Source organism: Canis lupus, chromosome 23 (genome assembly GCF_011100685.1).
Source record: "Canis lupus familiaris isolate Mischka breed German Shepherd chromosome 23, alternate assembly UU_Cfam_GSD_1.0, whole genome shotgun sequence".
Classification (NCBI taxonomy): domain Eukaryota; kingdom Metazoa; phylum Chordata; class Mammalia; order Carnivora; family Canidae; genus Canis; species Canis lupus.
In genome coordinates this window covers 19,589,421-20,165,398 of record NC_049244.1, presented here as the reverse complement: position 1 = coordinate 20,165,398, position 575,978 = coordinate 19,589,421, and the positions used below count along the sequence as shown (strand labels likewise).

Below are 575,978 nucleotides of genomic sequence, written 5' to 3'. Positions count from 1 at the left end.
ACATCATAATTTGATGTGACCCCTTCTCATGAACATTTAAGATTATTTACAATCTGGTTGCTTTTAAAAAATTGTTTTGCATATATCTGTTTGTAGGATAAATTCCTAGAAGTAGAATGGCAGTTAAAAACTATGTTGGTAGAGAAATTCTGCTCTGCCAGTCTGATAGGAAAAATGGTATTCTTACCTAGTTTCATTTTTGCAGAGGCAAAGCCATGTGCACACCATAGCCTTTTTTTTTTTTTCTGGACACATGCCAAAACTGTATTTTCCTAATCCTTTGTACATTTTAGGTAGGAGTTTTATGACATTCTTGCCAGCAGAATGAACACAAATGATATATTGCTTCCTCCAAGACAATCAAGGGTTAGTATGCCAGTGGAGGCCAATGATCCAGGTAGCATAGCTACAAGATGAATGAAAGCTGCTCAATCCCTATCAGACTGGGCAAGTAAGAAAATTTTGTGTTAAGCTGCTGTATTAGTTGTGTTCATTCTTATGGCAGCCTAGCCTAGCTTGACCCTAATTCAATAAGTAAAGTTGAGCATCATTTATATGTTTAAGAGTCTTAGGTTTGCTTTACAGTGACCTTTCATTATAATCTTTTGTCCATTTTTCTATCAGAATCCATACTCCTAAGCAGCATGTTATATTAAATAGAGGGTGGCTGCTAGCTCATTACTACTAACCATTTCTCCTCTCTTAAGGGTCTTGTAGCTGAATCACTTTCTTACACCATACGCAAGAGTAAACTCAAAATTGATAAGAGACCTAATGTGAGACCTGCAACCATGAAAATCCCAGAAGAGAGCATAAGCAGCAATTTCTCTGATACTGGCCATAGTAACATTATTCTAGATACGTCTCCTCAGGCAAGAGAAACAAAAACAAAGATAAACTATTGGGACTACATCAAAGTAAAAAACTTCTGCACAGCAAAGGAAACAATCAAAACTAAAAGCCTACAGTATGGAAGAAGCCATTTGCAAATGATATATCTGATAGATGGTTCATATCTAAAATATATAAAGAACTTGTACAACTGAACACTGAAAAAAGCAAGTAATCCAACTAAAAATGGGCAGCAGACATGAACAAACATTTCTTAAAAGAAGACATATAGATGGCCAACAGACACACGAAAAGATGTTCAACATCACTCACCATCAAGTAAATACAAATTAAAAACACAATGAAGTTTCACCTCACAGATGTCAGAATGGCAAAAATAAAATAAAAAACAACACAGAAGCACAAGAAGCATTGAGGAGGGTGTGGAAAAAAAGGAACCCCATGGACTGTTGGGAATGCAAATTGGTACAGCCCTGTGGAAAATAGTATGGAGGTTCCTCAAAAAATTAAAAAACAGAATTACCATATGATCTAGAAATTCCCCTCCTATTTACCCAAAGAAAATGAAAACACTAATTTGAAGAGATATATGCACCCCTATGTTTATTGTAACATTATTTACAATAGCCAAGATATGGAAACAACCCAAACGTCCATTATAGATAAATGAATAAAGAAGAGGTTGTGTGTGTGTCTGTGGGTGTGTACGTATTTGCACACACACATATATACACAATGGAATATTACTCAGCCATAAAAAAGAATGAAATCTGGGATCCCTCGGTGGCGCAGTGGTTTGGCGCCTGCCTTTGGCCCAGGGCGCGATCCTGGAGACCCGGGATCGAATCCCACGTCGGGCTCCTGGTGCATGGAGCCTGCTTCTCCCTCTGCCTGTGTCTCTGCCCCTCTCTCTCTCTCTCTCTGTATGACTATCATAAATAAATAAAAAATATATTAAAAAAAAAAGAATGAAATCTTGCTATTTGCAACAACATGTTTGGATCTAGAGGGTATAATGCTAACAAATAAGTCAGAGAAAGACAACTACTGTATGATTTCACTCATGTAGAATTCAAGAAACAAAACAAATGAACAAAGAGAAAGAGAGACAAACAAAAAACCCAAACAAATACAGAGAACAAATTGGTGGTTACTAAAGGGGAGGTGAGTGGAGGGATGGGTGAAATAAGTGAAGGTGATTAAAAGTACACTTAATGGGGCACCTCGGTGGCTCAATCAGTTAAGCATCTGTATTCAGCTTAGGTCATGCTCTCCGGGGATCGAGCCCCATTTCTGACTCCCTGCTCAGTGAGGAGTCTGCTTCTCCCTCTGTCCTTCCCTTGCTCATGCTCACCATCTCTCTCACTCACTTTCCTTCTCTCAAATAAATCAATAAAATCGGGGGGGAAAAAAGAGTATGCTCATCCTGATAAGAATTGAGTGTAGAATTGTTGAATCATTGTATGGTACACCTGAAACTCATATAACACTATATGTTAATTCTTTTGGAATAAAAAATATTCTTAAAGATGACTTTCTGTAGAATAAGTTCTGGAAACTCAACTGTTCATTTTTATTCTTTTGATTCTAAGCTGTGATTTTATCTCTAAATTCTGAAATCACTAAGGGATATTAGTAGGTATATTGTATCAGTAATGCAGACTTGATTAAGCTATAGTAACAAACATTCCCCCAAATTTCAGTGGCTTAAAATAATAAAGGTTTATTCCTTGCATATACTACATGTTCATTGAAAGTTCATCATGATCCTCTCTCCACAAACCAGGCTATTGGAGTAGCCACTTTCTGGAATATTGCCATGTGGCCATGGCAAAGGGCAAAGAGAACACAGTATAGCATGCCCTAGCTCTTATTTTTTATTTATTTATTTTTGCCTTTTGATTTTTTTTTCTTTTTTTGCCCTGCCTTTTAGTGCTTCTGCTGAGAAGATTTTCTGAAGCAAGTGTGAAATCAAAGGGTAAGGAAGTATAATCTTACCATGTGCCTGGAAAGAGGAAGAACCATGTATTTGTGAATAGCTCTAATAGTCATCACATACACTAATCCATTTGATTTTCTTTTGTCCTTATATACAAGTGATGTATTATGGAGAATAACTGGTATACCAAGGGGGCAGAGCAGAAACTGTAGTCCACTCTGGTAGAGAGGAGTACTCTATAACTGACATAGCCTAGAATTGTCAGCATGTAATGGTAATAAGAACAGACTTTTAGTCAGCTTTTGTTGTTTTTAAACACTCTACAGAGAATGCAACCCCCTACTGTGTTGATTTTTTTTTTTTTTTTTTTTTTTTGCAAATTAATGTTATATACATACAACTGCAACCAATTAACCTGCCACTTTATTATGTGACATGGCTTCTTTCCTGGAAACTACACAAATATTTACTGAAAGATACTCTAGGATTGTGCCATCCAATATGGTAGCCACTAGTCAGCTGTGACTATATTTAAATTAAATAGAATTTAAAAAATCAGTTCTTCAGGGGCACCTGGGTGATTCAGTTGGGTAAGCATCCAGCTCTTGGTCTCAGCTCAGGTCTCAATCTCAGAATCATGAGCTCAAGCCCTGCCTGCATTGGGCTCCAGACTGGGCATGGAGCCTATTTTTAAAAAATGATTAACCATAATACAGTTTTCAACCTATTTTTATATGATGGATAAAATAGAGATCTCTATTAGGAAACACTGATTAAGTTTCCCTAGAAAAAAATCGCTGCAAAGGTGGCATAGTTAGCTTGTATCTTTAAAACTCATAATTTGAGCATTCAAATTTAATGAAGCTGGAACATACTTCACAGCTCACTCTCAAATCTTAGTAAAGGACGACTCACCACCCCCCAAAATTGACTGACCATTTACTTTAATTGGCATGTTATGAACATCTGAACTCTTTTGCTTTCAATTCTCATTGTCATTTAAAGAGAGGTTGATTATTTGGCAATCCTATTTGGTTTAGAAATAGTAATTGATGAGTAATGTAATTATCAGACATCTAATCACTAAACTTCATTTTCTGAGACTATAAACATACCATTTAGATTCTAGAGGTTTATTTTTTAAAGTTTATTTATTTTTGGTAATCTCTACACCCAACAAAGGGCTTGAACTCACAGCCCCAAGATCAAGAGTAGCATGCTCTTCCGACTGAGCCAGCTAGGCACCCCAGAGGCTGATTATAACTAAGCTAGAAGTTTCACTTATCAGAAAGGAAAATCTACAATATGATCAGCCAAGTTAAAGAATCTTGTCTGTTCGCCTGTAGTTGGATTCTATGGGTAGGATCTTTTAGAATCTATTGCTGTCAACATACCCAGCATTAGCATTGTGATTAAGATAAAAAATTGCTAAATGTTCCCACCCTCCCAATTTAGTTCTCTAATTTGTTCATTCTTATTAGTTTTTGTACGATATATGTTGGTATAATGACTGCTCATAGATTTGCTCCTCTATGTCCTCACTGTACGCTGGTTCTTCCCTTTCTTATAGTTAGTCAGTGAAGAGAGAACAGGAGGTCTCCAATACAAAACCTGAGGAGAAGACCAAGAAATGCCAAACCCAAAGATAGAAATCGCCACTGAAGATGTTAGCTTCCAACTGAAAATTTTCCCTAACGTAACCCATCCTACAATGTAATGGTAGAAGTTAATATGTCTAAGGCTACAATATCATTGTTTTTATGTGATTTGTAATTAAAACACTTTTGAAGTTTTGAAAATGCTTTGAGCAACAGTATTATTATTGTTTCAAACTGGTGCTCTTTTTCTTATTACTCTTCATAAATGTCACTGCATGTTTCAAAAGCCACTGCCTTTTTTTTTTTTTTTTTTTTTTTTTTACCTCCAGAAGCAAGAAAAATCTCAAATAACAGAGTAATCAGACACCTAAAGGACCTAGAAAAAGAAGAACACAGAAAACCCGAAACCAGGAGAAGAAAGGAAATAATAAAGATTGGGGCATAAATAAAGTAGAAACTAAAAAACAATAGAACAGATCCATGAAACTAGGAGCTGGTTCTTTGAAAAAGTCAACAAAATCGATAAGCCTTTAGCTAGATTCATAAGAGAGAGAGAGAGAGAGAAAGAAAGAACTCAAACAAAATCAGAAATGATAGAGAGGAAATAACAACTGACACCACAAAAATACAAAGGATTATAAGAGAATATTATGAAAAATTATATGCCCCAAAATTGAACAACCTAGAAGAAATGGGTAAATTCATAGGAACATATAACCTCCCAAAACTAAATCAGGAAGAAACAGAAAATTTGAACAGACCAATTATCAGCAATGAAATTGCATCAGTATTCAAAATAAAAAATCCCAATAAACAAAGTCTGGGACTGGACAGCTTCACAGGTGAATTCCGTCAAACATTTAAAGAAAAGTTAATACCTCTTCATTTAACTGTTCCAAAAAATAGAAGAGGAAGAAAACCTTCCAAATTCATTCTATGAGGCTAGCATTACCCTATTACCAAAACCAGATAAAGACACCACAGAAAAGGAGAACTACAGGGCAATATCTCACATGAATATTGATGTAAAAATCTTCAACAAAATATTAGCAAACAGAATCCAACAACACATTAAAAAAACATTCACCACTATCAAGTGGGATTTAGTCCTGGGATGCAAATATAGTTCAATATTTGCAAATCTGTCAACATGATACATCACATAAACAAGAGACAGGATAAAAATTGTGTGATCATTTTGACAGATGCAGAGAAAGCATTTGACAAAGTATAACATACATTCATGATAAAACTCCTCAACCAAGTAGGTTTAGAGGGAACATACCTCAACATAATAAAGGGCAAATACAAAAAATCCACAATTAATGTTATATTCTTTGGTGAAAAACTAAAAGCTTTCCCTCTAAGGTCAGGAATTAGACAAGGATGTTCATTCTCCCTACCTTTATTCAACATAGTATTGAAAGTCCTAGCCATAGCAATCAGACAAGAAAAAGAAATAAGAAGTAAAGTTTTCACTATTTATACATAACAGGATACTGTATACAGAAAATCCTAAAGACTCCACCAAAAAAACAACTAGAATAAATGAATTCAGTAAACTTGCAGGATTCAAAATCAATATACACAAATCTGTTGCATTTCCATACACTAATAATGAGGTAGCAGAAAAAAGAACTTAAAAAACATCCCATTTATAATTGCACCAAAAAGAATAAAATACCTTGGCATAAACTTAAGCAGGGAGATAAAAGACCCATAATCTGAAAACTATAAAACAATGATGAAAGAAATTGAAGATGACACGAACAAATGGTAAGATACACTATGCTCATAGATTGGAAGAACAAATATTGTTAAAATGTCCAAACTACCCAAAGAAATCTATAAAATTAATACCATCTCTATCAAAATGCCAACAGCATTTTTCACAGAAATAGAATAGATAATCCTAAAATTTGTGTGGAACTACAAAAGACCCCGAATAGCTAAAGCAATCTTGAAAAAGAACAAAACTGGAGGTATCACAATCTCAGATTTCAATATATACTACAAAGCTATAGTAATCAAATAGTATGGTACTAGCACAAAAACAGACACATGGATTAATGGAACAGAATGAAAGCCCAGAAATAAACCTATGATTATGTGGTCAATTAATCTATGACCAAGGAAGGAAAAATATGCAATGAGAAAAAGTCTCTTCATCAAAAAGACAGTTGGGAAAACTGGACAGCAATACCCAAAAGAATGAAAGTGGACCACTTTCTTACATCATACACAAAAATGAACTCAAAATGGATTAAGGGCCTAAATATGAGACCTGAAACCATGAAAATCCTAGAAAAGAGCATAGGTAGTAGTTTCTCTGACATCAGTCATAACACCATTTTTCCAGATATGTCTCCTCAGACAAGGCAAACAAAGTAAAGATAAACTATTGGGGCTACATCAAAATAAAAAGCTTCTGCAAAAAAAAAAAAAAAAAAAAAGCTTCTGCACAGCAAAAGTAACAGTCAACAAAACTAAGAGACAACTTGTGAGATCAGAGACAATATTTGTAAATGACATATTTGATAAAGGGTTACTATCCTCTCTCTCTCTACATATATGTATATATATATATATATATACATATATATATAAAAGATTTTATTTATTTATTCATGAGAAACACAGAGATGTGTGAGAGAGAGGCAGAGACACTGGCAGAGGGAGAAGCAGGCTCCATGCAGGGAGCCCGATGTGGGACTTGATCCTGGGACTCCAGGATCATGCCCTGGGCCGAAGGCAGGGGCTAAACCGCTGAGCCACCCAGGGATCCCTCCAAAATATATTTTTAAAAATTGTACAGCTCAACACCAAAAAACCAAATAATGCAATTAAAAATGGGCAGAAGACATGAACAAATATTTCTCCAAAGAAAACACACAGATGGCCAACAAACACATGAAAAGATGCTCAACATCACTCATCAAGTAAATGTAAATCAAAACCACAATGAGATGCCACCCCATATCTATCAGAATGGCTAAAATAAAAAGCATAAGAAATAAGCATTGCGGAGAGTGTGGAGGAAAAGGAGCCCTCATACACTGTTGGGGGAATGCAAACTGGTGTGGCCACTGTGGAAAACAGCATAAAGTTCCTCAAAAAATTAAAAATAGAATTATCATATAATTCACAAATTCCACTCCTGGATATTTACAAAGAAAATTAAAACATGAGCACCTGGGTGGCTCAGTGGTTGAGTGTCTGCCTTTGGCTCAGGGTGTGATCCCTGGGTCCTGGGATCAAGTCCCACATCCGGCTCCCTGCAGGGACCCCGCTTCTCCCTCTGCCTATGTCTCTGCCTTCCTCTCTGTCTCTTATGAATAAATAAAATCTTTAAAAAAAAAGAAAATGAGAACACTAATTTGAAAAGATACATGCACCCCTATGTTTATTGTAGCATTATTTACAATAACCAAGATATGGAAGCAACCCAAATGTCTATTGATAGATGAATGGATAAAGAAGATGTGGTATATATAAACACAATGGAATATTAGTAGGCCATAAAAAGAATGAAAGATTGCCATTTGCAACAACATGGATGGATCTAGATGCTAAATGAAATAAGTAGTCAGAGAAAGATAAATACCATATGATTTCACTCATATGTAGAATTTAAGAAATAAAACAAATGAAGTAAGAAAAAAAAAAGAGAGGCAAACCAAGAAATAGACTCTTAACTATAGAGAACAAACTGGTGGCTATCAGAGGGACTGGGTAAAATAGGTGAAGGGAGTTAAGAGTATACTTATTATGATGAACACTGAGTAATGTACAGAAAAGTTGAATCACTATGTCGTACACCTGAAACTAATGTAACACTGTATATTAACAGTACTGGAATTAATATAAAAAAAAAAAAACAAAAACAAAAGCCACCTATTTTTAATATTTATTTATTTATTTATTTATTTATTTATTTATTTATTTATTTTTAAGGATTTTTTTTATTTATTCATGAGAGATGCAGAGAGAGAGGCAGAGACATAGGCAGAGGGAGAAGAAGGGTCCCTGTGGGGAGCCTGATGCAGGTCGTGATCCGTCAAATGCAGATGCTCAACCACTGAGTCACCCAGGTGCTTCAGCTACTGATTTTTTAAACAAAATAAAAATTTCATCTCAAGGACTTGTAGATTTGGAGTGGTGTCCAAGTGGGATTGGGTGGCTAGGCTATTCAGGATTCCCTTGACCTTTTAAAACTCTTAGTGGTCACCTCTGTCACCACCATGACCTCCCCTTAGTACTCTGTAGTGTAGTTGGGACCAGGAGAAACTATTTATTTATTTATTTATTTATTTATTTATTTATTTATTTAGATTTTATTTATTTGACAGAGTGATAGAGAGCATAAGAGCACAAGCAGAGGGAAGAGCAGAGACAGAGGGAGAAGCAGACTCTGCTGAGCAAGGAGCCTGATGTGGGGTTCAATTTCAGGACCCCAGGGTTACAACCTGAGCCTAAAGCAGATGCCTAACCAACTGAACCACCCAGGCACCCCAAGCATGTGACTCCTGATTTTAGGATCGTGAGTTTGAGCCCTATCTTGGGTATAGAGATTACTAAAAATAAGTAAGTAAATAAATAAATTTTAAAAAATAAAATATATAATTAAAAAATAATCTATTTTTACTGTTTGGGACTCACTCTGATGCCTCAGGCAAGCTTCTTAGTCTCTCTTGTGCTTATAACTCCCATTATAAACATGAAAGATGGTACTGTGTGTTAGTAGGGTAATAAAGACAAGGATGGGGGATGCCTGGGTGGCTCAGTGGTTGAGTGTCTGCCTTCCGCTCAGGGCACGATCCCGGGTTTGGCATCAAGTCCCAATTCCACATCGGGTTCCCCACGAGGAGCCTGCTTTTCCCTCTGTCCCTCTCTCTGTATCTCTCATGGATAAATAAATAAAATCTTTAAAAACAAAAAAATAAAGACAAGGATGCTGGAGTCAGATTGCTGGAGTTCAAACTCCTGTACTCCCGTTTCCTGGCAGAAATAATTTTGGGCTCATGGCTTCAAGTTCTTGTATAAAATGGATAAAACAATAAATCCAGGGTTTGCCAGTATTTTTCTGATTCTACCTGAGAGAAAGAGTATTCAGAGAGTTTGGATGTCTAGGTCATATTTTTTACAGAGTATTTACAGAGTATTTCTGTAGTAGAACAAAGGGATCTACTTAGGTCATGACGGCCTAATGGAGCTAATTTCCTGCCCTCTAATTCTGCATTTCCCCAAGCAACAACTTAATAATTTTGTCTTCCAACTGGACCAGGAATATCTCTTTTTCTGGAGACCCTAGGTCTGAATTTTCAGTTTATATATCATTATATGAACATGATATATATATATACTGTATACTATTAGCGCTCTTTAATCCTCCAGTCCCTAATAATTCCTTGATAAACTAATAACATTAAGTTTCTGAATAAAGTGTATTTAATTCCAATGTATGTCATATTTGACTTATGTATAAAAATGAATCCTGTTGCATTTTGATATGATCTAGAAAAAAATTTTTATACTAATTTTTTCCCCTAGAGAAGTTGTAATTTGTAATAATGATGTGTATAGAAACTGACTCCAAATCAGGGATTCCTGTGCTAGCTGGTTTATCACAGAAGTCCTCTTGGTGGGAATACTGGTGTGTAAGTTATGCCTCAGAGTTTGTCCCAACATATGGCAAAGAATCTGGGCTTTCACAAACTCCTGCTCCAGTCTGTCAACAGCTTGGGATTACCTAGGAAGAGTTTACACTAGAATGGCACTAGAATGTAAACTGGCAGGCAAGCAGCACCTGTAGCTCAAGAACACAGGTGCAGGCCCCTAGAAACAAAAGTGAGCAGAAGCTGAGGAGGGCAACCTAGAAGCAGTAAAAAAAAATCTGAAGTGTTCTTTCTGGCTGTGCGCCAACAATGTCTGTCTCACAAAATCACAGTGCTTTCATGATCTTCTCTCCATTTTTTTTTCCTGAAAGCATTTTCAATTATCAATCATTCCTTTGGTCAACATTTCAAGTATAGTAAAACCAAAGAAAAGTTTTGCATGAATTACTTAGTCTTCAGTGTTTTGGAACTGTTTTTAAAAGTTAACCAGTTTTAGATAAATATTTAAATGTGGTGTTTCAAAATACATTTGTGCCTCTCGTGGAAACATAATTATTTAATTATGTGGAGTATCTTAGATATACAATGATTTTCCTTTTTAAAAAAAGTTTTATGTAAGTAGTCTCTACATCAAACATGGCGCTTGAACTTAATGATTCTGAGATCAAGAGTCCTAGCTCTTCCAACTGAGCCAGCCAGGAGCCCTCAATGATTTTTTTAATTAATCAACTAAATATTGTAATTTCTAGGTGAAGGATGTTTCAAAAATCTCATTTATCTCAAAATAAGTGCTAGTGTTCTTAACAAGCTTACCCTAAATCACTTTTAGTTTTAAATAAGTAATAAACATACTTGACTCCTTGGCCAGTCAAGTGTTCAGAGTATTCCAAAGAATAGCAAGTTACTTTAAATTTCTCACATCGTTTAAAGGAATGTTTAAAATGTACATTAAAATTAACTCAAAAAACCACATTCTAGACTACTTGTAGAAATTATTTCTAATTTTAAATATGCTTAGAATGTGTGGGACTTTTTTTTTAAGTAAGCTCTTCACCTGACCTGGGGCTCAAACTCACAACTCTGAGATCAAGAGTCACACGTTTTACTGACTGAGCCAGGTGTCCCTAGACTTTAAAACTTCTTTTTTTTCTTTTTGTTTTATTTATTTATTCATTCATTTTAGAGATAGAGAGAGCAAGAAGGGCAGAGGGAGAAGGAAAGAGAGAATCTCAGGCAGACTCCCCACCCAGAGTTGAGCCCAATAAAGAGCTTGATCCCATTACCCCAAGATCATGACCCTGAGATTACAATCCCAGCTGAAATCAAGAATCAGATGCTCAACCCAGTGAGCCACTCAAACACTCCTGGACTTTGAAACTTCTTGAACATAATGCTAACAAGCAAGAAGTCTTTTGTTTTTGTAATTACATGAAATTTTAAATACAAAAAAAAAAAAAAACTACCTAAATTCCACCACTTAGAACTGTGTTATCATTTTCATTTCTTTTCTTTCAGTTTTTTTTTTAATTAAAAAAGTCATAGAAATTCCACCTTTAGTAATGGTGGAATCCCCAAAACCAGACAAAGACCCTATCAAAAAGGAGAATTACAGTCCAATATCCCTGATAAATGTGGATTTTAAAATACCAAGATACTAGCCAATAGGATCCAACAATACATTAAAAGGATTATTCACCACTACTAAGTGGGATTTATTCCTGGGGTGCAAAGGTGGTTCAACAGTTGTAAATGAGTCAACATGATAGATCACATTAATAAAAGAAAAGACAAGAACCATATGATCCTTTCAATTGATGCAGAAAAGCATTTGAAATAATACAGCATTCTTTCTTGATTAAACCCTTCAAAGTGTAGGAATAGAGGGAGCATAGGAATAGAGGGAACCTCAATATAATAAAAGGCATCTACCAAAAGCCTGTAGCAAACATCATTCTCAAAGGGGAAAAACTGAGAGCTTTTCCCCTAAGATCAGGAACACGACAAGGATGCCCACTCTCACCACGGTTTTTCAACATAGTACTAGAGTTCCCAGCCTCAACAGTGAGACAACAAGAGGCACTTGGGTGGCCCAGTGGTTGAGCATCTGCCTTGGGCTCAGGCCATGATCCCAGGGCCCTGGATCAAGACCCGCATTGGGCTCCCCTCAGAGACCCTGCTTCTCCCTCTACCTATGTCTCTGCCTCTCTCTCTGTGTCTCTCATGAATTAAAAAACAAAACAAAAATCAGACAACAAAAAAATAAAAGGCATTCAAATTGGCAAAGAAGTCAAACTCACTTTTTGCAGATGCCATGATACTGTTTATGGAGAACACAAAAGACTTCACCCCAAGATTGCTAGAACTCATACAGCAATTCAGCAATGTGGCAGGATACAAAATCAATGCAAAGCAATAAGTGGCATTTCTATACACCAACAATGAGACTGAAGAAAGAGAAATTAAGGAATTGATCCCATTTACAATTGCATTCAAAACCATAAGGTACCTAAGAATATACCTAACCAAAAAGAGATAAAGGATTTGTACTCTAAAAACTATAGAACACTTATAAAAGAAACTGAGGAAGATGCAAAGAGATGGGAAAATATTCCATACTCATAGATTAGAATAAATATTGTGAAAGTGTCTACGCTATCCAGAGCAATCTGCACATTCAATGCAATCGCTATCAAAATACCATGGACTTTCTTCACAGAGTTGGAACAAATAATCCTAACATTTGTATGGAACCAGAAAAAAATCCAGAATAGCCAGAGGAATGTTGAAAAAGAAAACTAAAGCTGAGGGCATCACAATGCCTGACATCAAGCTGTGATCATCAAGAAAGTATGGTACTGGCACAAAGACACATAGATCAATGGAACAGGATAGGGAACCCAGAAGTGGACCCTCAACTCTATGGTCAACTCACCTTTGACAAAGCAGGAAAGAATATCCAACGGAAAAAAGACAATCTCTTAAATAAATGGTGCTGGGAAAATTGGACAGCCACATGCAGAAGAATGAAACTGGACCATTCTCTTACACTACACTATACACAAAGATAAACTCAAAATGGTTGAAAGATCTAAATGTGAGACAGAATCTGTCAAAATCCTGGAGGAGAACACAGGTAGCAACCTTTTTGAACTTGGCTGCCACAACTTCTTGCAAGGCACGTCTATAAAGGCAAGAAAAACAAAAGCAATAATGAACTGTTGGGACTTCATCAAGATAAAAAAACTTCAGCAGCCCGAGTGGCTCACCGTTTAGCGGCTGCCTTCTGCCCAGGGTGTGGTCCTAGAGGACTGGGATTGAGTCCCACCTCAGGCTCCCTGCATGGAATGGAGCCTGCTTCTCCCTTTGTCCACCACCCCCCGTGTGTCTCTCATGAATAAATAAATTAAATATATTTTTTTAAGATAAAAAAGCTCCCACACAGCAAAGGAACAGTCAACAAAACTAAAAGGCAACCTACAAAATAAATAAATAAATAAAAGGCAACCTACAGAATAGGAGAAGATATTTGCAAATGACATATCAGATTAAGAGCTAGTATCCAAGATATATAAAGAACTTATCAAATTCAACACTTGAAAAACAAACAATCTAGTCAGGAAATGGGCAGAAGACATGAACAGACATTTCTCCAAAGAAGACTTATGCATGGCCAATAAGCATATGAAAAAAAGCTTCACACCACTTGTCATCAAGGAAATACAAATCAAAACCTCAATGAGATACCACCTCACACCAGCGAGAATGGCTAAAATTAACAACGCAGAAACAACAAATGTTGGAGAGATATGGAGAAAGGGTAACCCTCTTATACTTTTGGTGGGAATGCAAGCTGGTATAGCCACTCTAGAAAACAGTGTGGAGGTTCCTAAAGAAGTTAAAAATAGAGCTACCCTGGGACACCTGGGTGGCTCAGCAGTTGAGCCTCTGCCTTTGGACCAGGTCATGATCCTGGAGGCCCTGGATTGAGTCCCACATTGGGCTCCCTGCATGGGGCCTGCTTCTCTCTCTGCTTATGTCTCTGCCTCTCTCTGCATGTCTTTCATGAATAAATAAATAAAACCTTAAAAAAAAATAGAGCTACTCTATGGCCCAGCAATTGCACTACTTGGTATTTACCCCAAAGATACAGATGTAATGGAATGACAGGACACCTGCACCCCCATGTTTATAGCAGCAATATCCACAATAGCCAAACTGTGGAAGGAGCTGAGATGTCCTTCGACAGATGAATGGATAAATAAGATATGACGAATATATATATATATATACATATATATATATATTTGTGTATATATATATATATACATATATATATACACAATGGAATATTACTCAGCCATCAGAAAGGATGAACATCTACCATTTACATCGACATGGATGGAACTGGAGGGTATCATGCTGAGTGAAATAAGGCAATTGGCGAAAGACAATTATCACATGATTTCACTCATATGTGGAGTATGAGAAATAGTGAAAGGGCGCATAAGGGAAGGGGGGAAACTGAGTGGTGAAAAATTAGAGAGGAAGACAAACCATGAGAGACTCCTGACTCTGGGAAACAAACAAAGTGTTGCTAAAGGGGAGGTGGGTGGGGGGATGGGGTAACCGGGTGATGGGCACTAAGGAGGGCATGTGATATGATGAGCACTGGGTGTTATAGTATATGTTGGCAAATTGAATTTATTTATTTATTTATTTTTCAGCAAATTGAATTTAAATAAAAAATTATAATAGTGGGATCTATACTTGTAGAACAGGTAATGTAGACAAGCTCTCCTTCTGAAGACTAGAAAGGTAGAATAAATTTTATATATAATTTATATATACACACATGTATATAAGATATATACACACATACACACATAAGGATATAAAGTAAGTATATATACACATGTAAGTATATAAAGTATATGTATATTTTATATATATTTATGTGTATATAGGCATTGGAGCTAACAAGCAGTGAAAACTTATAGAACCCAGATCCAGGAGAACATGGGGATCTGGAGATGATGTGGCCTTCAGGGATGCTTCTGGAAGGGGTAGCTGAGATGCAGAGAGGCTAAGCAGCACTCTGACAGCCTTGGTGGGCTACAGAGGTAAAAATGTAGGGCTCCACCAAGCAGCATAGGAAGAGGGTCCCTATAAACCTTCTACACTTTGGGGTGGGATTCCCTAAAATCTATTCTTTACAAAGTAGCAAGAGTAACATTTCCAAACATTTCTAAAACTTGTCAGATCATGATATTTTGCTCAAAACTCCCCAGTGTTTTTCAATCTCAGAGTAAAGGATAAAATAAGAAAAAAAAGGACAAAAGGCCTATGAGACCCCTACACTAGCAGTTTCTACCCTATTTTGAGGTTGAAAGGCTCTAACACTCCCTTTTTTAAATTTAAATTCCAGTTAGTTAACATACAAGGTAATATTAATTTCAGGTGTACAATATAGTGATTCAATACTTCCATACAATACCCGGTGCTCATCACAAGTACAGTCCTGGATCCCCATCATTTATTTCTCCCACCGCTTCCCCTCTGGTAACCATCAGCTTGTTCTCTGCAGTTGAGTTTGTTTCTCGGTTTGCCCCCCACCTCTTTTTCACCTTTGCTCATTTGTTTTTTTAAATTCCACGTATGAGTGAAATCATATGGTATTTGTCTTTCTCTGATGACGTATTTACTTAGCATAATACTCTCTAGTTCCATCCATGTCATTGCAAATTTCATTCTTTTTTTATGGCTAAGTAATATATTCCATTATAGATATATCTCTATATAACACATCTTTATTAACCAGTCGATGGACACGGGCTTTTCCATAATTTGGCTATTGTAGATAATGGTGCTATAAACATTGGGGAGCACGTATCACTTTGAATTAGTGTTTCTGTATTCTTCAGATAAATCTCTAGTCATGCAATTGCTGGATCATAGGGTAGTTCTATTTTTGACTTTTTGAGGAACCTCCACACTGTTTTCCAGAGTGGTTGTTCACATTCCCAACAGCAGTGTAAGAGTGTTCCCCCTTCTCCACATCCTTGCCAACAACCTGTTGTTTCTTATGTTGTTCGCGTTAGCCATTCTGACAAGTGTGAGGTGATAACTTATTGCGGTTTTTTTTTTTTTTTTTAAGATTTTGTTTATTTATTCATAGAGACACAGAGAGAGAGAGAGGGAGAGGCAGAGGCACAGGCAGAGGGAGAAGCAGGCTCCATGCAGGGAGCCCGACGTGGGACTGGATCCCGGGTCTCCAGGATCACACCCCAGGCTGCAGGCGGCGCTAAACTGCTGCTCCACCGGGGCTGCCCCTTATTGTGGTTTTAATTTGCATTTCCTTGATGATAAGTGATACTGAGCATCTTTTCATATGTCTGTTGGCCATTTGTATGTATTCTTTGGAAAAACATCTAATCATGTCTTCTGCCCACTTTTATTTGGATTATTTGTTTTTTTGGGTCAACATTATTTTTGTTGTTGTTGTTTTGTTTTAAGACAAGGAGTGAGTGTATGCATGCAGGTGGGTTAGGGGCAAAGGGAGAAGAGAGAGATTCTCAAGTAGGATCCACACCCACCATGGAGCCAATCCCATGACCCTGAGATCATGACCTAAGCCAAAATCAAAGAGTCTGACACCTAACCAACTGAGCCACCGAGGCACCCCAACACCCTCTTTTTATAATAGGAATTTATAATGATGGAACAACTAATCTACAAAAATAATTTCAGAAAAATCAATATAATGCCCTAACTGTAATATAAAGGAAATATAAAAGTAATATATAATAAAACAATATGTATTTCAATATGTAAATTTCTGCATATAACTAGATGAGAGGATACAATGAAGTGATAAGATGGTGTTTATACCTAAATGCAAAATGACAGCCCGATAACAGGTGTGTATGCTATCAGCAAATTTAATACCATCAATGGTGTTGCCATCAATGATCTGATTTCTGAACAGTTTAAAAAATCTTGGTAAAGTTCCAAACTAGACAACCAAATACCTTCCATTCATTCGCAAAGTAGTTACACTCCTAGGAAAAATGGTATGTATTAAAACTGTACTAGGGTAGTTTGTGTTTATATGTGAAATGAAGTTCTAGGCTCATAATAAAATAAAATTTTCTTTCCCCTCTGTAATTGTGGCAAGACATTTGAAAGTTGTGTTAAGCACAAGACTTTCCCCACTGAGTGGGACTGTCCCACACAGTTGCAGGATTTCTAGCAGTCTTGGTTTCCATGAAATGCAAGTAGCACCCCTGCCATCATTGTGACAAACAAACACACCTCACCAATTTTCGAAATGTACCCTGAGACAGAGGAACGCACTCACAGCCTTTGAGTATCACTCTTACCAGGGACCTGGGGCATAGTTATCTCCCTGAGTTCATTTCCCACTGTTTTACCTTGCTCCTGTCTTTGCAGCTACATTGGCCTCCTTGCTATCCTCAAACACAATTATACATGCTCCAGCATTAGGCTCTTTGCAGTGACTGTTCTCTCTACCTTGGAATGTTCTTATTCCAAAGATATCACTTACTCCTTCACCTCTTTAAAGTTTTTGCTCAAACTTCATCTTCTCAGTGGGACCTTCCTGGACCCTTTACTTAAAATTTAAAATTCCCTCACCATGCCTTTGGTATTCCCTCTTTTCCCTTTCTCTATTTATTTTATCCCCGTAGCAGCACCATCTGGCATTCTCCATGTTTTACTTACTTATTCACTGTTTATCTGGCTACCTCCCACCCCAGAAGTCATAAGTCTAGTGCAGTTAAGTTTCTTGTCTGTTTTGTCCACTGTGATGTTCAATAAATATCAGTGGAAGGGAGGGAAAAGCAAGGAAAAAAAGAAAACAAAGGGAAAGGAAAGAGGATGAGAGAGTGAGGGAAGGAAGTGGAGAGCAAGAGTGGGCTTCCAAAAGTAGTGAAGGGGTATGAGACCCAGATCTGTCTTCCCATCCTCAACTACCCAGTGAGTTCAGAAATGCATTGGCTGTTGCTTCCTTGCTCCCAAAGACTGTCTCATTTTTCCTTCTTCTGGGAAAGAGGCATAGACAGTTTTCCACCTAGTGTTTATCTAGCCTTATGACACTAGTTATTAGGGAATCAGTCAGTGGAGCCTATCCCTGTTTTTTAAAGTTGTTGTAAATGGAGAGGTTAATTTTGAGGTGAGAGTTGGTAAGAACCTCTATGAGCCATATTACCCTGAAGCCAATAGACTACAGATGGTTGGCAAGGAACATGGCTTAGAGCCCTTGATCTCTTTATAATGTGGCGCATTTATGGACCTGAAAACTCACTACTAACTGGAAACATCAGACATCATTATGGATACAGAACACTTTTCAAGGGATGTTTTGAGTTAGTCACAGGAGGCAGGCTTCAATAACAGCATTATGAGAGTGTCTATAAAATAGGGCTAAATAAACGGGTGCTTAATAAACAAAGAAATCACACAATGAAATTCCAATCATTTGTATAAACTGCTATACCAGATGATATCTGGAGGTCTCTGTCTTCATCTGCGATTTTATGAGCTGAAGTGTACATCCTTAACAAAACAAACCCATAATAAAGACTATATATTATTACCTACCATAAAATAACTTCCATTGTTTTATTTAGTTTTTAAAAAAGATTTTATTTATTTATTCATGAAAGACAGAAAAAGGCAGAGAGAGAGGCAGAGATAGGAGAAGCAGGCTCCATGAAAGGAGCCCGATGCGGGACTCCATCCCAGGATTCCAGGATCACGCTCTGAGCTGAAGGCAGACACTCAACCAGTGAGCCACCCAGGCTCCCACTTCACTGTTTTAGAAGGAAATGGAGAAGATTGCAGATGCCTCTCATTGGAAACAGAAGGAGCTAGTAGTAGTGTATTCCATTCTTGCTTCTTCCTCCAAAGCAGGGTTTGGTTTGGTTTTGTTTTCCTATGGCAGAATTCAGTAATATGAGCATTAATGGGATTGTTTCATTTTTACTTTTAAAAATATTTTATTTATTCATGAGAGACACAGAGAGAGAGAGGCAGAGACACAGGCAGAGGGAGAAGCAGGTTCCACGCAGGGAGCCCAACGGGGTACTCGATTCCTGGTCCCCAGGATCACGCCCTGGGCCAAAAGCCGTGCTAAACTGCTGAGCCACCCAGGCCACCCCCATATGTATTTTTAGTAGGCAAAACAACGGCCCCTCCGAAGATGCCCATGTCCTAATATTTGAATCCTGTGATATTCATATATTAACTTACAAAGGGGAATTAAGGATGCAGATGGAATTAAGGTTGTTAAGCAGCTGACCTTGAAATGGGAAGATTATCTGGTGGGCTCAATGTAATCACAAGGGTCCTTTAAATATGAGAGGGAAGCAGAAGAGCGTGAGTGTCAGAGAGATGGCCACATGAGAAGGATTTGACTTGATGTTGTTGACTTTGAGGTTGGAAAGGGAGGACAATCCTAAGAATGTGGGCAGCCTCCTAAAGCTTTTGGCAAAGGCAAGAAAAACAAATTCTTCCCCAAGAGCCTCCAGAGAGGAAACATCCCTGTTAATATTTTTATTTTAGTTTATTGAGACTTTTGTTGGACTTCTGACCTATAGAACTATAAGATAATAAATATTTATTGTGTTACAGCACTAAGTTTGTGGTAATTTGTTACAGCAGCAATAAGAAACCAATACAGTATTGTTCTGCTGTCTGCATTTGTCATTTAACCTCACTCCCAGAAGTTACTCTCCTACCCCACACCACCAGAGCTCTAGTTCTCCTTTCTGTCCTTAGTTTGTGAATCACTAGTGGTTCTCAATGGGGGCAATTTTGCTCCCCACCGTCACCACCAGGGGACATTTATCAATATCTTGAGACAGTTTTGTTTTTTCATAAGTGGGGGCTGGGAAGTTTGGTACTGGCATCCAGTGGGTAGAAGCCAGGGATGCAGCTAAACATCCTATAATGCACAGCACAGCCCTCCACAAGAGGATTATCCAGCCCAAAATGTCAATAGCACCACTCTTAGGAAAAACCTGCTGTACACACATATCAGCTTATATATGGAGTTAAGGAGACAATTGCCCACATTCAATGAGTTTTTGTATTCTCCCTCCCTCACTTCTTCCCCCTTCCCCTCTACCCCTCTCTGGACACCTTTTTTTTTTTTTTTTTTTTTTTTTTTTTTTTTTGGTCTTTTACTTTCTTTACACCATGAATTCTCCAGGGGTGACCCTTAGGAAGTGAAAATTGGTTTTTAAGGGGCATAAATACAGATATTATAATAGTTTGTGGCCCTTCAAAACTCAACCCTCCCTGAAAAAATCCTGTTCCTTTTTACTTTATTTCCCCCATTAGGGAGCACTTAAGTTATATCTATTTTTTTCCTTAGGTGGGTGATAATGAAAAAAAAGGTTGAGAAACATGCTTTACACTAAAGTGTGTTATTAATCATTCCAAAGATGGTCTTTTCTTCTGACCTTGTCTGTTAGATTTAAGGGGAACTAAGTTACTCATAAGTTGTTAGAGTAGTTGCTTTGTTTAGCAAAGAGCATTAATGAACAAATGTTTTTGCAAGCTAGTAAATTCATTTTTAAATTTACATGCTTATGAATTCTTAAAAATGTTCTTAAAAATGATTCAAAATCATTGTTCAACTGCAAACATCTGGTTTAAGAAGTTTTGCCTTGTTTTTACCTATTCTTTCATTTTTCCTAGGCAGGTCATTAATTTGAAGAAGGAAAATCTAGTAGTGTGCCACAGCCATGAACATATAACCACAAATAATAAAAATTCTAAAAATGTTTAGTTTCACAAGACGTAATACTTTTTCACTTTTGTTAAGCGATGCTTCCAAGTGGTTAATAAGGTATGTACTAGCAGCATAATAAATATTTGTATGAAAATATAATTTTTTGCCTTTTGAAAATTTACATATTTATATTACCTATATTAACAATGTTTATGAGACTATTCTATTCTATCCAACTCATCAAAGAATGGCAAAGTAATGACCTGATTGTAATTTGAGTCCAAAATAAATGGGGAGGATTGTGCGTGTATTTATCATTTGCTTCTTCCTTCCTTCCATCATTCATGTGCAGACACTTTTTTCCACAAAGAAAACCTAAACATATTCTCACCTTTCCTCACCCCCAAACAAAGCACTCCAATAAACCAAAACCAAGCACCAAATGGAATTGTATCCTTATGTTCTGTCCTGCGTATAAAGTAAGAAGGAAACATCCATCCTAGGCAGCTGTGGGCCATGCTGTCATAATGACATGTCTCTTATGATATTGGTTCTTTGAATGATTAAATGATTATTCAGTTATTTGAATGATGTCATTCTGTTGCAGTTCCTCTGGCTATTTTACTTTCATACTGCAAATGTGTTAAAAATTTAAGTCCCAGCTTGAACTTTTATTTATGCTGAGATCAGCCCTGTGGATTGCCTCATTATACAGTGCCTGCAGGGTGGCACTTCTGGGCAGGCAGCCAGGACTCTTCGGTCAGTAGGAACTATTTCAGCTCAATTTATAAAGCAAAAGAAAGGGATCTGGTTGACCTATAAGGATCAACTTTTCAAGAATTAACGCTAACCACAATGGTGATTATTCACAGCTTGCTCATCTTCCTGAGAAAATCACACATTCATCAGAGATTTTTTTCCTCCTTTAAATGAAAGCATCCATTTTCTCTCTACTTTGAAAAAAAAAAAAGAGAATATCAGAAGATTTATTATCTAAAAGATTTTTTAGAATCTGTAAAAGATTGCTTAAGAGATCCATGTAATAAATGATTTCTAAATCTTGAAAGGATGACAAGGTAAAGCAGTGGTGATTACTCAGCAGGCTCCTTCCAATCTCATTCATCCACTCTTTCCCTTTGGATTTTGAAAGTAATCTTAAAGATTCCTCGATTCTTTAGGTTGTTTTCACATGTTGTGCAAACAAAGATGAACTGTGAGCAGGCAGCATTCCCGAGTAGAATTCAGCCTCTCTACTGCTTAACAAATCTTTTCTAACCACCAGTCAGTAAACTCAAACTAACTGGGATCTTTGTTTATCCTTTCCTCATCTTACCTGAGTGACTTTGTGGTGTCTATATTTGTTCTTTATTGCTTCTATACCAGTTATCACACATTTAGCGTTCTATCACAACCCAGATGTATTAATTTATAGGTCTGGAGAACAGAAGTCCAGAATGGAGCTCTCTGGGCTAAAATCCAGGCCTCAGTAGGGCTGTATTCCTTTCTGGAGGCTCTAGGGAAAAATCCTTCACCAGCTTCCAGAGGTTGCCCACATTTCTTGTCTTGTGGCTGCCCTTCCATCTTCAAACCACCAAGCTGGTCTTTCTCAGCCTGCATCACACTGACACTGCCTTTCTGCCCTGCTCTTTTCCATTTAAAGGACCCTTGTGATTACATTGGGTCCATCAAGCTATCTCTTTAGTTTAAGCTCAGCCAATTAACAACCTATGCCATCAGCACTTTAATTGTCCCTCGTCACATAAGTCACAGGTTCTGGGGAATCATGTTACAGACAGGATGTGGTCATCTTTGGGGGCCATTATTCTGCTTACCCCAATGTCTTTGTCCAGCAGGAATGAAACAACTCAGGTTTCAACCATATTGATCTCCTTCTTCAGTAAACCTGTTCCTTCTTTCTCTTTTAGTCACTTCTGTACAGACTTCATCTTTTAGGATCTCTTGCATTTTCATTTCTTCTTCTTCTTCCACTTGGCTCCCTTCTCAACTGCTTGCCTTCTCCCATCTGAATTTCTACTCATTATCCAAACAAAACCCACATCTTTAGTGATGAAAATTCTGACTCTTCCACGACATGTGTTTCATTCCTTTATTACAGCTCTTTCTACACATCATCTATTCATTCATTTCACAAATATGTGTTGAGGAACAGCCATGTGTCAGGCAAATGGAATACATGCCCTGCTTCCATGTATCCCATATGATAGTAGAGGGGACAATAAGTAAATGAATAAAATAATTTCAAATAGTGACAAGAATTGTGGAACAAGGATGGAAAGACATTAAATGGGGATCAAGGACGTCTCCAGAGGGAAATAGAGATGAATTGTGTATAAAATGTGGCTCTGTGTGATGCTCTGAGGGAAAATCATCCTAGGGAACAAGGAGCGGCAAATCTAAATGCTCTGAGCTGGGAGGCTAGAGGAAAAGAAAGGAGGTCAATGAAGCAGGAGTGGAAGGATAGTCAGGGAGAGAGTGAAGAGAGATGAGATTGGAGACAAAGGCAGGGGCTGGGTCATGTTGGATCTTCTAAGCCATGGTAAAGGTCTTGGGTTTAATCTGTATGAAATGCACAAGGATTAGAGGGCTTTACGGAGAGAGGTGACATAATTTTAGATTTTAAAAAAGACCATTCAGAGTGGATTATTGGAGGGGGTGGGGCTAGATTGGAGGCTCAGTGTCAGGATGGTGAAAAACGAGATGGACTAGGGAAGTGGTTCGAGGTGATGCAGCATTGTTATCTGCTTACTGGCAAAGTCTTAAAATATCTACTGTGGCAAAAGATTAAATATATCCAATTTAGTTGATGCATTAAGTATATCCAATTTAGGGACGCCTGGGTGGCTCAGTTGGTTGAGCGTTGGACTCTTGATTTCAGCTCAGGTCATGGTCTTGAGGTCATGGGATCGAGCCCTGTGTGGGGCTCCACGCACAGTGGGGAGTCTGCTGGGGGTTCTCTCTTTCCACCTGTCTCTCTCTCCATTTGTCTAAAATAAATAAATAAATCTTAAAAAAAAGTATATCCAATTTTTTGGGAAAGATTTATTCATTCATGAGAGGCACAGAGACATAGGCAGAGGGAAAAGCAGGTGCCCCGTGGGGAACCTGATGCAGAACTCAATCCCAGGACCCCAGGATCATGCCCTGAGGGGAAGGCGGACACTCAACCACTGTGACCCTGGCATCCCAAAGAATATCCAATTTAATGAACATATTATGAAGACTCTAATATTCCTTCTCCTTGATTAGAAGTCCTGGAGTTTTCTGAGTATTGACTAGCATTTTTTCAGCCTGAGGACTTAATACAGTGCTTGATATAAAGTAGGTATCTAAAATTGCTAATGATAAATATTATCTTATAATTTTTAGTTATTTGGTTTTTATGAAGTAGGACATTTTGACTGGGCCTTTACCTTTTTGCTTGATCAGCAGCTTGGAGACTTGGTTCAAAATGGGAAAACTGATCAGGACATTTGTTCAACATTGAGTAGCCCAGTCATGGACTTTGTATCACTTCTTAAATATCTGAGGAGAATTTATCACATTTTTTTATGAGTTAGATTTTTTTTAAAAAAGCAGAAACCAACAGGTTTTATAAAACCAAATTTGTAATGAATATTATAGTAAAAACAAAACTGACAATGGCTAAAATTAAACATTGTAGGATTTGTTTTTGACTCAAAAATAATGTAATTAAATCTTGGCAAACTGAAAAGCTGCAGAATTTGATAAGGCAGATGGACTTAGAAGAAATGAGTTCTTGAAAGACAGTTTAATGGTTGAAACTCTGGCCAAAAAAAGAAAAAAATTGATCAATGAATCAATTATTTTTATAAGAATTTTAGGGAAAAGTTTGATGTTTATGAAAATAATTCCAACAAACTAAAATGAAAATGGGAACTACTTGAGATAGTTTAACTTCACCATGTAAAAAATTGATCATTTATTGATTTGTTCAATAATGAATTATTCAAGTCAAGTTGGCCTAATGGATTTCTCTAGTTAACACTTTCTTGCTGAAAAAAAAGTTTTTTAAAAGATGCTATTTATTTATTAATGAGAGACACAAAGAGAGAGGCAGAGACATAGGCAGAGAGAGAAGCAGGCTCCCCACAGGGACTCCCATATGAGACTTGATCCCAGGACCCCAGGATTACGACCTAAGCCAAAAGCAGGTGCTCAACCACTGAGCCACCCAGGTGCCTCTCTTGCTGAAAATTTATCAGTATTGGGGTAACTGTGGTTAAAATGTTTGTATTTTTATTTTTTTATTTTTTATTTATTTTTTTTTTAATTTTTATTTATTTATGATAGTCACACAGAGAGAGAGAGAGGCAGAGACATAGGCAGAGGGAGAAACAGGCTCCATGCACCGGGAGCCCGATGTGGGATTCGATCCCGGGACTCCAGGATCGCGCCCTGGGCCAAAGACAGGCGCTAAACCGCTGCACCACCCAGGGATCCCTGTTTGTATTTTTAAACTTGTCAAAGAGTCAACTATCTATAAGTTTGAAATGACTACCATGAAAAAAATTCACTGAGTAAAAACATTAAAGCCAAGTTGGCAGCATCAAAGTGGTAAATTCTGAAAACAGTTTTAACATAAAAGTTTTAATTTATTTTTTTCAAGTATTTTCATTATAATATTCTACAAAAATTTTAAAGTATTTTTGATAATGCACAAAGTAAGAAAAATCTATACTATCATCATCGAAACAAAACCATTGTTAAACCTTTTGGTGTATTCTTCCAATCTTTTTTTTAATGCATAGAATTAAAAAACTGTTGTAATATTACTTCATATGCAGGTTTTTCATACTGATTTTTTCACTTAATGTTAGATTATCAACATTTACACATTATTGCCTCATCTTCATAAATATTCTTTTTAAAGGCCTAGGGGAATTTTCTTTTGATTGGGAATTTTAAAAAGATTGTATTTATTTATTCATGAGAAACACACTGAGAGAGGCAGATAACGTAGGCAGAGGGAGAAGCCAGGCTTCCCGTGTTGGGAGCCCCATGTGGGACTCGATCTGGGGACTCTGGGATCACACCCTGAGCCAAAGGCAGACGCTCAACTGCTGAGCCACCCAGGCATTCCTTGATTGCGTAATTTTGCCAATTTTGTACTAATACATACACAGTATTATAAAGTGTGCATTTAGGAGTATTTTGTTAGCATAGCTTTCTAGAAATGGAATTATAGGATCAAAGCATTCTTCTTTCTTTTAATTTGGAAGAGAGAAAGGTTTATTAGTGATATTCTGACCAGACATGGGACCAGTGAAAAAGTAGCTCAAACACCTAAAAGCAGCTATAATTCAGCTGTAGATATTTTCTGTTATTTTAGAAGATTGCAGTGTTTAAGGGGAGTTGGACAGTTTCTCCTTTTTTTGTTTTTCAGAGAGAGACAGTGCCTACAACACGTGTGCACAAGTATGCACTCTGCTTGCAGCAGAGGTAGAGGAGAAGGGGCAGAGGCAGAGGGAGAGTGAGAGAATCTCAAGCAGTCCCCCTGCCCAGTGTGGAGCCCAATTTGGGGCTGGATCTCACAACCAGGAAATCATGACCTGAGCTGGAATCAAGAGTTGGTTGCTTAACCTGCTGAGCCATGAGGCATCCACTTGAGAGAGAAAGAGAGAGTGAGAGAGGGAGAATGAGCGGAGGCATAGGGAAAGGGAGAAGGAGACTCCCCACTGAGCAGGGAACCTGATGGGGGCTCAATCCGAGGGCCCTGGGATCATGACCTGAGTTTAAGGTTGGCATTCAACTGCTGCCTTTGGTTTTTGCTTTTTTTTCCCCCCTTTTTATTTATTTATTCATGAGAGACACAGAGAGAGAGGGAAAGGCAGAGACACAGGCAGAGGGAGAAGCAGGCTTCCTGCAGGGAGCCAATATGGGACCTGATCCCGAATCTTGGGATCACGCCCTGAGCCGATGGCAGACGCTCAACCGCTGAGCCACCCAGGTGTCCTGGTCTTTGGTTTCAAAGTAATTTTTATTTTCATAAAACTGATAAATTCACATCATTTAAGAAGTCAAATAGTACTATAAGGCTTATGATGAGTAACAGTGGTTCCCTGCCCCATCCTTCCCCATCCTTCCTGAGATTCTTAAAACACTATTTTTTTATTCATAAGTTTTAGGTATTATCTATTGACTTTCTATTATGGAAGAGGAGAATGTAAATAACACTTCCCTGTCACACATATCCCTTTTTCCAGTACCTCTCATATGTATAGGTGTGTTGGCACAACCACATGCTTGTGCACACACACACACACACACACACACACATAAACATGCACATTTCTCTTCCCTCTCTAGTCTCTCAATCTATGTTATATCCTCTTTGTGACTTTCTAAGAAAAGGTGTTTAGAAAGGGAGTTTTTTGAACACTTACCTGTATGAAAATATCTTTATCCTACCTATGCATTTAACTAATGGTTTGGCTGAATTTTGAGATTAAGGTAAATTATTTTTCTCTCAAAATTTGGACTGCATTCCTGAGGTATTCAGTGCTACTGTTAAGAGTCTGATTGGGCAGCCCGGGTGGCTCAGCGGTTTGGTGCAGCCTTCAGCCCAGGGCGTGATCCTGGAGTCCTGGGATCGAGTCCCACGTCCGGCTCCGTGCATGGAGCCTGCTTCTCCCTCTGCCTGTGTCTCTGCCTCTCTCTCTTTCTCTCTGTGTCTCTCATGAATAAATAAAATAAAAAATTCTAGTGATCCTTGCTGTCTATATTTGAATGAAGCATTAAAAGCTACTGTGTGTGTGTGTGTGTGTGTGTGTGTGTGTTTGGGAGCTCTGGGGAGCCTCTTGACAATAAAGCTTCATTGTAGAGTACTGGACGGGACCTGCTGCTTCACTTATGTGAACTTTTAATTAATCCCACTGTTTTCAGTCTCACTACTCATCTTGGACTCAGTAAGAACCTTATTTTTTAAAAAAGATTTTATTTATTTATTTGAGAGAGAGAGCACGTGCACACATAAGCGGGGAAGGGCAGAGGGAAAGAAACAAGCAGATTCCCCACTGAGCAGGGAGCCCGATGGGGCTTGATGTAGGGCTTGATTCCAGGACCCTGAGATCATGACCTGTGCTGAAGGCAGAGGCTTAACTGCGTAACCAACTGAGCCACTCAGGTGCCCTCAAAATTCTTTAGATATTTACTCTGCCTATAGGTGTTTATTTATCTTTCTGTTAGGTCCCTGTGACTTCCGGGGAGTCTGGATGATATCTAGATTTTTGATATTCTTGATCTGTTTGTTCCTGCTTGTTATTAGTCATCCATTGCAGAGTAATAAATCACCCTAAAACCTAATGACTTAAAACAACATTTGTTATCTCACTGTTCTTTGGGTCAGAAATTATGCCGTTTAGCTGGGTTCTCTGCTTTAACATCTTGCTATCAAGGTGTCAACATCTTGCTATCAAGGTGGCTGAAGTTGTCTCAAGGCTCAGCTGGGGAAAGATCTACTTCCAAGTTCATACATGTGCTTTTTTGGCAGGATCCTGTTCCTTGCTGGCTGCTGGCCAAAGGCCACCCTCAGTTCTTTATCACATGAATCTCGCCAGGGCAGCTCACAGCACTGTAGCTTGCTTGATTAGGGTAAGCAGGTAAGAAGAGCCAGGGAGAGAGTGTGAGCAAGATATGTCTTAGTCTTTTATAACAACCTCAAAAGTGACATACCATCATCACTTTTGCCATATGTATTTTTAGAAGCAATTCATAAGTCCAGTTCACACTCAAGGGGAGGGGATTATACAAGACAGTAAATAACAGGAGGCAAGGGTCACCTGGGGACATCTTGAGAAGGCTGCCTACCACTTCCTTCCAGAGAACACTCTTGCTGCAAAGCCTCTGTCTCCCTGGTCATTATTTTTGGGCTTTTCAAACTTTGTGCAGATCACGTGGAGCTCTTGTTAGCATGCAGATTCTGATTCACTAACTCTAGGAAGGGGCTTGAGATTCTGGCTCCGAAGAAATGCTAGTGCTACTGGTCCAGGAGCACACTTTGAATAGTGAGGTAGTAAAAAACCAATATGCTCTTGGCTTAATCTGAAAAAATTATATTTGGCCTCTCTTCTATGACTAAGAGAAAACCAATACATAAAAGATCATTCCTGGTCCAAAAACCTAATTTGTTAGTCACAAATTGTAAAGTTTTTGGACATTCCAATGTATTGCCTTAAAACAATGGAATTCAGACATATGAAAAATCAGAATGTAGTCTATTGGTTATGATATACATGGTAAGGTGTTCTTTTTCCAATTTTCTTTTATATAACTGTATCATGAGGAGGAGGAATGAAGTTTTTAAAAAAGATTTTATTTACTTATTCATGAGAGACACACAAAGAGAGGTAGAGACACAGGCAGAGGGAGAAGCAGGCTCCCTGTGGGGATACCGATGTAGGACTTGATAGATCCCGGGACTCCGGGATCACAACAGGAGCCGAAGGCAGATGCTCAACTGCTAAGCCACCCAGGTGTCCCAGAATTAGTTTTTTATGTGGATTTAGAAGGTAAGAGATGGTCCTGGATATTGACTATGGTTTCAGTGCCCATCCTATTGTTACCTCTTTTAAGACATTTTGTTTTTCCTGCATAATCAGAAGGAAATATCTAAGCCTTAGGAATAAATTTACTTTCTAGAATACAGATAAATAAACCTATAGGTTATTAGTAAAAACTTGCTAGTGGTAAGCATACCAGTTAATGAGAATAGCAGGTTACTCCTAGAATCTGTGGGCAGAAATTCACCCAGACCTGTAGGAAGAACTGAAATCAGACGCCCAGGCAATGTGGGTTTTGCATTTAGAATCTTACCCTGCCATATAACAGCCTGTCATATTATATACATCTTACAGGGCACAAATCCTGCTCACTTTGGAGGTATGGTCAGAAAATCTGGAAAAAGGCAACCACTAGCCTTATACACTCAGGCTCATGGCCCTAGATCCTTGAAATACTGGACTGATCTATTCTCTGGTGGTAGATGCTACTGGCTTTGTAAGCTGTGTTTTTAAACTTGAGTGCATCAGCATCACCTGGAGAATTTGTTAAAACACAAATTGCTGGCATCACCTGCAGAGTTTCTGATTCATTAGGCCTGGGGTGGAGCTCCAGAAATTGCATTCTAACAGGTTCCTAGGTAGGTGCTGCTGCTGCTTATCTAGTAACTATATACACTTTGAGAACTACTGGTCTAGGTTAAAGAGAGACACCTGAGTCTCTAAGTCCCCTCAGAGTGTTGCTCTAATTTGGGAGAGAATTTAGGAGATTGTTCAGTTAATGGGGGTCACACTAGGATAGATTCACTGCTGGGAGGGATTCTCAATTAGATGAGTTTTCAAAAGTAGGAAGATCAGATGGGAAGACAGGTGAGAAAGTCAGCAAGATGTGTCATACCTTTCAGGGATGGTATGCCCTGTTGTTAGGGCTAGGTCTTTGTACTTGAGGTTTTTGTTTTCTTCCCCCCCCCCCCCCCCCAGGGGAAGTATTGTAGTTTTTTCTTTTTTTTTTTTTTTCCAAACTGTGATACAAAATATTGAAGATAACTAAGGATTTCTTTTTTTTTTTTAACGATTTTATTTATTTATTCATGAGAAACACACAGAGAGGCAGAGACATAGATAAGGGGGAGAAGCGGGCTCCCTGCAGGGAGCCCGATGTGGGACTCCATCTCGGAACTCCAGGATCACGCCCTGAGCCAAAGGCAGATGCTCAACCGCTGAGCCACCCAGACGTCCCTAATCAAGCATTTCTTATAGCATTTTAGTTTGTTGAGCAGTCATGCAACTTTTTCTTCTTTATTTCCATTCTTATTTCCCCCTCAAATTTCTGTTTAGTATGTTATTAAATCAATGGAGCACTTAAACTCAACCAGGGTTTTTCCATGTCATATTGTATAGATTGCACTCATTACATGTGGACATAACCTTTCTCCAACTAGATTCTCCTCTGAGGGAGCAGTCTCATTTCAATGCCATAAGATATTATTGACGTTAGACAATGAAGGACTTAGAATAGACAAAAGATTGGATTTGTATTTGAAATGTCATTCTATTGACTTTCAGTTGCACAGAGAATAAACTAAAACAATGGAGTGGAACCATCCTGTGGAGTGGAGGCCTCTCTGTACCCACTTGTTATCTGACTTGTTCCTTTCTCTAGAGTGTCCTTTCTCTTTACGTCAACACTTAGAAGTGCTACCAGGTAAAATGCTTACTCTGAGAAACACATCTTAAATTGCTGACACTGAAGTGTGGTATTCAGATCAAGGTGGACTGTATATGTGTTATTCTTTAAAATTGTACCTTGTTTGAACAATGGTAGCTGCAACAATATATTTCATCTCACATGCTATTCAAAATATAACCATGATGTTCTTCTTATGAAGAGATGAGGTCTATGTGCCCTGTCTTCCAATCTGGGTATGCTTGTAACTCCCTTGCTACAGACAAATAACTCAGTGAACATTGATGTTGCCTGACTTTGGAAGCTTGGTCAGAAAAAATGAGACAACTTCTGCCTAATTCCCTGGAATGCTTGCACTAGAGCCCTGACTTACTCTGTTGTAAGCAGTCTGACTGCCCTAGGCCAACAAGAAGCTGTGAAGGACTCCATCCAGAGTAGCCCATATATAGAGACCTTGTGGAGAAGCTCTGCAACCACAGAAGAGAGAGAAGGGCTGGGCTAGCCCCAGCTGCTCCAGCCCCTTGCTCTTCTGGTTCTGTACAATGTCTGGATTGCCAGCATTGAGACTCTGAGCCAGAAATGCCCAACCAGGGGCTCTCCAAATTCCTGACTCATAGAAACCATCAGAGATAATAACATGATTGCTGCTATTTTATTTATTTTATTTTATTTTATTTTATTAAAGATTTTATTTTTTAACAGTCTCTACACCCAACGAGGAGCTCAAACTCACAACCCTGAGATCAAGAGTCAGATGCTTCAAGGATGGAGAGTGCCAGACACCCCATAATTGCTGCTATTTTAAATCACTAAGTTTGGGTGGCTCTGTGGGTTAAGCATTTGCCTTTGGCTAAGGTCATGATCCCAAGGTCTGGGATGGAGCCGCACTGGGCTCTCTGCTCTGTGAGCAGCCTGCTTCTCCCTCTCCCTCTGCCCGCAGCTCCCTCTGTTTGTGGTCTGTCAAATAAATAAAATCTAAAAAAAAAAAAAAAAAAAAAAACCACTAGGTTTTCGGGTAATCTGTTACACTGCAGTAGTAACTGGAATATTCCCTATAATAGGTGAGAAGAGTTAAAGCAGTTGTTCCAAACAAGGTTTCTTTAGTTATAAGAGAAACTGGCCAATAGAAGCAAAATTGATGAGGTAAATATCCAGGTTAAGAAGTTAGAAAAATCAAATTAAAAGTGAATGTAAGAAGGGAGATAAAGAGGAGAAATTTGTGAAGTTGAAAACAAAAATGAATCAATAAAGGCAAAAATTAAATCTTTGGAGAAGCTAATAGATACATCTCTAATAGGACTGATTGAAGAAAAAACTGCAAATAAAATTAAGCATGAGAAACTATAGAATTGATAGAGATTAAAGAGTAAGAGAATATGAAAAATTTTGTTTCAATAAATTTGAAAACTTATACAACATGGACAGACTCCTAGAATGGTGTTATCATACTGACTCAGAAAGAGGAAGAGAGGCTCTGTAAATTTGTAATGACCAATATGGTTACTGTTAGTTACCAGTGACTTTTGACACTTGAAACATGGCTAGTGTAACCAAGGGGCTAAATTTAAATTTTGTCTAATTAAAAAAATTTTATTTGAGAGAGAGAGTGTGAGCAGGGGAAGAGCAGAGGGAGAGGGACAAGCAGACTACATGTTGAGTGCAGAGCTCAATGCAGGGAATGATCCCACAACCCCGAGACCTGACCTGAAATCATGAGTTGGCTGTTGGACCGACTGAGCCATTCAGGCGCTCCAATTTTATCTAATTTTTTAAAAAAATTATCTAATTTTGAATAATTAAAATTTAAAAACTGGAACAGTGTAAAGATATTTTTCTGTTAAATAAAGTTGACTCTATTGCTAGGACTATATTTCACTTTAACCACTGCATCTTGTAAGATATTATTATTGTATTACAGTGTGTGTTGGATGCAGCATTCTTGCTATTATTGCACACAAACACATCACTGATCTTGTTATTTTTTTCTATGCACACATATAATATTATTTATTTGAATATTTTATGGAGACATAAAATAAGACTACGATTTACCTTGTGATACATGTGTAAGTCATATTTGAATGTTTATTATTTAGTTATAATTAAATTATTTTTAAAGATTTGTTTATTTAAGGTGCGGGGAGGGGCAGAGGGAGAGGGAAAAAGAAACTCCAAGCAGACTCCATGCTGAGTTCAGAGCCTGATGTGGGGCTCAATCTCACCACCCTGAGGCCATAACCTAAGCTGAAATCAAGAGTCAGGCTTAAACTGACTGTGCCACCCAGGTGTCCCAATTATTTTTCTAGTTTAAAAATAAGTATAGATAGATTTTTGAATTTACAGTAAAGGCATACTTTGATGCAGATTTGAGAGATGATATAGAAGTTAGTACTTTGACTAGAACAGTAAAGGAAAAAAAGAGCCTGGAAGAAAGTACATCACAATATCCTGATGCCTGGCAATTTCAATTTGCTGTAGCAGAAGAAACCCCCAAAGACTTTGACTTGTGATGCTGCTACTCTGTAACATCTATGCTGTGTATTCTTGTGCTTTAAACATTTCTGTTTTCATTTCTCGTAGGTAAATATGGATAAATATATCCCACAAAAAAGTCCTTTGTCGTCTTCAATCATTATAAGTATAAATCAAAACTTTTGAGAACTCCTGAACCAGGGCATAGAGAAGACAGAGAGAAATGTTATTATGGTATTGGGAAGCAGCAATATTCATTAGAATATTTTATTTGTTTATTTATTTATTTATTTATTTAAAAATATATAAGGATTTTATTTATTCATGAGAGACACACAGAGAGAGGCAGAGGGAGAAGCAGGCTTCATGCAGGGAGCCCGACGTGGGACTCGATCCCATGACTCCAGGATCATGCCCTGGGTGGAAGGCAGGCGCCAAACCTCTGAGCCACCCAGGGATCTCCATTAGAATATTTTAAAATGAGGGATGACCTTGAACATTTTTAACTGGAGTTAACTAAAAAAAAAAATCCATCCTTTTCCCCAATACCTCTTTTTCATCAGGGTCCTCATATTGCAGTACCTCACATGGTCCAATAAAATAGATTTCGGGACTAGAAGATTCTAATATTCAGGCTCTTTATCCACATCCAGATTGACTTATCCTGTGTTCAGTTTTCTGGGGTCCTGCTGTTAGTGGAATATAAGGATTCATAAGGAAGCTCTCACAGGAAATACTTTGCTTTTTTAAAAAAGATTTTATTTTTTAAGTAATCTCTTCATCCAACACGGGGCCTGAACTTAAAACCTCGAGATCAAGAGTTGTATGCTTCACCAACTGCACCAGTGAGGCGTCCCCTAATTTGCATTTTTAACAGATGACTTTTGAAGACAGTCACTTCATTCAGCAGAGTTATTTTGGTCAGAGGAATGAAGAAGGTGGGGTAGGTAGAAATCCACTATGAATAGCCCGAGAATCCCTACAGACTGAGCCATAAACTTCACAGGGTTAATACATAAAGTTCCTTGGAATGACAGCAGCAAAAGGCAATTTCCACTGCAGCTACAGCACTCTGGGGACTGTCCAACTCAGATGCTGCTCAGCATCCTCCTCTGACACTGATGAACCTGACGTTTCCAGTGGCCAGTGGTGTGGCTGGTGACTGACCTGGGTTATAGTTTTATCACCTCTGATATCCACAATGACTCACAGGTAGGAGGTGGCCTTTTGAAAACACAGGGCTCATGGACATAGATTTTATGTCATTTGAATTTAAGATGCTTACGGACATTATTTTCAATTCCATTCTTCTCTTTTTCAAATTTAAATGATAGTATCCCCTCTCTCTCTTTTAAAATAGGCTTTATTTTGGGGCACCTGAGTGGATCAGCTCAGGTTATGGTCTTGGGATCCTGGAATTGAGCCCCACATGGGACTCTCTGCTCAGCAGGCTTTCTGCTTTTCCCTCTCTCTCTCTTGCTCTTTTTCAAATAAATAAATAAAATCTTAAGAAAAATAGGCTTTATTTTTTAGAGTAGTTTTACATTCACAGAAAAATTAAATGAAGTACAGAGAGCTCCCGTATACATTCTGTCCCCATGAACACACACAGTCTCCCCCACTGGCAATATCTCACACCACAGGGGTACATGTGTTACCACTGATGAACCTATATGGACACATCATAAGTATCCAAAGTCTGTAGTTTATATCAGTGTTTACTTTTAGTTGTACATTTGACATGTATCCACCATCATAGTATCATACAGAACAGTTTCACTGCCCTAAAAAATCATCTGTGTTCTGCCTTTTCATCCCTCTGCCTTCCCAACCCCTGACAATCAGTGATATTTTTACTCTCTCCATAGCTTTGCCTTTTCCAGAATGTCATACAGTCGGAACCATACAGTATGTAGCCTTTTCAGAGAGGTATCCTCTTTTATGATTTCTTTTCTTCCTTCTAGACTGCTCATACTGGCCTCAGAAACAGATGGTGGTTGATAAATAAAATGGAAAAGAAAGCTACAAAGTGTAGCCTAGGGAACTCTTGCATCAGCATCACATAGAGTGATAAAGCCCTGAGTTAGGGAAGAAGAGAGACCACTGTGGTTAGAGAACAATGTTTAGAGGATGGCAGGCAAGCCTTGGAAAGAGAATCAGGGCCTACAGTTTGTGCTGGGCTTTGCAGGTCAGGCTAAGGCATTGGAGTTTCCTCAAAGTGCGATAGGATGCTATTTAGAGGGTTTTAAGCAGAGTAATATGATCTCATTTACATTTAGAAAATGACAGACTGAGAAGTGACTGTAGGTGGACACAGGAAACAGTCTCTCTCCCCAGTTAGGGGGTATTACAATACCCCAGGCCAGAGATGATGATTGTTGGTCTAGACTGATAGCAATGCTGATGGAGAGAAGCATAGAAACTGAAGAAATTATGAAGGTAGCACAGCTCAGATTTGTTAATAGATTGAATAGGGTATAAAAGGCAGAGTGAGACACACACAGAGGACAGAAGAAATGCAATTTGTTGGTTTCAGGAATTGGCAGATTTACCAAAATAGTAAAGATTGAGATGGACAAGGAAAAGGTGTGTGTGTGTGTGTGTGTGTGTGTGTGTGTAAAATGGATTGGGGGAAGAAGGAGTGTGGCACATGTAAAAATGTTTCACACATTACATTTCCCCCAACATTTTATACCGAACGTTTTCAAAGAGAAAATTGGAAAATAATTTTAGGAATACCCATTTATATTATCTACAACTAACATCTTAGTCTACTTGTATCCGCTGGTTTATCCATACCGCCATCCATCAGCCCATCTTATTCTGTAATACGATTGCAGACATCCATGCGCTTCGCTCTGCATACCTCAGCATACATGTCATTTAGTTGCAGTTTTTTCTTTTGATGTAGAATTTATACGCAAGGTGAGATGCGCACACCTTGTGTGCATTCACTGGGTTCTGACACATGTATACACCTGTCACACCTTTAGGATGGGCTGCCAAGGTGTGGGTACGTGGAGCTCAGGGAGGTCTCGGCTTGGAGTGCGGGGAGAACACAGGTCTCCTTAAGCTGGGAGACTGGCTGAACCGACCCAGGGGGCGCAGGGTGCAGAGATGTGGCTCTACCCGGGGTCCAGCGTCCGACCGTCCGGCGGGGGCGGGGGGCGGCACTGCGGGGGGAGGGGGGGGGGGGGGGGGGGGGGGGGGGGCGGCCCCAGCCCGGGGGTCCCAAACGCCGGTGTGTCGGGAGCCCCGGGGCGGTCCTTGGTCACCACCCGAGGTGGCTGAGGTGTCACGGGGCGGAGGGTGGAGAGGGCCGCGGAGGGAAGGTCAACGCGGGGGGAGGCGGGCGCGGGGAAGCGAGGCGGCGGCGACGGGCGCGGCGGCGGCGGCGGCGGCGGCGGAGGGGGCGGAGTCGCCGCAGCGGCCGGCCGCGGGCGGGCGGAGGGAGGGGGTGTGTGCGCGGGTCACATGGTCGCAGCTGCCCTCCCCGTCAGCCGCCCTCGCCGCCGCGGTGCGCTGGCTGCAGGAAGCCGCCGCGCCGCCGCTTTTGTTGTCAGGGACTCCGCGAGGAGCGCCGCTCGCCGCCGCCGCCGCCGCCGCCGCCCTCTCCCCTGCAGCCCGCTCTCCGGCCGCGGGGCTCGGCTCCCGGGCGCCCCGCCCGCCCTGCCCATGAGGGGGCCCCGCGACCCCCGCCGCCTCCAGCCCGGGGTGGCGCGGCGCTGAGGCGGGGGCGGCGCTGCCACCGCCACCTCTGCGGGAAGCGGGCCGCCTGGTCCCCTCCCGGAGGGCACCATGGAGGTGAATGCGGGTAAGAGCCGCGCCGCGGGGGGGGCGCAGGGGGCGCCCGGATGCCGCTGGGGCACCGGGAGGCGGCGGCGGGGGGAGACCCCAGGGCTGGGGGGCGGGGGGGCTGCCGCGCGCGGCGGGTCGGCTCGGGCTCGGTTCCCGCTCGGCTCCCGCTCGGCTCCCGCTCGGCTCCCGCTCGGCTCCCGCGTCGCCCCCGGGGCCGCTCCTCTGCCGCCCTCCCGGCTCCCCGCGACGCCGCAGCGCGGCCCGGCGGCGCCGGCCCGGCCCCCCCCTCACATGGCCGGGCCGCGCGAGCCACGTGCGCGCTGTGTTTACGTTCGGCGGCGCGCGGGCGCCGGTTGGCTGGGCGGGCGCGTGACGCGGCATTACATAATGGGCGCTGAGGCGGCGGCGGCGGGCGGGGACACGTGAGGCCGCTCGGCTCGGTGACCCACATTCCCCGGGGCCGCAGGGACACGTGGGGGCGGGTGCGCGCGCGCGCCGGCGGGGAGCGCCGCAGCCTCCCGGGAGGCCCCGCCCCTTTGGAACCCTCCGGGCTGTGACGTGGCCGCGATTCCCTCCTCCCCCGCGGGGTTGCTCACTGCGGAGGAGGCCGCGCGTGCGCGTGCGCGTCGGTGAACCCCGAGCCCGGGCGGTCCCCGGGCGGGCGCGGACGCCGCAGTGGGGAGGTGACCTGGCCGCGCGCAGCCGGGGCCGGCGGGCCGCGCCGAAGAAGAGGTGCGGGGCCGGGGTGCGCCGCAGGCCGAGAAGGCTTCCTCGGGGGAAGGCTCGGTGCTTCCCCAACGCGGGGCCTCTGGAGGGAGCCGTGAGGCGCCTGGGTCCCCAGCAGCGCCTGGTAGCTGGGACGGAACCCGCCCTTTTTATGATGCGGCTTCGCTCTGTCCGGGAAAGGTGGTTGCCGTAGGACGTGACCTATCCAGCACACCTTGAGGCATAAAAACGGCTCGAAAATCCCCTCGGGCTGGGAGCCTGGAGGTCTCACCGCGAGCCAGTCATTCGGCTCACGTAGGGTCGGGATGACTCAGGTGATCCTAAGTGACCCTGAGACTATGAACGCGTGCGTGGGCATTGTTTCTGTCAACAGATTTTCAAAAACCCGTTGACTGCCGACCTTTCCTGAGCCTGACCAACAGAATTTGGCTTCATCAGTTATTTTACTTAACATTTCCTATTGCAATGTCTCAACAATACCGTGCTCCCTTCTCGCCTTTTGTCTGCCCTCAATGATGATCCTTACACTTGAGGCCACTGAGGTTACAGAAGAAGTCAGTTGATATATTTTTAAAGTTATTATACGCACTTTTTACAAACCAGGCCTTGAAAACGAGTGTGAGTTTTCCACCAATAATAAAAATAAAGACATTTTATAACTGTGTTTTAATTGCCTCTGGGTCTGCTTAGCCTTTGAGGGTATTTTCAAAAATTGGGTAATTCTGTCGTGGAATTAAACTTGGGCTTGATAAGAATTTAGAGAGTATGAGGTTCAGTCTTTTTCAACCTAGCCTTTAGAGTGAATGAATTCCAGTTTTGCAGCCTTGTAAGGTGGGCAAGCCCCAGAGGCTAGGAAGTTTTTGTCTGATTTGAACCTTCGTGGAACACTATCACTGATTTTAATCTTGCCTTTTGGAACTACGGATAATAAAACTCCCTTTGGATGACTGTTGAACATACCGCCCTAGTTCTTCCATTTTCGATTCTCATTACTTGGTCTTTGCTCACTGTTGTTTCAATCATCATTCCTGTTGCCCTTTGGGCTGTAGCACCCAGAAGTGAACAGGCTTCTGCGGAAATGATTGGACAGTTACCAAGTTGCAAGTTTTGGATTCTGCTGCAAATCTCTGGCAGGCTGAGCTTTTGTGGCTTATTGGCTTTGCTGACTCACAGTAACCTTGCAATCGAGTAGGACCTTTTCATGTGCATTTTTTTTTTTTTTTAGAGATTTTATTTATTTATTCATGAGAGACAGAGAGAGAGAGAGAGGCAGAGACACAGGCAGAGGGAGAAGCAGGCTCCATGCAGGGAGCCGGACATGTGGGACTCGATCCTGGGTCTCCAGGATCACGCCCTGGGCTGAAGGCAGTGCCAAAATGCTGAGCCACCCAGGCTGCCCATCATGTGGACTATTTTGAAGCTAGGTTTCATCCATTGTGCAGATAATTGTTTGACCTGAAGTGCAGGAATTTGCAATTATCTTTCTTAATTTTTTCTAGTTCCTTTTGTCTCCATGTTCAGCCTGTCTTAAGCTGTCACCTAGTATATTAACAATTTCTGCCATTTATCTATTAGAGGGAGTATTGATAAGCATTCCCTTTAACTTCCTTCAAATTGTAAATGTTGACTAGGGTGGGGCCAGACTCACTGCTGTGTGGCACACCTTTGACCCATCCTTTTGGTCCATACCATTGTATCCGTACAATACACATTCAGCAAGTGACCATTTCATCTGTCATAACATACTGTCTTTACCTTAATCATGACTAATGCAGGTGTGAAATAGTATAGTGGCAGAATTGACTGTATATATTTGTGTCATAGATTTTGAGTGAATATATGAGGTTCTTTAAAGTAAAGCTTATTGCACAAACTTCATACCCATAGCCGTGATTCACATTTAAAAAGATCAGGAAAACATTCCCACACAGTTCATACAAACCTGTATTTCTCCTAACTTGAAAAAAAAAAAAAAGTCAGAAAATGGTAACAGTAAAGAAATCAGTTGGAGAGAGAAACAGTAAGATCAAAGGAAGACTTAGAAGTGAAGTAGCAAGTTGCTTGACTAGTCCACAGAGTTAAAGAGATTCAGAAGGTGGTGTGGAAATAACCTAGAGAAAGCACTGTTCCATATGACACACTCAAAGGAAGGAGGAAAGGGTAGGGAAGGTTAGTTTGGTTTGAACTCTTCAGTCTGATGGCCGAATAATAGTCAGCAGTATCTGTTGAGTACTGTGTGTCAGGCCCTTTACATGTGTCACTACTTTTGACACCACACATGAAATTCTTTGAAGGAAGATATTGTTGTTATCATTTGAAGATGAAGAGTTCAGTAGATTGAAGTTTATTAATTTATCCAGGCAAGTGGTGGAGCCAGATTTTAAATCCACAGTCTACTTGGGGAGCACAAGCTACTATGCTGTATTAGATTTAAGCCCACAGAATATTTGACAGTATATGCACATCTTGGTGGTCCTGTCTTCTTGGCAATGAAAGAAATAACTGTGTGGATCCACTTGGCTTGCAGTGGTCAGGGTCACAGCTGATGAAAACAGGCAGGTGTCAGTAGAGCCTCCTAATCTCATCATTTCTCTCTTTTAATCTTGTTGCTAGTCAGTCTCTTTTCCCCAGACACTAGATTACACTTGTGTCTCCCCTCACCCCCTGGCAATTTACATGGAGACAAAAAAAACCACTTTTGCAGAGTAAGACCAATTTGTCACCCCATTTTTGGTTTTCTTAAATCTTTTACATGGTATATCATTTAATAATTTGCATGTTTTTCAAGACCCCACTTATTGTCACCTTGGCTGTATTTGCCCCTTTTGATCTTTGCCCTCTGTGGTGCTCTTGTGTGATTCTCAGCACTTCACAGTAATTTGTATGAAACAGTGCTCACATGGCACTGGAATGAATGGTTAACACAGCTGTTTCCTCAGTTGGTCTACAAGGCTTTTTAGGGAAGGTACCATGCTGCTGTTCTCTGGAACCCTGATACTCAGGCCATAGTTGGAAGGATGGTGAGTCAATTAGAGCTATCCTACCATCCTGTGAGTAGAAATTATTAGTAACCTACTTTTAAAATGAAAACTAAAGCTTCTTGATGGTAAAAATATTTCGTTCTAAGTCACGAGGCACAGTCATGAGTTGAACTCAGGCATACTTTCCAGGATGGCGGGCCGTGGGAGTGGGAGGGAAACTTTTGGTGATGGGCAAGCCTAGAATTGGGGTAAGAAAACCCCAATACCTGGTGAACAGCAAGTGCTTCCCAGCAATATAAAATTAGATACTGACTTTTGGCTTGTCTGAAGTTGACCACTGGGTAAGCCCTAGCCTGGGAACCTGGCCCAACTCCAGGGATTTTTTTCCAACTAAAAATAGAGAAGACTGCTTCAGCTAATTTTAGCTTGAGGCATCTAAGAAGTACATTCTGCTTGTTTCTGGAAATGTTGGGACTTGCTGGTTTGGGCATTTTACCTTTCTTGCTTTATCATCAAAAACCATGTTTGTAAAAAGGACTTTAATAGTCCCCTTTTATGAACACCACTTCATTTCAATCTTGTAGTAACTCTGGTAGATATTCCCATTTTATAGAAGGTGACTCAGTTTTAGATTAAAAGTGATTTGCTTGCCCAGGTTTTCACAGTAAGAAATAATAATCTGTACTCTGGCCTTGGCCTTCAATCCTGGCCCTGCCACTTAGTAGCAGTGTTTATGTTAAACCTCTCTGAGCTCTGAAATGGGATAATGGAAACTAATGCTTGTGAGGTCAAAATGTGATATGAAATTATGTTATTTTATTCTTGCTATTCAGTAGGTATTTGTAGTTTTCACTTCCCTTTCTTCAGTGGGTGGAGGAACTATTGATGTACTCCTAACTTTCTAGGAAATTAAAATGTAACCCATGTGGGTTACTAACCATCAGTTCAGTAGATTGGTGTCTGGTAGCAAGAATGAATGCTAAGACAACTAAATCAGTTTTTGATTTAGCTAGGAGAATGTAGCTGCTTCTAGAAGGGTCACCTCTGATACCATGGTGCCTGGCACAAGTGCTTGTTGAAAAGGATTGTTAAAGTCCCTAAAGATAGGAATTGGATATTAACTGGCTTGATAGTAGCTCAGTAATTTTTCTTAATTTTGATTTTGGAGGTTTTGAAAGTAAGGTGCATTTTGGGTAGTTAATAGCAAACACCTTCTGTTGCCCAGTCAGTGGGCAACAGTTATTAAGCAGTTTTAATTAAGCCATTGGGATAGCTCTGATTTCTGCAAGTTTATTTCTAAGGTGAGGTAGTCAGAAGACCTTGTGAGCATAAATGGCTCACTCAAATGCTGGCCCTAAGAAAGTCTTACTTTAGAAAACCATCTTACTTGAGAAAGAAAACCATCACTTTCTCATGTTTTACCATCTTGAGACGTAAGAAGTAAATTTACTACCTAGAGTGGTAGTACTTTAAGTAAGATAAGTAGCTGTGAGTTTGGGAGTATACTGAAGACTAAGGATAATGTTTTCCTTTGCATTCTATTCTGAGTGTGTAGACACGTGAAAAAAGTAGTAGTTTAGTTGTTTGCTAACACCTGGAATTTCTAATGTGAACTTCAGATCTCTAAAATTTTATGAAAACAGATGGCACAGTGGTTTACCCAGTAACATGACATTTGTTAGCCTTCCAAGTTAAAATTGTTTCTCTCTGGATTCATAGAGTATTTAGGGTATTCAGGGAGTTACGTCATTGAAAACATCTACTTTTAAAACTATGAACCAATTTGTGCTTGAATTCAGTGATTGTAGCTATTCTTAAACTTCAACGTGCAAAGAATTACCTGGGGAACTTCTTAAAAATGCTCATTCCTGAGGGGCCTACTCTGGGCAAGGCCTTGGAAACATGTATTTTGAAAAAAATACCAGGTGGTTCTCATGATACACTTTTTATGTAATTTGTCTGGATGAAGAGAATAAACTCAGTAAGTTTTTCCTCCTTATGTTTGGAGTTTCAGGAGCTTTCAAAATCAGCAGTAGGTGACATTTCTATTATTAAAATTACGCTTGGTTGCTGGGGTGCCTGGGTGGCTCAGTTGGTTGAACATTTGCCTTTGGCTCAGTTAGTGATCTGGAGTCCTGGGATAGAGTGCTGCCTTGAGCTCCCTGCTTGGTGGGGAGTCTGCTTCTCCCTTTCCCTCTCCCCTCCTCATGCTCTCACTGTCTCTGCCTCTCTGTCAAGTTAATTAAAATCTTAAAAAAAAAATTACTCTTGGTCACATTTCTTCCTTTGAGCACAGATAAAGACATTGGCTTGTGACAGCCCTACTTTTACTGTGTAACTACTTTATTGCGTATTAGTATCTCTAAGAGGTTGATTAAAATTTCTGGTTCAGTAGATGTGGAGTGTGGCCTGAAATGTTTCTAACAGATTTGCAGGTGATGCTGAAGCCCTTGATTGATATAGGGATCACACTTTGAGAATTATTGGTTTATAGATGGGGAGTACCTTGTAGGTCTGATATTAATCATAAAGCTCTGGTTTCACTCTGGGAAGATGATAAGCACATGGCAGGAGAACATTTGGGAAGTGGATTAGTCTAGGAAGACCAGAATCACACCTCCAACTTCAAGACTGATAGTAGGCGTATGCTTAATGAATGGAAAAGTGGATGGAATTCTCCATGTTACTTATATTTCTTGTCTTTAAAATTCAAGTACATTTAGTTTGCATTTATGCATATTAAATTTATGTTTGATAAACACTATTGTGTTTTTCTTGGCATAGTAGGAGCTGTTTTAACTTCTCTTTTGGGTTGTGACCAAAATCCCTAAGAATTATGGTTTTACTTGACTGCTTAGGAACTTTCCATTCTGGTTATGTATAATTGGTACTTAAATACCTATCTGGTACCCTATTTCAACACAACAGACTAAAGTGACCTAAAATTTCCCTGCCCATTTTTTTCTTTGTGAGTGGAAGTATCTTTCTATTCTTTGGAATTGTTTTGGCCTCAGCGTTTTGCTCCATCTGTGTGTGTTCTAAAATGTAGTTTTTACCAACGAAAAGATTGGGGAATCATTTCTCATTAGCAGAGAAGGTTATTTCAGAAGGAATGCTTAAATTGCAGTTGTTATTTAGGGAATGTGCAGAAGTCTCCACTTAATACTCTGTATAGTTATCAGAAATATCAGAAATGTCCTGTTTTGCCTGTGACTACCTAGTACTGTTTTTTTTTTTTAATTATTTATTTATTTATTCATGAGAGACAGAGAAGCAGAGACACAGGCAGAGGGAGAAGCAGGCTCCATGCAGGGAGTCTGATGTGGGACTTGATCCCGGGTCTCCAGGATCAGGCCTTGGGCTGAAGCAGGCACTAAACCACTGAGCCACCCAGGGATCCCCTTCCTAGTACTGTTTTATGCTACTTGGGATCTGTCCTTGTTATAAATGTGGGCTTCACAAAGGCGAGAATTAGGTCTTAAAAATATTTATGGTAGGCTTATTACCTGTAAAGCATGCATAGAGAATTAAGAGACACCGTGCACTGAGGTGTGTATGGTCTACTGGAGAAAGAGATGGGAGACAGTAAACAGTATGTTTAAATAAGATTTCAGAACAGAGATAGAAGAGAGGTAATTTTACCTTTATATCTTATGCACATCGAAAAAGCCCTTTAAGCGTTTGTTGATGATAGAGGAAAGAGGAAAGGAAACCACAGTAGAAAAGATGAGAATTAGTTGTTTGGCCTGGGATTTGGAAAAATAATATAGTTGCCTATGAGATTACCCTTGCAGCGTTTTATGTCTTTGAGAGAAGATGTTTGAAATTATACCCCAAGAATAATTTTAAATACTGTTTCTTAACCTGAGAAGTTTACAGTCTCTAGGAGGCCAAGACCAGTTTTCACAGAGGTTGTGGAGGTTATATTGGTGAAGTTGTGAATAGTATTTTAAGAGTAGCTCTGTGGAGAATTAGTGTCAGCCTTAATGTTATTCTCTTATAGCATGCATTCTTTCAGCCTCTTTTAACATTTACTGTAAATAGCAAGTGAGAAGAACAGGTGGTGAGTCTGGATTCCTTAAGAGCTGTTTACAGATAAGTGTGTCTGCAAGTCCAGTGGCAGAAGCAGGTGGAGAAGGGGGAGTATGGAACTGGTGATTAGTGAATAGTCATTGAAGTTTTCAGGGATCAAAACAGAAAGATTCTGGGAGCATTAGCTATGAAACATTCCCCATTTGACATAAATTATCTGGAGTTCCAAATGTTATATCTGTTCTTGATTAACCCATGTTTTAGCCAGGTGCTGGGGGAGGCAAATGAACCCATTGTTTCTAAGATTGTGTTATATAAAGGTATAATGAAAGAGACAGAGAGGACCAGAATCAGACTTCTTCGTGACCAAAACAGTTTACTCTAAGCTACTTAGTCAGGAAGATTTTTCATTCTTTATAGGAAAAAACAAAAAACAAAACCTGGAAAATGAAAAGCTTTAGGTTTGGATCTTTGTGTGCTCAGAATAATTAAGCCAGTGAGAGCTTCTCATTCTTTGAATCAGTGGAAATTATATGTGCTTCAAACTCTATGAAAGCAGGAAAAATAGGAAATAAGGAAATAAGTTACTTTCTCCTTTTAGGGTAAGTGGATATTTAGTCAGCAGTCTGTTTCTAAAGTTAGTGACTTTACTATTCAGATTTGGAAAAACAGAAAACATATATTGTCATGTATCTAATTATCTGAATTTTCGCCTCTTTTCTAGGGGGTGTGATCGCCTATATCAGTTCTTCCAGCTCAGCCTCTAGCCCTGCCTCTTGTCACAGTGAAGGTTCTGAGAACAGTTTCCAATCCTCCTCCTCCTCTGTTCCATCTTCTCCAAATAGCTCTAATTCTGATAACAATGGTAATCCCAAAAATGGAGATCTCTCCAATATTGAAGGCATCCTGAAGAATGATCGAATAGATTGTTCTATGAAAACAAGCAAATCGAGTGCACCTGGGATGACAAAGAGTCATAGTGGAGTGACAAGTAAGTTACTTTAGTTTTCGAAGGTTGGTGCCATTAATTACAGGTGGGGTTTGTTTTATCAGTTTTTCATTTGAGTGTCATTTCACCCCCTTTTGGATGACTATAGTTTAGTAGTTAGTAGGTAAGAAATCAGTGATAATTTTAAAAGTTACAGCCTAGGGGTTGTCATAATTGGTTCTTGCCACAGAGCAAGATATGTGATTATACACTCTGCCTGACTGTGTGTCCTCTGGGGTATCCCCTTTACCACATTTTCACAGTTGTCTTTCTTCTGAACTCTTAGTACTGAATTTGGTTTCTAGAACAGAGTACTTGTGGGAAGGGGTTTGCTTTCATGAAGTTGGAGTTAGGAACGTTTGGGATTTAGAAAACAAAGCAGCCTTGGGATAACTGAGTGGCGGAATTTGGAGTCCTGAGTGAATGTGGAGGTAAGAGTGGCTGCTACAGAGGAGGATTGGTGCCTATAGGTGAATTGAACTGAGTATCATACAGCAAGCAGCATGTGGCCACATCTGTTCACACCTCTGTTGATTGCCTCTTTTGTTTGACTTTTTAATTCTTACCAAGGAGAATTGTTTTTAATTCTGGTTGTGGGACACCTGGGTGGCTCAACGGTTGAGTGTCTGCTTTTGGCTCAGGGCATGATCCTGGGGTCCAGGATCGAGTCCTGTATCGGGCTTCTTGTGGGGAGCTTGCTTCTCCCTCTGCCTGTGTCTCTGCCTCTCTCTCTCTCTCTCTCTCTCTCTCTCTCTCTGTGTCTCTCATGAATAAATAAATAAAATCTTTAAAAAAAATAATTCTGGTTGCATATATGGTATAAAGTAACTCTAGATTTAAAAAATTTCAGAGTATGTTCAAAATCATCAGGAAAGGGAAAAAAACTCGCTCTCAGAAATATTTTTGGCAGCCCCATAAACTGTGTTTAAAAGAAAACTAAGGGATGTCTGGGTGGCTCAGTGGTTGAATATTTGCCTTTGGCTCAGGGCGTGATCCTGGAGTCCTGGGATCGAGTCCCGCATCAAGCTCCCTGCATGGAGGCTGCTTCTCCCTCTGCCTGTGTCTCTGCCTCTCTCTGTGTTTCTTATGAATAAATGAATAAAATATTAAAAAAAAAAAGAAAACTAAGATTTCTTTTGATAACTTGATGTAAAGATTTTTCTTTCTTTTGCATTATAAGATAGATTTGAATTTTTTGAAAGTACTTCAAGTTGAATAAAATAAATTGGAATCAGTTGGAGAGAAAAGCAACAGTTGAAGTCTTTCTTCCAGCTTTATACTTTTGTGTCTGTTTGTGTCTTAGAATTTAGTGGCATGGTTCTACTGTGTAAAGTCTGTGGGGATGTGGCGTCAGGATTCCACTATGGAGTTCATGCTTGTGAAGGCTGTAAGGTAAGCTATTGATTCTGGGATTAAAGAAATTGGAGTTAGGCTTGCCAATTTCCACAAATGATAACTTGGGAGGATAAGAGAAATCAGAAGCTACTCTTAAAGTTTTAAACATTTTATATAGCATATAAAGATCACTTATTTTGAAAAATATATTTTTAATTTAGTGAAAATATTTCTCTTTTCTTTAAGATTTTGATCAGAATAAACTTGCTTTCTCACTCAAAATGATGGTATGAAACCAAGTGCCCAAATGCTTATTTATTAATGCATCTGGCACTGTTCCAGGTGGTGGGGAAATAGGAAGCGAGACAGGCAAGGCACTGCTGCCTTATTGGAACTTAGTTTAAACCAAACTTTGAATAAGTCGCTTCAGATATGTTGACATTCTGATATGTCAGATATTAGGAGTTGGGAATAATTCCTGTATACTTGTGAAAATGTAGCATCTTTAGAAGTAATGCCAAGTGAGTAGAAGAATCTTGAATATAAATTGAATACTTGGGGAACCTCATTTTATTTTTTAGGTTAGTTGAATATTTCTTGGTTAGAGGGTCAGCTAATTCCAAGTGAGATAGTGTATATCTCCACTTATATCTAGGAAATCTCCCTTTCTTTAAAGAATCTGGCACAATTATTTCTCCTGAGTATCAAAATTAATATGGCCAAGATACTTGCTCTTGGTGTTTTCTGACTGAAAGCCAGGAACAAGAATCCAGTTTGGCAAGATATGATAGGTGAGCAAGATAATGAATATACATGATGGAAGAAGAAATATTTTCTAGGGTAGCTCTGAATAAATTGTGCATTTGGTAGCTCTAATGACTGGGTCACTTCACAAGACTAGTCTGTATTTAATATAGAAGTAGCACTTTTCCACTGTTTTAAAAATGCTATAAATGCTGTTTTACTATCTCCTCCTCCTCCTCCTCCTCCTCTTCTTCTTCTTTAATTTTTTTCTTTTTTTTTCTTCTTTTTTAAAATGTGAAGTAATTGTATAGTAGACATTATTCTCACTTTATTGCCAAAGAAACAAAAACACAAGTGTATGAGCCTGTGTATCCTTGATAAATACACATAATTGTTCTGTACCCTCCTAGAGATAAGTCTAATTCAGATATTGTAGTGTCCAAGTATAATATTGCAGTAATAAAATTTAAAAATGTTGTATTTCAAAACTACATAGATTTGTGAAATGTGTGGTTAGTTATGATACTCAGGGAAACTGCAATTTAAAATTTTGGTAACTGTTCTTGACTTTACTGTTTTTCCTGGGACCATGAAGCTGGAGCTCTGTAAAGAAAGACTTTCACAGAGCATGAACTTAAATTGTTTGTGTAGTAAAGGCAGTTATTTGTATCCATCTATCTGGGAACGGTCTTCCCTTGGATTAGTAGCTGGTCTGTGGGTGTGTGGTGCCACTCGGACCTGTTGCTGACAAGTAGCCAGGAACATCTGGCATCTACAAGTAGACCTTGCTGGGGTCAGCAGATAATGATCCAGGAAAGACCAAGTTCTCCTAATGTAATTCTTGATCCAGTTAGGGTGTTACAGCTATGGAACACATTTCTCTGTCAACTCTTTAAAAATAAATCATTCGTATTTCAGAAATTTTGGGATTTGTATGTGATTAAAGTTTGGGCTGGAAAATGTGGCTACAGGCAGGGACCGGTAACACAGTAAAGTGTAGTAAAGCAGTGCTTGGCAAGCTCCAAGATTCTCTGAAGAGAAGAGGAAGAGTTTTGTTTGGCTAGTAGGCATGGGTGCTTTGAAACCATAAGCATCCAGTTAAAGTCTGTGTGTCATTGTTACATATCCCTCTGTTCAAAATTATTTCCCCAGGTAGCCAGTAAAATACTCAATAGTCGTGTATGTGTGTATGGGCGGGGGGTGCTTACAAGGATTTCATCTGGATGTTTGTAAATGACTGAGTTCATCTTCCTTTGTTCTTAGGGTTTCTTTCGGAGAAGCATTCAGCAAAACATTCAGTACAAGAAGTGCCTGAAGAATGAAAACTGTTCTATAATGAGGATGAATAGAAACAGATGTCAGCAGTGTCGCTTCAAAAAGTGTCTGTCAGTTGGAATGTCGAGAGATGGTATGTTCCCACTTTAACGAGCACTCTTTTTAAAACATATGGAGCTAGGCTTTCATTCCTCAGCATAAACCAGACCTATAGGCCAGTTACCAGTGGCCTTCTTGTGCTTAGAGTGAAGCAGATTTTAGAAACACATTTTGATGCTTTGTAAGATGCCAGATTCATTAAAGTTAAATTTTAGCATTATCACCCTGGAAATAGCTCTTGGCTCTCTTTTTGGGGGCTTCTTCTAAAAAGACCCCCCCCCCTTTTTTAAAGTATACAGTTTGAATACTTTTCTTTCCCTAACAAAAGAATTCATTTTTCTTCTTTTTTTTTTTTTTTTTTCTTTCTTTCCTTTTTTTCTTTCTCCCTTATAGAGGAAGTAGGGAGGGGCAAAGAGAGGGGAGGAAGAGAGAATCTCAAGTAGGCTTCATGCCTAGCGTGGAGTCTGACACAGAGCTCAATTCTACAACCTTCAGATCACAACCTGAACTGAAATCAAGAATCTGAGGCTTGACCAACTGAGCCACCTAGGCACCCCTCACTTTTCTTGATATAGGAATCCTTGGCTCTGTCTCCTTAATTAGCATTTCTGAGGAACTTATTTCTGCTATGTGAATTATCTCTATGATTTTCTCAGCCCTGAGATGATAATGTGCTTTTAGGGCACAGGTTCTGAGTACATTGAAAGGAGATACAAAATTGACAGAAACAGTAGGGTCTTATGTGGAGGTGGTTGCTAAATTCTGGCATGATCCAGTCCCATAAAAAATAAAAGTTAATTTATGGGACTATTAGTATCTCTGTGGATGACATCACTGGAAAATTTGACTCTTCTGTTCTGCTTACGGAAATCACTTTTGGATAGTCTCATTCAGTTCTAAGTAACTGAAGAATATGCAGCTTTCAGAGGGATTAGTTTAGTAGTATTAAGAATTGCTAAGAATGAACCTGATATGTATTTAGGGAAGGGTCACTTAAGCAGTCCCTTAAGTTATATATTACACAAGTACTGTTTGTTAATAGAGCATCTTGAGAAATGGATTTTAGCAGTTGATGTTTTGGATTTCATTTGCCTGAAATTTTTTTTTTTTTTTTCTATTACTGGAAATACTGGTCTGAAGTTGGTAGATACTTGTGATTTCCTCAAAAGAACAAAAATGGCAATCATTTGTGAAGGAGGGAGTAGAGATAGAGTGTGAAACATAAAATTGTCCATTAATAGCAACAATGTCAGAAGCTACAATTAGATTAGGAAGGTGTTCTTGCTGGGTGGGTATATTGGATTTTTATTATCTCCATATAAATATTAGACTAGAAAGCTTTTCTTTTCTGTTCCTCAGGAATAGGAATGTTGGAGACAGGACACATTCTAACTCTCGCCTCTAAAATAATGGTGGATGAATGATTTAATTTTTGTTTCAGTGATTTTAATTAAAATCCAGCCAGTTTTCAATAACTGCATTTCTGTTGACTGTGTGTGTGTGTTTTAATTTAAAAATAAATTTAAAAAGATTTTTAAGAAGCTAGAAAAGGAGAGAGTAAATAATTTAATAGTTGACTCTTGAATATAGGGTTATGAAAATGAATTGACAAAGGTTAGATGTTCGGGGAGTGCTTGTACCTATTAGGTTCCATTAACATTAATGGCTGTAGGTAGCTGAATCTCACCATGTACCTTCTTAAGAACAGTCTTCAGCCTTGTAATAGGCGCTGTGTAGTAATGCTGACTGCTTCAACTGTAATTTTCATTAGTTAATTTCAAATTTTTCAAAAATTTTGCTTATAAAATACCCAAGACATAGATATTCTCTTAGCTTTCTTTTGGGAGAAAACTTGAAAAATTTTCTCCTTTCCACTTCTTATCCTACATCAAAAATATAACTATCAAATTTAGAATGATTTGGGCCAGAGACATTCAGATATTTTTTATTTGTACAGAAGCTATAGCTAACATAATTTTGTGCTATTCTTTTGTATAAACAGGTCTTACTTAGAATATAGATGTTAAATATCTTTTTCTTCAATAGCTGTTCGGTTTGGTCGTATTCCTAAGCGTGAAAAACAGAGGATGCTAATTGAAATGCAGAGTGCGATGAAGACCATGATGAACAGCCAGTTCAGTGGTCATTTGCAGAATGACACATTAGAACATCATGAACAGACAGCCTTACCAGCCCAGGAACAGCTGCGACCCAAGCCCCAGCTTGAACAAGAAAACATCAAAAGCTCTTCTCCCTCTTCTGATTTTGCAAAGGATGAAGTGATTGGCATGGTGACCAGGGCACACAAGGATACCTTTATGTATAATCAAGAGCAGCGAGAAAACTCAGCAGAGACCATGCAGCCTCAGAGAGAACGGATTCCCAAGAGCATGGAGCAATATAATTTAAATCACGATCACTGTGGCAGTGGGCTTAGCAGCCATTTTCCATGTAGTGAGAGCCAGCAGCACCTCAATGGACAGTACAAAGGGAGGAACATAATGCATTACCCAAATGGGCATGCCATTTGTATTGCAAATGGACATTGTATGAACTTCTCCAATGCTTATACTCAACGAGTATGTGATAGAGTTTCGATAGATGGATTTTCTCAGAATGAGAACAAGAATAATTACCTGTGCAACACTGGAGGGAGAATGCATCTGGTATAGTGAATTCAATTTTTTTGCCCAACTTGAATCAAGGAAAGCTTTTGAAAGTTTTCTTTTATTTGGGGGGAATATACCAACTTCAGGGGCAGGGTTGGTGTCAGAAAACATGAGATTTACAGAATCAGTTTTGTACAGTATTTTTAGTCAAATACTTCTAATAAACATCATTTGTTGAATGACCTCATTTCACAACTGAGTACAAGCATGTGATTTGATTGATACTGTGGTTGGGATAAGCATTTATATAAAATATGGATCATGTAAAATTGGTCCTTTAAGTCTTAGAAATCCCTTTGAAAATTTAAGCATTCTGATTAATTACTCCCCTACTAGCTTTGGGATTTTCTCAAAGTGCTGATCATTAGCTTGCCACAGTTGGTAATCCTTTGATATCTATGGAAGTATTTTCTTTAACCATTATAATGCAAAATCTTTGAACATAGAACATGGATAGATATTTTACTGTTTGAGAATCTAGGAATATTTTAATATGCTAATTTCTAAGGATTTTCTCAGACTTCATCTTACGAGATGAGCTAATGTTACTCATATTGTTCAAGTTTTTTTTTTTTTTAATCAAATACAAGAGTCTACATCAAAGTACAGTGTTTATATTCAGCCAAAATTTCATCAAAAACAGCAGTACCTCACCATTTCCAGTATATACCATGAGGTCCTTTGATAGTGCTGGGTATTTTCTGCAGCCAGGTAATTAAAGTCTTCTTTTTTCATTTTTAAAGTAACTGACTTTACTCCAATTCTTTTGTTAGATTTTTCTTGTCACTTACAAGTATTTGATTCCATGGATCTGAAAGGTGACCTTATATTTTATTAGACATAGTGGCTACCTTAAGGAGGGAAAAATCTGTAACCATTTTTGGTATTCTCTGTGGTTATTTAATCATCCTGTTCCTGGATCTCCTGTGGATTTAGTGAAAATTTAAAGGCTGATTTTACTAGTATACAGTGAATGTTCATAATCTTTTTAGTGTTCTCATACCCTCTTTGGCTTCCTAATTTTTCCTCACCAATCCTTACATAGAAGGTGTTCTTTGTATCTCCCATCATTGTTTTGTTTCCTAATTGAACAAGTGGAGGCTAGTAGTCCTGCCACTGTTTATGAAATAAATGGTCAGTGACTTTTTTTTTTTAAAGTAAGGCATATCACTGTATTTCCTTCTTTGAAATTATAATATTTTAATTGTGCCATTTGGAAAAAAGTGAGCTTTGAAATATTAACTAAATATTGGGTTCTAGGCCTGTGACTTCTAGATGTATTTGGATAAATCACTAAACATTAGGGTCTCATTTCCTTATCTGAGAAATGATAATTATAATATCTGCTATAACTAATGAATAGGATTGACAATATTAAGTATATATGAATTTTTTTAAGAATCATAAAACCAGCATAAGATGGTAGCAGTGTTACAAAATAAACTCTTAAACCTGCACAAACGGTTTTTGAAATAGCTTAGGCTACCCCTTTTATGATGCATTAATTGCTATTCAAACTAGGTTGCCATGAGGCTTCCTAACATAAGGCAAGTAGCAAGAAGAGAAAGTGTTACTATTGGTAACATTTACCTGTCTGAGCGTTATTTTCACATTGGGGTTCCCAGTGATTGAGATGCCACTTTTTGAAGGTTTTTTTTTTTTTTTTTTTTTTAAATCATGTCTCACTCTTTAAGAGTTTTTCCATTCTGTGCATGCTAGGTTTGTCCAATGAGTAAGTCTCCATATGTGGATCCTCATAAATCTGGGCATGAAATCTGGGAAGAATTTTCAATGAGCTTCACTCCAGCAGTGAAAGAAGTGGTGGAATTTGCAAAGCGTATTCCTGGATTCAGAGATCTATCTCAGCATGACCAAGTCAACCTTTTGAAGGCTGGGACTTTTGAGGTAGGTTTTATTTATCTAGAATATTGATGTAGGGTGTGTGTAGTGTTTTGTTTTCATGTACATTTTCATTCTTTTCTAAATAAGCATTTATAGTCTAGAGGCTGAAGTTACCAACAAAAGAATAACCATCTCAGAATCTTGGGAAGAGATGAAATAAATCCACAGTTCCTTAGGACTTGAAATACAACTGTTCTATATTCTTACCCTATGTACTTCCTCTGGGTTCTAGTATTTCTCTCAGGTGTGGACTGCAGGTAGGGTCTGCATAGTTAGACAGCCAATGAACATAGCCTAGCCTGGTATTTCAGTACAGAGTACAAAGAATAAATAGGATGCGGTTTTCTCTTTTAGGAGATTGTGGAATATTTTGGGAATGTGTGAGACATGTCTTATGTACTAGTTTGGACTCTCTTGGCCTCACCTCATTTAGAATCCTTGCTACTTTTTCTACCCTGACTTCTCTTGCTGTGATACATTCTGCCTGGACTTGGGGCAGCCACTGTTGCCAACTTGAGTAGAACACAGAATGTCTCTCTTTGTGCTATGTTATGTGCCTCTCATCTTCCCCAGGGCTTCCCTGGTGCTGCTCAAGTGTGAGGAGCCTCAGAACTTGCTCAGAGCTCACTTAAACATTATTCTGAAATGCAGGCTGGTGGGAGAAGTTGGTGTCTACTGGGCAATGTCTTTGATTAGTGGGGGATGGGATCCAGGGGATATATTTTTACTTTCGCCTGCTGGTCCCATAGACTGAACTGTCAGTTTTTAATGATACTGAGTGGCGGCCAGCTCAGTAATACTTCCTCTGATATTTGCTGTCTTCCCTTCCCAGTCTTATTTCCTTTTTCCTCAAACTTGTTTTCACATGTGGTAATGCCCATTCCACATAAACTTTTGCCTTATGCTCTGTTTTCTAGGGCAGCTGGACCAGAATGGAGAAGGAGCCATATTCATAAATAAAATAGCTGTGGCATAATTTAAAAGTAAAACTGTTAGGTTAGGATTTTCAATGTAAAGGAAGACATTACAGTTAAGATTTCAACTCTGAATTTTAGAGGGATGTCAGTGATTAAGTTTAATTCACCCTTTTTTTTTTTTTTTTTTTTTTGAGGTTAGGTAACTGTGGCCCAGAGAGGTGAAGAGATTTTTCTAGGATTACCAATAAATTTCTAACACAGGACCAGAACACAAATCCCAGACTCCAGGACTTGTGTTCTTTCCACCTTGTGATTTATCTTGGGATTGCTGTGTTCTAGAGTTAGTGCAGTCTTCATAGAAGGCTCATTACTCTCTTTTGGATTGTTTTGAGTAAAACAAGTTTTTGGGAAAATTGCAAAGGGAAGGTGTTTGTTCCTATTCCTCTGGTTATGAGAGAATTGTGTGACATAGGTGTCACCATTTACTATAGGGGAGGGAGTGCCATAGATAAGCATTTGTTGACTGATTTGGTTTGGGTTTGAATTACATCTTGGTGTCTGGAACACTTCTACTGTAATTGTTTTCTTTGTGTATTATCTCTTTGGGTTATGGTTTCTTGAAATAGTCTAATTAGAGTTCATCTGCTGCATTTGCTTTGGCTGCATTTGGTGTTTTCATGTCTCTAAGTGTCATTGCATTGAAATATTGCTCTTTTTACTTATGGATTAGAGACCATGTGATATACTTGGTAGCTTAAAGAGTTTCTTTAATGCTTTGGCCAAGGCCCAGTTTCAGATTTCTTGGCATTATTGCCTGCTTTAATTTTGTATTTGCATTTCAGAATCTTTATTAATAGAGTTTCAGAATATCACAGGACTCAAGTATTTTGCCAACGGTGGCTGGAATTTTTTTGATGTTCTTGGGATATTATTGCTTTGGTAGAGAATTTGCCCTTAAGGAAATGGTTCTGGGTAAAAATAAACTCAGTTATTCTTTTACAGCTTGCTTTTATATGTAGGATGTTTCTTAACTGACTTGAATACTGAATTATTTCTTAATATTAGTACTGAACTCCTTCAAATACATTTAAGTCTTTTTCTTTTTCCAGGTTTTGATGGTACGGTTTGCATCATTGTTTGATGCAAAGGAGCGTACGGTCACCTTTTTAAGTGGAAAAAAATATAGTGTCGATGATTTACACTCAATGGGAGCAGGGGATCTGCTAAACTCTATGTTTGAATTTAGTGAGAAGCTAAATGCCCTCCAACTTAGTGATGAAGAGATGAGTTTGTTTACAGCTGTTGTCCTGGTATCTGCAGGTAAGCAAGCTGGTTCATAATTGTGGCATACCCAGAATACAGTGACCAAGTGGGGGAGAAGGTGGAACTATGTTCCAGCAAGATATTTAGAAGCCTTGAGGGCTTTAAGCAGATGCTAAATTGTGTGAATCTGTTATTTTTGCATAATTAGACAGTATAAAGTCAAAAGTGCTGTAGAGTAATGAAATGATGTTTAGATCTAGGCCTCACATTGACCACAAGTCTTATTCTTTAACTTTTGCTAATAATTTTTACAAGTCTAAATTGTTATTTTTGTGGATTTAATGATTTTTTTGGGATATTAGGTTCTGATATGAATTTAAGTTTTAATTGAAATATGTATTACTTGAAAATATTAAAAATACCCAGTATAGTTAGTTTCAAAAATTGGTGAATTACGAGTAGGCTTTTACCCAGCTTTGCCACTGAATTTTCTGTCTGACTTGCATAAATAGTTCTTTTCTTTTGGGTCTCGGTTTCCTCATCCTGTGGAAGGAAGGGATTGTACCATGTGTGCCAACCTGGGGTCTGGCACAGGATGGGTACTTAGTTGCTGTTTGAATGAATGATCAAGATTTTTGAGTCCTAAACATTTAATGTTTATTTATGAGTCATTGATGATGTTTTCCAATTACTTTGCCACCTTACATTTATATTATAGGTATTTCTTTTTTTTTTTTTTTTTTAAATTTTTATTTTATTTTATTTATTTATGAAGGGGCCTGGGCCCCTTCTCTCACACACACACAGAGAGAGAGAGACAGAGACATAGGCAGAGGGAAAAGCAGGCTCCATGCACCGGGAGCCTGACGTGGGATTCGATCCCGGGTCTCCAGGATCGTGCCCTGGGCCAAAGGCAGGCACCAAACCACTGCGCCACCCAGGGATCCCTATATTATAGGTATTTCTGACCAAAGTATTTCAATTTAGATAATAGCTATTAAGAAAATAGCAAATGGGAAATTGATATACAATGACTTTCCTGGGAACATATAAATAAGAACCAGCCATTTTTAGGATCACTAACTTTATTTTAAAACATTTTTTGAGAATTTTACAGTATTCTGATATGACTTAAAGTTTCCCATTTGTTTCCTACTGTGTAAAAGCCATTGTACCAGGTGCTGTGAGGGTTATAAAGTGTAAGTTATAACCCCTGTTTATGTGGCTAAACTGTAAATCAGGAACTCCTAAGGAGAGTAAGTTCTTTGTGTATCTTAAAGGGCCTGTACATCAGGGGTACAAATACATATGTCTTTTAAGCATACTTTGGCTACCTGTTCTGATCAGCTCTACCCAGGTAACTACAAATGCACTTATGTTACAGAATAGTATGAAGTAACAGGTTAATAAGGGATACCTATTTTTCTCAATAATCTTGTAATTAATGCTTCTTGCACTTTATCTACCATTTTGCAGTCTCTTGATAATTATTAATGGTTTGAGTTGATATCATAATAATCTATTATGAAACTAAAGATAATCCTTACTTGTTAGTTTCTTTATCTGATCCATATGTGCTAGGAGGAGACAAGCATTAAGACACAAGCTTGCTCTCCAAGCCTTAATGTTCTGTTTGGAAAGACAGAACTAACACAGAAAACTTCATGGTATTAAGCTGTGTGGTTCTGACTGAGGAAGGAACCTCATTCAGAGGTTCTAGGAAGGAAGATGAAATTACTTGAGAAAGCTTTATGGGGAAGATGAAAGTGGATCTGGAATTTGAGGGGTGGATTATTAGATTTTTCCCATCAAAGCAGTGATGGAGCAGCTTGGAAGAGCATGAGGTAGGCTAGGGTCAGGTGGCCAAAACCCATCGTGTATATCAAGGAGGAAAGGGACAGAAGAAGGCTGGTGAGTTAAAGGTTATTGAATGACCACGAGGAGAACTAAGCAGAGAAGTTTTAACTGAAATATGGGGCAGTGGGAAGTCCGTGTAGGGGAATGATCAGGCATGAACAAAATGATAGTCTGACATTAGTTCTGCATGTTTATCTTGGGTAGATTAGACAAGTGAGTCATTAGAGCTGGAGAGTCAGGTTGAGAGGCTGTTTACACAACTTCAGTTAGGAGGCAGTGGAATGAACCCTCCTGAGATAGCTGTGGTAGAGGAGGTGAACAGGAGGGACTCTCAGAGATGGTGCAAAGGAAGAAACAGTGGTAGGGGGTGAGGGGGATCTCTGTGCCAGGAAATGTGCTACTTATTGAAATTTCCTACCAAGAACGTGATTTTTTGTTTTTGTTTTAATCTCCTTTGGAAAAAGCCTTGTGTTGTTTCCTGATCAGGAGAACAACATGAATTCTTTGCAAAAGTAGAAAATACTGAGATGAAAATACAGATGATTGGGAAATCTGGGTGGCTCAGAGGTTGAGCATCTGCCTTTGGCTCAGGGCGTGATCCCGGAGTCCCGGAATTGAGTCCCACATCGGGCCCCCTGCATGAAGCCTGTTTCTCACTCTGCCTCTGTCTCTGCCTCTCGCTTTCTCTGTCTCTCATGAATAGATAAAATCTTAAAAAAAAAAAAAAAGAAAAGAAAAGAAAATACAGATGATAATATTGCTACCAAAAAGGATTACTTTCAACATTAGGGGGTCTCTATCTGTTCCCTGTCCCTCCATTTATCATTTACCTGCTTTATTGATTTATGGTACCTAAAAAAAAAAACCGTTTGATATGCCAAGTGGAAAAGCCTAATTATAGAAGAATATAACGCATTCTTATTTTTGTTATGTCTATATAAAGGCACACAAGCAACACATATACAACAATTTCATGCATTTTAAAACAATATGTTACTTTCACTTAAACATATGATAGTGTTCATGTCAAACTCAAATCTTTACTACCTAAAAAGAACTATTGCTATTTTTAAAGCAGTATTTATACAGGAAAATAAAATTCAAAAACTCTAGAAGAGGATAAAATAAAAGTCTCTCCTTTCTCTTAGCCTACTCTTCAGAGAACTAGATTTCTAATCATCTTTCTTCTTAATTGTTCTCAGTTACCCATCCAACTGTAAATACTGTGCTTGTACTTCTTTTTATTGAGTAGATATAACTGACAAATAAAAGGATCTTCTTACTTTTTATAAGCTTTATTTTTATAGTTATGTTGTTTTATTTAAAACAGTAATATGCTCACATTCTTTGGTCCTTCACTTTTCCAGAACCTCTCAGATAGTATAGATAGAATCTTTTCCTTGGAAAGGGAGACATTTTCCTCCTTTTCCCATATCCTGGATTTCTTTGCTATATCATTTCTTTTACATTGTCAAGAATGAAAATATTTACCTTCTGTTCTGTTGGTGTCAAGTTTCCATGCTTTGTTTATTAGATGAGTCTAAATATTGAAAGTAAAAAAATCTGCATTTGCAGTATTATATAAGTAGTACTCACAGTGTTCACAGAGTGGGGTTGAAATGGTGGACAAGGCAATATAAATTTTTTTTTTTTAGGATTTTATTTATTTGGGACAGCATGAGCAGGGGGGGACAGCCAAAGGGAGGGGGAAAGGGACAAGCAGACTCCCCACTGAATGAGGAGCCCAGCAACGCTAGGCAATCTCAGGGCCCCAAGACCATGACCTGAGATGACACCTAACTGACTGAGCCTCCTGGGTGCAATATAAATCTTGCCCTAAACCTGTGCCATCCAAGGGGGGAGTATTCCAAGTAGCAGGTAACAAATGGATTATTTATATTCTCTATTAATTGCTCAGAATTAAGCAACCATTATATTTGCATTTATTTATTCATTCATTCATTCATTCATTCATTGTTATTTCAAGATTTTATTTATTCATGAGAGACGGGGGCGGGGGGGGGGGGAGGGCAGAGACACAGGCAGAGAGAGAAGCAGGCTCCATGCAGGGAGCCTGACGTGGGACTCCATCCCAGGTCTCCAGGATCACGCCCTGGACTGAAGGCAGCACTAAACCACTTAGCAGGTACTATTTGCTTTATATTTAAAATAGCTTTTTGCTTTTCTTGGAATCTATAGTTGCCATCTGGGTTTTGTTTTGGTTCTTGTCAGAAAGTTAGTTTCTAGATTTATTATATGATTTTATCCTCACAACAGACCTCTGAGGTGAGCTCTGGGACATGTTATCCTCAAATACAGGCAAGAAATTTGAGAAATAGAAGGGTTAAATAATTTGCCCAAGACCGTACATTTTTAAAAGTTGGCTGAGCATGCATTTGAACTCCTATTAGTCTAGCTTCAAAGCCTTTCTGCTATACTGCTTGTTAATAGAATAGCTCTAGCTGCTAAGGGAGAGAGAAATCTCAAACATGATCTTTGCCTGTGAGATTGGAAGACTCTTGATACCATGGAGAAAAAGGGAATTATACTTGGAAGGTAAATTCTTGAGATTGTGTGAAATGGCAGCAGTTACTTGCAGTTGAATATTAGGGACAGGCCTATATAGGTGTGAGACCAGAGTTCATCTAGATATGGATTTTAGTTGTCTTCATAGAGGTTTTTGTGGAAGGAACTTGATTTCCATCTTGTAGGATGTGAATATACATAGAGAGGAGATACGGTGAGATTTGGTGGTGAGGGATGAAGAACCTCTCAAAGCTTAAGGAAGTATAGAGGACAGGTATATCATGAATTAAACTACTATAAACTATAAAGTAAGTGTAGCATTTAGTACATCTTTTAGAAGATTAATTTCTTTTTTTTTTTTAGAATTTTTTTTTAAGACTTTATTTATTTATTCATGAGTGACAGAGAGGGAGAGGCAGAGACACAGGCAGAGGGAGAAGCAGGCTCCATGCAGGGAGCCCAATGTGGGACTTGATCCTGGGATCCAGGATCGCGCCTTGGGCCAAAGGCAGGCACTAGACCGCTGAGCCACCCAGGAATTCCCCCCAAGTTTTCATATTAAGAACAAGTATGCCCCAAATAATGTCTACCAGAGATTTTTGCTTCCTTTGCAGTATCTTTCTTATTAATTACCACTCCCTATACTGGGAGCCATTGAATATTTCTTGTGCTCTACTGCCTCCTATTGTAAACGGAAGAAATAGCTCTTAATGATGAAAAAGTCCATGGGCAAACAACATAGGTTTGGCTAATTTTAAGATACTTCCCTTTATTGTTGGCTTATACTAAATCACTAATTTATTAATATTTTGTTTGATGAGCTTAATGAACACAGTATGTTAAATGGATGTGAATACAGGTTAATATAAGTAGGTAATAAAGTTGCATAGTATATTAGTTATTACTGCATAATAAATTACCTTAAAACTTAGTGGCTTAAAAATGAATACATTTATGATCTCACAGTTTCTGAGGATTAGGAATATAGATGTGGCTTAGACAGGTGCCTCTAGCTAAGGGTTTCCTAGTAGATTGTAGTCAAACTGTGAGCAGGGCTGTAGCTGACTGGCTCAACCACCAGGGAAGGATCTGCTTCTAGGCTTATTCATGTGGTTGTAGCAGGAGTCATTTCCTTGCAAGATGTTGGACTGAGTGCCTCAGTTCCTTGCTGGCTGTTGGCTAGAGACCACCGTCAGTTCCTTAGCATATTGACCACCCGTAGGCAGCTCACAACATGGCATCTGGCTTTTCTCAGAGGAAGTAAGCAAGAATATGCTGAAGATGAAGTTTTTTGTTTTTTGTTTTTTGTAATATATTTTATTCATCAGTAGTGAGTCAGTAAGTCTAGCCCACTCAAAGGGAACAGATACACAAGGTTATGGTTACCAAGATGAGGTGGCCATTTTAGAGGTTGCCTGCCGCACATGGTAACATATAAATGTGAATATATTCCATATGAAGAAAAAATATATTTGGAAACTACATGATTCATTTTATTGTCAATTAGCAGTTGAAATTAATAGATGGCATCTAATTTTAAAAGTCAGAACCTCAAAAAAATCAGAACCTCTAGTTTTGTAAACAAAGTACTAAGCACTGAAGAATTTGATATGTCAAGTGTACTGTGTCATATATCTCTTTATAATGTAATAAATAGGTACAGAAATTTGCCTTTGGGATTTGAGAAATTTTGTCAAGTATTGTTTGCCTTTATTCTAATGTATAAAACCTTGTTTTGGATTCATTGATGAGACTGATGAGCAAGAATTATATTTATATTTAATGTTATCTCTTAATATTTATACTTAATAATATGTTCTCTCACTCATGTCTGTCTATTCCTTAGATCGATCTGGGATAGAAAACGTCAACTCTGTGGAGGCTTTGCAGGAAACCCTCATCCGTGCACTAAGGACCTTAATAATGAAAAACCATCCAAATGAGGCCTCTATTTTTACAAAACTTCTTCTAAAGTTGCCAGATCTTCGATCTTTAAACAACATGCACTCTGAGGAGCTCTTGGCCTTTAAAGTTCACCCCTAAGGCCTTTGTTTATGTAAACATGAACTGATTCATGCTAACTGTACATTTTGTGCTAAAATGCTTATTTATATGTGTATACCATATGTGGAGATAAAAAAGACCTTTAAGACAATACAAGATTGTAGGCTATCTCTGTAATCATGCAGTAGCTGTTTGGATTGAGGTTTCTTCAGCCATGGTTAGACATTGACCGCATTTCCCCTATAGACCAATCAGCTGTGTCGCACTTGAACTGGAGAAGTTACACTGAATTATAGTCACACTGAATGTTAGACTTTTTCATCTGCCAAAACCAAAAATCATTTTGATCTCCCTGTGGTATAAATATAACGCACAATCACAAGTATATGAGGACTTAAAAATTAATCTTTAGTGGTAGAAATTCTGTTGTATGATGAAGACTTGATTTCACCACAGACCATTTGACCTGGTAATTGGAGACATTGCAGGTTAGGAGATCTTCATGTCTGGATTTTGTTCTGCCGCTTGTAAAGTATATGATCCCAGGCAGGTTAGTTGGTTGTGGAAAATGAAAATTGATAGTGTTCTTAATGCCCCACCTCGCAGATACTAAAAAATGTCTATAAAGCATATTTACCTCTTGGGAGATAGGCACTATGTAAATAAAGTAAATTTTTGTTATTACAATTATTCATAATAATATTCTTTCCTTATTTCTAAGTATTTCTGAAAAATCATTTCAGAGTCCACCCCAACCTATTATTCAAGGTTCCTGCATATGTGTGGGGTATCCTCCTGGCACACACATACTTAAAGTTTATGGGTACATCAGATACATAGTATGTGTACATAATATCTATGTGAATATAGTTATACATAAACACATTTCTTCACAATATTTTAAACTGTGAAGAACTTTATCATACAATAAACTTAAAACAAGAGGTGTCAAAGACTCAAATTAGGTGCATTTTACCTGTTGATGACATAACCATTGCTTTAAATGTTTAGACAGTAGATTATTGAGTTTATGCTCTATTTTTATTTAAGCAGCACTTAATGTAAAAGTACCAACAGGCAGTTGAGTTCAGATTTTAAAAAGTATGTATTTTAGAGTTCATCTTTGGTAAAATCTTTGGTTCAAGGTACTAGTTGTTTAAAAGTTCATTCAGATTCTTACCTTGTACTAAAAAAGGTTTCATTGCTGCCCGTTATACACATGCTGCAGCTTGATGATAAATATTTTGATTCTTTTTGGAGAACCAATCAATGTTTTAAGAAAACTGATGTGTTGGCTGTGTGTGTGTGTGTGTGTGTGTGTATGTGTGTGTATGTGTGTGTGCAAGTGTGTTTGAGTCCACTCTTTTTTTTTATTCTTCTAAATAACACTACAGGGATTTTTTCAAATTAGATTTAATCTATAATTTGAGAAATCATTTAGTGTGTGTGACCTACAGGCTTAGAAATGGTACAGAGACATTTCATCCACATTTCTAATATTGGGCTTTATTAAATAGAGATCAGCCTCTGTTTATGGCAGTGGGAGAAATAGCCAGAGTGGAGGATTTTCTGTGTGTTTTTCTGTTTCCCTGGAAAATAGCAGTTAGTTGGAATTTTTTGAAAAGATTGTCTTCTGTATAATTTTTGGATTATATAAAACTGTAAGAATGGAAAGAGCCCGCTTTACTATACTCAGCCTGTTGCTTTAATGACATGTGAGCAGAATGCCTTATTTTGTAATCTTGTTTAACTTGTTGCTACTGGGACTTGAATTTCTGTGGCACTTGTTAAGTAAGTAAAAAAAAAGAAGTTAAATCCTCTCATTATTAAAGAGGAAAGGTGATGGTGATGTCTGTAATACAATATGAACCATAATTGTGATTTACCTTACGTAGGTAAGACTTTTATGGGATCTACAGTCTAGTTTTTGTGAATTCTTTACATGATAGCATTATCTTTTTATAATTTTTTTTCCTAAGATAAATGCATAGTTTTCTTCTATGGGGGATAGAAACGGCTTTTTGAAGTAATCCTGAAAACCTCAAAGATCATGTTTATTCTTAATTTTTGCCTTTTGCATAAGCCTCTTTATAACATGTTATCTTTAAAACAATTACTGTCTTTAGGAATGTGTAACCAGAACTATGTTAGTATTGCTTATAAAACTTTAGTTAGGTTCAATATATACATGTATACATCTATATATAGGTATGTAGGTTCGCATTTTGTCTTGTAAAATTTTATTTGAACAAATTCTTCCTGTAGGTAATGGGAAACAAAATTAATAGTTTATATGCCACTTGTAGCATCTCTATATTTGAAAATAGGCCCAATATTAAAACTACTAAAATTAAACCAGCAGTCTATTATAAGCACATTCTTTGAGTCATTGGATATAAATTTATTAATGTGGAGAAGACAACCAGTTTGGGAAACTTCTGGGTTGGTGGGACACTGTTGATTAATTGATAATGTACTGTATGAATTAAGTGATGCTTTAACTCTGATTTTACATTTTAAAGTTAAAATACGGGCATTATGTCAGCAAACTTAAGGGCATTATGTCAGCAAGCTAAAACTTTTTTTTTTCTGTGCTTTTAATGTATCTCTTCACATGATCTGAGAGAGGATTCAAGCTTTTAGAGAGAAATAAATAGCTGAGGGAAAGGGGAAGCATCTTCTTGAGTTGAAGCTTTTCCTTATGGCGATGGTTTAATTACAGATGAAAAATTAGAAGGCAATTTCAGTGGATTAAGTGTATAGCTTTTGTATCTACATTTCAAGAAATTACCATTGTAACTTGATAAGAAATGATTTATTTTATGTAAACATCATTGCAAAGCAAGGTGTAGAAGCTCAGCTAGATTTATTACTGTGCACGAGATTAAGTACCTATCTCAATTATTCTTTTTCTTTTCCAATATAAAGTTTGCTGAATGTACAAGAAGAGTTTATCACTTAGGATATAGAATTTTTTTTAGGGGTTGGGGGGACGGGATCTGTCAGGAAATTGCCTATAAACAAAGATTGTCTTGATTTGATTCAGAACATAAAACTTGAAGCTATTCTTGAACTAACGTGGAAAAATAAAATGGCTATTGTTTTAAAAAAGTGATAGAAATATATTGTCAAGATATGAATTAAGTTTATTTTCTACAAACTTATTGATGAGGACATGGATAATACCTTCATGTTTCTGAAAAGTAATCTGTACGTGGGGGGAGGGGATAATAAATATTATTTCTAACCAAGTGCGTGGTTTTTGGTATCTTTCTATCTTAATGTTTTTGTAAGACTCTAACTTAGTACTTTCCCCTGAGCATAGGCAGGACGTCTTACCTAAATACCTGATTTAGCGTGGGGGAGCATGTATATGCAGGGCTCTTCTTAAAAGATTTTAGTTTGTTTAGAGTCCAGCAACGATTGTTGCTGTTTTCTATAATAGCTAAATAGTAGTTTGTTGTATCTGGTAAGGTAATCTTTTTTAGAGGGGGATGATCTGAGAAAGGAAGGGGGTGCTTGATCTAGCCAACACTCAGCCTTGGTTATGAGTGGGTTAAGGTGCCTCAGCAAGACCACTGCCCCACTCCCTAGGGGTGGTAGCCATGTCGGTGGAGTTGAGGCAGTTACTTAAATCTTAAATGCAGTCCCTACAGTTGTTTCCTAGACCAGTAATACTTCTTTTCTGTGGATGTTAATTCCTGTTCTGTGAGAGAACTGGGCTCCTTGATTAAATAAACTTGGAAATGCTGGGTTAACGAGGTTACTGAGATGTCTTTATGTTAGTCCTGTTCTCTAATGATCAAGTGTGTATCGGGAATTCTTTAAGGAAGGATTCAGTGGGATGCAGTTTTCCTGAACTTCCTCTGCCAAGTAGTGCTCCCCCCTTTTTTCTGTGTTGAGTGCTTCTTGGGGCCCCTTGGAAGGTGTGCTTTCAGGAGGAAATAATGTTTACACATTTTGGGTGTTGATTAGGATATTGATCATATTCTGTGGAGTATTGTACAAATTTGTATTTTGTCCCTTTTTGCACAGTATAAAGAAATGTTGAGCTCTAAATAAATGTGTGCTTGATGGAAAACAAAATAGATTAAATTCCTTTGAATTTTGGAAGTGCTGCATGTGAGTAAATGAGTAAAGACAGCCAATTCATGGATCTGGTTTTAGTTTTCACACTTACTTGGGCCTGTTAAAATTTGTCACATTTGCTTTTCTTAATTCTTGGTCTGTCTAAAGGTTTAGCAACAGGTTATAGCTTGTGTTCTAGTAGCTACCTCAGAGTTGCTCTTCACAAAGTCAAAGGTGGTAGAGAAACCATAAGGGCAGTCTTGGAGGCACTCACAACCTCTCCAGAATGCTTTCTATGGGGCACGGTCCCAAGCATGTAAAGATGGACTCAAAATTATTAGTTCCTCCACCTTTTAATATTACTAAAGAGTGTGAGACTGGTGTTTTAAAGAAGATTCAAATACATGGGACGAAAATGGTGTTTTCAGATTTTTTTTTCCTCCTTTTCCCTGCTGGGGACCACAGAATTGAATACGATCTTCTAAAAAGTTTCTAAGGTAAGTTCTGTGTTTTTTATTTTCTGCAGTTTCATTTTTCTCTGAATTTGCCTTGTCCCTAACCCCAGCAGTTCCCTCTGGCGCACCCCCCCCCCCCCACATTAGTTTGTTGCTTTGCTTGTAAATTTTCATCTGTTTTTCCCTCCTACACCAGCCATTTCATTTCCTGTTCAGGTCCTGCAGTTAAGTTGCAAGTAGGGTAGTTTCCAAAGGGGAAAGCACCTACACTTGCATTCTCTGTTGATCATTTTCTTGCTCCCTACAGTTAGGTTTCTCTCTAGGCTGTTTTATCTAACAAGACTTTGGAGGAATAAACTCGTGGTTTAGTTATTCGTTACTTATATTTGTTGAACATACATGTACTGTTCAATGATTTATTTTAATCCAAATGCAAAATGAGTTTCCGTGAAAATCCAGGGAACTAGTCCAGAGTGTTGTGGAAGTTGTGTGCACATGGAGCAAATGGCCACCAATCATAGCATCTTAAGTAGTAATTGCTAGGAAATGCTGTTCTAGCCATAGTGTGCTGGAGCCTAGAAGGTCTCTTGAGGTCTCACTGTTATATTTCCAGGAATTTACGAGCTAGTAGTTAGAAACAGGCACTATTAAAAATTAAATTACATAAGCGTACAATTATATTTGAGAATATAATTCAAAACTCTTCACTTCCTAATTATTTTACATTTTACTGTTATTTATGTTTTTGAGGCTCAAAACCTTTATGGGTATGGTGGCAATACTTTATAATGGTGTTCCTGCACATCTCTTCCCAACTCCCTAAGTGATGGCACATTGGTAGCTCAAAATTGACCGTGGTAGGATTATTTATACTTTGGAAAGCAGCAAATAAGGGCTTGACTTATTTTGTTGGTTTTCTAGATTTAAGTGATGGAGAAAGTGTTAGTAATACAAATTAAATCTAGGTTTTCTAGATTTAAGTGATGGAGAAAGTGTTAGTAATACAAATTAAAATTAAATACATTTAAAAAAATTAAATGTAGCCATTAAACACTACAAATGGAAAATTGACGATCTAGTCCAGTATTTGAAAACCATTATCCAATTAGCAAAGAAGTTGCACACATTTTTGGTGAACAAATCAAGTTCTGATACAATTTTTGTTTTGTTTTTGTTTTCTTAGTAGACTTAAAAATAGCAATATTCATGTCAGAACTGTGCTTGTCAGTTGCAATGTCAGCAAAAATAAAGGAATGTGTTCTGTGAGATCATTTTTGGTTATACTGGATTTATAGTTAAATGCTATTTTATTTTTTATAAATTTATAAATTGTGTGCTATATATCCTTTCATTAAAAAAATACATACACATTCATAAGGTATTCCTATACCCCAGACAGGTGGTTAAATGTTGACCGGCACGCCACTATTGACCCCAAGAAATAATTCTATTTTCTAGATAAAGGAAACCAAGGCTCAGAGAGTGTAAGTAATTTGCTCAAGGACATACAGCTACTGAATGGAGAGTTGGACTATAAACCCCAGATGTTTGGGCCTGGAGTTTGCTCTCAACTGTTACATATAATAGAGGACTACTGGGCTTGGGGTCTCCTTCTTGGCAGAGTGGTTTTGTAAGACTCTTTTGATCTATATACAGAGAGAGCTTATGTTCCTGGGATTGTTTGGGGATGGGTAAGAGGAAGCTCTTTAGTCAAGGATTCGATACATAATTCAAGTTTAATGTTATCCTCCAACCCCTACATAACTTTTTCTCTTTTACATAAGAAGTGTAAACTACTTAAAGTGATTGTAAGACTAAATGAGATGTATTTAAAAACTCTTCAGTAATGTCCTACACAGACATAAGGAGATTTTCTTTCCTTAGAAAATGACAAAGTAGAAGAAGAGAAAGGAGAGTTCTGGGGGGCTGGGGAAAGTGAGCACAGGGCCCTGGAGGAGGCTCTCCCTGGGTCAGCCTGTGTGGCTTGGTGTCTCACGGGCATGTAGGGACTGAAGTGAAGTGGCAGTTCCCGATTCAGGCCTTTCTCAACGGGGAACTACTCTGACAGTTAAGACTGTGGGATGACCACAACCTTCAGATACTACTGATTTCCGGTAACTTCCTCAGGAGAAGCTAAACAAGGAACAAAAGATGACCAGGTCCGTATCCCATTTCCAAGACTTAAGACAAGAATACAGTAGTCTTCCCTTACCCATGGTTTGGCTTTCTGTGGTTCCAGTGACCTGCCCTTAGCCCTGTCTGTGTCCGGAAGTAGGAGCCCAGTGCTCCCCCACAGTGCCATGACCTTGACCTCACGTTGTTTCCTCATGTAGGCGTTTTGTATCTCCTGTTAGCGCAAGGAGAAGGGTGAATACGGCACAGTAAGGTATTTTGAGAGCACACATTCATATAACTTTTATTATAGTATATTGTTATATTGTTCTTCTGAGAATTATTGTTAATCTCTTACTGTGCCTAATTTATTACTGAGCTTTATCATAGGTTTGTATGTATAGGAAAATCATGATAGATCTAGGGCTTGGTATTTCCACGGTTTCAGGCATCCACTGGGAGTCTTGGGATGTATCTCCCTGCAGCCAAGGAAGACATTGCTGTTACATACAAGGAAGGTCCTGGTATTCCAGTGGATGGTATCATTGTTCAAGGTGTACATCTGTCACAAGGGGCAGGGATAATGGGCTCAATCTCTTTGATAGTAGAAATAACATAAATACTTGAAAGGGTAGGAAAAATTCCATGTCTTTGAGTTTTGAATATTCTCACCATTTACTGAAGATTGAGGATACCTTTCTCATTGTGAAGATCCCTTCATCTTCTGGGTTCAGCTCCTCTCTGTAAAGTGAAGGAATTTTAACTGTATGCCCTCCCACATCCCTCCCAGGGCTAACATTTGTGATATGATGCTATATAAATAGCAGAGGTAAAAGAAAAAGCCAGAGTGAAAAATTTGTTTTGTGGGGGATGAGGTGAGGGGAGACGAAGAAACATGGTTCCTGCAACTGAACGACTTGCCTAACCTCACACTTGCCTAACCTGGTGTGACATTGCACCCTGCTGGCCATCTGTCCATGATCCTTGTGGTGTGACTTCCTGCTCCCTCATGTGTGCCTCAGTGCTTAGTGCTCACCATACCTTTAGGTCAAAGTCACCTCTCAAGGTCAGCGACAGGAAGTATGCTGGGGGAGGAGTGGTCATGTCTAGGAATTTCATATCTCCTAAGGTTCCCACTGTCCAGTGGAAGGGGCAACTGGAACTGATTTCCTGATTTCCTGCATGGCAGTTCTTCCTGGTTTTTGATCATAACAAAAATGTAAATTTTTATAGTTGAAGTATGGAAGAGTATACAATTTTTTTGTAGTTGACAACTCTCTTGTCTCTTCCCCTAAATCCTTTTAATTTTATTCCAACCCTCAAGGTAGTCAGGAAAAAAAAATTTTTTTAAAGGATTTTTATTTATTAATGAGAGACACACAGAGGCAGAGACATAGGCAGAGAGAGAAGCAGGCTCCCTGTGTGGAGCCTGATGTGGGACTTGATCCCGGGACCCGGGAATCACGCCCTGAGCCAAAGGCAGATCCTCAACCATTGCTACCCAGCTGCCCCATCAGGAAAGTTTTTACTGTATAAAACCAAGCTTCTACCAGTTGTTACTTTCCAACACTCTTAGCTGGCAAAATCAAAAGAATTTTATGGTAAACATACAGACATCTGCCACAGTAACATTTTATTATATTTGTGAATTATAGCTATCTCTGTAATTCATAACAGCTATCTGTTCTTCCATCAGTCTATCTGGGATTTTTAAAAATCCATTTCAAAGTAAATTGCTGTCCTCAATAAACTTCCTGAATTTTTCATCTTGTATGTAATTTACTAGAGTTAAATATTAATTTATAGTTTGTTCTTTTGATATGCAATTTATAGACCAGGAAATGTATAAGTCAGTAGGTATATCTGCCACTTTACTTTCACAAATGCGCTCTCACTGTGTAACCCAAAACACAACTGAGATATAGAACTTTACCATCATCACAGACAGTTCTCTCATGCCCCTTTCTAGGCAATCCCTACCCCTCAGAGGCAATAGCTATTCTGATTTTTTCCACCATAGATTAGATTAACTTGTTCTATAACTTTATATAAATGGTATCATTGCCATATATACCCTCTTACAGAAGACTTCTTCACTCAGCATAGTGTTTTGAGGTTTATTCATCATGATTTTGTTCTTTTTATGCTAAGTAGTATTCCTTTATATGGATGCATCACAGTTGATTTATCCTGTCAGTGGATACCTGGGTTCTTTCCAGTTTTGGGTTATTATGGATAAAGCCATTATGAATACTCCTTTGTATTTGCTATTGCACCATATCATGACTTGACCTTGGGGTAGAACTTGTTAGTTCCATGAGTACGAGAAGCAGCATATAATGGAAAGCATTAGAAACAGAGAATTAAATTTAATTTGTTCTGGCTAGAGTTCTTATGGAAAAACCAGCTCATCAATTAGAATATGCTTAAGACCTATGTAAAAGGGGAGTTCAACAATAGGGATATTTATTACTTATTTCCTGCATAAGACTTCTGGAGGCAGGGCAATTCCAGGCTGGTTCAGTAGCAACAAATGCCATTGAAGAACCCAAGAGCTCACTTCATACCCTTAGATTGGCCCTTATCAAGTGAACAAACAAAAATCCCCAAGACAACAGAAAATAACAAGTGCTGGTGAGGATGTGGAAAAATTGGAACAATTGTGCACTCTTGGTGGGAATGTGAAATGGTATGGTTTTGTGAAAAACAGTGTGGTGCTTCCTTAAATAATTAAAAATAGAAAAAAAATTTAAAAATAGAGTTACCATAGAACCCAGCAATTCCACTTCTAGGTACAGATCTATATACCTATAGATCTAGGTATAGAATTGAAAGTAGTCTTGAAGAGAAAATTGTATATCTACATTATAGCAGCATTATTCATAATAGCCAAATGATGGAAGAACCCAAGTGTCCGTTGATGGATACACAACATGTAGTATATACCTACAATGGCATATTATTCAAACTTAAAAAGGAAGGAAATTCTGACACATGCTACAACATGGATAAACCTTATGGTAAGTGAAGTACTCCAGTCACAAAAAAACAAATACTATATGATTCCACTCATGGAGTACCTAGAGAAGAAAACAGCATGGTGGTTGCCTGGGGATGGTGGAGGAGGTGGGTAATGTTTCAGAGTTTCAGTTTTGCAAGATGAAAAACTTCTGGGGATTTGTTTCATTGACAATGTGATTGTACTTAAACACAACTGTACACTTAAAAATGGTTAAGGTGGTAAATTCCATGTTATATGTATTTTACAATTCATTAAAAAAACCAACCCAGTAGCTTCAGATCCTTCTTTGTCATCCAATGCATATTTGTAATGTTTTCTCTCATGGTTGCAAGATGGTGGGTGCCACTGTTAGGCACCACAATAGAAGGACTATGCCCAGAGAATAGCAGAGGCCTTCCTCTTGTTTATTAGGGAGATACCTTTCTCAGGAGGCTCCAGCAGACTTCGCCACTCAGCTGCCATTGGCCAGATTGTGTCTCATGCTCCAAGGGAGCTTGGAAAGGAAGTATGTACTATTTTTCAGCCTCTGTAGAGAGCAGCAGGCTTCTGGAGAGAACAAGGACTGGGGAATGGCTTTTGGGTAGGCAAAGTATATTATCTTCTGAAAGGAATACTGTTTAGGGAGGATGGGTCTTTTGTGAGCTTAGCACTGATGGCCACTATAAGTGGTGATACAGCAAATCCTAGTTGATATAGGGATGATGCCCTTGGCTTACCTTTAATATATGTAGGGCCAGGGCAAGAATACAAATGAGGATCATCAGCTTGCCCTTGTCTTTTTTTCTACTCCTGCCTTTGTTCCATAGTATGAAGGACTGTTTTTATCCCTCCAGGAATTTTGCGAGCCAGTTGACTTTATATTGGTATTTTGAAATTGGCCACTGTAGGAATATTGATACTATAGAAATCAGTAAATGCTACAGATTAGGACTCTTTCTGCCCCAGGTACCAGTACCCTGCTGAGCCTTTCACACATGCTCATGGACACTCCAGCTCCTAGGTTCAACCTCTATTCATCCCCTCTTTTTTACCATCCCTTGGGCCAAGTGCTGTGCATACTGACAATGTGGTCTGGCTGTGGAAGGATGAAGAACAGAACCTTGTGCAGGCCCGAGGTCATTTGGGTAGGGAGTTCAGATACTGGAGCATGATCTGGAATGGGGATATGGATTCTAGGCATACTTGGTCATACTTTTTTTTTTTTTTAATTTACATTCAATTTGCCAAAATAAAGTATAAACCCAGGGCTCATCATGTTGTGTTAGGCTTGGAACCTCTAAAGTGTGATTCTAGGGCAGGGGGCTAGTGGCCTGGGTTGTAGGGCGAGCAAGAGAGGGAAATACTTTTGTTCACTCTCCCCTATCTTCTGCTTTTGACTGGATGGAAGAGAACCCTTCCATCCCTCATACATCTGCCTAACTTCTCAGGAAGGGAGCATTACTGGTCTAATTTATCAGAACCCAGCACTCATTTATGGGCTGTATTTCAGTAGTGGACAGGGTTATTGTGTCTTAGTGTTTAGGATCTCTGCAAGATTTAGCTTTTATGATTGCAGTATATGGGGTAAGTTCACCTGTGACTGTACCTGGGTATGAAGTTCAGGTTAGAATCCTTTCCACTTTAGATTCAGGAAGGAGGGAGAAAGAGGCCTCTTGACTTAAGTCTGTTAGGATTTGATATAATCTGTACCTCCTAGAACAGTAGTTCTCAGACCAGTAGCATCAGCATCACCTGGGAGCTTAACGAGAAATGCAGATTCTATGGTCTCTCCCCAGACCTCCTGGATCAGAATCTCTGGGAATGGATCCAACGGTGTCTTTATAAGTCCTCCAGGGGACTCTGGTGCAGCTGAAAGATTGAGAACCACTACTATAGAAGAATATAGCTTAGTGTAGTTGTTTGCTAGGGCAGCTATAACAAAGTGCCACAGACCAGGTGGCAAAAAACAGAAATTTCTCACAGTTCTGGAGGCTGGGAGTCTGAGATCAAAGTTGGCAGGGTTGTTTCCTTCTGAGGGCCACAGGAGAAGGCTCTGTTCTAGGCCTCTCTCCTTGGCTTGTAGATGGCTGTGTTCTCGTGTCTTCACATCCTCTTTCCTCTGTGCATGTCTGTGTCCAAATATCTTCTTCTCATAAGGACACTGGTCTGATTGGATTAGTGCTGACCCTAATGACTTTGCTTTATTTAGGTCATTAAATATGGTTACATTCTGAGGTACTGTGTATTAGGACTAAACCATAGGACACCATTCAGCCCATAGCACTTGGGAAAAACGGTCATATAATTTATGTGCCTTTCTCCCTAGTACCCCATTATGAGTTTATTGGAGGTCAGAGAATGAGTCTTCCTTGTTTTTGTAGCTCTAGTGTCTTACAAGATGCCCAACAGTCTTTCACTAAATTTAAATTGACTGTGGATGGAAGAACTTTTTGATGTTTTATTGGGGTTATAATCCTAAAACACTTTTGTGTGTGTATATGTGCAAAGTACATATCTCAAAGCTTCTTATGGTCTCAGGCCTTTTTCCAAGGAGGTCTGATGTAAGACTCTTACTGGCTGAGGTTCTACTACCTCACATTTCTATAGATTTTTGAGTCGCTTAATCCTGCTTTCTCCTTTTGTGTGTGTATGTATAGTGGGAACATTCTTCTGGGGGCAACAGAAGATGTTTGACATCTAAACTCTCTCAGAAACTTGTTTGTTTGTTTGTTTGTTTTCTTCCTTTCTGCCTGGGAGCTTTTGAAAAGAAAAGAAAAGAAAAGAAAAAAAAATTGCCCTGCTTCAATTAAACATAGCAAAGGATTCTAGGTGTTTGTATTTTGAAGAACTCAAAACCAGACTGTGATAAACAGATAATTGTCATTGAGAGGTATCCCACTTTATTTGCTAGGGATTTTCTATTGTTGCTTTTCAATTTAGTAGACAGTAGAATTACAAGTTGCCATGGCAACCTATCCATTGCCCAAGTTGCCTGGGCCTTAAAGACACAGAAACCACATTTGGTTTTATTCCATAGAGCTGACATTGTTATAAAACAGAGCACAGCAGAGTGAATGCGGAATTAGAGCAGACATCCTGCCCCCGCTTCTTTTCCCTTCCCTCCCCTCTTGTGGTTTCTGTGTTTACCAGGCCCCTGAATAGCCCAGTGTTAGAAATTGTATAATTTGGCCTCTGGAGTTCTTTCAAGAAAACAACCACGTTGCTGTGTCCCATGCCGTTTTGTTACCTTTGTTAGAGACAAACTATGGGAGTTAAGGAGGTGTGGGGATGGCATCTATGTAGTTAAATTCCTCCTTCAGTACAAGGTTTGACAAATGATAGACTTCTGTCATTTTTGCAACTGCCCTTCTTTCATTCGGGTGGGTTAGCAAAAGAACGCTCCGAAGAAACTGAAGATGTTTCTCGACACATTTCCAACTTAAGGAAGCCAGAAAAGCCTGGCAGACCTGGGCACCCATTCTTGGTTATGCCCAGAAGTAGAATTAACTGGCTAAGCTTGAGAAAACACTGGAACTCTGGCAACTGCTCTAAATGAATTTTCTTGTTCCTCTGAGCTTTGCCCGTAGCCACTGTATGCATTATGTTACAAAGCTAATTATACAATATCTTGAGAACCAAGGGAAAGCTGATTCATCTGATAAGTGAATTTGAGAGCATATCTCAAGCCTGGGTTGTACTATTTCCAGGAGGTACAATTGAGAAGTTGAAGAATAAAATAAAACCTACCCTTAGCTGCTGAAATTACAATTGCCTGAAGTTTGCTGGCTCCGAAAATTTAGATTTTACTGGGATGTATTTATTTTCAATCTTGTTTAATTTCTTTTCAGGCTGTAGGCCATCATTCAGTGCTGATTTTTATGACTTTTTTTTATAAAGATTTTATTTATTTATTCATGAGAGACAGACACAGAGAGAGAAGCAGAGACACAGGCAGAGGGAGAAGCAGGCTCCATGCAGGGAGCCTGATGTGGGACTTGATCCCGGGTCTCCAGGATCAGGCCCTGGGCTGAAGCAGGTGCTAAACTGCTGAGCCTCCCGGGCTGCCCTTTTTTTTTTTTTTTTTTTTTTTAAGAGAAGGAGAGAGGAAAGGGGAGGGGCAGAGAGGGAGGGAGAGAGAGAATCTTAAGCAGACTTCACACCCAGCTCAGACCCTGACTTGCAGTTTGATCTCATGACCTTGAGATCAAGACCTGAGCCAAAATCAAGAGTCAGATGCTTAACCAACTGAGCCACCAAGGTTTCCCTTTTATGGCTACCTTTAAGGGACAAGGAGGGATCATCTATTTTGATGTAGGAAGTACTTCATTTCCTGGGGAAAATGGGATCCACTAATGGATGAAACAGTTACCCACCCAGGTATTGGGGAAGTTTTGGCTTTACCCTAGGACTTCTTTGAGTACTCAGGGCAATCCCAGACCTTCCCAGTTAACCACATTTATGATGATAATAATAGCAGGAATTTAGACAGAGGAGGTCACCTGTTGCAATAGTTCCCAGACTTTTCTCTCAATAGGACGCACGTAATAGGTATTTTAGTTTGGGTCCTGCAAAAGCAGGCTGGATGACAGGAAGTCAGATGCTGGAATTGACGCCAGGAAGCAGAGGTGAGGGAGGGAGTACTGGAAAAAGAAGGGAAGAAAGTTTACAGAGTGGTGTTAATGAGCTGGCTGCTGCTGAGGCTAAGTGGCTCTCTGTCATGTGGGCACCACCTGACTTTACCTCAGAACTGTCCTGCCAAGGGATAAGGAAGCTGAGTATTTGTCCACTGACTCTATTACTGGTTGAGGGTTGCCCCTGAGGGCTTTGCTCCTTCCCACCTACAGAGAAAGCTCTCAGGCTGAGAAACAAAGAAAGACCTGGGCCCCTGAAGTGGACAGCTGCCAGCAATCACGAGAATTGTCCCTGTGCAGTTGTAGGTGAACTCAGGCCAGGGCAGCAATAGTGTCTCATTCTATGTGAATGTTCATGGTTATTATGGTGATTTTAAAACCTCATCTGCAAATTCTATTTATTTATTTATTTATTTATTTATTTATTTATTTATTTATTTATTTATTTATGATAGACATAGGGGGAGAGAGAGAGGCAGAGACACAGGCAGAGGGAGAAGCCGGCTCCATGCAGGGAGCCTGATGTGGGACTCGATCCCGACACTCCAGGATTGCGCTCTGGGCCAGAGGCAGGTGCTAAACCGCTGAGCCACCCAGGGATCCCCTCATCTGCAAATTCTTGACACATTTTCCATTGAGAGATGGGGATCTATGGCTTTTTTCTCTTGAATACAGTCAGATATGCTCAGGACTGTTTTGACTAAGAGGATATGATAAAAGTGTTCTATGTGACTTCCAAGGTTAGATCATAAAAAGCCATGCAAATTCCACCTCTTGCTGGGACACTTGCTTTTGGAGCTTTGATCTGCTATGAAAGAAGTCCAGTTGCTCTGAGACTGCCATGGTGCAGAGGCCATGTGTCATCAGCAGCCCCAGCTGAGCTCCCAAGCAAGTGCTCCCAGTCAGCTCCCAGCCATGTGAGTGAATCATCTAGGATGTCTAGCCTAGTTGAACCTTCAGCCAATATCCGACTGCAACCCCCAAGAAGAACTGTCCAGTCAGGCACTGCCTGAATTCCTGACCCACAGAATCTATGAGAAAATGACAATGATTGTTTAACACTTTTACATTCAGACTACTTTGTTCTGCAATAATAGTAACTGGAACACTTATCCAGGAAACTAATGCTATTGAGGAAATGGCTCACATAACACTTTTTGGGTCAAGGGTAACTTACCATTTTCCAGAGAAGTCATTGGAAGCCCAGGGAGGTAAAAATATTCACCTGAGCTCACATTAGCATTTTCCCCCGCAGTGGTGCCATTAATAGTTCCCCATCTGCCGTCTGCAATACTGGGAGATATTTGGAAGAGGGCTTGTGAAGAGTCTGGTAGCCCCTTTGCACTCATACTGTGCCTTTTCTTGCCTTTGGAAATCTCCAGTGTAATCCTGTTCTATTCAGTTGTAAGACTGTATTGACTGCTGCTTCATAGAGAAACCTTTTCATTCTCCTTATCCAAAGCAGTTAGAATCAAGGACAAAGGAAAGAAGGGGAATGACTTGTTTAACTAATCTGGAAATCTTTCCATTGCGTGAATATTAAATTTGGACAAAAACTCTTAAGAATTTGATGTTCTGGGGTGCCTGCATGGTTCAGTCAGTTAAGTGTCTGCCTTTGGCTCAGGTTGTGATCTTGAGGTCCTGGAATGGAGCCCCACATCAGGCTCCCTCCTCTGTGTCTCTGGACTGCTTCTCCCTCTCCCTCTGCTGCAACTTCTGCTTGTGCTCTCTCTCTCTCTCTGTCAAATAAATAAATAAAATCTTAAGAAAAACCCTTGATATTCCAGTTGAGTATGGTTTACAAATTCTGGGAGTCTTTGAGGCACTGAGAGAAGAAATTTCTCTGAAATTTTAGCCTCAGAATCATATGAACCTTTAAATAACTCCTATGAAAGAGAATGTCAGTGTTGTACAGTGTAATGCACTATAATGAATGGACCGTAAATACATTCAACAGCACATGGATTCCATTTTCCTTGATAATACACTTGGATTTAGAGATGAAGGAGAAAAGCCTTAAGAAAATATTGTTTTGGTTTTTTAAAATATGTAATATTAGTTAGAAAGAATTTCAAAACTCTGAACTATTCCTGACACCAAACGAACCCAAACTCCTGTCATATTCATGCATTTCTAGTTCAAACACCGAGACTGATTTATTACTTGAAGTCAATAATAATCAACCTGCAGTTGATAATAGTCTTACTTTATGTCAAGGAGAATAAAAATTTTGAGATAAAAAATTGCTGGTGGTTTTCCCTGACTCTTGTGAGTCATAGAGACTGTATGACTAGGTTTCAGAGACTGACTGTTAAAATGGTCCTTAAAAAAATTTAACTAAAAGTGATCAATTCAGGGACTGCTTATAGATAAATCTTCATCACAGGTTCTAAAGTGGCCAGACTTCAACATTCCTCAGGATCTTTGAAATACAACTTATGTCTTCCATTTATAGAACACTGTAAACCGTGCTGGGATAGTGGTTTGATTTTTTTTTTTTAAAGACTAATTTGGGGGCACCTGGGTGGGTCAGTCGATTAAGTGTCTGCCTTTGGCTCAGGTCATGATCCTAGGGCCCTGGGATCCAGTCCTACATGGGGCTCCTTGCTCAGCAAGGAGCCTGCTTCTCCTTCTCCCTCTGCAGTTCCCCCTACTTGTGTGTGCTCTCTTTCTGTCAAATAAATAAATAAATGCAATTAAAAAAATATTATTTATTTATTTATTTATTTATTTATTTATTTATTTATTCATGAGAGACATAGTAAGAGAGGCAGAGGCATAGGCGAGGGAGAAGCAGGCTCCCCAGGGGAAGCCTGATGCGGGACTTGATCCCAGGATCCTGGAGCCAAAGGCAGATGCTCAACCACTAAGCCACCCAGGTGCCCCTAAATAAAATCTTTTTTAAAAGACTGATTTCGTTTTTAGGCACACTAAGGAGAACTGCTGGGAAAATGTGCACCCAAAATTCTCAGGGCATTTCTTTATTTAAAAAACTAAGTAAGATTGTAAATTAATAAGTGTGTGGAGTGTGCATATGCATGTGTTTATTTATATATACCTGCCTCATTGCCAAATAGAAGTTAGCTTGTTCCTTTATCCTGTGTATTTCCTGTGAACTGGAAATTATATCTAAAGACTTGATTAGATTAGAGTTAATTATTTATGGCTACAATGCACTATCAGTGATGTTGTAGTTACATATAGCATCATAGCTCTTTATTTAGCTCATGATTCTGAAGGTCATTCTTCAGTTTGGGTTGGGCTTAGTTGGGAAGATCTAGTCTAGGCTGGGCTTGGTTGATTGTGGCTCCGTTTGCTCATGTATCTGGTCAGTTGGTGGTTTGACTGGTTTGATTGGCTTATGCAGGAACACCTCATTTTATTGTGCTTTGCAAGTAATGTGTTTTTTACAAATTGAAGCTTTGTGTCAACCCTGAGCCACGCATGTCTTTTGGTGCCATTTTTCTGACAGCATTTGCTCACTTAGTGTCTCTGTGTCATATTTTGGGGACTCTTGCAATATTATAAGATTTTCATCATTATTATATTTGTTGTGGTGATCTGTGATCACTGATCTTTGATGTTACTATTGTAATTGTTTTGGAGTTCCATGAACTACACCCATATAATGATGAACCTAATAGATAAATATTGTCTGTGTTCTGACTGTTTTACCAACCAGCTGTTTCCCTCACTTTCTCCCTCTCCTCTGGCCTCCCTATTTCCTGAGACTCAACAATATTGAAATTAGGTCAGTTAATAACCCCATAATGGTATCAAAGTGTTCAAGTGAAAGGAAGAGTCAATCGATGTGGCAAACTTCATTTTTGTCTTATTTTAAGAAATTGCCACAGCCACCCCACCCTCTGGCAACCATCACCCTGATCAGTCAGCAGCACCAACAAAAAGATTATGACTTGCTGAGAGCTCAGATGATGGTTAGCATTTTTTAGCAATAAAATATTTTTAAATTAAGGTATGTACATTGTTTCCTAGACATAATGCTATTGCAGACTTAATAGACTACAGTGCAGTGTAAACATCATTTTTATATGCACTGGGACACCAAAAAAAAAAAATCTATTTGATTTGCTTTATTGCACTATTCACTTTTTTGTGGTGGCCTGTGACCAAACCTGCAGTATCTCTGGGTTATGCCTGTACTGGGTTCAGCTTGGTTGGCTCAGATGACTGAGACCTTTCTCCCTGTGCTCCCCTATCTTGCAGCATACCATTTTAGGCTCATTCACATGGCAACTTTGTGTTCCACCAGTGAAATCTGGAATATACAAAGCCTCTTGAGACATAGGTTCTGAATTTGTACAATATCATTTCCATCAGACAAAATCTCAAGGCCAGCCCGGAAGTCAAGAAAAAGACTCCACTTCTTGATGGAAGGAACTACAATATCACATTGCTAGGGCATAGGTACAAGATGGAAAAGAATTTGTGGTCACTTTTTTTCAATCTACTGCATTGGGTTTGTATTTTTGGAGAATGGGCCAACTAGCAGGAAAATTTCCCAGGCTGCAAGTTTCTGAGAAGCCAGCTATCATGAATGAGTTAGAGTAACAGAGAAGCCCTGAAAATGAGAATTTTGAGTTCAGCGGAGATGGCAAGTCAACAGCTGGTGAGGAGCTTTTCCCAAAAACTATTGTGGCAATAACTTGCTGTGGCATATACATGTGGCATATATGTGTATATATACACATACGTTTGTATACATGTTGTGTTGTATGCACACACATGTATATAAAATTTTGCTTCCGTGTCTCAGCTATAGGGACATCTTATTAGTTCACTTGAAAATGTAACTACTTGGATATAAAACCTGTAGTGTATAGAATATGCCATGGACTATGTGGCAAGACATAACAGTGCTGTGTAGAGTAGGATCACTTCGTAACAAAAAAACATAGACTGGGTTACTTAAGGAACAGAAATTTATTTTTCACCGTCCAGAGGCTAGTAAGTCTGAGGTCAGGGTACAGCATGGTCAGGTTCTGGAGAAGGATCTCCTCCTGTCTTTTGGATTCTGTTTTCTAGGTGGGCAGGGGGTCAAGATTGAGAGATAGGTAGGGGGTTGGGGAGAGAAAGCTCTCTCACTGCTTCCTAGAAGGGCACTAATACCATCATGAGGATCCTACCCTCATGACCTCATCTAAACCTAATTATCTCCCAAGGCCCCACCCCCAAACATCACCAGGGAGGGGCGGATATGACTTCAACATATGAATTTTGAGGGATACAAACAACATATGAATTTTGAGGGATACAAACATTTAGTCCATAACAAAAATCAGATTTTTCTGGGTTATATTTATTGGGGGAGTAAGCAGCATTTTGAATGTTTAGGGGGACACGGTAGCATATTTCCAACATTTAAAGGGCTCATATGTGGAAAAGTAACTAAATCTTGTGGCATCTTAGAAGAGGAATTGGGAATTGCGGATTAAAGCTATGAAGATTACAGGAAGCTGACTTCAGCTTATTATAAGAAAGGCTGTGGGATAATCTGGGCTCTCTGCAATGGGGGAAATAGCCTGCTACATGGGGTCAGAGGTTCCATACCATTAGCTGGTTCAGAGAAAGGCCCCACCCCATGGTGGGCAATTCTATTCCACACAGGACATTTTAAGTATTTGGTAGATGGTGGTAAAAAAGTTTCTTTAAACTGTGGTGTAGTTCTGTTAGGGGTAATGTTCAGTAACTTCTGCAGGATAGTGAGGGGGAGGGACTCTTAAGAACATTACACTTGTTCCTGAAGAATCTGTACCCCAGATGAGGAAATGGCCACTCCAACCCAATTATTTTATCCTCTGCTAAACCAAAAGCGGTGTGACCTGCTAATCCTCACTTGCTCAGCAGGCGGCGCTCTAGCACCAGGGATTGCATAAAAAGTGTCAATTTAAGGAAAGGACTTTTTTCGTTAATGTTTGTTTTTCAGGCAAAAAAGGAAAGCTGTTAGGAAAAATAAACAGTTTATCAGGCATTGCGACAAAGACACTTCAGGGGAAAGACAAGCTGTCGCTTCAAGGACAGGAAGAAAAAACTCCCTGCGTTTGTAGAAGCCTCAGACGCTGCTTGAGTGCCTTGTAAGAAAAAAAAAATCCTGAAATGAGGAAGGAGAAAAAAAGCCCCAGCGGAGATAATAGAGAAGATTAAGAAAATAGAAAACAATTGAAATCATCTGCCAGCAAGCATGGACGAGTAGAGCCTTGGGAGAGGGATGTGGAGAAGTAGTGTAGCAATTGGAAAAAATTAAAACTACTTTAATATAATTGAGAATCATTCTAAGTATTCAGATGTACCGTTTACTTTAGATGCCAAATTTCCTGCATAATTGGTTTCAGCTGCCCAGCCCACATCCCGTTCTTTTCTGTAGCTTTCAGTGTTTTGAGATCTTTGAGCACATAAACTTTGCACCTAATGACATGTGCATGAATGGATACCGCTTCATTGTTGTCCAGATTTTAAAGTTGGAAAAACAGAATAGATGAGTTAGGAACCTAGTTTTAGTGAAAGGGATTGGGGCAGGAACACCTAATTAAAAGGGAAAAAGAACTCTGTGAAATTGGTTGGATTTCTGAGACGTCATCCGTGCTTACCTCTTCCTGAGATTGGGAAAAATGCTCCCAATTTAATCCTCACTTCCTCCAGTTGACCATTAAAATGACTTCTCAAGCACTTCTCGACATGTATCTTTTTGTATCAAATCAAATAGTAAGGGGTTTAATGCAACATCATTTCACTTGGTTTACTTTTCCTAAAGGGAGGTGTAATCAGCAGAATTACATTAGAGTAATCTGAAAACAATGCATAAAAACCAAAAGACAGCAATTGTTATATGGTTTTTGAGGATCTAACCACAGTCTATGCAATATTGGAGTTAAATGAATGCGATGGCAAAACTTTGAGACACGTGGTTCTGAAACTTTAGTGTGCATTCCACATCACCTGAGGGCTCCTTAAAGCACAGACGGCTGGGCGCTAACTCAGAGTTTCTGATTCAGTGGGGCTGGTGTGGGGTCAGAAAATGTGAATTTCTAACAAATTCTGGGTGGTGTTTTGATTCTCCTGGTCCGGGGACCTCACTTTGAGAACTACCATTTTAGACATTTGCTCAAAGTTTTTTTTATTTGATTTTGTTGTAGCTTCGCATGCACTCCCTCCCCGCCCCCCAAGTGTGCTATAAGCTCAGATCAAATATTGAATTAACAGGATGAGGACAGAGAGTGCAGATATTTGCTGAATACCTACTGTGTGCCTGGTTCTATTCTGCGTTCTTTCCATTTTTAATCTCACTTAACCTTCCTTATGATCCTAAAACGTGTGATTTGCTCTTTCCCGCTCAACATACGTATAACGGGAGTCCTGCAGAGCTGGGAAACTTTCCAAAGGCAAACAGCTAGCAAGTAAGTGGCAGAACTGGAATGTGGACTCAGGTTGTGTTTGACAGCACAGACTGCACTGCACAAGGGGGCTTCAAAGCCCCCATTCAAATTGAAGTTTGATTTATTGAATTTTTGCAGATTTCAGTTCAAACTGGCCTTTACGTGATTGCCCATAAGCAAACTCCTTAATCTCTGCACGTAAGTGTTTCCATTTCTAAGGAGATAAGTATCAGTCTCTCAGGCTAACATAAGGACTAAGTGAAATAGTACATGTTAGGGTACCTAGTGTAGTATCTGGCACATAGTAAGTGCCCTTTAAAACTGAACTCCTTTTCCTTTCTTTAGAAATGCAAGTGTTGGGGCACCTGGGTGGTTCAGTCTGTGGTTAAGCGGCTGCCTTTGGCTAGGCTGGTCATGATCTCAGGGTCCTGGAGTAGAGCCCCAGTTGAGGTCTCTACTCCCAGTTGATCGGGGAGTCTGCTTCTCCCTCTCCTTCTGCCCCTGCTTGTGTTCTGTCTCTCTCTCAAACAAAAAAATAAAATCTTAGAAAACAAAGAAATGCAAGTGTTTAATCCAAAATCATCTTGGAAATGAGTGAGAAAACCATGACTACAATAGAGACACTCAGATTCTAACTCGTCCCAGGAACTTGGAGTGCCTTGGTGGGAAAGGAAGAAAGCCATTCTATTTGGCAGTAGGCAAGATCTATGTGAGTCTTCTAGATTTCTCCAAATGAAGCCTACCTCTACATTTGCCTCAGGTCATCCAGTCCCTCTGATGATAGTGGGTGTCTGCCACGAATAATCTGTTCTCACCAGGGCAATCAAAAGGAACTAGACATTTTCCAGGTAAGTTGTCCAGAAGCTCCGTGTATTCCAATTACTCTCTTGGAATTCCATCTGCTTCCCACATACCTTCTTCACTTGGTAATTCCATTATCCTTGTTATTTCTGAGTCTTCTGACTAATCTTTCTCCTGGATGTGGGTCACATTTTCCTGCTTCTTTTCATGTCTAGCAATTTTTAGATGTTGACAATATAAATGATATTTTGTTGGGTGTTTAGATCTGTTGTCTAAATAGAGTGTTGATGTTTGTTTTGGTAGGCACTCAACTTGCAGATGGGTTGATCTTTTTTTTTTTAAAGATTTATTATTTATTTATTTATTTATTTATTTATTTATTTATTTGTTTATTGAGCATGAGACTGGGGAGGGGCAGAGGGAGAGGGAGAGAGTGAATCCCAAGCCAACTCTGTGCTGAGCAGGGAGCCTGACGCAGGGTTCGGTCTCACCACTCTGAGATCATGACCTGAGCTGAAATCAAGAGTTGGAAGCTTAACTGAGCCACCCAGTTGCCCTCAGTTAATCCTTTCTGTGCTTGTTTTTAAGCTTTGTTAGGATGGTCTAGAGTACCCTTTACCCTGCTACTAAGGCACAACAATTCTGGGGTTGCTTTGAATGCTCTGTGTTCATGAGTCCTCTCCACTCTGGCTTGGGTGGGGGACCTCAAAACATCTCCCAGCCCTAAATGGGCTCTGGGAATTGTTCGGCTGATATCTACTTGGCAGTTGTCCTGTTTTTGGTTTTGTGGAGCTTTATCAAAGTATTTGCAGATTATTTAGCTGAAGACTTCAGCAGACCCCCGTGCAGATTTCTTGAAAACTATTTCTTCATATAAATTCCAGCTATTTTAGCCTCCCCAAGGACCTATATTTATATCCTTAACTCCAGTGAGTCTGCGAGGTTCTGCTTGGGTTCCCTTCCCTGTGCCAATTCCAGAAATTGTCTCCAGGCAGAAAACTGGGTCAGTTGTAGGGAGGGTTCACCTTGTTTATTTCCTTTCTCTCAGAGATTACATCTTACTCTGGCTGATGTCAATAGTTTCATATATTTTGTCCAGTTTTCTGGTTGTTTCCAGTGTGAGTTTCTGTCCTGTACCACTTACTATTGCATGGGTGATTGTTACAATCTGCACAGCTTCATTCAATGGATTCCTACTTGCCACACTTGTAAGTCTCAGTTCAGCCAGCATTCCATTCCTTTGGGAAACTTTTTGGATTCCTACAGTTAAACCTAAGTGCTATACCTTCACCTGCTTATTTATGTCCCCACCCCAACTCCCAAGGCTGTGAGATTTTTTAGGTCATGGATTAGAAATATCTCAGTATCTTCAGTCCCTAGCATGGCACTTAGAACATAATAAGTGCTCAATAAATGCCTGTTGGCTGAATGAATAAATTACATTGATTTGCATTTTTTGACTTTAAGGTTTGCTAAGAGTGCTCCTCATTCATCCTCTATTTCTAAAGTTTCCTCTTCCCTGGCCTTTCAAACTCAAGGACAAGTTGCTATAAACCATGCATGGCCTGCCCCAAATCTGCTTCAAGTCATTTGTATCCTGTGGCTGAAATGACTGACTCTCCATCAAAATGTGTGATCCTCTGTCATAGATAGGATTGTCCCTGGGATAGGTTTGCTAGATTTAGTAAGCGAGCAAGCAGTAATGAAAACAGGTTACCTAGTTAAATTTCAATTTCAGGTACAATATTTGGGACATACTTATACTAAAAAAATGATCCCCCCCCCCCCCAAACTCAAATTTAACTATGCATCCTGTGTTTTATCTGGCAGCACCACACCAGGAAGTAGCTGCTCCGTCAGGGGTTCTATTGTCACCGTGGAACACAGTGAGATGTGATATGTAATGTGTGGTGCGTATCACCGCCTGGCTAAGGTGGTTACGGCATGTTTTCCACTCTTCTGTCTGGAAGCAGAGGACTTGGGAGGGAGGCTGTAAGTGGGGAGAAAGTGGGGTCCCTGCATTACATTATGAATGGGAGCTGCTCACACCCTGCTTTGGACTGGTTGGTGAGTGAGCAAGGAACTTCAGCTGTGCTGAGTCAGTCAGTCTGTGGGGTTGGTTGGCTACAGTGTTCTATTTCACGTTCTGTTGAAAAAGTGACAAGGGAATATTTTCCCTGAGGTTCTACGCTACCTACTTGGTAGCTCCCTATATGCATCTCAAGATGCCTCAAACTCTGCATGTCCAAACCTGATTTTGTGATTTCCCTAGCACCAAACTTGTCCTGTGCTCTTTATGTCACTGATACAACCATCCACACATTCTCGACACCTCCTTTTCTCTCACTCTCTGTATCCAGTCCTCCATCAACTCATTACCTTTTGTTAATTTTTATTTATTTATTTATTTATTTTAAAGATTTTATTTATTTATTGGAGAGAGAGACAGAGATTGTGACAAAGATAGTGAGAGCACGAGTGGGGAGGACAGGGAGAAGGAGGGTCGCTGCTGAGCAAGGAGCCCAATTCTGGGCTCTATCCCAGTATTCTGGGATCATGACCTGAGCCGATGGCAGAGGCTTAACTGACTGAGCCACCCAGGTACCCCCATTTTACCTTTTAAATAGGTCTTTAATCAGCCCACTGCTTTCTATTTTCATTGCTACCAATCTAGTCCAAACAAATAATATTTTTTGTATGGACTCCTGCCCACATTGCACTTATCCCCTGACCCAATATAGTCTCTTGGCAAATCCATTTTTCTACCTTGCAGCCAGAGTTGATCTTTTTAAAACCCAAATCTCCTCCTTTGTCATTCTCCTGGCTACAACTTTTTTTTTTTTTTTTTTTTTTTTAATGATAGTCACAGAGAGAGAGAGAGGCAGAGACATAGGCAGAGGAAGAAGCAGGCTCCATGCACCGGGAGCCCGATGTGGGATTCGATCCAGGGTCTCCAGGATCGCGCCCTGGGCCAAAGGCAGGCGCCAGACCGCTGCGCCACCCAGGAATCCCACCTGGCTACAACTTTTAAGGAATTCCATTGTTGTAGGACAGGGACCAGAATCTTTTTTTTTTTTTTAATTTTTATTTATTTATGATAGTCACACACACACACACACACACACACACACACACACACACACAGAGGCAGAGACACAGGCAGAGGGAGAAGCAGGCTCCATGCACCAGGAGCCCGATGTGGGATTCGATCCCGGGTCTCCAGGATCGGGCCCTGGGCTAAAGGCAGGCGCCAAACCGCTGCGCCACCCAGGGATCCCGGGACCAGAATCTTTAATGTGACCTCTAAGGCCCTGAAGGATCAGGCCTCACTCTCCCTTTTTCTTTTTCTTTTTCTTTCTTTCTTTCTTTCTTTCTTTCTTTCTTTCTTTCTTTCTTTCTTTCTTTCTTTCTTTCTTTCTTTCTCTTTCTTTCTTTCTTTTTTCTAAAAAGATTTTATTTATTTATTCATGAGAGATATAGAGAGACAGAGGCAGAGACATAGGCAGAGGGAGGAAGAGGCTCCATGCAGGAAGCCTGATGGGGGACTCAATCCCAGGACTCCAGGATCATGCCCTGAGCCAAAGGCAGACACTCAACCGCTGAGCCACCCAGGCGTCCCTCCCTTCTCTTTTCTAAATTCTAGTCCTACTAGTGCACCCCTGCTTCTTCTTCTTCTTTTTCTTAAGATTTTACTTATTTATTCACAAGAGACAGAGAGAGGCAGAGACCTAGGCAGAGAGAGAAGCAGGTTCTCCTTGGGGAGCTCAATGCGGGACTTGATCCTAGGACCTTGAGATCATGGCCTGAGCCAAAGGCAGATGCTCAACCACTGAGCCACCCGGGCGTCCTATGCACCCCTGCTTCTTTGAATGCTCCATACATTCTTCTCCACAAGCTTTTGTATAGCTATGTCGTTTCTTAGGTGTGTTGCCTTCCAACTCTTAGCTGAATAAATTTCTGTTCTTTCTTCAGTTCCTTTTTACAGAAGACTATCTTGACTTTCCTAAACTAATTCCTACTCTTGAGTTTTCATAACAGAAAGTAATGCTTTTTTTTTTGTAGCCCTTACAACAATAGTAATTTTTATTTATCTGCATGGTTCTTTGACTTAATATCTGTTTTCTTACCTGTTAGCTCTGCGACCACAGAAAATATTTCTTTTTGTTGTTATGAATAGATCTTAAATATGGATTTGTGTCAAGTAGGGATCCAACTTAAATATTTTCTAAATGAGTGTCCAGTTGTCCCTAAAACATTTCATAAGTAATCCTTCTTTTCCCTACTGTTTTTTTTTCAAGATTTATTTATTTATTTTTGAGAGAGAATGGGGCAGGGCAGGGACAGAGGAAGAGGGAGAGAAAAGGGAGAGTCACAAGAAGACTTTGTACTGGGATGCTTGGGTGGCTCAGTGGTTGAGCATCTGCCTTTGGCTGAGGGTGTGATCTTGGGGTCCTGGGATCGAGTCCTGCATCAGGTTCCCCACAGGAGCCTACTTCTCCCTCTGCCTATGTCTCTGCCTCTCTTTCTGTGTCTCTCATGAATAAATAAATAAAATTAAAAAAAAAAAAGGAAGAAGATTTCGTACTGAGTGCAGAGCTAGGAGCTAGATGTAGGGCTAGACTGCACAATCTTGAGATCACAACCTGAGGCGAAATCAAGAATCAGATGCTTAATGGAGGTGCCCCTCCCCACTGGATAAAAACATTTTTATCTAAATGTATTCTGATTCATGAGTCTCTTTTACAATTTCCTGTTCTCTTTCATCTGTTTGTCTCTTATTGGACCAATGACACCTTAAAAATCTTTTGATACCTGGTGGATTAAGTCTCATGTGTTGTTCTTTTCTTTAGAGCATTTCTTGACTATTCTTGAATATTTTCTCATTCAGAAGGTACTTATAATCAGTTTGTCAAATTTCATTAAGGAATCATATTGGGGTTTTAGTGTGTTTGCTTTGAGAATTTATGGGTTAATGTAGGAAGGAAATAATGAATTTTACAATAATGAATCTTCACACTCAGGGACATGGAATATCTCTCCCTTTATTCAGATCGCATTTTATCATCTGGAGAAAATTTTTACAGTTTTATTCATATGAGTTTTATATATTTTTAAAAAAGATTTTATTTATTCATTTGAGAGAGAGAGAGAGAGAGAGAGAGAGCAAGCGAGTGCATATGCAAGGGGGAGAGGCAGAGGAAGAAGGAGAAGCAGACTCCCCACTGAGCCAGAAGCCTGATGCAGGGCTCCATCCAGAACCCAGAGATCATGACCTGAGCTGAAGGCAGACACTTAACCATCTGAGCCACCCAAGTGCCCCTGTACATTTCTTTTCAAGTCTGTTCTTAGGCATTTTATAATTTTTGTTGCTATAGTGAATGGAATTTTTTTCAGTACCAGTAAGTTTTTATTTATTCATTGTATTTTTCCAGGGTAAAGAGAAGGGAAAAAGGTCAGCATGTGTGTTACAAAATGTTAGCAAATGGGAAAGGAAGTACCTGGCACAGCAAAATCAGCCATCGAATAAGAATTCCATGGGGTCACTAAAGTCCAAGAGGGCTCGGTCTCCTGCAGCTCAGAAATGAGAGGAGGGGTCAGGGAAAGAACAGAGAGGTATACACTTTTCTGCCCTCCCTTCCAAGCCCCTCCCTCCAATACATTCAAGATTTTACCAGAAGCTTTGGTTTCTAGCAGTAAACATGCATGGAGCTACATCTGTCCACCCCTTATTAAACAATCTTGGGGCCATCTGATGTGGAGTTCCATCCCAGGACCCAGATCATGACGTGAGCTAAAGGAAGATGCTTAATTGACTGAGCCACTCAGGTGCCGCTTGACCCCTGCTTTCTACATGGAAGGCCCTCTCACTGCTTTTGCTTCTATCCTAGGATTAGAGATTAAAGTAGGTTTGATCCATCCAAATATAAATGTATTAGTATGAATCACATCAAAGAATGGTCTTGACACAGGAGATTGAGAACCAGGGATGGAGTGTTCTTAGCTTCTTCAGGAGTTTTTGCACAAATCATTTAAGGGTTGTTAAGATACCCCACAAATTAAATATGTATGTGTATGGGCTTTTTGGGGGAAGAGAGAAGTGGAGCTAGGATAAGAGTCAAGTTTTTAGGGCAGAAGATCTGGCCCAAAATAGGAAACAGGGAAGGGAACACAGAAGAAAGAATGGTTTAAGACCCTCCTACACTTCAAGAAGAGGGGTCACTAAGCTATGCTTAGATTCTTTTGCCTGGTGCAAGAACTTTGGTCAAAGATGCTTTGCTTATTTTTCTCAATACAAAAAGAAGTTTGTAAAGAATAAAACCTCAAAAGAACGTGAAGAAGACAAACATGTTATATTTATACAATCAGCAGATCAGCTACTTGTGAAATCCTACAAAGCCTAAACAAATATGCCAACTAGAGGATGGCAGAAATTGGGAGAGACAAGCCCGGGGTAAGACATACCTCACCCAATGCGTTCTGTTGCATTTGCCCCATTTCAACAGCTACGTACAGATTGTGTACATGTACAGACTGTTTACGCTGAACCAAGTACTGAACTAAGATTACAGTTCCTTTCCTTTAACTTTTTCCAGAGTTGTTGATCGCATCCATTTATTTTGCTTAGCTTTCTTCGTACCTCTTGCTAATCTATCCCACATCCTTTGGCAGATAATTTACAAATTCCATTCCCCTGCCTCCCCAGACCTCCCTCCTGGAGTCCACCTTTCTGCTCAATTCTGGACTCTGTACTTCAGGGCCTGCTGTCCTTTTGGGACTTTTTTTACTCTTAGAAGTTTGCCCTCCTCTCTTCTCTTTTGGGTTCTGTTTCCTGGATTCTGTGCTTTCTTCTTCCCTGATTATTTTCCTCCATTTCTCTCTGGAAGCTTTTGAAATCTCATCTTTATTCCTGGTGTTCTGAAATTCCTCAATGATGTATTGTGGGGTGTATCTTGTAAATTTTATTTATTTATTTATTTAGTTAGCTAGTTTTTTTGAATCTCATAAATTTTATTGTGGTGGGTTATAAATGACTATTTTCTTTCTTTTCTCTTCCAAGGTTTTACTTAAATCTAAGTTAACATATAACATAGTATTAGTTTCAGAAGTAGAATTTAGTGATTCATCACTTACATACAATACCCAGTGCTCATCACAACGAATACCTTCTTTAATTCCCATCACCCATCTAGCTCATCCCTCCACCTCCTTCCATCAACCTTCAGTTTGTTCTCCATATTTAATAATTTTTTATGGCTTGCCTCCCTATATGTTTTTCTTATTTTATTTTTCCTTCCTTTCCCCTATGTTCATCTGTTTTGTTTCTTAAATTCCTCATTTGAGTGAAATCATATGGTATTTGTCTTTCTCTGACTGACTTGTTTTGCTCAGCATACTACCCTTTAGTTCCATCCATGTCATTGCAAATGGCAAGATTTCATCCTTTTTGATGGCTGAGCAATATCCCATTGTGTGTGTGTGTGTGTGTGTGTGTGTGTGTGTGTGTACATACCACATCTTCTTTATTCATTCATCAGTCAATGGATATTTGGGCTCTCTCCATAGTTTGGCTATTGTTGATAATGCTGCTATAAAAGTTGGGGTGCATAAGCATCTTTGAATCTGTATTTTTGTATCTTTTGGGTAAATACCTAGTAGTGCAATTGCTGGATTGTAGGGTAGCTCCATTTTTAACTTTTTGAGGCAACTCCATGCTGTTTTCCAGACTGGATGTACCAGTTAGCATTCCCACCAACAGTGTAAGAGGATTCCCCTTTTTCCACACCCTTGCGAACATCTCTTGTTTCCCAAGTTGTCAATTTTAGCCAATAAATGGCTGTTTTCTATCCAGAAAGTCACAGATTCCAGCTCTGGAAGTTTTCTTCTTTTTGATTTTTAAAGTTCTTTTTCCCATTATTCCCCCACCTCCATCTCTATTTCTGGAACTCCACATATTTGGATAGTGAATCTCACAGACTGAAACTCTAATTCTCTTACTCTCTTCTTTGCTTCTTGCTTATTTTATGTCCTTTCCTTCTACTTATCATCTGGGGTATCTCTTTTGTTGACTTTTCTAAACTTCCTGTTAAATTTTCAATTGTAACGATCACAATTTTAGCTACCAAGGGCTCTTTCTCTTTCTTGTTCTTGTTGCTTTTTAAAAATAGCAGCCTGCATTTGGTTTGTGGATGTGACAATGTCTCCTATGACTCTGTGTGTTTTCATTTTAAGTGTTTTTCTACAAGTTGCTTTTTAAAACGTTCTATGTGGCTCACTTTCTTCCAGTTCCTTTTCCTATTTATTTGCTTTGCTCTCTGTTTTATGTTCAAGGCTTCTTTAAATGTCAGGTATTGTTGAGCCATGGGTCTGTTAGAATGAAGAGAGATGCTGAAAACTGCCAGAAGTGTGTGTGTATGTATGTGTGTGTATGTGTGTGTGGTAGGGGAGTAGGCTTGTTCACTGCTGGCCTCCATCATACGGTGATTGAGTGGTAAGCTGACTTTTGTGGTGGGAGATCCTGAGATTTTAGTATCTGAATATCTTTACTCTGGAGCTGTGCGGTTTCTACTGAGAAGGATCTGTCTATCCTGTGCTTTGGAGGCTTCTCTGCCATGGTTATGGGAGTTCTGTGAGCTTGGCTGGGAAAAGGAGCTGGGAAGAGCTCTTACCACTTGGGAGGCAACATTTCACTAAATTCATTGCTTCAAAAAAATTTATTTTAGAGGGAGGACGAGCAGAGGGAGTGGGGTAGAGGCAGAGAGAATCTCAAGCAGGTTCCCTATTCCCTACTGAGTGTGAGGCCCAATGCAGGGCTCCATCGAATGATCCTAAGATTATGACCTGAGCCGAAATCGAGAGTCAGATACTTAAAGGACTGAGCCACCCAAGCACTCCTATGGACAACTTTTAATTTAGCACCTCACCTTAACTTTCCAATATTCCTGACGTTTCAGAATCTGGAGCCTCTGTAGGACATTCCTCCAGAGGGTAGAACATTCTTCCTCTGCAGGGGTCAGGAAGGGGCAGGACTGAGATTTAACTGTCCCTTATACAGACTTTTAGTCTGTGATGTACATGGTGAGGTGCCACCCAAATCCCCCTTCAAGGAAAGATTTGTTGCTCCAGTTGCTGTTGGCAGCTAGCCTTCAGTTGTCATCCTCTTCATGTGTTATCTCAGCTCACAGTCATGCCCTTCCTTGGTGGCCCACATGCAATGATGGATGGAGGTGAGACATGAAGCCTAGGCCATGTTAGCTCTACAGGGGACAACTCTACTGGGCCATCTCAACTCCAGAGCTCCCTGTGGGGTTGGCCATGGTTGTTGGAACTGCTTGAATTCTTCCTTTGTGTTATCCCTTCCATAGCCGTTGATCCCAAAAGTACTTCCTAATATACATCCTGCCTTTTCAACACTCCATCTTGGACTCTGCTTCCTGGGGAGGTAAGCTAGTGACAGCAGCCTTTCTGCAGCAGCCGTGGCAATACCTGAAGGGTCTGATGGCCTGAGGCATTCTTGGCAGCTGGCAGTGAGTCCGTCTTTGAAGAGACATCTACAAGGCACATCATCATGTCCATGCTGCCATATTTGATTCTCTCTACCCAGATTAAGTTCTTTGGCCTGGGAGCAATTTAACTAAGGATCTTCATTTTCAGTGATAGAACAGGAAGTGGCCTGTTATAGGAGGAGTGGAATAGGTTTTGGAAATCAAAGAGCTGGATTTAAATAACCCCTGATGGGCCAACTGTGATTTTAGACAAGTTGCTTCACCTCTCTGGATTTTATTTTCTCATGTGTAAAATACAAAAAATAATGCTTATCTCTTAGACCTGTTGTGAGGTTAGAGTCAGTAACTCATGAAAATTCCTAGGCCCTTTGGAGCACCTGGGTGGCTCAGTTGGCTGAATGGGTGGCTCTTGGTTTCAGCTCAGGTCATGATTTCAGGGTCTTGGGATCAAGCAGATCCCACATCAGGTTCCGTGCTCAGTGGGGAGTCTTCTTGAGGATTTTCTCTATCCCTCTGTACCTCCTGCCACTCTCCTTCTCTCTCAGATAAATAAATCTTAAAAAAGTTCCTAGGCCCTTTTGAGACCATTGCTGAAGTCCCAGCGGCCAAAATGAAGTTCAATTCCTTTGTGACTGCCAACCGGAGCAAGAACTGTAAAAGGCATTTCAGTGCACTGTCTCACATTCACAGGAAGGTTATGTCTTCCCCTCTTTCCAAAGAAGTACAATGTTTGATCCATGTCCCTCTGAAAGGATGAGGAAGTACAGGTTGTGAGAGGACACTATAAATGTCAGCAAATTGGCAAAGTAGTCCAGGTTTACAGGAAGAAATATACGGTCTACATCAAATGAGTATAGTGAGAGAAGGCAAATGGCACAACTGCCCATGTGGCATTCACCTTCACAAAATGGTTATCACTAGACTAAAACTGGACAGAGACCACGAGAAGATCCTTGAACATAAAGCCAAATTTCATCAAGTAGGAAAGGAAAAGAGCGAATATAAGGAAGAAACAATTGAGAAGATCCAAGGGCAAAGTAATCTTATATATGACTTTAAATAAAGACTGTTAAAATGAGAGAAAAAAAACCTTTCTAGGACAGCACCTAGCACATAATGAAAGTTTTTTTCCACCTGGATGGACTTTTACCAGTCTATGATTCTAGAATCTTCCTGAGGTAAGTATGAGGACTAAAAGAATGGTGGCATATCTGGCTTAAAATAGATACCATAGGGGTGCCTGGGGGGCTCAGTCAGTTAAGTACCTGACTCTTGATTTCAGCTCAGATTATGATCTTGGGGTCTTGGGATCAAGCCACATTCTCTCTCTCTCTCTCTCTCTCTCTCTCTCTCTCTCTCTCTCTCTCCCTCCTCCCTGCTTGCACGCACACACACACATACTCTCTCTCTCTCTCTCTCTCTCTCTATATATATATATATATATATAAAAGATATCATCATATGAAACATTAATGGGACAGCCTATAGGAAGTTTTCTGGCAGCATGTCAGAGAGCTCTATCCTTGTCCCTAAAACAGTTTTATTTGTTATTTTTTAAAAAAGTTTAAAAAATTACACAAGTTATAGAAGAAGATAGTCTCATTGTATATGTATGTATTTCAGCTGATAAAGCTAAAATTACTCCTGACCGTCTCCCAGAGGTGATGAGTGTTACCAGGTTAGTGTACCATTTATCTGTTTATTATATTTTTTTAAAAAGATTTTATTTATTTATTAGAGACAGAGAGAGAGAGAGAGAGAGAGAGAGAGAGAGAGAGGCAGAGACACAACACATGCAGAGGGAGAAGCAGGCTCCATGCAGGGAGCCTGACGTGGGACTCAATCCCCATCTCCAGGATCACGCCCTGGGCTGAAGGCGGGGTTAAACCACTAAGCCATCGGGGCTGCCCTGTTTATTACTTTCTTTTTCTATCTGTCTATCTATCCATCAATCCATCTCTCTATCTATTATTTATTTTTACCATAGAATTTCTTTACTAAAGGACATGTTTCACTGGTGCTGTGGGAGATAATTTTAGGTGGTACATCAATCTAACATAAAATAACTTTGAATCAGAGTAAGAAAGTTATTCTCTTAAAAATTTTTTTTGGTACAATGTTTAAGTTCTGTTAGCAAATTTCAATTATACAATACAGTGTTATTAACTATTATCACCATGTTTTATGTTCGATGCTCAGACCCTATATCTGATGATTGAAAATTCATACTCTTTTACCAATATTTCCCTGTTTACCCTATCCTCTAGCCCCTGTCAACCTTTTTTTAAGTTGCCACATGTAGGGGTACCTGAGTGGCTCAGTGGTTGAGCATCTGGCTTTGGCTCAGGTCATGGTCCTGGGGTCCTGGGATCAAGTCCTGTATTGGGGTTCCCTGCGGGGAGCCTGCTTCTCCCTCTGCCTGTGTCTCTGCCTCTCTCTCTCTGTGTCTTTCATGAATAAATAAATAAAATCTTAAAAAAATAAAAAGATTCCACTTGTAAGTGATACCATACAATATTTGTCTTTCTTGGTCTAGCTTATTTCATTTAGCATAATGCTCTCAAGGTCCATCCATGTTGTAGCACATGGTAGGATTTCTTTCTCATGGTTGAATAATATTCCATTATTAATGAGGTATCTCCTTTATGGCTCTTTTAAAAATGCATTTACATAATATATGGACATATAGAAATATATAGTTTTTGCTTTTATAAACATGGTATCACATCACATATATTCTGAAATTTGCTTTATGCTTTTAACCTCATATTAAACAAGAAACCTCCCTCCCTTCCTTCTTTCTCTTGCTATTTAACTATTTCCCCTTTTTGCCTCCCTTAGAGGAGGCAATAGGGGAATAATGTCCAGTGTTTCCTCTACCACAAACAGAGTTCTGATGATTCTCTTTATTTCTGCCATTTTGTGGAGAAGCCAGTGCTTTTCCGGTGTAGATACTGAATAATGGAATTGCTGGATCAAAAGATAAATACATCTCAAATATCAGTGCATTTTGCAAAATGGCCTCAACAACAGTCTGTACCGTCACTAGAGTTGTGAGTTTTGCCCCATCTTCTTTTAACATTTGATATTATAAAACTTTTTGAATTTTGCTAGGCCTCAAATGGGTTCTCATTGTTATTTAGCTTGCATTTTACTGATTGCTAATGAAATTCAATGCATTTTTATATGGTTGTTTTTCCTTTGTTGCTCTACTTCTACAAACTGTTCATTTTTCTAGTAGGTTGTTCATTTTATTTATCTATAGAAGTCCTTAGTGTATTCTGAATATTACTCATTTTTAAAAAAAGATTTTATTTATTTATTTGAGAGAGAGAGAGAGATAGCAAGAGAACATGAGCAGTGGGGAGAGCGGGGAGAGGGAGAAGCGGGCTCCCCACTGAGCAGGGGGCCTAATGGGGCTCAATTCCAGGACCCTGAGATTATGACCTCAGCCAAAGGCAGATGCTTAACCAACTGAGCCACTCAGGTGCCCCTCTTTTTTTTTTAATGAATATTATGAATAGTTTCTATAGTCTGTTTCTTTTTAAAGTTAATTATGGTGTTTTTGTTATAGAAATGTAAAGTTTCTATGTAGCTAAATTTATTAACATTTTACTTTCCAAGTTTTATTTATTTATTTTTTAATTTTTTAAAGACTTTATTTATTTATTCATAGAGACAGAGAGAGAGAGAGAGGCAGAGACACAGGCAGAGGGAGAAGCAGACTCCATGCAGAGAGTCCGACGTGGGACTCGATCCAGGGTCTCCAGGATCACGCCCTGGGCCAAAGGCAGGCGCTAAACCGCTGCGCCACCGGGGCTACCCCAAGTTTTATTTTTTATTGTAGTATAACTGATATATAACATTGTGCTAGTTTCAGGTATACAACATAATGATGTGATATTTGTATATACTATGAAATGATCATCACATAAATCTACCATCTGTCACTATACATAGTTACAAAAATCTTTGTGTGATAAGGGCTTTTAAAAATTTATTCTTTCAGCACCTTTCAAATATGCAATACAGTATTATTAATTATAGTTACATGCTGTACATCAAATTTCCATAATTTATCCATTTTATAATGGAAGTTTGTGACTTTTGACATTCTCTGCCCATTTCACTCATTCCTTAGCTCCTGTCTCTGGCAACAACCAATCTGCTCTCTGTATTTATGAACATTAAAAAATTTTTTTTCATGCATAAGTGAGATCACCTGATATTTTGCTTACTCACTTATTTCACTTAGTAATTTAGATTTTATTACTTATCTAAAAATCTTGTTTAAAAGAGTCATTTTGAATTCAAGATTATAAACACACTCTAAATTTTCTTCTTTTTCATGTTTTTTTATCTTTTAAACTCTGATCCACATGGACTTTATTTTTGTGAATGGCAGGAAGTCTAATTACTTTCTTCCAAATTGATAGTTGTTCTCAAAATTATTTATTGCATACTTTATTTTCTATCCAATCATTTAATATACCATATTTAAACGATCATGTACCAAATCCCTATTATACATGTAGGTACGTTCAGAATTTTTTTTTAAAGATTTTATTTATTTACACATGAGAGACAGAGAGAGAGAGAGAGAGAGAGAGAGAGAGAGAGAGAAAGGCAGAGGGAAGAAGCAGGCTCCATGCAGCAAGCCTGATGCGGGACTTGATCCTGGGATCATGCCTTGAGCTGAAGGCAGGCACTTTAACGGCTGAGCCACCCAGGTGTCCCGGTTTTTCTCTTTTTGTACCATTAATCTATTTGTCTATTTCTGCTCTAATGCCCCACTTAAACATTTTACTAAAATCTTTATAATATATATTTGACAATTAGTATGACAAATGCCCTTATAATGCTCTTTTTCAAGATTGTCTATTCTTGGACATTTTTTTATGCTAATAAATTTTAGGATTGGTATGCCTTTCTCTATGAAAATCTGAGCATTTTTAATTGGGATTTCTTTGAATTTATAAATTAATTTGGGGAGATATATTAAGGACAGTTTTTATGCAGTAAGTTTAGTAAATTTTTATAGGTCTCTTTATGGAGGTAGTATACATTTCTTGTTTATTTATGGTGATAATAGTTTTCATTGCTATTGTATATGGGATATTCTTTTTTCCCCCAATTTGTTATTATTGGTTTATAGTAGAGCTGTTAATTTTTGTATATTTTTGATCTTGTATTCAGCTACCTTGTTGCAAGTTTCAGTCAGTTAATTCTCAAGATTTTTCATGTTATATAATTATAATACCTAGAGAGTTTTTTCTTTTACATTAATTATTGAATTGGCTAGGTCCTCTAGCACAGTTGTAAACAGTAGCAGTGATAGAAGGCATCCTTGAAATATGCCTGATTTGAATGGGAAAGCTTCTTATTTTCAATATCAAGTATAACATTTGCTTTGGGTTTGATGTTTCCTTCTGTTCTAGCTTCTAATTTTTTTTTTTTTAAAGCATTGGTTGGGGGAACCTGGGTGGCTTAGTGGGTTAAGCATCTGCCTTTGGCTCAGGTCATGATCCTAGAGTCCCAGGATCAAACCCTGCATCAGGGTCCCCACTCAGTGGGGAGTCTGCTTCTCCCTCTAACCCTCCCCCATCTCACGCTCTCTCTCTCTCTCTCTCTCCCCCCCATCTCATGCGCTCTCTCTCTCTCTCAAGTAAATAAATGGAAACTTTATTTTAAAAAAAAAGCATTGGATGTTAACTTTTATCACTAACTTTTCTATCATCTATTGAAATGTTTATGTGTGTTTTCTTCTTTAATCTGTTAATGTCATTCAATATATAAGATTTAAAAACTGTGATTTAACATTGAATTCTTGGAATCAGTCATATTTTTCCATTATTTAAATATTCTCCTATGTAAGCATTGTGCATGTATGTTCATACATGAGATAGGCCTATGCTTTTTTCCTCGTATATTCTTTGCTGTGTGTTTTTTTAAGTAGACTAGGCTCCAAACCCAGTGTAGAGCCCAATGCAGAGCTTGAACTCATGACCTTGAGATCAAGACCTGAGCTGAGGTCAAGAGTTGGACACTCACCTGACTGAGCCACTCTTTTTTTGGTTTTGATATCAGTATTATGCTAACTTCATTATAACAATTAAAAATCTTTTACCATTATCTGTGATCTGGGCTTGTTTATGTAACTTGGGAATTATAGCCCTGAAGGTTTGACAGAACCTACCTATAAAATCAAATGGACCTGATCCAATTTCAGGGAGGAGACATTTGATTATCTTTTATATTTTTTTATGGTTAGTGTTCTATTAGGTTTATAATTTCTAATTTATTTCTTCTTTTACCCATACATTAAAAAAAATCCTACTGGACTTATTTTTTATTTAAATTTTAGGTCGTTAACATAGAACTGAAATATTGGTTTCTGGAGCAGAATTCAGTGATTTGCCACTTATATACAACCCCCAGTGCTCATTATAACAAGTACCCTCTTTAATACCAATCGTCCATCTAGCCTACCCCACACCCACCTCTTTCAATCAACCTTCTGTTTGTTCTCTATTGTTGAGTCTCTTTATAATTTGCCTCCCCTTCTCTACCTCTCTCTTTTTCCCCCTTCTCACATGTTCATCTCTTTTGTTTACTAAATTTCACACATGAGTGAAATCATATGGTATTTGTCTTTCTTTGACTGACTTATTTCACTTAGAATAATACACTCTAGCTGTATTCACGTCCTTGCAAATGACAAAATTCCATTTTTTGATGGCCATATATATCACATCTTTATCCATTCATTTGTCAATGGATATTTGGACTCTCTCCATAGTTTGGTTATTGTTGATAATGCTGCTATAAACATTGGGGTGATGTATCCCTTTGAATCTGATTTTTATATACTTTGGGAAAATTGTAGATTAGTTGTATCTTTAATTTTTCAAGGAAACTCCATGCTGTTCTCCAGAGTGGCTGCACCAGTTGCATTCCCACCAACAGCATAAGAGAGTTCCCCTTTCTCTGCATCCTTGCTAACACCAGTTATTTCTTGTGTTGTGAAATTTAGCCATTCTGACAGGTGTGAGGTGATATCTCATTGTAGTTTTGATTTGTATTTCCCTGATGATGGGTGATGTTGAATATATTTTCATGTGTACCCATGTTAAGATTTCACATTTTTATGTAGATAGATTTTTTGGTGGAGGGGTAGGTGGAAAGTGACTATCAATTTTTTTGTTTTATGAATTTTAAATTGTGTTACAATATGATCTGCATGATGTTTGCATTTTGAAAATTTTCAAGTTTTCTGTGTGGCCTGATACACAGTTTTAATAAATGTGATGTATGTTTGCTCACAAATTGTTGACTGCAAAGTTGTCTTTTTGTAGCTTTAGTTCAAGTCTGATGGTTATGTTATTTAGATCTGCAATATTATTATTATGTTTTGTCTATATGTAGATTTCTGAGATATATAGAAGGCCTTTGTGGACAGCCCAGGTGGCTCAGTGGTTTAGCGCTGCCTTCTGCCCAGGGTGTAATCCTGGAGACCTGGGATCAAGTCCCACATAGAGCTCCCTGCATGGAGCCTGTTTCTCCCTCTGCCTATGTCTCTGCCTCTCTCTCTCTCTCTGTGTATCTCATGAATAAATAAACAAAATCTTAAAAAAAAAAAGGCTTTTGTTAAATTGAATATATTTTCCTTGTCCCCCTTGCCTATAACGTCTTGAAAATTACATGTTCTACTTCAGGTCTTCTGGAGGTTACCTTTACCTTGAAAATAATTGATTTAATGTACTTTCTTTAGAAATATAGCCCACATCGTCCAGAACTATCTTTAGAGCCAGGTACTCTGACTCTATGTACTCTGGATGATTGCAACAAGAATAATTTAATTCCACAAACCTTTAGTAAGTACCTACTATGTGCTAGAACTTGAGCCAGCCATTGTGGCTATGAAAGATGAGTGAAATGGTTCTTGCCCTCATGACTCATAGTCTAATGGGGAGGCTGACAAGTAAATTATAACATCATGTGACAGGTGATAATAGAGGCACATACAGAGTAATGGAAGAGCATGAAGGTGAATGTCACAGTGATGCTCCCAAGGAGTCATTCCTTCCAGTTTTGTGTAGTCCCCTTGCCTTGAATCTGGCATGGTTAACCAAACTGTGAGTCATTTCTTACCAAGAGAATGCAGCAGAAATGACACTGACTTTTATTTCATATTTTTAATTCCCTTGAAAAGTTGGGCTGCATTCTCAATTTTTTGGCTTATTAATAGCTCCTCAGCTGCATCTCTTGTGATTTTTATTTTTATTATTTCCCAAGATCTCTAATTGGTTCTTTTCCTAATACTTCTTTTAATGTTTCTACCTGTTTGTTCCATTAACTTTGTTTCCTTGGGTGTTAGTTCTTTTATTTTTTTAATTTTTTTTTAATTTTTATTTATTTATGATAGTCACACACACACACACACACAGAGGCAGAGACATAGGCAGAGGGAGAAGCAGGCTCCATGCACCGGGAGCCCGATGTGGGACTCGATCCCGGGTCTCCAGGATCGCGCCCTGGGCCAAAGGCAGGCGCTAAACCGCTGCACCACCCAGGGATCTCCAGGTGTTAGTTCTGTTTGTTGAGTTTAATACCTCCTTTTCCTGCCGTTAGCTTCCTACAAATATTAGAATATTGCTTCTGTACTCATCTGGATAGTTGAGATATCCTGTTGTATGCCTTATTGCCTCTAATGGAGAGAGAGTTACGATGTGGTGCTGGTAGGATGCTGGTATCCAGTTATCTGATGGTGAGATTCCGTGTTACTTCTGGGTTTCTCCAGCTACCTCAGGCACTACTATATGGCCTCTTTCATCCAAGCGTCCATCCCTCTGCTTCATTCTGCTTAGCATAGGTGGTGTGGAATGAACCACCTAGTTGCATGTGGCTGGTTGCCTTGGTGTACCCTTTTTGCAGCCTCCAAGCTTGGGCCTCTCTTGGGGCAGCTTCCACCTGCACAGAAACCCCTCTCCTATGCATAGATTGTGCTGAGGTTTCCTCCTTTGATCTGACTGCATCTACTTTCTGTCTTTGTTCCTGAGATGTTTATCTTTAAGAAAAATGACTCAGGATAAAAATATAACCTGGAATTGAGAGCTGGCATGACAGAAAGGAAATTATGATTGTTCATTTCAGCCCAGAATTCAGACCTGTTAAGATCATTTTGAAATTTGAGTGTAATGGACATAAAGATGTGGAATTTAGCTTCAAAAGAGCAATTAAACCAACATAGAATGGAGAAAACCCAGTTTGGTATTAATTTGTGAAAAAAAATAATAGAGCATTTGGTTGATTACAAGCATTCAAAGGTGTGATTCACAAGTCTGAATGTGATTACAGAAAAAGTCAGTGCAGGACATCCTAAGATGATGAAGGAGGAGACCCCTGCCTCTGTGCCCCAACAAAGATCAACAATTAGATAGCTGCTATCCATGAACAAATACAGTTCTGGAAGAGATCAATAGTCCACTTAAGAAACTTCAGCAATACAGTGAAATAGAAAATTTGAGAAAAGTATATATCAATAAAGCTGAAAAAAAAAAAACATAAACAAAAATGACAATGTAATTTTAGGTTTTATTTTTAAATGTGAAAAATCTTTTTTTAGATGTGAACCATCTTTTAAAAGTGTTTCATAACACTGATTCATATTTCTTTTATTAAGAAATGTTTGTTTATATCTTCTGTCCTTATTTTTTTGGGATGTGATATTAAACTTTTTTATGCTGATTTGTGAGAGCTTTTTATATGTTGCCCCTTTGTCATCATATATTGTAATTGTTTTCATAGTTGTGATTTCAAATTTTATGTATGGTCACATTGGCCTCTTAGATGCTTAAAATTTTTACTAGTAGTCAAATCTGAGTATTTTGTATTATATTTAAAAATGTTGCTCCCCCTCCCCCAGGATTATTAACTATCCTTCTATTTTTTCTTTCAGTGTTTTTATAATTCTATTTTTATATTGAAACCACTTACCCACTTAAAATTTATTTTTACTTATATATAATATGAGATCCTATCTGTATTCTTTTCTGAATTTATAGCTAATGACTCCAACCTCATTAGGATTTTTGTGCCTACATTGGTGATTGAGATTCTTTCATATGCTACCTTTGTTAGGTGCACCAAGAGGATTGTGCTAACCTTAAAAATGAATGGAGAGGATTTTTATGGAAAATACAAAGGAAAATAAACTCTGAAACAGAGTGATATGATGTAAATCTATCACATTTCTCCTCTGCCTAAAATCAGTGGTATTCCCATGCCCTCAGGTAAGCCAAAATTTCTTGGCTAGGCTTCAAGGCCATTTGTATCTGGTCCCCTTTTCCCTGAAGTCTCATCTCTGTCTACTCCCTGTCTTGTCCCCTCCTTTCTACCAGGGTAATAAGCACTGTGAGGGTCAGGATTTTTGAGGTGTTTTGCTTTCTGCTGTATCTCCAGCAATGCCTGGCACATAATAAATGCTGGTAATATTTATGGCAGGAAAAACTTGAAATTCCTGGGAAAAAAACACTTTATCCTCCAGACTTCCATATGAGTTTTTCTCTCATTTGGGTACCTTCTTCCCATACCTGGTGTTTAGATAAACCTACATGTCCTTTAGGACTCTACTTAGCTATTACCTACTCTGTAAAAACCATCTCAACCTGGGGCAGGTACCCATAGAGTATCGCTATTGTGGTGCAAATTATGCTGTTTTATTTATTTATTTTTTTTTTATTTTTATTTTTTTTTTTTTAAATTTTTATTTATTTATGATAGTCACATAGAGAGAGAGAGAGAGAGAGAGAGAGAGAGAGAGGCAGAGACATAAGCAGAGGGAGAAGCAGGCTCCATGCACCGGGAGCCTGACGTGGGATTCGATCCCGGGTCTCCAGGATCGTGCCCTGGGCCAAAGGCAGGCGCCAAACCGCTGCGCCACCCAGGGGCAAATTATGCTGTTTTAATAGGTATTTCTTTGTGCATCAGGAGGCTGAGGGGGACTTCCTGCTTACAACTGTCAATAGGGTTCATTTGGGGTTGAAAGTGATGCTAAGTCTTTCACAGTATAAGAAGAGCTGCTAACAAGTGGGCCTAATAGCTACTCCAGGACCTTCCTAGGAAGAGCTGACTTGGAAATGCTACCACTAAACGTATGGTTCTAGGTACTAAATGACCTGGAAGGTAGAAGGGGTTCATTTTTAGAATGAACCATTTTTAGGGGTTCATAGGTTGTTAACCTGATAGGGAGTGCTGTGACTCTTCCCACGTTTGTTCTCTTTTCCCCTAAGCCAAGTGAAGATGCAACTCGAAGAGATTTGAATTCAAGGATTGGAAGAATCTGCAAAAATGGGTCTGGCATCCCATTCCTCAGATGGAAAACTACTAAGGCAGCAGATTAGGATTTGGTGGTGAACCCTGGGCCTACATGAGCAGGGCAAAGGAAAACCAGAGAGAGATGATGGTGTGGCTTGAAGCAGTTTGCTGGTATCCAGGGCAAAAAGAGTGCCTGCTGGGCAGTGGGACTCCAGCAGGAAGCTTCTGTGGGACCACTATCAGGGGCAAGAACTAAGGGGGATCTAAAAGAAGTTGACTAGGGCTGGACCTCCCATCAGGAGCTCTGCAGTGCAGAGGCCTTTCCAGGGTCCTAAAGAATGTGCTCCATTTGTTTCACGAGACATGGAGCATCAGTTATAAGCAATACTTTTGTCTTTCTTCATCCTCCCTACTAAGCACACAAGAGGGAGAGAGTTCAAGGTACTCTAGAAGCCGACCATACCACTCTACTCTTCTACTCATGATGTAGCCTCACCTGGAGGAGAAGAGGTGATGGTAACATTTATACCATAGTTTAAAAATGGAATTTTATTTTATTTTTTAAGATTTTATTTATTTATTTGAGAGAGAGAGAGAGAGAGAGAGAGAGAGTATAAGCAAGGGGAGGGGCAGAGGGAGAGGGAGAGGGACAGGCAGACTCTGTACTGAGCGTGGAGCATGGAGCCTGATGTGGAGCTGGATCTCACAACCCTAAGATCATGATCTGAGCCAAAACCAAGGGTTGGGTGTTTAACTGACTGAGCTGCCCAGGCACCCCAAGATTTCATTCTTTTTGATGGCTGAGTAATATTCATATACATATGAATATATATATATACACACACACACACACACACACACATACACATACCACATCTTTTTTGTCTTTTTATCAATTGATGGACATTTGGGCTCTTCATAGTTTGGTTATTGTTGATAATACTGCTATAAACATCTGGGTGGATGTGCCCTTTTGAATCTGAATTTTTGTATCCTTCAGGTAAATACCTAGTAGTGCAATTGCTGGATTGTAGGGTAATTTTTAAATTTTTGAGGAGCCTCCATACTGTTCTCCAGAATGGCTACACCAGTTTGCATTTCCACTAACAGTGTAAGAGGGTTCCCCTTTCTCTGCATCCTTGCCAACACCCATTGTTTCTTGTGTTATTGATTTTAGCCATTCTTACAGGTGTGAAGTGATATCTCATCTTGGTTTTGATTTGTATTTTCCTGATGATGAGTGATGTTGAACATCTTTTTATGTGTCGGTAGCCATCTGGATGTCCTCTTTGGAAAAGTGTCTATACATGTCTTTTGCCCATTCTTTAAGTGGATTATTTGTTTTTTGGGTGTTGAGTTTGTTAAGTTCGTTATAGATTTTGGATCCTAACCCTTTATCAGATATGCTGTTTGCAAATATCTTCTCCCACTCCATATGCTGCCTTTTAGTTTTGTTGATTATTTCCTTTGCTGTGCAGAAGCTTTTTCACTGGATGGAGTCCCAATAGTTCATTTTTGCCTTTGTTTCCCTTGCCTCCTTCTGGCAATGTGTCTAGTAAGAAGTTGCTATGACTGAGGTCAAAGTGATTTCTGTCTGTGTTCTCCTCTAGGATTTTGATGGTTTCCTGTCCCACATTTTGGTCTTTCATCTGTTATTTGTTTGTGTGTGTGTTTGTTTGTTTTTAAGAGAGAGAGAGAGAGAGAGAGAGAATCTTAAGCAGACTCTGCTCATGATCCTGACATCATGACTTGAGCCAAAATCAAGAGTCAACTGCTTAACTGACTGAGCCACCCAGATGTTCCAGGTCTTTGATCCATTTTGAATTTGTTGTGTATTGTATAAGAAAGTGGTCCAGTTTCATTCTTCTGCATGTGGCTGTCCAGTTTTCTCAACACCATTTGTTGAAGAGACTGTCTTTTTTCCATTGGATATTCTTTCCTGCTATGTCAAAGATGAGTTGACCATAGAGTTGAGAGTCCATTTCTGGGTTCTTTATTATGTTCCATTGATCTATGTGTCTGTTTTTGTGCCAATACCACACTGTCTTGATGATCACAGATTTGTAATACAGCTTGAAATCTGAAATCATGATGCCTCCAGTTTTGTTTTTCTTTTTCAAGATTGTTTTGGCTATTCAGGGTCTTTTGTGGTTCCATACAAATTTTAGGGTTGTTTTCTTTCTTTCTTTCTTTCTTTCTTTCTTTCTTTCTTTCTCTATCTATCTATCTATCTATTTATTTATTTATTTATTTATTTATTTTTTTGTTAATTTATTTTTTATTGGTGTTCAATTTGCCAACATATAGAATAACACCCAGTGCTCATCCAATTAAGTGCCCCCCTCAGTGCCCATCATCACCCAGTGGGTTGTTTGTTTTAACTGTGAAAAGAGCTGGTGGTATTATGATAGGGGTTGCATTAAATGTGCAGATTGCTTTAGGTAGCATTGACATTTTAATCGTGTTTGTTCTTCTAATCCATGAACGTGGAATGCTTTTCCATTTCTTTGTGTCCCCTTCAACTTTTTTCATAAATGTTCTATAGTTTCCAGAGTACAGATTTTTACCTCTTTAGTTAGGCTTATTCATAGGTATCTTATTGTTTTTTGGTACAATTGCAAATGAGTGATTCCTTGATTTCTTTTTCTGTTGCTTTGTTATTGGTGTATAGATATGCAACAAATTTCTTCACATTGATTTTATATCCTGCAACTTTGCTGAATTCATGCATGAGTTCTAGCAAATTTTTTTGCGAAGTCTTTTGGGATTTCTACATAGAGTATCAGGTCACCTCCAAATAGTGAAAGTTTGGCTTCTTCCTTGCCAATGTGGATGCCTTTTATTCCTTTTTGTTGTCTGACTGCTGAAGCTAAGACTTCCTTAGTTAAATAGTAATGGTGAAAGTAGACCTCTTTGTCTTGTTCATGATCACAGGGGAAAAGCTTTCCACTTTTCTCCATTGGGAACGATATTAGCTGTGGGCCTTTTGTATATGGCCTTTATGATCCTGAGGTATGTTAATCTATCCCTATTTTGGTGAGGGTTTTTATCAAGAAAGGAATGCTGTATTTTGTCAAATTTTTTCTGCATCTATTGATAGGAATATGGTTCTTATCCTTTCTTTTAATAATGTGGTATATCATATTGATTGATTTGCAAATATTAAACTACTCTTGCAGCCCAGGAATAAATCTCACTTGATCATAGTGATAATTCTTTTAATGTTCTGTTGAATTTGATTTGGTAGTATTTTATTGAGAAGTTTTGCACCCATATTCATTAGGGATATTGGCCTGTAATTCTCCTTTTTAGTGGAGTCTTTATCTGGTTTTGGAGTTAAGGTAATGCTGGCCTTCTAGAATGAGTTTGGAAGTTTTCCTTCCAGTTTTATTTTTTAGAACAGTTTGACAAGAATAGTTATTAATTCTTCTTTAAATTTCTGGTAGAATGTCCCTGGGAATCCATCTGGCCCTGGACTTTGTTGGGAGATTTAATTTCTTTGCTGGTTATGGGCCTTGAGCTGGTTATACTTGTTCTCACACTTGATCTTGCTTTGGTTTGGAAGCTCCTGGCAAGTAAGACTTTGTAACCCCAGTATATATTACATGATAGATATTCAATAAATTTTTGTTGACTGAATGAATGCGTGAATAAAATCAGCAAGATGACTAAGGGAAGTGAGTCATCGCATATAATGAATTATTTTACATACTGATATACTAAAGCATTATTGAAGGATAAATTAGTCTTGTTCAATAAAGGAAAAGAAACCATATAGCAATTTGAATAGGGGAAGTTTAATATAAGTAATTACGAACTATAACAGCGGATTGTGTAGTGAAGAATTGGTAAGAAGTAAAGAGATTTCTAAATAATATAGGGCCAGTAAGTATATGGAGCAGCCACTATTCCTATGGCTGAGGTCAAGTGCCTAAGGACAAGTTCATCCCTTTTGACACTGAGCTCCAAAACTTGTTGGAGAAGGTGTGGTCATGGCTCACTGAACAGTTGAGAGGTTGCTGTGGGTCCTTCTGGTGGAATTTGCTAGAAATATGACCTCTAGGTGCCAGGGAAATCTTTTCATGAGGAGGTGTCTTACAGAAGGTTCACAGCTACAAAACTGCCTAGGAGGTTCCAGGGGAAGCTAGCTGCTGAGTGCTGCAAGTAATCTGCACCAGGGGAGCTGGGAGTTGAGGAAACCATTTATACTGTAGGAGCTGACTTTGTAGTGCTGGAAAAGCTGCTTCTGCTGCAGGAGCCAGGTGCTTGGTCTGATCAAAAAAGCACACCAGAGTAGGAAGCAAAATTCTTCCCACAATCTCACTAGTGCCCCCACTGACAAAACATCTAGTCAGTAGGCTAAGGAAAAATATTTAAAGGGCTCAGATTCATTTTCATAGAGCAGGCACGGAAGAGTAAATTTGGATCTGAGAGGCAACAACTTGATAAAAACTATGGGGGAATTTATATACATAAAATGCCCTGGCTTGTCCTCTGAAGTAGAAGCTTATGTACATAACTCTTCTTTTCTTTCTTTTTTAAATATTCAGAGAGAGAGGCAGAGACATAGGCAGAGGGAGAAGCAGATTCCCCTTGGGGAGCCCAATGTGGGACTTGATCCCAGGACCCCGGAATCATGACCTGAGCCACAGGCAGATGCTTGACCACTGAGCCACTCAGGTGCCCCCAAACTCTTCTTTTTTTTCTTTGCAGTTGAGATCATTGATAGTACTTTTTGTAATTTCTGCATTTCCCAATTTCCTGGATTCTAGTGGCAACCTTCCCTTACTTTTATTCCCCGAGTCCCTCCAATGTTTTGTAAGGTTCTAATTTCTACTCTGAAATCCCTTCTTGTTCAAAATGCCTAGAATGATTTCTGTTTTCCTAAACAAAATCATGACTGACACATTTGTAACTTTAGTTTTGTTAATTACTTAGGAACATGGCTAGGAATGTATGTTGTTGAGCAGTAATGTTACATTTTAAGTTTTACATCTTTCTCTTAACATTAGGCTGTTAGTCATCTTTTTCTCCTGCATTGAGAAATACTTGCCATCTTCTTCATATAGACTGAGAAAACCAAGACAGTTCACTGAGCTCTTTTGAAATACTTTATAATTTCCAAAGCATTCCCACATACATATCTCATACCACATACATATTTTGATCCCCAAAACAGCTCTGTGACAGGCAGGAAGGCAATAATTAATGTGTCCATCCATCTGTCTATCCATTCAATAAGTACTTACTGAGCACTATGGATGTGCCAACTCTTATGCTATGTGCTGGAATTACAGAAGTAAAAGATAAAGTGCTTGTCTCCAAGCATATGCAATCTAGGAGGAAACTAGACAGAGTATATGATAAGTGATGAGATGTCTTCTGGAAGCCCATATAGAACAAAGAGACTAATTTTGTTTCCATCTTCAACTACAAGTGAATATTTGTAATACAATGGAAAGTCTGTATTTTGGTGCTATTTTAATTTTTTCCCATGGGTGTTCTTAGACCATCCCCCTGCCCCAAGTAAATTTTCAGTGGTGTTTCTAGAGTCTGATTTAGGCAAATTGGAGTTAGAGGAAACTGGGTTTTATTTATAAAGCTTTTGGGTTGGTTAAAAAAGAAGCAGGAGATCTCATGCAACTCTCATAATCACCCTGTGATTTGGCCATTGTGATCCCCCTTTATATAGCTGGACAAACTGAGACTCCAGAGACACTAAATTTGCTCAACTGGACACACAATTTGTACTAAGTATCAAGGCCTGAATTAGAACTTGGCCTGTTTCTACAGGCTTTGAAGACATGCTCAATGATGCCATAACAGGATCTCTTAAATGCTACAGGGCCTGTTTTTTTGTTTTGTTTTTTTTTTTTTAAGGAAACTCTGAAACATAGTTTAGAAAAATAAGTGGCAAGTGACTTTGGATTTCTGATCTTACTTTTTTTGTTTTACGTTGTTTTCTTGTTTCCGTATTTCTGGCATGATTGCTGTTTTTGGCTTCTCGTCTGTCTACACCAAGATGGTAGAGAAGAGGTTATCATATTTCGTATTTTTCAGATTTGACTCTGTTGAGCTGAGGTGCTTCTCTGTCAGACTGTGGTGTCTGGCCTGATGGTCTGCTAAACACCCCTTTACCTAGGATCTTCCCTACTACACGCTGTAAAAAGGTCTGGATTTGCCTAGAAATATATACATATAAAAATACATGTAGAAATCATGGAGATACTTGGCTATGAGCGTGAAGAGGAATCAGGCAGTTAATTAATCTCTGGTGAATTAGGAGAACAGGAAGACAGTTCTGAATAGAGTAAACTGTTGTTAATCTGGTGAAACAGAAGGAGTAGTTATGCTTTCTGAGCTAGACATTTTCCTTGGTGTCAAGTAGATAGTGAATGCACTCCTTTTAAAATAAGTTGCTAAGGAAAGACAAGAACCCTCCCTTTTGCCCACTGCTCACTGAATATAAAGTCTGCAGAATGGAATTTTGCCTAATCAGCCTTGCTTTCTAAGCTTTCATACAATCAGTAATGTTGGCTTCTTCTGAGACCTCATTTTAATCTTCATGGATTTTTGAAAACTGAAGCTTTGCCCAGACTGAGACAAACAACCCTACCCTTTCAAACAATAATTTATTTCTTATTTTGGGTTGACTATTTCCAAACATAGACCACTTTCTGTACTGCTTGTCCTCATATGAAGAGTTTATAATTCTCTCATAGAGGGTTTTACGTGAAAATGCCCATATGTTATAGTTTTAGAAAAAAATATTTTGAACAGTAAGATGTGAATGGGTTATATCCAAGTCCCGTTGCAGTCTGAGAATTCTGGTTTTAAAATATAACTCTTAGAGGCAGTGTATCAGAGTGGCTAAGAGTGTGGGCTTTTGTTAAGAAGATTTGAGTCTGGATCTCCTTTCTGTTAATTATTTTATTTTTTAAATTAATCTTTACTAAATTATTTTTCCTCCCTAGGCTCAATTTTATTATGTGAAAAAGGGATGTGACTGGTATCTCCTGTTGGTCTTGTTTTATCATGAGATAAAAATTATTTCACAGAGTGAATGGTTTTTAGCACCTTTCCCCTTCCCTGTGAAAAGTTTCTTGGCTAGTTCCCATTTGCTTTTCTAGATGGACTCTTCATTCATCTCCTCCCTGCTCTGTGTGTGTGGCTGACACTGAAGGACTTTATGAACTTGGGGCTTTGGTTGGGTTCAGCCAATGGGAAGCATCAGGGAGCTTTGCAGGGTGGAAGGGAGTGAGGTCAGGGTATTTATTCTGCTCTTCTCTCTGGATTCTGATAACTGCTTTCTTCTCTTGCTTCTTTAGGGATGGTGAAGGTAAATGTCTCCAGCTAGCCTAGGCTACTAAACCTTTCTTGGTTTTCCTTAAACCTACCTCCATCTTTATATATATATATATTTTTTAATTTATTTTTGTTTATTTATGATAGTCATACAGAGAGAGAGAGAGGCAGAGACACAGGCAGAGGGAGAAGCAGGCTCCATGCACCGGGAGCCCGACGTGGGATTCGATCCCGGGTCTCCAGGATCGCGCCCTGGGCCAAAGGCAGGCGCCAAACCGCTGCGCCACCCAGGGATCCCTACCTCCATCTTTATAAATAGTGCCTTTATTAAGCTCTCAATGATCCCATTTTTGGTTGTTGTTGGCTGCCACCAGATATCACTGCTAAAACAGGGGAAGGCTGGTGGCCCTTGTGTCTTCCTTCTAGTTTATTCCCTGATGATCTAGGATGAATTACATCTAATCCCTTCTTGATTCCTGCTCACCTAGAGCCTGGTGTGATCCTAGTCATTGCCTGTGGTGTGGTCACCTCCACATAGGCTTTTAGCCATGGGAGGGAAAACACCTGGGGACAAGGCTGATAGTAGGCATTTTACCTGCATTGGTCTTTGACCCCTGGATATCAAGTGTGCATTAATGATGCAGACTTGATTCCACTATAGTTACTCACCTTAGGAGTTCTCTTTCTCTTTTTCTCTCTCACACACAGCCATTTTCCCCAACATAGGCCTGAAGGGCCTGTGTGACTATATAGCGAATGGCTTTTTCATCTCCAACACATGTTTTGTGTGGAACCAGCCTAGTCACTACCAGGAATTCTTTACCTGTTCCACAGAGTCCTTGGATGGAACTGTGATTTAGTACAATTGATTTCCTTTATTTTATGCATTTAAAAAACATAATTCTAAGAATGAATTTGTAGACTTCACAAGACTGACAAAAGGGACCATGGCACAAAAAAGTTAACCTGCTACCTAGTAGGCTGCATCTCCACCATCAAGAACTATACATCTTTTTGGGGATGTGACAACGGTATACTAATACTCACATTGCAGGGTGGTTCAGTGAGATGATAAATGGAAAGCACTTGGTTTCCACTTGTTTACCATGGCCAGATACTGTGCTATTATTAGTGTCATCAAAATCATATATGCCTTACATTTCCCACATTATTCAAAGCAATAATCTTCAAATGTCAGAAAATGGGGACATTTTCCTTCTCCAATCTTCCCAAGGTTCCCCCCACCCACGGACTGATATACACTAGCTAGGGCGTTTCTCCATTTCCAGGAGTGGGTGATATATAGGTTTTCTCTCCTCCTCTTTTTCAATACTAATATATAATACATAACCTCCATGTCTGCCCCACCTTCCAAAACTCAAAAGCATGTCTGCCAGAAACCAAATTAATAAGATACCTGTCCATGGTGGTGAGCATTCATGTTAATCTTGCTGTCATTCATTAGTGCCTGCTTTCTCCTAGGCACTGTGCTTATATGAATGACATGCCTGATTTGTGTTTCATGATTGCACTATTTTATCCATGTGCATTAAGCTGCCACAGCCTGTCCTATATTTCTAGCTTGTTACTTTAAGCCAGAATGGTATTCTAAAGAGTTGGTGAAATATACTCAGAAGAGCATTAATCAGTAGTTTAGGAGAGATGATAATTAGTTAATAAAAGAAGAAGACAAAGGAGAGGAGAGGAAATTGATTTCAACCTGAGTTAGACAAGGGATAGAAAAAAACACATTTTGAACCTGGTGTATGTTCATTTTTGGTTACAATTTTTAATGTTGTTTCTATAGTAATTGTTTTGTTCAGTTTTATTTCCTAGAAGTTAATAGGTAGATTGAATGATATATTATGAATAAAGGAAATGGAAACTAAGTATTGTTTGGACAGTTGATGCTTAAGAAGCTGATTTTTGTTATTTTAACCTTTGTCTGAAGCTCATTTGTACAACTGAATAAGGTACCTGTGGGAATTAATGGAAAATATTTGCAAAGCGTTTTGTCCTTAGAGCAAAGCCTTTTTATTTATGTAAGAATTAGCATTAATGCTCCTTTGTGTAAGACTTCAGTTTGGATTCATTACCTTAATATTGTCTTCAATATCTGTCATATGAGAATCTCCAGTAGCTTTTACATCAGGAATATTGGGCTTAATGAGCTTTTAACAAACCAGGCAACATTTGGAGATGAAGAAGTGGCCCTTTGAAATTTTCCCCAGAAGTCTTAGGCAACACTGAATTCACCCATTCCTTACCACTCAAAGCATTTCCAGCTTGCAGTAACATTTTTAGTGCTTTGCTTTAAGCCGTGAAGTATAGTGGCTCATGAATAGACTTTGGAATTAACAAACTTGGGTTCAAATGCTGGTTTTGTCATTTACAAGCTGTGAAATGCTAAGAGGTTTACTTAACCTCCTTGAGCTTTGGCTTACTTTTTTACAATAAAGGGATAATAATGAGCCTTGTTTTATTTTATTTTTATTTTTAGAATTTTATATATATAAAAATAATAAATAATTATATATATCATGTATAATATATATAATTAATTATATATTCTAGGGTAGTTAACATACAGTGTCATATTAATTTCAGATATACAATATAGTGATTCAACAATTCCATATATTGCTCAGTGCTCATCATGATAAGTGTATTTGCATTTCTTTGATGATGAGTGATGTTGAGCATCTTTTCATGTGTTATTGGGCATCTGTATGTCTTTGGGGAAAAGTCTGTTAATGTCTTCTGCCCATTTTTAAATTGGATTATTTGGTTTTTGGGGGTTGGGTTGTATAAGTTCTTTATGTATTTTGGATACTAACTGTTTATTGGATATGTCATTTGCAAATATCTTCTCCCATTCAGTAGGTTGTCTTTTGGTTTTGTTGACTCTTTCCTTTGCTGCACAGAGCATTTTATTTTGATGTAGTTCCAACAGTTTATTTTTGCTTTTGTTTTTCTTGCCTCAGGAAATGTATCTAGAAAGATCTTGTTATGGTTGATATCAGAGAAATTATTCCCTGCGCTCTCTTTTAGGATTTTTATGATTTCAGTTCTCATATTTAGGTCCTCAATCCATTTTGAGTTTATTTTTGTGTCTAGTGTAAGAAAGAATACATTCTTATGTTTGTAAGAAAGAGTACATTCTTTTGTATGTAGCTGTCCAGTTTTCCCAACACTATTTGTTGAAGAGACTGTTTCTTTCCTATTACATGTTTTTGCCTCCTTTGTTGAAGATTAGTTGACCATGTAATTGTGGGTTTATTTTCTGGACTTTCTATTTTGATATATTTGTCTATTTTTGCACCAGTACCATACTATTTTAATTAGTACAGCTTTATCATATAACTTGAGGTTTGGAATTGTGATACCTCCAGGTCTTTTTTCTCTTTCAAGATTGCTTTGGCTATTCTATTGTGGTTCCATGCAAGTATTAGGATTGTTTGTTCTAGTTTTGTGAACAATGTTGCTTGTATTTTGATAGGAATTACATTAAATGTATAAATTGCTTTGGGTAGTATAGACATTTTAATAATATTTATTCTTCCTATCCATGGAATATCTATTTCTTTGTGTCATCTTAAACATTTTTTTTATCAATGTTTTATAGTTTTCAGAGGACAAGTCCTTTACCTCTTTGGTTAAGCTTGAAGTCTTGTTTTAAAGATTAGAATGAATGGAAGTCAAGCTCCTTGTATGATGCCTGGAGTAGAGTTAGCACTAAGTGTTTGGTAGAAGTCATTAAGGTTATCTTTATTTTTTTATTTCTGTACAATTTTTTCAAAAACATTTTTTTTCAAATTTTTATTTAAATTCTAGTTCATCAATACATAGTGTAATATTGGTTTCAGGAGTAGAATTTAGTGATTCATCACTTACCTATAACATCCAGTTATCATCATAATAGGTGCCTTCCTTAATACCCTTCACTCATTTAGCCCATTCCTCATCCTTCTTCCTTCATCAACCCTCAGTTCTTTATCATTAAGATGGTTTGTTTCCCTCTCTCTTCCCCCTTCCCATACGTTCACCTGTTTTGTTTCTTAAATTCCACATATGAGTGAAATAATATGGTGTTTGTATTTCCCCAACTGACTTATTTCACTTAGCATAGTATATGGTAGTTCCATCCATGTTGTTGCAAATGGCAAGGTTTCATTCTTTTTAATGACTGAGTAATATTCCAATGTATATATTTGCCACATTATCATTATTCATTCATCAGTGGATGGACATTTAAGCTTGTTCCATAGTTTGGCTATTGTTGATAATGCTGCTATAAACACTGAGGTACATGTACCCCTTCAAATCTATATTTTTGTATCCTTTGAGTAAATACCTAGTAGTGCAATTGCTGGGTTGTAAAGTAGTTCTATTTTTAACTTTTTGAAGGACCTCCATACTGTTTTTCAGAGCAACTGCACCAGTTTGCCTTCCTACCAGCAGTGGAAAAATGTCCCACTTTCTCTACATCCTCACCATCATCTGTTGTTTCCTGTGTGGTTAATTTTAGTCATTCTGACAGGTGTGAGTTGGTATTTTCAAAAAAAGTTTTTTCAATATGTTATGCCTCTAAAAGGAAAAAAAAAACCCAAAACACTGTAGGGACCAGAATCTGGGTACACATTTTGCACAGAATGAAAATTATTGAGTTAGATTGGCGAGTCCCTTCCACTCTCAGGTAATTTCCAACATCTCATGTAATGTCAACTTTTAAGACTCTATGAAATTACCTCTTATGGTCAAATCATACTGCTTTGGGGAGTAAAAGTATTATATGTAGCCCTGGTCAATGAATGGGATTCACAAAGGCAGTAGAATCTTGAACTGAGTGTCTGTTATGAAATGATACTTTGAAACAAAAAAGAATGAAAACAGTGCTGGTGAATTGTGGAGAAATAGGCTCTTTAATACCCTGCATATAGAATTGTACTTCATGATAGCCTTTTCTGGATCTCAGCTTTGTATTAATAAATAAATCACTTTTGGCATTCCACCTTTAGATATTTCTTCTAAGTAAGTATTTAAACAAGTGCAGAAAGATACAAAGATATATGTAATTACACATGTATGTTTGCAATAATAAGAGAATGGAAAAAAACTAAATTTCTAACAAGCAAAGATTACTCAATAAATTATAGTTGGCTTATTATAATAAGATACTGGACAACATTTAAATGTTATTGTACATCTGTGTTTATTGACATGTAAAGAAGTTAATGATATAGTTTTAGCAGTTACAAATATTTAGCCATGTACTCAGGAAAGTGACAACATGCAAAATTAAAAAAAATAACTTTATCTCAACTTTGAGCCCTGTCTTACCAAACCTGAGATTCATTATTTATTCCCCCTCAAACACTGAAGTGTTTTTGCAGGCATTTTGGGTGTAAAGATAGTAAATTCAGAATTCCTTTTCTTATCCATCCCCCAGTCCTTTTTTCCTTATGATAGTATCTGCATATTAGATGCTTATGCATTTTAATGATCTTGGGGGAAGACATTTGGTCAGTTGCAATTTTGTTTCCCTCTCCATCTGTGGACTTGTGAAACTAGGAAGCAAGGACATATTGTTTAGGAATGCATACGTGGAAAATATGAGGAGGGGGAACTTGGGTGGCTCAGTTGGTTCACCGTCTGCCTGCAGCTCAGGTCATGATCTCAGGGTCCTGGGATGGAGTTCCACATCAGGCTCCCTGCTCAGCCTCTCCTCCTCCCTCTGTTTGTGCTGTGCTCTCTCTCTTAAATAAATAAATAAATAAATAAATAAATAAATAAATAAATAAATAAAATCTTAAAAAGTATGATGAGAAACACAGAAATTCTGAATGATAGACCCCAGCTGGAAGACCCTAATCAGGGGAGGAATGGGAGCAGAAAGGAGGATTACTGAATCAGGGTTGTGCACATAGACTATTATTAACATTTTATTTTTTAAACTGGGTTTTGGGTACACAAGGATTCATTTTATTATTAATTTTTGCAGAAGCCAGGCTTGGGGGAGTTTAACAATGAACATGGAGACTGTGATCTTTTTTTTTTTTTAAAGATTTATTTATTTATCATAGAGACATGAGAGAGAGGCAGAGGGAGAAGCAGGCAGGCTCCCTGCAGGAGCCCAATGGGAGACTTGATCCCAGAACTCCAGGATCAGGCCCTGAGCCGAAGGCAGACGCTCAACCTCTGAGCCACCCAGGTGTTCTGAGACTGTGATCCTAAATCACTTTTTCAAGAGAAACAAACCAGTAGCTGAGGGGCCCAAGGTCAAGGGAAGGCTGTCTTGTAATGGAGGGGGAATGATTCAAGACTGGAAAGAAGCCATTGGAAATAGAGCCTGAAAGTAAGAATTGGAGCGAGGTGACTTAGGGAATGGAATCTGGCAGGCTGCTGAAGAGCCAGCTTTGAAAAGCAGTAGACATTTGTTGTGTGGAGATGCTGTCTTTAGTGTTGTGGAGGTTTTGGAGGAAATCAGTGCAAATCCCAAACACAGAAATTCTTAATTTTTATAGTAAAATTTATCAGATTTATCCTATATAATTAGCAGATTTTGTGTCTTATTTAAGAAATCTTTCTGTATCTGAGGTCCTAAGTTTATTTCTCTGTATTGTGTTCTATATGTCTTAGAGAGTTGCTTTTACCACTGAAACTTTGAACTAGAACTGATTTTTGTGTACATTGTGAAGTAGTGATCCCATTTCATTTTGTTTATTCGAATTTGTTTCCAGCAACACTCATTAAAATAATTTGTTCCTTACCCACTGACCTTCACATATCTATTTGTAGTCTTCTTTCTGTTCCATTGGCTTATTGGTCCAACCTGTTCTACCAGGGATAAAGGCCATACACGTTTTATATTACACTGCGTAATATAGGTAATGCGTATTTGTTATTATAAATTCTCATTAATTTGAACAGTTTAAAGTAGATGGAAGACAAATTTTACTGGATGATTTGGTGTGTTTTTTATGCATCTATTGAGACAAGCATATGGTTTTTCTTCTTTTATATTATAGTATGTCAAGTTCTATTAATTCAATTTTCTAATTTAAACTAAATTTGTATCCTGGGATATATTCAATTTGGTCATTGTAAATTATTTTTCTTGTTCACTGTTGAATTTGAATTAATAATATTTCATTTAGGACTTTAGTATCTATTTTGATAATTTTCCCTTTTTGTGGTCCTTATCAGATTTCTGAGGCAAGGATATACAAGTCTCTGAAAAATGGGTTGTGGAGAATTCTCTCTTTTTCTCCTTTTTCCAATAGTTTATGTAAGATGTCAATGATCTGTTGTTTAAAATGTAAGAATTTGATATTCTCTTCACAGGAAATTAAAAAAATAGATTTATTGGGGATCTTCTAAGGTTTCTAGTTCTTATGGGTTAGTTTTGGCAAGCTTTATTTTATTTTAGTAATGTAATTGTCTCAATTTAAAAACATTGGCATAGACATTGGCAATGTCCTTTTGTTTAATTTCTGTAGCATTTGTAGTTATGTGTTCTATTTCATTTCTCTCTCTCTCTCTTTTTATGGGCAGAAGGAGAGGGAGAGAGAGAATTTTAAGCAGGCCCATGCCCAACATGGGCCTTGATCCCACAACCCTGAGATCATGACCTGAGCCAAAATCAAGAGTTGGATTCTTAGCCAACTGAGCCAGGTGCCTATGTTCTGTTTCATTCTTGACATTTTTCTGTGCCTACCTTTTTCTTGGCTGGGCTTGACAGACATTTGTCCATTTTAGTATTTTTTCAATGAACCAATTTAAAGAACTGATTTTCTAACTTTGTTGATTCTCTTTCTTTGTGGGCCAAAGTAGAAAAAATTATATATATATATATAATATATACTTCACTTTTCCTTATTTCATTTCACTCTCCTTGGTTTGGAAGTCTTATATTTTATGTCTATTATTTTGGTGGTTTCTATTTATATTTTAACATGCCTATTTAACAAAGTCTAAAGTTTACACACATTTTTGGCTTTCTTCCTAATGGTACGTAGACCATAGAATACTATACTTCTGACTATCCTCTCTTATTTTATATTACTGTTTTTTGATATATTAGTTCTATCCTGCCTTTCTCCCATCATTTACTATTGTTTTAAACAGTTAATATTTGTTTAGATTTCCTCATATACTAATATCTTTTTTTTAAAAAAGATTTTATTTATTTGATGAGAGAGAGAACAAACAGGAGAGAGGAGCAGAGGGAGAGGGAGAAGGAGGCTCCCCATGAAGCAGGGAGCCCTATACAGTGCTCAATCCCAGGACCCTGGGATCATGACCTGAGCCAAAGGCTGATGCCTAACCAACTGAGCCACTCAGGCATCCTTTACTAATATCTTTGACCACTACCTTTCTTGAATCTCAGATGTTTCATCAGAGTTATTTTCCCTTATTCCTGAAGTACATCCTTTAGAATTTGCTTTATCAGAGTTCTATTGGTGGTAATTTCATTCCATTTTTCTTTAATTCTTTTAAAAAATTGACTTTAATTATTCCTTGTTCTTGAAAGAAGTTTCTTTGGGTATACACATCTAGGATGACAGTTATTTTCTTTATGTACATTAAAGATACTGCTTCACTGTCTTTTGACTTATATTTTTGCTTCAGTAAATTCAGCTGTAATTGTCATTGCTATGCAGATGATCTTGTTTCTCCCTTCTTATGATTTTCTCTTTTACTTTTGTGTTCTGAAGTTTTGCTGATTGGTCTCAGGGAGAATTTCTTAAAGAAACCACCTTGATGTGAACATTACTATCTTTCATCAATTCCAGAAAATTCTCAGCCATGGTTTCCTTGAATAGTGCCTCTTCCTCATTCTCTTTATTGTTTCCTTCTGAAATTCCAACTGGACACAGCTTGAACCCTCTTATAATATTCTCTATGCCTTCAAACTTGTATTTTACATTTCTATTTCTTTGTCTTTCTGGGGTATATTCTGGCTTATATTTTGAAAATTCTCTTTTGGGCAGCCAGGGTCGCTCAGCGGTTAGCGCCACCTTCAGCCCAGGGCCTGATCTGGAGACCCGGGATCAAGTCCCAGGTTGGGCTCTCTGCCTTGAGCCTGCTTCTTCCTCTGCTTGTATCTCTGCCTCTCTCTCTCTCTCTTTCTGTCTCTCATGAATAAATAGAATCTTTAAAAAAAAAAAAAAGATGTCTTTTTCCTTAAACATGTAGAACATTATTATTTTTTCATTTTGTTTTGTACAGTTACAGTATTTGAAGTCTGTGCAATTGACTACATAGTCTATTGTTTTCCTGGCTCTCACTCAGGGTACATTGTTTCTCTGTGTTTTGTACTTTTATACTGTGAACTGTTTGTTGTCATTGGAACTTTGTCTATGAGAATTTTCTGAGGCCTGGACTGATGATATTACTCCAATAAGGATTTTTGTTTGTTTCTGCCATTTACCGTGGCATATTGCTAATCCAGGCCTAGCTTTAAATTAAACTCTATACTTTAGGGGTGTGTGTGTGTGTGTGTGTGTGTGTATTTATTTTGTAGTTATCATGAATTTGGACCACAAACCTATGTGAGAGCTATTCTGTGGTAGTGAATTAAAAAAAACTTTTTCCTTTCAGGCAGTGCTAAGGATAGAATAGGTAAGTTTATTTTATTCTCTTTGTTTATGTTTCATTTACCCTTCCTCTGAAGGGCATAGTTAGACTCTTCAGCTTGGGTGGCCCTAGAATTTTCCTCTCTTGTCTACATCCCTATAGCCCTGAGTACCAAAACTTCCTTTCCATTTAGGCCATTGCTTCAATTCAAATATTTATTACCTTTTTCTGGCACTACTATAATAGCAACTTTGTTTCTTGGTCTCCAAACATTTCCCCCCTTCTTATTTTTATCCCGCCACAAGAGTGATCTTTCTAAAAAATAAAGTGGAGAATATGACTTTCATACAGACAGAGTAGAAACGTTTGGCATTCAAGGAACTTCTAAATTGTTTGTAGATAGCATGTGTGGAGTCTCACCTCATCCACAGCAAAATTGCCAGCCACTTTCCCTACCTGTCTATTCTATACTTAAGCCACACTAGATTATTCATCATTTTCTAAATAATCTTTGGCATTTTCTTGTCTTTACACATACAGTGAACCCATCTAGGATACCTCCGAACCTCATGATTGGGACTAGGGCAAGGCAAGTAGGAAGACTTTTGGGTATAGGTAAGTGCTATACCTCTTCTATCTAATGAACTGCCTAATGCAATTGTCAGAGCCACGTTCATACGTTACCCATTTAGCTTCCTAAAAAAGGAATGTAGGTTGTGTTCAATACTATACCCACAATGACAGGACTATGTCTGTTTGGCACTGTATCATCAGTGTCTGGAATAGTACTTACCACATTGGCAGGTGCTCAATAAATATTTGATGAATGAATGAATGAATGAATATTTTTCTGAGTTTTTTGATGGTAGAGAATGAGTCACATTCTTCAGTTCCCTTCCATCTCATCATTTATTCGTACAAGACCCTTAAAAGATGTTTGTTTGTTAATTGAGTAACTGGAAGGGAGTGCTGTTAGTCTTCTCCAGGCCTGGGAAGTTTCTGAGTGAAGCTATTGCTCACATGTTGCCTGCTTGCTTACAGTTCCTTTCTCTTGATGCTTTGTGGTGTGGTGTGAGTGTAGTTGGGCTGAGCCATCAAATGTACACATGAATTCTTAAGTCCCTCTTAAATTTTTTTTAATTTGAATTTAATTTGCCAACATCTTAAGTCCTTCTTATAGAGACTCTGATTCCATTTTTCTGAGGCAAAATATAGGAATCTGCATTTTTACAAAACCCCTTGGTTGTTCTGATAATCAGTCAAGTTTGGGGACCAGGACACCATGGCACAAACAATATAATTTTAATTTTCTAGACATTTACATGAATTATAAAAGAATAGTTGATTGCCATAATGATTCCAGAATACTGAATGTTTTAAAAATACTTGCACATCTGCAAGTGTTTCTTAAACATGCCACAGGATATCCTGAAAATATAGAGTAGGAGAAGATGCAGCCATGAACACAGTACGGTTCAAATCTGATCTCCATTTGTTTTCTATCTTCAGGAAGATTCTAATGTCATTCCAGATGATATCGTCCTAAACGGATGGACAAGAGAGTGTTGACTAGTGGAGAAGGCAGAAAGGAGGAAAAAACCAAACTTAAAATAATTCCAGTCTCTTCAGAAAATCACTTCCTCATCAGAGAATGAATTCCATAAATAATTGAGATAACTGATGGAACATTTTAAATAGCTGAAGGAAAAACATACACATTCAGTGTAAACCTCAAGCTGTTCCTCAATCCTTCAGTGATGTTTAGATCTGAGAAGTACATTGCAGGCATTTGGAAATAATGGATGTCATGGAGGCGTGATGTTCAAAGACATTAAAAATAACCCACTCCCTTAGAAATAAACACCTAACCTAAGCCATTAGGAATTCTCAGTGAGAGACAGAAATAGCTTCTGTAGTCCCCATTGCTCTCTGATTTCTATTTCTACCATTTCATTATTCATCATTTCTGTGCAGTTCACTTTGTCTATTTATTTAAAATGTGATTCCAGACGACAGGCAACAGTCCCAGTGTTCTCTGTCTTGCACAGCTCTTTCCGCCCTGAGAAACAGAAATTATATAACTTGTTTTCAATTGTGCAGACCGGGGAGGATTCACATGTTCAGTTTGGTGAGTTTCCAGGAAATAATTTTAAAGTGTTTATCTGAAGTTTATCCAGACTTTCTTGATCTAGAAGTTAGAAACCTAGCAGAGCATGGAAAGAAACTAGGCTCTGAAGGGAGGGAACTCTTGCTGTATGCAGGATTCTGAGCTGTGACACCTCTTGGTATTCACACTTTGGAAGCAGGAGGCCCTGTTCTAGGGCTTATGTGCTTGAGAAGCAGCATTAATATTAATATCTGCTACCATGGACTATTGTTCATTGTTCTGGTTACTATTGCTGTGTAACAAACTACCCCAATATGTCATGGCATGAACTGTTTTATTTTGCTCCTGGTTTTGTGGGTCTAGAATCTGGAAAGGGCTCAGCTAGTGGCTCTTGGGTAGGTTGCATTCACATGTTCACTATCTGGAGGTTTTACTGGGCTAGTTGTCCCAGCTGGATCACTCATGTGGCTGGGGGTTTGGTAGCTGTCCAGGGGGAGCTCAGCTGGGGCTCTTAGGTGGAGCATCTGCATGTGCCTCTCCATCATGGAGAGCTCAGGCTAGTCAGACTTCTTATGTAGGAGTGAACGTCTACCATAGCAAGCACTCCAAGAGAACCAGGCTTTTCCAGATGTAGCCATGGAGATCTTGTCCACTGTACTCTGTTGGTTGAAACAGTCATAAGTCCACCCAGACTCAGTGGGAGAGGACACGTTACTTCAACTCTCAATAGGACTAGTGGGAAGGAATTTGTGGCCATTAACAAACAAATAAACAACCCATCACACTTAATACAGATATTAAAATATACATCGTAATCCTTATAAAACCCCTATGAGGTAGGTACTATTATTATTATTCTTGTTTTACAGATAAGAAATCTAGATTCAGGGAAGTAAAGTAATTTGCTCTAGATCATACAAAGTGTTTGAGATGGGATGTAAACCTAAACTCTCTGTCTCCAAATATCTACTGTCTTTGGTAAGTTGCAGTGTTTTAAAGGGTCAAACTTTTTTTTTTTTTTTTAAAGGGTCAAACTTTGTTTCAAATCTCAACCATTGCAGATGTTCTAGGCAATTGTATAATTCCATCTAACATGGAATGTTAGCACGTGAAGTGCCAATTTGGATATCCTGTCAGTCTCTTTAAAACAAGGAGCATTCATTTGAGGACACGATAGGGCAGTGTTCTTTGGTGGGAGATTTAGCCCCTTATCTGGAGATAGGATCCGGACCTTATTACTCAGATAGCCCAAGACAAAATTAGAATCCTATGTGGCACTGGGGGCAGGGGGGATTATGGTGACTCTTCTGAGTCAGTGTGAGTAAATGTAAAACAGATGTGATAATTTTAGGAGGAAGGCCCTACAAAAAGGTGTAAACTGCTCATTGGCCTGTCTAGTGTGAGCTATGCCAAGTGCCCATGTAGACAGATGAATAGTGCCAAGTGGACAGATGGAACCACGGAGGATATTTTCGGGGCTACATGGCTGAGAGCAGTTGCTGTCCTGCAGGACCCAGAGACAGGCAGGCCTAAGCAGAGAGGAAAGGAGAGCAGAGCTATATCCTCAGGGGAGGACAGTGAGTGGACACAAGCAGGGAGGGCCCCACAGAGCATTTGATTGTGGGAAGAAGCATGGAGGCTGGAGGGCAGAGATGTTGGAGGAGTAATTCTTTTTTCTTCTTTCCACAAATATTTATGAGATATTTGTAGATAGTGTCCTAGACTTCAGAGATAAGAGTGATAAACTGGCTGGAATCTTTGCCCTCATGAAGTTTGCTGCCTATTTGCGCGAGGCACAGCCATTAAATTAATAATTACACAAATAATTACCCAATTACCATAGTGATAGATTTTGGCAGACATTTCTAATTGCTTCCTCCCCACACTCTTCTTTTTAGTAATGGAGTCTCCTGGAGTAGAAGCAGGCATGAGTCTATAAACTATAATTCCCAGACTCCCTTGCCAAGGGAGTGGCCAAGCATGAACTGGGAGTCAGTTCATGCTAATAAAAGTGATGGATGTTACTTCCATGTCTCATTTTAAAATTGAAAATTAGTTACCCTATACCTTTTTCCCCCTCCTCTTCTTGGCCCACTAGCAGATGAATGGTACCTTGGACTGAGTAAATACCTTGGACTTAGGATGGAAGTTATCCATTAAGGATAGCCTTGCCAGTCTTTTCCTTCTATTGTTATTATGACAGATCAATTTTTACCCTAAGCTAATCTAACAGTACTCATATGACAAAGTATAGTGTTAAACAACAATGAGATACCACTACACACCTATTTGAATGGTCAAAATCCAGCACACTGACAATACCAAATGCTGGTGAGAATTTAGTGCAACAGGAATTCTTATTCATTGCTGGTGGGAATGCAAAATGGTACAGCCGCTTTGGAAGATGGTTTGTTGATTTCTTCTTTTTTTTTTTTTAAAGTTGATTGATTTATTTTTTTATTTATCTTTTTAATTTTTATTTATTTATGATGGTCACAGAGAGAGAGAGAGAGAGATTGAGAGAGAGAGAGAGAGATGCAGGCAGAGGGAGAAAGAGGGAGAAGCAGGCTCCATGCACCGGGAGCCCGATGTGGGATTCGATCCCGGGTCTCCAGGATCGCGCCCCGGGCCAAAGGCAGGCACCAAACCGCTGCGCCACCCAGGGATCCCCGGTTTGTTGATTTCTTATAAAAGTAAATATACTTTTACCATATGATTCAACAATTACATATTGGTCTTTATACAAAAAAGCTGGAAACTTCTGTCCACACACAAACCTACTTAAAGATGTATATGGCAGCTTTATTCATAATAGCCAAAACTTGGAAGCAACCAAGATGTCTTTCAGTAAGTAAATAGGTAAATTGGGACACATTCAGACAATGGAATATTACTCAGTGCTGAAAAGTAATGAGTTACCAAGCCACGAAAAGACATGGAAGAAACTTAAATGTATATTATAAGTGAAAGGAGTCAATCTGAAAAGCCTATGATTGAATCATACCTATGATTCCACCTATATGACATCCTGGAAAAGACAAGACTGTGGAGACAGCAAAAAGATCAGTGGAGGGATAAATAGATGGAGGATTTTTAGGGCACTGATAATATTTTGTAAGAAGATATATGTCATTATACATTTGTCCAAATCAAGACAAGTTACAACTCCAAGAACGAACCATAACGTATAGTGTGGACTCTGGGTAATAATGATTGTGTCAATATAGGTTCATCAATTGTAGCAAAGGTACAGCTTTGGTGGGGAATGTTTACAGTAGTGGAGATGATATATGTGAGGCTAGAAGGTATATGAGAGGTCTCCGTACTTTGTGTTCAATTTTGCTCCGAACCTAGAACTGATCTAAAAAATAAAGTTCATTAAAAAAGTATAGTATGGGAGGCATCTGGGTGGCTCAGTGGTTGAGTGTCTGCCTTTGGCTCAGGTTGTGATCCTGGGGTCTTGGGATTGAGTCTCACATCAGGCTCCCCACAGGGAGCCTGCTTCTCCCTCTGCCTATGTCTCTGCCTCTCTCTGTGTGTCACTCAAGAATAAATAAATAAAATCTTTAAAAAAGTAGAGTATCCTATATAAGCATATAACAAGAAAGCTACCTAATTAAGTGTTAGGATGAGCAGGTTCTGTCCTCTAATGGAAACAACTAAAAACAGTTATAGAATAAGGAGAGCAATTTGTAATTATTTCTTTTACTCCTTGCTTTAAAGATGTCCTCTGGCTAAAGACCTTTTCTTGCAAACCAAAAAAAAAAAAAAAAAAAAAAAAGAAAAGAAAAACAAAACAAAAAACTGGGATTAGAGTTGCCAGATAAAATACAGGATGCCCAGTTAAATTTGAATTTCAGACAAACAATGAATACTTTTTTAGTATAAATGTTCCATGCAATATTTGGGACATACCTATACTAAATTTTTTCCCTTTGTTTATCTGAGTTCAAATTTAACTGGGCATCCTGTATTTTTACTTGCTAAGCCTGGCAACCTCAGCCTAGACTTAAATCCCTGTGGGACTTGAGCAGCTAAACTCTTTCTTCTTAAGATTTATTCATGTTTATATACATAATTCCTGGCATATAGTAGGAGCTCAAAAAATAATTAATTTTAGTCTCCGAGATTAACAATTACAAATCACTGAAGATCATCTGAAATGTGAAACCAATAAAGGATCAGATTGTGCTTTTAGTGGTTTTAATTTGCTATGATCAAAGATGCTTAGAGCTTTGATTTGTCTACACTTTGAGATTATCTATCAGTTCAGATGATCTTAAAATATGGATTAAAATTCCAATAATGCTTATATCATCCAATATTGTCCAGGGAATAGAGAAAAAAAGTTTTATAGGTGATAGAAGCTTAATCCTTTTAATGCCTCCAATTTAAATGTGTACACTTTTAAAAAAGCTCATGAGTTTTTTAAAGACTTTATTCATTTGAGAGAGAGAGCATGAGAGAGAGAGAGAGAGAGAAACAGAGATCTTAAGCATGGGGGTAGGGATAGAAGGAGAAGCAGATTCCTTGCCAAGTAGGAAGCCTGATGTAGGACTCGATCCCAGGACCCTAGGATCATGACCTGAGCTGCAGGCAGATGCTTAATCAACTGAGCCATCCAGGCGCCCTAAATGTATACACTTAAAAAAAAAACCAAAATCTTAAAAAAATATGCTTCCTGATTTTCTGCTTCTTAAGCAGAATGAATGAAGCATCAGGCCAAATTGGTTGACTTTAGATCAAAGTTCATGTTGTTTGGGGAGGTCCTCAAGAGAATGTGACCACCAGTTGACTTGTGAGCTGGATCTAGACCAGCAGAGGTTCCTTGCTCCCTCCCCTGTTCTTGGAATGTACATTCTGCCCACTGTTCCCACAATAGGAGCTGTTTCAAGAGTGCAGCCTTTAGACAGTAATGCGTTATTGAGACCATCTGGTTGATATACATGACTGAACCCACTTAAGTCTTCCGTATAAACTTTTAAGATTCTGGCAGGTGGGTGTGGAGATCTACTTGTCTTGCCATTGCCCAAGACAGGCCTTGTATGTAAGTTTCCTTGCTTGTTAAACCTGCCAGTACCAATCTGGAGTGGCTTGTCTCTTCTGTCTCTCCTTGCTTTCCGAATGCAGGGGTCAGTTTATAAACCAACAGTGATCTTTCTCCTTGTCCAACCTCCTGCCATAATCTTTGGTGATTTGGGCATTTTTTTTGGTGAACCCTTTTCACCATGAAGCCTCAACTCAATGTCCTTTATCCCTATGCTCTCTAGGCCAATCTCATCATCATTTGAAATGGATTCACCCCTAGGATCTAAAAGTTGACATTTTTCTCTTAACTGTGGCTTACTTTTCATTTTCCTCACTTTTGTTGGCTTTTCTTTGTATCCTTATCGTCACTTCTTCATCTTTGGATCTTTCCTGCTTTATTAGCCCATTATATTCCCACCACTGTACCAAGTCAGCATTTCGCTGATGTCGCAATGCCCAGGCCTGGCTTCTTCCATTTGCTGGCTTTGCTGGAAAGAGATACAAGACATACAGATTGGTTGCATCATGGATGGTTACTTTCTGTACTCAGGGGAGCTTGCTGGTCCAGCAGTCTACCATAGACATCTTCTTGATGTCATGTTGCACTATCCCCAGTAGCTTTTACAAACTTTTTCTAATTTTTATAGTCATCATTCAAAACTTTGTCTTGACCTTCTTCTCTCAACCATCTCCCTCTAGTGACTACGACTACTCAGCATCAACTACTACTTCTAAGCAGATGACCCATAAATTTTGTTATTGGCCTCAGGCTTTTTCCTGAGATGCCAACTCATGTTCACCATCATTTTGCTTTTTTACCCACCAAACCATCTACTCCTTACTGCCCAGTTTGTTAACTGAAGTGTTGAATGGGCAGCACTTGTAGAATATAAACTAAGGCTTATTTTCATCACTTAATATTCCTTTCAACCCCTTTTGAAGGGGTGGTCTATCTTCTGTGAGGAGGTAAGGGAGGTTGATAAGTCTTTGCATTCTTAGATAGTAGAAAGCCCTAAGTTACAAAACCAGCTTGATACAGAAATTAGGGTATCCAGTTATGGACATATCAGTTTTCATTCAAGCATTTCTTCCCCAGTGAGGGCCAGCTATTTTTCAGGGTAGGGAGGGGTGATCATCAGCTTCTTTTCTCAGTTATCTCCTCCTAGTCTTACCAGCTGCTATTCCTCAATCCATGAGAATTGAAGGAGACTGGACAAGAGATATGAGAACAGTTACATTGTTCTTCTGCCTTAGTGTACATTTTCTCGCCCAGTATTGCTGGGCTCCTTTGGCCTGGAAGCCATCCTCTGGGGTCAAGTTCACTTTTATAATGACCCTAGGCTCTTGTTCCTGCTGTGGTCCCCAGGGTTCATATATTATTTTTTTTGCCTGAGGAAGTTCAGTTACTATCCAGCTACAACTCTACTTTATAGCCACAGGATGCTCTAGTTTTCTCAGGCAGAGTCCAAACCCTGTGCCTTGTGTCTTTTACTTGCCAGGAACACATGTCAAACTGAGTGATGCCCTTGAAGCCCTTCTCACTGGGCTTAGGATGAAGGGAAAGCACCTCGTATTCCTTCCCTTAGATGTATGTCTGTGTTATTCATAGTTGAGTTTATTCCAAGTAAATCTTCACAAATTCTCAAATTTCCAGGCTCTCAGGTCTTTTATATTCTTGATTTGAATGAGGATCCCCAAGCTTGCAACTGATTCTCAAGTACTTTCTTTGAAAATCTGTATGTAGCCAGGGGCTCAGTTGGTTAAATGTCCAATTTTTGATCTCAGCTCAGGTCTTGATCTCAGGGTCATGAGTTCAAGCCCCCTGCAAAAAAAAAAAAAAAAAAAATTGTATATAGCCAGTCTATCTCACACATCTCGGTTTGGCATATGATAGCTCTCATAGCTCAGGGCCTCAGTCAAAACTTGTAATTTAACATCTGGTTTCACATACTTCTCCCTGCCATGCTGGTTTGAAGTCTGAGTCATCTGTGAGTCACCCTTCTTTCTTAATTCCCATGTCCTACTAGTGAATATATTCTACTGATTTACCTCTCAACCCCCTGTCCCCTTTCACAGCCAACACTCCACCCCAGGCTTTCATTGTCTCTTGTACTTTGCTAGTGGAGAGGGAGTAGTGTGACCGGATGGGTGTTTGTGCTCTCGACCCAGATTAATTTGGTTCGGATTCTACTGCTAACATTGTTAGCTGGATAATCTCTGCTAAAGTTACTGAACTTCTCTAAGCCATCTGAAAAATGGGGATAGTAATAACTACTTCATAGGATGTATGAGAATTGTATGTGATAAAAATGTAGAATTCCTTGAACATAAAAAAGGCTCAATAAATGTTAGAAAATGTGATCCTTATTATAATTGTCTTTGAGTTGTTGTCTCTATATTTAGTCTTACTCTTTTAGTTCCTCTCAGACAGTACTATCTGTGGTAGAATGTTTGCAAAATTGCAAGCAAAATTACCATCCCTGTCTCTAGGCTGTGAGTAGTCTCAGGGCTATGTGACTTATTTTGGCCATGAGACAATGGCAAATGTGCCACAAGCAGAGATTTGGAAAGTGTGATCTTATCCTTTGCTGCTGGGATACTTTCTGCTACCATGGGAAAAAGCTTAGCTAGAAGAATATTGTAGATATATAACTAAGTGGACATGCCAGCACCAACCACAAGAGCTAGACCAATCTGGGCTAATCAGCAAATGCAGCTAATTGCAGTCAAGGCTTGAACCTAAGACAGAACAGCAGAAGAATTGTCCAACTGAGTGCAGCCCAAATTGCTAGCTCACTGAATTTGAACTAATAAATTATTGTTGTTTTAAGCCACTATATTTTGGGATGGTTCTATAGCAACAGGTAATTGGTATAGTACTATGTTCATTATTTTAAGGAACAGCTCTAATTATATGGTCCTTCTGCTCAGGTGACCTTTCTAGCTTACATGTAATAATCTCAGTTTATATCTGTTGTCCTTGCATTAATAATACCATCTTTAACTATCAGAATTCTACTTTGGTTGACAAACTAAACTGTCTCCCTACTGCTCAAAATTATTCCTATTGCCTGTTGTTTTATTTTTTAAAAATATTTTATTTATTTATTTGAGAGAGAGAGGGAGAGAGAGAGGGAGAGGGAGCGCGTGAGAGAGTGAGCACACAAGCTGGAAGAGAGGGGTAGAGGGAGAAGCAGACTCCCCACCAAGCAGGGAGCCAGATACGGGACTCGATCCCAAAGTTCTGGGATCATGACCTGAGCTGAAGGCAGATGCTTAACTGACTGAGCCACCCAGGCACCCTCCCTTGCCTGTTGTTTTAAACAAACTTTTTGGATTAATGTTCATTAATTTCTATGGTGTGGTTTCAACCTATGTTTCAAACAAAGTCTTCCTCCATATTTCAAGCTTCAGACAAATTGGGCTACAGCTGAATCTCCAACAAAACCTGTACTTTCCATTTCTGCATTTAGTACCTTTCTTAGATTGTTTCTCATGTTTGCTGTTCTCTTTTACCCACCTTAAAGTCCTAGTACATCTTTGAAACTCCTTGTTAAGCATAACTTCCATGACACCATGTTCATTTCCCGCAAGTGGATGCTTGATGACTGACCTAATCTCCATTTCTAGGTCCCTCTCCTAAGCCATCTACTGTGGTGGTGACAATGAACATCATCTTATAATATTTTGGGTAGTTTATTCTCTCCTTGGGTAGTTTTAATCATCTTGGGTGGCACAATAGCAACTATAGACATTATATAAATTGTCATGATCATTGAAGGCAGAGGGTGTATCTTACTCATCTTGTAATCTTGTAATCTTCAACAGTGCCTAGTGTAGTGCTAGGAATCTAGATAATCAATAAATGTTTATTGAGTTGATTGCAATTTTACTTAAAGACTGCGGCCAACACTGATCGCCATACTTCTCCATGTAAAGTATTAGATTGGATTCCTTAGATTGGGCACAAAGATGGGTAGCTACATATACATGATTGCTTTTGGATAATACTCCTGAAAGGAAGTAAGGAAGACTGGATTGGGCAGAAGGAGAAGCTGACCTGAACTTGGTTGCAGCCAGGCTTAAGTCAGTCCTATGGGAGTTCTTAAGCAGGGTTGGCCTTTCAGAGTTGTCTACCATTAAGGCAAGAAGACTTCCTAAGCCTTCTTGATGGTTTAATTTTACAAACTCCTTTTAGAGTTCTTTGGTCTTCTTCCTAGGTATTAGCCCAATAGTGGCCACTGCCCTATTGAGGTCAGCATGCCCAGCTTTAGGATATCTTCTACCCACCATTTTTTCTGCTTCCAGTCTACTGCAGGTTTAAAAATCATTTGTCATCTTCTTAGAATTTGTTCTAAGTTAGGGATTGGCAAATTTAATTAAAGGTCTAAGCGCTGTGGGCCATATAGTTTCTGTTGCAGCTACTCAACTCTGCTGGTATAGTGCAACAGCAGCCATAGACAATATGTGAACAAATGAGCATAACTGTAAATAAAACTTTATTTACAAAAACAGGTGGCAGGCTAGATTCATCCACAGGTTCTAGTTTGCTGACTCCTGCTCTAAATTAAGACTAAATCAATTTCAAATGAACTTAAAGAGTTTTCTCATAAATAAAGTACAGTGGTTTTAGTGCATGGAGTTTGGGATTAAGTTTTTGGTTTCTCAAAGGGATAAGGGACTTCCTCTTGGAGTTCTTTGTTCAGAACAGCTAAGATTACTGATTAAATCACATCTCTAAAGAAGAAATGTAATTCTCTAATGTATTTTATATTTTGTGCCTCTGTTTTTGTCTGGTAAGAATGTTACATAAAAAACTTTTTTTCAGTGCACCTGGGTGGCTCAGTCTATTAAGTATCTGCCTTTGGCTCAGGTCATGATCCTAGGGTCCTGGGATCAAATCCCACATTGGGCCCTTGCTCAGCAAGGAGCCTGCTTCTCTCTCTCCCTTCGTCTTCTACTCCTCCTGTTTGTGCTCTTTCTCTGTCAAATAAAGAAATGAAATCTTTAAACCCACTCTTTTTCTTCATTATTCTAACATTACTTTAAATTCATATAAAGAGTAGCATTAAAATGTATTTGCAACCTGAATATTAGAAAAAAATGGTTGTAATAATTTGTATTCAAGATTGGTTCTAAACTTTCCTACTTTTTATTCTTTTGTGAAATTCAAATCCTTTATTTGTGAAAAGCAACTTCATAGTTGGAATATTTCTTAGGGAAGGAAGGTCAATTGTTCAGTTCAATAATTCCATGTTTAAAATCCAGTTACTGAAATGAAAGTTGTATTTGCTGAGATGGGAACAAATATTAATTTCTCAGTGGGCTTCAATGATGGGAATGGAAGGATGAGCATGGAGCTTAAGCAAGCAAATGATCACGGTTGACTATAGAAAAACAGAACCATTATAGAAAAGTACATTCTTAAGTCTTTCCATTATGAGAACAATAAAACTAGTTTTAAAAAATCAATAGATAAAATATTTTTAAAAATCAATAGCCTGTACTATGAATGTGGCCACCTTGAAAGGCCACATAAGTAGAACTTTGATAGCTTGAGAATCACTTTCAAGGTGACTCTGCATTTTATGGCTTTGGAAGATTCTCAGGTTTCACTGTCTGTACAGTTTTGAAAGTAATTTACATGCCTTTTGGAGTTTTGCAATTTTTATTTGATTGTATAATACTCAATCACTTGCTTTTTCTCTGTTATCTTGTAAGATATACATTAATTAAAAATTTGTTAAGAAAGCTCTTGTCCATCATCAGGTCAAGATTTTGTGCTTCACTTCTTAATATGTTGAAGAAAGGCATAGAGGCATAGAATGGGTTGCATTTCTCAAAAAGGCTGCCTAGAGTAGTGATTCTTAAGCTTTTGGGTCTCAGGAACACTTTGTACTCTTAAAAGTTATTAAGAATTTCAAAGTGTTCTTGTTTAAGTGGGTTGTATCTGTCAATATGTACTGTACTTAAAATTAGAGTTTATTTCTTTATTAATCCATTTAAAATACCAATAAATAAACTTCTTACATGGTAACATAAATAGATTATTTAAGGCAAAATAACTGTTTTTTTTTCCCAAACAAAAACATTAAATGACGAGAATGACATTGTTTTACATATTTTCTGATATCTTCAATATTTTAATGGAAGACAGCCAGGTTCTCATTCATATGTTTCTGCATTCAGTCTGTTGTGATATCACATATTATGTAGTCTAGAAAACTCCACTCTACGTTCACAAGAGAATGAAAGTGAAAAGGGCAAGTGATGCCTTAATATTTTCATGAAAATAGTTGTCACTTTGAGGACCCCTGTGAAAGGGCCTTGGGGACCCTCAGGGCTCACTAGATTACACTTTAAGAACCATTGGTCTGGAGGGAAATGCTGAATTCAATGTTGCATTTTCTTTATTGCAGGGATGCTTCTTAGGGTCCCACTAAGCAGCCATTTAACCTTATTTTATACACAATCTCAACACCCTTGATTATTCTGTTCCTAAGTCCCTGGCAGATTAGTTTAGAGGATGTGGTGCTCTAGCATCCCAGGCCCTGAGAAGTGGTAGAGGACAGCAAGGAAAGAGACAGAAATATTTCAAAAAGAGGTACAAAAACTTAAGAGGCATAATATATATTCTCTATAAGGAGGAGACACAATTATGTCATTTTGGCAAGACTGTGGAGAGAAGTAAGATTTTTTTCCTCAATAACCCCAGAGACACTTGGTAGATTCCCTGGCATTAAGGTTTCTGGAATCAGGGGCTCCTTCTCCTCTCAGCAGATGGCACTGGACATAAACACACTTTTCCTTGAGGCTTCCAGGTGCTGGACAGATGGTTATTCTAGCATTCCCCCAAGTGACATCCAGACTCGGTTTGTCCCTGTTATAAGACTGTTTTTACCTCTGTAAAAGGTAAAGTAGTGCAGGTCTGGGGCCCATAGCACAGCCTCAAGGCGTATTCACTGTGCTTGGCCCAGGCTGTACCATGGGCTATTGAGTGAAGAGTAAATGGTATATTTCTTGCCCTGCTGCCTGTGAATTCCAGTTGACACCAAATGATGTCACTGGTGTTTGTTAGAGCCCTCTGCTCCATACACTTTCACCTAAAAGGATTAAAACTTGGGGTTGGGGGGCAACCAAAGCAATGTTCCATGGACTTTTAACTTAGGTGGAATTCTTCATTTTTCAAGGATCCTGGATAAATGAAGTATAGTGATATATTCTGCTGCTTAATAGAGTAGAAAGTCTAAAAAGCTAATTACTTGGACATATAAACACATTGCAAGTATTTGAAGAGTTCTTTTTCCAATGCCCTTTTCCAGTTCCCCAAATAAATTGGTGGTTAGATAATAGGGGTAAAAGGAATAAGAGGTTCCAACACTTATATTTAGTAGTTAAGAAAACATTTATGCTTTTGAAACATTTTCAAAGTAAATTTTTTTCTTTGGCTTTTAGACAGCTTTTCTGAGTACAAAGTCCCAGCATGAAGTGGCTGTGCTTAGTAATGTTGCTATGTACCTATTTAAAAATCTGCCCCAATCTTGTTTGCCCTTGGTCGGAACCAAGTCAAGTAGATTTCCAGCAATTCTCCACCTCTAGGCTTTCTGAAGCGTGCTTTATGATTTTTGAATAAATAACTGTAATTTCAGTATTGCACTAGCCTGAAAACAGTGTTTAATCTTAATTCAGCTGAGGAACTAATATGTCTCTTAAAAATGTCTCCTAGATTTTCTCTCTCTTTTTTTTAAAGATTTTATTTATTTATTCATGAGAGACACAGAAAGAGAGAGGCAGAGACATAGGCAGAGGGAGAAGCAGGCTCCATGCAGGGAGCCCAATGTGGGACTCGATCCCAGGACTCCAGGATCACGCCCTGAGTCGAAGGCAGATGAGCCCAACCCGAGCCACCCAGGCATCCCTAGATTTTCTCTTAAGTAAAGCCTAAAAAATGGGAGTATTTTTGAAGGATTGGACAATGTTTAACCGGGTCCTTGTGACAGTTTCCTCAGCTGGTGATGTTTGGTGGTATTTTCCCTATCATTGAACTATAGATTGGAAGTTTAAATGAAATATTTTCTTTTGTTTTTGTGGCTTTTTAAAATAACAAAACAGCAACATTAGGTACAAACTTCTAATAATAAGGTAAGTAGGTACTAGGGATATAATGTACAACATGGTGACTGTAGCTAACGCTGCCATATGATTTGTAGGAAAGTTAAGAGAGTAGATCCTAGGAGTTCTCATCACAGGGAGAAATTTTTTCTTCTTTCTTTCGTTTTCATTGTACCTATATACGATGATGCATATTAGCTAAGCCTATTGTGGTAAACTTTTCACAATATATGTAAATCAAACCATCATTTTATATGCCTTAAACTTATAAAGTGATATACATCAATTATTTCTCAATAACACTGAATAAAAAAGGTACTATAGTAATGCTCAGTTTAAAGAGAAGTTAAATATTTTAGTTCTATCTTCTCTTACAAAATCACATCAAAGCAACAAGGAGAATAAGTATAGACAAACTCCATTTTGTTGAAATTAGAAGAAGCAAGTTATTTGTCCTTCAGATAAGAAAAATTAAAGATGATTTCAGGAGGTCCAAAAATAGCTAATAAGAATTTGATAAGAGTTTCAATAGGAAGGAGTTTATCAAAGAGATAATTTAAGATAATTTCTTAGAAATGAAGGGCATATTTCTTCCAATGAATTTAAGAACAATCTATACTGAGGAATATCACTCTAAAGTTTCAGAATATTATGGATAGAGAGAAGATTCTGGAATTTTTTTAGAGATGAAAATAAGCAGGTCACAAAGAATTGTGAATAAGATTTCAGATATTTCAACCAACAATATGGATACTAGAACAGAGTGGAAGAGGGCCTTCAAAATTCTGAGAGAAATAACTTTCTAGCTAGAATTCTACACAGAGCAAAATTTCTCAGTCAACTGTGAGAAGGATAATAAGGTCATTTTCAGACATGCAGAGTATCAAGCATTTTCTTTCTAATGCAAGGTATATCAAAACAAGGGAGGAAACTAAGAAATGGGATCCAGGAAATGTGAGTTTCAATATAGCAGGTAAAGAAAGGAACTCCTAGTTTTACAAATAATGAAGTGCCAAGATGATAGCTGTACATGAGGCTTAAAGAGCAACCAGTACATTTTGGAGCAGGAGGAGATGGGAAACTTTAGGAGGGAAGTTTTTAGAGAAGATAAAATGGAACTAATAGTTTTTTTTTTTAAATAAAGATTTTATTTATTCATGAGAGACGCACAGAGAGAGGCAGGGACATAGGTAGAGGAAAATGCAGGCTCCCTGTGGGGAGCCCGATGTGGGGACTTGATCCCAGGACCCCAGGATCAGGACCTGAGCCAAAGGCAGACGCTCAACCACGGAGCCACCCAGATGCCCCTGAAACTGATAGTTAACCATATTCATCTGACCTTGTGGAAAATAGTATTGAAAGGGGTTTTATAAATTTATTTGGGAGTTTGAGGGAGAATTAATGATAGGTATGTAGAAAATATAAAGTGAAAAATAAAACAATGAGCCCATCTCTATTAGTTGTACATGGAAGGAACTGTCTTACAATGGTTGGCTTGGTAGAAATCAATGTTCACATAACCCTCAAAGTAAACAGTGAATGTTGAATTAATTGTATATTTATTGTTAATATATTGTATCAGTGGATGGAAAAGAATGAGTTATGTAAGAGATTTGCAAGGCAGGAAAATGGAAAGAGTGCTAAAAATCTGTTCAATCATAATAGGAAGTCAATAGATAAGGGCTAAAATGGATAAATTCAATGATATCAACACAGGCATATCATTTGTGAACATTGAAGTATACAACAGAAGAGATTGCTGGAAGTATTTCTTTGGTGCACAGGATTGAAGGGTGAATGGGATGGTATAGATGTCTTCTGTTTTAATTTTTTGTTTCTTATTTTTAAATTTTTATTATTATCATTATTTTAAAGATTTTATTTATTCACTTGACAGAGAGAGAGAGAACAAACAGGGGGAGCTCTAGCTAGAGGGAGAGGGAAAAGTGGGCTCCCCCCTGAGCAGGGAGCCGGATGCAAGGCTTGATCCCAGGACCCTAGGATCATGACCTGAGCCAAAGGCAGATGCTTAACTGACTGACTGAGACACCCAGGTGCTCCTATTTCTTATTTTAAAGCCAATTTCTGATAACTCTGATATCTGGATCATCTGTTGGTCTATTTCTGTTGTCTGTTTTTTATTCTCTTGGGCCTGTCTCTTAGCTCACATGGACATTTTTTATTAATTGACAGACATTGTGTATGAAAAATTATAGCTGCTTGGGTGATGTTGTCTTTCCCAAAAGAAATTTTTTAAGGTTTCCATCATGCAGTTAAGGTGGTTGTACATTGTTTTAATTTAGTCATTGAGTTGATTTGAGGTTGAATTTCAGTTTTTATAAAGTCTGGTCTATTTAAGTACAACTTTACTCTTAGGGTATAATCCTTTAGAGGTCCAAATTAAATCTGAGAATATTTACTCAAGCCCCTTCCACCTTGATAGTTGTAAATTTCAGGTTTGTGAGATCATTGACAGCTCATTTTCCCCACTCTCTTACAGGTTTCTATTAGGAGAATTTCCTTAATAAGTAATTTGCACCTGAATTTTTGGCTGACTCTGGAAAATGAGACAGAAGTAAGAATATGGATAAGTAAATCCATCTTTTAATTATACTCAGGCCAGAACAGTCCACACATTTCTGTTTTCTATACTGAGGACCATGAAAAACTAATCTTTATTTTATTTTACTTTTATGATTTATTTTATAGCTTCCTATATATTTCTGGTTGAGCAAACGTTGGGAAAGAAATAAATGAAGAAATGCAGGCTTAGATCAACTGTCAGATACTTTGGTTTTCTCTGTTTGGCTTAGTCTAACTCTGTTATGAGAAAGCCACAGCTAGGGCTTACCATCTAGGTGTTTTTCTAAAGACATAGACTCCAAAACATTTGAACTTCTTACTCATAATTTCCCAATCTGCTTTGCACATCTGGAATTTGCTTTTACATTGTGTAATTTTTTCTTCCTCTCTTGGGCTCAGCTCATCTGCTAGTGGTCTTCCTGTAGGGTGTGGGACTGACTGAGCATGATCTTGGAGCAATACTGGGGATCCTATAAATTCCAGAATATTTTTTTATATTATTCTAAGGGGCAAAATAATTTCAGTGACTGTATTCCATCTACTTGCATTTTGATCTCAAGAAAGGCAAATTTATTTTCCTGAAGATCCCTTAATCCATATCCAATGAAAGAGATTAGTGATTACTGATTTTACAGAATATCAGTAAAAGAGATTCAAAATAAATTTGCACGGAAAAATATAGCCTAGTTTACTGTTCAAAAATCTTAAATGTAGGTGGGCTTTTATAGAGTCGATGCTTCACGATTTATAGTGACTTCTCATTCATAGTCCTGAGACAAATTATTTTTGTAACCATTTTATAGATGAGGTAACTTGGTCTAGAGAGTTACCCAAGCACTTGTCTCTGGAAAAACCATGCCTGGAGCCCAGGGCTTACTGATATTTAATCGAGCTCTTTTTGCCACTTCATAAGCTAAATGTGGAGGTGGTGTTGTAGATGTAATGGCTAGAATTTGGGCTTTCAAATTGGTCTGTATGGCTTTAGATGTCACTACCACTCCATACTAATCATGGGGTCTCAGGAAAATTACCAACAGTCTCCAAATGTTAGTTTACTAACTTTTATTTATTTTTAAAAAATATTTTATTTATTTATTCATGAGAGACAGAGAGAGAGAGAGAGAGGCAGAGACATAGGCAGAGAGAGAAGCAGGCTCCTTTCAGGGAGCCTGATGTGGGACTCGATCCCAGGACTCTGGGATCATGCCCTGAGCTGAAGGCAGACGCTCAACCGCTGAGCCACCCAGGTGTCCCATTTCCTAACCTTTAAATTGGGACTGATATAAAATTTATTTGGAAGAGAAAATGTAAATACTAGGCAACATATTTAAAGATATTGGAGCTAGGGAGGGATTTAGTCTAATAGTAAGACTACAAAAGTATTAGTGTAACTGCATTTATGTAAGAAATATTCCATTTTTGAAAGTTTAAATTAAATTTAGTTAACATATAGTGTATTATTAGTTTCAGGGGTAGAATTTAGTGATTCATCAGTTGCATATAATATCCAATGCTCATTACATCATATGCCCTCCTTATAATGTTCATCACCCAGTAACCCCATTCCCCCCTCCCTTTCAGGAACCCTCAGTTTGTTTCCTATGATTAAGAGTCTCTTATGGTTTGTCTCTCTCTGATTTTGTCTTGTTTTATTTTTTCCTCTCTTCTCCTAAGATCCTCTGTTTGTTTCTTAAATTTTGCATGTGAGTGAGATCCTGTGATAATTGTCTTTCTCTGATTGACTTTGGCATAATATCCTCTAGTTCCATTCATGTTGTTACAAATGGCAAGATTTCATTTTTTTACATTTTTTTCATTTTTTGTTATCTAATATTCTGTTGTATCTATATGCCACATCTTCTTTATCTATTTATCTGTCAATTGTAAATGTTCCTATTTTTAAAGAACTGTGTATTGTATGAAATATGTAGCAGTGAAATGATATGATGTATGTGATTTACTTTAAAACACTTAAGCCCCCCCCCCCCCAAATAGTTAAGCAAATGTGACAAAATCTTGGTAATTACTGAATCCAGGTGACGGATTTATAGGAATTTTCTGCATTACTCTCCTTGCTTTTATAATGTTTGAAAATTTTCGTAACGAGAAAGAATCTATCCAAAATTTGGCCACTCTCTTACTCTTTGTACTACCATTATCCTGGGCTAAACCATCCTCCTCTCTCTCTTGCAATGGTCTCCCCTCATGTTTCACTGCTTCTACCCTTACTTCCCTATAGTCTCACAGTGGGGAGAAGCAGAGGGAGAGAATTTTCAAGCAGACTCCTCACTAAGCACAGAACCCTACACAGGGCTTGATCCCATGACCCATGAGATCATGACCTGAGCCAAAACCAAGAGATGGACACATAATTAACTTAGCCACCCAGGCGCCCCGTTATTTATTAATTTTTATCATAAATGCAAGGTAGTTTTGCACAGGGCAAGAGAAGGGGTCTTTGTCTTTTTTTTTTTTAAAGACTTTTTAAAAAAGTAATCTATTACCCAACATGAGGCTTGAACTCACAACCCCAAAACTAAGAATCACATGCTCTACTGACTGAGCTAGCCACACACCTGGGGAGAAGGGATCTTGATCCAGAGTGGCTTGCTTTGAATTTCAGATCTGCTGTTTCCTAGTTAGAAATGTGATCCTGGGTAAACCATTTATCCTTTCTGAACCTCAATTTGTTCATCTCTAAAGTGGAGAGGACACTCATTGCTTCTATTATCTATGATTCTTATTGGGATCAAAATGAAAATTTTGGTATTTTTAAGTATTCAAGTGTTAGGAATCATTACTAACAATAATTAGTGATTTTTATCATTTATTGAACACATAATATGCTCCAGACACTGTGCTGATAGTTTAATATATACAGTATACATATAAAATTTCATTTAATTATCACAATAACCATAAGCTGAGCTTTTAAAAATTTTTTACAGATATGGAAACTGAAACTCATGGAATTTTAAAAGCTAGTTTGTTCAAGGTCACTGAGGCAGGTTAGTGTCAGATCAGATATTTTTGAAGAGAGACACTAACTTTAAATCTGTTTCATGTGATGTAGATGGGATTATTAAATCCAGGTTTTTGTGTCTCCAAAAGACAAGTGTTTCCCTTCTAACCAGCAAGCTGCTACTATTTTATTCTGCTTTTACTAAAGAACAATTCAGCGGTCTTAGCATAAAAGTGACAAAACCTTTCTCTTAGTGCCACAGAATTAGCACTCAAATATGAACATTTGAAGAAAAGGTCAAAGGTGAAATGGTGACAAAGCTTCCTTTTGTTAATTCTTCTTAAAGTATATTTAAACATACCCTAAACAGCAAGGACAGAGGGAAGTTCAAGGCCAGAGCTTCTTCTCCAAAAAGAAATGTTCTCTTCTAGAAAATGTCATGATGGTAATCATTTTGTGAGAACCAGAGTTCAATTTTGAGTGTGCAAGTAGATTTTGAAGTTTGGAAAATAGAAATAGCTTCATTCTTGCTGTAGCTGAAGATGGTCATAAATAGACCATCTGGTTCCCACCAAATCAAAGTCATCCTTCCACCAGGAACAACCTTTTGCTTCATGACAGGTGGGTGGGAAAAAAGTGGCTCACAGAAGAACCAGTGATAGAAATGGCAAGACTTTGCAGAAATTTAATTACAGGTTATTGCTGCCTACCTCAAACCATTTAGGCAAAAGGAGGAATGTATTAAAAGGTGTGTGTGCCCTGAGAAAGAGGCCTCAGGGTGAGGCCATGGCTCAGAAACCAGAACCAGGCCCCTAAATGCCATCAGGGCATGCATTTCTCTATTATCCAGATTGACTTCCCCAACACAAATGGAGACACGGCCACCAGTCTTGGCTCACCACACCGCATCTCAGTTTCAGCTTCAGAGAGGGATATATTCCGCCCCCCCCCCCCCCCGCCCAGCTTATTAAGTTATAATTGACATGTTAGGCTGTGTATATTTAAGGTGTACAACTTGATTTGATACACATACATATTGTGAAATTATTACAACAATAAAGCTAGTTAACACAGCCATCACCTCATATAGTTACATTTTTTTTTTTTTTGTAGTGAGAACATTTCATTCTTTTAACAGCTTTCAAGTCTATGATACTGTACTGTTAACTGTAGTCTCCATGGTATGCCTCAGATCCTCAGAACTTGTTCATCTTATAACTGAAAGTTTGTGCCTTTTGACCCACATCTCCTCACTTCTCCTTCCCCCTCACTCCTGGAAGTCATCATTTTGCTTTCTGTTTCTATGAATTTGGCTTTGTTTGTTTTAGATTCCACATGTAAATGCAATCATACGGTATTTGTCTTCTGAATTATTCCAGAGTCTTCAAAGTCCATTCATATTGCTGCAAATATCAGAATTTCCTTTCTTTTATGGCTGAATAATAATATTCCATTGTGTGTGTACACACAAACACACACACCACATCTTGTTTACCTACTCATTTGTCAGTGAATCCTTAGGTTGTTTCTATGTCTTGGCTATTGTAAATCATGTTGCAGTGAACACATAGGGTGCAGATACCTCTTTGAGATAGTGATTTCATTTCCTTTGTATATCTACCTAGAAGTGGGATTGCTGGATCATTTGGTAGTTCTATTTTTAATTTTTTTCTTTCTTTCCAAATTTTTAATCTCAAGTTAGTTAACATGGAGTGTAATATTGGTTGCAGGATTTAGTGAATTTAGTGATTCATCATGTACATGCCACACCCATAATAAGTGCTCATAATAACAGGTGCCTTCCTTAATACCCATCACCCATTTAGCCCATCTCCCACCCACGTCCCTCCATCAACCCTCAGTTTGTTCTCTATTGGTAAGAGTCTTTTATGATTTGCCTCCTCCTTTCTCTTTTTTCTCCCTTCCCACACGTGCATCTGTTTTGTTTCCTAAATTCCACTTATGAGTGAAATCATATGGTATTTGTCTTTCTCTGGCTTACTTATTTCATGTAGCATTCTACTTTCTAGTTCTGTCCACATTGCTGTAAAATGACAAGATTTTATTCTTTTTGATGGCTAAGTATTATCACACACACACACAACCCCCACAACTTCTTTATCCATTCATCAGTCAGTGGACACTTAGACCCTTTCTATAGTTTAGGCTACTGTTGATAGTGCTGTTATAAAGATTGGGGTGCATGTACACCTTTCTATTTTTAATTTTTTGAGGGATTTCCATACTCTTTTCTGTTATGGCTGCATCAATTTCATTCCCACCAATAGTGTACCAGGGTTCTCTTTTTTTACATATCCTCACTAGCATTTGTTATCTTTTGTCTATTTGAAAGTAGCCATTCTAACAGGTATGTGCATTTTTTGGATGATATTGAGTATATTTACATGTATCTCTTGGCCATTAGTATGCCTTCTTTTAAAAAATGTCCTATTCAGGTCTTCTGCCCATTTTTAATTGGATTATTTGCTATTGAATTGTATGAGTTCCTTATATATTTTGGTTATTAACCCCTTATTAAATATATGGTTTGCTAATATTTCCTTCATCCTATAGTTGTCTCCTCACTTTATTTATTCTATTGATTGTTCATATATTGTTTTCTTGATTTTGTCTGCTTTTCTATCTGTGCTGTCTTGCATTTTGTTAAGTTTCATTAAGATGACTGCTTTGAATTCTTTGGCAGGTAATTTGTAGATCTACATTTCCTTGGGGTCATTTACTGGAACTTTATTCGTTTCCTCTGGTGATGTCCTATTTGCGTGGTTCTTCTTGACCCATGCAGCCTTACCTTAGTGTCTGTGCATTTGAAGGAAGAAATGCCTCTTCCATTCTCTACAGACTTGTCCCAACAGGTAAAGACTTTCTCCAGTCAGTTTTTTGGGCTAATGGGATCACCTCCAGAATAATAGTCATACTGGGTGGGAGTGGGTTTCTAGACTATTGGCTGGATCTGCAGTGGGGTCTGCAGATCCAGCCAGGATCAGTTGGTGGGCTTGTAACAGGCTGCTTGCATGGGTATGGATCCTCTCTTGTCCCCGGGTGGATGGTGCCTCTGGTACCTTGTTTAGTAGAGTGGCACTGGGAAAAGTGCCTGCTTCAGGGTCCATAGTTGGGTCCTCTGACAGGCTGCCTCTTACCAGGAATACAGCAGGTGTGGCTCCTACCAGGTCCCTGGAAGGGCTGCTGCATGGTCACTGCATGGGTTCCTGGGTAGGCAGGACTACCCCTGGACAGTGGCTGAGAGGGGCTGGAACTGAGCCCCAGGGTTGTTCCAGGTTCTACAGCCAAATCTGAGTTCTGCAGATTTGGCTTTGAAGCCACAGATGAGTGTGTCCTCTGCCAGATTCCCTGGGTATGCTGGACTGGTCCATGACGATGACTGGAGGTGCTGGAGCTAAGTAGAGCACCTCTTCAGGATGTCTGTGGGTACAGAGGTGAGTGCCTCCTGCCTGGCCCCTATGCCAACAGGCTAACTAGTGGACTAAAGCTGAGTGGGGTCCTAATACAGGGCCCCTTCAGAATCTACAGTCTGGCCAACTTTGCCAGACTAACTTCCAGGGACTCCCAGACCTTGACTGAGAGGAACCGGAGCCGGTGTCTGGACCACTTCAGAGTCCACAACCAGCACCAAGATCCATATGTCTGTTCATCAGTGCAATGAAGGGCAAGGGGCTCTTGAGTTACTGCCAAGAGGGGCTGGAGCCAGTTCACAGATTATTGCAGTATCTATAGCCAGGTCTGAGGTCGATATGTCTATTACCCATTGCTCGAGTGAGCATGACTCTTCCCCATTTCCTTGACAAACGGTAATGGTGACAGACCCAAAGCCAAATGGAGCTGTAACCAAGGTCTCAGGGGTTCAGAGTAGTTTCTGTTTCTGAAGCTAGGACCATCATAGGCAAGTCAGCAGCCTGGGTACAAGCCTGCCTTCTCAAAACAGCTCTCCTGGGCTTTGGCCTACACAGGGTTTCACAATCTCCTACCTGGATCCCAAAGTTTCCAGGAAGGTACTTTTATCCATGGGTAGATGCCAAATTATTGTTGTTGAGGGCGGATTACATGCAAGGGATGATTACATTCAGCCATCTTGCTTATGTCATTCTCAGGAATGTTTTTTTTCCCCCGGGCCAGTTTGAAGACTCCAGGGCAAAGCCCTCATTGGCCTGTGGAAGTCACATGCCATCCATCAGAACAACCACTGGGTGCTCTAATTGGTGGTGCTAGAACTAGAACTACATGTTAGGAGTCGGGAGAGGGGAGTTACACACAACCCAGAAAAGGATACTGAGAAATCAGTAAGGTGTTCCATATGCAGCATGCAGTGCAGCCACGTGTGTGGTTTATTGATGCGTAACATATATTGCTATCTTTGACTAATCAGTTGCTTTCATTTATATAGCCGTTCATGGTTTCCAGAGACTTTTCATAACTTTATCTCATTTGAACCTGTGCCATTCTCTGAATTAGGTGGGGCAACCATGAATCTGGAGTGATTTGTCCAAGGCTGTATCTGTCAAGGTACTGGGTTCGGATCATTCTGCTACCTTTGATCCATTCACTCAGAGGAAGTGAGCACCAACCCACCAATGTCATTCTAGGAATCCATTCTGAATTAATACTCATGTAAGGTGGTGTTGTTCATTATGGTAAAGAAAATTACAATCACTTTCAGGACTCATTAATGGAGGAATGGCTAAGTAATATATGCTACACCCATTTAATGAAATATCATGCATATGTACTGATATAGAAAAATCTCCAAGATAGGTTTTTAAGTGAAAAAGCAAGTTTCAGAACAACGAATAAAGCATGGTCTCATTTATGTAAAAAAAGACAAATTCTACACATGTATAGAAGTATATTGAAAAGGGCTGAAACAGCACGCTATATTACAATGACTTAGTCTGGGGTGGGAAGTAAAAAAGGGAAGGAAATTTGGAGTTCTTTTATATTTTACTCTGTGTGATTATGTATTGTCTGAAATTTTTAGAAGAGTATCTAGGTACTACATATGGACTAAAGAGAGTAAAATCCAAAGTCTCCCCCAAAGGACCCATTAAGCTGGGATGAAATTTCTCTAGGTCTCTATTTCATTTAAAACTCTGTGCATCCTTTATGGGTTGGATCTAATCCCACGCAGCTTAGGGTAAAGTTTCTTGAGTAGAAGATCCTTTAAAACACTCATGCCCCTATCCCTTCTAAATGTCTACTACACACATTGATATATGAAGCAAATGGGGTATAAAAGAAGTTTAAGTAAGAGGTCTCTTTTCTCAAAGAGTATACAATTGGGAAGGCAAAATATAGAATACAAAGTAAATATTAATGTACTTGGAGGTCTTAGAACTGGCACTTCACCTGCCTACTTTTCCCCTGTGTAAAATGTAGAAGTTGGACTGGATGATCTCTAAGAGGCCTTTTGTTCAGATATTTTAGAATTCTGTGATTTTGTTGTATGCTATTCAATATTAAGAAAGACAAATTCAGCTGAGTGAAGTAAGCCAGTTGGAGAAGGACAAACATTATATGTTCTCATTCATTTGGGGAATATAAATAATAGTGAAAGGGAATATAAGGGAAGGGGAAGAAATGTGTGGGAAATATCAGAAAGGGAGACAGAACGTAAAGACTGCTAACTCTGGGAAACGAACTAGGGGTGTTGGAAGGGGAGGAGAGTGGGGGGTGGGAGTGAATGGGTGACGGGCACTGGGGGTTATTCTGTATGTTAGTAAATTGAACACCAATAAAAAAAAAAAAAAAAAAAGAAAGACAAATTCATGAGGGGCTATGGCTGTATGAGACTCCAAGCCACAGGGACCCAGGACAGAATTCAATATCTTTTTGCATCACTTGGAAAATATTTCTGTAAATAAAGAAGGCACTTGTATTCTCTTTGAATATAAGATTAAGTAAGGTAGTTGGAAAACTGCATTTTTGTATAATCCTCAGTTTAAAAGCAGGAAGTACCAATGGAGAAAGAAAAGGAACAAAAACCAATCAGCAAACTCTGGAAAGCTTACACATAATCAAGGCAAATGGACTCTGCTCACAATAGGGCTCTCAATCCTTGGCCAAATAGTTAAACAAACACTTGAGAGAAACTCAGAACCAGTTGCAAGATAAATGGTAGTGAAGGCTTTTTGCCCACTCGGTTGGGCTAAAAGCTTTTGGACAAGTGCTCAAGGCTTAGAGATGAGAGAAAAGCAAGAGAGGGAGCTGTGTTGGGCAGTAGTTAAAAGCAGAGGCATGGAGTAAACATGTTTTCAACAAGACACTCTTTATTGTTGAAAAGCCATTCTGAGCAAACCCTGCTTTTCACTTTCAAATCACTGCTGCAGGAAGCTTTACGAAATGAACAGGAACAGCAAGTGTAAACACTGAACCACAGCACCCTTCACAAGGGAATTGTCCAACCATTCCCTTCTTGCCGTGATGTTTTAAGCTGCAAGGGATATGTGAAAAAAAAAAAAAAAAAAAAGAAAATAATGCACCCCTTTCCCATTATGCAGTAGTACACACTTGATGAAATACGTTTGGAAGAGGCAGGAGAACAACGAATTAAGGCCTGGCAGGCCTATTGGGTACCATTGGGCATATGTCATCGTCTCTGAGCCTCAGTTTTCTCATCTTTAAAGTGGAAATTTTACAGATGAGAAATAATGGTAACTGGCTTGTAGAGTTGTCATGAGGATTGAAAATAATTCACTGGAAGTATTTAGTACCATGAGTAGAATATTGTAAATAAATTGAGTCAATAGTAGATACTCTTTTATCATTATTATTGATCTTTTTTTTATTATTGATCATTTTTATTTTGAAGACTGCTTTGGTGTAGACATACAAGACAAATCTGCTTCAACAATTGTGGAGAATAATTTTTTGGTTACTTCTGCAGCTTTGGGAATCTTCAAATGCAGTTATAAAGTCACCCTAGGAAAGACTAGCCTCTTCCCTGGACCCTAGCAAGGACCCTAGCAACAGTTCTCTGCATCTCTGTTTCAGGCAAGTGCAGTCAGCCTCCAGGCGTCTGTTTATAAAGGCACCATTTCCTTCAGAACCCCTGGTCCAGGATAAGCTATCCCCCTTTCTTTCATAGCTCTTAGTACAATTATAATTAGGTGGTGCCTGGTGTCATTCTTTGTTGAATGCATAATTTTTGAAAAGTTAAAGACATGACTTTTGTCCAAATGTATATTGAGGATGGGTCAAAGATTTATTTGACACAGGAAACCAGCAGGATGACTGGGCTAGTTCACAGAGCATTTGTCAGTGGGGAAAGGCATGCTGAGGCAAGTCTGCTATATTACAGCAAAATAGGTTCATGCCCTGTGGAGCAATCAAACTATAACCTTTGGGGTTATCTTTTGTCCTGGACAAGAATCATTTGCATCTCCACCAGACAAAAGTCTAGAGTCTACAAGTTAACATGTAACTACACAGAGGCTCAGCCTGTATCAATGGTAAATAATAAATCAAAAAAGCTACATTCTATTAGAGAATAAAATAAAATCTGAAGTAGGGGTAGGGGCTGTTGAATAAAGCTTTGGTAGGATTTAAAAAGACGTACAGTCATCCTTCTGCCGTATTTCCAAAATTTGGTTTATTTTTCTTAACAAATGTCTATCTCTTCCCTCTCCCCCCACTTCCCCCCCCCCCCTTTTAAAAGCAATCCACTCAGTACTTTGAATGGAAAAGCATTTCTCATTAAAACCAAGAACAAGAAAGCCCATTTACATCGCACTGTTTAGAAGTTTTGGCCAATGAAATACGATAAAAAAAGAAAGCCTAAATCAAGCGTCTAGGTTTGGATGAAGCCGGTCATGTCTTTGCTGTAACGTTTTATTGGCTACACCCTCTGGTGTGTGCCTTCGCCCCCTTACTGGAACCGATTCCCACTGCAGACTTGGTCTTCTAAACTCACATCTTGTATCCTAGATTTTATTTTGGATTTTTGTATTTATGTTCAAAAGTGAGAATGAGTTATTATTTAGGTTTTTCATGGTGCCTTTAGGCTGTTATCATCCAAACCACATTTACCTCATAAAAACAAATTGAGTTACATGTTGTTTTCTCTATTTTGTAATACTTTGGGTAGCACAAGGGAATAAGTTGTATTTTGGAATTTTAAAATACTAGTTTAGAAACTCCATTAGTGCCCTTTGTTTTTTGGGGACACAATTTTTAAAAATTTTTATTATTATTTTTAAAGATTTTATTTATTTATTCATGAGAGACACAGAGAGGCAGAGACATAGACAGAGGGAGAAGCAGGCTCCTCGCAGGGAGCCCAATGCGGGACTCGATCCTGGGACTCCAGGATCACACCCTGAGCCAAAGGCAGACCCTCAACTGCTAAGCTAGCCAGGCATCTGTTTCTACTTCTTCAGTGACTAGCCTGTTGGTTTATGTATGTTTTTTATTTTGTGATTTTTCACTTTATTATTTCATACTTCAGCAATCCATGGAGTATTGATAATAATTACTAATATATAGTTTAGAATATTATCTTTACTTTAAAATAGTAATTTCTATTCATTGTCAATATCTTTTTTCTCACCCCACATTTTACCATTTTTAAGAAATTTGCTTATTCTCCCTTTTTGGGCAGAATTGGATCTGATCCAATTTGAACCAGAATTGGATTTTTCTTTCTCATTAATCTAGAAAAATAAATGTTATTCTAAGCACTGCTCTGGGAACACTCAATGTTAATATGGAAATGTCATTTCAAAATATTCTATTACATAGGGAATTTTTTTCTTGACGTAGGAAGTATTGAAGCACTTAACATTTTATAGGCTATGGAGCTTTAAATGTCTGCATGCAATTAAAAACTCTGGTTCATTAGATGTAATTTCTGTATATAAAATTTACACCTTTAAACCATAAAATGTAATGAGTGTTGACAAATATATACAATTGTGTGACACCCACCATAATGAAGATATGAACCATTTCTGTCATTCTAAAAGGTTTTCTGTGCTTCTTTGTAGCCAATTCTATATCCTACCTCTTGTTCCTGGGAGCCATTGTTTTCCGTTGCTATAGTTTTGCCTCTTATAGAATGTTATATAAATACAATCAAACGGTATTCATCATTTGTGTTTGGCTTCTTTTGCTCAGAATATTTTTTGGATTCATCCATGTGTTGTGTGTGTCAATAGAATGCTCATTTTTTGTTGCTGAGTGGTACTTCATTATGTCATGGATGCATCACAGTTTGCTTATCTGTTCACCAGGTAGAGAACATTTGGGTTGTTTTCAGTTTTTGGCTGTTGTCAATAAAGCTGATATGAATTTTGCTTACACTTCTAATTTCATTTTTTAAAATATTGTGGAATATTAGATATTCCAGTTTCTTTTTGTCTTCATATATAATATACATTTTTATGAGATCTTTACATAAAAATAATTTATTTTTTTATCTTTTGCAACTCTATTTTTTATCTGATTGATGCTGTTGATCAGCTCTGCGATTTCTTATATTAATTTATTTATTGATTATTCACATTCTGACTATTTCATATTGAGAGGCAACATAATGGAGCGGTTGAGTATCTGCTCTGGAGCTAGAGAGACTCAAGGCAGAGCTGCAGCCTCACCTCTTAGTACACAGCTGGGTTTTTGTGGCAAAGGCACCCCACTTCATTAAGTCCCACTTTCCTCATCTGTGAAATGGAGAACTAAAACATCACCTACCTGGTGGAATTAATTCATGTGAGAATTAAGTGAGGTAATGTATGTAGAGTGCTCAGGACAGTCGTAGACACTTAGAAAAACTCAGTAAATGGTAGACTTTGCCATTTTATAGTGGAGTAGTTAGCTCTCTAATTTCATTTATTATTTTTCTTAAATTTAGTTTTTATTTTTATGTACAGCTGTTGTTTGGGACATATAGGTCCAGTATTGTTGGATTTTTATTCTTATTTATAGTTTAATATTTTCATTTAACAACTAGCTCCTTTCTCCGAATTCTTTACTATGATCCTGGTGTTAACTAAGTGCTTTTTGTGATTGTGATTATGATTTTCTTTAGTGCTACCATTATGCTTTTGTAACTCTGCTCTTATGGTGTTCTTACAGGGTTAGGTGTCCTCCAAGTCAAATGCCTACAGTGTAATTGTGAGACATAGACCCTAAGAGTAAGGCAATCAGTGCTCAGCTGCTTGCCCTGATTCTAAGCCCATCACCTGACTTGCTGCATTGCCTTTTAAAGCAGCATGCCCAGGGTCCACAGGCTGCACTTGTCACAACCTACCAATCGCTGCAGCTGCCTCCATCTTCCCCTACATTGTCTGTCATTATTTTTATTAAAATAAAATTAAGAATTTTATTTTAGTCGTGTCTGTTTATCTAGCCAACTGTTGAATTTATTATTTCACACAGCCCACATTTTATGTGGGAGTGTGCTTGTTTGTATTTATTGTTATAATTAACCTATTTGTAGTATATAAATCAGCTGTCACTAAGTTTACCTTAACTGTTGTGTCTAGTTTTCTTTCTACCTTATATGTTTTCTGCAGTGTATTTATTTTTAAATCTACATTTTGGGGACATTTTTTTAAATGGCTCAAATAATACAAGAACAGATTACCATTGTCAAAGCTTCCATACAAAAAGTTATAATGAACCTAGAGCATGAAACACATGAGAATCCTCAACATATCTTTCCCTCCATCCATTCTCACTCTCTTCCCAAGAGAAAATCACTGTCAACAGTCTAGGGCATATCTCTGCTCTTCTTTTCTGTACATTTAAAAAAAGGTTTCTCTATCTTACTATACCTACATATATAAATATCTTAAAAATAAATTATATAATTTATATTGTTCTACGATACCCTTCTCAAAAATACTTCGGGGTGCCGAAGCCACTCATACTTTGAGTGGCTTAGTCAGTTAAGAGTCTGACTCTCGGTTTCAGCTCAGGTCCTGATCTCAGGGTCATGAGATTGAGCCCCCGCATCTGGCTCTGCACTGTGTGCCACCTGCTTAAATTTCTCTCTCCCTCTGCCCCTCCCACCCTGCATGCATGCACGTGCTCTCCCTCTCACAAGTCAATAAATAAAATCTTAAAAACAAAACAAAACTATACCTTATGTTGGTACACAGCTCATTATATTTTAGAATATGCAATATGCAGAATTTCATAATAGGAATGGTTCAAAATTTGCTTGGCTGGGACTCTCCCATTGTTTCCAGTTTTCTGGTATCACAAATGAGGATGCAGTAGACAGCCTGTCATGCTTCTTTATGCAGGAAGAGCAGGCACCTACACGTGGAAATGATTGGTCAAGTGGTGTGCACTCCTAAACACAAGGATACTGCCAAATTACTCTTCAAGAAGGCTGAACCCATTGGTGCAGATGCCAATATGCATGCAAGAGTACACAATCCCCATATGCTCCTAAAATATTTATTGTTAAAGTTTTTATGATTTTCTCCAATCTTATGGGTAAATGTATGTCATTTTTGCTTTAGTTTGTATTCCCCTAAATATGAGAATAGATATTAGTAGACTATTAGTAGGTAGTCCCTTTACATGTTTACTGGCTGTTTGGAGGCCTACAATATCCACTGCAGTCTTATTTAGAACTGACCAGGGAGCTTATGGCCTTATCATTCTTGTGATATCTTGGTTTGAGTAAGGAATGGTAATAACATCTTTAATGACTTTAATGACTCACTTCTTTTTAGAAGTTATTCTGGTTATTCTTTGTTGGTCACAGGTGACTGTCATAAAAAAAGACCCCCCCCGCCGCCACACCATTAGCAGAGTGGTCTGGTTTGTTCCCTTACCTCTGGTTTCTTTATACCTCAGAATTTTTGGAATTTCTGTGAGCCTGATCCCGTAGCCCCCTACCTTTCTCTCCTTACCTGGCCCCATCTGTCCCTTACTCAATATCATTGCATGTAGTTGCAGGTCATTCTTGCTCATTCTAGTCTAGTATGCCTTACTATGAATATATCACAATGTACTTATCCATGTTACTGTTGGTGGAAATTTGTATTATGTCCAGATTTTGGCTATTACGACCAGTGCTGTAGTAAACATTGACACACAAGTTTTAGGTGGGCTTCTTTATTTCTTTTGGGTAACTCATTAGCAATGAGATTGCTGGTTCTAATGGTAGTGTATGTTTAACTTTATAAGGGACTGGCAAACTGTTTTCCAAAGAGGCTTTACTATTTGCATTCCCACCATCAATGCATAAGCTGCGTCTGCTCAGCATTTAGTATTGTATTTTTAAATTTTATCTACTCTAATAAGTATGCTGTGGGAGCATCTGGGTGGCTCAGTCAGTACGAGTCTGCCTTCAGCTTAGGTCATGATCCTGGAGTTGTGGGATAGAGCCTCAAGTCAGGCTTCCTGCTCAGCTGGGAGTCTGCTTCTCCCTTCCCCTGCCCCTGCTCTCTTTCTCTCTCTCTCTCTCACATGAATAAATAATATCTTTTAAAAAATAATGAATATGCTGTGGTATCTTGTGATTTTAATTTGCATTTTTCTAATGCCTAATGATGTCTATTTGTCTTTTGCAAATCCTCTTGTTAAAGTGTCTGTTAAGTAATTCACTCATTATTTTCCACTCTTTTTTTTTTTTTTTTTAAGATTTTGTTTTTAACGAGTCTCTACACCCAACATGGGGCTTGAACTTACAACCCCAAGATCAAGAGTCTCATACTTTACTGAGTCAGCCAGGTACCCCAGTAATTTGTCCACCAACGTTGGGTTGTTTGGTTTCTTACATTTGATTTCTGAGGGTTTTTATATATTCTGGATATAAATCACTTGTTGGACATATGATTTGCAAATATTTTCTCCAAGTGGGAAGCTTGTCTGTTCCTTGCTATTTTAACAATGTTCATGGTTTCTTTGCCCACAAGAGTTTTAAATTTTTATTTAGACAAATTTGTCAGTCTGTTTTTTTAATAGATCCTATTGTTTCTGTATTGCTTAAGGAAGATTATTAAAGTTATATACACTTTCCTTTCTACTATTGGAAGAATAATATTAAAAACTATCAATATGCATATTAAATTCTGCATTTTTCCTGTCCAACATCTGCTTCTTTCCCTCAAAAACTGAAACAATTTAATATGTCTTTACTTCTTTTCCTTCTCTCCTTTCCTCACAGTCTCTCGGCTGCTATTATCATACTGCATTATCTTTTAGGTTTATTTTTGTTTTTTGTCTATGCTTTAGGCATGTTGTCTAGACATTTTTTTCCAGAGAGTTCATGGCTTGCAAACTTACTGAGTTCTTGAATATTACAAAATATTTTCCCTTATTATTAAAATACTACATAATAATTACAGGTCAAACTTAATTTCAGAATATTGTTCTATTACTTTCCCACACCCAGTATTAGAGTGATGGATGCTATGCCATCTGATTGATATGTATTTGCTTATCTATTTACTTACATATTTTGAAAGCTTTAGGATTTTCTTTTTATATTTGGTTTTCTAAAATGTCACCACAATATTCTGGGTATTGGTCTTTAAAAAAATTTTTTTAAACTTCCCTTCTAGACACTTTGTGGGCCCTTTCAATTTGAAAACCCATATATTCTTGGAAACCTTGTTCTGTTTATTTCTTGAAGTTACTTCTCTTTCTAATTCAATCTTTTTCCTATCTGCAACTCCTGTTAGATGGGTATTGACTTTTATGTTGCTTCTGAAATCCCAAGTTGTTTAACTTTTACATATAAAACTGGAATCTAGGTATCTTAAGTCCACAAAATCTATAGACAAGAAGGCTACAGGCAATTATCATGGGTGTCCTTATAACTTAGCTGGGCTAATGGAATAAATAAAAGGAAAGTTTTGATCTAATTATTTTGACAACATAGACAGTATTAAGGTAACTTCTAATACTGGCGCTCTGACACTGTTAATTAATAGAAGTACTTAAATTATCTTTTGTAGTAAATTTAATTTTTACAGAAATCGATGCCAAAAGACTCTTTTTGGAGGATAGGGTAGAGCTGATATGGAAGTCTATTTAAAGGTTCTTAATTTTATGTTTTTCTTTTTTTCTTTTCTCCTCTTCTTTTCCCTCCCTCCCTTCCTCTTTCTTTCTCTTTCTCTTTCTTTATTTCTTGTCTCCAAACAGGGCTCCGACACTAAAGAAATGACCTGGGGCAGGTTACTTGTACATTTTCTTCACTACTAAAATGAGGATTACTGGATTAGTGTGAAGTTGAAATCGGATAATAAGATAGCATATTATTTTATTGAAGTATTTTTTAATTTGGTTATTCCATTTTATGAGCAAGGAGAATTTCTCAGTCTTTTTGTGAATGTATTCTTTTCTGATACCATGATCAAATATCATCAGAATGTAGCCCCTCAGCTAAAAGAGTAAAGAAATGATTGTGTTCAGGCATTGACTTTTGGTACAGCTTTAAGTGAACAATTTACTGTGCATTTATAGTTTTTATAAGTTTCAATGCATTGTCTATAGCATTACTCTGATCCATGTAACCCTCCTCAGTGAATATGATGGGAACCTTAGACTCCTGGAAATGATTATAATAGCTAAAGCTAATTGAACATCAACAATATCCCAGATGCAGTACCAATAACTATATATGCACTGTCTCAATAATCTTCATGATAACCCTATGATGTAGATATTGATGTTATACCCATTTTCTTTTTTTTTTAAGATTTTATTTATTCATGAGAGACACAGAGAGAGAGAAAGAGAGAGGCAGAGACACAGGCAGAGGGAGAAGCAGGCTCCATGCAGGGAGCCTGACGTGGGACTCAATCCCGGGTTTCCAGGATCATGCCCTGGGCTGAAGGTGGCGCTAAACTACTGAGCCACCGGGGCTGCCCATGTTATACCCATCTTCAAGATGAGAGAAATAGGACCTTGCACAAGGCTCTATGCCTATTATGTAGCAGTCAGGAATCAAACTCAGGTAGGTTGGCTGAGGTGTCCATACTCTTAGACATTCTGTTGTACTGACAGGCATTGGTAATACAAGAAACAATCTTTGAAATGAGTATGTCTTTGCACAAAAATGTGAAGCTCTATTTATTATTCCTCAGGAAGCTGGCAGTGTATCCTATGTAGCATTTGAAAGCCCTTTAAAAAACAACTTTATAATTTGGCTTCATCCTGCATATTGTGTGGTATTCCCTCAATTCCCGAAAATATACCCTTCCTGTGTTGTTGGGAATCTTTTCTGACCTTTGAGGCATATTATGCTCTCTTGGCTCTAGTGCATATGAGTCATCATGGTAAGTGATATGACAGCCTGGGTTGCTTTTAGGCTCTATGTGGATGAGGTTGAATGGCACACTCTCTCGAGGAGATTTTTCTTATAGAATCCAGCCTGAATACATGACACACATGTGTAGCCCACAGTCCCTGCAGGAGCTGGTATGCATTTCCCTAGCTTGCTGATCCTGTATATACATCTCACAGAAAACATTACAATTGCTCTTTTAGCTCTTTCTGAGATTTCAAACAGTTTTCTATGCTGGTACTTCTTCTACAGTTTACCATGCATATTAAGTTAAGCTAAGAGTACTGCTGGAAGAATTTTTCTTAGGCCTCTACTTTGTTTGCTTCAAGATAGACTAGAAGCCTCTCTTGGCACATGTTCTGTGAAGCTTACTGCTTGATGGGAGCTGTGTCAAAGCAAAAAGTTCACTCAGTTTCCAGGGTGGAGACAGGAGTTCTTGATAAAGGATGCTAGTTCATTTTTGTCACCGGGGAAGAGGCTTAGGGGCTGCTACCTTTTGACTGTTCTTCAGGGATACTCAGCACAAGGCCTTAATTGATAGGAAACTTCTCTGTGATTCTTCTTCTCTCTACTTGTCAATCTGCAAATGATGAGATTACAGCATCCCAACATTCTTTTTTTAAAAAATTTATTTATTTATTCATGAGAGAGAGAGAGAGAATGGCAGAGACATAGGTAGAGGGAGAAGCAGACTCCCTGTGGGGAGCCCAATGTGGGACTTGATCCCAAGACCTGGGGATCACACCCTGAGCCAAAGGCAGATGCTCAACCACTGAGCCACCCAGGCGTCCTGCACCCCAACATTCTAAAACTTATGAGTACTAACTAACCCACAGTACACTTTAGAAAGGGGGGTAATGAACACTGTTAAACAGGAACATAATGATTACATGCAAAAATGGATGTCAGCAAAAGTAGCAAGCTCGTGGCTGACAGTCACTGGTCAGGGTTCTTCTGGTAGGAAAGTATTCTGATTTTCTTTTCTTGTCTCTTCACTTATATAGGTTAAGTTTAGAAATGGGGGAGGGAGGCCCAGGCTGTTGTACTGGTCTCTAATCTCTCCTGCTGGCTTGTCTTCTCTGCTCTTGGGCTCTTACCACTGAGCTCATCTTGTCCATCTGGTTTATTCCTCATTTTGTGTTGCTTCCCACTTCCAAGCTCTTTGGTGGTGAAGATTGGGTGGTTGCTCGAACATGTGTAGAAGAAATGAATAAATAAATGAGAAGAGGAGAGAATTTTTCTGGCTAATACCCTGCATCGGGAGTTCTTGGTCTGGGAACACATTAGAGTTACCACCTGTGGATGTTTACAATCATACTGGCTCAGAACTCCAGCCCAGACTAACTAATTCAGAAACTGGATGGGGGTAGGGCATCTGTAGGTTTGAAATGTTCTCCAGGTGATTCTAAGATGCACATCTGATTAGAGACAGGTACCCTAGATCTGTGATGCTCTTTTTTTTTTTTTTTTTAAGATTTTTGTTTTTTTATTAATGAGAGACACAGAGAGAGAGAGGCAGAGACACAGGCAGAGGGAGAAGCAGGCTCCACACAGAGAGCCTGATGCGGGACTCGATCCAGGGTCTCCAGGATCACGCCCTTGGCTGCAGGCGGCACTAAACCGCTGCGCCACCAGGGCTGCCCAGATCTGTGATTCTCAAACTTTATTTTGCATTAGAATCACCTGGTAGGGGGCATCTGGGTGCCTCAGTTGATTAAGCAGCCCACCCTTGATTTCCATCATGATCTTAGGGTCATGAGCCCCAGATCAGCCTCGGTGCTCAGCATGGAGTCTGCTTAAGATTCCCTCCCAATGCCCTCCCTCCCGCCCCCCTACTCTCCCCCCATCTCTCTCTTTCTCAAAAAAAAAAATCACCTGGTAGATTTGTTAAAACAGAAATTTTGGGGGGACCTGGGTGGCTCAGTTGTTGAGCGTCTGCCTTCGGCTCAGGGTGTGATCCCGGAGTCCTGGGATCAAGTCCTGCATTGGGCTCCCTGCATGGAGCCTGCTTCTCCCTCTGCCTATGTGCCTGCCTCTGTCTCTGTGTTGCTCATGAATAAATAAATAAAATTAAAAAAAAAAAAACCCAAATCCCCAGAGATTTTGGGGGCCCCATCCCCAGAGTTTCTGATTCAGTAGGCCTGAGGTGGGACCTAGGAATTAGGTTTCTGACCAGTTCTCAGGTGATGCTGATATTGTCGGTCTGAGGCCCACACTTTGAGAACTATTGCCTAAGATTTTTTAATAGCTATGATGAAAAGTTCTGTATTAATAGTACTCAGTGGTTACCTGCACATAAAATCAAAATACTGATGCCTGGGTCTTACTCTCTAATCACTCCATGGGAAGAGCAAGGGCGTCTTTTGTTTGTAAAATTTCCCCAGGTGATTAAGAAGAGTGAGGTTTTAGAAATACTACTCTAGACCGTTGCTGTTTATAGAGTGTGGTCCTTGGACCAGTAGCATTGGCACCATCATCACTTGGGAGCTTGTCAGGAATGCAGAATCTCAGCCCTTCCCTTGGAACTACTAAATCTGCATTTTAAAAAGAGACATGTAGACGCATGAAAGTTTGAGAAGCACTACTCTAGAGACCTACTGTTTCTCTTCAGTGTTCATAGAATAATTTGTTTCTTATCTCTGTTGTTGGGGTGCAAATTCCCTAAGGGTTGGCTTCTTGGCTAATTCATCCTCAATCCAGAGCATCTACCATAGTAAGTTTTTTATTTTGTTTTTGTTTTTATTTTTTTCTGCATAGGGAGCTGCTTAGCAAATATTTTTAATAAATGATTCTGAGTTAGAATTTAACACCTATTCTCATCTATGAAGTGGATACACACTTTCTACTACTGGTTGTTTTGCCCCCTCTCAGATAAGGATCTGCACACTGTCATATCACTTTAATTGCATCCCCCCCCCCCCCAACAATCTCACAGTATTCAGAAATATCTCATGGGCAGGAGTCATTTCAGACATTCCTGAAGTTTCAAGAAAAAACAATTTGGATGTTTCCACACAGACTCTACACATTGCAACCCAGAGGTTCACTGTGTGGGCCAAGACTTTGGTTTCTTCTGCTCTCACATAAACTAACATTCTTCTTGGAATTCCCATCACCACAGTTATACACACTGAGTGGCTTCCCTTAGAATTTCAGGAGCACTCCTCTGATCATTTTTTTCTGATAATATGTAGAATTTGAAACAAAATTAAAGATACCATGTCACTTAGTGCTGTTCATTCTCCTCATCATGGCAGAGATTTTTCACATTTAGAAAACTTTTAACATTCTAGGAAATGGTCATATTGAACAACATTAAGAATGACCAAATCTTGTGAGGTTTCTTCAAGTATAGCATGGTAGGCAGAATAATGTCCCACTCCAAAGTCCTAGTCTAGGTCCTAATCCCCTCCTGTCTAAACATGTGAATATGTTGCTTTACATGGTAAAAGGGTCTTTGCAGATGTGATTAAAGATCTTAGGATGGAGATAATCCTGGATTATCCCAGTGAACTGAATGTGATCACATGAATCTTTAAGAGCAGAGACCCTTCTGGCTACAAAGAACCAAAGAAATGACAGTGTAGGGAGAACTTGACCATTCAAGAATGGGGAAAAGGGACCATGAGCCAAGAAATGCAAGTGGTCTCTAGAAGCTAGAAAGGGCAAGGAAACATCTCTTCTCCTAGAGCCTCCAGAAAAGAATGCAGGCTGCCAACACCTTGATTTTAGCCTGATGAGACCTATGTTAGGCTTTTGGCCCATAGAAAAAAGTCACGGTGACTGATTACAGCAGAAATAGGAAACTAGTAGAGAGAGCAAGACACGTCTTGGATATGTTTGGAGGTACAGACAAGCATTTTGGATCCAAGACACGTCTTGGATATGTTTGGAGGTTACAAGCATTCAATATAGAGTCTGTTTTGTTACATTTCTCTGCATCATCTAAATCTTCCCAGTTATCAGAAAATACTTTTATCTTTTGGCATAAACTCTGTTTCTAAAATTCCTTCCTTCCTCTCCCCTGATGTGAAGTTCAGAGGATCCAATATTGGGATGGAAAGGTGATGAATATGGCAAGTAGTGTTAGGATTTCAAGAGTGTAAGATGTGATTCCATGTCCCCAGACACCTACTGCCACTCCAGGTCTCAAAGTCCATTATTAGAGATCCATGACTTGCATTTTCTTCAGTTTTCAAGCATTTCCCCCTATTACAAGCACTTATATCTCCAGAGAGGAACCTGCTGTAAACCCTTCCAGGAGAATGGGATTCCTTTACCGCTATATTTGAGAGAGATACCAGATAGATTATATGGGAAAAGTGAAGAGAGGTAAAAGAGCAACATCACTATTATCACAATTTTGTTAAGAGCTCTTTCCTAAAATAGTTAAAAGAAATTTAAATAAGATGTTAAAAGGAACATATGTTTTGTGCATATTCATTTATTGCCAACCCTGTTTCACATGCTTTATTCTGGTGGTCTCTTTTAATCTTTAAACAGCCCTGTGAAGTGTCAGGTATGGGATTTTATTCTACCCAAACTATAAGCTAGTAAATTAATCTGTTAATGTTGAAACTGGATTGTCCAGTGCGTATTCATATTTTATTTCTGATGCTTGCAGATGAGACTCCTAGGTGAGAGACAAAGGATTTTTTTACTCATGTTGCAGCAAAAAGCATGAGCACCATCATTTTGTGCCAGATCCATTTATGACTCAAGGTCCAACAAGGTAAGCCAGTAGGGGTCCAGATGGATACTATGCCCACAGTTGTTTTGTACCATAAATGGGGGAATCTACCATTTTTATAGCAAGTAGTGAATAATCATGCCCTTTGTTCTGGAGGGAGACATTACCTCATCCCTCAGGGTTGCTTAGTGCAAGTACAACTCTGAGAAACTGCCTGGGCCCTGCATTCTTGGCATACCCTCTGTGCCAAGTGTGAGTATAAGAGACTCATGGAGAATTGTCTCTCCCAACACAAAATATGTGTTATTATTGTTATCTCACAAACAAGAAATTTGAAGTGAAAGAAAGTTGGACAACTTGTCTAAGGACACAAGAAATCGTGAGGGCAAGATTCAAATTCCTATCTATATTTGAAAGCCTGTAATCATCCCACCATATGCTGCTATCCACTGGAAAGGCTACTAGAAAAATAATTATACCTTAATATTTTTAAATCATGAATTAATAAGAAAATAAAGGCAGGGGCACCTGGATGGCTCAGTTGGTTGCGCGTCTGGCTCTTGGTTTCAGCTCAAATCATGATCTCATGGGTCATGGGATCGAGCCCAGGGTATGGCTCCACTCTCAGCAGGGAGCCTGCTTGAAGGTTCTCTCCCTCTGGCCCCCCTCACTTGTGTGCTGTCTCTGAAATAAATAAGTAAATCTTAAAAAAAGATAACAAAAGCAAACATTATTAAAAAAATTAACAGAAGTAGTGGTATTTCTGCTGGACATCTAAATATGTTTATTCATTCATTCTTTTACAAAAGTTACTAAAAACTTTCTATGTATCTTCTCTGTGGTAGGAATAGATGGAGAATATGAAGAGAAAGCAGGAGAAAAAGAGGAAAAAGCAACATCCTGGTAAGTGAAATGTCTTGGTACCACTTTGTACAACAGTGCTCCGCATTGGTGAACTCAAAGCTTGAGACTGTAGAACTTTGACATCCAGAAAGGTTGATTTTCCTGAACTCCTAATGACTTTAAATTGGAAGTCACTTCAACCTTCTTCCTGTGGCCTCTCTGGATCTTTGGTTTCATTGAAGTGTAACCTAGGGAGTAGCTGTAGAAATTTATCATTGCATGAAACAAGAAGATGCATTTGATTCAGAAACAATCTTCTTTTTAAAGTCCAAGTGTTAAAAAACACTTAGAATAAATTTTAATGTGATGTGTTGTTTTGATTCAGAAACAATCTTCTTTTTAAAGTCCAAATGTTAGAAGACACTTAGAGTAAATTTTAATGTGATGCATTGGAAGGATTCTTTCAATCTGAACTCTGTACTCATGCCAAAGGACTAACTCATTAAGTTCTCAAAAGTCTCCAAGGGAGAAGATGATGATCAGAGTGCTAAATTGTGGCACTTCCATACTTCTGATAAAAGCTGAGAATGTAAAAAATTTGTGATTCTTTGAATCACTTATCTAAACACATTATTGTCATAAAGAATTATGGTTGTAAAAAAAAAAAAAAAGAATTATGGTTGTAGACCTTGGAACAGAGAAATTCTCAGCTTCTGGAAAGCCTAGGGAAAATCTTAAGTGTGAGCCTCTTCTACCTGCCATATTCCTGTCTCTTCCATTGATTTCATCTAATGACTTTGGATTAACTCCTAGAGATCTTTGTCTGGAATTAAGTCTATATTGAAAGTCAAAAAAGCAATTAATATGCTTATGTATCAGTGACTATAAAAATGTCTAGAAGCACATTTATCTACCCAAATGTGAGCTGTGGTCCTTGATGCTGTGGGATCACAGGCCATTCTTTGTATCCTTACCTGAGGTCAGGATGCCTGTGGTGGAGAAGGACTTTTCTCTTTGCCTTTGGTTTTCCATTTTGCAGTTTGCTCACCCTTGCAGACAGCACATGTGTATGTCTGCTTTAGTGCTGATGGGGGAGTGTCTGAGGGTGAGAGAGGAAGGGAAAAGTGGGCATGAAAGTAACTGGGGGTACCAGCCTGGCCAGGAGACTTTCCCTTCTGCCTCGGAGTGTATTTGAAGGAGTAGGGTTGTTGTTTCTTTTGGCCCACAGGCCTTTCTGCACATTTGTTTGACAATTATTTACCGAGTGATTTTAAGTGCCATGCACTTTCTAGTTATTGGGGATCTAGCAGTAAACAAAGCAAATTTCCTTCTTCATGGAACTTACCTTCCAGAAGAAAATCAAAAAATTAAAAGAATAGAATGTGTCACATTATGAAAAATGATGGGAAGAAAAAAACCAGGGTGAAGCCGATGGAGAGTAAGTGAGGAAGAAGGTGAAGGAGCTATGTTCTAACAGTAAAGAGGGAGATCCTCTCTGAGGAGGGGTTATCTGGGTAGAGACCCCAAGGAAGCAAGGGAAAGAGCTGCTATTCCAGGCAGAGGGAATAGCACACAAAGGTCCTAAGATGTTTATGGAAGTCTTTCGACTTCGCAAGGAGCAGTAGATCAGTCACTATATCAGGGAAGAGTGAGTGTGCTGGGGAATATAGAAGACAGGGGGTGTCTGGACCCCAGGCCACATACAGCCTTGCTGGCCACAGTGTGGTGACCTGTAAATGTTACCTGAGTGACATAGGAAGCCTCTGAGGAATTTTTGATGGGAAAGTGACCTATTATGATGTATTTTAGAAGAATCACTGCTATCCTGTCTAATATAATTTATTTGAATACACTAGACAGTGCGTTCTAACACCTAATGACCTCTTTTTCATTGAGTGTTGAAGAAATAAATCATTAATATGTTACTGGGTATATTTAAGAATTATATTCAGTGTTGTAATAGATTAGGAAGTGATGTTTTCTGGAGAAGAAAATAACCAAAGGGAGATCAAGAAAGCCATTTGCCCCTATCTTGCTGATGGATTCAGATTTTAGTTCCCGTATACAGGTGTGTGAGCAGTGTGACTAGTTCCCTGTAAGTGTACTCCTAGTACGATCTCCATTATGCTGGGAGTTTCCTAGTATATCTGGGAGTTTCCTCCATAAGCTGGGTGTCACATAAACTAGGGGGTTAGGAGGCATCCTAGCAGTGATTCTCCAAGTGCGGTCCCCAGAGCAGCAGTATCAACATCACTGAGAAGTTAAGAATGTAGATTCTTAGTCCCCGCCCCAGACTTGCTGAATCCAAACCCGCAGGCTAGCCAGCTCCCTAAGGGAACTCTAAGCATGTTAAAATTTGGGAATAACCCCGTTATGGGGTCACGGCATGGGTGGAGCACCTGGCCTGTGTTGTCAGCAGGCTACAGGGCATCACGGAGACTTGGAGCATTTTGCGGTAGATCCATGTGGGGCCCTGCTTTGTCCCTCATTTCTGGCTGCAAGCTCTTTCCAGTCAAGTCCTTCCTCTCCCTCGGCTAATTTCTGTGCCATTCTCCTCCCTGCCTGCGAGGGTTCTACTGCTGCATGTCAAATGGGGCTATGGGATGTTTTGTGGTGTTATCGAAACTCAGGCTACTTAGGGCCTCTTTCAGCTTCACAAAATTATCCTGTCACTTCCTTGTTACTTTGTGGCTTGGGAACTGGTCCTCATGTGTTCATTTTTCTTATGGGTTCCTGGTGTTTTCTTAGCTTTAGCCTAAGAAAGGGAGCCCAAGTTCTCTCTGTTCTCTGATTACCCCAAACTTAAGTGAAGTTTCTGTTCCTACTGTGGGCTCCTAGATGCTAGGGCAGCTTCAGGATTTCTTTTCAGCATTCTCTAGTGTCTGAGCTCATTTCACTTGCCATCTCCCTTCAGTAATTGAGGCAATGCTTTCTAGATTCAGGCAAGAAAAGTTGCATTGCTTTAAAAGTAACTCAACTAGGGCACCTGAGTGGCTAAGTGGTTGAGCGTCTGCTCTCAGCTAAGGTCGTGATCCTGGGGTCCTGGGATCAAGTCCTGCAGGGAGCCTGCTTCTCCCTCTGCCTATGTCTCTGCCTCTCTTTGTATGTCTCTCATGAATAAATAAATAAAATCTTAAAAAAAAAAAAAGTAACTCACCTATAGCACAGGCCATCCATCATCAAGGTAGACAAAGACACTTTGGGGAAAGATCACAAATGTTATCTTCTCTCCCCCTCACTGACAAAACCACTGTGCTGCTTTAAATACTTATTGGAAAAATATTAAGATTGCAGTACAGCTTCTTTTAAGAAATTCACCTGTGGGGGTGACCGGGTGGCTCAGTTGGTTAAGTGGCTGACTCTGGATTTCAGCTCAGGGTGCTATCTCCAGGTGGTGAGATCAAACCCTATGTCAGGCTCCCTGCGCACTGAGGAGTCTGCTTGAAGATTCTCTCTCTCCTTCTCCCTCTGCCTCTTACCTCACAAATCAATGAATAAATCTTAAAAAAAAAAAAAAAAAGAGAGAGAAATTTACCTGTGTATGTGCCAGATGCCTGTCAGGTGGTTCTTAGATACTCCAAATTTGAGAAGCCCAAATTTGTAGATTTGTATAACTTGAGTTAACTGTGATAAATAACTGAGGTCACCCACCACTTTGCTCTCATTGACTACTCCCCAATTCCTCATGGGCCCAGTGAACCATGATGCTGACCTTTTGGTTGTGACTGCATCATTTCTATAGTAAAGTCTGCTTTTTAAAGTTCTCCTTAGCTTGCAACAATGAAAGTATATTAGGTGTTGTAAATATAAAGGCATTGTAAACATGAATGCAAGTGAATGAATGAAATTTTGATTTTGAGCTGACCTGGATGATCAAAAATGTCTTATGATAAATTTATTTATTTATTTATTTTTTAATTTTTTATTTTTTTTTGTCTTATGATAAATTTAAAACTTAACTTGGGAATGAAGCCAAAAGAAAAAAAAATATAAATAAAAATTTTGTTGATTTCTGAGAAGAAATTTCAGAATTCCCAAGGGAGTCTTGGAATCAAGTTAAGAATATACTTTCTTTCTGGGGACAGTTGGGTGGCTCAGTGGTTGAGCATCTGCCTTAGGCTCAGGTCGTGATCCCGGGGTCCTGAGGTCGAGTCCTGCATTGGGCTCCCTTCAAGGAACCTGCTACTCCCTCTGCCTGTGTCTCTGCCTCTCTCTCTCTCTCTCTCTACCTCTCATGAATAAATGAATAAAATTGTAAAAAAAGAGTATATTTTCTTTGAATCTCTGGGGTCAGTAGTTTTATTTTTATGTGCCACGGAACCATGATCTTCAGATCTGTGGCACCGTGTGTTACCCATCCTTTTCCTTTCTGTATGAAATGTATTCGTGAGTTTTTTTCCAGGGGGAGTGTATGGTCTTATTTCTGGAGGGAAAGGAGTCTGTACTTGGATGTGAAATGAAACAGTTCCTGGGGATGATGAGGCTGATTGCAGTTGAAATGTTTTTACGACAAACTGGGTGTCATCAATCCTTGTAAATATGTGACTTGTAATCACTATTTTGGAAGAAAAAGTTACATCAGCTCATTTTCAGTCTTGCCATAATCCATGGTAATTTGGAGTGGTCAGAATCTAATCAGGCCCACTTTTGATAGACTTTCAAAATAAGGTGTCTTCTCAGCTCTCCAGCCTCACACGGCACCCACATTGAAGAAGCTGGGAACTTACAGCAGAACCTCAAAATAAAAGCGCCCCCCCGTTCTATTAGAAGGTGATTATCTGTCCACACTATATTTTTTATTCTCCAGATTCCTTTCCACAGTGGACATTCATGGCTTTTGCTAACGTTAAAGCTGAATAAAAATTTTGAAATGTAGGAGAGGGATTAATCCCTTGTAAAATTTTTTTTTAAACTTCTGTTCTTTTCTAATCTATGAATTGTTGGAAAGTCCTCTCACACTGTCTCCCAGTATGTTTTTTTTTTTTTTTTTTTTTTTTGCGGGGTAGGGGGTGGAGTGTGGAGGGCTACAACATTACTGAAGCCAAGCTGATTAAGACTAATTTTGGTTAAAATAAATTCGTGCCTGGGCAGACAACCAATGTTCAGAGTCTCAACCAGGGGCAATTAAAATGAAATTCATGTTATGATGGAGACTTAATAACAATGGCAGTGTTTGACATAATTTTGATGAACCAATGGCAACATAATGTTCCCAGTGTGTCAGACTATCCTAGAATTTATTTGCTATATTTTATCTCACTTAGAGTTGCTCTTTGATTCTGACACATCATTCTCTCTGGTAATGGTTTCAAAGCAGCCTGTCTGATTCATGGCAGCACAGAGAAGGTTTTCTCAGGAGTCAGTAGGATGATTGTTGAAAAAAAAACCACAGAGAGACAGATGGTAGACTTTATTTTACTGGCTCATCTGCTTTTGTAGAGAATGATTATACATTAAAAGTAAGTGGCATTAGAAGTCGTATCTAACTGAGGTTCATCTCACATGTTTCCATGAATTTTTTTTTGGAAAAATTACTTTATGAAGCCTTAAGAAGCACTGAATATAGTAAAATATAGTCCAGAGCTAGATACAATTTAATAATAGTCCAATTCCAAAACAAGAGTTGTTATAGGTGAGGTCATGAAATTTCCTAACGCTTGATTTTAATACATTGCACTAAGTTTCTAAAACTCAGAGGAACCAATATTTACAGCAGATGGAGTATTTATGAAAAATCTGCCATCAGGTATATATGTATATATATGTATATGTGTGTGTATATGTGTGTGTGTGTGTGTGTGCGTAGAACCCAAGATGATATGAGCTAAGAAACAGATGTAGGCTTTAGACTGGGATCCCCGGAGGACCTGCAGCCTGAGATCCTGTGAGGCCCGAGGGGTGGTGGGAGGCGGCAAGGGGGGTGGAGGTGCATCAGAGGACAGTTCTGTCTCCACCTCTAATAAACAATCTATAGACACCCCTCCTCAAAAAAACTTAAAATACAGCATGAGGAACAGCCTAAAACATGAGTAAGTATGGGGAGCAGACCCCTGAGGACATGGTCATGATGTGACCTGGTGTTGGTGCAGATCTGAGAGGTCATTTGCTCCGACACGTCTAGTCTTCTTACTACCTTGTAGTTAGGTAAGAATTTAGTGTTTGCTTAAACACCTAGAGTGGTCGGGAACTCTCTCTTTCTACTTGTAGACGGTTTAACTGTGACATAATTCTTCCTTCTTTTGAGCTGATATTGACTCCTGAGTACTGTCACTCATCAATCCTGGCTATGCTCTTTGGAAGCAGCACAAAACAAACTGATATCCTGTTCTACCTGGCAAATATCTTGGATCTGAGCTAGAATGACATGTCTTCTACAGGCTAAATATTCCTAATTTCTTGGATCATTCCCCATATGAAGTGGATTGGGTCCTGTCTCATAAGCCCTCTGAATTAGAAGAACTTGGAAAAGATGGAAATAGTTTAGTTTAAATTTGCTTAACCCACTTACGTGGCACAAACATTGAATATTCAGTACCAAGCTGATAAAAATAAAAGAGTCTTGTTAATTTGGTCTTAAAGAAGGAGTAGTGGCAGCAAAAGGCCATCTCCTCTTTCTTGTCCTGGGCAGCACAGCCTTAGATCCTAGGGCCTGTCTCTCTGCAGACACTCAACAGATACTCAGGAGACTTCGTGGCTCTATCTTGGCCTTTTAAATAAAGTTTACTCACCCATTATCACCCTGAATGAGGCTTATAAATGCCAGGATTTCTAGATGAGACGTTTCTAGAACTCTGATGGAGGTTTAGCTATCTGTCCAGATAAGGATTTGCCAGGGATCCTTGGGGTGGCGATGTGAGCACAGCGATTGAACCAGAGCCTTTTCTCTCTTTCCTAACACGGTGGAGTTTCACATGTGATATTGGTGATTGGAAACACAGTTCTGCAGCTGGAAGACTGTTCATCGACCAAGATGGTTTACATCTTTCTCTCTTTTCTTCCTCTCCTCATCTCTGAGCCACTTTTGATCTCATCTCCCTGATTCTGAGGCAATAGATTGTGTGCCTCACCAGAATTCTGTTACTTGACCATACAAGGTCCATTTTTACAGAGGGGTAACTCAGGGAGGAGATAATAAAGGGATGATTAAAACCTGGCAAGATTTTGTGGGGACCACAGGTGCAGGGTCTTGAGATAATCATATTCTCCATTTCATGATGGTTAAAATCATCAGCCTATTACGGCCTTCCTTCTGTTTTATTTCATTTTTTTCTCATCTCTTCTACATGGGCACCTAGTCTAATGTGTTTGGTACATGTCCTTGGTCATGTACGATGTCATGTAAAACACATGGTGTTTCATTTATCTGTGTTCAGTTGGCATACCTAGTATGGTGTTTCCTAAGTGTTTCTATATGCGATTCTAGTCCAGTGTTTCTGATGCTGCAGTGATTTCCATGATGGGTGGCCTTCCACCCAATATTCTTCTTCTCCTTCCTCACCTGAACTCAATTCTCTGGTATTGCAAGGTCTGTGATGCTAGGATAAGAATGCTTATAGATCCGTGTGAGGTTGAGGGTGTTCCCCGGGAATGGAATCCTGGTTGTGCAGAGCCATCAACTCTAGGAGAGCTGCAGTGGGCCGGTTTACACTCTCATTAGTAGAAGATGACGTGCTCATCTTCTTATATTCTTGTTAACACTAGATATTTTCCGGCTGCCTAAGTTTTGAATATGAAATGGCATCAGCTTTCCTACTTCTGATTACAAATGAGGGCAGGGCATCTCTCTATGTATTTGTCAGCCATTTGTGAATATTCTATTTTTCTATTGAATTTCATGTCTTTTCCTTGTTGATTTGGAAAACCTAGCTGTTTATTCCTCATACAAATCCTCTAGATGTTTCAGACATTGCAAATATTGTAAAAAATTTCGACTATATCTGGGTTTTGTTGCTAATATTTTGTTTAAGATGTTTGCTGTCCTCCTTTAATTGCAAGTGAGAGTGAAAGTTGGGTAAGAGAGGGGGGCACCTGGCTGGCTTGGTCAGAAGAATGTGTGACTTGATCTTGAGGTTGTGGATTCAAGCCTCACACAGAGTGTAGAGATTACTTTAAAAAAAAAATTTTTTTTTAAAGAATTTTTCAAGAAAAAAAAAGTTGGGTAAAAAAGGTTCTTGTTGCTTTCCTGTGGAAAGTTCCACAAGGACCTTCAGTTTACTAATTTAAATCCCTATGTGCAAATGTGTCTCCCAGATGTCAGCCAGAGCCCTCTCTGAAGAGCCACATGAAATTGCTTTGAGAAACTCTCAATTTTTTGGAACCAAACAAAGCAAGCTTCAGAATTCTATGAATTGTGGAATAATTATATTATCAAGATACCCTTTGCTTTGGGGCTCTCCTGCTCCTATCAACATGATATGTTGGTGTCCCTTTTCATTTGTTTCCACAAGAAATTCACCTGTACTGTACATTTGCAATTTTCATTTGATTATCTGAAGCTGAGGGAGTTATGGCATGTTGTCACATCTTGAAGCCTAAGTGCTTCTGTCACTTGGTTCCTTGTCCTCCCCCTGCCTTCCTCAAACTCTATTGCTATAAATTCTTTTCCTCTTGTTATGCAGAGCAGTATGGCTCTCCCCAAACTTAACTGCTCACACCCCAAATTGCTTAGTAAAACAAAAATGTCCTGTTGTTAGACTGACACATCAACAAGCCAGCTAGGGTATAAATAGGTCCTGCAAAGAGAAATTACTCTTTAATATTGCAACACCTGCAAGTGGTTTTGCAATAGATACGAACTAGTGAGAGGTGAGGTGGTGGCCTTTCTTCAGAATGCACGTTTTTTTCATTAGAGCAGGTGAGCCTTTTGGGGAGGAGGATGGTGAATATTTCCAGAGCAGTGATGCCTTTTCTCTTCCTTCAGAGCCTAAAGCTTTGTGCTGTCTTAGTGCAGGTTGTAAAAAGAACATGGATCTTGGAACTCTATGGCACCTTGGCACTTGTCAGCTGTTTGATGTTGGAGAAGTTGCTTATTCACACTGAGCATCCATTTCCCCATTGTCCAATGAAGATACTAACATCTAATAGGTTTGGTTGGAGTATTAGAGGTAATGTAGAGGGCCTGGTATGCTTCCTGGCACAGAATAGGAGTTCACTACAAGGTGGGCCATTATTATACACTCCAGCGTGACAGTAAAGAAGTCTGGAAGACAGCACAAACTATACATCCTTTGGGATGGCTGCTGGGACTCTTGAGTGACAAGTAACTGATGAGTGGTACTTTTGTCAAAGTGCTGGAGAAAATGAAACTGAATTTTCTGAAATGTTCGATTGGATTCTCACAAGGAAGCTTACTTAGTTAGCAATGAATGATCCTGGGTGGTCTTGGGTTCTGTATCTTTTGATATGATTTATTGTTACAAAGATTCTAATTGGCTCTCACTTTAGGGAATGGAAAAGACATTCCAAAAGCTCTATTCAAGGCTAAACATGCTCACAGGAGAATTCATAAAATCCTTAGAATTCAGAGAAGCTACATATCTACGATAACTGTGATAAAAACTACATATCTGCAGTATCTTTCTAGGACTCAAGATAAAACTGACAAGTGCTTTTCAAATCTCTGTATCCATTGGGGTCTGTGGGCACAAGGATTTTCAAATTCTCTATCTTGGGGGTTTACTCTATATGCATCTGCCTCCCTCATTGTGATTAGTGCTATGAACAAGAAAGTTAAAAGAAAATAAAGGGGAAATTATCCATCTGTCTTGAAAGAAGAGTATTCATTGCAACCTCATCTGGCTTAATTTTTCATAGATTTGGTTTCCACAAATGCTTGTACCAGAGTGAAATTGTATATGAAAAATTATTTAAAAAACCCATTGGCTCCTATAAAATTTTCAGCTAGATATTTATATAGAAAAAGATTTGCCCTTGAAATGAGCCACCTATAAGAAAAACTGAGAAGTATAATGAAAAGAACAGTCTATGTATTTTTTCAACTACTGCAAGAAAATATAGCCAGATGGACAGTTTACATGACCATTTTGCATTAAATTAAAAGCCCCTATACACACAAATTCATGATACAGTGAAATATAGGTTTGGTTCATTGGTTGAGCTTCATGATTTTCTTTGGAACTTTGAACTACTATGCTCTTTCTCCAGATAATCAGAAGATTGTGTTGGTTGGAGGGACCCCTGTGTCAGGATCATTGCAAGATCCTCTAAGCTCCATTGCTGTTTCCAAAAAGGCCAGGACTAGTGGTTTCACCCCATTTGCCACCTGGTCTGCCACCCAGTCTAGATGGGCTCTGCCCAACTGTGGAAGTGAACATTGACTTTCCCCACCTGGGGGATTGCTTTTGCTCCTGAAGCATGAGACCACAGGACCTGCTCTGTGGCCAGGCATGTACAGTGTAGATGGAGAGGGGAGTCAGCCTTAGTTTTGATAATGAGAGATGAGTATTAGTAGATAAATTCTTATTTCTCCACTCTCAGATGAACTATCCTGAGATACAATAGTTCATCTGGCCCTTCGGAAATTAGTCTTGCATGACTGAGCACCCTATTGTGCTTGGTGTGACCAGCTCAGCAATGCACCCATGTATATACTCTCTTTCCTACCCTGACTCATGCTCTTTCTACTCCACTCTTGTTTCTCGCGGGGCTACTTTCCCTAATAGTACGGTAGCACATACCCTTGCTTTCTGGGTAGCACATACCTAGCAATGCAAAAACTGGCTAACACAGCTTTCTTCTCCTTTTAGTATAACATCCAGATGATGCCATTTTACTAACACAGGCTTCATTGATGATTTCATCAGTATATAGTGTAAATGGATTCAATACATAGAGCATTTTTGTCAGGTAGCCCATGGATCCTCAGAGACACACATTCAAAAGGTATCCATAACACTCAACATTTCAGTAGCTTTACTGACTTTTGCTTTGGTTTGAACAAACATATTGCATTTAATGTGTCAGATCTTGTGTACAGGAACCCAATGACAGGTCCACTTATTTACAAAGCTAACATGCTCTGGGTAGCTAAGTATGAAGCCACGGCGATTTGTCATTGTGAGGTGGGGAAGCAAAGCAACTTCATTCTGTTTTTTTCTTCATTAAAGATTATTGGAATTCTCCAGGTTTGTGAGATCACACCAGCTCCATAGCCTGAATCAAACTATTAGATACCACATTAATTTTGGACTAGCTTTGCCTATGTAAAAAGGGGTTAAGAACTGTACCTAGCTGGAATATATATGTGAAAAACTCTCCCAAACAAAAGGAATAAAGTAATTTTTTGAGAGAGGAAAATGTGTTAATTAGGATGGAGTTGAAAGGTACATTATGGGTCCTGGGATTGAGCCCCACATCGGGCTCCCTGCTTGGTGAAGAGTCTGCTTCTCCCTCTGCCCCTTCTCCCTCTGCTTATGCTCTCAAATAAATAAATAAAATCTTAAAAAAAAAAAAGAGAGAAAGATACATAATGTAGAAAAGAGACAAATATAAAAGTGTACATGTCATTTGAGGAGAGAGCAAGAGGGCCCAGGAAATAGTATTCTGACCTGATCTAGCCCAGGAAAATAATAAATACTTGCTCCATCTTACCTGGACTGCCTTCCTTCATGAGCCAGGTAGGATATAATCAGACAATCTCCTTTAGAAAGTGTTTTTTTGGTTCATGTCCTGGCCAAATTGTGATGAGCTTCCTCTGTGTTAAGGAGACTCCGCTGCTCTACTGAAAATGGACATCCTCTCAGTCTTAGCTGTTGGTGTGGACATTTTGTTGGTTTTGCTTGCTGCTCTTCCTCCCCACTTTTTCTAGCAGCAAGACATAGAATTCGTAGAATTTCCTTTGGGGAATCACCTGTCAGTCCGTAGTTTAGATAGGACTGATTATACAAACCCCCCTATCCCCTTTCCAGTATATCAGAGGATTAAGCTAATTAGTATATATGTCCTCTGCAGCACGGTGATTGGCTCAGGAATGGGCGTGTGACTGGAATTGGGCCAATGTGGATTAAGTCCAGGATTTTTACTGGAACTGCTGGGGAAAAGAAACACTTTTTAGTTGGTTTGGAGCTTTATGACTAATCTGGGAGGTGATGGGGTGGGGTGGGGGGCACCATAAGGTAAAAGGCTTGTGGGCATGATGTCTACAGAAAGGATAGTTCTACAGAGGGAAATCTACACAAAAACATGAACAGGGGTATCTCCTGACAAATACTGATTGAGCACTCAGATTCAGCCATGCCTGACTCCTGAAGTTTTCAGATATTACAGTAGATAAATTCCCTTTATGCACAAGCCAGTTTGATTTAGCTTTTTTGTTACTCATCACAGAAAGAGTCCTATTTAACATGTGTTCAGGGTCATGGACATAGAGATACATATTGATAGCTGAGATGAGTATAATTCCATGAATAATATTTTGGAACATTTTGAGATAAGATGAATAATCCTGGAGCTGCAGAAATTTAATTCTTCCCTCCTCACCCACCTCTGTGGCGCCTTCTGAGAATATAGTTCCTCATCAGCCTATTACTTCTCCCTGCTACCTCTATACCTTCCTCCTAAGGAAATGCATTTATTCTAGTAGATGCTTATGAAATAAATGCCCTTATATCCCAGTTTCCCTCCCTTTGAAGCAGCTGAGGTGAAAAGAGCAGGCGAACCTGTGCTTATTTAGAAAATAATAATATTTAAAGAAAGAGACTGGCAAGTATGTCCGTTATAAGCTTTTCTTTTTTCTTTTTTAGAATTGAAGCTTATGAGTTTATCTACGCCCACTATATTCATAATTACAATTTAATATCTGCATACAAAAGCTATGTAAAAATTCATTTTTCCCAAATATACAAATTTTCTTTTTTGGATAGTTTAAAACATTTGATCACAGATTTTAACAGAGTTTTAGGCTGAAAAAAATATTACCAACCTAGCAATATCACTTAACACTGTTTGCAAAACATGTATCTTCCAATGACTGTAAATCTTTTCCTACTTTGCAGTATTTTTCTGATTCTCAGGGCATGAAGACATTTTGAGGGGGAAAATGTGTTTTCTCTGGAGAAAACATAGAGAACTCGGCTCTATAATCAAATGAAAAATGCCAATTAGGAAGAACCAAAACAAAGAAGTGGTGTAACATCAGCTCAGTCATGCCCTTCTCTCTTCTGTATCAACAGTACCTGTGTAATTAAATAAAGTGTCTTCTTTTGTCTTTCATTGTGCTCCGTAATTGACATGAGTATTGTCTGCATCCTGAGGAGGACAGATTTATATTTGATTGTCTTGTGCATAAGGTGGGTCAGCTTTAACTGTGCGACAGAAAGCCACAAACAGCGTTTTACCTACACGATATTGCTCTTGAAGGCGGCATTAATTAATGTGGAAACACACTAGAAATGCACACTTTTTGCATTTGCAAACATTTATACAGCACAGTAAAAATTCTGTAATAAGGCCAAACCTTTTTTCCCCCCAGTCTGTTCTGTGTGTGTGTGTGTTTAATGTCTTTTTTTTTTTTTTTTTTTAAAGATTAAAGTAAAATGTCTCAATTGTAAAAAATACACACCGGGCAAATCCTTACCTGGATAATAAATATCTACATCACAGTACAATAAAATTTCTTCTCTATAAAATTTAAATATGGATTATAGTCTATCACTATCAAAAGAAACACTATGCTAATATTTCCATATTATTAAAATAACAGGAAAAATTACAAGCTTGTCTTAGAACCTGATGCCATAGCTGTTGAAAAGGGCAAAGAGATTCAAATGTCCATAAGTACTCTCCTTCAGGAGAAGAGCCGCCGCTTGGTTATTCACTTAAATTCAGTTTGTGAAAAAGGTTTAGCCTTACAAATGCTGGCTACATTTCAAAAACCATAAGACCGATTTCATAATTTATGACTCATGCATCAAAAGGTCAATATGACACAAATAGGTTAGAGTTCCATAGAATAAAAATGGATCACTGACAATGACATGCTTTGAGGGTTCTCAGCAGTTCCACGGAGGCTGAGTCTCTCGGGGGCTCAGTGCTGTGGAGGCGCCAAGACTCGGGCACTGTCCACAGGGGAGCAATGCGAATGGCGTGGCTGGAGCGGAGCCCGGCGGTCCGTCCCGATGACCGACGGCCACGCTGCAGAAGGAACAGGTGTCACTTGGGGCACAGGTGAGGGGGTGTCACGGGGCCGAGGCATCAACACGGCAAGCACGTCATTGAGGACCAGGGCTCATGGGGACTAGAAAAAGCTCTGAGGCAGCACGTGGTGTTTTGAGCAGAATCATAAAGAAGAAGAGATCTTACTGTTTTCACTATTTCTTGAAATACTGCACAATTAAATTGAAGAGCAAAGTACACTTGAGGATTACAGACGCACACACTTGCACACCCCCCCCAACCACTCATCCCCCAAAGTTAAGTGATTTATAAATAAGAATCCCAGTGGTACAGGTGTGTTCTCCTTTACTGGGATGTCTCCCCTCTGTGAGGGGTTTCAATCAGGTCCACACTTGATTTGAAAGGCGGGACAATATAAGAAAAAATGTTTAAAAAATTCCAGAGTAAACCCCTCCTGATTGAGTTTTATGAGATGGAGTCTTGAGATTCATTAAATACCTCAACCAGTTACAGAAGAAATGAATCATTTCGGCCCCAGAGTCATGATCCTTTGAGTCCTTGCAGCCTTTCCTTTCAAACTGAAGTACTTTAAGGAGTGTCCTACTCAGCATAAAGCACTCAGCCTACAAGAGTTTTAGATCAGCAGTTTGCCTGGTTAAGGCAATCATTTAAGGATCCTAGGCTCAAACCGAAATGTCCTTGGGGTTGGCTGGATTACTGTAGATATACTGTACCATTTGGCCAATGCCCAGTCATGGTTAATCCCCAAAGGATTCAGATTTAGCCTCAGATCAGACTCTACTTCTATTTGAATCTGGGTGTGTCTCATGTTCTAGGGAATCTCTGTGACATGAATCGAGGAAACTTTCTCCTGGGAAGGCTTGATGCCCAGCAGGTCTGTGAACCCTCCAGGACCCCACCTGCTTGCCTTCCTCTCCCCTTCTGAGAGAAGAGTTGCCTCTCAACGCACGGAGCTTCTTAGAGTTACCCTGGAGAGGTACTGTGTTTCAAAGAGTACTTCTCCAAGGAGAGTCAACAGAGCGAGCTAAGTTGCTAACAAAGCAAGGACTTCAGGAGACTGGCTAGAGGCTGCCTTAGAGAAAACAAAACAAAACCAACCGTCTGTAGATAAGTCAAAGCAGGTAATCTGCCCATGAACTTCATGTTCATAATCTTAATCTCTTCCCCTACTTTCTTTCTTTGCTTAGCTAGTTCCATAGCGATATTCTTGTTTCCTGTTCCTCAGAAGCCAGGATAATCACTTTTGCATATTAAACATATTTTTTTCCTTCTAGATTATTCCCAATCACACTTAGGTTTTTCAGTGCTGTTCCTCTTCTTTTTCCAAGGCCATTCTGCCTTTCCTTACATAATTGATGAGTAGTGTGTCAAATTCTTGTTTTGACTCAATACCAAGTATGCTTTCCCTAATTGTTAAGAGGGCCATAATTTCTACCTAATCAAGCTAGAAATTTGAATATGAAAGGAACCATCAAATAGGAACAGATTTCCCCCCTGAAATTAGTACAATATTAAGGGTGGGAAGGATTTTAAAGTTCATGACTTTTCCCTAGGTGAGAAAACCAAGACTCAAGGTCACAGATCTACCAGCTGACAGAGCGCAAAGTAGAACTCAGGCACCCTGACTTCTGGGCAAGTTAAAAAAGAATTAATTCACTTGGTTTTCACGGTGACTTGCATTCCTTTGTTTTTAGTTAAATCTCATGGATATGGCTTATTTTCCCCAATGTTTCCAGGATAAGGCAGTTCAAGGCAAGTCAAAGAATAGTTTATGTTTACCACACCAGTGAAGAACAAGATACATTCAATTGCATGGGTACCATCTTGGCCCATTTTCTGGAGTTGAAATGATCAGGGGTCACCATGGGTTTTCTGGGCATGAGCTACTACAGCCTTTGTCATCAGGGAGGAGGGTGAGGCAAAGAAGGTGAATGTTTGTGTACATGGTCTGCAGGTTTTTTCTGTGAAATATCTGTCAGGGCAATGCTCTCAGAGGGACCTAGAGGGTCAGTGGCCAGACCCGGTTTGCTCAGTGATAGTCAAGCCTGAGAGTCAGAGGGAAAAGGGGACTAGGAAACATCTGTTTGTAGAGCAAAGACCTTGAGGATCTAAGACCAAAAGGAACCATGAGCACACGAAGAGACTCTCAGAACACTGCACCTTCTTCAACTCAGAATGTACTGCACTGATCTCTCCTCAAAATTCCTCCAGAACAACACTCAAATTTCTGCTTGTTATCTCTCCTTGATTAGAAGATTTAATCCGTAGGGAGATCTGTTGTCAGCTCAGCAAAGATGCAATCAGGATTAAATAACTTCAGGAGTTTGGGAGATGACAGATCAGATGTCATTGAAAAGTGACAACGCTCTGCAAATTGGTTTGATTTTGGTGGAAATTTTCTCTGAGCCTAAATTGTGAAGAAGCCTTCCTACTCTGAGGTAATGCCATGTGGATTTTTGGAAACTGTCGAGTCACTGCCATTAGTGAAGCTTTTGAATTTCTTTGGGCTTACTGAGGAGAATTATTTCCCTTAGTCAGTCAAATACCTGCACATCTTTGAGAGTCACACTCTTGTATAACTTGAATGAAATCATAGGATTATAAAAATTAGAGTGAAAGGATAGTTGATTTTTCAGGAAGAAATGTTCCTATACATTCCAAGTTATGCTGCCAGGAGAGAATGAAGAGAGCTGAAAACAGCATGCTCTTGAATAGATAAAAATCAGTTCAGACCTTTCCCTAGAAAGCTGAAAGCCACATCTAACCAAAAAGGTCATCTGTGCCATGCTAATTTGAGCCCTGCAAAAATCAGGACTGGATCAAGATGACCATATTATCTTGGCTTTAAGGCTTCATTAATCTTCTGCTGTGCCATTTTGTTTGAGTCTCTGACCAGGGACAGATGGGAGCTGGTGATGGTTGGTGCTGGTGAATTAATGATTGTCCCCACCCCACCTCCACAACTGTAAAACCTTCAAAGCATTCACATCAAAGGACTGGAGAACAAAATGCAATAGTTACAAGTACCCGCATTCAAGGGGCAATTTCATCCATGTCTATGCTAAGGACTACCTCCCTTTACCCCCAAACAGTCCCTCCCAACACAAAGAAACAAAGGAACAAACAAAGAAGAGCTAGGCAATGGAATGAAATGACACCCAGTAGTGCTGTAGGAATTATGAGAATGAAGTCAATCAGTCTAATCCTCGAACACTTCCAAGAACAATGGGGGAAAGAGTTCGGTGGGGCATTCCACCTTCATGTGCAGGAAGCGGCTGGCATGGCAGGCTCCAATCATCCGCAGGTCTGTCACCTTCATCAGGAGTTTTGGCCAAAAGTGTGTCACATGATGTTTCCGATAATTGATATAGTGTTCAAAGGCCAGTAGGAAACTATCTTGGTATTTTTCTATTCTTTCAATGCAGGCGAGCCCTGGGCGGTCTGAGGGGGAAGAACAAAGATGAATGTTATTCAAAAGTGGAAAGGAGAAGCTTTGACTTGTACAGTTCAAGCCATTTAATATGAAGTGGGCAGATCAACTCCTAGGAATGAGTGTAGATATGAAAGGAACTCTGGAGCATAGGGAAGTGTCACAATTTACATAAAGGGAGTCAATGCTTTGTTTAGGTAAAAGTCTCCAGGTTAGACAAATCACCTGGGATTGGTGATGCCTCTCTCTTAAGGTGCAGGAGAAGCCTCACCATGAGAGTCAAAATACCATGCATAACAAGGGGAAGATTTTGAGTTGCCCCTAGCTGCCTGGCTGAGAGGTGAAGACAGGCATGGACATGCAGAGAAGGGGAGATGTGAGAAGAGATTGAAAACATTGCAGGGGGCCTGAATGCCAAGTGAGGAGTGTCACACAATAAGAAATTTTCATGAAGACAAAGAAGCACAATATCCAATTTTAGTTGTTTACCAGGCTGTAAGGAACCACTCCTTCCCCTCCCTTGTACATGTGATAAAACTGCTACCTGTAGCCGCCTTCCATTGGTGTGTTTTGGGGAATTAAATGAAAAGAAGAGATGTGAACCATGCTAGTATCACCCTGTGCAGAGAAGAGAGAATCACTGTGGGAAGTTGGAGCTAGATAAGACCATGACCATGTAATGACCAAGAAATCTTAATAAGCCTTGCCTGGACTGCTGGCCTTCCCAAAATATGTAGAAAGAGGACTCAAGGCAATTTCACAAAAATGATAAAGGCATGTCATGAGAAGGCTAGATGACTGGGGAAGATGCAGGATGCAAACACTTGGAATATGAAAGTGGGTACAGGGGAGTGTACCTCAACATAATAAAGGCCATATATGACAAGCCCACAGCTAGCATCATATTCAATGGTGAAAGCCTAGAGGTTTTCCTCTAAGATCAGGAATAAGACAGGATTCCTATCCTCAGTACTTTATTCCACATGGTACTAGAAGTTCTAGTCAGAGCAATTAAGCAAGAAAAAGAGATAGAAGGCATCCAAATTGGAAACGAAAAAGCGAAACTGCCACTATTTGCAGATGACATGATATTATATATAGAAAACCAAGACTTTTCCAAAAAAACTGTTAGAATTAAGAAATGATTTCAGAAACGTTACAGGATACAAACTCAGTATACAAAAATCTGTTTCATTTCTATATATTAATAATGAATTATCAGAAAGAGAAATGAAGAACACAATCCCATTTACAATAGCATCAAAAAGAATAAAATACCTAAGAATAAATTTAACTAAGGAAGGAAAAGATCTATACATTGAAAACATAAGACATTGATAGAAGAAGCTGAAGGAGACACAAATAAATGAAAAGATACTCTCTGTACTCATGAATTGGAAGAATTAATATCATTAAAATATCCTTTCTACCAAAAGCAGTCAACAGATTCCATGCAATCCCTATCAAAATTTCAATGGCATTTTCTGCAGAAATAGGAAAAACAATCCTAAAATTTGTATGGAAACACAAAAGAACCTGAATAACCAAAGCAATCTTGAGAAAGAAGAACAAAGCTGAAGGCATCATGCTCTCTGATTTCAAACTCTATTACAAAGCCATAGTAATCAAAACAGTATGGTATTGGTATAGAAACAGACACAAAGGTCAAAGGAACAGAATAGATAGCCCAGAAATATACTCCTGCATATATGGTCAATTAACTTATGACAAAGGAACCAAGAATACAGTGAGGAAGGGACAGTCTCTTCAGTAAATGATGATGGGAAGATTGGACAGCCACATGCAAAAGAATGAAACTAGACCCCTATCTTACACCATACAGAAAAATTAACTCAGAACAGATAAAAGACTTAAATGTAAGACCTAAAATCATAAAACTCCTGAAAGAAAATGTAGGTGGTAAGCTCCTTCACATTAATCTTGGTGATGATTTTTGTGGCTCTGACTCCAAAAGCAAAGGCAACAAAAGCAAAAATAAAGTGGTACTACATCAATTGAAAAAGTTTCTGCACAGCACAGGAAACCAAAAAATGAACAGGAAACCTATGGAATGGGAGAAAATATTTGCAAATCATATATCTGATAAAGGGTTAATATCCACAATATAAAATGGACTCATAGAACTCAATAGCAAGAAATCCTACAATTCATTAAAAACTGAGCAGAGGTTCTGCAGATATTTTCCCAAAGAAGACATGCACATGGCCAACAGACACATGTAAAGATGTCCAACTCACCAATCATCAGGGAAATGCAAATCAAAACCACCATGAAATATCACCTTACACCTGTTAGAATGGCTCTTTATCAAAGACGGCAAGAGATAACAAGTGTTGGCAAGGATGTGGAGAAAAGGGAACCCTTGTACACTATTGCTAGAAATGCAAATTTGTGTAGCCACAATGGAAAATAGTATGGAGGTTCCTCAAAAAATTAAAAATAGAATTACCATATGATCCCGTAATTCTATTACTGAGTATTTATCCATGAAAACAAAAACTTGAAAAGATATATGGATCCTATGTTAATTGTAGCATTATTTACAATAGCCAAGATATGGAAACAACCTAAGTGTCCACCCATGGACAAATGGATAAAGAAGATATGGTATATACATAGAGTGGAATACTACTGAGCCATAAAAATGAAGTCTTGCCATGTACAATGACATTGATGGACCTTGAGGACATCATACTAAGGCAAATAAGTCAGAGAAAGACAAATACTATATCATTTTACTAATACGTGAAATCCAAAAACAAAGAAAGAAATAAATAAAAGCAAGCTCATAGAAACAGAGAACAAGTGGTTGCCAGAGGCTGTGGTCTGCGGTGGGCTTAATGAGTGAAGGGTGTCTAAAGGTACAAACAAACTTCCAGTAATTAGATTTAAAGAGTCTTGGAAATGTAATATACAGTATGGTGACTATAGTTCATGATACTCTATTCCATATTTGAAAGTTGCTAGTAGAGTAGATCTTGAAAGTCTTCATCACAAGAAAAAAATTTTGTGACTATATATGGGACAGATGTTATCTAGACTTACTGTGGTGATCATTTTGCAATACATACAAATATCAAATCATTATGTTGTACACCTGAAATGATTACAACTTCATATGTCAATTATGCCTCAATTGAAAAAAAAAATTATAAACCTGGCTGGATTCCTCACATAGCTCCAGGGAGCCCTACCGACCCACTGCCCAGTACTCCTCTGTTTGCTCTTTGTGGCTCTGATCAAATAAGTTCACACTTTTAAGTGTCCAGGTATTGAAGTATCTGTATTAGTAAAAATCAAAACAGAGTTCTGCTTAATCTATAAGGAAGGCTCAGCACTAATGTCTCAATCTGCTCTTCTTAGTTTAAGCAAAAGATATGGGCTTTCAGCATCCCCTATTTGGCTTGAATTGTCATTTGTGCATTTTTATTTTGTGTTTTCCTTTGTATTTGATGCTGCTGCTCTATGGATCTCCTCAATCCCTCTCTCCCTCACCCTTGTCTTCTGTCTTTGAGAATGCCGGAAGAATTCTCCACAGGATCCTTTTCCTTTTGATCCAAATAGAAAATCAACATAATACTGCTCTGGATGTACTCCTTCACAGGGGAAAAAAAATAAGCTGGGTTTCGTGGCCTCAAAATTCTGTCCTTTGATGAGAGATAAACATAAGGTGGTCATATAAATGACACAGAGAAAATGAAAGGGCATTTCATCATGTTCAAGTGGCACTAAGCATGTTTATGAAGGAATATTTTAAAGGTCAAGGACTGTTTTTAACTCCTGGAGACAGAATTTCTTAAAGATCTGTCCTTCTGATCAGTTCCATTTTAGCTCTCCACTCATCACTGCAGGACCAAAGAACTTAGTGGGAGCAGCTCCTGGAAAAGGCTTTGAAGAGGAGGTGTAGGATACTGTGTAACCGATGCCACACAGAACAACAGGGCATAGAGGGCAAGGCTGAGATGGGCTGGAGCCCCGGAATATGGATACGTAGCTATCACGTGCCAACTGTAAAGTGTCTGGTAATAGTTTTCTGGTCCTGGTAGTATGAAGGAAAAGTGCCCAGGTCATTAGGGCGGAGAAGATTTTTAAAAGGTTTTAGGTATGCCACGCGGTTACCAGGCAGTGACAGTGTCATCAGAATCGAGGATGGAGGAAGAATCATCCAGGTAAATATCTGAGAGGTTTGGTATCATAATCACAACCCTTGCCTTGTCCAAATACTCCCTTTATTTACCTTACTGAGATTATTTGCCTAACAATCTGTTAAAATTAACTCACTATGGAGGAAACATTATATTATTCAGGAAATAGAAATCCATGTGCTGCCCATGGAAGATAACTGCCAAAATGGGTGCAAGACAAAAACCCTTATTAAACTTTAGCTCAGGAGTCCTGCTGAAGACTGTGCCTGATACCCATCCTGTCTGTTCAACAGAGAGGTCAGTAAGTTTAGCGAGGCGTGCAGGATAGGCTGGTTCCAAAATGAATCTCTCTCCTTGCTTTATTCAGAAGGAGGTACAACTGGAAGAACATTCTAAGAGATACAGCTTTCTCACTAGCTGGTTCAATGTTATTTAAAATTGTCTTTGTAAAAAAAAAAAAATAAATAAATAAATAAATAAATAAAAATGGTCTTTGTAGCACTATGATTTCTGCTAAAAATTACCTTGAATCCCTCCTCCAGGAATAGAATTCCCACTTATTGAGTTAAATTTTTTTATTTTAAAAGACTGAAACCGGGATCCCTGGGTGGCGCAGCAGTTTAGCGCCTGCCTTTGGCCCAGGGTGTGATCCTGGAGACCCGGGATCGAATCCCACGTCGGGCTCCCGGTGCATGGAGCCTGCTTCTCCCTCTGCCTGTGTCTCTGCCTCTCTCTCTGTGACTATCATAAATTAAAAAAAAAAAAATTTCTAAAAAAATAAAAATAAAAAAAATAAAAGACTGAAACCCAGAGAAGATAAGGGGTTGACTCAAGGTCACATAGGGAATTCTTAGATAAGCTATTCACTCTATTTCTTTAAAAATAATTCTCCTGAAGGACTGAGGACCCTGGTTTCTCACTGGTTGTTGACTGGAAACCACCCTCAGCTCTGAGAGGCCACATTCAGGTCCCTATCATGTGAGCTTTCCCGATATGGCTGCTTACTTCAGCCAGCCAGCCAGCAAGGGGAGTTTCTGGAGCAAGTCTGTTAGCAAGAGAGAATTTTTTTTTTTTTTTAAGATTTTATGTATTTATTCATGAAAGAAATGCAAAGAGAGAGGCAGAAACATAGGCAGAGGGAGAAGCAGGCTTCCTGTGGGGCCTGATGTGGGACTTGATCCCAGGACTCTGGGATTACAACCTGAGTTGAAGGCAGATGCTCAACCACTGAGCCACCCAGGTGCCCCAAAAGGGAATCTTATATAACGTAATGTAACCTAATCACAAGGAGGTGGCATTGAATTCATCGTATTCTACTGAAGCAAGTTACTGGTTCTGCACACACTCAGCAGGAGGGGATTGTACAAAGGTATAAACATCTGAAGGTGGGGAACATGGGAGGCCTCCTACGGCTTGTCCGCCACAGCATACAACAGGGTGCCTTATGCTATTTTATCTACTTATGTTTATATTTTAGATTTTTCCTAATAAAAATAATTTTTTTATAAGTCTGCCATACCTAAATGTTCTGTAGCAAATACATTTCAAGATGAGCTTAAAAAAAAAAAAAAAAAAGAAGGAATTCTACTGAGTGAACCAGGAAGCACGAACTCTATAAAGGATTCTCATTGTACTTATGACCGATAATTTATCCATCTATTTAGTCATTGATCCAATAAACATTTCAAATTCTACTAAACACTGGCCTAAGCAGTAGGTGTACAACTAGACACATTTCTGTCCTCAAAAAATAAACAATCCAGAGGTAGAGGCGGATAAGGTAAGCTGACAACTATAGTGCAGAGTGACAAGTGCTGAGGCACAGCTAAACTGAGGGTACTCTGTAAAGGCACAGGTGGCCTTTGAAACTGCCTATTTATAATTTTTTAAAAAATTTATTTATTTATTTGAGAGTGTGTGTGTGTGCATGTGGGGGGAGAAGGAGACAAGCAGACACCCCACTGAATGGGGAGCTGGATGTGGAGCTTGATCCCAGGACCCTGAGATCATGACCTGAGCTAAAACAGAGTCAGCTGCTCAACCTAACTGAACCACCCAGGTGCCCCACTTACCTTCTATTTAAAGACTAGCTTTCCTTAAAGGATCTGACATATTTTGCATTTCTTATTTATGAGATGATCTCTGAAGAGAGAAGTGTCAGAATTATTATTCATTTTTCACTGAAGGAGTCTGGAGCCCTGATAATGAGCTCAGGGTAGGTTAAAGATGGCTGCAAATTTTTTGCCATTCCTCCCATCTAGAGGTGGGCTCTTGACTCTGGGCTGGTGCTGGGGCTTTTTTGGACCAATAGTATGTGGCAGAAGTGATGCTATATGACTCAAACCTGGGCCTTAAGACATGTGCTTCGAATTCTCCTTCTTGGAATCCACCAGCCATGTAAGAGTGCAACTAGCCTTCCAGAGGAGAGGCTGCATGGAGAGAGGCCTGAAGCTGTGTTTGATGTCTCAGCCCCAACCCCTACCATCTGGGGATGCTTTAAGCCACTAAATTTTGGAGTGGTGTGCGAGATAGCAATAAAAACCTGAAACTTAAGTTGTAGCTAAGCCATAAACAAATTTTAGCTTTTCCTCATGATTTCCTCAACCAGAACTTAACACAGAGTGGTGTGGTCACTCATACCCATATCCTGGGTACATAAAACCAGAAGAGGGTGAAGTTGGCCAATGACGGTAAGTCAGGCTGGGTAGTGTCCATTGAAGGTAGACCATTTCATAGAGTCTTTAAAATGGCTCCTTTGGGTCCTTCCTACTATGCTGGAGGAGTGCAGGAAGCATCAGATACCTGACACCCCCCTTCAGTTCCCAGGTCATTGGCAAACCCCCAATTGCTTGCTGAAGGAGAGTGAGCTATGATTCTGAAACTAAAGGGGGGCAGTGGGGGAGGGATCAGGAACTTTTATCAAGTGATTTGAATTAGCATCAGACAAGCAAAAGCTCTTTGGTCTCTCAGTAATGTGTCTGGGAGTACTCACCTGAAGACATCAGCAGGACGGCCTGAAGAAGGGCTACTTCAGTGTCATCCAGGTTGAAAGAAGACAGTGACATGCCCAGGTCAAAGATGGCATCTGACACCACCCCAAGACCCCCGTTCTTCAGCTGGCCCCGCGTCACTGCCATTTCCCCATTCAAGGTTAAAGTCTCGCTTTCTGGGTCATAGCGCACAGCAGCTCGAAGGGACATGATCTCCATGCAGCAGCCTTTGAGGAGGATTATCTGGTCTTCACATGGCAGCTGAAAAAAACCAGCCCATATCAGCAAGAACAAGTGCACAGACGTCAGTGAGGAATAACATGCAGTATCTTAATAGCAACAGGGACCACATCCTGTGATCAACATCGGTCCTGCACTCTTTGGGCCTCTGGCTTTCCCTTCCTTCCTACTCAGCTGTAGACTCTCAACAACCATTTTTCATACTCCAAGCTGGTCACTGATTTTAATGTCAGTACTCTGCCTTTCTTTTATGATGGATATAGATCTCCAACTAGGATTGCAGTCCTGTGTGAGATTGTGCTACTAATCCCTTACTCTGGGGGTTTGTATAATAACACCAACTGATCGCTGCTTGAGAACGTGGTTTATGTTAAGCTTACCACATTTCTCACAGTGGCTGGCAATTCTGCTTCTCTTTGATTTTTGAAGCAAGTTTGCTTCTTGGGTCTCTCAAAAGGCACAAAAGGAGAAGGTCGCTGGTAGAAGAGTGTTGCCCTACAGATTCAGAGATGTAAAAGCGTTGGCCCAGGTCACCCAGTGAGTTAGAGGCAGAGGTGAGACTAGAATTCAGACCTCCTGGCTCCTAGGGTTATGTTCTCAGGACTTCAGGCACCAGAATTACTCCACACACTGGATTTCTCTGCCAGTGCTATAATCTCGTTTTAAGCATCCTTGGTTGCCTTGTTAATTTGGATTTGTGATAATGTGATAATATTTATAATAAACTTAAAAAAAGTACTTTGTTAGCAAAATAACAAAAAAATCAGAGTTTTACCTTCTGGCAGGAGAGAATGTTTAATTAAAAGCCATTATCAAAATAGTTTGAAAGGCTATTAGTTAATGGATATTTTTGATGAATTGGGCATTGTGCTAAGATTTTACGTGTGTCACCTTACTTAACCTTCACAGCAATACAGTGAAGTAAATATTCTAATTCCAATTTCATTTACAGAAGTGGAAATCCAGGCACTGAGAGGTTGAGTAACATGCTAAGGGGTCACATGAGGGTTTTGTGGGTGAGGCTAGGATTTGAAGCTAGATCTTTCAGAATCCAATGCAAAAAAAAAAAGAATCCAATGCAAAGAGAAGAGAACACACTCTTTTGAAGTACTGAGGATATGACTAGGTTTCCATAAACAATGAATGTGTAAATTATACATAATTATTATCTTTTCATTAAATCAGGTACAAATTCTTTTGGGGCAGTACTCTTGGCAAGACTCACCTAGTTCAATTTTGGTTGTTACATAAAAGTGAAAGTAATATACTTAATTACATTTAAAATGCTGGGTATTTCATATTTTTTTGCTAACTCGACCTAGCCACCTTACCATTTAATCTCAAATTACTTAGCTTTTTCTACAGAATAAAAGTCATTTCATATTTGGTTCTGGAATATATACATGGGAATTCTCTCCTTCCATTCATTAAAGAAAAAAAAATCACTGTGATTTGCTTTTATTTAGGTTCTAATTTGTATTCCTTGATTATATCCTTGGATTTCTGGCCCAAGATCATCGTAGGAAATAGGAAACCCCGAGCTTAGATGTATCCATCACCAGTAAGATGGAGAATTGACCCAATTAGGTGGAGGCTGGCTTGAATGCCTATGGGGAACAGGGAATATTCAGCCTCATGAGGATCACCTGAGGGCTTGTGAATCATATTGCTGGTCCTACTCTCTGAGTTTCTGTATTCTCCAAGTTCCCAGGGTATGCTTCTGCTATTGTTTCAGGGATCCCACTCTTGAGAATCACTGACATGGAATAGCAGAGAGAAATTACCAATCAGATCAAAGCATTTATTTATTTTTTTAAATTGTCACAAAGAATGAAATTTGGGCAGACCTTGTCTTTGTAGCCAAATCTGGTTGTAGATGAAGTAGAGGAATTCTTTTTAAAACTGTTTGGTTCAGATTTAAATAAAAGCTGAATGAGTATTTGTCAAGGATCACCAATGGTTTAAAAACTAGGCCAGATGCCTTTCCCTTTTAGAAAGGTTTGTAGGATGCTGGTGAGATTTGTTTCAACATGTGGGCAAATGATCTTGGTCACCTACCACAATACTTTCATTGTGAGAGCACTACACGAAGGGCCTGACAGGCAGAGGCAGGGACACTCCCACAGACTCTTCCTGTCTCTTTGGGAGAGCATCACTCAGGTTGATTGGCAAAGATGACAGTGCTCTGCACTCCAAAAGTGAGTCTTTTTTAAAAAAAATTATTAATTTATTTGAGACAGAGAGAGAGTGGGAGAGAGCATGAGTGAGGGTAGGGGCAGAGGGAGATGAAAAGCAGACTCCTCATTGAGCAAGGGAGCCTGACAAAGGTTTGATCCCAAGACCCTGGGGAAGGCAGATGCTTAACTGAGCCCCCAGAAGTGATTCTTAATGTGCGTTTTTGGCAGTTCTGTCAGAAATGACTTTAGATCTTTGAAGCCCTGAGTATCCACCAATCTTGCTGGTGGATTGGCATGGATCTTAGCAGAAAATTAATGTGAGTGCAATTTGAATAGCATATGTACCAAACTGCCTCTGGCAGGAAAACTCTGGCTTTCGCAACCACCTGGGATTTCCAACCCACTCCATAGGCAGCTCAGGAGCCCACACCGGTCACTTCCCTCTTTGGGGCTCTAATGAGAGGAAGAAAGGCTAAAGGTCCTCAGGAGGTCACAAACACCACAAACACATGCATCTCTGCTGTAAAAGCAGCCCCCCCTTTTATTTTGCAATTTGGAGATGGTGGAAAGGAGACAGAATCATGACTTTGAAGCAGGATTAAACTTCTAAGGGAAACTTGAAGAGAGAAACTTGCCACAATCCATGCTTGAAAGGTTCTGTGTTGACCCTTTACCCTTGTCCTGGCCATATGTGTTTGGTGTGTTTGTTATTGGTGGTGGAGATGGCTTTTCTTTCTTCTTAAACTGAAATATCTGTGGTTAGTTTACACAAGTTTTACATTTTCTAAGAAATCTTTTGTTGGTATTCAAAGGGGAACACATGACTAATAGTACAGCTTGCATTGCAGGGGTAGCATACTCAATAGAGCTTTCCTTCAGACACCAAGGATGAGGGACATGGGACACACCCCAGAGAGAGAAAGAAAGGTCCAGAAAAATATACTTGACACAGTGAACAAAAAAGAAAGATGACACCCAGAGTCAGAGGAACAAGCACCCTTGGCACAACTGTGAGAGTGTATAACCCTTCTTGAGAGCAATCTGCCAACACATCTCAGAAGCCTCAAAAGGAGGAAACAGCCACACAACTGTTCTGCTAGGATATGTAGCAGAAAGCATATTGACTTTGACTCAAGCCATGGCCCTGTGTTTGGATAAGTTAATCTCTTTGATCTTAGTTTCCCCCATCTATAAAATGGGCTTAATTCCAGGTATCCTGCAAATGTTATAAGGAGTGGATTTAATGTGGGCAGAGTTGAGCATGGTAACTGGGACATTGTAGGTGCCAAATGAACAGAAGTTATTGCTGTCATACTTCCCTATACCTGGGGTCAGTGAATAGACAGGATCTTCTGCCTCATGTGGACAAGCTAATAAATGATGATTGAATAGAGAAGGTAGGGAAATAAAGATGAAACAGTGCAAGTTTTTGTTTTGTACTGACATTGCTTTATGTGACTAAGTCCCAACTAATTAATATTAAATTATAAATAATACCCAGTATTCCTGGAAATTGATGGAACTATAATGAAAAATAATGCAGAAGAAAAAACAATTTCCTTACCTCACAAAACATAGGCAACTTTTTGGCAAAATCCACCACTCTGGTAATTGCTGGTGTGATGATTTTTGTAAAATGGCTGAAGGCTTCCAAGTCAACCTTTCCACCTTCTGGGGCATTTACTATTGGTGCTTGTCCAATATCTTCTGGCTAAGAAGGAGAAACAAGAAAGATTTGTTTTCTTTTAAAAAATATTTTATGTATTTATTCGTGAGAGAGAGAGAGAGAGGCAGAGACACAGGCAGAGGGAGAAGCAGGCTCCATGCAGGGAGCTCAACGTGGGACTCGATCCTGGGTCTCCAGGATCACAACCTGGGCTGAAGGTGGCGCTAAACCGCTGAGCCACCCGGGCTGCCCAACAAGAAAGATTTAAATGAAGAACCTGAAGGGATCTTTATTTATCATAGTTTTCATGTGGCAGAAAATCTCTTCTGAATTGACATGCTATACAATATCTTGTTGTCACTTTGCTCCATAACAGACAATGCAGTTTTCATGTAGTTTAGTTTTCTGAGCAAAGATATATGTCTTGGCCATTGCTTTAACAGCCCCCAGTGATCATGTTCACAGAATTGGTGCTGTAGAATTAAAGAAAGGGAAAGCAAGTGAGAGAAAGAGGGAGGCAGAGAGAAAGGACAGGAAAGTGGGTTCTGCTTCTCAATGCATGAAGGATGCCAGGTGATATAAGTGCTAGGGGTTCTGGGGTGGCATTTTCAGAGCCCTGCATGTTCTGGTGTGTGTGGGCCACGATGGAGGAGTGCAATGGGGATGACTTCTGATGAGGGAGCAGAGGAAAGCTGAAGACAAAGCACAAGCTGATACGCCATAACCACCCCCCACCTCCCCAGCTCCTGGGTGGGATGTGTGTGACAGTCCTCTGGAAAAGTCCTGACCAGTCTTAATGTTAATGCTTTGCTAGAGGGGAAAAACACCTTAGTTTGATAATAGACAGGCCTCCAGTATCCTAAGGGTCTTCTTTAGTATATAAAAGTCTTCGTGGATGCCTCCCTTTTTCCTTAGCTCCCCCTACTCCCAAGTTTATAATCAGCCATTCCTCACAACCCCAGTGCAGCAGCTCTTTCTACCCATGGGTCCTGTCCCCCTGCTTAAATAAAATCACCTTTTTGCACCAAAGAATTCTTTCTTAGCTGTGGGCATCAGCACTCACTAACACTCCAAAACAACATCACTGGCAAGTAGCACCCTGTGGATTTGTTCTTGCTTTTGACCCAGGTGCTGGGGGTCAAAGTTCCTGTCTGCCCTACAGACTCCAGGTGGAGGAGGTCTCAGCCGGCTGAGGAGGAAGACCTCTAGGTCACCCATAGGAACTAAGCTGTGTACACTTGGCAAACTTACAGGCAGGCGGTATTACTAATATTCAGTGTTCCCGGGGCACTTCTCTCCTGTTGACTTGCCCAAGAACAATCCATAGCCTTGCTACTCAAAGGGTGGTGTAGCCGCTTGGATGTCACCTGAGGACTAGTTAGAAAGGCAGACTCTCAGATCCCCTCTCCAGACCTAATGCAGAACCAGCACGTTAGCAAGCCCCTCAATGGTCCTGATGTCCATTGGTACTTTCTAGCTCCTTATCAGTGCTCTAAGACCATCTCTGAGACTATCATGATCTCTCCTGTATCTCCTGTTGTCACCTGTGTTTCCTGCCAGGAGCAGTCCTCTCTATTGACCTTTCTTGTTGTAATAATAATGACCACTATTTACCTGTGGCCTTTTGAGGGAGTGCATTATCTGAAGTAGTTCTCACACAATCTTGATTGGCAGATGAGCAAACAAAGGGCTCAAGGAGGTTAAGACCAATCCCCTGAGGCCAGGACTGGGATACTGGTCACCCCAGACTCCACACAGCAATCTGCCAAGAAGCCCACATCCACCCCCTACTTCGAGACTTTTGCAACCTGTACACTTAAAAAAAAAATTATTTATTTATTTGAGAGAGAGATAAAGTGTGTGCATGTGCTAGCGGAGAGAGGGGCAGAGGGGCAGGAGGGCAGGGACACCGGCAGGCACACTTCCTCTGAGTGCGGAGCCTGATGTGGGGTGCGATCCCATGACCCTGGGATCGTGATCTGAGCTGAAAACAAGAGTCAACTGGCTGAGTCATCCAGGTGCCCCACAACTTGTACACTTTTGACACCAGTGGGGGGAGTGAAGGGGCAAAATTCTACTCCTTAATATTTCCCTTATCAGCCTTCTCCCACTGCCTTGCTGGAAGTCATGAAGGTGATCCAAGGGATCAGAGACTCAGGCCCGTCCCACGGCCTAGAGCCACAGTGAACAGACCAGTACCAGGCACCCAGAGCTGGGAGATGCGGGACGGTGGGCAGAGATGGGCGGGAGGATCCGACACTGAGAACCAGTCAAGCAAAGCTGAATCCCTCACCTGCAGACTGGTGAGGGCACTGCTCTGACAAGACTTCCAGGGCACACTCCTGCTGCTGCTGCTGGCCTGGGACCACACTTTGAGAACCACTGGGCTGGCAGTAACCACATCCAGCTCAGAGTAATCCAGTTACCATTTTATTCCCACACCTCCCCAATTATTGCTCACGTCCAATTTTTAGCACAAAGAAAAGCAAAGGATGATTATTTTACTAAGGTGTTACTAGGGCCCCAGGGTCAACAGGAGCAGCCTAGGCCCTCCAAGGGTGTGGTAGGAGCTGTGGTTACAGCCTTGGGGAGGATTTTAAAATATATTACATAACAAACTCTGGCAGCCCTGACCTTTTATGGGTTATCCAGTAGGTTCTTCTGTTTATTTTATTTTATTTTTTTATTGTTTGCTTTGCAGGCTGCAAGTGGATGGGAAAGGAACCTAGTGTGTCATGTTCTCATAGTCAGTGATGATGTTTGGGGACAACTGTTGGCATGGGAAGCCCACGGGAGGCTACTGCTCTGCTGACTTTCTGGATGCAGCCAGAATCGATGGTATAATCACACGTACAGCTTCCTTTCTCTCTGTCTGTCGTCTGTCTGTCTGTCTTTCTCACATAGACTGAGCTAAGGGAAAAGGCACATCACTCTCTCCTTCGGGCACTGCTTCTCCTGGTATGCTTCACCTTCCTTGTTGGTCTTTATAATTCCTCCCACCCTAGAAGTGAGACTCCTCTCACCTGCCTTGTTATTGAAGCTCAACTGATAAAAGGAGCATGTTTATATTAAAAAAGAAAGAGTTTTATATACACACACACGCACACACACAGGGTGAACATTTTTAAAATTAAAATAAATAACAATATTTTTATATTTTTATAGTTTTGTCCGGTTGAGTCCAAATGTCTTGTCATTGGACACTGATAGATCTAATCTGATTGTCCTTTGAAATGTTAGTAAGTTAATGCCAAGGTTAAAAATTTCCATTAAAAAAATAAAATAAAAATAAAAATTTCCATTTAATCTGTAGGTTTATGGAGCCTTGGAATCACACCTGTGATACCTCTAAAGGTTTGAAAAAAGGAGGGAAATTACACAAGGAAATATAGTAATTTTAATTAAAATTAAACTCCCAAATGTAACCATCTCATAAGCTTTTCTGTTGAAAAATAAATAGCAGGATAGGAACAAAAAATGTACTTTTAAGCCTTTGGGTATCTAATGGAAAATACAATTGCTAGAAGTAAAATCATATACAAAGTAAAAGCTTTTTATTATATCAAGCTTTATTCCCCTAATGGTTCTTGGTTACCAGAACAGCAGACAGATAAATAGATAGATAGAGTCTATGAATTGAGCTGAGTTAACACATGAGGTATGAGAAATTAAGGTTGAGCACTGCAACCTTGTCTGTGACTCCCCTAAAGATTTTTCACATCATTTGCTACAATATTTGGAAGATGTTAGAAATAAAGAAGAGTACAGATATTTGACATCAAACAAATCTATTAGATACATTAATACAACTAGTAGCCTTGTAATCCATGACATGAGATACATCTGCACACACACACACACACACACACACACACACACACAAGCACGCATTGAGCTCAAGCTCAGGTACTGATGATAAGCCTCTGGCTTGCAGATTCACCAGGGCAGGATGTGGGCACAGCCTGATTTTTGGTTCTGGGGCTCAAATTGCCTTAGCTTGATCAAGGGGGTGCTTCCCTCATTTTGACTTTCTTCCTCCTTGTCTGCCATAATGGTCCTCCTGAGCCAGCTTAGCCTACCTCTTCATGTCTCCTTCCCACCTTGCTTTGCACTTTTGCTGTGTGGAGCTGCCTTTCCTCCTGACTTTTGCTTTCTTTCCAGTCCCTGCTTTCATCTCATCTTTGCCAAGTCCAAATCCTACCCCACTCAAATTCTATTTTTTCCCAAATGACCTGTGTGAAATGATGCCTAACTCGTCAGACCACAGATGGTGGCCCACATACATCACTCATATGGCATTTAGGCATTTATTGCTATCACTTTTTATTGCAGTTATGTAGGTACACAGCTAAGATATGAACTTCTTGGGTAGGGGGCATAAGCCTTAAGTTTCTTTGTCTACTGTCTGGAAAGCACTGGGGCTAAAAGGTGGGGCCAGAATGCTTATTGGTTGGTTGAGTGAGTAAATGTAACTTTATAGATGTTGAACCAATATTTATTGAGCAACACCTATGGGGCCAGGCCTAGTTCTGGATGCTGAGGTTAAATCTGTGAACTATGTATCCTCGAGGAACTTCCAATGTATTGAGGGAAGACAGACAATAAATGAAAAGAGGAGTACTCTCACAGAAAAAATTCTGTTTGCGATTTGACTGGAGGTGACATGATAGTACCTGGGAGTAAGCAGCGGGGAGGAGCAGCCCAGGGCTCTTTAGAAGTGATGTATGAATTTTAACTGGAAGAAGGTCAAGAGGGCAGCCCTCCACAGAGCCAGAGGAAAAGGATTTAAGGCAAATAGAAAAACCAGTGCCGAGTCCCAAGGCCAGAAAAGGGGCCCATGTAGTCGGAGCCCAGAGATGGCCTGAGATGCGGTTCAAAGGAAGGCAAGGGTCCTGTGATGATGGCCCTTGTGGGCTCTGGGGAGGAGATGGGCTTATGGAGTGTGGCTGCACTGAGGGGCTTTCCAATGGGAGCTCAGAAGGATGAGAGTTGGACTTGTTATGTGGAGTCGGGATGTGGGGAGCCAGAGGAAGCAATGGGCCCGCGGCACTAGCTGTTTGGGCAGGAGATGAAGTGGTCTGGACCACAGGGCAGCAGTAGAGATGTAGAGAATTGGAAGAGCTCAAACCTATCTTGGGAGCCGGACATAGGACTTTCTGACTGACTGGATGTGCGGTGTGGGACAATAAGGAATCCAGGATGTCTCCTCTGGGGCAGAGGAAGGGGTGGGGGACACAAAGGGAGAGATGTAGGGATGTGTGCAGCGGTGGGCTTCAACTAGCTCAGCTGTGTCACTAGCTGGTGATACACAGATGGAGACTAAGTGCCTTTCTGCTTTGACTGTTGATCATCATTGTTCAAGGTGAGTAGCAGATGCTGCCTCCTGACCTCTTTGCAGTGGCTGGCTCAGAGCTGAGGGCTTCTTGGCTTGAACCTGTAGCTCTCTGGCACATGCAGAGTGGGATGGGACCAGACTGGATGTTTCCCTTCCTCTGTGTGATCAAGGGTGTTGCCTTTGTAAGGAGGGACAGGAAGGCCCAGACAAACAGTTGATTAAAGGTCCCTGGAAGGCTCTCCCTTTTCCTGGGATGATCAGGGCCAGACCTGAGGGTGAGGGTTGTAAGGATAATGCACATTGGAACCACTTTTGTGATTGTTAATGATGTGCTGAGATACTTATATCTACAACTTTTACATCTTGTGGTGGAAAGTCACCCAAGCCTTAGAGAGGTGAGGGAACTTGCCCAAAGTCATGTAACTAAAAAGCAACAACAACTATATAGATTATATATATTTATAAAGCAGCAGAGACAAACATTGAACTCAGGCTGTCTGACTGAATCTCCATGCACATGACTACATGCCCCTGCCTTCTTCTGATGCAGTTATCATAGTTTTGGGCAATTGAAGCCTTCCTGACTTGGTTGCTCTTGCCTTATGACCTAGCCACAGACCACATGTGGCCAAATCACTCATCTTGCCTGGCCCTTCTGCTTATGCCCCTTTTCTGAGGCTTTCCCAATTGAGCATGTGTGAGATCAGATAGTAGCTCTGCCAGGGAAAAGTAGAGCAGGCCGGCCCTGGTTCTGATGGACTCATTTTATACTTTAATGGAAAATCCACCCAAAGCCATACCTTTGCCTATGAATGAAGGGAACAGAATAATAACAGCATGTCAACAGACAATATTGTTGCTGCTATGGGGTTTACTCCAAACCAAGTGTCTTCCAGCCCCTGGGAGGTGTGGAAGTGAATTACTCGTGGCTGAGAGACACTGCTTCCCTTGTTGGGCATCAAATGCCCCTTGTTCTTTTCTCAGTGTACTCCTGTGTTTCATCGTCGCTGTCACCACACCCGAAGGGTGGTTACATTGGGCACTTCTGTACCATCAGGGATTTGGGTGGATTGGGGAAAACTAGAAAATTATGATTGAAATGCTTTTGGAAATAGTTTTAACGAGTGGCTTTGGAATTATTATGAAAATCTGCATGGATTTTTAAAAAGTATTTGCCAGTGATTCTCATTTTTACAGACACAAATATAGATTTGAAACCCAGGTCAAACCACCAGTCTCTATTTCTGACTTGAGTCTTAGTGTTAGGGTTAAAAACAATGAAGAATCTTCTTTTGGGGGGAGTAACTTACTTTCCTATTCCAGATAAATGAATACTTCCAGTTTTTATGACAACATATAATTTTTAGTCCCTTTTTATATATTACTATACTATTATTAACATAATAGGTCTCCTAAATTCTTTTTCAAAAGAAGATGGGCCATTATCACACACAAATAAATGGAATAAATGCATAGCAGTTTTGTAAGCAGAATAGAGGTGCTCAGCCATATAGGAGACACAAATCCTCATGTGTAGAAGCCTATTCAGACATGGATATCATTTAGCAAAGCTGCCTTTAATGAAGGATTCTTAATGTCCTTGCAGGAATAATTCACCACTCAGTCAATTTTTTTTCCCCTGAGCATAAATACTCAATCAGAGTCACCCTTCTGCAAGGGGTATGTGTAAATATGTAAACTGGCTGAGACACAGGGCTTAACTGTACTTTCTCTGAGGATCGGCCAGTGGAACTGTACATTCTGTTTAACAAATATTTATTAAGTTCCATTCTGGTTATCTATGCTGTGTAACAAACTACCCTCAAACTTGGTGGCTTAAAACAACAGATTTTTACTGTTACTCAGAGTTGATGGGCTCAGCTGGGTGGTTCTCACTTGGGGTCTCTCATACAGTTGTCCTCAAAAAGCCCCAGAGGCTGGTGTCATCTGCAGGCTTCTTTACTTATACGTCTGCTGAAAGGCCTGGCACCAGATTCAGCCTTAAAAGTCACTCTTCTAAAATCTGTTGCTTAAAGGAATCACACACCAGCCCATGTTCAATGAGAGAGAGGAATAGACTTCACCTCTCCATGGGAGAGAATAAACTGTGCATATATAGGAAAGAAAGAATCTAATTGCAGCCATCTTCGAAAAGAGCTACCTACCACAAGTCTTAACCACACATGTGATTGACACTGAAGTGACCATACTGAATGGAACGTGGTCCTTCCATTGAGGAGATGCAGGGGCGGTCCGTTCCAGGCATAGAAGGGGATTGGCTAATAGAAATGAAGCTCATTGTAGAGACAGATGGGACCGTGGAAGTATTCTTATCTCCCGAGCACACCTCTAAGAAAAAATGGCCTGGAGAAGCAGTTATTTGTATTTGGACCAAGAGGGGCAATTTCTTGAACAGATCAAGGATATACAAAATATACATTTGACATCAGCTCCGCCACGGGAGGGAGACGAGTGGGTAAACAGTTGCTTTGTAAATGTCAGCTTCTAGAAGAGAACTCTTGTTCCTTGATAACTTCATGGCTCTGACAATAACCTAATGGCAAATCATCCTGTGCCATACTTTCTCTGGTTCTTTCTATAGATGATCAGACTGATGAAAAGCATGAGGAACCTTTGAGCTAAAGGTGCAGATCTGGTTTTAATCATTAGCAATTGAGTCATCTTTGCTAAAGAGACCACAAGGCATGAAGAGATCTGACTGTATTTTACCATCCAGAGTTTGTTTCTTAGCTTTCAAATGCAGCTTATATCACCTCCTCAGAGAGACCTTTCTGACCACCCTGTTCAGAGAAGTGAACTTCAGAAAAGTCTCTCTCCACTTCAATTCTCCATCACCCTGTCTCATCGTGATGTTTGTTTCCCTCATGGCACACATCACCAACTGCACTCATCTTGTTGGTTTAATCCTCACTGCCTTTCTCCCTCCACCAGAATAGAGCTGACTTATTCACTTCCTGGCACTCAGTAACTGCTCAGTGAGTGTTGGTTTTTTAAATAAAAGAACAAATCTTTAGAGTCTGGAAAGAAGCACCCTTGTGACCACTGAAATGGGTTTAGTTAGGATAGTATTCATTTTCCTTTTGGAGTAGAGAAAACTGAAGTATAAAATTCCCTAGAAGTTCAGTTGTGCTTCCAACCCTCCACTTTACTTGGAATTCAGCTTGATCACTACCCTGAAATCAGGCCTGGTAGTGGTTTCTACAATGTCCATTTATGGCTCACACATTTGGGGAAGAGGACAGATTTAGGCTTAGGGTAAGCAGGACCCTATCTAGCTAGGCCCCAAATATATTGGATTAAAGTTGATCTATTTATCTGTCTTTCTATCCAGAATTCATGTTTTCTAATTCCTGGCAGATATATCAGAGTAGGCCTAAGGATTCTAGTTCAAGGCACAAAGAGGCTGCCCCTCCAAAGACACATGTCTTTCAAAGGCTCTTTGGGTTTGTGTAGGTGGCCAACTTGTGGCAGCATGGTGACCAAGAGCATGGAGCTGGAGCTGGGCTGTGTCCATTACCGCTACTTACCAGCTACAGAGCTCTGTTAAGTTTCCTTAACTTGTCTGCCTTATTTCTATGCTTGGTAAAATGGAGATTTTGCCCATATCTACCTACACGGTTGGCATAGGTTAATGTATGGAAAGTGCTTACAATAGAACCTGGTACTTGATAAGAATCATCTAATGTTTGCTAACGTTACTGTTTATGGACACATCACAGGTGTGTTAGAACCTGCTCTTGACAACAGCGAAAGTAACTGAGGGCAGGTGGAGTATGGGTAAGCTTTTTCTTTACAAAAATTTTCTTTAAGGCTTTTGTTATACTGTTTTCATGAAAAAACTATCTCCTAATGATGGTGATGAAAACTATCTCCTTATAATAGTGAAAAAACTATCTCCTGATAAGGACAATTATACACTGTATCTTCTTGTTCAGGTGGGAAGGAATGCTAATGTAACCTGGAGATACAAAGAGACCCACAGAATATCTGCTGCTGGGGCTCAGTGAGGTGCTTATAAAGGGTTCCATGCCATAAACTAAGGACAAGGTCAGTCTCTGAGATGGTCAAACACCAGCTGGTGGTGGTGGGGTGGGGTAGTCCACCTGGTAAGTGGGTGGACAGCCTAAACTTCTAGGCCTGGCTGCCACTCTAGTAGTGTGAATTGGCCTTTGGTTTGGTTTGCATACCTGTAAAATGGGGAGATAGTAATTCCAGCCTAATCCAAAGCATTGTGAATAGGAAGGACTTTTATAATGGTTAGGTTTTATAAAAACATCAAACATTGATCTTCCAAGGACCTGGAAAGGCCTATTTTTTCTATATATCTCCACCCCAAACTCCCTCCCTACTCCCTATTCCTCTTGTCTTCCTGGACTCGAGTTCATTTATTTTAAGCTAAACATGTTGACGTCTATTCAAAAAAAAAAAAATACATTTGAGATACAGGACACTTCATTCTAGGGATTATTCTAAAGGGGATATCTTGGGGTGAGTTTAGGGGACTAACTACATAAATGGGCATCTAGGAGAAGAAATGGCTATAAAAGAGGGGGAAGCTGGCAGGTAAAGAATGTAAGTTACTAATCAATTGATTCAGGGCTGGCCTTATAAACAGTAAAAGCAAACAGACTGTGTGGCCTAAGAAACTGCTTTAGAATTTAGTGACTCATAAGCAACAGATGGGACAAATGACCTTTGTGCTCAGACAGACCTGGGTTCAAATCCTGACTCTACAAGTCACTTGACTTCTTTGGAATGCAGTTTCCCTATCAGTAAGATGTGGGCAGTAACACTGGCATCCCAGGGTCATGAGGACTGGGTGAGTGGAAGCAGAAAATGTGGAGCATGCAGCTGAATATTTAGCTGCGCCCGAGGACCTCACCAGGAATTTCCGTTTCTGCTTCCAGTGGCTGCCTTGGGCATTGGTGGCCACGTGGGCTTCTGTGACAGTTTTGATGAGCTCCCACTCCTCGTCCGTGGGCTCTGGCTTGTGCCCGATGGATTTCTGCAGCTCTTCCCGCCGTCTCTTCTCCCGGTTCTCCTCAATCAGCTTCCGCTTCGCCAGCCTCTTGCTGTCATCCAGGACCACTGGGAGGGGAAGAAAGATGAGACGAAACACAGGGATGCTCCCAGGCATGCGGGGGGCTGCATGTGCACCCCGGGGACCACCCAGGTGCAGATGGCTGAGCAGGTCCTGCAGGGTGGGTCACGCTGGGATATTTTCTCCCCTCAGCAGCAAACTGCCACTGCCTGGCTAGGTCAAGACCTAGTGCCAAACTCCCGATGCCTGGCCAGCTTTTCAAAACAAAGCTCCGTGGCAGGGGAGTTGGACACTGGGCATCCAAACTCCACAGGTGGCCCCACATAAGAATTAAGCCGAGGGGAGCAAAATCTGTCCTACCCACAGGTTCCCAGATGAGTCTGTCTAGCCAATCATCTGAATTCACTCTTAGGGTCTCTGTAGCCCCTCTCCTGCCCTCAGATGGCTCTTAGTAAAAAGAACTTCAGATCAAAGTTCTAGAGCAGTAAATAGGAGGCTAATCATCTCTTCCTTAGATAAAAAGGACCCCAACTCTTCATTAGCTCCCTCCAGGGCTCACTGGGATGAGGCTGGGCCTATCTCAGGCTGCACAGGTACTCCTTTGCTCTAGTCTCTACCTGGTCTACCCTCAATGGTGGTTAAAGAGCCCAGGCTTTGGAATCTAGAAAGAGCTGGGTTTGAATCCTGACACTACCACATTCTAGCTGTGTGACCTCTGGCAAGTTGCTTAGGCTCTTTGAGCTTTGATTTCTTCCTGTGTGAAACAGGATCAACAATAAACCCACCTCACAGGTTATTCAGGGTGATGATGCACTACAAGTGGTCAGTAAATACAGCCATGACTTTTACTACTTTTGCCAAAGGGAAGTAGGAAGGGAAGGTAATAAGAAACCTCTACTTCTGTGGTTATTTTCCAAAACCAAACCATTTTACCAGACTCTTAGTAACTTTCAATGGAATGGAAAGGCTCAGGTCTTATGCTACTAAGTCATAGTATTTTAGAACTGGAAAGAACCTCAGGTATTATCTAGCCCAACTCCCTCCTTCCACAGAGGAGGAAGTTGATCCAGAGAGATCATGACTTGCCTAAAGTCACACAGCAAGTTCATGGCAGAGCCAAGGCAAGACCCAGGACTCCTGATTCCAGTTCTACAACATCATTGTCCTAGGGCCATTTCTTGATGAAGGTGTGACCTGGTAGGAAAAGAAAAAAAGCAAAAATAGCAGGAGGAAGAGAACCAAAAGTACTCAGCTAATCCACAAACAGAATAATGAAGCCCCAGATTGTCTAGATTGGATTGATCATCAAAGACAGGTCAGTATTTGTAAATGTGGGAAATGTGAATGAGCCCTGCTGGGTCACTTTGGTTCCCTTATTAAAGGGAGACAAGGAATGGGCTCTACTCACAGCCCTATTTCTCAAATGCTTCCTCTGTTCCAGGGATTGTTGCATTTGACATGCATTATCTAATTGAATACTGAAAACAACTTGCAAGGTAGGAGATGATTTCACAGACCGGAAACCCAAGGTTAGGTCTGCTGGTCACACAGCTAGTAAGTGGCAGATATGGGACTCCAACAGTTTTTCTGATCATAAAGCCTGAGCTCTTACAATGCCTCGCAGGGTGCATTCAAAATTAATTTCCACCCAGTCCAGAATAACACTGAGCTTTTTTAACCTTATAAACATTCCTATTTTTAACTTCTCAATCCAACAATAAAATGGATACTCAATAGTAACAGTCCCCTACAGTGACACATCTAAATATTCGGTTCCAGGTCAATCATTTTCACATATCCTTATCAGGCATATTGTTAGCAATGGCTAAAAGTCTTTAAAAGATGAAGACAACACACTCAGCCAGAGGTGGGGATTAACCCAGGATTTCCTGCTTAAAGCCCTCACGCAACCTTCTTTTTTTTTTAAAGATTCTGTATTCTGTCTTCTTTAATGGGCAAAGTAGGATATTTCACAGAGTTTTTTTGTTCTACTTGAGAGAACCCTGTTTATTGCATAAATGGAGCCGTGATTATTTCCTCTCTCTTGAGGAAAATCCTCATTGCTCTTTTCTTTCTCTCCTTTTTTTTTTTCCCTTCTTTTTCTCCTTCTTTTTTAAACTAAAAGCTGGAAACTTCCACTGAGGGGCAAAAAGCTTATGGCACTAGAAATCATTAAGCCTGATGCCTGGCAAAATGGAGGCCACACATTGTGAATGACACAATTCTTATTTTATTATTAATTAAAATGATTGGTGTAAATCCCTTGCACAGTGAGGGAAGAAGAGACCTACTCCAGTGGCTAATCTCACCACCATATGCTGTGGCACTTTGAAAACTGGGTAGGAGGACTGGAGCTTAGAATGTTTTTATGGGCTAAAAATATAACAAACAACCAACTGCAGGATGACTCATGCGATAGCACTCGACTTCACATTCTTTAAAAATTACTGAACACGATGTTTTCTGCCAGTGCCCCATCTCCAAAAATGTCCACAAAATAAATTCCTGTCTCCGCTTTTGAAAAATATTAGGAATAGTCTGTGAGGTGCTCACCACATGAATGTTGTATGTAAACTACACCTCATCAAGGTGAATGAACAAGATTGCTCATTTGTCACCTATTGCAAACAGAGTACTGCTAACAGTCTTACAGACAGGATAGGGATAATTTAATCACTTCCCCTCATGTGTTGTCTAGATACTTTGAGAGTTAGGAGTTGATAGGGAAGGGGTAGGATGGAAACCACCTAGCAATGGCTGGGAGTAAGGGGTCTGTGGGAGTGAATGCTAGGTGTCTTCTCTCTGTCCTCATGGGTTCCTGCTTTCTTTTCTGCCTGGTTGATCTCCTTGAACCAAACCTTTCCCCAATCAACACTCCTTGAATATGAAACAAAGGAAGAAGATTACTTACAATCTGTTGCCATGCCAACATAGATGCATTTTTTAAAGCGACACTCCTGGCACTGATTTCGCGTAACTTTGTCTATGACACATTTTCCTTCATATTTACAGGAATAGGATGGATGGAGATTTTTCTGAATGGTTCTTCTAAAGAAACCCTACATGAGAGAGAAAGACCCAAGACAACATTTTCATATTTTCTAGAAACAAACGAGTCCAGAATTTTGTGTCCTTATAATGGTGATGGGTTGTTTTGGATCTTACCTGTGTATGGGCCGGCAGCTCTTACCTATTTACACATAGGACAATTAGCCCAAACCAAATCTAAAGAACTCTAAATCTGAGCTGAAGGAAATGTCTAGGACTACAGAGTCGGTATCTTTGTGGCATCTAGTTAGGAAAAGAGGTTAGTGGGAAAATCTAGTGTTCATTTTTATTTTTTCTAAAAAAATAAGTTACATTATTTCATTTCATAGAGTGCCAGAACTGCGTTGTTAAATGAAACTGTGAAGAACCTTGCTATACTTTGTCTTGGAGAATAAAGGAGCAGGAAATTTGTGATACTCTCTTAATTAGTTAATCATTTAATTGTTTAGTAATTAAATGGATGCATTAAATGGTCTTTAGAGACTGAGTTTAATTCTTGTTTTTGACTCTTGAAATGTCCATGACCAACTCAGATAACCCTTGAAACAACAGTATTTCGGGAGTAGAAAATACCAGACTCACCACCCAATTTTTCTCAGTGCTCACTGCATTGGGGTTTTTCCTTTCATAGTACTCTTTCCATCTGGTGTTGGTAGACATATATCCTAAAGTTACAAAGGTGTCTTCCTCTCTGAAGGCACAGGAGGGGGCTACCATAAAGGGTGCTGAGGATGCCATTTAGTCCAGGTTTAGATGACATAAACCTTTATAGCAGAACCTTCCTGGACATGATACTCCAGTCTTGGCTATGGTGCTTCTGTATTGTGGGCACTAGTGATGACAGAGAGTGTGCACTTATTGTAAGGGGCACAATGCAAAGTGCTGTAGATGCCTTCCATATCTTTCTGTCCCTTCTACAACCTCATGAAGCAGGTACTCTTAATATCTCCATGGTAGGGATTAAAAAACAGCCTCAGACAGGTTAAATAACTTGCCCCAAATTGTGTGGTGAGTATATTGTGGAACTCAGCCTAGATCTCAGTAAGATTCCAAGTCTTATTTACTTAACTGCTTATAAGATATGAACTGAATCCAATTTTACTGTATTATTTAAATGTTTGAGATGAGCAGATTATAAATAGTGCCCTCTGCCTTTGTTTTATCTGTTTTAGTAGACTAGCAAGGCAAAAAACAATTTTGAAGGATACTGTCTACTAAAGCTTAAAGGGGCCTCTAACTTTGTTACGTAAATAGGGACTGACACACCAGCTGGCCTAGATTAGGCCCAAATTTGAATGATCCTGCTGAACTTTCCTTGGTTTTGATTATGTACATACACCACTTGCATATTAAACACTCAGACATAGGAGCTTCCTTATAATGAGAAGGTCAAAGGTATGATTTTATATGGTGCAAAGCAGAATAAAATGGAAAACTGACATCCATGATGGAAACTGATGGACCTGATTTGGGGACATGGGTGCAAATCCCTTATCATTTCTATTGTTCAAGTTCTAACAGGAAAACTGCCCCATTATATTTGGGTTTTCCTTAAACACTTAAGTCCATCAGTTTGAATGATATTGACAAAGTGTTGTAAGATTCACTCAATCACACACGGGCAGCTTTTTGAACATGCTGGCAGTGTTTCCCTGAGTATTCAAGGTGGGCAAAATCTGCCAGAGCATGAATGTCAGGGCATGCCGTAGTACTGAAAAGCAAGCTGCCCTGTGAACCTCTCTATTTCTACTGCCCTCTTCCCAATTCACCCTTCATGGGTCACCCCTGCCTGGAGAGCAAAAGAGACCTGGAGATTCCTGGCAAGAAGATATGTGTCACAGAAAGGGAAGAGAGAGGCTGTGTAGCATACCTCCTTCTGGAGGCACCCAGAGGTGGCAGCACCAAAGTCCAGGGCTCAGGGAGAATGTGCGTTGCTATGAGGATAGGAAAATTGTTGGGGACATCCTTTTCTCACACATACTCTGATGTCGACGTATGTTCTAGAAGGGGGGTGGAGCATACTGAAGAGTCAGACGATGCTAAGGAGAGAATGAGCTGTACCAGATACTGGTATGTATTTTAAATTTTTTTTTCAAAAGGCTACCCTGTGAACTTTTAAATGGAATGCATGAAATAATTTATACTTTGCTTCTGTCGAGAAAGGTGTTGAGGTAGCAGGCCCTACTATTCATAGCATCATCTTTTCTGTGACTTATCTTTGATGACTTTTCTCAGGCACTTCATGGACCAAATCCCTTTTAAAATGTTGGCTTCCCCCCTGAGTTATAATAAAAGCATATTTGACACATGATGAGGGATCACTTTGTTTAAGTAAATGTAAAGATACTAGATCCCTTAATTTTAAAAAAGCAACAAAAATTAACTTCTGGAATTGAACTGAATAGAAAATGCATAATATAGTCTACCTACAAAAATCTTGTTAGAGGAGAGCTAATAGAAGACATGTCTCAGGAACTAAATGAGGCCAATATTTCATTGGTGATTTGTTGGTGAGGAGAGGTTTTGCTTTTATGAATCAACATCTGACAGGTTTCCCTGCATTTTGAGAAGAACTGGATCCACTCTTTGTGGTCCAAGATGATGCACTGATTGGTGTGGTAAGGAGCTAAGTGACACTGGGCTGGTTCAATATTTGGGCAACTATTGAAAGCTATGGCTCTTCCTTAAAAATAACAGTTTGTTGTGGGGAAGTATCAACATTATTTCTATAAAAGATGCATAAAAACTGGTTCATCAAAACAGAGAAAACAGCTCCAAAAGATTTTTGCTGTCTTCAGGGCAGCACCCCAGGTATGGGGTAGAAATATTTTTAATATGCAAGTCTGAATAAACAGTATGAGAAACATAACATTTTTCATCTTTGGCCACTCTTAAAAACTGTGTTTCCTTTGAAGAACTCTGTTGTCTTTTTCCAAGATACTCTGTCTTTATATTAAATGCATGTTCTGCATAATTACCCTGGGAAAACTGCTTTCTAATTTTATGATGGAGGCAATCCTAGAAACAGGATTTGATCTGAGATAAAGGCATAGGGGCTGAAAAATCTAGCTTTTTGCGACACGATTTCTTCTTTTAGGTAAACCTCAGTTGCATCAGGCTTCAAACATCCTGTGATCTTGGGAAAAGAGGCTAGTGGATTTCTTGATCATCATGAAGGCATACATGAAGCAGGGACACGGATTAATAGGCTTGGCTCTCCCTTTGTTTAAGTCAGTCACTAATAAGCATTAAGTTCTCTGTAAGGCACATTCGGTCTTTAGAGTCACTTTGGGAGTTGAGTATTAAATGGAATTTTCATTAGAGTTTCTCCCAGAATTCAAAATTTGCCATTAGGAACTGATTTGAAAGAATCTCAATGCTGCATAATCAGGTAGGCAAAGCTTTCTGAATTGGGGCTAATTTGGAAAAAAGAAAGGCCTGTTTGAATTACTGAGCTTTCAGAATGAGAGAATATATCTAAAGTAATGCAGTGTTATTACTTTCAAATCAAGCCAATAAAACTATGCTTTTAAGAGACAGTCTGCAAGTCCCCCAATTAATAAATAGTCAAGATTTACTTGTATTCAGTTCCATTAAACTCTTTAAAACATTATTTTCATGGATGTAATAGCCATCTTTAGCACGATCTTTGTTAAAAGGTACGAATTCCACATCAAAGGGGTCTGGATGAATGAGAGCACACACCATCACATTATGAAAGTCTTGCAGATATAGGGCCTTGGGAACTTGGAAACACCCCGATATGCCCTGATTGCAATGGATATATCATTTCAACACTCCCAGCAGGCTTCTGCTAAGTGTTTCTGAATTTCATGTACAAAATATAGGGATTTGCATGGAAGATCTTCCACTAGGGAAATGGAGCACCTTACCTTGAAACCAAGCTACGATGCTGATTTTGGGGGTCTAGGGTCAAAGGTTAGGAGGAAAGGAAGGTAGTTGGAGGAGGGGAAGAAAGAGGAGGAGCTGAGGTAGGTGATAGAGAGGGGGGAAGACTGAATTGTTTTACACAATTTAATACAGTCTTTGCTTTAGGGTTTACATCTTGTGATCATTTAGTTTTAAATATAAAAAGTAATAAACATTTACCAAGTAAACATTTAAGAAGTCTTTCCCTGACTTAATATACTTCCTCATTTATAAAACATTAGCTGAATGCTGGATCTAGCACTGGGTTAAGCTTTATCTATTTCTGTAGTAGACTGTTTTCTAGGCTAAGTTGTTGGACCGAAAGATATTTGCCAGAAAACTTATCTTAATTCTGATGATGAAGAGTCTAAGTAGGCAAATTTAGTCTGACTTTTGGGAAGTGAACTGTTGATCACTAATGTATCCTTGTCAAGTATCTCCTGAAGATGGGTCTGTAGAGCATAAAATTAGCTGATGGATGCCCAGAATTTACTTACTGGCTGAAGGCTGTGCGGAAAGCCAATTTGGACAATTTCAGAACATAATTAAGTCTAAGTAGCCTCAAAGATATTCCCTAATGGAACCCTTAAAAGTGAACATATTAAAAAAATAAAAGTGAGCATATTTACTCAGATTAATAGCATGTGGTAGAATGAATTTTATCTCCTCAACTACTGGAGATAAAGGAGGAGGAGAAATGGTTATTTCTTGGGATAATATAAAATATCTATGCATTTTTAAACTCATGGTGAGAATATTAATTTCTTTTCATCTTATTAGTTTTCTCCCTGTCTTAAAAGCCAGACATTATACTCTTGCAAATTCATGTAGTTATTTTTGATTTGGAAAAAGTCAATAAATTCAGTTCTTGACCATGCCAAAAAATGACGAGGACAGCCAGACACCTGGATGATCACAGGCCGTGAATGTTGGAATTTGGTTCTAATTTGAACTTAAACTTCATGTTGCATTCTGGTGGGATCCTGGAAGGGGACTGGAGCTGGGCTGAGCTTACCTTGCAGCCTTCACACGTGATGCAGCGGTAGTGATACCCGGTGGCTTTGTCACCACATACTACACATAGCTCGTCCTTGTCTAAGTAACTGGGGATGTACCCTGTGAAGAAGGAAAAAAGAGTAATGTGAGGAGAAAATATCATGCTAAAGTCAAAGACACACCATAGTTTGGCAGAGGATAAAAGGAAGACAAGAGGTAAAGCGCGTGAGGGAGGAGGCAGGACCAAATTGTTTTATACACTTTAATCCAAATTTTGCTTTAGGCTTTACATCTTATGATCATTTAGTTTTAAATATAAAAGGTAAATAAAATATTTAACAAGACAAAATTTAAAGTCTTTCCCTGACTCAATATACTTCCTCCATATCTTATATTTATCCACTAACTTCTCTCACGTGTACAGAGTTGATACTATGCCCAGGATTTCAGAATGCCTTAGAAATAGGTGTGATCACTCTTGCTGTGCAGGTGGGAATACTCATGAAAACTGCTGGAGCCAATGAATCATGCAGAGAGGCCAAGATCTGAGACATCTGGAGTGCTCTGGGTTCTGAAGAACACAATCTCTCTTACAAGGCTTATTTTGGAATTTTCTCTTAGAAGACTGGATCTGCTTTAGAATCAAGGCACCATGCAATAAATTCAGGAAACATTATGGTTCAGAGATCATCAAGTATTTGAGGTGAATAGGCTTTCAGAGGTTTGCTTGGCCTACCTCAGGGTCATACTACAAATTAAGGCAGAGGTCTCCTAACCAGATCTTCTAACTTCCAGTATAAGTAACGCTGGTCTTTTTCTAAAAATAGACAGTTAACTTTAAGTAGAATGAACAAAGCCATCTAAAAATTTTTTTTGAGTAAACTTGTGCCATTATGACACAAAACCTGAGAATGCTGGGTGGTATGAAATAATGGAGGCTATTTATTAAGAAAAAAAGAAAGTCCAACCACGATAACTCTCTGTGTTAGTGTACTATTGTTTATTACTTTAAATTCCGTGGCCCAGGAAACTAAAGTTTAAACACAAAAACAGGGATGCCTGGGTGGCTCATACTTGAACGCCTCCCTTTGGCCCAGGGCGTGATCCTGGAATCCCAGGATTGAGTCCCACATTGGGCTCCTGCATGGAGCCTGCTTCTCCCTCTGCCTGTGTCTCTGCTTCTCTCTGTGTCTCTCTTGAATAAATAAATAAAATCTTAAAAAAAAAAAAAAAACCAAAGCAGAAGCAGCCTACTTCCCACTAGTCTTTGCCTCTTTCCCTTCATTTGTAGACAATGTCCAAATATAAGAAATTGATTCTAAAGGGCAAATTCAGTTTCATATGGTATCAGTGGTTTACCACTGAAGCACATATCTTTAGGTGAGTGCAGAAATCAAAACAAAATTTGCTCTGTTGGGATGTGGATAAGGGAAAGGCTGAGAAAATAAAATCATTCCTTTTCCTGATCATAGCCCCTTATGAAGTTCCTTGACTTGATAAACTCTTACTGGTTTCAATAAAGATTAGCCAGGTTGAAATGACAGATGACTTGCTGTATGTTTTACCATGACATTTTCATAGGCCTTTTATTAAACTAGGTCACAGAGGGCTTACATCCCACAAAAAAAACCACAAAGGAGATAGAAGAAAATGAGTCCTTTTCACAATTTCTTAGAAATTACTTTGCTCAGACTTTATTTTAGAAAAATGGCCCCTTTTGGGAGGGAGACAAGTGACTTCAGAGTGAGATCTGGTAATGTACAGGATTATCTTCTTAAATATCACAGCTTTTCTTAGTTTACTTTTGCATCATGCAAACCATGAGTCATCTGTTGAATTTGTTTCAAGAGTTTCAAAACTTTCATCAGACATTTTTAAAAAGAGAATTCTGGGAGGGATGTGGACAGAAAAATAGGGGACTGGAATGATTTGTGTGTTTATTTAATCATTCATCTATTCATAGGTTCAGAAAACATTTATTTAGCATGTACTATGTGCTTAGCACTGTGCTTGGTACTGAGAATATAAAAACAAATAAGGCATGGTTTCTCCCTCTGGTAAGCGTACGTGTAAGAAGCTGAGTTCTATACTTCCAGTCCGGGTCATTCCTTAATGTGAGAAAAGGTGAATGAAGGAAAGAACATGAAAGGTGCTGAACTCCACTGCAAGGAAATGGAAAGTCCAAATCACAAGGGGACACCACTCAACTTAGGGTGGTTATAATAAAAATGACTGACAATAACAAATGTTGGTGAGGATATGGAAAAATCTGAAACCTTACATATTGCTGGTAGGAATATAAAATGTGCTTTAGAAAATAAAGCACATTTTGGCAGTTCCTCAAAAGGTTAAACATAAAGTGACATATGACCCAGCAGTTCCACACCTAAGTGTATAACCAGGAGAACTGAAAATACATGTCCACACACAAATCTGTACATGAATATTCAAAGAAGCCTTATTTAGAATATCCAAAGGATGGACACAACCCAAATATCCATCAAGTGATGAATGGATAAACAAAAGGTAGTATACTCATACAATGTAATATCATTCAGCTGTGAGAAGGAATGCTACAATATGGATGAACCTTTATAAAATGAAAACATTATGTTAAAAGAAAGCAGCCAGACATGAAAGGCCACATATTGTATGATTTCATTTCTATGAAACGTCTAGAATAGGCAAATTCATAGAGACAGAAATTAGATTAGTGGATGACAAGGCCTGGAGGGTGGGGAGAGTCAGGAGTAATTGCTAATGGGTACAGAGTCTCTTTTCATGGTGATGAAAATGTCCTGGAAAGAAACAGTACTGATGGTTGCACAACTCTGAATATACTAAAAACCACCGTTTTTCATGGATAGGTTTACACTTCAATGTGTGAATTTTATGGTATGTGGAATAGGTTTCAATAAAGCTGTTATTGCAAAAACAAAGAAATGAAGGAAATAAAAGAGAACATTTCCATTTGACAAACATTTATATGAGTATACTATGTGCCAGGCAATATGCTAATGATCTAAAGATGGCTAAGTTTTCATTATTGGGCTTGAAGTCTGAAGGTGTACCTGAGAAGGCTAAAGATCTCAGAAAAGATTTCTGAAAGAGGTCATAATGCAGATGCAGGAGTCCAAACTTCAGGCTTAATGAAAACTGCATTAGAAAGTTTGATTTTTGGTAAAGAAACTAAGATTCCAGTCAGATTAAAACGAAGACATCCAGATTGAAGCTCATCCAAGACCTAATGATCTGGGGACATGCAGGCTCACTAATCAACTAGATTTGGTCTTTCTTTGCTCTGATCACTAGGTTCAATACAGTGAGACAGGACTAAAGAGAGCTTAAGGGCAATACCATTTTCCCCACAATATAGACATGAAAATCACTATGACCAGGCCAGTGTGATTCAGATACCATCACCAAAAGTGGAGATTTGCAATCTGAATTTTATACATTGTGCTCTGCTTTCTACTTTGGGCTATATAATCCATTACACTCAAAAGAGTGTTTGCTTCCTGGCTAGGTTTCTCATTAACCCCAAGTCCCAAAGTTGTATACCACTGTCTGGTAGGTAACTGATGGTGCTGTGGTTCAAATTTAATAGGTAATCTGTGAACATCTACAGGAAAACTCACTGGGGATTGCTTTATTACAAAGAAGAAGTCCATCCATAGGAAGAAATAACACAAAATATTCTGACAGGGATCTGTGCCCAGAGAAATAACTAGTTACCAAATGTGGGGGGAGGGTCATAGGGGAAATGATCAAAGATACTCTGAACTTAACACCAATGGAATTCAGTGGTCCCTCTTTAGGAATCAAAAGCAATATGGTAGAAGAATATATATATATATATATATATATATATATATATATATATATATAAAGTAAAATATACATATATATCAAACTTCAGTAAAAAAGAATACATATATATCTGATTTGCCAACATAGAACACTGAGTGCTCATCCCGTCAAGTGCCCTCCTCAGTGCCCATCACCCAGTCACTCCATCCAAAGATACAGATCCAGTGAAATGCTAGGGCACCTGCACCCCAATGTTTATAGCAGCAATGTCCACAATAGCCAAACTGTGGAAGGAGCCTCGATGTCCATCGAAAGATGAATGGATAAAGAAGCTGTGGTCTATGTATACAATGGAATATTACTCAGCCATTAGAAAGGATGAATACCCTCCATTTGTGTATTAGTTTCTTACAAATTTTATTTTTAAATAAAACATTTACAAGTAATACAGTTCATTATAGAAAAAATAAAATACATAAATGAGCAAAACCCAAATTTGCCTTTCAACTCCCCACCACAGAGATAACCACTCTACCATTTTGAGGTTTCTTCATCTTGGATTAGCATGTGTGACTGTGTGTACCTGTTTGTGGGTGTATTGAAACATAGACTTATAAAACACATAGTAACTTTTAAGCAACAAAGTAACCCAATTATTAAAACCCACACTTTTCTGGTAAAGGCAGATGGAATGCATCTCTCCCCATCAGGAAAGTTATCTCTTGATCTCTTATCTGTTGAGGTTATGTAATAGTTGTTCAAAGTGAAGACTCTTCAGTTCTGGGTATCAGGTGCACATGGCAGGGATAAGGCAGAAAGAGGTACAGCCCACTTCCTTCTCATATTCAGGGACCAATTGTTATATAGTTGGATACTGTATTGCTTATGGGACATGCCTTGGAAGGGTCAGAGAATATTAAACAGAGTTTGTTTAATTAATTTTAATTTAATATAAAGAGAGTTTGCATCTCTTTAAACAGAGATGCAGGTCCCTCACCATTTCTCACTGTACTTCATGACTTGCCTGCTCTGTCTTGTGGTGTTGGTAGTAAGATACTGAAAATTTCCTTCTGCCTGTAGTTCAATAATTTATGTAGGTTGTTGAACAGTTTGACCTTTAAGTTCTTGTGAATCCTGGAATCTACTGATAATTCTGTGTGTGGAATGGGCTCCTTCCATTTTCTGACTGCTAGTCTGATGGGCGGTTTGATTTGTTCTCTTATTTCTCCTAGATTATCTTCTTGGTGGGTAGATGAATAGGAGATTACTTATGTCTTTAGTTAAATCATCACGACTTTTACAGAAACATCTACTTAAGTTGGTTGCAGTTGCTTACATGGTCATCCTAGTGTATTCCACCCATCTCTTTCTTTTCTCTAAAATATTAACTCAGAACCATCTTGTTTACCTAAAACAGGCACCACAGAAAATGACACATCAATTATCATGCCTAAGTCCGTTATTCATCATTAAATGTCATCCATCAGGGAGTAACATCCCACACATAATTAATAGGTAGGTGAAGATTCTCTTAAGATTACTGAATATATTTGACAACATCACATGCTAACTAGTTCTCCCAGAGAACTTAACCATTTCCTGCTCTCCTAATTTCTGTGTTTCTATCTTTTTCTTTTTTCATGCTTACCAAATAAGCCACATGCTGGCCAAAGATGCACTGCTAAGGATAATGCACATGTAGTACAAGTTTTGTTACCAGGAATGAATGCTAAATTGATGTCAGTATTTGGTTCTGTCTAGAAGAAAACATGAGAAACACAACCCTGGTAGCCACAACTGCTCCTTTGTGAATTGCATCTGCAAATTATCACAAGTGACTGTTCACCCCAGAAAACAATTAAGACCCATGTTGATATGGTATAATTCAAGGGTGATATGTTTTCCCTAGCTCTTACATGCTCAGATGTATTATTTTTTAGACTAATAAACTATGCTGCCACTTCATCAAGCATATTATTATGAAAGCAAACTCCATCTGTTTGTTCAACAAAGACTTGGAGTTTTTTTCAGTTGATGTTTGGCAATGTCTGCTTACTTGCCACGTATTATCTTGCATGTAAAATAGGTGGACATTGTCAAATATTACTAACATTTCTCAACCTTTTTTGTTAGCAGCTTCATTAAGATATAACACACATACCATGTGACTCAATGGCTTTTTCTATATTCATAGAGTTGTGAAATTACCACCACAATCAATTTTGGAATATTTTCATCATCCCCCAAAGAAACCCAGTACCTTTAGAGGACACTCCCATTCCTCCTATCCCTTTCACCACGCCCCCCACCCGAGGCAACCACTAATCTATGTTTCGTTTCTTTTTTTTTTTTTATGTTTCATTTATACAGATCTGTCTATTTTAGATATTTCATACAAATGAAATGACACATTTTATGGTCTTTTGTGCCTGGCTTTTAAGTTAGCATAATGTTTTCAAGGTTTATCCATGTTGTAGCTTAACATTAATTTAAAAAATCTGATTCTCAGAGGGATTTGGTGCATGGAAGGGGAAAGTTGTGTATATTTACGCTAGAAATCATGCAACAGGCAGTAAGCTTGGTTTCCTGGTTTGCAATGGATTCAAGGCTTTCCTATATATGAGTAAAATCAGAAGGCTGTCTAGTTTAATTCTCTTGAATGGATTACAATATCATCTCAGATCCTAGGAGAAGAAACACTGGCACCTCTTATCACCTTGGCAAACACAATGCTTAGGGACTAGAACATAAGGCAGATTGATCTTGACGGTAGATGTAAAGTAGAAGGTGCTACCTAGGAAGGCAGATCTTGTAGAAGGGTGAGGAGCTGAATTCAGAAACCATTTCCAATCTGGCCAATCTTACCTTTGGTATAGGATCTCTTACCAAGCAAAACTATCTAAAAGAACCAGTGGTTATTACTGGTGTTGGGAACACTTTGGTCAGTTCAGAGAGGTCCATGTTGCTGATTCATCTTGCAGAACTATCAACTTAGAGCCATCAAAGAATTTCGAATAGTTTGGGTTACGATATCAGATAAGACTACGTATTAGTACCCTTAAGGAAGCTAAATAATTACCATGTTTAGTCATTCTTTCAATTTTATATTGAACTTTCTCAATTCATCCCACAGCTCAGACTCTTCTGGTTTAAGCTCCCCCTGCCCTCAGCACCTTCTTCCCTATGTCATTTTTTTATATATGTAAAAAGACTGGCTCATCTTTTAGTCTTTTCCTAAAATACTAATGCTGTTTCCTTTTACATTTAATTCTTAGTATTAGGTACCAAGTTTGGCATCATGTTAATTTCAACTCTCTGGAAAACACTATATTAATCCATCCATCCATTCATCCAGCTAGCCAGCTATTAATTTATTTAACAAACATACATAGCCCTAATGTGTAAGACACTGGGTACAAACCTGAAACTGTATTAACTTGAAAGATACTCTTTTATTGCTGTCTGCTAATTTCCAGCAGAGCTGCCCCAGAGGCTCCCGTTTCACCAAATTTTTCCTCAGAACAGCAATCATCTTTCCACATTCCTAGTACCCTCATGGAATCACTGAGCATCTTTGTTTTCCACCTTACCTCTGGCTGGCTAGGCTCTTGCTGCTGGGGGACAGAAGGCATGGAGTCCCAAGTCTTAGAACTCTAAAACACAGGAGGTAGTAGAGGACAAGGAAAGCAGAAGGAGGACTAGATCAGAGGTGTTAATTCAGAAAAGAGGAGAGGACATGATGACAAGGGACTCTGGATTTCCACCATCTGGAAGTCTTAGGGGCAGAAAAGGGGGCAAAGCAAGTTTCAGACTATTTCTTCTGACTGAAAAATTTCTGAAACTAAAATATATTCATTTTACGGTTAAGTTTGGGCATAAAACATTCATACACAAGTCACTAGCTAAACTTCCTCATCCCTGTCCCCGTAGACTCAGGTTTTTAGTAGCTGACACAACCTTTCAATCCAGAATTAGAACTAAACCACTTGAAGATGCACATCACTAGGAAAGGGAATAGATTGGTATAATGAGTTTCAGTCAAAATTTTAATCAAGGGGCACACACAGTGGCAATCCACAGTGTTTGGATTGCAGAGTGTTTACAGATCTCAGCCAACTTTTAAAACCAGAACATTTGTGGTGATTTCCTGCTTCATGTGAAAAATCAGAAGATCTTGCAGTACTGAGCTCAAATTCTCAGAGGGTGACAAGTCTAACTGAACTGAGAAGGGCATCCCATCTTCTAAGAAAAAAAATACACTTTCTAGTTTGCTACAGTCTACACGACTCCCTATTGTACCTCAACTCTGCAGCTAAATGTCAGTTGTCATTTATGCTTATCCTTCGATTATGTTTTTATAGGCAAAGAAATATTTCACAGGTTTTTAATTTTTGTCAAAAGTGGGAAGACAGAAGTAATTCAAAGAAAAGGAGAGAAAATATATTTCTTTATGAGAGAAAAATATTTTTATCATATAACATACACACAATATGTATGTTACTTGAAAAGTTTAAATTAAGCAGTCCTAATGAAACAGCTGTGTTTTTAATCCATATCAGCTCTCTGGCATGTGTAGGCTTTGGAGTTTTAGAACTCTGGTACTAATGAGGTCTTTTCCTGCTTTAAAAGAGGGAATGGGGGAGTGGGGGTGGAATCCCTGGGTGGCTTGGCGGTTCACACCTGCCTTTGGCGTGATCCTGGAGTCCAGGGATAGAGTCCCATTTCGGGCTCCTGGCATGGAGCCTGCTTCTCCCTCTGCCTGTGTCTCTGCCTCTCTCTCTCATGAATAAATGAATAAAATCTTAAAAAAAAATAAAAGAGGGAATGGGTTGGAAAGCAGGAAGGTAAAGTATTTTAGAAGACTGGAGAAGGGGAGGGGACCAGGAAAGGTCACCAGAAATGGGTACTAGTTGCCTCTGATTTTGCTCTGAGAGTTTTATGGCATTGTGCTTACATGGAAGTTCCCACAATTATTTCAGATCCTGCATGTTTGAGAAAAAAATGGTTGCCTTTTCTTTATCTGAAAATCCATTCAGAATGAGATTCAGCGTTATAGCTCTGAAAATATGCGCTATCAGCTCTTCAGACTGATATTTAATGAAGGGGAATGAGCAGCTGCATTTGTCATCAGGATACCATCATTATTGTTATAGCTCTGTTGGTCTGTCTGCAGGTATACCCTGCAGTCATAATAGATGTGCACTTCAGAGCACGAAGTAAAGGAGGTGATTGCCCTTATGGTGCTTATGATCCAGATGGAGTTTACCTAAATAAGCTGGTGATGAAGATGATGATAGATAATGAAGAGAACCCAAATCAAGACTATAGGAATGATGTATAACACATATATGTAAGTAGTATGTTGCATTACTCTGCAGTAGTATGTTGCATACTTTGGAACAACTCAGTATACAAAAATCTAGACTTTTCAATAGGAAAACTGATGAGGGATTTTCACATTACAAAAAGATCCCCTACTTTAGATGTTCTCTAAATATGATGTTCTTTTCTTTTATTTATTTATTTATTTTTTTTATGATGTTCTTTTAATGCAGTGGTTCTCAACCAGGGGTAATTTCACCCCAGAGGGACATGTGGCAGTATCTGGACACATGGTTAGTCAAAGCAGGGTGGGAGCAGTTGTGTGCTACTGGAATATAGTGCACAGAAGCAAGGAAGGCTGCTAGGCATCCACAAGGCACAGGTCAGCCCCCACAACAATCATCTGACCCCAAAAGTCCATAGTGCCAAGGTTGAGAAACTCTGGTCTAATATACATTATATAAAAACATTTAAAGATGGTGTACACAAATGATTCAGCACTATTGTAGAAAACAAGGGATACCTGCCCTTTTTTTAAAAATTATTTATGATAGTCACACACAGAGAGAGAGAGAGAGAGAGGCAGAGACACAGAGGGAGAAGCAGGCTCCATGCACTGGGAGCCCGACGTGGGATTCGATCCCGGGTCTCCAGGATTGCGCCCTGGGCCAAAGGCAGGCGCCAAACCGCTGCGCCACCCAGGGATCCCGGATACCTGCCTTTGAAGCCAGGGTCAGTCGGGAGCCAGGGTGTTGGAGAGAATGTGGTGCTGGTTAAATAGAAGCTGGTGGGTTCTGAGCTGAGTTAGTGACTTGAGGTGATGCAGGCTGAGAATGGCAGGGCACATGCTGGGGTATAGCTGACAGTGGCTGGTAGCTGGAAAAAGTATCACTAGTTCAGGGAAGTATGGCAGAGAGAGGAGTACATGGAGAAACTGGCCAAGATTTCTGGAAAACAGAGTGCGGTGTGGGCAGAAGTACAAAGCCAGAATCAAAACTTCCCTTTAGAGCAGGGAAGCCAGAATCTTCCCTGTGGGTAGGAGATAGTTGGTGGAGTTAGTGTTTGATCTAACAGGGCATGGAAGAGGGTTTGAAACTTAGAGGAGGAGCCCTGTGGTGGGTGCAGAGGGCAGGGAATCACAGCCACTGAGTGGCTAGAAGCAGAAGGCTTTGAGAAGGGGGATGACCATGGAGAGAAGACACCGCAACACCGCAGGAAGTATCTGTAGATGAGGAAAGAGGAGTGGGGTAACCACTCAAAAGCACACGTCTCCAGCAGAACAGGAAATTCTCTAAAGCAGCTTAGTACAGTACAGAGGGACCTGAGATGAGGGTGGTACCAAGGACAGCGCACGGACGCCCAGCAGTCGTGAGGATCTGGAAAAGGAAGAATAGACACTAAGTGAGCACTGGTACTTAGTATCAGTACAAGAAGATGGGGTCATAAAAGCTAGACCAGAACAGATGGTAGAGTGGAAGGCAATGGAACCTCAGGCCAATGCACCTGAATGCTGAGACCTAAGAAAAAAGCTTTGAGTTTGTGGGAAAGTATTCATTGAGGGATGCAGGGGGGCGGACATGAGCCCCATGTGTAGGAAATAAACAGCACCAACAATCTTTCACAAGCCTGTCAGTCATCTGACTTCAGTTTCTCAACATGCCTTGAACTGCAGCTATTAACTTTCTTTGTGAGGAACTGGCAGTGGGTGGTCTAGGATGAGGTTAGGCATCCAGTGAGATTTCTGAAGGACGAGCCTTTGACAAGGCCGATAATTAATCCTCGGAAAAGAAAGGACAAAGGACAGAAGAGTCAGCTCCTGCTTTTGTCTGCACTTGGACTAGGTTTGGAAACTACAACTGTTCCTTACTTTGCTTCCAGTTCTAGATACTGAGAGCAGGAACTTTTAACCTCTTCCACAGCAAATGTGTTTTGTATTTTAAAACATGGTTCTATTGTTTTCTGGAGTGGTATTGTCTCTTAATAGTATATGGGTTGGGCCGTGCCTAATTTGAAATCCTAACCTTACATCAGCGTCCCTACAATTACATAAGCATTACAGAAAAATCTGCAGTTGCATTAACTTGTCAAGTATTATATTTTAAAGATAGGATGTCTGCAACACTTAGTGCATTGGGTGGACTAATCTTATGTGTTTAAATTAAACAAATTCAACTAGAGAGGGAGAGAGAGAGGCAGAAAGAGAAAGCCTGGGGGAGAGAGAGGTAAAGGGGAGGTGGGGGTGGGGCAGGGGAGACAGGAGAAAGAGGGGCAGGAAGCGAAGGAGAGGTAAGTGTTGAGAAAGAAATTGAAATAGTGTGCAATCATCTCATCCTCAGCTTTGTGGCTGGGAGTGATTATGTGGTTGGGAGACTCATGAATCTTCCCTTTTTTATGGTTTTCTTCCTGCCTGCCTCTCCAGAGACTGAGTGTGATTCCAGGGCTTAAGGGTACCTGTTTCTCATGGAACATTTTTTTTCTGAGCAGACTTTGGAACTGCCTCATGTCGACTCTACTATATAGCAACCCTTCCTTAACTTTGAAAGAGGCCAAGGAAATTCTAATTAGAGATCATATTTCTTTGGGGCTTAACTCTTCTTTTTAATCCAGTCCTCTTGATGTGGGCCACTTCAAACATCCCTCAATTTAATTTCCATTTCTAATGTTTACATGATTATTCACATACATGAAATGAAGAAAGGTTTAGATTCCTGTCCCTGAGACAAAGGGGCAACGAAGAGAGATTCAGAAAGGACGGTTCTAGGTGCAGTTCCTGCTTTGGTTATTAATGTTTCTTTCTGCAACACTAACAATGTGGCTTTAGAACAAGAATGTGTGCAATCAAAACCAAAACTGAACAGAACAAAAACACTCCATCTCCTTGACCCGGACTCAAAAAGTCCAGGAGTTTTTTATTCTCTTGGACATAAAAATGAACTCTGATGCAAACATACTACATATAGGTGCAATTTCTATAAAGATGGCACATGGAAATGTTAAGCAAAGAATCTGGTGGACAGGGGTTGCACAGGACAGACACTCTAGGGAATGATTCTATTTAAATAGACCCAGAGACTGACCAGCAAAACTGTGCAGGTCAGCCAGACTCAGGCTGTTTGGGGGACTCTGGAATGTAACTGGAATTTCTGGTGGAAACAACCAGTGACCTACACACCACCACCTACCTCCAAGCAAAAGAAAAAAGGAAAGAAAAAGATACTGACTTTTAACTATGATGAAACCATGGTCACAAGGGAGAGGAACCAATTCCCCTCCCCTCTGGCTGACTTCCAAACCTACTCTTTCCTTCCTCCTGAGCTGGGGGCTTAGGTGAAGTGAGTGGTCAGAACTGGCTGTGATGACTGATTTTTAACCTGACAAAGTAAGGCCATGTTACTTGAAAGACAAAAATAAGGAGCTCATATCCTCTGAGTGATTGCTAGGGTTCTTATTATTTGTCCCTAACTTTTAAAAATGAAAACTGTGTCTTCTCATATTCTATATGAAAAATAAAACAGACGTTACATTCTGCATTTCAGCCTTCTTCAAAATGTAAATGATATTGGCTCTGCTCCCCAGTCTAATTCTTGGAATTTTAGTTTAAATTTGATTTAATGAACTGAATTCTGCCGTTTTCTTCGTTCATGCCCTCAATGCTTCAGGAACTCGCTTGGCTACAGACGTAAAAACACACAAGAAACAACACAAAGAGAACTAAAATCATTCTAATGTCTACCATTAAGATAACTAGTCTTGACATTGGATTCTGTAGTCTTCCTTTATTTCATCTATGTGTACTGACAGTACATTTTTTTTTACAAGCATTATGATCATTTTCTAAATACTAGAAAATTCCAATTAAGGGCTAAAGAATAAGCCATCTTTAAAAAAAACAATGACAAAGTTAAGACAGCTGTACTATGGAAGAGTTTATAGCGTCGTAGTGACAGCGACAAATCCAGATGAAACAATTACGAATTTCATGAAAACAGATAAAAATCCAATCGGAATAATGAGGTCTGCCCCACTGAACACCTGTTTAGAGTCTTAATTTTGCCTTAAGGAGATACTACTGATGTCCTCCAACAACAACAAAAATCAATAATGGATCAATATGGATAAACGTGTTGGGTACAACCTTTTGTCCAAAGAGACAGTTAACAGCTGGGTTTAGTTTTACTGGGATTTACTTAGAGACTTGTAACAGTAAATAATGGCGCATTTAAGAATATTTGCCTGCTTTGATTTAGTGAGTTTGGCAGGTGGCAGTGGCCTTTCAATGGCATATGGCTTTGGGAAATTACATCAATATATGCATACAATGTGTCTTAGCCTCTAGTTCAAGCGGCAAATTAATTAGCAAAGAATCTGGTTTAACGTTTTATGAGCAAATATTCTCCAGCCTGCTTGAAGAAGATATCGTGTAAAGACAAAAGAACAAAAGAGTAAAAGAGCCTGAAAAGTTTTGCAGGAATTTTTAAGAATAGCAGAATGCCTCAATAGAGAGGCAGGCACCAATATTGTCTTGAGGTCCCACAACACTGTGAAATGCACATCCAGGAATGTCTAATGAGGCAATGTTAACTTCTTCTTTTCAAAGATAAATTACTTATAAGTATAATATTAAATGAAACAGAAAGCACACATTCAGCCTATCTCAAATATTCCCATTAGAGGACTTCTGTAGTGTCCCCATGTGATAAATGAGAAATTCTGATACCCTTCAAGAGGATGTGAAACTAGAGGAAAATGCAGACAAATTACTCTAAATATGTTTTCTGCTATAATTCCCTTTATATTTCATATTTGGAAGTTGGAGAACAGGACAGAAAATTCAAACATAGTATATGGTAAAAACTAAACAGGAATTTGAGGGTTTTTTTTTTTTTTTAGGCTTTGTTTTCAAAACAGGCTACTTTTAATTACAGAGTCACATTAAGAAAAACAAATAATTTTTATAGGAACCACAATCAACCAAGCCACATTGTTTTAAGATAATTTCATGGAGAAATTGACCTTTGAGGATCAAAGGGCATCATATTTTTGCAAATTACAGAAACCTGTAAATTTGGTTTCCTATGCAATATCCTGTAGATAGTACACAGAAAAAAAAGAGTTTATGGCATATTTAAGAATAGAATAGAATTTAAGCTATTTCCAAAGTATCTGGCAGATGCTACTGAGTTTCCTGTGTACTACCTGCTTATTTACTTTATTTTATTTTTTGGTATACAAGAAATTTTCCATTGATAGAAAATTACACAGCACTGTAAAGCTACAGTGTCTATTAAGATAAATGGATTTGCACTTGTTTTCACTTAGCATATTTTGAAGGGTATTTTACTTACTTTCATATAGAGAATTCATTTAACATGATTCCAGACACATAATACTTTAGGGACAAAATGGAATTAGAAAGCATATTAGTTCCTTTTTGAGTTTTACATTCTTATAGCTTAATATGGTCATGAGTAGATTCTTCACAGCTTACATGGATCAGTAAACATATCAAGATGAACAATTATAAAACCTAATATATCAACAGTATACGATCATTAAAAATCACTAAAATATTTTATTAATGAACTTTTAATATGAAATATCAAGAAAAAGTCAAATGAGTTTTTAATTTGAACCTGAACTGGGGAGAATTATCCCACTTCAAAAGCCACAGTGCCTATCCACCAAGGGGAAGCCTTTTACATATTTTCTTTAGCACAGAAACTGACCTTATTCACTTTAGGCAATACACACAATCTATCATCTATCTATCTATCTATCATCTATCTATCTATCTATCTATCTATCTATCTATCTATCTATCTATCTAAATATGTATACACACACACACACACACACACACACAGCTTAAAAAGTCAGCTCAATCCAGCTCTCATATATGCTTAAAAAAAAGTGCTTGGAAATCTTTATTGCTCACGGACCCCTTTCAATCACCTAGCAACCTCTCTCTTTACTGCTGTTTTTAATTTCAAACAGCGCTTAAAGTCAAAGATTTGACAAAGCTGATGCAAACTGTAACTTTAAAACACAACAGAAACAAACACGGAAACTTTTAACAAATTTAGTAAAATGGTCCCTACCTTTTTTGTGAGAGTACGATGGCGACTGCACTTGAGAAAAAGTAGGCTTTTCTTCAGTGAAATACTCAGGTTGGCTGTATTGATTCAGGGCCATGTCCAAGTCAGAGTCCTTGCTTTTCAGCATGTTTCCAGGGTAACTACAGGTATAAGGCTGATTCACTGCCCAGGCCTGTTCCATATATATGTTGTTACTGGGCACAGCCTGAGCGTTGCAACCACTGTAACCCGGACTATCTTCGAAATACGTGTAATAATCAGTGGCCTGCATGTAGCAATTGCTGCCGGCAGCTGGGTGCACTTCATATACTTCTTGCATACAGTAGTTCATTCTGTTACCCTGGCTCAGTGTCTACTTTACATATACACACACTCTACACATGCATTCACCAGCCCCATACACCCTGAGAGCTGGGCATATACGCCGAGAAGTGTCCATCCATACGCATGAAATGAAAAGGAAAGATGAATAAACACCACCACCACACAGCAACCCCAGCCTGCTTTACTTTGGAATAGCACCCGATGTACTAAAATCCTATTTAGATTGAGCTGTCTTTTGGGCTCTCCTGCCATTCAAACATATTGGAAAGCAGATTTCTATCAAAGGGTCTTAAGCTGAGAACGCAGCTAATTCCTGGGGTAGATGGCATGCAGGTAGGGATGACCATCACCCCGCTGGAAGAGTAACAGCAAGAATGCTCCTGTTCCTCTGAATCTGGGAAGATTCATTTTATATGCCATTTTTTAACCCCTTTTAACGTGATTAGAAAATGATTACTCATTGCGATGTCATGTGGCTTGACAACTTAAGCATGAAACATTGTAAAGACATCTTAGACAATATCCTTGGATACGCAGAAAATCCTAAAATCAATAATCCGGTTTATTAGCATGACCCAGAGAAAATCCCAGTAGTAACGAGCCTGATGACTGACTCCAAAACATTAATCTAGTCATGCAAATGTTGGTGGTTAAATCTGTTGAATGTTACTGATTCCAACCATCCTCCTAATGACACACAGGTTCCACAGGTTTTAGCAACATGCCAAGGAAAGGAAAGCCACTTCTGAAAACACCACTGGTGTCTGTGAGTTCTGTTTTGTTCCTTGCAGCTGATAATTTTCTACATCATTAGCACTAATCTACATGAGACCTAAAGCTTAATTTAGCTTTGCTCATTCGGTTTTTATGTTTTCTTTATAAGCACACGAGGGAGAGTATATGTGCTGGTACGCTTTCATGAAGAATTCCCTCTCTTACGGCAGTTCCCCCTCCGTTTGTGCTTAACGGCACTCTTAGAGGTAGTTTGTGGGAAACAGTGTACATTCACCATTTTCTTCTAATCAAATCTGCTTTTGGGTTCATTTTTAAGTTTAAATGTGATTTAAGTAGTATTCATGTGCTTGAGGTTTAAAGACAGTGACCTTCTAAAGAGGGAAAAGCATTTTCCATATGAATCACCATATCTTTTAACTAAGATGTGAACAAATATCAAATTAGACCCTAACTGCTTGCTAAGATGATTACTAAGGGGTGGATAAGCACGTGTATGTCCACTATATGCACGTGTTCTAGATCATGATTCAGTAAGGGCCAAAGCTGCTTTCTTTGAAGCTAGGGGTTCTTTCTCTTTCTTCCAGAGACTTAGTTGGTAGGACTGGGACTCAGGGGGTGACATTTACATTTGGGTTCCTGCTGGCCCATGAGTGTGTGACCTTGTTGGTATTTCCCTCCTAAGGGGCCACAGACAATGTAATATTATAATACTCAACAGTGAAACCTGCTCTTTGGATATGAAACTCTAGTCAACTACAACACAGGATTCTAGAACACGGATATATGACTGGAGGGAGGACGGTAGAAATGACAGTCATTCAACAAACACCTATGCAGTGTCTGTTAAGTGCAAAGCAGTGGGGTGGTGGGAGCAGAGATGGCTGTTCCAAAAGTCAATCCAGCCCCTGCCGCTAAGTAGCTCAGTAGTACGTGTATTCAATACTGAGCCAGTGGGCCACTGACATGTAAGGGAGTCTTTAAGTGCTAATAATTTAATTTTTTTAAAAGATTTTATTTATTTGAAAGAGAGAGAAAGAACAAGCAAGGGGAGGGGCAGAGGGAGAGGGATGAGCAGACTCCCTGCCAGGCTGGAAGACAGACGTGGGGCTCAATCCCAGGACCCTGGGATCATGACCTGAGCCAAAGTCAGACTCTTAACCCGACCAAGCCACCCAGGCACCCCGAGGGCTGATGATTTTGTAAACATAGTCAAGGAGCCACTGTTCCAAGGGAAGAGAACAAGAAACAGATGAGGCAAAATAAGGGAAGGAATCCAGGTAGACCCCGTGGATGTTTAGTAATAAGACTCCTCAAAAAACTACAACTGAACTGTTAAGACAAGTAAAGGGATTTTCTCCAGATTGGTACATTTGAATCAGGAAAATGAACTACAACATCCCAGGCAGCAGGAAAGTGATCCTAAGAAGTAATGAACATAGCTAACATTTTAATAGTGTTTTTACTCTCTGATTACTCTTCAAACGAATAAAAGATTAGTTCGCAAATGTTTTTAAGAACACATACACATAACATTACAATTAACATTTTCTCCCTACTGAAAATGTCAAAACATTTCATTGGAAGCAGTGACTATTTTCTGAAAACCCTGGGAAAAAGGATACAGGCCTTATGTTTTTTGTCTGATTTCATTTATTTATCTCAAATTTCCCCAAGCTAATCTGAAAATTAACCTTTCAATAAAGTAGTTTTCTTTCCTGGCAAACACACATGTTCTGAGGCCTCTTTTTCTGGTTAGGAGCTTCATGACGGATCCCTCCAATTCTGCAGTTATGCCCAGTGCGTTTCCTGGCTCCCTTTCTATTTCACTGAAGGCACAAATCCAAGCAATTTCTTGCTTTTCACCAGTAACAATAACAACCAAAGCCAGAGTCTCAACTTTCATGCCAAAGGAACACTTACAAACAATTTCCAGAAATCTCCAAATGTGCTTGGAAAATCAGAGCGTTCTTCTGCCCCAGAACTGGATATACATACTGCAGCGAAAAGGGAAAGAATGGCTCCCAAAACTTTTTTTTCCTCGATTTTTACAAAACACAGGGAAGACCCCTGAGACTCACTGCATTAAAACAATCCTGAATTGCCTCAGAAATCTTTGAACAGGAAAAAAGTTTCAAAAACATAGTTAAGAGAACTCCCTCCCTAACTTTTATCTTTTGGAGAAAACAGTACAAAACTTTCTGGAATGCATTCCTTCTTGTTCCAAGTAGGGGATGTTCTTTATGTGTAGTAAGTGCACGAAACTCTCATTACTGTGAGCCAAAAAAGGAGTCCAAGACTCACGTTGAATTTGAAATATGGCCCCTCACACCCTGATAAAAGCAATCACAGTGCTGTCACTTGTGATCGATCTGGCGTGCTTCTCTGTAAAGTCGATAAAGCAATTTAAACGTATTATGTGTCACAAATGAGGTGCGCTTCGGTAAGATTGTTTTCTTATTTCCCTGGCTGACTACTCTAATTTAGTTACTTAAGGGGAAGCTTAAGACTTATTTAACCCATAGTGCATCTAATCACCTGAAATAAACTTGGGAGGGCTTTAATAATTCTCATTAGAAATGTTCTAATCAATAATAGTTTATTACGTAAATACATCTCTGTCTTCGGCCGGCAGGAAATGACCTAAAAGGGTAAGACTAATGGTTTCACTTGGAAAAACCTCAAAGGTAAACAACAAACTCTCAAGGTCTCTAAAGGAGGAAAGTATCTTCTTTCCTTGTGTTTTCCTCTGTCTTCAGCTGTGTTGTTTCTTAAATAAGGCTGTACATTGGCATCACATACACGCTTTAAAAAACGATGCCTCGGTGTCATGCTCCGAAATTCTAATTTAATCAGTATGGGGTGAAACGTGAGCATCAAGATTTTTTTAAACTTCCTTGGGTTATTTGCACAGGCAGCCGAATTTGAGAACTGCCATTCTACTGGGTGCCCGACCATGGCCCCTTTACCATGCTCCAGGGTGTCCTCCACACTTAACTACTTCTTCGTTTGCATCTTGGGTGTGTATTTCCCTTAGTTCTTAAAAATTCACCTTCCAATGCCTCGACTTGGCTCCACCTGTCCTTAACTTGTCCCATTGAGCAGAGGCAACTAGCTGAGGAGACAGACCAGGAAAGAACTAAATCCAAGGAAGTGTGATAACTGTGGCATGGGAACATGGGAAGAATCTGCCTAGCAAGGTAGGTGCAGCATCATGGAAGAGGTGATCTCTGAGCTGGCTTTTGAAGGTATGCAGGACTTCAACAGTGGGGGCCAGAGATATGAGACAGCTGAGCAGAAATGTCTTGGGGAGAGTGTGGTTAACTATCCTTGCGAAAAGGCACATAAGGAAAGATAAAAAACATGAAACGTTTATGCTAGCTTCTACTCAAATAACTTTTCTTTCTTTCTACTTTAGTAATAGATTGTCTAAGTTTTAGTTGTGCAACGGCCTTTGGGAAAGAGACTTTCATTTACCAGTCTCCCTTGCACCTACATGTATCTGTGTTAACAACTTCTGGCCATTGAGATATAGCAGAAGAAATGTTGTAAGGCAGTTTCTATGAAACGTAAAAAAAAAACAACAACTGGTGCATACCATTTGCTTCGTCTTTGTTCCTTCTTCCAGCTGTTGGGATGTGGATACAATGGCTGGAGCCTCAGCCACCATTTTGGCCCAATAGAATGACTGCTATACTCTAAATGGTAAAAGAATGAGCTGGAAGGAACCTACGTTGCTGAACTTAGAACTGCCGTAGAACTGCCATACCAGCCTACACTGTGAACCTCTTCACTTTAAAAAAAAGGTTTTTAAAATTTATTTGAGAAAGAGAGAGAGAGCAAGAGAGAACATGAATGGGGGGAGGGGCAGAAGGATAGGGAGCAGCAGCCTCCTGGCTGAGCGTAGAGCCTGTCACGTGGCTTGATCCCCAGACCTTGAGATCATGACCTAAGCTATAAGCAGACACTTAATGGACTGAGAACCCAGGTGCTCCTACACTTTTTTTTTTCAAGAGAGAAAAATAAACTTTTCATTTAGGTAACTGCTTTCTCCTTTGTAAAATATGATAATGGTACCCAATTCATCAGTTGTTGTGAAGATGAAGTGAGTCAATATAAGTAAAGCATTTAGAAAAGTGACTGGCATATAAGTGATATAATTATGTGTATATAATAATTTTATTGAAGTGCCTTAGGCTTTGTCTTGGACTTTCTTTTTGGGTCTGCATTTTCACTCTAGGTTAGGAGTCAGCAAGCTTTGGCTGACAGGCCAAACATGGGCCACTACCTATTTTGTAAATAAAGTTTTATTGAAATACAGTCATGCTCATTCATTTACGTATTGTCTATGGCTGCTTCTATATGTACTCTGTGCTACAATGGCAGAGTTGAGTAATTGTAATAGACCATATGGCTTGCTGAAAATATTTAGTATGTGGCACTTTAGAGAAGAAGTTTGCCAGCATCTGTTGTAGGTGATCTCATCCAGTCTAATGGCTTTCAATAAATAGGTAAATGACATCCAAATGCATCCATCCCAGATGTTTCCTCCAAAACCAGAATCTCCTGTCCAGCTGTCAACCTGACAAGTCCACTGGCACACCAATAGACACCTCCAACTTCATGCTTTCTAAAACTTGTTCTTCCTACTGTCTTCCCATCTAGGTACCAGCATCCACCTGGGGGTTTAAGCACAAAGCCTTGGCGTCTCCTGGACTGCCTACTTACCCTCACTGTCTACCTCCAACCTAGGAGTAAGTTCATTGGTTCTTCCTCTAAAATCTATACTGCATTAGAGGAAGGGAGAGAATTACGGGGATTTGGTCCAGGCTTGGGATTTGACACTCCCCTTAAGAATAATATAAGACCTTGAGTCAATGAGATCATGTACCACTCAAACCATTTTGGAACTTTTTACTTCCTCAGTCCCAGGTGCATTAATTAGCATGAGTCAGTCTCCCCTTGATTATTTCGATTGTGTGATCCTCATTAAGTGGACAACATACCCTGAGATTAACATTCAGGTGATGTTTCCATAGCAGTCCACAATACCAGTCCCAAGAGATGCTTTGAAGAAAAAGCAATAAAAAAAGGTTCTATGGTCAAATAAGTTTGGGAAATATGCACTGTAGATCCCTCTCTGAAAGAATCACAAATGAAAACTGTCAAACTTCAAGTGACTCAGCATTTCCAAAACACATCTGATCATAGAACACTGCATGTCTTATAACATCTGTTACAACTGTTTCATGAAACACACTTTCAGAAACACAGATTCTGTTCTATGAATATATTGCTGGAGGTAAGGCCATTTGTAGGGATATCTCACCTGGAAGAGTAGTGTTCTCAGATTACACACCAAGGGCAGAGAGCAGGGATCTGGGGAGCTGCCAAGGGGAGTGTCCCATTTTTGGTCTTTACCAAGGAGGAAAGCTACTGGCCAGAAGAGGCAGGCCAGACACGAGGTAGTAGTACAAATCCCAGGTGGCCACACAAGACTGGGGTCCCTGGACTCTGCGACTGAGTCTGTTTGGTAGGAATAGAAACTTAAAGCCCTCCTATTTTAAAACAACTTGTACTCTGACTTTGTTTCTAATTTGCTTTTTTCTCCTTTAGTATTTGATAAAAGCTTTTTGATGATGCCAGCCTGTTACAGCTCTGTGAAAGGAGAGAGAGGGGAGGCTTAGGCTTTTGTTCGCAATCCATCACCAAACAGAACTTGTTTTTCCAAAAATGAGCTTGAAAAGGTGACAACATGGGTTACTAGTGTGAGGGGAAGGGATTGCCATCTGGTCTACTGGGAAAGAAAGGGCCCTGATGAGAATACTGAAGTGCGAACAAGTCACTCCCAGGACCCAAGACATTGGAAGCAGCCCCAGTAACTGAACTGAGAGCTGTCCAAGAGGAGGTTCTCACAGCACAGTCCTGGTGGCTTCCTCCACTTGGCCACTCTTTCCAGGCCTAAGGTCTGGTGGTTGTGTTTTATTTTATTAAGGTGGAATGGCTGCCCTAGCACATACATGCAAAAGACACCACAGACCCAGGTACAATAGCTTTCTTCTAGATGGAATACATCAATTTATAGAATAAGTGGGTTAAAGAAAACAGGCCTTGGTAGCTCCACAAAGATTGTAAAATAGACTCCACATAGGTCAGCGGTTCTAAAAGTGTGGTTCCTGAACCAGCAGCATTTGCATCTTCTGGAACTACTTACAAATGCAAATTCTCCAGCCCCACCCCAGACCCACTGAATCAGACTCTGTGGGGTGAGGCTGCACCCCCAGTGCGTGTGGGGACATGTACTCTCGGGGATTCTGATGCAAGCTAAAGTTTGAGAATCAAGATCTAGACCAAATGAAAAATGTATATACAGATGTAAAAACAGACTAGCACCCTTAAGGCTGGTGGTTGAAAGAGAAGTAAGGCTTTTGAAATATATTTTAGAGCAATGTTATGAGCATTGAATTCTTCTCCTTGCAAAGCCAACAATGGAATGTTTGCTCCTTCCCAAGAATGAACATCTGATTCAAAAGCAAACCTTTAATGGCTGATACAGTCTGATGAAGCTTGCACCATCATCTAGAAAACATACAATAAAGTTTCAGTTTGGTAAAACTTTAATTGGAACACTGGCTAAATAATAATGACGAGGTCTACTGCATGTTATAACAAAACAGTACGACTGGTGGTGAAGATACTTCCATTCATTTTACAGAGTGGAGACTGAGGGGTTGGTGTTCTCACCCTTCTGTAACTGCCAAGAGATGTTAGTATAGAGATTTTGGCTCTTGATTTGCTATTCTAGAACTTGCTTGTCACATTTCCCCACACTGCTTTTCTAAGAGAAAATTATTTTGATATTTCGAAAGTTCTGGGCCACTAATTATAGGATTCAACACAAATTCAAGGTTATTAATGATTTATTTGTTTTTCCAAAGATGAGTTTAATGTAATGCCTCTTTATATATTTATTTTGATTAAAATATTTCCCTCTGTCTCTAGAAAAAAACCTCTTCAATATTACACGTTTTTATGAATATCACTTATGCTTTGTGTGAATAGCATATAGCCACTCATTTTATGTACTTTTTTTAATTAATGAAAGCAAGTAGACCCATTTCAACTTACTTTAATGTGTTAAGGTGATTATTTCATTGTAGTTCACACTGATGGCCTTGATTTGAAAAGTTGAGTGGTTATTTGAGTGGAATGGTTTTGACATTTAACAGCTGGAATATACTTTCTTTATTCCAGAATAACATGTCAGAGTTATTAATTTTAAAACCGATTTCCCTAATAATAGGAATAATGAATGAATGATTGAGTCATCTGCATTTACTTTGTTTTTCATTTTTAAGAACAACTACTGCAAAATCTAGGCTCTGTTGCAATTCACGTAGTTTTCAAAAGATTTATTCTTTGTTCATTAAAAGCTTCTTTCTTATATTCATACTTAAAAATGTTATGAAGAATAATTAAAGGTAAAAAGTTCAAACAAAGTTATGATACATGCTGCGATGTGGATGAACCTCAAAAACAATATGCTAAGAGAAGGATGCCAGTCCTCCTCTATGATTCCATTTTTGTGCAGGGCAGTGAAGGCACATCTGTAGGGAAAGTAGATGAGTGGTTGCCAGGGACTGAGTACAGTAATGAGGAGTAACTGTAAACCAGCTGAAAGTTTCTTTGGGGTGATGGAAATGTTCTAAAATAAGATTGTGGTGATGATTGCAAAACTCTGTAAATATACTAACAATTATGGAACTGTACACTTAAAACAGAGGAATTTTATGGTATGTAAATTATATCTTAATAAGGCTTTATGAAAATAGATGTGTGGTTACAAATAGCTTGAGCCAATTAAAACCGATTATCAAAATAAAAAACATTTCAAAGTTCATGTTGTTCATGTATCAATACCACATACAGGAGGAAGACATGGCCTTTCTCTAAAATTTGCAACAAGCAAGACATATCAACAAGCAGAAGGCAGTATCTGATGCACCAAATACTCCATGTGTTAACTGAATATTGAGTGAAGTGGAATTATTATTTCTGAAACAGCATAGGTTAAATTCTTTATTATTCTTCACTAAGACAAATGTCAGTCAGCTAATAGAATTATTGCTTGATTGTCAACAGAGTTGATGCTCATTTCAAGTCTAGACCCAAAGTTCATCCAACATGTCTTATCTGGAAACCCCATACTGGAAGCAGTCTCACTGAACTTTTTATTCACAACACACACTGCAGCCTGGGTGCACAGAATACACTTATGAACATTTTTGGTATAAATCAAGATGATCTCAATCTGGTAAATTACTCAAGCATGTTCAGAAGCTGTAGCAAGTAAGGCTCCGCACAATAAGTACTTTAGTATAGTAACATTCCAAGACAGCTTAAGGAAAGAAATGATTCATTCTGGGGGGTGGTGGGGGGGGTGGGCAGTGGGGGAGGGGAGTAACAAGTAAAGAGGAAGTGATATTTGGATTGGATCTTCAAGGAAGAGGTGAATAAAAGAGCATCTGTAAAGAAGTAGTCAAAAGCTGGATCTACTTCGTGTTGGTATCCTGAGAACCACATCTATAAATGGTGAACTGATCTTCATTTTACTTCAAATGTCAAAATAATCTAAAAAGATACATAGTTGATACCAAGATTAACCTAAGATACATTTTGATCTTAGTTGTTTTGTCATTTAAGAGGACTGGATGGTGGAAAGAAAAGAAGATCCAATTAAAGCATGAGAAGGTGAATAAAGAGGGAGCATCTACATGTTATCCTCACAGATCTTCAGACCCCAGAGAATCTGTTTTCTGTTCCTCCTACAAAGAAACATGTCTCCCAGGGAGGTATCATACTATCCTTCCAGCCTTAAAAATATCATAGGTGATAGAGAAACAAATAGCTTTGACTCTTGAGACATTGATCCTCAGACTATTGAATGGATGCTTAATAAGAGGGCTTCTTAAAAAGATACGTTCTTCCAATCCCATGAGATAATGAACAAGCCCATCAATAATGACACAAACCTCCTCACATGAACATGTAGGTGGTTTGGAAGATTGGAAACCATTTCTGAATCACACACTTAAACTTTTATAGGAATAAACATCATGGGATACAATTTTTTTTCCAGCATTTTTGCAAAAATGCATAATCTGATCCTCATCATGAGGAAACATCAGTCAAACCCAAACTGAGGAATGTTCTACAAAATCATAGGCCTGCATTCTTCAAACATGTCAGTGTCATGAAAAACAGAAAGATCATGAAACTGTTACAAATTAAAGCAGGCAAAAGAGACATAAAAGCTAGACAAAATACATAATCCTAGCCTAAGTCCTGGACCAGAAACAGAACTGGCAAAAGGAACAAGTGGTGGTGGCCCTGTTGGAAGCCTCCAGAGACCATCTTTTCTCCGGCCCCGGTCTCAACCTCTACCTCCCCTCCCAAACAGGGGACAATTTGTTAAATTTACATAAAGCCTATAGGTTAGGTAATAGTAGGCACCAATGTTAAACTTTCTCATTTTGAGAATTGTATCATAGTTTTCTAAGAGAATTTCTTTGACTTTAGGGGACACTCTGAAGTATTTAGAGTTCAAGGGGTATGATGTTTGTGACTTATTCTTACATGATTCTGAAAAATAATAACGTGTGTATATACAAACAGATGCATACATACACTCACATATATTGTGATAAGGTGAATGTGGCAAACAACTGATGAGTCCAGATGAAGGGGATGTGGAAGTTCTCTGTATTAAACCAACTACCTGGGAGAGTGAAGAGTACTTTAAAATCACATATAAAATTGAAATATAGGTTTGCTATAGCAGAGCAAGAAAACACACAACTCACTCAAACTTGAAGATGGTCCTTTTCTATGCATTTCGTTTTTTCCAGTTCAACTCTTAAAAGCAGAAACCAGCTAAAAAAGCAAGCAAATTTGCAATAAAACAACAAACAAAACCAAACCCCCTCAATTCATCTAGGAAAAGCGTGTCAGATTGATTAGTGTTATTTTTTTTTCCTTTTAGTGGTGATCACCAGGCTTCTATCCTTGATATTACAAAACTTTTTTTAATCATAGAGTACACATTTGTTTCCTTTGTTTGGGGAAGAAATAAGACTCAAACATAGAATGATCACTTCATAGGAAAGTTAAGAATGAGCCTATCATGTGTAACCAGAAACGGATAATAAGAAAGCACTATGCCCTATGTTTGGCCATAAATATTAAATGAGATGAACCCATTGCAGATACCTGTTTCCTTGGAAACCATTCAATTGAAACTCCTGCAAAAATTAACATGTATTTTTTTTTCCCTTAAAGGGCAGGAGCTTCTTTTACTTACACATTTTTGACCTTTAGTTTTATATCTTAAGCTTATTATAAGAAGTTCTTCCCTGGTCTAGGCAAACAAAGAGCAAAATAAGTATCTTTTCATTAGTTGTGACGCTGGGCTTATGACAGTATGGCCTCTATAAGCTGCACATTATGGGGCAGCTATGAGTAGTTGGGGTAAAATTTGCTACTCACCAAATATTGCCCCCACATGGTATTCTAACTCAAATGCCAAGTAAATTCACAATTGAATTAAATAGTCATATTTGCAATACAGTTTTCTGTTTTAAGAAGCAGTAAAGTTAGTAAAGTCAAGTCTCTTGTATAAGTCAATACTGGAAAATATCATGGCGATAGAGATTCGCCAAAGATAATAATTCTGTTTCAGGTCAATGCCACGGAGGATGGCTTTGGGCCATGGAGGATTTCTGACTCTTATTTCCAAAGCTCAGTTGATTTTGGATTTCTGGTATCTTTGCAGTGTGGATAGAGAAGTGGGATCATATTTATTTCAGTCCAAATCAAAATGGCTGAATTGTCCCAGGACATGAAAAATTGATCTCTAAAAATAGTTCATATTAGCATCAGCTACAGAGTAGTCTAACAACAGAGAGAAACCATCCCTGTGTCAATATAGGTCATACATACAGGTGAAATGGCTTCCCAGGATACTTGCCTATTTTGTCTGCAGTGTCACTATTATGCAGGCTTACCCTTGGTATGCAGTCTCTGTACCTCCAGAGGTACTCAAACCCAAAGCCTCTGTCCTGGAGAGGTACGGATATACTGGTCACCAACACTTTCAGAGGAATAAGTTTATTATGGAGCATGAGTATGTTTCCAGAAGCTGACAGGGGTTTTAGAAGCCCCGACTTACTGGGGAATCGAGAATGGGTGTCTGCCTAGTCTGAAGTCTTCTGTTCCTGGGGGAAGCTGTCCAACAAGAGAGATAAGACCACTGAAAAAGATGGTGAAAAGTAACCGATTGCCCAATTTATCTGGGAGTTGCTATGTTTTCCTGATAATCACAGTTTAGGTTTGGGGGATCAGTTCTAACTTAATATATTTTGTCCTGTTTTCCCCACAAGGGGGAAATATGGTTATCGTATTAGAGAGGTACTTTAAAATGGATTGTAGATTAATATCCTTGGTTTCTTTATGGACAATTAATCTCTGAATACATTCTTTGCTGGAGAGAATTAGTGATTTATCCAAGGTTAAATACTTGGTAAATGTCAGACTTAAGAGCCCAGCCATAGTCTTCTATTCTCAATATTCCCTATGTTCCTACCAAGTACTGGGGAGCATTCCTAAGATTTAATGCAGCAGGCCACCTATGTAATTTGAGAATTCTTGAAGTACTTTCCCCCCTTCCTCCAGCTTTATTTTATTTTATTTTTAAAGATTTACTTTTATTTATTTATGATAGACATAGAGAGAGAGAGGCAGAGACACAGGCAGAGGGAGAATCAGGCTCCATGCCGGGAGTCCCGATGCGGGACTCGATCCTGGGACTCCAGGATAGCGCCCTGGGCCAAAGGCAGGCGCGAAACCGCTGAGCCACCCAGGGATCCCCCCTCCAGCTTTATTGAGGTATATTTGACAAATAAAATTGTAAGACATCTAAAATGTACATTGTGGTGATTTGATGTACACATACACTGTGACAGGATTTCTCCCCTCTGAGTAATTAACACATCCATCACCTCAGGTATTTTATATCTACAATTGTATGTAAATGTATATAATATTATATATGTATAAATATATACAATGTATACATACATATATATATCTTTGGTGAGAACATTTAAATTCTACTATTTTAGCAAGATTTCATTTATATATTACAGTGTTAACAATCTTGGAATGTCTCCGTAGCCCCAGATCAACATGTCATTCACACATTATCCAAATTTGGCTGGAACCTCTGTGTTCAGTAGTCTTTCTTGGCAAGGTGACATTTGTCTTTAGAACACTGTGTCACAGACTTCACGGTGGGTTAATGCTGCTCCTACTGCCCAGCACACAACTGACAGCATGCACAGTGGCATGTGGCAGTCCTGCTCCTTATTTTCTCTCTCTCTCATCCATTCCTTGCTATTCTCACCCCTTCATGGCTCCTTCCAGTCCATTTCTTCTATTGGCATTACAGGACCTTGTCAAGGGAGAAAGGAATCTGACCCAATCCATCCACTCGGAGACACTAGTGACTTGATAAGATATCCAGCTAGGAGGTTTGCATTTTAAAGGGCCACAGAGAATTCATGACAACCTGTGGGGGATGTCTGAGGAAAGGAAAGGCTTTGAATTCCAGTGGTTACTTCTGATATCTCTGTAAGGCTGACTCTCCCAACAGTACCTTTCAACTTCATTGCCAAATTCTACAGGTTAACCACCCACATCGTACCCTATTTTGTCTGAAAACTACCTGTTGGAAGTATCAAGGTATTTGGTTGTTGTAACTATTCCCCCTGCATCTGTAATATTCTGAGCTTGCTTGCTTGCGTATTTATTCATTCATTTATTTATTTATTTATTTATTTATTTATTTTCTGAGCTTTAGAAACGTCAATCCTGTCATTATCTACTTAGTGGTTATTTTCACATGGGCCTTCTATAACCCTAACATCCAGTCTGCTTCTCTTCTTTCAAAGCTTCATTGTAAAAATAACACACACAGAATTCCACAATTCAGTGAGAGAGGATTCCCATTTTACAGATGAGGAAACTGAGGCTCAGACAGGCTAAGAGACTTGCTCAAAGCTGGGTGGCTGTTAGAGCAGCACCAGAATTTGACCTTGGACCTTATGACTAGGTAGGTGCTGAAGACCACGCCTCCTGTCACACCAGGTCTGACTGCATTGCACCTTCTTCTGTGTTGTAGACCAGTGCTTTCCCTGTGCCTTAGATTCCTTCCATGGGGTGCCTGGAATTCCCTTGCCTTTTTGTGTCATAAGAAAGTATAATGATAGGGACGCTCAGTGGTTGAGGGATCGAGTCCTGAATTGGGCTCCCCATGTGGAGCCTGCTTTTCCTTCTGCCTATGTCTCTGCCTCTCTCTCTCTGTGTCTCTCATGAATAAATAAATAAATATAATCTTAAAAAAAGAAAGTATAATAATACAGAGCTCTAGTGTTGGAGCTGGACTGCCAGAGTTTGAATTCCAGTTCAGCTTCTTCATACTTTTCTTGGTTTCTTATTTACATTTTTAATTATCAAAAGGGTTTGAAAATTATCTTGGTTGTTTCTATGGACTCTTCTTTCCATTGTTTATGCCTCTCTACAGCTGCGTGTGTAGTAGATGTTTGGTTTTGCTTCTCTTTATGTTTATATGGTTGTGAATGTATTTCAAGGCCAGGAAGGGCAGCAAACATGGAGAAGCAGAGCCTGAGGCTAAGAGAATATTTCTATCCCCAAAACAGTTATCTTGTCATCTCTACTAAGTGGCAGGCACTATGCTGGGTGCTTTACACACATTAGCTTTCATCTCTACGATGAAAGCCAGATAGCATGACCCCATTTAAAATTAAGGGGACAGAGGGTCAGAGAGGTTAAAAAAAATCTGCCCTGAGTTGGTATATTTAAGAACAAGGAGGCCACCTAAGTATGTCTGACTATAAAGCATATGAACTTAACTTTTAAAGAAAACTGCACAGGGTATTCATAAATGCATTCTTATTGTAAAAAAAATCTTGCATGCAGTTGTATTTGGAGTTAGAGTTAGCATCTCCTCCTTTACTCTGCTCTTTCATTTTTGAGCTACCTAGTGTCACGGATTGACCTGTACCCAGGGCCTCTGGTCTATGCACATTTGTGCACCCGCAGTGATACAGACTTTTGAAACTGTAAGTGGAAGCCCACTGTACTTAATGCCTGGTGGCTTCTCTATTTTGTGTTCCTAAAAGTGCCTTTTTTTTTTTTTTTTTAAAGATTTTACTTATTTACTCATGAGACACACACACACACACACACATAAGATAGGTAGAGACATAGGCAGAGGGAGAAGCAGGCTCCTCACAGGGAGCCTGATGCAGGACTTGATCCCAGGACCCCAGGATCATGACCTGAGTTGACCGCTGAGACACCCAGGCATCCCTAAAAGCACCTCTTTTTAAGAGGTGTTTATTTTTTAAGAACCTGTGTATTTTTTTAGTGGATACTTTAGATATGCTGTCGTTTATCTGAACATTCTCCTATGGATAGATATTTGGAGTGTTTTTATGTTTTCAGTAACAAAAACAAAGGTGCAAAGAAAACAGGTGAACACGGATCTTCATTCCTGTGGGTATTCTATGGAACAGAGTATTGTAAGCAGGACGGCTGGGTCAAAGCATATCTTCATTTACGGTTGTGATAGATACTGCCAAAATGGCCTTGGAAAGCCTGTGGTCCATCTACTGCTCCATGCTGCATCTCAGTGAAAACTGAAGTTGGATAAAGGAGCCTTGACTTTCTGATGTTTGCCTCCTTTGCCATTGCCCTGTTTCCAGTGTTTTCCTCCTTTCCACTTCAGCTGATTGCTTTTCTTTCATTTCTTGCCCTCTATTTCTTTCTGTCCTGTTCTACTTATGGGGTGCTCTTTCCTGCCTTTGAAGTATCAAATCTCACAGCTCTCTTGCAGATACCAGAAGCTAGTGGAGAGCACTTATTCTCATGTTGATGGCTAACATTCTAAGAGTGCCCTTGAGGTATATGAATCACACTGGCACTCTCAGCTGGGACCTCGCATCCTGATGTATGGCGAGTAGGGGCAGAGTGGAGAGCTGAGATGGATGGAGCAGATGGTGGTACTAGTGGAAGGGCTCAAGCTTTTTAATTCTCCATCTTCTAAAATACTCATTTACCTGAAGATGTCCTTGTATTTTACTTAAGGACAAAGATAGCAATCACCCGTTGAAAATGTGAATGTCTAACTTGAAGGATTATAATGCATACAATGACTTGGCTTTACATCTCTCATTTTTAGAACACTTTGTTATTTTGGTAAATGAGAATTATATATCATTTAAAATTGTCATCATTGATTTGATTCATTTTTTCCTCCTTATGAAGAGCATGAGTTAATAGTCTGCCCCTTTACTGACATAAGATACTGTTTTAAAAATTACTTTAACTTGTCTAAATCTTGAGGACTGGCCTTAATAAATTATGGTATATCTATAAGCAAGTATAATTTATAGCTAATAAAAGTCAGGATTCAGAGGAATACTTAATGACAAAGGAAAATGTTCATGATATGTCATTAAGCATTAAAAGCTGGTTAAAAAATGGTACGTCCGTCTAGTATGATCCCAAGTTTGTAAAAAATAGATACATACAGAAAAAAGACTGAAATAGTGTAAAGATTTTAACACTGCTTATCTTTGGATGATCGAAATACAAATGATTTCTAAAAAATTTTTTTGTTGAACTTTCGGGAACTTTTCCATTTTGTACATGAACATGGAAGGCTTTTACAATGCGAGAAAGTAACTTTAGTAAAATTATTTAGACTTTTTTTCTCCTTGCCTTCCTCGGATATAAGACTCGGTTCTCTTGCTATTAAACATAGAACTGATCTACAGAGAAAATTCAGTGAGATCACTAGATTGCTCTCCATCTTTTTCTGATGCAAACCAGGGAGATGGGTCAGTCCCTGTGTTTTTTTCTACTACTAGGTTTCAGCCTATCAGAAGGTCCCTGATTAACATTGAGCACAAACATCCAAGTATGGAGTCTGACTGTCTGGGTCCAGACCCTGTTAGATCCAGGTACAGGGGTGCATACATCTAACTAGGACCCATCCTTGTGGAACTGGTGGGACCCTGTGGTTCCAAAGAGAAGTTCAGGAAGGCATGAGAGATCTGCATGAAGAAGTCTTCTAAGTACTTAGAGGAGGATCAAGGCCCCAGCCAAACAAAGTGGGATTCTCTGAAGGGCTCAAGTCCCAGAGGGATGTGTTACCAAGCCGAGTGATTAAATAGAACATCCAGTTGGCAATTAAGATAAACCAGGCCTAAAGGAAGCCCAGTCAAGAACAGCGACTTAGGGGACTCTCCAGGTGCAATCAAGGAAGGGAAGAAAAATGCACATTCCCTGAGTGTCCACTAGGTGGCAGGCCCTTTCCTACACTAAGAGCTTAAGTGCAGTCTCAGGCATTTTCTGATACTCAGGTTTTTAAGAATCCTCCTGTGGGCTGGTTAAAAAACACAGATTTTGATCCACTTTTCAAAGCTTCCAGTTCAGCAGTCTGAGGTGAGGCCTGAGAATCTGCATTTCTAACAAACTCCCGATGAGGCTAGTGCCACTGGCTGGTGCACTTCGAAGACCACCAAATACATCATCCCAGACTCTGGGAGAGAAGGAGGTAGGCAGGAGTAGGATGTGGTCCTTGTGCCTGAGCAATCAGTTCAAATTGTGACAAAAACTCCAGGGAGGTGTAGTGTAGAGATAGCAGAGTGGCTTGGGGTCATTTGATGCTGGTTGGAAACAGCCTCTAGAACTCGAGCAGACTGGAATTATGGGCTCTACAGCAGAATGTCAGGTCTCCAGAGCTCTCATTCCAGATAAATGTGCTCCCAGTTAATTTCCTTAGAATGACCATAGCAGACAGAAATATAGGTATATGCAGATTAAAATGAAAGCTGTCTTCAGACCCAGACTGAAAAACAAAACATGAAATTTGTACCAAAAATAAGCCAGAAGGAAAACAATAATTCTATAAAGCATACATTAGTGATTCTCAAATTGTTTGAACTGAAGGACCATTTAAAAACATATCTGGTCCATTATAGTGTAGTACATGGTTCTTTTGCATGAGACTTTTTTATAGCTCTGGCCATGCATTACTGACCAGGCAAGTGGGACAACTCTCGACTGGTCCAGACCCTGTTCAGTGAGGTGAGCCCACTGATCATGCATGGGAATGTCAGTGGTTAATGACAAATTGCTATAAAAGTTTTTAAAGCTTACTCTTAGTTTCTGTATTTGCATCAATAAAGAGGAACAGAGCATCTGGGTGGCTCAGTAGGTTAAACATCTGCCTTTGGCTCAGGTCATGATCCCGGGGTCCTGGGATCAAGTCCCCTATCAGGCTCCCTGCTCTGTGGGGAGCCTGCTTCTCTCTTTCCCTCTGCCTGCCACTTCCCCTGCTTGTGTTCTCTCACTCTCCATCAAATAAATAAATAAAATCTTTTAAAAAATAGAGAGGAATAATAGCAATTAGTAGGAGGGTCCCCAACCACAAACCACACTTCGAGGTGTGCTGATTGGCTAGATGACTGACCTGACAGATGGGCTCACTGTGGAACTTTGAGAAAGTAATTTGTTCTTTTGGTTCTGGCACTGCAGATCCTTAACTTTTTGTATCCTTCAGGGCTATTTGGTTCTTATCAATTCAATTGGGGTCCTTGAAATGGGACTAGTTAGATGTACTTTTGGCCTTAATGCTATTGCTTCATGCTAGACATCAAGGGTGTTATCCTGCACAGGGTAGGCACTTAATAAACACTTATGGGGTGCATGCATGGATGGCAGCCCAGGACTGAGATATCAAGCATACTTAGGCGTTGGACAGAGATAGCCAGGAAGTAAATGCCTGGCATAAATGGGCATCAAAATGGAACTCTCCTCACAGTGATTTTATACGGGTGGCAAACAGGCAGAGCAGATGGAGAAGAACCAACTTGAAAAAGAAAAAAGTGACTAATTGAGTTGTTTCTCTGGCCTCCCTGGTGCCTCACTAAGTACAGGTGTCCATTGTGAATGAGTAAGATTCAGTTCATAAGGTTCATGGGCCATGACAACTTAGGCTTTCCCATGACATTTTCATGTTGAACCAAGCCACTGCCATCCATTCATGCCAAGATGAACCCTGATGGTTACTTAGAAACTACTGAAGAGTTTTCCTTAGTTGTTTTTCTTTTAATACTAGAATCTTGAGGAAGGACCTTAATATAATAATTTAATTATATTTCCTTATTGAACAGTTCTCTGACTTTAAGCAAAGGAGAACTTAATGAACGCAGAATGGATTATCAACTCTAATCCCCACCCCCTTCAAATGTCATGCCCTACCTCGCACTCACCTGGCCTAATCTCCTTCTCCATTCCTTATCAGACACACAGTGCAGCACCAGGAATTTATGTGATTTAATGATGCATAGCTAATTATACTGATCCCAGTTATAATGATAGCTGCTATTTAGAGAGCACTTAGGACAGGTACTATGCTAAATGCATGCTTAAATATATTATCGTATTTAATTCCATCAATAGTCACATAAGTTTGCTCAAGGGACAGAGTGGAAGGATTAGGATTCTAGCCCAAATTTGTGGTTTTAACTACCGTACTACATTCAGGGTCTTGGGTCCAAATAGAGACTGTTTCCTTTTGCTTTTAAGGTATAACAACAAAGTGAGAAGTATACAGGATTAGGAACTCTGGGTACCCAAGGCCAAGATTTCTTGTAAATGATAGACATAGACAGATCCTATGAATGAATGAATGAACATGGGTACCAACTGTGAATGAATCAAATTTAGTTTGTGAGTTTTTTAGATCATGAAGACACTACAGTTTCATGTTGGTATTTCACTATAAACCAAGGACTGACATGGTTTTGATGCCAGCTCATAAAATCTGAAGATACAATCTGGTTACAAATTCTAAGACTAACTCTCAATTATATCTCAAACAAATTTGCACACATATACACCACACACACAAACATACTTATATGGGGACACTTTAAAAAAACTTATTTTGTTCTTTTTCTAAATATCTTTTCAATTTCTCAAATCTTCCAAATAATAAAGGTGAGAGGCAGTTCAAACACAAATCTCAAAGAGAACATGTATAGTTTTGACTGCACTCAAATCAGAACTCATGCTATTTTATTATTTTTAGATAATTCTATTTTCAACTGACACAATCTATACACTCAACTTCTCAGGTCAATTGGCAGTTCTAAGGAGCTTTTGATATGTTTTCAGAAAAGCTAAAGGACCAGCACTTTTTCTGACAGGATAAATATAAACGTGTTTACGTTCAAGTGAGAACAGTATGCAAAAGTCTCTCATGGCTCATATACAGGAGTCTTTACAAACTTTCAGTAATATATCTTGGTGAGTGACTGCCAGATTTCCAAAGACACAACTTAAAACTTTATCAGAGTCAAAATCTTTCAAGAAGAACCAAAAAGACCTTCTTTTCCCTACATGCTAAATTGAAAAAGAATGGAAAGTTTCATGAACATGGACATTTTAAAGCACAAATGAATTTACAAAGCAAACATTTTGGGGAGCCCTAAGACAATAAAGCGATCAGCACAAAGACATCTGTCAGGGTGGAGGCAACCTGAGGTAAAGACCAGTTAAATCTAATGCAATCAGGAACTTAGACCAGTTTAACACTTTTTTTACGAGGTGACAACCTCCTAACACCATAATCTTGCCTTTCAGGAAGATGACACAAGGATTTAATGAGTAAAAGAAAACAACTTAAAACCTTTCTTTTGAATGTGAATTGTCTATTTGGGTTAGAGGTAGTCTTTGAGATCCCATTAGCTACCGGCACAATTGGGATCTCAAAGTAAATAAATGCACACACACGCGTGCGCGCACACACACACAGGTTTCAAAGCAAGTAGTTACAGAACAAGAGCAGTGTCTGTTTCTCCTCAGATTCAAAAACAGAGTTAAAGCCAAAACCAACAACCCTTCTGCTAATTAGAGAAATAAAAGTCTTCTCCCCGAGTGTCCAATGCAACACGAAACTGAAATTAACTGCTTCCCTTTGGGACTCATTTATTTATGTTCAAAAGAAGACACGGGGATAAAGAGACCTTGCAACGGAACAGTTGGGGAAAACACATGGACACCATACATTGCAATAAACGGAGCTGAGCACACAGTTACAATAGAGATTTCTTTTTCTCTTTCTTTTTTTTTTTTTTTTTTTTTTTTGCTGGTTGAAACACTTGATATTATGGTCTAATAAAAATCGGGTTACCTTTGCATTTCTTCTCTTCGGTTTGGAAGGTCTGGGCACTTGGAACACTTTGATCGTTCACATCGTCATGGTCCAGATGGAATATCGAGCTAGTCCAAGTGGCCTGAATGAGATGTGGTGACGACTGTTCATTTTTCAACGTGCTACGCCTCTCCGCATGGTTCTTCCTATGTAGGCAGGCTTCAGACATTCCTACTAGCTTCCAGTCTTGTTCTTGGTCTGGACAGTGCTTTGGTTTGTCCCAGGCTGGAAGGCCATTTTCTGGAGGGTTGAAAAACATGAGATGACGAGCTGTTGGCATTGTCAAGATTCTGTTGAGATGCAGTTTTTGGAAGGCAAGTTGTTTCTCAATTCTTTGGGGCTGACAGTATTCACATGCACCTCCACTTGACGGCAGTGATAAGATGCAGAATTTGTCAGCCTTGGGCATTTAGCCACCACAGTTGGATTGCCTGTCGGAGTAATCAACACATTCCCCCTTATTTTTAGTGCCTAGAAAGACATTAGTTCCTCCATGGAGAGGCTGTACTTTCGCCAGCCGGGCTTCCACAGCAATGGCCCAAAGGCAAGTTTACACCAATTTATGTTACTGCTTAGACGATCGTTTGAGGTCTTGGGGGTCAGGGCTGGTCGTGAACACTTTTCAGATCCTTAGGACATAAAACATCCAGGATTCAGCCTTGTTTGACTTGGGTTTTATCACAGGCTGACCTGAGGGGCACCCTGTTACTTAAGTGGGACATGCTCACGTGGTTCCTCAGGGAGTGACAACTTAGTCCTCCCCACAACCTTCTACTCCTAACAGTCTGACAAAAAGAGACTGGATCTTCGAAAAGAAATTTGTAAATGGTTTGAATGTAGTTCCAAATTGGCAATGAGATCCAGTGAAGGAAAGCAGACAGTGCTTTAGTTGTGGGGCAAATCAGCAGCCCTAATGATAGAATGAGAAGCTCCGAATCTCTTTGGATGAGATATAGTCAGTGAATTATTCATGTATAATGTGTTGTTTTTTTCTATTTAATTTATGAGGACTTGCACATCTACCCTCTAGAAAATGGGAAAAAGTGGAATAATATAATGCAAACTTTCTTACACTAACCTTCCCTGGTGGCAAACTTTACTTCCTTAATTATCTTTACTGTACATGGATATAAGGTAGAGAGCAAAAATGAGCAGACTAATGCATATATTTGTATACGCATATACATTAAAAAACATAATCCATCTGGTCATCCATATTTCTAGAAATTCTTAGGCTACTGTCTGTCAAAATGAGAAAAATACAATATAAATAGAGTTCTACTTTTAAAGTGATCATATACAGTGATTGAAAGACTATAATTTAGTTGTGAATTTTCCTTTCTGCTGAAATTAGCAAAAGAGCAAAGATATCCATATTAGAGAGACAAGTCCATCCCGATCTGTGCATAGTATTGGGAATTTGAAGCTGCCTTTCCAACATTTAAAATGAATTTTAAGTTACTTAATGCAAGGGCTCAAAATGCTTTATGTTTTCATCAGTACCCTCTGTAAATAACCATTGTCTTTAGTTGGTGTTGGCTAAGGATGGTTTCTCTAAAAGTGTGATCTACTCTCAGTCATTTGAAGGTTGAATTTGCCTTATGAGTCTTCAGGTTACCATGTGGAAATTCTCATACACATATACTCTCCTTCTACTCCAGGAGGAGACTGTGAACAATGACTACAAAGTAATAATCAACTATGATTTCTTTGTCACAGTAAATGGAAATGCTGTGGCTTGAAATAACATGGACAGTAAGTAATAAATCCATACAAAAAATTCTATAATGTGACAGCTCTGGGATACAACAATTGATCTTATTCAGAGAAGAGCCCCCAAAATTCACCCTATGCAAATGGCTATGCTAGTTCTTTCTCTTCAGAGGTTATATGGCATTATTCACTGCATGGTGAATCAAAAATTCTGGTCTCAACCACACCTAGCTACTGGTGCAGTTATGGGCACCATATCCATTAAAAAAATCCATTAAAAAAAACCCCAACAGATTCAAATCTTGGGAGATTGTGTTGCACTTCAAATTAAACACATCTATGTAGAATCCATTCAGGTTTATTATACATTAGGGTTTGAAGTTTTCATGAGCTAAATATAAAGCTACAGAATGCAAGAGTAAATTCTGGGTCTAAAGAGATTCATTTGATTTCTACAGACATGAAAAGCTTTCTGACCCATGTATGTTTCTATGATATCTATATTTTCAGGGACTTTCTAAATCCTCAGTAAATAGTATCCTGTAAAGCTCCATTTTAAGTAACATTACAAAATCACACTATTTTGTAGAGCCTCCAACATTTGATTTTTCTGCAGAAATTCTTAATGTTTGATATTAATTTCCCTGATTGAAAAGAAATTAAGAAGTATCGCCAAAATGGATAGTAAATGCTCCCCAGCAAAGGGAACTAGTGGTCATGCTTGGATGAGAGTTGTGGAAAGGGACTCTACCCAAGGGGACGTTTCTCCTTAAAGCACAGCCTATTAAAGTTTGCTCAGCATGTCCCCTGGGCCACCAAAAGCAGAGATTTCTTCTAAGCAAGGGAGGTTATGTTTAGGGTGAGGCAAGGGATAGGATTGCCTTCCATTTTCCTCAGAAAAGAAGTTGAGATGGTTTAAGGAAAGGGCTTCATTCATGAAGGAGGCATTTACAGGCTCGTAATTACCCTCTGTAATTCCATTCATGATAATGATATTCAGTTGCTTAATTGGCAGGTTTATTGGTTGGGGCACTGCTGGGAAACCTGGGGACTGTGAAGTCTTGGCTGGGTCATGGGAAAGCTCAAAAGGATTTTATTTAATGAGGATTCTTGATTCTTATCCTTCCAAGAACAGGGAGTCACATTCAATTCCTATTCCATTCCCAAGGAGGGATAAGATACCCACTATACGGAGCTCCTTAAATTCTTCCTATTGAGAATGCTGTTGTTGGTGAGAGCTGTAAGTTACCTCCACATGTTTTTGCTTAGCAGTACTGGTTTTCAAGGGTATCCTGCTATTTCTATGTCTAATGCTTGTATTCTTTGGTTCTCTCCAAACTCAAACCAATGAGGTATTTCTTTGTAGAGAGATTGCAATATCAAAAGATTAAGTCAGTGATTCCCAAACTTTGGTGATTGACAATTACCTGAGTACTACTGTTACTAAAGAACACAGAAGACCAGGCCTATGGAAGTGGGATGGGGTCAGGGCATTTGTATATTTACTAAGTTCTCCAGATGATTCTGATACCCAAGAGAGACTGAGATCCACAGGGTTAAGAAAATTGAAGGTAGGAAAACAAATTACTGGCAGGTTTCAGGTAAAGGTATAGTGTCCTTCTTAGACTCAAATGTTACCCAGCCTTGGAGTAAATTTACTTTAGAATTAAACAATTCATCAATGTTTTGGGATCAACTGTATGAAGATATAAAAGTCAGATAACATGAAGGCGCCTGGGTGGCTCAGCGGTTGAGCATCTGCCTTCGGCTCAGGTTGTGATCCCGGGATCTAGGATTGAGTCCTGCATCAGGCTCTCTGCATGGAGCCTGCTTCTCCCTCTGCCTATGTCTCTGCTTCTCTCTCTCTTTGCGTCTTTCATGGATAAATAAATAAATCTTAAAAAAATAAAAGTAAGATATTACGAAAAGATGCTCAACATCATATTCATCAGGGAAATGCAAATCAAAACCACAATGGGATATCACCTCACACTTGTCAGAATGGCTGAATAAAAAACACAAGAAACAAAAGGTGTTGGTGAGGATGCAAAGAAAAAGCAACACTCATGCACTGCTAGTGGGAATATGAATTGGTGCAGCCACTGTGGAAAACAGTTGTAGATTCTTCAAAAAATTAAAAATAGAAATATCATATGATCCAGTAATTCCCTTACTGGGTACTTACTAAAAAAAAGACCACAAACACTTATTAGAAAAGATATATGGACAATATACTACCTACAATAGCCAAGATATGGAAGCAGCCTAAGTGTTCATTGATAGATGAATGAATAAAGACGTGGTGTACACACACACACACACACACACACACACACACACACACAGGGGAATATTACACAGCCATAAAAGGGATGAGAGCTTGCCATTTGCAATAACACAGATGGACCTAGAGGGCATTATGCTAAGTGAAATAAGTCAGACTGAGAAAGAAAAATACCATATGATTTCACTTATGTGTAAAATCTAAAAAATGAAATGAATGAACAAACAAAAAAAGAGACACATAAATACAGAGAGCAAACTGATGGTTACCAGAAGAGAGGAGGGTGTGGGTTGGGTAAGATGGCTGAAGGCGAGTGGGAGATACAGGCTTCTGGTTATGGAATGAATAAGTCACGGGGAAAAAAGGTACAGCATAGGGAATATAGTCGATGGTGTTGCAATAGCATTGTATGGTGACAGATAGTAGCTATAGTTGTGGTGAGCAGAGCAGAACACACATATCTGTCAAATCACTATGTTGTACACCTGAAACTAATGTAACATTGTGTGTCAACTGTATTTCAATAAAAATGTCAGATATTGGAGTGCCTGGGTGGCTCAGTGGTTGAGAATCTGCCTTTGGGCCAGGTCGTGATCCCGGGGTGCTGGAAGCGAGTCCTGCATCAGCTTCCCCACAGGGAACCTGCCTCTTCCTCTGCCTATGTCTCTGCCTCTCTCTGTGTCTCTCATGAATAAATAAATAAAATCTCTAAAAAAATGTCAGATATTAACTGAGTGTTATGTAGATTGTGGGTATGGGTGTAAATAAACATTCACCTACAAAGTCTGCTGTTCTGGACATAATGTGCAGTCATAGAAATACGTTTTTTAAGATTTTAGAATTTTTATTTTTAAAAAAGATTTTATTTATTCCTTCATGAGAGACACAGAGAGAGAGGCAGAGACATAGGCAGAGGGAGAAGCAGGCTCCATGCAGGGAGCCCAAAGTGGGACTCGATCCCAAGACTCCAGGATCACGTCCTGAGCCAAAGGCAGACACTCAACTGCTGAGCCATCCAGGTGTCCCAAAATACATCTTTTTTAAAAGGAGGATTCTACAAATGATCATACCTTATTACTCACATGAAGTGTGAATCCTTTGCTCTTCAATGGATCCCAGCTAATACCTGGCTTTTAATACTCCATATTCTAGACATCAAGACAACCAATTTGTCAGTTATGATGCAAATTAATAACAAGTAAAATTAAAGAAAATAACTAGATAGGAACACGTGAACTGCTACTAAAATAACTAGACACACGCTGGCCTGTATCTCTCAAGAATTTAGAATCAGATGATTGAATTTGTGTTAGGTGATTATAAATAATTCTTTTGGCTTTGAATGACACAACCCTGGTCTAAAAAGTTATTTTGAAAAAAGAAACAAACCTAAATCTCATTAACATAATTACATAGAGCCTATCTCTGGAAATTATATTAAATATGATAGGAAAGAAATGTGTCCATCAAAAAAGAGAGAATTGTATGAAAATATTCAAGTATTTCAGGACACAAAAGCGAGCTGATACCTTAGAAAAGAACTAAGGCAAAGGAAATAGGATTATGACAGAGTGGTCAGAGAGGGTCAGTTGAGTGGGCTGGGATTTAATGGCACTCATTATTAAGAGTGTTTAGTTTGTAGTAAAGGCCATTAATATTAGGCAGTGAGACCCCAAACCATACTCCGCATTATGGGGATGTATATCCAATGTGCTTTGCAAGCCCAGGAAGTGTGTAGAATTATCACTATATAGCTCAGGCTATTAGCATGATGTCTTTAATTTCCATTCTAATTTTTTACTTGAGCCTGGAAGTTTTAGCTTTGCGTAATTCTCAGGCTATGTACATATCAACTGATTTTTATTTGTGGAGTCATATAGAATAGGAGACTAATGTTTGGCTGAGCATGTACTAAAGCCCAAGTACTGAACTAGACACTTTTATTTATCTTCATGAACAACCAACGAAGTCTAAAGTGATACACTGCCTTGATTTATAGGAAACCTGAAGTCCAGAGAAGCACTTCATCTGCTCTTTCATACCTTTTGTGCTGTTAACAGATATATTATCATTATCTGCCTTAGTTTGGTGAGTAGCCATTAGCCTATTAATAGCTATCATTTTATCAGTTCTTTGAAAGTTCTTTATCAGCTATGTTTTTTATCCTATTATTTTCAATTACTCATTTATATCCACAACTGGTCTGCCTGCTTTCACTCTGAGCCACCTACACCCATTGTTCATTGAGCAGCCAGAGTGAGCTTTAAAAGTACACATCAGAACATTATCTCTCTGTGCTTAAAATCTTCTGATGACTTCCCATCAATATTGGAATGAGGGCTTGTGGCCTTACTGCAGCCTGAAATGCTCCAAGGGATTTATCCCTGGACCATCCCACCAAGCCTCTCTCCTGTGGCTCAGCCCCTTGTTCTCTGTCCTTTGGCTGTATGGGCTTCTTCTCACATGTGACGCTCATTCCTACCAGTGTCTTTGCAGAAGCTCCTCCCAGGACTTTGCATCAAGTCCTCCTCTTGATGTACCAGGAACAATTACCAGGACCCAATCTCACATCCCCTTTTACAAGAAGATTGGATTTTCCCTTTTAAAGAACCTATCAGGGTTGCATTTCTCACAGGAGGATAATCAAAAGTAAAAGTAAGGTTGGATCCTGTACCGCCCTGGAAGAGGCTCTGTTTTAGAGGAGCGAGGAGAGGGCAAGGTTGCAAATCTCAGTCTCACTCTTCCACGTAGTGACTGAAGGGTCTAATTTTGAAAATCATTTCCTCTTTCTAAGCCTCTGTTCTTTTCATGTGTAAAGTGGCAATATAATGTTGCTCATGGGATTTCATCCTTTTGCAGCCTTCAAGGCCTAGATCACTATGTAAACTTTCTTGAACCATCCATCCACCCTCCAAACTTCCATTAACACTTTCCAGGTATCTCTCTCTGCCCATATGCTACTCCATACTTCATGATCTAATCATTTACATACAGTTTTATTTATATATTTGGGTAATACAGTGCCTAGCATAATGCCCTAGTTATTATTATCTCCCAATAATCCGGTAGCTTTGCAAAGAGAAAATGATTTCCTAAGAACAGACTTACTGCCTATTTTCCCCTTTTTTGATTATATATTTTAAATTTAAATGTACTTAATTAACATATAATGTGTTATTAGTTTATGGGTAGAGGTCAGTGATTCGTGCCATGTAATGAACATTGGGTCTTGTACAAGACTGCCCTCCTTTTTTTTTTTTTAAGACTGCCCTCCTTAATGCCCATCACTCAGTTACCCCATCCATCCACCTCCTCCCCTCCAGTGACCCTGTTTATTTCTTATGACTGAGAGTCTCTTGTGGTTTCTCTTCTGATTTCATCTTGTTTTATTTTTTTCCTTTCTTCCCCTATGATCCTCTGGTTTTGTTTCTTAAATTCCACATATGAGTGAGATCATATGATGAATGGTCTTTCTGGCTGACTTATTTTGCTTAGTACAAAACCTTCTAGTTCCATCTATATTGTTGCAAACGGTAAGGTTTCATTTTTTTTGATGGCTGAGTGGTATACCACATTATCTTTATCCATTCATCTATCGAAGAACATCTTGGCTCTTTCCATAGTTTGGATACTGTGGACATTGCCACTATAAACATTGGGGTGGAGGTACCCCTTTGGATCACTACATATTTGTATCTTTGGGGAAAATACCCAGTAGTGCAATTGCTGGGTCATAGCACAGCTCTATTTTCAACTTTTTGAGAAACTTATATACTGTTTTCCACAGTGGCTGCCCCAGCTTGCATTCCCACCAATAGTGTAAGAGGATTCCCCTTTCTCCACATCCTTGCCAACATCTGTTGTTCCCTGACTTCTTAATTTTAGTCATTCTGACTGGTGTGAGGTAGTATCTTATTATGGTTTTGACTTGTATTTCCCTGATACTGAATGATGTTGAGCATTTTTTCATGGGTCTATTGTCTATGCCTATTTTCTTATCTAAAAGCCACTATTAAGTCATAAAGAGGACTCAAAACTTTGAAGACCAATTCAACACAGATTTTCTACTACCAGTAGTATCTTCTTAAAACTGCAAGAGAAAATGAAAACTGTTTTGCTTTTTAGAGGCAGCATAGAATAAGAATTTGGGCTCTGCTAGTCAAGGTTCAAATTCTGGCTTTGGCATTTATCAGCTGTGTAACTTTGGGCAAACTGCTCTACCTCTTTGGATCTCCCTCCTGAATATTGATAATACTTGTCTCTATCTCCTCTGCAAGGCAAGAACTCATCAAGTTTTCCTTGTATTATGTCAGTTGTATCTATACTCTTTCCCCTCCTCTATTGGACTCTGATCAACTTATTCATCTTTCAGTTCCCACAGCTCCAGGCACAGTGCCTTAACATGACGGGACCTGAATATATATTACTTGGAAACAACTGGAAATAATATAGACAGACCAAAATACTCCGCAAGCTAAACAGAACACGCATGGACTTTCATCTATCTAGGAATTTCTATGCACTGAGCAATAACGTGCTCTACACGAGACCCAGTTGGCCAGAACTGGTTAGCATCCCCATTCTGCAACAAAAGACAGTTTGGCCATAACCAGATGCTGCTGCACAGCCTTAGATGTATTCTGTGCACAGAGATGGCAGAAAGGGAAGCTAGATGACTCTATTTGTCCCAGTCCTCTTAGACTAGGTAAACTCACCATTTTTACTGTGGCATTTTTATTTCATGAAATACTTTGCCTAAATGACAAGTGTAGCTTGTTGTTTGCTGTCCAGACAAGTATCTGGTGAGAGCTTCACATGGGACACCAGACTGTGGCTGTGGATGTCCCAATGCCATCTTTTCAGGCCCTCTGACATAATAATATACTCTCATCATCTGGGACGGGTGTGCCAGTCACCAGAGGGCAGGCTGCTGGCTTGCTTTGTTGGTGCTCTTGGATCCTCTAGGGAGGCTTTGCTCTCCAAGAGTGGACTAAGCTGCAGTGCCTGGCTTGCCACTTCTAGTTATGAAGGCCTTTGGGGGCAGCCTTAGCAGAAGCCATGAGACTTGTGAATTTGGAATATTTGGGCAAGGGAGGGAGATTTCTCCAAAATTAGAGAAAATTCAAATTATTGACTATTTCTAAAGGAAATTCACTATTACTACTTTCAAGAATTGTGAGGAAAGGGTTACAGGACTACTGAGTCTCAGTAGTAAACTAGAGTAAAAATTCCTTATAGCATTGGTGTTGAGATTACATGAGCTGACATTTATACAAGGTTTACTACTGAGCAGAAATACAGTAAGTTCTTGAAGTGTTGCCTTCTTCTTTACACTGATAACTACAGAGAGCAAATCCACAGTTCTCAATGGGTAGAAAGGAACCTGGAGGATCCATTCTTATGCTCCCTCCTTCCCTCAACCTACACAAACATTTTGAAACACTCCCTCCCCGGCTCCAGCTCAGTTTGGTTCTAGCTACATGGCTGCCTTTATTCCAGTGATGAGTTCCTCTTTCTTTGGAAAACATTTATTATTTGTTCTAATAATGCTTAATCACATGTTGCTTCTGAGATCTTATTGATGTATGTTAGGATTCCTGATATGAAGACCCAGATGGTCCCTGACATTGTGACCAGCTACTGCTTTGGTATTCTCTACAACTTAAACCTGCAAAATGGAGTGGAATGTTCTGGTCACTGTGGGGCACAGGGGGCATGGGTCACAGCTGGGGAGCAGCCTTCTGGGTCATTGGCTTCTACAAGAATTGTGACTAAGGAGGATGAGAAAGGAAGGAAACTATATTATTATGTAATAAGGTACTTTATGTGCATAATAGTAGTAATAATAATATTGACAGCTAAAGTTTCCAACATAGTAAGATTTCTACATAGTAATGTGCCAGCCTACCAGACTAAGCACCATAAATAAAAATCACTATTAACTGAGCACCTAGTATGTGCCAGGTAGCATCCTAGGCATTTTTCATACATTATCTAACTTGCATTCTGAATACCAAGAGATGGGTATTGTGTCCATCATTTTAACCAATGAGGAAATAAGCATGGAGGGAAGATATTGGATTCCTGTGTTTCTACTTAGAAGATGTTACAGTGTATGTAATTATGAATTCACTTGTGTAGGTCAATGAGCTCCTGGATAGTTGGGACCGTGGCTTGTTTGGTTTGTGCCCCGGCAGGTTAGCATGGGGCCTGGAACATTGATAAATGCTCATGACCTTGCGTGGAGTTGAATTAAACTCAGCCACTCTCCATGGCTCTCTCCTGCTTCTCCACAGCCCCATGGGAAACAGGAAATGGTGAGAGAGCTCTTCTCTCCTTTGTGCTTGTTCTATCCTCTTCCTGCTCAGCTAAGTGTCATTTCTCATTATCTTCTCTTGGTTCCCAGACTGGTTCTCCTGAAACTTCTCTCCTTTGCAACCTCCCCTTACCAAGTGCTACGTGTCTAAGAATATTTCAAGATATGGACCAGAGGTCTCTAAGGAAACTTGACTCTAGCATTTGAGAGGAAAATAATGACCTTTTATTTGTATTTTATTTGAAAATCTAAAAAGAAATTTTTACTAGCATTGTGTTTAGGTGTGTATAGAATGAATGAATGAATGAATGAATGAATGAATGAATGAATGAAATACAGAGGGCCACATATCGTGCTCAAATATTCTAATCAGTGTATACTCATCTGGACAACAACTCTGCTTCACTCATGAAACTCTATAAATGAGGACCTACTGAGGCCCTGGCTCAGCCTTTGGTTACATGAAATGCATCCTCAGGAATATCTTCTTGTAGGCAAAGTCTGGCAAAATTAGCCTCTTTGTTCAGATAGGCGGCCTCCCTTTGCTATATGGTTTTGTCTTTCATTTATAGAGCACCTGCCTATTGATTTTCCCTTTTGTTGAGACTGGACTTCTCTGCCCCTGTGAGCAGGTGAATTTAAGTTTGCTATCACAGAGGGTTTCTCTGGTTTCATTGGCAGGGATTCTCAGTCCATTAAGTGAGTGAGATCTGGGAGCTGCTAAGAGAGAAACAAATCTTTTTCTTATCTGGCTGCTCCTGCTTCTCCAGTTTTCCTGTATATTTCATTAGGCAATCATTATCCAAATGAAAAACAATCATCATAGCTATAGAAACCTCACAGTTATTCTGAAACTAGAAACTACAATGATAACCTCTTGATAATAAGTTAAAACCATTAAAATTTTTTAAAAGTGTACGATTAACACCTTTAAATGGGATGCACATTAATCCATTTTAAAGTTGAGCTGAAAGAAAGTTAAAAACAGAACAACAAAATGTGTGTTCAAAGACCACAGTGGAATCTCCACATGGAGTGGCAGTGCATGAAAACATGTCAGCGGCTTGTTCATGAGCAACATCTTACAATGATTTAACCACACAGGAAAAAGCTGCCCTCTGGAACCCTAGTCAGAGGCCCCAGAGCCTCAGAAGGTACTTTCCAGAGGACACAGTGGAATCCTCCCCCTGGACCGGTCATTTAGTTTTCCATAATTCATACTGGATTTAATCAGAGAATCCTCAGGTTGGATGACTTAAACTTTGAGGCAATTACTCTAAAGGCCACAGAGATTCCATTTAGGATATTAGACAAGCTACAGCTATAACAAAAACATTCATATTAAAGAGCTGTGAATGCACATAAAAGGGAGCAGATGTTTGCTGTCAGGATTAGATTTCTCCTGGACGAAAGTTCAGATCATCATGTTTATTCTTGTTGCCAGTCTGAGCCCACATTTTGGAAAAAAAACATAAGGTAGTCTGTAAGATTGGCCTCATTTTATGTTTTCAAACTTGAAATACCTCTTCCTAGAGTAGGAAATACATGTGAATCTTTTCTAACATTGCAAACAAGGACTGGGGTATAATTTGTAGATAAAGAACATATTGAGATTTCCAATTTCTCAAATAAAAAGATAGAACGTGCCTCTTGGGTAATCAGATCAATTTTATAGACACACTGTATATACTTGGTAGCAAAGCACACAGTCTTTCAATAAATTAAACTCAAGGATTAACAAAATGGACAAAAATAGATGCTGGTGTTAAAAAAAGTAGAATAATCTACAGGGTGATGGATTGACCCTCCTCTGAGTTTTCATAGAATCTCATTATCATTTTTCATATTTTTCTGTGAAAATAAGTAGGATCAAGATCAATGTAGACATTTCCTTCATTTAGGGGGAAACATTTCAATCTGAAGAAGTTTGCTTTTTCCCTTTGTTCAGGAATAGCGGCCCTGCCATGGTATGTACACCTTCCTTAGTCTTGGTTATGAGAGCAGGCAAGATTTTTTACATACTGAGGACTCCTTTGGGGATGTTTTCAGGCCCTCTGAACACTATTAAATACATAAACAATTTAGTTCATTAAATCAGCCCCAGTGGTATGACACAAAGCCATGCAGCATGCGTCCTGTTCCCCAGGAGGGTCTGGCTGAGCACCTCATAGGTCCTGTCCCAGCAGCAGGAATGAATGGGAGAATTAAATTGTTTTCTACCTGCCTGTCTTGTGGAAGATATTTAGCAGTGCAGACGGGTCAAATTGCTTGGTGCAATCTGTTCTACAGTGTTTGTACAGTGTGGGAAAATCAAGAGAAGTAGGTGTGATTTCTACTGTCATTTTAACACCTTCTTGGTTTTTTTCCTTAAACTTTTCAACTGCTTAAAATTGGCAGGATGGGGGCTAGAGGGGGTGTCGGGCACTGATTTCCTGCAGGCCTGCCCCTCTCTAGCCTGTCTGCTCCCATTGAGGGCCGAGTGTGCCCCCATACCTTCTCTATCCTCAGATGGCCCGTGAATATCTCTAAAGGTAGTTGGGGACCTGCTGCATCTGCATCACCTGGGAGCTTGTTAGAAATGTAGGATTCTGGCCTCGAATATCAGAATCTGCATATTAACAAGATCTTCATGTGATTCCCAAGCACACTGACGTTTGAGATACTTTATTCCAGGGGGCACAGTCTCCATGTAAAGTAGATAGAATTTGTTACATGTGCAGTTACTCAATTTGAACTTTGGTACGATTTAATATTCACTATGTAGAGAGAAGATTTCATACTCAGGAATCAGAGGAGAAAATAGTATTTGGTGGTTGCAGTTTAGGGAAATTAAAGGAAGTGCATTTAACATCTTTATTTCTTAAATGGTTAATTGGTAAATGTAGTATATGAAATGGAAAAATCCAAACCAAAAATTTAAAGATTCCTGGTTATAATTTCACCTTTTTCCAGGTCTTCCTTTCTAGAGACATCCAGTAAGATAATAAAAGTAATTGCTAACATATGTGCCAGGCACCTGTTCTGAGTATTTTACATTTAATCTTCACTGTAACTATATGAAATAGAAATAGAAATATTATCCTCATTTTTCAGATGAGGAAACTAGGGCACAGAGAGGTTAAACAAATTATCCAGGGTCACACAGTAGTAAATAATAAAGTCAGGATCCATATCCAAGTAGGTCTAGCTGACTCTGCCATATTCCTGTTTATGGCAAGTCAACACCAAATGACTTAGATGATCACTGCAGGCAAGAGAACTAAATTCTATCAACTAAAGTATGTAATTAGAGGTTTGAAATAAAGAGACTAAAGCTCAGAGAGGTCACTTTCTTCCTCAAAGTCACCCAGATGGGCAAAGAAGCGAGATGGGTATTTTGATTCTTCGTCCCAAGATCTTTTAACTGAAAACATATGTTTTTAAAGTATACAACAATGATTTGTTGCTCAATCTCAATGCTGGTTCAAATTCTGACATTTTCACTTTATACCTCAAACATTAAGAGCTGTTTTTCTAATTAAAAAAATTTTTTTCCAGTAAATTTACCAAACAAGAGACAGCTGTGCACAAAATGATTCTGTTTCCCCCACTGGCTGCTGTTGCTGATTGTTCATAAAGCTCATGTTTATGGTGGTATGGGCTCCGGTGGTATGTGGCCTAAGAATGCAGAAAGAAGGCAAAACCAATCAACCAATCAAAATGACCAAGATAAGGAAGAATCGGTTTGCTTACTAAGCTGCCCATCTGGAAGGTTAAAAAGCCACCAAATAATTTAGAACTGACAAAAAGATAATTTCATTTTGAGTTTATGTTCCTGAGAGCCAACCCTTAGAGAGGCCCTGCTATGTGCCAGGCAAGATGCAAGCTGTGTTTTATTTATTCATTACAACGATGCAGTGAAGGTGATACCACTATTCGCCCCATTTCACAGATGAGGAATCTTTGGCAGAGATAACTGAAGATGTTGCTCAAAGTTACAGGTAGTAAATGGGAAGCTGTTCTCATACTCGGCTATGCTACTTTCCACAGATGAGGCAGTTGCAGGCCAGAGTATCACATTTGCCCAGTCACAAAGCTAGCTAGAGGGCAGTGCTGTGCCTGGAATCTTCCTTGGGATGGGCCAAGCTGGCTTGATGACAAAGGGGGAATCCTATTAGAATCATTCACCTCTTAGCAGAAATATTGCTTTGAGAGAGGTTCATCTATTTCTTTAGGAAACATGGCTTCAACAAACAAAACCTCTTCTCACAAAGAATGAAGTCAAAGGTATATTTCTTTTGAAATGTAGGAAGGACATTATGCTCAAATGAATAGCTTGTCTGATTTCAGCAATGGAACAATAGTGTCTGAGAAAACCAATGCTTGGGAACTTGAAAGACATGATTTTTGGAAGAACAGTTATAGTTTGAGATACAAACACTTTCGGTTTTATGCAAGTCTGGCTTGTGATACTTTCTGACCAAATAATAACCAAAAGAAGAAAAAAATTGTGCTGTCAGCAATTATCCCGTTTGTCTGGGATTTGTCTGCAAATGACAGCTTCTTGCAGAGGGACCTGTACTACCAAAATGGTGATGTCAAAGCACTCTGCAACTTAAACATGGCCTGTTCTCTTGTGTGTTCTCTTTGTTATTTTTTTTAGGACCATGTGGCACATTAAGTGGAAGGTGTCACAAAATGACTCCAACTCGCTACCTCAAGCAGAATGGGCAGTTTATTTCCTGGGGCTGCCTTGTCTACAACTGCCTCAATTCTAGGAATACGTTTGCCTGGAAGATGAGCATAGTGGGGAAGAGGAAGGAATTTGCCAAAGTGAGGAAGATGTTCTGGAAGAAAAAATCCCATTCTTTGTACATTACCTCCATCTGAGGGTTATGAGGTGAATCCATATTGTGACTCAGAAAGAGCAACAGAGACTGGAGTTAACACGGATGCTTCAAGGGCTGCTCCTAGGCTGGCAGTCCTCACCCAGGCTTCTTGCTTCTCTGGGAATAGTGGGCAATGACTGGAGACATTTTCAGCAGTCACAACTTGGGGGAGTGTGTGTGCACTGCCAGCATCTAGTGGATATGGGCCAGGAATGCTGCTAAAACTTTTAGCACCACAGGAGAGCCCTCTGCAACTGCAGTGGCCTCTGATTCAAAGTGCTCTCACTCTGACCCTGCTTTTGTCTCTTCCCAGCCAATTGGTGTCACTGAGGAAAAGTCTGATTAAGTTAACATACCCGAAGGTATGAATGACTGACAGAGTCAGCAGTAGCAGGATCACCTGTGTTTTAAGTGACATTAATTCAATCTAAACTCACCCCCAATTTGTGAAATTTTAGTGAGGGTGCTGTAACAACACGGACATTTATTTTTAGTGGATGGGGGAAGATGGTGAAATTTACAAAGCATTGCTCACCTTTTAAAGTCATAGTATACATAAGGCAAACCTGTGATGTGATCCCACTGGAATATCATCATGAACACTTTTCTATTATCAGCAATTATTTGTACTTAGTATTGATCACAATTCCTTCCCAACAAGAAACACTGGAAGAAACTTGCTGTGCTTCAAACAAGCCTTATTTACTTTCTCTTCACTGCTATTATTGACCTGTGGGTTTTGATATGATAGGACCATTTATTCGGTATTTGAAATATCCCTGTCACCATAAGTCCCAGGCTGTCTTCTCTCTGGACTGCTGTGGATCTATATTTGGATGGCATGCTGCATAGGCTTTTATTTAAAGCAAATGAAGCAGACACAGCATGAGCAAGATAATTAGCAGCAGGGATGAGCTTTAGAGTCATTTCTTCTCATTTTCAGGCTTAGAAGTGGAAGGCTTTACTCTTCTTTATGCCAGTGTATGATGGTGCCAAACCGAAGTGATCCTACGTTGGCCATCTCACACTGCGATGACTTCATATATCACTTTGCCCTGTTCTCCAGACTCTTTGTCCTCCTGACCATCAGCCAGGAACATAAGGTAGGTTGAAACACAGCAATATGCCAGGCCGAATTTCAGGCAAATTAACTAGCTCAACTGCTCTTCATCCAGTGGGCTGTGAGTAGTAAAATACAGAGAATAGTTGGGGCTAAAGGGATCTTAGAACTCACACCAGTTCAAAGACCTTTGGACAGTTACAAGCAAAACCAAGCATCACTACCGCCCCTCATCCTCATGCGTGCACACCCTAAATACAAACAATACCAACATGACCCAGGGAGAGGTGAGACAGTCTGGGGTGGAAGTGGGTGAAGGCAGATGGTCCTCATCCAGATGAAGCAACCTCCTTGTTTCCAGAACTAGCTAGCAGACCCTGTCTTCCATGTCTCTCAGGCTTAGGCTGGGGCATGTGGTGATCAAAAGCTTTTCTTTAACGAATTTGTGGCACATGGAAAATTCTTGTGAAGGGTTGGGGCTTGACAGGGGTCGGGAAACAGCATATTCTTCATCTTGGAAACACAGAATCTGAAGCAGGTCTCTATTAAATAAACTTGCTATGGGATGTTAGTTTGAAAGGAGAGGAAATTTACCGTGGCTACAATTGCCCCTGCCTAAAAATAATTAGGCTCATCACAGGCCTGGTCAGTATTTCATGAGTTCTTCCAAGACAAGAGACTACATCAGAACCATGCACAAAAGAATCTTTAAGAAATCCTCGTCTGGAAAGGAGGAAACAATACAGTTGGATGTATTGTGGAGGCAGACCAGCAGCAAAAGGATTCTAGAATATCTAGTGATAGGTTTCCAGTGGTGTCTTGTTCCATAAACATCTGAAAGGGATATTTTAAATAAATGGACAGTTCTCAAGGATCACTCCTGGAAAGTGGGACTGGAATACCCATTTCTGACTTGCACCTAGGATTCTTTATTTCTTGGACAATGGAATGGGTTGTTCAAGAGAGCTAGTTGGCATTTGATTATGGGATGTATCAGATCCATCCTCTAATGTATTTGAAGCAAGATAACAAGATGGCTGCATTTCCCTAAACTGTCCTGACAGGGGTGGTTATTTGGCCTGGAGATATTGACATGGTGGTGGTTGTGATGATGATGGTATCTGTCACTGATTACTTGAGGCTCACAATGTTCTAGTCATACTGCTAAGCACATCACATGATTTCTTTTTGACCCTTACACTAATATTAAGATGAATAATGATCCTCTCTATTTCACAGATGAAGAAACTGAATGTTATGAAAGGGAAAGCAACTTGCCATAGGTCACAGCTATAAAAGTAAAGCCACACTGAACCCTAGGTGAATTTGACCACAGGCCTGTGCCTTTGGTCCCTCTGTTGCATTTCAATGGGTCAGCAATACACATGTGGTTTGGGCAAGATGGTATATACTTTCCTGGTTTGCAGACATATTGTCCTCATTACTTGCCTGCTCCCCCCATCCTATTCTGCACATAAAAGAAAAAGATAAAAGCAAAGACAAAACAAACATAAAGCTTCTCTGTCCTATTTGGAAATCATAGGAAGCAAAAAAACAAGAGCCGAAGGACAAGGAGTCAGGGAGGGCCTGAGGTGAGGGTTCTCCCAGGTGGGGTCTCTGGAGAGAGCCTCAGCATGAAGAGCAAGCCCTCAGTAGTGGCTGCATACAGACACTGTAATCTTGCTTCTTGTGGGGGTCCTTGCACACTTTCCCACTGGGCAGCCAGCAGGAGGGGCCGCTACACCCTTAACTGCTCTGTGTCCTTGGGAAGACCTCCTCGGAAGACCCTCTTTCTCTGGTTTGTAAAGGATCCTTTGCAACACAAAGGCCACCAGCCTTGAAGACAGCTGTCTGCTTTGATGTTTCTCTGTTTGAGGAAACTTGCTGGAACTGAACAAGTATTTACGTGTAGCACAAATCATTATATTTCAAGCCCTTGCATATTAACATGCTTCACAGAATTCTCACCATGTCAATTCACTTCCAAACATCAGGAGCAAGTGAAACGTTTTCCACTTGACCTCTCCATTTCTCAGATGCATCATTTTCATTAATTTATTCTATCTGGAATTTCTAGGGATAAACCTGTCCTCACAGATGCATAGGGCCAAAAGCAAATAAACAAAATTATGACAAATTTGCAGTGTTCAGGAGAAGGTGGTCAGGGGAATCCAAAGCACTCCCTTTTATTGAGTGCCTGCTAGTGACAATGACTGTACACATATTATTGATCTAGATGCCCCCCCCCCCCTTAATCGCTGCTGTTTCCTTATAGTGTACCAAAAGATTTGTCGTGTAGGAGACTCTCAATAGATGTTTGCTGACTGGTTTAAATAGATTCACCACAATTCCAGGATGGTTTCCTCCCTCTTTTTACAATAAAGGAATTGAAACTGTGAGAGCTTTAGCAACTTGCTCAAATTAACAAGGCTAATAAGTGTCAAACTGGGGATTTGAACCCAAGGACACAGGCTCCAAAAATATATATTCTTTTCACAATAGCATGTGAACTCCAGAAGCAACTAGAAATGGTGGTCAAAATAGATCATCCTCACCCTGTCTAGAGATGGCTGATAGTACTTGGAGGAGGTTCAAAGGACTGTACCAGACATTTTTAAACAAAAAGATGACTTCAATATAAAGTTCAGGTCCCTTCCTGACCTCACGTACTTCCATAATATTCTCTTGCACTCGTATAGCCCTTTGTGACACAGCCTCATCATCAAAATCGGTATGCTCTCTACTTCCGGGACACATGGCTAGACTGCATTCAAGCCTCCCTCACAGTCACATGTAGCCATGTGACTGAGTTCTAGCCAATGGAAGGAATATGAACATTGGGCACCACTTCCAGGCCTGGCCCAAAAAACAAGTCCATGCATCCTTTCATTTTATTTTCTCCCTTCTTCTGTTGAGTGGAGAAAATTATGAAGTCCTAGAGGTGAATGGAAATATAAGAAGGAAGGAGCCTGGGTCCCCAAATGACCATGGGGAATGTTACCCACCGGCCAAGAACATGTGGCACTGGACTTCACATAAACCAGATTTAAAGTTCTGTTGTATGAAATCACTGAGGTTTTGGGTTCTCCTTGTTGCAACAGAGAGCATCATTTTACTAATAGGCTCTTCATGATTCTGGATAGTTTTCTTATCTATTTTGTCATTAAAGCTTTTACAAATGCAACCAGAGCCAATGGAAGCTCAAGGAGTGAGAGGTGTGAAGAATCATTTAGAGAAGATCCAAGACATCTGTGCAGTGCATTGCTGCACAGCCGTAAGCATGTTACTTGGAGTTCATGCACTTCGTTTCTCTACCTGTAATTTTAGACTGTTGGAACAGATGGTCTGTAAGATTTCCTTCTAGTTTTAAACCTCTTTAGGTCTCTTTAGTTGATAAAAAATAGGTATTAATGTGTTCAGAAACTGTGATCTCTTGAATATGAGCTTCTCAAAGGTAAGGATTATTATGTTTATATGGCTAGGATCCAATATCTTAGATGCTCTAATGTTAAATTTAATTAGAATTTTCTGTTGAAAAACTCAAAGACTTTGCTAATGTTCTGATTTATGCCAATGATTTCTTGATCTAATTTGGAGCACAATATCAAATGATTGAAATTCTCATGAATATTTTCATTATGCATTAGTGAGTATGGTAGGCTATTTTATATTCATTTACATAGACTTAATCTTTGAAGAATGATTTTATAATAATACTGAAAGACTTTTTTGATTAAAGTTAGTGCCAGCAGTAATTGGTATTCTGATGGCTTCATTTATACTTCTATTTAGCTAAATAATATAGGAGTATAATTCCTACTTAGGGTTGAGAAAATTGGAGTACAGAATATTCAGAATTTTCTCATCCACATGGGTCTTAACTTGAGGTCCATAAAAGTAGTATTGGGGGGAAACTATGAACAATTAAAGAGTTTGGAAAGGCCCAAGAAAGATGATACAATGATGTGATGGAGCCTATGCCACTTTCATGAAAAATCTTATGCCTTCTGGTTTTGGAAAATATATAGTAATTTTTCTTTATATCTGTGTAGTGTGGGGTCATTGTTCATTTTATCCTGCTCAACAAAAGTATCAGGTTATATATGCTTTGATTATTAAAAACAGGCAATGAATTCTATTATTTAATAAATACTGTTTGGAGGTAAAATGTTTGGAAAAACAGGGCTTATGGGAGGTATGTGTGGGGAAATAACAAGAGGGTCTTGGCAGAAAAATGGGAACCACAATTTGACACTGTAAAAAAGAATGAAATCTAATGATGGGAGACCCATGTTCTTCTTTCTTTTTATTGGCTGCAGCAGGTGTATGTCATCCCCCATTTGTTTTCTGCTGTCACTTCCTGCCTCATGTGCTTATGTCATGTAACGTCCTACAACCTGGGGAATAAGCATCCAGGGAGATAGTGTGTTAGTATGGCCCCTCAGCCTTGGCTGGCATAGGAACTTATGTCTATTAAAAAAATGAAGTAAAAATAGTATCAACAAATATTTTAAAATGTTTATATTATCAAGGATTGCAGAAATGAAGAGACTGTATTAAAAATTACCAAGTACCTTTTGCGTGAATTGTTTGCTTCAAATGTTATGTTGAGATTACTGCTTCATTAAAAAAAAATCTTTCCATAAAATAATAGGACTAACAAAGGCATTTCTTGTCTCTCATGTTTTAGAAAAAGAAAGGCCTTAAGTCATATAGAAAATTCTTTCAGGAAATCCTAAGTAGGATGCTGAATTTGAAGGAGACACTAAAGAGAAAACATGAATTACAGGAATGAGCTAAACAAAGCAATAAAGATGTAAGCTTACCAGCAAAACGAATTAAAAAAAAACTACAGACATTCATTTACATCTGTTTTTTTGCCCCATGGTAGTTCAGTTAAATGTATGTGACATTTTTCACAATTAAGTTAACGTTACCAATTCCTATGACATACCTGGTGCTCCCTCAGAACATCTGTGTTGTGTTTCAATGTGCCACAGCATGTGTTAAATGATTTATATAAATCTTATATCCTCACCATAATCTTTTGTGAAAAGTTCAGTATTTTCAGCATCGGGATTTTTTTAAAGGTCCCCAAATAAGCAGTCCAGACTGAGAACCATAACCTGTGGACCCTACTCACCAGACAGCTACATTCTTTTGAGGGCCCAAATGGAAGTCATTTAATTTATTTAAATAACAACAACAGCCCTTTCAGGAACAGCAAAAAACAAACAACAAAACAAAAAAACTCCTCCCATAACCAAAGGCACCTTATAACTTGAAAGCAACCTACTAAAGACAAACGTCCAATAAAATTCCATTTCTTTGATGAAAAATGCTGTCCTAGGAGTGCATTCCTGAAGGACTCTGTGATCATTTGACCTGGACAGGTTGCCATCGTAATGGGCTTTTTTTTTTTTTTTTTTGAGATGTTATTTATTTATCCATGATAAGGTGCACGCACACACACACACACACACAGAGAGAGAGAGAGAGAGAGAGAGAGAGAGGCAGAGACACAGGCAGAGGGAGAAGCAGGCTCCACGCAGGGGGCCCGACGTGGGACTCGATCCTGGCACTCCAGGATCTCTGTCAAATACATAAAATCTTTAAGTAAAACCACAAAATTTTCAGTGATACTGATAACCTCACCACCATGTTTGAAGACAACTGTACTTTCCTCAACACTGGATGCACATTAGAATCACTTGCAGAGTTAAAACAAAACAAAACAAAACCAACAACACTCCACTTGTGAGAGGCTCCACCCTAGACCAACCCAGCTGGAATCTCTCTGAGTGGGGCACAGACACTGATACCTTTTGATTGCTCCCTAGGTGACTGCAATGGGCAGCCTGGTCTGAGAATCTCTGTGTCCACATCATGGCTTTCAGAATGGGCTATACTATGGAATCATCTAAATAGTTTTATAAGGCCACTGAGTCTTGCATCTGCACCCACATATTCTGATTTAAGTGGTCTGGGGTAGCATAGGCATCAGGATTTTAAAAAGCTCCCAGGATGATGCCAATATACAGGCAAGTTTGAGCAGGACAAGGCTAGGTCCTCTACCAAAGAGGGGGTTTCTGCCTTAATAAGTTGAGCAAAGACTGCTCAATTTATCTCCTCTGGAGGTGAGCATGATGAAGACTAACAAAGAAATGAGACCTATCACTATTTAAAGTCATGTAGCCCACAGTTTCCCAAATTTTGAGTCCACAGTCTCAACAGTCTGCTCTGGTCACCTTAGGCATGTTATCTCACCACACTGGCCTTTGCCTGCTGCTGTGTACAATGTGAGGATTGGTGGGGGGGGGGTGCCCCCTAGCTCAGCAACAGCACCCCAACAGGAATCATCTGCACTCTCTAGGCTTGGGGAGCTGGACTTCTGCACTAGTTCCCTAGCCAGGGGCTTGTCAGCTGGTGGTGGGGCAGGTGGTGATGGCATAGAAAGAGAACTCTCAACTCATTGCAAACAAAATAACATCACATATTAATTAGGGACTAAACTTTTCTTGGGAGAAATTATTTTCAATCCTTTTGAAGGATCTTCCACCTGCCTATGTGCCACTGCTATGGAAATTCAGGCATCTGGGGGAATAGAGAGGAAGATACTACCACCAAACAGAACCCTGTTAGGTTACATTTGTTTATTTGTGGCCATTAGCAAGAGCCAAATAGAGATATGCTAGGCAATTCTTAGTTATAGTAGGCTTGAAGGAGGTAGAGATGAGTTTATCAATAATGAAGGCATGATGGAGGGGTGGTTGATGAAGGTGCTGAGAATGGGGCTGGGGTGGGAGGCAGGGACAGTGGGGGTGGAGGAAGGGTAGGTCCCTAGGAAAAGCCAAAAACTGTAATGTGTGGCTTCTTGAAATACAGGAGTTGTTAAGGAAATAATTTTTTTCTTTGCTCTTGTGCTTCCATCTTTCATTCTCTATAAAGCCTTGTCCTTTTGACATTTCAACATCTTGATCATCTGGTTGCAGCTCAAATTTGGAAAGTGAAGTTGTTCTAGAAGCAGCTCTATTGGAGGCCCTAGAGCTTTGAGGGAGGATTTTCACAAATCTGGCTGGATTTGGTGAGATTTAAAAAATCTTCTTTCAGAAAGTTCCATACTTTTCAGTAGAAAGTTTGTCCTAGGAAAAGTTCAGGAAATTAAAAAGAAGTGAGTGATGGGAGTACAGAGACCATCAGAGTACAAGAGGGCCAGTTTTTCTTTAGGTAGACTATATGGCAAAGTCTGGCATCCTTTATCAATTTGTGCTGTGCAAAGGATCACCATTCCTTTTGTTTTCTGAGAAAAGAGAAGTATTTGCTTTTGTGTCAAAGAAAAGGGTGATGTGTTGTTTGTGCAGAAATTCATTCTCTCTCTCTCTCTCTCTCTCTCTCTCTCTCTCTCGGCTTTCTTGTTTTCTCCCTTCTTATGGGGAAAACTGGGAAAAAATCTTGAACTGTGGTTCTGGGCTCCTCCCCTGACTGAATACCATGCAGTGATTTTCTTCTACCAATTTGTGCGTGATGGGGGTGAGGGGATGTAAAATTATACGCATTTATGGTTTTTCCTTCCCTTGCTTTCTAAGGTGAGTTCCTTAGGAAGGAAGATGTATTTATTTTGCTCAGTGGGATGCAAATGGCGGAGGAGAGAGAGGAAGCCCACAAGCTTCAAAGGAAAAGAGGAGGTAGAGTTAACAGGGTGGGTAGATGGGAGGAGAAGAGGGAAGGGAATCCTGACAGGCATGGGGAGGGGAAGCAGCGTGTGCAGAGCCACCACACCAGGATTTTTAGCCTTAGGGGAGAGAGAGAGAGAGAGAGAGAAGAGGACAAGAGGTTTCAGCAGTAACCGTGAGGAGGGATCTATGGGAGAGACATCTAGGGAGGAACTTAAGGATTTTCTGTGTGTTACGGGTATAGTAACCTCCCTTCTGCCCTTAAGGCATTTTGGGGAAGACTGATGTTTCCTTTCTAGCCTGCTTTCAGGGCGATTTTTGTTTCTTGTAGCAGTGATACTGTGCTGAAGTAGGAGCAAAATGGTCGCCAGTGCTTCATGTGGGTAAATGCCCAAGACATTAAATCAAAGTTCCTTTTTGTAATTGGCTCCACCAACAGTGGAGCTAGCTATTTGGGTGAGTTGGTATTTTTCCTTCTCCAAAACTATTTGTGGCAACATTTGTAATGTGCATAGCAGGCTCTATGGAATCCAAGGCCATGTTTTATTTTTGGCCACAACCAGGGAAACAGGAACTTGGAAGAAAGTGAAATAAGTCTCTAGATGCTCTTCAGAAGAACTATACCAGGAGTGTACAAATCAATATAAAGTCTCCCAGCTCCTGTAGCAACGTGGGAAAGGAAGCAGAGTGCCATGTCTGGCTTCTGTGGTTGTGTTCTTTGCATGGGTAACCAGTACAAAGACGTGGGGTTTGGAGGTCCTGACTTTGGGAGAGGGGACAGAAAGACCTCCAGCACTGCCAGGCTTTCCCTCCCTGCCCTCAAAGGCTAGGGCTAGCATACTCTGGGTGGATGGTTGGTGCATAAAAGACAAATATGAGAAGGTATTTATTGAGAAAATCTTCAGCTTTAACCAGTCATCCCTGTGTCTCATTAAAAAGAACTGTATGTTGGAATAGAAATGCTGACTCATAACACAGATCCTGTTGAGCTCTGCCCATCAGTACTCACTAGAAGACATTTCTAAGCTTGACAACAAAGACATAAATCATAGGGTGACACTCCAATAGAGCTTACTGTATAAAAACGAAAAACTTGGATATGTTGAAAAATGCCATGCTATCATGTTTACAACTTATTTGTAAATGGTTCAAAATAAAAAATCATACAGGTGAGATAGAAGGAAAAGAATTAAGCAAACGTGATAAAATATTAACATTTGAGGACTCTGGGTAGAGGGTAGCTGGGGATTCTTTGAACTAATCTTATAAACTTTTCTGTTAGTATGGGATTATTTCAAAAATTTATTATTATTTCATTATTTTTCAAGAAAAATTAAGAAAAAAAATTTAAAGGTCAAGTATTACCAAAAATGAAAAAAATACTACAATTGGAAAATAATTATAATATTAATGACAATGAATTATTTTCTTAAAAAATATATATGTATAAATCATAAGAAAAAGATAATGGCACAATGGAAAAGTTAAATGAACAGGGAAGTTACAAAAAACTTTTTAGTGGCCAGTATGTGTGTGTGTGTGTGTGTGTGTGTGTGTGTAGTCAAATTCATTATCAGTAAGAAAAACATAAAGTTTTGAAGAGCTGTGATAAAATTTTGTCTAATAAATGACTTCAAAAATTAACTACCAAAAAGCTCCAAATTTGGAAGATTTATGATTACATGGATGCTGTACTACTGGTGGGTGTCTCAGCTGGTCTAATAATCTGGTTACAATCTGGCAACAGAAGAGGTTTTTAAAGATGTTTAGTTCCTTTAATTTAGCATTTTTTACTTAGTAGAGTTTTATCCTGAGGAAGCAATCAGAGGTGCAAATTTATGTACAAACCAGTACTCAAGTAACATTATATTAGAAGTCCAACAATCAGAGAGTTTACCAGTAAATGATGGATTACCAAATAGCCATGACCAAAATCCTATTTCAGAAGAGTAGTTATTGACAGCAGGAAACAGTAACAATATGTATACTGTTTGCATTAGTTATCTTTGAATAGTGTCTTATTTTGCTGACAGTAGCCTCCTGATTCCATGAAAAGATGATCTACTTAGATCACAGGACATAAACACAACTGTGATTCTCTTTCTGAAGGAATGAAATGGTTATAAGGAGCATGTGGAAAGCCTAAGGAAAACTTGGAGAGCCGCCTCTGAAAAGTGACGCGGGCTTACAATAAAATATTGTTTTCCCAACTTAGATGTTTTGTTTGACTCTGAAAAACTTGTTCATTAGGATAGTCTTAAAACACAGAAAACATTACTCCAGGTTACTTTTTTTCTTTACATGCAACCATCAATGCCCCCATGCTCTACTTTAAGAAAATGTGATTTATACATGTTCAAATGGGAAGTATTGTAAAAGTAGGAGAACAAGAGAAGAACTGGTCTCCCTTTCTCATTTAATAAGGAATTCCAGATCTTGACAGATTAGGTGATAGGCTCAGTTATTATTCTAAAATATAGTAAATTGCTTCTATACATCATGAGAAAAATATAAAATCCATAACAAGCATGTAGACAATAAATACAAACAAGTGAGTTATAGATGAAGAAATATAAGTGGTCAATAAACATGTAAAAAAAATTCCATCTCAGAGGTCATGAGAAATGTGAATTTTTTTTAAAAAATGCAATTAAAAAAAAAGTGTGTAATTCTTTCCTTTGCTTGACACATGAGCCCAGCCCCAAACAAGCAATCTGGAGATCATATGATGGAAATGTTGGGTCAAACAATGAAAACAGTCATATCCTTGCTAACAACCTTCCCTTAGTGCCTAGGATACACTCCATAGTAATAGCTAGAGAAAGAAAAAGAAAAAGGGCAAACATCACAACAGGGAAGTTAAATGGACAAGCAGGCCACGAAGAAGAGATAGAGTTTAAACAACTGAATGGGGAATATTTTATTCACACAGAAGGATTCATGATACTGGGACTTTAAATGACAGGGGGCCTGACTGGATGGAAACATTAAATTCTGTGCTAATTTTATGTCATATCCTAATTTCATAAAGCCTGGTTCAATGCAAACAACAGGTCCTTGTTTCGGCTTCTTCAGGCACATGTGGAGAAGTCAGGGTTCTTAGTTTTCTTTTGCACCAAGGCCAAAAGCCTCTAACTTTGGTATTTGAATTTTTAGGTATTCATATCTTGGAACAAACTCCCCTATATGGTGAATCATGGTTTTATGCAAAGTAGAGCTCATTATGATGCCATAAATGTTAGCAGAATTCCCCTCAGATTACTTAGGAAGCAGTGCTTAATTCCAGATTAATAAAATACCATAATAAGGCACTTTCTTACTTTCTCCATTAAGAATCAGTGTTTTTCAATGAGTGATTTCATGCAATCCTAATTTCAAACTAGGTAAAGCAATGAGAACATTTTGGCAAGACCCGACTCCATTGTAGCTGATGGATAAATAACCCCAGAAAATAACCAAATTTCCATTTGTGTTAATGCTAAACATACAAATTTATTAAGCATTCTGGCTGAGAGAGACTACATACCAACAACGTGGTTCTTTTATCTGAAAATGCTGGTCTGCTTGCTTTTAGGAAAACAGATTCAATGTTCTTATTCTTGTTCATTTAAAGAATGGCTTTATTTTCATAAAGGTTAATTGATAGCTGTATTGCATAACAGTAATATTACCTATTATGTTTTTCACAGAAGAAAATATGCACATTTGCCCTTTAACTTATACTCCTAAAGCAAGCACTTAGTTCCAATGGCTTACAACTTTGCTATGGTCTTCCATATAAAGAAGCTCTTTAGGTTTCTTAAAATAAACACAAAGCCTGAGATCATAGCAAAAGAGAGAGAGAAAAGGATACTGTTTTATTTCGTCCACAAACAAGGGAGTCTAAAGTAATAATTTTCTCAGCTGAGTCCATTAACATGCACTGAGCATATGTGTGTATGGAATAGATTTTCTTTTGCAAATAGAACTACTGTTAGTTTCCACACTATGAAGCAAATGCTGGGAAGGAAAAAATCCCTCCTCCATTGGAAGGCACCTGGGCTTCCAGCTCAGTATGCAAAGAAGGCATCTTGGCTTCTACAAAATCAGCTGAAAAGCTGGCTCAGTTTAGAACTGTCTTGGGGTAAGCCGAGATTCCTAGCTGAGTCTTGGAGATGAGTGGACTTTGCCTTGGGGGTTATGCTCAACAATAAGATGGTCTGGACTACTTTGGACTCTAGAAGCAGAGGTCTGTGAACTACGGTCCTTGGGCCAAAGCTGGCCTGCTGCCTGTTTTGTAAATAAAGTTTTGTTGACACATAAACAACCCATTTGTCTATACAGTCCATGGATTTTTGCGCTACAATGGCAGAACTGAGTAGTCAGCAATGCCCGAGATATTTACTATATTGGCTCTTTAAAAAGAATTGCTGACCTCTGTTCTATAGGAACCTGGAATGGATGCTCACTTCTTGACCTTTATCTGGAACCAACCCCATGGCAAGTAAAAACTATTGTATTACCCACTTCTATACCAAGCTTTGCAATTTCGTTATGTCTCAGATGGATATGTTCTCTGAGACTGTATCTTTGGAGGCTTTTTCTAGTGGGCAGATTATTGTGGAGTATCGAACCACCCTTGTGTTGCACTTGATCCCACACTATCCTATATCAGAGGGGCACTTTCCCTAGGTTTTGCAGTATGGATACCTGCTGTTGGGTATCTGTGCTCACATGGGGCTGTACCTGCCAAGACTTATGTTTCATTCCTTCTGGCTGAGATCCCCACTCATCAGTAAAAATGAAGGAGCTAGCTAAGGTTTATCTATACTAATTTTCTACTGAATGACCAGGTTTATGACATAGAATAGGTGAAATTTAAGTGGGAGAGGATTTTTGGCTGGGTCGTCAGTGGAATAGAAGGAGGTGAGTATGTTTTGATGTCTGTTACTGAGTAAAAATAGGGGGAAGGAGTGAGATGTGGTTCTGAGGCCCTCACCTACTGGTATGAATTACTCTGGTTTGTTCAGCCACTCCATCTTTTTTTTTTTTATAAGATTTTATTTTATTTATTTATTTGAGAGAAAAAGAGAGAGAGAGTATAAGTGAGTGGGGCAGGGAGGAGTAGAGGGAGAGGGAGAAGCAGACTTCCTGCCGAGCAGGGAGTCCAACACAAGACTGGATCCCAGGACCCTGGGATCACAACTCAAGCTGAAGGCAGACACCCAACTGACGGAGCCATCTGGGTAACCCATCTTTTTTGCTGTACCAAGAGCTCCAGTATAGGTGGGTAGAAGGGCAGAGCAATGATGCTGAGAGAGGCAGTGTATAGTCATTGGGAGGCTTCCAAACTTGCAGAAGGCTGAATGGCAACTCGAGGTCACTTCAATTTCTCAGGTCTCCTGGGTAATGGATTCTTGGAGAAATTGTCCTGAGTGTTTAGTCTGTCACTGGGTAAGGAGGTGACATGAATGGGTTATCAAAGGTCACGCTGTGCCCATGACATGCAGAGATCTGTGGGTATCTGCCCTGCTGCCATAGGAACTGCAAGAATTGGTAGGGGCTTGGTGCTAGGCTGGAAGGTAGGTAGCAGAGGTTGTAAACTGAGAAAACTGATAGGACATGGGTTTCTTCCAGTCAGCAGACATATTTTAATGGGCCCCTGAGTCTTTGACTTTTTTATAAGTTAATCGTTAATATTTGTGAGTGGGACTATTTCATTTAAAAGCTGGATTTCCAACTTCTTTTGAAAATTTGAAATATCTGCGCATCCTGGGCTTCATCCCTACTTGTCAGTGATCACCTAGATTGGAGGAAAGTTTCTCTCTGAAGAGTACTTCAGTTTTATTTGTGGTTTTCCCTTACACCGGATCTGTTTCTGGCATTAGTGTTATTGGCCTGGTCCCTGGGACCTTTGAGTTTGGAACCCCTGCTCTCTGTGTTGCACAAAGAATTCATGCTATTGCAACTTTATGTTCCTTGGGGGTCATTCTGTCTCCTTTGTCCCTTGCTAACAGTCGCTACCTCATTTACCTGCTGCAATCTAATCATATTCCATTCTGACTCTACTGCTAAATGGAATAAACAGCCCGTTTGGGAGAAGATGCCTGGACCCTAGTCATTAAGTGTATACAGCCATTTATTATATTGATCTAAGTGAATGTAAAGAGTCAATGTAGCTAGTGTGCAAGGGTTATCTCAGGATAGCTAAAAAGTAGCCTTTTGCTGTGAATTATCATTTCTTCACCATAGGTTTCAGGTGATGATGCATCTCATTTCTGAAGAAGATGAAAGCTCATTTGTTGGGATGTATTCATAGGATGTATCTGCATTTAGTAATACTGGAAATAATTGTTGCTAAGACTCTTAGGTTGATCTTTTAGAAACTCTATATTTCTCTTTAGGTGGAACACAAATGGAGACATGCAAAGAAAATAAAAAAAACATAGATACCTGTCATACTGTTGGGAGTCATAGGTTAGTAATCATTCTGGACCTTTTTTTTCACTGACACCTCCTACAAAGAAAAAGACAAGAAAAAAACCCACAGGTTATAACCTGTATTTTCCATAATGTTTTTGTTTCAAATAATATCACATACATTAATTAGTTTGAGGCAATTCATTACTCTCAACTCACAACTAGGGAAATTGAAGCATCGGTGGGCTCTGTGATACGTGTAAATTGACAAGATGTTTTAATTTTTAATCTCAGGTTTCCTTCTATAAATAAGTCTTCAACATAATATTTTATTAAAGATCACATGTCTCTTTTTCCATCTCAAGTTTCAAGAATGCTACCAGTACACTGACTTGCTGCTTTTCCTGAGAGTGGCTAGGGTATAGCATCTTCAGTCTATATCCTTGCTTCTCCAAGTGAGGGATGTCAATCTCAGACTCACGCACTGGCTCCAATCCCAGCTTCCAGCTCTTCCTGAGGGCAAGCTGTGTCCCTCCTGTCTCTCTGAGGGTTTGCTTCCTCAATCCTTCCTGAGCAAAACAGTCCCCATGTTTACATAAGCTGGTTTAAGTCAGGTATCTGCCACTTGCAACCAAGAGTCTCTACTGATAACACTAATATTAAAATACAATATTAATACAAGTGTGTCAAAACAGTTTTGTCTCCTTTTCATGATCTCAAAGGTGAAACTATAAAATCCCAGTTATGTTCTGCTATACCATCAAGTAAAATAATCTTTGTTTTCAAAATTTCAATTGAATAGGCTTCTGAATTGTGTGTAAAGTAGAAAGTACTCGGGAACAAGAGGAAAAAAATCTTAGTAAGGCTTTAAAAATATTGTCATCACAAAGTTTAATACTAATTTTCCTATGTAGTAATGTTTTCTTTTAGTATTACCATTACTACTACTATACGATTACCATTACCAGAGCATTAATAGTATAATAGTATTGCTATTATTATAGTATATGGTATTTGGTAGTATTTAGTGCTGTTTTCCTTCAATGACCTCTAGAGTTTTGTAATGTAATTGCAGGGAAGTCTAAGAACCCTCTAGGCAGGTGTCTGGGCCCTCTTTTCCTGGCCATTCTATGACACAGCGTGGGGTCAGTGAGGGACTTTGTTCTGAGGAGTGGACACAGAGAAGGTCCCCCAGAGCCTGGGGCTCACCAGGTGGTCATGGGGCCAAAGGAGAAAACAAAGTCCAAAGAGCTTAAAAATAAAGAAAGCTTGAAAATAAAGAGTCCTTCCTTCCTTCCTTCCTTCCTTCCTTCCTTCCTTCCTTCCTTCCTTCCTTCCTTCCTTCCTTCCTTCCTTCCTTTCTTTCTTTCTTTCTTTCTTTCTTTCTTTCTTTCTTTCTTTCTTTCTTCTCTCTCTCTTTCTTTCTTTCTTTCTTTCTTTCTTTCTTCTTCTCTTCTTTCTTCTTTCCTTTCTTTCGTCAGGAAAGGAAACAAATTCAGGGAAGGCTTTCACTGAGTAGGTCAGTGAGGAGGAAGGGTCAGATGGCAATGTGTTGGCAAAGGAGTGGCTAAGAAGTTGACAAGCAGCTCTCTGTCCTGGAAGGGCCGAGACACGGTCTATACAGCATTCCACATCATTCATTCAGCAAGTCCCACTGCTCATGAGCAGGAAAGAGCCTACTGGGAGACCCAGCATTGGTCCGTGTCCCAGTTGCTCTAGGTGAAGCTCCTCTCATAATGTCAGCATCTCAGGACCAACTGAGGGGGAGAATGGCACTCAGTTTAGTCTCCTGGGCAAGCTCTATGGGATGGAGAACATTCCTTTTGTATGTCATTCATTTATTTGGTTGGTCAGTCCAGAGGTCCTGATCGATGTCCTACTATGCTTCGGCTGTCCCCCAGGCTTTGCCCAAAGATAACACCTGGGCCTATCCACTGGAGGCTTCTAACCCAACAGGGAGAGAATCATGTTTAAAAAATGCAGAAATGTATGCAGCTTTCCCCTTCAGTGTCTCTTCAGAGCAGCCTGGGATTCAAAGGGGGCAGAGGTCACTCCTACCAGGGGCTATCCAGAAAGGCTACCTAGTGGAGGTAACTCTGGACCCGAAGGTGCTTGTCCTCTCTAGGCCTTTCCATGGGTCATGATTTAATGCTTTCTTCTCATTCTTGCACTTGGGGCACAGGGATGATTCTGGGTAATTCTTTTATTTACTTTTATTATTATTTTTAAAGATTTTATTTATTTTTGTGAGAGGCACAGAGAGAGAGACAGAGACATAAGCAAAGGGAAAAGCAGGCTCCCTGTGGGGAGCTTGTTGGAGGACTCTATCCCAGGACCCCGGGATCATGACCTGAGCCAAAGGTAGATGCTCAACCATTGAGCCACCTAGACATCCCTCTGGGTAATTCTTTTAAATACTGCAGTTTTAAGTGGAGGAGTTTGAGTACCTAATTGAGTTTTTAAAGCTGCAGAGCTACTTAGTCAAAGCAAACCAGTCAGAGGGCTACGGCAGGTCTAGAGGAGGGATGAAAGTGCCTAGAACTAGCGTGGTGGCAGCAGATGGTGAGGGACGCAAGTGACATTAAGGAAACAGAAATAAGACACTGTTATGAATGCAATGTGAGCATTTAATACTGGGATAAACACTGGGGATACAAATAGGTTAAGACTAGAGGCTCTTGGCCCTCCAGGAATTTATAATCCATTTTACAAGCTGGCTGGGAAGGCGGAGTTCCCTGGCCAGGAGCAGCTAAATACACAAGCCGCATGTGCAGTGTGCCAAGAGGTGGTGGGACAGTTTCTCGGGGCTCTCCTTCTTCTGCTCACTTAATCACTCTCTGTCTGATGCCATGTCCTGTAGGTGAAACTTGTTCCCCTTGGAAGAATGCAAAAGTGGGCATTCATCTCCAAAACATCTAAAACACATATATATTAAAAAAAATGGCAGGGAAGTTGTCCTTGAGTTCTCTGAAACTGGGAAGCAAATAGAATTATTATATTACAAACACGTAGGATGTAGGTCTAGGGACTCTGGAAGACACTGGGCTCCCTACAACCTTCTGGGAGCTCAGAGGCCAGCTTGGGCTGCATGGATGGAAAAAAAAGTAGCCTATAGGACAACAGCCAGGCCACATCTGGGCTGCTATATTTGAAGAGAAAGCCTCATGTAGAATGTCCAGGCTGATGGAAACCATGTCTTACAAGAAGTGTGGAAGGGAGTCTAAAAAAGTGAACAGTCATACGGTCTTCAAATATGTGAGGATCTGTCATGTGGGAAGCGTTAATTCAGTATGTCAGTGGTCTGGCTGGAGAGATGCTGCTGGGGCCCGCCAAGGAGACAGAGGACTTTCTCTGCTTGACCTTAGGTGGAAGAAGATGCACACCTATAGGCAGGAAAAAATGCACAAAGGCGCACCATCTCCCAACCTCAAGCTGCTCTTGTTCTCAGGACAGATTAAGCCTCTCTTGAGAAGACCAGAGTCTTCATTCTGCAACAAAGCAGATGCCAGGTGTATGATACGGTTCTAGGGATGTGCAAAGGCCTGCTCTATGCTTCTCCCTAAAATTCTTCTTTAAAGCTTCATTGCTTTAGCTTGGTGGATCTCAACTGTTTTGGGTTGTGGCAAGATCTGGTCTACTCAAAGAATATAATGGAAGTTATAGGACCCTTCCCTTGAAAGATGAGTACATGATTTGGCATATATTTTCAGGAGATTTGCGGGTCCTCCTCCACCAAACTCATGTGTGGATGCACATTAAGCTTTGGCTGCAGGCTTTGATGATTGTTAAAATGCAAAAGCTCATGGAAAAGACATAAATTGATATAAATGCAATCTATTGAATAGAATGAAAAAGAGATGTGCTGTTAGTAGTTAGTTGGCCAGTTCGGTAGTCAGCACCAGGGTCCAACAAGAAAATACGGAGTCAGGACAGCTAAAATAAAGCAGCACGAACATCCTGTTTTACAGCTTAGACAGGAATGCACTAGCGTTCTGCTTTGCAGCTTTTGCAGAAATGACTTCTGCAAAATGTCCTAAAATAAGACACTTAACACAAAACATTTGTCACTATCATGGGCAAGGGGCAGTTAAGACAAAAACCCCTAGATGTCAGCAAAAAAAGACCATTAGCACGTGGACATTAGTCTAATAGGGAGACAAATACATAACCAAAGCTCTGATTGGCATGACTTGCCACATTCCTGATTGCTTAAGATATTCAGCAAAGATGCTCATAAAAACCCTTCATCTAAAAAACTCCAAGGCCAGCCCTCTTGGGCCCCTATCCCTCTCTGAAAGCTTTATAGTCTTGCTCAATAAACTTTGCTTTGCTGCCCACCACTCTTTGTGTGGTCTACCTCTTTATTCTTCAATGCAGTGTGACTAAGAATCACGGGTACTAGAGGCAGAGAAATCCTGCAACACAAAAAAGTGTGAGCTATTTTTGGTCAGGGGAACAGCGAACAGGACCTACAAGCAGTAGTAGATTCCTTTTTGGGTGGAAGAAAGATGAGTTTCAGAGAAACGGCTAGAGGCTAAAGACAAATCCTCCAACCCAAGGACTTGGTCTAGGACCACTCCATTTATGCCACCAGACACCGTCGTAAGCTCTGGATCATCTGAGATGAATTATTCATGTTACCTGCCCCTGGGGGGCTTAGGTGAAGAACCAGTCTGTACATTAGCAGCACAAGAGTTGACCAGATGATAAAAGGTATGTTTGGAGGCACTAAAGAGAATGTGATGAATTCTATCTCTATAAGGAAGACCCACAGGGACATTTGAGCTTGGCTTTGAAAAATGAGACAGGAAAAAAAAAATGAGACAGGATATTTTCCAGGTGGAGAATAAAGAATGGCTCAAGAACAACAAAAGAACAAAAGGTAGAGCAACTTGGCAGAGGATACATGATTTGGGGTGGGGAGGGAAGAGAACATGGCCAATAATGAAGCTGTAAATGTAGTTAGGGGCCAGATAATGACAGGTCTTGACAGGTTTGCCATGGAATTCAGTCTTCATCATATGGGAAATAGGGAGCTCAGGAAGCTCCTTAGAGAATGACCCACTTTGAGAAAGAGAACTCTGCTGCAATGTGGAGGACTCCTCAGGAGGTTAACCCCTTGGGTGGCACCTCTTTGTGTGGGATCATTGTTATTTTACTGTCTTAGTGTTCTAGGTCACAAAGCTAGACTAGGGCCAGAGTTAATACCGTTTAACTCCATCTTGTAAACCCCAGTGCAGTTGCCCAGACTGCACACCCATTCATCCCCTTGTGTTTCCCTTTTCCCTCTAGAAATGACAACATTGAAGGGACAACTGTAAAAATCACCCCTTGAAAAATCTTTCCATATGGGTCCAGTGAGTCATTGCTTATACAGTCTGTACATAATTAACATGAAACATCACATCCTCCTCACGTCTTTACATCAACCTTTTCTGAGGAGAGTGTTGGTGGCCTTTTCAAGGCCATCTTCCTTGGCTCTCTTGGGAGTAAGGGTCTCGGAGTATTATGTGGCTTGATGCATCAGAACAGGAAGATATATAGGGCTTCTCTGTTAACACTTGAACAGGTGCTTCATTGGCTGTCCAAGGAAGCCATAAGTGCCCTAGGGTGGGGTAGGGGTAGCTTTCATGGACAAATCTCTTGATTCAGCGTAAAAGGTCAGATGCCCAAATGTTAGTTTACCACAGACTCTAAGTTGAGACCACTAACACCAGGAAGGCTCTCAAAGGAGGACACACCCACTCTCTCACCTGACATTGAACAAACATGGATAATCTATTCTTCCTGGATTTTAGAGGTCACAGGCAATATGAGTGGAGGGCAGTCCATGAGAATGTGTCTTGAAGTTGTGTCTACATAGCAAGCAACTGTTTTTACTAAGTTTATTTGGTATGGTGGGGCATTGGGTACTGCTGGGGTTTATGGGATGGGGCCAGAGCAGCTTGGCCCACTCTGGCCCCCTTCTGGCCTTACCATTACTCTGTGGCATCTGGAAACACTGCTGGGTGAAGACAAATGGCCATCCCTTCAGAGTGGGCTGCACCTCTCAAGGAAGGCAATGAGGTTATGGATCTCCATCAGGTGCCTCCACTTTGAATATCCTCTCCCTTCTGGAGTCTCCCTTTGTATCCCCTGCCCCTTAGAGGGAAGGGCCCGTTTCCATCAAAACTTTACTCTGCCATTTGGGAAACATTTTTAAGAACAAGTTCAAGCCCAGGTATAGAGGAAAGATTCCTGGACCAGGTATCATTCCAGATGGTTTAGAGTCTCAACTCAGTAGCTCAACCATCTCAGATGGCCTCTTTACTTCTTACCCCTTCAGGGTTATGATAAGGGCCAAAGGGATTTGAAATTGCTTTATAGATTTAAAAGTAGGATATCAACATAAGGTATTGGAAGAGTTCATCATTATTGTAGTCACTATCATTATGATCTACTAATCTTCTGGCCAGGCCCAAACATCCCTAAGGTGTGAGAAATTGGAGCTATTATCTGGCCTCTACTTTGAGCTATCCTGAGGTGGTTTGAAGACTCATAACAACACAGAAGTCCACCTTCCTAAACCCCATTATCACCAAGATAAAGTGGAAGTGATATTTCTCCTCTCTCCCACCTGCCATTCTCCTTTTTCCAGACTTAATTTTACCTTTTGAAATTTTTTTTCCCTTTCTAGCTTATCTTTCACAGTCATTTAAATTTGTTATAGAACAAAGAAGGTTGGGTGCCCAGATGAATTTGTTCCCATTTCTATAACTTCCTAAATGCTGTCCCAGTTATCCTTTGCTGAAGTCTTTGCATTTTCATAAGAAATCTAGGATTCAATGAAGTGAATATATAATGGTTAAATTTATGATGATAGTAATAAGAACTCAAATAAAAGAGAACAGAGGCAAAGTATATTCAAATCATACCACACTGTGATCCACCTTTTCCACTTGGTAAAACTAACCCTATTTGGCAGTGTTGTGTAAAAAAAAAAAATCAATAAGAGGAAACAATTTAAAAAGCCAGCACAGTTAGACTGGGAATGGGGCTGGTTAAAAAGGAACATAAGGCCGTGTTAAAGATGTGGAAAAACAGAAGTAGCTGGTACTTGTGCTGTGGCCCAGATGTTCGTCTGAATGGATCACCTCTAGGGGCGGAGGGCAGGGACAGAATTCCTCTGCTGGATATGGTGGGCAAGCAACTAGGGCCCAGCATAGGAGACAGCAGCAAATGACTATTGAATGGCAGAGCTATAATTTTCATTTGAGATTTTCAGCAGTTGTTGTGTTTTGCCTTCGGGGAATGAGACAAGACAACCAGGATCTGTGATTGAAATTGAGCCTAATTTGCTGTGGCTGATTTTTTTGTTCTTGGTAAAGTGATTAGACTTTACTTCTACCCGACCCACCCCTTTTAATTCATATTCAACAATCTCGTTGTGAGGCTCATTTCTGCTTTTCATTTTAACCTCTGTCCAAGCCAAATCCTTGTCCCCTTCTCTCCTTCTTCCATTCTCCTTTTCCTTCTCTCTCCCAGGCAAAAGTCACTGTGGCATAGAAAGAGTGTGGATCCTGCCACTTACCAACAGAATGACACTGGGGATGTTCAACGGTCTCAGGGTAGGGACAAGGTCACTAACATCAAAGTGGACGGTGACCCATGCTGTTATTCTTCCATCCTTGTGTGCTAGGTTCTGGGGCCACAGCCTGAGTAAAATCCTGTTTCTTCTTTGAGGACTAGAGGTAGACAGTGGTAGGAGTGGGGTTCTTGGGCTCAGACTGAGCTTAAAACAAACAAAAAGCTCCCTGTGAATCTAAAAGCATCCACTACGTTCATTTTATAATCACCCTGAGTGGAACTTGGTACTATCTGTGGCCACATAATGTAGTGCTAGAAAAGAAGTAACCAGCCAGTAAAAGTTTTATGAGAATCAACTTGACTGCCAGCTGTGTTTACAACGCACTTTCTTCTGAGCTACCTTTCTCTGCAGGTGGACCATCCGCTCTGAACACTTTTCAGAGTGGAAGCTAGTCTTTTAAGAGGAAGCAAGTGGGTGGTTTGAGGAAGTGTCTGACACAGCAGGAGAAATGACTCCAACAGAGGCCCTGTTGGCCAGAGTGGTTAAAACTGCTTCTACTGACACCTGGTGGAGAGTAGGGTAGCTTCCCTGTAGCAATGAAAATCAAGAACGTGTGTGTGTGCCTGTGTGTGTGGGTGTGTGTGTGTGTGTTTTGAAGGAACTCAAAACGAATTCATCATGCCAGGGGACTTAAATAGCTCCTGAGGAATGAAGGTACCATGCAGAACCACCAGATGCTTGAATATATAATTGTGGTTAGGTGACTCACTAAGACACATGCATGAAAAACAACAAATGAGAATGTGAAAATAAAACATTAGGACTGAAGCAAACGATTTATTATTGATTTCTTAAAAGTGTTTGATGATGAATAAGACAACACCAACAAACAAGAACCTACTTCTCCACTGCCACCCTCTCCAACAGCTTTTGACAGAGGGAGCATCCACATCCCAGAGGGATGGCTTTGCCCAGACCCAGCTCGTGCCTCTGGAATCTGCAGTGAGCTCCTTGTAGATTTTTAACCCTCAGGTAAAAAGAGTCCTCTTCCCTAAAGAGGTGTTATGAAGACTGATTTGTCTCTAAAATTCCTTGAAGATGAAAACAGAATTCTCCTTACAAACGTCATTATAATCGTTTTTTTTTTAAAAGATTTTATTTATTTATTCATGAGAGACACAGAGAGAGAGGCAGAGACACAGGCAGAGGGAGAAGCAGGCTCCATGCAGGGAGCCTGACATGGGACCCAATCCTGGGTCTCCAGGATCACACCCTGGGCTGAAGGCGGCACTAAACTGCTGAGCCACCAGGCTGCCCAAACATCGTTATAATTGTTAACCACTTCTTAAATGCTAAAATTGTGGGAGGCGGAGGAGGACTATGTTACAAAGTTCCTATAGAAATACTTCAAAGGGGAACCTGGGTGGCTCAGTGGTTGAGCTTCACCTTTGGTCGTGATCCCAGGAGCCTAGGATCGAGTCCTGCATCAGGCACCCTGCAGGAAGCCTGCTTCTCCCTCTGCCTGTCTCTGTCTCTCTGTCTCTCTCTCTCTGTGTGTCTCTCATGAATAAATAAAAATCTTAAAAAGAAATACTTCATAAACTTTATACTGTCTCCATTCTCCCCTTCCTTGGTTTCTTGCTTGATGAAGGTCTTTGGCTGACCTTAAATCCACAGCTAGATTTTGCCTTTCAACAAGCTGTTTTAAAGGTGATTTTCAGAAATGCACCAGAGCAATCATTAGTTCAAATTTGTAAGAATTAATCCACTACATTTAAGTCATAAAGGAAGAGCTGGGGCACCGAATGAGAATTTAGGTTGTTATTTCAAAATAACTATAGGAAGCCTAGTGAAGCACTGAGGCAGGGAGCTGAGATGGGCAGATCTAGGTGAGAGGTAAGAAAGAAAAGCCCCTGAAAGATTCATGCAGTTACAATTTTCTTATATTTTTTATTCCCTGATATTTAAATTAAAGCTTGAATATATATTTCCTTAAATGTCTGGCTAAAATATTCTGATCAGAAGGTGTAGAGCCCATCTATCCCTCCTCCAGGAGTTAGTGGCACTAGGACACAGAGATCCCAGCTTTCTCAGTTCATGACATGGTTAGTGTTTTGGTAATTTCTTCACAGCAACCCCAGGTCAAAAGAAACAATTAAACTTTCCATTTGCTAAGTAATAAGGTCCAAATAACCTAAGAATAGTATTTGTATGCTGATAGTCATTGCTGTGTTTCCCCTGAAAATTAAAGATGTTCCCTTGTGTAACTATGTGTCTGCCATGGCACTCCCAGGGTGCCTTTGTTAAGAGTTTGGGAACCATGGTGGTAACAGTTTCAGGACTCAGTGAATAGTTGAAGGCTGATGTTTACATGACCTCTTTCTACCCCTCACTCTTTGCGAGGCCATGGCCACATAATTTGACTTTTCAACTTAACGCTGCTAAGCAAGTCAACCTGACTTACTGCTATGGAGTAGAGAATAAGGGAATGAGACACAGGGCAAAGCCTTTGCAGGATTTAAGCCAGTGTTGGGAACAAACAAGATTTGGCCAACAGTCAATAGCATTTCCTGAGCCCTTGTCACAGGGGCAGTTGTGATGAAGTCTCTAAAAAGTGCACAGCCCTTGCATTGTATAAGAAAGGGAATGCATGAGCAGCCCTGGTGGCTCAGCGGTTTAGCGCCGCCTTCTGTCCAGGGTGTGATCCTGGAGACCCAGGATTGGGTCCCATGTCAGGCTCCCTGCATGGAGCCTGCTTCTCCCTCTGCCTGTGTCTCTGCCCCTCTCTCTCTCTCATGAATAAATAAATAAAATCTTAAAAAAAAAAAAAAAGAAAGAAAGGGAATGCCATAAAGTCACATTTTCACTGGGAGTTATAGGCATGCCAAAGGTAGCCAAGAAGCTGGCCTGGTAGTAAGTCCTTAGGTGGAAATCTGACAGATGAGCATGAGATGTTAAACATGCTGGAAGAGTTGTATGAGTATCTCAACAGATCTATAGATGGCAGGTTGCCTGCTTTTCCATCCTGTACTGTTTCTTCATATATGCCAATGAAGCAATGAAGCCACATATGACCTACACTAGTGGTTCTCAAACTTTGGCAAGCACCTGGAAGGCTTGTTAAAACAGATTGCTGGGAACCATCTCCAGAATTTTTGATTTAGCCAGTCTTGGGTGGAGGGCTGTGAGTCTGAGGCTCTGTGTTTCTAACTAGTTCCAAGGTGATCTGACTATACTTTCCAGGGATCATGTTTTGGGAGTCACCAGCCTACACCATTTGGGAACATGTGAGAGAAACTGAGGTGCCACCTGGGTAGGCTGCACTGCCACTGGGGAGGCAACCCAGCTACTCCATTCCTGACCAGCACAGTCAGCTTTGTCTAGAACATGACCAGTGAAAGGTGATTACCAAGGCACCCAGCTCTGATGGTGGACAGTGAGCTACCTCCTCTGAAGGCCACTAATGTTTTAAATGTCTCTCAAATCAGAGACACTCAAGTCTTACAGTAATAAAGTGACAACAAGACATGGAATATGAAGGAGCTTTGCATTTCCAAAGAGGATGGCTTTGCATTCTGCTTACATTAAGTATGCAGCTCAAGCATGGAGAAAGTGGTTCTTTTCTTTATTTATTTGAGAGTGAGTGAGAGAGAGCACACATGCCAGGAGGAGAGGCAGAGGGAGAAGCAGGCTTTCTGCTGAGCAGAAAGCCCAACATGGCCTGGGATCATGACCTGAGCCCAAGGCAGATGGCTTAAATGACTGAGCCACCCAGGCACTCCAAGAGAAAGTGGTTCTTAATCTCAAGAAGGAAGTGGTTCTTAATCTCACAGCAGAATCAGCTGAGAAGACTTGCTCACCATCTCCAGGGTTGGGCCTAGGCATGTGTACCTAAAAGAGGCTTCCCAGCTGATGCCGTTGAGAATTTCTGTCAGGAGAGAAGTGCTTGAGTATGAACACAACTCTAGGGGTAGGTCACCCTACTGTCACTCTCATTCCTTCTAGGCATTCACCTGCTGCTGTGAGCCTACATGCATGCTCGTTCATTAGAAGTCACTGGACACCACCCTGCTGTATATGTCCTGTTTGAGTTCACAGGCCTGCAAAGAACTTTCTACTCATGCTTCTTGCCACCCTTCCCAGTGGTGGCAAAGCCATGGCCAATGTGGTTTGTCCCAAGCATACTGCTAATCAAAAACCATTAGTTATGTACTGGAGAAGACATTTAAAAAGTGGCAACAAAACCATTGCATTTTCCCAGCGGACTTCTGTACTCAACCCACACTCACCCTCCTCTTCTGGTCAAGTGCTTATTTCTTTAGGTTCTCAAAGTGTGGTCCCCCAGATCAGTAGCATCAGCATCACCCAGGAACTCATTAGAATGTAGATGCTCAGGCTCTACCTCAGACTCACTAAATCAGAAATTCTGAGGGTGGAGCCAGCAGTCTTGTTTGTAACAAGCCCTCCAGGCGACGAATCTGGTGCATGCAGGAGTTTGAGAACCATTTGCTGCCTTATAGTATCCCTGTACTTCCCTGCCCATTACCAAAGATTAGAAGATAAATGGTAGGGACCACTTTTCTTTTCCCCACCACCTGGCCCAGGGTGGTGGGGACATAGCACATAGCAGGTACTTGAGAAACACTTGTTATTTACTGAAGCTAGGACAGCTCTACTTCCTGATCATGAGTGAATAAACACTCCCTTGGCATGCCACTTCTTAGGGGGTGCCAAAGCTGCATCTAAATCATCTCACATTTCTTACGGGTTGTATTTTCCATATTTATAAATCAGCTTTCCCTAAATTCTCTCCAAGATTTTTACATTCCTTTCAGCTCAGGAAGCCAAAAAACACGATGCTATGGTTTAGCCAGTGTGTTTCCTGCTGGGGGGAAGGGCATTTCTGCATGTTTCTTAAATTCCATTCTCCAGCATTGTGATTATTCTCTGAACAATAGAATGAGATTGCTGATTCATGCTCAGCTCACGGCTCCAGGCATCTTTTTTTTTCCTGCTGTACTTGTGCCGAATACAACACAATAATGTTCTATTCATCCCTCTGAATTAGAAATGCCAACAGCTCAGATATGCAACTGAGGGGTTCCCCCCCACCTTATTTAAAGGCTTTCCACAAATAACACATTTGGAAATATTATATGGCATTAACTTTGAGCCATCTGGATCAGGCAAGGATGGTTAGACCTTACCTTTTTATCAGCCACTCTGTGCACAATGCCCGGCACACTGTAACTATAATTCCCACACTATGCTTGTTGAATGAATCACATACTCACTTCCTGAGGTTCAAGCCTTAACCTTCTATTCTGCCCTGATAGATGACAACAAGTCCTCTGTTAAGAGCAGGGAGAAAGCCCAGCTCTCAGATTCAGACTCGGGTTTGGATCTAGGCAAAGAATGGGATGGACGTCCTCAAGTTGGGCTTCACGCAGCCTCATCCTGCTCTACACACTGCCTGCTGTTCCAACTCTGGCCCTCCCGCAGCCGTGAGATCTCCGGTCCCCTCTCAGCATACCTTTGCCAGGAGTGGCCAGGGCCAGCTGCGGGTTTTTGTTTCCCAGATGCAAAGTCGAACTGGTGAGACTGCTTAGAGCTCCTAAAACACTAATGTCAACCTGAGCTGTGTATCAAATCACCTGGGTGGCTTTGCAAAGTCCCAAGGCCCAGACTGTATCCTAAACCAATTAGTATTGTATGACTCCGGCCTCAGTTTTGTAAAATTGCCCAAGGGGTTCAGATGAACAGCCAAGGTTGAGAACTGCTGCTCTAATGTGGCCTCTAAAATAGTGTCTGGGAAGCCTCCCTGTTCTGCTTTTGCTCCCTCTGGGTCTCCTTTCAACATGGCAGTCAGAGCAGTCCTTTGAGAATATATGAGCCAGCGGGTGAACTCTCTGCTCAATACCCCACTGGGGCACCAATAATCTGCCCCATTTGATTCTCTGTCATGGTCTCCTACTTCTCTCTCTTCAGCTTCACCAATTCCCTGCTCCCCTTGTCCCCATCAGAGAGCCTTTGCACTGGGATTGTTCTCCTGCCCAAAATGCTTGTCCCTTGACACATGCTCAGGTCACCTCCCTCACCTCCATGAAGTCTTACAAACTTTAACCTCTCAGAAATGTCTGCCTTGACCACCCCACTCCCTGCTGTAACTTGCCCCTTCCCTGTGCACTGCCTTCCCAATGCTCCTTATCCTACTCCACTCCTGCTTTTCCCCATAGTACACAGCACATCTTAACATGCTGCACACTTCACTTCTTTTCTTCTTGTTTTTGCTTATTGTTCTGTCTCCCTGTGCTAGGAGGTCAGCTCCATGAGGCCAATGGCCTTTGTCTTGTTCACTGACTACCCCAAGTGTTCAGGCAGTACATGGCAGGCATTCAATAAATACTCATGAAATGAAGAACGATGTTCTCCTCTGTAGGTGGTGGAGGAGCTGGGGGCTGAATGGAGGAGGGAAGGCTCAGTGATGCATGAAGAAAATGAATTTTCTCAAAAATGACAGATTTTGAGGGAACACTTATCATTTGATTCTAATTATAAATCAAGGGAAGGGACCGCTAGGCAATGTCTAGGTTAAAAAAAAATCACACAGAGACAGGAAGTGGATTAGTAGTTATCTCAGGTGGGGCAGTGGGGATGAGTGGCAGGATAGATGCAGGGACAGGAGGGACTGCTAGTGGGAGCAAGTGTTCTTTGGGGGTGATGGAAATGCCTTAAGATGAAATTAGGGTGAGAGTTGCATGATTCTGTAAAAATACTAAAATCCACTGAATGGTACACTTTCAGTGGGTGGACTCTGTTGTGTGAATTGTGTCTCAATAAAACTGTTAAAAATGCACCTTTAACTGATGTATCATACAGGTGTCAAATATAAAGCTGAAAAAGAAACATAGGCTGTTATAATTTCTTATTAATCATCTGGATTTTCCCTGGCTTGAGTTTGGAATCGGAGCTGGGAGAGCCTTCCTTAGTCTTCATTGGCTGTCAGGGACATCTATTAGTAAAGAAATGTAAACAGTATTTTTTTTTTTTTTTTTTTTGCGATAGTCACAGAGAGAGAGAGAGAGAGAGAGAGAGGCAGAGACACAGGCAGAGGGAGAAGCAGGCTCCATGCACCGGGAGACCGATGTGGGATTCGATCCCGGGTCTCCAGGATCGCGCCCTGGGCCAAAGGCAGGCGCCAAACCGCTGCGCCACCCAGGGATCCCGTAAACAGTATTTTTGATCAAGGTTTAACTCATGAGTAATTTATTTGGATTAAATGCCTTTCCCCTAATAACTTCCACACCTCCTCAAATTTTGGTCTTTTTCAGGACCGGCCGTTTTGGAAAGCAAGCAGCCACTTGGTGTGAAACAGAGCTCTGTACAGATTTGACACTTTTGAACTTAAAATGCCAAGAAAGACTCTAGCCATGTTGACATTTACCATCTACTGATGGCCACTTTTCCCACACATCACAGAGTTCTATTTGTCTGCAGCTGTGAACTGAGATGCTGCTTGGCTAGCAGCCCTGTGAACCTTCTTTCAACTCACTGATGTTCTGGTTATCTAGTAACATGTATGGAACAATGACAGCATGTTATGATTAAAATGATGGATAGCGACTGCTCAATGAGGACCCTTCTTCCTCCTCTGGGAGCTCAACAGCACATTCCATTAGGTAGGAAAAGTGAAACCTTCCTTCGGCTCACCTGCCCATTTCTCTGCTCACAATCTTGATATGTGCTTTCCCAAGCACAGAGGATCTGGTTTAAAGGTCAGGAGGCTGCTCAGAGTCATGGCTTCAACCATTTCACTAGGCATTCCCTAAGATGTGAGCAATGCTGTGATACAGAAAGATTCTTGGGGACTGCTATGTCTTTAGGAAATTTCTGAAGACACAGCCAATATCTCATCAATAGCCAAACTGAAGGAAGAGACACTCACAGTTGTTTTCTGCTCATTGATGAGACAGAGGGTTACAGAGAAACTTGCCCTGTATCTCCCAGCTGGTGAGAGGAGGAGTTGGGATGCCAACCCAGAGCCAGTGCTTTTGATTGCTGAGACTACTGCTTCCCACCTGCCATATGCACATCATTCAGCTGGGTGCCATGATGGGTACAGGGATGACTAAGCCCTCCTCATTCCCTCTGCTAGCACTGCCCAGTAGAGAGGACATGACATAGCAATTTTAATTAGAGGATGTTGTATTTGTTACTCTAGGAGAAGTACAAAGGGCCATGAAGGTGTGTGGGATAGAAAGGTTAACTAAAAAAACCCCAACTCTAAGGAACATAGACACTGCAAATCACTATACCATCCTTGCAATGAGGGTCAGTCATGTCAGTCTTCCTGGTCAAGATCCAGGTGTGAACTGAGGGTCTTTTCAGATCTTTGCACACTTGTGCAAAGTGTGGTTGATTGGGCTAAAATTATTCTAACCATGCAGTTTGGATGCTTGGATAGAGTATGTACATCAGCTTGTTTTAGTATCATTTGTACACTTGTCCTATAGGACAAAGACAGTATATCTCTTACAGAGATGTTATGAAGATTAAATGAATTCATAAAAAAAGAAATGCTTAGCATGGGGCCTTATATGTAGTAAGTGCTCAATAACTGTGAGTTGTTATTGTTATGCATCATTAATCACAGATTCTAGAGAACTGAGTACCAGCTACTAAGGACTTAACTGCATAGGGTCTTAGTTATTTTGTTGCATGATGAGAGAGGAGCTGGCGTGTTAAGCTGTGTTCTCTTGCTGCGGTAGGTGAAGTGGGTTGCAAGGGGGTAACGGAGTAAGTAGAGTGTTCACCAAATGCCATTGCTATCTGTGGAGAACTTGGTTTACTCCATGCATGGATGTAGTTTACAAAAAGGTCATAGTATAGACATACTACTTGTCAGGGCACAACTATTTTTTTACAAAACAGTTAACAACATTAGGAAAGGATGAGATTTCCAATCTTTAGCCTGTTACTGTGTAAAATATTTGATAAGAGGATAACCCACTTCTTTGGGGGCAGTAGCACTTGTAAAACTGACTCTTTTAAGCAGCACTGAGACAATTAATGAGAACTATTTGGGTGTTCTCTGTTGGGACTTAACTAATGCTTTCTCTGTGAGAAAAATCAATATTTTTCTATTTTCCCTCAAAAACATTGTTTTGGTCTAAAAATGATAGTTTTAACAGATGTGATTTGGTACACTTCAGTTGTACCATCTCTAGAGTCATAGAAAAGTTTATTGTAAACAAGACTCACTTGCCTCTCCATTTTCTTATATGAAAGACAGTAGGCCTTGGTCATCAACTAGCATTGTTGATTTGACCTGCCTTACATAGCAATGAATCACATGGTTTTCAGGAGAAACACATCCAAGTGATTGGAAAACAAAGATTTCAGTAAAAGAGAAATCAGCCAGTTTCTAAAACACCAAATAAATGATGAGATCCCAGATGAAATGTACAAATGTGTACAAAGAGCTACCGGGGACTCTTAAGCTCCAGTACAAAGATGAGCTAGACCAAACATGGGCTTTAGCTTTGTGATACAGCAACAAATATAGAGTTTCTATTTACATTCAATGAAATTGAGTAGAGAAAAAAAGAATATGATATTTATGTTCATATGTTAAAATATTACTCACCATACACCTGTACCTGTATATATGGTTCCCTTGAAACTAAGGATTATAATAAAGGCCAGCAATAGTGATAGCATGTAACATTTATTAAGTGCTTATTATGCTTGCCATTCTGCCAAGTGACCTGCATATACTGCCTCTTTTATTACTCTCAACAAACTGTGATGTAGGTAGTCCTATCACCATTTTACAGCCAAGAGTTCTAAAGTTAGCAAATGTGACTCCTTTGGCCAAGGTCATATTTTTAAATGGGAGACCCAAGAATTGAACCCAGGTTTTGTGGTTCCAGACTTTATGCTGTACATCACTATACTTGTCTGCCTTTTATAAGAATATTGGTGGTTATATGCATTTATAGCACCTTTAAATAGGTTATATGATCCGATGTTCACAATCTTCTTATTGTATCTTTTACAAATGAGGGTGCTGAGGCACAGATGTTAAATGTCTAAAGGTAAACACTGCCATATGAGAAAAATCAAAGTTATGCCCTCTGACCCCTAAGCCAAGTTTTTTTTTTTTTTTGAAGTATCTGAGCTTAAATCTTCTCTAAATGGAAGGTCCTGACCATGAATTGTCACTATTGCTACCTATGAAGTCAAGAGCTGAGCAACAATTGTACCTGTGGGTTAGTTTAAAAAAACACGATTTCTAGCTCAGAATATTAGGCAGTTGAAATTTTAATATATAGAACACAGGGTTTGGACAGGTTGACACAAATGATTTGAAAAGTTCACTTGTAATGAGTCTGAAACTCTCTCACATGCCCAGCACAACATCAGTGAGACACATATTCCCTAAGTGGCAGGCAGACATTTCTTGTTAGATACGAGACATTTTCCGAGTTCAACAAAGGTTACGTGGTTGTTCAGAAAATTAGAAGTTCTATTAATAATCACTGCTCCATTTGATTGAGGATATTGTTCCTATTATTCTGTGGTTGAGTTCATGAGAATAAGCCTTACAAATATACCAACTGGATAGAAGTGTGTGCAAATGAACTGCCCTTGAGTTCTGACCCCTCTTACTCTACCAGGTTCAGTCCCATATCCATGCTGCCAGAAAAGTTTATAAAGGGCTCACCAGTGAATAGTTCCTTAATAAAGGAAAGGTGCTTTTCGTAAAATGCTATGATAAGTGGGCCATCCGTAGTTGTTCAAACGGAAAGTCTGGAACAGTACAATGGACAAAGCAGGGTGGCTTGTTCCTTACAAAATGGCAGTCTTTCCAACCCAAAAGCCGAGTGCCAGTTGGTTACCAATTGCCCCTCAGCTCCAAACCCACTCTTCTATTTTCTGCTGTGATTCTGGAGCTGGGACTTTGTAAACTCATTCCCACAGTCCCTTGCCAGAGGGCATTCTATTTGATTCTGCCTATAGGAGGCACTAGAGGGAGAGTGGAAGGTAAGAAGAGAGAAAGCATCTCCTTTTTCTCATGACCTCTCCTTCCCTCACTTCTGAGCATCTGCTAGCAGTGACTACTGGCAGTGGCTAACCTCTTATGTCTTTTGGCATCTCCAGAGGTACTCTCTTTGTAATCCACAGAGGTTCTAGCAACAGCTGGTTGGAGTGCCGGATCCATAGGACTGCTTCTCTGAGCTAGATCCTAGTAACCACATATCTAAGGGTGACAGCTACTTCTTGCAGCTGGGTTACTTCAGTGGTCCTTTTTGCTCTTTTGGTGCTCCAGCACTAGTACAATAACCAATTAATTATACTAAATCCTTCTGTTTGAATTAACTACTATGATTCTGTTTTCTTCCCTGTACCCTGGTGGTTGGATGTGAATGGCATAACTTGTAGCATGTTGCATGTTAGCAGCATGTGCAATGTTGTACAACACTGCAGTACCAGAACCAGCAGCAGTGACTGAATTCAAACCTGCTCCTGCTAAGTGTGAGAAATTATTATTATTTCCAGCCAGGAACTGAGCAAGTGTGAGAAATTACAACTCCTGAGCTGAAGGGTAGTTAGAATGGAAGACTTCAAAGAATTACATTTCTAAACTTTTTTTTAAGTATAAGAATGATACCTGTTCACATGAAAATGTTTGCAAACACAGAAAGTATAAAGGAGAAAAAAAATTAAAACCTGTGCTAGAGTTAACCACTGATATTTTGACATTTTCTTTCTGGTCTGCCCCCATACTGCTTCATATTTTAAAAGAATTGTTATTTTTAACTGACACTTGGTCTCTAGTATTTTCACATGACAACATGAGGAACTCAATTCTCAGAGGGATGTGACTTTGCTTCATCACAAGTACAACTTGTCATTTCTGCTTTGGGATTGAATCTCTCTGGCAGGGGCTGTTTACCTCTGACCCAGAAACTAGACAAAGGCCAGGGCTACAAAATCCCAACTCTGGTATGCCTGTTATGCCTTCTGAGTCGGGATCATAAAGTAAGTAAGAAATCTGTACACATTCAGGAGGAATGCTTAATATATTATGTTCTGGCTTCTGGGGTAAGTCTATGAAAATTTTTGAAGGAATATAAAACACAACTGTCTGCTTTGTAAGAAGTGGCATATTTAGATGCAGAGGTAGGACAAATGCTGATACCAATTACTGGGGTCCGTAACACATATTTGGAATTTTGGTACTTCTGCATTAGTTAATTAATGTATTTTGGCATCTCCAGAGGTAGTCTTACCTCTAATTATTTAATTAATTCATTAATTCACAACTACTTCCCAAGTATCTACCAAGGACAAGGGCAGAGCACTGTGCTAGTTGCTGGATACACGGATATGACACAGTTGCTGCCCTTTCTCACAAAACTTAGAGTAAGAAGAATCAAACTCCAGGAAGAAGTGATTAGAAGACCAAGCATATATTCTTGGTCTATTCTTATGTCACTTTTCCTCATTAATAAAGCATCTTATTACTACATGCATTTGTCCCTGGCTCATTCACGGGTACACCTGTCACCAAAAGTCTTTAGTTTTGAGATTTGCTTCAATAAATTAGGGGTAGTATTAACCACCTGTTGGTCCAATGTTTCAGTCTCCATCTGTCTTTTTTTTTTAAGATTTTATTTATTTATTCATGAGAGACACAGAGACATAGGCAGAGAGAGAAGCAGGCTCCATGCAGGGAGCCCGATGTGGGACTCAATCCCGGGACTCCAGGGTCACACCCTGAACAAAGGCAGATGCTCAACCACTGAGCCACCCAGGCGTCCCTCCATGTGTCTTAAAATTATTTATCTGGTAGAAAATATAACCATCATGAATCTTTAAGCTTCAAGTAACACAGCACTGAAATATTTGAAGTTAAAAACTACAGAGTAAAAAAAAAAAAAAAAACAAAAAAAAAACTACAGAGTACAAGACAAAATAAATGGAAGCACAATAGTAGTTGAAGACTTTAATATTCCTTGCATTCCTTGAAAATTTAAGTAAATATAAAGAAAGAATATCAGAATATTATTAATAATGTTAATCTAACAGTATGAAATTTTATACTTGAAAAACATAATAATTACAGAATAACAGAAAGAAACCCAAATCATTATAAAATGTGACCAATAGTAGGTGATAAGGAATCTTCCCTACAGTTGAAATATTAAAGGCAAAATAATGTTTCCACAATATAATCAACTTAGAAATTTAAACAAGAAAAAGAAAAGCAGTCACATACAAACTACAAATGCTTAAAAACCAAGAAAGTCCTCCCCTGAAAAACTCAATTCATCAAGAAGATATAAGTGCAAATATATATGCACTTAACACTGGAACATCTAAATATATAAAGTAAATTTGACAGAATTAAAGAAAGAAATGAACAGCAATATAATGACAATAGGGGACTTTAGTACTCTACTTTCATGAATGGACAGATCACCCAGACAAGAAATCATGGGAGAAAATTTCTCAACTATGTGGAAATTAAACAACATGCTCCTGAACAACCAATTGGTCAAAAGAAATCAAAAGGGAAATAAAAAAGTACCTTGAGATAAGCAAAAATGGAAATTCAACATACGGGCTGTAGGAAAAGCAGTTTTAAGAGAGAAGTTTAGAGTGATAAACAGCTACATTAAAAAAAAAGAAAAATCTCAAATAAAAAACCTAATCTTATACTTCAAGGAAAAAGAAAAAGAATAAACTAAGTACCAAGTTAGCAGAAAGAAAGAAATGATAAAGATAAGAGCAGAAAAAAATGAAGTAGAGAATAAAAAGACAGTAGAGGGACTCCTAGGTGGCTTAGTTGATTGGGTGCCCAACTCTTGATTTCAGTTCAGGCCATGATCTCAGGGTCATGGGACTGAGCCCTCCTTTGGGCTCTGCACTCAGTGTACAGTCTGCTTGTCCTTCTCCCTCTGCCCCTCCCACTGCTGGTGTGTGCTCTTTCTAAAATAAATAAAATCTTGAGAAAAAAATAGAAATATTGACAAAACCAAGGGTTGATTTTTTAAAAAGATAACAAATTTCAGAATTATAAGTAGATTAGCCAAAAAAAGGACTTAAATAAAATTATAAATGAAAAAAGAGACATTGTACTGGATATCACAGAAATACAAAGGATAACAAGAGACCACTATAAATGATGATATACCAACAAATTGGGTAACTTAGAAGAAATGAATACATGTTTAGATACTTACAACCTATCAAGATTAAGTAAAAAAAAGTAAAAAATCTGAACAGACCAATAACAAGTAAGGAGATTGAAGCAGTGTTTAAAAACCTCCCCCAAAATAAAAGCCCAGGACCAGATAGCTTCATTGGTGAATTCTACCAAATATTTAAAGAATTAATATTAATCTTTCTCAAAATTGTACAAAAAATTCAAGAGAAGGGAACACTCTCAAACTCATTTTATGAGGCCATCATTACCCTAATACCAAAGCCAGACAGTGACCCTGCATAAAAAGAAAACTGCAGGCCAATATCCCTAATGAACATAAATGCAAAAATTCTAAACAAAATACTGGTAAATTGAATTCAACAGCATATTAAAAGGATCAAATGCTATGATCAAGCGGGATTTATCCCTAAGATATAAGGATAGTTTGACATGTGGAAATCAATAAATGTGATATATCACACTAATAGAATGAAAGATAAAAATCATATGATCATCTCATTTGATTCAGAAAAGCATTTGGCAAATTTCAATATTCTTTTATAATTAAAAACTCTCAACAATTTAGTTAAAGGAATGCATCTCAACATAATAGTGCCATATATGATTAGCTCACTAAAATCATTGTCAATGGTAAAAAGCCGAAAGCTTTTCCTCTAAGATCAGGAGCAAGACAAGGGTATCCATTCTCATCACTTCTAGTCAACATAGTACTGGAAGTCTTAGCCAGAGCAATTATTTAAGAAAAAGAAATAAAAGGCATCCAAATTGGAAAATAATAAGTTAAACTCCTTATGTTTGCACATGACATGATCTTTAAAAAAAAAGATTTATTTATTTTGGAGAGGGAGAGATAGTGAAAGAGAGTATGAGTGGGGTGGGGGCAGAAGGAGGGGGAGGGCAGGGAAATGGGGAGGGGCAGAGAAAGGGGGAGAGGCAGAGAGAGAGAGAGAAGCAGGATCTTGGAATCATGACCTGAATTAAAGGCAGCTGCTTAACTGGCTGAGCCACCCAGGAGCCCCTGACATGATCTGATATATAGATAATCCTAAAGACTCCACAAAAAAACTGTTAAAACTAATTAATGAACTCAGTAAGCTGCAGGATACAAAATTATTTTTATACAGTCACAGTAAACTGCCTGAAAAAGGAGTTAAAAAATGTGATTTATAATAGCATCAAAAGAATAAAATAATCAGGAATAAATTTAACCAAAGGAGGTGAAAAACCTCTACACAGAAAATGTCGAAATAAATTGAAGAAGACAGAAGTAAATGGAAAGATATCCTTTGTTTATGGATCAGAAGAATTAATATTGTTAAAATATCCATACTATTCAAAGTCATCTATAGATTCAATGCAATCTCTATCAAAATTCCAATGGCATTTTGCACAGAAATAGGAAGAAAATTCTAAAATTCTCATGGAACCACAAGAGACTCCAAATATCCAAAACATTACATTTCCTGATTTCAAACTATATTACAAAGCCATAATAATCAAAATAGTATGGTACTACATAAAAATACATAGACTAGTGGGATAGAATAGACAGCTCAGAAATAAACTCATAAAGTCAACTAATACTTGACAAGTGTGCCAAGAATACACAGTAGGGAAAGGATATGCTCTTCAATAAACAATGCTGGGAAGACTGGATATTCTTATGCAAAAGAATGAAATTGCATCCTTAAGTCATTCAAGAACCTCAACTTGAAATGGGTTTAAGACTTGAAATGGGTTAAGACTTGAAACTGTGAAACTCCTAGAAGAAAACGTAGAGAAAATGCTCCTTGACAATGACTTATTGGATATAACACCAAAGGCACAGGCAACAAAAGCAGAAATCAACAAGTGGGAATATATATCTAACTAAAAATCTTCTGTATCTTCTGTACAGCTCAGGAAACTATCAACAAAATGAAAAGGAAACCCATGGGATGGGAGAAAATATTTGCAAACCGTGCATCTGATAAGGGGTTAGTATCCAAGATATATAAGAAACTCATAAACTCAATAGCAAAAAACCTAAACAATCCAATTTAAAAAGTGAGCAGAAGACCTGACAGACATTTTTTCAAAGAGAGCACATCAATGACCAACAGGTACTTGAAAAGATGCTCAACATCACCCATCATCAGAGAAATGCAAGTCAAAACCACAATAAGATATCACCTCACAACTCATAGTGGTTATTTTCAAAAAGACAAGATAACAAATGCTGCTGAGAATGTGGAGAAAGTAGAACTGTGATGCACTGTTGGTGGGAATGTAAATTGGTAAGCAATTATGGGAAACATTATGGAGTTTCTTCAAAAAACTAAAAATAGAACTGCCTTATGATATAGTAATCTTACTTCTAGGTATATATCCAAAGGTAATGAAATTGATATCTTGAAGTATCTGCACTCCAATGTTCATTGCAGTATTATTTACAATAGCCAAGATACAGAGACAATTTAAGTGACCATCAATGGATGAACAGATAAAGAAAATATGGTATAAAGGGGGTGCCTGGGTGGCTCAGTCGGTTAAATGTCTACTTTTGGCTCAGGTCATGATTCCAGAGTCCTGAGATCAAGCCCCACATCAGGGTCCCTGCTCCATGAAGAGCCTGCTTCTCTCTCTCCCTCTGCCTGTTGTTCCCCTTGCTTGTGGTCTCTCTCTCTCTATCAAATAAATAAGTAAATAAAACCCTTAAAAAAAGAAAATGTGATATATATACAGTGGAATATTATTCAGCCATAAAAGAGAAAATCCTGCTATTTGTGACAAAATGGATGATACCTGGAAGCCATTATGCTAAGTGAAATAAGCCAGATACAGAAAGCCAAATACTGTACAATCTCACTTATATGTGGAACCTAAAATACTCATAGAATCAGAGTGTAGAATGGTGGTTGCTGGGAGCAGGGAATGGGGGGTAGAGGAAATGGTGAGATGTTGGTGAATGGGTACAAACTTTCATTTATAAGATAAATATGTTCTGGAGCTCTAATGTACAGCATGGTGATTATAGTTAATAATACTATATTGTATACTTGAGATTTGCTAAGAGAGTAGAGTGTGTTTTCACCATACACACACAGACACACACACACACACACACACACACACACACACAAATGATGACCATATGAGGTGATAGATATGTTAATTAACTTGATCATGATAATCATTTAATAGTGTATACATATATTAAGTCATAGCACCTTAAAATCATGTACAACCTACATATATATAATTTTTATTTATAAATCATACCTCTATAAAGTTGGAAGAAAACCCCCAAATACATCATGTATTTAACAATAAGTATGTTAGAAAAAGAACACACAGTAAAGAAAAGCTGAAAGAAGTCAGAAAGTAGTGTAACAGTTAGAAAATAGTGTAACATGGGACGACTGGGTGGCTCAGAGGTTGAGTGTCTGCCTTTGGCTCAGGGCGTGATCCTAGGATCCAGGATCGAGTTCCACATCAGGTTCCTTGCAGGGAGCCTGCTTCTCCCTCTGCCTGAGTCTTTGTCCCTCTCTCTCTCTCTCTCTCTCTCTCTCTCTCTCTCTATCTCATGAATAAATAAATAAAATCAGGGCAGCCCTGGTGGTGCAGCCGTTTAGCGCCGCCTGCAGCCCAGGGCATGATCCTGGAGACCCTGGATCGAGTCCCACGTCAGGCTCTCTGCATGGAGCCTGCTTCTCCCTCTGCCTGTGTCTCTGCCTCTCTCTCTTTCTGTATCTCTATGAATAAATAAATAAAATCTTAAAAAAAAGTCTTAAAAAATAAATAAATAAAATCTTAAAAAAAAAAGAAAAAAGAAAATAGTGTAACAAGACTATGAATAAAGATATCCAAAAGTTAACTCTTAGGAAAAAAAAAAGACAAAATAATAAGTAGATGAAGTATTACCTGATCTAATTTAAAAAAGAGAGAAATAATAATTCACAGAATTAGGAATAGAAAAAATAATTAATTAAATATCTGAGAATTAGAACTATAATAGATGACTTTGAATAACTTTGTGCAAATAAGTTGATAACCTTGATTAATTCATTTTCTTAAAAAATACAAAGTAACAAAATAAATAAAAGAGAAGGCCATACTGACTAATAATGATGGAAAAAATTGAACACTGTCAAAGAATTCCTCTACCCTCTCTGAAAGTACCAAATCCAGATGATTTCATGTATGGATTATTTCATAGACCAAAAAAGAAAAGAAAAGAAAAGAAAAGAAAAGAAAAGAAAAGAAAAGAATAGAAAAGAAAAAGCTCTGAAAAATTTTGAAGGCACAAAGAAAGAAGAAACATTCCCAATGATTTCTGTGAAACCAGTATAGTATGATATCAAAAATATGAAAAAGACAACGTAAAAGAAGAAATCTGCCCATATCACATATTTATATTGATGGGAAGATCTTAAGGACTCTATCAGTAAATAACTCTTGGGAATAATCGAAAGAACAACAGATTAGATAAAATGGAGTAGTACCAGGAAAGCAAGGATGGCTCAATATGAGGAGTAGTAAAATTGCTAATCATAGTAATAAGTCCACTGAGTAAAAAAATTTTGATCTTGAAGCCTGCCAAAATGGAATGTTATATTCACTGCTTGTTCCTGACAACTCAAAATTCCTACAGGGAAGCAAGACTATGTGAGTATTACCTTGACATAATATTAAATATGTGCAAAATTTGGAAAAGAAAAATGAGGGGGAATTAGCCCTATCACATATTAAAGCATACTATAATCACTTCATGATTAAAATAATGCAGTATTAGTGCATTAATAGATAACAGATGAATGGAACAGAAGTTCAGAAAATAAAGAAAATAAAGTTCAGAAACCTCACTATGTAGAAACTTACAGTATGATAAAAGTGGACTTATTTAAGTCATGGAGATGGAGCAACCAATAAACCCATGTTGAATCCATAATTTATACCTTATAAGATAATTTGGTTAAATGCCAAGTAGATGAAAGATTTATTTATTTATTTATTTATTTATTTATTTATTTATTTATTTATGATAGTCACACACAGAGAGAGAGGCAGAGACATAGGCAGAAGGAGAAGCAGGCTCCATGCAGGGAGCCCGATGTGGGACTCGATCCCGGGTCTCCAGCATCACGCCCTGGGCCAAAGGCAGGCGCTAAACCGCTGCGCTACCCAGGGATCCCCTAGATGAAAGATTTAAATGTAACAAATGAAAGTCTTAGAAAAACCATGTGAGAATCCTTTCATAGCTTTAAAATAGGGAGACTTTCTATCTACAGTGCAAAATATAGCAACTACCACAATCTTATTTTTTAAACACTTGTAACACCCATATCTTGAACACTTATAAAAGGAGATATGCAAAACATAAATATCCATCAATAGAGACCAGGTAAGTAAAGGATCTGATAGTCACCAATAGAATGTTATATGAGTGTAAAATAAGAATAATGGAACTCCTGATGAGTCGGAATTGAATAAACTTTAAGAAATATTCTTATGGGGCAGCCCCAGTGGCTCAGCGGTTTAGCACCGCCTTCAGCCCAGGGTGTGATTCTGGAGTCCTTGGATCGTCCCATGTCGGGCTCCCTGCATGGAGCCTGCTTCTCCCTCTGCTGGTGTCTCTGCCTCTCTCTCTCTCTCTCTCTCTATGTCTCTCATACATAAATAAAATCTTAAAAAAAAAAAAAAAAAAAGGAAATACTGTTATGTGTGCCTGGGTGGCTGACTCTTGATTTCAGCTCAGGTCATGATTTCAGGGTTGTGAGACTGGGCCTTCCATCAGGCTCCATGCTTAGTGCAGAGTCTGCTTGGTATTCTCTCTCTTCTCCCTCTGCCCCTCCCCAACCCTCCACCCACTTTCTCAGGTGGGCATACACACACACACACACTCTCTCTCAAATAAATATATAAGATTAAAAAAAAAAAAGAAAAAGTGCATAATGGTGTATATGGAATGAAATATCTATGAACACAAAGAAAGAATATGTAAGTGTATATATAAAGAATATCTATGCATGGATATCCAAGAAATGAGCACCATTCCTGGCCTTGATGATTAAGGTATGGGGGTTGGAGGACTTCACAGCAGTCTTGTTATTATACTTCAGATTCTGAACTACGTACAGAATTTAGTATCTGTTCAAAAGAATGAAATGATACAATTCAATGAAATGAATACAGCAGAAAGGTAAAAGAACTGGAAGGAAAATTCAGGGGTAACACATCCTTCACAAAATTGTTGTGAAGACTAAATGCAACATGACAGGGACATAGAGTAAATAATACAGAAAAGAAATAAAATATTCTTGATTTTATACCTAAAATCTTCTTATTTACTAAGTGTGACTTTAAAGAATGAATTGTAAATACGAGTGCCCACAGGGGCTAGACATTCATTCATTCAGCAGATATGTATCAGTGCCAGCTCTGTACCAGGCACTGGGTATATGGCAGTGAACAAATGCTGGAAAAAAAATCCCCTCCTTCATCAGCTATCAATCTAGAGAGTGATGCTTAGGCGATCAAATGAACAAGTGTCCTGTAGTACAATAAACAGTGAAGGGGCAGGGGTGCAGCCATAGTTAGTGAGGTTGGGGCAGATGATAATGGCAGTGGGGGACACAGGCCTGGCTGTTTCCTTTATAAAGGAGGTGACAGGTATTCTGATCCAGGAGGGGACTCTCCTGTAGTGTTGTGGGAAGAGTTTTGTCAAATCTTCAGATTTTCTGGGGGACATCAGAAATCCAAATTTGTACTTCAAATCTCTTGATTTTTAAATCTTGACTCAATTTTTAAAGAAAACCACCACATTATCCAAATAAAACACATCTCGCTGGCCAAGACTTGCCTGGGGGATGGCCAGTTCAAATCTCTAAAGAAATGAGATTGAGTTTTAAAACAAACACATCAGAACTTGTAAGCCCTGTCATCTTATGAAGCTATGCATGTTTTCCATTTCTTAAAACATTTCTGGAAGTCCTCATTGAGAACTAGTTGGCTCCTTAGGTCCATTTCTTTTTTTTTGTTTGTTTCCTATATAAGAAAATCTGTATCATTTTGGATTTAAATCTTATTTGGAACAAATGCTATTACTTAGCTTGATCCCTGAATTTATTCACCAGACTTGATTCTTCATAACATTGGATTTTTCTAAAAATCAAATTTTACTCTCAAAAGGTTGAGGATGCATTTAATAATATACTCTTGACCTTGAAGGCAGCCCCAAAGAGGAGTTGCAAATAATTTAGAGTAAGGACAGTGTCACTAAAATAAATATGTTCCCTTCTAGGATAACTGTTGAAGAGGATTGCACTTAAGGATGTAGGAGTCAAGGCAAGGGTTCTGGTCTCACAGGCATTTAGGAAAATGGTCAGTAATTTAGATTCAGTTGATTACTATAGGGTGTTGTTTCATTTCGATTAGGGCTCAGTTCTTTGGACCCTATTGCATGCTATAACGCAGTTCATTCTAGGGATCCTTGGCATGAATATCTGCCCCAACAAAGGCTTCATGCCAAAACAACCAGCACATACACCATTTTTATTTTCCTATGATCAATGGCTTAGTTTCTGCGGTTGCCTAATGACATTAGTCATGTAGAATCACAGTGAAGAATGTAGACAGCTTGGATTTTCCTCCCTAACAACATGTATGAATCAGAAGCCACAAGTTTGCATTTTAGAAATATTTGTGGTAGTTAAAAAATACACACTGCACTTGCTATTATATTCCCATAGAAATAGAGGGTTGCTGGGAAAAGTATAGAAGTGATATAGAAAAAAAAAAAAAAAAAGAAGTGATATAGAGATGTCCACCAAGATACTGACTTCCCATTGTTGTCAAGCGCTTATATTTCCCTTGCTCAAGTTAATGGAAAATCTGCACAATTTTCATCCCATCAGCCTAGAACCTATGCTAAAGCATATATATAAGATCAAAGATGTCATAACTGCTGGTCCACCTATCTATCCACCCACTCACTCTATTTCCCCTTTCCTTCATCCCTGTATTGTTTCATGAAATATTTATTGAGTACCTACACTGATTACCCACTGCTAGGCACACAGTATAAAACAAAGATAACACACGATATTTGTCCTTATGGAGCTTACTGCCTTTTGGGTGAAAGCATTAACTAATCAAGTTAATAATGGAATTCAAGGTAAAATTATAATTTTAAGTGTTTTAATTTTAAGTGTTATAAGGTTACAGACTAAAATGCAGGCTTTGACTTAGCCAAGGAAGTCTTGGAAGAAATGTGAGTGGGATGAAATTCCTGTGAGTGCCCACAGGGATGAGATCAAAGTGTGAGTAGGGGTTGTCCAGGTGGAAGGGGAGAGAAGGGCAATGCCAAGCATAGGGAGACAGTGTGCACAGCCTTATTCTCAGAGAGGTGAAAGACCCTGGCCCATGTAAGTGGTGACAAAAAGTTGGTGCAGGCTGAGGGGTGAGGGCAGGGAGCGTGGAATAAGATAGGGCCGGGGAGGCAGATAGGAGACTGGCCAGTACATAATTTTAGGCCATAAACATAATTTTATTTTTATCCTAAATGAGTGTAGGTTGAAGGCTCTGAAGTAGAGGAAGTGGAAATAACTAGATTTGCCTTTTAAAAATCGCTGTGACCATTTGTGTTCAAAGACTCAGAGGACGCCTATAGATGTGTATGTAAATAATTGGTAACTGAAGGCATTGACATGGATGAGATGCTTTACAATTGCATATAGATCAAAAAGAGGAGGATCTACAATCAACATTTGAGGAACTCTAATATTCCTCCAGGTCAGGAGAAAAATGTGAGCTAATGGGGGAATCTGAGCAGCAAGAGAGCTAGTGAGAAAGTCTGTGAGATACAAAGAAATCCCAGAATTTTGTGTCTTGGACTCTAAGGGAAGAGTATTGCGTCAAGGAGAGAGTGATCAATGGTATTGAATGCTGCCGAGAGATCAAGTAAGATGAGGCTGGGAAAATGTTCACTGGATTAAACAACATGAAGATCATCAATGACCTTAATGAGTGTTATTTGCTTTGCAAGAGGGGACCTGAAACCAGACAGGTCAGGTTGTAGAAAAAGATGGGGACCCAACGACAGTGAATATTGATGACACTTTTGAGAAATTTGGCTACAGATGAGAGAAGAAATCTTTGGGAGTTAGCTGTAGGGAATGTGTGGATGATAGGCATTTCTTTTTTCTTTTTCTTTCTTTTTTTTTTTTTTTTTTTTTTTTTTTAGGATGCAATATATGAGAGGGAGAGAGAGAGGAGGAAAGGGGAGAGAGGGAGAAAGAAGGGTTAATTGATCCTGAAAAATCCTTGGGCAGGGATCCCATCCAGAGAAGGGACAAAGCTCCCATTGCAAGGGAGGAAGACAGGATGGGCACAGACACAGGTGGCTTCATGTGTTTGATGTCAGGATAATTCAAGTTTGTGTGTGAGAAGTTTTTCTCTAGAGCAGTAAGTGAAGTCTTTGAAGGAAAGCAAAGGAAGACGGGAATGGTAGAGGTTTCTGGAAGATGAAATCTGAAACAGTCGTTACAGAAAATGGAAAGGTATGTTGAACAGAGACACTTAGTAGGACCTCAGGGCAATGTCTGATGGCCCATCTGAGGTTGGTTATTTGAATTCATAGCAGCAACAATCAACTCTGTTCAGCGACTTTGTTTGTTTGTTTTGGTCTAACAAAAAAAGCCCTGGGCAGGAAAGTCTGGAAAAAGCCCTAAGCAAGAAGTTAGAAGCCCCAGGTTATGGGTTTTGACGGACACAACTTGTCATGTGATTTCAGGCACAACCATCTTTAGGTTCCTAGTTTCTTCAGCTTATCCAGTTGATGAGGAGAACAAAGGCAAAAGAAATGTATATAAGATTAAATTTTCTTACAACTTGCCATCTATTGATAAACAGTCTGACATTCCTCAAAGCACTTGCAACTGTCTTAATGGTTAACGCTTTGCCAGAGGCAAAAATTAACCACAGCGGGATGCCTGGGTGGCTCAGTGGTTGAGCATTTGCCTTTGGCTCAGGACCCCAAGTTCAGAGTTCAGGGATGATTCCTGCATAGGGCTCCCTGCATGGGGCCTGCTTCTCCCTCGCCTGTGTCTCTGCCTCTCTCTGTGTCTCACGTGAATTAAAAAAAAAAAAAAAAGCAACCATAGCTTGAACATAGCCAGACCTCCAGGATCCAGTAAGTCTTCTTTAACATACGAAAATCCTTTCAGAAACTTTTGTCTCTACCCCTCCCAATTAAAAGTATATAATCCATAGCTCAGTAAATAATCCATAGCTCCTCACAATCCCAGTGCAGCTCTTTCTGCTCATGGTTAGTGTCCCCGCGCTTTAATAAAAGACACCTTTTTGCATTCAAAATTTCTCAAGAATTCTTTCTTGGCTATTCACTCCCGACCCACATCACATCAAAATGATGAGATCAGGGCAGCCCGGGTGGCTCAGCAGTTTAGTGCTGCTTTCAACCCAGGGTGTGATCCTGGAGACCCAGGACTGAGTCCCATGTCAGGCTCCCTGCATGGAGCCTGCCTCTCCCTCTTCCTGTGTCTGTGCTTCTCTCTCTCTCATGAATAAATAAATAAAATCTTTTTTTTTTTTAAAGATGAGATCAGATTATATGCTACCTAAAGTCCAAACCTTTCCAGTCCGAAACTTCCATGAATAGCCTCAATATTCATAGAGAGACCTTCAGAGTTTATCAAGATTTTTCTATTGATACTTTTGGTTTTAATATAAAAATTAAATAGATCTTTATAAAATCTATAGGAAAACACATGCTTCATAGGAAGAAAGAAATCTAGATAATTTATTTGGCTATATTCAACGGATCCATCATATCTGATGTCTCTACATCTGAATCAGGGGTTGGCACAATTCATCTGAATGGGGCCAGCTAGTAAATATTTCAGGCTGTTGGGTCAAATAGTCTCTTTTGCAACTACTCCAGCATACCATGTAGTGTGAAAACAGCCACAGAAAACACATCAGTGAATGAACATCACCCAATAAAACTTTATTTATGAAGAGAGGCAGTGGGCTGGATTCAGCCCTCAGGCTATGGTTTGCTGACCCTCTGATTTAAACAGTGGGATACTCCTGTTTTTTTTTTTTTTTTTAAATTATTGGGAAATGTTCATTCTTAATCTGGCCCCAAGAACAAAGCCCTTTGTGCAACTGATATGCACTGATTTATGTAATGCTTTGAACACAGAGACAAAGCAAGTGAAGATAGCTTTTAGGCACAAATGGGGCAATCGCCCAGCCGTGATCCTGCCTTGGGAGTCAGAGCTAAGCCCAACGTTCAGCAGCTGTCCAACCAGCTTCAGCTCGGACAACTCTGCAGTAATGCAGTTTGGCACCTCAAACCCAGAGCATGCTTCCAAACCAGCCAGGGCACCGACAAGGAACTGGCTGCGTGATGAACCACATCGGTAGCTTGCTGAGATCAAATAAACAAGACCCTCTTTTTGTATGAATTTATTTACCACGGGATTGCAGAGGTGTTTTTTTGAATAGAGCAGGGTGGGTGGGAAGAGAAGGTGAAAGGCTGCATTCTAGGAGCGGGTTTAGGCACCAAGCCTGGGGCCTAGAAATCATTTTGGGGGAAGCTGGAAAACTTCAGAAGGGCACCCAGCAATGCAAGCGACGCCTGAGAGCCAACGGGGCGGGAGGGTCCCGCCAGTCTGAGGCTTGGAGACAGGAAAAGTCTGAAGGATCTGCTGCTCGGTTAGCTCCCCTGGGTGGGCCTGGTTTCAAAACCAAAATAAACTTGGGAGAGCCAGAGGGGAGGAAGGAAAGAAACAAACAAGTATAGCTTCAGCTTACGTTTTCTCCCAACCAACAGTTCGGGCCCTGAACTCAGTCGCCTGAAACTCATATTCTCCTGTGTGCTGTCCGAGCCTTTTTGGGACTGTTACTTTGTACTATGTGGTTAACAATCTCACTTACTCTAGACTAAAAGTGTGTGCAGGGCCATCTCTTTTGCTTGTGTGTCAAGTTGCATACAAACACACCATTAGCCTCTACTTTATGACCAGCCCTGTGATCAGTAACTTACAGACTGTACCTAAGCAGCAGGTATGACTCTCATTTTCTTCTTTGATAGGAGGGAACTGGGCAATAGAGACACTAAAGAATTAAAACTGGATTACTAGTAAATTGGAAACCAGGAATTCCAACCAGGTCATTCTGACTCTGGGGCCCCAGCTTTTCACCTCTCTGCTCATTGCCTTTTCTAGAGGTTAGCCTTAGAAAGAACTCCAAGATGCCTGATCCAGCTCCTTATTTTTAGATATGGAAATGGAAAATTAAAAGGCTTGCCCAAGGTCACCGAGCCACTGGCTGAAAAGCTAACTTGGCTTCCTGATGTTTCCTTCATGCTCTGACTGCACAGTCCTATGCTGCTCAATGAGTATCCAATAACTTCCATAAATATCTCAAAAAAATTGAGGGTGAATGATCAGTCACCCTCTGAATTTATTTTTGGATAATGGAAGACAGGAGTATGTGGTCTTAGGACTCCTCCTATACAAAGACATACTGACCAAGGTAAATGGTTAAGGAGTCACTTTATTTTTTAAAAAGATTTAAAAACATTTATTTAGAGAGAACTTGTGCATAAGAGCAGGGGGAAGGATGGAGGGAGAAAGAGGGAATGTTAAGCAGACTCCCCACTGAGTGTGGAGCCTACAAGAGGCTCAATCTCACTGCCCTGAGATCATGACCTGAGCTGTAATCAGTCAGATGCTCAGCCTACTGAGCCACCTAGGCACCCCATGGAGTCACTTTAAATCACCAGGAACATGAGGTAAATAAGCACCAGCATGCTTTAAAACAGGATCAAGGGGGATCCCTGGGTGGCGCAGTGGTTTAGCGCCTGCCTTTGGCCCAGGGCGCGATCCTGGAGACCCGGGATCGAATCCCACGTCGGGCTCCCGGTGCATGGAGCCTGCTTCTCCCTCTGCCTGTGTCTCTGCCTCTCTCTCTCTCTCTGTGACTATCATAAATAAATAAAAAAAAAATAAAAAAAAAATAAAACAGGATCAAGTTGTACATTTCAATGATGGTATAAAAAGAAGTGGAAGTCTCTAACCTTAGAATAAAAAGACAATGAAAGACATAGGACACTGTTCATGCTTATCCATGAAGCTGATGGAAGGCAGCAATGAACTTTTTTCTTAATAATGGCATATGCCATTTAGGAACAAAATAGATCATTATCACCCAGACTCCCAGCATTTGTTTTGATTGATCAGAGAGGATCTAGCCTTGAAAAGTAGAACTAATAGCAGTGTCAAGTCCAAGTTACTCACAACACAGCACTACAGAGTGGGAACTGGTGTTCTTTCTTCCTTCCTCTTTCTTTTTTTTAAGAAGAAAAAATAGCTTAACTCCTGGAAGTTACTTTTCATATCAGAGACTAGAAGTTGGTTTTTAAATTTTTAAAAATTATTTATTTTTAAAAGATTTTATTTGTTTATTCATAAGAGACACACAGAGAGATGCAGAGACATAGGCAGAGGAAGATGCAGGTTCCCTGAGAGGAGCCTGATGCGGGACTCAATCCCAGACCCTGGGATCATGACTTGAGCCAAAGGCAGACGCTCAACCACTGAGCCACCCAGGTGGCCCTTGTTTGCTTTTTAAAATCTATCAGAAGGTTCTCAGCATTTGAAGGAAGCTCTTCTATTTGTTTAAATTGGTGCAAAAGAATTCAGTTACAGGTTTAAATGATTTGGTTCATTTTCATTAATAAATTCTTGATGTTCATCCATAAGAATAAGTTATTAAATGTGTAAGTGTGTAAGTTTTTTTTTTCTAAACAGCTTTCCTGAGATGTAACTCCTAACCATACAATTTACCCATATAAAGTGTACACTTTCTTGATAGGATATTCACAGATACATGCATCACCACTGTCAATTCCAGAACATTTTCACTACCTCAAAAAGAAACACCTTACCTTTTCTCTATCACTACCCATCCCCCCATTTCTCCCTGCCCCATCAAATATTAATCTACTGTTCTGTCTCTGGATTTGCCCATTCTAGACATTTCACATAAACAGAATCCTACTATGTGATACTAATATGTGATCTTCTGTGATTGACAAGTTTATATTTAAATGATAACTTTGTCCAAGAAAGGAAAATATGGTGCACTGAGGAGGAAATAAAAAAAAAAAAAAACAGTTCTTTCTGGGCACACTATTGCTCTGAGCAGTTTGCCACCTAACTAGTTAGGCAGGCTTTGCTACACGCAGCGCCTAAGACTCATCCACTGTGTGATGTGATGGCAAGATTGCAGACGTGACTCTTTCAGGAAGTTGCTGATAGGTCAGGCCTTCAGGCAGGACCATGGATGTCCAGAAAAACAGGTAAGTTGGTCTTTCGGGAACAGTACAATTTCCATGCTGGGACATTTACCTATAAAGCTTCTACTTTTAAGATATTAGTCCTCCTATTCATTTATTCCTCTTGTGGATTTCTCTTGTATCTTATCAACTCCAAGTAACCATGGCTGGAGAAAAGACACCATCAAATTGACTGTCTCAGTGTAGACATGTGACCATGAGCCTCACATGAGCACTTACTGTTCCCGGTCACACACTCTATTCCCTGGATCCTTCCCTCACCCACTCTCCTAAACAACCTATTTCAAACCTTTCCTATTCTATAAAATCTCCAACAACTCTCTAATCCCTACTCTTAGGACTTCTTCCTATGTCCCTGAGAAAATAGCTACCAGAAGCTACCAGAGAGACTTTCCCATGCTCCCAGGGCCACATGTACTTCTTGACCATCATCACACCTATATATTCTGTTACTATAGACTAGTAGTTCTCAGACTTTATTGTATATCAGAATCACAAGGAGGGCTTGTTAAAAAGGATTACTTAGCCTCAACCCAAAGTTTCTGACTCAGGAAGTCTGGGGATGAGCCTAAGGATTTGGATTTCTAATAATTCTCAAGTGATGTCAATGCTCTTGGCCTGGGACTGAATTTTGAGAACCACTGCAGTAGATGCTAAGCTATCATCCTAACGAGGGTCTACTTCTCTGCTCATGCATTCCATCCCTGGCCCTTCCACTCAGGGACATTGCTCCAGAAATGCTCCTTTTTCCTTCCTGCCTCATCACTTGTTCCCTGTTTTTTTGGAGCAACCCATTGACTAATAAACCTGTTGTTATTTCTTGGAGCTTAAAAAATATATCTCTCTGGACCCTTTTTTACTCTTCAACGTCTCCTCCATTTCTTACTCCATTTTGCAGCAAAGAGCTGTCCTTACTCCCTGATTCCAATTCCTCTCTGCCACTTTCTCTAATCAGCCTTGGCCCCTACCATTCCCACAAAATTATCCTAGTCAAGGTAACCCATGATATCTCAAATCACTAAATTCTATGGTCAATTTGTTACTCTCAAATTGACTTAATCTATTAAGCATCATTTGACACAGCTGATTACTACCATCTCTTTGAAACACCTTCTTCTATGGCTTTCTGGGAAAAGACACTTTTCTGATTTTTCCTTTCAATCTTATCTGGTACTTTTCATCTATCCATTGAGACACCCCAAGATCTTATTCCTTGGACATCTTCCATTCTTTATTTGTACTCACTATCTTGGTAATCTTGGGCTATCTCATGGCTTTAGATACCATCCATATGCTGATAGTCCTCAAATGTATTCTTGCAGCCCAGACCTTTCTTTGCATATCTAATTGCGTACACTAATGGACATCTTAAACTTGACAGGCCTGAAACCAGATCATAGACCTTTCCCATGCACCCCCAAAATAACCTCAAACTTGTTTGTTGCACCCTTTGTCTTTCTCATCACAATAAATAATAATTCTAAATGATTCAGAATCAAAACATTCTTCTCACCTCCATAGTTACTATTATCATGTCTCACCAGGATCATTACAGTAGCCTGGTTTTCCTGCTTTTATTCCTGGCCCCAATGTTTAATTCTCAAAAAGAAGCCAGAGGGGATCTTTTTAAAACATAATTTATATGTCACATGACTCCATTGGTTGAATTATACATCAGTTCATTTCACCCCTCTGCAGAAATCCTGCAATGGTTTCCCATCACACCCCGGATAACCAAAGTCCCCTATGACTCCAATTTCAACTGCTGCTCTTCCTCACTCCACTCCAGGCTAACTGACTTCTTTGCTGTTTCCCAGACAAACCAGGCTTGCTCCTACCTCAGGGCCTTTGAATATGTTCTTGCTGGAAAGCTGCTTATTCAGATAATACATTCTTAAAGATCTTACCCTCACATTTTCCAAGTCTTTGCTCAAATGTTACCTTTTCAATATTTTACTTAACCATCTATTTGAAGTTATATCTGCCCCCACTCCACTTTCCTTCTTTCTCTCCATAGAGCTTTTTACCTTCTCATATAATACCTGATTTACTTCTTTATATTACTTATTACGCTCCCACCAGATTGTAAATGCCTTTAGGATAGGATTTCTCCCCTATTTTGTTCATTGCTATCTTCAGTGCCTACAACAGTGCTGGGCACATAGCAGTAAGTTGATATATTTATTTGTAGAATTTATTTCCTGCAAATCTATTTTTAGCCAATTTAGATGGTGGGTTAAAACTGAATACATTTCCTAGAGTATCTGGGCCCAGACCTGAAAGACAACGGCTATTAATTAGTATAACATAGAGGGGCAAAGCATTCCATTTTTAGTTTCAAACATAATAGAAGATGATATTATTCTTCAGCTTTTTTTATGACTTCCAGCCATTATATACAACAGCATTAAGAAACTTTGCCATTTTTGGCATTCTGCCAATCTCAGCTTGCCTCTTGGACTCCTTCCAATTTTCCTTTCTCTCTTCCTGTTCTTTTTCACTCAGCAGCTGCCATACATTGAGCTTGTATGCGAGACTCTTTGTACACATTATCTTATTTAATCCTTACAAAACCTCTGCAAATTAGGGAGTATTATCTCTGTTTATCAAGTGAGGGGACAGATGTGCAGAGGTAAGGTGGCTTTCTCAGGATCACACAGCTAATAAGAGGGTGGAAGGAAATTTGTCAGACCCAAGGCAGATGCTTTACTACCTACATTCTGATACCACCAATGTGCATAATGTAACAAATATATCCAATTTCCTAGCATTTAAATTTGGCATTTTACTTTCCAGTTATTTTTGAAGATGACCCTGGGATGACTTCATGATACACTGGATAGCAGATTTCGTGAGGATTGGGGTAACAGTTGTATCTTTTGCTGATATTTCCTCTGTACCAGCACCAGGGCAGAGTGGCTACTCAATAAAAATCTACAGAATAGATTCCTGTTGAATTAAATATAGATTTAGATTATTACATTAGTACATACTTAATTACATTTAGAACATACCTATTATTCATAAGTAAAAGATTACCTCTAGAAGCTTTAAAGAAGTAGCTTTGTTGCAAAACAATAGTTTTTCCACTATCAACTGGCAGGTATTACATGTAGAAATACCTATGAACACAAATCCTATGTCATCACCCAAAATGATGTCTTAGTTCTTAGGATTTTGGAGCCACCATTCCTGGGAAGGAGGAAGAAATGATGTTTTTGTCTCACCTTGGCATTGGTTGAGCATAATTATTGGATTCCTGGGTCTTCTGAAAATAATTCAAACTTGGAAGGACTCTCGACCTCATTTTACATTTGAGGAAACTAAGGTCTAGAGAAGATGATAAATCTCTAAATTACATACAATAATTAGTGTCAGAGTTGAGTCAAGAATTCAGACTCTTGGTGCTTAAAGAAACCCTCTATTTCATCTTTTCATTTTTCTCCCCTGAAAAGTGGCAGACAAACTTGGACATAGAGAAGCAGCTTTATTAAGAAGCTTAGGAAAGCTTTCTTCATATGTCTCAAATTATCACCTTGGTTTCTCAGTGGACAATGCTTAAGCTAAATGAGAAAATATATGAAAATTCCTTAGCACATTGGTTGGTATTGAGAAAATACTCATGAACTTAGAGACTACTGTTATTACAAACAAGATGATCTCACATTTTAGGTCATTACGGTTTCAGGTAGATTAAAAACTTAATCAGCTACCTGAAAATCAATAAGTCTCAAGTATTTGACAGTTGAAGAACCTCCTAAAACAATAAGCCTGTGTTTGCAAAAAATGAAACTAGTATTTGCGCCTCTAATAGCAATATCCTAGAAGTCCACAAGAGGGCAGTCGCCCTCCCAGCAGAATGGCACCAGAGCTGTAGGTGGGTGGAAGGGAATTATGGGTGCTGAGGTAAGCTAATAATAACATTAATCAGAGCCATTATTTTATTATTATTATTTTTAGAGCCATTATTAAGATACTTTTAAGTAATGAGAAGTACTATGAAGAAAATAAAACAGAGTAATGGAATAGAGAATGACTTGAGGGGAAAGTTAATGAGAACATTAGCTTAACAGAGAATGAACCCTTGAAGGAGAAAGGGTCAGCCATGAGTAGTCTGGGCCAAGACTGTTACGTTTGAAGGAACAGTGAGAGCCAAGTTGGGTAAGACCTTGGTCTACTTGAGGGACAGAAAGAAAGTCAGTGTCCTTGGAATATAAAGACATAGGTGAAGAGGGAGGAGTGGAGGTAGCACCAGATCATGCAAGTGACACAACTGGAGTTATAGCCCAGGTTTTCTGACCACAGAGTTTGTGTGTTGAATCACTATGCTACTCTGAACTCTGTAGAAAAAGCCAGAGGGCACTGATCAAGATAGTAAAGTTGTACTTTTTAGATACAATGAAAACAGTTTAGAAAATGACTCAGTAGCTTTCACTAAATAATTTATCATAATTCACATTTTAGACCTTGAATCTATGAGGAAAAAGCAATTATAAATACATAACTAAATTTATTTAAAAATTTATGTCCCAAAAGTTAATCTGATGCAAGATTTCTCTTTATCTCTTTATAGCAGTGTATAATAGTAACCAAGACTTATAATGATTAGTACTAACATGTTTTAAAGGAAATACATCCAAGGATTTCTGTAAAAATGTATCCATCCCAGCATTAGTATTAATAAAAATTATAAATAGCATAAATGTGCAATACTAGAGGACTACTTGAATATATCAGCATGCTTCCAAATGATTAAAATCTTTTATTCAAAGAATACTTAAGGCTATGTTAAATGCTCATAATGTACTGTTAGAGGCAAAACAAGCAACCAAATAAAAGCCATGTATGAAGTATGAATCCAATTTTTAAAACTATATGCAGATAAGTAAAATACTAAAAGACAACACACCAAAATTATATGAGAATGTGTGTTCTTTATAATACTTTTCTGTATTCATTTTTTTAAAAAGAATGCATCCTTTTATAATCATCAAATCAATAATGAAATTAAACATTTGCAATGGAAATTTTAATCTTCACTTAAAAGTTTTCAAAATCTGTGTAGTTCTATTTTTTTGTATAGACACTGATGTGATTTTTGAGATGACAGAAAATATCACTGAGCTGACAGAGTTGGACCATGGAGTCTCCCTCCTTAAATATTTATAAATGAACAAAAATATAGATTAAAACAAACCCAAACAAAATATAGTGGCTAGTAGCCACAAAGCAAAGAAAGGTGTATAACTCCATATCCTCATCTTAAAAAGTATTGGTCACAGGATTAGGAGTAGCTGGACTGAATGAAACAGTATAACTCTACCTCTCCCCTCTGTGACAATATAGAGGAAGGATGGTTAATGGACTGAATCCAGAAAAACTCTAATGGTATCTTTAGACTCAGAAAGTGGTGATCTGAAAGGAAGGTGTAGAGGTGGCCCTGGAAAAAGTATTCAAGAAAAATACCTTAGAAAATAGTAACTCAGGGTATGGTCATGGGATATTGGCAAAGGTAGGGCTCTGATCCAGCTTGGAGAAAGAGCTGCAGTGCACAAGCACGACATTCATTGCATTTGGTGGAAGAGACCCTGGTTTGGGACATCTAATGGGATTTAGAAGTGGGAACTAAGCCCAGGTTCTAAGGAAAAGCAACCTGCTATACTGGTGCTTCATTTGTATTTTCTGCTTCAAAAAAGCAGTTAGCAGTAAAGAGGGTGGAGGGGCACCTTGGTGGCTCACCTGGTTAAACATCTGCCTTCAGCCCAGGTCATGATCTCAGGGTCCTGGGATTGAGCCTGTGGCAGGCTCCCTGCTCAGTGGGGAGTCTGTTTTTCCCTATCCCTCTCCTCCTCCCCCTTGCTTGTGTGCTGTCTCTTTCACAAACAAACAAACAAACAAACAAACAAATAAAAAAGAGTTTGAAAGCCAACCGTCATCCCACAAACAGTACTCAGAAAGGAAGACAAACAATTTTGAGATGATATGGGAAAAATGTCAAGAAAAATTCACCTATACTCTACTTGAGTAGAAAGAAGGTCTGGGTAGGATTTCTCCATCAAGCGTGAACAAGGATATGCCCTGCTATAGAAGGAGGGAGGGAGATACAGAGATAGGGATTGACAGAGAAAGGGAGAGAGAACAGGTTAGTCCATGAGGAAGATATAGCCCATGAAAAATAAGAAAATTTTCTTTAAGTACTCAATTTATAAGGGATTAAACAAGATATTAAAACAAATTTATAAAAGACTAGAGTAATTAAAAGGGAGATGACAGAGCTAAGAAAACAAACTGAGAACCAAAATGCCACCATGATAGAAATACAAACATTGAAATGGCAAGGATATAAAACTAAAATATTGACAAGAAGAAAGACTTCATAAAATAGTCAGTGGAGAGACAAGAGAGTTTATAGCAGTTGGATAAGTGGAAACAGGCAGAGAACAAAGATAATAGAATATAGGGATAATTGGTGCTTCCAGAGAGGAGAAATATCACAGAAAAGGAATAGAATACTGGAAGCTTTTCCTGAAATGAAGGAAGACTTCATACTGCAGATCAAAGGGACACACAGTGTTCCAGGAAAGACTGATAAAGAACGATGGACCTCTAGCCATATCCTATTTAAGTTATGAGCTTGAAGGTTAAGAAAATAACTTTTTAGTCATTTAAGAACAAAAAGAAAGTTCCCTAGAAAGGCAATAATTTTGGCTAGCCTAATTCCTCCACAATGACATTCAACCTTAGAGACAATGAGACATTTACCAAGCCCTGAGGAAAATTACTGGACCTGCCAACATCAGTGATATGTAAGGGATATGCATTCTGAAAGATGTGTGGGGACTTAGGAAATTAAAGCACCCCAGAGTGATTCTACAAAAACAAAAACAAAAATACATTGGACAGTGTATTCAGTCAAGCATGAGATTAGCATAGGGAAGCCCAGGTAAAAAAGGGCTGTGAGTGAGCACCACACTTTACATGCAGAGTATGATTGGACAATTTGTGAAGGCAGATCTGAGTACAATGCATCTTGAGAAAGTAAAATAATATAACCCACAGAAGCTGCAAATATGGGAGGGGTTGAGGTGGAAAGAAACATAGTTGGTTTTTTTTAAACAGCTGTAGTTAACTATTTTTTTTTAATTAAAGCAATAAATAAATAAAAAAGAATGATCTCATTAAAAAAACCTTTTAAATGTATAGGAATCTTTTGAAATTGAATATCCCTTTGGTGAAGGGCTACTTAACCAAAATTCAGCAATTTTTTCAGATTCTTTTCAGATAAATTCAGGTAAAATTAAATTTAATGCTTAAAGTAGCACTTATAATGTGATTCCACATGTAGAAAATTGTTTCTCTGTTTCTTTCTATTGTCCTTTTCTCTTTTTTGCATAGATGCATGAGAAATGATCTAGAAAGAATGTTCTCCAAGATGATAGCGCTGGTTATTTTTGGATGGTCGAACTTGGGGTTATAGTTTGCTTTATTTCTTATTTTTGGTTATTTATAATTTTTTATAGTAAATGCTATATTTTACTATATAAGTAAACTATTAAACAATAATACATCATTATGTTTTATAAAAGCAATACTCTATGAGGAAAACGGAGTCACCTCTTACACATCTTAGCACTAGCATTATTATGTAAACTCTGGTAGTGGAGCAGGCACTCCTAGCCATTCTGGCTGACATGGCCCACATGCTCAGGAAATTATATAGTGTGTGGCAATGACTTAGTTTCACAGAAGGACATGGAACTGTAACACTACTGACATATTGCTTCATGACAAATATACTGTCTTGGTCATTTTTCTGCAAGTATGAGATGCTGCCTTCTTGCTAATGTTGCTGATTTGAATTCAAGTAGGAGAAACATGTAATGAAGGTGGGGTAGGGATTAAAGTCTTAATAATTTACTACTGTTATCTCCAGGGAAGAGTCAACATTGCCCTTTTTTTTAAAAGCAAAGGCAGAAGTTCCCACAGCTTATTAAAATGAGTATATGTGAATTTAAATAGAAGAAATGAAGCAAAAATATATTAAAACTAATAAAAATATAAAAAAATAAAAGCAAAATGTATATGTGTGTTTATATGTATATTTAAATTATTTCTGATTAAGGGTAACAATATCAATTCTGTGTTCCATCTTTAGTTTATTTGTCTTGATAAATACTTGAGAAGAGATGCCCACTTTATTGGTAAGAAAATAAGTGTAAAATTTATTTTGATATATATATATATATGTTCATGATTTTTTTAAAAAGATTTTATTTATGTATCCATGAGAGACACACAGAGAGAGGCAGAGACATAGACAGAAGGAGAAGCAGGCTCCTTGCAGGGAGCCTGATGCAAGACTAGATTCCAGGACCCCAGGATCATAACCTGAGTCAAAGGAAGGTGCTCAACCACTGAGCCACCCAGGTGCCCCTATACTTATGAATTTTGATCCTTCCCTGTTTGGCTTTTTCTGAATTATCTTCTCTCCAATCCATTAATTTGTTTTTCTTTCTTGCAATATCAAATGTATTTGGAGCATTGAAGAATTAAACAATGCTATTTAACTTCTTACAAATGGGTGGTATTTACTCAGATTGGGAAATGGAAAAGAAATATTTTTTAAAATGTGATCATATAGATCAGCATTTTATATTTTGGAAACATAGAAGATAACAGATGGTTCTGTTGAAAATGGCAAAAATTTCAAATTGCAACTAAGGCTGTCTTGCATCTTTATTTTTAATAATTTCTCTTGCTTCACATCTCTGAAAAACAAACAGGCCATTAAAAGCATTCATGACATGCTAGACACTTAACCAGGTTTATTACTGAATGGAGTAAAATTTTATTAACTTTAAACACATTTTAATGAGCTACAGGCATAGTTTGTTCTGCAAAACTACAATGAATTACTCACTGTCTGACTTACATTAAAAACAAAATACAAGTGTCAGGTCAGAGATGAGCTGGAAATCCCATCTAATTATCAAAATAACAAGAACGTAAAGGGATCCATGTTGCCATTTAATCAAGTGAACCTGCAGTCTTGGGTGCTAACATTATGAGCATCTATCTATAATGCCATTACTCAGGCTGGCTAGAAATTAGATACTTCCCAGCCCTTCCAGCTGGGGCTTAATAGAAGCATTGCTAGCATCCATGCAATTCTTGCAAGGGTCTGCAAAGGAACTAAAGTAACAGCTAACGATGGGTCAATTCCTCAGTACACGGAAATTTAAGTCAGATGGTGTTCTGAAAATCTCATTGGACTGGGAGTTGGCAGACGTGAATTTTAGCCTCTGCCTCCATCCTCCATCAGCCAGGCGCCCTTCTTGCCTTTAGCCTTTTGGATCCCTTTGTAAAATGTAGGAGCTCGATTGGGTTATTTCTAAATTTCTTTCCTTCTTTAACATCTTTTGGTTCTTAAAAAGCATGAGTTTTTGTCTAAACTTGCACATAAATGTTTATAATAAAATGTGTGGAGGAACACTGCCCATAGCTGGTCTAGTTGGAGGGGGTCCTTGGGAGAAGGAAGAGAACACACAGTGACCTCTGGAGCTAGCAGACGTTTATCCATACTCATCAGGGGAATACACTTGTATGGAGCTGGACCATTGCCTTTTATTTTCCTTTTTCTACTGGGCACCAGTGTTCCACTTCAACAAACAGTCATGCACCAGAACTTTCTGGAATTGATATAAAGTACCAGACAGGCTATCTATATCTTTGTAATGCACAGTTAAAAGGCTGTAGAGTCAGGTCCTTTAGCAAAATGGTGAAAAGCATAGATCGGAGCAAAGTTCTTGCTAATCTGCATGTTAGATTCCCCTCTCACTGCCAGAATGAGTGGTTGCCTCTGAGAGATAGCCTAGAAGATATGCTTCGACTAAGCCATTGCTCAAGAAGGTGTGATTCTAGGCCCAGAATAGTAAGGTTGGAGCTAGGCTTAGCAGAGACATAAAGGGTCACCAAAAAAAGGAAAGATGATCATAACAGATAAGTCTGAAGCACAAATGCAATGCAAATGGTAAAGGAGCAGATACTAAGGAGGATCATAGGACCCAGGCTAAATCAGCAGGAGAGAGAAGGGAGAGGGAAATTGCAACCACAGGGTGAAGGTCCTATGATACTGTGTGCTCTGGAAGTTCCAATCCTACGCAGTCCATATGAATTCTGAAGAAGCCAGAGAATTCTGCTGGCTGACCCCCTAAGTCAAAAGAGAAAAAAATGGGAGTTATTTTTAAGTGGGGTGCAGCAGAGTTAGGGTTTAGAGGAAGGCATGGCATAGAACCTGTTTGCATCTTATTAGCTGAAATGAGCGATGAGCAGATATTATTGTGAAAGCTACCTTTCAAAATGCTATGAAAAGAAATGGGCACTGGGCACTTCCTATTCTCCAACTAGCAGCATTGGGAGAGCTCCTGTGCTTAGAATCATTGTGGGTCACAGCATAGCAGGCAGCACATCCTGGGGCCCTGGGCACTTCCTATTCTCCAACTAGCAGCATTGGGAGAGCTCCTGTGCTTAGAATCATTGTGGGTCACAGCATAGCAGGCAGCACATCTCATGGTCCAGACCCTTGAGACAAATTTGTTAGTCATTTTTCCTCAAAAAGTAATAGTGTTATATGGGTGACAGAGGGGAGCTACACTCGTGGTGAGCAGAGCATAGCACAGGGAAGTTAAATCACTATGTTGTATACTTGAAACAAAAGTAACATTGTATATCAACTATATCAAATGAATACATTTAAATAAGGAATAAAGTTTAAAAAAAAGTAGTTCAGGGGTGCCTGAATGGTGAATGGCTCAGTTAAGTGTCAGACTCTTGGTTTCAGCTCAGGTTGTGATCTTGAGGTCATGGAATTGAGCCCCATGTTGGGCTCTGTGCTTAGTGCAGAGTCTGCTTCAGATTCGTTCTCCCTCCCCTCTTGCCCTTTCTGCATGTGCTCACTCTCTCAAATACATATAATCTTTTCAAAAAGTCCATTATTGTATTCTTTCTGGAATTGAGGCATTATACAGTTAGGAATCTAACAGGTTGAACTGCTGTTTTAAGCATACCCGAGGTCCTCCAGTGAAAGTGTTTTGGAGGAATCAATTGCCAGTCCCAGCAGTCCTCATGGTGGTTCACCTTCACAGAATCATGATACAGGGAAGCTCTTAAAGTTTTCCCAATTCAACTCTCATACTTTCTAATAAAGGAAACTGAGGACTTTCGAGGGTGAATGAGATGGTCTAGCTTACACAGTTGGCTGGTGAAGGACTGGTGGTTAGAACACTGATTTCATGACTCCATTTTTAAAGAATGGTCCTTGCCAAATGTTACTTATTCAAGTGTAACTTTCATAATTTGGCCATATCTGAATAACAACTCTACTTGATAGTTCCCTCCATATCAACTCACACTTTTTAAAAATTTAAATTAGTTGAAAAAGACAACTATTATTACTGTTGTAAAATGAAAAACCTGTATGCGTTATCAAACATATAGAAAATGAGATAATGCTAGGAACTGATAGCTGGATACAGGGGTTGGGGAATAAGCCAGTAGTGTGAGGCCCAATGTTGTTGGCAGGGATAGGCAGGAACAGAGAGTGGACAAGGGTGAGTAGCCCAGTGGCTGCTTTGGCCTGTGTCTAACCAACCTGGAAGTGAATTGAGAGATCAATTCACATCAACACCTCCTCCTCTTCTGCCTACAATTATTCTGGGCCCAACTAAAATCATTTCCTAGACCACCAGGAGTGCAGAATTCCCATCTTGGGAGCAACACAACAGTATTATAGATAACACATATTTTGGACTGAAGGCACAATCCCTAGGTTTCTGTTTGTGTGTGTGTGTGTGTGTTTTAAAATGGGGATTCTGAGTCTTATCTCTAGTTGCTTTCAAGATTTTATCACTGTGTTGGCTGATCTTCACAATATTTCTGGGCATGGATTTAATTCTTATTTATCTTGCTAAGAACTTCATTATGCTTCTCTACTATTTAGGAAAATTAACTGTGATTATCACTTTGAATATTGTCCCTTGCCCATTCTATTTGCCTTGCTTTGTTCCTTCCTAAACTCCAGTTATATTTATCATGAACCTTGTTATTCTATTAGCTATAACTCCCAATCTTTCATATTATTATGAAGATCTTTTTATTATTATGTGATAAATTTTTGTGAATTTCCTGCTACTGCATTAGTTCAACTGTTTCTTTTTTTATTAATTTATTTATTTATGATAGACATATATAGAGAGAGAGGCAGAGACACAGGAAGAGAGAGAAGCAGGCTCCATGCAGGGAGCCCGATGTGGGACTCGATCCCGGGTCTCCAGGATCGCGCCCTGGGCCAAAGGCAGGGGCTAAACCGCTGAGCCACCCAGGGATCCCAGTTCAACTGTTTCTATTTAACCTGCTTATCTTGTTGGCTCTTAATTTAGAAGCTACTTTCCCACAACTTCTATTTAGTTCATTTTCAAATCTATCCATTTTTATTCTTATCACAGTGGTAGTTCATTTTTTATGGCATTTATTCCTTATTCTGACTCTAATTATTTTACTCATTCCTACTTGTATATAGTCTTTCCAATTGTTCCCATCATATAAAGTTCTCATGGTGGTAATACTTCTTTTACAGTATCTGATGACTCTCACTTGTGGTATTTGCTTTTACTGTGATATTTCTGGAAACCTGTTATTTATCTTTTAGTGTCTTCCTTCATTTCTGGTTCCTGGTAACTTCCCGTGGTGTACTAGTATCAGCTGTACATTAACAACTTTTTGTTGTGGTTTACTTAGCTTGTCTAGAGTTTTGTGATGTGAAAGTTTCCATGTTAGCTAACTCTACCAGGTTTCTAAGACCAGAAGCAATGCAGACACAGGGAAAGTGAAGGACTCCATGAAAATCTGCTTTTTGCTCCTTTTCCTGCTTCTATTCTTGTGAAGACCTGTACTCCCTCTCCACTTTATACATGCCTTGTAATCAAATAGCTTATGGCCTCCATGGAAGGGACAAGGAGTTAATGATTTCTCTAGAGTAGATCTCATCTAAGGAAGGATAGGTGACAATGACCAGAAGAAGCTCTCATCATATCTGTATTTCAGACCACTGGGCATTAGGCATCTTGATTTCAAGGCTCTCTGGCTCCAAGGAATAACCCCTGGACCTTGTCTTTGTTCTAACCAGCTCCTGGGTACCTGAGGGACATGTATACCAAACTACCATCCTCAGTAAAACTCCCCAGACCCCCAACAAAGATGAGACTCATGCTTCTTTCCTTTCCGAGTCTCCAGACATTCCGTCTGCATCTGCTGTCTCTATATCTTCCAACAAACTCTGCTCTCACTTTCTGCTGGCTCGTGTTTGACTTCGTCCTACAAAAAGCCAAGGACCCTCCTGGTTGGTCCTGAAGGACTCCCTCTGAGTCCTTGGAACCAGCCTGTCAGCAACAATGCTGTATGTTCAATATTAAGAAAACTTAAAAATGTTTGTATGTATTATAATTCTTGAGTTGGTCAATTTTGCTGTTTTTACATTCTTATTTTATGTTTTCTTTCTTAATCCTCCTCTCTACTTCTTATGTATTTACCTCCTTTCCATCTCTTACATTCTGCTCTCTATTGCTTTCCCTCTGCTAAACAAGTTTATCAGAGGATTTCTGTGGAAGCAATCATCCTGTTCCATGAACAGTATTTTAAAGGATACTTAGTTTTTAGATGTAGGCAAGCACAGATTCCTTGAAAGGAGATAGTTTTTATTAGACATTAAATATTAATTATTAGAAAGTATTTTGTGTACTTATATAGTTATGATTAGAGACAAATTATTTTTGCCTATGTACTGAAGCTAGTGATGTGTTTTAGATGTTTGTGTTTAGAGTGTGCTGAATCAAAGGTTGGCAACTTTTTCTACAAAGGGTCAGACAGTAAATATTTTAGGCTTTGCAGGCCATACAGTCCCCATGACAGCTATCCAAATCTGCCATTATAGTGTGAAAACAGCCATAGACAATATGTAATAATCCTTTGCCTTTATGGTCTTATCTCAAACATCAGCCTTAACAGGATACTTAAAAGCCTCTTTTCACTTTAAAGATTCAGCCTCTTCTTTTTAAATTGTATTTTAGATCCCCAAAGCACCTACACCAATTTCTAACACATACCAGGGTACTCAACGCATTTGTTAAATGAATGAATTGATGATTTATGGTTTTAATTACACTTGACTTCTATGGCAGTATTTTCTTACTCTGGTTTGTTCATATGCCAAGTCTTTGCTTAAAATAAATTAGGTTGCATAATAGAAATTCTGTAATTCTTTTTCTGGTGGTGACTGGCAAAACTAACTAAAAGCTCCATTATTTAAGACATGACACAGTACAAGAAAACAATTAGACTATTAAAATCCCACAGATCTATTTCAGAACGAGCTATTTTAATAATGAGGTAAGAAAATAATAGCAAGTTGAAAAGACTGTTAGCTGAGATGAACTGCTCTTGACTTTATGGGTACCTTTATTGTCATAAGCAGAGGCAAAAGATGGAAAACACTCAGCAGAAAAAAATAAATTACAGTAATTGGAATTGCTTGTTGTTGGGTGTCAGTTACCTTTACATTGCATGTGACTAATGTGGCTGGAGGAGGGCAGAGTGGTACAGTGGATGATATATGGGTCAGATGGATCTGAATTACAATCTCCACTTTGCCACTTACTGTGGTATAAATTTAGAAAGTTATTGAAAATTTTTGAATTCCAATTCCCTCAATTCTAAGATGGCATTGGGGGGCAGTGACACCAATAAGTGTGTTAGATGGGTAATATTTATTGTATAGTACCCAGCAAATATTAAACACTAAGTGAGAGCCATTATGATTACAATGGTCAGAGGGTTGTTACGTTTTGAAGGTAATGGCTACTTACTAATAATTGAGCTCTATACTCTTTGGATGGATGGGATCCTGGGCCATTTAAAATTTTACTATATACTCTAGTTGGTATGTGCCTGTAGAATTTTGTCTTAGTTCTGAAAAAGATTGCCAATAATTTATGATGTGCTAACATGTTGTCTTAGAAGATACTGCCTTTCTTTTAGTTGGGGATAATTTTTTTCCTGGCAAAGAAGTTTTGCTCATTTAATCACACTTATCAAAACCATACCCATATGAGTCAAGGGAAGAGAACCAATTTAACTTCCTTTCTAGAAGTTACACTGGTTTCCTTTTGCCATCACATTTCGTCCAGCTGTAGTCATATTTTGTTGCCACCATGAAAATCAATTCAGATCCTTGGTTGCTAAGCAATTTCTTTTTAAAAATTCACTGTATTTTATTTTACTGAATTATTTTATTTCCACTGAATATCTTCCTGTATTCATGGTCTTTTTTTCTATTAAGGTTCATTGACCTTTCACCTATTTTTTGACCATTTGGATCCAAAATAGCAAAGAAAATGAAATCTTTTGTCTTTAAGACATAACCATTAGTATCAAATACTTATTTCTGTTGACTCAGGAGTTTCAGATGATTCAATATATGACATTAGTATCTGGAACTTTCTTATTCAAAGTCTGTTTACAACTGAATAACTAGTGGGAAGAACTATATATAAGAACTATATATATGTATATATATATAATATATATAAGAACTATATCTGTGTATATATATCATATATATTATATATATAAATATATATATCTTTTTTTTGTAGAAAGATGTAACAGACTGCTCTGAATTGACCACACACACACATACACACACACACACATACCCCAAAACTCAACTCTCTATATCCATGAGCTGTCAGTGTATTTGCATGGGTTGCTAACTTGCAAATCTTTCATTTATGTAACAAATATTGAGCACCTATACTGCGTCAGGCACTCTGTTAAGTGCTTGGGAGATATCAGTCAATAAAACTGACATCCCTGCCCCACAGAGCACATTCTAGTAGGTGACTATTTAGAAATCTCTTCAATAACACTCAAGTACACACAAATTAATATATCTCATCCCCACAAGGTTATGGTTCTAAGTGGAGAATTAAGTGAAGAAATTATATTATCAGAGGCCAAAAACACACTCCATGTGTCATCATTTCCATCAGTGATAGAATGCTCCCTGCTTCATGGTAAAATGAGAAGAAAAAGGACAATACTATATAATATATACATGCATAATTCCTTATCTATAATTTCAAAATATAAAACTGTCAGAAACTAAAAGTTTTTAAATAACTTATTTGGTGGTAAAAACTGACCTGATTTCATATGGGTGTTCGGCATTTATTGAGTCAACTTAGTGTGAATATTTTCATGTGTATATATTTATTTATATACAGTGTGAATATTTCTCTGCAGAAATATTAATGTGCTTCATATGGTTTGAGATATTCCTTCAGATGCTATAATACTACTTCCATATCTTCTAAAACCTCATACCCTCCAAAAATCTGAATTCTGGGACTGGTCTAATAAGGATTTTGGATAAAGGACTGTTGACCTTCATGTATATGTCTTTGTAAGGTTGCCAATCATATTTTCTTGGGAAGGCCTATCCCTTCTTTCTGCTACAGTCTTTTTTGCTTGTAGGGGTATTAAAATATTCTTTTATTTGGTGATAGTAGGTAGTAAATGTTTGTTCTGTTTTCAGATATCTTTATTTTGCAAAATAGAAAAGCTAGCTGTTCTCTATTTCTTTTTAAACATGATGCTCAGCTGTGAAATGTGAAATTTTGGGTGAGACTGACCTAGTCTAGGAAGCCCGCTTGCTGATCACATTCCACCCTCAATCTACCGGCCCTAATATTTAATTATTATAGTTCTTTAAATCAACCCACTTAAAAGCCTGAAATAAACTTCTTTTCAAAGCAAATATTTTATCACCAATGTAAATGAAAAAACCAGTACTATTTGTCATAAACAAGAGGTCACTAACCAAACAATATCCCTTGGCCCACCAAAAAATACCTGGGGATCTAACCCATGATCCTATCCTTGAATGGATCAGATAGAAAGCATTTTAGGTTTCTTTCTATCTGATCATTCACTTTCATTTCTCTCAAGACAATTTAAATTTCCTTTTGTTCTGACTTGAAAGGATAAATCATCAACCTCCTTCCAACTATTCCATGTATTCCACAATGATAATCAAATCACATCTTGAATTTTTCCCATTTGGGTGGTTGTGGTTATACTTTGATCTCAACTTCTCCAATGTAGCCTTGGCTTTCTTTCCCCTTATAAGGGTATAGCCTACTGCTTCTCAAATTTGAACATACACTCTAATCCCTTGGGCACCCTGATAAATGCAGATTTTGATTCTGGAGGTTTGGACTGGACTGTGAGATTTGCATATCTTGCAAGCTGCCAGGTGATGCTGATGCTGCTGGTCTCAGGATCACAATTTGAGTGGCAATAGTGTCCTTGGCAAAGAGTGTCAGGACTGGCTGGAGGGGTGGGATGGATTAGATTATCATTCTTCTTTGCCCTTTAATCTCAAGGAGTGCTTTCCTAAGAGTGATTGGGAGAGGACAGCCTTAAGTTATTTTTATTTCCATTCAGTAATTGGGTTTTCCCAATCTCTAATTCTCTGCATCTGATGGTACTTACAGAGGCTTAATGGTATATGCTACATTGAAATACTGTTTATAAGGACTTAAATTATAGAATGTTCAGAGCAAAAACCAAAGGGATAAACAGTTAAGGTTACCTGGGGAAGCGAATTAGTGTTAGCTATTTTAAAGTTCCTATGGATTCATTTGTGTTCTCTTTGTTTGTGGGTTATATACATGCATAATATTATCTTTTTATAAAAAAAAACTACCTCAAGAAACCAGGAATGAATGTATGCATAAATAATTTGTAAAGCCTTTGTAATGATCAGTTTTGATGACTCATTCCTTCTGTTTCCTTTTCCTTCCATTCTTTCTTTCCAATTTATCTATTTCTCTTCTATTATTATTACAATTACAAGCATTTATATCCTATTTGTGACATACAAAGCAGTCGACATTCACAGGGCACCTGCCTTGAGAAAATGAAGCAAAAATTCATCATATTTAGTTCAGTGCAAAAATACCAGATTGTTGCTGTCCCGGTTAGTGGTTATTGGTTAATTCAAGGTAAGAATCAGTGCTTGTTTTTTTTTTTCAGTGCAAAAATACCAGATTGTTGCTGTCCCGGTTAGTGGTTATTGGTTAATTCAAGGTAAGAATCAGTGCTTGATTTTTTTTTTTTTTTTTTTTTTTTTTTATTATTCAGTGTTCGCTTTGGCAGCACATATACAAAGTTAAGAATCACTAAGCCAGTCAGAAGACTGTTCTGGAAGCCAAGATTCCACTCAAATATCCTATATTGTTTGCTTTTCCATTTATTTTTCTCTGAAAGAGAAGGTTCTTATGCTCTTTGTTTGATTAGGCCTATACTTATATAAAGTATAGAACACCTAACCTCTCTCTATATGTGTGTGTGTATATATATATATATATATATATATATATATATATATATGTGTGTTTATTATATACACACACACACACATATATATATATATATTAGAATTTGGGCATCAATATATTATTTTTTTGAGATTTTATTTATTTATGAGAGACACAGAGGGAGAGGCAGAGACATAGGCAGTGGGAGAAGCAGGCTCCCTGTGGGGAGCCCAATGCGGGACTCAATCCCAGGACCCTGTGATTACAACCTGAGTCAAAGGCAGATGCTCAACCACTGAGCCATCCAAGTGCCCCCATCAATCTATTTTTTCTTTAGCTATCCACTTATTTGTTGTTTGCAGAGAAAAGTGAGAGAGAAAGCAACTTAGCAAGTAAGCTTGGGCTCTGGATTCACGCTGTAGCTTCTTCACTTAGTGGAGCATCTCTTTGAGCTGTTTACTCATCTGTGAGAGCAGAGCACCTACGTTATTGTGGGAGAATGAAATGATGTAATTCCTCCAAAGCACTTGACAACCAGCCCAGTTCATTGAGTTCAATAAAATGATTAATCTAATATCCCATGGGAACAGATGCTATCGTTCCTCCTGTATGCTCTGGGGCTTTCTTTTAAGGGAAGTTTGTGTCATTGTAGAATCAGATTTGGGGAGCAAATGGATTTTTAAGGGACAAAGTTGTTTTTTTAAAATTTAATTTTCTCAATTTATATTAAATAATAGTGCAATTCTGGGTTAAGTCACTTAACCTCTTTATTTATTTATTTATTTATTTATTTATTTATTTATATTTTCTAATTCTTTTAAAAGATTTTACTTATTTATTAGAGAGAAAGAGAGAGAGAGAAAGTGAAGTCGAGCATAAGCAAGGGGAGGGGCAGAGGGAGAGGGAAAAGCAGGCTCCTTGCTGAGCAGGGAGCCCGATGTGGGGCTTGATCCCAGGACCCTGAGATCATGACCTGAGCTGAAGGCAGATGCTTAACCAACTGAGCCACCCAGGTGCCCCCAGCCTCTTTTGGTCTAACTTTTTTTCCTGTCTATAAAGTGAAGGTATTGGACTAGATGATCTATAATGAGTATATTTTGCATTGTGACACTCCCCCCTCCACATACCCTAAATCAAGTTTCATGAAAGACTATTTAATCTTCCTATGAAAGATTTATTACACAGCTTCTGTTCTAATCTATTGTTTTTCATGAAAAAGAAAAGTACTGGATATGACCCACTTAATTCATTTCATGCTTACTACTTGTTACAACTTGCAGTGTAAAAACCCTGGAGAAGATCATCTCCATGATTTTGCCAGCAGGAACAATCTCCAATTCCAGTGGGTTGTGACTGGAACTCTTTTAAAGGCTAAAGAAGCCTCAACTCCACTATTCTTGAACCTGAATTTTAGTGCCAGCTTGACTTTCAGTTCAAAGCACTGTTTTCCTGCCCTCACATAATGTGCTGTTTATGGATTTGTAAACTAGGAGTCTAAGTGATACACTTTTATCAGAGCCTGTGAGTTCTTCCCAAGTCTGGTCCTCTGTTTTGCCCCGCACTTTCCTGGCACTTGGTTCCTGGCTGGCACTTCCTCTTCCAAATATTTCTGAAACAAGAAGTTTGCATCTTGAGTTTCTCAACAAACATAAATGTTTATTTGGAAAAGGAATATAGAAAGGAACATGTAACAGTCCTTTTAAATTCACATAAGGATAAATAAAATGTTACGGTATAGCCTTAGACAGCTAAAGTAATTTAAACATTATGTTGAAAAACTGCCCTGGCAGTTTACCAAGAGCATTAATCATCACCTCTTACTTTATGAAACTTTGAAAACTGAACACCACCACTGATCTCACTTTCTTAATCTATGAATGAAGAAGCTGAAATGGATAATTTCTGAGGACACTTCTGGCTTTTAAAAACACTGTTCTATTTTGAAAGTCCAGCCTGCTGTTAGGCACCTTTGCTGCTACTTTACCTGCTGCTGAAAACTTTACTGTCTGATGGATTTTCTCTTATGAGGGAGAAGAAGTCAAGGAAAAAGGAACTGCCAATGATTCCGAGGGTCTTGTTTTACGGATGTCATCATGTCACACTGCTTTTTGGGTCATGTTTGTATTTCTCATTTGGCTCTGTCTTGAGCAGGATGGAAATGTGCATTCTTGAGAGTAACCTAACTCTGTGACTGACTATTGTGGGCTTTCTTTTCTGTCCCCATTTTTGGACTTTAGGGGTTGCCTAGGAGAAGACAATGACCTGCAGTGGCTCTCAACCTTTGGTGTGCAGCTGAACCACCTGGGGACTTGAAAACAGAACTCAAAAGACTGGGCTATGCCCTTTGAGCCTCTGATTCACTAGGTCTCGCTGGACCTCCTGCAACCCTCTACATTTTGAAAATGCTCTCCCCAGGTGATCTGATATATATCAGAGGCTGAATAACTACTGGACTTAGTCACATCAATGGGCTTTGTACTCACCCCTAAACTGCTACTTCCCCAGGAACTGAAATGTCCAGGGACTGCAAGAGAAGAAAGGAACCTGGGAAACCTCTCTATATTCTTCTATTTCTTTTGTTAACCTCCTTTTCATGCTCTTATAGACAGCCTTCTGAGTTAAGCTGCTATCATACTTGGAGACTGAAGATCAACGAATCCAACTGTCTTTATTGCATATGACTTCTCTAAGGAGTAACTGTTTTGGGCAGTTTCAAAACTATTCTCCCAAATGTTGCTGGTTAGCATATAATAATTGATACAGGCACACATGGGAGATATTATGGGTTTGGTCCCAGATCAAGGCAACAAAGTGAAGATCATAATAAAGTGAGTCAATTTTTTTTGTGTCCTGGTGGATATAAAAGTCATGTTTACACTATACTATAGTCCACTAAGTGTGCAATAGAGTTATTGTCTAAAAATCAATGTATATACCTTAATTAAAAATACTTTATTGCTAAAAAGTACAAACCATCATCTGAACTTTCAGTAAGTCATGATCTTTTTGCTGGTGGAGGGTCTGTGTTGCCTCTTGCCTCTGTGTTGATGGCTGGAGACTGATCAGGGAGATGGTTATGGAAGGTTAGGAGGGCTGCGGCAATTTCTTAAAATAAGAAAAATGAAGTTTGCTGCAGCCAGTGACTCTTGTACAAAGGGTTTTTCTGTAGCTTGTGATGTCATTTAAGAGTGTTTTGCCCACAGCAGAACTTCTTTTCAAAACTGGAGTCAGTCCTCTCAAACCCTGTTGCTGCTTTATCAACTAAGTTTAAATGCTATTTTAAATCCTTTGTTGTCATTTAACCATCTTTACAGCATCTTCACCAGGAGTAGATTGCATCTCAAGAAACTACTTTCTTTGCTCATTCATAAGAAGCAACTCCTCTCCTCTTCAAGTTTTATCATGAGATCGAAGCAATTCAGTCCCATCTTCAGGCCCCACTTCTAATTCTGGCTCTCTTGTTGTTTCCACCGTATCTGCAGTGACTTCCTCCACTGAAGTTCTGAACTTTCAGTTTGTAAAACACTCAAATCTGTGAAGTTCAGTAAAGTGGAGTGCAAGAAAACATGGTGTGCCTGTATTCACATTGTATAATAGGTTGCTGAATAAACTTTTAGGTAATTCATCTGAAAGCTTTCATCATTAGCTTTAAATAATCAAGTCAATTATTCATTCATTTATCCTGCATTAAAGACTGAATGCATTTGCTAGACATTGAAGTACTTCAAATAGAGCACTGATTAACAGCCTGAGATCAAAGTCTCCCTTGGTTCAAATCCAGCTCCATCATTTCTCAGTTTTTTGATCTGGAACATAGTATCTGACTCAGTAAATCTCAATTTTCTTTTCTGCAAATGGGAATAATGATAGGATCTGCATTTTGGGTGGTGGTATGAAAAAAAAAAAGAACTTAAAAACACTTATAACAGTGCCTAGGACATGATGGGTAAGATTAAGGGAAAGATGGATAAGATCAGATGATTTAGAGTATAGAAGTAAGGAGCCAAACACCAATTAATAGGTGAAGTAAATGTGCAGAGAACACCTGAGTGGATCCAGTGTCTATTGTGGGTAGGGTGGGAAGTGGGGAGGGAGAAGTGTGTGCTTGGGGAAGCCTGAATGATTTGATGCTGAAGTAAAGTTCTGAAGAAAGATCAATAATCAAGCATACTTAAAAAAAATCATTCTTGGGGCACCTGGGTGGCTCAGTCAGTTAAGTATCGGCCTTTGGCTCAGGTCATGATCCTGGGGTCCTGGGATAGAAAGCCCTGAGTTGGGCTTCCTGCTCATCAGTGAATCTGCTTCTGCCACTCCCCCTGCTCATGCTCTCTTTTTCTCTCTCCCTCTCAAATAAATAAAATCTTAAAAAAACTTTATTCTTGTTTCTTATATAATTAACTGCATGCCACTTAAAAATCATATAGATACTTAGAAACTCAATATATTTAAAACGTTTAAGTTTTTAGTAATCACATTTTTTGGGAGGTGGTGTGAATTTATGAGTTCCATTGCTTCTAAGGGGAGGAGGAAAAGAAAAGAACTCACATCTGTAGTGGAAGTATCTGTCAAGAATGCTGTAAAGGAGACTCTTGTATCAGGCTTGGAGGGTAGTCCAGAGCAGTGGTTCTCAACAGGAAACAGGTGTGTCCCTCTCCACCTTCCCAGGGACATTTGGCAATGTCTGGAGACATTTTTCATTGTCATGATCGGAGATGGGTGCTACTGGCATCTGGTGGGCAGAAGCCAGAGATGCTGCTAAACATTTAACAATACACAGGACAGCCCCTCACAACAAAGAATGATCTGGATCAAAATGTTTAGAGTGCCAACCTGTCAGTGATTCTCAAACTATAGTACACCAGAATCGCTTGGAGAGTTGTTAAAACCCGCATTGCTAGGCCCCACACCCAGAACTTCTGATTCAGTAGGTCTGGGGTAGGACCCAAGAATTTGTATCTCTAAGTTCCTAGGTAATGCTGATGCTGCTGGTTTGGGGCTCTACTCTGAGAACCACTGGTCTATATAATCTCTATATTCATTTTCAAGTTTGAAATCCCAGAGAAACTTTTTTCACTTATACAAAGTTTTTTTTAAAGATTTTATTTATTTATTAATGAAAGGGGGAGAGAGAGAGAGAGAGAGACAGACAGACAGAGAGACAGAGAGAGAAAGAAGCAGGCTCCATGCAGGTAGCCTCACATGGGACTTGATCCCGGGTCTCTAGGATCATGCCCTGGGCTGAAGGTGGTGCTAAACTGCTGAGCCACCTAGGCTGCCCAATTTATACAAAATTTGAGTGGAAAGTTGCCACGGTTATATTTATGTCATTTACCAACAAGCCCCAGTTTATTATAGAAATGTATAGAATTAAACTAGTTATGAAATTTTAAAAGTAAATTATCACTGTGCTGCCCCAGATTTTCAGCTGCTGCCTCTGGATGTCTTTTTCCTCAATGGCTTTCTTGGCCAAAAGTAATGTCACATTTCAGTTCTAGATATAAAGAATTACTAGTACTTTCTCTAAAATTCAAGTCTGTTACAATAAATCAGTCCTTTGACATTTGCCAAATAATCAATGTTCTCAAGTAGTAGCATCATTAATAATCATTCATTTGCCAATAACCATGCTATGATACTTGCACCATGTATGTATATATTTTTATTAAGCTTGATTTTTCTGAGTAGGCGGAAGGCTTGTTCCATTCTTCTCATTTTAAGAGGAATTTAGGGATTTAAGGCTGCTTAAAGGAATCCATAATGATGTTGGAACACAGAGGATAGGCAGAAAAATTAAAGGGACCAGACTTACAGGGCACAAATTAGAAAAGATTTGTAATGCCTTGCAAGTACACTTATTCAGTCTCTTACTAACTCATTATGTTTTTATTTGATAAACCATATGAAGCATATAAAAGCTGTTGTGGTGTCTGGCTAATTTCCATTTCAGAACTGACAGAAGCAGCTATGAAGTATATACTATAAAGAAACTGGACAAGAGAAATGAGAAATCATTTGAACACCATTAAAATTGTTAAGATTTACTAAAAGAGCTTGTGTAATGTATAAAAAATCAAGCAGATTTCATTCTATTAGCAAAGTCCAAGTCCATCTTGCCCAAAGACAGAGAATTAGAAGACTTAGCATCTGAGTCCGGCTCAACATACCCCCAAAAAGCCCATTTTTGCTTCTTGAATTGGCAGCATAATATTGTACTGTGTGTGATATATGACGTACACAAATGCATTGTATTTTTCATTTAGAAACAACCTAGAATTATGAAAAGGAGGGCATATTATATCACAGCTGTCTATTGAAGTCACAACATTTGAGAACAAGCTTTAAAATGTCGGTAGTAACACTGTATTGAACATGTTTTTTACTAGTCTCTTACTTCCTCCAGACTCTTAAATTCTTGTGAGCAGGAACCTCATCTCAAACTATCTATAATTCCCACAACCAGTTTAGCACCTGATATGGTCTGTGCTCAGAACAGCTCACTAAATGACTATGCAAACCCCCATTTACATTTACATTATACCTTTTCCTTTAAACCTTAAGCTTTCACAGAACATGATTTGAATGGTACCTTGATTCTTTAAGTAGAGAACTGGGAATATCTATAATAGGAGGAGTGCATATGTGTACTTGTCTGAGAGAAAAATCAACACTCCCAATATGGAAAAACTTCTGGAAGCTTCATAAGAGAAAGAAGCTATAGAGTCTGCAGTCCCAGGTTTGGCCACTCTCAGGAGCTCTCCTCAAGCCTTGCGATGGGCTCTTAGGCTAATTTGAGATCAAGCCAGAACTTTGTATTTCATCCCCACGTTGTCTTGTGGAGCAGTAATAGTAATGCACTGAAAATTCTATTGATTCTGTTCACCTAATCGCCCTTTTTTACCCATCTTCTGGGCTTCAAGTAGGTAGGGTTCTTAATCTGTGGTCCATGGACCATGGTCTCCAAAGGGTCTGGAGATGAAGCTCTATTTCAGTATGATTAATTTCCTTTGTGGGACGCCTGGGTGGCTCAGTGGTTGAGCTCAGTGGTTGCCTTTGGCTCCTGCATCTGGCTCCCTGCATGGAGCCTGCTTGTCCTCTGCCTATGTCTCTGCCTCTCTCTCTCTATGTCTCTCATGAATAAATAAATAAAATCTTTAAAAAATTAGTTTCCTTTGTAATCTTATTTTATTTCATACATTGAAAGCAATATTCTGAGACAGAGTCTATAAGCTTCATCAGATGGCCAAGTGGGTCCATAGCACAAAAATGGTTACAAACACCAGGCTGCCTTGGCTGAAAGGTCCTTGTTTATTACTTTTCTCTCCTATTAAATCATAAAAACAACTTCTCATGCCACATATATTTTATTTGCTTCCCAGAAGATTGACTATCTAAACTTAACTTCCTGATTATTTTCTCGATCTCAGGCATAACAAACATGTCCCAGAAAACACTACTTCTGCTATTATTCAAACAATTGCTAAACTATTACCCCCAATTTACCTAGACTAAAAGTAATTTTGCATTACAGGGACCATTGAAGTTAGAAGCTTTTTAGAATTTTTTAATGTTCATTTTTAAGGTTTTACCTTGTGAAGGGATAAAGATTTGTGTTTCCCCTAATTCCTATGAAGCTCTAACCCTGGGACCCTCCTGATGGGATTCATGTCTTTATAAGAAGTGGAAGACAGAAAGATCTCATTCTCTCCCAGAGTGTGTACCCAGCAAAGGCCATGTGAACATAGCCATCAGCAAACCAGGAAGAGGGCCCTCCCCAGATATCTAATCTGCTGGCACCTTGATGTTGGACTTCCCAGATTCTAGAACTGTGAGAAATACATTGCTGTTGTTTTAGCCACCCAATCCATGCTATTTTGTTAACAGCAGCAGCATAAGCTAAGATGTGCTTCTTCTCATTTATAGGTGTTTATCAACTACATAGGGTTCACCAATACCAATAAGCTTTTATAAAATAGCAACTTCCTAAAGAAAGAATTTTTAAAGAAAGATTTATTTATTTATTCATGAGAGACACAGGAAGAGAGGCAGAGACACAGGCAGAGGGAGAATCAGGCTTCCCATAGGAAGCCTGATATGGGACTCAATCCTGGATCCCATGAGCTGAAGGCAGATGCTCAACTGCTGAGCCACCCAGTTGTCCCAGAAAGAATTTCTAATACTATTTTTTTTCAGCATGGTTCAATTAGATGCTTAAACACACAATGAAAGAAAGAAATCCCAGACACGCCATATTTCTTCACAGCTCAACCTTGTTGCCATCACTAGCTAAGAGGCAAGGGAGAAATTTTGTGTGCAAATGGCTTAATATTTTAGTCTCCACAATCAGGCTCCTCTCCTCTAAACATCTCAAAAGCCTGCATCTGGACAAATGGCTAGATGATTTGTAGACAGAGTTGAAGAACATCAATCCACTGTGGGGATGAGTTTACTCATGTCAAGCTCAATGCATTTCACTAGCAGCTTTGTTTATTTGTGTTGAAACCAGAAGAGTTTCAAGATTTCAGATCATGGTGTGACTAGAAGAAATAGAAATTTTATACTGAAACACCATTTCTTCATTGTGACATCTCTCTTTTCCTGTGGAAACAATTGTTCTTCACACCTTTTCTTGACCTTCATTTCTCTGGTAAATGTTTCTCTGAGGAAGCAAAATTCTACATTTCTCACACTAGCTAGGGTGGGATGGGATGCAGAACCAGGAGGAAAGGAAGAATAAGGTTTAAATGGCTCTTCTCACTTTCAACTTCAGTATATTCCTGTAAGTTAAGAAGTCTGACATAAGTTGGAGTTGAGTAAATTCCAATGAGTAACAGTCAACATTCATGAGACACAGGGCACTCAAGCAGCCCTTCAAAGGTTTAGCACTTGTAGAAATCCAGGCTCCTCCAGAGAATTCCTGGAATATGCAGTATAACCTACAGATGCACCTTTGACTGATTTCCTTCTCATAGTCTTTCTTTTGCCCCTGAATACCCCGTTTGGCTCTGTCCACCTGGTGCCTTTGATTTAAGCCCCTCTTTTATTCAGATCTAACCCTTGAACATTCTCCATAAAAACCAGACTCCTAGGGTGATGAGGACTTAAAAATATTACCTACCTCTCCATGCTAGGTCTGGACTGATGGAAAACAGAAAAGAACACAGCAGTTGGACTTTACATTTGTTGTATTTCCATGTGTATTATCTTATTTGACGGCCACATCCATTCTATGAGCAATGTAGGCCAAGAGTGGTTTCCTAACTTAGAGAAGCAGAAAATCAGTTGTAGGGCAGCATGACTTCTATGATCTGCTGTTTGTAGGTGAAATGACAGTCATCCTCGGGGGTTCTGATACCCTACTGAGTACTCTTCTGGCTATTCTTGCTCCATTTGAAAGAGACAAGAAAACTAACCCATCAGTGGAGGAGATGTCCCAGCTTTGTTCAGGATCCTTGAGAATGCCCAAGAAAATTATCCTTAGCAATATCTCTTGATGGCTTTTCAAAATGCTTTCTGAATGGCATGGGAAAGTATGGAAACTATGAAAGCATAACACCTGCGGTTGCCACTTCGAAATTAAACTTGATGTTGTCTGGTAGGGAAACAAAGATTTAGGTTTCTGGACTGATTAGATCTGCTCCACTCTCAGTTATCATCTAATAAATTACCATCTTACTCAGCATAAGCTTAAAAAGGAAATTTCAGTAGCCCAAGACCAGGAAGCGAAAGGACATTGACTCACATAACTAATGAAAACTGCCAAACACTGAATTAACTGCGCACTTATCCTGGATTTTCTCAACACTTACAGCTTTCACAAAAGCTGCAGCTCTGAAGTTGTACAGAATAGGATTCTGATCCGTACATGAACAATAGTGGAGTCAGAAGTATCTAATCTATGATTGCCTTCAGGTTTTCAGAACATCTTTTAGTTTGTCTCAAATCTAGAAAACAAGTTTTCACCCAGGTGGTCAAAGCACAGCATGTTGTGGCCCAACGTGGTAAGAGGGAGGCTGGGGAAAGGCCAGGAGATGGATGAAGACAATCAGTGGCTGGAAGCCCAGGGGAGACTCCATTCCTGGTCTCAACAGGAAACAAAGCACAACTGATAGTCACAGAGCCAGGCTTTCTCTCCATCAGCATCATGACTTTTCCTATCACTGCCTGCATCTGAAATATCTCCATTCCTCACGACCTGGAAAACAGGCCAATCCTCCTTTTTTTTTTTTCTTTTCTTAATCAGCTGAGAGCTGTACTTGGAAGCAAAGTTCTAGAAGTAGACTCTGTGGGATTCCACCTATGTCCTGAGAGTGGTTGACAGCAATTTTTTAACCTCTTCATATTTTTTGGCTGAGACAGTCCTCCATGAATAGACTTAATACCTGTTTATTCTACTGCTATTAAAAAAGTCTTCTGAAAGCTGCCAAAGGATGTTTTCACCATGTTCCTAGCAATGAATAGTTCTGCCTTTTCTGACGATATAAGCAAGCCTGTGATTGACTGCCAAACTTAAAATTCTCGGGCTGAATCAAGTACACTAAAGCAGTGTTTCTCAAACTATGGGTCTCAATCCATTAGTGGGTTGTGAAATCAATTTAGTGGGTAGCAAGAAGCATCTTTTAAAATATGAAAGAAAGTTGCCTGGAAGGAGTTCCCTATACTTACTAAGAGTAAGGACTGTTTTGTGGAACTTTTGTTTGAGTTTGCAGACACACACCACTCGTAGGCTCAGTAGTTATATAAAATGTATTTTTTACTGGGGACTGTGGTCATCCGTTTAAAGCCACTGCACAAAGCAATGCCAGAAACTCTGAAAGAAGTGACTTGCTTAAGGAAATAAAGCCCTTCTGATTTCTGACTGTCGTCCAGAGTGCTGGCTAAGAAAAGAGAGGGGAGAGGAGACTCACGAAAAATGGACAGGAGCCCAGTATGGGGTTTCAAGCCAGAGGCTTACTGGCCAAATGGGAGGGTTGGCAAGTGGACAGACAAGGGCTTTATTACTGCTGCTTATTAGCTGCATGAAGACTAGGGAATTTTTAAAGAAATCAAGCACATAGGATTTAAAATGCCAATAAGATCGCTAGGTATGCAACTTCACTTTGAGAGAAGTATTTCGTAGACTTAGTGGTTGATGGTTTGCACAAAGTTCTAAATTCTTAGTAAATACAAACAAGAGTTTGTGTGCTTGAGATGTACATTCTATTAGGTAGAAACATAAAACAGTGCCACAATCTGCTCATTTTAACTGCAGTTTTATATAGTTCTGACTTCAAAAAAATTGCATTCTAATTTTTGTTCAGGTAAAACAGCCAGTGTGTCTGTGTACATCCATCCATTTCACAATCTTTTTGTGAGGAGGGGGTTAGAGGCTAGGGTGCTAAGGACTAAAATACAACTTTGCCTTTCAGAAATAAAATTTAAAATATCACTTGCTTATTTATTACAATTGCACTTAAAGAAAACCTAATTATCTCCAGGGATTTGTTTCTTGGTTAAAGGATATTAAACGTGGCCTAGGCTAAAACATCTATAAAGACTCTTACTTTTTTTTTTTAAATAAAATTCCACTAAAGTATTTTTAAATACCTTGAGATTGAAGTCAGTTTCCTTACTTACTGGCATGACTAAAAATTCTCTGTCTTCATATAAACAAAAATTCTGAGTATTGGGATGTTTCCTATCATGCTGACAAATCTAAAATCTCCACAACTTTACCTACAGATTTCCCCATCTCCAGCAAAGATCTTTGATGCTTTTCATAAACAACTTCCTTATTTTCAAAGGCAATGCTTAGCTTCTTCCTCCTGATTTTTAACTGTGGCAGATAGTATTTATTTTTCTGGATACTATTTCCTAGCAAAGGAGAAATCAACTAGGTTGTGCTTCCTTTCATTCCCTCAGCTGCCCAGAAACGTGTCTGCAAGGCAATAAAGTTTTCCATAATGTCTGAGCTCAAAAAATATGAGCCAAGATAAACCCCAAAACACTGGCAGAGAGAAAAATAGCTGGTGCTTAGTTACGTTTCTTTTTAGATATGAAGGAAGGGAAATAAATCTTCCAGCAAGTTTGCTTTAATTAAATGCAATGCATATTTCTCTCTTCACGGGCCATGCAGTCTCAGAGAGCTGTGTGTCATGTTCTGGGCCCTTCTGAAATGTCTGAATTGACACCAGAGACATCTTGTAAACAAAATGTTCTTTCAAGTCAGCATCATATCCTAGGCATGTTCACTATAAACTTCAAAAACTATGTTCAACATTTTGAAACAGAATGATTATGGATCAAAGTTCCTCCGGAGATATACTCAAAGGACTTAAGTCATTAAAGGTGTGATTTTCTGACAACTTAATTCAGTTCCTGCCCCAAGAGATATGATGCACAATTAAGTGGTTAGAATACTCTAATTAATAAGAAATTGAAAAGAATCTTTCTGACGAGAGGAGCCTGATTTTTCTAGAATTGTTGATCCTGGGCTGGTGTTTAAATCATTCACAGCAGCTGAACTGCCTACTAATGACTAACCTTGAAACCTTTTACTTGGAGATCCCAAAGCAGTCATCGAGGCTAATATTTTTCTGTGCTCTGCCAGGCATGGAATAAAAGATCCTAAAATGATTTTTGAAATTTTTCTGACTGACCTGACTGTAGGGAAATGGCTTAGTTACCCGAGATGTCCCAGTCCTGTTCCCACAAATTTCCATATCAAAGAGGAGCAGTTAGACCAGATGAGCTTCAATTTGGGCTTAGTCTTGGGGCACCTGGGTGGTTCAGTGGTTGAGTATCTGCCTTTGGCTCAGGTTGTGATCCTGGGGTCCTGGGATCTAGTCCTGCATCAGGCTCCCCACAGGGAGCCTGCTGCTCCCTCTGCCTGTGTTTCCTCCTCTCTCTCTGTGTCCTTCATGAATAAATAAATAAAATCTTAAAAAAAATAGCTTAGTCTTAGGACTCCTCACGACTGTGTAAGGATGGGGGTGGAGTGGGGTCTGGTGGAGGGGGTGGCACTTGTTCTGGTCACCTGTGATTAGTGACACTTTCCCTCCAGAGAGCCTTCCCAAACTAAGAGAGACCCATAAAATAGGTTCCTGTTTCCCTTTTCCTCCTACAACAGGAGACGAAAAGCCCAGCTGTACCTGAACCCAAAGTTCAAAGAAACACTTAAACTAAATTCCTAAGACACAACAGTCAAAGGATTTTAGAATAAAGACTCTGGGAAAGGGAAGCATTTTGAATCATGGCTCTGCCATTTTCTTTCATTAGCAAATGACACAGGATCCTGCTTAGACCTATCTCAAATATGAGGTACAGGCTTCTTGCTTTCAAAGCTCCATCAGGCACTCCGAATGCACGGGTTATTGTTAGGTATATTTCATGCAAGAGAAAACAGTGGCTCTCTTATACACTGTCAATAAGGTGGTAAATCAGTCCAGCATTTTGGCAAAATCTGTCAAAATTCCAAGAGCATATATCTTTTGATCTTGCAAACTCACTTCTTGGAATTTATCCCACAGACACAATCTTTCATATAGATGTATCCACCGTGGCTTGTGTAAATGCTCATCAGCAAAAGACCCAGTAAGTAAGTTTTGTATAGTAATTATACTACAGACTAGTCTGTGGCTATTAAAAAGAATGAGAGGGAGTAAGGGTATACTTACAGTTTTATTTACACAAACAAAATCATCGCATCTATTACTTGTGAAGTATAGTTGTATAGAGAGGTATGGAAAGGTGTCAAAGTTTTGTTATTTAAAGTAAGTCATAGTATGATATATAGAGTACAACATAGCTTGTGCAAAAGATATATTTGGGTGTATGTGTGTGTATAGTAAAAATGCTGTGCATACAAAGTTTTTGATGGTATACAAAAAAATTTTACTAGTGGTGACCTATAAGGAGTAGGGTTCATATCCTTCTGAACTTCTCAATGTCATTAAATTTTTTTTTTACTATAAGCTTGCATTACTTTTAATAAAATACTTTTTAAAAAGCTCCATGGTCACAGTTTCTACAAAAATGATGCTTTTCAGCCCCTAAGGGCCATTAGGGATGTGTGTAACTGTTATATTTTGGGTGGAAGCATGGCTCTGAACGAGATGTAGACCCTGGCTCCCTCTTCTAAGTTTCCCATATATTCATTGCATTAAGTGCACCATTTTGCTCCTTGTCCTTCTCCCCGGCTGGACTGTAAACTGCCCTGCTCAGAGCCAGCAACCATCCCGCTCTCATTAACAAATCCCTGGTTCTCAGCACAGTACCTGGCAAATAGAGGGTAGCTAATAAATCTAGTTGTTAAAAAAAAGTCAGTGGCCCCACCTCAACTACAGTTGTAACAGGATCATTAAATGTTAGGTTTAAAAAATCAATAAAGGAAGGAGGGAAATTTGCTTTGAAGCTATTTGCAAAATTAGCTATAAACCAAAAATTCAAATTGCAAGGAATAGACTGGAGGCCTTCAAACTACTCTTTGGAAGACTTTGTCTACTCTTGTTCTCATTTTCACAGTTCCTTCAAAAGCCTTCTCTCGCTCTCATGATAAAGGACAGCTACTCCTGCAAAATGTGTTTCGCTAAGATTTAAAACTGCTTGCTGGAGTTTCTCCAGAAATTCTGAAAAAAAAAAAAAAAAAAAGGATTTTGGTGAAAATGTTCATTTCATTTGATTAAACTATCCATTTGTGGAATTTGATGGAGAGGGGAACAGGTGGATGGAAGAATCAGGAGTACACGGTAAGTCAACCAAAGACCACAATTGCTTTCTGGAATTGAAAGCTAATAGAATGCTTTGGAACATGGATGTCTGGCTTGGTAGCCCAAACTCTTCCAGAAGTCCTGAGTCTGCTAAAGGGAAGGCTCTCCTTGGCCTTCCTCTGAGAGGCAGTATTTTGCAGTGGTTTTGAAGTCAGGATCTCTGGGTTCAAATGCAACTCCATTATTTTACTAGCTGTGCAACCTCAGGAAGTTTGCTTCACCTCTCTCAACCTGTTTCCTTATCAGTAAAATAGGATAACATAGTTCCATCTCATAGACGGTTTGTGAAGGTTGAGTGAGATAATAGCCATAAGACATTTTATATGGAGTACCATAAGGGTTAACAAATATTACGGCTTTGTGTAAATAATATAGTAAGTACATTCTGGCAAAACAACACAAGAATACCATAAACACAGGATTCTAGCTGCAAATTTGGACCAGTTCCCCTGGCTTCCTGGTCCTTTCACAATCTATGCCAGAGTTCTCAGGCTATGGTAAAACATTCGTATCCCATAAACTACCCTGGGGCATTTCAATGCAAAAATGGAAGTTTTGCCAAAGCTATTTTAAGTTATTTAAAAAATACCAAGTTTTACCAATTTTCTAAGAAAAACATATCATTTGATAGAACTTCTTAGCTGTAAAATTTTCATTTGTTTCTTTCTCATAGTTTTCTATACATGCTACCACTCACAGTCTGTCCCAGAATCAAGTATAAAATATTAGTAATTTCATTCAAAATTAGGTTAGTTACCCTTGAAATATCCCTGTATCAATGTGTTGTGGTGCTCTGAAAGAGGATCATCTTTTCCAGACACTCTGACACCCGAATGGATGGAGAACGTTGAGATGTTGTTAAATCAGCTAAGCTGTTGAGCTTTCCCCAGAGTTTGGAGCCACTCACACCAGTATTATCCAACTACACTGAGAGCCCATGCTTCCGGTCAAATAACACAAATGTTGTGGATATGTGACTCTAAGAGAAGTCCATATCCATGAAAACATCTCCTTCACACTAGCTGTACATTGCTTTCTAATAAGTGACTGGCTCTCAGTAGTCATCCAAAACTTGAAAGGAATCAGGATAGAGATGTTCTCACTTAAAAATCCGAAGATAAATTATTTGCAAATTCAGGAAAAAGATTCTTGCAAATTCAAGAAAATCCTTATTAGTCTTCTGAAAAACCATATTAAAAAAATGCCCCTATACCTATGATAGTAACTCAAATTTCTCACATAATCTATTTTAAATGTTGCCCCAGGTCTGAAAACTTACCATGGTGGTTCTTGGAAATCCAATTTAAATGTATAAAGAAAGCTGATATTCTTTATAGGAAGGCATACATGGACACATTATTATATTATTGGAACCAGCTCAAGATACAAGAATGAAGTTTGAACATACGTAAACATAAGCAACATTTTGAAAAACCAAATCATTTATGTCAGTACATGATGTGTGACAGCTCTAACCACAATTATGTATACTTAGAAGATGCAAACATGGATTTTTCAGAGGTAGTATTTTATGGCACAACAATGTATAATTATACAAAAGCAGGCAGTTAAATAGCTACAAGTCTGTGCATGGAAGTTATTGATTAGCATGCAACTTCCTGACCCGATATTAAATTGAGTGATTTAGATGATGCTTTTTAAGATTACATAGCATAGTGTTTCACGTATAAAGATAAGTTTTGTTCAGAAGTTTTTCATTTAAGATAATTACTATATTTGAACTTTTTACTTACAAAATTTTATTTCAGTAAGTTTGCTTAATATAACAGCACAGAATGGTCACTTTGTACTTCTGAATTCAACTGGAATTGGCTAGCCTTCCTCATTTTGACTCACACAGACAAATTAGAGGGCAAAAGTAAGCAAATCTTATAGCATGGAGCACTGGAAAGCCAACTGGGGTTCCTGAAGTTTGGGTCCCAGGCCTAGGCCTACTGTGTGTCAGTGGCTAGTCTCTAGCCTTCTCCAGCTGTCACGCTTCCCATCTGTAAAAGAATGAGATTTATCCAATGATGTCTAATAAGACTTATTGTGATAATGGCAATGCTCTTTATCTGCATTGTCCAAAGTGGTAGCCATTAGCCATGTGTGGCTCTTGAGCCCTTGAAACATGGCTAGTGTGACTGAGGAAATGAATATTTAACTTTGTTTAATTTTATCAGTTTGCATTTAAATTAAATAGCCACTGGTGGCTGGTGGTTGCAGTACTGGATAGTACAGATTGGTGATTCCTTCTTATCTAAATGCTATATACTCCTCCGACCCCAACTTATCACTTAGTTTTCTCTTTGTACTTTCACCTCTACAACTCCATTTTCTTTTCTTTTTTTAAAGATTTTATTTATTCATGAGAGACATACAGAGACAGACAGACAGACAGACAGAGACAAAGGCAGAGGGAGAAGCAGGCTCCATGCAGGGAGCCGAAGTGGGACTCGAGCCTGGGTCTCCAGGATCAGGCCCTGGGCTGAAGGTGGCGCTAAACCACTGAGCCACCCGGGCTGCCCAACAACTCCATTTTCTTTTTTGTTTCAATTAGAATTAAAGGTTAGATATGCCTCCATTGCCGTTCCAGCTGAGAGTCAAGAGCTTAGAATTAACCTGTAGCTTTAACCCACTACTTGAAATGGAGAAAAGGACTAGGTATTAAGAGCCTCTTTGATCTTCCATTAGGGTCCAGTTGGAGAGTCAGCAGTTATTTGGATGGAATGAGAGCTGACATTTATCGAGTCAAAAGGCAGCATTGATGTGGCTTCCTATTTTAGGATAATGTCAGCTTCAGTTAGAAGCTTCACTGTCCAAAGCTTCTGCTAATAAATATGGCCAAACTGTCAGGATGGGCAATTCATTTGCCAAACATCTCAACTGTAATTAGGTGGTGTGATTCCTACCACGTGCCAAGGCCTCGGACTAAGTTCTGAGACTGGGAATTTGAGTAAGTTTCTCTCCTCCTTTAAGAAGAGCCCAGATCTAAAAGAGGAGCCTGGCCAGTAGATAAATATTTATAACACACCATGACACATCCCATAATCAATATGTGAACGGTGGGTTGTAAGAATACAAAGAAGGAGCAAATCTTCATCCTCAATTCCTGGCAAGCTAGGGAAGGTTTCAGAAATGAGTCATCATAGGGTGAACAGGAGTATATTAAGGTATCAAGGATGGAGAAGGGCATTTCTGACAGAGGAGCATGGTTCCTTCAGGGATGTCCATTGAATAGGGCTGTCTGGAAGATTTATGCTTAAGTTTATGAGAACCAAGTAAGACATTACATCTGATTTTGCTGCCTCTCACTAAAGAGTCTTTAAGCTAAACTATTTCTCCAATAGGTAAAATGATTCAAACTTTGGGCTCTGAATGTTTGCTTATTTCAAGGACAACTTCCACTTCTTTGATAAATGACGAGAGCCCTACAATTTCCAATCCCAATTAGCTCCACCTCTTGGACATAGTAAAGGAAATTCTAAGGCATATCTGAGAGAAGTCTTTTGTTTTTTAGATTTATTTATTTATTTATTTATTTATTTATTTATTTATTTATTTATTATATGAATAGGGAGAGGGGCATAGGGAGAGAGAAAATATCAAGCAGATTTCACACTCAGCATGGAGCCCAATGCAGGTCTCACAACTCTGATATTATGACCCGAGCTGAAACCAAGAGTCAGATGCTAAACCGAATGAGCCACCCAAGTGCCTTGAGAAAAAGTCTTTTGAAGGTACTGAGTGCAAGGTAGGATCCATGAAAGGAGGCAAAGAATTATGAATTTCTGTAAACATGGAGTATAGTTTTCTTGGGAACATTGAATTCCCAAACAAAATAGCAGCCCTTTTCATCACCAGAGTGATGAATTTTGGAATACAAGCCTTGGGAAAGTCCAATGTAAATCTCTGTGAAATCTCATAGTCTCCAAGAAGTGTTTGTTAACTGCATTTTCTTTTCCTACAGTGAAGTCACTGGGCCAGATGAGATATAAAATGCTGGAAGCTGCATCTTGGTGAGCTGCAGAAAGTAATTTCTGCATTCTTAAGATTGCCCATTGAATGGCTACACTTAGTTGTCTGTACAGTTACCCCACCCTTGCCTGCCATTTAGAAATTTACAGGCTAAAAGAAGGATGATGACTCAGACAGGATATTAAGGCCCTATAAACAAACACATACTCATCAGAGAAACATACAATAAATGTTTTCCTTATGTGAAAGCCACATGCCAGGGAAAATATGGTGGATGGAGTGCTGGTAGATTTGGTGTTCACCAATTAGATGATGCTGAGATTCTCGCCATGTTTTCACTGCTGTTCATAAACACCTATAAAAGCTTTCCAAGCTCCTTCCCTCTGTTTTAGATAGTTGTTTGCAAATGCTGTAATTGAAATCATCAGGGGGAGCTTTTGAAAATTTGGATGCCCTGAAAAAAAAAATCTAGATGCCCAAGTCACTTTCCACACAAAGTAGGAGCTCTAGGGGTGGAATTCAGCCCTCAATATTTTTTAAACTCCTTGAGTGATTCCAAAATGCAGCAAAGTTTAGGAACCTCTGCATTAGGTCTGAGAGCAGTTTAATATAATAGTCCTAATTTTGGAGTTAAAAAATATAGATTCCTGTGCCCCACCCCAGACCCAGTGAATTATCTCTAGAGGTGGGAAGATCTTGATGTTTACTTTTCTTTTTTAGGATTTATTTATTTTAGTGAAGGAGAGAGAGAGAGAAAGAGCATGTGTGCAAGGGCGAGGGGTAGAGAGAGAGAATCTCCAGCAGACTCCCCACTGAGTACAGAGCCCATCGTAGAGCTTGATCCCATCACCTTGAGATCATGACCTGAGCTGAAACCAAGAGCTGGATGCTTAACCAAATGAGCTACTCAGGTGCCCCTTGATGTTTACTTAAACAAAACAAAACAAAAAACTCCAAAGCCAGCCTGATGCCCACCCTTAGTTGAAAACCATGTTACAAAGCATGATTTTGAGTTCTCCTCTGATTTGTATATGAAACGTGAAAAAGATTAAAATAGAATGAGGTCCATTCAAAACTATATAGATGATACTTTCTGGAAACATCTCTTTGCTTATTTCTTTTTTTGGTTTCCACTTATTAAAGTGTAACACACTTATAGACATGTGCAGGGACTGTGAATATTTGAACTATGTAACCAGCACCCAGATAAAAAACCTGAAGGGTACCAGTCATCCTGGAGCCTTCCCTTGCAGGCATGCCCCAGGCCCTGTGGGAACCACAGACCTAATTTTTAGTTATCACTTCTTACTAAAAAGTTTTATTTGTTCCCATGGTCACATTGCAGTACAGTTGGCCTATTTAGATGCAAAAATTACTGAGAGATAATTAATGGGCCAATAGAGAATTTTGAAGTCAAATGGCCTTCCATCTTTTATTGCTCTTGCTGTGGTCATTTAAAACAAGGAAGAACACCAGAAAGAAATATTTCCCCAGACTTTCATATGTTGTTAGTTATTGGGTGCAATTTTCCGACACTCTGTCATCCTAAGCCTTGTGACAACTCTGCAAAAGTAAGAATTATTGTCATCTCTACTTAACAAATGAATAAACAGAGGCTTAGAGAGGAAGTAACTTGCCAGATTTGGCTTTAGGTCCGTTTTACACAGAAAGCCTTTCCCCGGTGCTGCCCGCTGTCTCTCACACTTGTAACTAATTGAGAGTTTAATCTCCTATAAATACCAGCATGAAAAAAGGTCTCCAGGCATTCATGCTATGAAATTGTGATTACAGATTGTAACTTGTTGGGCTGTTTCTTTAAAAATCCACTCCAAAAATACTTTATGAACTGTAATTCTCAAATCACGTAGATGAGTTCGTTTATAGCTAATGTAGTGGGTTTTTTTCCTGATTAGGAAAGTAATTCATATTTGCTGTAGAATGATAAAAATATAGAAGAAGAAACTACGAATCATGCATTATACCCAAATGTTCTCTAAAAATAAGAAGGGCTTTCAAGAGCATGGGCAGGGTAGGTCTCTGGGAAGAGTTACTTGATCTTTGGAAGCTTTTTAGGAGATATGATGTGAATAACTTATTTTTGAATATTTCTAAGTATTCTGAAGTTAATACAGACCTGTCACTCTATACCACACAGTATGCAAACAACTTGAAATGATCACTAAACTATCTGATCTCAGGTTTTTACAGATTACCATGTGTAACTGCAGTTCCCCACAATTTAAAAAATAGTTCCTATGAACACACACCTTTCCTCCTTTTTTCCACTTGTTAATAGTATTGGCTAAAATTATGGTATTTAGAAATTTATCATCAGTATATCTGAATTCTTAATAGAGATTCCAGGAAGCCTTGAGTTTTCTGGGCAAGTGTGCTTTTTTTTTTTTTTTTTTTTTTTAAAGCAAACATACCAGAGTTTATACCTTTGAATGCATGTGGGTTTTTTTCTGGAGGAAAAGCTGTGTACCATTTCCAATGTGTTCCCATTGCCCAAAATATTTTGAGGGAATTACAGAAAGCAGGGGCAAGGCATCTTTGAATGGCATATCCCCACACTGCCTCCCAGTTCCTGGACTAAAAGGTGCAGAAACTTTCTCACTTACTCAGCAATGACTCTGTCAAAAGCCACTGATTACATCTCTGCGTCTGTCCAGTCAAATTACAAAACAATGTACTCACTGTGCCTCAGGGAGAGCAGAACTCAAACACTGATTCTCCTGGACTTTGGCATCTACTCACAGGATCAAGGAGCTTGAGAGGTGAGCAAGGACGGCCTCCTACCTGAGGCTGACAGTTGGAGATCCAGGGGGCTTGTGACATGTGACTTCGCTCAGTTATACCAAGAATTAGGGAATCAACAAGTTTATACAGGATCCCAGGCATTGTGACTCAAAAGAAATAAATCTTTCCACCTAAAACCTCAAACTTCTAGCATGATCTATCAATCACTCTGCCCATAATAAAAGCTGATACTTATCCTTCAATACATTTCTCAAATCTCCTATATATACATACCCATGGTATAGGTATACCACAATGTTTTTCAATCATTCCCTGATTGCTGGGCATTCATTTTATTTCCAGATTCTTCTTTCCTTCACCACAACAATGATGTAATAACATTCTCGCGTACAAAATCTTGCATACTGATGCTTTTATTTTTATGGGCTAGTTTCCCAGAAGCTGAGTCATGTAATATATGATGTGTCTATGTATGTGTGTGTGTTTGCATTAAGAGTTTGCTAGAATGTTTTTCAAAAATTCACAAGACCACAGCAATGTACAGAGATCTACCTCACCCCACCTCCATCTCTCCATCTACCACAGTAGTGGATATTGGTGCTCTTTTAAAATTTTTACCAATTCGGTGGAGGGCTAGTATCTTATTATAGTGGATGAATGGTAGCCTCCTCCCCAAAAGATATGTCCATGTCCTAATTCCCAGAATCTCTAAATATGACCTCCTTGGAAAAAGGATCTTTGCCGATATAACTAAGGATATCTAAAAGAAATCATTGTGGATTATCTGGGGGCCCCTAAATTAATTAAATATCTTTATAAGAGAACACAGGAGAGAGAAACAGGGAGAAGACAGCCATGTGGAGAAGGACGTGGAGACTGGAGTGATGGAGCCACCAGCCAATGAATACCTATAGCAGCCAGACACTGGAAGACCAAAGGATATATTTTCCCCTAGAGGCTTTGGGGGGGACTGTGGCCCTGACCTTGACTTTGGAATTCTCACCCTCAGAGCTGTGAGAATAAATTTCTATTGCTTTAAGCCACCAAGTATATAGTAATTAATTGTGGCACCTTTAGGGAACAAATATACTGATTGTTACCATAAACTTGTGTTTTTCTGAAAACTACTGATGTTGAACATCTTTTCATGTGGTTTTATCGGCCATTTGGATTTATTTGCTTTCATGTAAATTAACTATTCAGATTTCCCCCCATTTTTCCAGGTTTTTTTTCCTATTAATTCTTATAACCACTGTAAAAATGCAGATGTGAATATGTTGTCTGCCACATGTTGTAAGACATCTAGCATATGTCCTTTGAGTTTGTTTATGATATGTTTGGTCATGCAATTAAAAAAATTACATGGTACAGCATGCTCATCTTTTCCTTTATCCTTTATGAGTTAGTTCCTGTTGATTATGACTATTTCCCTGACATCTGAGTTACAAAAATATTCTCCTAAATCTCCTTTAAAATGTTGTGGGAGGCACAAAGAAGGTCCCCAAAGATATCCATGCTCTCAACCCTGGAACCTATGAAGATACTACCTTCCATGGCAGAAGGGACTACAGATGTGGTAAGGGGGCAGACTTGAGATGGGGTGATTATCCTAGATTATCCAGAGCGGCCCAATCTAGTCACACAAGTCCTTAATGGGAGATTATCCAGATGTGGTCAGAGGGAGAGGTTACTACAGAAGTATGGCTAAAGAGGTGCAACATTGCTGGCTCTGAAGATCGAGGAAGGAGCAACAAGCCCAGGAATGTGGACAATCCTTAGGAATAGCAAAGAAATGGATTTTGCCTCAGCTCCTCAGAAAGGAATGTGGCCCTGCTGACACCTTAGCCCTATGAGACCTATGTCAGACTTGTTACCTACAGAATTTAGATAATAAATTTGCCTTCCTTAAGGCACTAGGTTAGAGATGATTTGTTATAGTAGCACTAGACCACTAATACATTTTAATTGCTCCATTAAAAAAGTGTACCTTTATCTATCTATATTTACTCTTAAGGAGTAAATAGGGGTACAGCTTTAGTTCTAGATGGACTTTCCAATCAGTATTGATCAGTTTGCTTACTCCTTTGCCGATATCATGTTGTTTTGATATGGTCGCTTCACTTGATCGTAGCCAAAAGGCCAAGAAGCATTTGATAGGATGCTTCAATATGTTCAAATATCTAGTAGGCAAGGTAACCTACTTTCTTTTGTTTTAATTATCATTTCTGTTAAAGTTTATTCCTAAGTATTTTAGAATTTGCACTGTTTTGGTAACAATTCCATCTCCATCTGCAACTGATTACTCATAAATAAAGCACACCATGTACAATTCTGTCTCAAAGCCTAGAACTTGCTGTTCCCTCTCACTAGAAGGGGTTTTTTCCAATTATCTGCATGGCAGGTTTCCTCATGGACTTTAAGCCTCTGCTCAGATGTTCACATTTTTAACAATGAGGTCTTCCCTCAACACCCCATAGGAAAACAGTATACTACTGCCTGCTGCCCACCTACCTACTAGCATTTGCTATACTTCTTTGGTTTTCTTTTTTTCTCCATAGCACTTGTAACCATCTGACTTATTATTAAGTCACTTGTGGCTTATTTTTCATTTCCTCCAACTGAAATGTCAGCCCCATGAGGAAAAGTGTTTTGTCCCTTTTGTTCACTACTATTATCTCCAGGTCCTTAGAGGGGTACTTGATGTTCATTCAGTTGGGGTTCAATAAATATCTGTTGAATGACTAAAAAGAAGACCTATTGATTTTTCTACATTTATTTTTTAATCTAGCCACCTTGCCAAATATCATTACCAATTGTGGCAGCAATTTTTTACTGGGGTCTTTTGATTTTTGTAGATATGCCATCACTTCATCAACAAAAAATGATATTAGTTTTCTGGTTGCATGAATTATGTTAAATATTTATTCAATATAGATTTACTGGAACCTCTGAAGCTATGATGTATAATATTGGTGGAACCAGGGATTCCTATCTGTAGAAGATTGCAAAGATGATCTCAGTTATCCCTGTATCCATGCCCTCTTTGCCATGAGACTTTGTAGTGCCCTCACACCCTGAGTCTAGACTGAGCCACATGAGTGCTTAGTCAGTAGGATGTTAGCAAATATGATGCCGGCAGAGCCTTGAAAAATGCTCTGATGCTGGGCTTCCACTTATTCCTACTTCTCTGTCACCACCATGAGAGCATGCCTGGGCTAGCCTGTTGGAAGGTGAGAACATATTGTATAGGGTAAAATTTTCCTAATTGTTCTGGCAGAGGCCATCTTAAATTAGTCCACAGCCAGCCAGCCCCAGACACGTGAGCAAGCCCCGTCACGATCCCATGGCTGCCTAGATGACCTGTAGCTAACCAAAGACATGCACAAAAGCCCAGCCAGATACCCTGATCCTTATTGACTGTGAGTTACTTATATGTATATTATCATATGTCCCTGGAGTTTGGTAGTTGTTGACCACTGAACCACCCAGGCATCCCCAAATAATGTTCTGAGGCATTATTGTGACAATAAATCATTGATATGTTTTCTTATGCCTACATTTAAAATAAAGAGCCTTAGAGTTTCACCATTTAGCATTCTGTTATTTGTTAGTTTTTGGCAGATAGTCTTTATCATATTTAAGTAAAACAGAAAAAGAAAGCAATTAAGGTCATCATATTTAAGTAAAAGAGAAATAGAAAGTAAGGTTTTTAAAATTAAAAATGGCTGAATTTTACAAATGCTTTTCCTGCATAAATTTTTATAATCTTTTTTATTGATGAGATAAATTATTTTCAGAGCTCTCCTGATTTTTAACCATGTTTATGCTCTAGGAACAAGTCTTTCTTGGTCATAATGTGTTATTCTATTGGGGTCCTTCTGGATTATTTTATTTGGAAGTTTGTATCTATATATATAAGTGAAATTGGTCTATAGGTTTTTGGTTTATATTTTGTTCTCCAGGTTTTCAAATAAGGTCACATTGACTTTAGGAAATGATCTGGAATTTTCAGAATTGATCAATGAGCCCAAATACAAGAAAGGACATTAAGCTTTGAAACACATAAGCCACACAATCTAACATTTCTCCTCAGACCTTGCATAACAATGGAACATTAATAAAATAAATAAATTACAAGGCTGAAGAGAAAAATTTAACTTACTTTACAAAGTAGGTACTTTATAATAGAGCATAATTTTAGATCATAAGCAAATAAAGTTGATATTAAATAAAAAGGCAATAGCTAGTCAATATATACTACTTGAAATATAAAAAAAAACTTCCTTCAAAATAACATTAGGATTTTTTTAAAAAGATTTTATTTATTTATTCGTGAGAGACACAGAGAGAGGCAGAGACATAGGCAGAGGGAGAAGCAGGCTCCCTGCAGGGAGCCCAACGTGGGACTCTATCCCAGGACCCCGGGATCACAACCTGAACCCAAGGCAGACACTCAACCACTGAGCCATTCAGGCATCCCCAAAATAACTCTAGGATTAATGAGAAAGGCAAAATTTTAGTCATAAACTACCTAGAACCAATGAAAGGGAGAATATTTACTTTCTACCAAAACATACAGAATATAGCTAAAGGTATATTCAGAGGAAAATATATAGTTTATAGTTTTGACAGCTTTATTATTGAGACTTGTAAAACAAATGAACACAGTGCTGATACTAAGAAATTCCATGAACTCCAAAAGGATAAACCTTGAGTAAAGTATGAGGAAGGAATTAGTAAAGATAGATACTAAAATGAATGAAGTGGAAAACAAAAATGGTAGAAAGAACAAATAAATTCAAAAGCTATTTCTTTTGTAAAATATAAAAACCACTGTATGAGTATGATTAGGGAAAGAAGAGAGGAAAATATTAGGATTGCAAAGATGAAACACATACAAACATTAATTATAAAAAAGTACTATGTTAAATCCTATTGCAATAGATACGAAATTCTAGAGAGAATGGATTATTTCTTAACAAAGTAAGAATTAGCTAACCCAAAAAAACATAGAAGAATTTAATAAAAAGAGATTGAAGTGATTAAAATTCTATCATTTAAAAGGGTGTACTGGGGGTAGGAGGAGTACCAGGATGAAGCAATTTCACAGCTGGGCCCCAACTAACTCTTAAGAACAGATAATTCCAATGCTACTTAAATTATTTTGGACCATTTACTCAAAGGATACAAAAGTATGAATTGGGAGGGATACTTTGTACCCTGATGTTTATAGCAGCATTATCAACAATAGCCAAATTATGGAAAGACCCTAAATGTCCATCTACTGATGAATGGACAAAGTGGTATATATATATATGCATAATGGAATATTACTCAGCCATAAAAAAGAACAAAATCTTGCCATTTGCAACCACATGGATAGAACTAGAGAGTATAATGCTAAGCAAAATAAATCAGAGAAAGACAAATACTATATGATTTCACTCATATGTGGAATTTAAGAAACAAAACAAATGAACATGGGAGAAAAACAGAGACAAACCAAGAAGTAGACTCTTAACTAAAGAGAACAAACTGATGGTTAACAGACAGGAGGGGGGTGAGGGGATTGGGTAAAACAGATGATAGGGATCAAGGAGCAAATTTGTTGTGATGAGATCCAGGTCTTGTATGGAAGTGTCGAATCACTCTAATATACACCTGAAACTAATATTACACTGAATATTGACTGATTGAAATGTAAATAAAAACCTGGGGGAAAAAACTATTCTGGACCACTGAAAAAGATGAAAAGATCCCAAATTCATTTCAAACTATATATAGATCAGTGATTCTCAGAGTGGTTTCCTGGACCAGCAGCATCAGCATCATTTGGAGACTTGTTAGAAGTACAAATTATCTGGCCCCACTGAGACCTACTGGATCAGAAGCTCTGGGAGTGAGGGACCAGGAATCCAAGGCTCTTCTGTGAGGCAAGTGCATGCTAAAATTTAAAAACACTGCTGTCATTGTAGCCGGCATATACTTTTCATACCAAAAGTTGTAAGTTGCTTTGTATTCAGGAATATGTCTCCTAAATTTACCTACTTTCTTTTCTTTTTCTCAACATCATAATCTATCTTCCACCATGTTATATTGAATTTGCTCAATTTTATCCTCTCATATTATATATATATATATATGTATATGTATATATATACACATATATTTGCAAAACAAGTCTCTTCCATGTATAGATACATACAGGCATTTACTCCTATGACTGATTACCTGGAAAATCATTCCTATGGATTGCAAAGGATGTGGAGGTAAGAATTACCAGCTGGAGTGTGGGCTGTATATGGCAGTATTGAGTGGGAATGTGTATGTAGGGTCAATACACTGGTGTTGGGGTTTCTGCTGGCAATAGATGTTGCATGTGTGGGATGAGGTCAAGGGTAATGGTAGTACAGATATCGATATTAGTATCTGTTTATAGGTGGTAACTGATCCCAAGCTAAGTTCAACAGGAACATTTTGCGTGTTGCATTCTAATTATCAAATGAAAAGAAGTACCTTTTCCTTGTAAGCACCAACTAATGACAAAAGGTTTGAAGCTTTTTGATATGCTTTAATCATGAGATAAAGAGGTATGTGATATGCACACCACAAATGCCAAGTCTTTCATATTCATTATATTATTTCCTCTATATCCCTGTGACAAGTATTCATTGTGAGCTCCATTGTTTAAGTGAGGAAAGAAAGGATCAGAAAAGTTTAGGAACTAGCCCAAGGGCACCTAATTCTATGCCAGATTCAAAATCAGGTTTGTTTTGCTCTAATCCAGCTTTGGCTCCTTCTACTAAATCTTTCAGAACTTTTTTCTCAGACCGAGTTGGTGCCCAAGAAATCTGAGTCTATCTGCATGAGGGACTAACTCCTTCAGTCTTTTCCAGCAGATAACATACTTCCTCCCCTTTTCATTTCGATGTGCTTCAAAGTTAAAGACCTTCCATGATGTTTTTATTGCCTTGGCCCCTGAGACTAACAAATGGTTACACATTCTATATAAAAGAAACCATTTTAATATTAATAGCCCAGTCATTTGGGGATTAAAGGTTTGGGGTTTGCTTTGGCATGCAAAAGGAATATTAGTTACCTGTAATTCTGGTTTTGGGGAGGCTCATAGCTGTAATAGATAACAGCTCCCTGAATCTAAATTTCCTGGCACATGACAGGCCTGGATGGAAAGCTCATATTTCCCTGCCTCTGACCACCCACGGGGAGAAGGCATGAATCTTGTTAACAGTGTGGTCTCTATAAAGCTGCCTTCCACAGAAGGCTCACACTGAGACACAGTGCACAGGCCAAGATGATTAGGTTGTCATAAATATAGACTCTCTGTGAGCAGAAATTATTAATGGGGCTGGGAAACAAAGGAAAAATTCTCCAAAACAGAGGAGCATAAGTTTTCTTAGTATTTGTGTGCAGCCAACTAATTTGACTTGTAGGGTTGGGGACTGCTCTACCACCAAATTTTTAAGAGGATCAGAATAGTAGTCTATCTCATTTTTACCCCCTAAGGTATAGCAAATGGTTTGACAACTGGGTGAAGAAATAAAGTGACAGGCTTAAACCCTCTTTTGCCAGTCTCCTGTTCAATATCCTTGAATAGGTACATTACTCTAACCTTGTAGATTATAAAATATAATGTTGTAACTTGTAACAGTGTGGGGCTTTGGAGGCTAATGACACCTCTAAAGACAACTACAATCTGTCTGCATGTAAATAGTTTTCTCTTCACTAAAATTAATTGACAAAATTTAGTAATCTGTATTTATTATGAGCCAATTAATTACCCTATGATACCTAGTTCTAAAAAAGGTCACGTTTTTAAAGCAAATCATAATTGCATATCATTCTCTTTTTTTCTCATTATAAAGACTGGGAATATCCAAAAGAGTTCTTGTTTGTTTTTAGATATAGTTGAAATTATATCATAAACTCCAATTTTTATCTCTTTCCACCTAATATTATAACTTAACCACTTTGCTACATTATAATCTCTTTATAAATAGCCCTTTTAGTGACTTTAAATAGTCTATTATATAAATATAACAATATATATTTGACATTCTCCTATCGAAGGATATTTAGTTGATTTTCAAATATAAATAATGCAGCAAATAACATTTCTGTGCCAAAACAATTTCTGAATTCTGGATTATTTATTTAGGAAAATTTTTCAAAAGTACTCCAGAAAATTCTCTAAGTATTGCTCCAAGGAATATGAACATTTAGTGGGCTCTTGAGACAACTACAAATTACCGTGTCCCAAAACTTTTGCTTAAGGATCCTTCAAAAATTTCCCTGAGACTTTGCTGTCAATAGTCACAGCTTTTACTTGATCCCAATTGCCTTGAGCTAGAGTATAGAACGTTGTCTCCATTTTCCAGACCACTTGCCAAGGGCCTTAGATCCCTCAGTCCACTGTAGTCGAGTCAGGACGGTGAGTATATATTGGTCACTGCAGCAGCCTCTGTGAATTCCCCTCATCTGGCAAAGGAAGTGGGAGGTTACATTTTGAAGAGACTCTAAGTTTTCAGGAAGGTAGGGGAACAGATACTTGGGACAGTAAAAGGAGCTTGCTTAGGTAGCTGAACTGAGTGAGATAGCAAGGAGGTAGAGTGCATTACAATAGCAATGATAAAATCAATAACAATAGTAAGTTTGTTATAAACATGGACATAACTACTACCAAAGTGTTGGCTTTAGAATTTGGGATTCTATGAAAGAATTTGGGAGTCTTAGGGTGAAGGACCAGAGTGTTAACAGAGCTGATAAGTCTCTTTGCAAAGCCTTGTTTGAGGTCCTAGAATTAAAATAACTGTTGGATATGAAACATCCTTATCTTCTGAAATATAGTTCAGGGCAGATAATCTAATTAGGCAGAAAGAATTCTGTTATCTACTTGGGCAGCAACCATCCTGGAGTGAATGAAATGTCTGTAATAAAGCTAAATAGAGAAAAATTAATTTGATACATGTGGCACAGGTCTTTTAAAAAAGGAGAATGGCTAACTTCTATTCATAAGTTAAAATCTTTTTTTTGGTATATGCATACTTAGAACCCTACTCTTGTTTATCTTTGAATTCACCATAGTGTAATCATTTGCCAGGCAAAAATGTAATAAATGTGTACTGAATTTTAATTGAATGTGTATTTTCTTCCTATTAAGAACTTGGGGGATTTTCCTTTCTTTGAAGTGAAATCTCTGTGTTTCTAGGTTCATGCCTCTCTTTTGTTTTTGTTCCACAATCAACCAAAAATTCTAGAATTTTCCTTCCTAAGGAGGAAAATTGTCCATTTTTGTTTCCATTTAGGTTGCCACACTGTCACATCTAAGGTATATTCAGGTCCCAAAGAGAATCTTTGTACTTGTTATTCTCTTTGTCTGGAAGGCTCATCTACTCTTTCCTGCTGGCTTCTCTTCAGAGAGGCCATCTCTGGGCATACAACTGACATTGGTTCTGTCTTCCTGAACCTGACATTATTTGTTTTTTATATATTAGCCTCTTAGCTTTCCATTGCATGCATTACAATTCAAAATCATTTCATTTATTTCTGTATTTTAAATATTTCAGCATTTTTCAAAGTGAAAACACATAATGAGAAATATTTTATATTGATTCATGTCCTCACACAAACACATACATAGCTGAAAGAACAGTTTGGTAAAATAACATGCTTAAGAAGTGTGGTAGAATGAAGTGGAATTTCTTCATCCTATTCTAGTTTGTTCACTAAAGAAACAATCACAAAAGCAATTTGTGACCCGCTAAATGATCTCATAGGCAGGATACGATCCAAATTTTGAAACATTAGGTTGTCTTCTGTTTCCCTCATCTATGAATGTAAAAATGTAAGCTCCATGAGGTCATATATTTGTCTTATTCACCAGTATACAGCTGACACTAAATTAATAGTTTTTGAACAAATCAATACATGAAAAATGAATATGTTACTGAATGAAGTCTTACTAAATTTATCTTCCTTATTTTGGCATACATGTGCTCCTAGGAAAAGAATAATTATTCAAATGGAACATAATTTTCTTTTCTCATAAAATGATATTCAAAATCCAATCTAATGTGCAGAGACCCAACAGGCATTTCATAGAAGACACTGACATCACTGAACTGGTTAGCAACTCACATAATTTGAAGACACATTTCAGCAATGGAACTTTCCATCTGAACTTTTATAATTTGTAGGATGCATCATAAAACTGCTGCTTAAATAAACCAGAAAACCCCTCTCTTTTATTTAGTGCTGTTTTTGGTAGAAACGTGGAGAGTGAACAAAGAAGTAAAAAAGGACACTAAAGAAGAAAGGAAAGGAAAGTTTTCCTGTACACAGACATCTGTCCTATCTTTCCAAATGCTACTGAGTGTGGGGGCAGACAGGCAGGCCAGGCCTACTAGCCTGAATGGAAGCCTTACATCAACATTATTATTCTGCTTGCAGAAAGCTTGTCCATGTTCTTATTTATTTATTTATTTATTTATTTATTTATTTATTTATTTATTATAAAACATTATTTATTTATTTGAGAGAGAGAGAGAGACAGGGAGAGCACAGGCACACGAACAGGGGGAGGAGAAGAGGGAGAAGCAGGCTCCCTGCTGAGCAGAGAGCCCCATGTGGAACTCAATCCCAGGACCCTGAGATTGTGACCTGAACTGAAGGCAGATGCTTAACCAATTGATCCATCCATGTGCCCCCCAAATCTTTTTTTTTTTTTTTTACATAAATAACTATTTCTTGTGAAACTTTAGTTAACCATTCATTTGTTCCAGATGTGTGCTTCCCAAATATCAGTGTATATCTGAATTAACTGTCAGGCTTCATTAACATGGAATGCTGTACCCTACATCTAGATTCTTTCTTAGTAGATGTGGGTTAAGTCTTCAAAATTCCATTTCTAGCAAGTTTTCAGGTGATGCTGATGCTCCTGGTCTTAGCACCACAGTTTGAGAACCACTGCTCCAAAGCAATGGTTCTCAACTGGGGGTGACTTTGTTCTCCCGGTGGACATTTGGCAATGTCTGGAGACATATTGGGCTGTCACAGTTGTATGTGTATATGTAGGGGGGGTCTCTTACTGGCAATTTTTGGGTAGAGGCCAGAGATGCTACTAAATATCCTACTATGTATAAGATAGGTCCCCACAACAAAGAATTATCCAGCTTAAAATGTCAGTAGTGCCCGGGTTGAGAAAACTTGTTCTAAAGGAACTCCTGTCTCATGGAAGCACATTGTTTAATGAGAGTTTAAACAACACATAAAACAAGAGCTACTCATTTCAGAAGACTTCAGCTAAAGTGGGATGATGTCACAGAAATTAAATTAATTGGGTGGTGTCTCAAGCAGATATCTCCTGTCATCTTTCCCTGTGTCTGTCTTTATCCCACATTCACATGTCCATTAAGCTTATAAAACACCATACAGTCCAGACATTTACTCATCCAAAATGTAAATGAGGACCTGTGTATGGCTGAAGAGGGATGGGAAGCCGGTTGGGATGAGGAAACACTTTTATTCCTCAAGGGGCTACAATTGCCTTGTACAAAGCAGTAAGATCCTGGACACACCTTGATGGTGGAAAATGTAAATACCAGGTACCACAGAATCATGGAGTTGGAAGGACCCTGCTATTACTTGGTAGATCCAATATCCTCTTTAGTATTTTTTATCAATGACAGAAGCACTTGCTTGGCATCTTGTTCAGGCTTAAACAAAATTAATGATTGTTCTTAGGTACCTTCTGGTCTCTCCTTTCCATTTGCCATAGACTTCCAACCATCTATTTTCAGTATTTCCAACCCATACCATGAAGAAAACCTGCTCTCAGATTTAAAAAAAAGTATCTCACTATCAGGTATGACTTTTCCCCATCTTTGCGAGCCTCTTTTGCACATGAGCCCCCATCTTAGCACATGGTATCCTGGAAAAGGTTTCCCATGGTGGAAACATATGAATCAGTATTTTTGTTTTTTTCTTGTTCACCCCTCTGTAATTCAGTCCATCTTCAAAAGTCTCATGTATTATCCTTGCTAGATCTCTTTTTTGGACTTCTTCTTCCTTTTTTTTTTTTTTTAAAGATTTTATTTATTTATTCATGAGAGACAGAGAGAGGCAGAGACATAGGCAGAGGGAGGGAACCCTGCAGCATCCTGCAGGGAGACTGATATAGGACCTGATCCCAGGATCTCGGGATGATAACCTGAACCAAAGGCAGATGTTCAACCACTGAGCAACCCAGGCATCCCTCTTTTTTGGACTTCTCTCAATCATTTCTACCTCTATATTGGTTTATATCAACATCTTTTCTCTTCCAGATTATAGAATAGCCATTCAATTGGCCCATCAGCCTCTGGACTTGCCCCCTCTAACGCTCTATCAGGAGTGAGCTCTCCAAAACACAAATCAGATCTTGACATCTCACTGCTTAAAACCCTTCATCTGTTACTAGTAGTTTCAAAGACCTTATGATGATATATAAAGCTCTATCCACACATACCGCTGCTTACTTTTCATATCTTGTTCCTCTTCTCTCCCCTCTCCCCACTTTCCCATTGTGTTACAGCAATTCTGAACTTTCCTAGTTTTCATTAAAATGTCATTCTCTCCTTTAATACCATCCCTTTGCATGTGCTGTTTCCCCTGCCAAGAATACTTGAATGCTTGCCCCTGCCCTCTGCCCCACTATTTCAGGTCTCAGCTAAAATGGCACTTCCCCTTCAAGCTTTCCTTGACCTCCCAAGTCAGAGTTAGGTGCTCCACCCTTGTGTTCTCATGGCATCTTGTAAAACTTCTCATTTGTGATTATCTTCTGCTGTAATTGCATCTTTCGGTAGATTGAAAACACTATGAAGATAGGGGCTGCATGTCTTTTTAAAATATTGTTGTAGCTCCTGTACCTAGCACAGTACTTGGTACATAGTAAATACTGGCTGTACTTCTTGGTGGGAATTTAATAAAATATATTATCCTGAAAAGTATTTAATGAAGCTAGTGAGGGAAATAAATTTTGAAATACAAAGGGAGCCTTCCATGAGAGTCCTTGAAATCATATCATGCTGCTGACATTTTCTTTTGTATGTCTACATTTGTGTGCCAGAATTATTATAAAACCAAGCTCTTCTGCTAATTTTGAGAACCGATCTCCTTAGATAACTTTCAGTAACTTTCACATAATTTTTTTATCTCCTGTACATCCAACTAGATCAAAGCATCATAGGAAGGCAGTGTGGCTAGACCATGCTGAAGAATGGGGGTGAGAGTGGTAAGGCTGGTTGCATCCCTCAGGGCCTAACAGGCCATAGTGAGGAGCGAAAACTTTACTTTTAGTCCAACGGGACTATTTTATTTTATTTTATTTTATTTTATTTTATTTTATTTCATTTATTTTTTTGGGGGGGAGGATCTATTTTAAAGACTTTAGATTGTGGTAGTGACATTCTCACTCTGGCAGCTTTATGGAAAATAGATTTGATGATGGGCCAAAAGCAGAAAGAGGGACCAGCTCATAGACCAGTGAGGTCTCTCAGAGGCCTGATGGTGGCTGCAGTGGCCAGGATGATGGCCATGGAGATGGGGGGAGTGTGCAGATTTAAGATAAGTTTTGGAGATAAAAGGTGTAGGAGTTGCTGAGAGTTTGGAATTTGGAGTGAGGGAAAGAGGAAGCAAGTATGATTTTCAGGTTTTTGAACTGAACACCTACAAGCATGGTGCTGCCATACTGAGATGGGAAGAAACGCCTACGAATCTTCATGGCCCAGCACGGTTCTCACCTCCTCCTTGCAGGCTGTCATCGACTTCAAAACCCTTGTTTCTTTCCTCTCAACAACTTGAGAATTCATTGCCTGCATCACTCATCCTTTTAGGAGTGTGTGCTGAGCTGCCCAAACTAGCTTATATTCCTTGAAGGTGAGGGATCCCCCCTTCACATCCAGTGATGCCTGTAGGTGTGCCACACAAATTTGCTGGTTGGTGAATTAAACGAGGTTCACACTGTAGCCAATACTCTGGGACTGTTCCCTGGAGCTGTCAGCTGCTAAGAATATCCTGCCACCCACAGGACTAAATGTTCATATCCTCAATTCATGTCCCAATTGGACATTTTAAAAAGGCCATTACCAAAGCCTTTGAAAATTATGTTCCTTTCTGGAAACTTAAAGACAGGCATTTCACTTCTATTATACACTCTATGATTATTTAGTATTAACACTTTTCACTTGATATATAGTTACTTTTCTTTACCATTATTGAGTATTACCTTAAAATGCAACTTCATTTCCTCTTCTATTAAATAGAAAATTCAGGGTAAGTTTCTTCTCACTGAAAATATGTTGAATTATTTAAAGAACATTTTATTTTCTACACCGCTCATTCACGCTTTGGTTAGAATGCTCTTTTAAAAAATAAAATTTCAAGATATCATAATATCACCTTTCAATTCATTTTAAAAGTTTTTTTAAAACATAAATCTGATGCATATTTGGAGTTACACATTTATTGTAACTTCCCACACAAAGCTAGAATGCTGTCTATAATATTCTTAGCAATAAAAAAGGAACATAATTATGAAGAACTTATGCAGAGGCAGGAATTAGACTTTTTCTTGTTCTTCCTTTCAACACATGATCTTTGAGAATTACTTATAAAAGTTAATTTTTGTTCATCATCTTACTCTAGTACCGGGATAGGCATTTTATAAACATTTTGTCATTGAGTTATCCCAACCAACTCATGATGAATTTTTGCTTCCATTTCCCAGTGGATTGAAGGTATTTTTAGTAGAGTTGAATAATAAGTCTGAGGATACACAGCTAGAAGCAGCAGTTCTTGCATCCAGATCCAGGACTTGGTGAGTCTAAATCTCCTACAACCATTCATTTAGGCTCTAGAAATAGGGGAGAGAATCCCCTTTAGAAAGACATAGTTCCACTGTAGCACTTGCCAAACTACTTGAGAATTCTCAGATCAAGCCAAATCCCAAAATTCCCATTCACTGTCAAGCTTATCATCCCAAACAGGAATTCCTTACATAAACTTCATAAGGTTCCATGAAATCCCTGATGATGTGTGCCAATTCTGCATTTATATAAATGCATTTTCTGGGAAGTAAGTCTAAATTTGTGATAAAAAAAAAATCAGATTGTCAGAGGTGTCTGTTATCCCCCCTTCCCAAAGAATAAAACACTTCCTCCAAGGGAAATACAGAACAAGTAGTCTCCTTACTCTGCATTTCCGTCCTTCTACTTGAAAATAAACTGCAGTCACTTCTGCAGCCTCTTCTCCCATTTGGACACCCTTAGTTTTTCCCACCTTTCTTGTTCAACATGGAACATCCCCAAAGACTCAGCCTTTATGGAATGTACTGTGGTTGACCCCTCAAATATGGCACTTGGGGAAACTCAATGCCCCTCAAAGTTTAGCACTAGGAACTGATTACAATTTTCTGTTCCTATATCCATTCAATATTTTACTTAAGACTAAGATGATAATTTATTTTCCTCTTACAAATCTCCTTAAAACTTTTCAAGTTTATAGAATTGTCAAATCAATATATCATACACCTGAAAGTAATATTACATGGTATGTCAATTATACTTCCAAAATAATACCTTTTATAATATATATCCCTTTAGTACTCTCTTCCCCAACCCCATGTCCCACCAAAAAAGCCTGAAATACAGGAGTTATATTTTCTTTACTTTGTTTTTTAACTTCAAGAAGTATGAAAAATATTGGAAAAGCATATTGTGTGATCTCATCCTGTGCAACGATACATTAGGATTTGAAGAAAAGTTGGCCATCGGAAGCCCATACCCTGAGTATGGGGGGGATCTTGACCCACACATTACTCATAACAAAAACTCCCTTAGCGTTCACACAGAAAGCATCGCACCGGGCAGGCAGTCAAGCACTCACCCTGCTGTCCTGCTGGCTTCCAGGACCTGCTGACATCTCCACACCTTCAGCACAAGCTGCTCCTACTCTACTTCCAAGTCAGGTAGAAAGACAACTTTCTAAGCAAATAAACTGCTCGGGACCCAACACTGACCTCCTGCACTTATGTGGCTAGAGATCCCAATTATATGTTCTTGAGACGCATCTTAGATGCCCGCGTTGACTGACGCTTGGCTGGCGTCATGACTGTACGGACTTTGCCACATAACACACTCCCCAGACAAACAGCTCACAACTCCAGACTGCTCTCTAGATCTGGGATTCCACACCATGCCTCCTGCCTGCTACCAGCAGCCTGTCTTGCAGCAGGAAGATGAGCAAAGCTTGTGGAAACTGAAACCTCTAGTGAAACAGGACTCCTCTAACACCAGGAGGCTGCCTGGACAGCTAACACCTGACATGCTACCTTATCTACGTCCTCAGGCCCTGGAATGATTAGAACTTTTATTCTCTCCCTCTTCCACCCAGCCTCTTCATCGTAATTGCAGAGAGAAATCATTCACTCCATGGATGCTGCTGTTTATAAACCGGCATAGATGATGGGAATCATTTATTTGGCTTGAGATAAGGCTTATGATTCCCACATATTTGAGGTTTCCTTGGCTTTGAAGCCATCAAAATTCAGGCTTGTGGGTCAATTTCAGATGGTCTCCTCCTACTACTCTTAATTTTTTTTTAAAGAAAGGCATTACTCTGAAAATGTTGCATATAGCAGCACTTGTTTGCTGCTAAGAGGCCTAGCAATGAGTTTAGTTCATTTTATTGTGCTCTTCAGATAACATGTTTCTGCTGGTGTGTAAGGTCTGGAAGCTGTCTGCACGCCAAGGCAATGCCCCTTAAATGAAGTCTTACATAAGCCTGACAAATTATCTTCAGATAGAAGTAATCTCCATGAGCTATTACAGAGCCATGAAAGTAACTGCTGGTGAACCACCAAAACAAAAGTTGGCTGAGCAAATGCAGCAAAAAGCCTCAGTCATATAGGGATTTTGCCAGTAATGTTTCACCACGAGTTTTTTTTTTTAAGGTACTGGCACATTTTCTTTTCTTGCCTTGCATCCTTTCCTCCCTCCATACCACTCTCTCTCTTCCTTCCTTCCAGCAGACATCATTCTCTCTCCTTTCCCCCGTTCCTGTTCCTTTCCTCTTTCCCTCCCTCTTGCCCCACCTGTCTGTCCCCTCCCTCTTCCCCTCCCCCCCCATATGCTGTAGTTCAGGCTCTGTATTTTATTGTTGCTCACCTAATACTCCTAGATCATAGGTACCCTACATGGTTAACTTTCATCTTCTCTTGGGTTCTAGTAAGGGATGATCTGTCACTTCCTGCCTCAACTTGACAACCCTCAATGGCTTCTTATTAAGTCCAAGATAAAGCCCTACTCTTCATTTTTTTTTAAAAGATTTTATTTATGTATTCATGAGAGGCACAGGGAGAGAGGCAGAGACATGGGCAAAGGGAGAAGCAGGCTCCCTGTGGGGAGCTTGATGCAGGACTCAATCCAAGGATCCCAGGATAACGACCAAAGGCAGATGCTTTTGAGAACCACTGAGCCACCCAGGTGCCCCAAGTCCTACTCTTCAGCCTGCATACAACCCCCAATGCGGTTCCAATCGCCACACTTCCACTTGTCCTACCTCCCATGTTCACATTTGCCACAGAACACCTTAACACTTCACAAGCACACTTGACACCTCCCAGGCATGCTTTGCTTCATCCTAACTCTGAGAGCTGCCCCTTCTGTTCACTCTTTTTCACAAAAGGCCGAGCCTGTCTTTAAGGTTCAAAACCTTCCCTGAGTTCCTCAAACAGTCAGTTACTTTCCTTCTTGAGTTAGCATTGCATTGCAGACAGTTTTTTTTTCCCCGTCTCCTCAAATAGGTTAAGAGTTCCTGGGACAAAGGCGTTGCTGACTCACCCACCAGGCAGTTACCCAATAAATGTTTGCTGAATGAACTCTGTTTCTCTGAGTTTCCCCTGGATATTTCACAAGTATGGAGAAGCAGCAGCATAGTATACTGTTTACAAGAGGGAATGGGTGGGTTTAAATCCCATCCATGATTTGAGCAAGTTATTTAACGTCTTGCTGTCCCAGCTTCCCCCATCTGTAAAATGGGACTACTATGTCCAACTCTAGGTGAGTTGCTATATGTAATGTCGTTAGACCACTGCCCAGAAAATAGAAAGAGGTACATGCTACATGAGTGTTTGCTAAATATAATGGTGGTAATTCTGATACCCCACAGTATCAGGCACTGCCTCAGCTGTGCCTCAGGGAGAAAGTCTGAGACATGATCAGGACTGACTCAATTTAGATGAGTAGATCCTTTATTGGGAATGTAAATATCTGCCTTGCTCCTCCAATCAAAAGAACAGGTGCTAAACCAAGAATATAACTATATACCACAAGAAAACTCTCATTGGGCTATGCTATTCCCAGGGCTATTCCATGAACCATTACAGGGTCTGGATGACATATAATAAAATATGGCATATAACAAAAAAACCTAGTCAAGAAATATAATTCTTAGACTATCATGTATGAGAAAGTACACACTGGTTGCAAATTGTTTAATAGAAAATGTGTTTGTGTCCAGATAAGAAGTTATACAGAAGGTTTTTTTTTTTTTTTTTTTTTTTTAATTTATGATAGTCACACAGAGAGAGAGAGAGAGAGAGGCAGAGACACAGGCAGAGGGAGAAGCAGGCTCCATGCACCGGGAGCCCGATGTGGGATTCGATCCTGGGTCTCCAGGATAGCGCCCTGGGCCAAAGGCAGGTGCCAAACCACTGCGCCACCCAGGGATCCTATACAGAAGTTTAACATCACACAATTTAGCATCAAAGAATGAGTAAGGGTCAAAACTCAGAGGCAACAGCCAAAGGAAGTCTTGCTTCTGTTTGCAGATACACCAAGGAGATTTTCTAGGCTGAAATTCTGCAAAAAAAGATTTCCTCCTAGGTATACCTGCACGATATGTCCCTGCAGACATCCTGGCTGTATCTCTTGCTAGTGGCTTCTTGCATGGGTCTTAACACTCCTGCCCTGGAAATCCTGGAAAAACCCATACTGAAGGTTACTTCCATGCCTTGGCTTCGCAGCTGCCTTGCCTGGTATGCCCTCCCTCTGCTTCCTGTAACACTCACTTGGGTTATCACTCTTCCTGGGAAGACTTACTTTACTCTCTCCAAGTACCTTTGCTCTGCCTCAAAGACCCCTGAGCATACACATTTCTCCAAACACTTAACAGACTGTATTATACTTCTAGGCTCACTTTCTGTCTCCCTCACTAGATTGTGAGCCTTCCAAGAAGGGATTGTGCCCCTTAGGTACCTGTTGCTTCCTCAGTGCTTAGCACAGTGCCTGGAACAATGTAGGTGCTCAATAAATGCTTCCAGGCTTCCCTAGTCTATAGGGACAAACTCATTGTCAGGTGTCTATGGCAGCAATGTTGGGTGTCCCCTGTGTACTGCTGATCAGGGCCATAACCTGAAGGTATTGCATTAGAGGTGTGGCTGAGAAATTTTCACATCTAACAAAGCTGGAGTGATTGCACAATTAGGCATTATGTCTCTCACAAAGGAGAAATAGGATTTCTGAAAAGGGTTACTAACTATTGCATACAGTGTAGCCTAGGAATTTATTTATTTATTTATTTATTTATTTATTTATTTATTTATTTTTATTTATTTTTTTTAGCCTAAGAATTTAAAAGCATCTTGGTGAACTTCAACAATTTTTTTTATGACTCACTTATGGTAGGTGAGAATGTACATTGAAGCCATATGTGAGAGACCAATACCCCCATTAGAATGATAGACTGAATAAAACCGACATTTTAAGTGTTGGAGAGGGTAAGGAGTAGCTAGAAAGCTCCTGCACTGCTGATTGAAGTGTCAGTTTACACAACCACTTTGGAAAGCTTTGGCAATTTCTAATAAAGTTCAACATACAACTACCCTCTGACCTAGCATTTCTACTCCTAGATGTACATCCAGGAGAAACGCATAGGCCCACCAAAGGACAGCCCCAAACAGGAAATGACCCAAATGTCTATCAACAGGAGAATGAATAAACAAATTGTGGTCTATTTGCATAATCACTGCTACTCTGCAGTAACAACGATGGAATACAGACATGCACAGAAATACGTGTGACTCTCACGGATGACATATTGAACAAGAAGTGTCAAACATGAAAGAGTACATATCATGCAATTTCATGTTTAAAAATTTCAAAAAAAGGCTAAAAAAAAAAAAAAGAATCAGTGGTGATGGAAGTCAGAAGAGTGGTAACCCCTGGAGTGAGTGTTTGGCTCTGAAGGGACAGGATGGGGGGCATGAGAGGACATTCTGGGGTGCTGGAAGTGGTTCCTATCTCCTGATTAGTGATTACATGAGTGTAGAGCTGTTGAAAAAAATTTGAGTCTCCCATACTTTAGCATATGTGTGTTATACCTCACCAAAGAGTGATAGCTGGATCAATCAACTGATCAATTGATCAATCACCAGAAATCTAGATGAGAGGAAGGGAGGAAACACTCCACCATTCATACAAAACACAGAGGATGGATCGTATAACCACTCTGTAGTTCAGGGAAAGAGATCATCACTGAACATAACCCAAGAAACATCCCAGCTTGAACTGGCTGGGTTGTGGGACCTGCGTTATGGTAAACTCACTTTGTTCCAACAAGTAATAGCAAAGATATGCTCTTCCCAAGAGGTCACTTTTGTAGCACAACTCCCCTTGCAGCTGAGTGAATAAAAAGTTCAGCCGAACTCACTACTGTGGAATTTTTACAACATGGAGCTTTCCTCAGTTATAAACCTTGAATCAATTCATCACCTTGGGGGTCACACTGTTTGAAAGTTATGCCATAAAGATAAAGCTATGAAAACTTCATTTTTTTTTTCAGAATAAAGTCATAACTCTTTGGAGAGTATAAGCATATGAAAGCCAGAAAAGGGGAAATAAAGTCGTTCTTAAAGTCTTTTTTGCAAAGCTTTGCCGAAATGTGAGATAAGCCAAAGATGATCAGAATCCTCAAATCCTTAAAATCCTACTGTATTTGCCACACTTGTCCAACCAAAGGGAAGTCAATGCCCCAGGAAAATGCATTTTCTCTTTATGACCAAATGGAGCTTTGGCCTCAAACCCAAGCTGCACCTGACCACATAACATGGAGACCTAGAGAATGCCCATTACTCCTTCAGCATTTCTCAGCTGGGGTGTGACGGCATTTGGGGCTAATTATTGGGATATTTTAGATATTGCGTTATGTAAAATATAATACTAAAATAAATCTCACCTGTTATTTTATTTCTTAATGTTGCCAGAAAATTTAAAATTACATATGTGACTTGCATCAGTACTTCACCTTATATTTTCAGAGGACAATACTGGGTAAAAGGGCAGGAAAAATAAAATAGAACTCAGAAGTCCATGAAAAATGACAACTATGCATAATGTATGAATAATATATTCATATTTCATATGTATTTCATAATATAGTTCAAATATTCATAAAAATATTTTTAAGCAAGACATTAGGGAGGAATTTGGCAGAAAAAAACTTTGGTAAAACACTGATTTCCAGAGAAACAATGATATAAATACAAATTTTACACTGTCCCCTTAATCACTTAGCCAGAAAAAGAAACCAGTATTAGAAGCTTGAACACTTTTTATCTCTTCATATTAAAACCATAGTTTCCATAGGTCCAAACAGGATCTTTAAGTTCCTGGGAAAAGTAGGTAAGTGTGTTATTTTTTGTTGTTGTTGTTAATCTAATCTACCTGCATCAAATAACAAAGAGTTTATTGTATTATTTGCCTTGGGCCAGGTCCAGCTTCCACCTCTTGTCTTCTGACCCCTTCTAGAGGTAATTAGAGTATATAAAGTCTTTTAGCAACTCTTGAAGCTCCTTTCTTTGCTTGGAGTTTCAGGGAAGCAGTTTTCTACTTTGGATCTTCAGATTTTGGGAGCATTAGAATCTCTTGTCAGTTTTTTGAGCTAAAAGCTACCTACTTCAGGTTACAGCTTTCCAGGTGCAAAGAAATATTACTGCAAATTTTTTTCTTTTTCTCTTCTACTGTTATTATCAAGGTTTTGACTCATCTAGAATATTCTACCAAAAGACATGTATTTCTTGTTATAAGAGTTGTTTTTTTTAAGATTTTATTCATTTATTCATGAGAGACAGAGAGAGAGGCAGAGACATAGGCAGAGGGAGAAGCAGGCTCCTTTCAGGGAGCCTGATGTGGGACTCGATCCCTGGACCCCAGGATCATGCCCTGAGCTGAAGGTAGACGCTCAACTGCTGAGCCCCCCAGGCGTCCCTCACCCCAGAACTTTAAAAGATAGTCCTGTTGGTGTCTAAAATTTTCATAAAATCATGCCATTCATTTTGATGAATGTTAAGAGGCCTACAGATAAAGTTACCAACTTGTTTTCCTCAACAAGTTGGCTTGTTCCAACAAACTCAGGCCTCAGGCAACCACAGTTCCTAAGCATATTTTTTGGGATCTTGCATTTCTACCCTTTAAAATGGCAACTGGTTCCCTAGCCAAGATAGGAGCCCTTAAAGGCTCTGTGTTGTTTTCAAATGTTCTTAGGGTGGCAACAACAACAATCATACAATGCAGCTAGCCATGTGGTACTGAATATGGACTTAGTCTTCTCCCATTTTATTGTATGTAAGAATCCTCTGGGGATCTTGTTAAAATGTGCAGATTCCGATTTACTAGATGTAGAGAGAGCTCTGGGATACTGTATTTCTTTTTCTTCTTCTTTCTTTCTTTCTTTTTTCTTTTTTCTTTCTTTCTTTCTTTCTTTCTTTCTTTCTTTCTTTCTTTCTTTCTTTCTTTCTTTCTTTCTTCTTTAGATTTATTTGAGAGAGTGCACATGTGTGTACACAGAAGTGTGAGTCGGGGGAGAGGCAGAGGGGCAGAGGGAGAGGGAGAGAGAGAATCTCAAGCAGACTCCCTGCTGAGTGCAGAGCCTCACGTGGGACTTGATCCCAGCACCCATGAGATCATGACCTGAGCCAAAACCAAGAGTCAGACATCCTGAGCCACCTAGGCTCCCCTGAGATTCTGCATTTCTAAAAAGCTCCCAGATGGTGCCAATGCCACTGACCCCAAAGCACAATTTGAGTAGAAAGGAGATCATGTCTAAGAAATCTTCCATCTATAAGACTGTATAATTCTGTGTGCTGGAAACCAATAGCTGACATAGGCAGGGGCAGATTCTCCTTAGGACCTCTGTTAGAATACTCCAGAAGTCATACTACCAGTTATAGAAATTTATCTAGAGAGGAGGATTTAGAAATTAAGTCTGAGAGTCTATCACCAAATCAATTTAGAATCTTGCAGTGGATCAAAGTTACTATCTATTAGCTCTTTCAAATATGTATTCAGCTACTTTGTTCCTAGAATATCTCTACAAATAAGCCCCTTTACACCCCAGCTGGATTTCTGATTATGCTGGATGCAAAACACATCTAAGTTTATTCACTAACTAGTTACATAAAGCAGCTATCTTTAAGCGTTATGCAAAGAAGGATTTTGCTAAATAAATATTTGCTACTCAATTTATCTATTCTGTAAACACAAATGCTACAGTGTAAGGTTTGCTTAAAGTGGAATATATCTGTCTCATTCCATATCTGATAAGAATGAAAAAAAACCCTATTTATATTCAGAGCAAATACGAAAACTTACAGAGCTTCCATCACATCAACTGTTTGTCAATTCCAAGGAAATATGTATACCACCCTGTATTCCATGCTGATATTAAATTCCTTTGTGTAGGTAAATTCTAAAAAAAATTATACTATAAACCTAGTGGAAGTGAAAATGAAACTCCTATATGATCTTTTTTATGTATGATTTTTATGTATGATTTTTCTCTCTTGACTCTAGGCAGATGATGTTTCACCATATTAATTGAATGCCATGCACATACCATATGCCAAATACTGTGCCAGGTGCTGGCAGGTGATAGGAGGGTGGCAGGGTTGAGAAGACAAATAATTTCAGCCTCTACTCCAGCAAGGCTCAATTGAGTGAGGGAAGACAGGCACATGACTAAGTATTTACAACATAATATGCCTATAATAGCTGAAGCTAACAATTATATAGCTCTTTTATCTTGTCAAACACTCACTGTTATAGCATTTTACATATATTAATTCATTTAATCTTCATAGCAATCCTATGAGGTATTACCTCCATTTTGTGGCTGAGAAAACAGGCAAAGGCAAGTTAAATGATTTCCTTAGAGTCAGAAATAGGTAGCAAACTAGGATTTGAACCTGGAATATCTATTCTGGAGCCACTTTGCCCTTTGAAGTATGGTCTGTTGACCAGCACCATGGGCATCACCCAGGAGCATTGTTAGGAATTTGGAGTTTTAGACCCTCCCTAAACCTCTTGATTTAGGATCTGCATTTTAACAAGATTTCTAGGTGAGTGTATGATTATTAAAACTTGAGATGCACTACTCTAAACTGTCAAAATATGCAACTTCTGATAAGAATACAACCTCTATGCTGATCTTTCACCTTGGCCTAAAAGACTCATTCTGAAGGATTTCTACAATCCCCCAGCTGGACTGACACCATTCTAAGACACCTAAGACACCATTCCTGTGGGCACCAGACCTGCCTCAGTTTCACTTCATGTTGATTTGAGTCAAAAGTAGGTTCTTTCTACAACAGACTTACTCGCCCTAAACATTTCAGTTTCTTCACTGAGCATCTAAAGAGTCACAGAGAGAAGTCACTTCACTAAACTTATAATGCCTTCTGTCATCTCTCTCTCTCCAGCAGCCCCATTCTTCCCCTTTCTGGAATAATAAACATAGTTCCCTTCCTTAGAGGAATTCTGTGACTAGTTGTTACTGGGTATCATTTGCCCATCTTCTTATAGTTACTTCTGTTATAACCACTATTCTATTGTGAAATACACATACAGAAAACTGCATACATGTTAAATTTTACTTTCAACTTCTCCATTTTTATTTTATTTTATTTTATTTTATTTTTTTGAGAGAGTGCAAGCATGTGTACAAGCAGTTTAGGGGATGTTGGGGAGGGGCAGAGGGAAAGGGAGAGAGAGAATCTTAAGCAGGCTCCACATCCAGTGTGGAGCCCAATGCAGGACTCAGTCTCATGACCCTGAGATTATGACCTGAGCCAAAATCAAGAGTTGGAAGCTTGACTGACTGAGCTCCTAGGCCCCCAACTTCTACTCTCTTTAAATTTTCATGGGAAAAACCCCTGCTCTCCATTAACAGCATATTAAATAAAAGTATAAACCATATAATTTAGTAAAATGGCCATAATTAGTAGCCCACAGAGCCAAGATACAAATGAACTAAGGCCAAGCTTGGACTAGAAAACTAAAGGTCTACATATCCTGTTGGTTGCTAACTGAGCTACATTGGTTTGTCTGTCTCTTAATCCTTATTACCAGAAAATCAGGTACATAAATGCTCTTAGAATAAGCACAGGACAGTGCTGTGTCTGTCTTGCTGAAAAATATATATTGTATTATTTTTGATTTAATAGGAAACATAAAATCTGCATAAGAATATTTTGGATTAAGTGGGAACATCTAGAGAAGTTGAATAAAACGGATGATTGCAGTAGGCTTCTATCTAGTCCCACTCTGTCTTTTCAGACTGTGGATTGAGCTCCTGATCCCTATGTCTGGCTGTCTGTCTTTGATCCTCTTTAAGGCAGTAAGAAGAACAGTAAAAGAGAAAGAAGCCAAATATATAGTTTAAGCAGATGAATTCTGTTATTTATTAATTACTCCCATAAAAGTTTTGCTGGGAGAAAAAGATATACTGAATACTAAATCATAGTTTCCAGATGATGTGAGAGGAGCAGCTCACGCTGATACACTGAAAACTAATGGTTGTCACGACACCTACCGTATCAGATACTTCCTCTTGAAGGAAGAAAACCACACTGAAAGAAATGACTGGGCCATCCTCAATTCATAGCAAATGGTTTTAAAAGAGCAGAGAGCATGCTTACTGCTGCCTTATGATGATCAGTCTAAATATAACTATCTGTGCTAGATCTTCCTCATTGATTCATTTCAACTTCAAGCTATGTTAGTGTACCAAATGTTTAAAGTAGAAATAAAACCCTGTTAAGATGTGTATTAAACCATAAGACAGCGATTGTCTAGTAATGAAATCACCTGCTGCCTACAACAACAGCAACAATGAAAACACAGAACAAAAACACACAACAACTGCTGTATGATGGAAATAGGTTTTAGGACTACTGCTCTCCCCCTTCCTTTCTTCTCTTCTACAAAAGTCAAATCCTGCATATTTGTTTAGGCATGATTCAAAATCTAATCCCTGCAGTAAAGGCTTCCTAGGTCACTGCAACCACCATTACACCTGTTTCTCGTCTTAGTATCTTGACTACAGAATCTGCCCCATTCATTTTTACCAAAAACATAAAAAATAATGAATAACTAAGATTATTGTTTACCTCTGCTTGCATATGTATCTTGACTCCTCAGTTAATTTTATGTTTCTTTGGGGAAGTATAATTGGCTGTACTTTTTGTGCCTCCCAATGGTATAGCATGGTGTTTTGCATAGAGAAAAGCTTAATAAATATTTGACAACACTTTGCCCAAAGGGTTCTAGTAATTAGCTGTTCTATTATTAAGAGAAAGCACAATCCAAAACCAGAAATTATTGTGTGTTGGTATGAGCCCACATTTCAAGAAAAACCTGCCTAATCAATGTGGTCTTCTTAAACGGTTGCCATTGAGGATATTCACAAAATAAGTCAACACAACACAGAAGATAACAGTTGCAAAAACTTGAGTTTAAAATAAACTAAGTAGTTTGTCCGTTTTGTGAAGATGAACATTTTTTGATAAACTATTTTCTTCATCCAAGTGAAGGCTAAAGAAAGCCCTCCCCTATTCTCCTACTTCTAATGAATTTATTTAGGAATTAAGAAATTTGAGTTTTACTTCTAGTTCAATCAAATATTTGCTACAAAACTGTTGGCAAATCCTAATGGCAAGGGTTTAAAACATTTGCCAGTAGATAATTGAACATTCTAGGTTCCATTGAACTTGTCTAGATTCTAATCAGACCCTCTAATATGAAATTAGTATAGGATTTTTTAAAAGTAGACTACAAACTAATACAAAGGGATGAAGCAGTTTAAGAAATGGGATGAAATTGACAGTTTTGGGGGCAAATATCTAGTTAGAGCCTCATCCCCTGCTATACACTTAGGTGAATCCCAGATTTTTTAAAAAGTAATTCTTTTAAGGAAATTTTAAAAATTCAATAAAATACAGCTAAATATGCAAATGATCTTTACATGGGGAAATATTTAAGCATGAAAATAATACAAGAGATTGCAAAGGAAAGGCCAATAAATTTTTGTATGAATTAAATTTTGAAACTCTATGACAATAATTACTAATATAAAAGGAATTAATACTCATTTAGCAGATGTTTATTAAGCATGTATTACATGTTAGGCATTTTTCTAGGGGCTTGGGAGATTATGCATATATATAAACAAAACAAAATCTGGATGTCTTTGCTATTAAGGTGGCTATATTGTAGTGGATAAAGGCTGATAATTAACAAAATAAATAAATTATATTGTATGTGAAAAGGTGAAAAGTGCTGTGGGAAAATGAAAAGTAGAGCCAAGAGTGAGGGGATCAGAAGTGCCAAGGGCTGTGCTTGTTGGGTGCTTGATGTTTTAAATATGGTGGTCAGAGTCGACCTCAAGAGTGATAACCCTTCAAATAAACATTTCAATAAACAATTCTGGCTATGCTGAGGAATACGTGAGAGTGTTCTAGGCAGAGGGAAGAGTCATCTACTGCTTCAGGGCAGAGACAAATGAGAAATTGGAAAAACATATTTGTAATGCATGAGATTGGAAAAGAGATAAAATCCTTAAGAGAGAAGAGGAGTTCTTAAAAATCAGCTTAAAAAAATCAATGTCCTGTGGAGAATAGACAAATGAACAGATAATCTTTGGATAAAAGTCAACAAAAGTGAAATATTTCCAACCTTATAAGTAATCATTAACCTTAAAGCAACCTCTCTATAGGGATACCCAGTTTCTGAAGACTAAATCATGTTGTTGAAGATGTGATGAGATTCTCTTCCACAATGCTAATGGAAGAATGAAATGATACAACCTTTTGTAAAATAATCTGGTTATATTTATCAACAACTTTCATTCTAGAAATATCTCTTATGGAAATCATCAAATATTAAGACAAAATTTTTGTGTATCTACTGTAGTGTTGTTTATAACGATACATAAATGATTAATACCTAGATACCAAACTGAAATTTCCAGCCTAGGATGAATCTGTGAGCTTTTTTAAAAAATATTTTATTTATTTATTTATTTATTTATTTATTTATTTATTTATTCATTCATTCATTCATTCATTCATGAGAGACACACAGAGAGAGAGAGAGGCAGAGACACAGGCAGAGGGAAAAGCAGGCCCCATGCGGGGAGCCCGATGCAGCACCTGATCCCGGGACCCCAGGATCACGCCCCAGGCTGAAGGAGGTGCTAAACCGCTGAGCCATCCAGGGATCCCGAATCTGTGAGCTTTTGATGCCTCCATATGAATGTTTCAGAAACACATCCAACTTCACCTGTCCCAATCAAAGTTACCTTCTCCAGCTGCTATTCCAGCCCCCAAATCTCCTCCTCCTCTTGTCTTCCTTAGTTTAGTGAATGGGTTGCAATGTACTTCCATTGTAGAAGACACAGGAGCCATCCTTGATGGCTTCTCCTTTGCTTCCTGAATTCTATCATTCCTATGTTTTTTCAATTCTGCTTTTGTAATAGTTCTTGAACCCATCCCATCTTCTTCATTCCCAGAAGAACTGCCTGAGTTTAGCTCTCATCATTTTACAGCTGGGCTAATGAATAGCTGGTTATGTGCCCCATAGTGGCCAAGCTCACTTCATCACATCTGCCACACCCTTGCCATAGGGACTCTTTCTGAAATATTAAACTAGATCAAATCACTACCTTGTTTGATTTTTTTTTAAAACGGCTCCCTACTGCTGTCAGATTAACATCCAAATACCTTAGACAGACTTCTATGATCCAACACCTGATCATCAGCTCTCTTGCCCTATCAGCCTGAATTCCTCACTCTATCCAAAACTATTAACTTATAAATTACATATCATGCCCCTCTGTCTCTTCATATGCTTTCTTCTGCCTACCCTCTACTCTTACTGTTCCCCAGACAACTCTTGCCATTTTTCCAGACTCAACTGACATGACATGAAATCTCTGCTTTTTGTTTTGATCAGTCTAAGTTAATATATCTCAAAGTTAAGTGTGCATCAGAATCCTCTGGAGGGCTTGTTAAAGTTTCCTGGGTTCCACCTCCAGAGTTTCTGATTTAGCAGGTCTGGGGTGGGGCCTAAGAATCTTCATTTTAACAGGTTCCCAGGTGATGTAGATGCTGTGATACAAAAGCCACACTTTGAGAACCACTTGTCTAGAGAATTCTTCATCAAGGCAGAATGGTTGACTGCTGGTTGGTTTGGTTGACTGCTCATTTTTTCATTATTTAATCAATGTTAAAGAGTGTTTGCTATGTGAGTATATATCTACTCTGCATTTGGACTAGGCAAGATATTCTGCATAGAGGTAAAATGATGGTCTCTCTCTGGCAGGAATAAGGCAGGACTGACCCACCCAATTGGGAAGGTTGGACATTGTGTAAATGGTACTCACTGGAATATTACAGTTCAACCAGAGGTAACAGTCCTGGGAGTCACAGAAACAAACCAGGGGTTTACACAACAGTGTAACACATACCATGGTACAATTATGTACAGTGTTCTTAGAGACATGAGCAGAGCCTTCAAACACAGATATGAATTGGGAATAAGGAGACAGCAAGGCTTCCTAGAGAATGTGATACCACTGTTGAATCTGGACAGGTGAAGAGGAGTTATTTGGGAAAAGAGTAGAGTAGGCAGGGTGAAGTAGCATATGCAAAACCACAGAAGGATGATATGTGATTATAAGTAGATTGTTAGGATGGAGTAAAGAATAGGAGGGTTCCAATCACTTTGTCTATGTGAAGAGCATTTGCTTAATTTAATTTTTTTTAAATTATGAAATACTGCACATATCAACAGGTATATAAAACAATATTACAAACCCATGTACTCACCATTCATATTTGGTCTATTTGCTTTAACTCTCTCTTTATAAGAAATGAAACATAACAAAACACTAATGACCTAACCCCCTCTCTTCTCTTGCCAAGGTAGCTACGATTTTACAGTTGGTGTTACTTGTTCTCATGTATGTGAACAGGCATTTACTTTTGATTTTTATTTAAAATTTTTTTTAAAATTTATGTATTTATTTAAGTAATCTCTACACCCAACATGAGGTTCAAACTCATGACCCTGAGATCCAGAGTGGCATGTTCCACTGACTGAGCCAGCCAGGTGCCCTGGCACTTACTTTTGAATGAGAGACATTTTCTAGGATGTTACAGAAGAAATGACTACTTTTGCCTCAGCAGGCTTCTTGAGAAGACACCTAGAGTAGCAGGCAGCCTGTGCCCAACCAAACCTGCCCCTCTCCAACATTCGGTGGCTAAAACAGGGTGCACATTAGCTTTACAAAATGTGATTGAAGGGGCTTATAATCAGAAAATCAAGTTATGCTTATTCAATGGTAGATGATTCTAAAAGCTAAAATGAAAAGTTATTTTTGCTTTGCAGCCAAAGGTGTCAAACACAAAGGACCAAAAGAGTCATACTGAGAAACTTGGTCATCTTTGCTCAGCCCTCTGGATCACATACACGAGGGATGTGTCTGTCCATTTATGGGTGTATTATGTGTATATGGGTGTATTATGTACCATGCATGCAATGCAGTTCCCAAACAGCTATGCCAGATGGCTCTGCTTCCAACTTGCCAGCACCACCTGCTTTGATTTTGTTATCTACAAAATGGCAAGACATTACCTGGTATATTCTGGTTTAACAAAAGGGATGTGATGATGACCTGGAGGTTAAATTCTTTTTCCTTTGGGGGCTCATAATGAAAAGTCTATGAAAATATAGTTACTAAAGTTTGATTCTACTCCTCCTAAAATTAAGGAAAGAAGGAAGTGGGGGTGGCAGGTGGGGGAGGGAGGAGAGAAGGAAGAAAGAAGAAATGAAAGAAAAACTGATTTCCTTCTCCATCCTGACTTTCCTTCATTCTCTAGCTTGGCTTTTTATGATGACTTCTTAGTTATCTTTACAGCTCCTTCTTCTCTCATTCCTTTTAAAATCTATTATTTTTAGCCCTTTTTTGTTTTTCCTTTTTCTTTTTTTAGGGATGCCAAAATCTGAAGATCATTGCTATTGGTGTTACGGAGGCCTAGCATAGTTTTATGTTTGTGTTGTAGGTATGCATACATGTATTTATGTATGCATGCGTGTGTTATTTATCCATTGCCAAGAAAATGCATCATAAATTCCCAGCCAATTTTCTGTATAGACAAGTACCATGTAACTTTTTTGTTTATCCGGATCCTGTGTCTTAGAAGTTTAGCTAAATGTCTTTCCTGGGTTGCCATTCCTATATATGTATATGAATACATATACACGTATATAATGTATTTATATACATATACACAGCCCACACACATGTGTGTATGTGTGTGTATTTATGGAAACACAATTTTGAACTACACAGTTAGTTGATAAATATATTCTCTTTGGCCAGTTCATTCTTCACAAATTCTATCACATTCATCTCTCTTGTCCCTAATGCAACTTCACTAATAAGAAGCTTATCACCACAAACTGAAGTCCCCAAAGCTACTTTTCTTTTTAGAGGGGAGGAGGGGAAGAGCAGAGGGAGAACAGAGAGAAGAATCTGAAGCAAGCTGCATGCTGGGCTGCCGTGGGGCTTGATTTCATGACCCTGAGATCCTGATGGACCTGAGTCCAAACCAAGAGTCAGATGCTTAACCAACTGAGTCCCCAAGGCATCCCTCAGAGCTACTTTTTATTGCTCCCCCTTTTATGCATCATGCAGTTGGCTACAAGATCATTTCCTCTAAAGAACCACCCTGATCATTCCTCTCCAAAATGGAAAAGCTTCTCATACTTGCCTAACTGTGACTAGGTCTACTAGTCCTAGTCCATGATATTCTTTCTTTTTTTTTTTAACCAAATTTAATTTTACTTCTGGATAGAAAAGTACCCAACTACATTTTCCTGCTTCTTTTACAACTAGGAATTGGTAGAATGTAGGTAAAAGTTGTGGGGTGGGAATTCTGGTAAGGCCTCCTAAAGAGGAAAAAACATAGCGCCAGTGATGGATGCCTTTCACGGCCCTCTTCCCATCTTTCCTGCTTCCTGAGAGCTATCTTGAACCATGAGGTAACCTTAAGGATATAGTCATGTGGTAAGAATAGAAGTATAGAAATATAGAAGGTGCCTGAGTCCTTGATCGTTGTAGAACTACCTTCTGCTGCTGTGGAGAGAAAAACAAACTTTTGAGTGTTTGTCACTGTATTTATGGTTTTCTGTTATGGGTAGGCCCCAAATAATAGCTTATTCTCTTCACAAATGTACTTCTCCAATCCAGTCAGTGTAATATTATGAGTAGTTCTGAGTCATTGCTTCTTTTCTTAAGACAGGGGATTACAGAAAGAAAGACCTGAGTTCAAGCCGCACCCTGCCACTGTGACAATTATGTCTTTATTGCTTCTGTTCATTTTACCCTCATTTTTCTTGTCTAGTAACCAATAATAATAAAAATAATAATATACATATTAAAGTGCCTGTTACTTTTCTTTCATCCTGTTTTTCAGTTATTATCCCAATGGCATCGTAAGAAAAATACTTGAGGAAGGAAAATGGGATATAACTCAAATGTGGATATTTTCCCAGTTGTTAACAGCCCCTTATAATCAGCTGAATGGTTGATACTGATTTTTAGAAGTCACTGGGAAAAAATATCAATAGATTGGACTTAAATTATTGACATTTTATCCTCATTCTCATGAATAACTAGGGTCTGACTACACACAGGTTGCATTGTCCTAAGACCACGTGACCTATAGATAAATGCATACATACATGGATGCATAAATTTTAAGAACGTTGGCTCCAGGAGAATCACAGTCCCCAAATCACTGGGATGGAAAATACATACAATTTCCATCTTGTAGTTTCTATTTAGACAAGTTGACTCTTAATGATGTGAAAAAACAGTTCCTTTTAAATGGGCATAAAATTGCAAAAAAAATCACATTCTGCCCAAACTCTTAGATCGTGTAATTTCATTTCTGCTCTTATGCACATTAAACTAAATTGGTTAAATAAAAATCTTGCTCAATTAAATCTGATTTGATTAGGAAGTTTGTATGTGCAAAGCATGGAATGTGTGGATTAAAATAGGTTCTGGTTATTTAAAATGTTATTTTCTATGGATGGTTCCTTTTTGCCATGGCTTCATTAGTGAACTAAATTTTTGTTAATGTGGATCAACCTTGTGAGTTAAATAGGCCTTGGCCCTTTTTTGGGAAATCACTCAAGTAGTAGAATTTGTCTGCATAGCCTCAAAGGCTGAAACATTTGAGTATCTTCAAATCCCTCTTGCTCTGGCTCCGCGTGACCCCCTCTCTACATTTCCTAACACTGCCATCATTTTCCTTCAAAAACATTTTCTGGGGCACCTGGGTGGCTCAGTCAGTTAAGTGTTCAACTTTTGATTTTGGCTTAGGTCATCATTGCAGGGTCCAGAAGCCCCTTTCCCTCTGTCTGCCTTGTCCTTCCCTCCTGTAAGTTAGTCAGAGAAAGAGAAATACCATATGATTTCACTCATATGTTGGAATTTTTTTTAAAAAAATTTATTTATTAGAGAGAGAGAGAGCACAACTGGGGGAGGGAAGGGACAGAGGGAGAAGGAGAAGCAGAATGCTTGCTGAGTAGGGAGCCCAACCCAGGGCTCTATCCCAGGACCCTGGGATTATGAACTGAGCTGAAGGCAGCTGCCAAGCTGACTGAGCCATCCAGGTGTCCCCATATGTGGAATTTAAGAAACAAAACAGATGAACATAGGGGGAGGGAAGAAAAAATAAAATAAGATGGAAATGGAGAAGGAGGCAAACCATGAGAGACTCTTGACTCTAGGAAACAAACAGGGTCGCTGGAAGGGAGTGGTGTGGGGGAAGGGGGATAGGGTAACTGGATGATAGACATTAAGGAGGGCATGTGATGTAATAAGCACTAGGTGTTGTATGTAACTGATAGAATCACTGAATTCTACCTCTGAAACTAATAATATATGTTAATTAAATTGAATTTAAATAAAAAATCTTTAAAACCATTAAAAATAAAGACTAAAAAACTAAAACTAAATGAAATATTTTTCTTCTGTCTGCCAGCTTAGTGTTCTCATGAGGCTCTAAATGCAGAGGCTCTTAACTGGGTCCCATCTGGCATTGGCCTATGCCCTTAGCTGCATTTCACCCCAAACAATTACCTTTCATGTTACTGCAGGACTTCTAAAACACAAAAATAGAAAAGCTTAAATAGAGTTGGGTCAAAGTATTTCAGAAAAAAGAAAGTATTTTTTAAGGGTCAATGTGTCTATTGCACAGGTATACTGTGCAATCCTGTGAGAATACTCAACACATGCCTAAAGCAGAAAGACAGTACATGAATTAGCCCTGTTCTACAAGTGTCACTTGAGGCCTGAATTCCAACCTTAGTCACCAAAAGTTCTACTCTGCTAAGATATGGGAAGAAGAATCTTGCATTTTATAGGTGATAGAAAAGCAGTGAGATGAGGGTGAGCAAAGAATTAAACCATTATAAAGACCTTCTAGGGCATTATCAATAGTACATGTATAGTACATGCAAAAGGAATGCATGAATCAAGTACTATATTCAATATTTCCACTCTCAGACTGCCCACATATTACCTTTTAGACACATCACAGGTTAGAAGATCCCAAAAGGTATTCAATGGTTCCATCCTCTGGTATTCTCTGAGAAAATTTGTTTCCCCTGGTTTTGGTGATTATTGAACAAAGAATGTGCTGGAAGAGGAGCATGGCCTCCTGTCTTCTGAAACTGCATAATGAATGACCTTAGAGCCCACTCAATAAATAGTCTACCTAGCTTTAAGGAAGTTCACTAGTATTTTCAATATTTAAGGAAGCTCATCAGTATTTGTTTATTAAATGCCTAATTCATTTATCTTTTTGCCTTATTTTCCTTCTATTTTTTGATGGAGGTATAATTTACGGACAGTAAAAAGCACAAAGGAGTTTTGACAAATGCTGTGTAGCCTGCACTTCTAGAAAGATATACATTTCTATTATTCCAGAAAATTCTCTTCTGCCCCTTCCGAATCAATCTCTTCTTCTCTTCAAGGTACTTACTATTTTGTTTCTATCATCACAGATGAGTTTTGCTTTCTCTAGAGACATATGAGAATGGATGACTACAGTGGGTACTCTTTTGTGTCTTAGTGTCTAATGTCTCATGTCTAAAGTATGTATAAAAATCACCTCTTTATCTGTAAGTGGAAGGGATCACCTTGTAAGAATGGTGTGCCAGGATCCTGAAGAGTTGGGAGGTCTCTTGCAAGGGGGTGGGGTGCCTGAGGAGTCATCTTGACTGGGGTGGGTGAAGAGGAAGGCTGAAGGGTGGGGTTTGCCATAACCCTCCTCACCTTCAAACGGAACAGCTGTACTTTTTCCACATCTTACAAATTGGGGTTCTCTGGGAGATTTCATTTGGGCAAAGGGTTTTTTGTAAAAAAAAAAATGTTAGAGAACTGCAGGCCCAGGTGATCCTTACTGATACTTTTCCCTCGAACATTCTATAAATTGCAAATAGTGCTTTCTGATATGAGAGCTTTTGACTGGTTCCCTTGAGGGAGGGCTGGGAGACAGACGCAGCCAGACTGGGGGCCCCCAGGGAGGGCCTGGGCACCGAGCACTGTAATATTAGTAGTGGTTACCATCAGATAGCGCCACCCCAACTGAGGCGCCTAGACAATAAGCCAGAGGCCCCGGGCAAGGGGAGGTACAAAGACAGCATTCAAAAGACCTGACTCTCACAGCCATGAGCATTTCTATAGACTCCATCAGCCCCTGGCCCAGCCTGAATGTCACCTGACAGCCAGAAAGCCACTTTTCACGGTTAGCTTTTAAACTGCTAAAAATAATAAATACAGAAAGGAAAAGTGCTGACATAATCTTAACTGCAGAGACAAACTGAAACTGTTGTTACAATAATGTAAACAAACTGAGTTCCAAATTATAACCTAACCTTCCAAACAGGCTGCTTGACATTACCAAACATCTGGGGACCAGTGGGAGCATTGAGGGCTTGCCCAGGAAGCAAGGGAATGTGCACTGTGCAGGTGCTGAGCCCTATCCCCTCTCAGTGCTCTGACCGACCCACTGATCAGCTATTCCTGACCCTTTTTCTTAGCACTCAACCGAAAGGGAGCTGGAGAGGAGTGCTGGATCTTCCTTGAGTACAACTTCCTGATGTAACAAACAAATGAAATACAGCTCCCCTCTCTCATTGTCTGATTGTTATTCTCACCCTAAATTAATTCTCGCAGATTTCCTTTTCTCCATTATGCTTTTCCAGCCCATTTAATGTTTTATATTCCTCCAGAATACTTACAGAGATCAAAAGTATGTTAAATAACAACCGCAGCAAAGGCATAAATTAGAAGGTAATTCCCCTAGTGCTAAAAAGTGACAATTAATCATAAAGATCACGAGTCTGCAAACAGCCAAGTCAAGCCTGACATCTGACCTTCTGATCCATTAAATCACGTGCAGAAGTTGGCACCCACACAGGCTGGCCAATGGGAAGGAAACCGCAGATCTGGAAAAAAAGGAAACACAAGAAGGTAAATAGAAGTGTTTTGTTTTTGTTTTTCTTTCTTTCCTTCTTCTTTTTAAGTCCCCCAACATTTGTTTAATCTGCAACAGCTCTTCTTTCTATGTTTAAATAGGGTCTGGTTTCAGAGCTGTCTCTGATTTTGAATAAATGCAAATAGACTAAGATAAAAATCTCATTCCAAAGGGGAGATGGTTTCAGAGAAAGGAACTTGAACACAGAAGTTTAATAACACATTGTAGGCATGGGACAATGTTTGGGGATCCTAAAGACCTGCTTTGCTGTAGACAAGACTCAGGAATTTTAGACTGCCAGCCTGGGAAAATGGTTAAAGGGCAAATGTAAATCTTAAACAGTTTAGAGATTTCGTGCTCAAGAAGGCCTGACTGGCCTCAGAGGACAATTTCCAGGATAAGTCTCAACCAACAGAAGCATCAGCCGTGCCCTGTGGTGAAATGACAGGTATTTGTCAGGGGGACATATCCAGGCTTCGAACTATGGAGCTGTCTATAGATTGTGTCCAGCTATGATTATGCTGTGGACACTTCCCACAAGTATAAACAGATGAAAGAGATGGCCAAACAGACTGTGGCATCTACTTGTGCAGCTGATGGTGGCTCCAACTGTCTGTCTGTATAGCAAGCAAGAAGCTGCTTTTCAGTTAACTGTGCTCCCACAATTTTTGTTGTTGTGAGGGAACTTAGAACTCAGAAAAACAGAGATTAGTAGAGCAAATGTCTGCATTCCCACTTCTTGAAATGGACCATTGATAAAATGTGTCATATCTGCTTTTTTTAAAAAAATTAAAAAATAGCATGGGTATAATCTTGGCGACCACAATCTAAGGCCAGACCATGAATTTGTTTGTATTTTTCTAGTCCACTTTTTTTTTTAACATTTACATACAATATATGTATCCAGGACAACGAACAGTGTGCATTTCCAAATTACCTCTATGATATGAATCTCTGTTTGTGTATATATCGTTCTGCATTTTTTGACTCAACATTGTATATGGTATAGCTAACAATGTTAGTCTGTACCATTCCCTGTAGCTGTGACATTGGATGAATATATGCTCAGTCATTGTCTTTTCACTCAACATCCTACATTTATAGCACCATAAAAGCACTTGTTATATCATTAAAGTGATTGCTAGGTCTGTGTGGGTGTACATATGCATGTGCGGATGTGTGAATTTCCTCTGTGATGGACGGTGGCTCTTCAAAATGCTGTGTGTCTTGTTTTAACAGTGGCTCTTCTACACCATGACTCCATGCAGAAGGAGTCTAAGTGTTAGTCTAACACTAAGAGTGTTAAAGGGCAAAATATACTTGTTAAAAATTGATTGGCTTATTATTAATTTTCCTTCCTTTTAAAACAACATGGTTGAAGACTTTGAGGTTGTGTTTATCTACTTTCACCAGTCTCTGTCCACTGCTCTTGTAATAGACTTGAAATCCCAAGCCATCAATATCACCTCACTGTTTGCTAGAAAATCATAAAATCTGAGAATATGAGGCTGAAGACCAAGACATTTTTAAGAAGGATATTCTAAAAGCATTCTCAAAGAATAAATTGACAAGCCCAAGAAGAAGTTAGTGTTTGTAACTGTCGTTGTGGCTTTATGGTGAATAAAAGTAAATATACACCACTATCCTTGATGTTGATATTTAAAAACAAACAGTGCCTTTTGTATGAAAATAATATTGAATCTCATTTATTTTTTGAGGATATAACTCTGAGTTAGATTTTGAAAAAACATATGTGAACCAACTCAATGAAAACAACGTAAAACTTCTCATGTAATGATTCATAAGAAGAAGCATTTTATACGTAACCTTTATTAAGGACATTTTGTATGTAGGCTGAGTTGTGCTAATCTTTTACCCAATTTCACTTAGTTAAATCCTCACAATGATTATATGATCATTTTTCAGATGAGGAAAGGAGAGGCACAGGAAGGTTTAACATTTTTGCCCAAAGTCAAACAGTGAAAAAGCTAGCTAGGAATCTCATCCTGGTAGTAAGATGTCATGGGCTTCACTTTGAATTACTAAGAACAGGCCCAGGTTTTAAGATAAAACTATAGAGAAGGAAATTGAAAAACAGTGTGACTGAGAGTGTTTCCAAATTTTGCTATAATCCCAACAGATAGTACCTCTTTTTTTTTTTAAAGATTTTATCTATTTATTCATGAGAGACACAGAGAGAAAGAGAGGCAGAGGGAGAAGCAGTTTCCATGCAGGGAGTCCAACGCAGGACTTGATCCCCGGACTTCAGGATCATGCCCTGGGCCAAAGGCAGGCGCTAAACCACTGAGCCACCCAGGGGTCCCCAATAGTATCTCTTTCATGGCATGCCTCAAACCAAGAGCAAACCATATTAGAGTACTTTAAGTAGACGAATTCAAAGTGATTTCTCAGTGATGAAGGAAATTTAAAGTAGCAAAGTCAAGCCCCAGACCTTTCCAACTTAAACATTCCCATTTTTAATTATTCTTCTCCTTAGAAAACTGGGGGCCATGAATTTGCTCATGGCTCAAAGGAGCCTACCCAGTTTGTTTATATGAGATTCAAAGCAAAAATGAGAATCACTCCCTGGGACAACTTTAGCCTAGAATGTGTACTCTTTACACATTTTTAATTGAGGCACAAATATATTAACAGTGTGGTTATTTTGTACTTTCAAAAGAATCTGTTTTGTAACTGATTCATATTTATATTTGGAATATATTTATTTCTAGGCATGAAACAGTTCATTTTATTGAGCCATCTGACCTGAGGTGAATTTGGCACAATTTCTCGTGACTGCTCCCGATTAATGCAAATTGAAGGTTAAAGGATAAATAAAGTTCCTTTAACTTGGTTTATTAATATGTTATTTATAAATGGCTCTTCACTTGGTCAATTTCTTTTTCAGTGAGTAACTATGTACAAATGAACCATACCGAACAAACAAGCGAATATACCATGTGTATCTTATTGCAAAATTTTGTTTTAAAAGGGTTAATCTGGCAAAAAAAATAATGTCATCAGTTTATCTCTCTATTAATCTCTCTATGTCTCTAGTCTCAGCTCTCTTATCTAATCTTATGAAGTCTAAGATAGACTATATTGCATTATGGCCTACATTCTTTACCCCTCCCTGTACCTACCCCTTTGTCATGTAATTTTGCACTAAAGAGGCCGAATCTAGTTTACTGTCCTCTTTGATTCTGATTTTGGTCATCTGACTTGCTTTGGCCAGTGGAATGTAAGCAGAGATGCTGCTTTTAGAAGTCTGAAAAAGTTCTTGTTATGCTTACGTGTTTTCTCCTGTTCTGTGATTGCCATGAGAAGATGCCTCAGCTAGCCTGTCATGGTTGAGAAACATGGAATGAAGTTGACTCATGTTAGCTGTCCCTGCCAAGGCTATACTGGATCAGCCTAGACTAGTCCGGCCCTGTAAGTACGAGAGCCCAGGCAAGATGAGCAGAGCCACCTAGTTGACCTACAGCTAACACATATATAGGAGTGGGCCCAGTTGAAAGTTGAAGAACCACCCAGCCAACCCTCAGACTCATGAACTTACAAATGCCAATTGTTTCTAACTATTGAGTTTTGAGGTAATTTTTTACTACCCTAAGTAACCCCATTCAATGCTATCAAGTACTAGATAACTGACACAGGATGTACATCTGGTTCACTAAAAACAAAAACAAAACAAAACAAAAAAGATACCCACATAGAAGATGGTTTAAAATTAGGTAATAAAATTCAGTATCAATTAAGGTTCAGCCAGGAAAATCTAAACTGGTCTAAGTATTTAACCAGAAGGACTAAAATGTAGGAAATTCATTACGCAGGTGAAGGGAAAGATATAAAGGCAAACAGGAGAATAAGGTGTCCAGGAGCCGAATAATTGTGGGAAACCCTATTGATACAAAAAAGAGTATCAATACTGGAGCCCTGGGTCCAAGGTCACCCAGCAGAAGCTCAAAGGGCCTCTCTAGTTGGAGCTGAAGCCCTAGAGGAGACACTGCCTTCATTTAAGATACTGTATGAGGCAGAGAGTGTGGGGAAGAAATATCCTGGCTTCTCTCTTCCTTCAATCTTCCATTCTCCCTCCAGGGCTTCCCAGGGGTTGAACCCAAATGGAGGCCAACTGACTCAGGGAACTGGCCAGCAAGCACAACATTCAGGGGCAGCCTCTCAGTAATGCAGGGGAAAGATCTGAGGGCAAAGGGGAAATACATCATGATGATGTGCAAGACACTACACTAAGTGTTACTCATTGCTGAGGGCTCCATTCACAGAATACTGAGAATCAGAAAGACTGGGCTTGAAGGTTAGAAAGGGCCTGCATAGGTAAAAGAGAGAGAGGATGTTCAGGTAGCAGAGGATGTTCAGGTGGCAGCAACTACGGAAAGAAAGTACAGACAGTATTGGGGGAAATAGCAGGTATTCTGGTTCAGCTTAGAAGATTGTGTACTTGGGAGGAGGAGGCAGGGGGCAATGGGGCTACAAAAGTGAGAGCTTGAAAGAGTCTGGATTCCAATCCAGCAGACTGGACTCCTGTTCCAAAGGCAGCAAGAAACAAGATGGTTTTGAGCAGAGAGTAATATGATCTAAATTATGCATTAGGAATGTCACTCTGATAGAGATTGGAGGGACGTAGATTGGAGGGAGACAGCTAGACTAGGGGTTTTTTAATAAAGTGCAGACCTCAGAGAATTTGCAACTCTTCTAAACAAATTGGCAGGAGTTTGTGTAAGCATTCAGTTTTAGGAGAGATGGTACATAGCTTTCACATGGTTTTCAATGGAGCCCATGACTCCTGATCCTATCAAAAATTGTAAGCACCAGCAGCAGGGAAGTGATCTAGAAAGATTCTTTAATACTCCTTTTAGTGAAGATTGAAAATGTAACTGTGGCAGTGGTAATGAAAGGAGTAAACAGACAAATATTTATGAGGCACCGTCTTAACAAATAATCTAGATGAATGTAAACAGAAGTAAAATGAGAATGAGAGATGCTAAAAGGTTTAATTCTGGGCTATGTCTGTCTGCTATTCCTTTCCTTCCCCCTATAAAACAGAGAAAAAATCAATCCATGCTTCCAAGATACCACCTATGTTCATCACAGATATCACTATTCAAATGCAACCTTTCCTTATTATCTGAGTCCAAATACCATCTCCAAATCTTTCTCAAATAGCACCCCAGGCAGCCAGTGCCTTGTTCTAGAGCAACTATTTTTATTTAGTGTATTGACTGTTCTTTAGTTTCATAAGAATGAAGTACCAGTGAATGGATATATCATTGGCAGAATGTATTATATATACTGATATGACCTGTATATATGTATTATATGCATATTTCCCACATTTGAGGAACTTACTTATATACAGTTGGGCCATCAGCTAGATCTTACCCAAGTTCATGAATCTAGTTAATGTTAACTCAAAGCAGTTAACACAGATTTAAATAAAGCCGAATTAGAGGGAAAAACTTTGATCCATGAAAACTTATTTTATTATGAAATTATCATCATAAAAATTTGAAATTAGCACATGTCATTACAATCAACTACTAGTAACTTCACTGGTAAATTCTTAGTTCCAATCACAGGCAAGTAGGTATTCAGTATTAAAATGAGCCATCCTCTCATCAGTCTGGTGACCTTTGGTTTGATATTTGAATGGCACTGTGGTGGTTTTCTCACCTTGGGGAGTTTTCTAGCTGATGTTTGAAAAGAAGTGTCATTATCAGAGTTGCTTTCTCTATAGGACCATAATAAAGTTGGATTCAGATAAGTCAGATTTTTTCTACTTGGATGTTTTGTTTTGTTTTCTTTGTAAAAGGAGATAGAAGTTTATTGACTACACTGGAAGGGGGCAGCAGGCAGGACAGCAAAGGGGAAACTGTCCGCCCTTTTCTACTTGGAGTTTTGATCAGCAAGACTATAATTACTGTCCATGTCAATATGAGGACTTTCTCTGTTCACCTCAGCCCCGAACCCTAAAGTTCAATCTGTTCAACTCTAAACAAGTTTTGGAAATTTGTCCATATACAAAAATATTTCCAGGAAAAAAACCCCATCTTTAAATGTAAAAAATTCCTGGCTATAATTATTTGACCGTGACTCACAATTAAAAGTATGTTTTAATCTGCAACACATGTACATATATGTAGATTGTGCATACATATCTCACTAAAACAGAAGTTCTACAATATAATTTTTTTTAAAAGACTTTACTTCTTTATCATGAGAGACACACAGAGAGAAGCAGAGACACAGGCAGAGGGAGAAGCAGGCTCCCTGCAGGGAGCCCGATGTGGGAGTCGATCCCTGGACACCAGGATCACACACGCCCTAAGCTGAAGGCAGATGCTCAACTGCCGAGCCACTCAGGCATCCCACTACAATATGATATTCTTACTTGTGTGTTGCACTTGGATATTTTCTATTCCATTCAACTCTATCTTATCCTATTCTATTTTATATGCTATTTCATTAAAGAAAAGTTAGTAATGACCTGCTAAATTGATTTCATTACCCTCTAATAGGGCACAGCCCATAGTCTGAAAAACACTACGGTAGCAAAATGACTAAAGTACTTTAACTTTATTCACCAATGTAAACATATTCACAAAAGACCAATCCTAAGCAACTGCAGGGGGAAAAAAATCTCTTGGCTCTCTCCCTGGCCTCCTGGATGAAGCCAAAGTTTGCTGGGCCAACTTTTGTACTTCGTGGTTGACAATGACTGCAAACTGAAAGGCAGAGATCAAATCCTCACTCTCCTTCTCAACACATCTCTTCCGCTGGGTAATTTATACTATGCAAGTATCAAGCTATTCAATTTTGCTGTCATTTACTGTTCTTTTTCCAACAGCAATGGAAACACAGGATCGGTTTACTGTTGTCTCTTTGGTAGAATTAGATTATTCTCCCTCTGCCCCCTTAAACAAAGATGGCATTCATCACTCCAGAGAACCACCCCCAGAGGATCTCCAAACAAAGCATGGCAGGGAAACCGCTACCCATGAAGGAGCAATAGCAGAAGCTGGGCATTGAGGCTGTCAGTCCAGATTCTATACCAGAATGAACTTTGTAATGATTCTTTTGATTGAGTGAACACAATTGTAATTAGAGCAACATAATTAACAGTAATAACAAAGAAAGAGACAGCAAAAGGCTATACATCTCCAAATCCAGTGGTATCTACCAAAAGAAAGCTATTTATTAAAAATAATTAAAATCTATTTTCTCAAAAAAATAAATAAAATCTATTTTCTCTTTCTAAAAGGAAAAAAATAGATATACAAAATCATCATGCCAGATTCCTTTGGAAACTTTCTTACCTGTACTTTGGTATTGGAATATTCTTCCTTACATGTGACTTCTTTGACATTCATTCACCTTGATACTTATCTACTTATTGTGTACTCTCCCCCATATCTTTACCCATTCAACTAGTAAAACATTAGTGAGTGCACTAAAAGCCCGATGTTTTTCATGTTCTTTTATTCAGCACTTCTACTTCTTAGAATTTTTCTTAAGTAATGATTATGGCTACATACATGATGACAAAGATGTTCATGTGGTATTATCTATAATGGCAAAAGACTCAAAGGATACAATTAATTGCCAGAAGTTGTAATCTTTGGGTGGTTGGATTATTGGTGATTTAAATTTTACTCTGTATACCTATCTATATTTTCCAAATTTTTGAAGATAAAAAAAGATTAAAAATAAAACATTTGTGCTTAGTATTGAGACACTGGTGAATCTCCAGGTAGAAGATTTTCACCAGGTCAAAGGATGCTCATATTTGATTATGCCCTCAGACATCCTCTAGTATCTACCTCACTTCCTCAATGGTAAAATGGGCCTGATTATCATACTCAATCCATAAAGTTGTGATGAAGAGTAAACTCAACAAATCAAGTACTAAAATATGTGAAGTGCTTCGAACAGTGTCTGGTACATATAAACATGATATAAGTGTTAGCTGTTGTTGCTATTATTATACTGGCCCAGGAAACTGGAAGACCTTTTTTAAACTTCCATGCTGAACTCAATGCAAAGGCCCAGGAAATGATGGGCTTGTTTCAAATGCCCTCAAAGTTATGTTCTGTACATGGAGAATCAAATGGGGCATAAGGAAACTTTTGCTGAAAATATATATATATGTTCATTATAGTGATTGTGGTGATATCATATATCACCATAACATATTTCAAAGTCTACCAAATTATATATCTTACATGTGCTCAGCTTATTTTATATGAATCAGATCTTAACAAAACTGTTTAAAAATGAATACTTTTTCAGATAAGCAATCCTAAGAGAATATTCCACCAACAGACCATGGAACAAAAAACAAAAAACAAAAACCCATAATAAATTAGATAGAAGGAAAAAAAAAAATCCAGATGAGAGCCTGGAAATCAGGAAGGAATGATGAGCAATAAACATGGAAAATATGCAGCAAATCTAAATGAATATTAACTCTTTAAAACAATTGTAATTTCGTGTAGTTTAAAATGTATGAACTATAAGCAATAACACAAAAGGTTGGAGGGGTAAATGAAATTAAAATGATCTAAAACCTTTAAATTTTCTGGCAAGTAGGCAGTCACAGTTTATATTATCCGCTAATAAATTAATGATACAAATTGTAATTTCTGTGTAAGCACTAAAAAAAAAGTAAAAGAATATATGACTAACAACTGAGACAAAGTGCTTCATTAATTTTTAAAAAAGGAAACAAAAGAGAGGAAAGGAAACACTAAACAGCTGGGGAAAATAAAAAAAATCAAAGAGTACTAATATCATAGGTTATAACCCCAATATATCAGTACTTGCATGAAATACAAATAGACTAAACACTTCACGTAATATACATGTACTAAATATAAAACAATCCTAGTTAAATGATGCTTAAATGAGACACATTTTGGATATAAGGACACAACATTTGAAAGAAAAAAAGGACTGGAGAAATACACATGAATTATATTAATATCAGACACATTAACATAATGATAAGAGATACTGCTAGAGATACAAAGGGATACTGCATAATGATAAAAAAAAAATCAACCCATAGGAAGACATAACAATTTAAAATCTGAATGTATCTGATAACCAAGTTTCAAAATATATAAAGCCAACATTGCTAAAACAAACAAACAAAAAAAGTAAGTAAATTCACCAGCAGAGTGGGAGATTTCAATGTACCTCTCTCAATAACTGATAGAACATTCTTTTTAAGATGAGTTAGGATGTAGATACGGATAATGTGATTACTAAATTTGACTTAATCCATTTAGAACACTGTAGCTAACAACTATAGAATACACAGAATGCACATTAAACATTTACCAAAATTCACCATGTTCTGGGCAACAAATAAATCCAGAAAAATTTCAAAGATCAAAAGTCATATGGAATATGTTCTCTAACCACAAAAGAATTAAACTAGAAATTGATAATAAAACAATAACTAGAAAAATTACAGATGTTTGAAATTAAGCAGTACACTTCTATATAACCCCATGGGTTAAGGTAAAGTATAATGAAAATTAAACAATAGTATGAACCAAAATATGAAGAAAACAGAACATATAAAAATGTATAAGCTGCTTGTGGTGCCTGAGTGGCTCAGACGGTTAAGCCACCAACTCTTGGTTTCAGCTCAGGTCATGATTTTGGGGTCCTGGGATTGAACCCTGTGTCAGTCTCCATGCTCAGCAAGGAGTCTGCTTGTTCCTCCCCTCCCTCTAGTCTCTCTCTCTCTCTCTCTTTAATAAACAGATAAATAAAATATTTTTAAAAAATGTGTAATCTGCTACTAAAAGTGTCCTTGCAGGGAAATGCATATACTTAAATGCACCTATTAGAAAAAAAGAGAGTTTGAAAATTAATGACTTATTTATCTATCTCATTAAGTCATAATGATAATACCTAATTAAAGTAAACAAAGTTGAAGGAAAAAATAATAATTAGAAATTAATGATTTGGAAAACACAGATGTAGTAGAGAAGAAAATCCAAATCAAAAATTTCTTCTTGGAAAATACTAATAAAATCCATTAGCCTATATAGCCCTGTTAATCAAAAAAAAAGAAGAGGAGGCAAAAATTACAAATATGGAATTAAAAATGGAATCACTATAGATTTTACAGACATTAAAATGATCAGAGTATATATAAACATATGGCAATATTTGAAAATATTTTTTAAAAGATTTTATTTATTGATTCATAGACACAGAGAGAAAGAGGCAGAGACACAGGCAGAGGGAAAAGCAGGCTCCATGCAGAGAGCCCAATGTGGGACTCGATCCCGGGTCCCCAGGATCACACCCCAGGCTGCAGGCGGCGCCAAACCGCTGCGCCACCAGGGCTGCCCAATATTTGAAAATATTGATGAAATGGATAAACCACCAAAAAAAATTTGTCCAAATAGGAAAACAATAATACAAATGGGAATAGTCCTATATCTTTTAAGAAATTGACTTTTTTGTGCTTAAAAATTTCCTCACAAAATGTTCTCCAGTACTGAAGTGCTTTATTGGTGAATTTTACCACGCACTTAAGGGAACACCACACCAATTTTACGTAGTTCAACTATAATAAAGAAAAAGAGGGATCATATCTCAAATCATTACATGAAACTCATTTTATGAAGTCGACCTAGTTTTGATCCCATAACTCAGCAAGAACATTATAAAAATAACTTTACAAATTAATATCCCATATGAATTTAGGAAAAAAATACTAAACAAAAAATTAGCAAACTGAATCCTGAGATGTTTTTTAACTGATACCACACTATGAGCAAGAGGAATTTATTCTAGAAATAGAATGTTAGTTTAATATTGGAAAATCAATCAACATAAAGCATCCAATTAACAGATAAAATGGAAAAAGCATATGATTATCTCAGTGGATGCAGAAAAAATCATTTGCTATCATTCAAATCTATTTACAATAAAAACTTTCAGCAAACTGGGATTGGAAGGAAACTTTCTCAATCTGATAAAACCTATAACAAATATCTTACTTAATAATACTGGAAGCCTTGCACTTAGACTAGAAAACACTCAAACATACCTTATATAACCATCTTTATTAAGCATTTCACTAGAAGTCCTAGCTACTGCAATAAGGAAAAAATGAAGAAGGGAAGATATAAAACCATGACTATTCTCTGACATTATAATTTGTATGAGAAAACCCAAAAGATCTACAAAGAAATTATTAAAAATAATAAGTTAATTTAGTGAGGTCACTGGATATAAGATCAATATACATAACTCAATTGGATTGCTGTATAGCAACAACAAACAATTACAATATAAAATTCAGTAAATTATAACATTTATATTAGCATAAAATATAAAATATCTAAAAATTAATTCTAAAAAAGATATGAGAGCCTTCTACACAGAACACTACACAAACTTACTGAAAATAAAAAAGAAGGTGGAAATACACAAGTATAGATTGGAAAAATCAATACTGTAAAGGTATCAATTCTCCCCAAATTAGCTCAATATGATCCCTATCAAAACCACATAACTATTTTTTAGTGGAAGTTAGTAAACTAATTCTAAAATTTATGTGGAAAAGCAATGAACCAAGAAGACAACATTGAAAAAGAACATGAGAAAACTTAATACTACAATACTACCAGTTCAATATTATAAATCTATATTAGCTAACATGGTATGCCGCTGACACAAGGTAAACAAATAGATCATAAGAACTAAAAATGGAGTCCAGAAACAGACCCACCAATATATCTTTGATCATTAAAGATGATATTGTATTGCAGCAAGAAAAGGGGTGGCTTTGAATAAATAGTAGTATCATTGACTTCATATGACACAGAAAAATCAATTGCAGGTAGATTGTGGCTCTGACTGTAACATAGGTAACATATTAATGATTTTTAGGTAACAAAGTTTTTTTTAAATAGAACTCAAAAAGCACTAACAATAAAGGAAAAAGATAAAGAAAAAAAAAACCAAAACAGAGATGAACAATATTGGAAAAATACGTGATTAAAGTTAGGAATTTCTGTTCACCATTATGAGAGTGAAAAGTGCAAAATAATATTTGCAATATATATGGCTGATAAGGGAATCAAATTCAGAATATATACAGAATTCCTATAAATCCATAAGAAAAAGACAAGGTGGTGACTCACATGAGGAAAGCCAGACTGACACACTGCTGTTTTGTGTTCGGCGGGATGAATACAGAAGGGGAAGTTCATAGTGACTGTATTGTGACTGTAGTTGACTAATAAATCCCACATTTTTATTAAATGACAATCTTTCAGCAAAAAAAGAAAAGAAAAGAAAAGAAAAAGACAAGGTAATAAAAAAATATAGCCAGGGGATCCCTGGGTGGCTCAGCAGTTTAGCGCCTGCCTTTGGCCCGGGGCGTGATCCTGGGGTCCCGGGATCGAGTCCCACGTCGGGCTCCCTGCATGGAGCCTGCTTCTCCCTCCCCCTGTGTCTCTGTCTCTGTCTCTGTCTCTGTCTCTCTCTCTCTCTGTCTATCATGAATAAATAAATCTTTTAAAAAATATATAGCCAAAAAACTTGGTATCCTCACATGAGAGGGCATTAAAGTGCAAACAAGCACATAAGAAGTGCTCAACCTCATCATTTATCAAGGAAATGTAAATTAAAAACACAAGGAGGTATCTATACATACCACCAGATAGCTAAAATAAAAAACACTGCCAATACCTAGTGTTGGAGAAGGTAAGGAGAAATGGGAAGTCTTATATACTGCTGATGAGAATATAACCACTTGACTATTCTACAGTATCTCTCGAAACTGAATATATGATTATGAACTAGCAATTCCATCCTCAAAACCAACAAAAGCATGTACACATTTCAGTAATAACCTATACAAAAATGTCCAGAGCTGCACTTTGTATAATAGCCAAAAGCTGGAAATAATTAAAATGTTCATCATAGCTGAATGGATAAAAATTTGCAATATGCATACAATGGAATATAAATCAACAGTGATGGAACGTCTCACAAACATGACATTGAGCAAAATAAGTCAGGCAGAAATGCATTCTGCATGAGCTTTTTATATAAAGTTCAAAACAAAGCAAAATTAAATTTCTAGTTTCCCAGGAGAGTCCACTGTTTTGGGGAAAGCATGAATGGGGGCATGAGGAGAGTGTGTACTTGCTGTCAGTGTTCCATTTCATGATCTAACTAGTGGTTACATGGTTGTATATACTTTGTGAAAACTTATCAAGCTGTATGTTAATGATTTTTATATTTGATTGCAACACATTAATGATCCATGAATGAAACCATCTTAATAAGTGACCACCATTTTTAATAGAATGTTTTTTTAAAACAGATTTTATTTATTCATGAGAATATTTTTTTTAAAAGATTTTATTTATTTATCTATGAGAGACACAGAGGGAGAGAGAGAGAGAGAGGCAGAGACACAGGCAGAGGGAGAAGCAGGCTCCATGCAGGGAGCCTGACATGGGACTCGATCCCAAGACTCCAGGATCACGTCCTGGGCTGAGGCGGCGCTAAACCACTGAGCCACCTGGGCTGCCCTAGAATGTATGGTTTAATGGAATGTATATGCCTGTTGCACTTCAAACTATAAGTTTATTTATGAAAACTTAAAGAAATATCACATGTGTATTTCCTAATTAGTATAGATAAGAACACAGACATGGTAAGGAACTGTGATAGGACCTAAATAATACATCAGGAAAAATTTCAGACATCTTGCAGAATGTAGAGCAATGCTGTCACCTCTATGGGGTGGGAGAAGGGAGGAGACCAGAGAAACAGCCTTAAGTTACGAGGATTTTCTCTAAAGAGGTTTTATAATACGTCATTAATTTTTTCTCTTTGTGAAGAATAGGGAAAATTGTTTCTCTTGCAGCAAAAGTTGTGTAACTATTGTTTTCTTTCTTCTCACTGGCTTCTAGGAAACTCAGCCCTAGGTATGTGCATACTTGTAAAGCAGTGGTTTTCACATTTTCTTTTACTATGGCCATGATAAGGAATGCATTTTAAATGATGACCCGATTCACAAACACATATACATTTGAAACATACATTTTAGTAAATAACGCCTTTATTTTGTGCAATACCCTGTGATATTATCTATTCTACTCTGTTCTAACCTTCATATCCTATTTCATTAAAAATGGTGACGGCTTACTAGATAGAGTCATGGACCACTGATGCGTTGCAACTAATTTTAAGAAACCTGTCCAGAGCTCCTGGCAAATATTAGGCATTCAATAAAACATTATTAAATGATAATGGTATACATTTTGCATAGTAACCTAACCTCCAAGTCGTTTTAGTGTCTATCCATGTTCTCCTTTGCCTTCTCGTTCTTTTTCTTTCTAACTTATGTTAACTTATTATAGTGTACATATCTTTATAAGTTGTCACTCATCATCTTTTCCAGAACAAGTCCTTATTGCTTTCAAAGTCACATTGTAAATCAGTCAGAGCAAAGCCAGGAGAGAAAAGGTCCTTTAAAGGTGCTGGGTTGTGCTTCTCCAGGATCAGGAAGCTCAATACTTTTAAGAGAGACACTTGTGTCCCACCACTGTAACAATGTCTGCGGCAGAAGTGCACATGAGAGCAGATGGAAACTGTGGCTAAATGACAGGAGCTCACCTCTAACCTTACAGGGGACCATACATACTCTTACTTTCCATGAAGTTCTCTTGCATTTCCAACAGCTGGGAGTGAGAGAGAGCCAGCTCATTCTGAGAAACACAAAGACACTTTTTGAAAGATGAACAAAGAGTTCTGCAATTGACAGTGAAGAATGGTGTGAACATCTACATGCATCGCTGTGATAAAGGAGTTCATGGTCTTGGGTTTCCTTTATCTCTCTTTTTAGAGTGTAAAGTCTTTCTCAGGTCATTAAAGTTGTGTGTCTATAGAAGAGTGAGCAAAAATGTTGGAAGGAACTAGTGTGGGCATGTGAGATTAGACTTTGCCTTTCTAATGCAGGCACAAATTTCACCTTCATAAAGCTTCTATTTTAAAATTTTGTCCTATTGAACATAACATTCTGTACAAAAGATTCTTGGATCACTTTTGGGCAAGTGCCATCCTGGCTTGTTTTCCACATCCAAAGACAGGAAAACACAATTTGGGCCAACCACTATGGTCCAATTTGGTAATGCTATCCCTTGCGAGGACAAGGTTGTGGGCTATAGTGGGATGTGAACCTGACTCGTCATTCCTTTACCAAAAAAGAGTCACAAATGACAAGGAATTTAACAGGGCTGAAATGCATCACTTCTTTTCTAGGAAATGTATCCGGATTTGTTTGTGCTTTCGCTCTAACAAAGCATAGCTTCCAGGGAAATAACCAAAAAATACAGACTATGATTTTTTAGATACAGATGTCTATAGAAGTATATGTCTTAGTAGTATGAAATCAGAAGCAGCCTAAAAATTCCAAACTAAGGAGAATACTTTTATCTTTTTAAAGGATTTTATTTATTTATTCATGAGAGACACGGAGAGAGAGAGAGAGGCAGAGACACAGGCAGAGGGAGAAGCAGGCTCCATTCAGGGAGCCTGACGTGGGACTCGATCCCGGGTCTCCAAGGATCACACCCCGGGCTGCACGCAGCGCTAAACTGCTGCACCACTGGGGTTGCCCTGAGGAGAATACTTTTAAAAAGTAACTGTGCAACCATTAAAGCTACTACTTATAAATTACAACATGAGAAATACAAGAACATGTTAGATGTAAAAGCAGGTAAAAAAAACTGTAACACAAAATATGGATTTAACCATTTTTAAAGCATCAAGGTACATGTTATATATTCATAGAGAAAGATTCAAAGAAATACTCCAAAAATGTTGAGAGGAACTACAAACAGTGGCTAGTGAAGTCAAGGATGAATATTAAATGTCATTATTCTTTTGGCGTTTTTTGAAGTTTCCATTATGGGCATGGATTGATTTTTTAACTAGATAAAAAAAAAAAAAGCTATCGTAAAAAAGGAAATGATGCATTTCTTTATAAATTCTAGTTTGTTCATTCATTGATTCATAAATACCTGGAAATTTTATCCATTTTCTCTTTAATGACAACTTCAGGAGTTAAACTTCTAGCTTAACACAGAGAACAGAAAGACTGGATACATCACTGAATCTTATGCAAAGTAAAAGTGAAACATGGCTTATTGGCCTCTGGACATATCTGCTGAAGAAAGATCAAAATTTTAAAAAACTCTTTTTCTTATGTACATATATTTTTCACATGGGCTGTATGGACTAATTTAAAACTGTAGTTTATAAATAACATTAAAGGTTTAGATGGCCTGGCTGAAAGCCTGTGCAGTTAACATAAATGTCACACATACTCATGAATTCCCTCAGCATAATTCCCTAGTCGTACAGCAATTAATGTTGCCCAGCCGGCCACAGGCAAAAGTGAGCAATAGAGTAATCTCTGTAGCTATTTGAAAAGGAAATGAAGGCAGTACAAAGAAATGAGGCTGCTGTATTCAAGCTAGGACCATAGGGTAATCTCAATTAGTTTAGCAGGCACGCCAGCACACATGCTAAAGCATCTCCATTTTTCATGTGGTTTCTAGTTACTTTATCACTTTCTTGAACCATGCCTGTCAGTATGGTAAACCAAAAAAGACTCACTGTTGCACTGGTAGATGCAGAGGGGAAGAATACAGGTTAATCTGTTTTATCATTTATTTCTGACTTTATGTATTTGACAGATAATTTCATATTATAAAAAATAAATGAGAAACCCTATTAAACCTTGCTACTAGCAAGCCACTTAATTAAGAGGTCCATTTAAAAAAATTAATAAAGCACAACCTAATAGAGTAAGTCCATGTAGCAAATTATAAATACTGAGACTTTGGCAATGAGCTACCACAATCCCTTGCTAAACTTAGTTAAAATTTTTTAAAAAGATTTTATTTATTTGAGAGAGAGAGACAAAGAGAGACAGAGTGTGTGTGTGTGTGTGTGTGTGTGTGTGTGAGAGAGAGAGAGAGAGAAAGAGAGAGAGAGAGAGAGAGAGAGAGAGAGATAAGCTGGGGGGAGGGGAGAGGGAGAAGCAGACTCCCTGCTGAGCAAAAAGCCTAATGCAGAACTCTATCCCAGGACCCTGAGATCATGACATTAAGTCAAAGGCAGACACTTAACAAACTGAGCCACCCAGGTGCCCTGCTAAATTTTTAAAAATGATTTCTCAGTAATGTGGATGGGTATAATACTGACAATATGGCAGTCTTATGCCCTGCTCTCAAAGTTTCTAAACAGAGAGTTTTATTTATTTATTTTTAAGATTTTATTTATTTATTCATGAGAGACATAGAGAGAGAGAGGCAGAGACACAGGCAGAGGGAGAAGCAGGCTCCATGCAGGGAGCCCGATGCGGGACTCGATTCTGACACTTGATCCCGGGACTCCAGGATCACGCCCTGCGCTGAAGGCAGGCGCTAAACCACTGAGCCACCCAGAGATCCCCAAAACTGAGTGTTTCAAAAAGAGCTCCAGATGCTATCATAAATTGGATAGAAACATTTTTACTTTGGAAAAACATATGAAGCATAAAGAGCCACTGGGATTTACCCATTGAGTTTTTTGGTTTATAATGGGAAGGTAAACTTTTTCAACATTTGGAACATCTTCCAGCCTTTAGGATAAGACTTTTACTATTGATTTGGGAACTGACATTTGGACCATAATGATGTGATCTATCTGGGTTTCTTATCTCAAAGGAAGGATTACAGTGTCAACTTGTGAGTAAAAGTGAAGGAAGCCAAACTTCTAGGTTAGGTAAAGACTTTGGTTTTGGAATAAGACTACAAATTTCCTATAGCTGTGAAGACTTTTGTGCTCATCTACCCTCCCATATCCCCATCCCAGGAAACTCCAAACCTATTGGGTGGTTCTTAGTGATTCATTGCAAGGGGAAGATCACAGAAGGCTCAATATCTAAGGGTCAGGGATTTCTCTATAAGTCCAAACTGATATAAATAAATATACAGATAAATAAATAAACAGGAGAAAAATAAAAGCTCTCTTCAGAGTAGAATGCCAACTAATAAATAAAGAAGGAATGATGGAGTTGGAAACCATCATTGGATGCTAACATTAGTGGGTAAAAATTTGAGGAAGAAAACAGTATTTGTATAGTTTCAAGATATTTGCACCTTACCCAAGCGATCAAAACTAACATTATCAATAGTAGAATAAACTCATATCACCTGTTTCCTGATACAATGCACTGAGAAGGACACAAAATCACTATTACGATATTCCTTCCTTCCAAAAAATACTACCTGAATCCAATATTGAGGAAATATCAGAAATCCAAGCTGAAAAACATTCTACAAAAGAACTGACCTACCCTCCAAAAATGTTAAGGTCAAGAAACATAAAGGCTGAGGAATTGTTTCAGAATAGAAAAGTCTAAGGAGACAACCACATGTCCATTGTGGAATGGATCCCAATTGGGAAAAAACTGCTATCAAGAATATTATTGGACAATTGGCAAAATTTGAGTAAGGAATATCAATTGATAGGATTGTGTCATTGTTGAGTTTCCTAGGTTTAATAACTATACTACGATTATGTAGGAGACTGGCCCTGTTCTTAGGAAATGTGTGCTGAAGCATTTAGGAGTGAGGGCAAAAAAAGACAGCAAGGTGGGGAACAGAGATTTGATGGTACACAAACACCATTTTCTCTACTCTGGAATTCCTTTCCAGCTCTATCAGAGAGTAGGGCCAACTGGGGTGAGGTTGACTGGGAAGTGAGGTTCTGTACATTTAACAGGAGGGAGAAAGGATGTGCACAAGATACACACACACACACACACACACACAACAGGGGCACCTTGGGGATTTGGGCGAGCTTCTATAATCTCAGTAATTATAATGCAGACAGGACTCTCATTCTGCAAACTCCTAAACTTTTGCTTTGTGACTGGTGTTGCTGCTTTCTGGAATGAGGGGAATGATGGTGTTTCTCATAATTTGTTTGTTTGCATTTGATACTTGGCTTGAAGATAGAACTCTGATAACATCTGTCCCCGGGATCTATGATCTGCAGGGCTTTCCAAGACTTGTTTCCCAGTCCCTCCCACTTTAGGGTACTCTCTAACATACTGCAAGGTGAGTGTCATTTGCCCCTTGTGGCAGGCTTGTTTAGAATAGGTTGCATTTGCTAGCAGGCTTTTAGAACCTGTGTGCAAATCATTCTCTAAATGATGCCTTATGGAAATAAAATGCTCTTTTGACTGTGATCAACTCCAGGTTAACCAGTCAGGGAACTGGGAATATAGCAAAGATGAAAACCAGTACTTGAAAGTTAATCCATTTTAAAATCCAGGCACATTTCAAAAGCCTTAATCAATAATTTGAAGACTAGTTAATCTGGACTATATAGATTGTTAAATTCAGATTCTGACTCAAGAGGTCTGATGTAATTTTTAACATTGAGGTGCCAAGGCTGCTATCCTGCTTCTTAAAGACCATGGTTTTTAGTAACACACTATTGTAGCACCTTCAACCAGAGGAGTGAGGGATTATTAGGCCCATTTTTAAGATGAGAAAACTGAGGCTCAGAGTGACCAAATAACTTTCCCAAGGAACCAAAGCAAGTTGGTAAGCAGTAGAATTTAAACTTAGGCCTCTTCCACTCATTCACCATATTGCAAAGTCAGTGCCCCCCTCTCTTCCTTGGGTGCCTGAAAGAACACCAGCATTGCACTGTGTAAGATGCCTGAGATGACAAGCAGTTCTCAGTGACATTGAAAGCTGGTGGGTCTCTAATCTTTTTTGGGAGGTCACACATCTCTTTGAGAACCTAACATGGGATCTTTATGGCTGCTAATGCTTTGATTTAATTCCAGAAATGTGCTCTTATATACATCCGTAGTTCTACCTCCAGTCTTGTGAGGTTTATGAGCCCCTTTGAAGTCTACCTGTAGGCTTCTCAGTTAAAAGTAGCTGATGTAAAGACCTCAGAAGGATGCCAGAGATTTCACAAAGCTTTATAGTATTCCAGTGGCCTTTCAACCATCAAAGTCCCTTGAATGGCCCCACCCCAACTTCCAGAGGGATGTGAAAGGGGCATGTATTCTTTTCTTGCTTCTTATTCAAGCACCTCCAAGCTAGGACTATTGCTAAGGTCAATTCTTAAAAGGGGTTTTTAGAACTCAGTCAAAATAACTTGAATCATTATACAGTAAATGGCTCTGACCCTATCACTTCAAGATGATATTATTAATAAAAATTCAACTCAATGTGATTTCATGAGCCAAAAGTCATTAAAAAGGTGAATCAGATATGATGGTGTAAATTGAAAAAAAGCCAACAAGAAAGAACAAACACAGAGTGCTTGAGGTTTTCCTTATCCTGGGCTCATGTCAGATGCCTCACAGCAAAGCCTGGTTCTGATTGCCATAGTCCTAAAACATTTCTTCTCAGGAAACAGGGTATAGGAAAATAAAGACATAGAGTAAATTATCTTTGGCAATATGCAGAGCTTTATACTTAAAGAATTTCAGCATCCAGCTACTATTCTGAGTGATTTATTGCCAATAATTTAACCAAAATACAAGGCTCTTATTTGCTTTGTAGCAGTTGGCCTAAAGATCGAAATCAAACAAAATGGGCTGGTAGCCCCGAATCAGTTTTATAGTTTGTTTTTTTTTTTGTCTAGCTGCTTTCATGTTTTTTTCCTTAATCTTCATAGAAAATGATATACAAAAAACACCAATATTTCAGGCTTGAAATCTCAGAGCTTAAAGGAATGTTTAGAGATAATTTCATTTAAATTTCTCTTTTTACAGTTGAGGAAAATGAAGAGCAGAAAGGTGAAGTGACATTCTCAGTCTTAAACTTGTGCCAGGACTGGAATCCCTGTATCTTTTACTGTTAGAATAGATATAAAACATATGTGTAACTTAAACTTTTTTTGAAGTTCAAGAGTATATCATGGAAAGTGAGTCTCCCTAGAGCTGAATACCACCAGTAAAGCCTGAATTATTCACCCAGAAATGTTCCTTGAATACACATGTATGTGTATCTGTATATCTTTTATTTTCATAGAAAAAAGGACCATATTATAAATCTATCTTGCTCATTTTGTTTGGCTTTTAATTTGAACTCCTTTCATAGTGCTATATTCAATGCACTTTCTTCTTCTAAATGTGTTACATAGTATTCCATTCTTATTCCATTTATAATTTACTAAACCATTTCTCTAATAATCTACTTTTAGGTTGCTTTCTTTTAGGTTGCTTGCTGTTCTTGGTACTACAAGCAATGCTGTGCTGTTTGAATATATTTTAACTGTTTGCCTCTTTTCATATGCTTCTCTCACTTGTTTTTTCTCCTGAAAACTTCCTATATTAGTGACTACTTCCCTTCACACTTTGCTTTCATTTCTTCTGCTTCATTTAATCACTACCTGAAATGGAAGGTATTTGCTTGTTCATTTTTTGTCATTTGTATCTGCCTACTAGAATGGAAGATCCTTGGGTGAAGAACTCATTTTATTTACTGCTGTGTCCTTAGCACAATGAATAGTGACAGGCTTCTAGTAGGTGCTCAGTAAATACGTGATGAATAAATGAATGAGTGCACATTTTACTATTTGATGATTGGTCTTTTTCTTATTGATTCATAAGAGTTCTTTATAGAGTAGCTAAATGAGGCTTCATTTGTTATTTGCGTTACTACTTTTTTTCCCATGTGGCATTTGTTTTTTAACTTTGCTGATGAAATTTTTCTCTTTTGCATTTAAAGAAATGTTTAATTATTATATACTCACATTAACATCTGTCCTTTATGGCTTTTGAGTTTTGTGTCTTGCTTAGAAAGGCCTTATGCACTCCAGAGTTATTTTTAAAAACTTGTCTGGTACTTTCATGGTTTGTTTTTACACCGGAATCTTTGATTCATTTGGAATTTATTTTGGCATAAGTAGTGGCTATGTATTCAACTTTGCTATTTTTCCCCAATAGTTAGCCAGTTGACCTAACATTAATTAAAGAATAATCCATCTCTTCTCATTGTTCCAAATGCCATCTTTATTGTATACCAAATTCCCATAAATATTTACATCTATATCTGGTCTCAATTCTATTCTGCTAATTTTCCTGCCTTTTCCTCTGTTGGTACTAATTTATCTTAACTCCCTTTGCTTCATGGTGTATTTTAACTCTGAGTAAGACTGGGCCCTCCTCTTTGTCCTCTTTCCACTATAACTTCCCTATCAATTCTCACATCTTTCTTTCCATGAGAACATTGGAAAGACCCTAAACTAGTCAAACCTCTCTCCAAAAATTGTTACTGTTTTATTGAGATTTATTACTTTATAGGGTAATTTAGGAAGACATAATATTGTTACAAGAATCCAGCTTTCTTGACTTTTGAATGTTCTTTATGCTCTTTCAACTTCCTTGACATGCGCAAAAAAAAATTAACTTTCTTCAATAGGAAGAATTAAGATGACTCTTTATGCCAACACTAAAATTATTTCTTTTCCAGTTATCCATTAATGTTAAGCAAACCATCCCCAAATACAGTGGCTTAAGACAACAGTGATTATATTACATCTCTCAATTTTGTAGGTTGAGAATTTCAGCAGGGCTTGGTTGATTCTTCAGTTTTCCCAGTTTGTTTGCTTTCATGTCCCATTAATTGAGGGCACTCAATGACATTCAGCTGGTGGCTGGGCTGGCCTAGAGGTACAAGATAGCTTTACTCCCAGGCATGACAACTTGGCAGGGGTGACAGGAAGGCTGAGCTCAGCTGGGACTATCTCCTAGATGTATCTGAGTGTGGCCCCTCTAACAGGGCAGATTTGGATAGCTAGAATTCTGGGAGGGTGGCTCAGGACTGAGAGGGAGTTTTCCAGAGAACAAAGAGGAAGCTGCATGGCTTTCTGTATTCTGCATGGTCTCAGAAGTCATATCGTGTCTCTTCTACCATATGCTATTGGTCAAAGTGCTCACAAGCCCACCCAAATTCAAGCCCACTCAGATATACTGCACCTCTTGTGGGGAGAAAGTCAAAGAATTTGTAGCCCTGTTTTAAAATCCTACTTTCTATTAGAAAATGAGACAATTTTCTCATATTAGTTTAATTACTTATGGAATTAAACTAGTTTAATTACTTATGACTTTTCTACAATATTCTTTCTACTTCCATCATTTCTGCCTCTGGAAACACTGACATGATGCAGAACTGGAAAGTATTTAGTTTTTGAAATGAAATTTTCAGTTCAGTTGCATTCTGTGCCAGTGTACAAGGGGACAGCCACGCCCTCAGCAGGGCTGGCTTTCTTCATCCATTCTTTCTGCCTCCTCCTCCTGGCCACTGTACAGCTTGCTGGTGTTTCTACCAGAGGGTGGCAGGAGCAGCGAAAGTCAACTCTAATTTGTCAATTTTTTAAAACTTGTTATTTGGCAGCAATTTTGCATAAAGGCAGAAAGGAAATTAAAATGAAAAGTACATGTTTTGAGGATTAATAGTGAAATTCAACCAGTTATAAAGAACACGAGGGCTGGCTGTTCTTTTATTGATCCATGGCCTTATTTCAAAGACCTCTGAAGACAGGCCCTGGTAATTCCCTGCACATCTTTCTCAATCATCCCCTTCTCTTCTAAATTCCAGTGATTATAGCAGCATATATATTGCATATCTTTTGTACTAAGCACACTTCATATATGCTTATTATTGCACTGAACCTCAATAACACTTCAAAGGTGGGAACTGTTATGCCCATATTATAGCCAAGACCACTTCTGCTTAGTGATAAACTGAATTGTGCAAGAGTCACAGAGCTAAAATGTAGCACATTATTCTCTACACCCTTGCTGCACAAAATGTGGCCCCCATCCTAAAGCCATCAGTATCATTTGGGAACATGTTAGAACCTCGGGCCCCAGCCCAGACCTAGTATATCAAGAGCCCCAGGTGATAGTCATCTTAAAGTTTGAAAAGAACAGTTCTATATCCCTGGGTCTGCAATGATCCTGCACACTGGAGTCCCATGAGGGAGCTTTAAAAATACTGACTTCTGAGTTCCTTTCTCCTTTCTCAATTCCAGTTTACTTGGTCTGGGGTACAACTCTGACATTGGGACTTTTCAAAGCTATTCATATGGTTTTAATATTCAGCAGAGTTAGAACTAGTGCACTATATAGCTCATTGATACAAAACATATATCTAGTATACTTGTTAATCATCATTTTTATACATGTTCAATGTCTGCAACATGAATATATTTTTTAAATCACACCGTCCAGGTTAGTTTCTTGCACAAAATATGAATTCCATCATATTGATGAAATGTGAACTGCTGTTGTTATTGTTGAAAATGGTGCTTTCATTGCTGTGGGTCTGGGGCATCAGTATTTTTGAAAAAGGGCCTCATGTGATTGTATCATACAGTTAAGGTTGAACACCACTGGGTTGGCTCCTACAGCTCCCCAGCTGATGGTTGCTATGGAGCGATTTGGGTGGAGGAGTGCCAAATATTCTGATTTTTGAAGAAGAAACTTAGAACTCAGATTTTCATAATAAATTTTGTCAAGAAACCTAGATTTTTTAAAAACTGCATGTAAGTAAAAGAAATCACATCTGTAGGCTGCATGTGTGTATATGTATGTGTGTGTGTGTGTCCATGTTTGTGTGTGTCTGTACGTTGCATGTCTATTAAGGGACATAGCATGCTCAATAGATTTAAGGCCATTGACTTAGAGATCCGTGACCACCCCCCCAAAATCTGATCATTATAAATGCCACCACTACTGATATCTTGGAAAAAACAAGCCAGAATCATTGCATAACCACCCTGGCTTAAAAAGGAGTCACAGTTAAATTTCTGTCAATGTATAGAACACACAGCCCAAACTAGAGATTGCCAAACTTTGGAGAATGATAATCTGTGCCTAGTTTTGTGTTCTATGCAATGCCTGGATGTGCCAGCAAAACCAGGGAATGTGTAACAACAAGAGGGGGCAGGAGGCATTCTGAGGTTCCGGAAAGAGCCACTGTGTAAGGACAAGGCACCATTGTCATGATTTCTACCCACATTCTGAGCACCATTTAGTGATGAAGCAAAATCAAGAAAACGAGTTCTAGAAGAAAAATGAGGACCAGAAATAAAGATGCATAAAAGAAATATTATGGCAAGAAGTTTTCCATCTGGTTTCCACACCACTTGGGGATCCTCACGTCTGAACTAATTTGCCTGGCCTAATAAAGAGTGAGGGCTTCCCTTGAAGCCATGGCAGGGTGTTGAAGTACTCGGGATTTGAGCTACATTGCTAATGAGGGTCTGAGGGATGCCCCAAGTTGTTGAATTTGCTGATGTAATTTGGGTGCAAGGTAATAGAGGGCCCTGAATCTAAGACTAACAGTCCCCATCATTGCATTTGTCTCATGGTGATTAAGGAGTCAGAAGCACCATCAACATCAAAATAAATAATGATGATGAAGATGATGGTATTACCATCACTGATAATAGTAGCAGCGATAATTACCAAATTCTTACAGTGGACCATGTACTCTGCTAAATTCATTCTCAACACAGCGACCACACTGATTCTTTTAAAAGAGAAGCCAGATCTTGCTCTCCTCTTCTTAAAACCTTTCAGGGGCTCACATTTTCCTAAGTGTAAGAGTCTCCTCGACAGCCTACAAAGCCCTACACCTGCACCAAGTGCCCATTTCCCTTCCCTACTCATTATCCCTTTGACCATCCCCTAAAGTCTCCAGAAACTTCTCCTGTTCCTTAAACATGAAGCTTCTGTGCTGTGTGCCTGAGGTAGGAAGCTCTCTTGTCCCAAATAGCAAGCTTCATTTCTGTCACCTTCTCAGATCCGTCTTTTTAAAATTGTGCCTCTCACTCCCCCATTCCCCATTTTACTTTCATTTTCTCTATTCTGAGATTCTATATTTTACTTGTTGATGTTTTTAATTTTTTAATTTTTTACTTTCCTTCATCCTTTGGAAGGTATGTATGCTTCATGAAAGCAGAGGTTCTCTTCTATTTTGTTCATTTCTGAATGCCTAGTACCTAGAAAATGCTGGGCACATAGCTAGCACTTGAGAAATACTTTGGTTATGAGTAAATAAGTGGATTTAATTCTCTTGGCAACCTTAAAAGATAGGTGCTATAATTATCCCACTATAACAAATGCTAAGCCTTAAGTTTAAATATGTTGCATTTGCCCAAGATCACACATGAGAAACTAGTAGGGAGGAGACATACATGTAGGACCACTTGACATTACAGCTCATAAGGATTTATGACCCATTCTATTGTTGTTTTAACACTTTTGGGCCTTTCTTGGGAAATCAATAAATGCAAGAATAAATATCTAGGAGTGGAACTATATTGCATGTAGTTTGGACTAGGGCAATTACTGGAAGCCAATGAGAAAATGAAGGAAAAACCCTAAAGTCAATTATTTTTGTTTCCTATGGTTACCGTAACTTTTAATTTTTAGAGCAGTTGATACCACTTCTTGGATGATCATTTGTTGAGGAGATGACCTTCTGAAGTACTATGGCAATGAGAAATAAATCAAGGTTTAGCAAGTTCTAGTTCCTGGGGGTAAGTCAAGGGCCACTTTCACTTTAAACTGCTGAAAAATTTCATCCAGTGAGAGCCAAAGAATTTAAGAGTCCAAAGACACTGTAGGAAGTGACCACATGTAATGCAAACATGTCCCCAGGACTCTGAAAGGCTTTTGCAGAGAATGCATTGAGTCAGTTTCTAAGACCACTCCAACATTCCCTCATCCAAGAATAAATTGGATAGAAATCAACTCATGCCAAACACAGGATTCCTGAGCTGGCTGAATGTGCCTAAAGTCTTGGAGCACTCGGTAAATATTAAGCAATCTACTTAAGCCTGAGCTTTCAGTGGGTCAAAGTGCTTAGTCCATACGGCATTCATTTGTATGGTGTTTGGCCAAACAAAAAAGCGAAGTTCAAGGGAAGAAAAGAGTGAAATATTTTTTTTCTGGAAAAAGAAAGAAAGAAAAGAAAGGAGAGGAAAAGAAATAAAGTATTCAAATGCCTTTTGAAAACTGTCTGAACAAAGATGTACAAGCGGAAAACATTTTTTGAAAGTAAACTTAATGAGCTTGATGGTTGAGATGTTTCTTAAATCTTAATATAATGTAAAGATAAGAAATACGTTGCTGACTTGAGGTTTTAAGTTCATTAATTTCAAATAATAAATTCTAGAATTTTCAGAAAAATGTAGTTTGCTACATGGATGTGTATTTTGCTAGTGGAAAAGTCTGAACTTCCACATGAAGGACACAGAAATTTAAAAAATATGGCATTCTGCCTTCTAGTATATATAAATGCCCTTAAACAATTTGAGATCGTTTTTTACCTAAATCTCCAACTATCTACTTTGCTACTAGGGATGGATGGAGTAAGGGAAATAACACAAGGCTCACTTCATGCATCCAGAATGAATGCTTGAATTGCAAACATGAAAATTCCACCTAAGCCTTACTTGAAACAAAATAGATACTGGGTTCAGTATGAAGGCTTTGCACTCTTAATGCAAATGCATGTTTATTTAGGGCTACTTGGCAAACCAATATTTGAAAAGCACATGATGGTAGGAAAAAATAACCCAAGGAGACAGGGAAGGGAAGTTTTGGAAATGGTAACAGAGAAGCATGAGTAACATGTGCACAGACACATGTCAAGGTTATAGTGAAGTGTTCCCTTAGTCACCTGACCTATTATTGGAGTAATGACTTGACTGTGCCAACCTAGGCGAGTTAATGTGGTGGTTCAGGATGGAAGGAAATTGCCTTTTCTAAAAGTCTACTATTTGTCAGGAACTTCATATTTTAATAAAGCCAAAATTCAGTAGAAGTTTTTGAGATAGGACTTCCTCCAAATTATTTCTGATCTTCACAATAATCCTATGAAGTAGGTATTATTAACCCCATTTCACATATGAGAAAACTGGAATTTGAAAAGGTTAAATAAATTGTTCCATACTCCCTACTTACTGAGTGGATTAGAATTTAAACCTAGTTCTGATTACAGAGCCCCAAGTCTTTCTTTGCCACCTGCCTGAAAACAAGACTATAAATGATAACAAATAATTTTGTGGTTTATACTGCTCCCTGAAGAAAGGGGTACATAAATAATTATAAAGATGACAATAAACAAAAGAGAATAACCATGAAGGTTATACCTTTTATGACAAACAAGTGATTAAAGTAGGCTTTGAAAAACTCTATGAAAATATTTTAAATATTTAAAACAATTCATGTTGCTTTGGAGGAATAGGAAATAAGCAAAATACATCACTTTGCAGAGACAATAGCTCACAGATACATATGTCTATATAGAAACACATGGAGTCTTGTATCAGGATGCTCATTTTTCCTAATTTTATCCACTCTGATATCTTACATATCTAGAAAGATACGTAGAGAATATGCCCCAGGTGAAGGCATCTCCATCTCTAGCATGTTAGAGATTGGCTGCCTCATTTACAAATATTTCTAAGCTCTGTGTTTTTATGAAAAATCATTTACAGGATCCCTAGATGACTCAGCCGTTTAGCACCTGCCTTCCACCCAGGGCATGATCCTGGAGTCCTGGGATCGAGTTCTGCGTCGGGCTCCCTGTGTGGAGCCTGCTTCTCCCTCTGTCTGTGTCTCTGCCTCTCTCTCGCTCTGTGTCTTTCATGAATAAATAAATAAAATCTTTTAAAATATCATTTACCTGCCACATTTATTAGCCTATTTTTTTTTATCCAAGAGCCTGATTTCCTGCTTCTTCACCAAGAGTTACTTGAAAGAGTGTGCCCATCCAGCAAAGAATCATTGCGTCAGAACTTGGAGGTGCTCAGGAGTGTGCAGGAATAGACAGAGGGCAGAACGGGCACTCTGTCTGCCCATGTTTGGAAGCTGACAGGCTGCAGAGAGGAAATGATGAATGCCACAGCGTTTGCAGCCAACTTTATGTCACTGGACTTTATAAAAACAAATAAGCTAAGACTTTTCAACCGACTAGAACTGCTTAAACAACTTTAAAAATGTGGCTGCTTGAAAAAGTCCTGGGAAGTTTAATCTTTAGGCTGTAGATAAAATACTTGGTAAAGAGCAAATCCATTGATAGTCATTATTATAACCTGGATTGCTACTTTGGGAATCACAAAGAAATAAGGCACTTGTAAACAAGATGATCAATTATCATATGAAATCTTTATTAGGTAGAAAAATTAATTTGATTTTAAGAACTTTAATTTTATTTTTAAGACTTTGAACTTTAAAAACCTAAATAGTGTATGGTACTATTACTTTACAAGAGTCTCATGTAATAACACCATGCTTGCAATAACTTCTTAGGTCTTATATTTCCTTCCTTGGTGACTATTTTATATGGCTCCTAGAAGCTCATGAGAAATACAGATTCATTGAGAGGATATTTTTCCTCTCATCAATAATCTCAATGTATTGGCAAAGTAAATAACTTTTGCCACATTTGGTAATCTTAGAAAGAAGAGAAAGAAATAGGTCTTAACCAGGGGTATTTTGACTTCAACCATATTTATTGGCTACAAGCCCCTGTAATGCATTTGGAAGGTCAGAATTATGTTTACTTGGCTACTTCCAATATCAATCAGGCACACATCATTGGCATATTAAAATTTAGTATTAGCCTTCTTCAAACTAAAAAGCAAAATATGATTGACAAGTATAGGTATACTTAAAATAAAATGGGATGAAATATTTGAAACTGGAACTGTTCTTAGAAGACCAGTCCAGGGATCCCTGGGTGGCTCAGCGGTTTAGCACCTGCCTTTGGCCCAGGGTGCGATCCTGGAGTCCTGGGATCGAGTCCCACGTCAGGCTCCTGGCATGGAGCCTGCTTCTCCCTCCTCCTGTGTGTCTGCCTCTCTCTCTCTCTCTCTCTCTCTCTGTGTGTCTATCATAAATTAATTAATTAATTAAAAAAAAAGAAGACCAGTCCATAGGGCAGCCCCGGTGGCTCAGCAATTTAGCGCCGCTTTCAGCCCAGGGCGTGATCCTGGAGACCTGGGATGGAGTCCCACATCGGGCTCCCTGCATGGAGCCTGCTTCTCCCTCTGCCTGTGTCTCTGCCTCTCTCTCTCTCTGTCCCTCATGAGTAAATAAATAAAATCTTAAGAAAAAAAAAAAAGAAATAAAACCAGTCCATATAATTATACTTAAAGAATCTCACTGTAATCCAGATCTGTCAGTCAATGTAGAGATTAGCCTTTAAAGACAGCTCTATCCACTTCCAGTTTTTGGCAGTAGAGATACACACAATGTGTCAATTGGACATCTAAGTATCAATCATACTGGGGTGAGAGCTGACTCAATCCATACAGAATAAGCATCTTCCACTTGTCCTTGTGTAGCCATTATCTTATCTTACATGCTGGTGACTTCAGAGAAGTTCTAATCTAGACCATAGCGGAGTGAATTGGGACAAGACAGAGTTTCTCTTCCACTTCACCTTGGGGAAAGTCATAGCCAGGTGGCAGCAATGGTGGGGGAGAGAGGTCAAGGCCAACCTCTGCTGCTTGCTTTCTTCACCCATCTCTTTGTTCACCAACCTGTCAGTTTCTCTACTTCCTGACAGCATGTGTGCTCTGATCATTTTAAGAACCCAGAAGTGAGGTTTTTGTACTGCCACTCATCAGGTCTTTGGTTTTATATTCATTATTTCTGTGAATGTATCACAGCTGCCCCTTTTTAAATACTGCTAGTCAACATTTGCAAATTTGATGACACATTCATAATTCCTTTAATGAACGTGTACTGAGCACCAATTGTTTGCAGGGAAGTGAGCTGGAGGCTGAGAATATAAAACTGACTCAGATATAGAGTCGTTACCTTCAAAGAACTTTCAGCTTATGGGGAAGAAGTATATGGAACCATTCCAGAAGAATTAGAAGAGCTGCAGGCAGAACTTAATAAAGACACAGAAGAGGGACACTGAACATTCACATATGGGAAGAGCCCAGGGAAGCCTTCAAAATCAGTGTGGTGGTTAAACACCTGATCAACTCCAAAGAATAAATGGTAAAAACACTTTTATATATTAAACAAAGATTATGTAGTGCTTTAGGTTGGAAACTACAGTCAGGGGAGAGAATCTTGTGGTCTTTATCAGCCACACTGAGATTAACAGGGACATGAAATAACTATCCCTTGGGCCTATTTCCCACAGAGTACATACCACCATTCAGTTTTGATATACCTAGTTACTGTATAGCACAGAAGTTAGTCTTTGGGTCGGGGTCAGATTGACTGGTTTCAAGTCCTGCTATGAGACAGCAGACAAGTTATTTAAATTCCTGTTTTCTTATGCAATAGCAATACTGAAGATTTCCACTTTTTTCTTTTTTTAAGAGAAAGCTGGGATAGAGGGATGGGGAAGGGCAGAGGGAGAGGATCTTAAGCAGGCTCCATCCACAGCACAGAGCCCAAAATGGGGCTAGATCTCACAACCTTGATTGAGATCATGACCTAAGCCAAAATCAAGAGTCAAATGTTTAATTGACTGAGCCCCCCAGGTGCCCCTGGATTTCCACTTTTGTTTTGATATTCTGGAGGACTTCCCATAGAAATGCCAAACTAGACTAAAGCAAGCAAAATGTTTGAATACTGGGTTTGCAGGAAATCTTGAAGGGGTATGCCAAACAAAAAGCAAGTAGTGGTGAGCAAAAGGATAAACTTCAGTTGCCATGGGGCCATATGTGGGACTAGCACTGGGATTGGAAGCATAATCCTGGGGCTTAACATGAGGGGGATTTACACATGAGAACTACATTAAGCCAAAATTCTAAAAGGGACTAACCAGGTTAACACAAAAACAGATGGAAAGCTATATTTGGTCTGTGGGTTACAGTGATCCCTTATATAAGATACTAATAATGTCTAACATATGTAACTGCTTTATGATCTATAATATCTTTCCTATATATTACCTAATTTGATCCTTATACAACTTCTGTAAGCTAAGTCAAAGGCAGAATAGCTTTTATCCTGTTGGATACAAGTGTACCACTAATAAGACAGGAGGTCCCAGAAAAGTTAATGTTAAGTATAAAGCAAAGAAGATTACTCATAGTGCTAATAACTTCATTGAAGGAAGGGACAGAAAGGTTGAGGAAAACTTTGACAATGTTCTTTTGGGTGTCACTAGCTACTGCTGGCATAAACTGAGCTATCCACAAAAGTGAAATAAACTGTCTCAACCTAATTGAGTCCTGTTTCCTTTCTTTCAGGTATGTACGTATGAATGAATTGCAAAAACCAATACAAGCTGCCACTCAACACACAGCCGATGGTCACCTCGATTACCCCATTTCTCTGGCAATGGTTAAGAACAAAAAATTTCATGTACACCTCAATTCACAATGTAGAATTCCCACTTCCTACTGTGTGTGTGAGAAGGACTTCACTCATCGATTCAGGATTTACACAGCATTTGAGACCCAGACTGTAGCTTAGAACGTCCCTCATTTAACCATTGATTTTGTAAGTGGAGTTGGGAGGGTTTCAGAGAGGGATAGATCAGATTATAAACAGTGGTCATGTATTAGTCTTTGAGTATGTAAGGCATTATATATCATGTATATATTATTTTCAACTATCCTAATCCAATAAAGACAAGAGTCCTGGCAGAAAGATAAGTGCCAATGTGTCAATAAGAAGGAGAAAGGTGGAGAGAGAGGAGTAAACTAACACCATATCTCTTATGTGAAGCACTGTGGTGGACATTTTACATGCTTCATCTGATTTAATTTTCACGACTCTGCCACCAAAATGTATTCTCATTTTGTAAAAGACGAAGCAAGGATTAGGCAATGCACCCCAGGGAGGCCTGTGAGCTGATGAATGGCAGATCTGAGGTTTGAATTCTGGTCTCTACTGGCTTTGATGTATCTCTTCCTACACACACTGTTCCCACCACAGGGAGTTCTGCATTTTAGGACCAGCTACAGAAAGGATGAGAAGAAAATAGTAAAATCAACTTTTATTGCAAGATGTTGGAAGATAGAAGTCTGTCCATTTTTCTGAACCCAACACTGGAGCACTATTTTACTCCTGGGCTGGGTCATTTTTTTAAACTTTTTTTTTTTTTTTTAACAACAATCATAAAATGAGACAAACATATTTCATGTTTAACTAAATTTTGCACTTATGAAACACAAATATCTCACCTCCCAGTGTATACACTCTGTTTCACTGTTTAAAACTTGAAACACAAAAATTCCAGGTGGTCACAAATTCAAGCTCTGTTATATTTGACTGTAAAAGCACTGGGCTATCATTGTTTATTTTGAATCTATTTAACTGCTAATTCTGTATTGCCCCAAGGGTTGAAGACTTAAACTGTACACAAAGCATAAAATATCATTACTCAAACCTTTAGGAACTAATTCTGGGATCTAACACGTGCTGCTGAGTCCTGTGTGCTGGGGTTGACTTGGGGAACTGGGATTTCCCCAAATTAACTTGTATGTGTATTTATGTATTATGTATTATGTGATGTATTTATATTCATCAAAACATAAGTAATAAAATGTACTAATTTGATGCTGAAATATATACTACTTAACAATTTCATTGCAGCAATTACATAGAACTTAGATCAAAAATACATATTTTTCAGGGAGAGTATTTTATTACTGAGATTATTCAGAAACAGCAGAATGCTCGTAAAAAGCCAATAGACTTTTTGTTGGTTTTATTATTGTTTTAAAATTATTTGCAGACAGTGTGCCCCCTCATTGCCTGCAGTGCCTGGGACAGACCATTCCCACCATCTCACTATTGGTATGCGTCTGTCCTGGAATCTTTATTTTGAAAAAAAAAAAATGTATGGATGAATTTTCTTTCTGGCATGCTCCATTACCTCACAATGCCCTGGGCTCCTCTTTGAGCTCTATTGCCACTAGCTTTATTGTGGCATGGTGTCAAGATGATCAAGGCAGGATGTGTGTGATGTGTGCACAAAGGAGCAAGAGGAGAAGATTCTCCAACATGGAATGCACCACTCAATGTAGCTAATAATTCACAGAGTGATACTGGGAGAAATGACACTTTATCCTTACAGAATATTCTGTAGTCACCCCACTGGTCTGGATGATACCCCCGAATCCAAATGGATATCTACAAGGAGAGTTAAGGCATCTCACTGGCATAATGCCATACGTAAGACACCATATTATCATATCTTCTCAATGCCAGCTTTACTTCTGACAAGTTAGGACTGACTCCAAGGGCTTCCCAAGTTAGGAGGTACCTTGATTTTAGCTTTGGCCACTCTGGCTCCAGTTTCACCACATTTCTGATCTAGATTCTAACTGAAGTTATCACTTGAATTTAGGACATTTATTACCATTTGGCTCATTTCTTATTAGTTTTTTTTTTAAGATTTTTTTTTTTTATTTATTTATAGAGACACAGAGAGAGAGAGAGAGAGGCAGAGACACAGGCAGAGGGAGAAGCAGGCTCCATGCAACAAGCCTGATGTGGGACTTGATCCCGGGTCTCCAGGATCACACCCCGGGCTGCAGGCGGCGCTAAACTGCTGAGCCACTGGGGCTGCCCCCATTTGGCTCATTTCTTTAAAGAGGTTAATGGGTTTAAATTAATTAAGCTCTGGTTGCATGTAATTTTCAAAAGAATCCCAGGAAAGAAAGACTATTATTAGTCCCATTTGATGGACATAGAAACAGAGGCTTAAGGAGGTGAAGAAACTACACAAGGTCAGGGAAACAGTAAGTAACAGAACTGGAACATTATTTATTGCTAAGTAATAAAGAGGTAAAAAGTCCTAGTTACAACAAGCACAATTTCAAAATGATGAATTTAGTTTAAGATTCAAGTACAAGGTAAAAGGTACAGGTTTGTCTCTGCACCACTCGTGAAAATATTTTTTACTCAAGAACCCTAGAGGCCCCAGGGTGACATCACCCAGAACCCTGGTTCACATTCAGTATAACTAGTGAACATTAGATAAAGCTTAAGACAAGATTACTATTATGCGTTCATTCAAAAGGTGAAGATCACACTTCAAAGAATGTGATAGATGATAGAAGTTTTATGTTATTATCTTAAATGATAATCATTTATCCATTATTTGCTTTATGCAGAGATTTTCTTTTAGGTTGAATTTGAAAGCCTCTGTAAAAATTGCCAGTATCGCTAGGATCACCCATGGCCACCCTTTCATCCAGATCCTAGTGTGGACGGATGAATGTTACTCAACAAGGTAGGATACTGTCTGGCTTCTTGCACCTTCCATAAGAAGCAGAAAGCCATTCACAGCTCCTCATTTTTGTTGAGTCATGGTGATATCAATAGAAACATCCTCAGAGCTGAAATCAGGGCACTTTGGAAGCTGCTACCCAAAAGAATCCCTTCAGTACCCAGTGGTCCTAATCCTTGGCAGTGCTGGAGGCATGAGTCTTTTATTAGTCTATGGCTCTGTTTTAAAGAATGACTTTAAATACATTTCAATGTAGTTCAACCTACATTTGATATTTATGATTCTTTAAAAGCATATGTAATTTTGTGTTTATAAGATCTGTTATGAGTGACACTCATTCTATTTCTATATTGAAGGAAAATCGGTTCAGTTCATATGCATCATTTTCTTTCTCCTCCCAACAAACATTGGCAACAAAAGTGCTACCTCTTCCATTGGTATACATTTTTCTTTTCAAAGTTCTTTCACATACATTTGAATTCCCACAACAAATGTGTGAGACAGAGTTGGTATTGTCTTACATACTTAACAGATGAGAAAATTGAGACTTGAGATGTTTAATAAGAGTACTGGGCCTTTAATTCAAATCCTTCTACTCAATGGCGTGCTGATTAAACAGCTCTCAAAAAAAAGCTCTCATTGATAACATTTGCTGAATTTCAAGTATAAATAATCCCTCCATGGCCATTTTCAAGCTACCAACATGTTGTTACTTCATGAGAGTTGGGAAGATGTGCCACGTTGGCTCTCTTGAGGTGGTACAAGCCATCTCCAACACAACCTGAGATCCTTCAGCTCTGAATCCAGTGTTCTATATATGCCATCAGATTAAATATTTACAGTACTAATTTAAAACTAGCATCTAGCCCAATGTATGGAAGAGGAAACCTAAAAAACTCTAAGCACAGGTGATGCAGAGTTCCCTTATGGGAAAAGTAGCCTTAGACACTTTGCATACACTGATCTGCTCCAGTTTTGAGACCCTACCCTGGCTACAACCAAATGGACCAGAAAAGTAGTCCTGAGTGATCCAGAGATCACTATGTAAACTGGGATGAGTCAGAGATCAATAGCTTTTTCAGTCCAATCCCATTTATGTAATATCTTTGAGCACACAATTTCTAGGCATACTCCTTGCCTGTCTGACCATCTCCATTTTACTGATAGGGGAGGCCAAAGTCCAGGAAATCAAATGACTGCTCAAGTCACATAGTATGGGAAAGCCTGACTGAGTCATGGTTGGGGGCCTTCACTACTCTACCAGAACACCTCATTCATCACTGTGAAAAACAAAATGTTCTATAAAGTGTGACAGGAAAGTCAGGACATCCATCAAAAACAATATGGGATGTCAGAGGTAGAGATCCTACAGGTCTGTTTTTGCAATGGTTTTCAGACTACACTCCACAGAGCCACAAGGGGTGTAGCGACCTCCTCAGGGACATAGAAAGAGATAAAGCCAAAGAGAGAAAGATTCTGGATGTGATATAAGCACTCATCTGTCTTATATTTTGGGCATCAGACTAAGATTTCTTTTGGAGAAAGGGTTCTATGACTTTAAAAAAAAAGTTGGAAAACTCTAGCAAAGACCAAAGTCTAGACTGTTAATTTTTAAACAAGACTCCTTGGTGTGAGATACTTGCTCTCATAAACCAAAGGGAGATTTCTGGCTGCTCTTTTCCCATGATCTGGCAAGATAATATATGTGCAAACACACAAGAGGGAATGAAGTTGTATGTGAACTAAAGTCAATATAGGACTTTTAGCCTCAGTCTGATCCATTCTGAAAGCAAGTGCATCCATTTATGGCAACTTCACTAACGAGTTTTCTATCATATGACCTCCCAAACTGCCCAGGCACTCCAGGTCCTCAGCCGACACCCTGGAGGCCAGCCACAACTCCTAGCTGCCTGAATGAGCACACAAAGGTAGCACTCTTCCCATGCTTGCTCGGGTGACAGTAGCATGGGCCACAGAGACCTCGGACAAGTTCTCTAAGAAAACAGACAAGGCAGATGGGAATTACATTAAACAAATGCCAGGTTTTCAGACCTAAGAGCATGCATTCACTTTACAATGCATTTCAGTTGGAAAACTGAAGAAACAAAGAAAAATAATTAGTCAAAGTAATTAGCCATTTTAAGTAGAAAAACGAGACACAGATGATGCATCCAATCAAACTATAAATTTAGTATGCACTGAACTTTATTAACTTTGGGGCAATTCAGAACAAATGAAACACTAAATATTTTTTGAGACAACATTATAAGCTTATAGGTAAAGATAAAACTGAAGCACATATTTTTTAAAACAAATACTCATCTAAAAAAATACTCATCTTAAAGCTAAATGGAAAAGTACATAGAAAGATAATACACATGTTGTTTCTATTTTACTTTAAAAGGTAAATATATTTTACTTTTTACATATATGTAGGCATATATGTTTAATGTATTTAAATGTTTGTCTATATACATTTATAATATCCCTTTTTAAGACTAATAAAATGTATAATTTCTTGATGAAATAAAGTCTTCAAGGCTAATACTATTATTTAAAAAACCAAACATAACATTTTCACATCATATAAAATGTGAATTAAAACTATATTTTTCTGGATGAGTGTTTTTAAACATTTATTTTTCTAGATTTCAATCAGAATATACAATGAGCTCAAACAGAAATGAAAAGTAAACTGAGGCTAAACTTAAGTTTTAGTATATCAAGGGCTACCTATTTCATATTCTCCTAGGACCATATGTATTAAGATAAAACACTTGAATCAGGTTGGTTGCAAAGGAATGTAACAAACTGAGGATAGGTGTTAGTCTTTTGCTAGAAATCCAGAACACAGGCAGTGATGGAAAATATTCAAAGCTTAAATTTCACCGTATTTATTAGGCACGTAAAAAGTTAATTTTTAGCAAAGCTAATGTGCTTAAAATAGTCTACTGTTCTCTACACGTTATAAACCTGGATTATGAAACTGTTAAACACTCAAATACACAAATTCTTTGGCACACAGTTTTTTTCCTCTGCTTTACTTCTCTTTTATAAAGACTCAAATTTTATGACTCAGGGATTAACAAAAAAAGAAAAGAAAAGAAATGCAAGCTCCTATAAGGCAAAGCCAAGTGCTAACAGACATATTTTAAAGTGGCAAACACTGTTTTTTCTTTCAGTAATAATTTTGGACTTGCTTGCTTTGTCATATTGAAATACTTCATGTTCAAACATTTTACTAGCATTATATTTAGCTATATAGAAAAAAAAAAAACAAACTAGTTCAAGGAATGTCCTTAGTGTCACCTAGTTCTAGATTTGCCTAGTTCCCTATTACGACTGATTTTTAAAAAGCAAGAAAGTGAAAAATTATCATAAAGATCCTGAAAAATTGGTATTTTTATGCTAGTTTACAGACAACCTCAAGGGCAGGGATGCTAAGATCTGTTAGAGTTTGGAAATGGATCTTCTAAATTTAAGTCCATTTCTCTTCCCCATATTCCAAATTCAACAGACAATCATCATATCCTTGTTGAAAGGAAAATAAGGAGCTTAATAAATATAAGTATTTACAGAGATACAGATTAATCAGGATAACATTATTCATTTTCACAAAGGATTCACACCAGACTGAGTTGCTAGTTCCCATAACTCATTTAAAGAGACCTGAGTTGTCCCCAGTATCTTCCAGGGAATTTTCTATGACTATGAAGTAGCCTTGTATATAGAGCCAAGATTGGTGAGTGATGAAATCTATTTGTGCTTCAGTCATAGTATCACAAAAAAAAGGTTTTACATCAGGATGTAATGTACAGATGGACATACGGAAATATAAACCTGAACAAAATTTTGGAGCCAGAGTTTTCAGTAATTGGACAAAGGCAGAACATAACTTATCCTTGAGAGGAGGGAAACACAAGAGATGAGCTCCATATTCATCTTGGTCCTCTGCCTAGGAGTACTTTTCAAACTGCCAGCTCAGGGAATGGAGTCTAAACAGAATGCAGCTGGGTGGAGGAAATGGAGATCTGGCTGGCAGATATGGCAGGGCACTGTGGGGCAAAGTACTGAAGAAGAAGCTGCATAAAGAAAGAACTCCAGAATATGCATAAGGGTTTCCTTGAGTCTTTAGCCGAATATTAAACAGAGTATACACTAGACCTAGCCAAAACAGCTATGATGTGAGTAGAAAAGAGTTTCTAAAGGTGGCACACTGCAAGGAGATGAAGTTCCAACCAGCCAGAGACAAGAGACCTTCCTGAACATTTCCAAGGTTCAGCTGAGACCGCAGAAAGGTAATGCCTTATAATACTCCAGCCCTAGATTAAGGAACTCTCTAGATTTGCCCTAAAGCCAAGCCTTTTCAACTAGCTCCAGCTCATCCACCAGAAAATTAACTGTTTGCCAGATCAAACTTCATCCCTTTCTAAAGGAAGACAATGATATCCAAAGTTTTGGATATCATTCACAATGTTCACCATCAGATAATAAAATTACTATGCATGTAGTCTGATTGACATCTGAGTGGATAGTTGTTGCTTCTGCCTGTATTTCTCTTCTAGGAACACAAATTTATAGCAAACAAATCTTTCCTTTCTATATGGAGTAGATTCCATTTGGTTTAGCCAGGACTCTCTGTTCTCACTAGTGGTCAAGCGACCAGAAGAGACAGAATGTCCTACCCATGGGACATAGGATGGGCAATATGACATGAGTAAGGCCATTGAGAATCCTCTTTGGCAGTTGTCCCCTAAAAATGTGTTTATTCAAACTAGTGTGATGTAAAGTTAGGGGTGCTGATGGCATCATACCTGCTACACAAAGTTAGCCTATACGGAGATGAGGAAGGAGAAGTAAAGCCATGATGACATCATTTGTGCCCTAAGATTTAGTCATGTCAAAATGACTTTGTAAAACTAGTAGGGTGGGATTCAGAAATCTTTCTAGTTCTAGATTATTAAGCCATAACAGTTCTGACAGGGCCTCAGATGCTCGGGGTAGCATGTATGCTAGACTGTGTAGACTGTGACTCAGAACATAACTGTCTAGTGAGAGAATCAACATTTGATAGCTGGAAATGGATAGTCCTGGCTGCTTGTTAAAGAGCTGTATTATCTTGGGCAAATATCTTACTTTCCTCCCTCCCCTCTCTGTAAAATGAGAAGAGAGACCTTCTAGGGCTCTTTCTAGCTACAAAATTTCATGAGTCTATGAAATAAGGGACTTTCCAAAGTTAGCTAGATAACAGGTTGATGCTAATTTATAAAACTGACTTGTTCAAGCCAACAAAGAAAGGATGTAAGATGAGAGATACAGGAATCCAGTGACCAACCTTGAATAAAAGCTCATATAGCTTCCCAATTCCCCAAGTTGCTGATTCTTAGACCAATTTTACCTTTACAAATTGAATTAAATGAATTCTATCATTCAGTAACATGGGCTGAAGAGAAACTCAGTGTGAACAAGGCATAGACAAAATAGGGCAGATGGCCTATTGTTTCCTATTTTGCCTTGCTGTCTCTTAAGAATTTTGAACAAATCCCCTAATACCTTCTTCACTTTCCCGTGTGTAAAATTAGACATGGCTATTTACAAATAAAAAAGAGAAAAGGCTGCAAGTATTTGGATAAATGTAGTAAAATTATACTTGTTTGTCATCTACACATTTGTTAGGATCACCTGAAATTCCGATTGTGAACAAGGACTTATTTTAGATCTACAGGGAGCTCTAAATTTGTTTTAATGAAAATAGATGTTTAGTGGGAAATTCCTCTTATACTTGAAATGAGACAATTCTACCCATCTTTTAATCCTGTGATCAGGATTAAAAAGGCTAGTCCTAGTATGAATGAAGGCAAAACTGAGTGATCTATAAAAATACTGGATATTTATTTTCCTGATTCAATGGCCTGTCAGGTCTTTGAGGCTGGGTGACAATGGTCCTAGTGTAATAGGCCATTGATTCTTACCTGTCTAGAACAAGAAGAATTGACAAAGGGCTTCAAGAAGACAGGAGGGATGTGCCACAGATAAGAGATACATGAACTGAGAATTTTGAACTCAAAAAATTCATTAATAAGCATGTAAGAACTTTTTTCCAAATATTTTTCAAAATGCTATTTTGAAAAACTCATCTGATAATAAAAAATTTTACTACATCTGTTTTATTTTTTTTTTGTCTTCTTATAAAGAATAAAAGAGAAGATCTTTGGATAAAAGTGTAAAGTTGAAAACAAACATTCCCCAAATCTAACAACCTAAATATAATTGTGTTTTAAAAATTGAGTACATATTTTCTCCAGTCTTTTGTTTTTAATGCCAGAATCATTTGAAAGCATTTTATAATCATTATCTTATTTGACCCTCCTCATTTACCTATGAGGTAGGTATTATTCCCACTTTATAGATGAATGCTATACAGCCTGCCTGATTCCAAAGCCTGTGCAATTAAGCATTACACTGGATGCACACACATGTGTATTTATGCCTGTATGAATATAAGTACCCTAAATGTTATAAGTAATATATAGTATTAATGATTTATGTTTTTTAGTTACAACATATTAAGCAAAGGTTCCTTCCCAATGAGGTCACAAAAAGCCACAAGCTGAGAGATAAGAAAAGGTCAACTGCTATTTGTCAGATGTTGGGCTCCAAGAAAGGAGAGCCAAGAGTACAAAAATCTTGAGAATGTTTTCTGACTTGAAAAGAGACCCATGTCTAAAGCCAAGAGAAACACGTGACTCAGGATCCTTGAAGTGGAAAGGTTTTTGAGTATAACAGAATGTATCTGGGTGTTTCTTATAATTTGTTTTGTCTGAGCCACTTACCCCCTTCTAGGAGTGGAAAGTAATATAATGTAATTCCTATTGGACATGAAGATTATGCGACCAGTCTCCATAATTCAGAAAAGTGACTCAGCAAGGGGACCTGGCATCTCTATTCTGCACCCAATGCTGAGCACAAGTCAATGAATGTTTTATAAACGTGACATATAAAATCCTGAGCTTCATCATAAAACTCTATGTGTGATCTATCAGAGTCCTCGCTGACGTCAGCAACTTAACAATCCTCAATGAGCTAATTTTTGTTCTCCTTAAGTCATGTTATTTCCAGTCCCTGCCATACCTCCTTTTTTTTAATTTAAATTTTAATTTTTTTTTAATCACTCACCACCATTATCCCAGTTTCTCTGGCAAAAATTTGGACCCACTTTCACTCTCCCCTCTTCACTCTTTGCTCCTACCCTAATTCAGTAAATTCTATCAACTCTTTCTTTTTTATTACCTGGCATTGACTCCTTCCTTTACTTACGCATTGCCTCAACCTCGGTCAAGGTCCTAGAATATAACATTCTGTCACCATTATTTCACTATAGGCAGCATTAAGAGGGAAAGGAGCCACTACTAATAATTATTCTGGTACAACAAGTTTAAACCTGATTGTCCTGGGTACATTTAGGGAAACTCTTCATCTGCTTTCTCCTCATCTCCATTTTTTCTGCATACCACAGCCACATAATCATCCTTAACAATAAAGTGTAAGCTTCCTGCTAAGGTTTTAAAAATCAAGTCCATGTTTGGGGCTCCTAGGTGGCTCAGTTGGTCTGGCTCTTGATCTCAGCTCAGGTCTTGATCTCAGGGTCATGAGTTCAAGCCTCATATTGAGCTCCATCCACACTGAGAGTGGAGGCTACTTTAAAAAAAATCAAACTCATGTTTGATACTGCATGCAGAACGATGTCCAGTTTTCTCAATCCTGTCTTTGTAATTTGACCCCTTCCTAACTTGATGTTTGTCCCCTCCTACTTTGTTCTGTATATAGATATATATACATGTGTATGTGTATATATATGTAATACATATTACATATATATATGTAGACACACATGTGTGTGTATAAAATTTTGGATATTAACTCTATCTGACATAAAATTTGCAAATATTTTCTACTCCACAGGGTGTGTTTTCATCTTGTTTATTGTTACTTTTTTCTGTACAGAAGTTTTTTAGTTCAATGCAGTCCCATTTATTTATTTTGAATTTTGTTGCTTATGGCTTTTGGTGTCATACCCAAAAAATCTTTACCAAGATTAAGGAGACTTTCCTCTATGTTTTCTTCCAGCAGTTTTCTTGTTTCTTGCCTTACATTTAAGTTTGTAATCTATTTTGAGTTCATTTTTGTGTATGGAGTCCAGTTCCATTCTTTTGCATGTGGATATCCAGTTTTCCCACAACCATTTATTGAAGAGACACTATCTCTTCCCCAATGAATATTATTGACTCCCACTGCTAAATATTAATTGACCATATATACATAGGCTTTATTTCTTGTCTATCAATTCCATTCGATTGATCTGCAAGTCTGTTTTTATGACAGCACCATACTGTTCTGATTTCTACGGCTTTGTAGTATAGTTTGAAATCAGGAAGTGTGATGTCTCCAGCTTTGTTCTTCTTTCTCAAGAGTGCTTTGGCTATTTGGAGTCTTTGTGGTTCCATACAAGTTTTAGGATTGTTTTCTTATTTCTGTAAAAAATGTTGGGATTTTGATAGGAATCTGAATTTATTAATTTTAATAATTTTTTGAAGGGGTTTTAGGATTTTCTATGCATAGGATCACGTTATTGGCAAAAAAGATCATGATATTCACAAACAGAAGCAATTTTACTTTTTCTTTCTTATTTAAATGTCTTTTTCGAGGGTGCCTAGGTGGCTCTGCGGTTTAGTGCCTGCCTTTGGCCCAGGGCGTGATCCTGGGGACCCCAGATTGAGCCCCAAATCGGGCTCCCTGCATGGAAACTGCTTCTCCCTCTGCCTGTGTCTCTGCCTCCCTCTCTCTCTGTGTCTCTCATGAATAAGTAAATAAAAGTTTAAACAAAATTTTTTTAAATGTCTTTTTCAAATTGCCTGATTATTCTGGCGAGGACTGCCAGTACTATGTTGAATAGGAATGATGAGAGTGGGCATCCTTGTCTTATTCCTGATCTAATAGGAAAAGCTCTCAACTTTTTAGCACTTAGTATGATGTTAGTTGTGAGCTTGTCATTTATGGCCTTTATTATGTTGAGGTATATTCTTTCTATATTCAATATGCGGAGAGTTTGTATCATGAAAGGATATTGAATTTTGTCAAACACTTTTTCCTGTATATATTGAGATAATTGTATGATCTTTATCTTTCATTCTACCAATATAATGTATCACTTTTATTGATTTGTCTATGTTGAACCATTTTTGCATTCCAGGATGAATCCCATTTATCATGGTATATGATCCTTTTAATATGCTGTTGAACTCAGTTTCCTTGTATTTTGTTGAGAAATTTTGCATCTATATTCATCAGGGATGTTGGCTTGCATGTAGCTTGTTTGTTTATTTGTAGTGTCTTTATCTGGCTTTGGTATCAAGGTAATGTTGGCCTCATAAAATGAGGTTGGGAGTGTTGTTTTTCTTCAATTATTTCAGAAGAGTTGACAAAAAATTCATGTGATACTTCTTTAGGCATTTCATAGAACTCACCAGTGAAACCATTTGGTGTTGGGCTTTTCTTTTTTGGGAGATTTATGATTATTGATTCAATTTCCTTATTCATTGCTAGTCTGTTCAGATTTTCTACTTCTTCATAATTAAGTCTTGGTAGATCGCATGTTTATAGGAGTTCATCCATTTCTTTTGGTGTCTAATTTGTTGATGCATAGTTGTTCGTAGTAATCTATTAGTAGATTTTTTACTATTACTAGTCTTTATGTTTCTGTGGTATCTGTTGTAATGTCTCATATTTCATTTATAAGTTTATTTATTTGAGTCTTCTCTCTCTCTTTTTGGTTAGTCTAGCTAAAGTTTTGCCAGTTTCACTTATCTTTTCAAAGAATCCACACTTAATTTTGTTAATATTTTCAATTATTTTCCAATTCTTAGTCCATTTATTTGTGCCCTAGTCTTTATTATTTCCTTGCTTCTACTAACTTTGAGTTGAATTTGTTTTTTCTTCTAGTCTTTGAGGTATAATGTTAGGTTGTTTATCACAAAGTACTTTCTAATAAATTTTCTGATTTGACCCTAAAAAACAGAAAGGGTAGCAATTATTTGTTCCCATTTTGCATATAAGAAAATTTGATACAAAAGGCTAAAAGATATAGCTAAGGTCATGCAGCCAAAATTCCCTTCTTCTTCCAAACTTAGTAAAGTGAATACAAATTTCAAACATTAAATAGCAAAACATTCAAACAAAGGAAGAAATATAATATGGCAAAATAATATCTGAAAGATGGCAATCAGGAAAAGAGAGATGCAATAGTGTAGAGATCGAAGAGTAAGTGATACTATTTCCAAAGCAATTCTAGGAGAGCAAAGTATTTCTGGTAGAGTTGAACAAATTTGGAGGTAACCTGACAAATGCCCCATAATTCAGAGGGGAGCATTCAGTAGGCAATGTAGGCTGCAAAAATTTTTATAGACTGAGCTATTAAAGTAGAAATCTTGACCCACCACCATGACACTAAACTCATCTATAGTAAGAAGATCATTTGAAGCATGAGCTGAAGCTGGGAAAGTAAGTGCATTGAACTGCCTGTCAAAAGCAAAAGCTCAAAAAATTATTTGCAAATTACAGCATAATCTGCACCAAAGGGTTCCCATTGGTTAATACTATGTCCCTTCTTAAAAAAATAAATGCCAGTATAAAATGCTAAACAAAACTGCAGAACAAACGGTAGATCCCAAATTCATCAACTATTACTGTCCATGTTTACCAACTGAATTTTTCTCTAATCTCAATTAATAGTAGAATCCCAGTGATACCCAGTCCTCATACTTAAGTTCTTAGAGAAAATAAGGAGATCTTAGATAAGATAGGATGATAAATATGTTCATGGATACAATATTTGAAAAAAGAGATGGCCTAGCTATCACTTTCCACTTTAAATATGAGGAAAATGGAAACAAATGGCATAGAAACTATGCAAAACAAAAAGAACATAAGGGAAAAAAGGAGAAGAGGAAAGAGAAGTGAATAGGGAAGAGAGAAAGATATTAAAGACTAATGAAAAATATATTCTAGAAAAAAGACCTTAAGAAACAAGAAAGAAATACATCATAATAAATACCTTGCATCACAGAAGATATTACAAAAGGATGAGTTTGTTGAAAGAATAAAGCAAAGATGAGATGAAAAGGCAGTAGAATATATAGAAAAGGGAGACAATAGACCTCAGAATACAAAATAAAGATCAGAGTACTGCTTCTGGAGAACTAACAAATAGGAGGGGGAAAAGCTGATAAATTTTGTTAAATGCTTTTTTGGTATCTGTGGTACTTATGATACCTATGATGATGATTATATATTTTTATGTATTTTTATCCTATTGCTAGACGAAGGATTAATATCCTTAGTAAACAAAAATCTTTCACAAATAAAGAAAAAGGTCATTAGACATATGAATGGATATCATGAATAAGTTGCTCACATTAAAAATAAAGACTAATGGGTGGTATCTGGGTGGCTCAGTTGGTTGAGCATCTGTCTTTGACTCAGGTCATGGTTCTGGGATTTTAGGATCTGGCAGCATCAGGCTCTCTGCTCAGTAGGGAGTCTACTTCTCCTCTGTCCCTCCTCTCTCCTTCGTGCTCTCTCTTTCTCTCTCAAGTAAATACATAAAACTTAAAAAGAAATAAGGGCTAATGGCCAATAACACATACACAATCAAACTTATTTTAAAGGAAGGCAAATTACAAAAAAATTTAGTACCAGTCAGACTGACAAAAATTTAAAGCATTGTTAAAACTGTCAATGGGATGAGGATGAAAGCAATTTTACAAATTATTGGTGATGGCATAAAATACTGTAATATTTTATAGGGCAATTTGAAAATATCTATCAAATATTAAATGTACGACTTTTTTTTAACCCAGCAATTAACACTGGTGGGAATTTCTTGTGTTACTTTTGCCCAAATTTGAAAATGAAAATGTATGGTATAAGTATGTTATTTTAAATTGAACTAGTGTTTTAAATACCACCTCCCATTAAAAAAACAAAAACAAAAAACAGAAGCAAACTCTATATGTCCATCAATAAGATACTAGTGAAAAGAATTATGACACATTTGTACCATGAAATACAGTGAACTTATTAAAAAGACATTATTGAAAAGAGAAGAAATTTCTAAAACAATTTATTAAAAAATGCAAGGTCAGAGCAATGAATGTAGAATAATTCCATATATACAAAGAAACAGAGAAACAAAGAAACAGGATATCTGTTTCTTCTTCCATGCCACTTCATCCAATTGATTATTAAATCATGTGGACTTTATTTTCCAAAAGACCATGAAATATCTCCATTTTTCTTCTGCCATATGCTAGTCCAAGTTTCCTTTATTCTTTGCCTTACATTTCTTTTTTTTTTTTTTAATTTTTATTTATTTATGGTAGTCACAGAGAGAGAGAGAGGCAGAGACACAGGCAGAGGGAGAAGCAGGCTCCATGCACTGGGAGCCCGATATGGGATTCGATCCCGGGTCTCCAGGATCGCGCCCTGGGCCAAAGGCAGGCGCTAAACCGCTGCGCCACCCAGGGATCCCCTTTGCCTTACATTTCTGCAATAGCTTCCTAACTGGATTCTAACTAGGTACTTTCCTTTCTGCTCAGTGTTTCCAACCATCCTGGGACCCTTCAGTTCCTTGAACAAGCTATGGTCCTCTTGACACACAATCTTTTCTCTGTCTGGAATATTCCCCTCTATATCCAACTCAGTTTTCCATTCTTCTTTCATATTCTAGTACAACTACCACTTCCTCAGAGAAACTCACACCATTTTTGTTGCATTAATTTATAATCTTATATATTTATCTATGTGTGTGATTAGTTTAGAGTTCCCTCTGCTGAACTATAATCTCTAGAAAGTTGGTGATGTTATCTATTTTTGTTCATCACTGAATCCTCAAGAAGGTAACTGACTCAGAAATGGAATAGATAAATACATTCATTAGAATCCATCTATTTATCCATCCATCCGTTCATGCTGTAGCTGCATTAAAAATACCTGGAAGAAACTAATAACTGTTATTATGATCTAGGGACTAGGACTAAGCAAAGAGATGGGAGTAAAAAGCAATAATAACTATCTTTTAAGTATTTGAATTTGTTTACATTTCTATAGGGTGCACTGAATAATATACAAATAATGTCATAACATATTTTGTTGATGACATGAGATCAAGTATATACTAAAATGTCTCCTTCAGCCTGGAAGGGTAATTAGTTTCTTGTTATCCTGTCAATAGGACTATAATTGTAACTCTGAGAAACCTGCATATTAACACAATTCCCTTCTCTTGCCAACTCAATTCAGTTCTATTTTAAGCATAGAGTAAATAGACCTTCTCACAAGCATTCTTACGTGTGTTTACATACTCATGCAACACACATTTTTTTTTCTCATTAAAGGTGTTAGAAAATTCTCCCAGGAAACTAAGTCACGTTGTCATAGTCTTTTCATGGAAAGGGACAATGTTTAGGAAAAAAGATTCTCTTAATTTTGATTAACAAACAAATCTCATTAACCTAATTTACCTTAGAGTATTTTCCCTGGATGGAATTACCAGTTTTTGCAACAATTCAAGGAAGCGAATTCTCAATTAGGGAAGAATTTTTGGAATTAACCAAAGAGCTCTTTCTTCACCTTTATTTCTATTTAACCTATTCCTAGTCTCCCTCAAATGCCTCTTTAGTCTGGCGAATTATCTCAGCAGCAGCAGCAGCAATCTGGGCCACACCAAGTCTTGCCACCTTTCAACAGAATGAGGAAATGAGCCTAAGATCTCTATGTTTGGTTTCTCAACAGCATCAAGTTTGTACTTAGAATACAATAATAGAACAACCCATAAAAAAGTCCAAAGAGCAGAAACAAAACAAGTCCATTTGGTATTGTTTTCAGGTGTTCTGAATTGTTAAATGAGAGATATGATCTTGAATTGTCATTTTTATCAAGTCTGTATTCTTATGTGTTGGAAACTGTTCCAACCAAGAGAATGTCCAGAGTTTGAGATAGGGATTATAAGGACAAGATGAAGTATTATGAGTTACTATCAGTACAATACTATACTATACTATAATTTGATTCGATGGACACAAATAAATTTCATTCAGATAATATCCATCAGCACACTTAGGGGTGGGGGGATGGTGAAAGGAGAGCAAAATTTAGTAAAGATTTGGTTCTGTGAAAATGGCGAAAATCCATGACCTCCTTTAAAGGCCAGAATTCCATAAAATCATTTACCCTTAGTATAATTTCCACCCTTGGTATTATTCACCCTTAGTATAATTAGAGTGTACCACTTCTGATTGCAAAAGCCCAAGGATTAGTCACTTGAATATAAAGAGTTCTTATATAAGTAAACTCTGGAAAAATGTCAAGAGTACTTACCAGTAATTCTAGCACACTCCAATAAATATGGTTCAGAATGTATTGATATGTAAGTATTGCATTTAAAGCCCATGCATCATTGACCAATGTCATAGCTGTCAGAATAGAGGTTACCTTTGGGGGAGGAGACTGAAAGGGGCAATGAGAGGAGGCTCCTAGGTGCTGGAAATGTTCTAAAACTTGATATGGTTAATGGCTCCACAGGTATATACACATGTAAAAATTCATTGAGCCATACATTTATCATTTGCAACTGATACGATTTTTGATTTATGACTGTATAAATATAACCCCTTGATTAAAACAAAATTTAAGTAAAGGTATAATTTTCTTCTGTAAGGCTTCCTTGGGGGAGAGAAATTTTTACCAAGAAAAAAGGCACAACCTGATTGTCATTTCTAAGGTCTAATAGGAACTTTATGGTATAATAAGAATTCTATTATAAATGATGTCTTGCAGATGTCCTAAAGAATGGGGTCTATTAATAACTGCTGGAGAATGAGAATGTAATTTGAAATGTTGAATTTTTATTAATAATTAGGGAAAGACAACTGGCCACCAGCCTACTACTTGGGAGAATAAACTATGTTGAAAATTTCTGCAACAGAAACTTCTTTCCACTCTTCGCTTTGACATTCTCACTTATGCCTAGGGGAGCACATTATCTCAATATATCTCATATAACTTAAATTATCAAATAATCCTCAGACAAAAATAAAATATACTATACTTCACACACACACAAATACACACAGAGCCTTTGTATGTACTGGAGGAGCAGAGATGGGCTGGATGTATCATCCCACTCTTCAAATATTGGGGGATTTCTCCCTTCTGTTACATCTATCATAATCTGCCTTTAAATGTTTGGGATTTTGAACTATATATAATAAAAATGTACCTTGAATTATCATTAGAATAAAAGTAATAATCTATACCCATCCTAAAGAAGTCAGAATTCAATAGCATCGCATGATGGTTTAACAGAAAAATGTATATACTGAGTAGCCAACAAATAATTGAGACATTAGAACAACCTGAGCTCACCAGCCCTCCATGAGAAGTCAGGGCTGTGTTCCCATATGGAACTGAACTACTGAACTTCTATAAAATTTCACAGCAAATCATCATGTGCTAATCTAACTCTTCTCCTGAAACATTTTACCCAATCTTAAATATGAACTCTTATCTTAAAACTACAACTTCACATATTTCTTTCTTAGACTATGGCCATAGATAGGAACAGCTCATTTCTTATTTAATAATATGATGTACAACTTTTTAAAAGTCATCTTCCTTTACCTTCTCTTTAAATGTATACTTTCTGACTTTTCCTTAATCTCAATCCCACCCCATCCAAGCTCCAGCGTCCATAAGAAGCTCTAAGTGGGGGTTCCCAAGTCTTTTCTAGAAAAGCCTCTCTCAAAGCCTAAACCTACATTTTTACAATCTGAGAGTGACCTCATGTTCTCTCTCTACCCAACTTTATCTTGTGTTCCCAACACCACAACCTCAAAACCTGAGCCATTGCACTAACCAACTCCTTTGTTTCCCACCTTCTACCTTCAGTAGATCTCTTCCTTCCATTCCATCTACTTGCCCTGTCCCTGTCCTTGTACAAAGTGCCTAAACAATATTCAGGGGTTTCCTCCTCTGTAGCACCTGCCTCCAGTATGTCCACTTATCTGTCCACCTTTCACAGTCAGAGTGACTGTTTCCAAACGTAGATCTTACCACTTCCCCTTCCACAACCCTCTCTGGTTCCCCATTCCACATGGACTAAAACCCTGACTCCTCTATTTAGTATGTAAGGCCATCGACCAGCATGCTTTCATCTAACTTTCTAAACTTAAACTTCAAACCATGCTCCCACCCCTGTACCTCATGTCTGGTCATACCTCAGGCATTTCTCCCCCAAACTCAAAGCATCATAAGACCTTTGAAAAACAGTTCCCTTCAGCTTGAACCCTCTGCTCTCTCATGTTTATTTTCAGGTCCACTTTGGGTAAGAGAGAGTATTGTTTTGTGATAAGACAGCAGACTTTTGCTGAATTCAAATCCCAGTGCCACCACTTTCTTCTCATCAAGTCTTGGGTAAATTGCTTCATGTTTCTGAGAGCCTCAGTTTTCTCATCTCCATTCAGAGAGAATGGTAATAGTGTCGATGCTACAGGATTATGGGAAGGACTAAATGAATTAAGACCTAAAAGGCACTTAACATAGACTTAGTACTCAACAGCTATTCATATCAGCTATTGTCATCGTCATCATTATTAACCTACTTCAAGAAGATCTTCTCATCTCATGAATTGGAATTAATGCCTTCCTTTCCTTTATCTTTCCATAGTACACTGTCCATGGCTCTAATTATACTTACCAAAATATGCCAGATGTAGATTATTAATGACTGTCTGCCCTTATTTCATAAGGAGGAATAAATTCCATAAATAGTTATTAAGCACTAAACTACATCTTAATTATCAGTAGCTTATACTTTGTGCTTTGATTCTCTTTCTTTATCACATCTTTCATTCCACATCTTCCCATTTCAGAATCATGTTTAAACCTGCAACCTGGAGAAAGTGTTAGGGTCCTCACTTCCTCACTCTTCATTATGCTAATATTCACCAAATCTTGCATAGACTACCTCCTTTTTTTAAAAAAATTTTTATTTATTTACTTATGAGAGACAGAGAGAGAGAGAGAGGCAGAGACACAGGCAGAGGGAGAAGCAGGCTCTATGCAGGGAGCCTGATGCAGGACTTGATCCTGGAACTCCAGGATTACGTCCTGGGCGGAAGGCAGGCGCTAAACTGCTGAGCCACCCAGGGATCCCCCATAGACTACCTCCTTAACACATTTTAGATTCTGACACTCCCTGGCCAATTTAGCATTGATTGCCTTGATGAATTGTTGTTCACCAAGATTATTATAATTGCTTCTAACTAGGGGTTTATTCCAAGTGGTTTTCCAAGACACTTGTGACCGGCCCTATCACATCACCTATCACACAATATTTGCCTGCCAATGCATCTGCATTGCCAACTAAACACCAACTTTCTTGCATGCAGAGAACATATTTTGTTTAGTGTAGGTAGCTCAGTGCCTGGTACAAAGTAGGATATCAAAAAGCACATGTTGTAAATATGGGTGAATGACTATATTTCATCATATCTCCATACACTTAAGTTGCACCCTTATTCTTACAAATGCCCACAAAATGGATTGTAGGCCACAACATTACAGCTCTGAGGTTGAATCAAGGAGCTAGGAATTCCTCAGGGGACTTAGGAATTCTGTTCCAATAGCTGTGGGAGGTACACAGTCCAGCAAGAAGTGGGGAAGGTAAAGGGAGGACTGGGAAAAATGTATATGAGATCATCTCTCTTCTCTAGGGCATGATGTCAGATCAGTTCAAAGATAATTGAGACTTCATCCCTTGCTTTCAGGGACGACACAGTCCATGTAGAAAAACCTAACCTACCACTATGCCACATGTAATTGTAGTGCACCATTCAGATCCCCCTTTAGAGAGAACAACTGGTTTTGCCTACTCAGACTGCTGTTTATCCAGATGGATACTTCTTTAGTTGAGGAGAGCCACATCATTCAAAGTTACACCTCTTCTCAAAGAAGACCACATCTGATGACTGGTCCATGCTGAGTATAAAGACCCCATCCCTTCATCCAACTTGGAGCAACTCTGCAGGACCACTGAGTTTTAGCCTTTTTGAAGTTGGCTGAGATTTCCATTGAGACTGGGCTACAGCTCAAAGCTGTTTCCTACTCTTTCCCACTAAAGGTGCTGATCTCAAGAACATTCCCCAGAGTAAAGCACCTCCTGGCTAAATTCTGTTTCAGAATCTGCTCCTCATGCAACCTAATCTGTAACAATCAATGACAATGAAGATGAGATAAAATTTATGATGATACGTGCCATAACCCAGAGGGGAAAAAACTATTGGCCTATGAGACGAGTTTTGGTACTTAGAATTGTTTTCGTGTATACCTTTCTGGAGTTCAACATAGTAAAATATCTGTCAACTTAAAAAAAAAAAAAAGTTTTGAAAACGCTGAAAGCCTGGCAATAATGGGCCAGCATTTGGATGGCACTGAGACTCTCACGAGGGACCATGTTCCATTTAAATGGTGCTCACAACCTCCACGGTGCTACAATCCTCACACATCCTTCATTCATTTCTTTCACCTGTTTAGTCCCAAGGATATTTGAATTCGATGGGTCATGACCGATTCTAATATTCCAATTTCTAAACCACTTCCCTCAATAACTTATACCTCTCATCTGATTCTTCCCACAAAATGTAAGCCTTTTTTCAGGCTGAGTCTGTGTAATTGTCACCTTGGAAGCTTTCCCTGAGCAGACACCCTAGGTTAAACATAACATTTGTTCAAAGCGTGTTATGCAAATACAATTAAATAGAAGACCCCCCTTCACCTCTCTGTGGTAAGCCGTACTCCTCTTCTAGAATATTTTGAGGGAGACCCTCTGTGATTTTCTGGATGTATGAAGTATTTTCTGGATGTATAATGTATTTTCCTGACACACAGAAATAAGTTGGTCTCTCCTTTTCAGAAAACATGACCATTAGTATGTTTTCAGTTTCAGGATGCATACAGGTTATTGGAGTCATTTAAAACCAGAGGCAGCCTCATTTGCTTGGCTGGAGCCACCAAGAGCAAAGCCCAGGAGGATCTGGTGAAGCAGAACAGGTCCTGGCTGTGCTGCCCAAGCGCAGGTAATGTCTTAAGTAATTGTGATCTTTGGGCAGTCAGTCAAAACGCAGAGTCAAAACTATAAAAGGGCAAGTGCTCCCACAGAGGAAAAATTATCAAGTACTGTTAGACAGAATAATAGGTGACTGCTGACATTTCACCTTTTATCATGATAGCAGTACTTGGAGAAAAAGCGCAGTTAAGGTTGTCAGAATTTCATTTTAACCCCCTCTTTGAGGCTGTTAAAAATTCACTCATGCTGAAACTTGCCTTTCAGGTTCTCAGCCAGGTTTGTGCTTTGTTTTCAATCCGTTGTCTCTAATGGAATGCAAAATGTAATGCAGGGAAAAGGGCTTTTCCCAAGGATCTTTCTACAAACTGCTTCCTATCCCAATTCCTTTTCCTCGTTCATTCAACTCTCTGCCAAAAGGTTAGTTTTAACCACAAAACAACCCCAAAGATACACTCAACTGAGAGAGGATTAAAGGCTTTTGGCAGTGTTTATAAAGATAGCTGAAGCAATAAGTCATACTCAACAAGTAAGAATCTGTTCAGTGGTGTTCACTAAAGGAAATCGCAACCTTAGAATGCTGTAAATGGCCATAACAGATGTAGTAAACAGGTAATTTTTATAGCGCTCCCTGAATAAAAGATAAACAAGGACAGGTCAAAAATGTCTTCATAGGCATGACACAGGGTGACAATCTGGTAGGAAGGAGGAATGATAGACATTGTCTCAAGGCTATATTTGAATAGCAAACAGTAAACTGATTTTGTTTAGACTGTGTACTCTTGGCACTCAAAACTCCCCATGACCCTCTCTTCAAGCCATCTCCCACTCAGGACAAAATGCTAGGGGAAAGGGAAAGAACTGATGGTTTATTGTCAGTTACTGTGCACCAGACAGAATGTTAGGCACTTGATAATCATAAGGCAGCTTGAAGATACCAACAGGCACAACACACCCCTGATCCCTACTTTCCAGCCGAAACATATTTTATCTATATCTTCCTGTGCATAAATACCTTTAAAATGCTCCCATGCTTGCTTTGCTTATCTTATACTAAAGCAGTTATCCAGCTAGACTTATTATGTTGATCGGCATATGAGATATCACCATATATAATAGAGTATTTACTTTTGCAGACATCCCACCAGCTCTTTGATAGACGTGTTAGGTCTTGCATGTGCTATCCTTCGCATTACAGTAGTCCCAGAACCTGGGAAAGTACTATAATAAGCCTTTTATTATTATAAGCGTTTCTGCAATACTTTCCATTTGCAAACTGCTTAACAATCAACTCTCCTCTTTATGTTTCACAAGAAATCAGATAGCTCAACACTTGTTAGCTTTGTTTTATGGCCCTGAATCCTCAGGCCCAGAGTTCAAAGAAATCAAGGGTTATGCAGCCAGCTCAGGCTTAAGACCAACACAGCTGCTCTGTTTTTATCCAGCCTCTCAGCCAGGCTGCCCAGCTGCTTCCCAATCCTTTTACTGAATACATATATATGTATATATTTTATTTTTAAACTCTTGGAATTAAGAAAATTATAGTAAGAATATTGGCCCCAATTCTCCATTTTTAGCATGAAAATCTCACAGCCTGGGCTTTTGCCAAGTGTTGCTGGAATAATTTTGGCAGATCTGAAATAGCCCACATACAAGTTCCCTCAGCTGGTAGAGAAGCAAAGATGGCTCTCTTTGGGGTCCATTTTGTCCACTGATGTCGTGGCAGCAAGGAGGGGAGGGGGCATCCCAGGCAGAATTGAGGGGCATTGCTTATCCAGGCAGAGGCAGCAGTGGAACAAGAAGGGCAGGTGAGTGAGCAGAGCTGGGTGGCCTTGAGAAGCTTCTTTGGAGAGCAGTGGGACTGCTCAGGCACCTGGGTGACAGCCATAACAAGGTTCAGGTGGCTTTGGCTTTCCAGTACGTAGTATGTGGCCACTGTTTTAGAAAATGGGTGGCAAAATCTAGTCAAAGGCATAAAGAATAACTAGAGCCTAGCTTTGGAAAAGGTCTTGTGAAGAGGTGTCCCTCTCTCTGTGGAGTCAGGCTGTTTTGTCTACCGTTCTTGAATAATGCCGTCATCCTGTATTTGTGGCAATAAAAACCTTTATTATCCCACATCATCATTTCATAATCTCTGTGATACTTACTATTAAATTCTTGTTAAACTTTGTTTTTAAGCTGTAATTTTGTGGCTCCATAGTATATATGCAAAATATTTCATTTGCAAATTATATTAAGTGCTGTTCATATTTCTGCAAGTATCAAGAAAGACTTGTCTTGACTTAGAATGCATGTATGTATCCTTTTCCATTCTATTTCCAAATCTAATGTTTCTAGTTCTGTTTACTCCTCTTTAAGCAGACTGGGTCAGTTTATCCCCCATCTTCAAAAACAAATACTTCTTCCTCTTTCTACTCTTATTTTCCCCAAATACATCTGCAACATTATCTCAACCACTATCATCATTACCAACATTAGTTGAGCACTTTCTTTATGCCAGGAATTGTCCTGACAATTTTTAAGATTTTATTTATTTATTCATAAGAGACAGAGAGAGAGAGAGAGAGAGGCAGAGACACAGGCAGAGGAAGAAGCAGGCTCCATGCAGGGAGCCCGATGTGGGACTTGATCCTGGGTCTCTAGGATCAGGCCCTAGACTGAAGGCGGCGCTAAACCGCTGAGCCACCTGGGCTGCCCTGTCCTGACAATTTTACATATGCTTACTGATTTCTTTTCATAGCAGTCATGGGAATTATTATGATCTCTATTTTTCAGATGTGGATATTGGGGTGCAGAGAGGTTAATGAATCCATACAACAGCAATCATTTTGGAATTGGGATACACACATCTGGTTCCAAAGTCAGGCTCCTTACCGAGCTACTCTAATGGTAGCCTGCCATTTCCAAAGCACTTTCATGTGCACCTTTTAATTTGATCCTTACAACCACATGTGAGATTTTGTTTAAACTGGAAACCCCCATTTTACTTTCTCCAAGCTTGGGGAAATTATGTAATACTTTATTATTGTTGAACTTTCTGAAGGTTTGGCTATTTTTTTTCCAAATATAAATTCTAGATTTAATCTAAAGTAATGCTATGGACTTCTCCATCTAAAAAAGTTAAAGTTATTATCAACTGTAAAGCCTCCTCAAATTATTCTCCATGGCTTCTTTTTTCCCATTACAAAATAAAGTCCTACATTTTTCAAGGGGATGTGCTGAACTCCAGCAGAAATGGAGTATATTTAAATGTGTCTTAAGTTATAACAGACTGCATTTCAAAATCAAATAGTTTAGGCTTTACATATTTATAGTTATATGAGTAACATTTGTACTTATATGTCCAGATTTATATATTCCGGGCCAAATTCCAAAAAAGGATTTTGAGGTTTGGAACATATACTGCTTGGAATTTATATATACCTCTGTTCTCCTCTCTTAATGTGGAGAGTAAGTAGTTTATTCTACTTTTTAATATCTCTACTTATATCCACAGGGTTTCTAAAAAGGACATATATGATAATGTGGCCTAGTAAAAATAAATGTTAAATTCCTTATTGAATTATTGTTTCTTAAGTTCCTTATTGAATTCTTGTTTCTTTTTCAGGCTAACTCATTTATACTTCTCAAATTTGTTCTTCTCAATTTTTGACACATCATCATTAAGGGAATTCTGAATGTTTTATAGAAAGCAGCTGAACTGAATTCCATAGGAGTACAAATAATACAGATGCCACTACCTGGATGTGTTCTTGGCTCTTGAGGCAAAGTCCTCCCATGCCTGTTATTTCCTGATGATCTTTGGGATATTACGAGAAGGCCCACGGAAGTGTTTTCCTTATCATGGAGTCAATGGAAGTGTTTGAGAGGATTACATACCCCAGGTCACTTGAAGAAACAAGCTAGGTTTCATGCCTCCTTATAGCTTCTTCTATATGAGGCCTCACATACTTGTTATGGTAAATGTACCCCTCTACTGATAGTCACATGAATACTCCTGCTGTACAACTAATCTCTCCAAAAAGAATGTTAGGGAAACTTGGGCTCACTTTCCACTTTGTGGCCCATAAATACTTGCATAAACAAGCTCTATGAGCACCTGGGAAAGGTTAGTGTGCAGACCAAGGTCATAACACATTCCAGTGCTTAACCTAACCAAATGACACAGACCAAGAAAGCTTTTCCAAAAACAGGCAGCTGCATTTCATCTTTGCATATTCAGACCAAAGAAAATAAATACCTGCTGTTTCAAACAGCTGGGTAGTTAACTGGAATGCTGATGAGTCACCAAAGTCATGGACAGTAGTGATGTTTTTCTCAGGGTGGCAGGAAGACCCCATGAGGTGAGGTTCTATACCTTGCCAAGAAACTGGCCATCAGACCACTGAGGGAACAGAATGATATAGGAGAGGGATCTGACATGTCAAATTGTAAATCCAACCTTCATTTTGGCTAATAATACTTTTAGTTCTTTGGATTCAAGGCCCGAGAAATGAGTTTTAAAACTGGGAGTGTACCATATCTTTGGTATTAAAAGGGAAAGGGAAATAATGTATAGTAACTCTCAACTTGAGGCAGGAATTTTGTACTTGTTATCCCAGTTTATCCAATGATGACCATTAATAAATATTTTGATATTCCCAGGATACAAAAGAGAAAGATGAGGCTCAAAGAAGTTAAATACTTCACTGAAAATTACCCAGATTGTGTGGTAGACTCAGGATTTGAAACCAGGTCTATGAGATCCTATGCCTACTTTTCTTGCTGCCTTCTTGGGATAAAAAGGTATTTGCCTGGGGGATTTATGAGACATGAGAGAAGTTTCAATATGATCTCCCAAAGCATACCTTAACTTGCCTTCCTTAAGCTCAGCAGTATAAGAAGACATTTGCCATGCATGTTCCCTTACTATACAAGCACACAGAAGCCACATGTGGAAGATGAACCTGCCTGTGCCAGAATCAGCACTTTTAGAGCTGAAGAGAGGGAAGGAACTTGACTTGTTCCTCAACTTGGACTCTCAGTCTGGTAGCTTAACAGATGGGGATTTTCTTAACTATTCCCAATCCTATCTACCACCTACCTCCCATAGCAGCATAGAACTTTGGGTATGGATGGTATACCCCTCTTCTTTGGACTACATTCCACTCAAGGGCCTTTTGGAGGGATGGTTTAACTGCTGTTTTCTCGAGCATTTGCAGATAAAACAATTTCATAACATTCCTGGAAGTAATCTGATTCATAATTTTCAAGGAGTTTCCTTCTTTCATTCAAATAGGTAAAAGCACAAAGCAATAAAACATCATCAATAGCACCATGGCATTCAGCCAGACATTTCCTGACTTGTAGGTCACACACTACAATTTAAGTGTACATATGTGTATTGGTGCACAAAGGTGAAGACAACTCCTTCAGAAACCTTCAGTGATTGATATCACTCTTCATGTAATTTCTAAGCACCCCCTTCAACCTCCCACCACCCCCTAGGGAGACCACAGCTTACTGATCAGAGATTGTGTAAATGTGTTCTTTGGTAGTTCCAAGTGTGTGTTTAGAATTTCAACCAGTGTATGGGCTCCCTAAGGGAGAGCAGAAAGAAGCTGGAACTCTCTGGCAACTCATTTTTTGGCATAGATGCCTCATATGCCATACCCCATGAAGTTCATCACACAGCTGACTTTCAGCAAGATGTTCACTAATCGTTGGTGAAGAGATTATTTTAAAAACTTGGTCTAGGGATCCCTGGGTGGCGCAGCGGTTTAGCGCCTGCCTTTGGCCCAGGGTGCGATCCTGGAGATCCAGGATTGAATCCCATGTCGGGCTCCCGGTGCATGGAGCCTGCTTCTCCCTCTGCCTATGTCTCTGCCGCTCTCTCTCTCTCTCTCTGTGTGACTATCATAAATAAATAAAAAAAATTTAAAAAAAAACTTGGTCTAGGATATCCACATACACAAGAATAAAGTTGGACCTTTCCCACACACTGTACAGAAAAATTAACTGAAAGCAGATTATAGACCTAAATATAGAGCTAAAACTGTAAAACACTTAGAAGAAAATGTAGGAGAGAATTTGCATTACCTTGGGTTATGCAAAGCATTATTGGATAGAATGTCAAAAGCACCAGCAACAAATCAAAATTATAAACATTTCTGCTTCAGTGGAGACTTTCAAGAAAATGAAAAGACAACCCACAGAATGGAAGAAAATATTTGCAAATCATATTTCTTATAAAGAACTTGCATGTAGAATATATCTAAAAACTTTTACAACTCAATAACGATAAAACAACTCAATTAGATTATAGGCAAGGATCTAATTAGACATTTCTCTCAAGACGATATACAAATGGACAATAAGTACACGAAAAGATGTTCAACTTCTTTAGCTATAAGACAATGCAAATCAAAACCCCAGAGATATCATTTTACACCTACTAGAATGGCTATCATCAAAATAATAGATAACAAGTGTTGACAAGGATGTGGAGAAACTGGAACCCTCATACATTGATGATGAGGAAGAGGAAATAGCATAGCTACTCTGGAAATGTCTCACAGTTCCTTGAAAGTTAGATATAAAATTACCATATAACCTAGTATTTCTACTTTTAGATCTATATTCAAGAGAAATGAAAACATATGTGCATGCAAAAAAACTTGTACAAAATGTTTGCAGCAGCATCATTCATAACAGCCAAAGTTTAGAACAACCCAAATATCTACCAACTGATGAACAGATAAACAAACTATACTATTACCCATGCAATAGAATATTATTTGGCAATAAAAATGAAGTGACTGATACATGCTATAGTATGTATGAACCCTAAAAACATCATGCCAAGAGATTGAAGTCTTTCTCAAAAGGCCATAGATTCTATGATCCTTTTTCATGAGATGTCTGGAACAGGCAAATCTATACAGAAAAGAGGTTAGTGGTGGCCGAGGGCTGGGGTGGGAATGGGGAAGAAACGGGGAGTGTCTGCTAATGGATTTCTTTTTGGGGTGGTGGAAATGTTGTGAAATTGACAGCAGTGATGGTGGCATGATTATGTGAATATACTAAAAACCACTGTATAGTACACATTACATAGGTGAATAGGATGGTATGTGAATTATGTCTCAATAACGCTATTAAATATTTAAAAAGAAACTTCACTTTATACTTTGGTTTTTAGCCCTGGCTGCTCCTTAAAATCACCTAGGAGGGCTTCTCAAATCCCAATGCCCTAAGCAAACCCTAAACCAACTACATCAGAGTGTCTCTGAACAGAATATTCCAGGTTTTTTTTTTTTTTTTTTTAATTTATTTGCCCAGGTGATTCCAAGGTGCACCAAAGGAGCAAACGTGGAGTAAAATCCCGTAGTACTCACTTCCCGTTATAGGTGTTTCTGCCTAGTATCCTTTTGGATGACATGTCATCCTAGACACTTGTCAGAAGTTATCAGTATGATGCTGTCACTTTTAGAGTCACTCTTCAGAAGAGACTAACATTTATAAGAAGACACTGAATGGGTGCCCTCATCCCCTGGAGGTCACTGACAAGGAAAATTATACTCTACTCAGTGGAACTTCTGATTTTCTTTTTATTTCCAAGGTATTTAGGCTTCTATGGTTCCTATTTTGGAATCTTTGTAAAGTAGTGCTCAAAAAGGTGTTCTGAAATGCATGGAACTAAACCATATACCTAATTGTTTGATGAGTTTCACTTTGATTCTCTTCATCTAAAATCCCAGAGTTTCAAAACTATTAACTTATTGCTAGAACCATTCAATCCAGTGAGTAGAAAGAACTTATAAACTGAAGCTGGAACTGCTGTTTTTCTCATTGTCAGTACCAGAAATAAACTGCTGTTGAATGACCAGTTACACTCCCCTAAAAAAATATGTCAATTGTTTCCTTCCTATTCTTAAGCATAACTATGAGTCAAAACACTAGTTTATATGATTAAAAAAATAAAAATGACACAATCCCCAATATGGAAGTCAAGTCAGGACAGCCATTAGAATTTAACATAGGTAGTAATGAGCACAGGGCAATGTATGGAAGTGTGGAATCACTACATTGTACACCTGAAACTAATATTACACTATAAGTTAACTAACTGGAATTTAAATAAAAACTTAAAAAAAGAGAGTGAGAAAAGAATTCAACATAGAGACAGTCACTTAAATTCCATTTTATGAAGAAAAAAGACTAGCTAAATATTTTTGAAACATTTAGATACTGTTAATTTAATTAAAAGCTGCTATCATGTATCAAGTAGTAGAATTTATTAACCCAGGGTGAAAAGATACCATTTTGGGAGATTATGAACACTGGATTTGTAAAAGAAAAAAAAAACTGTTTGAGGCTCGGTTTGGCATTTTCAACGCTTTGAAAACAGACACTCAGGAATGGCCTATCGAAGCGATTTATTATCTTGGATGTGATATGTAAATTGGTCATTTCATTGCTTAGAGATTTGTTCTACATTTCTGAAAGTAAACTCATAATGCAAAACCATACCCAGCCACCAATGGATACATAGAAACACTTTCACTGTCTCTTTTGCTCTTTCATCCTTTGGCATGCAGTAATAAATAAATCAAGAAAGCATATGTTCCTTGCAATCAAAAATCAGAGTAATTTTTATCAGTGTTCATGTGCACAACGAAGCTGGTTCTTTCATGAAAGTGCATTTCGGCACATTTGGCAAGTCTTTTATATGGAATTGACCTCTCAACATCTAGGGTGACTATTCTACTTTCAAAGGTGAAGGAAAGCATATTTGGTTAAAATAGAGCAGCTGCTGGTGGAGCAGAAGTCATTCCCCTAGTCTATCAAGCCATTGTATTGTAGCTTCTCCAGAAACATAACAATTGACAGTAAAATGATAATTCAAAGCCACAAGTATCCTCTATATGATACTATAACTGATTATGTGGCAATAGCAAGAATCATGTGGGGTGGAGAGACTGAAAATACCTAGTAATAAATACCAGGAATTAATCCTTATGTGTCAAAAACTGGAATTGAACACGACTTTACAAAGATTCCAACATATGAGTCATAGAAGCCTACACACACAGTTTAACCTGTGAGGAGGGAAGGAAACGGAAGCCACCCAGAAGAGCATGATGTCCCTACTCAGGACAAGGTAGTGCAAGGAGGCACAGACCAAGGGAAATGTAGATAATCGAAAACTCAAGTCATTGAAAATAACCACAAAATTCCACACATTTATTTTTTTATCAAATTTTTCTCCCCTCAGTCTACCCAAAAGTACAATAGTGGCAAAAACAACCATTTTGAGGATATGACTCCTTATTTCAGCTGAGCGATATGATGGTAAGAAATGTGTCATCAAAAGGAGGGACCTGTTACATAATTTCGTGCTGAGCTAAATGAAAATGCGGGGTCTTTATTCAAAAATTATGAAGAATTTCAAGATGGTAACAGCAAAATTCTAACTAAACCAAGCACAGGTTGCTGTCCATGCAGCCAGTCCTGCCAACAGCTGAGAAATAGGGAGGCAGCATTTGCCTAACCTATACCTGGGTCTGTTGTTTTCTAGCTAGTTTAGCTTCTTTTTGCAGAATGCACATACATACAGACTCTACAGCTAAGGAATGACCTTGTGTCACTTCTCATTTATAGAAACCAACACCCAGAGAAACTAAATGACTTGTCTAAGGTCATGAGTTGAATCACAGAGCCAGCACTAAATCCCAGGTATCCTGACTCCCACACTGACATTCTTTCCCCTACTCCATGCTACTGATCTCCAGTTTAAATGTAAATAATTAGGAAATACTAACTACAAAAAAGGGGGCAGAGAGGAGAGGACATTACCTCATCAGAACTTCCTTTTCAATTCTTCTGTGCAAATAATAAAACGCGGTCTAAAAATCCATTTCAAATTCCTTTTCTGAGTCAACTCTTCCACGTCCTAGGGAAAAGACATCATATGACAGCTTCAGACACTGAAGCAAATTACCTTTGTCCAGAACTCGCTTGAGCCCTTGGAGTTAACGATCACAGACCAAGGTGGTTATTAGTGGATAGTTATGAGGCAACACACTAGTAAACTAATCAGTGTTCCTGTACAAATATTTAAAATAATTCTGAGATAATTTGAACTTTAACGCTGAGCTAGCCAAATGTATTTGTAATCTGAACCCAAGGTTCTAATAAGTTACTGCCTTTTGGATGTCCTTCAATGTGAGGGACATTTTTAGAAAGATTAGCACTTGAGTGGAAACAAAGACTGACATTTTCAATGTAAACATGAGACCTGGAGGGGTTTTTGTTTGTTTTTGTTTTTGTTTGTACAAAACAAAAGTCATGTGTCTTCCTCACTCAGGTATATGTGTAAATTTAGTACATCAAAACATCTGGTGCAAGGACACCATTGTTAAAAGACATTGTTAAAAGATACTGTACAAATCATATAAAGGAAACTTTAAAAGCTCATGAAAAACATTCAACCAGGTGATGAAAGAGTTCAAGGTAGGCTGGCAACAGAATGATGCAAAAAAAAAAAAAAAAAAAAAAACACCGTTTAGAGAGGCAAAAGACACCCGTTGAACCCCCTTGAAAAGGCACAGGGATTAGGGCCAGATAGATCTCCAGTTCAAATCCCAGTTTCACATATATTTTGTTTTTATAAGCTGTGGCTAATTCATCTGCAAAATGGGGTTGATATGAAAGCCAGACAGCTAGATCAGATGCTTTCTAGATGAGATGCCTCAGTGATCTCTGAAATCTATCATGCACACGTCTTTAATTATATCTTATTGAGTTGCCCCTCAGAATTTTTGCTAGGGGGGTTTAAAATTAGTTTTGCATGTCCAATGCTTTCCAGAACTTTACGGTCTGTAGGTAGCAACAGGGAAAAGCAAAATATTCTCTGGCTTGGATAAATTTTGGCATAATTATAGGTCTGGTGTGTGGAAAATGAGGGCCGGGTGAAAATGGTGCAGAGACATGAGTAACCCAAAGAGTCTGAGGCTACAGCACTTACATCTCATTAACTGCCAATTACTGTATTTATAATTTAACACAAAAAGGAAAAACACAAATGGGGTTTTGAAAAAATCCCTTTTATCTAGACTTCAGTTTATACTTGGCCACTACAGGCAGAATTAATGCAATAGGTTGAGAAAGGGAGTAGTTAGATTGAGAAATAAAAACACTTTTTGATAACATGTGAGGCTATAAAAATGGCTTGGCTGAATCTATTAACCAAAGATAAATAATACCCTGCAGGAGGAAAAGAAACAGCTTTTTCTGGATCATAAGGTCTGGCATGTTTTTAAAGACCTTGCTTCCACTAAAAATGTAACACAGTCAATTTAAAGAGACATTTTTTTTAATTCGCGATTTCATAACACTTTTGCATCCGAAATCTTGTCTCTGGTCTCGCAACACCATGTTCAAGACTTTCATCAAAACACAGGAAGAAAAATAGACTTTCTTTATGTGATCTCATTATTAATATTTCTATTGTTGCTATCTCTATTATTACTATTACTATTCTTATTACTACTCCCACTACTAATGCTGTTACTATTACTCCATCCACATCTGCATTTCTAGATAACCATCTGATGGGAATTCTAGTGAATACTATTTTATTGCTCAGCCCCTGAGTCTCTCTCTCTGGTGAGTCTAAACATTATCTTTACCTCTGTGTAGTTCATGGGCTAGAAGTTTCATCACCTGGAAGCTTTTTATAAATACAAACTATGGAATCTGAAGCTCTGAGTTGGGGGCCAGGAATACGTGTCTTAGCAAGCTCACCTAAAGATTCTGATGCTCAAATTTGCAGAGGAAGTGACCCAAATGCCAGGGAAACAGGGGAAGGAGGGATGAGAGAGAAGTGAGGAGGAACACCTGGAGCCACCACCTGCAGACTTGACCTTGTCTGCTTCAGGGCAGACTGCCAATGCCAAGGAGAAGAAAGCTAAGTCTGGGACAGGTTTGCAGGAAAGAGAGCTCCTTCCTGCCTCAGGATGTGGTTGCAGAGGCTCCTGCCTTCAGTTTCCAGCCTCCAGGAGGAAAGGTACCACCAGAACTACCCTAGCCATTGCTTGTCTCTTTTGCCTAACAAATATTATAAATGACAAGGTTCCTTATTTTTCATTAATGCAGACAAGTCAGGTGGAATTAGCTCTAGTTTCTGAATTAGTGTTTCTTAAGGTGTGAGGTTTATGCATTTCAGAGACTCATTGATCCCCAGTCCCACCAAATCAAAATCTCTGGGGGTTTCAGGAGGCTTTTAAAAATCATTCCCTATGCTGTGTCAAATTTGTGTACTTTGTTTTACTTTTTTGGCCTCACCTGACACTTAGTTTGGGATGAGGTTTTAAAATATATGCTCTAAGCCATCTGTCCGTGTTCTCTCCCTTCTTTCTTTTCTTTATAAGAGCATGTTCTCAATAACAAGAAAATTTTGAACACACACACACACACACACACAAAGAGGAAAAAAAATTACCTGCACTTCCATTGTCTATTTTGACAAATACAGTTAGATAAAAATGTATCAATTAAATAAAATTAGGATATAAAATGGTTACAGAATATCCATGAATAGATACCCACAATATATTTTTAATTTGTCACCTAATATTAAACATTTAGAAGGTTTTGTCTAGATTTTCTACTTTATAAATAATCGTAAGCAACTTCGTAAAAAGTTGTACTCATTCCTGGCCAAATGACCTTCATACTCAATTTTTAGAATTGAAATTTCTGGTTCAAAAATTGTCTTCCTTAGACTGCTTGACACACATTTGCCAAACTCCCCCTAGAAAGAGAGTACCAGTTAAAAACCACATTGGGCTGTAAACGTAAAGCCTTGTTAAGGGCAATTTCATAATCAACATAAGGAAAAACTGAGTATATACATACTCTTAGACCTAGGAAGTCCATATTATGATATACAACCTAGAGGGACTCTTTAAAAAAAAAAGATTTATTTACTTATTTGAGAGAACAAGCATGCAAATGCATGCACAAAGCAAGAGGGCGGGCAGAGGGCTAGAGAGGGAAAGCTGACTTCCCTGCTGAGGAGCACAAACAATGCAGGGCTGGATCTCATGACCCTGAGATCATTACCTGAACCAAAACCAAGAGTCGGAAGCTTAACCACTGAGCCACCCAGGCATCCCTAGAGTTACTCTTGCTTGAGGAAATACAGTAGTAAAAAGTTGGATATAACTTAAATATCCATCAGTACAGGAACAAAGAAATAAATATACACAGCAGTTAAAATATATGAACTAGAGGGGGACCTTGGTGGCTCAGTCAGTTAAGTGTCTGACTCTTTGTTTAGGCTCAGGTCATGATCTCAAGGTCATGAGATCGAGCCCTGTGCAGGCTCTATGCTCAGTATGGAGTCTTCTTGAGATTCTCTCTCCCCTTCTGGCCCTCTATGCTCTTTCTCTCTCTCAAATAAATAAATAAATAAACAAAACAAAAGATATATGAACTAGATCTAATCTATCAGCCTATATCTGTCTCAAAAACATAAGGGCATAATATTACATGAAAAAAATCTTGGTCAAAGCATACATAAAGGGTGGAATTATTTATGCAAAATTTTAAAATTTTATGTCTTTTCCACCATGTTGACATTTGCACTGATGGTGCAAAATCAGTGGTGGGTATACCTGTGACAACTTAGCATGGATCGAGATAGCGGCACCAACTGCATGAATAGTCACTGTGCTTTTCCTGCCATTCACGCTATAGCCAGTTTCATTTGAGTGTCCTTAACGAAGCAATAAAAATGATTTTAATTAAATCTCAACATTAGACTACCTTTAAAAAAATATTCTGAATGACAAAATAGTAATGAATATAGCACTTCTGTTGCATATATAAGTATGATGATTCAATTGTGAACTGAACTACCTGCTTTCTTCACAGAACATCATTTTTTTCTTAAAAGAATTAATAAGAGACAAATTATGGTTATTCAGACTTGGGTGTTTGGCCATCTTTTTCTCAAAAAGTGAAAGAAGACAACTGACAGCAATTTTTGTCAATGATAAAATTTCAAGCTTTCAAATGAAAATCAGAATTTTGGAAAACTTACATCCACCACTGAGGGCTTGACTGTTTCCTATACCTAAAGGCTTTTTTGAGATCAGTGGAGACCTGGTAAACAGAATCTTGAATATTATATGACAATATGTATCCATATCTGGAAATCTGCATTACTCATTGAACCAATATTTTCTACATGGTCAGTGCATGATGCTACAAGACCATGCATGAGTAAAATATCTACTCAAAGTGCAGGATAAATGATTAGATTTTAGTGTAATGAAATATGAGAGGTTCAGTGATAATGGTTTTAGGTTCCACATTGCAACTACCTGTTAGGAACTCCCACTTGATGAGGTACCTGGGTGGCTCAGATGGTTAACTGTCTGCCTTCTGCTCAAGTCATGATCCCAGGGTCCTGGGATCAGGGTCCTGGGATGGAGCCCTGAGTCAGACTCCCAGCTCAGTAGGGAAGCTGCTTCTCCCTCTCCCTCTGGCATTTCCCCTGCTTGTGCTCTCTCGCTCTCTTTTTCAAATAAATAAAATCTTTTTTATAAAAGGAACTACCACTTGTTGCATTTTGGTGTACTCTCAAAGCAGAATTTTTGTTTTTCAGGAAAGGCTATGAAGATACTTTTCTCTTTTCCAATTACAAAACTGTTTGAAGACTTTCTGCATATACTTCACCAAAAAAGCATGGCACAACAGAATAAATTCAGAAGCAGTTATGAGAATCCAGTGATCTTCTTTCAGGCAAGACATTAATGAGACTTGCAAAAATATAAAACAGTGTCACTCTTTTCAATAATTTCTTTTTCTTTGGAAAATGTAGTTGTCATGAAAATATTTATGTTAAAATGTAAAGAGTTTATATTGCTATTTTAAATGAATTACAAACAGTTTAAATGTTTCTGCTTTAATTTCTAATCTGGTAAATATAAACATTAACAGACAAAAGCTCTTTGAGGTTCTCAATAATTTTTAAGAATGGACCTAAAGAATCTGAACACTGCCAATGGAGGGAGAGGATACACAGTTCCTCTGATATTATTTTCTACACTATTCCCTATGTATATAACTAAAGAAAAAGGGTAAAAATGCCTACCAGCAGCATACGAGGACATGCTTGAGCCTTTACCCTTACCAAATCTAAGAATTATCATTAAAGAAACAAACCTTGTGAAAAAAAGTGTTATGCCATGATTTTAATTTGTCTCTCTTTCATTCTGTGAGTTTGAACAATTTTTACATATTTTACTGTTGATTTTAATTTTTTGTGGGTTGTCCTATTTCTATTCATTTATTTACTTGTTCTTTCAACATATATTTGTTGAGCATTTTATATATGCCATCTTACTTCTAGGTATACCTGGCATATAGCTGTGAACAAGTCCTAGAAAGTCTATTGCAGGAATTGACACCCTGTGGTCTGTGGGCCAACTTGTCCCATTTCCTATTTTTCTAAGTAAACTTTCATTGGAATACAGTCATACCTATTTCTTTGTGCATTGTCTATGGCTGCTTTTGTGCTACAAGGGCTAAGTTGAGTAACCAACAGAATTGCGGTGCTTGCAAAGCCGAAAGTATTTATCATTTGTCCTTTACAGAAAAGTTTTGCTGGCCTATGGTCTTGTGGATTCTATAGGAATACTCTCTTTCCTTCATATTTGTAAGACTGCTTTATATATATATTTTTTAAATCTTGTCTTGTAGGTATTTTCCCATCATGTTTACAGTGTTTTAATTTTGGTTGTGATTTTTCTTCATTGCATAGAGTACTACATTTTATGTTGAAACTTGATCAAATCTTTTCTTTTAATATAATCGTTCTTAATCTTTTGGGACCATTGATTTTTAAATAAGTTATTGGCTAGTTTTGCTTTTCAATTTATTTCACATGGATTTGTACATTATTTTGTCACATTATTGAAAGAACCCCTTGGTGATTCTGATTTCAGATGCATTCAGTAGTTGGATTACATTGGGGAGAATTTAATGTCTAAAGTATTGATTCTTTTTGTTGAGAAGTATAGAATATTATCCTGTTAAATCTCACCTTCTTCCAAGTTATTTTGTATTTTTTTCAGGATAGTCATTTTTTTTTTGGTAGGCTTATCCATTTATTTTTATACTTATTCCTAGTTATTTTTATTTTAGGGTTGCTATTGTGATATGTGGGTATTTTTCTGTTTATTTTTTAATTGATTATGGCTAGTAAGTACTCTATTTTTGTGGATTTATTTTTGTAAGGGGTGTAGTGAAAAATTTTGTAATACTAAACCCTTGACTATTCTAATAGCTTTTTTTCCAGTTGGTTCTCTTCAATTTTCAATATAGACAAATGGTGATTTTTTTTTAACTTCCCCTTTCTCATCACTATTTTTTTTCATGTCAGTAACTTTGTTATCTTCTTCTTGTTTCATTTTAACACAAATACATATAAAATCTTATGAGTGAAAAATCTAATGTTTGTTTCAAATAAATAATCTTTATCATTTTAAGTAAATAGATGTCTATGTTTCATTAAGAATTTTCATTAGCAATGCATATTAAATCAAGTACTTTTTGAACACAGACATGATTAAATTTTCCTTGTTTAACCTTTTAATAAGATGAACTATAAAAACAGACTATTAGTAAAATTTCTTATGTCTTTAAGAACTAACTGTTGTGATTATGGTTTGTTATTGTTTTTATGTTTTGCTAGATTGAATTTGTTCATATATTACTTGGGATTTTTCAACCTATAAGGTTGATTGACAAGGTTTTGGTGTCATCTTTGCTGGGATTGCCCTGTACTATAAAAGGATTTTTTTCTACTCATATAATAGCTGTTAAGATTATAAAAATTTTTATGAATTATAAGTCAAAAGAAGAGTACATAGAATGAAGATCATGAGAATGAAATATGGTATAAATTCCCTGAACTAAAGAATCTAAGGAATTATAATCAGGCAGTTAAAAACAGCAACAATAGAGTCAGATTTAGATCTTAATTTCTTGTTAAATGGGGGCAATTGTAAAGTGCCTTTCACCCCTCCAAATTGCTTGTAGATAAAGGAATAAAGTTCTCCTGTAAGCATTGAATCAACACTTCTTCTAGGTCTATGAGAATAGCCATGGATTGAGACCAACTACAGAGTTTAATCCATGATATTAACGCATCTGAAGAAAGAAAAGGTCAACCCTTGGAGTATGGCCACTTTAGATAAACTGAGCTCAGAGAAACAAACTGGCAGTGGGAACTGGGTGCTGTTGGCAGGCAGGAGAGATAGAATCCAAGAGTTCTAAACATCCAGTCACAAAAAAATGTGTTCCATAATGGTGGTATAGGCATTTCCTCATGCTTCATCATGCCCTGGAGAGATGTCCTTCAAGATTATGACCCTTTGGTGATTCCATGTACACCATCAACTTTTGGCTATGAGTTAAGCAATCTCTGCCAATTGTAGAAAAGTTAGCAGGAAGTTCCTAGATCTGTAGATCAAGAACTTTTTTTCTGCTAGGAACCATCACCTTTATGTTTGCATGCAAGATTCATTCCCATGGGTATCTCCATGGGACATGTATGAAATACTAGATTCACTAGTTGAAACTGTATTTCTTTATTTCAGATTTGAAATGCTATTAAGTTAGTGTGGCATTTTTAGATGGATAATTTCAAATACATTCTAATTTATACTTTTTTTAAAGATTTTATTTATTCATGAGAGACAGAGAAAGAGAGAGAGAGAGAGAAGCAGGTTCCATGCAGGGAGCCCGACGTGGGACTTGATCCCGGATCTCCAGGATCACGCCCTGGGCCGAAGGCGGCGCTAAACCTCTAAGCCACCCGGGCTGCCCAATACATTCTAATTCATAAAAGAATAAAATAATTTGCTAACTTTAGTATTTTGAGCCTTAGAAATGCAAAGCATATAACATACCTCACTGCTCATTACAGCCTATCCATGTGGATTTGGATCATCTTATTGAACAGTTGAGAACTGTTTGGCTGGATAGTTCCGGGCATTTCCATTCCACAAATCTATCACTATTACATCTAGCTATGACTTTTAAACATGATATAGGGGGATTTCTTAAAGTAGTTATCATTTGGTCCCCCATTCACTTTTCCCTAAGGTTATCTTTTGCCCATTAGCCAAAGGTATCAAGGGATCCTAAAAGAATTCTAATTCTCATTCTTGGTGAAATTTGCTACTGATGAACAACTATTCCATCCTTGGCTCTCACAAATGAATTCATGAATAATGATATACCAAAAATACTTGATCCATATGCAAGTTATTTGTATCAGTAAGGCCCTTCTCTAAAGCTATGAGTTTTTTACACAATTAACGATATGCCATCTTTTTTTTTTTTTAAGATATGCCATCTTTAAAAAAATACAGATAGAATGAAATCCTAAGAGGATAAAAATGAATAAAATGAGTAGTATTCTTTCAAACTGCACTATATAAATTTGTTGATACTACTTTTTTTTTGCTCAGTGATAGATATATTTTGATCTATAGGACAGAACATCAAATATCAGCAATTTTATGTAACCTATCTCAACCATTAAAGGTTCATTGGCCTATTTTCTTTTCTAGAGCAGAAATGTATCTATTAATTTACCAATGATAAGAAAGCCAGACAAACAAATTGGTCTTATTTTTTCTCAATTATTGAAACATAATGCTTCTGAGAAGGAAATAACATTTGTTTTATGATTTTTAATTTTTTTTTGTCATTTGGCTTCTCTTCCTGCATCATGCTGAATGAAGCAATATAGTACTATTCTGCTGTTATGATCACACCAAATTTTGACATATGCTTAGTATTTGGCTCTAAGTGCCACTGTGTCACCAGGTTCAAAACTTGGATCCAAACTTTAGTGAGTGTGTGAGCACGTGCATGAGCATGTGTGTTAGCTTGTGTGCAATCACATTTGGACATTTGTTTCTTGATAACAAAAACCCAAGCATATGTTTGAGACCGAGCATCCCTTTCCTTTTGACACATTTTCTGTGATTAGATTCATTAAGAAATTCAACACCAGCATTAAAAATTAGAAGGGGTGTGTATCTGTAAACATCAACTGTGGTTATGGCAAAGACCTTTATATCAACTGAAATGTGTCTTTGGGAACCATAATCCAACCTACAAGACACATTTTCATTTACTTTATAGCACAGTTCAAATCATTATAGAAGAAAAAACCTTTTCCATAAAGAAAATAAAGATGATGAAATAACACAGCTTATTTGAACATCAAACTATCCTCTACAAAAATGTCAGCCTAACTGGATTACTTCCATCAATGCTGCAAAAATAGAATCATCAAATGAGACTTTGATGCTAGTGGTAGAAAAAAAAATTTCTTTGGTATTTCATTCTTGTGGTTTATGAGGTTACTAAAACTCTCGATGTAATTATGGCTTGACACTTTCTATCATTATTTTATTTATAGTCTTCTAAAGGAAGTGGTGTAAATTGCATTCTTTAAAATATCATCGAACATGTTTTAAGTGCCCAAAATGTCATAGGGAGTGAAATACAATTACTCAAAACATGAACAACTTTATAGCTACAAATTTAAGACCCATGAATACCAGAAGGATGAAGCCCCAACTAAGTCAAATTAGCACAGACAGGATACATTCTGTAAGAATTCAGGTTGGGTGATATGAAAGATATTTAGGTATCATTTTTAGTTATTTGTTTTAAGTCAAATGTGATGATAGAAATAAAATCATATTATTAGAAATAAAAAAGAATACAAATCTTTATGATATTGACTTTCAGAAGGCAGTACAGCATAGCAGTTAGGAGTATAAGCTCTGGATTCATACAGACTAAACACAGGATCTGGCTCTGTCATGTGTTACTTAACTATTTGCTGTATGATCCTGGGCCTCTGACTAACCTTTTCCACTTAATTCCCTTAGTTGTATGATGAGAATAATAAAAATATCTCGTGTATGTCATAAGGCCATTGTAAAAAAATAAATTAATTAATCCATGAAAGCACTTTGCACAGTACCTAACACATAGAAATGGTAGATAAATATTGGAATTTTTAGAAAGAGAACATCATCCATATTGAAATAGAATCTGAATATGGCACTGACAGCAACAGAGAGGCAGTTGGGAAAATGTGGTACTCATGCAGCTGCAACTGTAGGAATCAATTTTAGAAAAACACACATGTTCCTGATTTCATTGATTAAAAAGCAATTCATGGAAACATCTGTAGACATTCTTGCATTCAGGCTCAATTTGTTTGGCTTGTCCACTGCTATTCATTTAGGACTCAATATGTTTAGCAGACCTTTGATGAGGTGAAGTAAATATCAGGTTCTAAAAGCTATTTTCTCTATAGGCTACTAAAGTTGATTGTGTTTTGATGAATGTATTGTGAATGGAAGAACTTGAAATTGGATATCCATTCATCATCAGAATATAATACCGAGATTGTTGAAAATTCCTATGGATCTCTTGATAAGTCAAAAGAAAAATTTAGGCACCAGTGAGAAAGGAAAACCATTATATAAATGATATTAAACTCCAGTAGCTTCCTACTGGGAGAGTGTGGCCTGAGACTGGATGAGTATAACCCAAATACAAAGACCAGAGGAAAGTGGAAAGAAATGTATCTTTCATGCTAGAACTGAGTACATAAACCAACTGGTCAACATTTTCCTGCATCCATTATTATCTAGGCAGTTTAACAAGAACAAAGCAAATATCCTAAAAGCAGAATTAAGTCCAATCTTTGCAAGAAAGGGCAAAAATTGAGGGTCACATTTCCATGGATGTTACATTTTATACAACACATAAATTAGTATTAGGGAAACTACTGCCAGGGATTATTAACTCCTTGTTAATATGCCTCTGCCCATAGTATGAAATGCTAGCAAAATTCAATTTCTATTTTAATGCTTATAAAAGTCTTCTCATTCCAAGGAAAAATTGCCTGATTTAGCTATTATATCAACATATTAGCAGACATATTTATGATTATAATAACCCATCCCTCTAAGTGAATGATTAGAAAATAATTTTGTAAGTGGAAAAAATATACTTAACTCTCAATATATGATCAAAATTGCAAATTTGAAAACAAAAATAAAAGTTGCTTAAATATCTTTCAAACTGCAGCTGTCCTATTCATTATTCAAAAAAAAAAACCCCACTAGAGTAAACAAATCTTTGCCTCAATGATCTACATTGGCTATAAAGGCAGCTCCAATTTACAGAGTACTCTTCATTTTGTGTTTCCGCAGTGAATTGGTGTAGGAATAAAACACGGATGGGCCATCATCATCAATGAGATGTGACCTTTGCTTGTCCAGGCTAAATGGTCCTGGGAGTGCTGAGTCGGCAACATTCTCTGTTCTCATGTTCCTTTTGGCCATTGGCTGAGAGTGGTGGCAGGGGTTAGCAGTTCAGTCTGCTGCTGTGAAGCTGGGTTTTTCTTCTGTGAAGCTAATTGAAACTGCAACATTGGCCTCATTACCATCTTGTAAAACCCCTCTGAACTAACTAGCTCAGACAGCCATGGTTATATGCTAAAATCAAAGGCAAGATGATTCAAAGAATTATGGGTTTAGAGTTTGAGCCATTTTCTAAGTATCAAAAAATACAAGATTTAAACTCAGGGCATAGTTTCATTTACATATACCAATATGGTTATCAAATTGATAGCTTTTCAAATTTACTATCAACATAAGCTAAGTAGAAAGAGGTGAACCAAAAGAGATCTCTGAGATGTTTTAATTTGAGCAACAATAATGTCACTCCTCATCCTATGATCATGTTTAAGTCACATGGCCAAGCAGAGGTTGATTTTTTTCAAGCCCAATGACAGTGAATCATTATGCAATTAATTGGATTGCCTTAGGTTCAACCTAATTGTATTACTAAGATTATAAATAATAATAATAATGAATTAATTAACTAAATAAATAAATTTATTATGCTGCATGCTGTCTGACTACTTTGATCTAAATCAATAGTTTTCAATGGAGGTGACTGTGTCCCCAATGGGACATTTGGCAATATCTGGAGGCATTTTTGATTGTCACAACTGAGGTAGAGAGGGAATGGGGTTACTGGTAACTTATGGGCAAACTGTACTAAACATCCTACAGTAAATAGAATATAACATAACATTATTTAACCCCAAATGTGAACAGTGTTAAAGTTGTAAAGCCCTGATCTAAATAACTAAATCAGATTGCAGGGATCAGGGATCTGGTCAGTTGAGTAGGAGCTGGTCATTATTGCAGGCTAAAATAAAAATAATAAAAAGTAACTCAGCATGCTAAAAGAGTATCAAATAGTTTAATAGTTTCAAGGACATTTCTAAACACAACGTATCATCTGGCAATGAGTTTCAGGATAGAATAAAAGCAGGAGAGGGGAAAATGTGAACATTATACATAGAGTACTCCATCAAATTGAGTCAACAAAAGATGTGCTAATAGTAATAAAAGCTGACATAATTGGCTGTTTAATCTACATGCTAGCCAGGTTGCTCTTATAACACACTGAGATACACCATTGTATTTAAGTAAAAGTTCTGATTAGAGACAATTGATAACTTGATGCCCTGATTTACCTGTATATTAAAATACATCTTAAAATTTCAATATAAATCTCATATTGGCCAAAAATTGATTAATGGAATAGAGTCAATGTCCCACGACCCATTTATATGAGAACCTTACAAAATGATAAGGGAACCATCATGAATCAACACTAAAGAAATGGGATTATTCAATAAAAGTGATTCTGAGATAATCATTTAATACTTTAGGAGTTTGAAGAAACATAGTTATGATCTCAACCTCTCTCCACATATCAAAATAAAAATATGGATGGATTAAAGAGTTACCAAAAAAGAAAAACTATGAGAAAATTAGATACAGTTATATTAGATATCTGCTCTCTAAATGTGGGGAAATGTTCTTAAATTCTCCTACTGTGGCAGTAGGAGAAATATGAAGAGAAATCTCAATACAATGTCCCTATGTCAAAGAATTTTACACTTCTGTATGTCAAAATCTCCAATTAACAAAACTTAGCAAAATACAAAAACAAATCAGGACTCAGAAAAACTTCACAACACAAATTTGAAGTGTCAGTATTTTTAACTATATGGAATTCATATAAAGTCATTTTTTAAAAAAGCACTACCCAATTAGGCAGAAGACACAGAAGATTTAAGGAAGAAATATATTTTGATTAAAACACATAGGATATCATCTCATTTCATTAGAAATGCAAATTAAAATACAATTTTCTACTTTTGAATTTGCCCCAAAAAGTTTTACTTTAAATAGGAAAGAACAATTAAAGAAGTTTTCTTACAGGTAGAATGTAAGTTGGTACTAAGCTTCTGGAAAATATGCAAAGAAGTTCATATTTATAGCTTTCAGCTCACTGAATCACTTATAGGGGGGAATCTCAAAATATAAGATAAAAACAGCCTTACACACTATGGTGTTTACTGAAGTCTTATTTTAAATAAGAAATTTCTTCTGAATGTCATCTTTAATTTCCAGTAGTTGAAATTTGTTCAACAGTTAATTGTGATGGACCCATTCATGTGGCAAACATTTTGTGATCATTTGAAATGATATTTACAAAAGAATTTTAATAAAATGGGAACATGCTTGTGTTATAAGGTTAAAAATTTGCTTATGTAACTTCTTACTAGCCACATCTTCAAAGGCAAGGAAAACAAAGGCAAAAATGAACTATTGGGACTTCATCAAGATAAAAGACTTTTGGATAATAAAGGAAACAGTCCATAAAACCAAAAGAAAACCAACAGAATGGTAGAAGATATCTGCAAATGACATTTCAGATAAAGGGCTAGTATCCAAAATATATAAAGGACTTATCAGACTCAACATCCAAAGAACAAATAATCCAATCAAGAAATGGGCAGAAGACATGAACAGACATTTCTCCAAAGAAGACTTACACACACATGGCCAACAGACACATGAAAAAATGCTCAACATCACTTGGCATTTAGGAAATACAAATCAAAATCACAATGATATACCACCTCACACCAGTCAGAATGGCTAAAATTAACAAGTCAGGGAACAACAGGTATTGGTGAGGATGTGGAGAAAGGGGAGCCCTCTTGCACTGTTGGTGGGAATGCAAGCTGATGCAGTATTCTGAAAAACAGTATGGAGGTTCCTTAAAAAGTTGAAAATAGATCTACTCTATGACACAGCAATTGTACTACTGGGTATTTACCCCAAGATACAAATGTAATGATCCAAAGGGGCACCTGCACCCCAATGTTTATAGCAGCAAAGTCCACAATAGTCAAACTATGTAAAGAGCCCAGATGCCCATCAATAGATAAATGGATAAAAAAAAGATGTGGTATATATATGTTATATATACCACACACACACACACACACACACAAAATGGAATACCACACACACACACACAATGGAATACTACTCAGCCATCAAAAATTGAAATCTTGCCATTTTCAATGACACGGATGGAACTAAAGGGTATTATGCTAAGTGAAATAAATCAATCAGAGAAAGACAATTATCATATGATTTCACTCATATGTGGAATTTAAGAAACAAAGGATCATGGGGAAGAGAGGAAAAAATTAGATTAAATCAGAGAGGGAGATAAACCATAAGAGACTTAATCATAGGAAACAAACTGAGGGTCACTGGAGAGGAAGGGGCTGGGGGGCTGAGGTGACAGGGTGATGGACATTATAAGGAGGGCATGAGCACTGGATATTACCTAAGACTGATGAATCACTAACCTCTACCTCTGAAACCAATAATATATTACATGTTAATTAACTGAATTTAAATTTTAAAAAGTTGCTTATGGTAGGTGGAGGTGGCCCCCCAAAAGATATGTCCATGTCCTAATTCACAGAACCTTTGATTATTATCTTATATGACAAATGAGTGACTATTACTTTAAATGGCAAAAGCTATGCTTAAGTGAAGAATCTTGAGAGGAGGAGCTTATCCTGGATTATGCAGGTGGGTCCTAAATATAGTCACATGTTTCTCTGTAAGAAACAGCAGAGGGCATTTAGACAAAGACACTCAGAAGAGAAGGTGATATGAAGAGAGACAGAAATTGGAATGATGCAGCCTCTAGGCAAGGAATGCTGGCAATTACCAAAAACTGGAAGAAGCCAAGAATAGAATCTTTGTGAGAACACCTGAAAGGAACAATGCCCTGCTGACACCTTGATTTTGGACTTCTAGCCTCCAGAAGTGAGAGAGGATAAATTTACGTTGTTTGAACCCACCAAGTTTAGAATAATTTGTTTTAGCAGCCATAGGAAAGTTAAATAGTAGGCTTATATTTCATCTTTTAAGAAACTACCTAATAATTTTCTGAACCATTTATATGCCCACAAGCAGAGTATAAGAGACTCTATTCTTCCACATTCTCATCATCAGCACTTGGTATGGTCAGTCTTTGCCATCTTAGCCATCTAATAGGTGTACAGTGGTATTTCACTCTGGTTTTCATTTGGATTTCTCTAATGACTAATAATGTTGAGCCTCTTTTCATGTGCTTATTTGCCATCTGTATATTTTCTTTAGTGAAATGTGTGTTCAAATCTTTTGCCTGTTTTTATTTTGAGTTGCCTGTTTTCTTATTATTGAGCCTTGAGTGTTCTTTATTTATTCTGAATACACCTATCATATGACCCAGCCATTCCACTCCTAGGTATTTCCCCAAGAAAAATGAAGGCATAAATCCATACAAAGATTTGTACATTAATGCACATAAACATTTTATTTGCAGATGCCGCAAACTGGAAACAATCTAAATATTCACCAACAGGTGAATAATCTAAATATTCACCAACAGGTGTATAGAATTCCATACAATGGAATACTACTTGGCAATAAATATTAATAAATTATTAGTACATGCAATCTCAAATAATTATGCTAAGTGAAAAAAGCCAGACAACAAACATAATACTTAATGTATGAGTCTACAGTTCTAGAAAAGGCAAACTAACCTATAGTGACAGAGATCAGATCCATGGTTGCCTAGGGATGTGGGGAGAATGGATAACAAGGGGACAGGAGAAACCTTTGGGGTTGACGACATCCCTAAAGGATCTGCTCTCTATTGTTCAAAGCAGTATCCTCTAAACATCACTTGCCTGTGTTAGCCTTGGGCAAGTCATTTCCTTCTGGTTTTGAAATAAATATTTATAAAACGGGCCTAAATTAAACACTAGGTCTTCTCTAGATCTAAAATGTAATTGAGCGAGATTGAGGTAGTGTCCCAAAGAAAATGATTTCTTGAGCAAATTAGTGCCCCCTAGTGTTCTGATTTCAACCAGCAAATAATAATTTAATGGTAAAGAAAACTAGAATAATATCATCAACAGTTTGTCATTCACTGTCATTCACTTTTTAGAAGCTATAAAGTCAAAATTATGGGCTTTCAGTTATTAGCTATTCATGAAGTTTTGTTCCACCTACAAATACCCTAACCCTTGGCTTTGATCATTGTTTTACAGATAGCAATTAGTAGGAAACCCCAAGAAAATGAGTAGCTTCAGTTTTGGTCACTCTTGAATTGACAAGACACCACTCACTCAGCAGAGTAAACTAGGAAGAAAGAGCATGGAAAACAGATGTTTGGAGCCATCTCTGAACCAACCCAAGGACAAGATACACATTACCAGCTATTTTTTAAAATCTGTTTCAGACTTGCTTTGGACCTCTATAGTGTATTTACATTTTAAGGTAGGAAGTAGCAATGCGCTTGTATAAGCAAATGGAAATACTGAATACCAACTCTACCTTGATAACAATGGCATTGGTTCTTAGAGGGAATTCAAGGAAGATACTGCATAAATGAAGCAACCATGGAAATGCATCTTTATTAAGAGAAAACCAACGCTTCCAGAAACAAAAGCTGACTGTTGCCTGTAAATCCTTTTTCTTGATTCAGGAGACAGTAAATAATCACTCCCAGTGTAAGTATGTCAGTCAAGTTTACTTTGAGTAAGTCAATCCAACAGGAAGCCCAAAGTTAATGGTGACAACTTATTTGCTATTCTTCCTTTTCTATGTCTCCAGGCATACTAAATGAACAGTATATATCTGTATCTTAGAAGCTCTACAACACAAGCAAGGGAAAATAGACTTGAACAATTGTGTGATAATTCAGAAAAAAAAATAAACAAAAAGCTTTTTCTTGACCACCTAGACAAAGCAACATTACATGATATTCAGAAACAAATACATGTCAAAAAATGTTGCTTCAGAGTATATTTCAATGTTCCTAGAGAATTCAGTTTTGAATATCATCTTCAAGAATACCTAATCATATCATAGCCATATAATCTCTGATACTTAATTATTTGTTGGGGGCAAATATGGAACAGTCAGCACTTCACCTGTACCTTGGGTATTGATGCATTATATTAGAAAGAAAATAAATAAAAACAAAGATTTCCATGAATTTTATATCATCAATGACATTTATAAATGGTATCCATTTTGGTAGAAAGAATGATTTGCTACATAGCTGTGTTAGCCAACAAGCTTGTCTAAAATGAAGTGGCATCTGTGGAAACCCATCCCTAAAAGGCTTGAATGAATGTGTTCAAGAGCAAAGTATTTTCTATGGTATTGTTGAAGGAAAATTCTCCATAGGTCTTTCAAGTTTCTGCTTGTCTTATAAACAGAGACACTTACTTCCTTTGTTCCAGATGAGCTTCTCAAAGATGTCAGCACAGTGAATAGACTTGGAGGGTAAAGACAGTCTCTCTTTGCATCAAAGGCCAGGCGTACTTACAGACCATTAGAAAATATTTGGATTCCCTAAACTCAAGATTCCTTCTAGTAATGCAACTCAGAATGTGTACAGGTGTCATCCGGACCTCTACATCAACTTGTGGGAACTGGGAGTCAGGGAACAGGCACAAAGAAATTGTTGATATTCTAGCTACTGCTCATGCTGTGAATAATCTCTCCTTCATCTCTGAACCAAGAATGTCATGTTTTCTGCTCTCATTCATTCACTGTGGCAGGCTTTTAGCCTGCAGTAGGGGGAAAAAACCTCAGACCCTCACAGTTCTTCTCAGGCAAGAGTCTTATAAGGAATGAAATTTTGATTCTGAAGGATTGACTCTGAAGTTCACTTAGTGCTCTTTAACCAAGTTAACTTTCTGCCTAGTTTCAGATAAATATTTGTTTCTCAGAGGAAAAGGCCTGGTTCCTAGTACTGCAGAAGCTATTTTGTTATTGGTACCATTACTGGAGCAAATTTTTAAGGAACCGAATGAAACATGTAGTTGAAAGAGAGAAAAAAAAATCAGTACAAGAAATCCAAACTACAAGGTATTAAGTATATTAAGTATTAATTCTTATATCACAAAATAAATATTTGTTTCAAATTAAGGGACTCCAGAAGTCCAGAACAATGGGAGTAGAATTATGAAATCCAAACATTTTTCAGGTATTTTGTGCCTTTGCTACAGAAATGCAAATGGGCCAGATGGATTTTTAATATGATTCTACTTAGCAGTAAGACAGTTGATGCCTAATGACTTTAGTTTCTGAATCTGCAATCAGGTTCCAACAAGTATAAATATATATTCATAGTGGTCATGGATGGAATATTCAAAATCAAAATTGTTTCAGAAAAATGTGTTACATAATGTAATTGTACTGGGTGTTCAAGCATGCAATTGTAAAATTCCAGGTCAATTATCTTGAGGCACATAAAAATACATTGACGATACTGTCTTATATAAACATATTTTTAATATTTTTTCCAAGTGCTTTCAGATAGATTTTAGGATCTGCAAGGAGTAGACACAGCAAAGGAGACAAGATTACAAGTTTAGAAGAGACAATTTGGGCAAACCCAGAGAGGTCAGAGTCCACTACCAGGAAGCCCTAGAAATTAGATTAAGTAGCCAACAGATTAAGTAGCTAAAGATTAAGTAGCTTTCCCAGAGTAACATGTGTAAATGGACTGCTGATGAGATGAACAAGTCTTCAAGGCCTCAGGGCCTCCCACATTTCACCTACCTTTTGGGAACTGTACTTATGTAAAGGAGGAAGTACTAATGAACAGTTAAAAGGATAAACAGGAGGAGAACAAGAATGAGAATCTGTTGGTTTTTACTTGGGGCTGTCCAATGTATCAAATGTTCTGTTTATAGAACAGTAACCCAAGTGTTTAATGGGTGCTTCTTTAGCCTCATAGGACTCCCCCTTCACAACAGTCTGATGTTTTGCTCTAGTTCTACAACCTATTAACCTCATCTGACAACAAGGGAACCATACAGACAGGAAGGAATGAAGTGGAGTTTTTCAAATTCTGATACTGACATCGCTTGCATCAGTCACTGGGTTGTTAAAAATGCAGATTCCTAGGCCCCACTCCAGACCTACTGAATCGATCTTTTTAAGTGAGCCCCAGGAATCTGCATTCTAATAAGCCTCCCAATGGAATTGGATACAGGCACCTGAGTGGCTCAGCAGGTTCAAGCATCTGCCTTTGACTCAGGGCATAATCTCGGGGCCCTGGGGATTGAGTCTCAAGTCTGGTTCCCTGCGAGGAGCCTGCTTCTCCCTCTGCTGCTCTTTCTGTGTCTCTCATGAATAAATACATACAATCTTAAAAAAGAGAAAGAAACCAATGGAATTGGATAATGGAATGAATTTGGAGACTCAGTGGGCTAGACAGAGTTTATTTCTACAGAGAAGTTTACATTGCATATGACTTTGCTCTGAATTTAATGTTTTTGAGCATGAGCTCAATTTGACCCACCATTTCTTTTATATTTATTTATTTACTCATTTATAAAGATTTCATTTATTCATGAGAGACACAGAAAGACAGGCAGAGATATAGGCTGAGGGAGAAGCAGGCACCCTGAGGGGAGCCTGATATGGAACTCGATCCCAGGACCCAGGATCACACCCTGAGCTGAAGGTAGATGCTCAACCACTGAGCCACCCAGGTGTCCCCACAATTCCTTATTTAAAGAAGGAAGATAACATTTCTCTTGCCTCAGAAAGAAAAAGTAGTTTCATGAGCTCAAAGGGCACTTCTAAAAATCTACTTTTATTTATGCATATTTGTCCTTCATTGATTCATTTGGTAAGCCAAACACACACACACACACACACACACACACACACACACACCATTATCACTGATTTAACTGATTTATCTGATTGGATGCTCCCCAAAATTGAAGTGGCATATTAATAAAGTACATTTTCTATAGCTGTTTAAGAATGAATTCATTAAATATGTATCATTGTGTGTTTATGCAAGGAGGCTTAAGAGAACACACTGATTATGTAAAATAAATAAGACAGGACAGAATGTCAATGTCATGATGCATTATCCCTGTCTGGCCTCTAACTCTGGAACTTCAGGAAATAGTACTTAAGTTCTGTTTTTTAACTTCTTGTCTTTAAAAGATGGTTGAAGATGATGAGCTTATGGGAACTTTCCCATTAAGGAAGGTTTCCTATGTTGGGTTGAGTTTGCAAAGTATCAGGAATTTAGCCATTTCTTCCTCTGAAGCAAAGATTTCTCCTATCCCCTCCATTAGTCTGCCCTAATCAAACTAAAATCCTTAAGTTCTAGCTGGCAAAATCACCAAGGACTAAATTGCCCACTGTCCATATATATGGATGAACAACAGGGATAGAAATTTGCCTATTCCACTTGGAATCTCTCTGAAAAACTTGTATTCATCCTTCAAAACCAAACTCGTGTCTTCTCACCAGTAAAGTGTCCTCATATTCTGTTTCTAGAGACACAGTGAGTTGACATTTTATGTTTCTATGGTATCTAGATCAGGTCCACAAGCTTGTGAGCAACCATAGGGCAAGGACCATAGGCTGATTCATAAGGATAGTCTCAAGCTCAAAATATTTTTATTGAATCAATTAATTCATTAATTCATTACTTTGGGATTGTCTAACTTTAGGGAAACAAAAAAATAGTTCCCTCCTCAGGGAGAATCTCTGGACTCTAAGTTAAACCTAGAGGCTAATGATGCTATTTGTAGAACCCTTTTGTCTTTCTGTAAGGCTTTCCTTATGTATGAGCAACTGAGTCTCAGTGGAATTAACACATGCCCTCACAGGAAAATGTTTCCACATTAAAATAACAATATTGATTATCAACACATCAAAAGACAAAGTTGTTTTTAGCCTTGGCCCCTCTCCAATGGATGTCATTGAGTGCTTATTACATGTCAGCACCTCATATTTGATTTCCTGTGCCCCTGGTTGTGTTGATGCTATCATTATCCAGTTTCACAAATGAGGAAACAGGGATCTAGAGGAATTAAGTAAGTTACCCATAATCACAGGAATAGTTAAGTGGTAGAGTCAGACTCAAACTGAGGTTGCATGGCCCAAGCCTGAGTCCATTCAGAAATGTCCTGCTCTTACGTGACTACCCACTCAAGTTAGAATACTTCCTCTAATGGCCTTCTAAGTATTTGTCTAATACCTTCTCTTTTCTTCCCTGCTCTCACTCATGTCAATTTATGGTTGTCTAATTATCTTTTAGAAGTTAGCCATTCTTTTTTTTTTTAAGATTTTATTTATTTATTTGAGAGGGAGAGAGAGCATGCGCACAAGTGGGGGAGGGACAAAGGAATAAGGACAGAGGGAGAGGAAGAAGCAAAGCAGACTCCCCACTGAGCAGAGAGCCTGACAAGCAGCTGGATCCTAGGACTCAGGGGTCATGACCTGAGCCAAAGGCAGATGCTTAAACGACTGAGCCACCCAGGCACCCCAGAAATTGGCCATTCTTAAAATAGATTCCACCCTTTAATCTTTGTTGTAGTCTTCTGCAATCCTGTTTCCCTTCCATGGTTTGCACATTGATGTGTATACACACACACACACACACACACACACACACATCAAAGAGATGGGAATTAAAAAAAGACATATTTCTGTTTCCTCATCTAACATTTTGGATTGAGTAAGCTACAACTATGAGACTTTTTGAAAAAGACTTTTTATTTGCCCTTAAGTTTTATTTAGATCCCTCGCAACTATTACTGAAGAATTTACTTAATCAAACTGTATATTTATAACCCAGTACTGAATTCTAGTACCATTTCTAAAGTGACTTCTTAGTTGAGATTATGATGTGGCTAAATGAAAATATTGCCAGTTTCAAAAATGTAATTTTTTATACCCAATCTTAGCAGGAAATGATTCTGCCAATTACAACACACGTGCGCACGCACATGCGCAAACACACAGACACACACACACACACACACACACACACACACCAATCACTGAGGACACTGAAAATCCAGATTTCTGGGTTTTATCCATCCAAAGATTTTGATGAAGTAAGTCTTGAATGCAGCCCAGAAAACTGTACTTTAAACAAGCTAGCTAGGTGATTCTGATGCAAGAATTTTGTGATCTACATTCTGAAAGATCCAGAGAAAATGCACGGTTTTCATTTATATAAGACAATGACCTAAATTTTCTAGAATCTTCTTAGCAAATTTCTGGCTATATTTATATGATAGTTAAAACAAAGTTAGCACTGACAGAAATGTCTTTTCTGTCACTTATTTCCATATTTCTGCAAAGTCTGCACTGAACTAGGGATGGCAAAAATCTAATAGATGGGATAGAGCCACATCTATCATCCTCCATACATCCACTGCCCATGACAGACATCATTTATCAATCATAGCATTCTTGTTGGCTGAGTCTGGACTCACGACTGTGAAACCACTCCCAATCAATTCTAGAGCAGTAGCTAAGACACGGCCATCAGGTCCTTGCCCACAGGGCATTGAAATAGAAAGAAAGCAAATGAGTTAAGTCATGAATGAGAAATACTAGTGAATTTAGAGTTCCATCCTTCTCCTTCCTTAGCAAGCATCCTGCACCCACCTCTCCCAGCTTGCTAGCATGCTCACTGGTATTGCAGACAAGGAACACTGGCTATTGGATGCAGACAGAGCCAAAGACTCACAAAGCCAGCCTATTCAAGGAACCTTCTTCAGTATGCTGTGATAGAAGGTTCTTTCTCTCTTCTCTTTCCTTTCCTTCCTCTCACTTAAGGACCTCCCTCTAAATGGAAAGCCAGTAGGGGTTCCTACTTAAGGTTCTAGCTATGGCGAAATTTTTTACCATAACTGTAGGATATCATCCTCTTTCAATTAATAGTTGACAGTTGAGAGGTCAAAGGACTTACCCAGTGTTATTTAAAGCCAAAAGTAGAAGTCAGGTCTCTGGACTCCTAATTTATTACTATTCATAAATTTAAGAACTTTAAATTATAAGCAGTTACCTTATAAAAATTGTACTGCATAGTCAGGCCTTTGTCCAGTAATTCTGATATTACTCTTGATCATATTAACATATCATAGTTTCTATCTTTGAGGACCTTTCATTAGTCTAGCCTCAACCAAGGATGAGTTAATATGTTTTGCAGATGGCAGCTCTGTCTTATTGTAAACTACACACCTTTAATCACAGTTTAACCTATATTCTGTAGAGTTGTAAAATCACCTCATAATACACCTCATAATAAGAGTAGGGTGTTTGTTTTTTTTATCTCAACCATGGAGCAGCCAGGAGGAGTTAAAAGAATAAGAACACTGGGGTCAGACACATCGGGGCTTGAATCCTAGCTCCACCTCTACCTAGCTGTGTGACCTTATGCAACTGACTTAACCTCTTCAAGAATCTGTTTCTTTATCTATAAAATAATGAACCTGTTTACCTCATAGAGTTGTTTTGGAGAAGAAATTAATAAATGGGTATAAACATGACATGGATATATACCTGGCAAATAAGAGGTACTCAGCCAATTTTAGTTGCCCCTACCCTTTTCTTGGTTTATACCATTAGAAATAAGGTAGTCTGCTCTCTTTCATCCTTACTTTCACCTTAGAATTTCCCAGGACTGATTACACTTGCAAGGGCCAGTGGAAAATGAAAAGGAAGGACCATTTGTTCAAAAATCATTAGGAATTTTGAGATGGCACCCACAGTGCAGTAAACTGAACATGGGGCCCTTCTGAGCATGGGACCCAGGTCTCATATATGCCCAAATAGCCAGTTCTGACTACCAGACTATTTCTGTGCAGAATCTTTTCTCAACATCTCTTTGGCCTTGATTAACCAATGCTAAGACTCCAGGTAAGCACGGGAAGCAAGAGTACTGGCTCAAGAATTAGTTTAATTTAAATCCTGGTTCTACTACTTATTCTCTAATGAACTTTCAGAAAATAAATGACTCTGCAGGTTTGTTCCTTTCTTGAAGGTGGGACTAATAATAGCATGTTCCTCATAGGGCCCAGGTGCAGGTTAAATGAGATAAGAGCAGGGAAAGGCACTGACCCCTAATCCAGGGGGACTCAAATGTTGGCTGTTGTTCTAAAGTCTTTCTTTCCTTTATACATCTCCTGAATCTTCAGGCTTTACTAATCCAGTAGAGTCATATTTATTATAATTTCCATAGAAAGTGCTACTCAGAGCCTGCCACAGACTCTTGCTGGGGAGCAAAAAGGCAGCAAAACGGGCAGAATTTGCAATCTCAATTATTTTAATGTACAATTCAGAATGAAGCATAGTGAATTATAACAAAAAATGATGATGCTTTTAATGAAATTTATGAAAGTAAAATATCTAAAGTTTGTAGAGTGGATTTGTTTTCCATTACTTTTACATCATTATTCCATTTGACTCCTCCTACCCTACACACTGTCTATATATTACCATCTAAATTTTATAGGTTCTTATAACTAAGCTTGCAAGACATTTAGTGATTTGCCTGAAGATTCATGCTTCTTTAATTATCTGAAGACTCATGCTTGTTTGGTTCTTAATCCAGGGCTCCTTCTAGCCCCATCAACAACAACAAAAAATGGTTAAAGTAGCATTTATGTGTCTGTCTCTTCTATTCCTGAGTATATTTGTTTTACTGCTTCAACTGACAATGATTATAAAAATTTCATGTGGTTTTTGAAAAAGGAAGAAATGGAACAAGGTAGTAAATAACTCATTTCACATTTAAGTAGATTTGGCAACCTTGGCCAATTTTATGAAGCTTGAAAATTCTCTTTGTAATTTATAATCACAAAGATTGCTATCAAAATTTTCATAAAAAGCTGACATTTAGGAAACTTAGTGGCATGGATTGATAATTGCCAAAGACTCATTAATGAAAAACTGTGGTCATTTGAACTTGGGATGGGATATGTATTTTATCCGTGCAGTGATTCTAGAAGAACTATCATTTTCCAATCCCGTTTTGGAGGTGAAACAGAGAACTGAAAGAGCACGTGCCAGCCCTACGCTGCTTGCCTTCAAACTTTATGCAAGAAACAAAACTTTTTTTTACTGCACTGTTATTTTGGGTTTCTGATACTTGCAGCTGAAACTAATCCTGATACAGCCACTCTCCTCAATTTCCTCCCCAGATGCAAACTTATATTTTTGACTTTTTTTATGACAAAACGGGAGCTAAAAGAGGGATATGCATGAATTCACCATCCTTTTAGCTGCTGCTGAAGAATTTTTACCTCTCTGGCCTCCACTGAACTTACTTTTGGGATATGATCATATTGGTGGGCTCTATGAAGAGTTGGGGCCTCACATCTCAACTGGCTTCAGAATCCAGTGGTGAAAAAGAATGGTCTCTGAGATGGCTACCATCATTCTTTTCCTTCCCTATATGCACATGCCCATCCCTCCCCTTAAAACAGGAAGAGTTCATTTTCCCTCCCTTTTAAATTCAGGGTAGCCTTGTAACTTATAATGTGAAAGAAGTGGTATACTGGCTCCTGGGACTTCCTAGCCCCAGACTTAGTAAGAGGATCGGAGGCTTTTTCTTCTTCCCTCTTGGAGGGCAGCTTCCATGTGAGAAATCTGACTACTCTCAAACCACCATTGTGAGTAAGCACAAACTAGCTAGGAGGAGGAGTCATGCATGAAGCTCTAGGCTACCTATAATTAAGGAAAACCTTCTTGGAGTTTGTAGCCCAGCCCAGCCATGCTGAATCAGACTGAATGACTGACCCCTAACCAATGTCAAAGGGAGCAAAAGAACTGCCCACTCATTTCTCTCTGAAGTCCTGACCCATAGAATTGTGAGGAAGAGTAAGTCACTGTTATTTGAAAATACTGAGTTGTGGGTAGTCTGTCATACAACAATAAATAGCTGCAATAGCTGGAGAAAGATGATGTGCAGCAGAAAGAAGAACATTTATGAGGGAAAGAAAGGATTGGTGAGAAAAAACTACTTTGCTACCAGTTTTGCCTGGCTCCTGCTGTCCTAGCTTTGGGATTTTGGAAAAGGGAGACCTAACAACCATTATTTCCATAGCAAAATAAATTCTGCATTCCCCAGAAGTAATCTGCAATGCACATTTGGAACACAACTTGTTCAGAAGCTGGCAACTTACTCAATGCACTTCAGCATTCATTCCTGACCTTCGTGTGACATAAATACCAATTCATTTATGTGTCACACTATTGCTGTGTATGTAAGGCAGATATATAATATTAGGTTGGTCCTGAGCAATTCCAAGGAGATAAGTCATAGTGCTTATATAACCGTCGGTATATTGTATTTAGTGTAGTGTATCAAGCATGATTATGGGTAATTTTATGTTAATTAATGCTTTTTATGGCAAGCTGTTTATCGAATCTTGATTCATTCTAAAAGAAAAAATGAATACCTAGGTATATATGACCTACTCAAAGAAAGCCTTTATTTGCTTAATAACAAAAGATTCTCAAAGGAAAGTTTTCTGTTCCAATGCAGGAGAAGACAAAATATTTAAATAAAGAAATTTTGTAGAAATGTTTTCCAGGGATATTCTAAGCATGTCTATGTAGAATCATTTTACTAAAACTGCCTGCTTGTTACTAAGGATCTTCAAAGTATTTATATTTCAATTAATTTAAGACAGAGGGCCTCAGCCTCAGCTTTTTAAATTCTGAAATTAATATAGTATCAAAGTGGTGGCTTGAAAGTGTAGTGGTGGGCAGTGGTTCTCAAGCATGGCTCTTCACTAGGAGAAGAACTTAGAATCCTTTCACTCTAGCCCCTAGAAGTGACTAACTCAACTGTTTCTAGGGTAGGCACGAGGCAACAGGGTTTATTTTTAATGTTCTCTAGATGATTCTAATGTTCACCTAAGATTGAAAACATGGTTGAAACAGTTTAGGCTTTGAAATCAGCCTTGGGTTGGAATTCCAACCACTCCTAATTTTATAACCTTGGGCAAGTGGCAAAATCATCCTAAGGCTCTATGTCTGTGGTTCTCAAAGTGGGGTCCCTCAATAAGCAGCATCACTGATATCTAGGACACTTCTGGGAAGTGAAAATTCTCAGGCCTCATCCAAACCTACTGAATCAGAAAGTCTAGGGCTAGGGCCCAGCCTCCAAAAGATTTTGCTACAGGCTACTACTGTTTGAGAACCACTGTGCTGTGTGATAAGAATTAAAAGGGTGAATGACTCTGTGTCCCTTCATTGTCCTCAATATCTAATTAAATTGTCAGAAATCAAATTTCTTTCCACTTGTCAGAATATCTTGTTGGTTTTTTTTTTTATAGGATTGTAAAGTATAGTAGCAAAACTCAAAATATTAACATGTATTGTTTTATTTCTGAGTCTACAATTCACTTTTATTGAGTTAGAATAGAAAGGAAAAGCAGAAAGAACAAAAACAACTATACTACTTACCCCTGAAACTAATATTACACTACATGTTAACTAATTGGAATTTAAGTAAAAACTAAAAAACAAAACAAAATAAATTACACTACTACTTTGAAATAAAATCATTACCATTGTGATACAAATTCGCTTTTTACATATTGTTTTATAAGTGTCTTAACTTAGTTTCTTGCCTATCACTTCTTTTATACCTTAAGTCTATTAACTATTTTAGACATCATATTTTCAAAGTTGCCTTTTATTCCATCATATGAATATGCCTGTATTTAGTCAAACTTGTTGTTTCAGATTTTTGCTTTTATAAATAATGTTTATCAATTAAAAAAAAAATCTTGTTCACATACCCATGATACCATTCTTGGGATCAATTCCTAGATGTGGTATTAATAGATCAAAGTGTAAACATCTTTTAATATGTTAACAAATTATTCTTTTAAAAACCTACACCTGTGAGGCACCTTGAGGGTGGTGCAGTACATTAACTGTTGGACTCTTGGTTTTGGCTCAGGTCATGATCTCAGTCAGGTTCATGAGATCAAGCCCTGCCTCAGGTTCCTGGCTCAGGCTGGAGTCTGCCTGAGACTCTCCCCCTCTCTCCCTCTCCTTCTGCCCCTCCCACCTCTGGCTCATGCTCTCTTTTCTCTCTCAAATAAATAAGCCTTTTTAAAAAAGAAACCTACACCCCTAGTAGCAGAAGGGAGTGCCAATTCTCTTTCACCATATGTTAATGCTATATATTACCATTTTATTTAATCTTTGTCTCTTGAGTACCAAGATCATTTCATTTTTTCTTTAATGAGGTTAAATCTTATTGTCATTAAAAAAAATTGTAGCCCATTTGTATTTATTCTCATTCTTTGACCATTTCTTAAAAATGTGAGTATTTAGATTTTTTCTTTTCAAAATGTAAAAGCTCTTTATATATTATTACTTTCACGAACATTTGGAAATAAAAAAATAGATACATAACAAGGACTCCATTGAGTAGCATCAGAATGAGTTAATTTCAATTTCTTAACAAAAAAAAATAAACTATAAATAATTTGGTTGGATTACATTATTGAAAATATCCAAAGAATCAGTATGTTTCCCTTTCCTGTGACTGCATTACACTGAACAAAATTTAGTCCTCTAATGATTGAGGATTTTTTTGGTGTGTCAGGGCATTTGATCTGAATTTTGCATAGTGTAGAAAGAATGGGATTCAGAAAGTCTGGGTCCTGGCTTCACAGGCTATCAGTTGTTTAACCTAGAGTGAGGTAAATAACATCTCAAAGCCTTCGTTTCCACATCCTTATAACATAAATAGCACAAATGACCTCTTCCTCATATGGTTACTGTGAGAAACAATGCACACAATGGTATAGCACACAGATTTCAGAGCCTAACTATCTGGATTTGAATCCCTATCATTTAAAGTTATGGGCCTTGAGCAAGTTCTTAATCCCTCTGGGCTTCAGTTTCCTTGTTTGTAAAATGAGGATAATAATAGAAGTTACCTATTAGAGTTTTGGTAAGGATTAAATGAATAAAGATTTACAGAGCATTTAAAACAGCACCTGGCAGGTAGTAAGCACTACATATTAACACCATAATCGTTATAATTAGATAGAGGACCGTGTATATCCTATGCTTTCTTAACTGGAGCCCTATGCAAATATCAGTGGTGGGACCTATACTCTCCATAGGGGTCATCATGGTCTTGGCAGGTATATAGTGTTGGGTTGAATCTCTACCAACCCCAGGATATACTTAGAAATGAGTTTCTGAATAAGGCTCTGGTATCAACTTGCTTTTTGGTGATTCACCTCTTTCTACTAAACGTGGAGTGCAGGACAATCAATCTGTTTTTTGTCAGCTGGAGTATGACTGTCAAAACTGACCAATGCGGGTCTATCACTTTGCTTCCACCCAGGAACTCACCTTCAGCAGACAGACAAACCATGAAAGTGCTGTACCCAAGATGCTCTAAGACAGATCTGTGCCAAGTTTTCCCACACAAAGCAGAGCACTGCACTGATTTTTAGATTCACCATCTATAGTTGGCTTAACTAAATTCTGTGTTCTCATATATGCTTTATACCAGCTAACAAGGAAATTTTTGGTCTGAACTCTTAATATAAATTATAATTAATACAGAAAATGATTAAAAGAAACTCTCAGCATTTGGTCATCTTATCAGATACAACTCCCACTTTTGTCCCTATGATTTACACTGTGTAAAAGAAAATATACCCATATGGAATACGCTTGTGAATCGAAAACAAAGCCAATGCCCAAAATACAAATCAAAAACACTGCCTAGAACAACAGGCCTCAACTAATGAATTAAAATGATTGCTGGTTTCTTTAAAATATTAAGCCCATCGATGCTTGCCAAAAACCCCTTGGCTAGCTGAGGGATTCAAACTGCATTGTTCAGCGAGAGATTGAAATCCTTCCATTCATCATTGACATGTGAGAGACAAGACAAGGTTTTTGACAAAAAAGGGGATGAGGCGCCAGATGGTTTCCATCTGTATCTCCATTGATCGTACAATGAAAACCCACCTTCCCTAATCAGAAGGCTATGCGATACATGGAAAATGAATACCCAGTGTTTTTAAAGAAGCATAATCGCCCCTTCCCAACCATAGATGTATAAATATTAATGAACACAATCTGGATCTAAGCAAATTTAGCATGAACTTTTAGCAACCCTCCCTTGACAACTTCCTCCCTTTTTAACTGAATTAAACTCCTAAGTTCTGTGATTAAAAATAGCAAACCCTGCACTGAAGTTGGATCTGTGACTGAGGAAAAACCTTCCCTGCTAGTAACCAGTTAACATAACTCATATCATTGCATACTTTTTATAACCAAAAAAGGGTCTCAGTTTGAATGAATGTTTAGCAAGTGTGAACAGTGAAGTATAGAATCAACACAAATAAGTAGGGAATTATTAATTGATCACTTATGCCATGCCTACTTCCAAAAAGATTTAAGCAAATTTAGAGATTACATGCAACACCAGGAGTTGTTAAACAAGTTAATTTCTGCAAACCCCTGTGCTATGTGACATACTGAACCATTGAGCCCTCGGGAAAAAGGGTTCTCAATCTCTCCATCTATCTACACACACACACACACACACACACAATTTTAACTTACAGAACTAAAACAATCTCAATGACTCATATTCAAGGGAAAATACTAAATGCCTTTCTGAAAAATTTGAAGTTACATCATTAGTATTACAATATCTCTAACCAAGAGGATTTGGTAGGTCTTCTTCCTGTTGACACTCCTTTTAGGAAGAATATGAGAAAGAGACAAAGATTTGAAAATTTCCATTAATTTCTTTCTTTGCTTCCTTTCCTTTCAGTTCAAACAGGGAAGATTTGCATACTTTCTCTAGCTTATATGCCTTTAATCTGTTGAAGCAATGCATTCTCCAAGAAGTACATGCCATATTTTCACTAATAATTCCCTATAGATCAAAGTGGTCAGAATCTTAGAGTGAAAAATGTCAAATCAGCCCAAAGATAATATGAAAAATCCACATTCTCAACTTAAGTTCCTCATTTGACTGGAAGGGAATAATCTTTTTTTTCTCTCATCCAATATATACTGTTCTCATTCTGTCAATGAACACATTTTTATTGAGAGCTATGTGTGTAGCATTGTTTAGGCACTGAGGATTAACACAATGGACAGTATTGCTATTCTCAGGCAAAAATGTTATTTCAGAATCATCCTTTAGATATTGTAAAGAATGCTCTTTGTTTCTTTGTTGTATGGTAACACCATCACATACAGAGTTCACATGTGTCTCTAGCTCAAAGGATCAAACTCATCTCTTAGTCACCAAATCCCTTTTGGGAATAAGTGCTTAGTAGGAGTAACTGCCAATGTCACCAGAAATATTGGTGTTTGTTTAAGGTTAAGGTAATCTTTTAAAACTGCTAGTCATAAAACAAGATATTGATACATTTGATTATACTAAAATTAAAAATGTCTGTTCAAGGGCACCTGGCTGGATCGGTTGGAGGAACATGCAACTCTTGATCTTGGGCTTGTGATTTCGAGCCACATGTTGAGTGTAGAGATTACTTAAAAATAAAATCTTAAAAAAAGACAAAATTTCTGTTCATTAAAAGATACCACAAAATAAAATGGCAAGGCACAAATTGGGAGAAGTGCTTTGAAACACCTAAAACTGACACAAAGGATTAATATTTTCTCTCCCTCTCTCTCTACACAAACACACACGTATAACTACTATGAATTAAGAGAGAAATGGGGAAGATATGAACAGTATTTCACCAAAAAGGAAGCATCAATGATAAATAAACATATAAAAATATGTTCAACTCCTTTAGAAATTGAAGCAATGCTTTTTTAGACCGCAATGAGATACATTTTAGATGGGTGAAATTTAAGAGCCTGACATTACCAAATGTTGTCAAAGAACGACAAGAACTCACACTGCTGAAGGGAGCTTCAACTGGTTCAACCACTTTGAAAAATAACTTTAAATCACCTAGGAAAGAATGCATTTATTTTCTGACCCAGCAAGTCTATTCCTAGAGAAACTCTTACTCACTTGTACCAGAAGAAAATGTGCAAGTAAATTCATAACAGCATTGTTTGTAATAACAAATTACCAGATATAAACTCCTAAACAGAAAAGAACCTAAAAGTCCATCCATAGAAGAGCAAGTTAAGTGGTATCATACAACAGGGGTAAAAGAGCAAATTCCAGCTTTATATCCTGGACGGATAAATCTTAGAAATATAATTAGGAATGAAAAGGCAAGTTTCATGAAAGTATATATGGCATGCAACTATTTTTATAAAGCCCACAGACAAGCAAAATTTTAAAATACATACATACTATTTAGGGAGATATATGCACATATAATAAAACAAACAAAAAATCTTACTGATAAATGCAAAATTCCTAACAGTGCACCTCAGTGAAAGGAGGCAGATGTTCAATATCAACATATTGTAATGTCCAATTCCCTGAGTTGGGCATTAATTTCATAAGAGATTTATTTCATGATTAAGTTTCATAGCCTATGTATGTTATAATATATAAATCTATTTGCAAATAAAATATATTAAAGAGAGAGAGAGACAGACAGACTAACCAAGGAAGGCAGGTCTTCTTAACTCCATCAAAGCTGAGTAGGTAGCACTGACAGGTGATCAAGATGCAAAGAAATATTTTGCTTACTTCTTGGGACTTCTTTTTTTTTCTAAGATTTTATTTATTTATTCGTGAGAGACACACAGAGAGAGAGGCAGAGACACAGAGGGAGAAGCAGGCTCCATGCAGGGAGCCCGATGTGGGACTCGATCCCAGGTCTCCAGGATCACGCCCTGGGCCAAAGGTGGCGCTAAACCATTGAGCCACCCAGGCTGTCCTGTCTTGGGATTTCAAATGGGTTTTCAGTCATGCTACAGCTTGAAATTAGTTTCTTTCTGGAAATGGGCTGGTCTGTCCAACTTCCCATTAATTCTCTCAATAATGTAAGATTACAGAGGGTACACTTTGCAATTTAGGAAGGGGAATATTCAACTGTGTTCAAGACTGTTGAACTACAGCTGCAATATCATGATCAATCCTTGGAACTGTATTTTATGAGAAGTAAATACTAGAGAATTTCTAGAGGAAGTCAATGTAGACACTGGATGTCAAAAATCCGCTTCATGTGAATGGCTAACTAAATCCGAATTTGAAATACTAAACTGAGAGAAGAGAGAGATTAGGAGAAATATGATAGCTGGCTGCAAAAATTAAAAAGAAATGCTGTCAAGTTTTAAAAATTTTAGCTTTATCCTGCATATAGAGTGGCCACCCACTACCAATGGATAGAAATGTATTGAAGCTGATTTAAGCTCTGAAAATTAAAATATCAGCTCACAGCAGCTAGCAGGATGACTAACTCTGGATGGTGGCCTATTATAGTCCAAGAATTACCTAGTGCTGTTAAAGATTGCTACCCTCCAAAAAAATGTTTATAGAATCTTTATTTTTCTTATAATAGGTTATATTTTATGATTCAGACCATAGGTTTAATATTTTTTTGGTCTTAAAAATATAATAATACTATGTCATTATTTTACTTGAGATCAGTTTTGTCATTTGTTTTTTATTTCTTCAAACTCAGTTCTAGAGATAGTGGTAAGAATGAATGACTCCTCCTCAGAAACTACCTAACTCTATGGAAGAGTATTCACCTCTTTGAGCCTCAGTTTCCCCAGTCATTGAACATAATCTCTCTGTGGTAGGCTGAGTAATGACCCCCCAAATATGTGCATATCCCACTCATTGGAACTGGTGAATATATTACCTTACATGACATCAAGAACTTTGCAAATGTGATGAAGCATTTCATAATAAAAAGATTATGCTGGATTATTTGGTGGGCCTACTACAATCACATAGGACCTTGCAGGATGGATGAAAAATCAGAGGCAGAGGAGAGGGTTACGTGCTGAGGGACAAAGAGACTACCTGACATGCTTTGAAGATGGAAGCAGGGACCACAAGCCAAGGAAACAGGCAGCCCTTACAAGCTGGAAAAAGCAAGGAAATGGATTCTTCCCTTAGAGCCTCTGGAAGGAAGGTATGCAGGCCCCTTGTCTTTAGTCTTGTGGAACTAATTCCTGAATTCTGACAGGCAGAACTGTAAGATCACACATTTGTATTGTTTTGAGCCACAAAGTTTGTGGTGATTTGTTACAAGAGCAACAGGAAACAAATACATCATCTCAGAGGACTTTTGTGAGGATCACAAATGAGATAAACCAAATAAAAAGTTCTTGGCTTCCATTAAAGTCGTCATCCACCTAACTGACCCAAAATGAGAACTCAATTTCATGAACAACTGTATCAGTGTGCCCTCCATTATTTTCCCTCACAACCCACTTTCATACTTTCAGATATATTAATGAGGTGGGGGAAAGGATCCTGGATAGGAGACAGTTCACAGCCATTAATGCCTACGGTCCTGACAGGTACCTGACTTCCCCAGGCCTCGTTCCTCAGCTATAATCAGAGGTTAGATCCTTCAAGCTCTAAAATTCAATGACTGTACGCTTACTAAGGTAGCCAGTACTGGCTTTCTGAGTCTACCCTCTCCCTCTTTTCTGGTTTAACCTGTAGCTAGTGTCTGAATTATCTTGTGCCAACTGCCCCTAGGTTATCTTTGCTTTGGGCACTGATTAACCAGACAAGCCTAATTCTGTGATTAGAACAAAAAGGAAGACGAAAGGAGGTCAAGCCATTCTTAGTTTAAATTTATGCTTAAAAATTTATGCTTAAAAAAAATGTTTTACAAAGAATGTTCTTAGCAAAAAATCCTAGCTCTAAGAGTTTTTATAGGTTTCCCCTGGGTCCTTCTGTCATTAATTCAAGACTATCACTTTCAAGAACAGGTTGGCTGGCCATCCTTACCAAGTGTTCTGCCCAGGCTCTTATCCTCCTAAGTGCAGGGCGTTTGACACACTTTCCTTGTTGCTAAAGGTGTAGATAACAGTACCTGGGGATCAAACACGACCAAAATAGAACAGACACCAAAGTGCTGTTGAACACAACCTCCCTTTCATATCTCTGCTTTTTCCAACTCACCACAGAAAGTCTGTGAAAAAGTTTTGCCATCTATAAATTATTCTGTAAATGCAAAGAGTTCCTTAAAAAAAACTCAGTATGGGGTCAGATGTCATGATAGAGACACAGGCAACACTCAGCTGTCACACAAAGGAATTTTAACATGACAAAATCCAGAAGACCTTACAAGGTAGTTTTGAAAGAAGAACAAATCTTTGCCAGCATGAGAAGAATGAGGACATTTTGGGGGAGAAAAGATGGTATGTGGAAAAGGCAAGAAAGCATCCTCTAAACATAGTGAGAAGTTAGTGTGTCTGGCACATAGTGGGGAGGAACAGATAAGGTCTGGCACATAGCAGGGAGGAGGCCACGGTCTGCTCCTGAAGGGCTGTGTACGCCATGCTGTGCATCTGAATTCTATTGTACAGAGTTCAGCAACCAGAGAGATACTTATTGGCAAGGAAGTGACATGCTCCAATTTGGCTTTTGGAAAATAAAAAAATAAATAAAATGGGTAGAGGTAGCCAAGATATTGGGATAGTCTAGACCTGGGATAGGGGCTGTGGGATGGGGATGGATGGGAGCAATCTTTCACTGAAGATTGACTGGATGGTGGAGAGAGGGGTTAGAAGTGACCTAAAGGTTTCCAGCTTGGCTGGTTAGGTGCTTGGAGCCATTGGAAGCAAAAGGGAAGAGAGAGAGAACAAAGTTTGGAACTAGAAACAGTAAACCAAAAACACTGGGTAGGTGGAAAGTGAAGAGATAATCAGAATGCTAGAAAATCTTTAAAGGCACTTAGGCAAAGTAAGGCAAAGGAGACAAGATATGTGTGGGCAGAGGGACAGAGGAGGAGATAAATAGAAAGGTCAGAGGAAGCAAATGTAGAGAAATGAGCAGGGCATTAGACAGCCGTGCCAAGTGCAGGAATGAGGTCCAGGAGACGAAGGACAGAAATAGGTAGCACAGAGGCACACTCAAACCCCAAGACATGTGAGCATGCCCTTGTGGAGCACACGGTATGAGCTTGGTGTGTTTGCAAAAAAGAGACATGGGGAATGAGGCCTTCCCATATTCTGAGGCCAGAATGCAGAGCCCAGCCCTACTCACAACCACACAGAAACTTAAAACAAATCAGTCCCCAAAGTATTAAAAAAAGCAAGATAGGGAACAATGAGTAACGTGGGCCCAGGAATGGAAGCAAAGCACGCAGCAATGTGCATACATAGGGATGCTTTGCTGGCCTCCTCCTCAGCCCCTCCAAACTGTTTAGGAAGAATAGGTGATTAGGCCTCAGTATAATTAATTCTCTCTCACAGAAGTAGAAATTAATTGCAGCTTAAGTGACTAGAGAAATCAAAGAACTACATAAATGAGTATACACATAATAATCATTAAATATGCCCTTAAAAAGTAGTGGTGGGAGAAAGAAAGGACTAGAAGAGAATAAAAAATGACACATATATTGTAAAAGGGATTAGACAGACCTCAGGGTGAGTCAGAAAACAATAGGATCACTGTCTGAGGGAAAAGAAGAGTAAGAAATAATATTGGAATAACAATGTTGGCATATATTTGGGAGTAAAGACAGGGGACTGTGCTTTCCCCACAGCAAGGAATATGCAGAGGAGATCAAAAAGAGCTACTGCTTTTCTAAGAACAAACAAGAATAGAAGAAAGGATAATGGCAGGAGACTGAGTCACAGAAAGGACAGCCTGACACTGTGAGGGGTGTAGGGACTGTAGAAGCAGCACTCTCCGTTCTATCTCTGGGCTTTAGGACAGCACTGTTTAAACACACAGCAGCCAACAGGGCAAGCTGTGATCCATGCCTTGACTAAGAAAGAGTGAGAACTCAAAAGTCAGGTTTCTTTACACACAGATACACATATATGTGTATAATTTCTTTACACACACACACGTGTGTGTGTATAGTTTCTTTTTTGAAGATTTATTTATCCATTTAAGAGAGCGAGTAAGTGGGGTTGGGGGTGCAGGTGGGTGGTAGAGGCAGAGGGAGAGAGAGAACCTCCAGCAGACTCCAGGCTGAGCATGGAGCCAGACATGGAGCTCAATTCCATGACCCTGAGATCATGACCTGAGCTGAAATCAAGTCAGACCCTCAACGGACTGAACCACCCAGGTGCCCCTACATATATATTCATTTCTGAAAGTTCGCTCTGAGCCCAAGCTGTCAAAAATAATAACAATTCAGGTTGTCAGGAAAGCACAGTACACCTCAGCATTCTGGAACTGCCTGTGAGCAGTGATTCTGATGTTGCAATGCTATGCTTGGTGCATCTGTCATCTGCAGGTTGGGTGGCCTGGAAGATCACCTACATGTAACTATCTCCATCCAGCTTCTCCAAGCTGCTTTGGGCACTGTAAGATAGTAAAAACAACGTAGACCTGCTGGCACTATCATTGCTTAAAAACAGATATATATGGTAACATTTCCAGCTCTCAGATCTGGCTAATGAAGTAAAACCCACTGGAAAACAGATACTCTGAATCTCATTGCAAAGGATTGATCCTGCAGAGATTATTTACTCCCTGCATCAATCATATAAATGCAGGGACTAAGCTAGATAAGCTCTTAATGAGCAGTACTGCATTTTAAAATGGTATCTGAATAATATCGCATGTTCGTCAAGGGCTTTATACTTTCATAGGTTGCTCTGTCTCACATGGTCTTCATGAGCCTGTCAGGTAGGGCAGGCTCATTTCATACATGGAGAAATGAGATTAAGAAAGGTTAAATAACTTGAAGGTCTCATAGCTGTCCAGCTGAATTCCAGTTAGGAATTCAGTACTTCCATCTATACCCTAAACCAGGCTTCCTTTTCCCCACACCAAGCTCTTCCTCTCCCGCAAGCCATCTTACACGTCTGGTGATCAGCCAGGTGTTCATTACAAGTAGGATGCCTAGAGAGAACACAGGAGCAAAAACATGAGGCAGTTAAAACGAGAAAAGGATAGATACCAACTGGTCTCCACATCTGTCTAATCTGACAACTGCTGGAACACTGTTGCTAGGTATGCAGAGCCTCAGATCTTATCATCTCCACGAAAGAGTCAGGTAGCACTGCTGTCATTAGAGAAGGAGCACAGGAGGTTGTGTATGTGTGTGTGCTCAGGTGCATGTGTGTGCACCCATTGTATACTTGGAGGGATGGAGCGGTATTAGGAGAAGTATAGAAGTGGGCTGAGCTCTCAGAGGACATCTCTTCCACTGTTGCTGGAGGGGTCCTCAGACATACCTGCTGCAGATGCTTCTGGCGAAATGAACTCCTCTTCACCCAGTCCCATAATATAAACATAGAGGATGTGATAACTTGGCCCAGTTACAAGCACTGGGGTAGAAGGTAGATGAAAAGGCAGAAGATCCTATAAGCAGAGGGGCAAGAGGTTATAAATGCTCACAGAAAGGCAGAGATGGTGTTTCAGATAAGGAGCTTTAGAAGCAAAGCCTGAGATGACAATTCCTGTGCAACTCAGGGCTCTCGGGGGGAATGTTATTAGGGAGTCAGGGGGGCATGAGAGGGCAGAGGGGAAGGTGACAGTGATGTGGTGTCAGAAGTCTAGCTTGATCCCACCAAGAGCTCTGGAGTGTAAATTACTCCTCAGACATTGTCCTGCACAGACACAAGGGGACTGAGCCTCCATATATCTGAATGGCCAGTGATTGGCCATGGGCTTCCCCCAGGGATGGGAGCTATAACCTCCCAGTTATCTTTGGATAAGACAGATGGCATCAGTCAAGGGCAATTTTAAAGGGGAGGATGCAGATGTGAGAAGCTGGCAGCCAACACCCACAGCAGCTGGAGAATAGGTGCACCCACCCAGTGAAGGGGATTTGGGTGGAGCATTACCAGCCTCTGCTTCAGGCAGTTTCTCACACCTAGAATCTGCATTACACACGAGTGGACTAATTTAGGGGTGGATACCCACACTTGGAGAGCTTTGGGCAATCTGGGGGAGCCAATCTTCTGCCTGAAAACCATATACATAAGTTTCTATACTCTTTAACTTTAATGAAACTTTCTTGCCTCTGTATGCATTAGTGTCTTTTGGTCCATCATTGTCTCATTGTGATAATGCATGCAAAAGACCTCTTTGCAAATCTGCTAATCTTTGTTACAGTTCAGGGATGGTGGGCTCAATAAATCTGAAAGGCTACTAAGTCTATTTTGCTATTAAGTACATGTCAGTAATTATTTGCTTAATAAAATAAAAAAATGTATTTCCCTGTAATGTTCATTCACCAAAGTCATAGAAAGGAAAACGAATCCTTAGATATCTTTCTTTTCACAGACAAAATATCTACAACTCAGATTATTCCACAATATTGTACTCCTATACTCAAATCTGCTCATCCATCTGGTCCCTGCCCAATGGAGAAATTCCAGTTTGTCTCTGACCCCATTAAAAGAGGTACCCAGAACAACCCCACCCTCAATGAGTGGTATGACTCACGTGAAACAGAGGACTATTCTTCTTGTTCTAGACATGGCAGTTCAATTAATAGAATCTAAAATCAACGTTATGATTCAAGTAAGCTCTGCTTCAAGCCTTGATATACCACTGATTTACATTAGCTTGTAAACAACTAATCTAAATATTTTTGCATATGCTGTCTGTTTTACCCCATCCTTAGTTTCTAGATTGATTTTTTATCCCTGTACTATTGGCTTTTATACCTATTCACTTAAAGTTTCCATCTTGTTAGAGTTGGCCAATCATTCCAACCTGAAATGATCCTTTTGGATCCTAATTCTGTCATTCAAAATATGTACCATGCTTCCAGGCTTCATGTCAACCACAATTTTGATGAAATATGTGATCCATATCCTCACCGAAATTATTTACAAAAAAAAAAAAAAAACTATATCTTGAGATGAGATGAGTCAAGGATGAGTCCTCATAGCCTGCCATTACTGATCACCCTCCCAGGAGCCATTATAGTCCTCACACAGCTCAGTTCATGCTTGTTCCAAGACCCAGTCTAACTGTGACCATGAATTCGCTCTTTCAGATATGTATTCGGATATAGTGAGTTTTGAAGAATGCAAAAGAACTAATTCATAACATCTTTGCAGTTACATTCACATAACAGAATATAAAAACAGAATAGGAAGCTGTTATGGATAAAAATAATCCAGAGACAAGGGCTGTATTGAGAGTATGATTACAGAATTAAAAAATCATTTTCTTCCACAAGGAGAGGATGACAATTCTTGGGAGGCTGAAGGGCTGGTGGCTGAGCCCTTGTGGGTGACACACGAAAGGCAGTGGCATTAAGGGAAATAGGGGATGGATGTAATGACAATAGTTGACTGCATTATTTTGCTCTTGCTGCACAACATATTCCCACAGATTCAATAAGACAACAATTAAGGTAACAATATCTATCATCTAACAGTTCCCATGGGTCAGTCCCATGGCTCCGGTTAGCTTGGCCCTTTGCTCAGAATCTCACCAGACTGAAATCAAGGGGTTGCTGGGACGACAAAGTCATCAGAGGCCTGGGGGTCCCTTCTGAGCTCGCTGGCTGTTGGCAGAATTCAGTTCCTCACCCTGAAGGGTGAAGGGCCACATTTTCCTGCAGGCTACCTGCCAGCTGGCGACTGCTCTCAGCCCCTAAAGCCCTGCCATCCTCTACCATTTGGTCCTCTCCACAATAAGGCACTTTGCTTCTGCAAGGCCAGCGGGAGAATGCAGAGTCTTATGTAAAGCAGTCGCTTGAGATGGGCATGTTGGGGGTCACCTGGGACTTCTGCTTGCCTCCCTGGTTAACAGGGTGAGGTACTGTGAAGAATGGTGGTAGGATACAGACAGGAAGGGGCTCTCTGTCTCTGTGCCTGCTACGAAGCTTGGACTTGATCCTACAAGCAGTGGAGCCACATCAAGGCAGGCCTCTCCCTTTGGGGATGTATAGGAAAATGCTGCAAGTAGCAGGGGTTGAGAAAGTACTCTAGGAAGCAAAGTACTTCCTACAGAAGATCATCAAATGAACAAAGGCAGTAAATACAAAGCACAGTACAATCCACACATACCCTGGAATCAGCTGTTTAGAATTTATCACCTCACCTGCCTACGTGACAACTGTGAGGAAGCAAAACTACACCTTGTTCTGCTGCCGTTATGATTAGATATGCCCTTCACATACCAGACAAAAAGAATATACATATTTTGCATCATTAAAGAACCCTCTCCAAACATACAGCCGATCTAACTAATATCACCCCTCTCCCTGTGACTAATAATACTTGAGTTGTTCCTGTAAATTGCTGGCTCCCTCAAGAAAACACCTTTATCTCTGACTTTTGGAATATAGTTAGCAGCAGATATGCAGGAATCCACACAGATGGGAGAAGCATGTGAGGAACTTCTGTTTTTCTACCAATGAGGATTTTGAACAGATTAACTGTAACCTCATGGACTTTTTTTTTTTTTCTTCAAATACCTGGAATATCTTTTATTTAGAGTATCTGGTTCCTCTAAAGGCTGGACACCCCTGCAAACAACACAAATAAGAATGCTTATGCTAAATTTGTCCTAGAATTTTCCACTTACAATTATTATCTATACACTGTAATCTTGAGAACAGCCATGAGGTTTATTATTAAATATAATATTGACAATAGCTAAAAGCTACTTCCTACATGCCAGACACTGTTTTTGGAGCTTCATATCCTCACACTCTGATGAGGAAACTATAAATAAAAAGTTTGAGTAACTGTTGGAGGTAACATGGATTGCCAGTGGTGAAGCTGGGATGCAAACTCAGGCAGAGTTGTCTGCAACAGTTCAAAAGTTTGGAATGACACCAATATAATAGACACCAACTACTCTCTTGAGGGTGGCCTTGAGGGACTTACATGATCTCTGACTATCAATGACTACTTTGGAGGTGGCAGAGTCAGAAATACATAAAAACTAGGGTCTAATCACTGTGATATTATGTTACAGAAGAAGCATGAAGAGAGCAGGATAAATATATCCAAGAGGTAGCTCTTTAAAATAAGTCAAATAAATCTCAGAATTATACAATAAACTAAGAAAAAGAAACACATATGTAAAAATCTCAGAAATTAGAAGAGAACACTGTGTTCAGTTCCATGCTTATTATTTAAAAAATACCAAAAAAGGACAATTTTTCCATATAATATGAACTAACAAGATAGGAATAAAAATTCAACTTAACATCAACTCATGCAAATGGATGCAATAATCTGAAGCAAATATTGAATGCAGCAGTGAGCTATGAAAACATTTCATTGTGACCAAGTAGGCTTCACTCCAAGAACAAAAAGATGATTAAGTATTAGGAAATCTGTGATTATAGCACACCATTTTAATAGATCAAAGGCAAGAAAAATATGATACTGTATATCAAGTCTGGTGAACTGCAAACAATTCCCACTAGATACTCACAAATTCTTATAAGATATTTATATTATTATCCTTATATTATGGCATAAAAAGCTTAAACTAAAAAAAAAAAGCTTAAACTAGAAGAGGACAAATAATTTATTCAAGGTTATACATTTCTAAGAGAAAGGGGTGTTATTTAAGCCCATGTCTGCCTGGCCATAAAGCCTATATGCTGGCTTCCATGTTATATTTTCCTCATAATGATAATTTACCAAAATAAATATCTTTTTTAAAAAATTATTTATTTATTTATTCATGAGAGAGACAGAGAGAGAGAGGCAGAGACATAGGCAGAGGGAGAAGCAGGTTCTATGCAGGGATCCCAATGTGGGACTTGATCCCAGGACTCCAGGATCACGCCCTGAGCAAAGGCAGACGCTCAACCGCTGAGCCACCCAGATGTACCTACCAAAATAAATCTTAAGGAATTTTATAATAATTCAAAACCCATTTGATTAAAAAATACTTATAGCATATTAGGAATGCAATAAAATTACTTAGCATGGTTGGTAAAACCTATCAGAAAGAAAATCAGAAGCAAGATAAGAATGGAATACCAGTAAGTGTATTTAATACTGCTACAGAGATTCCAGCTCATGCTGTAAGATATAATTCTGAAATAAGAAGTATGCTCTTTAGAAAGGTAATAGAATCATTATTGGTATAGTATGATTCTTTACTAAGAAAACTAAAAAGAACCAGGTAAAAAAATAATTATTAATAAATAAAATAAAAAACATAATACAAAAATTCATCTTTCATATAAAGTAATTACCAATTAGAAAACAATATATAAAATCCCAAATATAATTAAATAAGAGGTATATAATGACTAGGAATAACCTTTAAAAATATGTAGAGAGTGTATGGAAATGATTTTTCTATCACATCAAATATGACTTGAAAGACAGAGGCATATTGTGAAATGGCTGAAAATTGCAAAGATGCAGCTCCTTCAAAATAATTAATAGTTTGTATATAATTCCTTGCAGAATACACGAGGATATTTTTAATAGAAAATTAATTCCAACATACACCTTGAAGAATACACAGATGATAATTCCTAAGATGCACTTAAAACACAAAATAATGAAGAGGTTAAGGTTTGCCATATGAAAAATGGAAATGTGCAGGATCCCTGGATGGCTCAGCAGTTGAGTGTCTGTCTTTGGCTCAGGGCATGATCCTGGAGTCCCAGGATTGAGTCCCACATTGGGCTTCCTGTATGGAGTCTGCTTCTCTCTGCCTATGTCTCTGCCTCTCTCTGTGTCTCTCATGCATAAATAAATAAGATCTTTTTAAAAAATGGAAATATGCTAGCTATATTTGAATGAATATATGTTACAAAATATAATGTGATTCCACTACAATAATCAACAGTAAAAGAATTAAAAGAACAGCCTAGATATGGAAATGTATATGCCAGGGATGCCTGGGTGGCTCAGCAGTTGAGTGTCTGCCTTCGGCTCAGGGCATGATCCTGGAATCCTGGGATCAAGTCCCACATCGGGCTCTCTGAATGGAGCCTGATTCTTCCTCTGCCTGTGTCTCTGCCTTCTCTCTGTATCTCTCATGAACAAATAAATATTTTTTTTAAAAAAGGAAATGTATATGCCAATTTAATTAGATTTAATTATGACTCAATGAAGAAAAAATGATTATTCAATAAATTGTGTTGGAATAACTATTTGAATAAATAAAAATTATACTACCTCATAATATAATATGTCAAACTAAATTATGGATGAATTATATATTAAATAAAAAATAAAGTTACGGAGGATTATGAAAAATCTAGGTTGTTGTTTATTACATATTTGACCAAGCAAAGAATTTTTAAACATATGTCAGAAAGCAATAATAGATTTGACTGCAGCAATTAAACATGAAAACAGTCATATATCAATACAATATGCAAAATTAAAAGGCAAATACCCAACCAGGAAAATAATTTCCAGAGATATGATATATAAAGTATCCTTAATACAGTGTGTAGCAAAATATTAACACTACAATTGATAAATGGGCAAAGATTATAGATGAGTAAGAAAAAATTGTTATAAATGTCCAATAAGCATTCAAAAATTTTTAAATGATGAATGCTTAATGCTATCAAGTGTGAGAAGAGACAGATACTTATACACTGCCAGTGTAAGTGTAAATTAATGCCTTTGACCACATCTAAGAAGAACTATAAACATGTTCACATCCTCTGCATCTACTATCTAGAAGCAAGTAAAATGGCAAAAGATGAAATGCAAGGCCACATCACTTATTCTAGGAGAAAGCATGCACACTCAGCTATAGTTGTACATCCCAAAGTCCAATGTTATACAGTCATTAACTAATCATGTTTTGAAGAATATTTAATGCCATGAGAAAATGCTACTTGTCAAGTGAACATCAGTAAAATATAAAACTGCATCTAGAATATGGTCCTGATCCTGTAACATAACAATACATACAGAGAAAAAAAAATTGGAGTAAAATATGCCAAAATGTGGCAGGTGGTTTTCCCTGAATATTAGAGTAGAATATTCCCTACTCTAATATTATTCTAATTTTAACATCAGAATAAAATTTATTTTTTAGAGTATGAGACCAAAACAATGATTGACAAGAAAAACAAAAACCTGGATCCACTGGACATGACCTTCTAAGGAAATGCCGAAGTCTGCCTTTTGTGTCCCTCTGATTTTACTGCACTATCTCAGAGGCAATGGTGGAGTGGATGTATCACAAACCACCTTAGGTTCTAAACAGAATCATCCCAGAAGCCACCTCTCCATTGAGTCTCGCTAATTCTTTCTCTGCCCCTTCCACCCTGGCCCCTTCCCGCTCAGCTCTGCCAACCACCACTTTCCTCCCACTCTAAGTCTGGCCACAATAAAACAATCCCAACACCGGAAGAGGTCTGGAGGGAGGTCAGCATGCTGAGTGATTATTGAGGGAAGGATGTGTGTTTCTGCAGAAATGTATTCTCCTCTGCTAATCTATCATTTCATAACACTATCCACATTAGAAAGACTTTTCTCAAAAAAACTCCTATACTCTTGAAAATTTTGCAAAGCCTACGGCAATGATGATATCAAAAGTCTATTTCTTCTTTACGGAACTAATTCAGGGAGTTAGTTTTACTAAAACGAATCTAATCTCTCAATGATACTCAGCAAATATTTATTGGGTATTTTCCAGGGTCCTGGGAAATACAATGTGGATGTGGGAGGCTGAATAATTGTGCCCAGAGATGTCCTCATCCTCATCCTGGATGCTGTGAATTTATTACATTACGTGGCAAAAGGATCTTTACAGATGTGATTAAGGTAAGGATTTTGAGGTAGAAAGCCTGTCCTGCATTATCTGGATGGGCTCAATATAAAGGGGTCCTTATAAGGGGAAGAGGCAGGAGAGTCAAGAGAAGGAGATGGGCGAGGATACAAGCAAAGGTTGGGGTGATGCAGGGTCACCAGCCAAGGAATTTGAGCACCCATAAGAGCTAGAAAAGACAAAGAAAAAGATTCTTCCCTTTAGTCTTCCAGAAGGAATAAAAGCTGGCTGACCTATTTTGAACTTCAGATTTCTAGAACTGTAAGATAGTAAATTTGTGTTGTTTCATAAACTGCTATGTCAGTGGTAATTTGTTACAGTAGCAATAGCAAATGCATATAGGAATTCAATTAAATCTAAAGCCTCTCTTCATGTAGTCTTCCTGAAAATTTATCACCATTAAAGTGTTTCTTGTTTTTGCCAGAATTTCCCAAAGTGTGTTACAGTGAATTCAAATCCTATGAGCATGAGAAAATGCTCTGCATCACTTGCCATCAGGGAAATACAAATCAAAACCACAATGAGATACCACCTCACACCAGTGAGAATGGGGAAAATTAACAAGGCAGGAAACAACAAATGTTGGAGAGGATGCGGAGAAAAGGGAACCCTCTTACACTGTTGGTGGGAATGTGAACTGGTGCAGCCACTCTGGAAAACTGTGTGGAGGTTCCTCAAACAGTTAAAAATAGACCTGCCCTACGACCCAGCAATTGCACTGTTGGGGATTTACCCCAAAGATACAAATGCAACGAAACGCCGGGACACCTGCACCCCGATGTTTATAGCAGCAATGGCCACGATAGCCAAACTGTGGAAGGAGCCTCGGTGTCCAACGAAAGATGAATGGATAAAGAAGATGTGGTTTATGTATACAATGGAATATTCCTCAGCTATTAGAAATGACAAATACCCACCATTTGCTTCAACGTGGATGGAACTGGAGGGTATTATGCTGAGTGAAGTAAGTCAGTCGGAGAAGGACAAACATTATATGTTCTCATTCATTTGGGGAATATAAATAATAGTGAAAGGGAATATAAGGGAAGGGAGAAGAAATGTGTGGGAAATATCAGAAAGGGAGACAGAACGTAAAGGCTGCTAACTCTGGGAAACGAACTAGGGGTGGTAGAAGGGGAGAAGGGCGGGGGGTGGGAGTGAATGGGTGACGGGCACTGGGGGTTATTCTGTATGTTAGTAAATTGAACACCAATAAAAAATAAATTAAAAAAAAAAACAAATCCTATGAGCTATTCCATAACTCTTAGGAGTTCTCTAATCAAATATACTCTATCACCCTCATGGAAATTCAATGTAGTTTAGCATATTAAAGACTGAGTAGACATTTTTACTTTGTTTATTCAGCATTTTCCAAACTTTGTAGAGCTTTTAAACATCTATTTACATCAACATCATTAATCAAGAAAAAATCTGAAGCATTTAATACATGTTATAAACTATAATTCATTATGATGAGAAAAACCCACTGACTCATTTTATGTATTATTGGATATTCTATACTATCTACCATTCTGTAACAATTAACTAGATTTAGCCATTAAAAGAAAAGAAAAAAAAAGCCATTCAACTCCTGCAGTTAAAATGATCTCGACAACTCAGGCTAAGAGAACTTTAGTAAACCTAGAAAGAGCTTTCGCATGCCACACCTTTCTTTGCAGTAAGTGGGGAAAGTTTGATCCCAGAGGAAATGCTTTTGTTTCATCTTGTCCTGTTAGTACATTAATTTTAAGTTCAATCACCAGCTGTCAGTTTAGTAATGATGACACAGGGATATCTTTACTTCTTCCACTTCACTTCTACTGATCCCATGTATAATCAGTAACATGAGGACCCTTCTCTTAGGATGAATGGTGGTAGTCCCCTTTATGTAAATTTAAAGTACTATACGCCAACACTCTAATAACTGAGTCCTGGAAGGGAAAGGAGAGGCAGGGATTAGATGATAAATCACCAACAAAAGCCATTAGAATCTGTCAGTGGTCAGTGCTCTGCAAACGGGAATGGGTGTAGAAAGGAGGATTCATATTTCAGTGGTCACTTAAATAGTATCACAAGATTTTGAACTACAGAGACAAATAGTTCCTTCTTGTTGCCCAACAAGACTGCTACAAGTTTCTAGGAAAGAGAGTATTTGTCATTAAGATTACTTCATTCAGTAAGCATTTATTAAGTACCTACTAAATGCCAGTCATAGAGCCACTGGGGAAACTATACCTGCCTGCTTGTTGGGTGAAATTTCACAGAAGAGTAGTAGTATCAGCTTGAAGAGTATCAAGCTAGTAAATCATTCAGACAACCCAAACAGGACATAAATAAGTCAAAGGCAAGGCAGATTATTCAAGTCTCTTTCACTGATGAGAATCAGAATCCCAATTTTCAAAAGCTAATCAAAAAGGAGCTTTAGTGGAAGGATACTGAGACATCCTCACACTCTAAGGAAGAACTGCAGGAGCCAGTTTTCCAGGATGCCCACAGGGTCTCTGTCTCTCAACTCTGCTTTTCCCTGTTTCCTTCTTTCTTTCCAGTGACAGATCTGTTTCCCCTAAATATGGCCATCTTCAGCATGGCTCCTATCAGCTCTGAAGTCACCAGAGAATGCTTGCTGCTTATGCAGGCATCCCTAATCACAGGGACCAGCAGAACCTTGGTGTCAAAACACACGAGGATTGTGCCTTTCTTGTTGTGCTGCCCAACATGCTTTTGAGTTCAATCAAACAAGCATTCATATTCTTTGTGCAGCTTTTTCGGGTTTAAAATATTAAAGGCATGTATAATGTACCACAATTAAAACCATGTAATAAAATATGTGTAGGCTGAAGAGAAAAAGACTGAAGGGAAAGACACTAATATTCTTTTTTTTTTAATATTTTATTTATTCATGAGAGACACAGGGAGAGAGAGAGAGAGAAGCAGAGACACAAACAGAGGGAGAAGCAGGCTCCATGCAGAAAGCCTGATGTGGGACTCGATCCCAGGTCTCCAGGATCACACCCTGGGCCAAAGGTGGCACCAAAACGCTGAGCCACCGGGCTGCCCCAAGACACTAGAATTCTAAGTTATATTTGAAAGATGGAATTACAAATGATTTTTCTAATGCCTATTCTCCAAATGTTTTGTAATAAGATTACTTTAATAATGAAAACTTTTATTATCTATTTAAAAATTATTTTTAATGTTTGTAAGAAGCTCATTCTGACAAGTGATTAATTTAGTCTGTATTTGGTGATGAAAATATCAATTCTATTATTTTAGAAAATTTTTTTCTCTTTTGATGTAAGAAAATATAAAAGACATATCTTTTCCTATATGTAATAAAATAGGAAATTATTATTAATTGTGAATGCCTTGGGGACCTTGAGAATTTAAGAAAAGTCAATCTGTTTTCAGTGATCATCAATAAAGACAAGGAATAACCTAACAACTATTCAAAAAATATTTGCATATATGAAATAATCAAAGTAACTGCATATAAACACAGTCAGGGGTCAAAATGCTGCAGCAAAGTTCTTTTAAAAGTGTCCATTGGTTGAACATCATTTAGCCTTAAAAAGGAAGGAAATTCTGGGACACCTAAGGGCTCGGTGAAGTATCTGCCTTTGACTCAGGTCATGATCCTGGAGTCCTGGGATCAAGCCCCTCATGGGGAATCTCTGCTCAGCGGGGAATCTGTTTCTCCTTCTGCCCCTCATCCTGTTCATATGCTTTCTCTCTCTCTCTCTCTTTCTCCCTCAAATAAATAAAACCTTCTTAAAAATCATAAATAAAGTATTTTTTTAAAAAAGGAGATTCTGACACATGATACAACATGGATGAAACTTTAGGACATGATGCTAACTGAAATAAGCCAGTCACAAAAAGACAAATACTTCATGATTCTATTTATGTGAGGTACTTAGGGAGTTTAATTCACAGGGACACAAGGTAGAATGTTGGCTGCCAGGGGCTGGCAAGAGGGGATATGGGGAGTTCTTGCTTAATGAGTATAGCATTTCAATTTTGCAAGATTAAAAGTTCTGGAGAAGGATGGTAGGTGATGGCTGCACAATATAAATGTACTTAAGGTACATTCAATGTACCATTGAAACTGTACACTTAAAAATGGTTAAGACAGCAAAAAAGTTTCCATTAAAACAAACCGTTATTGCTTAGTTCTGAGAAAGGCAACACTGCCAAAGAAGGTAAAACAAAATGAAATTTACAATGTGAGTAATATTAATGACCACCTAGATAACTACATAAATAATTTTCCAGAGACAAATACTATCAAGTAGGAAAACTAAAATACACAGATAAGCAGTTCTTTCCCTGGTTTGTTTCATCAGATGTATAAGCAGCCTTAATATATAGGTCCTTACTAAAATAGACTTATTTATATCTATCTTTCCAGGGCCATACCTGGAAGTTCATTTCCTGAACTGAGACACACCCATTAAGCACCTGTCATAAGTACAAAACATGTAAAAAATAAAAACCTTGTTCCTTGAGAGTTTACAATTTCACATTGTTTGACTAAATATGTATTATAATGGTCAAGAGTTAGCAAGTCCTAAATACAAAACCTAATATTTCAAGGTCCTTTCAGAGAAGAAAAGTCCAGCTTCAGAAGCAAGGAGAATGTAAGCTAGTAGATGACAGTGGAGGACAGTGTGCCACTAGTTAAAAACAAATGACAGAGGAGTCCAAACAAAGGCCAGGGAAGTATGAATTTAGAGAATGGTGAAAAAAAAAACAGCCAAAATGAGGTCAAGGACAAAGGTAAGACAGAAGGAAGTCAAAGCAGGCATGGCCTGAGTTTGAAGGTCAAGGCAGGTTCTGTATTTGATGGAGGGGAGGAATGGGAAGGCACGTGGCTGGCTTGAGAAGCAACAAAGCAGCGGCTGCAAGCCAGTCAATGACAAGGAAAGAAAGGACAAAAGGGAACCCAAAGTACTTTAGAAACGATGATTTCAAATTCCTTAAGTATAAGCTAGCCACAGACATGTTTTAGTAGAAACATAGTAAACACTGTATACCAGTATAATGAATGTTCTTTGCTTTAAATCTGATCCCAACTGTTTTCATAGGTTCACATATGCATGACTCATTTCTGAGATCAAGGCAGGCCAATCTCACATTAAAATTCAGTATGTCACCTAACTGCCACATCACCGCCACATTGAGCATTCCCAGGAACGTGCAATAGCCGATTGATAGAAATTAGTTTTCTGACAGGAAGCTCCCAGCCCCCAGTAACCCATGGTGGAGAATACTACCGCAGAAAAGATAGCAGTGCTATATTTTAGCCCAGCAGGGAAAGTAACTCAGTTTTTCTCCCTGCTTATTAATAGACTAACATTTAGTTCAACATCCGTAATTTGCAGTGGAATTTTTTACATTCTCTCCTGAAAAGTGAATCAGGTTAATGGTTTTCTGAATGGTGCTTGACCACAAATCCTGTGGCTATTCACATTTGTTTTAGAGATATAAAGATTTTTTTAAGTGGGGTAGCAATTTTAAAAAATATAAGACGGCAGTCAACTATATAAATATATATATGAGAATATCTTAAGTCAAACAAGGAGGCATACACTATTTTTGAGCATAAATGCTACACAAATTAGCATAAATGCTAATTTTGGTAATAATAATTATAATAATAAGGGAAAAGAAGATTAAGTTTGGATGAATAGTAGAGAGGTTAAAAAAAGATACTGACTTGGCTTTTTGGCTCCTGGTTGGACTAACTGCTTTGATTTAAAACTAATAATTACAAAGGTAGAAATAAGATAATCTGAGCACTCAAATGGACATCATAAGAGTGATTGAGTAAAGAAAGGAAGGGAGGAGGGGACTTGGGAGGCAAGAAGGAAGGAGAGAGGAGAATTAGCTAGCTAGGTAGTTACATAGGAAGGAAAGACAGAAGGAAGGAGAGAGGAAGGGAGAGAGGGAGAGTGGAAAGAAGGAAGGATAGAAGTAAGGACACTAGACCTTTTAGGACAAAGTATCACAACTTAGTATTCTTACTTAGACAATTAAAAATTGTTTTAAATTCTTTAAGAAATAACTTTCATGGTCATACTGTACGCCTGCAGCTCAGGCACTATGCACTATTTATTCATAGTCTGAAAAGTCTGTGTATTCATTCTTGAGAAATAAAGAGGAGATACTCAAAAAGTGATTCCTGCAGAGCAGCAGGTAACTGGACATCAAGACCTACATCAGACTCCCCGTATTTACAGATTGCCACCCTCAAAAAAGCTGATTTTTCCCAATATTTATTCTGCTTCTAAACATTTAGTTATAAGTTTCAGGCTGAAAATTACTTTCTTACAAGAAATTACTTTATGACACTTTCCCCCTTTATGTACATATTCCATAATTTTTCTGAACATTCTTTACTTTTACTCTTTAAAATGTACCACCTGATTTATCTAGGAGGACTTTCAGTCTCCATTCATGACAGCCCTGCACGTATTTTCCTAAAAACCCAAAGATGGGCTTCTGTGTTATATAATAATGAACTTCATCCTTTTGTACAATTTAAACCAGGTGTACTAAAGTAATAGGTAAATGAAAAACTAGGTTAAAAAAAAAAAAAGCAACTGACCAATCTACAGCAGGCTCAGCTTTTTTGAGAGGGAGATTAAGGTGCATGTGGGCAACTGGTATGAAGGTCACCAAACAAAATGTTGCAATCTTAAAGTGCCATTGACATGTAGACAGCATTCAGCAGCAGCTTCAGAATAATTCACGTGACTCTCTTTACTCATTGTTTCACCACAAATCATTCATAAATGTACATTATCATGATATGCCACATTTGCAGTAAAATGTTTTCAAAATTAGGAAAAATGTTTTTTTAAATTCAGATAAAAATACTTAGTATAACTTAAAAATTTGGCTTCCCCATACCCAGCTTTTGTTAGAGGAAAAGTGACCTGCCAGCTCAGTTTCACAATTGGTTTCTTATACATATGAGCTTTGACAAATCTGTCCTTTAATCACTCATTATCTACTTGCTGACAGTGTTTAAATGACCAAATTGCTTCCATTGGAAATTTTCTGATTTTTTTTTTAACTTTCTGATTTTTATAGGAAAGAACTATAAACCACAAGCCACTACATGTACCACATGTACCTTTAGCTTCCTAAGTCATGATCGTAAGGAAGCGTTCCATGTACGGGACCTTCATTCATCCTCGCCTGCTCCTGACCTGCTGTTTTCTTGTTGCCAATGACAGCTCCTTGCTAAGCAAACAGCTACCCACTCTGAAACGAAATGTTCATCTTCTCAGGCCATATTGCAAGTACGAAACAACCTTGAGAATCATCTAGGGAGTGAACTAGGCTTGTAGCCGATAAGCACAAAGCTGAACTTTAAACCCCAGCCTTTAATAGAGCATTGGGTTATTTCACTTTGTGTTTGCTCAACAGTTCCAGGGTCACAAGGGTCTGCGTTTACTGAGTGGGGCGAATCCAGGAACCTTGTTCCAACTCCCACATTGCAACTGATAGAAGAAGGCTGGGGGCTGGGCTAGCAGAGGCCTCAACCCCCAATTCTTTTTTTTTTTTTTAATTAATTTATTTATGATAGACATAGAGAGAGAGAGAGGCAGAGACACAGGAGGAGGGAGAAGCAGGCTCTATGCCGGGAGCCCGATGTGGGACTCGATCCTGGGACTCCAGGATCCTGCCCTGGGCCAAAGGCAGGCGCTAAACTGCTGAGCCACCCAGGGAACCCCTCAACCCCCAATTCTAAGAGTACCCAGTATCACAGCCTGTTAGAACACATTCTTTAGCATCTAGAGATCATCAGAGTATGCGAGTTTGCTGACTGGCTCTTAACTCCCAAGTTTACAAAAAATGAGGAAGACTCTTAGAGGCCCAAGAATGGAAGCCTTTTCTCTTTGCCTTCACCTTGTCACAGGGCCATACGGAGTGCAAGAGCTACAGACAAGGGGAGAAATTGGTAATACTTGTTCTATCTTTAGCAAACATATATTTTATTCATCGTGAATTTTTCACATTGATTTTGACTTTTCAAGATATGGTATTAAAATATTTATGTTGATTCCTTTTGTTTTTGGTGCCCAAGATGAGTGAGGCCTCACTCACCTCCAACTTAGTGCTGGACCTCCTCTGCCACCTACCTCACTGCTGTCATCTTCCATCTGCATCTACAAAAGGAAGCAGACTAGGCAGGGTGGTAGAGATGCTGACAGCTCATGTAAGAAGGGGAGAAGAGCCCAAAGTAGACAAGAAAAACATTAGTGAGCATCTACCATATTCCAGGTCCTATGCCAGGCATTTATTTGCATTTTTTTGTGGTGCTCACCTATGAGGAAGACATAAACCTCCATCTAAGGAAGCTAAAGTTCTGAGAAACACACTTCCTTAACCTTTCTGTCACTCCAGGAACTGGCCCTACAAATTACCTGGTGTTCAAGCCAAAAACCTGAGAGTTGTCCATGATTCTTCTTCTCCAATCAACTGCATATTGCATCATTTGCCAACACTTCTAGCTGTCCATGGTCAGCCAACTTGTAAATTGGGGAGTAAAATTCAAAACATGGTCTCTTTGATGATACTCTCTGTACACATTATCATATTTGCCACCTCTCCAAAGAAACTCAGAGTCACTGAATGTTTTGATATCCCATTTGCCAGTCCAGGACAAGGCTGGATCAATTCCAAGTGCTGACTGTCTTGTAAATATATCCAGCACATTATAGTCTGATCTTGAATGCAAACTCTATCTCTGGCCCAGGACACTACTCTGGGCACCAGATTCCAACTTTCTCACATCTCTCCTTGGATATTTCATGCATATTTCAAACACACATCTAAAATAAGATCCAAACCATCATCAAAACTTCCTCATTTAAATAGTGGAAACTTTACCAACAATGCTTATTAAAGCATTCACTACTTGACAGATACTCTTAGGATGATTATTGAACATTATTAATTCATTCAATTTTCATAACTCCATGAGGTGATTCCCATTATTATTTCCATTTTACTACTAAGGAAATAGAAAAGTTAATTTGCCCATGGTCATATAGCTTGTGAGAGGGGAGAATTCATATTCTAACCTAGTTTCTCTGGCTTTAGAACATATACTCTTAACCATTACACCATATTTTCAAAATAATCCGAAATGCATTCAACCTTATTGGTTTTCCACTGCCCCATCTTTGTCCAAGCTTCCATCACGGCTTGCTTCAGCAAGAACAAAAGCCTCCTAACTGGCCATCTTAATTCTATTTCCTCACTTCCACACATCAATCTTTATGAAGCAGCCAACATGATCTTTTTAAAGTTTATATCAGATCATGTCATTTCCTCTGCTAAAATCCTCAAAACAATTTGACTACTTTCTGAATAAAATGCAAACTCCTTAATGTGTCCCGCAACCGCTTATGTGAACTAGCTTATGCCCTCTTCTGAGATTTTGTCTCCTATCATTTTCTTTTTTTTTAAAGATTTTATTTATTTATTCATGAGAGACACAAAGAAAGAGAGAGAGAGAGAGGCAGAAACACAGGCAGAGAGAGAAGCAGGCTCCATGCAGGGAGCCCGATGTGGAACTCGATCCTGGGACTCCAAGATCATGCCCTGGGCTAAAGGCAGATGCCTAACAACTACGCCACCCAGGCGTCCCTGTCTCCTATCATTTTCTAGCTCACTTACCACCCATCTATTCTACTGGCCTTCTTGACCTTCGTTGGACCCAGCAAACTCTTTCCTGGCCTCATGGCCTTTGCACATGCTGTTGCCTTTGCTTATAATGCTCTCCTCCTCCCCTGGCTAGCTACATTCAATCCTCCATATGTCTCAGGGTACTCCCCTGACATATTAGCCTAAAACAGATCTTCCTATTAATTGTCTCTTAGCACCTCTTCCTTACCTTCATAGTAATTAAAAAATTTGTAACTCTACACTTATTTGTATTCTTACCTGGATTTTGTCTGTAAGCTCCATATGAGGAACAATCAAGGTCTGTTTTATCTACTGCCTTACTCCCAGCATCTAGCCCAGAGCCTGAGGCTGATAGTACAGTTATTTGCTGAATGAATAAGTTAACCATGGGACAGCTCTTATAAAGACTTCTAAGAATCAACTGAAGAGGGCACATAAGTAATTAACATCATTGATTCTAGTAAGAGAGATCCTTAAAAAGAAAGAAAATAAAAAAAAAAAGGAAGAAAGAAAATGTACATATACATGTGTGTGTATTTTACTTTATTTTCAACATATAAACAAAAATTATGAAACCAAATATTCAACCTTTGGAAAATAGAAGATAAAACCAAAAATCTTGAAAGAATTATTTTTCAAAGATTTTACAGCATATCCAGCTTTTTTTTTAAGTTCTTGTATTGTCATTATGATTATCAATCCCAATAAGATGAAAATCGAACTCTCAACTGTTCTTATGTAATCACAGTACATACTGGTGTTCCATAACCATCTATCAATGATAAGCCAAAGGAAATTTCAATCTCATACCTTTCACTACTTATTTCTCTTCATAACTTAGAGATTGATTTTCTCATTCGTGCCAAACCTCTCATCAGGAACTAGTTAATTTTACATTTTACATGATTTTATATGGTCCTGTTGTGTCACAGGTGTTTTAGAAATAAAGATAGATTCTTCATGTCTCTGTATAATAGATAATTATTTGGATTGAGATTAAAGCACTTGTTCTTTGGGATTCTAATACTCCTTAAAAAAGTAAATGAATGCATTCAAGAATGGAACTTATATTCCATAAGGATATGTGGGAGTAAAATTGCAAATCATATATCTGATAAGGCACTTTTATCTAGATTATACAAAGAATTCAATAATATTAATTATTACTTATTACTTAAAATACTAATTATTGCTTATTACTTAAAATAAGCAATGATTCTGAGAGGACATTTCTCCAAAAAGGATACAGAAATATTCAAAAACAAACACATGAAAAGATGCTTGCCATCATCACTGGCCATAAGGGAAATGGAAATTCATAGCCCAGTAAGATACCACTTTATACCTACCAAGATAGGAAAACCCAAATAAGGGGAACATAGTCATTGGTTGAGGATGTGAAGAAATTGGAACCCTTATATCCAGCTGACAGGAATTTAAAATGCTGCAGCACTTTGAGAAACAGTCTGTCAGTTCTTCAAAAGGTTAAAAATACCATATTACCCAGCAATTTTGCTCCGAGGTATGTATACACCCAAGAGAAAGGAAACCACGTGTCTACACAAACACTTGCACATAAATGTTCATAGCAGCATTATGCATAATAGCCAAAGTCCATTATCTTATGAATGGAAAATAAAATACGATATATCCACATAATGGAATATTATTCATCAATAAAGAAATACCGATACATGCTACATCATAGATAAACCTTGAAAATGTTAAGTGAACAATATCCAGTCACAAAAGACCATGTATTATATGACTCCATATATATAAAATTTCCAGAAAAGGCAAATTGATAGACAAAGTAGTGGTTGCTTAGGGATAGGGGTGGAATGAGGAATGAATGCTGACAACAACCAGGTTTCCTTTGGGAGTGGTACAAATGGTCTAAAGTTAGTGGTGATGGTTCTACAACTGTGTGAATATAGTTCGTATTCACATGGTACACATACTGAATGATACACTGAATGTACACATACTTTAAATGAGTGAGTTGCATGGTATGTGAATTATATCTCCATAAGGCCGTTATGAAAAATAATGGAATATACTTTTTATTGCACTTGAAAACTAGACCTATGGTTGGCATTTACAATGGTGGGTATGGCTTAACCAAAGAGTATCTACAATTTGCTTTCAACAAAGATGAGTTTTAGATGAAACTTTTTCATAAAGAACTTATGATCTCCCTCTCTTACAATCCCTAGTTTCTCATCTTTAACACTGTTTAAAGACAGACTTAAAATCTTTGAGCCAAATATTTTGCTTTTTAGAGTACAAGATGTAAAAGATGATGATTTTAGAGTAAAGAAACCAAGAACCTAAAAGAATAAACATCTTTCCCAGTATTATAAAAGTAAAGAAAAAGAATTAGAGCTTTCCAGATCAAAACTTTATTTTTAATTTTTTCAACAGCACTATATGAAATGTAGAGTAGTACATGGCATTTTCCAAAATGGCATTAACCCAAAGTTCAACACAACTAAGTCTCATGCGTGGAAAAGGAATCCCATTCAATATATGAAAAGAGCAAGGATGAAGTCCAAACGGTGATTGCTTCTTCTTGATCCATTCCTTCAATCAACATTAATCAAACTTGTCTCTATGCTAGGCACCATGGACATAAAGACTTGCCATTATAAGACAGCAGAGACTAGGAAGTTTAGATACAGGTCTCTTTCTTTGGCAATGAGTACTTGGAGACGTCACCTCCATCACTCAATTCCTAAGTAGGGTTGGAAGGTATTGCAAATGGATATTCAATTTGATTTTGAATTCTATCTTCAATCTTCCCAGCAAAACCGTTTTTTCCCCCTACCTTCCCTTCTTTATCAAACCTTTTCCCCCCTACATTCCCAAACTTTATCCACTTGCCTTTGATAGCCTGAGAGATCTCACCCAACTGGGGAGCTACAAATAATCCCATGTGTTCTGTTACTGTCAGTGAGAAATATGAACTCAAAAAGTGATTTGTTTTTTTCAGTGTTGCTAACAGTTAAGAATACAGCATACCTTCAGTTAAATCATTACTTATGACTCAATTCAAAACACTTATATCAACATGATACCTTAAAAAATAATCAGACTAGTCAATCTGTTCAGATAGGAATTTTGACCCTAAAAGTTAATTTTTTACTTCTATATTCCTTTGCTACCTCCCATTCCCAATTTTCCTCTATGTCAGAAAGTCTAAACTGCCCAAGAGAATTCTGACTTCTTTCCAAGGGGGATATTTTATTAACAGTCAGAGAAGAGAGAACTGTATTATAAGATTCAATAAAATATAGGATTGATTTTTACTACTCCATTTCATCTGGCTGATGAGAAGAAATGGACGTACCAGGCCTAGTGCTGGTTTAAGTGGGATGGAGAATGTGATGATGCTGTTTTGACATCACTATTATTGCTCTACTCTCTGAAATACATTTTTAAAACATTCTATCAACCGCTTCACTGAATTTCTCTGCAAACTATTATCTTCTCATGCAAGTCAGTAAGAAAGAAAGCATACAGTCTTTTTAGATTCTCAGAAAAAGGCATTTAAACATAAGTTGAAAGTGTTCATAAAGCTTATAGGAATGCATTCATTTAATCTGTGTTGGTTGTCACTGGATAGAAACTGTGTCAAAAGGAAACCGGGTTCCTCTCCATTTCATGAGACTATGAATTAGAGTTTTGTACTTAATAGTGATAAATGTGTATAACCATCTTCCTCTCATGCAGTAACCAGTTTGTATGCTTTCTGGTTTACTAATAATTCTCTTTCAGAGTTTCTATTCATTTGGCCCTAGATAGAGCATTGCCTAGCCTCCAGAGAGAGTAGAGGGGCAAAGGTGGGGAATTGTGAATTCCCTTAATTTCTGATTTGTCATTCTAGAAATAATTTTGAGGAAAAGAGGATAAAATTGGGGTAAATTGTGGAGTATGGGGTTTTCAGGTGTCAGAGATTCACAAATCTCACCTAATTGTGTTACTAGTTAGGCTTTATTGGAGTACACAATATTTGGAAAAAAGTAGGGGGGCGAGGGAAGGAAATCTTAGTAGGAAGGAACCTAAGAAACTTTATAATTCTGTACTTTTCTAAAATAGCAGGTCAAATTTCCCAGTGAGGATATTTGCCTTTAGATAAAGGTTAGGCACTTTTGGGAGCTCCATGAAATCATCAGGGTCATAATGGTCACGATTATTCAGTCATTGCTTCAGTGATTTCAACCAGAGCTTCTCACACATTGACAAGCCACCTGGGCATCTTTTTCAGTGCAGATTCTAGCCCAGCAGCTCTGGGGTAGAGCCTGGGATTCTATATTGCTAACAAGCTGCTTTGGGGTGGGCCTGGGGACATCTGAACAGTAGGTTTCTGAAAAAATGTAGCAGGTAAAAGAAAAGAAAAGCACTTCTGGGTTAAAGGAAATAGTTATAGTGGCTGATAATACCTGCCAGACAAATTATTTCAGCATCATCTTTCATTCCTAAAAGATAGAGCAGCTTAATTTGGTCGATTGCTCTACTTTCAAGCTCTCTTCAGGAGCACACTTAGCAGAGCTCAAGACCCCATTACTTCTACAGAAGACTGAAATTATGGCCTGTCATTTATATTCAATTGCCTTTGGGTATTTAAAAAAAAAGTAGCTTTCTTCTCCTCAATTGCAAGATCATTGCCTCTCAGTGAGTTAAACATTTTCAACTCTTTCAGACCACTCAGTAGGATACTAGTTCATATACTGACTACTAATAATTTAGCCTATTAATATCAATTTCCTCCATCAGACCATTTACAAATGGTAAAACTGGGGGATCCCATGGTGGCTCAGCGGTTTGGCTCCTGCCTTTGGCCCAGGGCGTGGTCCTGGAGTCCCAGGATCGAGTCCCACATCAGGCTCCCTGCATGGAGCCTGCTTCTCCCTCTGCCTGTGTCTCTGCCTCTCTCTCTCTCTCTCTCTCTCTCTGTCTCTCATGAATAAATAAATAAATATTTTTAAAAAATGGTAAAACTGACTGAATCAAGGCATCCTCTCCTTCCCCCATAGTGCAGTAGATGTTGTATCAGTAGCCTTCAAGAATGAATGTTCCTCTGTGAATACCCAACTTATGAAGCCCTGGGAGAATTAGACTCCTATTGTTCAAAAAGAAAGACCAAACTCCAAACCAATAACAGTGATATAACAAGAAAAGAAGACATTTAGAAAGCGCTTCAGATGTCCACATGGGATGGACTTTAATTCTCAAATATGTTGCATATTATAAATATCCTAAAATAACCACGTTATCTAGTTTTTATGCAAGTGTTTGTCTTGTAAATATTCATTGAGAATGTATTTATTTACATTTGGAGTGCACAGTACCATATTTTTACTTTCAAAATACACTTTGGTAACAGCAGAAGCATTAAATTTTAGCCATTCAATTCTAAGAAATAATTTCAAACCACATAGCTCACACTGTGCCTAACATCTTTACCCACTGTCCCCTTTACTTTGCTCCCACATCCCCTAAAAAGATTGTTTTTCTATATACATTAAGGAGATTCCATTTAGCACATTTTCCTAATGGGATTTTTAGAATATATTATCTGGTGAACTCTGTCATTCCAATAGCAAAATAGAAAAGTGAAAAGAACAAGCCCTATCTATCTGTGATTTATCTTTCTAAATTCAAGCAGAAGGTATTTCTTTTTTTGTTTTATATCACCCGGTGTGAAATAAATTGTCTTAAATTATAAAGCTAACGTCATTGGAAGCATCATAATGTTGAGAGATGATCAGGGGAAAAAAAATGCCAAAAACAACTTACTCTCCATTATATGCATTAATGATGGGGTCAGGGGCATAGAAAACTGTTAACCCACTGTGTGGGTTTTATAATGTTCACGATTTTGTTTGCACCAGATTTCTTTTTATATTTCTAACATGTTGTACAGAGTAATATTTATATAATTTTCTTTTTGTTCCTTTAACATAACCTATTCTAAGCAGGAAAAACCTGAAAGTTTCACCTTGTATTTCAATAAGTAATTGTTGAGTATCTAGAGAGTTAGTTATTTGGCTGTGAGATCATGTTATAGAGTTATTCTGTAGTTAGGATTCAGTGTAAGTCTTAAAAGTTTTTGGGATCCCCTCCAGAGCTGGCTGGTCCCAAAAACAAATAACAAACAGGTGAAATGCTGAACAAGTGCTTCTTGCCCTCTCTAATTCCATGTACCAACACTCTACCGCTGCAACAAGGTCACAATTTTAGTCGCTAAGTATTGCACGTGTTCCTCTTACAGGGTTATTTGTTTGGCTGCAAATAACCATAAGAGACTTAAAGACCCAAAGGGTCTTAGAATATTGCTCAAGTGTAGGTAGGGGTTCTCAGGCTACAGACTGTAACTTCTGAAATTTGATGAAAAATTATTCATTTATTTTCAAAAACATCATTTTCCAGGCAAGGAGTATAGATTCTCCAATGGTTACACAATCCCCAAAAGGTTAATAACTACCACTAATAAAGGAATTTAAATCAGCAGGAAAAAAATCCGTCAGAATCACTTTGGAGAAGTGAGCCCCAGTTTTGAATTTTGGAGTGAGGCAGATCTGGGTTCAAATCCAAATTATGCCACTCACTCTATCTGTGCCACCTCAGGCAGGTCACTTAACCCCTCTGAGCTACAGTTCTTTTTTCTCTAAAGTGTGGATAAGACTGGAGTCTACCTCCTTGGACTGTTGTGAATATTAAGGGTAATGTTTGCAAAGAGTGTGGCATATTGTTGACATACTGTATTCCTCTCAATAAATAGTAGCTGCTTCTATGTTTACTACTATTATTTGTTTTATTAGCATTATAAAAGATGATGGGAAGGCAGATGCTTTGTCTACAAGTAATAAGGCAGATTATTCTAACACATCTTGCTGATGGCCAATAAAACAGTGCTATGGCTAATTAGCTTAATGATTAAGTCATATTTGACCAAGTCAGAGATAAATTACTCTCTAAACTGATCTGATTTTATTTACTTTAACTCTAGGTTATCTAATCTAGTAGCATGACATGACTTTGGGTTTTAAAGATTCAACTAAAAAGTTTTCCAAGTATTTTCTAAATTATTGAACAACAATGATTTCTACACTCAAGGGTTTCTTTTTTTTTTTTTAAGATTTTATTTATTTATTCATGAGAGACACAGGGAGAGAAACAGAGACATAGGCAGAGGAAGAAGCAGGTTCCCTGTGGGGAGCCTGACGTGGGACTTGATTCCAGGACCCCGGGATCATGACCTAAGCCAAAGGCAGATGCTCAACCAGAGCTACCCAGGTGCCCCTACACTCAATGGTTTTCATATAGCATGCAAAATATGTAAGGATTTTGTATTCAGCTATGTCCAAGACAACATTTTTTTTCAAATTGATGCTTTTCTTAAATGGATGTTAATGGGACTCAAATATGGCACATCTATAGCATATTGGCATGTAACTATAAAAAATAATATTAAGGAATAATGTTCACTGACACGGAATAATGTTCATCATACATTAAGGGAGAAAAGAAGTGCACGAAATTATGTGAAGTCTCATCCATTTTTGTACAGCGACATAGAAAAATGCCTGGATCAAAATATACCAACATTTCAATGGTGGGTGGTAAGATAATGGGTCAGTTTCTACATTGAGCATTTTTGGTTTTGTCATTAGAATAATAATAAAAGGTGTTAAAAATAAATGGTTAAAGATTAAGAACTCACCAGCAGTATGATATCCCAGAAAAGGTCTGAGATGTCCTGGACTTGTTTTTTTGTTTTGTTTTGTTTTGTTTTGTTTTGTTTTGTTTTGTTTTTTTGTGGTTTTTTTTGGACTTGGTTTTAAGGGCAAGACACCAGCATATTGAAATGATAACCTCACACAAGTTACCTCCCCTTTCTTGAGTTAAATATTGCTCTCTGGAATTGAGAAAGTTTGAATAAATGATCTCTATGTTCCTTTCCAGTTTGGCATTCTAGAATTCCAGAAGTATGGCCACATGTAGCAGAAAAGCTTTTTTTGGTTTTCCAAGCTAGCCCACAAATGATGAATGGTGCCACAGGAGTGACACTGGAATGCAGTACTTTTATTTTCAGCATTTCCTGTGCTCTTGATTTTTTTAAATAATAAGGATGCTATTCCTTTGGTAATTAACAAAAATTAAAGGAAAAATCATTTGAATGGGTAAGGGACTCAGCATACATACAGGCTCACAAATAAATTGAACAATCTGGTACATAATGTACCTTTAAAATGGATTAACATTTTATTTGACCTAAACAAACCAGTCAAAAAAAAAATCACAGAATTGATAGCCACAATTTTGGAATAAATGACTCAAGTCCAACAGAACAGACTCTTGTTGTGAGAAGTAGATGGTTTTCTTAAGGAAATTCTCAGATGTGTGAAGTTCTTTGAATTAAATGGAACTATCACTCACAGCATTCCGGGAGCAAGGTGTTGCTAACATCATGCCCTGGGCCAAACTATTAAATATCAGGAAAATACCTATGTGATTAAACTTGTTTTACATAATAAGTAGCAAGGAAATCAGATTATTTGAAGCCTAAAAATCCAAACAGAACAAAACATGTTTTAAACTCCTATCTTTAGGCCCTGTGTCTGAAACAAATGTGCTAAATCCCACTTTCTATGAGTCCTAAAAAATAGAGAAGGGAGAAAATTCTTCTTTGGTCCTGCCCAGATTCTTCCCCTGGAACTAGCAAGTTCTTCAGCTGCCAATGAGAAGTTTCCTCGAGGTGCTTTTTAAAGGGCATTGAAAGGCAGCAAACAGTGACCCAGAAGCCTGGGAAAAATACCCAGTTTCTCAGGCTACCAGCCCCACCCCCTTCTGGGCAAGGCACCCAGCTGAGAGGAGCTAGTACCCAAAGCTGATCTGTTTCTATGCATAAGCAAGAGCAATTTTCCACCCACACTGTGTAACCCTTCTCCCGTCACTACTGTAGGGTTACACAATTTGACTTCTCTCCTGTACAGAGGGGAGACTCATCCCACAGTATCTATCTGGGCCCTACTATTGTCAGAGATTGGTTTGGCCTGATTAGTAAGAACACGGGGCTGTTTTCTGTAGCAAGGGCCAGTTAAGAAGCGAGGAAGAAGTATCTGAAACCTTAACAGAATGTTAAACGGATTAAGATTTCTACATAACGTGGTTGGTAGAAAAAGTGTTTGAAAGAGGGGAAAGGGGCTCTCTTCTCATCATCTCATTTCTAAACTTATTAATAATCCTGAAAGACCTTTCTGATACTATATTTTAAAAGGCACGGGTAATTATGATACTGTTACATGAAGCAAGTTTAAAATTAAGTCCACTTGAGCAATTTTCACTATGATGAAAAATTCGTTCAAAAGTATATTTGATTTTGGCCTAGAATTTTATGGGGAACAAACTACTTCCCAATAATTAAAAAGACAGGCTTAGAAACTGTCGATTAGCACAAACTGCCAAGTATTCTCTAAGTATTAATGAATGTTCATGGGTGCTGAACTGCTCATGTAGGTCATATAGCCACCATGTAGCACACCGATGCAGTGATTTGTTAAATGGGATCCTTTATAAAAGAGTTATTGACACTCCAAAAATATTAAGAATGGCCTTAAAAAATGGTTGAATTAACTGGGTAAATATGGTGCATTTCAACAGAAATGCACAAATAAAGATAAATAATTAGGTCATCAAATTTTGGCCATTAATTGGGTCACTAAATTTTGGCTCAAATGATCAATGGTGATGACATATTTTTTTTAAGTCTTAATATCTAATTTTACCTAATATGAATGTTGTTACTTTAGCTTTATTTTAATTCATATTTACCTCATATAGCTGCTTCCTTTCCATTACATTCACATTTTTTGCGTCACTATGTTTTAGGTATGATGCTTATAAATGATATGTAGCTAGAACTTGTATTTTTATGAAGTCTGGCAATCTTTGTCTTCAAACTGACAATCTTTGTCTTCAAACTGGAGAGTTTAGTTCATTTATTTTTATTGTAGTTAAATACATATTTGGATCTATTTCAGTTGTCTTATTTTATTGTTGTTGTTTTCTACTTGGCCACATTTTTTCCTTGGTATTTTTTCCCCTTCTTTCTTTCTATCTATTATATCAATTGATTGAATTTTCTTTATTCCCCTCCACCAGTTTGGAAGTCATTCTATTTCTAAGGAGATTATCCCTAAATTTGTATATCAAATCAAGAAGACAAGAAACAGGGTACCTGGGTGGCTCAGTTGGTTAAGTGTCTGTCTTTGGCTCAGGTGGTGATCTCAGAGTCATGGGATCAGGTGCCATGCTTAGCTCCCTCTCTGTGGGGAGTCTGCTTCTCTCTCTGTCTCTGTCCCTCCCTTTGCTTGTGCATGCGCGTGCTCGCTCTCTCTCATAAATAAATAAAATATTTTTAAAAAAGAAGACAAGAAACAGCAAATGTTGGTGAGGATGTGGAGAAAAATAGACCCTAACACACTATTAGTGGGAATGTAAATTGGTACCCCCACTGTGGAAAACAGTATGGAGGCTCCTAAAAAATTAAAACTAGAACTATCACATGAGCCAATAATTCTACTATTGGGTATTTATCCAGGGAAAACTAAAACACTAACTTGAAAAGATATACATCCCTATATTTATTGCAGCATTATTTACAATAGTCAAGACATGGAAACACGTAAGTGTCCATCAGTAGACAATGGATAAGGAAAATGTGGTTATATTACACAGCCATAAAATCGGATGAGATTGTGTCATTGAAACAACATGGATGGACCTACAGAGTATTATACTAATGGAAATAAATTAGATTGAGAAAGACAAATTCCATACAATTCCACTCATAAATGGAATCTAAAAAAAAAAATAAGCAAAAAGCTGAATCAGAACTATAAATTCAGAGAAAAAAAGAGATGTTTGCTAGAGGGGAGGAGGGTGAGTGGTTAGGTAAAATGAGTGAAGGGGAGAGGGAGATACAGACCTAGTCCCTTTTCATTCAATTGGCCACATTCTCATCAGGATGAGTCTAAGGGTGGATCTGCTTTTATTTATCCTGTGTAGGACTTAGAGTTTTCCTTTAGTTGTATCTTCATGCCCTCGCTGTATGCTAGATGATATCAGCACCTACCTGCAATTTCAGTCACTTTTTCCTTACCTTCTAGACTACTCTTTCACCACATTTTAACAAAAAAAAATTTGGGGGTCTTATTTTTATTAAATTTATAGTTGTACATAAAATATCAAGTAGTTTTATAAGATTTGTTACAAAATATTACTCTTCATCTCCTCTTCCTAGAGGTAACCTCTCTAAGTTCTTTTATTTACTTATGGAAAAGAAGGCTTTACTCCATGTTCTTCCTAATAACATGATTGCATTACATGACATTTCAGTTTTAGGCAATATGTAATTACTCCCCAATATGGAACATGAGAAGCAGCTCATTTCTCTCTCTTCCCATCACACATGTGTACCCTTCTGGATTAGTTTGGTAATATGCTCCTTCTGTTCATTTTTTATGTTTTCTCTTCTTGATATTTCTTTTATTAAGATGTTGAGATGACTAAATTTGCCTTTTAATTATCTTTTTTTTCTTCTCCTATTTACTATTATCATCTTCTCCTTTCTGGGACATTTTCTCAACTTTACCTTTTGCTTTATTGATTGATATGATTAGGCATAATTCAAGGTACCTCTAATTTAATATCTTTAGGTCTTTTTTAAAAGATTTATTTATTTATTTATTTATTTATTTATTTATTTATTTGAGAGAAAGACAGGTAGCACACGATGGGGTGGGGAGGGGCGAGGCAGAGGGAAAGGGAAAGAGAATCCCAAGCAGATTCCACACTGAGCACAGAGCCCATCGTAGGGCTCAATCTCATGACCCTGAGATCAAGACCTGAGCCAAAACCAAGAGCTGGGTGCTCAACGAACTGCACTACCCAGATGCCCCATTAGGACTTTCCTCTGGAGCTGCTCAGATTTCCCAGGAAAGACTTTTTTCAAACTATTGTCTGCAAAGTAAAGGCCCGGATGTTAGGATTCTAGAAAACCAATTGGGGAAGTGGTTTGGGAGTCACGTGTCCTAGTATGCACACTTTTACCTAATTCACACACATGCACAAATGTGCACACACACACACACACACACTCACGACTCTGCTAGGCTGAATACTACTAATTCTTCAAAACAGATGAAGCATTACCTCTTCTGGGAAGTTCTCTATTATTCCTACATAGATATCTGATTGAGTACTTTAATAGAAACCAAGATTTCCCCCATCTTAGCAGGTATCTCTTGCCTCTGTAATTGCCTAGTTAGACATCTTCCTCCTTCAGAACCAGCTCCAACCATCTTAAATTTCTGGGCCCCAGCACAGCTATGAGGATGTAATAAGCTCAATAGATTCATGAGTTATTAATAATTCCTGAGGCAGCCCAGTTACAGGAGCTGCTTCTACAGGCAGAAGCCAAATAGGAGCTGGGAAAGCACTTCAAGTAAACTCTATTGTCATAGGCCTTTTGCATCAACAAAAGTCCTATCCCGGGATGTACAACTCCTCAATAAACCAAGACACCCTAGACAAACTTTTTTGTTTTTTATATCTGGTTTTCCTGATCAAATCTCTATATGTACATCAGGGAAAACATCCAAACAACTTTAGAGTAACAAAATAAAATATCTCTGAAAATAATCACTATTGCTTTAAAATTTAAGGGCTTCAGATACATCTGAAAATCAAAATACATTGTTACTAAGGAAAACTGAGGTTTAAGGAAACCAGGCAAGAAATAGCTACTGGATGTAAGAATAAATATTATTAACTTATTTAGAGAAAAGTGTTGAAGAGCAACAGACTATGAACAGGTGTCTGTGCTGCTGAAAAGTAAAGAATGAGTAAAGAATAGAAAATACTTTGGGTAACTTATAATTGCTTTAACACTGACAGAGTCTTTTAGAATCTGCATAAAGCTGAAGTGAGGACAGGAGGAAATAATGGAACAATCTGATGAAGACTGACATTTTCAAATGAATTAAGTCAGTATTTTACAGTTGTAGAATTTTAAAGTCAGAATAGCAGTTAGTCTAGCCTCCTCCTCAAGACTTGGGTACTACCCAGATGGTTCTCATAGGGGGCCATTTGAATTCCAAGAAATACTTTCACAGCTGAAACCCTAGTTCTGTTTCTGTATCCCATAACTGACAGGTAGATTTTAAGACTCTTGAGTCACAGTCTGACCCACACACACTAACTTTACCCACTGTTCCTAATTTTCAGTATCACAAAAGTCTACATACCAGACACAAGCCGTAAGTTTCACAAGTATATCTCTTTTGACTCTTCAGAACAAACCCATAAGAAAAGGATTATCTTTATTGTAACGATGAAGAGAACTGAGTCACAGTGAAGTTGGGGTGTCATTAAGGACTCATAACTAATTATGTGTTTGTTAAATATATAAAAGATCAGCAAAATGATGGACCAAATCCAGGTTTATTTGGTTCCAATGCATCACTTTTTTTTCGACGTATACACTTTTTTTTAAAAGATTTTATTCATTTATTCATAGAGACACAGAGAGAGAATGAGAGGCAGAGACACAGGCAGAAGGAGAAGCAGGCTCCATGCAGGGAGCCTGACGTGGGACATTCAGGGTCTCCAGGATCACACCCTGGGCTGCAGGCGGCGCTAAACCGCTGCGCCACTGGGGCTGCCCTCAACGTATACACTCTTAACCAAGACTCTTCACCATGTTGATCTCTCAAATTTTTGAAGGCAGCTATCACACCTCTAAAGTTTTGCTCCTTTCCATAAACTCCTTTTCCCTCAATGATCCCTAATACTACATTCTTTCTAGAATTCTTCCCATCCTTCTGGCTTTTGTCCTAACTGGAAAAGCAGGACCCAAAATTGTTTCAATACTTCAGGAGATACAGTCATTTTTCTAGATTTAGCAAGGTTGTTCTTCTAATGTACTAGTTTCCATGGGGGGTGCCCAGAGGAGAGACATTCACATTACCTGGCAACTTGCTCAAGATGTAAAGTCTCCAGCTGCAATCTAGACCTCATGAGTCAGAAACACTAGGGATGGATCCTAGCAATCTGTATTTTAACAAGCCCTCCAGGTGAGTATGATTCAGATCAAGTCTGCGAACCACTGTTTCAATGAAACTTAAGACCACAATACTGGTTGAAGTACCTACATTGCTTATTAACTCATGCTAAACTGATGACTGGCATTCTCCTAGAATTTAGGCCTTCCCTTCGATGCATATCTAATGTAAGGTTGTGGTTTTAAATCCTCCTTTAGGTCTTCTTGATTTTGACTCACACTGTCCCAGCCCCTCAAAATCTCTCTAAATTCATACTCTGCTTTGGGACATATCACTTCTCCCCTCCAGCTTTGTGACTCCTGAACATTTGATAAGCATGTCACATTCATTTTTTTCATGGTGTCATTCAAACATCCATACAGAGCTGGGGCAGAAGGCAGAGGTCCTTGGCAGATCACCCTCATTCAGCCTCATGTTAATCCATGAAAACCTCCCATGTATATGATTGTTCAATTTGTGAACTTTCCTATTATCAGACTAAATATCCCCATCTTATCCAAGAGGACACTATGAGAAACTTGCTTTGCTCTAAAATCCAGAATAAAATCTCAAAAAACTCCACAAAAATACAAAAAAAAAAAAAACAAACAAACAAGCAAGCAAACAACAACAACAACAAAAAAACAATTCATTATGAGTGGAGAAGTTGTAGATCTTCTTGTAAGTTGCCCTTTTTTCCTTTCTTTTTCCTACTCCCTCTAGTCCCTCAACCAGGAGAAAATGGCCTGTAACCAGGCATGCCCTCAAAATCTGGCAGCTCAAAGGCATAGCTCTGCTGAAACCAGTTCCTTTTAATATTATACTACAACTTATTTTCCAGGTATCTCCAATCTTCACCATATTCTTACATGGCAGACTTTTTTGTTTTCTTTGTTTTTTACATTTTTATAGGGTTGGAAATTGAAGCTCAGAGAAAAAGTTAAGCAACTTTCCCCAACATCACATCAGCTAATTAGTAAGGACACCATACTTATATTGAAGTTTGTCTATCAAGGTCCATATTTTATGCCCTATGTTGTGTTACTACATTAATATTATTAAAGCTGTACAGGACAAGAGAAGAGAAAGAAGATGTTCAGGCAATCTTTGAGACTTTCTTAACCCACCTTTCACTCCAGAGAAAACTTAATTACTATTGATAAAAACAACACATATCTCAGCTCCCACAATGGTAACATCTTGTAACATCTACAAGGACCTAGCATTTGATCCCCTTTTATAAGAATCCCTGAAGACACATTAAGACACATGGGGCCAAAATTCATTTTTTCTTGAAGACTACCAGCCCCTATAAAGGAGAGTCAACTGTGTAAGTGGTGAGAACACAAACCCAGTTGCCTCTTACTGCTCTCTCCGCCAGTCTTTACAGAGTCAAGTCCCAGACTTGTTAAAGAGATGACTCAACTCTTTATGGAAAGAATGCCAAAACCAACTGTACAAAAGATTTCTTTCTTTACCTCCTTAATTCCTAAGGACCTTATAGTTCCTTAACGTAATGTAAACAATTATGAGCTTCCAGGTTTGGCTGACACTTGAGTAATAATGAAGGGGAACACTACTCAGGTCTTTCTCAGAGGTAGATTTCAAGGGAATCCAATCAAATTGATTGATAGAAGAGTCCGTTTTACTTGGTAGAATAAGAAAAACATGTTTCATTGATCTTCAAACTGCAGTTTTGCACTGCTATGCCCTCTTTGCCAAATTCTTCTATCTCCCTAGCTTGGTAGATCCAAGAGGTGCTTGCCTGTGATCTTCTATTTGCCTTTTCCTCTCACATACAAGCAATTCCCTTACTCTGTCCATGTCAAGAGGCTGACCAAAGCTTCCTGTGAGGATTAGTACTGTAACTGAGAAATAACGTACACCATGAAGTCCAAGTGATGATTTACACAAATAAATAAAATTTTATCCACTTTAAATATAATAGAAAATATTGTCTTCAATCTAATTTTAAGAAACTAGCATGTTCTTGAAAGAGATCCAACTGTTTTGTATTTCAGTTTTTAAAGTACTATTAATTACATATTTATACACAGAGTCTCAGGACTCAGAAAACCAAAGACACACTAAAAAATTTCACTCTGTGCTTTGTTTTATGTGACATGACGCTGAACTTGCCAATAAGGAAACACTTTCATAGTCTCCTTGATTTGCTGATGAATTTTCTGATTTGCTATCAAACAGAAAATGAACAAGTCTTCAGAACAGGTACAATACCCCTTCAAAAGCACAAAATACAAAGCTTAGAGCAACATAATGGGACAAATCTGGAGGATTTAATCCTTCTTAGGTATGGATACAGGCTAAGAAAACACATGACACTCAGGCTATTGCTTTCTAATTGTTCTTCCAACAATAACAGATATTACTAATCAATCACATTACGCTTTACTGCAGCTAGAGATCCCCATAAAATACTTCTCAAACATACCAGCCACCAAAACCTACTTGAGTTGGCACACAACTATTTGTCATCCTACACTTTGCAGAATTAATGGGTACTGTTTTGCTTCAGGTTTCTTATGTGGGGAAAAAAATTACAATAATTCAAATACACAATACTTCTGGCATGAAAAGAAGTTCTGTCTTTGATACTTCATCCAAACAAAATGAAACAAAACAAAACTCTATTTTTTTGACGGATCAGAAGACTGCTGCAGAACATGTATGCTATGTATAGCTAACTGTGAGACTAGAGGCATGGGGAAAGCTTCAAGCCTCAAACATGTACATATGAGCACAAATAATTCAACTGTGTGGATTCGGATCAGAATGGTACATGTTGGAACTTTTACTTTTCTCGCTAATTTGAAAAGCAGAAATATGAAATCTGTCCAAAATGCTATCAATACAAGAATGACTTCATACAATAAACTTCACTTTTTAATAGAACGTAACATCTATGATAAATCACAAATGAAAACAAATAAACTAATGTGTGCTTTTTGATATAGCTAATGTTCTTAGAACAAAATGTCCTTTTTGGCATGAGGCTCAAAATTTGTTGTGTTCTCATTGGTCTTGAGAGTGACAGTGCTACTTTATAAAACTGTAACCATCACAAAACAAGTGGTGGGAGCTTGAAACATAGGATTTTTTAAAAATAAGCCAGAAATTACTAAAAACACATTGTGACAAATATGAATATTGCAAGTTGATATTAAACTCAATGTTTTATTTGGTAAAATAAAAATACAATTTATGAAAAAAATCAAACCACAATATTGAGAAAGTAACTCTATTTAGAAATCAATATAAGAAGTTGTTACAACTGCTACCATTTATAATGTCTAATATTCTTTTTCTCATTGACTTTCAAATCACATATACTTAGTATATATTCAACATATGCTCAAATTATATATGCCATGTGTATTCAAATTATGTGTTCGGATATATATTTTTTCTCAAAGGGCTGTGTACTAGCAAAAAAATTAGTTTTGGAAGAAAAAAATAGGATAGTTTCAGAAAGTAAGCAAAATCACACACTTTTAACACTTACATCTGAAAGAGAATACTAGTTATCTGACCTTTTGTAGCATGTAAAATTATTTAAAAATTCCCCCAAAACAGCTTTCTCAAGAATATGGACACCATCAGTTTGCTTTAATTTTAGCAAAGATTCTTTTTTTTTTCAAAGCAAAGATTCTATACGGTTCACATATCTACCGTAGAATGATAAAAGCATGTTCACTGTTCCTTAAAAGCATATTTGAAATAATTTTAATAAAATACTGCTTAATAGCTCACTCAAGTCTTCCTAAGTAAACACTCAACACTCAAGCCTTCATTTCATCAAAATCAGAGGCTCCACATATCTGGGAAGCTCAGACAGAGCTCTTAGGTTCTCCCAGCTGCTGCTATCGCAGGGCAAAGACACTTTCAAAGACAACTCATTGTCTGGCACAGATCCTGCCTGCTAGATTGAAAGCACTTCCCTGTAACCGTGTCTCATCCTGGCATTAGCACCCTCCTTCACAAAGCGCCTTGGTTTCACCCCTGAGGACTGGTTCTTTCTCACACGTGGTGAAATCTGACTCTCTAGGTCTCTGCCGCAGCTTCACACAGACTCGTGCTTGAAGAGTGACATGGTTTTCCTTCCTTCTACAGGGTGCTATCTTCAGAAGGATTAACGCTACAAATTTAGACAAGAACACCTTTGCAAGTTGCACTATCTAAATTTCTTTTGCACTCATTTAGCTTGGGGATTTTGAGAAGTAAATTTTTCCTCTTAATTTGTTTTAGTGGTTGCCATCTTCAATCAGAGAGACTGGGACAAAAAAAATGAAAGGAAAAATTTGCTTCTCAAAATCCGCAAAGCTAGATGAATGTTGAAAAAAATCTAAGTGATTGAACTTCCAAACCATTTTTTTTGTAAGTTTGTAGACTTTATGCTTCTGAAGATATTTAAACTTAAAACTTTACCACTACTTTTGGGACACCCTAGATCTCCCATAACCTGGAGAATTTCTTATGGGTTCCAAATTATTATTCCCTTCAAACTAATCTATGTGCTATGGCGAGCCTACAGTTGGTCTTTTTTTAAATTTAAAATGAATGTTTCTCTAAAAGTGTCTTTTTCAAGATTTTGAGACAGTCTCAGAACACTGTCTTCTGAAATTGAGTGAGAAGTTAAAATTCTTACTATCATTAACCTGCAGTTCAGGTAATTTTGACATACATAAATGCTATATGGACATTTTACTTGTTCAGGGGTCTGAATTAGAGAATATAATCTCAGATAATCTCTTTCTCTCAGGTGAGAGAAAAGTAGCCAAACTTCATCAAATGTGTATTTTGATCTTTTTTTTAAACATGGATCAATATATATAAAGAGATATATTCATTCTTTAGAACAGCGGTTTTCAGGATTCCTTTTTTTAAAAACCGTAATCCCAGCCAGAATTCCATTTTGTAATCATGACCCAGTGCATACATACAAAATTGTGTGTGTGTGTGTGTTTGCATTTTTTTATGAAACCCACGTTTCCAAAACATGTGATATACTCTAATACTTCCTAGTGTAGTCTTTTTTACTTAAAATTTTTGTAGTTTGTGACTCATATGTTCATTCAAGACCCACTAATATGCTGAAAGCCAAGTTTGAAAAACAATAAATTAGGTATACTGGGGTTAATCAATACACACCAGGGTTACCGCATTAACTCTTTTATACTTTTGGATCCTGCACCTTTTTAGGTAATGAGAAGTAGAAGATGAATAAGAGACAAAAACATGTCTCCAACTCCAAAGCACACAGGAAACCCTGGGGATCCTGTTGAAATGCAGATTCAGGTTTGGCAGGTTTGGGGTGGAGCCAAGATGCTGCCTGTGTAACCAGCTCCAGGTGGTGTGGATGCGCTGCTCTAGAGGCAGCACATTCCCAGAACTGAGGGTGCAGAAGTCAGTACAACGGGACTGAGAGGATCAGAAGTAACTACATGGGACACACCACCCCCTCACAGCTAAGGCTGCCAGAACAAGAGCCTCCATTGGTGCTGAGGATACCCCAAGCATTTCCACAGGATGCATACAGTCCATGCAAGGTGGTGGAACAAGGCGACATCCCTCTGCAGCTCTCCCAGTGACATCAGAATCTTTATAATCCTCTCCCCTGTGAATATTATTCTTTTTGGTTTCTCCATAACCAATTCCCAGACAGAAAAGCAGCAGCAGTGCAACCCTGTTCTTCATTGCTTGAAAGCCCCTTTGAAAGGGGTTGCCTAAAAATGTGGACAACTGTTCAATGAGGTAAAGCAGGAAAAGCAGGAGAGATTCTGGCAAACAAGAGTGTGAAAGACTCATTAACATTTCATTTCAGGAACTTGTTAAACTGTGAAACCCGCTTGTCCAGGTGGACTGTACTCACAAAATACTTCTGAATGGAACAGAAATCAATCCTATGGTTCAAAGCAGAATGTCGTAATTCTAAACCATATAGTTAGACTTCCCAAATTAGGAAAGACTGTGCCAGTAACTTGCAACTGTTCCTAGTACAATACTGGCTTTCTGTGCTTCCAGCTTTCAGAATTTAGGATATACATGTATTGATAAAATAAAAATCTCTGAGCATTTTGTGCATCTATCAGAAGGGACCAGGGAATATGTTGTTCCCCACTGTACCCAAGTATATACCTGGCACATATTTGGTGCTAGACAAATATTTGATGAATGAATGGATCGACATAATTTTTAAAATAGCATGTAACATCTTACTAATGTATTTTATTCACTGATTTGCCACTAGTGTTTGCTTTATTGAATTGAGCAAGAACTTTTACAAAGAAGGCAGAAATGAAAAGTGGCATCTTCCAAATTGCAATTGTCCACAATGCAAATAGGGAGAAGAGAAAGGGGAGGAAAAAAGACAGACAGACCATAGTGATTCTTAATTCCTGGCTAGAGTAGGGCAGGGGAAGGTGGAGTAGTAGGTATATGAAAGTCAACTGAGGAAAATATTCACATTTCCCAGATTTTGGAATGCCTCTCCTGACCCTTAGGACTAGGATTACAATAAATGGGTAATTATAATTGATGAGGATCCTGGGGGAGGGTGGGATTAAGATTTGGAACTAAGGTCCAAGGCAGTGGTTTTCAAGGGGAACAGTTATGCCTCCCAGGGGACACTTGGCAATGTGTGGAGAAATTTTTGATTGTCACAATTGAAGAGTGGAGTGCTAATGGCCATGAGTGGGTAGAGGTCAAGGATGTGGCTAGACATACTATCATACACAGGACAGCTCCCTAAATAAATGAATTATCTGCCCCAAACTGTCAATCATACACAGGTTGAGAAACCCTGCTGGGGGGGTGGGTAAAAAAGCATGGTACAGACAGGATCAAAAGCTGTCAGGAGACAGAATGTACTCACTAGGACCACTAGGTTAATGCAGGTGAAGAGTAACGTCTTAGAATGAAGACCGTGTGAGAGAGAGATGATGGGGCTGAGCAAGAGTGGGGAAATCTGTGCCTCCTGTTTCAATGGATCCTTCTCTTGTCAATCTTAGACTAAATGCTGGTGGGGTCAGCCCCACTGCATCAGCTAAGGGCAGTTTGTATCTCTTGAGAACCAAGCAGAAGTCCAAAGGAAACCAGCAATCCTAGGGTGGAAATGGAGATAGAGGCTGCCCTGTAAGGTAATATGCCAATGACTAGAAAGGCTTAAGCGTAGTAGAGGCCCCTGGTGCCCTGACCCTATGTCCATGGGCACCACATCAGGGCCTACCAGCTTGTCTTCTGACTGCCAAAAACTGCATTCTTTTGCCAGGAGGTGTGCTCGTGGCCGCCCAAGTGGCAGTCCTGAAAAACCAGGGAATCAATTGCCTCTGGAGGCAGTCCTCAACTAAAGTCTGACAGGTTTTGATGAATAAAGACTCTCATTTGCATCGTGGTGAGGTATCTTTGAGACACATGTTCCACGGTGTCTCCCAGAGTTCACCAACGTGACTAAGCTTCAGGTGCCCACAGTGGTAACTGGTTTGATAATGCCATCTTATTGGCTATTCTCCCTGTTCTGGCTGACTTACCCATCTGCCACTGGTGTTTTCTTGATCTTTCCCCTAATATAATTTGTACATGAATTTCCATCTCAGGGTCTGCTTTTGGGGACAGTACTCTTATGGCAAGTCTTTTGAAGGAATATTCTGCTGGCAGACACTTGAGACTCAGGTTCCTCTGATGGAAGAGCTCTGAGTCTTCTGTTTTAGAGGGACTGATTTTTTCATCCTTAAGGTCCTGAGCACAGAATCACTGGGGTCCTCTGAGTCCCATTTCTTTCAGACCATCAGAAACACAGCTCTAGGCACATTCCTTTCTCTCCCATTGAGAGAATAAACAAAACCATGTCTTTTGCTTAAGGATAGCAGGAAATGCAAACATAATCCCTATTAGTTTCAAATGTCCCTCCAGTCAAACTTCTGCAAGAACTCCACTAAGTAGCAACACTTGACTCTGAGAAGAGGTCTTACTCTAGAGCTGGGAAGAGGCAAAGATGAAGAGCAACCACTGTCATGGTTCAAATAAAACTTTAATGAATTACCGGTGGGGATTTACAACCACAAAATAGCAAAAATGAAAAAGTTATTTCAAAACACTGCTAAACAAAGAAGAAAAATGAATTGTAAACCCATTCAGGGCAAAGTTGAATGATTTATCTTCCATGTAATGAGAACTCTGAGACACTAAAATCTTAAAAAGTTCACACAAAACCTAGGTGTTGTGAAAGATGCCATGGCAGCAATATGTCCAAGGGTCATGTCTCAGAATGTTGTCTCTGCAGAAACTTGAACCCATTGCCTAAGGAAATCTTTGTTGTTACAAAAGTTGAGGAATCAGGCCACCAAGCTTGGGGTCTATATAGAATAAGCCATTCTTAAGGACGTTTCTTTACAAATCCTTAGAAGCCACTCTTCTTGGATTGTGGGTTTTTGTTGGGTTTCATCTTTGCAGAGAGCATCTACTTTCTTGTCAACTTAGTTGAGGAGATGGGAAGATCTTCTATCTCAGTTCTTATGTGTGGATAGCTTTTTTCTTTTCTTTTTTTAAGGGAAAAGAACAGCAGAGCTTTTTCCTGCCGGACAACCTATTCCCTTATTTATAATGCAGGACAGCAGGGCCTTGTAAGTGTATATTCTGGTTCATCTGAGGACACACGGTTGTTCATTTTAAAATTAGATTCATCCTGATTATATGAAAACAGCCTACGTGTAGTTGGTCACAACAGCAGGAAAGCATTACTCAGCACCTACTTTCTGGGCCTACTTTTTAGATTCCACTAAACTTGTTCAACACATAGTCCCTGCCCTCTTGGATCTTGAAATCTAGCAAAGAAATATCTATTTCATTGACCAATATGGGGTTTGGACAGTGGACAGTGAGAAAATATATATAGTAAGTGACTAATCATGTAATATTACCTTGGACAAGGGGGTGAGAAAATCTGTCATTGAAATGGCATGTTTCAGCCGGGCAGAACAAGAGAGAATTTGAATCTCAATCACACAATCAGGGCAGGAAGCTGGGTTAAAACTGAAGCAGGGAAAAACAGATGATAGATTTTTAAGTGAAGAAGTATGATTGTGGAGAGTAGAAAAGTATCAGAATAAGAGAGGAGAGCAGCAGCTATGAAAAAAAGGAAGTGAGGTAGTCAGCTTATACATCATATTCACTACAAGCAGGAGATTCAAATTTGTGTTCAAGAGGCTGGAGTCCTGTGTAGGTAACTGAACATCTATAATTTTCCTCAAAAACTGAGGGTTCACTAACTTCAACGATTGACCATAGAACATACCTCTTGAGATTGAAAATGCTAGGTGATCTATAAAAAGGAGACCGTTACTAATAAACGCATCATAAAACTGAATAAGGAATAATTAATGATGCAAAGTGATTACAGAAATTCACTGGGTTGACTCCTGGGTTTCTTTGATTTCCTGCCTTTTGGATAATAATGCTCTAGAACTTCAGGATACAGGTTTACTGAACCCATTGCTTTTACAATTTTTGCAATAATAAAATGATAACAAAAATTGTTTCCCATGTTCTGAGCACTCATCAAGTACTATGTACTGGTTAAGCAGTTAATAATCATGATCTCACATGATCTCTTCCACAGTGCTGTGGTATAAGCACAGATGGGGTGACTGAAGTTCAAAGCAGTTAAGTAGCTTGCAGGAGAGATCATAAGCTAGAAAGGGGTGAAGCCAGATAACCAACTCAACACCTGTATGGATGTCCAGCACCCCACATCCTGATCCCTCTCGCCAATACGTCAGCTCAGCTCTCAACAAATCCAGGACTCAGAACCCCCAGCTTTCCCCTCGCCACAACCCACTTGGCCAATAAGGGGAGTGGAGGGCAGGGAGAGTTTCTCCTCCCTACCTGTGACAGGATTTTAAAATAAAACATTCATTACTGGCACCCACACTGTGAGTTACCCTGAGCGCCAGAGACCCCAGTGATGGGCTAGTAACAAGTTAGAGATTATTCAGAGAATTATCTCTTCCCTATTTAGGAATATCAAGAATTAATGAGCTGAATTCTGTACCTGAGAGGCATTTATCAGGATTAATTTCTTACTTTTGCAAAATTTAATTTTCAAAAGCATTGCAAAATATTTCATAAAAATAGGCTTGTAGAGTCAAATACAACCCTACCTCGGCTAATTTAAAGGGATACAGTTACTTCTTTTTCTTTTACATGTCCTCAGCATGATACTTCTTATCATTGGTGGGCCTTATTTCTTAATAAGTTAAAATGCATGTGTGCTTTGCATTTCCTTACTTCTTAGAATAAGACATTTTAATAATAATTAAATAATAAGGTTTATAAAAAGGTAAAATATGCAGTTAGAAGGAAAAGGCTTCTTTGTTCCTTTCACTTACCTCACTTTTATTATTCATGCCCCTCTTACATTTCCTTCACAGGAGGCACTTCTATAGAACATGCTGAATATTTGATAAAGCATGTTTATAATTTGGGAAGAAAACAAGCAAACACCCTTTTTGGCTAAAAAAGAAAAGGCTCCCCATTGTAGTAAGCAATGATAAGGAGGATAAATACTAGGAAAATTGGTATTTTTAGTCAAGATATTATGTAATGAGTCATTTATTTAAACAGTTTGAGGTTCTGTAAAATGATTCCAGGAAAATGGCTTCAGTACCTCTGTCAACACATCAAGAATCAGCTCTGGCCTCTGCTCACTGATATCTTTACTCTAAATTTTAGTTTCCTTTAAAAAAGCAGCACTCTAATAATGTGCCAGTAATATCAGGATTGATTGGCAAGCTCCCAACACTATGTGCATATTATGATTCACATAAATCTATCAAGGAAATAAAATGATGGTCAAAGACTAAAAGGAAAAATCAGGTCCAGCAAGATTAAAGATGACCCCATATGAGTAAGAAGGAAGGAAAGAGAATTAGGTCAGATGGGAGGGTGGTACTGCACCAAAACACAGAAATGGGTTACCTCACGGCTGTCAAGATGTTTTCATCACTTGTCAATGCCTCCAAAAGTAACAAGACAGTAATGTGATGAAGGCCACATGAAAATTTTAAAAAATAGAATAGCACAGTATGGAAAAGACAGCTCTCTGACCCCCAAATAGTTCTTGTTCCCCTTTACCCAGTATAGAGTCATCACTGGAAAGCTGCTGTGAAGTTGGGACTGTGATTCCCATCCCAGTCCATTTAGGTGGGGACATGCAATTTGGAAGCAGAGCAAAATGGTTTTGTGTCACTTTCAAACCAAGGTAGTTAGAAGCCAGTGTGCTTCTCCACTCTCTCATTCCCTCCCAACGGTCTGATACAGTGAAGACATGTTCTTGGCAGCCATGAGCAGAAGATGGAGAAGCATAAGACCCAAGGCACTGGGACTCCCTAGAATGGCTATGGAGCATAGCCACCAATCAATCAGGAAGAGCAGTTTTTAATTTCACATGAGTGAAAAATAAACAGTTTTAGCCACTGCACATTTATTTCAAAATGTATTCCTAACCTATATAAGTGGCAGAAAAAAATTTCTCAATCACTTGAAATAAGCATATAATTTATTTTTCCATGGAATTTGGTAAAATACATTTTTAAGGCTAAAGTCATATTGCCCAATTATAGCAGCTACTAGCCAACAAGTGGCTACTGAGCACCTGAAATGGGACTAGTCAAAGTAGAAATGTGTTGCAAGTGTAAAATACATACTAGAAGATTTAGTACAAAAAAGTAAAAGATCTCATTAATATTTTATGTTGATTACAAGTTAATAATACTTTTAATATATTGGGTGAAATAAAATATATTGTTGAAATAGAATTCACTGGTTGCTTTTTATATATTTATAATGTGGCTACAATAAAATTTCAAACTACATATGTGGCTTACATTATATTTCTATTGTATTCCTGCTGGCCTAGCAGGGTTTAGCAAAACTATAACCCACCTTCTGTTTTCGTAAATACAGTTTTTGCTACACAGCCATGACCATTTACTCACATACCGTCTATGGCTGCTTTCACACTACAACAGCAGAGCTGAGTAGTCTCAGTGCAGACTATATGTCCTGAAAAGCTGAAAATACTAAATGGCCTATTATAGAGAATGCTTGCCAATCTCTGCACTAAGGATGACTGTGAAATTATCTAATTTATCTAGATAAATTTTACTGTTTTATGACTAAGGAAATTAAAACTCAAATAAGTCAAAACACTTGTCCAAAATGTTTTTATTCTCTATTTGGTAGTCTTTCCATAATTTCTTAGCCATTCATTCATTCATGTTCTCCATCTATCTCTAATTTTGATCATTAAAGAAATAAAATCCCTATCAGTCAGAAAATCGATACTTAATACTAAATAATGAATCTGAATGCAACAGTGTCAATGATAATTCAATGTAGTTGTGTAGAAGTATGCTTCTGTGTGACTGGGAACTGTAGATATATGTATATAATAGCAGAGAAACCCCTGAGTAATATTCAGCTATGAATAGGCTGTGAGATGGTCTTAAAATTAAGCTTTATTTGAAAACATTCTAAAGAGAATCTATCATGTAATCTGCTTTCAAATTAAACTTGAAATTCCCCCAAATGTAGAGCCATCTTGCTAAAAATATTCATTATTGGAATTAACTTAGAAAAATTTTGTCACATATTGGAAAAAGTGAAATCTGTTCCCAAAGACATCACAGCAACATATAACCGCCTCGGTTCCGAAAGCCTTCATTTCTCAGTGGATTATTCCAAGAGTCTCTAACTGGACTCATCATTTCCAGTCTCTCTCTCATTTAAGACATCCCAAAGAACTCTTCTAAAATAAAAATCTGAATTGCTAAACATTCTTTAGTCTCTTCATGCTACTAAGACAAAGTCTATCTTTCTTACTGTGACCAGAAAAGTCTTTACCATGTGTCTCCTGCCTGTTTCAACAGTCTCATTTATTGTCCATTGAACATCAATCAGATCTGGATCCCTGCAGTTTCCCAAAGGTTTCATGCTTTTTAGCCCACTTCATACATTGGTTTATGGTGTTCTGCCTAGAACTCACCCTACTCCCAATTCTTTCTGGGTTTCTATAATATATTGTACTCACACCATTACAGAACTTATCAAGATTTTAATTGCCTGTTTAAGTATTAATTCTACCATCACTATATTAACTAATATTTAGGAACACTTAACTATGGGTCAAATGCTACATGACTCCATTTAATAAGGAAACTGCAAAAAAGCCAAGTGAGGGGATCCCTGGGGGGCTCAATGGTTTAGCCCCTGCCTTTGGCCCAGGGCATGATCAAGTCCCATATAGGACTCCCTGCATGGAGCCTGTTTCTTCCTCTGCCTGTGTCTCTGCCTCTCACTCTTTCTCTCTCTCTCTCTCTCTCTCTCTCTCTCTCTCTCTCTCTGTGTCTCTCATGAATAAATAAATAAAATCTTAAAAAAAAAAAAAAGAAGCCAGGTAAAGCCAGGCTATGATTCCACACCTTGCCACTCCACAGCCCTGGTGGAGTGGGAAGGAACTCTACACCAGTGGTTTGCAGGAAGGGTGAATTTGCCTCCCACAAGACATTTAGCAATATCTGGAGACATTTTTGATTGCTGCAAATGGAGTGTGTGTGTGTGGGGGGAGCTACTGATATCTAGTGGGTAGAGCCCAGTGATACTACTAAACAGCCAACAACACACAGGGCAGCCCTCTATAGCAAAGAATTACCTGGTCCCAAACGCCAATGGTTGAGGTGGAGAAACACTGTTATACACTAAATTCTGTAGATTGCCGCAGGAGTCTCTGAGCATTTTCTACAGCAAAGATTTTTAAATGTTGACCATGGTGTCTTTGCACCTACCAGAGTTCGGCACCCAGCAGATGTCCAATGCATATGTGATGGATGGATTGATGGATGATAAGTAGTGGGACAGAGGTACAGATGAAGAGATGGAAAGATGGAGGAATGAAAGTATGGACAGTTTCCAGGATAGAAAAAATAAATTTACTCATTTTAAGGCTTGGTTTTGGTGGTAACCTCAATAAAGATAAATCCAAACACATATTCTTAATTAACAGCAAATGAATGCATATAGAGTACATTGCAGAGGATGCCTTTCCCTGTTTATGAAGCTATAGTGTGTGAGAGCAAACTAATAAGCCAAATGCCTAGACGTTTATTTTTTTATTTTTTTGAGAAGCCTCAATGGAAGAAGATGTTTTCAAATCCCTTCCAACTATCACACTACATGATAAATTGATATGTTCATTATCTACAAAGGTCATAATTGAAATGGTTTTTAAGAAGATTTTTCTGTGCAAGGTTTCCCTGGTTCCTTTTTTTAAATTAAAGGACCAATAATATAAGGATATACCACCTTATACATCCCCTATTGTAGCTACAATTCAGATCCAGACACATTATTCTAGATCTCTAGATGCTGGGGAATTGGAATAGAAATTACAGTGAGGCTTAAGTGAAAATTCAAAAAAGTAAACAAAAACACATATGGCAGAAATAAAACATTCTCTGGTTCATGTAAAATTAATATATCTAAATATCAGAAACGAAGTCAAGAAAAGATACATTTTATGATTATAATATTTAAAAAGTAACAGCAATTTAGCATGATTTATTTTTGCATCACTGCAAAAACATTTCAACAGTGGTAACATGAATCAGTGTTGAATACAAACTGATAGACTTTTTCGGTGAAAAAGCAACAAGGTTCTGCTGTGGGGAGTGATACTGCTCCTAGGAGTTATCACTCATTATCAAACATACTCATTAAAACAAATGAGACTAATTTTAAGCGTAATGCTATGAACTGTTCTTCACAACCTCTTGCACTGAACTTAAGCCATCTGAGTTTTTATGCGCGCGCACACACACACACACAAACACACAGAATACAGTGATCAAATAGGTTTTGTTATTTGCTCTCCTTCTTGGAATTCATAATGCACCCTCGCATAAACATAATCTCTGAAAAATTCTCACATTAAGTTGTTAAACTCAGGATCTCCCAAACATAATTGACCATAGAGTAACATAAGTGAATAGTTAAATGTGTAAAACATAAAATAAGAGGACGATCTGCCAAAATATTCAGGAGTAGGGAGAAGGACTTAAAGTGATGACAGGGTTTTTAGCATGGGACCTCAGTCTGGCTATGGCATTTCTCACCATGACCTGGAAGCTGAGCATGGGAACCACAATCGAAGCCAGAGACAAGCACTGCCTTTTTTACTACATATAAGAACACGACACACACACTTGTCACAGAGGCAGATTCTGCAAGCACGGACACGCAAGTTGCTGTCACATTTATGCATATGAAAGAGAAATACGAAAAAGTTGACCCAAACCCAGGAATGTCATAATCACTATTATTAATCGTTATTTTTTTGAGCACCTATTCTGTGCAAGCTTTGTTGAAATCTGAGAAAAGAGTCTTTTTTTTTTTTTTTTTTTTTTTTTTTTTTAGAAAACAGAGTCTTAAGGGAAAAGTGTATCTGAACCCTCTCGAGAACCACTGAATAATGTGCATCACAAATCAGAATATTCAATGGGTTCCTGAATGTCATGGTCATGCATCATGCCACTAAAATCATGACTATCTTCTCTACTCTTTTCATCATAAACACTCCCAAAGCCTCCAGATGAGTCACAGCAGTGTATTTCCCAAAGCAAGAAGACATACCTGCTGTCAAGTTGCATTCCTTTGTCCAAGCTTTTACTTTAATCAGCTTATCACTCATGACTTTCTGAATCAAGCCACAAAAGAGAAACTATTATGCCTGTTATGGGATTAGGAAGTTGAATGAGGAATTTAGTTTGGATCAATCCTGTCTCAGTTGTTATATGTTACTCTCACTTAGCAGACACACCTGTATAAGCATTTTATTTCACATACAGTTAACACTGTTGTATACACATTACATGTTATAATATGTATTATTATGTGTTATATGCATATATGTATATGTATATGTTAGAGTATCTGACTATCATAAAGGAAAGGCTACAGTGAGATTCTGGGGACACAAAGTCAAGGTTCCTGGGTCTTAATTCCAGACTCTCCTAACTTGCCATTTGGAAGAGATACCTAAGTTCACAGCAGAGCTCAGTTTCTCACTCAATAAAAATAGTACTGCACAAGAACAGCTGCCAGCACATAAAGTTTCCAAAGTCCCTTGAAATTAGGACAGTATGGACCAAACAACATGAGCACCATTCTAGCTGTCAGTTGGCCAGACTGCTGAGAGAAGCATAGGAAATACATTATTTGTGACTCAGTGATTTGGGTACTTACCCCTCCCCAACTTACTTAAACATCATAATTGACTAACAAATTTGGGAAGTTAAGGTGAAGAGTGAACATCCTTCATAAGAGACTCACTGACCTAAATATATTCAATCCAGCACCACTTGGATACCAAGAAGATCCTGGCTGAATCCCACTGCAATTTATACGAATACACATAGGCTACAGAAACCACAAAACAATCACCTCCTCAGATGAAAATAACTTTATTTCATCTAGGGGACCATATGAGGGAGCCCAACAGGCATATCTATTCCATCACGGTGGAGATCATTTCATAATCCCTTTCTATTAATATATAAATATTTTCTAGGCTGCACACTGAGCTGCAAAATGACTAGTGGAACCAGGCACATAGTAGGTACACAAATTTTAGTAGACCAAATGAGAAACCAAATCAAATAACCAAAATGACTTCAAAAAAGCAAGGAGTTAATTTTCCATCCATCGCTCAACCAGTTCAAAAACTAGAACAAGCCCTTGTAGCTGTGATATAGACATCTGATGCAATCCAGGCAGCAAATATTCACTTTGGGCAAAACTAAATCAAAAGATGACAATACCAATATCAGAAGAGAAAGAGAAACACTACCCCTTTCCCTCTCCCATTCAGTCTTCGAACAAGTGTTTCCCTGTGCCCATGTGTCCAAGTCTTTGCTAGGTGCTGGGGAGTCAGGCAGGAATAAACCCACAGTCCTTCATCACAGTTTAGAGAGGGAAGCAAAATGTAAACAAAAATTCAACTGCCCTGAAGGGTGATAAGAGCTATATAGACTAAAGCAAAGGGTCAAGACCACCTGTTCGGAGAATTTATGGCCATAGGGTCATTTTCAAGTACCTGGCTGTTCTGTCCTCTCAGATTGCTCTAGTCAAAAGCCTGGCTGAGACACTGGATATTTGAGAAAGTCGGCCTAAAGAACATGTTAACCATTCATTCCTCTAGGTTTTCTGAGCTCTATTTTTGCACTGGGGACAATCGCCAGAATCTCCACTGCTGAACCACAGCAGCTCAGGCTCCCAAAGACAAACACCTACTGGGTTCCTTTTCATCATTATGCCTTCTGCATTTTTTATTCTCATAAAAGATGACCAAAAAAAGAACTTCATTTTCTGTAGAATTGAAGTTCAAGTATTGGCCTTTACATGATTTGATATTTCACAGAAGTATATACTAGTTGCCAGACACCATAGTAAGCCTTCTACAATGTGATGTATCCTTACATACCTGCCATCTTCAGACCTTCTTTTTTTTTTTTTTTTTTTTTCCTGTTAACTTGGCCACTGAGAAGCTCAGAGCTAAAGTAAATACTCCAAGGCAATAAGCATTTAGGATTTCAGTTTATCTTTACTCCTATATAAGATATTGATCTTCCTTCCCTTACCATTTTCACCAATCTCATCATTTTGTGGGATTTTTACTATGTATTTATGCAGACACATTCTGAAAGTCTATACTCTACAAACAAAAACAAATTACTATAATCACCCATTGTAATTTCCTTTTTATCTCAATTGTCAAAAGAGTTTCCAAGAATAGCTAATTTGGAGATGATCCTTTGGGTATCACACCTTGGTCACTTGAAAACTCAGATAATGTAATACTTCCCACAATCATCTGGTTCAGAATCTGTTTATGAAAGTGTGATGAAAAGAGGCAAAGGGGAAAGGCTGAATGACTTAATTTACCATACAGGATAGCCGCCAGGTTATTTCTAAATCTACCCCCCAAAGGCCCTTACAATCTTGTATTATTCCCTCACAGTCCTATTTTGCCCCGTTCCCAGCTGCTACTTTTGTAGACCAGCTACACCACCACACACCCTTGGTCCCCTTAGGGCTGCCAAGGCCAGAGGCTATGCCAGAACCTGCTGAGTGAGAAGTCACTGCTATCATCCAGTGATGTCTGTTCCCTGGAATTTCACTCTTAGCACTGACAATGCCTCTGGAACTCATAAAGATTCTGCTGATACCCAGGGAGCTGAAGGTCAATGTCTTCAGGGAATCAAGGTAATGTGTAAGACAAACTACTGCTGAGGACTTCTGTGTACTCAGAGGCAAATGCCCCCAGGAAGAACTCACAGAAATAACTCTCAGCATTGTCCTATATAGAACGGGACTAGCTTTCATCTAAAAAAAAGGGGGGGGCGGGGGGAGACAGAGATAAAAATTGAACCATGTACACATAGCACACACACAGACACATTGGGTCTTGGTATGATCTTGCTATACCCAGTTGGTACCCACTTCGGATGCTTAGGTATTTTTAGGAACACAATGTTTGAGCACAACCGTTCATTTATTTAACAAAGATCTCTCCAGTTCCAACTGTGTGCCAAGCATTGAGTAAGATGTTGGAGAATCAAGAGTTAAAGAGTCAGTCAAGCCTTTTTCTCATGGACTCTATACTCTAGACAGGGGAGACAGGTATTCAACAAGTACTAACTGAAATGGCAATTCAGATTGCAAATAAGACCAAGGAAGGAAAAAAAAAGAAGAAAGAAAGAAACTAAAAACAGTGTAATGGTTCTGAGAAGGAATGAAGGGGACTGTCTTTGCTCATGAGCTCATGGAAGGGCTTTTTAAGAAGGTGACACATCATCTTACACTAGAATGACAAAAAGGAGCTAAAGAAACCAGTCATCTTTACTCGGATTTCCATCAAAAAGATGAGCTTACTAAAAAAAAAAATCCAAAAACAAACTTGCAATCCCATTTGTGGCTTTACACATGCCATGCTTCAAACAACTGCAAAAATCCTAGGAAGGGAAAAGAATCCACAACCTTCTCTTCTCTTAAGGACATTTTAAGAAATCACCTCTTCTCAAAAATGTTAGATTAAAAAGAAGTTCTTAATTCATCATGATGGCAAAATAAAGAATCTGAAAGGGGAGAAATGGAATGTTTATTCCTCTTGTAAAGTCAGTTACTCCATAAAAACAATATTCCAATATTAATAACATTATGCCTTTGCATTATAATCCCAACAGGAATTGCTTCATTAAAAAAATAGTTATATGGCTATATTTAGTAGCACTTCTCTCACTCACTAAATAAGAAAAGCAAATCATATCTACTACCAGATGGTCCCACTTCCAATATATATAAAACTTTGAAATTTATCAAAAATAAGATTTTGATAGTGTCAGTTTAACATACACAAATAATAAATTGTTGTTCATCAATGCTCTCCCGTACAGTACCCCAAACAAATCACTTACTATTAAATCTCTGTTAGACTCAGTTAAAACCTTTAGCCAACCAGCATGAAAACTTCTAAAAACATCCGCTGCTCAAAATGCTTTTCATCAAAATACTTTCTCTTTAATGTTTCCTAGTCTTTGACTTGTTTCAGAATAAGAAAGGTAAGCAGAAGTGAATTAGAGAGCAGATCAGTCTCCGTGAATTTTCATAATGAATCATGGAATATTTTAACTAAAATGCAATTTTTATCACTTTGTAATCTAGTGCATGCTACATACTATTACAATGTCAATAAGGACGCTAAACTAAAATCAAGCCAAATAACGTAAAGATATTGCTCGATAGGTCTCATGATCCAGTACATTTACCATTAGAAAAAACTGCTATGTTCTGACATTAATATGCTGTCCAAGGAGTGCTTAATTTTCTGAACTTCAAAACTGGTCTTTAAAACTGCATCTCACTGGCACCTGAGACCAATAACAGGCTAAGAGGAAGACTTGGTTTCAAATTTATTTACTGACGATGAGGCACAGCGTTTGAATCTTCACAAATTCTAAATGTGCGTGGAGAGGGGAAGGTGGAGGAGAGTCTGAACTTGTTTGCACAGGTAAACTCTTTTCTCTTTCTTCGACTTTAGTTTATGAATTGTTAAGCTTCTAGACCCTTTCTGTAAAATTTCCTAATTTGGAAAATGATAATTTAACCTTTAATAAGTCCAAAAAAAAAAAAAAAACACATTCCATACTCTCCCCCTTCCTCCCCCACCCCCGGCCCCCCTACAAATCGGAAGGCTTAAGAATTAGCACTAATAATAATCCTACATGGTCATTGGGAAATCCTCCTCCAAAATGACAACCTCAGCTAAGAAGGACGCGATCCATTAGGGGTAAAAAAGACAAAAAAACACAAAAAAAAACAAAAAAACAACTCCCCCCGTTTCGCCGTCCTCCGAGGGGGGTGGGGGTGGGGGGGGGGCGGGGGCGGGCACAGCTGGCACAACTCCTGGTTACCGCGACCGACTCGGGGCGACTCCGAGGAAGATGCTGCGTCAAAAGAAGAGCAGGCGAAGCGGCGCGACCCGGGAGGCTGGCGAAATCGCCGCCGAGTCCCGGGGGGGGGGGGGGGGCAAGTCGCCAGGCACCGGCAGCAGCGCACGCCAACATTCGGGATTATTCTCCTTTCCAAACCCCGGAGTTCCGGAGCAGGAGAAAAAAAACGGGGGGACGCGGGGACCCACAGTCCCTTTAAACCGCCTCCCGCTCCCCCCCACCCCGTGTCTGCCAACCTTTTCCGAACCCCCGTGTCACAGAACTTCCTCATCATGGAAACTTCCACTCGGTTCTGCGCTGAGGATGCCAAACTCCATTCCACAAGGAGCCTGTCAACAGCGGGGCTTGGGGGCTCGAGGAGCAGAGCCGCTGCGATTGGAGGGGGCCCCCCGCCCCCCTGCTCGCCGCCGCCCACGCGGGGGCTCCCCGGCTGCCGCCGCGCGGGGCGCGGCACGAGGGGCACGAGGGGCACGAGGGGCACGAGGGGCACGTCCCCGGCCCCGGGTGCAGGGAGCGCCGCGGCTGGCACCCCGCGCCCGCGCCCACGCCCGGCCGCCCGCGCGCCCCGCTCCGCCGCCCGCGCCGCTCGCCTTCCGCGGCGCCCCCGCCCCCGCCCCCGCCCGCGCCCGCGCCCGCGCCCGCCCCGGCCCGCACGCCCCCGCCTCCGCGCAGTCCTCCCGCCGCATTACCGGTGCCCTCGAGGCGGCTGGGCGGAGCGCCCCTGCCCGGGGAAGGCAGCCTGCGGGCGCTCGCCCCGAGCCCGGGAACAGGAGGTCTCCTTGCCAGGCGCACTCACATTATTCATGCAAAGTTAATCCCCGCCGCGTCACGGCCGCCCGCCCGGGGATGTGCGCCTTCCTCGGCCGAGCCCCGCAGTCTCCACCCTCCTCCGCCCCCTCCTCCCGGCGGCGGGGTCCCGGGGAGCGCCGGCGACGGGACGTCGCGCGAGTCCTGCGAAATGTCAACTCCTCGGGCGAGAGAGGCGGCCGCCGCCAGGGCCGCCCGGCCCTCCCCGGCCGCTCCACTTTTATAGGCGCAGGAAGCGACTGCGGTCCGGGCCGCGAGTCCCCGCCTCTCCGGCCCCCCGCGCGCCCGGCCCGCCCCGGCCCGCTCCCCGGCCGCTGCCTTACTCCGGGCCCGGGCGCCGGCTCCGCGCCGCGTCTGCGAACCGGTGACCTGGTTTCCCCCGCGCCCCTCGCGGCGGTCCTACCCGCGCGGCGGCGGCGGCGGCGGCCAAGAGCAAGCCAACCCCGCTCCGCCAGGGGCGCAGCGAGGAAATGGCCTCCAGCCGCTCGCCCCGCCGGCCCCGACGCCCCTCGCCCCTCGCCCGGCTCCCCGCAGGCGCCCGGGAGCGCCCGCCCCCCGCGCTCGCCGACCCCTGCCCGCGGCCCACGCGCGCACCGCCCCGGGCCGGCCGCCCCCGCACCTGCTCCCGGGTTCGGGCGCGCCCTCCCCTCCCAGCCCGGGAGCCCTGGCCAGGGCGGCCGCGCGTCCACCCACCCGGCGGCGTGCGCACCGCGGCTCGGGCTCGGGCGTCATTCCTCTGGGAGGCGGAAAGGAAGAAATGGGGGACGAGTGACAGGCAGGCGGGGGACCTTCCAGGAGCTCGGGCTCTGCCTGGGGCAGGACCGGCGCGGCCCCTGCCACTGCGCTCCTCCCTCCTTCTCCAAACCACTTGTGGCGCGTGTCGGGCAGACTGAGCGCTCTGGCTCCTCCTGGGGCCTCCCACGGGCCGGGCCGTCTGGAGTTCCCTTACCGTCACCCGCCAGCCCCGCCCCCGCCCCCACCCGCCCCCGCACCCCCCGTGGTGGCTTGGAAAATACCTGGCTTGCTTTTGCGGGAGACACCCCTCCGCACAGTTACGCACATCCTGGGAGATGTGTGCAGAGTTGAGACACTCCACAGGTTCCAGAAGGGCTGCCCTATTAATTTGTCTTTGCCCTGGACGTGTACAAATAAAACCCGGAAGACGAATATAATTTAAGCTCTTGAGGAGTTCTGCCCCGGGCCGATATGAATCTCTAAGATGCCCACCCCGCCCCCGCCCCCGCCCCCGCCCCCACCCGCACCCCCACCCCACGTCTTGAAAGCCAAGGGTTCAGGTTGAGAGAAAATGAAGCAGGCAGCTGCATTCTGCGCTAGAAGAATGCTTGTAAAAATACTGAGTACCCAGAGAGCTAAAATGCAGTCGGTACGAAGCTGTAATTGCAACAAAACTATTTGACGACAGAGTACAGTTATTCTCTTATAGATGCGATTAAAACAATGTCTACTTCATCGTTCAATATCCACATTTTTTGGCACAGCAATGTGACAGAGCTGTGACGATTTGGATACTCAACCGTCTGAGCAATGTATAGATGATTTATTGGAGCGTTTTCCAAATTTCCAGCCGGTGACGTGTGATTTATTCCAGTTTCTTGGGAGCATCCCACGGAAAGGGGCGAGGAGCCACCGTCCCGGCTGACAGCATTAACAACCACAACTTTCAGGAATTCGGAAACTGACGCCTGCGCCTGGATACAGAGTGTTTCAGGTGCTTCAAGAAGTAGTCGCAGACCCCAGGGTTCCCGGGCCAGAGGGAGGGGCCTCCCGCTCAGACTCCACCGACCTTAAAATCCCATGGCTTCTCGGCATGAATCCGTGCTTTATTTTTCACTCGTAGGGAGGCTATACTATATAGGACTTGCAGGTTTTGTAGCTGGAGAGAAGTTGCTCTCCCTTGCAGGGAAGTTCCTGGGCTTTGCTCCAAAGCTGCCCCGGGATGTTTTGGTTGGTTTGGAGGAAAGCTGTGGAGGCTTCACCGCTTGTTCCAAATAGGCGGCCCCCTGGTGGCTAACTGTGGCTGAGATATCTGGCCACTGAGGAAAAAGCTGGACTCTGACAGGCCACAGCAGTGGACAGCCTGATCTTGGCAGGGGCCAGGGAACCATGTGAATAACTTTGTGATAAGGAGGCAGAGTGGGAGGAGCGTGATGCCAGCCTTCCTTCACAAAGGTGGATAATAGGCCCCAAACCCTGATGGAACTTTGAATTTTTTTTTTTTTTTTTACTTCTTCCTGAGGATGACTTGGAGCTAAAGTCCTTCTTAAGAGGGAAACAGCATACAGAGAATGAAGTATAATAAGCACTGTTGCTTCGCTTTGTTCAAATGGCTTTGTTTTCCTGATCTCATTTTGCCTGGAAACTTCTGAAATGAAGAGTAAATTAAAACATTAAATAAATAACATGGCATTATTCAAACAATTCATGAGACTATGATTGTAACAATGTTATATAACAATGGGGAAAGGCAATTTTAATGCACCCTTATTGAAACAACATGAACTACTAAGGATTCCATGAATTGGCCCTTGGAGGGCTGACTCCATGATGGCAAACAAGGGTTGCCAACGCAGTATGCTATTTCTTTTTCTTATTTTTCACAAAAGCGGACAAAGGAGGAATAATCTAATGGGGATCGGATGGAGGCAAAAATAATACTCAAACTTTGGAGCATATGGCCTGCTGTTCCAACCTAGCTGCTTTAAGAGGGCACACCAAAGCCACCTGTAAAAATCCTCATTACGAGGATCTACAAATTCCAAGTTGCTGCTTAGTTCAAGGAAGCAATTCTTTCTATATTCATCCTTCCATTCATTCACTGCTGGGGTAAGAAGGTAAATAAAACCTAAAGTCCAACAGGGTTGGGATTACACTGAAGCCAGTGAGGCCAGGGACTGAGCCTGTCTTTACTTAAACCCTTGATATATTGTTCATCATGGATGATTGTTAATTTTGATTAAAATAATTAATTTTGATTAAAATATAAAAATATTACATTAAAATAAGGTTTTTCTTAATTACTGAGTTTTTAATGCCCCTTAAATTTTGCACTCAAGGCAAGTGCCTCACTTTCCTCACCCAGGTCCTCATTCTGCTGTGGTTTCAATACTACCAGAGTCTCATCAGAAATGTAAAACTTGAGTGGCATTTGCTTGGTGTCAAAGATAATTAATATACAATAAGGAACTTCAGGTGAGGAAGTTAGAGATGGCAGGGAATTGTGACAGAATAGAAGAAATCAGGAGAAATGTCACTGAATGCAACGGTGGCACTTGATCCAGTCCATCAAGGATGGACCAGACTTTACTAGGGAGTATTAAAACTAGAAGAAGTACTATTCCAGGGACTGGAACCACCAATATCTTTCACTCATTCAACAGCTCCTTCTCAGGCTAGTTGTACAGCCAAATGACCCAGCCCTGGAGATTCTCATTCTGTTTATTGTTAGTTCCTGGAACTTATTTTGGCTATGAGGGCCCCAGTGATTCCGGTCCATGGCTAGACAGATAAGAACGCCAAGCCTGTCCCTGCCCTTCAGGAAAGATAGACTATTAGGGAAGATGACATGTTCAAAATTAACTCTACTTTAAGAGTGAAGATGCAATTAGAAATATGTAAATATAACTTGCTAGGTGATTGCTGGTGAGGAGGCCATGATAGCCTATGAATTGTGGTGATGGTGGTGGGGAAGCAGTCATTCAAGACTTCCTGCAGAAGATGGCCAGGTGGAACTTGCGGGAGAAGTTATAGAGAGGAAAAGACACAACTGGCTATAGTATTTACAAGACCTAGTACAAAATGAAAATGAGGGGGCTTTAATCAAAAAGCAGCAAAAAAAGTGCCACAACAGGACAAAATACAAAGCTATCTCCTGTCTTTTTGAAATTGTCATGGTATTTTTTAATTCACTATTTAAAATCATTGTAAGTAAAGAAAAAATGAGTTTTAAATTATTAGCATTAATTTTACTGTTCATCTTTATATTACACAATGCTAATTTTAAATGCAACTATAAGAACATTTAACTAACATATGAAATCAACAGAATTGCACAATTTGTATTTTTGTAGCTAGTTCATGTATTTTGTAGTTTGTGTATGCATATGTGATTTGTTCTTATGAGAACAGTGGAAACAGCACAAAACTAAATCAACTGTTATTTTACTTCTTGATATGTGCCCATTCTACCAACATTCTATCTTTGACTTACTTACTGATGAGTAAGGAAGAACTGAAAGGAAAAGGAACTATGGATTGCTCCTTCCTTTTATGTCTTCACTTTCAGAATAAATGATTAGCTAGTGCAGGGAAGTAATATGAGTAAGAAAGGAAAGGATAGTTTCTTGGTTATTGCTTTCTTTCTGCATTCAAAGCAAGAATGGAATGGAATGGAAAGCATGGCCTCTAGAGGTTGTCAGTGCCCCTCACTTACTCAGTGATAGATATAATGTGCTTATCTTGTACTCAATTTGAGTTCTCAAATTTTGTTGACCTCTAATGCATTGTGGAGCCATTAGAATTCTGTGCTCATGGAGCATCAAGAATGTTATATGTGAGTGTTGGTTGACTAGATCCTTGGGAGCTACCCAGGTATAATCTGAAGCTGGTCCCCATATACAGAAGGCAGGGAAAGATCAAAGAAAGAGTCAGACCACTCCAGGTTGGTAGGTGGTAGGTGTAATAAACAAGGGAACTTACACATGAGACTGGTTGTGGGCAGATGCAAGACAAATAGATCTTCACACCCACCTACCAAATCTTAAATGTTTAGAGGCCTTAATGGCATTCAGTCACCTATACCATCCCGATGGTCTCAAGACCATTTCACTCTCTCAAGGGTGTATCCTTGGGATAGCTTCTGGGAGTGGGGAAGGCAAGAGGAACCCTTGCCTTCCAAAAGACAGGAAGAAGGTGAGGAGCCTCTGATTGTCAGGATCTAGCTCATGGGTCAATAGGTGGTCACATCCTCTCAATGACCTCTCCCAACAATGAGTGGAGCAGCAAAGAACTGCAGTGGAAACATATATTGTATGCTTCTCCTCTGTCTATGGATGTGAATTGTCCCATCAGATGTCACTTAGAAAACACAAACTCAAAGATAAAATTAGTGGGAATTTCAAGATGGTGAAAACAGAGCACTAAACCAAGTGCCAGGCTGAAAGCACAGGGACCTTCTGATCTTGGGGCCCTGTGCAACTGTACAGATTGCGTGCCCATGAAGGTGGCCTGGTGAAAGAACTTGATCCTTCATTGTGGTAGAAGCCTAGGGCATGTTGGAGCTGCAGTAGACATTCTGGTATGGCTCGTGATAGCAAGAAGTATGTACTACAGCTAACATTTATTAAATATGTATTATTTCCAGATATTGTCCTAAATACTTCACACCTTTTAAAGAAATTGTCCATGAATTCTGTGAAGCTGTATCATAATGCACTGCATTTTCCAGATATGGAAGCTAGGAAGACCAAATAATTTGCTTAAGCTCAGGCCCAGGCATTGGTGATAGAGGTTGCCAGTAGGCTGCCTTTATGTAGGAGAGGGAGTCATGGGGCAGTCATACTCCTAGCTCCTTGATTAAGGGCCTGCTGTTCACTGGGAGGATCAGAAAAGGCCTAAATAAAACAAGCATGTGACTAGCTAGAAACTTCAAAAATTGCTTGATTACATTCTCTTTGTTTTCCAGCTGGAAGTAGAAGGTTCTGAGGCCCCAGAGCAGGAACTAACAAGCCTTGAGCTGGAAGGAGCCTGGGTCCCTTGATCACCATATGGAAGAGAAAGAGCACACTCATATTCAACTATTATGGTGATTGATTAATCAACTTCTGGCATATTAAGCCACTGAAATGTGCAAGTTTATTTGTTGTGGTAGTTCATGTTATCCCAACACACCCATCAGCCAAACTGAAATTCTACCAGAACATAATTTTTTTCTTTAAATACAGTTAAAATAATAAAATAGGCCCATGTACATTAAAAAGGATAGAGCTCCAAAACAAAAGGCTATGTTAAAACAAAAAGTTCAGAGCAAAAACTTTAAAATTGAAATGCAATTTATTTACTTAAAGTTGGCAAATCCTGTGTTTAGCTCGATTAATTTTTACATTTTTATACCTATGTGTTATGACCACCCAGAACAAGATAGACGTTTACAGCAACCCAGAAAGTTTCTCTGTACCTCTTCTTTGTTGATAACTGCTTCTTTTCTAGATGTAAATGCTATTTTGACTTCTGTCATCATTTATTAGCTTCACCAGCTCTTGAACATCATATAAATAGCATCACACAATGTATTCTCCCTTCTATCTCATTTCTTTTACTCAGTGTTATATTTGTGAGATAAATCCACATTATCCTGTGAATTAGAAAGTATCTCTACTTTTCATTTCTATTTGATATTTAATCATATAGACTACAGTTTGTTTACTCATTCTCCAACTTATGGATACTTGGGACAATTACAAATAAAGCAGCTATGAGAATTCTTAAAAAATTATTTTTGTGGATACATGCATTCATATCTCTTGGGCATATGCTTAAGAGTGGAATTGGTAGCCATATATTGTTTCTTAATCATTCTGTTAAAGGTCTCTGTGGTGCTAACACAATTATGAGATACTAGAAGATGAGCAATAAGCATTTCCTGACTTCTGTTTGTTCTTATAATTATTACAAATAAAATATTCAACAAAGTTATGTGAAGTCTAACTTGAGTGAATAAATATTATCGAAGATTCTAAGTATGAAAAGCTTCAAAACAATCAATATTCACATCTATGATGGCCTTATGTAGCAATTACAAGCTCTACTAGCTGCCACAAATTATTTCCTATGAACTAAGTCACAAGCTAAAAGCCTATGCAAAAATGAAGATGCTGATGAATTAAAGTGCATCTGGAAAAAGTGAATGAGGAAAGGAATTTAGGAATACCCAAACCCTTTTAAATTCAATCTTAGGGATCCCTGGGTGGCGCAGCAGTTTGGCGCCTGCCTTTGGCCCAGGGCGTGATCCTGGAGACCTGGGATCGAATCCCACATCAGGCTCCTGGTGCATGGAGCCTGCTTCTCCCTCTGCCTATGTCACTGCCTCTGTGTGTGTGTGTGTGTGTGTGTGTGTGACTATCATAAATAAATAAATAAATAAATAATAAATTCAATCTTAAATTTCAGTTCTCTGAAGGATAGGTTTAAGATGAGCTGAGTAATTGTTAATTGGACTGTAATAAGCTATGTTCATTATGAGCACACAAAGCGTAGCATGTTGCTAAATTCTTTGCCAATCATAGAAGAAATCTAGTGGTTCATGACACACTTCCCCAAAACATATCAATTAAGTGTATTTACTTTTTTTGAATTATGCTCATATGCATCAAAAGTGGAAATGTAATTTTAAAAAATTCTGTAAATATATCCTTTCTGTTTAGAAGGGTAATTAGAGGAATCTTACTCATTTTCATAGAACTAATTCTGATTATCTAGATGCAATAACATTTAATATGATGCTTATGATTATGTGCTATTTTTGGATCCTTAAAAACTCTGAATAAGTCATATCTGGAATAATAGTCATAACTTCAAATTTACTTGTTTTTGTTAGTTTAAATGAGATTCTCAATTTGAGGGCAATATTAATTTATTGACCCTTGCTATTTTCATATATTATGGCTCTCTTTTATAATACATTTGCCTTATCCTAAGTTTACCAGGCACTGCATGAAATATTACAGATCTTCAGATGCAACTGCAGAACATATTTTGAACATCTATAAATGATACATTTGAAGCAATCAAATTTAGAACTGGCAGAAAAAAACAAGAAAGGCCTGAGTTTCCATTTATGCAGATTCAGAGCAAAACCTTCCATTGTGGTTTATATCAAATAATGGACTGGTTAAGGATTTGAGCTTTGTGTCTTTGCTAAGCGTTTTGTGCATGTCACCTAGCTTCTTTACACCTCCATTTCCTCATTTGTAAAAATGGACAAAACAATAATGCCTGCTTGACAGTGATATTGTGAGAAATACCTGTGATAATAAACAGATAATGCAGTACATAGTGTTTGGCACATAGCAGATCGTTAATGAATATGATCTGTTGTTCTAGGAAAAATAGTTTATGCTATTTGAAAATCTAAAAAATGGCAAAGGTCAACATCTTTTCTTGAAAGATAATTAATCAACTCAACAAATATTTACAAGTATTTGTAACAGTTTTTTCAAACTGCCTATTACAGGCTCTGGAGAGAGAACAGTGAGAAAATCCCCTTTTGGGACTTACATGTCTTTGAACAGGATATAAATTCTCTGAAAGAAAAGGGATACTCCTATCTTGGCAAAGATTGAGCACAAACTCAGATACATGACTGAATTCAGATTTGTAGAAATAATATCTTTTGGCAACAGACTCCTTTGCTGATCAACAAGTTTCAGCCTTTAATGATGATCTTTTGGGAGAAATGACTCTGTTTTTAGAAAAAAATATTTTCATAAATATTTTCCTGTAGCATTCCCTAACTGCTATGAAACTCTTAAGTTAGAATACCTTTTTCTAACATTCAGTTTCTAGAATGCCTGGAATTTTTTTTTTTTCTAATACAGGTGAAGGTAAAGTCATCCAGAGAGCTCCAAATGTTGGCTTTGGCAATGAGCTAATCTGATCTGAGCCATGATCTTAATTACTTGTATTTCCTTGGTCTACTCATTTCTTTCCCAGTCCTCCCATTCACATGAATAAATGCAAAGGATTAGTTTAAGTAATTCCTAAAATCACTCTGAGGTCTTACATTTCAAAAGTGTATGCAATATGCAATTTTATCACCATTCAGTGACCAAAGAAATAACCTTTAGTTTGTAGGAGCTCCTTACTTTTCTTAACAATATTTTTGAGTTTATTAAATAAGCTAAGAATCTGAGAAATATAATGTTTTAAAGCTGGATCTAGTATTCTTCTTCACTTCATGAGATAGAAATGCAATGGGCTCAAGTTCCATACATAATGGCAGCTTCTTTTGGAAAGACAGGAAAGCAGCTTCTTCTTTTTTTTTTTTTTCCTGATCATTTTAATAGCATTTCCCATGAGATACAAAAGTCAATGTCAGGAAGCTTTTGCTTGCTTATTTGGATAAGCTACAGATTAAATTTGCCATCACTTTTGGATTTAATTAATTAATGGCAAGAGAATTGATAAATTCAGACCATCGAATGTTCTTTTCTGGTGTTTCTTTCAATGATTCCTATTCATTCTTGCACTCATTCATGACATAAAAAAAATGATGAATGAAATCAGAAAAAGAGCTAAATAAATAGATTCCATGCTCATGAATAGGAACTGTCAACGTGTCAGTCCTCCCCAGACTGATCTGTAGGTTCAAACATTCCCAGTCAAAATCCCAGTAGCATTTTGCAGATACCAACTAAAGTGTATATGGACAGTCAAAAGACCTAGAATAGACAACAGAATATTAAAGGAAAGTTGGAGAACGGACACTATGTGACATCAACGCTTACTATAACACTACAATAATCAGAACAGTCTAATACTGATTTAAAAATATAGCCACATAGATCAGTGGAACAGAATAAAGAGCCCAGAAATAAATAGATCCGCATAAATATAGTCACCTGACCTTTGACAAAGGAGCAAAGATGGTAGAATGGAGCAAAGATAATCCTTTCAACAAATGATGCTGGAATAACTGGACATCCATATAAAAAAAATGAACCTAGATATAGACATCACGCCCTTCTCAAAAATGGACTCAAACTGAATCACAGACCTAAATTTAGAATGAATGCAAAATTATCAAACTCTTATGAGATTACATAGGAGAAAACGTAGATGACCTTGGATACAGCAATAACTTTTTAGATACAACACCAGAGGCACAGTCCATGAGAGATAGCATTATTAAGCTGGACTTCATTCAAATGAAAAACTGCTCTGCCAAAGAAAATGTTAAGAGAATGAGAAGCAACAGACTGGGAGAAAATCTCTGCAAAAAACATATCTGATAAAAGACTGTTATTCTCAATACACAAAGAACTCTTAAAGGTCAACAATAAGAAAACAACTCAATTGAAAAATGAGCCAAAGACCTTAATAGATAGCTTGCTGGGGAAGATACATAGATGACAAGTAGTAAGCATATGAAAAGTTGCTCCATGTTTTATGTCATCAAGGAAATGCAAATTAAAACAATGATAAGATACTACTACACACCAATTAAAATGGATAAAATTCAGAACACTAACAACAGCAAATGCTGACCAGGATGTAGAACAAGAGGACCTCTTGTTCACTTACTGGTGGGAATACAAAATGGGATGGCTGCTTTGGAAGACAGTTTGGCAGGTTTTTTTTACAAAACCAAGCATACTCTTATCATATGATCCAGCAGTCATGCCCCCTGGTATTTATGCAAAGGAGTTGAAAACTTATGTCCACACAAAACTCCACCCAAGCTGTTCATAGCAGCTTTATTCATAATTGCCAAAACTTGGAAGCAACCAGAAAGTCCTTCAGTAGGTGAAAAGATAAAAAACTGTGGTACCTCCAGACAATAGAATATTACTCAGCATTGAAAAGAAGTAAGCTCTCAAACTATGAAAAGACATGGTGAAATTACTAAATTTCCCTAAATTACGCGTATTGCTAAGTGAAAGAACCCCATCTGAAAAAGCTACAATACTCTATGATGCCAACTATGTGACATTCTGGAAAAGGCAAAACTATGGAGACAAAAAATAAGATGAGTGTTTGCTGGCAGGTTGGAGTGGGACAGGATGAATAGGCACCAATGATTTCTTATATTTTTTAGATTTGTTTTTTTTGTGTGTGTGTGTGTTTTCTATTTTTATTGAAAAGCAATTGAATACATCACTTTTTAACTTTAAGGCTTACAGCATGATGTTCTGACTTACATATATTGTGAAAGGGTTACCACAATACTCTAGATAATGATAAATATATGTCATTAGACATTTGTCCAAATCTAAAGAATGTATACCCCCAAGAGTGAAACATAATGTAAACTATGGACTCTGAGTGGTAATGATATGTCAGTGTAGGCTCATGAACGGTAACAAATGTACCACTCTGGTGGGGAGTATTGATAATGAGGGAGGCTGCATGCATGTGTGAGGACAGGAGATATAGGGAAATGTCTGTAGCTTCCTCTCAATTTTTCTCTGAAGCTATAACTGCTCTAAAAAATAAAGTCAATCAACGGATGATGATAATGCTGCTGAAGAAGAAGAAGAAGAAGAAGGAGAAGGAAGAAGGAGAAGGAGAAGGAGAAGGAGAAGGAGAAGGAGAAAGAAGAAGAAGAGTGGTCCTTCATATGAAGATGTTTGAGTTTTTTAAATGATATGATGGCTATTTCCGGTGGCTTAATTTTTTTAACTCCTTTTTTTTAACTCCTTTTATTCCAAGCATTAAAAAAAATGTTGCTGATTCAAACTGCTGGCTTAACTGACATAAAACTGTTCTACCAGGCATGGTCTCATTCCTATGATGTATGTACCCACCTCTAGGTTCTTTCTTCCTCCAGGCTTCCATGCCATATGGGAAAGAAGGCTTTGTGGCCATTGAAGTAGGAAATAAAAGTAGCAAGGAATGACATCAAGTCCCTCACATTATTGCCCTTAAGCCATTAATTAAATCCCCAGAGCTCTACTTATTTCACTGACAAAATGGAGAAAAGCCCCATTGCCAAAAGGGTTAACTAAAATCACACTTTTAAGTACTGCACCAAGTTGTTGAACCATGCCTCGATGTTGGGTGCTAAGTAAAGTTTAGTTTTCCTTTTCTTCTCATAAATGACCTTTCTTCTGACTGAATCTATCATTTTATGATTGATGGTGATGATAAAATGCACATGAGTGGTAGGCAGAGATAGACCAAATATCCTCAGGAGAGGCAGTGGTGGGAAGCTGATGGGCTTGGCCCCTATGACCCTGCTCCATTATTTACTGCACATTTGTCACAGCTTGGACAATCAGTTTGTCCTTTCAAAAAAAAAAATGGACCATATGAAGAGAAAAGAAAGATATGGTTCTTGGTGTTGGCTTATTCTCATCTGCAGCATGGGAGTAATATTTTCTGTTTCTCCTCAATCATGAAATTAAATTGTAAGGATCTGATGTGATAAGAGATGTGAAAATGTCTCCCACATGTACCGTATTCTAAAAACACAATGCATTGTTGTCTGGGGAAATGCATAGATGCATTAGGAGCCATGTTGAAATGATATGCCATGACCTGAGAAATCACAGACCCTCTGCAAGCCAGAGACTTGGAGACTTTATATATTTGAGTGATACCCAGTTCTGGTGTCAGAACTGAACCAGTGAACCTTTACAAATGAAACATGACACATGAGCAGTTTCCTCTTCTTGTCTTGGCACATAATTTAACCCAAACTCTGCAGCTCCTAAAGTTCCTTTTTTTTCTTATTAACTGTTTCTAAATCTGAGTATTATCAGGAAGTCATTCAGCTGAAAGCTCAACTCCAGTGGAGCATGCAGGCCATGACCTATGAAGATTGCCACTCATAATTCATGCTGTGATAGGTGACAAGGACCCTGGTCTGCTACCACATCAGTGACTATTAGGAAAATGAGTCTTCACTATTCCTCCAGTAGAACAAGCTTGCTTCTGCCTCGGGGCCTCTGCATGTGCTGTCCTTTGCCCTCTACCTAAGATTCTCCTTCCAGATGTTTCTATGGCTTCCTCCCCTCATTCAGCAAGGTTTCTGATGATCATAGAGGCCATCTAATAGAGCGACTCTCTAGTTCCGATTTTCATTGGGACCTCCCACCAACAGCATCAGCATCACCTGGGAATTTATTAGAAATGAAAATTCTTAGTCTCCACTTGAGTCTCACTGAGTCAGAAACCCTGGGGGCTATATAGGACCTAAAAATCTAGATTTTAACAAACCAGCCAAGTGATTCTGACTCAAGCTGAAGTTTAAGAACATTGTTCTAGCCCTTTACTCTGTTTGCTTCACAGTCTTTATTACCATTTGACGTTATATTAGCTATTTCTTTGCAGATTTATCGTCCACCACTTCTACTAGAATCAAACTCTCAAGGAGGGACTTGGTAACTAATGTATCACCAGCACTTGGAATAGTACCTGACACACACCAGGCTCTCAAAAAAGATTTTGAGATGAATGAATGATTTGCCACTTCAGGTTTGGCACAATTCATCAAAGCCAGAACACAGTATGGAACACAAAGTATCAATGCATCATCTAAATATCCAACCCAAGTGACATGAATGGGTTGACAATGATCTAGAGAGATTTGGTGCAGGAATAATGTTTCTCATCTTATCTAATTTTACAAAGCTAGATTCGCTAAAGGTCCTACAGTTTATAATGCTGCTGCTTGGACCGGAATCCAGATCTCGCAGTTCTCATCAAGTCAGCTTACCATTACATTTGGACTAGGGTTTTGGCAATGACAATAATGTCCAGACTGTAATGGCAAGAGGTCATAAAAGTTTAGGAAGCAGGAAGGGCTTTAAACTTTTTTAGCAGCTTTGTTTTCTTTTACTGCATGGTTCCTCAAAATCTTCAATGTGTTAATTTGGGTTGCCAGTCTCAAAGTAGAAAGCGGTTTACAATGCAGTGATTCCCAAATTTTGGATCTATAAGTCCTTTTTAATACTTTTGACAATCTTAAAAAAAAAATACTTTTGACAATCTTAGGGGACTAGTGAGTTTGACAAACTCTGCCAGATTCACAGTTTATGACCATCTTGCATGCTTCCTTGACCAATCACATAGTGATACACTATCTGTGACTCTACTGTGTCAGTAACCTTTTGCTGCCTAACAAGTCACCCCCAAAATTAATGACTTAAAGCAGAAGTCATTTAGTATTTTTCATAGTCTGTAGGTTATCTGGCCAGTTCTTTAATTTGAGGTCGGATAATCCCTGGTCATCTCACTCACATGTCTGGTAGTTGGCAGCCTGTTTGGCCTGGGAGGCCCTTAGCTGTTAGATAAGCTTTGCTCCTTATGATCTTCCATCTTCCATCAGGCTAGCCTCACCTTCTTCACATGGTAGTCTCAGAGCCCAAGACCAGCAAGAGAGCAAGTCCTGAAGCAAAGCACTTTTTAAATCCCCACTTACATCACATTTGTTAAAGTTTTATTGGCCAAAGCAAGCCCCATGTTCAAGTCAGATTGGAGGGAGGAAAAACTGGCTCTATCTCTCAAAGGAAAGGAGGATCAGCAATATCACCTTGCTAAAATGTGACATGCACATTTTAGCTGATGGTTAGAGACACAAGGCCAAACATCTGATTTCAGAAATTTTAAATAAGAACAATCATAGGTTCCTTTCATTCTCCCCTTATAATCAAGCAACATCTTAATAGGCCCTTACCTATTGTGATGCTTTGCTCAGCTTAAGAGACTCATCATAATTTATCTGAGTCAAGACTAATCAAAACTTTTCCACAGTGCTCAGAGATTGATACCTAAAGCCAAGAGTAAAGGTCACTGTCTATGTGGGGTATGAACAGATCTTGGCAATAACTATGTCAGATACTGACAAGTTTGAGCTCGCCCTCATTTTATGCCATATATACAGGAAAATATAGATCAAGGCCAAGTAATACAATGCATTTGCACAACATGGTGGGGATAAGAGGTATTCATTCTATCACAGAAAATGGAAGGAGGTATGCTTTGATAATCTCAGTGCTCTTGGCAGTCAATACACCTTGAGTGGGTAGCTTTTATCTCATTCATAAACAATTTTGTTGACAAAATTGGAATCAGGGCTCTTGAGAGATTATAGTGGACAAAGTCAACCATTTGTGGAACTTTGTCAAGTGAAGTAGAAAGACATTTAAAAATGTAACCAAATGATTAATTGATAGATGGACAGATGGATATATAGATGGATAGATAGATAGATAAATAGATAAAGAAGGGTAAGATGAATGAAGAAGGATGATGAGTGAAGGCACCTAATTTAGATGGGGTGGCCAGGGGAGGCTTCTCTAAAAGGAACATTTCAGCTATATGCTCAGGGATAAGTGTGTGCCAGCCAGGTGAAGGGAAGTGAGGAAAGCATTTCAAGAAAAGGTTAACAAAGCATCTATGGCACAAAAGATTTCCAACCAAGAACTCATAGAAAACTCATGTGTTCTTATTTCTTTTTCATATTTTTTTTTAGCAATTGTCCTGCACTGTCATCCACTTGATTTGTTTGCAGTCTATCAATTATTTATTTTCATGTTCAAAAGCAATAAATCTTCTGTGGATATATGTCTCCTTCAGTGACTCTTAGAGCTGTTAAAATATTACTTAAATAGCCTATTTCCTTCATTCCCACAATTGCCACTGTGTGATTTTCTTTTCAAAGAGACAATCTTTATAATTTTTTTGAAATATACCTTTATTTTCCTCAAAATCTGAAAGAAATGTTACTTAAAAAAAGCATTCCTTAAAAATTCTTAGTTGTTCTTCACTGCGTCATTTTGGCCAATTGGAGGGGTGCTTACCTTCGTTTAAATTCTGGAGTAAGAGAAGAGCTACCAAATGTTTATGTTTTCTTCATCGTGGGTGCATATGTTTCTACCTGTGTGTATTGTTTGCCTTTGCATGTCTGTTGCTGTGCATGTAAGTTCCATGAAGAAGAGTTTGTTTCATCTGTTTTTTTTCCCCTGAGCCATTTCAGCACCTAGAATAGTACCAAACACAGAGAAGATGTCTTAAAAATATTTGATGAATATATGGTTTCAAAATCCTACTCTGATTTTTCCCAAAGAAATAATAGCTATTATTAATCAACATCTTTTATGTGCCAGACACCTTCTAAGCTTTTGCTTATTATACACAAAAATCCTCTCAGAGAGATAATGGTGGTATTCCCATTTTACAGATGAGGAAACAGACTTGTAAGAAGTGAAGCAAACTATTCAAGATAATTTGCTTAGCCTCTAAGACACAAGAAGGGGTTTTATAGTACATAGCAATGGTCAGTGAGAAGAAATATATGTCTATATGTAGATATATAATAACAATAATCATATAATTATTAAATATATAACACATTTTGCCCCCAAACTACACCAAGGTTTACCAGTGTTTTTCTTTTGTCATATTGCTGGATTGGAACAAAAAATAGTTTCAAAGAACATCTGCTTTAAATCATCACCCTGCTTCAAAGGGCGTGTTCTGTAAGTAGAATAAAAAAGCAGAAGAAGGAGAGCATATACTTTCACAAGTTAAAGACCACATCATCAGCTTATGCACTATCAGAAAGGGGAAGAACAAGTTTCATTGTGTGTGGTGATGCCATATCCTGAATTTACAGCCCATTTAAATTAGGAATAACAAATACAACAATTTGGGGGAACTAATGAACAGGTGGGCATGATTCAATATAATGGAATGGTTCACACACTTGTATTTCTTAACATAAGGAGAGATGGATTTCCTTTCATTTTATACCCTAGGCTGAGTTCCTCTTTTAGGGCTGCTACCTTCTTACCTCTGAAAAAGATCATGATCTAGTATGTAAAGTTCAGGCTGTCTCAATCACTTTCATTTCATTTGTATTTAAAATACGATTCTTGGAGCGTCAGCTTGATTCAGTCTGAAGAGCATGTGATTCTTGATCTCAGGGTTGTGAGTTTGAGCCCCATGTTGGGTGTAGAGATTACTAAAAATAAAATCTTAAAACAATTTTTAAGAAATAGATAAAATAATATTCTAGACCAGAATTTCTCAGTGTCAGCACTATTGATGTTCTGGGCTGGGTAAATCTTTGTTGTGTTCTGCATAGTAGAAAGTTGAGCAGCTTCCCTGGCTTCTACCCACTAGATGCCAGTAGCACCTATATTGACCTAACAATCCTGCCCTTGCCCCTTCCCAGGTTGTGACAACCAAAAATCTCTCCAGACTTTGCCAAATGTCCCCTAGGGGGCAAGCTCATCCTCAGTTGAGATCCACCGTTCTACTTCCCATTGTCAGAAAATTTGAACTTTGCTGCTAAAATGATTTTCTAGATTAAGAAATTGCTTACTGGCATATTTTAACACCTTATAAAGAATAGAGAAAAGTGTGGATAGTATTCATAACAAATAATATTTAATTCATTTCTACCGTAAGCAATTTAATTGAATGAAAAATTTGTTTTTTTCAAAATACAGAAAAAAATTTAAAAACCTTCAAGCATCTCAAGTAATAGACTTCTCACAAACTTCCCAATAGAGACAGAGATGAATTTACCAAGAAATAAAAGGATTTTTACAAAAGTTGCTGCAAAGAAAAAATAAGCACACTTACTAATCTTTAGTTACCTACAATTCTTTTGTTTGGCATAAATCCCCAAAAATGTAGCAAAGGAAAATAATAATCTGGGGAATACACAGCACCCTGATAATGTATCTGAATATCTTGTAATATTACTTTGTTTCCTTTCATGGATATCTCTGAGTATAGTCAATGTATTTAGATTTGTAATTTTATACTTTCTCCTGCCTTGCACATATAATATTCTGTTACTCAGTGGAAACCTTACAAGATAAAACAATTCATCTTTCTGGAATATAAATCAGCAGTTAAATAACCTAATCAAGCTGAAAGGACTCTAAAAGAAGGTTTATTTTCCCTGGTTGTGGAAGAGATGAAGTAACACATACTTATCGCCACTGCCAACATCATGAATCAGGAAAGCAAAAAGAACCTGGTTTACTTGATGGATTTTAGGTGCTCAATGATGACAAATTAGCAGGGAGTTGTTAATGTGCCTACATGACCCATGACTAGTTAGCAAAATGTTTACCTCAGAAATAAAAGCCTATGTCAGTGGAACATTTATATTTACAGGTCATTAGGAATGATAAATGAAAAACCTGCCTGACTCCTACGTAGCCTTGACTTAAGACACCACTGACTATGGCAGATAAGTGCGTATCAGACAGTCTATCAAACAAAATGGGTGTGTATTTAGAACGTCCTCATTAATATGGTGCTACCCAAGGAAACAAGATATAGAATAAAATAGAGCAGTAAAATGAGAATTATTCATTTAAATTTCTTCTGAACACCTTTCTATTTAAAACATTTCCTCACTTGTTATTAGAAGTTTTATCTACCTGGCAGTAGTGAATGAGAGCTTAGGGATCGAAGGGCATGTATGAATATATGTATACAGAACAGTTGCTTAACATTGAGCTTGCAATCATATTTAGTTGAACAAAAAAACATATTCAGGCAGAATTTATAGCATTATGCTATATTTACCTTTACACATTAATAAGTCATTTAATAAAATGAACACAATTTGCTTTAAAATGTGAATGATAACTGAAAAGGTGGTTGAGTCTTATTATTGTAATATACAGCAGCTCTGGAGGCCAAAAGTTGGATAATTTCATTCCTCTGGACCATAAATGTAGAGAAAAACCACCTTCTGGGACCCCAAACCCAAACGCTACAAATGGTCACTTACGTTCTTCACTGGCGAGTATGCTTTTGAAACATTCTTATTTTCTTATCAAGTTTGGTTATCTGACTTCACACACCTTTGTAGAATTGAAAGAGCAATCTAGGAACAGTTTGAAAGAAGAAGGCATACATGAAGAGGTAAAAGTTGGGTGAGTAGCAAGAAGTGTATTGTTGGGAATTAGAGTTAATTTGCAGTCGTCCTGGCAACAAAGACCAAAATCTCTAAGGTAGTTGCCTGTCTATACTGGATATTATGCTACAGTACCATAACAGGTGAGTGTAACTGTCTATAGAATCTTGGATGGGGTGGACCCTCAAAGTCTACCCTGGCCCTCTTTCAAAACTTCTAGCCCCTTTATCTGTTATTCCTGTCTAGTGCTTGGCCATGTTTTAACATCCATGGGGAATGGTAATGTGTTATGTTCTGGCTTTATTTGCCTTCTGTGTTTTCATCTAAATTGAGAAAGCTTAAGATAAGCCTATGGATAGAATCTGCTGGCACATTACAAGAAACATCTCCTCAGGATGACACCCCTCCATTAGTCAACTCAACACACATTATATTGTCTGATATTCCTGGCTGCATCATTTCTCTAGTGTACCAATCTAGCAATTATAACAATAAAGAAATAAGGTTAGCGTGAGATACTTATTCTCAGGGAACTCATGCTGACTATAAGTTTCCACTATCTCTTTTAAGTATCCATGACTGTCTCTTTAGGGATATGTTCCGGAAATTTCCAGGTTGATTTTAAGTTCATAAATTAGAGGTTACTCTTTTCTTATCTCTTCTCAAACTCTTTTGAAATGAAGATGAGCTATTTGATGACCAGTCAAGAAGAAAAGTTAAATTGTGTTTAAAAGCCCCTGCCCACAGAGACAATAAAAATGATACATTTTAGAAAAAATTTCATCAAAAACTGGTTGAAATGAAAAAGTGTCCCATGAGGTCAGCCTCACCTCTGGGGAAAATTCACTTACCAGGGTTGCCTAATCATACCATTTATAGGAAATAATCTTGTAGATCACTGATTTTCAAATATTGGTGCCCAGACCTTAGAAATGTGGAATCTTGGGCCTCACTCAAAACCTCTTTACTAAATCAGAGTTTCTGGGGGGTGGAGCCCAGCAATCTGTGTTATAACAGCCCCCTACGTGATGCTGGTGCTCATTGAAATTTGAGAGTCACTGCTATAGAAACTAAAATAGAACTGGTATTATAATGCTTACCTGTCCACGGCTCCTAACTTAATGATAATGATGATGATTATGGTGACAACGATAAATTTAATGAATAAGCATTTGTGAACACTTACTGTGGACTTAAACCCTGTACTTCATATTTTAGGCACTAGCTCATTTGATTCACTCTCACAAGAGCCCAAGGGGGTACTGTTATTTCCACTTTATAGATGAGAGAATGAAATTAAACAATTTGCCTAAGGTCAGCCATTAAGTGGTAAGCTGGGGTAACAGCTCATGTCTAGTTGATAACACACACACTTACACAACCCAAACAAAAGCCCTCACTCTTCTCTATTATGCCATGCTGCCTTCCCGAATCAAGAAAAAAGAAATCTCCCAACTTAAATTTCCTCAAGCCTCCCTCTCTTTTTCTTATCTCCATCTCTTAAAATTGCCTCTGTCTCAAGGACCACATCAGGAAATATCTCCAATGGGCCACCTTCTCAGCAGCCCATTATTTTCTGACTCTTCAGAAGTGTCCTGTCCTTCTCTTCCAAGATCCATTGGATCCTGAGGATAATCCCCAGGATAATTGAGACAAGTTTTCTTCTTAAGTATGCTTCAATTCTTTATCCTTATGTGCATAAATAGGCCCCTATCATAATTATAAACTATAGTTTTGAGGCTGGAAGAGACTTTACTGGCTATAGCCTAGATATTTGCAACTCTAGAGTATTTCTTAGACCAGTGGCATCAGCCTCATTCCAGGTGCTTGTTAGAAGTGCAGAATCTCCCTCACCATCCGAATGCTGAATCAAAATCTGCGTTTTAACAAAATTCTCTGGTGATCCCATGAGCTTTGAATTCGAGAGGCATTACTTTACCTAGACCTACCCCCTCATCTTACTTGACAAAACTGAGACCCAAGGAGGTTGAATGACCTATCCAAGGTTACAAATCTAGCTATATTGGAACGGAACCCCAGTTGAAAATGCTTTCCTCTAAATTCCTGCAGCTTTCAACTATGTGTCATAAAATTAATGCTGCTGTTGCTACTGACAGTTGCAACCATTGAGAGTTTCTTACATTGTGGACTTGTGCTAATCTCTTTACATGGATGACCTCATCACTCCTTTACTATATCCTATGAGTTCAATAATATTATTATCTCTATTTTCTTTTCTGACAGGGAACCCGAGGCCTAGAGAGGTTTAAGTACTTGCCCCAAATCATGCAACTTCCAGGTAGTGAATCAGAGATTAGAACCCATGTAGTCTGTCTTTGAAATCAGGCTTGTAACTATTGGCCTGCACCTACACCTTTATCTTCTCCTATGACTCTAAGAGCTTCTGTCATCTATCTATCTATCATCTATCTATCTATCTATCTATCTATCTATCTATCTATCTATCATCTATCTATCTATCCATCCAACCATATTTGGAGATCAAAGAGTGTATAAGATGGAGTCATTGTGCTTGATATCTCTTTTCATTTCCTTAATCTTGGTGATAACAGTTCTGTTTTATAGCTCCATAGAAAAGCAAGAAAAAGGTCCCTTACTTTTTACCCCACCTCTTATCCCTTACAACTCAGCTGTCCTACACTTCAGGTTTTTCTTCCCAGTCACTTCTCATCACCTCAGGAGTCTGGCTTAGCAATCACTGCAACTCAGAGGTATGAAGTGCCTGACTATCAAAGTGGAGGAGAAGAAGGCTGTTGATCTCTCTCCCTTGAAGCACTCAAATGTTAAAGAAAAAAGTGTTTAAAAACAGTTACTACAGGGCCATACCTTTGGTAAATGAGCTGTTTTTGTGCTTTCTTGAAAGCTCAGCATGTAAGAGATTGTTTCCAGTAGAAACTTTCGCATTCTAATCAACGTAACATCTGAAATGCAACCTGAGAGTAAAATGAATATAGCCTTTGTTATGTTCCAATATAACTATAAAAATCTCACTTCTCTATAGAACCTTTAAAAAAAGTCAATGGTTCGGAATAAAATCTTTCTTGCAATAAGCCAGTATAGTCTCTTCATCCTATGCAAACACCTATTGGACAAGCAACAATAATATGAGAAAAGCCTAGATTTATAAAAACACCTAAATTTGGACATGATATAATTTTTAAAAATTTACATTTGAGTTAACCATTAAGTTTTACTAAAGCAGTATTCCATTTACACAAAATCAAACTGTTATACAATTTTTTCAGAATCTGGGTATTATATATAGTAGGATGAACCGCATACACTTTTGTTTTGTAAGGATCACTGTGGCTCTAGACAGTAAGCAAATACTTAGAAATCGTTGCCATGTAAATCATCAGTAATACAATTGCATAGATTTGTAATATCTCCAAAGGAAAATATTCCGGAATTTTATTTATATCTGGAAACAAACTCAGTCTGTTTATCCATGTTCTCCATAAAGAATATTACTTATATATTCACACACACACACACACACACACACACACACACACACACACACGTATTTGATTCCAAATATCTTCCATTAGATTCCAAGATCCATAAGGTAAGAGGGCTGCCTTATTCATGCTTTAATTGCTCTTATTATGTTAACATTTTTTTGTCTAAATAAATGTTTGCTGAGCTGAATACCACACCTTAACTACATATATCTGGAATTTTTGTTGTGAACTTTATTTAATGGGGAATGGAATAGATTTGTGTTTTTTGTAGGACTATAATTTTCAATCTCCTGATTTTTGTGATTTTCAAGAGCTGGCCATAATGCTGTATAGTTCTCTGATTTTATTTCTTTGGTACAAAAAAGCAAAATGAATGAATTGTGATTGAGCCATGGAGCCCAGTTGCTTGCATATGTAATAGGAGTTCTAAATTATCGCATAAACACAGCTGCAGTTTTTCAGTCTGAAGGCTTCGAGAAGCATGCCGACTGGTGAGTGGGGGTATTCGGAGCTCTAAATTTAAGAGCATTATTATGAGCTGCGATAGACAATCATCCCGCCTTATTGAAATCTCTGGGCAACTGTAAAACTAGAGTATGGCTTGCTTAAATATTCAGGTTTCTTATATATGCCCAAATCTGAACAAGCAAGTTTAGCTCCTAGCTTATAAGCTGACAAATTGTACTCTATGGCATGTCATTGGTTGTTGCATTTATGAAGTTACCAGAAGGTTAATAGTTTGAAATAGCTTATATTTAAATAATCTCATTATAAAAGTTATACAAATTGATATAAACCATACTTTTTTTTTTTTTTAGCAAGAGAGACCCACATGGGAAAATAGATGAAAATCTTTACATCTTCTATTTATATATACACATACATAAATACACACGTGCATTCATATTAAAAACTTTGTGCCTGAATTTTAGGTTGAAAAGCAAGGAAGAAATGTATATTTTAAAATGTATCTTCTTGCTAATTTTTGAACCATTCTTATTTAAGGATAAAAGATACTTCTAAAAAATAGGCACCTTGTTTGCTAAATTTGTTATTTAATTTAAAAAGAAACATGTTTCATGATTTAAGCTGTGCTTTCATAAAATTTATATTTTCAAGGCCTTCTCTTTAATATTTTTAAAGAGGTCTTTAACATAACTAATCACTAATTGATGGAAAACAGGTAGAATCTTTTTGTGCCAACAGTTCTTTGAACTATTCAATTGTAGTAAATCAAATCAGGAAGGTTTTGCAGACTAAATGAAATTGGAAATATCACTGGACTCTAATAATAACTCATTAATTCAATAGAAAATTTAAAGTATAGTCAAAGTTATCATTTGGCCTTTTTTTAAAAAATTATGTCTAGTTAGATTTATGAAGAGTTTAAGGACAGAAGTCAGGACTGAATAACCTGCATTATAAATTATCTACTTTGTGGTGTAACCTTGGCAGATTGTAGATTCAAGTTCTTTTCCTGTGAGTAACCGATGCTTTTATAGGCTATCTTCTTACCATCACCTCAAGAAATTCAGCCTAAACATTAGAGTGAACCTGAACAACATTGAACAATAAGTCCTATTATAACCAACAGACAAACAAAACCAGAATAGATGACCTGTCCTTTAACCTCAACTGTCTAAAATTAGATGGATAAGGGGGGAGGTTGAGCATAATATTGAATAGTTCCTGATTGTTCTACTCATCATTCATAATGTTTGTTATGAAGAATTATTTTAAAAAGAATTATTTTTAATTAAAAAACTTTTTTTGTGTTGTTTTAAAAGAAGAGATACTTAATCACAACATTTTCCAAACCACATGGTTCATTCAAACAACCATAAAAGGTTTACATTTTTCCACTCTTCTAATATTTTTTCCCACAAAACAAATACATCAAGAGGCAGCAAAACATCATATGTGACTGATTTTGGTTAATCCAATTTTTGCGAAGAGAATCATTGTAGGAAAGAACTGTATGTGTCCAGCAAAATGGAATTTTTTTGTAGCAAATCAAATATAATCAATAGTTTGACGAATAGTTAGAAAAACCCTCCTTGTAAAGGAAGGAATGCATTGAATGGTAGTACTCTAAAACTAGAGGACATTATAGAGGTTACCTGGGAGAAACCCTCTTGTTTGACCGATGAGGGAAATTGAGATTTGAAAGGTTGAAACCACTGACCTCAAACTGTTGCAAGCCTTCAAAAGTGCAAAACTAGACCTGTGTCTAATTTGTGTTTGTGGAATTGTGGGCTGATCCTCAAATATCCTTTTCCTCTTACTCTAAGTCCTAGAATTTCTACCTGCATGCACAACTATCTGGAATGGAAGCTATGTTTCCTAGCACCCCTTAGCACCTTCTCTAGGACAGGTGAATAAATCTGGGTAATGGACATAAACAGAACTGTTGTGTGGTTGCATTTGGGAAATTTGCTTGTGCTTTGTGCCTTGTTTTTCATTCTTTTCCTCTTCCTGCTGGCCGCAAGTATAATACTAGGATAGAATAATGGCCAGAGCTAGAGCAGCAGCCACCTTGGGAAACCTTGGGAATGGAAGACCTGTGCTGGAGCAGCAATTAGGTCAAAGGATCTTGAATCCTAAGGATTTCATGGAGGAGAATCTTGAGCTTCAAGTTTCTAGGCTTTTCAATGAGAAAAGACAAAAAAGGAAAAACAAGAAATCTTGTGTCTTATCTAAGCAATGCTTTGTTTTTATTTATCTGTTACTCCTAGTCAAGCCCAATCCTAATTCCTATTCTGCTGTGCCATCAGAGCCTGTGCAGGTAGGTGGTATTCTGTAGACGTTTGCAGCAACGTGGGAGGCATTTCTGACATCTACTTCTCTTTCCCTCACATCCAAACCAGCATTGGATCCTTCCAGTTTCACCTGGAACATCTCTCCAATCCATGCACTTGTCTTCACCAACCCCCACCCAAAGGAGTTGAAGCTCTTACCTTGTTTTATCTAGACTGCTCTAAATTCTTCTGAATGGTCTCACCCACAACACATCTCTTTCCACTTAAAACTTGGCCTTCTGTTTCTTTTAGGAGAAAGACCCAAATCTTTGGCTTGGCCAATGGGCCTCATTTCTCTGGCCCAGTTTCACACACTTTCAGCCTTTCTATCTGAAATGTAATAATTAGAACAGCAGTTCTCGAAGTGATCCAAAGACCCCTGGGGGTACCTGAGAACATTTCTATGGCTCCATGAGGTCCTCCTGGTCCCTTTGTAGGTAAGGCCAGAATTTCTTCATACTCTTCAACCCTAACAACACAATGTAGCAGATTGGATGCAGAAACAGTTATGAGACTCCAGCTGTCTTCCATTAAACTAGACGTTAAAGAAAAGTACAAGTATAAAATAATGATATGCTTTTCACTAAATATTTTCTTGTTTTGGAAAATACAGTTATTTTTAATAAAAATGTGTTTTTTACATTAACGTGTAATGGTTTGCCATTATTATTTTAAATGAATATTTAAAAGGTTTAAACATTTCTCAGTTTCAATTCTAATACTATAAATATTGATAGATATAAATCACAGAACCAAAAGCTCTTTGGGGTCCCCAATATATTTGAGAATGCTTAAAGATCCTCAAATCAAAATGTATATTGGGCAGCCTGGGTGGCTCACTGGTTTAGTGCCGCCTTCAGCTCAGGGACTGATCCTGGAGACCCCGGATCAAGTCCCATGTCAGACTCCCTGCATGGAGCCTGCTTCTCCCTCTGACTGTGTCTCTGCCTCTCTCTCTGTCTGTGTGTGTGTTTCTCATGAATAAATAAATAAATAAAATCTTAAAAAAATGTTTATGAACTGTTGCATGAAACAACCATTTCTTTGTTTTGAGATTTGATCTTCTTTCAAAGTGCAAGTAAGTAGGACTACAGTAGAAGAAAGGGCTTAGGCTTTGGAGGTTGGTAGATATGGGCTGGTAAGCCAGGGGCTACCTCTTTTTATATGAACTTGGGCAAGTCAGTTCGTTTGTGAGAATCAGCTTTCCCTAGTGTCAGGATGAAAACACTTCGATGGGTTATTTGGAGAATTAAGAAAAACATGGGAAAACACTCAGCATAGTGTGGCACATAACAGGTAGTGTTTGACAGACATAAATATTAACTTTTATTGTCAACTATATATTGTATGAGATTTCAAATCTTTTTTCACACAGCTTTTGAAGGTGAGGAGGGGGAGATGCAGTGGTGTGTGGTAAAAGCTTAAGAACTTAACTCTCTGGGGTGGGGAGGAAGCCCTGCTTTTTAGCACTTGCTGAATTACATGCCAGTTGGGTAGAGGCAGGCTCAAATCAGCTCTTGTGAGTAGGTATGAGCCAGCTTCATCGTAAAATGTTCTGGGGCTTTTAGGGGAATAGGAAGTTGATGTATAAGGCAGAAAGGGAGTCTGGGAGCCTGAGGGCAAAATTTGTGCTAATCCAATATTTTGCCTTGAGTCAATCCAGAATTCTGAATTCTCTTTTTGAATGGATTAAATCCTGGGGGTCACCGAGAGGGTGCCATGAAGATTTGCATATCCAAACTATCTGCCACAGACTTTCATAATTCTATGAGAAAAACTATTAGGGGAGACATATTGCCTATGGAGAGCCTGGTTAAAATGGTTAAAATGATGGATCATTGAGTATTTTAGATGGTAATTGGTGTAATGCCCTGAAATGATACTGCAGACCGTGGATCTCAAAGGTGGTCCCAGACCAGTAGCATCATATCTTTTGGGAACTGTCAGACCCCATCCAACCCACTCTGAGAGTGGGGCCTAACAGTGTGTTTTTACAAATTCTTCAGGAGATTCTATGTGTGCTTTAAAGTTTGAGATCCCCTGACGTCGGCAAGCAAAGTTCAAGGGCCAAGGGAGCTAGGAAGACTGTAGTATTTGGAGCATGGTGATTCCTGAACATCCTGGATGTCCCACATGATGTTGGTGGCGAAGGCAAACTGCTCCTGGGTGTAGGGGATGATGTTGGTTCCCCAGCCAGAGCCCCTTCACTGCGCTAGTGCATCCATCTTTTGGCCACTGTTGTTTTGGCTGGTAATGACTCGTAGATGTCCACTTTGCTGGACTAATACCAAGAACTTGCTGAGAGTTGGGTACTAAAGCCTCTCCCTTTATTTTAAAGTGGGACTAGCACTGTGAAGAATTTATGTTCTTCAAGGGAGAGACTGAAGCCAGTCTCCAGCTGGGACCACATTCTAGTTCACCTTTCCCACCTGCTCTATCCTGCATCCCTCCTCTTCTCACATCTTCTCATGAAAGCACTTTGTACAAAAATGGTTCCAACAAGAATCTTGGTTATAGGCTCCACCTCTAGGAAACTTGACCTGAGACACTTAATTTTAAAGTCAGACCATGGTGGATCTGTATCTGAATTCCCCTGATTAACCATGTGACTGACCATGTGTTGAAGGGAGCTAATGATGCCCACTTGGAGGGTTTATTATAGGAATTAAAAGGACACTGTTTAAAAGCCCTCAGCACAGCGCCTAGAGGAGGGTGGTGTGAACTGTCCAGAGCTGCCTCTGATCTTTTCCTGACTTGCCCTTTGGCCTTGGGCATGTGAATGTTTTCATGCTGTCTGTTTCCTCTGTGGGAACTCTGTGTGTGTCTAACACCAGGCTACCTCATCAATAACTGGAAGTCAGAAATATTTTTCAAGTGGTAATGTACTTGGCAAAATGTGGAGTACAGACAAAGCATAACGAGTACTAATTATACAACTGAGGGTGGAAATGCCCTGGGATAGAAGTGTCTAGGAGATCAGAGGCCAGGAGAGATGGGTGGTCCAGCCAGAAGCCTTTCCGGAACTTTCTCACCTAAGCAGCAGCACTATGAATGTGAGTACTTGGATTTACAAATCTGGTCTCGTAAGGTCCAGAGAGCCCACAAAACTGTGAGGCAGAAAAAGGTGGGAGAGAGTTGGATCAGTTTCATGTCCCTGGCCTGTCTTCATCCAGAATTCCTTCTTGTCTTTGAGGTCTGGACTCCACTGTCACCTCCTCATAGAGGCCTTCTTTAAATGCCCTCGCCAACCTCATGGCCCTTGTATTCATTCCCCAACACTTAGCACCTTCAGTGCATTAGCTTGCCTAGGTATTTGTCAGTGGGCATACTGTTTGTCAGTTCTTCTAGAACTCCTAGAGCATAGAAGCTCAGTGTATCCTGTTCACTGCACATAGTAGGTCCTCAAACTTGTTTTTGGAGCCATGGAGATTCTCGTAAATTGCTAGTGAGAGGTAAATGAGTACAGCACTTTGGAAATCTCTCTGGCCATATCCAGTAAAGCTGCACATAGGCCTTCCTATGACCCAGTGTAGTTATTTTTCCACAGTAACACAAAGGCGTCCATCAGAAGACATGTACTAAAATGTTGAAACAGCACTGTCTGTAATATCTACAAAACTGAAAGCTACCTAAATTTCCATGACAACAGAACAATTTGTGGCCTACCCCTACAAGGAAATATTCTATAGAAATGAGAACCT

The 575,978-nt window shown here is 38.6% G+C and overlaps 2 protein-coding genes, 2 long non-coding RNA genes and 1 pseudogene across 17 annotated transcripts; 4 read left to right on the top strand and 1 right to left on the bottom strand.

Annotated features, from left to right (window-relative positions):
• Positions 1-37,128: 37,128 nt before the first annotated feature.
• On the top strand, positions 37,129-65,823 carry NR1D2 (nuclear receptor subfamily 1 group D member 2). The gene is made up of 8 exons (XM_038570706.1): positions 37,129-37,270; positions 45,718-45,984; positions 47,285-47,373; positions 49,324-49,468; positions 51,481-52,100; positions 53,823-54,008; positions 56,032-56,242; positions 62,415-65,823. The coding sequence occupies exons 1-8, from the start codon at positions 37,255-37,257 to the stop codon at positions 62,609-62,611; spliced, it is 1,731 nt and encodes a 576-aa protein (XP_038426634.1). The 5' UTR covers positions 37,129-37,254; the 3' UTR covers positions 62,612-65,823.
• Positions 65,824-95,147: 29,324 nt separating this feature from the next.
• LOC102153140 lies at positions 95,148-95,600 on the top strand (annotated as a pseudogene).
• A 29,121-nt stretch (positions 95,601-124,721) lies between these two features.
• On the top strand, positions 124,722-196,273 carry LOC119865369. Its single transcript, XR_005376957.1, has 4 exons — positions 124,722-124,865; positions 163,434-163,541; positions 164,345-164,402; positions 195,867-196,273. It is a non-coding gene; the product is annotated as an uncharacterized LOC119865369 (long non-coding RNA).
• On the bottom strand, positions 177,072-548,522 carry THRB (thyroid hormone receptor beta). 14 transcript variants are annotated; one of them, XM_038570696.1, is made up of 11 exons: positions 548,389-548,522; positions 455,860-455,956; positions 391,424-391,495; positions 278,531-278,594; positions 248,164-248,424; positions 211,556-211,656; positions 206,474-206,621; positions 203,404-203,609; positions 193,064-193,210; positions 189,085-189,343; positions 181,664-181,937 (listed from the first exon to the last, which is right to left on the bottom strand). In XM_038570696.1, exons 4-11 carry the CDS (start codon positions 278,550-278,552, stop codon positions 181,696-181,698), a joined length of 1,386 nt encoding a protein of 461 aa, XP_038426624.1. In that variant the 5' UTR covers positions 278,553-278,594; positions 391,424-391,495; positions 455,860-455,956; positions 548,389-548,522; the 3' UTR covers positions 181,664-181,695. The 14 variants fall into 14 exon arrangements, with proteins under 14 accessions (XP_038426620.1, XP_038426624.1, XP_038426621.1 ...); XM_038570693.1 differs by lacking the exon at positions 548,389-548,522 and adding an exon at positions 548,066-548,292; XM_038570698.1 differs by lacking the exon at positions 548,389-548,522 and adding an exon at positions 548,082-548,292.
• On the top strand, positions 457,962-460,860 carry LOC119865368. Its single transcript, XR_005376956.1, has 2 exons — positions 457,962-458,071; positions 460,679-460,860. It is a non-coding gene; the product is annotated as an uncharacterized LOC119865368 (long non-coding RNA).
• Positions 548,523-575,978: the final 27,456 nt, after the last annotated feature.

What these genes read in the sequence shown, in the direction of transcription:
- NR1D2 (XM_038570706.1), top strand. An exon ending in AGTTGGAATGTCGAGAGATG is followed by an intron (nt 49,469 to 51,480) that starts GTATGTTCCCAC and finishes TTTCTTCAATAG; the next exon opens with CTGTTCGGTTTGGTCGTATT. An exon ending in TGAAGGCTGGGACTTTTGAG is followed by an intron (nt 54,009 to 56,031) that starts GTAGGTTTTATT and finishes TTCTTTTTCCAG; the next exon opens with GTTTTGATGGTACGGTTTGC.
- THRB (XM_038570692.1), bottom strand. Translation starts at nt 227,094, where the DNA reads ATGAACTACTGTATGCAAGAAGTATATGAAGTGCACCCAGCTGCCGGC. An exon ending in AGCAGAAACGGAAATTCCTG is followed by an intron (nt 193,211 to 203,403) that starts GTGAGGTCCTCG and finishes TCTCCTTCTTAG; the next exon opens with CCAGAAGATATTGGACAAGC. An exon ending in CGTCCTGCTGATGTCTTCAG is followed by an intron (nt 181,938 to 189,084) that starts GTGAGTACTCCC and finishes CTTCCCCCTCAG; the next exon opens with ACCGCCCAGGGCTCGCCTGC.